Source organism: Mustela putorius, unplaced genomic scaffold, assembly GCF_011764305.1.
Source record: "Mustela putorius furo isolate JIRA1106 unplaced genomic scaffold, ASM1176430v1.1 tig00003853_pilon_pilon_pilon, whole genome shotgun sequence".
NCBI lineage: Eukaryota > Metazoa > Chordata > Mammalia > Carnivora > Mustelidae > Mustela > Mustela putorius.
Window position 1 is genome coordinate 64,109,545 of NW_025422005.1, and position 432,675 is coordinate 64,542,219.

At 39.6% G+C, this 432,675-nt stretch overlaps 2 protein-coding genes, 1 long non-coding RNA gene and 1 pseudogene across 11 annotated transcripts; 2 read left to right on the forward strand and 2 right to left on the reverse strand.

Annotated features, from left to right (window-relative positions):
• The first annotated feature begins 58,169 nt into the window (after positions 1–58,169).
• AK5 (adenylate kinase 5) lies at positions 58,170–298,989 on the forward strand. The gene is given in 15 exon segments (XM_004758166.3): positions 58,170–58,747; positions 63,391–63,577; positions 68,344–68,511; positions 75,542–75,711; positions 75,818–75,931; positions 117,414–117,605; positions 188,569–188,659; positions 197,183–197,259; positions 237,046–237,088; positions 242,503–242,547; positions 267,223–267,386; positions 268,453–268,569; positions 280,273–280,396; positions 280,399–280,460; positions 297,626–298,989. Coding segments are annotated over 15 exon segments (1,683 nt in total). The 5' UTR covers positions 58,170–58,687; the 3' UTR covers positions 297,695–298,989.
• LOC106006424 lies at positions 208,145–245,501 on the reverse strand. The gene is made up of 3 exons (XR_001180459.2): positions 245,286–245,501; positions 235,843–235,909; positions 208,145–209,639 (listed from the first exon to the last, which is right to left on the reverse strand). It is a non-coding gene; the product is annotated as an uncharacterized LOC106006424 (long non-coding RNA).
• Positions 298,990–303,388: 4,399 nt separating the features above from the next.
• On the reverse strand, positions 303,389–423,639 carry ZZZ3 (zinc finger ZZ-type containing 3). Of its 9 annotated transcripts, XM_045064733.1 has the most exons (15): positions 423,179–423,310; positions 369,219–369,353; positions 369,074–369,139; positions 367,287–367,440; positions 360,679–362,234; positions 322,346–322,484; positions 319,215–319,362; positions 319,015–319,130; positions 318,084–318,155; positions 316,966–317,067; positions 316,241–316,336; positions 313,603–313,755; positions 308,103–308,237; positions 304,984–305,084; positions 303,389–304,674 (listed from the first exon to the last, which is right to left on the reverse strand). In XM_045064733.1, exons 5-15 carry the CDS (start codon positions 362,181–362,183, stop codon positions 304,530–304,532), a joined length of 2,712 nt encoding a protein of 903 aa, XP_044920668.1. In that variant the 5' UTR covers positions 362,184–362,234; positions 367,287–367,440; positions 369,074–369,139; positions 369,219–369,353; positions 423,179–423,310; the 3' UTR covers positions 303,389–304,529. The 9 variants fall into 9 exon arrangements, with proteins under 9 accessions (XP_044920668.1, XP_044920670.1, XP_012914686.1 ...); XM_045064735.1 differs by lacking the exon at positions 423,179–423,310 and having other exon boundaries at positions 319,015–319,127; XM_013059232.2 differs by lacking the exons at positions 369,074–369,139; positions 423,179–423,310.
• Positions 346,322–347,219, forward strand: LOC123387377 (annotated as a pseudogene).
• Positions 423,640–432,675: the final 9,036 nt, after the last annotated feature.

Sequence of the window (432,675 nt, forward strand, 5' to 3'; positions counted from 1 at the left end):
AGTTTCCAAGTTTTACCATAAAAATAATATTGTAAAGCATACCTTTGTGCATTTGGCCTTTTACATTTGTTGAATTATATTCTTTATATAACTTCTTAGAACAGGAATCTTAGGTCAAAATGTACAAAAATGTTAGTGCCTATCAATAATATTGCTTTCCAAAGTATACACTCACAGTGCCATAAAAATACAATCTAACACCAAATTATACTGTTTTTTTTTTCCCTCTAAATTCCTTGCTACAAAATACTACCTCAAAGTTGTTATACTTCTAGTTCCTTGACTGCTCTCAAGATCTGATGTGTTTCCTTGTGTTTATAATCTTAAGTACTCTAATGTAAATACTCTGCTCATAGCTTTGTTATCCATATGAATTCGAATACCTTTATGAAGGAGTTGGCATTAAGCCTTGCCATTTTTTTATGTTATTGTTTTTCCTGGTCTCTTGTGTCTCTTTCCATTTTGTTTCTTTTACTATTGTATGTTGTGATGTATTTAATGTTAGGTAGTCAAATTTCAGGTTTTTCATTATAAAGCCAAGGAAGCATACCATCAGAGAGTCTTACACCTGAAATGTCACACGTTCATGCAGGTCTCAGATCAAGGCTTATTTTCTCTGATTTTAAATTTAACTGTTCAATTATACAGAATATATTTCTGTATATACCATGAGATGTTATGCGAATTATCTATTGCTGCATAATGAACCATCCAAAACTCTGTAGTGTGTCCATAGCTAGAGAAAACAAAGGTGTAGAAATGGAAACATGATTCTAGGGAGCCATTCCTGTAACAAACTACTATTTTTATCAAAATTGGTATTCCATTATCCAACAGGATTTTCTACATAATGCTTACCTTATCCATTGACTCATAATTATTCTCTTACTAAACAGTCATCAGAAATAAAGTACTTCTGGACTTTCTATTCTCTTCAGTTAAAATTTATGTCTATTTTGGGGCCGGTACCATGTTATTTAGTCACTGTTGTTTTTAATACATTTTAATATTTAGCCATTAATTTAATAATTAGCCATTAGGGCTAACCATTTTAGTATACTTAATTTTTCACAAAAATTCTTTGCTTTTTGTGATTTTGCCCAGTAATTTGCCAAATGAATTTTATAATAATTTTTCCAGGTTATAAGAAAATAATACTATTTGAATTTTTAATGGGATTATACAGAATCTATTAATAAATTTGAAAATGCCTGACCTCTTTATCATATTTAGTCCTTCATCCTGGAATATGGAACTCTCTTACTTATTTGTGGTTCCTTTTTTTAATTTCTTAGTAGAACTTTAAGCCAGAGATATCTAAATTAAGCTATTTCCTAAGCATCGCTAACATTTGTTGGGGTTTTTTGTATTGTTAACATTTGTTCTAATTCTTAATAGATTTTTTCATTATATATATATGTATTTTTTATTTCATATATAAAACTATAAATAGGTAATATCTATAATATTATGTATGCTGTTCAGTTATTGCTGATAGGCAGATCATATTTTCTAAGTACTTTCATTATTTTAATAAGAAGTATTTAATTATATTAATGAAAATTACTTAAAACTTTTATTTGACAAGCTCTTTTGGCTTTTCTAGTTTTTTAATAATGTTATCCTCAAATTACTTTTTTGTCTCTTCCTTTCCAATATTATTTCTGGTATTCCTTTTTCATAATTTATCTTACAGCTGAATACTAACTAATAATGTTGATAGCAAGATTTTCTTGTTTCATTTTTGTTTTAAGAGGGATGGTTTTAGCATTTTTCCATTAAATCTATCATTAGTTCTTGGATTAGAATAAGTACTAATTGTCATGTTAAAGAAGTAGATTTCTTTCTTTTTTTAAAAAAAATTTTATTTATTTATTTGTCAAAGAGAGAGCACAAGCAGGCAGAGTGGCAGGCAGAGGCTCCCTGCTGGACAAGGGGCCCAATGAAGGACTTGATCCCAGGACCCGGGATCATGACCCAAGCGGAAGGCAGCGGCCTAACCGACTGAGCCACCCAGGCATCCCTAAAGAAGTAGATTTCTATTTCTCTTTGTTTTTTGGTTGAACACTGATTTTCAAGTATGGCAAGACTTTGTACCCAAATGTGGGACACAGAAACAGTTTTTTAAACACCACTCAACAAGGGAAATAATTTTTTTTATCTGTTAACATGTGAAATAGCATTATTTAAAATTTGGTTAGAAATTGTTAACCATGAATACAGAGACAGATTGGGGGTTGCCAGAGGCAGGGAGCAGGGGTGGGCAAAAGGAACAAAGGCAGTCAGAAGGTATTAACTTCCACTTACTATATAAGATAAATAGATTCTGGGAATGCGATGTTCAGCATGCTCACTCTAGTTAATAATTCGGAGCCCCATCCCACCACCGCCTGTAACTTGCCCGACCTTGGACCACTCTGTGTGTCCTACTGGCCCTGGGGCAGACAGCCACTTGGGACCTGACGACCTGAGGGCCAGCCATGGAGGGAGCATGGCAGTCTTGGTGCTGCATGTGGCACTGTTGTTCCCAGACAGGGACTTGGCAGTCTCTTTGGACTCTGAACTCTTGAGTGTGGACAGCCTTCAGAATGCAGAACATCAAACTGTGATCAGTATAAATAACCAGGATGCCCTAGAGACTTGAGCGCTGGGTGTGGAAAGGACATGTCTGCTTATCCCAACCAGTGTACTCTGCATGAAAATCAGGGAAGATGGTCATGATATTAAAATAATCCAGAGTGGACTGTGTTGATGGGGGAGTTTATAGAAGAGAAATTGGAGAAACCACCTTCAACATTGTGCTAGATGAATTCCATTTTCCCTTTTTCTCTTTCCTATGTTTCTTTGCAAAGGATTTGTTGGTCCACATTTTCTGCGAGGAAGTGTGGAAGAGAACAATGTACAGTAACTGATAATTAAAGAAAATACGAAAAGTCCTTCTTTCTTGGCTTTTTCCCTTGAGTCAACCCCACTGCCCAAGAGACTTGTGCATTGCTTTATTTAGCTGGAATAAAATCAGCATTGTAATAAAAAAAACACAATACTGTAGTGTACTGTAGTATAGTGTATTTGAAAGTTGCTAAGAGAGTAGATCTTAAAAGTTTTCATCACAAGGAAAAAACTGTACACCTAAAGCTATAACAATGTTATGTCAATTATATCTCAATTAAAAAAAAAGAATTGTTAACCAGAGTCTGCATTTAGACTAGTAGTCAATTCAATTACTCATTTAGTGAATAATTGACTTAACTAACAGAGAAAACAAGCATTTGATTATCAGATCAAAATCACACACATCCATGGCATCTCTAATAAAAGTTTTTATGCATGACCCTCACAGGGAGTTCACCATAGTCTATCCATGCTGTTATTATTGTTCTCCAATGAAGTGATAACTCAGATTGATTCAGTCAACTCTAGTGTTAGATCACTGTTTATTCTTGCTCTTTTATTGCATATGCCCCTACCATTTCTTCTTCTGTGTCACCTTTTTCTCTCTTCTCCTATCTGCACCAAAAACACCACTGTGTTATCCATTCACTGAGTGAATATTTATTAAGCACCAGTTACATACCAGGCACTGTGCTAGTCACGGACAATAATAGGAGAGAGAGCAAAAACTGAGCAGTTTGCTGCTTTCATTGGAACTTACAGTATAAGGGAGGCAGATATTAACAGTATAAGCACTTAAACAAATGTAAAAATTTAACAAGAGAATTCCTAGTAGGGAACACAGCCCTGTAAGAAAAACCAGAATAGGCTTCCCTGAGGAAATGGACTGAGCTGAAATTAATGAGTTAATGAGGCAAAGATGAAGAGAATTCAAGACAAGAAGCAGCTCTTACAAAGAACCTATGGAGGAAGGAAGCTTGGATTATTAGAGGAAGTTTTTGAATGACCTTATGCATGTAGTTCAAAGAATGAAAGAGAGAGTGCTGCAAGATGAAACTGCATTGCTCAGCAGGTGTCACATCCCTTCAAAGCTTTGGGGATCAGGTCAAGGAAAGCCTCAGAATGGCAACAATCATGCTGGTTTCAATGAGAATGGCTGCAGGTAGAGCATTTGGGAGGCCATGGCTCTAGTCCAGGGAATGGTAGCTTGGACCAGTGTGGTAAGGGTGGAAATGATGGAAATGGACATGATGGAAATTCAATTAGAATTTTAAGATCACAACCAACAGAACAGTGGTGATGGATTATATTTGGAAAGCAGGAGAAAGGACAATTTCAAGGATGACTTTTCAATATCCAACTTCTACAACCAAATGTTTTATAATGCCCCACCCCTTTTTTTTACATAAGGATCACAGGAAGTCAACCAGGTTTAGGATTCCTAGACAAGTCAGATCTGGTTTAAATATTTACCCAAAACAATTTGAAAGATGAACTTCCATAAACTTATTATCATTACTTTTGTGGCTACTAAATAAATGTTGTCCCAAAATGAAACGGGTGGAAAGGATATGTTTAATCAGGATCAGAACATGGCTGGGCAGAGGGATTTTGCAATGTGGTTTTTAATATGTATAGTTTAATTGCCTCAGGCAAAACTGTTTGCACCACAAGGATCTGATGTATACAACATTTCATTCATACCTAACAGTCAAAATGTTTATTTGGGCAAAACAAAATTCAAAAAGGAAATGAGATATTTAATAAAATACAAATAAGAAAAAGTCAACTAAAATAGAGGAAAAAGTCTGTCTTTCCAGTGTATTTGTATCATTTCCTAGTACTAATTTTGATATTGGACCACCTTCAATTCCATTTCAGTTTGGCTTCAAATACTATTCCTCCCTCCTTCCAGTGAGCCATTTAATAATAGCTTGTTGTCCTGCTGTAATCAATTTCTATCTCATGACCTTCTCATTAGCTACAGAACTAAGTCATAATAACATTGCTTCAATACAAGAGTAGAGCAATTGCCCTTCAAAGTTGCATTTTTGGAAATTTTGTGATGTCATTAAAATGCCACAATGACCTTGTCAGAAAATCATGTTGCATGCTTTAGTGATGTCGAACTTGAGAACACATTAGTAGTGTATTCAATTCTTGTCAGTCAAGAAGCCACCGGTTTGATTGGTACAAAGCTAATTGAGAGTTCAACTCTCCATGAGCTGAAAATTTCCTGTAAGTGCAATTGCTTTTGTTCAATTGATTTTTGTTATATTGTATATCGCTTCTATTCAATAAGCATCTTGTGAATATCTCTGAAGTCCCAGGAAGATTTAATAAATATTTTAACTCTGCCCTGTTTAATAAAGTGTGGGACATCCTGGAAGGCCTCTCTTAGGAAGACATAGGAGTGGTGTGGAAGGGAGGGAAGGTGTGTATTTACAGAAAACTGCTAAAAAGGTACTTTGGTAGGGCAGAATAATAACTCCCCAAAGATGTCTATATCTTAATCTTTAGAACCTGTGAATATGTTACCTAACAGGACAAAAGGGACTTTGCAAATGTGATTAAGTTCTTTAGTAAGGGAGATTATATTGAATTTTCTGAGTGGGCCCAATATAATCATAGGGGTACTTATAAGAGGCAGGCAAGAGTGTCAAGGAAAAAAAGATGTGGTGATGGAAGCTGGGTCAGAGTGATGAAGAGCCACCAGCTAAGGATGTGAGTAGCTTCCAGGAGCTGGAAAAGGCAAGAAAATCAATTCTCCCCCACACCTCCAAAAGAAACTCAGCTCTACCAACCCATTTTGGGCTTCTGACTTCCATAACTAAAAGATGGTAAATTTGTTTGTTTTTAAGCTGTTTAGTTTGTGGTAATTCATTACAGGTGCAAGAGGACTATGACCGTTACTTAAGCTGTCAACACTAGTGATCCCCTGGAGATCTGAGAAGGAAGATTGGGGTCTTGGAGGGCTTTTACTTTCCACTCTTCAGTATTAGTTGAACTTCTCTGTTATATCACAGATTTATACAGCATCTTAAAATAAACATTAAAAAAAACTAGAGGGGCACCTGGGTGGCTCAGTGGGTTCAGGCTCTGCCTTCGGCTCAAGTCGTGATCTCAGGGTCCTGCGATCGAGGCCCACGTCAGGCTTTCTGCTTAGCGGGGAGCCTGCTTCCCCTTCTCTGCCTGCCTGTCTACCTGTGATCTCTATCTGTCAAATTAAAAAAAAAATTTAAAAAACAAGATAATATTAGGTGAAAAGAATGTATAGAATATTCATATAATAGAAAATTATATATATATTCTAGGAATATTCATACAATATTCATATAATAGAATAATATTATAATATATTATAATAGAATAGAATAAATAATATTCTATGAATATTCATATAATAGAAAATTATATATGGAATAATTTCTTAACCATCTAAAAAAAGACAAAAATAAGACGGAAGCCTACTAAAATGTTATCATTTTCTAGTCCTGGGTATTGAGATTGTGGATGTTCTATTTCTATTTATCAGTTCATTTACTCAATGGTTATTTATTGAGCATCTACTCTGTGCCGGGGAATATGCTGAGAACTGAGGACGCCGATGGGAATAAGATGCACACAATCTCCACTCCCATAGAACTTAAACATAGCAGGGAAGGCAGACATTAAACAGACAATTACACAAATCATTAATTAATTATATCGTGGTAAGTTCAACAAAGGAGAAGTACTGGTGACATCATCACACAGGAGGGTAGCCTCACCTGGTCAAGGGATGCTTTCCTGAGGAACTACGGCTTAGAACTCAAGGATAAATGGGAATTTGCCAGAAAGAAATGGGAAATACACTTTTCCTAATTTTCTCTGAAGAGCAAATGTCACTTATATTTTCATAAAAAATGAATACTTTTAGTGGTTTTTAAAGGAATAACTAACATATCTCCCTCTCTTTATATCTGGTAACAACAGCTGCTCAGTGCTGGAAATGCTCTGCTCACTGATTGATTTAGCCAAATTTAGTTTAACGATCAGACATTTCTCTCTCTCTCTCAAATACTTCAGTCAAATAAAATATTTAAGTTAATAAATTAAAGCCACTAGACAAAAAAGTAAAATAAAACAATGATTAAATAGCCTCCTTGTCTAAAGCTTACATTAGGAAACTGTTAAATTTATTACTTTTGGTAGCCAACCTACCAAGGAGAGCTTATGAAATGCACTTAACATTGACCTTGAGGGAAATAAGACCCAGCTTCTTTGCTAGCTGAAGTTCTATTTTTATCAGATCAAAATTAAGGAATAGAAGTGAAGGAACAAAGAACAGAAGTTATTTTGAAATCAACACAAAATATATCACTAAAGGAATTTTTCTTAAAGGGATTTCATAAATGAAATAACTTGATATTAAAAATTGGAATTTCAAATTTCTCAAAATTAGAATCTTCTGTTACAATTCCAAGATAAGTATTTCCCAAACTATAATTTGAGATAGCTTTGAAGGGGAGATGGGAGAATACATCTCTATAATAAATGTGCTGTGATAATGTTTGTTGTTAAGGATTAACATCTCTAGAAAAACCAAAATGAAGAAAAATAGTCTATTAATAAATATCATACCACAATAATTTCTAAATAAGTAAAGTGCTGTCAACTTTATTTAAGTGATCATTTTTATTTGTTTGCTTGCTTGCTTCTCAGTACACTGAGATGTCTGTAACATTTTTTTTTTTTTTGACTTTTTTTTTTTAAATTTTTTATTTTTTATAAACATATATTTTTATCCCCAGGGGTACAGGTCTGTGAATCACCAGGTTTACACACTTCACAGCACTCACCAAATCACATACCCTCCCCAATGTCCATAATCCCACCCCCTTCTCCCAAACCCCCTCCCCCCGGCAACCCTCAGTTTGTTTTGTGAGATTAAGAGTCACTTATGGTTTGTCTCCCTCCCAATCCCATCTTGTTTCATTTATTCTTCTACCCACTTAAGCCTCCATGTTGCATCACCACTTCCTCATATCAGGGAGATCATATGATAGTTGTCTTTCTCTGCTTGACTTATTTCGCTAAGCATGATACGCTCTAGTTCCATCCATGTTGTCGCAAATGGCAAGATTTCATTTCTTTTGATGGCTGCATAGTATTCCATTGTGTATATATACCACATCTTCTTGATCCATTCATCTGTTGATGGACATCTAGGTTCTTTCCATAGTTTGGCTATTGTGGACATTGCTGCTATAAACATTCGGGTGCATGTGTCCCTTTGGATCACTACATTTGTATCTTTAGGGTAAATACCCAATAGTGCAATTGCTGGGTCATAGGGCAGTTCTATTTTCAACATTTTGAGGAACCTCCATGCTGTTTTCCAGAGTGGCTGCACCAGCTTGCATTCCCACCAAGAGTGGAGGAGGGTTCCCCTTTCTCCGCATCCTCGCCAGCATCTGTCATTTCCTGACTTGTTGATTTTAGCCATTCTGACTGGTGTGAGGTGATATCTCATTGTGGTTTTGATTTGTATTTCCCTGATGCCGAGTGATATGGAGCACTTTTTCATGTGTCTGTTGGCCATCTGGATGTCTTCTTTGCAGAAATGTCTGTTCATGTCTTCTGCCCATTTCTTGATTGGATTATTTGTTCTTTGGGTGTTGAGTTTGCTAAGTTCTTTATAGATTCTGGACACTAGTCCTTTATCTGATATGTCGTTTGCAAATATCTTCTCCCATTCTGTCAGTTGTCTTTTGATTTTGTTAACTGTTTCCTTTGCTGTGCAAAAGCTTTTGATCTTGATGAAATCCCAGTAGTTTCATTTTTTTTTCCCCTTGCTTCCCTTGCCTTTTGCGTTGTTCCTAGGAAGATGTTGCTGCGGCAGAGGTCGAAGAGGTTGCTGCCCGTGTTCTCCTCAAGGATTTTGATGGATTCCTTTCGTACATTGAGGTCCTTCATCCATTTTGAGTCTATTTTTGTGTGTGGTGTAAGGAAATGGTCCAAATTTTTCATTTTTCTGCATGTGGCTGTCCAATTTTTCCCAGCACCATTTATTGAAAAGGCTGTCTTTTTTTCCATTGGACATTCTTTCCTGCTTTGTCGAAGATTAGTTGACCATAGATTTGAGGGTCTATTTCTGGGCTCTCTATTCTGTTCCATTGATCTATGTGTCTGTTTTTTGTGCCAGTACCATGCTGTCTTGATGATGACAGCTTTGTAATAGAGCTTGAAGTCCGGAATTGTGATGCCCACCAACGTTGGCTTTCTTTTTCAATATCCCTTTGGCTATTCGAGGTCTTTTCTGGTTCCATATAAATTTTAGAATTATTTGTTCCATTTCTTTGAAAAAGATGGATGGTACTTTGATAGGAATTGCATTAAATGTGTAGATTGCTTTAGGTAGCATAGACATTTTCACAATATTTATTCTTCCAATCCAGGAGCATGGAACATTTTTCCATTTCTTTGTGTCTTCCTCAATTTCTTTCATGAGTACTTTATAGTTTTCTGAGTATAGATTCTGTGTCTCTTTGGTTAGGTTTATTCCTAGGTATCTTATGGTTTTGGATGCAATTGTAAATGGGATTGACTCCTTAATATCTCTTTCTTCTGTCTTGCTGTTGGTGTAGAGAAATGCAACTGATTTCTGTGCATTGATTTTATATCCTGACACTTTACTGAATTCCTGTATAAGTTCTAGCAGTTTTGGAGTGGAGTCTTTTGGGTTTTCCACATATAGTATCATATCATCTGCGAAGAGTGATAATTTGACTTCTTCTTTGCCGATTTGGATGCCTTTAATTTCCTTTTGTTGTCTGATTGCTGAGGCTAGGACCTCTAGTACGATGTTGAATAGCAGTGGTGATAATGGACATCCCTGCCGTGTTCCTGACCTTAGCGGAAAAGCTTTCAGTTTTTCTCCATTGAGAATGATATTTGCGGTGGGTTTTTCATAGATGGCTTTGATGATATTGAGGTATGTGCCCTCTATCCCTACACTTTGAAGAGTTTTGATCAGGAAGGGATGTTGTACTTTGTCAAATGCTTTTTCAGCATCTATTGAGAGTATCATATGGTTCTTGTTCTTACTTTTATTGATGTGTTGTATCACATTGACTGATTTGCGGATGTTGAACCAACCTTGCAGCCCTGGAATAAATCCCACTTGGTCGTGGTGAATAATCTTTTTAATGTACTGTTGAATCCTATTGGCTAGTATTTTGTTGAGTATTTTCGCATCTGTGTTCATCAAGGATATCGGTCTATAGCTCTCTTTTTTGGTGGGATCCTTGTCTGGTTTTGGGATCAAGGTGATGCTGGCCTCATAAAATGAGTTTTGGAAGTTTTTTCCTTCCATTTCTATTTTTTGGAACAGTTTCAGGAGAATAGGAATTAGTTCTTCTTTAAATGTTTGGTAGAATTCCCCCGGGAAGCCGTCTGGCCCTGGGCTTTTTGTTTGTTTGGAGATTTTTAATGACTGTTTCAATCTCCTTACTGGTTATGGGTCTGTTCAGGCTTTCTATTTCTTCCTGGTTCAGTTGTGGTAGTTTATATGTCTCTAGGAATGCATCCATTGCTTCCAGATTGTCAAATTTATTGCCGTAGAGTTGCTCATAGTATGTTCTTATAATAGTTTGTATTTCTTTGGTGTTAGTTGTGATCTCTCCTCTTTCATTCATGATTTTTTTATTTATTTGGGTCCTTTCTCTTTTCTTTTTGATAAGTCGGGCCAGGGGTTTATCAATTTTATTAATTCTTTCAAAGAACCAGCTCCTAGTTTTCGTTGATTTGTTCTATTGTTTTTTTTTGGTTTCTATTTTCATTGATTTCTGCTCTGATCTTTATGATTTCTCTTCTCCTGCTGGGCTTAGGGTTTCTTCTTTCTTGTTCTTTCTCCAGCTCCTTTAGGTGTAGGGTTAGGTTGTGTACCTGAGACCTTTCTTGTTTCTTGAGAAAGGCTTGTACCGCTATATATTTTCCTCTCAGGACTGCCTTTGTTGTGTCCCACAGATTTTGAACCGTTGTGTTTTCATTATCATTTGTTTCCATGATTTTTTTTCAATTCTTCTTTAATTTCCCGGTTGACCCATTCATTCTTTAGAAGGATGCTGTTTAGTCTCCATGTATTTGGGTTCTTTCCAAACTTCCTTTTGTGGTTGAGTTCTAGCTTTAGAGCATTGTGGTCTGAAAATATGCAGGGAATGATCCCAATCTTTTGATACCGGTTGAGTCCTGATTTAGGACCGAGGATGTGATCTATTCTGGAGAATGTTCCATGTGCACTAGAGAAGAATGTGTATTCTGTTGCTTTGGGATGAAATATTCTGAATATATCTGTGATGTCCATCTGGTCCAGTGTGTCATTTAAGGCCTTTATATCCTTGCTGATCTTTTTGCTTGGATGACCTGTCCATTTCAGTGAGGGGAGTGTTAAAGTCCCCTACTATCATTGTATTATTGTTGATGTGTTTTTCTTTGATTTTGTTATTAATTGGTTTATATAGTTGGCTGCTCCCACATTGGGGGCATAGATATTTAAAATTGTTAAATCTTCTTGTTGGACAGACCCTTTGAGTATGATATAGTGTCCTTCCTCATCTCTTATTATAGTCTTTGGCTTAAAATCTAATTGATCTGATATAAGGATTGCCACTCCTGCTTTCTTCTGATGTCCATTAGCATGGTAAATTCTTTTCCACCCCCTCACTTTAAATCTGGAGGTGTCTTCGGGCTTAAAATGTGTTTCTTGGAGGCAACATATAGATGGGTTTGTTTTTTTATCCATTCTGATACCCTGTGTCTTTTGACAGGGGCATTTAGCCCATTCACATTCAGGGTAACTATTGAGAGATATGAATTTAGTGCCATTGTATTGCCTGTAAGGTGACTGTTACTGTATATGGTCTCTGTTCCTTTCTGATCTACCACTTGTAGGCTCTCTCTTTGCTTAGAGGACCCCTTTCAAGATTTCCTGTAGAGCTGGTTTGGTATTTGCAAATTCTTTCAGTTGTTGTTTTGTCCTGGAAGCTTTTAATCTCTCCTTCTATTTTCAATGATAGCCTAGCTGGATATAGTATTCTTGGCTGCATGTTTTTTCTCGTTTAGTGCTCTGAAAATATCATGCCAGCTCTTTTCTGGCCTGCCAGGTCTCTGTGGATAAGTCAGCTGCCAATCTAATATTTTTTACCATTGTATGTTTACAGACTTCTTTTCCCGGGCTGCTTTCAGGATTTTCTCTTTGTCATTGAGACTTGTAAATTTTACTATTAGGTGACGGGGGTGGTGTGGGCCTATTCTTATTGATTTTGAGGGGCATTCTCTGAACCTCCTGAATTTTGAAGCTCGTTCCCTTTGCCATATTGGGGGGAAATTCTCCCCAATAATTCTCTCCAGTATACCTTCTGCTCCCCTCTCACTTTCTTCTTCTTCTGGAATCCCAATTATTCTAATGTTGTTTCGTCTTATGGTGTCACTTATCTCTCGAATTCTCCCCTCGTGGTCCAGTAGCTGTTTTGTCCCTCTTTTGCTCAGCTTCTTTATTCTCTGTCATTTGGTCTTCTATATCACTAATTCTTTTTCTTCTGCCTCATTTATCCTAGCAGTGAGAGCCTCCATTTTTGATTGCACCTCATTAATAGCTTTTTTTGATTTCAACTTGGTTAGATTTTAGTTCTTTTATTTCTCCAGAAAGGGCTTTTATATCTCTCGAGAGGGGTTTTCTCTAATATCTTCCATGCCTTTTTCGAGCCCGGCTAGAACCTTGAGAATTGTCATTCTGAACTCTAGATCTGACATATTACCGATGTCTGTATTGATTAGGTCCCTAGCCTTCGGTACTGCCTCTTGTTCTTTTTTTTGTGTTGAATTTTTGCGTCTTGTCATTTTGTCCAGATAAGAGTAAATGAAGGGGCAAGTAAAATACTAAAAGGGTGGCAACAACCCCAGGAAAATATGCTTTAACCAAATTAGAAGAGATCCAAAATCGTGAGTGGGGAGAAAGGGGATAAAAAGAGGTTCAAAAAGGAAGAAAGAAAAAAGAAAAAAAAAAAAAAAGAAAAGAAAAGAAAAAAAAAAAAAAAAAAGAAAAGAATTTTAAAAAAAAGAAAACACCTAAGAAAAATGTAAAAAATATATATATATATATATATTAGATAAACTAGTAAAAAATCGTTAAAAAAGAAAAAGGTAACAGTTAAAAAAAAAAAATTTTACCCGAAGGCGAGAAAAAAAAAATGAAAAAGAAAAAATTAAATTAACTGCAAGACTAAAAAAAATCACAGGAAAAAAGCCATGAGTTCCGTGCTTGGCTTTCTCCTCCTCTGGAATTCTGCTGCTCTCCTTGGTATTGAAACCGCACTCCTTGGTAGGTGAACTTGGTCTCGGCTGGATTTCTTGTTGATCTTCTGGGGGAAGGGCCTGTTGTAGTGATTCTCAAGTGTCTTTGCCCCAGGCGGAATTACACCGCCCTTACCCGGGGCCGGGGTGAGTAATCCGCTCGGGTTTGCTTTCAGGAGCTTTTGTTCCCTGAGCGCTTTCCGTAGAGTTCCAGAGGACGGGAATACAAATGGCGGCCTCCTGGTCTCCGGCCCGGAGGAGCCGAGAGCCCAGGGCCCCACTCCTCAGTGCGCCCTCAGAGAACAGCGCCCAGTTACTCCCGTCTGCCTGACCTCCGGCCGCGCTCCGAGCTCACCGAGCCTGCGACCGGTTCAAGGTAACAGGGAGCTGCGAGCTTACTGTCGGCTCTGTCTCTGTAGCCGGCTTTCCCGTTCCAATACCCGCAAGCTCTGCGACACTCAGACACCCCCGATCCTTCTGTGACCCTGCGGGACCTGAGGCCACGCTGACCCCGCGTGGGCTTCGCCCCGGTTTAGCCTCTGGAGCGATGTCCCTCAGCGGAACAGACTTTTAAAAGTCCTGATTTTGTGCGCGGTTGCTCCGCCGCTTGCCGGGAGCCGGCCCCTCCCCCCGGGGTCTATCTTCCCGTCGTTTTGGATTCACTTCTCCGCCGGTCCTACCTTTCAGAAAGTGGTTGTTTTTCTGTTTCCAGAATTGCTGTTCTTCTTCTCTTCGATCTGCGGATGGATTTTCAGGTGTTTGCAATCTTTAGATAAGCTATCTAGCTGATCTCCGGCTAGCTGAAGCAGTCTCAGCTTGCTACTTCTCCGCCATCTTGACTCGAATCTATCTGTCTGTAACATTTTGAGTGGTAATGTCCTTTAACGAGAATCAGCATAAAGGTAACTATTTTCAACAAAAAATATATCATAGTGTAGAATGGACTTATAATGATGACATAATGAGAAATTATATGTTTGCAACAGATTTATATCAGCTAAAATGCAAACAAGAGAGACTATAAATAAAGATATTCATGAAAATGTTATATAAATTCAAGATTTAGAGTTCAGATATTCCTGCTATCAATGAAATAAATAAAACATCTAGGATCTATAGTGGGTTTAATAGTGTCCTCCCAAAATTGATGAATGCTTGGAACCTCAGAATGTGACCTTATTTGGAAAGAGGGTCTTTGCAGATGTAATCAAGGTAAGGATCAAAATGATTGATCATAATGCATAATGTATAAAAAATCCAATAATTGTATCCTTACAAGAAGAGGCAGAGACTCACACAGAGAAGAGAGTCACATAAGATGGTGGATTAATGAAACGACAAACCCACATGACACCGAGGATTGCTAGGAGCTACCAGAAGCTGGAAGAGGCAAGGAAAGACTCATCCCAAGAGACTTCAGGGAGAGCATAGCCCTGCCAACACTGATTTCAAATTTTCAACTTCCAGGACTGTGAGAGTCAATTTCTGTTGTTTTAAGCCACCTAGTTTGTAGTAATCTGTTATGGCAGTCTTAAACAGGATCCAGTGTAGTTATCTTCATAGGCAATATTTTTTAGTGTTATGCTATGCATTCATTATTTCCTCTATTTCTTTACTGGTTTGTTTTTGTTTTGTTTTGTTTTTTTGTTTTTGTTTTTTGTTGGGTTTTTTGGTAGAAAGAAAGACCAACAAAGAACAATTTGTTTTCAGATGATTATCACAATCAACATTTATTCATTCAATGAATATTTGAGCATTGCTTCAGTAAGGATAATTTTATTCAAAAGCAACAAAAAAGATACTTCATGAGCTGGCCAGAAAAACAGTCCACTGAAAGATAGTTTCAAGGTTGGTTTGCAAATTCAATGATTTCTTCAAAGACCAAGTGTCCCCCTGATCCTCTGTCTTCAGGACTCTTATTTGTTTCTTATAGTCGTAGGATGGTTGCTGAAGCTCCAAATAGCATATCCTTGTATATCAGGAAGGCATTCTTAGTAGCTTCCTGGCAGGGTTTCCCTTAAGTAAATATTTCCAGTATGTGGACACATCCCCTTTCCAGACCCAACAAAAAGATACAGGATTGGTAGACAGACTAGCAAAGATCAACTACTACTTGTTCCTAATGGCTGGTAACATTGCTTCCAGAGAAAGAGCTAAGATTCTGTGGGCAAAGAAGAAGCAGAATCACTTGAACAAAGTATCTGCAGATTGAATTTGATGAAGTGGGGCCAGATTTCTCTCCAAAACAGATGTTCCATCTAAAATACCACCAGTAGTGCATGAGAATTCCTATACCCCTCACATTTTATTATATTTCCCATTTTTGGAGGGGGAAAGTGATAGCCTACTCTTAATATGCATTTCTCTGAGTACTAGTACTTTTGAACATGTCTTCACACACTTATTAGCCTTTTGGATTTCCTCTTTTGTAAACTGCCTATTCATGTTCTTTGCCCACTTAAAAGGTGGATTTTCTGCCTTTTACTTGTTTGCAGGAGCTCCTTACAAAGTACAGGTATTTAATCTTTCATTGGCTTTAGACATTTCAGATATGCTCTCCCCCACCTATTACTGGTCGTTCAACTTTGTCCATTTGTCCTTCATTGAACAGAAAGCCTTAATTTAATGAGATTAAAGTAGACATATTTCACAGAGTCACTGTGAACTTTAAGTATGATAATGTATATGGGGCACCCGGGTGGCTCAGTCGATGAGCAACAGACTCTTGATTTTGGCTCAGGTCATGATCTCTGGGTCCTGAGATCCAGCCCTGCTGTGGGCTCTGTGCTCAGCAGGAGGCAGCTTGGGATTCTCTCTCCCTCTCCCACTCACATGCTCAGGAGCTCCCACTCACGCTTGCTCTCTCTCAGAAATAAATAAGATAACAAATACAACTCTTGGCTACAGTGTAAAAACTTAATAAATAAATCTTAGATATTACTATTGCTTTTGTTGTAGTTATTTATTTGACCCTCTATATTGCAAAAGACTCATAAATACATATTTTGCTACATTAACACCCTACATGTATCTCTGTGGTAGCAATTGCTAGATTGTCTCTCATGGTGGACCAACTGTGCTCTCTGAGGCCAAAAACCATGCTTCGTTCATCATGTATTCCCATGACCTAGGACATGTTGAAAAGTGTTCAATAAATGTACTTTGAATAAATATATAAATAAATAAGATTTCAAAGACAGGGTTGGAAGTCGAGATGGCAGAGAAGTAGCAGGCTAAGACCACACGGGTAGCAGGAGATCAGCTAGATAGCTTATCAAACCATTGCAAACACCTACACATCCAATGGGAGATCGAAGAGAAGAACAGCAATTCTAGAAACAGAAAATCGACCACTTTCTGGAAAGGTAGGACCGGCGGAGAAGTGAATCCAAAGCGACGGAAAGATAGACTGTGGGGGGAGGGGCCGGCTCCCGGCAACTGGTGGAGCAACGGAGCACAAGATCAGACTTATAAAAGTCTGCTCCACAGAGGGACATTGCTCCAGAGGCTAAACCAGGGTGAAGCTCACACAGTACTAGCATGGCCCCAGGTCCGGCAGGGTCACAGAAGGATCAGGGTTGTCTGAGCATCACAGAACTCACAGGTATTAGAATGGGGAAGCCAGTTACAGAGACAGAGCTGAGGAGTGAGCTCTCAGCTCGGGGTTACCTTGAACCTGTCGCAGGTATAAGGGCCTACTTAGCCAGAGCGAGCCATTTTGTTGTTTATGCAGTAAACTTAAATTGAACCTGCCCCTTCCCCCCAAGAGAAAAGCGCTTAGAAACAGAACTGGTGAAATATGACTAACCAGCCTCTGATAACGGAGCCCACATACAAGGACGTGTCCGCCCAGGTGGAAACGTCCAATCAGTAAAAGCACACATATTACCTCCCTACCCACCAAGGATGAGCCAGGCCAGGTGGAAACATCCAATCAAGGGAAAGCGCACATATTACCCACCAAGGAGTGTGAGCCCCGCCTATCAGATGCCAGACAAAGGCGCCCATTCCAGCCAAGGTCATAGGCTGAATTAAATGACTATCATGGGGTGAATTGTAATTCAATTGGCCACCTATGTTTGGCCAGGCTCAACCACATAGTCTTTACTCTATAAAAGTTAGTCTGTGAGACTGGGAGTGGTCGCCTCTTTCCAAGAGACAGCCCTGGCCGGTCAGCTTGATTCTCGATGCTTGGCGTGAAATAAAGCTTTGCTTGACCTTTGCTTTATATCAGTCTCGTCCTTTTATCCATGGACCCTTTCAGCAGGCTCGGTGAGCTCGGAGAGCGGCCAGAGGCCAGGGAGGCGGGAGTGATTGGGCGCTTTTCTCCGAGGGTGCACTGAGGAGGGGGGCCCGATCTCTAGGCTCCTCCGGGCCAGAGATTGGGAGGTCACTATTTTCATTCCCTTCCTCCAGAACTCTACGGATATTATTCAGGGAACAAAAGCTCTGGAAAGAAAACCCAAGCGGATTACTTCCGGCCCCTGGTAAAGGCGGTGCAATTTCGCCTCAGACAAAGACACTTGGGAATCACTACAACAGGCCCCTCCCCCAGAAAATCAACAAGAAATCCAACCAAGACCAAGTTCACCTATCAAGGAGAGCAGCGGAATTCCAGAGGAGGAGAAAGCAAAGCATGGAGCTCATGGCTTTCTCCCCATGATTCTTTAGTCTTGTGGTTAATTTAATTTTTTTTTCTTCTGCTAATTTTTTTAAACTTTTACCCTTTTTTTAATGTTTTTTAACTAGTTTATCTAATATATATATATATATATATATATATATATTTTCTCCTTTTAATATTTTTTCTTTATTTGTTTTCTTTTTTAAATTTTTTTTTCTCTTTTCTGAACTTATTTTATCCCTGTTCTCCCCTCCATGATTTGGGGTCTCTTCTGATTTGGTTAAAGCGCATTTTCCTGGAGTCTATGCCACCCTTTTAGTATTTTATTTGCTCCTTCATATACTCTTATCTAGACAAAATGACAAAGTGGAAAACTCACCACAAAAAAAAGAACAAGAGGCAGTACCAAAGGCTAGGGACCTAATCAATACAGACATTGGTATTATGTCAGATCCAGAGTTCAGAATGATGATCCTCAAGGTTCTAGCCAGGCTTGAAAAAGGCATGGAAGACATTAGAGAAACCCTCTCTGGAGAGATTAAAGCCCTTTCTGGAGAAATAAAAGAACTAAAATCTAATCAAGTTGAAATCAAAAAAGCTATTAATGAGGTGCAATCAAAAATGGAGGCTCTTACTGCTAGGATAAATGATGCAGAAGAAAGAATTAGTGATATAGAAGACCAAATGACAGAGAATAAAGAAGCTGAGCAAAAGAGGAGCAAACAACTACTGGACCATGAGGGGAGAATTCGAGAGATAAGTGACACCATATGATGAAACAACATTAGAATAATTAGGATTCCAGAAAAAGAAGAAAGAGAGAGAGGAGCAGAAGGTATACTGGAGAGAATTCTTGGAGAGAATTTTCCTAATATAGCAAAGGGAACAAGCATCAAAATCCAGGAGGGGCAAAGAACCCCCTCAAAATCAACAAGAATAGGTCCACACCCTGTCACCTAAGAGTAAAATTTACAAGTCTTGGTGACAAAGAGAAAATCCTGAAAGCAGCCCGGGAAAAGAAGTCTGTAACATACAATGGTAAAAATATTAGATTGGCAAAAGACTTATCCACAGAGACCTGGCAGGCCAGAAAGAGCTGGCCCGATATATTCAGAGCACTAAACGAGAAAAACATGCAGCCAAGAATACTATATCCAGCTAGGCTTTCATTGAAAATAGAAGAAGAAATAAAAAGCTTCCAGGACAAACAAAAACTGGAAGAATTTGCAAACACCAAACCAGTCTATACAGGAAATATTGAAAGGGGTCCTCTAAGCAAAGAGAGAGCCTAAAAGTAGTAGATCAGAAAGGAACAGAGACAATATACAGTAACAGTCACCTTACAGGCAATACAATGGCACTAAATTCATATCTCTTAATAGTTACCCTGAATGTTAATGGGCTAAATGCCCCAATCAAAAGACATGGGGTATCCGAATGGATAAAAAAGCAAAACCCATCAATATGTTGCCTACAAGAAACACATTTTATACCTGAATACATCACCAGATTTAAAGTGAGGGGGTGGAAAACAATTTACCATGCTAATGAACCTCAAAAGAAAGCTGGGGTGGCAATCCTTATATCAGATCAATTAGATTTTAAGCCAAAGACTATAATAAGAGATGAGTAAGGACACTATATCATACTCAAAGGGTCTGTCCAACAAGAAGATCTAACAATTTTAAATATCTATGTCCCTAATGTGGGAGCAGCCAATTATATAAACCAATTAATAACAAAATCAAAGAAACACATTGACAATACAATACAATACAATAATAGTAGGGTATTTTAACACTCCCCTCACTGAACTGGACAGATCATCCAAGCAAAAGATCAACAAGGAAATAAAAGCCTTAAATGACACACTGGACCAGATGGACATCACAGATATATTCAGAACATTTCATCCCAAAGCAACAAGATACACATTCCTCTCTAATGTACATGGAACATTCTCCAGAATAGATCACATCCTGGGTCATAAATCAGGTCTCAACCGGTATCAAAAGATTGGGATCATTCCCTGCATATTTTCAGACCACAATGCTCTGAACCTAGAACTCAATCACAAGAGGAACTTTGGAAAGAACACAAATACATGGACACTAAAGAGCATCCTTCTAAGGAATGAATGGGTCAACCAGTAAATTAAAAAAGAATTTTCAAAATTCATGGAAGCAAATGATAATGAAAACACAATGGTTCAAAATCTGTGGGACACAGCAAAGGCAGTCCTGAGAGGAAAATATATAGTGGTACAAGCCTTTCTCAAGAAACAAAAAAGGTCTCAAATACACAATCTAACCTTACACCAAAGGAGCTGGAGAAAGAACAAGAAAGAAAGCCTAAACCCAGCAGGAGAAGAGAAATCATAAAGATCAGAGCAGAAATCAATGAAATAGAAACCAAAAAACCAATAGAACAAATCAACGAAACTAGGAGCTGGTTCTTTGAAAGAATTAATAAGATTGATAAACCCCTGGCCAGACTTATTGAACAGAAAAGAGAAAGGACCCAAATAAATAAAATCATGAATGAAAGAGGAGAGATCACAACTAACACCAAAGAAATACAAACAATTATAAGAACATACTATGAGCAACTCTACGCCAACAAATTTGACAATCTGGAAGAAATGGATGCATTCCTAGAGACATGTAAACTATGACAACTGAACCAGGAAGAAATAGAAAACCTGAACAGACCCATAACAGTAAGGAGATTGAAACAGTCATCAAAACCTCCAAACAAACAAAAGCCCAGGGCCAGATGGCTTCCCAGAGGAATTCTACCAAACATTTAAAGAAGAACTAATTCCTATTCTCCTAAAACTGTTCCAAAAAATAGAAATGGAAGGAAAACGTCCAAACTCATTTTATGAGGCCAGCATCACCTTGATCCCAAAACCAGACAAAGATCCCATCAAAAAAGAGAATTACAGACCAATATCCTTTTGAACACGGATGCAAAAATTCTCACCAAAATACTAGCCAAGAGGATTCAACAGTACATTAAAAGGATTATTCACCACGACCAAGTGGGATTTATTCCAGGGCTGCAAGGTTGGTTCAACATCCACAAATCAATCAATGCGATACAACACATTAATAAAAGAAAGAACAAGAGCCATATGATACTCTCAATAGAGGCTGAAAAAGCATTTGACAAAGTACAGCATCCCTTCCAGATCAAAACTCTTCAAAGTGTAGGGACAGAGGGCACATACCTCAATATCATCAAAGCCATCTATGAAAAACCCACCGCAAATATCATTCTCAATGGAGAAAAACTGAAAGCTTTTCCGCTAAGGTCAGGAACACGGCAGGGATGTCCATTATCATCACTGCTATTCAACATAGTACTAGAAGTCCTAGCCTCAGCAATCAGACAACAAAAAGAAATTAAAGGCATCCATATCAGCAAAGAAGAAGTCACACTATCACTCTTCACAGATGATATGATACTATATGTGAAAAACCCAAAGACTCCACTCCAAAACTGCTAGAACTTGTACAGGAATTCAGTAAAGTATCAGGATACAAAATCAATGCACAGAAATCAGTTGCATTTCTCTTTACCAACAACAAGACAAAAGAAAAAGAAATTAAGGAGTCAATCCCATTTACAATTGCACCCAAAACTATAAGATACCTAGGAATAAACCTAACCAAATAGGCTAAGAATCTATACTCAGAATACTATAAAGTACTCATGAAAAAAATTGAGGAAGACACAAAGAAATGGAAAAATGTTCCATGTTTCTGGATTGGAAAAACAAATATTGTGAAAATGTCTATGCTATCTAAAGCAATCTACACATTTAATGCAACCCCTATCAAAATCCTACCCATTTTTTTCAAAGAAATGGAATAAATAATCCTAAAATTTATATGGAACCAGAAAAGACCTCGAATAGCCAAAGGAATATTGAAAAATAAAGCCAAAGTTGGTGACATCACAATTCCAGACCTCAAGCTCTATTACAAAGCTGTCATCATCAAGACAGCATGGTACTGGCACAAAAACAGACACATAGATCAATGGAACAGAATAGCCCAGAGTAGACCCACAACTCTATGGTCAACTAATCTTCGACAAAGGAGGAAAGAATGTCCAATGGAAAAAAGACAGCCTCTTCAATAAATAGTGTTGGGAAAATTGGATGGCCACATGCAGAAAAATGAAATTGGACCACTTCCTTACAGCACACACGAAAATAGACTCAAAATGGATGAAGGACCTCAATGTGAGAAAGAATCCATCAAAATCCTTGAGGAGAACTCAGGCAGCAACCTCTTCGACCTCAGCCGCAGCAATATCTTCCAAGGAACATTGTCAAAGGCAAGGGAAGCAAGGGCAAAAATGAACTATTGGGATTTCATCAAGATGAAAAGCTTTTGCACAGCAAAGGAAACTGTTAACAAAATCAAAAGACAACTGACATAATGGGAGAAGATATTTGCAATCGACATATCAGATAAAGGACTAGTGTCCAAAATCTATAAAAAACTTAGCAAACTCAACACCCAAAGAACAAATAATCCAATCGAGAAATGGGCAGAAGACATGGACAGACATTTCTGCAAAGAAGACATCCAGATGGCCAACAGACACATGAAAAAGTGTTCCACATCACTCGGCATCAGGGAAATACAAATCAAAACCACAATGAGATATCACCTCACACCAGTCAGAATGGCTTAAAGTAACAAGTCAGGAAATGACAGATGCTGGCGAGGATGCGGAGAAAGGGGAACCCTCCTACACTGTTGGTGGGAATGCAAGCTGGTGCAACCACTCTGGAAAACAGCATGGAGGTTCCTCAAAAAGTTGAAAATAGAACTACCCTATAACCCAGCAATTTCACTACTGGGTATTTACCCTAAAGATACAAGCGTAGTGATCCAAAGGGGCACGTGTACCTGAATGTTTATAGCAGCAATGTCCACAATAGCCAAAGTATAGAAAGAACCTAGATGTCCATCAACAGATGAGTGGATAAAGAAGATGTGGTATATATACACAATGGAATACTATGCAACCATCAAAAGAAATGAAATCTTGCCATTTGCGACAACATGGATGGAACTAGAGCGTATCATGCTTAGTGAAATAAGTCAAACAGAGAAAGGCAACTATCATATGATCTCCCTGATATGAGGAAGTGGTGATGCAACATGGGGGCTTAAGTGGGTAGGAGAAGAATAAATGAAACAAGATGGGATTGGGAGAGAGACAAACCATAAGTGACTCTTAATCTCACAAAACAAACTGAGGGTTGCTGGGGGGAGGGGGGTTGGGAGAAAGGGGTTGGGGGTATGGACACTGGGTAGGGTATGTGCTTTGGTGAGTGCTGTGAAGTGTGTAAACCTGGCGATTCACAGACCTGTACCCCTGGGGATATAAATATATTATATGTTTATAAAAAATAAATAAATAAATATTTTAAAAATGTGTGCTTTAAAAAAAAAAAGATTTCAAAGACATTTAAATAATGAAGAATACTGGGACACCTGAGTGGCTCATTCGATTATGTGTCTGCCTTTGGCTCATATCATGATCTCGGGGGTCCTGGGATTAAGCCCCACAATGGGGGGGGGCAGTCCCTGCTCAGCAGGGAGTCTGCTTCTCCCTTTCCTTTTGCCCCTCTTCCCCCTGCTCATGCTCTCTTTCTCTCCCAAATAAATAAAAAATCTTAAAAAAAAAAAGTCATGAGATACCATTACATGTGTATTAGGATGGTCAAAATCCAAAAACTGACAACACCTAATGCTGAGAAGGATGCGGAGCAACAGGAACTCTCATTCATTGCTGGTGGGAATGCAAAATGTTACAGTTACATTGGAAGACAGTTTGTCAATTTCTTACAAAATTAAATACACTCCTACCATACAACATAACAATTGATCTCCTTTTATTTACCAAATGGATTAAGGGATTATATTCACACAAAAGTATGTACATGAACATTTATAGCAGTTTTATTCATAACTGCCAAAACTTGGAAACAACTAAGATGTCCTTCAGTAGATGAATGGATAAATGCCAGACAATAAAATTATTATTCAGTGCTAAAAATAAATGAGCTGTCAAAATGTGAAAAGACATAGAGGAACCTTACATATGTATTACTAAGTGAAAAAAAAAAGTCAATCTGAGAAGGCTATGTACAATCGCTATATGATTCCTAGTATAAAACATTCTGAAAAAGAACTACAGAGGCTATAAAAATATCAGTAGTTGCCAGGGATTAAGGAGAGAGAGGGATGAATGGACAGAACACAGAATTTTTAGGAGAGTAAAACTATTCTATATGATTCTGGTGGTAGCTACATATCATTACACATGTCAAAACCTGTACATTGCACAACACCAAGAGTAACCCCTAATGTAAACTATGGTCTTGGGGTAAGAAGGATGTGCTAATATAGGTTCATCAATTGTAACAAATGTACCACTGTGGTGTGGAATGCCAGTAGAGAGGAAGGCTGTACATAAGGGGATGAGGGACAGAGGCTATATGGGAACTCTGTACTTTCCACTCAATTTTGCTCTGAAATATAGTCTATTTTTAAAAAGTAGAAGACATCAATAAAAAGCACAGACCACATTATTGTTACAAAATGAGAAAAGACAAGTGGTGAAAGCCAAATTCAGTGAATTAATCTAGAAGAAAGTGACATGGTATGTCAAAGAAAGCAAACTTAGTCCATTATTCATGAAAAAGAGTGGCTATTTTTAAAAAATTATTCTATGTATGATATACACTTTTCTTTCATTAAGTGTTGTTTTAACTACTAGCAAATATTTTTAACCATAGCAGGTAACAAATAGCAAGATGATAGATTTTATTTACAAATAAGGAGAGCAATTATATGGGGCAGTCAGCCAAAGAGAGAATGAGAAAAGTTAAGGAACATAGGTAATCTGTAAATGCAAAATCATTACCTAGACCTTTAATATATGAACACTGGACAGATTCATCAACAACAGATAAATTCTTTCAGACCCATCCAATATTTCACCAGCCTAAAAATTCTTCCCAGTAATGACCCTGAATTGGCCCAAGTGTTCTCATGGCCCTGCAGAGTTATAATCAGCATTTTGTATAGTTTCCTTGAATGTATGTGGATGAAAAAAATGTTCATCATTTACACTTAGAGAAAGTAGGGTTTACATGTCAATTTGATAGATTTAGATAAGACATAAGAAAGAAATTCATGGCTATAATGCTTTTTCTGTTTTGTTTCTTATTATGTTCAATTAGCCAGCTTGACTATAATGTTTTTTAAGGAGACTGTGAACTACCCCCCCAAGGATTTTTGAGAATATTATAAAGACTGAATCTTTATAATGGTTTTGGCAGTAAGACCTCTTCAGTTGTCATAAAAATATTATGTGATTCTATATGTACACCTTACTCTTTCTAACCATACATTTCATTTGCTTATGGTGTAAGAAAGGAGCATACTTCATACGGAACCCTTGTAAGGTCCCCAAGACCAACAGGGATCAGTGTTGCCTAGAAATGCCTTTCTCAACTTTCTATTCGTTGAAATTCTTAGATTGAACCTAACAGCATTAAATGCAGAGGCTAATGCTGGACATAGAACCTCGAGAGCCTACCTTTTGGCTCTTGAGTCTATTATGGTAGTCGGAGCTGCTTGGGGTTTGGTCTCAGCTAGACATCACTAGCTGTATCTCCTTGGATGAGTTATATAATTCTTATAAGCTTTGGTTATCTCATTTGTAAAGTGGAGGTAATAATAATGCCTACTTTATGAGATATTGCGTATATGCATATGGTAAAGCTTAGTACCTGATACCTAATGAGTACTCAGCTAATGTTAGTTATCAACATTCCGCTCCCCTATGGCCAGCCCTATTCCTGGGATCCAGCAAGTTCTCAAGTTTCTTCTCTGTCAGCCCCAGTAAAAAATCAAATTGCAGGACTGGTGGGGGGGTAGAGGAGTGGCAGGGGAGAATTATTTCAGTAGTCTGGCTGGTAACTGCAAACTTCTGGTGCTTTCCTGAGTTTCACTTAATTAGTAAGATAATTTATTTTCAGTGCTCTTGTTTTTTCCATAACATCAAGAAAATCTTTGAAGAATTAAAACAAGTATTTCTAATGCTTCTATCCATGGGGAAAGTAAAATAAACAGAGTTAAGTTATAATCCACGGGCCCAGACATCTCTCTCTATTTAGTGGCATATTCTGGAGAAAAAAAAAAGAAAACAACTAAAATTTTCAAGTAAATAGATCTTTCACAGCATTTCTAATTTTATCTGTTAGTTCTGATGAAAAATCCTCATCTTTTCATATGTGACTTCAGAAGCTTCTTTGTAAACAAGACATAAATTGTTTTTGAAGAGAGAACCATTAGTGAAAGATATGTAGGGTTATTATGTCAGTAAATTTCTATAGTTAAATCCTACTCTTTAAAGACAAAAATTACTTTAGTTCTTAAGGGCATCATTAGGTAAAGAGGTCTCTAAACAAATTTAATCAAAATAAAAGTCATTTTTATTCCTTTGTGCTAGTACCACAAAATGAATATGAATGCTCTGTTTACATTTATTTCTTTTTATAGTTAGAGTTTTTTATCATTTGAAATCTAAGTTGATTTTCAAATAAATAAAACAAATTTTAATGTCCCTATGTGGCACTCCCTTTTTTTCTCCACCCCTTCTTTAAAAAGATTTATAATTATTTATCTCAGAAAAAGCAAATGAGATCAGTTTAAGTCAGACCCAAGGATTCAAAGGAAACCTTAGAAATGGAGAAAATTGTCTAAAACTGCTTTTAGACACCTTCGTGAAGAACAAAATTCTACCGAAAGAAAGTGCTTTCTGATTAACTACTATGGGCCAGGCACAAGAGTAAGCCCTGAGAATAAAAAGTTGAATAACACAGTTCTTAGTTGTAAGGGGCTCATTCTGCAGGAAAGGAGGCAGAGAGCAGCCACTTGAATATATAATTGTGTGACAGGATTCTGGAGCTATAATGGAGGTGTATCTCATGTCCTACTGGGGGCGCCCAGGTAGTTCAGTCTGTTGAGAGTCTGACTCAAGGTGTCAGCTCAGGTTGTGATCTCAGGATCCTGCGATCAGGCCCTGCATTGGGCCCCATACTAGGCATGGAGTCAGCTTATCCCTCTCCTTCCCCCAACTTGTGCTCTTTCTTTCTCTCATATAAATAAATAAATAAATAAAAATCTTTAAAGTCCCACTGGAGTACAGAGAAACTGTTAATTCTGCTTCCTTTGTTGACCCTAGTTTTTCTATGTGTATATGGAGACTATATTAGCCCTGTCTTCTAGAGTCATTAAAAAAACAAATTGAATGAGATAATAAATGTGAAGTGGTTAGCACTGTGTCTGGCATTTGGTAGGTATTCAAGTTTGACTGCTGTCATCATTTCTGGTATTGCTACAATTATTATTAGGAAGAGCCAGAGAAGGTTATGGTTATAGCTGGCAGCATTAGAACTGGGTGTTCAGAGATGGGAGGAAGGATAAGAATTGGGCTGTCTGGAAGGGGCAAGGGGCAGTCCAGGCTGAGTAAGGACATGAGCCAAGGTGCAGAATAGAGAAAGGCACTTTTGAGGAAAGATGAGTAGCCCAAGCAACTGAAACATAGGAGTGTGTTTCTGAGTGGTGGGAAATGGTGCTGTATCGTGAAGAAACTTGCACTCTGTGCTGAGTGCTAACTTCATCCTGTGATCAGTTTACAGCCATTAAAATTTTCCAAGTAGCAAAATCATATGATCAAATTTATGTTTTAGAAAGACAGCAGTAAAGATACTAGACACAGGAGGCTACAGTAACAGTTTATGAGAAAAGTAGTAATACTAACACATAATGCTTATTATGCATATATGCTAATTGCTAACCTATTTATATGTATTAATGCTTATAACAGTCTTATAAGGCAGATGCTATTAGTAACTTAATTATACAGATGTATACACTTAGGTATATAGTTGTTCAATAATTTGCTTAAATGTCGAGACTAGGACTCAAACCCATAGAGTCTTACTCTTGAATCTGCCTTTAACCACTACCCTTCTCTGCTTTTCAAATAATAAAATCAAGCTAGAGAAAAAGCAGTAAGAATGGGAAGGGAAGTTGTATTCAAGAGGCATTTTGAAAGTAGCATCAACAGAGCTTGATGACCAATTTTAATTTAATAAAGACGGATGGAGTTCCTACCACATGACGCACCTGCAGCTACAATAGTGAAAAAAACAGACACGGCACACTGTTCTCATGAGGTTCTTTTGCCAGTGGAAGAGCACACAATATGTGGTTCATAGTAAAAACAAGGAACGAACGAAATAGAATAACAGGTAGTAGAAAATAAATAGAAGGAAAGCTTCTTCAGTCGGGTCAATTTTGACTCCAAGAAGATAGCCTTTAAACGAAGATGTGAAGAATCCAAGCCAGCCAAGGCAAACAATCTAAGTGATTAGAGTTTGGCAAAAGGAGAAGATTGGCACGAGATGAGGCTGGGAATTAGGGAGAGACCAGTTTATGTAGGACCTTTAAGGCCACGGTGAAATTTGGCCAAGGGTAATGAGATGCAATAAGAGAAGGATGAGATGCTCCACAGGGTTTCAAGGAAAGGAGTGAACTGGTGATGATGGCAGAGGAGCAGAGGGATGTTAAGGATTCTTTCAGAATGGGTGACTGAGATGATGCGGTTTCCATCACAGATGGCAAATACAAAAGGAGGGTCAACCCGGGGCTTTGGGGGCTAAGGGTAAGTTCAACATAGGATACTTAGAGTGAATTACTGACAGAACTGCCAAGCTAGAAAGATCTAAACTGTGCTTACTAGTAGAAGAGACAAGGATAGACTTCATTATGTACGAGTCATAAGCTGGTCCTTGAAATGAATAGTGCTATCACCCAGGGAGCACCTTCAAAACAGGGTTTAGGCAGAGAAAGATGGAAAACCAGCCTGAAAGGGGCAATCAGTGAGGAAGAAGAAGGATCAATGGGGAGGAAATGAGGGTCGGGGTAGGAGATTGGGAAGAAAAATGCAACAACCATCAAGAAGGAAGAGGTCTGGGAGGAATGGCTAGATTTGGGGATTCAGAAGTCATTATAACCTTTGCTAGAGCAATTGAAAAATCATCTCTCATTTTCCACGGAAACCCATCCAGGGCCTGGCTAATCCAATTGCTGCAACAACAGGTGAAATTACTTGCAAGCAGTTGTTATGTATGGATATCTTTCTATTTCACCTTTCTGTTTTTAGGATTTTAATGATTCATTGTTTCAGTTTCTGTTACTGTTTTTGTTTCCACTGGGAGAGATGCAGGAAGCTGGTAGGAAAGACTTGGGAAGGAATGTAAGCTAAAATTGGAAACAAGACTGTTTTATATAGGTGGAATGGAGGGGGAATGCTCGTGAGATATCCGAAAAGACAAACAAAATTGCACTGTCTAAAAGTAAAATGTTGGAGAAATGACAATTGGGCCGATTTTGTGGTGCTAAGGATTCTTCTATGGTAGTCATTATTAAGAAAGCTAGAAAGTTGGTTGGGACCGAATACGGAGGAGCTTAAATGCAAGGTTCAGCGTGTTTGAGTCTTTTCCTATAGGTTATAAGAACCTCTAAGTACTAGGAAGGAAGGAAGGAAGGAAGGAAGGAAGGAAGGAAGGAAGGGCCAGGCTAAGACAACCATTAATCTAAGGATGATGTTTGATAGACTGCGGGCAACAAGGTGTGTTATTTTGAAACCCTGTTCCAGTTAGGAAGGGGTCAGGTGAGGACAAGGCTCATCGGTCTGACAGCATCTGCATCTGTCAGACATCTTCATCAGGCAGACAGCATGTGGGGATGGCGCCAAACACTGAAGAACAAGTACTTGAAAGACACTCAGAATCAGAGCCCGCTAGAACACCCCAAATCTAATCACCCACCTAGGAAGCAAGATCGATCGTAAGAGCCAAAGTACAGAGTCAAAACAGAGTAAGAGCAACCGAGTCATCCAAAGGGGATGTTCATGGCTGGAAGAAGGGAGGCAAAGGAATCCTTAAGTCCTAGCACAGGTACTGAGGTAACCAGCTGCCATGGTCCACTGGGGAGAAGAGTTTCAAGAGTGAAAGGAGACTGGTGGGTCCTTGCAAGAGGTCTCTCTCCTGCCCCCTCTTGCAGCTGGTCTTGGGGAAAGGTGGCAGAAACAGACCGGCCAGGTAGTTTGAGGGGTTTCCATAGAGGAGACTCGTGTCTGCTTCACAGCAAAGCTCTGGAAGTGAAACACAAAGGATCCCAAAGAAGTGTCTTGGGCCGAAACAGGGTGAAGGCAGAGGCACTGAAAAGCCCAGTCACAGCTCCGGGTCATTCATCAGTGCTGGAGAAGTGAGGGGCAATGGCCAAACTTTTCCTGGCTTCAGAGTATAAAGTATACAAAGCAAACAGTGAGAGGCCCAAAGGGTCTTTCAGTCCTTAAAGAGATCCCACCTGCAGACATCAGTGTGGACAGCGCACACAGGGAACCAGACGTGGGTCTCGTGAATGTCAGCAGGAGCAATTAGCAGCTACCTTCCAGAAATCCAGAGCAGCATTATCTGCTTATTCAATGCCATAATACCATATGTGACCTTCCAGCACCTGCTTCCTCTCTCTCCAGGCTCAGATGAGATGCCATCCTCGGGAAATGGAAGGGACAGTGGTCTAAACTGAACTATGGGAGTGCCTGGGTGGCTCAGTCGGTTAAGCATCCAGCTCTTGATTTTGGCTCAGGTCTTGATCTCAGGGCCGTGAGCTCAAGCCCATGGTCAGGCTCAGTGCTCAGCATGGGGTCTTCTTGTTCCTTTCCCTCTGCTCCTTCCCTCAATCTCACTTGTTTGCTCTCTCTCTCTCGGGCTCTCAAATAAATAAATAAATAAATAAATAAATTTTAAAAAATCTAAATGACTGAGAAATTACTGGATTTGCCTGAGTTAACCTCAAATTACGAGAGAAAGCTTTCTGCCATCAGATAGAATCAAGAGCTAGAAGTGGAAATTAAATTTAGTTATGGGAAAATAAAGTGAGTCGTCATCTCTTACACATTAGTTTTTCTGAAATTTGCACCTGCTGCACATACAGTCCTAACAACTATTTTGTTCCTTGAATAGATATAATATTCTACTTTTGATACAGACCAAAAAGGTTACAAAAATGCTAAAAATTAAAAATAAAGTTGTACCTAAGCAATAATGTAATAGTGCCATGAGAATTATATAAGAAAATATGGGTATCAGAAAAAATAAAGTTTTTTATTCTGTTGTATATAAGTGACACATCCATTCAATTTTCATTATGGCTTTCCTAATGACAGCTATAAATGATGTCAAATGTACCTACCCTGTGCGGTTTAAGTATGTCAAATACCACTTAATTTCTATTCTAAGAATGCAGCAATAGAATCTTCCAGAAACAAGTCAATTAAATGCTTTTGAAATTACTTGGACAATAAAGATCAATTTTTACCCCCAAATTTTGTATCAGGGAAGAAAGTGCTTTTAAAAATCCATTACATCATTCCAGCTGAGGATTGTGAGTGAAGTGTAGTGATGATTTATTTCAGTACAAAAAAAAAAAAAAGGTTTATAAAGAAAATCTAACTCCATTAAAAAGAAAAGAACAGGGGCGCCTGGGTGGCTCAGTGGGTTAAAGCCTCTGCCTTCAGCTCAGGTCGTGATCCTGGGGTCCTGGGATCGAGCCCCACGTCGGGCTCTCTGCTCCGTGGGGAGCCTGCTTCCTCCTCTCTCTCTCTGCCTGCTTCTCTGCCTACTTGTGATCTCTGTCTGTCAAATAAATAAATAAAATCTTAAAAAAAAAAAAAAGAAAAGAACACTGTGTTGCTTTAGTTTCAAGCATCGTTGGATTTGATAAATTTAAGAGGTATGCAGTCTTGTCATTCTCAAGCACCCCAGCCAGACTGCAGAAATCAAGGGGGTTAGCATACAAAGACTAGGCAATGAATGGGGTCTTTGGCTCTGCCCTTTTTACCCAGCAGAATTGCTGAAATCTGTCCGTGTTGCACCACAAAATATTCAGGAACCTCAACTCTTTTTTACCTTAGTGTTAATTTCCTTATCAAACAGGGCACTTACTGAGGTGTTCAGGAAATCTCTGTTCCCTGATAATTGCTTAATAGTCTTAGTCCTAGGGGGCTAATCAATCCAAATGGGTCCCTTCTCTATACCTGATGAATCCCTTCAGATGCCCATTACAGAAAATCTGCAGTGGGTATGTGGACCGCTTCAACATCTAGGACTTCCCAGGAGTAGAATACAGAGTATTCATTCTAAAATGCAAAAGGCATTTCTACTTCAAAAATCCACAATATTATCTATTCTGCTAATACAAATTCAAGATCTGCCAAAGCCTAGTTTATGCCCACTGAAGGGGCTCCTGGAACAACACCAGCATGCTCCCAGCCTCTGCTTTTTCAGGGTCTAAGGAGGAGGGCCCTGTGCCTGCTGGAACTCACAGATCAGCAGCAGCAAACTCTCTTATTTGCCCAATCACTTCTCTCAACATTTCCTTCACGTTCTTGTAAACCTGGTTCTCTCCTGAGATCCTCTCATATGCTGTCTGTTTTTCTTCCATACTCCTGGAAATAATGGGCCTGCAGCTAAAATGGGATATGTGATAGATGTTCTCCATGCTTCCCCTCCAGATCATCTCTTTTCCTCCTCCCTGAAAGTCTCTGCCTTTGAATCTCGTATCACTTGACCGTACCACCCAATACGTCTTTGTGTTGCAGTCATCCACCAGATTCTAATTCCTGGCTTACTGTCACTCTTTTCAATGCTACTACTGTCTTAATACTTAGGCACTTCAAAATCCAGGTAGATAACCTTTCCAATATTCCGGCATCTAAATTCCTTCACTTGCTCTCCTCTTTGCCCATCACCTTACATCCATCAGTGACTCATTCCTTGGCCATATCTTAGCTCTCATTATTACCAAAAATGTAATCCTTCCTTCACTGACATTTCCAGCATCCAATATTCTACATCCACCTAATTTCTAGGTCACTCTCTTAACACCCTGTCTCCAAAGATCTCTGACCATATCAAAACCAACGATTTGTTGATTCTATCCTCTTTCCTTCACCTCATCTCAGGTGCTCACAACCCCCTTTATCCAACTTAACTTCCATATTCAGTCATTACAATCAATTATCCTGTGTTCAGGTTCACATCATCATATTCCAGTGTACAGCATATATGCCTGCCTGAAGCCTAACCCCTGTTAAATCCAACTCTCCATCGACAATATGCTCAAACCCCACCTCTAATCTATCACCAAAACAGTCTTCAGAATATATCCTGAATACAAACGATGTGTATCCCTTGTACCATCAATTCCCTGGTCCAAGCCATCATCACCCTGATCCAAGCCATCACCACCTCTCTCTAGATTAGTGTAATAGCCTCCTGCCTAGTTTTCTCTGCCCTTGCTCCCCAGACTCTATTATCCATACTGTTATCAAGTAGGTCAGATGATGTCACACATCTGCTCACAAAATTCTAATCTCTTACCAGAGTAAAAGCCAAAGTCCTACAATGACCTACTAGGGCCTATCAACTAAATAGTCGTACTAAGTAATTATTTGTTGCATAAATGAATAAATGAATATTTATGAATAAAAATCTATTCTAAAAATATATCCATAGGGGGCCTGGGTGGCTCAGTGGGTTAAAGCCTCTGCCTTCAGCTCGGGTCATGATCCCAGGGTCCTGGGATCGAGCCCCACATCGGGCTCTCCACTCCTTGGAGAGCGTGCTTTCTCCTCTCTCTCTTTGCCTGCCTCTCTGCCTACTTGTGATCTCTGTCTGTCAAATAAATAAATAAAATCTTTAAAAAATAAAAAAATAAAAAAAATAAAAATATATCCATAGTATCCAAAGATGCCCTCTCTATGCCCTCTTCCTTACAAAGTTAAGAGCTTTGGGCTCAAAGGGGAATATACCTGACATACTCTGCAGACCGCTGATGGAAACTTTTTTCTTAATTTGACTTGAACTCTATAAGGTCAAGGACAAAATGTTGGTTATTTTGATAATCTTATCACTTAATATGATGCCTGAGACAGAGTACACATTCGTATTTGTTGTGTATACCACAAAATACCATATGTGCGGGAGGAAAGGATCCATGTAGAATTTGCAAACCTGCCCAGGTGGCTTGAGAAATGTATTAACTGACATTAAATAAACAAATCCCTACTGCTACTTATCCTAAAGGATACGGCAGAAAACTATCACATGATAAAGTGCTTCTTCAGAAATCAACACCTGCAATTTGGAGTGCCTACTTCTGTGAATTTCCATTTGGGATCCATGTCTGAAACCCCAGTTTGGTTTTTTTGTCCTTGAATTTTTAACCTATATGGCACTTCTTTCCCAGTTGGTAGCAAGCTTCCTGGACTTCAGTGCCAGTTGCTTTAGAGGATACTTCTTGGCTTCTTGGAATGACCCCAAGACTCTCCAAAGTGATTTTCATCCCTGTCATGAAGTCTGTATTTTTTTTTAATTTATTTTTTATTTATTTTCAGCATAACAGTATTCATTATTTTTGCACCACACCCAGTGCTCCATGCAATCCGTGCCCTCTCTAATACCCACCACCTGGTACCCCAACCTCCCACCCCATGAAGTCTGTATTTTAAGTCAAGCCATCCTGAACGAATTCCTCTCCAACACATTGGAATCCCATCCAGGTGTTCTTGCACACTAGAGTAACAAAGAGACAGAAACTTCATGTTGTTTACATAAAATAAAAATATATATGCTTTGGTATTTATGGATACTTTCTGGAAGGAAAAACAAGACACTATTAATAGTAGTAATCTTTGGCAATGGCATAACATGTTGGCCCAGAGGGCAGAAAAGCAGAATTTTCTTTTCATTTTTACACCTTTTGAGGTATTTTATCATTGACTCTATGAGTTTATGAGCTCTACATCGCCCCTCCTAACCAGCCTTAGTGGTCACGTCTGCTTCCTGGACTGTATGTCTTTGCTATCTGAGCTCTTCTCTTTCTCCTTCCAGAACCCTTGCCCAAATCTCTCTTTAATTTGGGGAGAAGGATCCATTATTTTATATATTTTGAAAATAGCTTAATTAGGGACAAAACAGTATAAATCTTTGTAGACATTCTACAAGTGTACTTTGTTACTGTGTTGGCATGTCTAATAGTCTCATTCAAGCCGTTTCCTAATAATAATGCTGGCTGGCATTTACTGAGCCTGATCCAAGTGCTTTGCATGTATTAACTCATTGAATACCAACAAAAACCCTTTAAGGCAGTATTAATTCAATCCCTATTGTTTATACATGGAAATTAAGACCCTGAGAACTTGAGTAACCTGCCAAAGACTTTAAGTAACTTGCTGGAAAAATCAGAATCAGAATTCAAACCCTGGCATTCAGACTCTAGAACCACACTCTTAACCAATAAGCTATGCTCCCTCTTCTCATGCAAAAATTTATAATATGTTTCTGTGAATTAAAAATAAAGAAACGAATTGATGGCTTTTACCTCATTCGTTGTAGGTTTTCAAAAGTAAAATTGTGGCTAGCTAGTTTCTATTCCACGTGTTCGTTATGAATTGCTTTCCCCTTTTTTTGCTTTATATTATGCTTAGGGGGTATTTTTAGTTTTGGGAAGTGTGTATACAAATTACAGTCTGCTAGGAACGGGGACTGCTGGCTGAGAAAATAGTTCCGTTTTTTGGATTTCAAAAACTAGCTCTCATACTATGAAGATATTACAGCAGTCCCTCCGTAAGTGGATATTCTCACTGATCTTTTGAGATTACAGTAAGATTGTTGTAACCCAATATCATTTGAGGTTTTCTCTTTCCCTTGGGGATTTATGGAAACTTGGCTTGATGTCCCAATTTTAAGGTTTATGTGAGTACAGGCCCTCTCTATATCCTTCCTGTGTCTCCACTCAGATTCCTGCTTACCAATACTTTCCATGAAAACAAAATAAAGCCACACAAACAAGCAGTAATTTTTCTAAAGATTTGGTGTCGAGCAAGGGGCATCTGTTGCCTATCACGAGGAGTGGAAGTCCAAACACTTCTGCCCAATGCATCTTGCTATCAGAGTCACCAAGGAAAACACAACATAGTCAAGCACTGGATAGAATGCTTTACTCGCATGGGGAAGAGACAGGCAAGATTATCTCTTGAAGTGAGTAGGGGTCCCCCAAGGCCACAGCCAGCACATGGCAATTGGCAATTGGCCTACATGCACCCCTCATGTGCTACAACAGAAGGACTTCTTTTCTTTCCCACAGGGGACAGACACGGTAGTGGGACTGGTCAGGTGCCAAAGACACACGTGCTTAAGAAGAATGAAGGAGTAGGCCTTGGGTCTGAAACAGGCAAAGAGATTTCCTGCATAAGGTGATAAATCCAGGAGGAGCTTTGAGTGCTTTTTCTCATTTGATAAGAAGCTGTGATAAGGGCCATTCTCATGCAGCTGAGGGGGATGAAAAACTGTGTGCACATAGACTGCTTTTCCACTTAGAAATACCACGGGGAGGGGCACCTGGGTAGCTCAGTCGGTTAAACATTCAGTCCTGATTTTGGCTTAGGTGGTGATCTCAGGGTTGTGAGATGGAGACCCACTTTGGGCTCAGGCGCTGGATGGGAAGACTGCTTAATATTCTTTCTCTCCCTCTCCCTCTGCTCCTACTCCCCCCAGAAAGAAATATCACTGGGAAGTGATCTTAAGACATAAAGTACAATCCAATTTTAGGAGGCTGAGTGTGGGGTTGGGGTGGGGGTTAAAGCAGAAAGGCAAGGGTAGGATGCAAGGGCAAGAGAATTCAGTGATAAAATGGGATATCAAGGTTAGAAATACTTGAGCTTTTTCCTACCATGACTTAAAATATCTTAAGGATAAATAGAACATATGTGGTTAATCATTTAAATGACTCAAATACTTCTTTTTTAATGTTGAAAATGCTAAGGAAAAAAAACATATTACCTAAATGAAAGAAAATACGTCATCATTAGCTATATCTAAAAATACTGAGTTGGTAGCAAAATGTAGAGAAAAAAAATCTATTCTAAGGAAATTTCTAAATCAAAATGCAAAGATATTAACAGATAACATTTTTTACTGTCAAAATAATTAGAGTTTACTATATTAAGAAAAAATTCAACCGTTTATAATGAAATAAAATGTCAACAGTTTTAGTTGAGGCTTTAACTTTTTCACTCAGCTTTATTGAGATGTAATTGTATAATTGACATACAATGTGTGTTTAACATGTAGGTTGTGATGATTTGATACATGCATGTATTTGAAAGTAATTACCACAATAAGGCTTTAGTGCATCCATCCTCTTACAGTATTACTTCTCATATGTGTGATAAGAGGATTTAAGATCTACTCTTAGCAACTTTTCAAGCAACCTGTAAATATACAACACAGTATTATTATTAATTTAGTCACTGGACTGAACATTAAATCCCAGAGCTTACCCATCTTAGAACTGTAAGTTTGTACACTTTGACCACTTTTACCCATTTATCTTGTCTTCCAGCACCTGGAAACCACCAATCTACTCTGTTTCCACAATCTGGCTTTTTCAGATTCCATGTGCAAGTGAGATCGTATGGTATTTGCTTCTCTCTGTCTGACTTACGTCACTTAGCATAATGCCCTTAAGCTTCATCCATGTTGTCACACGTGGCAGGATTTCCTTCTTTGTTTTATGGCTGAATAATAATCACCATATTTGCTTTATCCATTCATCTGTCGATGGACACTTAGGTTGAATATTGTGAGTAATCCCACAATGAACATGCAGATATTTCTGTAAGATCCTGATTTCATTTCCTTTCAATATATACTCAGAAGGGAGATTTCTGTATCATCTAGTAGCTCTATTTTTAATATTTTGGGGAACCTCCATAATTTTTTCCATAGCGACGGTACCAATTTACATTCCTACAAACAATGCACAAGCATTCTCCACATCCTTGCCAACACTTGTTACCTCTTATCTTTGTAATGACAACCATTCTGACATGTGTGATGTGCTTTTGATTTGGATTTCCTTGATTATGAGTGATGTTGAACATCTTTTTATGTACCTGTTGGCCACTTGTATGTTTTTAACCTCCTTGGTTAAATTTATTATTAAGTATTTTATTGTTTTTGATGCTACTGTAAATGGGATTGTTTTCTTAATTTCTCTTTCTTTGTTTTCCCCCAAAGATTTATTTACTTATTTGAGAGGGGTGCCTGGGTGGCTTAGTCAGTTAAGCATCTGTCTTCAGCTCAGGTCATGATCCCAGGGTCCCAGGATGGAGTTCCACATCATGCTCTCTGCTCAGCAGGGAGCCTGCTTCCCCCTCTGCCTGCTACTCCCCCTGCTTGTGCTCACTCTCTCTCCCTCTCTGACAAATGAATAATTTTTTTAAAAAAATGACTGTCAGGAAAGGCATGACTAAGAAGAGGTTTAGGATGCTGGAGCAAAAGTATAAGGGAAATAAGGGAACAATCCAGATGGATATTTGAAGGAAGAGCTATCAGAAGAAACATAAATCAAAGCCCTTGAGAAAAGAATGCATGTGGCAGGATCTGGGAATTTTAAGGAGGCAAAATGAACAAGTAGAGGGGGGTGGTTAATGTAGGAGGAGATCATGAAGTCAGAGGGAAGGGTTGGAGGTGGTGTGTTTGTGTGTGTGTGTGTGTGTGTGTGTAAAGGCAGATTGAGTAGAACAGTTGTAGCCACTATAAAATTTTGGGATTTTTTTCTGAGTGTGATGGGAAGCCACTAGAACAAAGAATGACATGACTGGATTTAGTTTGTAACAGGATCACTTTAGCTACTGTGTTGAGAATAGAAGTGGGCTCCATGGCATGGAAATAGGAAGACCATCAGCAGCCTACTGCAATAATGAAGGTGAGAAATGATGTTCTTGGACCAGGGTGGTTGTCCTGAGCGTAGAGAGATGTGGTTGGGTTCTGGATATGTTGTAAAACTATAGTAACAGGATGTGGGAGATGAAAGAAAGAGTCAAGGAGGACCCAAGGTTTCTGGCCTGAGCAACTGGAAGGATTAAATGACCATTAACTGAGGTTGAGAAGACTTTAAGAGGGCTGGCAGAGTGGAGATGACCAGAAAGTTGGTTTTAGAATATTAAATTTGAGATGCCAGTTAGAGTGTAGAGTGGAACCATCAAATAGGCAATTTCACAAGGTTTTATAGTTTGAGGAAAGATTTAGGCTGGGGATATCAATTTGGGAAGACCAATCTTACAGATGGCATGTAAAACCACAAGACTGGTTGAGATTATAAGGGGTCCATAGAGAGAAAAATTTTCCAGGGCTGAGTTCTTTCTACAGTCCTCTGAGGATTGTACCCTGTACAATCAAGAGTTAGAAAGAGAAAGAGGAACCGATGGAAATGACAAAAAAGGAGTAATTAATGCAGTAGGAGTTAAACTGGGATGTGTTGTTCTGCCGCCTCTGAGCTCAGGCTAATTTTACTATTAGACCTCCGTATGATTAATATGTGGATGATATGAATCAACAACTAATTCTGGACTCCATCTGATTGTTTTTCAATCTACTTTAAAGGGTTCATAAAATCCTCTTCCCAAGATGAAGTGAGACAGAGCCCACTGGTAGAAGGTAGTTCGTGCTCATAGATCAGTGAGGGTGAGGGACTAATGATACAGAATATTTGACTTTGCAAGTGTCTTGGACCATCCAGGAATAATACAACTGCTGTAGTTGCATCATGTTACAATGGAGTAGAAGGGAATTTTAATCACAGGTACCTGAAACACTGGAGCAATATTGAAATTGTGGTTATTGGATTATTAGAAGGCTTAGAAATAACACATGCAGAGTTCAAATATAATAAATCATGAATCAATTATGATTAGTCAAAGATAAGAAGGAAGGAATTCTGCAAAAAGCAAAAACATCTGAAATGATGAAAGGTACCTAGATCATGAAAATATCTGGATGCACTACCTCTTTTCTGTTTTCATCTCAACAGTTACAGTCATGTTATTACACTTTGTGTCATTTTGAATTAGGAAGCTTGAGAGATGTTTTTGTTCCTGATTTGTTTTCAATGTACATTATTAAACATCTTTTCAGCATACAGAAATATTATGGATAAAAAAGAAAAACACTACCACAGCCAGAAAAGCTCAGTATCTTTTGCTATTCAAGTATTTATAGAACAAGTAAAACATGCTGTTTTCTTCTTATCTATTATTATTCTCATAAAGAGTTTTTCTCCATGCCCCTTCCTTCATGACAGGAGACTATTTAGCTCTTTAGAAGCAATTAAAATAATTTTTTGATGTTTCAGGACAAAAGTGGTTCCTACCAGTTTGGAAGAAGAAGAACTCAGCGCCGAAAACAACCTACTTGATTACCTTTAAAGACCAAATTAAAATGTCTCAGCTCTCCATTTCCATTGTCTAACAAACAAGTCTAAAGGGTTTCATTGACTTCTAAAGCTACTTTCCACATTTTGGTCTCATTTTTTTCCTGACTCATTAAGGAAGCTTATTTTAATTTAAAAGACTCTACAAAATAATGTCAACAACAAATAGATTTTTACTTCCAGTGTGGTTTTTGGTAAACATAGTCTGACTGCAATAGGCAGTTGAGGAACTAGCTATGGTTAAGAGATTTACTAAGCTTTATTCATCTGCAGTAAATACTAAGCAAAGGCCAGTGATTCTGACTTCCCTGTTCTAAAAAAATAATAAGAAGGTCTTAACATACTGTAATCATACTAATGGTAATCTTCAATGTTTATCATCACTTTTATGCCAAGAACTGTATTTGAACTCTACATGTGTTATTCCTAAACCTTATAATAATTCAACAAGATAGTTATTATTTTATGCTTTCTAAAGATGGAGAAACTGAGGCAGGGAGCTTAAGCAATGTGCCTAAGACCACACACCTAATAAATGGCAGAGCTGGGAAATGAAGCTGCTCTATTTTCATATCAAAATAGGTTTTAAAAAAAAAGTTTGGTCATAGCGGGTTTTTCTGTATTACATTACTTCTACAATACATTACTTTTACAAGAGAACCTAATTTTTTAGACTTCTGGTGATCCAATTACATATTTAACTCAATAATAGTGTATAGGAGGGTCAAAAATCCAGACTTGAAAGTCAAGTATACAAAGTGTGTATGAATTCTTTATTTTTGTTATAGTTATTCTAGTTTTCCCTTGGCCCCCTCCTCCACCAGTAAGTAGGAATAAAAGTCCAACATATTTTAAAGCTTAGTATCACACAAACATTTTAAAAACCCATTTGGGACTGTGTTTTTTCCACTGTATATTTTTTCCTGCTTTGTCAAAAATCATTCAATAAATAGTGCTGGAAAAATTGAACTGCTATGTGTATAAGAATGAAGCTCGGCCATTCTCTTACACCATACACAAAGATAAACTGGAAATGGATAAAAGACCTCAATGTGAGGCAAGAATCCATCAGAATCCTAGAGGAGAACATAGGCAGCAACCTCTTTGACATCAGCCACAACAACCTCTTTCAAGATATGTCTCCAAAGGCAAAGGAAACAAAAGCAAAAATGAACTTTTGGGACTTCATCAAGATCAAAAGCTTCTGCACAGCAAAGGAAACAGTCAGCAGAACAAAGAGACAACCCACGGAATAGGAGAAGATATTTGCAAAGGACAGTACCGACAAAGGGCTGATATCCAAGATCTATAAAGAACTCCTCAAACTCAACACACACAAAAAAGATAATCGTGTCAAAAAATGGGCAGAAGACATGAACAGACACTTCTCTAAAGAAGACTTACAAATGGCTATCAGACACATGAAAAAATGCTCATCATCACTAGCCGTCAGAGAGATTCAAATCAAAACCACATTGAGATACAACCTTATACTAATTAGAATGGCCAAAATTAACAAGACAGTAAACAATATGTGTTGGAGAGGATGAGGAGAAAGAGGAACACTCTTACACTGTTGGTGGGAATTTAAGTTGGTGCACCTACTTTGGAAAACAGTGTGGAGATTCCCTAAGAAATTAAAAATAGAGCTACCCTATGACCTTGCAATTACACTATTGGGTATTTACCCCAAAGATACAGATGGAGTGAAAAGAAGGGCCATCTATACCCCAATGTTCCTAGCAGCAATGGCCACAGTCGCCAAACTGTGGAAAGAACCAAGATGCCCTTCAGTGGATGAATGGATGAAAAAGATATGGTCCATATATACTATGGAGTATACAACTCCATCAGAAAGGATGAATACCCAACTTTGTATCAACATGGAAAGGACTGGAAGAGATTATGCTGAGTGAAATAAGTCAAGCAGAGAGAGTCAAGTATCATATGGTTCTGCTTATTTGTGGAGCATAAGGAATAACATGAAGGACATTAGGAGAAGGAAAGGAAAAGTGAATTGGGAGAAATTGGAGGGGGAGATGAAGCATGAGATACTGTGGACTCTGAGAAACAAACTGAGGGTTTTGGAAGGGGGGATGGGTGAGCCTGGTGGTGGGTATTAAGGAGGACACGTACTGCATGGGGCACTGGGTGTGGTGCATAAACAATGAATTCTAGAACACTGAAAAGGAAATAAAAATAAATAAATTAGTTAAAACAACAACAACAAAAAACCCATTCGGGAAGTATTCCATATCTTTTTTTTTTCCTTCAAGTTTTTTATTTTTTAAGAAATCTCTATGCTGAATGTGGGGTTTGAACTTAGAGCCCAGAGATCAAGAGTCCCATGTTCTACTGACTAAGCCAATCAGGGGCACCTTCAGTATCTCTCAGATGAACATATATAGCATTTCAGAATCCTCCCCTGCTTCTCTCCTAAAATGGTCTTCCTGTGATGAGGAGAGGTGTGGTCTCAGTAGGGAGGAGCCAAGGAAGGGTTGGAGTCTTCACTACCAGGTCCTCTGCTTCCTCTGGTCCCTGGCTGATAAGCTATGTTCAGCTGCTGCTTGACTTTGAGCTGCTAGAGATCTGTTAACAGTATAATTCATGACCTGGAGCCTATTGGCTTGGTCAGATGTCAGTCCTTCTCCCTAAGCCTCCTCATCTCAGGCAAGAAAATGACAAACAAATGTGTCCTTCTTTGATGACCCAAATCTACTTGCTTGTTTTCCTTTTTCTCATATGTAACCCTTACTTCCTTTCAGGAAGACTTCCACCTCGGTGGGGCAGAGTTGTCGTAGTCCCCTTTCTTTGGTTATCACCACTAATCTGACTTCCAATCTATTGTCTCAGGCTGGAATGACTGGGGACCCAGTAGACCCCTCTGATGAAGGACTCAGATCCCTAAAGCTCCCCAGGACCCTGGTGGCATCTTGTTCTCTGGAGGATTCCTATTTAGTATCAAGCCACATCCCTTCTGGGTGTATGCCCCTCTGCCTGCTGCTGAGGCAGTCCCCAACTAGCTCTGCCCACTCCACAGATGCTCTGTGGCACAGGTGAGGCCACCTACTCATGGGCCTGCTATAGCTCTTGGGAGTAGTGTACTCACAGGAAAAGTTCCTGCTACAAGGCCACCTGGCTCACTGTAGTTACACCACCTCTTCCCCCTGTTCTCCTTCTTTCAACATCCTAGGGCAGGTCAGCAAGCCACGAGTCAGCAGACAACCGCCAGACTTTGAGATGTCAGTCTGTCTACTAGCTATGCCACAAACTTTAGGGGGGATTCCCTTGAGCTTCCTTCCCTCAGCTTTGAGGAAAAAACTGAACACCTACCTTCCTTCTTCTGCAGGGAGAGGAGGAGATGACTGTTCCATCTCCTCTTATCTGTCTCACTGGTAAACTTTTTCCCTTTCACAGGAAAACAAACCAGAAGCCTCCTGCCAAGAAACAGGCCTTTTTAAACGCAGCATTAGACAACTGGGTAACTTAATTCTCAAAAATATGTTATCTCTTTTGTAAACGCATGCACTATTTATAATCTTCTGGAGCCAGAAAAGATTTCTGTTCTGACTACACCGCCTTGTTACTCATTCAAAATGATGCCAAATATTCAGGATTCAAGACATTTCATTTATTTTACTCTAATTCTAAATCCGTGTTTTGTTTTGTGTGTTGTTGTTGTTGTGTTTAGCAGAATCCCCATTTTGGTTCTCTCTGTGTGGTATGGTTCCCGTTACAGTAATAGAGAATTTGAACACTTATCAAACTCCCAATAATCATTTACTATTATATAATGGGTAATTTTGATCAGCTGCTCTTTGTACATAATATATTTCTTCTTCATTAAGCAAGCACAGAATCATAAAGTTCAGGCCTAAAAGGGATTTTAGACATTAACTCATATGAATCTCTTACAAATGAGAAAACTGGAACTGAGAGTTTTTTTTTTAATTTAATTTATTTTCAGAAAAACAGTATTCATTATTTTTTCACCACACCCAGTGCTTCATGTAATCCGTGCCCTCTCCAATACCCACCACCTGGTACCCCAACCTCCCACCCACCCTCCACCACTTCAAATCCCTCAGATTGTTTTTCAGAGTCCATAGTCTCTCATGATTCACCTCCCCTTCCAATTTCCCCCAACTCCCTTCTCCTCTCTAACACCCCTTGTGTGTTTTTAAATAATTTGGCCAGCATCATATTGCTAGCTCATTAGCAGAATTTGGTCAGGGCTTGCTAATCCTTCAGAGCACTTAAAATTATTGAAGTTGGAATTATCTGTGTAATTTTTCATGTATAGCCTAACTTCCCTCACCCTCATCATACTAAATTAAGCTAGTTCCGGGAAGCAACTGTCTGCTTTATTCTCTTGCATTCCTATGCTTAGCATAGGCTAATGCACATAATAAGTACTTGACAAATATCTGTTAAGTAAAGGAATGAATGGATGCATGGATTCAAAGATAAGTGTACAGATTCTACTATGCTTGATTTGGAAACTACAAAGATGAATAAAACAAGATCCAGAAAAGAAGCAGACAGAAACCAAAGACTTTGGGAGCCTCTAAAGAATGATTCACTGTAGGAAATCATGTCTCTTCTTCTCTTGGATTGGGAAGGGAGCCCTGGGGAGGATGGGCTGAGAACCTCAGCCCTTGAGCCCTTCATCAGCTCCTATAAGATCTAGGACATAGATCTGTACTCAAGAATTTACACACCATTACTCTCCAGACAATCGCATATTGCATTTTTGTTCTGTTTCATTCTAGATGAGTGGCTCATCATATGTTAAAAATACACCAGTGTGTCCATAATTTCAGAGGAACAGGTGACTCACAGTTCAAATCACACAAAAGGAAATGACTACAAGTCAGCTATGAACTTATTGGTTCCAGAATAATTCAGGGCAGTAGACTGCCTAGTTCAGTGAAGACACTGGCAGAATCTTTTCCATATGTGGTTCACAATCACATGTAGAAATGATTTCCCAGGCTCTTTAGGATCCCTTGATGTTGCCATGTACTATTGTAATAGTAGAGAGGTTATGTAATTGTCAGATTAAATTCTTCTTTTTCCAACAAGGAAAGTATCATGGGAGAAAGATGAGATTCCTTCTCTCTGTCCTCAAGTTTAAATTTTCAATCATGGGAAGTCAGAGGCCATAAAAAAGAAAATGCACTTAGTTTACATAAACCACTCAACAAATTACTCACAGCATCTGTTCTCCTAACCACTAGTGAAAAAGTGGTAAGTGCCACTAAAGAAGGATAAACACTTCTGTCAGTGGCATTAGTTGTACCCATCCAGTAGATCTACCTTCTGTCTTTTGAGAGGGAACCCAGGCTAGAAACTATACCATGTGGCTGAGGTGGAAGTAAGGATTCAGCTGCTAGATGTAAATATAACTGAAATATAAAACAAAGTTATATAATTATATCACTAGTCACTGACACTCTCATGGCTCAATTATTTCAAGAAGAAATGCCTCAACGATAGCAGTGGACAGTGGCCATCAGCAGACTATGCATTATCCAAGGGTCAGTTGAATAATATAAGCCTTCCACAGAGATTAAATTCAGAATTCTGGTTAAATAAAGAGATCAGATAAGCAACAATAACAATAACAACAACAACAAATAGTAAGTCAAATCCTAACGAATGTGGAAGAGATGTAGCAGCGATATTCCACACAAAAATATTTGCTTTTAACAGAAAGAAAAAAATTCTAGAGGACTTGGAAAGTAAGACTGTGGCAGTCTCAGGAAAACAAAAAGAGGGAATATTTATGGTATGCAGTCTGCTGTGCAGCTGACAGAGTCAGAGAAAGTGATCAAGATTTTGAAATTTAATGTATAGAGATGCTTGAAAGTTTCTAGCAACAACCAAGACAGAAACAGTATAATGAAGCAAACAGAACAAGCTCATTGGTGTCTTTTTGTGGAGTGCAAAAGTATATCTATGAATTAGGATTAATAACGTAGAATTGCTCACAGAGTTCTTTGAAGTCATTTTTACATATACCTACATTTGCCTTGTACTTCATAATTCATACATATTCATAGTAATGGGAAAGAAGGTACAATTGGCAGCATCAGTGGACATCTAAAACCACCCAGGGCTGTTCACTGGTTTGATTCCAGCGTCTTCTGGTCCTTGCCTTGCTGACAACTGCTATGAAAGTGATTAGTTCACCATCAATTCACATTCACTTGTCAGAGGGTCTAGCGATTTGATAGAGATCTATGAACTTTATTAATATTTGCACAAACACAGAAAATGAAGTTACTTTGTCAATGACTAATTCATTAGGTATTCCTAAACTTTAGAACAATGTGTACCAAACCGCTGCTATGGAAAATATTTCTTACTTATGAAGATTCAACATATTTCTTGGTTGAGTGGTCTAATGGCATATGAAGCAAATTAAATTACCAGTGAAGTCCATTCTTTCTTCAATAATTAAAACAGTTTGAAGCTTCAGAGATTCCCATCTTTGCAGGCATTCAAGACTTTTGAGAGCTGGTTCAAGGCAAAATTAGCCAACAAACCCATATTTGCCAAGAACCAGGATAACAACTAAACCTAAAAAATGATCACAACTCAGTTATTCATAAGGATTTATATCAACTGGTTTTTTTATTCGGTTCATTATCACTATCTCGAATTTACTTTGAGATACAGAAACAGCTTCCTAAAGACAGTAAGAAGAAAGTGAAAGCAGTGAAATGGGCAGAGTAAGGGCTAACTGAGGGTTGGATATGGGGAAAGGTGGGCATTCCTCCCTTTTTTTTTTTTTTTTTGGATTTTATTTGAGAGAAAGAGCTGCCCACATATGACGTGGGGGAGGGCAGTGGAAGAGGAACAGGGAGACTCTACCTTGGGTAGGGAACCTGATGCGAGCTGGATCCCAGGAGCCCCTGAGATCATGACCTGAACTGAAATCTCACACTTAACTGACTGAGCCATCCAGGTGCCCCTGGGCATTCCTGTTCTAAAGTCTATTAGTTACTTTTCATTTCAGAGATAAGATTGTTCGACCCGCTCTTCCACAAACTGGAATGACAAACTATTGTCACAGTTACAACATTAAAGTGCACAGATATTAATTATCATTCTCACCCTAGTACTTGATGTGTCTTGCCTTATAAAAACATCATTTTAAAAAGTTTGAACAAAATGCTACCTGATTTTATGGGAAGCAGTGATTTCATGCTGCGGGAACCTAGGAAAGCTTCATGAAAGAGATTGTATTTCCTTGCGACACCTCGAAGCAAGAAGGATTTAGACATGCAGGATTGGAGATATTCCAAGCAGAAAGAAGAGCCCGAGTGAAGGCAAGGAGGCATCAGGCATTAAATGTATCCAAGAAATAGGAAGCAAATCAGTTTAATTTGCACTTACATTGTGGGAGAGAAAACAGTGGATAATTAGGATCAGGGTCTTAAATAATAGAATGAGGAATTCAGTAAGCAACAGATTAGAATTTGGAGGAGGAGAATTAGGTTGTTTCAATTCTGTATTTACCAGCTCAATTAACCCTCACAATAACTCAATGAGGTGAAGGTCAATATTCCCATTTTTATAAAAGAGAAAACTGAGGCTCAGACTGGTTAATAACTTGTGAATTTCACATACCTGAGTAGGAAGGACACAAGACTAGAAAGCAGGACTCTTTCCTCTCTGCTATCTTGTCCCTTGCTACACTGTCATCTTTGGTTTCATAGTCTTTTCTTCTGTGGAGACCATGAGCATTTTGCCACACCAGCTGAGTCTTTGTTTCCTAAACACTTAGCACAGTGCTTGACATATGGTACGTGATCAATAAATGTTAGCTGAATGAAGGAATGAACATCTAGCAACCCATTTTAATGGCAGAAGTGGAGACAGGAGAAAGCCCAAGGCTGGAGGTACGTAGACGTAGAAAGGGACCCTGCTGAGGGATTACTGGTGTAGCCGTAAAACAGATGAGTGGAAAGGTATTTACAATAAATTCAAAAAGCCTTTAATGAATACATCAACTTTATGGTGAACATAAGAAGACTTTCTCTTTCTACTCTTACTAAATAGTAGCTACCAAGTCCAAAGATATCAGGATGACTGTCCCTATGGAACCGACCACGCCATGTTAGGAAACATCCTTTTTTGAAAGGGGATAGTCAGGATAACAGAGATATACAAAAACTTCCTCTTCTCCCTTCACAAAGGCAGTTTCAATGTTGGAGTTTCCAAAACTTCATTAGCATGAAATTTTCACAAATAACACCTGCCAATTTCTGAAACTTACAAATGAGAATGTTGTGGAAGACAAGAGAAACCTAATTCAGAATTTCCTTAAAAAGAATATGTTGTGGTCTTTTGCTGTATTTTCTGGAGATAAGAGAAGGAATGACCTCTGGGAATCCATTTGGAGTTTATAATTTGAAAACAGATTAACTGATGTGACACTTTGTTTTATTTTAAATACGGAAGTGTAGCAATGACCAACAGGTTTTTAGAAAGGTATGAACAAGGTCATAACAACCTCTTTCTGTCCTGTTTATTGTGATTCTGCTAAACAAATGACCAGAGACAGCTGAATAAAAAGACACCTAGCACCTAGCACCAATTACCAGGGATTAGAAAACACTCTCTTATTTGTTTGATTGATTTAAATTGCATCCTGTTTTCTAGCTACAGGCATGGGAGATAATAGCAAAGGCAATTGATATGCTCAAGCACCAAATTACAGTCATGAAAGAGAACTCTGTAACTTGATTTAATTAGTCCCCTGCCCCCTCCCACCATTTAGGCTACTCAGTGTCAATGGGTTTTGAAAATGATAATCCTAAAAAATAATAGAGCAAATAAATTTGCAAATTCAAAGTGCATCAAACAAGGGGCCTGCAAGTGCTCACACAACAGAAGTAACATTTAAATTTACTATGAATTACTCAAGTCATCATTTTAGAATATTCATTATATACATGGCACAGTGTAAACTACACAGGCGTACTATGAAGATACATTTTGGAGTCTGAAACAGATGATAGAAACAAATGAACATAAATAGGTTACAAAGTATGTTGGAGATACAAGAACACTTTAGAAAGCACAAAAGAAGAAATTACTTAAATCCATCAGGGCTGAATACAGATGGCTTTTGTGAAGAAGGTGCATTAAGCGAATCCTTATAGATATGGGAATTCTTCACTAAGTGAAAAACAAAGAAAGCTAATTATAAGCTGAAGGAATCAGATAAGTAAAGGCTTAGAAATAAAAAAGTATAGGATGCATGGGTTACATATGATCACTAGAGCGGAAGATATAACTAGTTAGGTAAACTGCAATGAAATTAGCAAGGACATGGAATTCTATGCTTAAAAACCCCAGCAGTTTATTCTCTATACCAGCACTTTCCCATAGTATTTCCTGTAATGATAGCAATCTTCTATATCTGCACACATGGCGATTTAGTACTTAAAATGTGACTAGTCCAACTGAGAAACCACAGTTTTAATTTTACTTTATTAAGGCTATTACTAAATAATTAATGTATCAAATGTAAATAGCCACGCATAGCTAGTATACCATGCCAGACAGTGCAGACTATAGTAGCCACTAAAAGTTTGGTGCAAGAGAGGGACATGATTGGAGAAGTGCTGTAGTGTTAGTTTTCCTTTGCACAATGTAAAATGTTGATTTACTTGGGGAAAGGACCTCTTTAAACTCATACTGCCCAGGTAATGTTTAGTTTTATGATTTCATCTAATTAAAAAAACAATGTGAGTGTTCATTAATTCTATTGCAGAAGAACAATTAATAAAGGAAAGATGGGTAAATGGAACAGATTTTAAAAAACAGCAGATGGTAAATTCTGATAAGTTTTAAAAATTTCTAGCACACCAACATGAATGCCTTGTGACTGTGGAGAAACAACACATTTCATTCCTTGGATGGAAAGATTATATCTTACTCATCCTAAGCTGATTACTGTATGTATTACTAATAGTTTGCTCATGAGCCATACAGTAGAAACACAAAAATAAGCAATATAGACACTCCTAGGTCATACTGGTTCTGAATATGTGTGATTAAGAAATTTTAGGCCTCTAAGCTCACAGAATTGCCATTTGTCAATAATGAAAAAAGAATAATAAAAATTCAAATGTGTTATTTGCATTCTGTGAAAACAAAAAAAAATAACTGATGTCATATGTTTCTTTTTCTCTGGGGATTCTGTGAAACTTAAAATAGTTTTTTCTTCAAAGCCTATGTCAGAATACTTATATTAAATCAAAATGAAAATGCTTCTTTATATATTTTAGCCATAGCTTTTTTAAAATAAAGATTTTATTTATTTATTTATTTGACAGAGAGAGAGAGAGAGAGATCACAAGTAGGCAGAGACAGAGGAAGAAGCAGGCTCCCTGTTGAGTAGAGAGCCTGATGCGGGGCTCGATCCTAGGACCCTGGGATCATGACATGAGCTGAAGGCAGAGGCTTTAACCCACTGAGCCACCCAGGTGCCCCTAGCTATAGCTTTTTAAATTTAGAAGTTAAATTTAGAAAATTTAGGAATTAAATTTAGAAATTAAACTTTAAAATATTTAGAAATTAACTTTAGAAAAATAAGTCTGACTGAGACAGATACCATATTATTTCATTCATTAGTAGAATCTTTAAAAATAAAACCAAAAAATGAATAATCAAACAATAAAGCAGAATCAGAAGTATAAATACAGAGAACAAACTGATGGTTGCCAGAGGGAAGAGGGAAGGGCAAAATGAGTGAAAGGGACTAGGAGATACAAACTTTCAGTCATGAAATAAATAATTCACGAGGATAAAAAGCAGAGCTTAAGGAATATAATCAGGGTAGCTACACTTGTGGTTAAAATAACATAATGTATAAACCTGTTAAGTCACTAAGTTCTACACCTGAAACAAATGTAACACATGTCAACTATACTAAAAAAAAAAAAAAAAAAGATTTCTTTTTTTAGAGGTTCCTTGGAGTTCAAGGAATATATATATATCATATATATATGAGATTTTATTTATTTATTTGACAGAGAGAGAGATCACAAGCAGGCAGGCAGAGAGAGGGGGAAGCAGGCTCCCTCCCGAGCAGAGAGCCTGATGCGGGGCTTGATCCCAGGACCCCAGGACCCTGGAATCATGACCTGAGCTGAAGGCAGAGGCTTAACCCTCTGAGCTACCCAGGCACCCCTATTTATAATTATTGTAGTCAGATTATGTTGACTGATAAAGACAAGATCTAATGGAATTACAGATTTTCCATTGGTAGGTAAAATATTTATGCAGATGAATAAACACTGAAATTCTAAAACATTAAGTTCCAAGTACGTCCTTGAAGTGACTGGAAATTCCTCTCTTCTACTTGCACAAGAGGTTAACTTTGCGCAACATTTAAGTTAACCTAAGGTGTAGGTTTTCTTTGGAGCTAAGATGGCTGCCATACGCCAAAGGTAGTGGATGAAAACAGACATGTGGACAGTAAGTAGCAGGGAGAACTCACCACATGCCACACTCCCTTCAGAGCAGGTCTGACTTTCCTTCTATGTATCTGCTTTTGTACATTAGTAAACTACTTATGGCCAATTAGTTAATAGTCTCCTACTATCATCAGGCCAGAAATCATGCAGTCATCCTTGATATTTTTTTTCCTCTCACACACCACAGCCAATCTGTCAAGAAATCCTGCTTGTTCTGTCTTCAAAATAGATCTAGAAACCAACCAGTCCTCATCGCCTTTACTGACTTCAGCTCTCATCTGAATCACATAGCCTCCCACTGTATGACCTGCTCTTAATTTTATTCTTACCGCCTCCTTAAACACCACACAGATATTCCTTTTAAAATGTAAGTCGGGGGTGCCTGGGTGGCTCAGTCAGCTAAGCGTCCAACTCTTGATTTTGGCTCAGGTCATGATCTCAGGGTCATGAGACTGAGCCACTCGTAGGGGAGAGTCTGCTTGAGGAGTCTCTCTCCCTCTGCCCCTCCCCTGCTTGTCTCTCTCCCTCTGCCCCTCCCCAACGCGCCCATACACACACACTCTCTCTCTCAAATAAATAAATAAAATCTTCAAAAAAATAAAATAAAATATAAGTCAGATCACAGTAGTCTGAGCTCAAAACCTTTCACAAATTTCCAGTTTCATTCAGAGTAAATGTGTAAGAACTTAACACAGTTTACAAGGTCCCATGGGATTTGGCCTCATTCTTCTCCTCCATCACTCTGCTCCAGCCACACCAGCCTTCTTGCTGTTGCAAACATGTCAGGCATCCTCCCTCCCTAGGACATTTGAACTGGCTGCTCCCCCAGAAATTGGCTGGGTTAATGCCCTCACTTTCTCAAATCTTTGCTGGACTGTCACTTTCTCCATGACACCTTTGTCACTCTTTATTTAAAATTATAACCAGCCCCTGGCTCTCCTTATTCCCTTCTATTTTTTCTTTTCCCATAGCATTTATCACCTTCTATTTTATTTATAACCTATGTTGCTTATTGTTTCCCCTTTGCAGATGTATGTTCCATGCATTTGTTTTATTCATCTAAGTGCCTGGCAGCCCAGCAGGGTCAGCAATGCCTGGCATATAGTAAGTATGCAAGAAATAACTGACCAAATTAATTATCATAAAAGAATATTTTCACTGTAATGTGTGCAGCCTAATTGTATATTTATAAACCATTATATTTCTAGATATTACAAAGACATTACTTAGGCTAGATTTTCTCTGCACTTAATACTCCCACACGATAAATGAGGAATCCCTATGAGCGGCTTTAACTCCTTCAGGTCATCATGATGGAACTTTAAAAGGCTTCAACATGTTTGTTTAAAAAAATATACACACACACACCTATGTATATGTGTATATATATGCGTGGGTGTGTGTACATATATATATATGTATATATACATATATATATATGAAAGTTTACTTTTTCCTCCTAGGATGTCTTCTGAAATTTCTGCAGCTGAGTCTTATGCATTCTATTGATACGGATATAGATGGTTCATTCCTGCTTTCATATGTATCTATTTTAGGCCAGGCATTGTCCAAGGCACCGTGAAAGTGAAGATTTCTAGGCCACTGCCCCTGCTTATGAGAAGCCCAGAACTGCACAATGAGTGAGACTAGGCTACAAATGATCACTTATAAACAACAGAGTGTTTATAGCAGCAACTGGACCCGGACGCAATCTTAAAAGCACAAGCAAAGGGCCATGGATTGCAAATTTACTTTTGATCTGCTTGTCATGTAAAAAAATAGCAGGGAACATTTAGTGAGGCATGGAACTTAAGAATGAGATGATCTGGAATCTGAATCACATACTTCACCTTCTCATACTTTTTAATATATCTCTTTTCTGAAGGATAATATACATGCACACAAGTGCATGTCTATTTATACAGGACAGACGAGCATACCCATATAACCTGCTCCCAAATCAAGGAGCAGAACATGAGCACTATTCCCCCAGGCCGTCCTTGAGCGCTCTCCCTATCACTCACTCCCGCATGGGGAACCACAGTCCTGACTTTTAATGCCTAGATACGTTTTGTCTGTTTTTTTACTTTATAGAAATGAAACCAAATACTTTGTACATTTTGTGTCTGGTGCTTACTCAATATTATGTTTGTGAGACCTGTCCATACTGTTACATGTTGCTGTAGACTGTTGATTCTCATTGCTCATTGTATTCCATTTTGTGAATGTAACATAATTTGTGTTCTACTGTTGGTGAACACTGGAGTAGTTTCCAATTTGGGGCTATTAAGAATAATGTTTCTATGAAGATTCTAATACATAACTTTTGGTGAACACAAAAATATGTATATTCAGGTCTAATAGTTATTTTCAAACAATTTTCCAAAGTGGTTGCACCAGTTTGTATCTCCCCAGGAGTGTGAGTTCTCAATACCTCACAGCCTCATTACCATTGGTATTTATTGTTTGTTTGTTAGTTTTCAATTTAACCATTCTTGTTGGTATATAATGATATCACATTGTTTAATTTGCAGATTATTCATGACTAATGAAATCATTACTTTTCAAATATTATTGATCATTTGAAGTTGGATTTGGAGAGCCTCTTTTTGAAGTGTCTGCCCAAATCTTTTGTCCATTTCTCTACTGGATTGTCTTTTTCTTACTGAGTTGTAAAAGTTCTTTATATATGTGAGTTCTTTATTGGATGTATGTATTATAAATATATCTTCCTATTCAATAAAGTGCCTTTTGTTTTCTTAATGGTTTATTCTTTGAGGAATAAACATTCTTACTCTTAATGTAGTATGATTTGTAATTCATTCTTTTAATATCATAAATTATCAACATAATTAACATAAGTTGCTGTTTCAAAGCTCCTCAATGAGCACTTATAAAACCATTTTAAAAGATCACTATACAAAGTCTGAAAATGTATGTAATTACAGTTATGACAATGTTTCTGAAAATCTATGTATCTGGAAAAAAATGGAAGAAAAAACAGCTGAAAGACATTTTTAAAAGGTAGTGAAGAAATATCGAAAGAAAGTCTATTTTTAAAACCTTCTGAGTGCTTTTTCCATATACATATTTCTATGAGTCATGTGCCTTCATGTACCCATCATAACAATCTTCCTCCACATATCTACTTCTATCATATTGCTAAAACAAATGTTTATATTGATCTATACTTAATTATCACAAGTTCATCTATCTCTACCAGACAATGAACCTCTTGAGTCTTGCTCTTTATATTCCCAGCTCCAGTGACAAGTCTGGAATATAAAAGATTATTTTGTAATTATTTAATGAATAATTAAATAATTATTCTTATGCTTGATGAATAGATAAATAGGATTTTTCCAAATCTTAGCTATTCTTTCTTTCTATACATTACATACTTGGAAATTTCCCTAATGCTTTCAGACATTATGGAAAAGTTTTTAATCTCTTACCTCTAAGTTCCTGTAATTTAGGAGTTCTTAGCTATCTTTAAAATCCAGAATCCAAACGTCTAGCTCAGTTACCAGCCAAGGTGGGGAAAAGAAATGGAGCATAGGGAAATTCTGCTTTCGCAAAAGAATTGTGTTACACACCATTATTTCAGCCTGCATTTACCCCAGATTTCACAGACCAGTGCGTATATTCCACATTTACAAAAAGGTAAAAGCCTCAGAAAGACCTAACACGAATACATGTAAACAAGAGGCACATTTACTAGGACAATATACAGGGATATGGTAGGTCTTACACATTCAGGGCTCCCCCCAACCGGGTAAATGAAATATTTACAAATGGCCCAAGATATACATATTGTATATCTCAGATATACAAAAGTTTCTTATTCTCCATCTGTACTTCATACAGACACTCTCCAGTTGAATGGAAGTTCCTTGACAGCAGCAATCATGTCTGTCTTATTCCCTGCTATATCTCAAAATCTAGCACACTCTTCCACTGTGGGAGCAGAAGATATTCTATCTGGTGACACCAGACATGCACTAATCATCTTGATTGGTTAGTGCTTGCAAGGCTGTATCCCCAAGTCAGTGAGGACTTTTTATATGCTATCCTTAGAATTTCACATCGGGCAATGATGTAAAGCTTTCCCATGGCCAGCGTGTGTTTGTTGTTCCTTGTCCTTTCTCTTTCCCCTCTTCCAAACCATCAGCCTGGATTTTAAGCATTGCCCTTCCCTCATACAGCCTTTCTCTACCTAGCCACAACTTCCTTTGCAAAAGTAATTATGAATATCTTGCCTTTCATACATCTTGAATATGCCCCAAAGCACTGATTGTCATGCATAAGGCTACCTGAAAATTTGCCATGCCTCCAGTTACAGGCATACCTCATTTTACTGTTTTACAGGCATAACTTGTTTTCTAGTGCTTTGCATATATCGTGCTCTTTAAAAATTGAATATTTGTGACAACCTGGTTGTTGAGCAAGTCTATTGGAGCCATTTTCCCACAGCATTTGCTCACTTCATGTCTCTGTCATTTTTTGGCAATTCTTGCAATATTTCAAATTTTGCCACTATTATATTTGTTATGGTGATCTGTGACCTGTGATTACAACTAACTGAAAGCTCAGAAGATGGTTAGTATTTTTAGCAACAAGGTATTTCTTTATTAAGATATATAGGGTAGTTTTTAGACATGATGCTGTTGCACACTTCAATATGCATAAATATAAACTTTTACGCACACCAGGAAACGAAAAAAGTCATTTGACTTGCTTTATTGCAATACTCACTTTATTGTGTTGGCCTAGAACCAAACCTGCAATATCTTTGAGGTATGCCTGCGCTATATTTTTTCAGACTCTCTAGATTATTTTGTGCAATGCAGGCTTTCTTATCCACTGTTCTTCGTATAAGGAAGTTGCCATTCTTGCCTGGCTAACCTAACGTGCATTTAGAATTACATATCCATTTAGGTTACATTCCTCTCCAAGAGAGATGTGAGCTGTGCTCTCTCAGATTTCTCTCTATAAAGGGTGACCTTGAAAGGTCTTGCAGAAAGTGGCCTCTTGAATCCTGGGCATTTAACCTCAGCTGTGCTTGCTCACAAATTAGGCTCCATGCCATGGATCCTGGTACTTTTCAAGTACTGTTGCAGAGAGAAGAAACAATGCTTAACTATGACCATAACTTGCTTTCAAATAAGGTAAAGAATGTCAAAAGCTGGGATTGTAAGTTATGTGGCATATTCCGAGGGCAGAAATCAATTTCTGGGGAACTGGAATGGAACACCTGCCTCATTTAAGGCTACCATATGACGCATGGTTTCACAAGTGTTCAGAAAACTTCATTTACTTTACAAGACTCAATGAATTCTTGAGTTCCCTCCCTTGGGTAAAACAAAATGGTAGCTACAGTTAAGGCTGCCATAGCAGTTGCTTGTGTGACAAGAAATAGAATCAAGGAAAGATCTGCAAAGATGAACATGAAAGGGACATTCAGACATGGGTTTTGGAACACAGTTGCAGTGTTGCTTCTCTCCCTGGCAGGTGTCAGTAGCCATCAGGGCCACCTTCTCTCTCACACACCCTCCCACAATGTCAGGCCTGGCACACAGTTAGAGGTCATATTCTTAGGGTGGCCGGGACCATCTTTCAAACATTGAAAAGACATCTTTATGGGGGAAATGAGTCATCTTGGGAGCTAGGCGGAGGATGGGTATACCTTGATAATGGCGTGTTTAACAGGAAGATTCTTTACATTCATGGCTGCCTTAGTGCACCATCCAGTCCCTGGGTTCCCTGACAGCCCACGGCCCACTGACTGCACACCCTTCCGATCCAATTAATGATGGCGCCCACGCCTCCTACCAAGCACATATCCAATTTAAGCGGTCTCCAGCTCTCCACCACCACCACCACCCACTTCTCTCCTCCCCCTTCCCATTCCTGTGGGGGTTAGTTAACTACTTGCCTACTTACTAATCCTTCTATTAACAAGATTTCAGCCTCCCTCCAAGGCCTTACACTGAAATCTATGAGGATTTGTGACTGACAGGGAAAAAATTAGAAAGCAGCTAGCAAAACTTTCCTGAAGGATAGACATACCCAAGATCTAAAAAATTATCTTAAAAGGACGGATTCCACGCTATGAATCCCCACTTCTTACCTCCAGCTCCCTTTGATGAAAGATCGGTAACCTTAGCCATGAATGACAAATTCTGTAAAAATAAGGTTTCTTCCCGGGAGCTCCATGGGGATGCAGGAGTAACTCTGTGGCTGGGGGAGGGGGCGGGTACGGAGAGGAGGCTTGGGGCGCAGGTTCCTAGAGCCCTCGATTCTTCGTTTGGCCACCTGGTCCCAGGTTGCCGCGTCCCCCCAGCGGCGCGCGCAGGTCAGCGCCGCGCCCGGGCGGTGGTGTGACTCGAAGGGGTGTGCCTGCGAGCCCCCCGCGCGCGCCCGTCCCCACCCCCGCACCCTGTGCCCGCCCGCGCAGCGTGACTGGCCGCCGCCGCAGACCCGGCTCCAGGAGGCGCAGAGCGCGGCGCGCTGAGTGGGAGAGGCGAGCGGACTGCTGCCGAGCGGACTGCTGCCTGGCGGCCGCCGCGCTACCCTCCCTCCTCCGCTCCCTCCGCCCTTCTCTGGCGGCCGCGCTGCCTGGGAGCCCGGGAAGCCGCCGCTGCTCCGAGCCCGCAGCTCCGGCGCGGGGACCAGCGGCGAGGCGGGGGCGGCGGGAGCGCGGAGACCACAGGCCCCGGGGACAGGCGGAGGGGGTCACTGGCCTGGGCTGGCAGAGCTGAGCGTGGGAGTGTTTGTGCGTGAGATCTAGGGCTGCTCCGGTGCTCCGTGCGGACCCCGCCAGCCCCAGCCCAGGTCGCCGCAGCGCAGAAACCTCCCGGCCCGTGCCCCAAGGCACGCGCGGCACAGCCATGAACACCAACGATGCCAAGGAGTATCTGGCCCGGAGGGAAATCCCTCAGCTTTTCGAGGTAGGGGGCTAGGGCTGGTAGACGGCCGGGGGGATCTGGGGAAAGCATCTCCGGGTCTGGGGAGGCGGAGGCGGCGCCCCGTCTGCACCTTGCAGACACGGGGCACGGAAGTGAAGGGGCTTGCAGAAGCTCGCTTTCCCGCTTGCTCCGGGTAGTCGCCTTTCCAGCGGGTGGCCGGGGTCCTTGTCCGATGGCTGGGCTCAGGAGCCCGCACCTCGCAGATCAAGTTTCAGTCTTCCAGCAGGGCTCTGGAAGCAGGTTGCCCCCAGCGTACCCCTCGGATGTGCAGGGTGGGCTGCCGGAGGCGCTCGGCCCCGCTTTTTAGGGGCAAGGGCCAGGCCAGGTGGGTACGCTGGCGCTCAGGAGCGAGCAGGGACTCGAAACCGAGGGGTAGAGATCCCTAGCCCCTCCGTGCGCGGAGGGTCAGGACCCTGCAGAGAAGGGGAAGTGTGGACGGAAGTAGCGTTCTGCGGAGATAGCTTGGAGGAGAGGGATGAAGATGCAAAAACCAAATCCAAACCCGTCGAGTGCAGCACTATCTCCCGGGTGGCAGGCACCCAGCGCTGCTATGCGCTTTCGGTGAATGAACTCCTGAGCACGTTTTCCGTTGCCTGGGAAGGGATCGTTCTCCTTCCTCGCCTCCCGGACTGTAGCTTTCGCCTGCCTTCTCCATCCCACCTAGAGAATGCAAGTCAGAGAGAGAGCCGCGAGGCTGGCCTGACTCCTGTTGCTGTCTTCGGACCACATCACAGCCTCATCTCTACTAGATGTCCCAGGGGATAAGGAACACTTGGGAATGTGGGAGAGGAGGCTTGAGGGATGAACTAAAGGAACCTTGTTAGTTCTAAACCGCAGCCTACGTCTCGGAGCCTTTTGCTTCCTTGCCTTCTCTCTATATTTGAATTTTGGAAAATTCCTGAGTTCTTTGTGTTTTCGGTTAAAAACAAAAACAAAAAATGGAAGCGAGCCAAGCTTCATAGATGGAGCCCTGACAGATGAATTCCATTCACTGCAACACCCCACCCCCATTTCTAAAAGATGATAGATAGACTGTAGACTGGGCCAGTAAACCAAGGGTCATGAGTTGTTGGAGGTTTGGTCTGCTAAAAGGAATTTTAAAACACCATTTGGGAAAAGAATCTGTTGCCTGTTTTTCCAAGTTGCCTTTAATATGGGCCACCATAATTGCAGATCTTCATTTTTTTTCTCACCTCTGTAAGCCACTGGTTTCAGGTTGGTCTGAAGCCAAGATTTCCAGGTAAACCACACACTGAGCACAAGCCTGGTTTGTGAAACCCAAATCTAGCAAGTGTGTTACTCGCGTTTGAAAAGAATGGGGAGGTGTTGCATAAGGACAGGTCTCGGGGGTGGGTAGGATTTTTCAAGAGTTTTCCTTTTTCTTTTTAATTTTCAAAAAATAAATATGGAACAGAAGAGTTAAAAACACTAGGAAGGTTTTGTCGTAAATATTAATTCTGAGATAAATTTCATTTCTATACTTCTAAAAGAATAATTAGAAACATCCACAGGAATGCCACCTGATTGCAAATTGCTGTCTATATTCTTTGTAAATGTGGTACTGTTTTTCCTTCTTTGTAACCACAGAGATTTTTGACAGTTGGTTCATTAAAATCTACACTGTGTATGCAGATAGGTGATAGCTGGCATTTTTGTTCAAGTATTATGTTTTGTTTTTCTGCATATGAATGGGACATTTAAAAATAGTGTACACCCAGAAAGGGAAGTCTACTCCCTTAGGTGAAATGCAGTAATACAATGTATTTAAATGCAATCCTAGACAACTGGAAGATGGAAAAGACTTCTGGTGACCTCCAAAGACTGCATCCCACCAGTAAGAATCTATGCTTTATCCAGCACAAGACAGAAGTAAAACCTACCAGTTCTCCATGTAATAAACATAGACAGCAAAACCAAATGCTTTGTTTCCAAACTGGATTTTCTCCAGTAATAATGGTATGTGAAGTTTCTAACTATCCAGTTTATCAATTAGGTATCTATCAAACCAGAAACATTGCCTCAGCTGTAGACTTTAGACACCATTATAGACGAAGCAATTGATTATTAAATCTATATACTGTCAGACAACTAGATGTATTTAATTGACCTTTTCAGATTTTCTCCTGACTTGAAACATAACATGCACTAAATAGGTAGGTTCAAGTTTGAAATGTGCTTCCATTTTTAGAGTAAATGTTTAAAATAAAAAACACTTTCCCCTGATACTGTCATGATTTTTAACTTTAGGGAACCTTAGGATGTATGTACTGATCTTATATTACTGTACCTTAGAACAGAGATTTAGCAATTAATTTGAATTCTAGTAAAAGCAAAATTAGATTATTCAGGTTCTTAAAGGATTAACTCAGAATAATAATGTCTCTTGGTTTTCTTGGATCCCTGATGGTGGCTGATTATTAGAGGGAAGGGTTAAAATTATCCATGAAGAAGTGGAACTGTTTCCCTCTAAAATCAGTACCCTTTGGGGAATCAGATTTCTTTAGGGAGGCTGGAGATGTATATTTTCCAGTTTAAAAAAAAAATTCATTAAGTATGTTCACTCACTTCTGGCAAGAATAGGGATTTTTAAAAAAGAGAGAGACCATGAGTGCTTCATATTGTTGGATTATGTATGGGGCACAGATAATCTGGCATTTTCTTTTTACCCCATATCATATTTTTGCAAGACATAGAGAGTGGAATATGTAGGTTTTGGAATCAGAAACACTGAATTGGAATCCTTGGCTTACAAGTTTCCAGCTGGATAACCTTGATCAACTCATTAGCATCTCTGAGCCATGGTTTCCTAATCTATAAAATGGGGATAATAATATCACATAGGGCTAAGAGTGCATTGGGTGAGCTAAGGCATACAAAGAAACAGAGGAAGCACAGTTAACTATATTAACATAGAAATGTGAGGAGTTAAACACAATGTGTGTGTCCGTGTGTGTGTCAGCATGTGTCTGTGTATATATAACACAGGTCTTGACACACAAATGGAATGTGGATGCTCAGATTAGTTTTTTCCTCTCCCTCTGCAATTGAACTCCTCCCAGCACTCTGACAATTTGGTATTTGAGAGAACAAATGTACCTGGAAAGAACTACATACCACCTTTGAGCAAATTGCACAAGAATAATTTGAAAATAAAATACTTTATTTAGCAAAGATGTCAGTCTTTCAAAGGATGTGTGTGTGTTGTACATTAATAACGTATATTGGTGATAATATTCCTCTATGCTTTTTCCATGAAATACTGTAAAGGAATATATTTTGCACATCAGTCCAGTTTCCAGGAGTCATTATTTCCAAATTTGGCATTTTTAGAAACCACTACATGTGACATATTGGATACCAGGTTTTCCTCTGTAACCTCAGTGGATACTGTGGTGATCTATTATATATCAAATAGGATTTTTTTAAGTGTCAGACTATGTTTTGAATAAATTTTTGTTCCCAATTAGAAAGCAGACCAATGTGCCCCTACCATGTGCCAGGGACAATGTCAGGGGCTAGAGTCTGAAAAATAAAAAAGACCTACTCCATGTTGTTGAAGAGTTTATAGTTTAGAACATGAGACCAACACACAAATTGATGGTTTCAGTATAAATGACAGGTAAAACTTTTTTTTCTGGGTAATATGGAATGCCAGGAAGACGTCCACAAGCCAACCTGGGTGCTCAGAGGAGGCTTCCTGATCATAATAATATTAAAACCACCAACATCTATTGAGTATTTACTATGCTCCAGGCCCTCAATATGCCCTTTACAAATATTATATTTTTAATCCTTAAAAATTCTTGGAAGTAGGTAGAACTCCATTTCACCAATGAAGAAACTGAGGCTTGGAAGCTTTAAGAATGGGTAGGAATAAGACAAGTAATGACTGGAGCATTTTTACACACTGCACTTTATCTCACTGTGATAGGGTGCCTCCATTTTAAACAATGTTGTTGTCTGAATTGTGTAAAAGGCAGAGAATGCTGAGCTGAACATTAATGGTCAAGAATTTAGGGGTTATCTTGGGGCGCCTGGGTGGCTCAGTGGGTTCAGCCTCTGCCTTCCGCTCAGGTCATGGTCCCAGAGTCCTAGGATCGAACCCTACATTGGGCTCTCTGCTCAGTGGGGGGAGCCTGCTTCCCCCTCTCCCTCTGCCTGCTTCTCTGCCTACTTGTGATCTCTCTCTCTCTATCAAATAAATAAACAAGTAAATAATATCTTTTTTTTTTTTAAGATTTTTTATTTATTTATTTGACAGAGAGAAATCACAAGTAGATGGAGAGGCAGGCAGAGAGAGAGGAGGAAGCAGGCCTCCTGCCGAGCAGAGAGCCCGATGCGGGACTCGATCCCAGGACCCTGAGATCATGACCTGAGCCGAAGGCAGCAGCTTAACCCACTGAGCCACCCAGGCGCCCCAACAAGTAAATAATATCTTAACAAAAAAAGAATTTAGGGGTTATCCTAATTACTCAGCAGATCATGATTCCACCTCTAATTGTGTATTAAACAAAATAAATGCAAAGAACAAAAGCAACCCAAAGTTCAAAGATGAGTCATAGACCTATTTTAGCAAAGGTGGTTTCAACACCTATTTCATATGGGCGTATTTTGTTGTATTCCAGAGCCTTCTGAATGGACTGATGTGTTCTAAGCCAGAAGACCCCATAGAGTACTTGGAAAGTTGTTTACAGAAAGTCAAGGAGTTAGGCGGCTGTGACAAAGTGAAGTGGGATACGTTTGTCAGCCAGGAGAAGAAGACCTTACCTCCTCTCAATGGAGGACAATCACGGAGATCCTTTCTAAGAAATGGTAATGTATATGTAGAATAATGCTTTATTATTATTATTATTATTATTATTACCGCAGTTCTTTTTATAAAACACACCATATAGACTGTAGAGGGTCATTTATTTTAATAGGTTTCTAAAAGCCTAGAGAGATATTTGGCTCTGGAACATGATTAATCTCTCTGCTCCAAATTCTGATCACCCTTGTGATGAGACAAAAGACCATGCCACTGTCCAACATTACCCGAAAGGCTTAATGAAGTTTTGTATTTCTGACTTCATTATTTTGCAAAATGAATAACATTAGCAAACTATGAATTTTTCTTAAAATTGCAGAGTTTCCCAAATAAATGGATAGACAAAATAGTTATTATGTAACAATTCAACATTTCTTAATTAGCTGGGAAGAGCTTGGCATAATATGTTTCCAAACTCAGAGTTCGTATTAATGCATCTGCCTAAGTGCATATTAAGTTTATACTAATTAATCCAACAAGTATTTATTAAGCAACTACTGAATGCATCATAATAGATGAGGCATTTGGATGCTATAAAAGAAGTAGAAGACATGAACTTGTCTAGCAATTTTAAGAATAGCTTGGAACTAAGAACTGGAATTCACCCGAGGAAATTCGGGGTATATTCTGAGAACTTTCTGAAGTACATGCTTATCAAAATTAATGGTTCAACATCAGCCAACTCCCTTTTAGCCTCTGGTTGAAATTGAGAAGTATAATTGTCTGTGCAAAACAGAATCAGAGGAAACCAGGTTTATTCTTTCCCAGTGGCCAAGATCATTATATTTTCAAAATTTACACCACTTTCAAAAATTATATCATGAAATGTTTGCAGTATTTGTAATACAAGTATTACAAGCATTTGTAACAAATACAAGAGGGAAATAAACTCCAGTTTATTTATTTAGTCATGACCTGCTTAGATTTTATTTGAATCAGTGTGTGTGGGCGGGGGGGGGTAGTTATAGTGTGTTAATATTTAAGTGTGTGTGGGCGGGGGGGGTAGTTATAGTGTGTTAATTTTTAAGAAGCACAAACAGAAAGGGTAGGCAGAAACAACATTTTCTCAGAAGCATCTCCAGAGAGCAGGATACTTCCCTATCCGTGTCATAATCATCACTAGTTGGTAGAGGTCCGAAGGTGCAAGTGACCATTGTCTCTTGGGCATATCACTCAGTAAATTTCTGCTTTGGTGAACAAATGATGTTTTCATGGCCTTGAAAGTTTCACGTACCTTCCCAAAATAGCTAACTTATTTCCCTTGGTATTGTTATACTGTTAGAATCTGGCCCTTGTTTAATTCAGTGAGATAAGTATGGGGAACCATTTCTAAACCTTAAAGTACTAATAAACCTCAGGTATTACTGGATTTAGTCTAAAATATTTTTACATTTTTAAAATTTAAATTTAAGAGGTATGTCATCCCTTAGTCCAAAAGCTGCTCTTAGACTGGGTATCAAAAAAAGTGACTGTTTTGCAACAAAATAAAATCCGAATGCTTCTATTTCATACCGTTACTTGGCTTGATTATACATAGAAGCCAGGTAGGCCAAGTGTGTAATAGAAAACAGTGGAGACTGTGGTCAAGTAAGTGAGAACAGTCATTTCTAAAGACAGTCATGCACAAATTTTGGAAAAATGTTGACTGAACAAAACACACCTATGGGGCTGTGTTAGGCCCACAAATCACCAGTTTAGAAGTCCTGTGTGAGCAGGATAAGCTAAAACAGGAATGGAGAATATAGGTTTAACTTTCATTAGAATTATAATTATGTATTAATTTTAAAATCTCCATATCTAATAATACCATACCAGAATTCTTTCTCTGAGATCTTTTAATCATCACATAGAACCTTTCAATGTACTATGATGACAAGAATGCCTTATTACATCCCTGTATCTAAGACACATGCTGAAAGACAGAAAATGGTTTCTAAATGGAATTTTCTGTAATAATAACATTTTATTTTATGAAATGCTTTGCATACTTGTGCTTTGTAAGTTTTAGCTATAATTTATGGAATATATTATTAAGTTAAAGGAAACTGATAACTTCTTCATAACTTAAAGCATCATTATTTCTAGAAATAAAGTGATTCATGCATATTTTGCTGAAATATTGATATAGCTATGTTAATATATAATTATCATAAAAAAAATCCTATGAATTAAAACATTTTAATCATTTAGGCAAATTGCTTTCATACATAAAGGTATGATAAAAAGCAAAGATAAATTATTGACTGAAGGGATTTTCTCAATGTAAGATAAGCATCCATTTTTTTCCTCCACCATATGTACACAATTGAATAAATAATTAGTTGTGAATAAGAGTTCTAATTCTGTAGCTCCAAATGACCAAAGAGCTTCTGTTGTGGAATGTCTCATTATCGTCTTATACTGAACATGTTTAGAAGCAAGCATAGCATATTTGCTTCAAAACCAGCACTTCCTTCTTTTCTTATTTCAATGAAGTCAGTCAGTGAGTCAGTTGAGCATTAAAATAACCATTTATTAGCACTACTATTGTCAGACATTCTTTTAAGACTGAGGATGTAGCCCCTGAGAAAGAACAAACATGGTACCTGCCCTCATGGAGTGACCCAGAGGGTATTATGTTAAGTGAAATAAGTCAGTTAGTGAAAGACAAATACTACAGGATTTCCTCACATGTGGAATTTTTGTTTGTTTTTTCACTCACGTGTGGAATTTAAAACAAAACAAACAAACAAAACCAGAATCTTAAATACAGAGAATAAACTGTTGGTTGCCAGAAGGGAGGTAGTTGGAGATACAGGTGAAATAATGGGGATTAAGAGGATACTTCTCTTGATGAGCACTGAGAAATGTATAGAATTGTTGAGTCATTGCATTGTAAACCGAAACTAATAAAACACTATGTTAATTATGCTTCAATTTTAAAAATAAAAAATAAAATAATAAAGTAAATTAAAAAGAAATGTTTTGTAAATACTATAGGAGTATAGATAGTGAACACTCTATACAGGTATGATGTATGTGTATTATATACATATATGGTATACTTACACACTATGTATATATATCATATGTATACAAATAATATACATACATGCATATATATATGTAATATGTATATATATAAGTCCTATACATATGTATATAGTATGTACATAAAAATTATATAGACTATAATGTTGGGGTTGTTTTTTAAGAGTTTTTAGAAGAGATGTTGATCAGGAATAATTGTTGAAATAAGAATAATGAAGTCGGTGATCATTTTGACTACAGAATAAAAAACATTGATGGTGAAAAAAATATACTTAAAATTAGAAGCAGAGTAGGTGATTTAGGAAATACCATATGCGATAAGATCAACCACATTAACAGGGGAATAGATCCAACCTAGGCTTGGGTTCAGGGTTATGCTTAGAGACAGAAAGCTGAGTGGGTGTTAGCTAGAGAAGGATGGGGGAGTTTGCATAGGTACCAGGGGATAGAGAACAGGAGTTCCTGACCTAGAGGAAGAGGCTATGATATAGACAGGAGTGAGAGAAGCCCACTATTTCTGCAGCAGAAGAGAAAAAGCAGAAAGATGCTTTATGAAATGCAATGTGTTCCTTATTTATTTAGACTTGAAACCTGGTAATTGTCTTTGTAATATCACCTCCTTTCATGTCATGGATCCCAATTTTAACCATGTTCTTCATATCTAAGCACTCATGTCCATTTCCCATGCTACCCTTCTAAGTGAAGCCCTCATTTCTCACCTGTGCATTACTGTACCTCACTCCTAGCTGCTACTCTTTGTGCTGTGCATCTCCCTACTCAATCCCTTCTAACCACTACCAGATTAATCTTCTTAAAAAACATTTCATATTAAATTATGTCACTGCTTTACCCCCCCTACCCCCAAAAAAACTCTCCGCTGGCTTTCTACCAGATTAAAGCAAAGGCTCTTCACCCTGTGGCCACAAAAACCTCATACTCCTCAATTGGCCACCCAGTAGGCTCACCCAGTAGGCTCACCTACACTCAGCCTACCCATCTTCTGGGTATTAGGACTTCTCTGTGCCCCCCAGAATCCTGACACACAGGGTGAGGAAGGAAGGAACCATGAACTATAGGAATCCCGGCTGAGGCTTGAACAACGCGGGAGTTAACAGCTGCATAAGGTTGTGAAAGTTGTGAGATTGTATACTACACAGCTCTAGGGAGCACCATTTGCAGAGACCAGGGTATATAGACTACCAAACAAGACTAGGCACTACTCAGAAAGTTTCCTCTAAACAGGAGTTGGCAAACTATAACCCAAGAGCTAAGTCTGTCTCAGTCTGTCTGTCAGTCTGTCTCAGACTGTTTTTCTTTTCTTTTCTTTTTTTTAAATTTCTTTTCAGCGTAACAGTAATCATTGTTTTTGCACCACACCCAGTGCTCCATGCAATCCGTGCCCTAATACCCACCACCTGGTTCCCCGAACCTCCCACCCCCCATTTTTATAAATAAGGTTTTATCATAACACAAGTTCATCCATTTGTTTATATGTTGTCTATGACTTCTTTCCTGCTACCATGGCCAAGTGGATTATGAGACTGTTCGATGTTCAAAATATTGCATATCTGGCCCTTTAAGAAAAAGTTTGCAGATCGCTTACAGGATGGGGTCTTCTTCCAGTTGAAAAAAATCAAACTAATTTAGTTTGAAAATTTTTCTCTACTCATGGGCTAAGTACAAAAAATGTTTTATTATGCATATTTTTTTCCCGTTTCAAAGTTCTCTTACTCTTTTGCAGTAATGCCTGAAAATTCAAACTTTCCATATCGGCGGTATGACCGGCTCCCTCCAATCCATCAATTCTCCATAGAAAGTGATACGGACCTCTCCGAGACTGCAGAGTTAATTGAGGAGTATGAGGTTTTTGATCCTACTAGACCTCGACCCAAAATCATTCTTGTCATAGGTATGAGGACAGAAAGCAAAATTCTTATTCTACTGCTGTCTTTGCTTATATATTTACATTTCAAAAATTATGTTAATTATGTGTATTTGCAAATACTAAGTTGGGTAATGACAAACAATAGAAACAAGAGCTCAAGAGAGAGTAGATAGAAATATTTTTAGCATAATTTTCAATAAAACAGAATTATTATAATTATAATTATAATTATAATTATATGATCTTTTATAGAATCTCATTACAATGTCCTAAAAATTCTCTATAATAAATTGAAAGTATTAATTTCCTCAAGATTTATTATCCTATGATTTTATCTGTTTAACTTTTTTTTTTTTATCTGTTTAACTTTTAACATAGATAACTGAATGCACTTAAAAGTTTTCTAAACATGGTATGTTTTTATCTTTTTAACTCCACAAATTGAGTTTTTCTTCACTATTAACTTTAGAGGATAATAATAATAATTATAATATTATGTTGGTAAAGACTCATATAAATGAATCTTCCATATAGCAAACTGGCACCTAAAGAAAAATCTAAGTTTTGATGTTTCAGACAAGCAAATCTAGTAGAATAGTGTTTTACACAACACATAACATCTGAGTGTTAATCAAAATAATAATAACAGTTACTTTTTAACATTGCTTACAATGAATGAGTATGAAAATACTAGTCTGATGTCATTTCACAAGGAACGGATGTGGAAAATGTTGAAAGTCTTTTGCAAAACGCATTTCTGACCATTCTCACAAATTCTAACTTCCTCAAAATCTGTAAAAATCATGAGGAGACCTGTGAACCTGGAATATGTCATCATTGTCTCCTGTTCCAGTTTGACTCATCTTTCAGAGAGATGACCAAAAGCAAAAATCAAGGATGAATGTTCAAAGCTCTTCTTGTCAGTAATGTTAACAGGGGCAAAATGAATACGGCCCCCATGCAAGGAAGTACTATTTCCAGAAGATATAATGATGATAGCAACTAGGACAAAGCATGCAAATAAACACACCATGCTATAACAAGAATTTAAGTTCACCATACTAGAAGGAGTGATATTGGTCCATCTCTTAGTGTAATGAAAATGAAATTGCAAATATATTTAACCCTGAATTGTTTAAAACAGTAGTGTAGGAAGAAAGTGTAGAAACTGGCTTTCTAAAAGTCATTATTCTTATGATATATGGGAGGCACAACTATGCTATAAATTTCTCATTTTTTGAAAATGAAATGTTGTCTGTGTGTGCTTAAAAGTTGGACCTAGAAGATGAGGAAATGCTTGATTAAAACAGAGCTACAAAAACAAACAAATAAATAAAAGAGCTATAGGTGAAGAATAATTGGAAATTATTTTGCCATTTTATGATGAAATATTCTTTCAATCTTATTTTTCTTGTTGCTGTTACTAAAATATTGGTAGTTATTAATAGGACAAACAAATGGAGGCTTGACTGCCCATGAAAAAGGTATAATACCAAAATGCTCTCATGTAAAGCAACATATATATGAATTTTTTGTGCATTGTGAATTTTGTATGAAAATGACTAAAATATTCCAACAAACTAAGATCTCTGGAGAAGATGTAAATGCTTCAAATCTCCTCTGCTTCAAAGTACTCCACAGTTCTTTTTTACTCAGTAAAATCAGCTGGCTTCCCAAGAGTGTGATTCTGGTTTTAGACTTACACACTATAAAGTTTTATGTATCCCAGGAATGATGCAGAACCAATGAGTGTAAATACCTGTTAGATTTTAGAGGACTGAGTTATGAGAAGAAAGGAAAAACCGAACCTTAGGTTATCTGAGAAAATTGGGGCAATTTTATGAATTCTGAGGAATTATAATTGTACTTGAACCTTATAAATTTGTATTGTACCAGCCTAAAAAAAGAGTGGAGCAGGTACAGATACCCACGTGGATTTATATTCAAACAAACAAATTTCCTTTCTGGTGTTGCAGAATTTTTTTTAACGTTGGACTTCTTGGCACAGACATGAATCTCTCTTACGTTAATTATAAAATTTAAGAGATAGATGGGTCCCAATATTTATAAGTATTAGCGATTAATAGAATAAAATTAAGCTCGCTCTGGTTTCAGAGAGAATGTGAAATTAATTTGTTAGTTAAGCCCATCTAATAAATAAATGCTATTCTCTTCAATTGTGCAAATCATATGTTTGTGTTGTCTGCTATTTGCTTCTGTTAGTTGATAAAAAATTTTTTTTCTTGAAGGTGCCATAACTTTCTTAGCATGCTTGCTTTTTTTGAATTCAGTGGGATTTATAATCTCTTAGTTTGATGGTTTATGAGATAAAGTGTGGAAATATAGTTTATGAAAGATAACTTTCATTCTTTAAGGATCAAATCAGCTTAAAAATTTTTAAGGTTTTATTTATTTGACAGACAGAGATCACAAGTAGGCAGAGAGGCAGGCAGAGAAAGAGGGGGAAACAGGCTCCCTGCTCAGCAGAGAGCCTGATGTGGGGCTTGATCCCAAGACCCTGAGATCATGACCTGAGCCAAAGAGGGAGACTTAACCCACTGAACCACCCAGGTGCCCCTCAAATCAGCTTAAATTTGATGGAGTTATTCATATAATTTTTTATTTCAAGCCAATCCATGAACCACATCATAGGTTAATAGGCCTGAAACAGCTATTTAGAACCCACACTTTTTATCTGCAAAGGAATTAATTTAATTTAGTAGTAGTTCATAATGTTAAATCTAATAGGGTAGGATTTAGAGTTTCTTGGAAAGAGAATGGTTAAAAATGCAAACAAATTCCTATCCTGAGTTTACTAAAGCAGTAAAAAAAGGTGAAAACCACATGTCATCAGGTGTATTATTTGGTGTGGGGGTTGAATGATGCGCATTGATCTTAGAATTCTGCGCCTTAAAATTTTTATTTTTCTTTTTTAATTTTTAAGGATTTATTTATTTATTTATTTGTTGAGAGAGAGCTAGAGAGACAGAAAGAGCAAGGACAGGGAAAGGGAGACTAGCAGACTCCTCTATGAGCAAGGAGCCTCAGGCGGGGCTCCATCCCAGGACCCTGAGATTATGACCTAAGCTGAAATCAAGAGTCAGATACTTAACCAACTGAGCCAGTGCACTTTAAGTTCACCCGTGCACTTAAAAATTTTAAAGAGGAGATAAGCCCTGGCCAACTAAGTCTACTCATCCCCAACTCTCCTTACAAAAAAACAAAGAAACACCTTTCTTTTTTACTTATTCCATTTGCAAAAAATAATTATGAAATAATTATATATAATATGACTTCTACTTCCCCTGCCAAAGCTTGATATATTGAATTAGTAGGGAGACCATCAACTTACTTTTCTATTGAATTTTTATTTTCAGCATTGCTTAATAAATTATAATTATTTTGAATGAAAAATTCCAAAACATTTCATTTCTTATTAGAGATTGACCTTTAGAAATATTTTTCTGCAGTCAATAATTTATGTTTAAATACTTGAAAATATTTCGGTTTAATAATTACGAAGAAGTAACAAGTAAGGGTGCCTGGGTGACTCAGGTGGTTAAGCCTCTGACTTCAGCTTGGATCATGATCTCAGTGCCCTAGGATCTAGCCTGGAGTCATTAGGCTCCGTGCTCCAAGGGGAGTGTACTTTTCCCTTTTCTCCTTCTGTCCCTCCTCCTGCCCCTGCTCATGTTCTCTCTCTCTCCCATATGAATAGAGTGTTTAAAGAAAAAAAAAGTGACAGATCAAAATCAGACTGGGCTGATTGTTATATGCTTTATTTAGATTGCTCAGACTTCAGATTCTAATTAGTCTAGGTTGTTTAGAAATATAAATTAAAATAATCCAATATGATTGGAAATAAAATCTGAGGCATATATTTTATAACTATTTCAGGACTTAAGCTTCTAAAGTGTAAATGGTAATTACCAACGATTAGTATTGAGTAAGATTGTAAAATGTGGATTACTTCATACTAATGTATCACAAAATCGAAATTCTCATGAGCTCTAGGAAATTCTCCTGCTTTAAGAACCTATTCTATTCTTCACCATGACCAAGTGGGATTTATTCCAGGGCTGCAAGGTTGGTTCAACATCCGCAAATGAGTCAATGTGATACAACACGTCAATAAAAGAAAGAACAAGAACCATATGATACTCTCAATAGATGCTGAAAAAGCATTTGACAAAGTACAGCATCCCTTCCTGATCAAAACTCTTCAAAGTGTAGGGATAGAGGGCACATACCTCAATATCATCAAAGCCATCTATGAAAAACCCACCGCAAATATCATTCTCAATGGAGAAAAACTGAAAGCTTTTCTGCTAAGGTCAGGAACACGGCAGGGATGTCCATTATCACCACTGCTATTCAACATAGTACTAGAAGTCCTAGCCTCAGCAATCAGACAACAAAAGGAAATTAAAGGCATCCAAATCGGCAAAGAAGAAGTCAAATTATCACTCTTCGCAGATGATATGATACTATATGTGGAAAACCCAAAAGACTGCACTCCAAAACTGCTAGAACTTATACAGGAATTCAGTAAAGTGTCAGGATATAAAATCAATGCACAGAAATCAGTTGCATTTCTCTACACCAACAGCAAGACAGAAGAAAGAGAAATTAAGGAGTCAATCCCATTTACAATTGCACCCAAAACCATAAGATACCTAGGAATAAACCTAACCGAAGAGACACAGAATCTATACTCAGAAAACTATAAAGTACTCATGAAAGAAAATGAGGAAGACACAAAGAAATGGAAAAATGTTCCATGCTCCTGGATTGGAAGAATAAATAGTGTGAAAATGTCTATGCTACCTAAAGCAATCTACACATTTAATGCAATCCCTATCAAAGTACCATCCATCTTTTTCAAAGAAATGGAACAAATAATTCTAAAATTTATATGGAACCAGAAAAGACCTCGAATAGCCAAAGGGATATTGAAAAAGAAAGCCAACGTTGGTGGCATCACAATTCCGGACTTCAACCTCTATTACAAAGCTGTCATCATCAAGACAGCATGGTACTGGCACAAAAACAGACACATAGATCAATGGAACAGAATAGAGAACCCAGAAATAGACCCTCAACTCTATGGTCAACTAATCTTCGACAAAGCAGGAAAGAATGTCCAATGGAAAAAAGACAGCCTCTTCAATAAATGGTGCTGGGAAAATTGGACAGCCACATGCAGAAAAATGAAATTGGACCATTTCCTTACACCACACACAAAAATAGACTCAAAATGGATGAAGGACCTCAATGTGCGAAAGGAATCCATCAAAATCCTTGAGGAGAACACAGGCAGCAACCTCTTCGACCTCAGCCACAGCAACATCTTCCTAGGAACAACGCCAAAGGCAAGGGAAGCAAGGGCAAAAATGAACTATTGGGATTTCATCAAGATCAAAAGCTTTTGCACAGCAAAGGAAACAGTTAACAAAATCAAAAGACAACTGACAGAATGGGAGAAGATATTTGCAAACGACATATCAGATAAAGGACTAGTGTCCAGAATCTATAAAGAACTTAGCAAACTCAACACCCAAAGAATAAATAATCCAATCAAGAAATGGGCAGAGGACATGAACAGACATTTCTGCAAAGAAGACATCCAGATGGCCAACAGACACATGAAAAAGTGCTCCACATCACTCGGCATCAGGGAAATACAAATCAAAACCACAATGCGATATCATCTCACACCAGTCAGAATGGCTAAAATTAATAAGTCAGGAAATGACAGATGCTGGCGAGGATGCGGAGAAAGAGGAACCCTCCTACACTGTTGGTGGGAATGCAAGCTGGTGCAGCCACTCTGGAAAACAGCATGGAGGTTCCTCAAAATGTTGAAAATAGAACTGCCCTATGACCCAGCAATTGCACTATTGGGTATTTACCCTAAAGATACAAACGTAGTGATCCAAAGGGGCACGTGCACCCGAATGTTTATAGCAGCAATGTCCACAATAGCCAAACTATGGAAAGAACCTAGATGTCCATCAACAGATGAATGGATCAAGAAGATGTGGTACACAATGGAATACTATGCAGCCATCAAAAGAAATGAAATCTTGCCATTTGCGACAACATGGATAGAACTAGAGCGTATCATGCTTAGCGAAATAAGTCAAGCAGAGAAAGACAACTATCATATGATCTCCCTGATATGAGGAAGTGGTGATGCAACATGGGGGCTTAAGTGGATAGGAGAAGAATCAATGAAACAAGATGGGATTGGGAGGGAGACAAACCATAAGTGACTCTTAATCTCACAAAACAAACTGAGGGTTGCTGGGGGGAGGGGGTTTGGGAGAAGGGGGTGGGATTATGGACATTGGGGAGGGTATGTGCTTGGGTGAGTGCTGTGAAGTGTGTAAACCTGGTGATTCACAGACCTGTACCCCTGGGGATAAAAATATATGTTTATAAAAAATAAAAAATTAAAAAAAAAAAGAACCTATTCTATTCACTCTGTATTCATTGCATAAGCCTTCTTTGGAATTTAAAGGAGACGAGGCAGGGAGACCCATGCATAGAGTTAAAAGAAAAAAAAAAGATTTAGATAATTTGTCTCAATATTGATGTCCCTTTGGGTTTAAAAACAACTGTTACATTTCACCAAATTGCACATTAGCTCTTTGTTGGCATGGAACGCATTTCTGTTATTGTGATCATTATCTCTGTGTCCCATAGATTTTTCTTTGATTACAGAGGGGAAAAAAAAAAAGGTTTGGCAAGGAACATGAAACTGTTTCTCACAACTGCATTGTTCAGTTTTCTAAAGTAGATATTTACTAAACTAGGTAAAGGAAAAAATGTCTCTTTCATCTAAGAAAGTTGATCATAGTTCTGTCCTTTCCTTGGTGAAGCCTACACTTGCTTTGCCTTTAGGTTAGCACCGAGAATGGTGGAAGAGTGGGGTTGACCACCCTGCTACCCCTGATCTAGACTCTGCATCTCAAGACAGAGGTATTAGCTGTATAAAAAGGAGTTTCTTCTTGTATCCGAAGATCACAATTCTGCCTGTTTTAAATGATAGGTGGTCCGGGAAGTGGAAAGGGTACTCAAAGTTTGAAGATCGCAGAACGTTACGGATTCCAATACATTTCGGTGGGAGAATTATTAAGAAAGAAGATCCACAGTACAAGCAGCAATAGGAAATGGAGTCTTATTGCCAAAATAATTACAACTGGAGAATTGGCCCCACAGGTACTGCTGTGTAATTTGCTTCTATTCTGCAAAGATTTTTATACCAGTGAGTGGTGAGTATAAGCTTCACTGTGTTTTTTTAATCTTTCTTTTTAATTTATAAAAGGAAACAACAATTACAGAGATAAAACAGAAATTGATGCAAATACCTGATGAAGAGGGCATTGTTATCGATGGCTTTCCAAGAGATGTTGCCCAGGCTCTGTCTTTTGAGGACCAAGTAAGAATGTCTCTATTTTAAATGATGTATTTTTGCTTAAAACTTTGAGATTTATATGTAAAAAAAAAAAAGATTTCTTGGGAGACTTGCTGTTATTCTGAAAGAATTCTGGTCTGAAAACAGGAAAGTACATCAGTATGGGTTGACAGAAGGTCATTTCCTTGGAATATATGCCTAGAAATTGGAGACCGTCCCTGCCAAAAAAGAAAAACTAATAATAGAATTTGTGATTTTTATTTAAAAAGTGCAAACCTCTATGGATTTTATTTCAAAATACTTTAGCTAAGATTATGTCTTTAATCTTTAATTACTTAAACCAAGCCTGTTCCATACCGCCCTGCAGTATAAAACATCACGCTGTACTTCTATGGTTACCAAATCAGGAAACCCTCTTAAGTGAGGTGTAAAATACTAAACCACCTACCTATAACAAGGCAGGGTTCATGTTGCCAAAACTTACTCAAATTTCAGTAGACTATGCATGCTCAACACCTAATATGAATATTCTTAAGGGAAATAAATCAATTAAAATATTTTGTATATCTACTTAATCTTTTAAAAGCAGGGTGACTGATTCTTCATGTAAAATTTTAATTACAAAAATAACATTGTGGTCATAAAAATTTTAAGTCTGGTGTAAAAAGTGAAAGCTTACTAATACCCTTATTCCATTCCACTGCCCTCCTCTCCTAAGAAAAACAAACATTGTTAAGCTGGGTATAGATGCTTCTAGGTCATTTTCTGTACATTCAACACACACACAACCATGCGTGTGCATATGTGCGTGCTCATAGACAAATGCATTTTTGATTTTCATAGCTATCTCCAGATTGTCCTCCAAAAAAGACTTTTCCAAGTTATAGTCCAATCAATATTGAATGAAGTGTATTTCTCCAGAACCTTTCCAACTGGATAGAATTCATATTTAAGATGTTGCCAGCCTGATAAGTAAGAAACAGTATTTCATCTTTTAAATGTACATTTCTTGAATTACTACTAAGGATGCTCTCAGATACTTTATTGATAATTTGTAATTCTTATGAGTATTACCTGCTTTGCTTTGCCTATTTTTCTACGGACTTATTTATCATTTTCTTATTTGTGAAGTCAGCTTCACAAAGCCTCTCTGAATATTCAGGTGAACTGTTTGGGGACATTGGTTGTGCTGGAATGCCTTTCTCCCTCCTCAGGTTTCCCTCTCCCACAGTAGTCTAGAACCTCCCGTGCTTTCCTAGTTTGAGGACTTGGATTTAATTGTTCTGCCTTGACGAGAGAAAAACCAGAAAAATCCATTTTTGTTGCTGTTGCGTTACCTGATGTTGCTGTTGAAAATGGGTGCTATGGCAGCCGTTCCACGTGATTCTTGGCTAGTGGTGGAGCCCCGAGAGCCGAGGCAGGCATTCCCACTCAAACCCAGTCCGCCCTTGGAATGATAGGCATTTGGCGGGCACAAGCAGCATGAGCTTCTTAGGTTTTTTTCTCTATTCTCTTTCAAACTTTCTGTGAGTCTCTCTCTTCTCCCCTGAATAATAACTCAGGTAGATCTCATAGCTTTCCTGGTCACTTAAAAATATTAAACATACAGGGGTGGCTGGGTGTTTCAGTCGGTTATGGTCCAACTCTTGATTTCAGCTCAGGTCATGATCTCAGGGTCATGGGTTTGAGCCCTGTGTCAGTCACCATGCTCAGTGGGGTGTCCGTTTGAGATTCTTTCCCGCTCCCTCTCCTTCTGCCTCTCTGCCCCTCCCCTCCGAAAAAAAAAAAGTGAATCTTTCAAATATTAACAGATAGTCTTACTTTCCGGTATTAAAAAAACCCAGTCCATAATTACATCTCAGTTTTTTTCACTTAAAAAAAAAAGTGTCCAGGGCGCCTGGGTGGCTCAGTTGGTTAAGCCACTGCCTTTGGCTCAGGTCATGATCCCAGAGTCCCAGGATCGAGTCCCGCATTGGGCTTACAGCTCCACAGGGAGACTGCTTCTCCCTCTGACCTTCTCCCCTCTCATGCTCTTTCTCACTCTTTCTCTGTAGTGGATAAATAACATCTTAAAAATTTTTTTAAAAAGTCCAATATAAAATAAAAACTTCAGTCTTCCACTCAGTTTAACATATGTCTTCTTGGACCTGGTTCAGCCTCAGAAAGACAAAGTGATGTCTCTGACTCCTGAAATTCTTCCTCATGTGGATTACGGTGAGGCAGGTAGTGGGGAAAAGGGCAGGAAACGCGTAGCTCTCTAGCAAGTCTCTGGACACCTGACTGATCTCCACCTTCTCTTCCAAAGCCTAGACACGGGTGATGGGCCAGGGGTCATGATACTTGTTGGGGACATCTGTCAGCAAGTTCTGTTAAGATGGTCTGGTATCTCCGTAATACATCCAGCTCCGAGACTGGACTTTTCCAGCCTTTCGTCCGAGGCTGAAAAAGTCCAGTCTCGCATCTTTCTCTAGCTGACCTTGGAACACCCTATATAGAGGTTCTTGGCCACTGTAAGTAGAACAGTTGTGCTGAGTTGTGCCACCACTGCTGACCTACCAGAGTTCAGAGGTTGCAGAGGCAAAGCTGAAGTGTTTATGCAAAGCAAAATGTTGGGGTCAGCCCTGATTACTCTGTACCCTATGTAGGCTCAAGCCCTTGTGCTGTCTGTTTTTCTGGTACCATGTCTGACCCCAAATGTGTGAGGGTTTTCCCTCCCAGTTCTCCAATCCTCAGCACAAACAAGACATCTGATCATTGCATTCAACTTTGACACTAACTATCTGAGTTAGTCTGGACCCTTCCAGTGAAGGGCTCAATCCCACAAGACTGTCCCCACTTCAGAGGTCACTGACAAGTTCCGGGGACACTTGTATTTCTGTCCCATCACCTATAGATTCTGGGGTTCCCACAATGCTCTCATCGGTTTCGATAATTTGCTAGAATGACTCACAGAACTCAAGAAAATGCTTTACTTACATTGAGGGGATTATGACGAGGTACAACTCAGAAGCAGCCAAATGGAAGTGATGTGTAGGGCATGGTGTGGGGTTGGGCATGCAGAACTTCCATGTTCTCTCTGGGTGCAGCACCCTCCCACTACCTCAACATGTCTATAAACCCAGCAGCTTCATTGCTGAATTTTTCTAACCCAAGCTCTCTCTTCTTTTTGGAGACCAGGGAGTGTGGCTGGAAGTTCCCACCTTCTCACTGTTGGGTCACCAATCTTGGGTCTCCCAATAATGGGTCCATGGTTAAAGGAGCGAGACTGATACAAAGCGAAGGTCAAGCAAAGCTTTATTTCGCACCAAGCATCAAGAATCAAACCAACCATCAAACAGAACAGTCAGGGCCGCCCCTTACAGAGAGGGCGACCCCTCCCTGCCTCACAGACTAACTTTTATAGAGCAAAGGCCATATGGTTGAGCCTGGCCACGCACAGGTGGCCAATGAGATTGCAACACACAGAGAAAGCTGCACAGTCATGCTAGGTCACACACGGGTGGCCAATTGAACTACAATTCACCCCATAGTAGACATTTGCACTAGCCTATCACCTTGGTGAGAATTGGCTCCCAAAAGGCAGGGACCACACTCCTTGGTAGCTAGGAGACAGTATGCACCCCCACTGATTGAATGCTTCCACCTGGCCTGACCCACCCTTGTATTTGGACTTTGTTACCTGGGATTGGTTTCCCAGACTTGCTTTTAAATAAGTTCCCCTGGGGGGAGGCGGGGCCGGGGATTTAAGTTTTATTGCATAAACAACAAAATGGCTGTTCAACCAAGGTAGGGCCGCTCTGGCTAAATAGGCCCTTACACTCGTCTCATGTTTGGTCTCTCTGCCAGCAAACTCCCATCCGGATACTATTTTGGACCCTGCCAGAGTCACTTCAACAGCCTTGACTAAGGTGTGGTCAGAAGGTGTTCATTAGGGACAAGAGAAGACAGTCTTGTTATTCAGGAAATTCTGAAGGTTTTAGAAGCTCCATGCCAGGAATCAGGGACAACAGCTAAATATGTATTTTCATGAGACCACAACTCCTCAGGGTTTTTCTAGCTTTTTGTATGTGTCTCTGGACCCGTATATACACACATGCAGAAATCTCCCCCGAGACTTCTTCACAGGTCCAGGGCCTGAGAGGAGATGGATTTCTGATATTGACCACATACTGGTGATGGTCTTACTTCACACTTAGGTGTCTTATAGGACAAGGAAGTGTATATTTTCTGTTAGGGAATATAGTATCAATGTGAAGTCCGGACTGCACAGACAGATTTTCTCCTCGAGGTCATTTGGCGAGTATGTTTCCTTCCACATTGTTGTTCTGCCATTTCCTGGGATGCTTTCATCACCTGTAGGGTCGAAGCAGGGCTGTCACCACATATGGTTTCCAGCAGGCACGTAAGGGGAAGAGAACATAAACATCTGAAGGTCTGAAGTTCTGGATGTGGATAGTGGTGACTATCATTTCTGCTCACATAGCAATGTTGAGAATTTAGTTTTATTATGATTGTGAGGCAGGCTGGGAAGAATAATCCAGCTGGGTAGCCAGATGCCTGCCTACGGTTCTGTAATTACGGAAGGATAGGAGAACTAACTGGCAGCTTCTTCCGGTTTACCCCTTTGGCCATCCACATTTTGGCACGTTCCCTTCCTTCCAACGTAGAATGTACTCACTCACTCCTCAACGAGAGCACCCAGAGCACCCAGATCAAAAGTCAAGAATTTCTACATGAGAAGAGCCTGGGTGCCTCAGTCAGTTAAGTGTCTGCCTTAGGCTCAGGTCATGATCCCAGGGTCCTGGGATACAGCCCTGCTGTGGGCTCTCTGCTCAGCAGGAAGTCTCCTTTTCCCTCTACCCCTGGCCCTGTTTGTGCACTCATGCTCTCTCTCTTTATTTCCCTCTCTCTCAAATAAATAAAGTCTTAAAAAATTTAAAAAGAAATCTTTACTTGAAGTACAGTTCTCTCCAGTAAGTCCAGATTAGACTCTTCAGCCACCTACAAACTGAACATGGCATTGTCTTCCCTCCCTGCCACTAATAAATATTGGAGGAATAAGACTAGGAGAAGTAAAATAAAGCTCCTGTTCAGAAAAGGAAATTCTGAGATACATGTTGTCATCACCAAATCATAGCAAGTAACAAATCCGTTCCCTAGCAGTAGAGTGATTTCAACTCCTTGTCTTCTGAAGCCTTTGGCCTTCTGAAAAGTTCTTCTTGTCCATTATCCTACATGGCCACATCAAAGTATTGTGTTGGAGACGATGCCTTCTTTGGGATCTATTGTTAATTTGAAAAACAAAAAACAAAAACAAGCTTCTTCTGATTATGCTTATGATTTCTTTGGTAAAACCACTTCCTCAGGGGTGTTTAGGTGTCTCAATCATTAAGCATCTGCCTTCAGCTCAGGTCATGACCCCAAGGTCCTGGGATCAGTCCCATATCTGGCTCCCTGCTCAGTGGGAAGCCTGTTTCTCCCTCTCCCGTTCTCCCTGCTTGTGTTCTCTCTCTCCTTGCCTCTCTCTCTGTCAAATAAATAAATAAAAATCTTTAAAAAAAAAAAACCCATTTCCTCAAAAATTTGGTAATTATCTGCTCTTTTTGCTTCTAGTTAGTTCTATGCATCGATAACTATACCTAAAGTTTTTTTCTAGATTTAGATATTAAGCCATGTTGGCTTTTTGTTTCCTCATTTTGGTGGTAGTTACTTTGAGGCCATATAAAACAACAGGCAGCATCCTTCATCCAGGTTTTGCCTCGGGGCTGGATTCTTTTTTTGGAAAGCTGGGAGAGTGTTAGTTAACAGGAGTCCTTTGAGCACTAAGAGCCTTGTCTTCTGCTCTTTGGAGGTAAAGAAGCAGTTGGTTTTTTTCAAACTTGTAAGTCTTAAGTTCCTGGACACTTTCTTTTCTCTTTATCTGTTTGCAAATTGGTCAATTCTCTCTCAGGTTTATCTATCTCTTATTCTGTGTTGCTAAATAAAATAGAGAACAGTCAACACATATGATAATTCTAGCCCTTTCTGGTCATTACTTCTCTAGCCGTGGGCTCCATAGGAACGTGGTCTGCCTTACAAGTTATCACAAGTAAGAGTTCTACCGAATATTTGCAATGGCATATCAAGTGTCATTAGTCTTCCAGCCTAAAATTTCTTGCTCTTACAGCCCAAGCGAATTAATGCCATGTGGCATTGATCAAATACTATATCAAACACTTACATGACTAGTCTTTGTATTATTTAGAGTAAATCCAGGATGCTGTAATAAAAAGACACAATGACACAGTGACATAACACAGAAACTTATTTCTCTTGTATGTAACAGCTATGCCGTGAATGAGGGCAGAGAACCTTCAACCTATACAGTCATTCGGAGATTCGGTGGTTCTCAAACTTTTTGGGCAGTGCTTCTCAAACTTTTTGGTCACAAGACCCTTTAACACTTTTAAATATTATTAAAGATCTCAGAAAGCTTTCATTACAGGGGCTACATCTATTGATATTTTTCATATGAGAAATTAAGGCAGAAATTTAAAAATATTTATTCCGTCATTTTAAAATAACAGTGAATCCATGCAGGTTAACACAACTAACACATTTTTATGAGAAATAACCATATTTTCCAAAACAATACAAAATAAAGAAAGTGATAAGAGAAACATTACATTCTGCAAATCCCTTTAATTTCTAATTTAATATAAGACAGCTGGATTCTTACGTCTGCTTTTGCATTCTGACTTCTGTGATAGCACACTTCATGTAGCCCCTGGAAAACTCCATTGTGCATTTGTGAGAGAATGAAGGTGAAAAAGGCATGGAATTTGTTAGTATAAAAATAGCTTTGACTTGCATCCTCCCAGAAAGGGTCTCAGCAATCTCCAAGGGTCTTAAGAGTTCACTCGGAGAACCTTGGGACATGTTTGACATTTATTAGTACAGTGAAAGCGACGTCAGTAATGCCGTGCCCTGTGGCCAGCTTCCAGCTGGTTGCCAGGGGACAAAGTCCAGAAGGCACATGCTCACCTCTTAAGGCCCAGACCCCGGGGGTTGCACATTAGTCTTCACAGGCCATTGAAGAGACCTGAAGTCACAGGACTACATCCTAACTTTAAGAACCATTGGACAATGGAGTCATGTGTTCAGGCATGGACCTAGCTACAGAACTGTTATTATGGAAGAAGGGAAAACAGGTTTTGAGAGACAACCAGTGGTTTCCACCACAAGCAGCATGCATTCTTTCCCACCCTTACTTCTCAGCCTAACAACTGAGCTCTCCCCGCCCTTGGCCTGCCATTGTAGGTGAAGGGGAGATGGAGAGGCTACTTACCACCAGACTTCAGCCCTGGTCTCCTCTTTGCATTTGGTCATAGGTCCTTACTATCTAAAAAATTTCTTCTCACCTTCTACCTGACTGTTGAAAAGAAATAACAGATTAGTGAGGGGAGAGGAATCAAGATAAGTGAAAATAGGAAGTCTAAGATCTTTTTACCACCAACCAAACGTACAGCATAGCCAAGAATTTGCTAGATAGTACAGAGTCCAAGGTGAAAACCTAAGCAAAGTGTTTTTTTTGAAGATTGTATAATTTCATAGTTCATAGGATGACAGGATGAACCTCCGTAGTAGATTTCTTTACTGAGGATTTATTACAAACAGTAAAGCTGAAACCATTAAGAATTCAAAGGTGCTATTATTGAAAATGAAGGAAAGCCTACGCTAAATCTATTTACTTTTTAAATCTGAAAGTAGTTAACAATATATTCAACTATCTAGCTCCAGCTAATTTTCCAATTTTATGTTTCTACCTCTGCGTTCTGCATGCTGGGCTACTCCCTGTTTCTCACAATGACCCGCTCCTGCTATTTCCTCAGTGCTATTTATATCATCCCTTAAGCTGTTTTTTTCACTGTGCGTTCTGTTTTTGAGCTCTCTTTGTGTTGGTACAAATAGACTTAACTCATTCTTTTAACTCATTCTTTTAGCTGCTTCATAATCTTACTTTCTGTAAATGTATCATATTCGCAGGCGATCAAGTTGCCTTAAAATTTCTGTGGTTGCCAACAATGCTATGACCAACATCCTTGAACACATTTCCCTTCGCTTATGTCAAGAATTTCTAGATATTTCTAGAAATGGATTTTCTTTTCTTTTTTTTTTAAAGATTTTTATTTATTTATTTGACAGAGAGAGAGAGAATAAGCAGGAAGAGTGAAGATTGAGGGAAAAATTGGCTCCCCACTGAACAAGGAGCCTTATGCAGGACTGGACGCCAGGACCCTGGGATTTGACCTGAGCTGAAGGCAGATGTTTAACAGACTGAGCCACCCAGGCATCCCTAGAAATGAATTTTCTTTTCTTTCTTTTTTTTTTTTTTAAATTTTGTTTATTTATTTGACACAGAGAGAAAGAGAGAGATCACAAGTAGGCAGAGAGGCAGGCAGAGAGAGAGGGAAGCAGGCTCCCTGCTGAGCGGAGAGCCCAATGCCAGGCTTGATCTCAGGACCCTGAGATCATGACTTGAGCCGAAGGCAGAGGCTTAACCCACTGAGCCACCCATGTGCCCCTTAGAAATGGATTTTCTAATGTAGAAGGAATGCGTGTGTGTATGTGTGTATGTGTAATATTAAATCTATTCTAGATTTTTAAAAATATAATATTAAAAAGTGTTCCCGTAAATTTATGATCCCTTTTTTCCCCATTTGTCCACATCTCACCAATACTTAATTTCAAGTCTTTTTATTTTAGGTTATCTGATGGATTAAAAATGTACATGCTTTGGTATTGCTATTTTATTTTGCGTTTTCTTAACCCCTAATGAACTGAAATGTTTTTTAAATGTGTTTGTTGGCTAGCTGTATCTCCTTTTTTGAGAACTGCCAAAATATAACCTTGGCACCTTTTTTCTGATGGATTGTTGAGTTTTTATTATTGATTTGGACATTCTAGATACTAATCTTTTGCTGTGTATTTTGATTATATTTTTTTCCATTTATATTTTTTCCACATAATGACAGAGAAACATACAGAATCATGTCCTATCTTTTGCCCTACAGAAGTTTTAAATTCTAATATGGTAAATTTATCAGCATTTTTTTGACTTTTACACTTAGACCTTAAGAAAACATTCCCTGCAGTGTCATAAAAATATTCCATATTTTTATATTTATTTTTAATTTTGCTTTGAAGGTTTAGGTATTTCTTCTCTCTGCATTAATTGTTATGCATAGTGTGAGGTAGAGATAGAATTTTATTGTCTCTTTATATTTTTTTACATCAATTATCATGGTTTCGTCTAAAGAACTCTTGTTATATCCTAATGCCTGAAAGACAGTCTCTTCCCCTTCTTTTTCTTTTCAGTTGGCTTGGCCTATAAATGTACTCTTCTTTATGAACTTTAGAATCAGTTTGTCAGAAACCTAAAAAAAAAAAACTGTTGAGATTTCATTTTAATTTCAATATAGATCATATTATATATAGGTTAATTTTCAGAGAACTGACTTCTTCCCATCCATGAACACAGCCCTATCATTTCATTTACTCAGGTCTTGGTTTATGTTCTTCAGTAAGTTAAGTTTTATAGTATTCCGTAAAAAAGACTTGTATGCTTTTTGTTGGTTCTGTTCCTGGTTTGCTGCTGTTATAGATAAGCCCCTTCTTTCCTAACCAATTCTCAATTGATCTTTGTGGAATTTTTGTGTTGGTGAGTGTGTCTGTCTGTCTTTCCCCTCGGTAGGCGCTTGTTCTCTCCTCAGGGCAGAGCTATCTCATTCATGCTATAAACTCCCTTCCATTCTTCTTATTTTCCCATCATTCCCACTCTCATGGACCCCCCCTCCCACCTGCCCTGCTACCTTAACATATTTCTTTATTACACTGGGTTCTTGTAAGTGTATTTTTGTTCTGAAGTGGAAAACAGGTACTAGTGTCATGAATATCCAGAAAAGGAACGACTCAGGTGACTGCTTCAAAAGTGATCTTGAGTTCAATCTCTCAGACCCTTGCTGATATCAGTGGAGTTGATTATAATGTCAATGGGATACAGTAGGTTCTGATTCTCATTTACTGTGTGATTTTGACTGATTTACCAACTCTCTTGAGGCTTCAATATTTTTCTTTGGAGAATGAAGACGATAAGAACACACAGGGTTATTGTAAAGATTAAATACGATCGCGTATTTGTTCTTAGCACAATGTGTGGCTAATAGTGACCACTTAACAAAAAGATGTGGTTATTATGATTAGACATATTAAGGATAAGTTCTCCATAGATTTGTACAGCAGAAGAGCCCTCACGGACTCTCCCTTCTTGTTTGTCAGAGCTTTGAAGGAGAAAGGATCGTCCAGTTCCTTCTAGGGGAACTTTCACATTGATTGATGCAGCCCTCAGAGGCCCCCTGTAGGTGTTAAAGCAGCCTGTAACCACTCTGCTTTTATTTTATGTTCTGAGGTTCCTCACAAAACTCTGTTGAAAGAAATTTTTCTTGTGCTGAAAATGGCTAGAACCACTTCAGTAATCTGTCAGCTAGAGTCCAAGGACATTCTACACCGTGGGGCAGAAGCACTTGGAAGCCCACTGATTTAATAGTGGTGTTCTCGCATCTTGGCATTCCATATTTCAGCAAAACCAGTGTTCCCTCCCCACCCCCATTCTGTGTACCCTCTTTTGATTTCACCCATTTTTTCCTGCTGGTTTCTCCTTTCTTGGGAGTGGTCCCACAGAGATGCCTCCTTTCCTTTCCTAGTTAGCCTTGTGCATCCATATCCATGGGATTTTCATGTGAGTAGTGTTTTGGTGCCTCTGGCTGCTTTGTTGGGGACCTGTACAGAATTCCTTTGATGATAATGCTGGTTGATTTCTTCCAAGTAATATGTATATATTGCTTCTGTGACCCAAATTTCCCAAAGACCTAGACATTTACTTTCTATTTTATTTATTGACTTCATTTGGTGTTCAGCTAGCCTGATTTTTCCATTGTTCCTATATTTCTTATTTTGTTTCTGGTGTAAGCAAGTATATTATTTCTAGAAACTTGCATTTGAATATACATATTTTATAATTGATTCGTATTGTGTTATCACTTTACTCCCCAACATTACCTGTTGTTATTCCACGTTACAGTTAAGGACACTGAAGCTCTGATAAGTCAAGTAACTCGCCTAGCAGGCAGACAGAGCTGGGATTCCCAAGGAGGAGATACAGATGTTCTAGACCACTAGCTTTCTGGAAACTTGAGGTCACAAATACAGGCTGAATGTGGGCATCAGGCAATTTTTAAAATGTGTGCTAAATTATAAAATTAAGAGACTTCACATTAAAAAGCAGATTTCTACCTTGTCTTGCAATGGTAGCAAAGTAGGGGCTCCCAGTTTATGCTGATGTCATTAGACAGGGTAGATGATGTCTTGTTCACAGCCATCCCCCACTCCCACCCCAGCTGGTATCTCACTGTTCCAGCACCAATATGGCCTTACAAGGCACTGGAGTCCGTGCCCTACAGTGTCCCTTGTCCTTCCCTTGTCTTAGCTGTGTCTGATTTTAATTATTGGTTTATCACACATACACAAAAATACATCACAAAGCTACATACACCTTATTCTGTAGGTGAGGCAACTGTCTGACATAGTTCATCATCTTGAGCCATCCTTCTGGAGGGCCCACAGCCTATGAAAATAATCATGGACAAGGGGATGAAATATGACTTGATTTGTGACACTCGAGAGACCATCTGGGGAGCAACTTCAATAATTACGTAACACAAATTCAGACCTGTTTAAACAGCAGTTCGCCATGGTTTGTTTTCTGGGTTGTGTGATCTGTGGTTTTGAGTTGAGGTCCTGATACTTAGTAAGAGCAGGCACTAAGCATTCTTACTTGATTGTAGAGGAGTGGTAAAGCAGGGAAGGTTATGGAGAGAGGACTTCACAATGGACCCAAGATGATTCCTGTGATCCTGCCACACTTACTCATGTGCATTCTTCCAGGCTTCTTGAGTGAGGGATTTGTGCTTCCAAGGGTTGAGCCCATGAGTGCACACGACCCTTATGAATTCTGCCTGTCATGCACTGTGGGATCAGAGAGGGTGAAACTGGCTGGAGCAGGTGTATATAACTACGTGGAAAAAAAATTTTTTTTCTAGTTGTGATTTCCTCTAGGATTTATAATTTAGCCTCAACTTTGCCATCTAAAAGAAACCTAAAAATAGAGTTAAATTCTGAAGTTGAATGAGTGAAATTGGATATATGAAACATTCTCAACTAGATAAATAGAGTTAAAAAAAAAGAAACCAACAAACCAAACACTTAGAGATAAAAGGAAAGCCCTCCTCACAGGGCTTTCATCCTCTTTGCATAGTGAATTGATTTGACAGACATAATTTGATTTGCTGTTCCTAAGGGGGACAAATTTGATTTGCTCCTAAGGGGGAGTGATTTAATTTTAATCACACAAATTTTTTCTAAGCATTAGCACTTTTGTGCAAAATATTAAAGGAAATGTGGTCGTTTCCCCCTGGAACTAATGACCTAGAAGTTTGCTTCTGATTATTTAATAATTAGGTTTTGAAATTGAGAATATATTATTAGATGATTATTTTTTGTTTATTTTTATTTTGATGGGCTGTGACTATAAGACCAATCAAGGTTAAAAGGCTGCTGAGGTTTTTATCACTGCATTGTATAAAGAGAAATGACAATTTCTGGGTTTCTTAGGAAGATAATATTCAAAGTTCTCTTTGACTTCGCCTTGTAAATTAGGTACTGTTACTCCATAAGACATCATCCAAAATTTATTTATTGGCTTAAAATGACAATACTTAAATTTCATATGTTTCTGTGGATCAGGAAATCAAGAACCACTCAAGATCTCTCATGACATGGTGTTTAAATGGTGGTCAGAGTTAGGCTTCTTTATTCAGACGTCTGATGGTTGGTTTGGGAAGACTCAGACAGCTGGGGCTGGAACAGCTGAGTTCCTCAGGCCTCTCTTTCTTTCTCACCATGTGGAGGTCCCAGGTCGGCTGGACCTCACAGCAGCTCAGGGCTCCAAAAGCACGTTAACGCAAGAGAGCCAGAAGGAAGCCTGAATGCCTTTTCTAACTCAGCTTCAAAAGCCATACATCCCTTCTGTGCAAAACAGAAAAGAGGAGAGGGGAATAAGAATCCGTGGATTTTTTTTTTTTTTAAAACAGGGAGAGTGTCATTAAAAAACAAAACAAAACTTGACATATTTTAAACCACCATACCATGACACTTGGTAAAGAAAGACTGGCTCATTCTTCACTTTGTTCATATCTGTCTCTTCTCATTTCCTCTCCTCCTAGCCTTTTCATGCCGGGTCCTCCCGTCCACCTGCTTGCACTTCTAGAGACCTCACTCTTCCAAGCTTCCTTGTCCTTAGTGCCTCCACCACCAGTCTGTCTTGTGTCCTGTGGCCAGATTAATTTGTCCAAAAGACCACTGCCATTAATTCATTCTTTTGGTTGAAAGTTTTTAATTGCCAATTGTCTCCCTAGAGGGTTTGTATCAGGATCAGGTACATGCCTTGTTTAAAAATGCAGATTGTTCTGGTCCCTTCCCAGAATTACTGAATTAAAATGTCCTGTACATCGAACCCAAGGATGCTCAAGTTAAGAAGTTAAATACCTCTATCAAAACTGATTCTTAAGCAAACTAAAGTGCACACTTCAACTTGGTATTTAACTGCACACAACAAAGGTTCTCAGCCATAGTGTGCTGCATCTTTATGGAGCAAGGGGGCTGTTGCCAACAATATCAAAGTACTAATATTGGAACCCATGCAGTTACTCCAATAACATCATCTTCACTCGTCTTCACCCTTACTTTCTTGAGTGAGAGAGAAATTCCTCAGAATGGGAGCAGTTTCACATAAGAGGTTTTCTCAATATTAATGTCACAAGGCTCTCATGTCCCCGTGCAGATTCCCTGTACAATCTCACCTGAGCCAGATTTGGTTTGTGTTCCCACCATCCCTTGAATACATTTCACCCTTGCTCCCTTGTTATTTGTTTCTCCTTGATAGTCATTTTTCACTGCTTGTCCAATCTTACCCCCTTCTGCACAATTTCCCTGAGGCTCTCCAAGCCTCGGAGATTTCTCTTTACTCTCAGCTTATTCAGCAAAATCAGTAACTGTCTTTAAGATTTATATGGCACTTATTATATAGTCCCTTAAATTGTTAACTGTTGGCTCATCAGCTTGCTGTGTTGGTCAGCTTCCAGCAAGAAAGAGGTATCGTGCTCAGATAGGCTACACGGAAGAGTGCTTGGTACAGGAAATACTGAACAGGTGTGCGTAGGACCTGAAGAAAGTGCAAAGGATAGTTCAATATCATGATGTTAGTAAAAGTGGGATCTGTTACCCTCCCTAGGCCTGTAGATTCCAAAAAGGAGCAGCAGTAGTTTGAATCCAGACAAAGAAACAGACATATGAATAAAGCCTCCTCATCGGAGCCTTGACCTTCGTTGAGGAGAGGTAGCCAGCCTCTGATGAGCCCCACAGGATGAGAGCCAAGGGAATAAATATCCAGACTTTCCCTTCCCCCCTTCATCTGATCTTCTGATGTTCTCCAGTCAGAACCAACTGGAAGCTGGAGGGCAAGGGACCTCATTGAATTGTTCCAGAAGAGCAATCACCCAGGACACAGCTTGGGGAGAGAGTGGTGGAAGGTGAGCTACAGGGGCCTAAAGAAGATACACAGCACAAATACAGATGTGTTAAAGTGGGGAGTCTTGCAACTACTTTGGTCTTTCTCACAGCCCTACAATGCACTATGTACAGTAGTTGTGCAGTAACTGTAACTCATTTTTTTATGCCAGCATGCACTGGTTTCATTTCCCTGGAGTGCTTGATAAGGATGAGTGACAAAAGGCTTTCCCAATGTTAACATTTTGCATTTTTTGCACAGTGATTCACTCAAACATAAACTACTGTATTTTCTTAATTTCCAGGCCCAGTTCCCTTAATGTCTTTAATAGAAAAGGCCAGTTCCTTGAGAAAATGCAGATACACTTATAATTTTAGTCTCCTAAGTAATTACCAAAAATATAAATTCAAATTAAGCTAGCTGTCATTTATTTTGGAAGCCCAAGATACTATTCTCAGATCCTACCAATTTAGCCTCACTGACGATAAGCACATTACATTCTGTGAAGAGTAAATATGTGCACAGGGGTGCCTTGTGTTATGTGAAAATAAAGTCAGGGATGCTGGATTTCTTTTTTTTTTTTTAAGATTTTGTTTATTTATTTGAGAGAGAGACAGTGAGAGAGAGCATGAGAGGGGAGAAAGTCAGAGGGAGAAGCAGACTGTCCAAGGAGCAGGGAGCCCGATATGGGACTCGATCCCAGGACTCCAGGATCATGACCCAAGCTGAAGGCAGTTGCCTAACCAACTGAGTCACCCAGGAGCCCCAGAGATGCTGGATTTCTAAAATTAATAAACAGGATAATTATTTACACTGAAAAGGAATCCTACTTTTTCAGAAAGATTCAGCTGGGATTTCCATTATTTGGGTAGAAACAAACATACTTTATTTTTATGAGAGATGCTTTCTAAAAATAATGACATAGCCAGGTTGAAAATAAAGGGCAGAAAAAGATATACTATGCAAATATGGAACATAAGAAAGCTGGAGTTGATTGTTATTAGATAAAGTAGACTTCAGGACAACAAGTATTACCAAAGACCAAGAAGAACATTTCCTAGTGATAAGAATGTCAGTTCATCAGAACAACATAAAAAGTTTTAAATCTGTATATACCTAATAAATTTTCAAAATGTGTGAATCAAACAATTGACAGAAGCAAAGAAAGGAATAAACAAACCTATACTCCTAGTTGGAAGTCTTAATCCTTTCTCAATCTTTGAAATAAAAACTAGGCAAAATATCTGTTAAGGACCAACACCTGAAAAATAATAAGCATATCTAGAACACAGTATCCAACAACTGCACAGTACACATTGTTTTCAAGTGCACATCAGACTTTCACTAAGATAAACCATATATTAGGCCATACCACAAGTCTTAATAAATTGTAAAAGCTTGAAATCCTATAGAGTTTGTTCTTTGGCAACAATGACCAAAAAAGCATTTGACAACTGTCAATATCAATTCATTAAAAAACTCAGCAAATTGACAATATAAAGTGAATTCTTTTAATCTGATATGAAAACCTATGGCTAATATGATTCTTAATGATGAGACATTGAGTGCTTTCTGCCTAAGACTTGGAACTACAGAGGTGTCCATTCTTACCACTTCTATTGGAGACTATACTGGATGTTCTAATACAGTAAGATAAGAAACATCAATAAAAGGCAAACATATGGAAAGGAAGAATTAAAACTGTCCTTGTGGGTAACATGATTGTTTACAAAAAAAATCCTAACTAATAAGTTCAAACTAATAAATCTGGCATAGTCATAGAATATAGGTCAATGTTCAAATCAAATTTAGTTCTATATATTAGCATAGTCACAGAATATAGAGTCAATGTCCAAATCAAATTTAGTTCTATATATTAGCAACAAATTCCTATGTATTATGAAACCTATTTTAGTTCTATATATTAGCAACAAATTCTTATGTATTATATATTATGAAAATATAGGGTAAGCTACCTCTGGTTTGTTGTTTAATTTCACTCCCCATGATAATTCCTTATTAAAATATAAAAATATTGACTTAGAAGGGTAACATCTTTTTATATAGCATTCTTTGAGTACATAGTCATTGGTACTTGTCTAATATGAGGATGGGACAGAAGGTAAAATGCTTATGTTTACATTGGAAAAGTGGTACTGACTAATGTTCTACTGTGTTTGGTACCTCTTGATTATTGCATTTAATCTGGTGTAGTCCTCACTTCTTTCTTTTTTTTTCCATGAGTCATGGCCAGAAAATAGCTTCCCATTCATGCTTGAAATAATGTCCTCCATAAGGACATAGATTCATAGAAGCACAAATTTTGAAGGGTACTTTCTCCTGAATATAATAACTGATGGTCTCTGCCTTTGGGGGTGGCTGAGTCATTACAGAGACAAACAAAACCAGGCAAAATCAGCATTTTCTCACTCAACTGACAGCAAAAGTACAGCTTCAGCCACATGAAAAATTTCTTGGGATTTGTTTTTAAAAACTACCTTTGAATAAAAAAAGTTTGGTAGCTACTGATCTCATTTTATAAACGAAAAAACTGAAGCCCAGAGAAGTTAAGTGAATGGCTAGATTTCACAAATCTAGTTAATGGGAGAGCAGGAGTAAGGAGCAAAAAGCCCTGAGCTAGAATAAGCAGGCCACACTTCTATGTCCAGTGCTCTTTCCACCCAACTGTGTTGTCTTCCTGAACACTAAAATAGGATGAGTCTAGTCCCAAAAGATTGGGATTGATCATCTAACCAAACCTTTCTGTAGTTAAAGCCAAAAGACGTTTTTAACAGTAGATAGCATATAAAAATGAATTTTTATTTTCCCAAATGGTTCATTTGAAAGAGAAACACATCCAGTTTAAAAGCTCTGTTATATTTACTTCAAAGTCAGTCTTCATAGTCACCTCCTCATAACTATTCTCCAAGCATGTCTTAGAATTTTATAAATAATATACTATTTGGTTCTTCTCTACTGAGTAATAAATGTATTTGTATTTAAGAAAATAATTTTGGGGATGCCTGGGTGGCTCAGTTGTTTGAATGTCTGACTCTTGGGTTCAGCTCAGGTAGTGATCTCCGGGTCATGAAATTGAGCCCTACTTTGGGCTCCACACAAGGAGTGTGCTGGTTCCTCTCAATCTACCCTTCCCCCTGCTGGTGCACTTGCCCTCTCACTCCCACTTTCTCTCTCTCTGATAAATAAATAAATATAATCTTGAAAAAAGGAGAAAATAATTTTGGATTATATATAAGGAAACTCTTCTTTAAAGTACCAGTTGTTAAGCATTAGAATGAATTATTAGAGCCAACCATTGATTTTTTTCTTGTTTAGAAATGTTTAGTTGTTTTTTTTTAAGTTTTTTTTTTAAACTTTTTTTTTTTAATTGATTTGAGAGAGAACAAGAGAGTACATGAGTGGAGAGAAGGGCAGAGGGAGAAGCAGACTTCCTGTTGAGTGAGGAGCCTGATGCAGGGCTCCATCCCAGGACACCGAGATCACGACTTAAGGTGAAGTTAGATGCTTAGCTGAGTGAGCCACCCAGGTGCCCCAGGAATTCTTTAAGACTATTTTTGTGCACATTAAATACTCAGTATTTACCGAATGAACGAGTAAACAATGAATGAATAATAAAATAGATAATGTTTTAAAATCTCTGGTGGACCTTTCCATATCTATGATTCTTTGCTTTCTATTAAAATTTAATAATGAGCCTTCTGAAAATTCATTCAACTATGCTTTACTTGAACTACCAAATATTCTAATAAATATCTTTAGGCAGTGTGTATGTATGTATATACGTGTATGTATTTTAATATATACACAGTTAGAGATAGAAAAAAAGAAAGAAAGAAACACACACACACAGAGGAGAGAAATATTTGGAAAGTTTTTCCAGTTCAGATTTGTTTCTGCCCAAATCACTCATACATTTCAAAGCACTAAATTAATAACCTAAAAATATCCTGTTAGAATGATTATACTTCAGTGCTCTGGCTCCCTGTTCAAGCAGAAAGGTCAAGGTGAAGGCAGCTGCTCCTGTGGCTCAAGGAGACTCAAAAGTCGGGCTCCATGGCACCAGCACAATTTGAAAAGACCCAGTCTTGCAATAGCTATGTCTTCTAGAGCCTTGGAAAATTACCCATTTACTAATTACCCATTTGCCATTTAAAACATTGAGTAGGGGGCACCTGGGTGGCTCAGTGGGTTAAAGCCTCTGCTTTCGGCTTGGGTCATGATCCCAGGGTCCTTGGATGGAGCCCCGCATTGGGCTCTCTGCTCAGCCGGGAGCCTGTTTCCCTCTCTCTCTCTGCCTGCCTCTCTGTCTACTTGTGATCTCTCTCTCTGTCAAATAAATAAATAAATAAAATCTTTAAAAAATAAAAATAATAAAAAGTAAAACACTGAGTAGAACATTAAAAGTGGACATCAATGATTTTGGGAAATAACTTTATTGATTTTAGTAAAAAAAAAAATACCTCTTCTGTGCACTGCTACTTAGCACTGAAAATCCATTTGAGTCTGAGTGTGTGTATGTGTGTGTGTCTGTGTGTCTGTGTGTGTTATGGCTATCGAATGAAACTGACAATAAATTTTCCCCTATGGCTTATGGAGCCGCCTTGCTAATGCGTATAACCCAGTAGTGATAAAAAGACTTCAGTGTGCGCAAGGCATTCAAAGATAATGGCTCCCTGGCCTACTACGTTGAGAACTGATTTTGGAGCTGAGTCCAGAGCGCTGTGATCTTTAGCAATAATGATTCTCTGCATATCCCAGATGGAAAACCTCTCCAGGATGGGCCATATTTGTACTATACAGACTAAAGTTTTTAACACTTTGACTTTCCATTCAAGATGTTCTAGAACTGGGGCACCTGGGTGGCTCAGTGGGTTAAGCCTCTGCTTTCGGCTCAGGTTGTGATCCCAGAGTCCTGGGATCAAGCCTCGCTTCAGGCTTTCTGCTCAGTGGGGAGCCTGCTTCCCTCTCTCTCTCTGCCTGCCTCTCTGCCTACTTGTGATCTCTCTCTGTCAAATAAATAAATAAAATCTTTTTAAAAAATGTTCTAGAACCCTGAATCCACATATTACATCTTTATAGAAAAACACACAAAACCTTTATCCTCGTCATAGAAGTGGGGTTATAGTTAAAGGAGGATGGGGTGGGTGGAGGCGCCTGCGAGACTATTCCTGATTGCCAGAAAGAGTCCTGGTTTCACATATTCTGCTGGTCACTTCATTAGGTAGTCTCTCGGCTTAGTTTGCTACCCTGGATGTGATGATAGCTATCAGACCATCAACTTCTAAAATGAACCTTGAGTTCATCCCATTGTTATATCAGAGCAGTTTGTAACTGGAGGCCAGATTGTGAGCTACTTTTTGAGGTACAAGATGCGATTATTACACTTCTGATGCTTGGTAGCACTCAACTAAGTGAATGAGTGGGTAATGGAAGAATAATTTGATTATATCAGCAGGGCTTTTCATAGACCCAGTTTTGCCTACCAGAACATAGACTTAGATAAAACTTCTTTATTTCTTCCTCTCCCTAAGTGCTTTTTCTAGTAAAATAAGAGTCCTGGAAAGTTTCTAGGGAAAGAAAACATCCCATGTATTCATGGAATATTCACATGGGCCACAAGTTTCCAGAACTTCAGGCCCTCTTCTATGCCTCTGCTGTGTGGCTTCCATTTTGGAACTTTAATCCAATACAACGGAATTTCCATACATACTTTCACTGTGTTGAAATAACATTTTCTGTGCCTGTTTCCACTTTATATTGGGATATCCTTGTGGATAAGGAATGTGTCTTGTCCATTTTGTGTCTCTTTAATGAGTGTGGCAGTTGGCTTATAGTAGATGATTAATTAATCTATGTTGAACTGAAGTAGGTACCTGTAAATAACCCAGTATTGTTAGAACTCTATCAGAAAATTTTCAGAAAAGAAAGTAATGAAATGATAGTGATTTAGTTTAACCACTTGTAGGCATTATTAAAATAATTAATAATTACTTGTGAAAAGAATGAAAGGATCTTCCTTAGTGGTTCTCATACTTATAATGTTCAAGAAAATCTTGAGAACAAGGTGTTCTACAGATATGCTCTCAAATCCTAGCTGGAATTTGTTTGGATCTTATTTAGTTTCTCAGATGTTATCTGAAAATATGAGTTTATAGTATTTTTCTTCATTATCCATGTGACTGAGATAAGGTAGGCTTATATCTCTTCTGGGAGAGAAATAGTAATATTCAGTGAATAGAGTAGGATACCATCACTCCTACTCCAGCCACTAATAACATAATAGTCTTTTCTGAATTTCCTCAGAGACAGTCCTTGTGTTTGAATGCATACTAAGCAATCAATGTAGGTAAGTGTGAAACAGAATTGTATCAGGCATGTGTCTTCTTTTGAGGTGTTAGCTTCTTTCAGCCACACAAATCAAAATAGCTTACACCTAAGAAAATGATACCAGTTTTTCTTTTAGAATGACACTGAAGTTTTGAAAAAAGTATTTCCATCTAAACTTCAAATGGGAATCTCTCAAAATGGCATTTCGTGGTGAGTTATCAACCTATTTTCCATTCAGTAAGTCAGTGTATGGGGTATTAATAGAACTATCACATAATCTTACCTATTTTATATTCCCATATAGCAATTAACATTTAATATACCCTTGAATTTCATTTTCCTGCAGGAAATGCTTTAAAAAGATTTGGAAATGTGCTTCTTGCTATTAGAATTTATAAACCACTTTTCTAATACTTCTTTTGAATAGTGGCAGTGTCTCAGAGCATAAAATTCTGTTGTCTAAAATATGTAGGTCCGAGAGAAACTGCACTGTTCTTTTTTTTTTTTTAAGATTTTATTTATTTATTTGACGCACACAGAGAGAGAGAGAGATCACAAGTAGGCAGAGAGGCAGGCAGAGAGATGCGGAATGTTCTTGCTTTTTTAAGTCATATTTTATATTACTTGATGCAAATAGAAATATATCCTATATTTAGCTTCAGTAATTTTTTTTGGAAAACTGATTGCTAAGCAGCAGATCAAATAAGGATTTGGACCACATGATATTTAGGAGTTCATTCCCATCTTCTTTGAATTTAGAACATAGTAGACAGTATGTCAGGTTTGCGCCCACATATCAATGACAGGACTGCGCGGGTAACCAATTATTCCCATTGTCGATATTGAGGACTTAAATGTCAAATGTTTGTAAAGAAGCAAGGTTGAGAGAGGGGACAGTTTAGAAGTTGGCTTAACCATAAACATTAGCAATATGCTGAGATTTAACACTTCTTCAAGGTCTGTCCCCATGATTTTCTTGTCTGGGTCTGGAAACATCACCTAACCATTTGCTTCTTGACAGACACTGTTTTCTGTGGTCCCATCAGTCATGTGCCACATGCACTCCTAATGCAGAGACCACAGACTGACCACTATGAATCGGGCAGGCCTGGCTCATCCCCCAGGTGTATAAAGAGCTGATGTATTTTTTAACTCTGCCCATTTGCCTTCCTCCCTCACTCCTGTCCCATCTTGTTTTATTTCAGACTGCTTGCCTAATGCTGGCACTAATAGTTCCCCCCACTTTCTAAATGATCATTAAGACTGAGCACCTCTATAAAGAGAACATTAAAAATAATGATCCTGTTCGGGGAGCCTGGGTGCCTCAGTCGGTTAAGCGTCTGCCTTCGGCTCAGATCATGATCCCAGGGTCCTGGAATCAAGCTCTGGGGTGAGCTCCCTGCTCAGTGGAAAGCCTGTGGCTCCCCCTGCTCTCTCTCTCTCTCTCTGACAAATAAATAAATAAAATCTTTAAAAAGAAAAAGGATAATGATCACGTTTTCCACTGTATTTACTTGACCTCTTTATTTGTAAGGGACACTTCATGGTAGACAGTGCAGCTCCATTAGCTCTTGCTTGCCTCCAGTCTAATATCTGCTTGCCCTCAGTCTGCCCTGCACTACCACTGGCATTCATTCTAAGGCATGAAATAAAATATAGTGCTCCCATGTTCATAAGATACAACCCCAACTGCTTAGCGTAAAAGTCAAAGCCAGCCCAGCTAGTCTCAGCCTACTTTTCCAGAACTTCAACTTTGCCTTGTCAAAGGCTCTGAATATATATTAGAAGAATGAATTAAACAGATGAAGAAGTAGATACCCACATAATAAAATCACTGGTGAGAAGAAGACATCTTGGAAAAAATAGTGCTGTAAATTTATATTCATTTCCATATTGTCAACCTGGTAGATATTAAATAAAACCTTAATCTTTTCCTCTTCATGAAGTTCCTTCATCTTGGTAGCCTAAGGTATCCCAATTGCTTTATCGAAATGAAGATTTGTACCATAAAAACCAAAGCACAGAAAGGTTCTTTTTGTGAACTGTTGGTATCTTCCTAAACAATTCATGATATACTCTGTTCAGCAGGTGCAATTAATGTGATTTGTGGCAACTTGTGGAAAAAAATTTAAAGTAACCTAGATCACTACTTAATTAAAGTCATAGAAATGAATGCATTTGTATGAAATGAGCACAGGGTCATAGACAAGGGTAGAATATAGCTTTTCAACAAGAAATGCCCAAACTGTCAAAATAACATTTCAAGTGCTAGTTGTCTCCTTACATTAGTTTCTTTCTTTTTTGATCTAATCATATTATCCACTCCAGATTTTTATTGACACTTTAAAGACCCTGGAACTTTAATAAACTCCCATTCGGAACACTCTTTTCTTTTTCTTTTTTAAGTTTTTAAAATTAACATATACTGTATTATTTGTTTCAGGGGTACAGGTCTGTGATTCATCAGTCTTATACAATTCACAGCACTCAACATAGCACATATCCTCCCCAGTGTCCATCACCCCAGCCACCCCATCCCTCCCACCCCACTCACCTCCAGCATCCCTCAGTTTGTTTCCTGAGACCAAGAGTCTCAGATTTCATCTTGTTTCATTTTTCTCTCCCTTCCTTTATGATCCTCTGTCTTGTTTCTCAAATTCCTCAAATCAATGAGATCATAGGATAATTGTCCCTCTCTGACTTATTTCGCATAGCATAATACCCTCTAGTTCCATCCACGTCATTGCAAATGGCAAGATTTCAGGGTTTTTTGATGGCTGCATAATATTTCTTTCTGTATCTATATCTCACATCTTCCTTATCCATTCATCTGGGTATGATGGGCATCTGGGCTCTCTCCCTAGTTTGGCTATTGTGGACACTGCTGCTATAAACATTCAGGTGCATGTGCCCCTTTGGATCACTACATTGGTATCTTTGGGGTAAATACCCAGTAGTACAATTGCTAGGCTGTAGAGTAGCTCTATTTTCAACTTTTTGAGGAGCCTCCATACTGTTTTCCAGAGTGGTTGCACCAACTTGCATTCCCACCAACAGTGTAGGAGGGTTCCCCTTTCTCCGCATCCTTGCCAACACCTCTCATTTCCTGACGTGTTAATTTTAGCCATTCTGACTGGTGTGAGGTGGTATCACTGTGGTTTTGATTTGTATTTCCCTAATGCCAAGTGATGTTGAGCACTTTTTCATGTGTCTGTTGGCCATTTGGATGTCTTCTTTGCAGAAATGTCTGTTCATGTCTTCTGCCCATTTCTTGATTGGATTATTTGTTCTTTGGGTGTTGGGTTTGATAAATTCTTTATAAATTTTTGGATACTAGCCCTTTATCTGAGATATGTCATTTTGAGCACTCATATCTATATAGGGTTTCTTGTAAAGCAGAGGTTAAACCACAGCTTCCGGGGACCTGCCTGCAGAGAACCTGATTCAGTAGAAGAGAGTAGAACGTGCTGATTTGCATTTCTCACAGGCTTCTAGGAGATTGCCACGCCAGGGCAGCCAGTGCAAATTTTGTTCTTTCAGTCCCAGGTCTGTGGAGTCTCCTTCACGTCACTATCGTAGTTTGCCTCAGTGAAACACATTTCACTCAATTCATGTAATTTTATGTGATTGTTATAGTGTTGGGAAAGGGGATGGCATTTGTCTTGGAGAAAAAAAAACTTAGGGAGAGTATGTTAACTGATGTCAGGTATCATAAGAATTGTCTTATGGTAGCGGTCCTCCTCTTTATTCTCATATTGGCTTAAACATTGTGCTAATCATATTATGTTGCAATTGTCTCTTTGCTCGACTATCAGACTATGAGCTCCTCAAGGTCAGGGAAAATGTCTTACTCCTTTTTTTTTTTTTTTTTAAGATTTTACTTATTTATTTGACAGACAGAGATCAGAAGTAGGCAGAGAGGCAGGCGGAGAGAGAGAGAGGAGGAAGCAGGCTCCCTGCTGAGCAGAGAGCCCCAAGCGGGCCTCAGTCCCAGGATCCTGAGATCATGACCTGAGCTAAAGGCAGAGGCTTTAACCCACTGAGCCACCCAGGTGCCCCATTACTCCTCTTTCTAATTGGGCCTAATACTTACACTGATCATTGGATGTATTAGAGATGAAAATGTTACTTGGGAAACAACAGACTATCCTCAGTCTGTTAGTCCTCCAGCATGATCTCTAAATCAAAAACATGCAGGGACAGCAATTGACAGCAAGAAAAAAATCTTTTATTATGAAATTTTGTCTCTAAACCCAGTGAGACCCAAGAGTACTTTCTGAACTCCATGGAGAATCCCTTTTATGTAGCCTAGTGCCTGGGACCAAAGCAGGCCAAGAGAACTCCTCCGACCCTAATCCCAAATCTCAGATCATCCCATCATTGTCACAGAAACACAAATCCAGAGAATGCTAATGGAGGAGAAGAGGACAGAATGTAGAGACAGCAAAGCATAAGCTGGGCTGGTGCTTAGAGCAGCCCAACACAGGCTTTCTGATAATTAAGTCCAGCAAATCTCTCTAGCTGCATAGAAAAAAGGGAGCAAAGAGAAAGGTGAACAGCAGAAAGAGAGGTCGGTTTTACTTCTCCAGCTTCTTGGAAATAAAAGGATCCTAGGTGAGAGAAACCACACCCCTACATAATACTACAGTACTAGTATTATATAGTACCTAGCATTGTGACTCAGTGAAAAGTCTTGATCTGACCAACTTTGGCCCTACTTTTTCTCCTCAAATATGAAGAGAGAGGAATGGGGGAAAATGGAAGAGGAAACTTGAACTTGCTTCTTTTTTTTTTTTTTTTTAGGGATAAACATTTTCCAACTTTTTGTCCTTTTCTATAAACTCAAGGGTCTTAATGGCTCAGGTCATAGAGTTTATAACCATATAACCATGCAGAGCCCATGCATATTAATTGGGAAAAGAGAGTGGACAAAGCATATGACAGAGCTCATCTGTTGTTAGGATCCCAGTTCATCTCTTCCAGTGTCTAGAATCTTCCACTTGTAAATGTCAAACTTAATTGGAGAATTCCCCTTCAAGACATTGATTGCTTCCATCCTCCTGGGGAGGGAAAAATGCCTGCCTGTTTAGATTATCTTCTGTGTGGGAGGATGATGTTTAAAAGATTCTCATCTTGTGGACTGCATACTTCACATAAAATTTTGGTGTTGCTTTCCTCTTAAGCCATGTGCCTGTCCTTCTCTGTGAATTTGTTTTCTTGGAAAGACCACTCTTTGCTCTCCATCTTTCTCTAGTTATTCCTTCCTCATCTTCATGTCTTGGCTCAATTGTTATTTCTTCATAGGAGCCTTCCAAGACCTCCACGATAAGGTTGGATTTCCCTATTATATCTTCTCATAGTAACAACGGCTCAACTTCTATGTCATGGTACTTACCACAGTTACAGTTCTATATTTGTTCGTGAGGTTTTTTTTTTTTTTTATTACAGTTTGACTTTGCCAATTGGCCATAAGCTCCACCAGGGCAAGAACATACATGATTGGCACTCATTGTTGGTCCTTGGTGCATAGCATAGAATCTAGCATGTAGTAGATACACAGAATATGAGTGTACTATTCTATGAGTTATCACGAACTTGTTCCAGTTGTTGTATATTCTTGTTAATACTTGGTATTGTTGATCTTTTGTATTTTAGCCATTCTGGTGGATGTGTTGTTTCAATTTGTATTCCCTGGATTATTAATGATGTGGGCTTCTTTTCAGTTCATTTGTCATTTGGATATCCTCTTTTGTAAAAATGACAGTTCAAGTCTTTTACCCATTTTTCTATTGTTTCCTGTTTTTCTTCTTGATTTGTAAGAATACTTTTTTTAAAAAGGTTTTATTTATTTATTTCTGAAAGAGAGAGAGAGGGAGGGAGGGAGCATGAGTCATGGGAGGAGGGGCAGAGGGAAAAACAGACTCCCCACTGAGCAGGGAGCTCACCCTGGGGCTCGATCCCAGAACTCTAGATCATGACCTAAGCTAAAAGCAGACACTTAACCGACTGAGTCACCCAAGCACCCTGATTTGTAAGAATACTTTTTGTATTTTCAAAACAAGCCCTTTCTTGATTGTATGTGTTGCAAATATCTTCTCCAACTGACATTTTCATTCTCTTAATAGTGTATTTAATAAAGAAGTGTTTTTTTATGTTAAAGGCATTCAATTATAAAACTCTTTTATGGTTAGGGAATTTTAGGTCCTATTTAAGAAATTCTTATCTACCCTTATCTAAGATATTTTCTTATATGTTATCTCCTAAAATCTTTTCCATTTTACTTTTCGCATTTAGATCTGAACATCAGTTTGGAATGAGTTTTGCATACTATACCATATAGAGAGTCAAGTATCATTTCTATATGAACATCCATCTGTTTTCTATATGAACATCCATTTTCATTTCCATCCAACTGTTCAAGTAGCATTCATTGAAAAGACTGTGTTGTCCCTGCTCCATTGCAGAGCCACCTTTGTCATAAATCATATGCCCATATATTTGGACAGTGGATCTTTTTCAGAGTTCTGTCTCTGTTTCAGTGGTTTACTTATCTTCCTTAAAACCCAGTACCTCACTGTCTTAATTACTGTGGATTTTTTTTATATCTAATCTCAAATTTATTTGGCTAAGAATAACACGTGAATATGGAATTAGATTAATTATAATAGAAACTTTTCTTTTGTGAGAGAGACTGCAGAGGGGACCAGAATCCATAAACATTGAATAAGGATATCTGTATTCAGTAAAACATAGTAAATATGGTCTTGCAGCAAAATATAAAAGACCCTTGAATTTGACTAAGAATGTTCACCAGGACTCAACCTATGCATACCTATGCATCAAGGAGGTTATTTAATGCCTATGCCACAATACGTTAAAGAGTGCAAGGATGCACTAAAAATAACAAAAGCTATACATCATGAAATATATATTAGCCAACAAATTAGTTTTATAAATTAGTTTACTGTGAATTTTTAATGAATTGAATTGCATTATCTGACAATAAATTTTATCAGTTTAACCTTTTCTTTAAGACTTTCTTGAAGATTGTCTTGGCTATTCTTGGCCCGTTACATTTACAAATAAATTTCAGTCTATTTTTAAATTCCCATGACATACAAAAATCGAACAAAGCTGCTGACATTTAGAGATTACATTAAATCTATATTTCACTTGGGAAGCATTGACATATTTTATGATGTTAAATGTTCCATTCATGATTATGACATATGCCTAATTTTATTTCTGCCAAGGTCTGTGTAGTATTCTTGTGTCATTTTTCATTAGATTTTTTTTCCACTGGGTGATTCAATGATTTTTGTGTGTGTGTTAAGTAGCATTTTTATTTTTTCAATGAGGTGACATTTCAATTTTCACCATTTTTATATAAACACAGGTTAATAAAACACTACACAAAACAGTAAAATTTCATAGTATTTATAGTTGCATAGTTTTATGCTGACATGTTTGTAAGTATCGTATATATTAACAAATTTCACTACGCATCATTATTCTTAGAAAGAGTCATTAAGACACCTAGAAATCTTTAATGTATGACAGTAAATCACAACTTCTCAACAACAGCAACAAAAAAATAGTAAAGATTTAGAAATAAGTGGAAGTCATTTCGGTGTTTTAGTTTAACATTTTAGATTTGAAACCACAGTATCCACACAGCACACAAGGACCCTGGTACCATATACTCACTAAAGTGAGAGGCGAACCCTGAAACGCTAAGTAGGGGCAGGTACAGGTATCTTCAGCCACTGCTGATGGAAGAGTTTAAAATACAATGTAAAAGGGTTGAGAAAATGTCATGACTGGCATGTTGGAACTGAGTACTTGTATAGGATGGACTATCTGTCAGTAGGTCTCAAGAAACTGGGAGAAAAGTGTTTCTCTGGCTTCGGATTCATACTCTTGATACCTTTTCTCAGAAAACATCTCGTGTGCCTCATTGTCCAGATGATCAGGCGTATCTTCTAGAATTCCTTCCTGTAGGCCTCCTCATTCACTCAGGCTAGTGTGAAGACATCAGCAGGCAGACATTTCTTTCTGGAGGTTCTAGAGTAGGAAGTATTTCCTTGCTGCTCTAGCTCCCTGAGCCTCCCCACAGTCCTTGGCAAATACACTTTGGGTTTTATGGATTTTCTTGGAAAGCCAGCAGTAGCTGGTCAAGTCTTTCTTAAGTAGCAACACACTAAAGCTCAATTAAGTAGCATTTTTAATTCATCTTTCAATTGCTTGTTCCTAGTATATAAGAATAAAATTGATCTTTATATAACTGCTTTTATAGGCAGAGAGCATACTAAATTTGCATATTTATTCTAATGGCTTTTAAATTCTTTTGGCTTTTTTTACATGGACAATCACATTGTCTCAAATGACTATTGTATTTCTTTCTTTCCAATCCTATCTTTTATTTCTTTTTCATGTTTTATAGTGCTGTCAAAAATCTCCATTACATTGTTGACTAGAAATGCTTATAATAGGCATCTTTATTTCAACATGGGGGAAGGTGTCAACATTTCTCAATTAAGTATGATGCTATAAATTTTGTGTATTTATTCTTTACCAAATTATGGATGTTCTGTTGAATTCCTAGTTTGATGAGTATTTATCGTGAATGAATGTTAAGTTTTACCAAATTTTTCCTCACATTTATTTATTTGTTAAGATGATCTTTTGATTTTTCTCTTCTATTCCATTCATTTGATAAATTACAGTGCTTGATTTTTGAAAGGCAAACTAATTTTTCATGCATGGAATAAACCCATATTGGTCATGAAACACATAATCTTTTTATATCTTGATGAATTCATTTGCTGATATTTTCCTTAGAATTTTTGCATCTGTATTCATATATGAGATTGTCCTGTAATTTTTCTTTTTTTAATGTCCTTATTGGGCTCTGGATTCAAGTTTATGCTTGCCTAATAGAATGAATTGAGAAGTATTCTATCCTTTTATATTTAGTAGAAGGGTTTCTGTTAGCTTGGTGTCTGGTACAATTCACTAGTAAAGCCATCGGGATTTTGAGTTTTCTTGTACAATGGTTTTGAATATGGATTTAGTATCTGATTTTATGTTTATTCTTCCATCAGTGTAGGAAAGTTGTGTTTTTCTAGAAATCTGTTCATTTCATATAAATTTTCCAACTTTGATATTAAGTTCTTAATATCCTTTATCATCTTAATCTCTGTAGGATATTTAAGAATTCATTCTCTCCTTCTTATTATCAATATTTATTTTTGCCTTCCCTCTTTTTGTTGATTAGTTTCACCTATGCCCTTAGTTATACTGTTCATTTTCTATTTTTTTCCCCATTTATCTTTATCTTTTTCTTCTTTCTGCTTTTTAGTCAATCTAAAAAGGCCTCATTTTTTTTTTTTACCATTTTGAGATGAATGCTTAGATCGCTAATTTCAAGGTCTTTTTCCCTCAACATGTTCATTTAAGGCAATAAAATATTCCCATGACTATGCATGTAGCTATAATCCCATAAGTTTTGAAATGTCATAATTTATTATCATTTAATTAAAGATATTTTCTGCTTACACTGTGGTTTCTTTGACCAAGGATTATGCTAAGGTGTATTGCTTAATTTCTACACACAGAACTTTTTAATTTCCATTTTTGTCATTTATGCAGAGCTTACTTCTACTGTAGTCATTGATGGTAATCTGAGTGAGAGTTTCAATCATTTGAAATTTATTTAAATTTCCTTCATGATTCAGAATATGGTCAACTTTTATAAATTTTCTCTGTGTATTTTAAAAACTTTATATTCAACTTCATGGTTGTATCTATCTATCTATAAAGTTGATTATGTTAAGATCTCCTTTCCCTTACTGATCTTTTTGTCATGGGTTCTATCAGTCACTTGGAAAGACATATTAAAATCTCCAACTATGATTGTGGATTTGTGACTTTCTTTTAATTCTATTTAAGTTCAGCTTTGTGTGCTGAGAGACTATATTATTGGGTCATGCAAATTGAGGTTATTATTTCTTCCTGAATAATTAACAGTTTATTGTAATGAAATGATACCCTTCAGCTCCAGTAAGACTTCTCTCCTTAAAGTCTATACTTTGACACTTGTTCAGGGTTGTTTTTTTTTTTTTTTTCACTTTTATTGAGGTATAATTGACAAACAAAAATTGTACAACTTGATGTTTTGATATATGTGAAACGATCACCACAGTCTAGCTAACTAACTAACATATCTACCACCTCACATAGTTACCATTTTCTTTGTTTTTCTTTTTTGTGGTGAGAGCACTTAAAATCTATCCACTTAGCAAAGATTCAAGTATATAATACAGTACTGTTAACTGTAGGCACATTGCTATTCTCTAGATCTGTGGAACTTACTCACCTTGCATAACTGACACCTTGTATCCGTTGGCCAACATCTCCTCATCTACCTCTCTCCCCAGCCTCTGACAACCACCATTCTACTCTGCTTTCATGAGGCTGACTATTTTAGATTCTGCATGTAAGTGAGATCATGCAGTATTTGTCTTTCTGTATCTTGCCTATTACACTTAACATAATGTCCTCCAGATTCATCCACGTTGTTACAATGGCAGGATTTCCTACCTTTTTAATTATTAAATAATATTTAATACTTAAATATTTAATATTATATATTAAACAATATTTAATATTAAATTACTAAATAATATCCCACTGTACATATATTCCACATTTTCTCTTTCCATTCATCTGCTGACATTTAGGCTTTTTCCATATCTTGGCTATTGAGAACAATGCTGCAATGATTATGGGAGGGCAGATATCTCCCTGGGATATTTGTTTCCTTTCACTATATACATAGAAGTGGTATTTGTGGATTAAGATGTAGTCTGTTTTTAACATTTTTGAGGACTGTCTATACTGTATTTCGTAGTGGCTGTACCGGTTTACGTTCCCACCACCAGGGCACGAGGGTTCCCGTTTCTCCACATCTTGCCAATACTTGCTATCTTTTGTCTTTTTGACAGTAGCCATTCTCACAGGTGTAAGGTGATGTGTCTCTGTGCTTTTGATTTGCATTTCCCTGATGATTAGTGAGGCTAAACCCCTTTTTAGGTAATTATTGCCTATTTGTATATCTTCTTTTAAGAAATGTTTGTACATTTTGCCCATTATTTTGGTAGAAAATGGGTTATTAGGAATTTATTTTTTTAATTTTTCAACTGAGATGTAATTGACATATCATTAGTTCATTTCAGGTGTACAGCACAATGATTCCATGTCTGTGTATGTGAAATGATCACAATAGGTCCAGTTAATATCCATTACCACACATAGTTAAAAAAATTGTTTTTCTCGGGATGAGAACTTGCAATATCCACTCTCCTACCTATTTTCAGTTTTTTTTCCCCCTTTTCTCATCAAATATCAAACCAGGTTTGCTATTTGTATATTTTTACCACCTTTCTATGGTTAATGTTTCCGTAGTGTGTTTTTTCCATCCTTTTACCTTCAGCCTTTCTGTATATTTCTATGTTAAATGTATAGTTATATCAAGCACCTCTGATGCCCTATCTTGTACTTTCATAGCCCACCTTTTACTTGGTCTTTGCTCCTGTGGTCAGCCTCACACCACTGTAATGCGTGCCCACTCCCCGAGGACGTTTGACTTCTGCTTGGGACTCATACATCCACAGTGTGAAAGTATGGGGAAGGTAATATGCCTGGGGGCAGCTCTTGAGCAGTAGGAGACAGCGGCTAGTGGACAGAGGCTCCTCACATGTGTCTCTCAGAAGACCCAGCAGCATGGAGGACCCAGTCCTCAGTCACAGTGACTAACTGGGTACTACACCTTCTCCTTGGCTTGCCCCCTCTTCTAAAGTCTCCCCCCAGTCCCCACCACCAGCTTTCCTGTTTATGGCTGCTATCATGCTATTAGACCATATGGCCTGAAAAGCCTAAAATATTCATTATCAGGCCATTTATAGAAAAAATTTGCTAACTCCTGTTCTAGGGATCACAACATGCATCATTAACTTAATGTCTCATAGAATTCAGTATTCCTGCCACTTCCTGAACCAGTTCTTAAAACAGTTGAACTTCATGTACCTGCCTCATGACTAATCTCTATTTTTAAAGACCACAAAATACTTGTAGTGTTCTTTTATATGGTTAATAGTCATTTACTTTTACCCACATATTTACCATTTTATTACTATTCATTCATTCCTCTGGGCCAGTTTTCTATCTTGATTTATTTTTCTTCCACCTAAAGAATACTTTTAAATGTTTCCATTAGTGTAGAGTTACTGAGGACAGATACTCTAAGTTTGTGTTTGAGAATATCTGTATTTACTCTTAATTTTTGAAAGATTTTATTACTGCAAACAGAAAAGTAGGTTGGCAGTTATTTTGTATTGGCCACTTTAAAGATAGCATTTTAAAAATAAAATAAAATTTGCATTTCTTTGAAAAAAAAAGATACTGTTTCATTGTTTCTTGGCTTTCATTGTCACTTTTGTGAAAATGCAGCTGTTTATTGTTGCTGTTCTGAAGGTAATCTTTCATTTCTTTTCTTCTGGCAGCTTTAAAGATTTTTTTGTTTTGCTTTGCTTTGGTCTTTTTGTCTGTCTAAACTTGTAACAGTTTTACTATGATATGCTTAGATCTGAGGTTTTCTGTTTATTCTTTTTGGCTTTTATATTGCTGTTTGAATCTGAAACTTGGAATCATTTGTGAGTTTAGAAAATTCTTAGCTGTTATATTGTTTAATACTGCTTCTTCATTTTCTCTTTTCTTCTAGAACTTTCTAAGCATTCTCTCTCATTTGTCTCTTGCTGTTTGATGTACTTTTCCTACCCCTACCCCTGTCTCCCCCTTGTTTCACTCTGGATATTTTATTCTGCTCTTTTAGTTCTCTAGTTCTCTTTGGAGATATGCCTAATTAAATGTTAAATACATTTAATCACCTAATACAATGGGAATTTGGGGGTGATTCTAAACGGATTTAGTCCTGGGTGGCTGGTTCACACACTGATGGTGCAGCGCTGTGGAGTCCAACCAAGAGGGGGCAGCAGTAGTAGTTTCTAGAGCTGCTTCTCCTGGGTGGGACCATATTCTAGTTTTTTGTCACCCAGCCTTGTAGTCTGTTTAAAGTTCTGCCCAGAAATTATTTCCATGCTAAATGACAGTGAAGTCTAATTATCTATCCTTCTTTTCCCTTTTATGATCTAACATAGCTTCTGTGAAAATGGTGTGTGTTCAGTAAATGCTTAATGGATGAAAGAAATAATTCATTTTACATTTTCACTGTGGGCAGAATAGGGAAGCAAATTTAAGCCCAATATTAGAAAGAACTTCCTAGTTATTAGAGTCTTCCAATAACAAAAGGAGCTGTCTTATAAGTAGTAAGTACCCATCCCAAGAAATGCTCACAAGAACATTCAAGTTCAAATGTTCAACTTTAAAAATCACTTGTCAAGAGACTGTGGAGATAATTACAGGTTTGATATTAATTTGGGTCAGATAACTTCTCAAGTTTTTTCCAGTCTTTAGTTTCTGTTCCAATTTTTTCTTCTCTCTCTCTCTCTCTCTCTCTAGTACTTTGCTTCCTGATTTCTGACAGTGTCATTTGAATTATGAAATGTAGGCCTTTTGACACACCTTCATAAAGAATAGGCCAGTCAAAAGTCCTAACAGTTAGGAACAGGGAGTATTAAAACAAGCTCACTTGGCAGTCTGACACAGTGAATATGTCTTTGCTTATCAAAGGCAGTTACAGGTTCATTTCAACGGAGTAATCATTCAGATAAGAAACTTTAAGTCGATGGACAGAGGAAGATTGGCATGTCTATGTAATGGCAGGAATAAAAAGATTTAGTTGATTGATTAAGAGAAATAACATCAGCAGTTTAGAAGCTTACTTCCTTGCAGACAAAGGTGATATCTCAAATTTTCTTCTCGTTTATATATATATTCACTTGTTCATTGAATCAGCAAAGGTATTTTGTGAACCTAGGGCAAGAAAAGCTATGTCAAGGGTCCACTTTGCTCTGTGATACTTCTCAACATATCACCAGTGAATTTCATGAAAGTTTTCTAGGGGCTTCACATCTTTTGGAATGCAGTGGTATCCACTTCTATCTTGGGGGAACAAACATAAATGATTCAAATATTTTTTCCTTTAAAATGAAATACAGTTGGAGAAGATGAGGCCCTAATGACTGGGCATATGTGGGGGTTACTAGGACTCAGATGAGCACACGAATGGCTGTGGGCGCTCTGCTGAGCTGTCAGCCTGTTAGCCCCAGCTGCCACAGTCCTCACTAGTTCTACATTTTAATTGTTTTTTTTTTCTATTTCTAATTATATCTTGTGTCATTTATACCAAAGAAAGATAGCAAGTTAATTGCAAGTAAATCCAGATTCACTTGAAATTTATCTTTCTCAAACCTGAAGTTGCATTTCATTGATCAAAACTCTTAGATACTCCACATAAGTTTTCTGTAAACTTAAAGCTGCTTTTTTTAAAAAAGATTTTTTTTTTTTCTTGACAGGCAGAGATCACAAGTAGGCAGAGAGGCAGGCGGGTGGCAGGTGGGTGGCAGGCGGGTGGCAGGCGGGTGGCAGGCGGGGGTGGGGGCAGGAAGCAGGCTGCCTGCTGAGCAGAGAGCCTGATGTGGGGCTCGATCCCAGGACCCTGAGATCATGACCGAGTCAAAGGCAGAGGCTTAACCCACTGAGCCACCTAGGTGCCCCATAAAGCTGCTTTTTAAAAAAGCCTTTTAATTTAAAAAATGCAATCTTATTCAAAGTCTCAAAAGTCTTATGCAAATTTCAGTCTTATATAAATTTCTCCAACCAAGATTTCAAAAGCCAACAGTAAAAACCAAAATATAGTCATGATGATATACATGTCTATCCATTACTTCATTGTGTTATGTAAGGAGAAGCACTTACGTTGTAGCCTGAAGCAAAACACAAAATGTATTAAAGTGAACCATTTCATTTGTTTAAATGCCCAATGGAATAATTTCAAAAGTCAAAAAGTTTTTATCTGCATTTAATACCTAGTAATTCAGGGTTTTCCTCCCATATTTTGATATACACTGTAACTAAACCAAGAGTAATATAATATTTTATTTGTCAGAAATTGTTTTCTTCCTAATATTATGTATTTATTTAGGGAGAGAGTGAGCAGGGGCTGGGGGCAGGTGGAGTTAGGGCAGGGGAGAGAGAGAGAAAAAAAATCTCAAGCAGTCCCCACACCCAGCACAGAGCCTGACATGGGGCTTGATCTCACAACCTTGATTTCATGACCTGAATTGAAGTCAAGTTGGATGCTTAAATATTTGAGCCACCCAGGTGCCCCCATAATATAATTTGTTTTAAACAAATTTTAAAGATGTAATTTATTATATTGTGGAAGGCTAAATATTGCCAAGAATTTTATTAGACATAAATTTTACAATATAATATTTGATAAAATAAAGGTTTTAACTTCAAATAATACCCTTATTATATATCACACAAAAATTACAAAGTGATTTTCTAAAGTATTAAGCTTTTCAGCTTTTTGGAAAAAAAGAGCTATTTTTTTGAAAAGGCTTCTCAAAAGCTATTTAGAAACTTTGTTTTTGGTTTTAAGTAGGAAATACTAGACTACAAAAATGGAGAGCTTTTCCTTTTTTTTTCCCCATTATTAACATGTAATGTATTATTTGTTTCAGAGGTACAGTTCTGTGATTCATCAGTCTTACACAATTCACAGCACTCACCATAGCACATACCTTCCCCAGTGTCCATCACCCAGCTACCCTGTCCCTTCCACCCCTGTTCCCTCTAGCAACCCTCAGTTTGTTACCTGAGATTGAGTCTCTCGTGGTTTGTCCCTCTCTGTTTCCATCTTGTTTCATTTTTCCTTCCCTTCCCCTATGATCCTCTGTCTTGTTTCTCAAATTCCTCATATCAGTGAGATTATATAATTGTCTTTCTCTGACTGTCTTTCACTCAGCATCATACCCTCTCGTTCCATCCACGTCATTGCAAATGATAAGATTTCATTCTTTTTGATGGCTGCATAATATTCCTGTGTGTGTGTGTGTGTTTGTGTGTGTGTGTGTGTAAAACACATCTTCTTCATCCATTCATCTGTTGATGGACATTTAGGGAGAGCTTTTCCTCTTATTTTGAGAAAACTGAGGCTCTGAAAAAATGAACCATTTGTTCAAAGACCAAAAATTAATAGATGGCAGATTCTAGATTCAAATTAAAGATGATCTGATTCTAAAATTCATTCTCTTACTCGCTAATGCTGATGTATGGCTCAGTGGCAGTAGGAACTGGGGTGAAGAGGAGTCTGAGTGACATTTCAAAGACAAAATCCATAGACAATGCTGATAGCTCAGAAAGATGAAAGATTTGATGAGTGAATGTTCTCTTCTAGCTGAGAGATTTAGGAAAATAGTGTTGCTACTATAAAATACCATAAAAGCATAAAAGTAGAAAAATTAATACATAAGCAAGATAGGAATTTCATTTAGGGAAAAAGTGTTGAGACTGATTATGGCTTTGGTAAGTCACAGGTGACATGAAGACTTACAGGTAGAGTTGTCAGATTAAGCATTTGAAAATACAAGACTTAGATTTTGTTGAAAGTCAGTGCTAAAAATGTAGATTTAGGATCCATGAACTAAGGGCAGTTGTTGAAACCAGAAGAGGTTAAAAAGAATGAGAAGGGTGTGAGAATCTGGAGACAAGACCTAAAAACAGTAACATGATCTAAGCTTCAAGGAAGGCTTCCACTTGTGGTCCGAAGGAGGAAAAAAAGGTGAGCCAAGAAAATAAACAAATAAATAAGAAAAAGTTAAAGAACGACCAGGACAACTTAGAATCATGAAAACCAAGAAATAATAAACATGGGTCAAATTTATTGAGCACTTACTGTGGATCAAATCTGTGCTGTGAGTTTCACATACACGATCTTATTTAATCTTTATAGTAACTCAAGGAGGCAGGTCTGTATATCTTTATTAACAGATGAAGACATAGAGGCTTTACAAAATTAAGCCAATATGCCTGTCACTCAGCTGGCAAGTCCTAGGGCAAAAACTGGAATGTGTGTTCCCAGCCTCCAGGGTCCATTTTCCAATCAGTGGTCTCTAGAGTATGGAAAAGTGTGGGAAGAAAATGTTAAAATTGTTAAAATTGCAATTATTGTATCTCTTCTTTTTAAAATTGCATTTTGTGTATGTTTTACAGCAAGCATCCTATATTAGTATGGTGCTATATGCATGTTTTCTAAATTAATTAATAAATATGTATTTGGAGCACCTGGGTGGCTCAGTGGGTTAAGCTTCTGCCTCTGGCTCAAGTCATGATCTCAGGGTCCTGGGAGCGAGCCCCTCATCGGGCACTGTGCTCAGCAGGGAGCTTGCTTCCTCCTCTCTCCCTCTGCCTCTCTGCCTACTTGTGATTTCTGTTTGTCAAATACGTAAATAAAATTTTTTTAAAAATGTATGTATTTATTGGAGTATATGCTCAAATAATTTACTAATGTAAGGATGCAAAAAATATTGGAATCATTTATTATTTTTTGAATCATTTCTTTAAACTGCCATACAAAACTACCTTTTTGTCTTGTCCCATCTTCATTAAGAAGCCACATTCACTTTCTATGGCCATGCAGTCTTTTAAATGCAATACTAGTTTTAATTGAGTTAAATGAAAACTGTTTATTTCATAGGTTCTTTTCAAATTATCCCTTGGTATTTTCAAAAATTTGTGAAAGCTTTTGGATTAATTCATTCTTTGTAATTGTGATAGGAACACAGGCCTTAGACAAGACTGATACCAGCTTTGACTTTTCTGACCATATGACCTCAAACACCTCATTTCTCAGAGCCAGGTGTGTTCATGCGTAAACCGGAGATAATACGTACCTTACAGGGTATTGCAAAGTTTAGCAATATCATACAAAAATAACTTAGCACTGGGCGTGGCACACAGTGGATACTTTAGATTCATATTTATTTATTTATTCATTTATTGGGGCGGGTCAAGGAAGGCCAGAGGGAGGGAGAAAGAGAATCTAGGGCAGACTCTGCACTGAGCCCAGAACCCCATTCAGGGCTCACTCTCAGGACTCTGAGATTATGACCTGAGCTGAAATCAAGAATCAAATGCTTAACCAACTGAGCCAGCCAGGTGCCCATACAAATGATACTTTTAAAAGAACAGCAAAAAGTAATAATAGAAGCAGTACTAATTTACTGTAGAGAATATCTATAGTTCAGTCATCATGTCCCCTCTAAAATCTGGTCACCTGTAACTCTGGCAGATTTTTGCCTATACTGTCCTTCATTTAACCTGAGTACTCGTTCGAACATAGGCAAGAAGTATTTTCCAGAAATACAGAGGCCACTGCAGGTTGGGAATGCCATTTATATAAGCTACAGGCATACTTTAGAGATATTGTGGGTTCAGGTCCAGACCATTGCTATAAAGCAGATACCACAATAACGCAAATCAGGTGAAAATTTTGGTTTCCTGGCACATGTGAAAGTTATGTCTACACTATATACTATAGTCTATTAAGTGTGCAATGACATTATGCCCCCAAAATCTTAATTTTAAAACACTTTATTGCAGGGCTCCTGGGTGTCTTAGTCAGTTAAGTGACTGCCCTTAGCTCAGGTCATCATCCTGGGGTCCTGGGATGAAGCCCCACATTGGTCTCCTCTGATGGATCTGGGCAAAATCAGTTGAAAACTTCTTGGGAAGGATTCGCCATTCTAGACGCTATTAAGAACATCTGTGATTTGTGGAAAGACGTCAAAATATCAACATTAACAGGAGTTCAGGAATAGATTCCAACCCTCATGGATGACTTTGAGGGGTTCAGAACTTCCATGGAGGAAGTAGCTGCAGATGTGATGGAAATAGCAAGAGAACTAGAATTAGAAATTGAGCCTGAATATGTGACTGCATTTCTGCACCTCATGATCAGACTTTAAGGAGTTGATTCCTATGGATGAGCAAAATAGGTGGTTCCTTGCGATGGAATCCACTCCTGGTGGAGTTGTTGTTTGATAGCACATTACCCACAATAGAACATCTTTCCGAATTGGAGCCGATCTTCTCAAACCCTGCCACTGCTTTACCAACTAAGTTGATGTAACAGTCTAGAGAATTTTTTTAAATTTTTTGACACAGAGAGAACACAAGCAGGCAGAGAGGCAGGCAGAGGGAGAGAGGGAAGCAGACTCCCCACCGAGCAAAGAGCCCGATGTGGGGCCTGATTCCAGGACCCTGAGATCATAACCCGAGGCACCCCTCTAACAGTCTAAATCCTCTGTCATTTCTACAGTCTTCACAGCACCAATTGACTTTGCCCAGATCCATCATAAGAATCACCACCTATGGCAGCTATCGCCTTGCAAAATTTATTTCTTAACTAATAAGACGTGGAAGTTGAAATTCCTATGTGGCCCATGGGCTGCAGGATCAATGTTGTGCTAATAGGCGATGAAAGCAACGTTACTATCACTGTACATTTCCATCAGAGCTCTTAGGTAATCAGGTGCATTGTTAGTGAGCAATAATACTTTGAAAGGCATCTTTTTTCTGAGCAATAGGTCTCAACAGTAGGCTTAAACTACTCAGTAAACAATGTTTTGAAATGATGTGCCACCAACCAGGCTTTGTTGTTCCATTTTTAGAGCATAAGCAGAGCAGATTTAACATAATTCTTCAGGGCCCTGGAATTTTCAGTATGGTCAATGAGGCGGGCTTCTTAAAGTCACCAGGTGCATTAGCTCCAAACAACGGAGTCAGCCTGTCCTTTGACGCTTTGAAGCCAGGCATTGTCTTCTCTGTACCTGAGAAAGACCTAGATGGCATTCTCTTCCAGGATAAGACTATTTCATCTGTAAATCTGTAATTTCGTGTAAGCTCCCTGCATTAATTGTCTTAGCTAAGTAATTTGCTGGATAACTTGCTGCAGCTTCTCCCTCGGCACTTGGGTCTTCACCTTGCACATCTAAGTTACAAAGAAGGCTTCTTTCCTTAAACCCCTTGAACCCACCTCTGCTAGCTTCAGACTTTCCTTCCGCTGCTTCCTCATCTCTTAACCTTCATAGAATTGAAGAAAGTTTGTTAAGGCCTTGCTCTTGATTGGGTTTATGGCTTTGGCTTAAGAGAGTGTTGTAGCTGGTTTGATCTTCTGTCCATAACTTTCTCCATACAAGCAATAAGCCTGCTTCACTTTCACTTTCTAATCCTTTATGGATTCACTGGAGTAGCACTTTCCATTTCCTTCAAGAACTTCAAAGTATGCCTTTATAAGAGCAGTGGCTCCTCTTATTCTTGTTTAGAGCAGTAGCCCTAAAAATATATTGGCAAAGACATAGAGGGCCAAAGATGTGGCACCCTCAACAGAATTAAACAAGAATGCCACTGCCCACACTTGCATTGGTTGGTGTGTTAAATGCTTGTCTACTTGTTTGATGCTCTTCACAGATCTGTACTCCCGACTTGGTGGTGTTCTTGGCTTGTGCTAATCAGAGGCTCAAAGAAAGATTACTGAAGCGCGCAGAGCAACAGGGGCGGCCTGATGACAATCTGAAAGCTACCCAAAGGAGACTAATGAACTTCAAGCAGAACGCTGCTCCGTTGGTCAAATACTTCCAGGAAAAGGGGCTCATCATGACAGTAAGTTAGCTACACTTTTACATGTCTGGTGTAAGAACAATCTTTCAGATTTCGAATTCACCTGTTCTTGTTTAGAAACCATCTTTACTTTAAAAAAAAAAAAAGTGGCTTTTCTTGGGTTTTAGATCCAACGGGAAAAAAAAATCAGTAATTTTTACCTGCTTTGCCTTGATTAAGTCATTATGATGAAAATACTTTCACTTTAGTTTAATTTTATAAAAAATGATAAATTTTAATCTTGGCTAGAATTCTATAGCCCCCAAAGATAAAAAGCATTTTTAAATAATTATTTGGATCATTTTAAGTAGTACTTGCCCAATTTCTCAACTCTTCTGTCTGTGGAAACCAAGTAAAGTTGATAGACTTAAAAACACATAGTTGACATAGTGTTCTATCAGATTTGCATTTGTAAGGTAGGTTTTACCACAGGGTACCATATAAGGAAATGAGATCCTAATAGCACAAAAAAATTTCCTAAGTGTCTGACTTGCTTAAAGCAGTAATACTGTCTGCAAATGAAGGCATTAATCATTCTGCTCTACTAACCCAATGCTGATATTAATGTTTTCATAATTAGTTTGTTTTGTGGTTAATGATACTCAATGTACCAATAAAAGATGGGACTGAATCATTACTTAATACAGTTCTGAGAATACAGGAAGTTAGAGGTGAAGAGGCAGCTAAATTATAATCCCATCACATCAGAAATTCAAGTATTAAAACAGAGGAGACAAAGGTATTGGTCATCTGAAGAAAACTTTTTATGGGAGAACAGCTAACGTCAGAGCAGCTCCAATGATAACTGGATGACAGCAGAGCTCAGCACATCCCTCCCCCAGCCCTTGGGTTTTTCTCACCAGACCAAAGATTCTTGTCTGGTGAGGTTACAATGCCCAGTAAACAATCTGATGAAAATAATGCATGCCTTTCTTAATAAAATGCACATAAGATTTTTTTTTAAACAAATTTTAAATAACTCTACTGAAGCTCATCCACAGGGCCCCTTTGACCTAGCAATTACTGGGTAAAAAATCTCTTCATTAGACTAAGATGCCCTTAGATCTGAGACAGTCAGGACACTTGAATAATAATCTCTTTGCAGCCTTTTTAGCACTCTAAAGAAATATTTATTCGAATGTGCTCTTTGAGTCAAAGTTGTCATGTCAGAGAATTGTAAATCTGATCTGAAAATTGTTCACAGTGCCAGAGTTCATTTTATGGTTTAAAAGAGACATTGAAAATAGGAAAAATTCAATAAAATCAGGGTGAATGTTTCTCTGATTATTTTTGTTGGGTTTGTTCCCTGTTTCTCTAGCAAATTACCAGTGCTGACTTCTGCATTGTGTTATGAGAAAAGAAATTTACCCTGCAGACCAAACCCCCAACTGCAAAGTGCAGAGCCAGAGTTTTAATTGATGTTTGCAAGGCTTAAAGGTATTACCAGAGCATCTCTGATTACTCCCTGCCTGTCACGTTCGTCATCACAAGCAGAGCAGATTTCCCAAATGAATGCAGAGTGGGGATTGTTAATTTACTAATATTTTGCATGGAGGTGAAATGCCATTGCCAGTAATTGAGGGAGTCAATAACAATGTGGATGACAGCCTGTAACCTCACTGCTGAAACCAAATAAGCTTTAGGTTAAACACCTCTAATTATTGGGAGACTTGCCTTGGAAAGTGGTGAATGTAAACACAGGCTAGGCTCCGGGGAATAGGATTAGAAAATTTCCGTCCGTCAAAGGAGCAAGTACTGCATCCTGAGTCACACCTCCTCCTTCAGAACACGGATCATAGTTCGGTTTTGGAATTAAAATATATTTGGTAATATTTCTGCCTTAAAGATGAGTTAAATAATAAAAAAAAAATCATCCTTATTCATCACAAACATATTAAGATTTTAATTTAAAAACTGGGCGTTAATAGATCAAACCCAAATATTTCCTTTTCTCTGTAGTTTTTTTCTGTTGCTTCTACCTGCCCATCTTCATTGATTCATTTATTCATTTAGTAAATATTTATTGAAAATCACTGGGTGCCAGGTGCTAGGGATGCAAAGCTAAATAAGCAAGAGGTAAGGACCTTTATTTTATTCTGTTACAGATTACAAATTCCTAGAACAGTACCTGCCTTGTACATAATGTGCTCCCAGTAAATGAACAAAGCTTACAGTCTGTGGGGAAAGAGATAGTAAACAATGAGTTATTCAATGTGATAACTGTTGCAAAGGAGAATGTACAAGGCATCCTCACATATGTCATGCACTGTGTTAGGAATTGAGGGGAACAGGCTCTTCCCACCCACAAGTAAGATTAATCATTCATGCTGGTTTGAGGTTCCTTTAAGACCACAGAGACCACATTCCTCTTTAATCTCGGTGCTTCTCTTCCCGAGTGCTCTGGAGTCTGAAACTCTCACTTGAAATCTCGTGCTCCAGTGCCATTTAATAAATTCATGATGTTCTAGAACGTGGTCTCCGACTATACATTGGAGATGATGTTACCTACCACATAATGTTGTATGGGTGAAATGAAAGAATGTGTGTACCACGGAAGAGACTGGCAATGCAGAGGCCCCCACTTGTATTCCCTCTCTCACTGTCTCTCTCTATCAAATAAATAAATAAAATCTTAAAAAAAAAAAAAGACAAGTCAAGCTTAAGTAAGTTTGATGAACTATTAAAAAAATATACACAGTTTTGTTCATTGAAGGGCCTTCTAAAATGATTGAAAAATAATAAGGTAAGCTATAATGTTTATATTTTTATTTTCCAAAATGCACTGTGCTCTTGATCCAGCCAGAAAACCATGGCATTCACCAGGGAAATTGTTACACACTTGTGTGCATTGAGTAAATGCTGCTTAATATAGAAAATAATCATTACCACTGTTTGAAAGACATATTTTTAGCGTGTGCACATACATGCACGCGCACGTGTGCGCACACACAGACACGCACGCAAAATTAGGGATGACATGCTTACAAATAAAGTCTCTAGATAAATCTATTTGGCTTTAAGGAAAGCTCCCAACATTTGCCTTTTCTCATTTTGGATTAGGAAATACTTCATTGCTGACTGACTTTGGTGCTGGGGAAACCACTGGCAGAGAGAACACATCCTTGTCATAACCACAGTATTGTTAATTCACCAGATACTGTCCCTGAGCCCCCCAGGTCACCCCCCTATGCCCCATATCATTTCCTTCAAATTTGAGAATACCCATATTACATATTTCAGATTCACCACTGAAACTATGTAGTTCCCATCCCACCAGACACTAGTAGCTGAAGGCAAAATAAACAGGAACAGTAAAAGTTAATTTACATAGAACCGAATAATTATTTGTCAATTAACTTAGTTTCCTAGGAGTCGACACCACCATTTAAATCCAAGGACACTTATCTCTAAGCAGCCACTGCATAGCCATTGGTTAATCATCACCATCTCTACTAGCATTGCTGCCAGGAGGTGGGGGGTGGGGGTGGGAAGGTCAGGGTTGGGGGTGGGTGGAAAATAAATCTAAACAGCACAAACCCTGGGCAAATTCAGCCACTCACCTAAACACAAGAAAGCCAGTGAAGAAGCTTCCTAACAGTTTCCCTGAACAAATCCATTCTCCTAAAATTACTCAGAGGAAGGTTCTGTCATTGCTTCTCAATACTTGAGGTTGATGAATTGGTAAATAGGTAACAGAGTAAAGCTCTGTTTCCTTTAATATTATCACTTATTGTACCCTATTTAAATATTCATTGTCATGTAATGAAAAGGCCCATTAATTCCTTTTGGGTGGGTTTAGTAACTAAAGCAGAATACAGTCAAAGAGCAGTTTTCAAAGTTTAATAAGAAAGGCTATTGGGCGGGTGCCTGGGTGGCTCAGTGGGTTAATCCTCTGCCTTCAGCTCAGGTCATGATCTTGGGGTCCGGGGGTCGAGCCCCACATCGGACTTTCTGCATAGCAGGGGGTCTGCTTCCCCCTCTCTCTCTGCCTTCCTCTCTGCCTACTTGTGATCTCTCTCTCTGTTACATGAAGAAATAAAAAATCTTAAAAAAAAAAAGTAAGTCTATTGGGTGACGGTGTATATACGTGTGCTGAGTATACAGCCCTCTGAATTGTTTTAAATTCAATTTAAAAAAAAAAAAAGCTAAGTAGACAGTGCCCTCTGGCAAGAAACCTGATACTGTTAGAACCTCAGTAGGAAGATCCCAGAGGAAACATGGGAAATATCCATTTTGATTCGAAGGCAAGACAGCTTATAAGGAGTCACACTGACTAGGCAATAAGCTTTTATAGAATCCTACTGTGTGTAGAGGCAGCAAGACAGAGCTGCCCTAGAAAAACTATTGCTTCTTCTTTGAGGACAGTGGCATCTTTGTGGATTTTTTTGGAATGGATATTTGGATTTTTAAAAAATTAACATATAATGTATTAGTGGTTTCAGAGGTACAGGTCTGTGATTCATCAGTCTTACATAATACCCAGTGCTCAGTACATCATGTGCCCTCCTTAAGGTCCGTCACCTTGTTACCCCATCCCTCCCCTCTTGTCCCCTCCAGCAACCCTCACTTTGCTTCCTGAGATTAAGAGTTTCTTATGGTTTGTCTCCCTCTCTCGTTTCATCTTACTTTTACTCTCTTCCCCTATGATCTTCTCTTTTTTTCTTAAATACCACATATCAGTGAGACCATATGGTAATTGTATTTCTCTGATTGATTTATTTCACTTAGTATAATACCCTCTAGTTCCATCTACGTCGTTGCAAATGGCAAGATTTCATTTTTGATGGCTGCATAATATTCCTGTCTGTCTGTCTGTGTGTACATATATATACCACATATTCTTTATCCTTCCATCTGTCAGTGGACATCAGGGCTCTTTCCATAGTTTGGCTATTGTAGACTTGGCTGCTATAAACTTTGGGATTCAGGTGCCCCTTCGGACCACTACATTTGTATCTTTGTGGTAAAAACCCAGTAGTACAATTGCTGGATAATAGGGTAGCTCTATTTTTAGCTTTTTGAGTAACCCCCATGCTGTTTTCCAGAGTAGCTGCACCAGCTTGCATTCCCACCAACAGTGTAGGGGGGTTCCCCTTTCTCCACATCCTCGCCAACATCTGTCATTTCCTGAGTTGTTAATTTTAGCTATTCTGACTGGTGTGAGGTGGTATCTCATTGTGGTTTTGATTTGTATTTCCCTGATGCCAAGTGATGTTGAACACTTTTTCATGTGTCAGATTCTCCCTTTGTGATCCTGTAGCTATTTATCTTTCTTTCTCTCAGCTATCTTTGCAGAAATGTCTCTTCATGTCTTCTGCCCATTTCTTGATTGGATTACTTGTTCTTTAGGTGTTGAGTTTGGTAAGTTCTTTATAGATTTTGGATGCTAGCCCTTTATCTGATATGTCATTTCTGAATATCTTCTCCCATTCTATTGGTTGTCTTTGGTTTTGTCAACTGTTTCCATTGCTGTGTAAAAATTTTTTACCTTGATGAAGTCCCAATAGTTCATTTTTGGCCTTTGGAGATGTGTCTAGCAAGAAGTTGCTGGAGCCAAGTTCAAAAAGGTTGCTGCCTGTGTTCTTGTCTAGGATTTTGATGGATTCCTGTGTCACATTGAGGTCTTTCATCCATTTTGAGTCTAATTTTGTGTATGGTGTAAGGAAATGGTCCAGTTTCATTGTTCTGCATGTGGCTATCCAATTTTCCCAACACAATTTGTTGAATGGTGAACCTTTTTCTATTGGACATTCTTTCCTGCTTGCTTTGTCAAAGATTAGTTGACCATAGAGTTGAGGGTCCGTTTCTGGGTTCTCTGTTCCGTTCCATTGAACTATGTGTCTGGTTTTGTGCTGGTACCATACTGTCTTGATGATGACAGCTTTGTAATAGAGCTTGAAGTCCAAAATTATGATGCTACCAGTTTTGATTTTTTTTCCAACATTCCTTTGGCTATTTGGGATATTTTCTGATTCCATGAAAATTTTAGGATTATTTGTTTCAGCTCTGTGAAAAAAGTTGACCATTGATGGTTTGAAAGGGATTGCATTGAATGTGTAGATTGCTGTAGGTAGCAGAGACATTTTAACAGTATTTGTTCTTCCAATCCATGAGCATGGAACATTTTTCCGTTTCTTTGTGTCTTTCTCAATTTCTTTTTTTTTTTTTAAGATTTTATTTATTTATTTGACAGAGAGAGATGACAAACAGGCAGAGAGGCAGGCAGAGAGAGAGGAGGAAGCAGGGTCCCTGCTGAGCAGAGAGCGCAATGCGGGGTTCCATCCCAGGACCCTGAGATCATGACCTGAGCCAAAGGCAGCAGCTTAACCCACTGAGCCACCCAGGTGCCCCTCTTTCTCAATTTCTTTCATGAGTTCTATATAGTTTTCTGAGTGCAGATCCTTCCCTCTTTGGTTAGGTTTATTCCTAGGTGTCTTATGGTTTGGGGGTGCACTTGTAAATGGGATTGACTCCTTAATTTCTCTTTCTTCTGTCTCATTATTAGGGTATAAGAATGCAATTGATTTCTGTGCATTGATTTTATATCCTTCCATGTTGCTGAATTCCTGTATGAGTTCTAGCAGTTTTGAATTGGAGTCTTTTGTGTTTTCCACAGAGTATCATGTTATCTGCAAGGAGTGAGAGTTTGACTTCTTTGCTGATACAAATGCTTTTATTTATTTTTGTTGTCTGATTGCTAAGGCTAGGACTTCCAGTACTATGTTGAACAGCAGTGGTGATAGTAGACATCCCTGCTGTTTCCTGACCTTAGGGAAAAAGCTCTCAGTTTTTCCCCATTGAGAATGATATTAGCTGTGGGCTTTTCAAAGATGGCTTTTATGTTATTGAGGTATGTGCCTTCTATCCCTACAGTGTGAAGAGTTTTAATCAAGAAAGGATGCTGTACCTTGTCAAATGCTTTTTCTGCATCTAACAAGAATATCATATGGTTCTTGTCCTTTCTTTTATTTATGTAGTGTATCACATTGATTTGCAGATGTTGCACCAACCTTGCAGCCCAGGAATAAATCCTACTTGGTCATGGTGAATAATCTTTTTAATGTATTGTTGGATCCTATTTGCTAGTATTTTGGTGAGAATCTTTCCATCCATGTTCATCTGGGATATTGGTCCATAATTCTCCCTTTTGGTGGGGTCTTTGTCTGGTGTGGAGATCAAGGTAATGCTGGCCTCATAGCAAGAGTTTGGAAGTTTTCCTTCCATTTCTATTTCTTGAAATAGCTTCAGAAGAATAGGTATTAATTCTTATTTAAATGTTTGGTAGAATTCCCTTTGGAAGGCATCTGGCCCTGGGCTCTTGTTTGTTGGGAGATTTTTGATGACTGCTTGAGTATCCTTGCTGGTTATGGGTTTGTTCAGGTTTTCTCTTTCTTCCTGTCTCAGTACTGGTAGTTGATGCATCTCTAGGAATGCATCCATTTCTTCCAGACTGCCTGATTTGTTGGCATACAGTTTCTCATATATGTTCTTATAATATTTTATAATAGTATTTCTTTTGTGTTGGTTGTGATCTCTCCTCTTTCATTCACTATTTTATTAATTTGGGTCCTTTCTTTTTTCTTTTTGATAAGTCTCATGATTTTATTTATTTGGGTCCCTTCTCTTCTTTTTGATAAGTCTGGCCGGGGGTTCATTGGTCTTATTAATTCTTTCAAGGAACCAGCTCCTAGTTTCATTGATCTGTTCTACTGTTCTTTTGGTTTCTATTTCAATGATTTCTGTTCTCATCCTTATTATTTTTCTTCCTCTGCTGGTTTTAGGCATTATTTGCTGTTCTTTCTCCAGCTTCTTTAGGTGTAAGGTTAGGTTGTGTATTTGAGACCTTTTTTATTTCTTCAGAAAGGCTTGTATTGCTAAGTACTTCCTCTTAGGATCGCTTTTGCTGCATCCCAAAGATTTGAAACAATTGTGTTTTCATTTTCACTTGTTTCCATGAATTTTTAAAAATTCTTCTCTAATTTCCTGGTTGACCCATTCAATCTTTAGTAGGATGCTTTAGGACCCTCCATGTATTTGAGTTCTTTCCAAATTTCCTCTTGTGTTTGCGCTCTAGTTTCAAAGAACTGTGATCTGAAGATAGGCAGGGAATGATCCCAGGCTTTTGGCACCAGCTGAGACCTGATTTGTGACCCAGTATATGATCTATTCTGGAGAATATTCTATGCGCACATGAGAAGAATGTATATTCTATTGTTTTGGGATGGAATGTTCTGAATATATCTGTGATGTCCATCTGGTCCAGTATATCATTTAAAGCCTTTATTTCCTTGTTGATCTCCTGCTTAGATGATCTGTTCATTGCAGTGAGGAGGGTATTAAAGTCCCCTGATATTATTGTCTTATTATTGATGCAGTTTTTTAAAAAATTTTGTTATTAATTGGCATATATAGTTGATTGCTCCCTTGTTAGGACCATAAATATTTCCAATTGTTAGACCTTCTTTTTAGATAGACTCTTTAAATATGATAGTGTCTTTCCTCATCTCTTATTACAGTCTTTGGTTTAAAATCTAATTTGTCTAATACAAGGATTGCCACTCCTGCTTTCTTTTGTTGTCCATTAGCATAGTAAATGGTTTTCCACCCCCCACTTTAAATCTGGGAGTGTCTTGCAGTCTAAACTGTGTCCTTTGCCAACAGCTTATCAAAGTGTCTTGCTTTTTTATCCAGTCTGATAGTCTGCGTCTTTTGATTGGGTCATTTAGACAATTTACATTCAGATTCAGAGTAACTACTGAAAGATATGAATTTAGTGTCATTGTGTTATCTGTAAAGTGACTGTTATTTTCTATTTTCTCTGTTCCTTTCTGGTTTATGTTACTTTTGGGCTCTCTTTTTGTTAGAGGATCCCTTTTAATATTTCTTGTAGGACTGGCTTGGGGATCACACATTCTTTTAAGTTTCTGCTTGTACTGGAAGCTTTTTCTCACTCTTTCTATTTTGAATGACATCCTAGTTGGATAATAAAGTATTCTTGGCTGCATATTTTTCCTCATTTTGTACCCTGAATATATCATGCCAGTTTTTTCTGGCCTGCCAGGTCTCTGTGGATAGGTCTGCTGCCAATCTAATGTTTCTACCCTTGTAGGTTACAGATCTCTTGTCCTGAGCTGCTTTCAGGATGTTCTCTTTGTTTCTGAGATTTGCAAGTTTCACTATTATATGTTGAGGTGTTGACCTATTTTTATTGATTTTGAGGGAGAGTTTTCTGTGCCTCCTGGATTTTGATGCCCAATTCCTTCCCAAATTAGGGAAGTTCTCCACTATAATTTGCTCCAATATACTTATGCCCCATCTCTCCCTCCTCTTCTTCTGGGATCCCAATTATTCTAATATTTTGTTGTTTATGGTGTCACTTATCTCTAAAATTCTCCCTTGTTTTTCAGTAGCTATTATCTCTCTTTCTCTCAGCTGGTTTATTCTTCATTGTTTGGTTTTCTGTATCACTAATTCTCTCTTCTGCCTCATTTATCCTGGCAGTTAGAGCCTCTATTTTTAAAAATTAATTATTTTTATTAACATATAATGTATTATTTGCCCCAGGGGTACAGGTTTGTGAATCAACAGGCTTACACACTTAATAGCACTCACCATATCACATACCCTCCCCAATGTCCATAACCCAACCACCCTCTCTCCAACCCCCCTACCCCCAGCAACCCTTAGTTTGTTTTGTGAGATTAAGAGTCTCTTACGGTTTGTCTCCCTCCTGATCCCACCTTGTTTCATTTTTCCCTTCCCTACCCCTCCACTCTGCCTCTCGAATTCCTCATATCAGGGAGATCATATGATAACTGACTTTCTCTGATTGACTTATTTCGCTTAGCATAATACCCTCTAGTTCCATCCACATCATTGCAAATGGTAAGATTTCCTTTCTTTTGATGGCCACATAGTATTCTATTATATATATATACCACATCTTCTTTATCCATTCATCTGTTGATGGACATCTAGGTTCTTTCCATAGTTTGGCTATTGTGGACATTGTAGAGCCTCCATTTTTTTATCGCATCTCATTGGTAGCCTTTTTTATTTTGACTTGATTAGATTTTAGTTCTTTTATTTCTCCAGAAAGGGATTCTCTTGTGTCTTCTATGCTTTTTTCAAACCTAACTAGTACTTAATAATCATTATTCTGAACTCTAGCTCTGACATCTTACTTATGTCCATACTGATTAGGTCCCTGGCAGTCAGTACTGCCTCTTGTTCTCTTTTTTAAAGATATTATTTGTTTATTTGACAGACAGAGATCACAAGCAGGCAGAGAGAAAGGAAGGGAAGCAGGCTCCCAGCTGAACGGAGAACCCAATGCGGGGCTCAATCCCAGGACCCTAGGATCATGACCTGAGCTGAAGGCAGAGGCTTTAACTCGCTGAGCCACCCAGGCACCTCTTGTTCTCTTTTTTGAAGTGAGTTTTTCCATCTCATCATTCTTGCAGAAAGTGGTCACTTTTCTATTTGCAGAGTTGCAGCTATTCTTTTATTAGAACTATGAATTGAGTTTGCAGGTGTTCAGAACGATTTGATAGCTATCTTGCTGAATTCCTGGGACCAGATGAAATTAGCATCTACTTCTCCTCCACTATGTGAGACTCCTCTAGAAGTACATGTTTAATTTACTTATTAACATAGATCTTTGTAATCCTGGTTTTAAAATAACCAGAGCTAAATTTAAAAATGAATCCAATTATTTTCATTTTTAAAAAAAATATTTATTTATTCATTTGAGAGAGAGGAGGAGAAGCCTGCTCAAGCCGGGGGAGGGGTAGAGGGAGAGCGAGAATCCCAAGCCCACTCTTCCCTGACATGGGACTCAGTCCCACCACCCTGAGATCATGACCTGAGCCGAAATCAGGAGTCAGACACCCAGCCAACTAAGCCACCCAGATGCCCTCTGATTACTTTCATTACTGTGGGCTCTCAAAAGTAAAATACATGCTATGATACCAGTTTCCTTCTCTGATCTTTTGCATAGAAAGGAAAGTAAAAGCACTGAGAGATAAAGCTATTTGCTCACAAAGAGCAACCCACAGGTAACAAAGCATCGTCCACTGTTCTGGGAGCAAATTGGGTTGCTTCGGAATCAGCCTCATAACAACATGAGGAATAGGCAGGTACCGAATCCAAAGCAGCTTCTGTCATTCCGTCTCCCTAACAAGCAAACATCAACTCACAACTTCTCCACATCTAAAGCTTGCTTAGTATCAGTGCTGTTCACACTCTACAAACAGAATAAACCAAATGACTCAGTGCAAGCCTCTCCTTTCAAAGTGGGAAATTGATGCTGACTATAGGACAAGTCCATTCTCAGCACCCAATGATAAAGAGCGCTTACACCAATAAAGGCAATATTCTCATTGTGATGCTTCAGGTGAGTGTTTAGAGGAAAAATGAGGATGAACTTAAAGAATGAACATGCTTCCTTCCCCAAACGAATGTAAATATTTTTGTGTTGACTGTATCATTTCAGACATCCATGAAATAGAGTCCAAAGAGCCCCAACGCATGACTTATAAATCATCTTATGTAGGGCCTGACATGATAACCATGAAGTAGTATTATCTCAGTAAATCGAGATAATACTCACGTGAACACATCCAAAAGATTCACATGAAGAAAATTCCAATTCCGGGAACTATGGTAGATAAGTCTATCTAAGATTATTTTAGTTAAGGCTTGTGCTGTTTCTATGGGACTGGCTTTCATGACAGCTTGTTTTTATTTGTGATCTTTTTAAAGTAAAATGAAACTCAGAGATAGTTGATAGCTGAATGTCATGTCATACTAACAGTTTCCTACAAACTCTCATTTCAGCTTTACTTTCCTGACAGGAAAATATACAATACACACATATACATTTTCAGCTGGTCATGTTTCCAGGAGATGCTGTAGTCAGAAAAATACTTTTGACAATAGTGTCAGAGAATATTCCACACTTCTAGAATTAGGTCTAAATTTACTTCAATATGTTATACTGAGACCTATTGGGACATTGTAAGAAAATCATATTTTTGGTAAAGTTCTTAGACTAATTTTTTTTAATTAAAGACCAAACTAATTGGACTTCATCAGTATCTTTAAAGAGAGATAGCAGTGTAGTTAAATAAGTGACTACAGAGGTTGAAGAAGGAGGAGGTGGGGGAAAAGGCACAAAAAAGAAAAGGAAGGACAGGCATGAGAAATTTGCCAGTCAGGAGAATACAAAAAATATATATACATATATTATGAACAGATGGCGTCTTAGAAACAATGGCTAATAATTTCTGAGTGCTAACTATGTGCTTCATAGTATTCAAAGTGTTTCACGTGTTTTAGGTCATCAGTCTTCACTAACTGTCCATGAGGCAGGCAGAGGCCCATCTTGTTTCATTGCCCTTCACAGATACTGTGCTTTCTACAACTTAAGGTTTGTGGCCACCCTGCATCAAATTGATCAGTGCCAGTTTTCCAATAGCATTTGCTTACTTTGTGTTTCTGCGTCACATTTTGGTGAATCTTGCAATATTGTAAATATTGTCTCTATTCTTTGTAATGGCGATCTGTGATCTTATGACTCACTGAAAGCTCAGATGATGGTTAACATTTTTTAGCAATGAAGTATTTGTAATGAAGGTATGCATATTGTTATTTAGACATAATGCTATTGCCCCCTTAATGGACAGCTGTTAGTGTAAACATAACATTAATACTCACTAGGAAACCAAAAAATCCATTGGGCTGACTTGATTGCAAGTCGGTTATTATTGTGGTGGTCTGGGAGCAAATCTGCAGTATCCCCGAGGTGTGCTTTTATTGTTGTCATGCCCGTTCTTAAGTGAGCACACTGAAGCACACGAAGGTGTAGCTGGCCCAGGATCCCACAAGAGTGGTGCGGCTTTAGCCCCGACCTCGGACAGCCACCCCAGAGGAAGCATCTGTGGTTGCTGTATTGTCCTTTCATTCTATCATTCTAGATGGTAAAGAGGAAAGCCCACTACTGTTTTCTCCAGGCATTTATCATTTGATAAAAACCTCTCTTCAGCTGTAATCTCTTCATTTCTGTTTCTCCAAAAAGGATATGTAAGAAAATTAACTCTGTTGGTGTGTTCCATGGAGACGCTGTAAAACAAAACAAAACAAAAAGTAATTTTACTAGGTAACAGATGTAAAATAATTAAGGTAATTCATGAAAGTGATCCATCTGAGCACATATACAAAAAGGAAATTTTACCAAGGAAGCCCAAGCCTTGTATTTTTGTTTATCACCATTACACATTATCTTCTTTGCTTGCTGAGTTTTACAAATCAAAGGTAAAGCCAAGGCTGCAGTTTAGCTACAGGCAAAACCCCATCCTTATCTACTTAGAGTCTTAACATTCATCTTATCCATGATGACCGTTCTTTTATAGTCATTCATTCAAACATTTTTATCGAGGGCCTATTGCGTGTCAGACGCAAGCACTTTCCCAAGTACAAGGACCCACATGCGCAACGGTAGGGAATCCAAAGATGATGTGGAGATAAACCTGCCTTCTTGGAGTTAGTGTGCAGGCAGTGAGGTAAGCATAAATTGCCTGAGAACAGCACAGGAAGTGGTAAATGCTGCTCAGAGAGGTGTAATAAGCCAGAAGGAGTCAGGGACAGGGGAGTGACTTCCTCCTGGAAAGATTAGGAAAAGCTTTACTGGACATATGGGCCCTTGAGGGATGGGTGAGAGTTGGAACCCAGAAATGGGATGGAAGGGCATTTTAAGCGGACGTCAGCAGACGCCAAGGCATGTATGGTATATAATGGAGTTGTGAGAATTAGAACGGGGACAATTGTGCTGGACCAAACTGGAGAAGGCAGTGCAGGCTAAGGAGGAAAGGGTATTCCGTGGGCAGGGCTGGCTTCAAAGACTCTGAGCGAGGGAAGGACCTACCAAGAAATGTAACCTGGTGGTTGTGTGCAAAACACAGAGTGGAGGAAGTGTCCGGAAGGGATCTGACAAGGGTAGACGCAGGGATGGTGACTGCATAAGGCACAAGGTTTTACTTCTTGGGGCAGGATTGACAACCATCTGGAGCTAACTACAAACATGGGAATAACTGAAAACGTGCTTGAAGAAATTAACCGACATCAGTCACTGGCATATGAAATGTAGCATAAATCGTACCGATGTAACTATTTAGATTTCCCATTTGGATATCGTTCGTGGCAGATTTGAAAGGAAATTGGACAGGAAACCGAAAGTTACATATCAAGGACTAGGATGAGCTAAAGTACTATGAAGCAACGTTAAAATCCAAGCAGAGAGGCACCAGGGTCCGTTGAATCACCAATTAGTCTTTCCACAGATAGTTTCAACATAACTCACCAAGTGAGTAAGTTAACGTAATTAAGTGCAAAATTATGGATATATTTGGAGCCATTTATTTTCATGGCACACAGCCCTACAGATCTTATAGATATGAAGACATAGTACCATTAAAACACTGCATGGTAACAGGTTATTATGAAAAATAAAAAGTTTAGGGGTGGGCATGCCTGGGTGGCACAGTTGATTAAGCATCTGACTCTTGGTTTCTGGCTTGGGTCAGGGCCTCGGGGTTGTGAGATCCAGCCTGTGTTGGGCTCTTTGCTCAGTCTGCTTGACATTCTCTCTTCCTCTCCCTCTACCCCTCCCACTTATACACTCTCTATCTCTCAAATAAATAAGTCTTTTAAAAAAAGTTCAGGGGTACCTGGGTGGCCGAGCCAGTTAAGCATCTCACTCTTGATTTTGACTCAGATTATGAGCTCAGGTTGATGAGATCAAGCTCCGCATGGGGCTCTGTGCTCAGTGAGGAGTCTGCTTAAGATTCTCTCCCTCTGCCTTTGCCGCTCCCCCCACTAAAACGCCCTTTACCTCCTGTACACACACACACACATACACACACACACACACTCACTCACACACATTTTTTAAAATTTATATCTGTTAGAGATATGTGTGACTACAAGAAATGGAGTGGCTGTATAGCTATGGCTTAAGCAAACAGGTTTATTTGATAATGTGTTATAATAAGTAGAGATGGCCGATCCAAGGCTAGTTCAGTGCCTTAATGGTGTCATCAAGGAACCACGCTTCCTCTATCTTTCTGTTCCACCCTCTGTAATGTATTTCCTCATTGTAACAAAATGGCTGCTGTTGCTCTAGTCACCAAATCCATATTCTCAATAGGACAAAGGGTTTAGTGCAAGGGCTGGACAGCCTCATCTGTTATACTTTATTAGGAAAGAAAAGCTTTCCAGTAAACCTCTCTCCCTCCTTCACTAACTTGTACTTAGGTGTCATGGCTCAGAATTGGGTCACATGCTTTCTGTTGCCTTCAATGGAAGCTAAGAAATGAATTATTTAACTCCCCAGCCTCTGATATAGAGGAGGGCAAAGGAAAAAGGAATTAAAACAAATACTGAATAAGCCAATGTAACAATAACTGCTGCAAGGTAAAAAATAATAATAAATAATTCCATTTTCTCTGTTTAAAAAGATATGGGACAGAGAAGAGTCAGAGTGCCAATGCACCAAATTAAAAAAAAAAAAGATATGGGGAAATACATTCGCTAGTAATCTATTCAAAAGGATTAAAGTAGAAAGTGTCTGCGCTGAATATTAATGGCGGCTTTTCAGCAAGCGCTTTAAGCATCCCAGGCTCTCCATTCACTTCCTATCTAATTCTCACAACCGTCCGTAAAGTTTGGTGGGGGAAACAGGCTCAGAGAGGTTCAGGAACATACTATAAATGCTGGAGCCAGTAAATAAGGGACTTGAGGTTTGAAATAGGTTCTGTCTCACAGAATCTACTCAGTCAGTAACAAGAGACTGAGCCAGACCTGTATCTGAGCAAGGAGTTAACCACCCTCTCAAAACAGTCAGAAAACCTATTGAAGAGGCCATATGAATGTGAACCACAAAATACTCTTGACTTAGAAACTGAATTCTGAGAGAAATAAAGGAACTAACATAGTATATCAAATGCTATGCCAGCTGCTTTATCAATATTGACCTCTTTTAATCACTCAAGCCTGTCAGGTAAATATGAAAATTATGGGGTGCCTTACGTGTGCCAGGAGTTTTCCCTAAGTTATCACTTTTCAGGTAAAGGCAGGAGTTTGCTTTCCTTTCACAGATAAATCCTCTACCACACAACCTGACTCTTGCCTCACCAATTCCGTGCCTCACGGCGGACACTGCCCTTTCTTCTCCCATCTGCCCTGCTTCACCCCTGGGACTCAGTGCGTGCTCTTGTGTGTTGTTTTCACTGTGACTGACTCCCTCATCTGTCATCCTGCCTGTCACCTCACCAGCGTCTGGATGGCTCATATCCAGGCACAGCCCTGAGCATGGGGCTGCATCTCATTTACCCAGCCCCAGCGGGTGCGGTGGAGATCAATACACAGACATGCCCTTATTCTGAAGGAGCCCACGAGGAGAGGGGAGGAGGAGATAGAAGAGTGACCTCAGTGTACTGGAACCAATTCCCTCTGCTTTCTCCGTGGTAAACCTGTGGGGCTGAATGAACATAAAACTCTCCGGGACACAATCTGTGGAGGTTACTCCATGCATTCAAAAAAAGTAATCAAGCATTTGAGGTTACTGAAAGAGAAGTCATAATTATTCCCAACTTCAGGACTGGAAATTGGAATAAGTGGACAGAAAAGACTGAATCAGGAGGCTGACCAGCCAAGGAAGGAGTGGAGAAATAAAAGGAATTTTATCATAACCATCTTAATATCTTGCTGAGTCCCACCTCCTTGATTTAAGGATTTAATTGAGCACAGACTAAAAATAAACTTAAGAATACATTTTTAGGCAATTATTTTGAAATTTATAGCTAATATGAGATACTTAATGAAGACATTGATTTCTGGCTTTCTAACCTCCAATAGGAGGTAATAAAACAACCCTAAACTTAAAGAGAAGGTCTGTAGAGAAGAAATCTGGATGTGTATAAATTGTAGTGTGACTTAGACTATTTTCAGTAACCAGCTTAGTGGGGACTGTGTAGTCAGAACAGTCCCAGATACACAGAGAATACTTAAAAATATTTGTTTAATTAGTGGTGCCTGGGTGGCTCAGTCAGTTAAGCATCTGACTCTTGATGTCAGCTCAGGTCTTTATCTCAGTGTTGTGAGTTCAAGCTCAGTGTTGTGCTCCACATTGGGTGTGGAGCCTACTTGAAAACAGATATATTTTTTTCAAATATATATATATATATATTTGAAAAATATATATATATATTGCATATATATATATATATGCAATCAATTAAGGATTACATCCTTATGTATTAAGGATGAAATCCTATATATATATTGGATTTCATCCTTAATCACTGCAATTAATGCATTGATTAAGGAGTTAGACTGAATAACTAATAGTTAGACTGAATAACTAATAAGTTGAGTGTGAATAAGATGTGGTTAAACTTCATTCATTTGGGTTGGATAGGTACTTTCAAGTAGTGTTTTAAACTCAGACTTTCAAAAACTCATGCCTTCCCCTGTGTCTGGCCTTGAACCATTGCTGATTCGCAGGTTATTTGAAGGTGTCAGCAACCATGAGAGATTTCTCAGAAAATACCACAAAGTGTGCTTCAGTTTCTACAATTGCTGTCAAATAAGGAGCAAGGAAGAAAAAGAGAAACAATAGATTTTTTTTTTAAAGCAGCTTGTTTCTTTCATGAAAATTTCATCTGAAAATATCAAGATTGTCATGCAATGTGAGCTATGTTTTCTTCTCTATTCTGAAACTTTTGCTTAAAAATCTGAATACAGACACCACTGTCACTTGACATAGCCTTGATATGTTTATTTTTAGCTCTTCTATCAAGGCTTTAGAGTTCTTATGTTCATGACAAACTAATTTTGACAGAAGTCCAAAAAGATGACTTGGTTCTTACAGTTGAATTCAGCAGTAATTGCAGTGAAACCTTGTCTGTCTCAAGATCTCAAAGCCTCGGGTGAAACCATCTTGGCTGTGTTAGCAATGGTAGATGACTGCAGCTTACTTGTGGGTGCCTGTTCACAGCAATTCAGTCTGAATTCATAAAATGCTGGGATTTGGTACTAACAATATCAGTTCGTTAATTTCCTAGAATTGCATGCATAGGCAATTCCATTACGGCACTGCTTTTCTCCATGTTCTGTCAAATGATAGTTCTACTTTAAATTTGGAAGAGAAGAGAAGAAACACTGGAAACTTCAGCTGGCTCACATTGTCTTCTATTACATGTGTTGGTCACAGACAATATTCTGTTCAGCAAGAGGCTGTTGCCCAAGCTTTCCCCACCCCCAAGTATAATTAATGTACAGTGTTATATTAGCTTCAAGTATACAATATAGTGATTCAACAATTCTATACATGACTCAGCACTCATCATGATAAGTGCACTCTTAATCCTCTGTATCTATTTCACTCATCCTTCCACCCACCCACCCCTCCTGTAACTGTCATTTGTTCTCTAGAGTTCAGAGTCTGGTTTGTTTGTCTCTTTTTCCTTTGATTATTTTTACAAATTTCATATGTGAGTGAAATTATGTGGCATTTATCTCTCTGACTGACTTATTTGACTTACATTATGCCTGCTAGACCCAACCATGTTGTTGCAAATGGCAAGACTTCATTCTTTTTTATGATTAAATAATATTCCATATGTATATACCCTTCTTCTTTATCTATTCATTTATTGATGGACTCTTGGGCTGCTTCCATATCTTGGTTATTGTAAATAATGCTGCAATAAACATAGGGTGCATGTATTTTTTCAAGTTAGTGTTTTCATTTTCTTTAGGTAAATACCCAATAGTGGTACTACTGGATCATATGATAGTTCTATTTTTTAATTTTTTGAGGAATCTCCATATTGTTTTCCACAGTGGCTGTACCAGTTTTTATTCCCACCAACAGTGCAAGAGGGTTCCCTTTTCTCCACATCATCACCAACTCTTGTTATATCTCGTATTTTTGATTCGAGCCATTCGTACAAGTGTGAGATAATAGCTCATTGTTGTTTCGATTAGCACTTGCCTGATGAGTACTGATGTTGAGCATCTTTTCATGTGTCTGCTGGCCCTCTATATATACTCTTCGGAAAAACCTCTTTTCACATTGTCTGTCCATTTTTTAATTGGATAATTTGGTTTTTTGGCATTGAGTTGTATAAGTTTTTTGTATATTTTGGATATTTACCCCTATTGGATATATTATTTGTAAATATCTTCTTCTGTTCAGTAGGTTGTCTTTTTGTTTTGCTAATGATTTTCTTCACTATGAAAAAGCCTTTTATTTTGGTGTAGTTCCAATAGTTTAACTTTGCTTTTGTTTCTCTTGCCAGAGGAGACTTACCTAGAAAACTGTTGCTATAGCTGTTGTGAAAATGCAAAACATTTTGTTGTCATATTTGTTGTAAAAAAATTACTGCTTTTGTTTTCTTCTAGAAATTTTATGGTTTAGGTTTGATATTTAGGTCTTTAATATATTTTGAATTTATTTTTGTGTACGGCATAGGAAAGTGGTCTGGTTTCATTCTTTGGCATGTACCTGTCTAGTTTTCCCAATAGCATTTGTTGAAGACACCTTTCCCATTGGATATTCTTGCCCCCTTTGTCATGAATTAATTGACCTAATTACCGTGGGTTTATTTCTGGGATCTCTATTCTGTTCCATTGCTCTATGTGTCTCTTTTTGTACCAGTACCATACTGTTTTGATTAACTACAGCTTTGTAGTATATCTTGAAATCTGGGATTGTAATACCTCTAGTTTCATTCTTCTTTTTCAAGATTTCTTTGGCTATTTGGAGTCTTTTGTGGTTCCATAAAATTTTAGAATTATATTTTCTAGTTCTGCTGTTGGTAGTTTGAAAGGGGCCGCATTAAATCTGTAGATTGCTTTGGGTAGAATGGATACTTTAATTATATTGATTGCTCCAGCACATGAGCATGGAATAACTTTCCATTTGTTTGTGTTGTCTTCAGTCTCTTTCATCAGCATTTTATCGTTTTCAAAGTCTTTTACCTCCTTGGTAAAGTTTATCCCCAGGTATTTTATTCTTTTTGGTGCAATTGTAAATGTAGTTGTTTTCTTAATTTCTCTTTCTGCTACTTCATCATTAGTGTATAGAAATACCATGGATTTCTGTATGTTAATTTTGTATCTTGCAAATTTACTATAATTTATTTATCAGTTCTCATAGATTTTTGGTGGAGTCTTTATGATTTTCTATATATAGCATCATGTCATCTGCAAATAGTGAAACTTTTCCTTTTCCTTACCAATGTTAATGCCTTTTACTTCTTTTCCTAGTCTGGTTGCTGCAGCTAGGATTTCTAATACTATATTGAGTAAAAGTGGACATCCTTGTCTTGTTTCTGATCCTAGAGGAAAAGCTCACTTTTTACCCCATTGAGGTTGATGTTAGCTGTGGGTTTTTCATATATGTTAAAGTATGTTCCTTCTAAACTTCCTTTGTTGAGGATTTTTATCATGAATGGATGTTGTACTTTGTCAAATGCTTTTTCTGCATCTATTGAGATGATCGTATCGTTTTTATCCCCTCTCTTATTAATTTCATGTATCACATTGATTGATTTGTGAATACTGAACCACCCTTGCAACCCAGAAATAAATCCCACTTGATTGTGGTGAATTTTTTTTAATGTATTATGGGATTAAGTTCTGTAATACTTTGTTGAGAATTTTTGCTTTGATGTTCGTCAGAGATAATGGCCTATAGTTTTGTGGGGTTTTTTTTTTTTTTGGAGTGTTTTTGTCTAGTTTTGGTGTCAGGGTAATGCTGGCCTCATAAAATGAATTTGGAGACTTTCCTTCTCTTCTATTTTTTGAAATAGTTTGAGAAGAATAGGTATTAACTCTTCATTAAATGTTTAGTAGAATTCATCTGTGAAGCCATCTCTTCCTCAATTTTTGTGTGTTGAGAATTTTTTCACTGCAGCTAATTGGTCTGTTCAAATTTTCTGTTCCTTCCAGATTCAGTTTTGGAGGATTATATGTTTCTAAGAATTTATCCATTTTGTCTAGATTTTCCAATTTGTTGGCACATAGTTTCTTATAATATTTTCTTTTTTTTTTTAAGATTTTTATTTATTTGTTTGCCAGAGGCAGAGGGAGAGAGAGCGAGTGAGCACAGGCAGACAAAGAGGCAGGCAGAGGCAGAGGGAGAAGCAGGCTTCCTGCTGAGTGAGGAGCCCGATGTGGGACTCGATCCCAGGACCCTGGGATCATGATCCGAGCCGAAGGCAGCTGCTTAACCAACTGAGCCACCCAGGCGTCCTTATAATATTTTCTTATAATCCTTTGTAATTGCTTTTTGTCGGTTGTTATTTTTCCTCTTTCATTTTTGATTTTGTTCATTTGAGTCCTCTCCATCTTTTCTTCTTCTTCTTCTTTTTTAATGAGTCTGGCTAAAGGTTTACCAATTTTATTCATCTTCTCAAAGAACCAGCGCCTGGTTTCAGTGATCTGTTCTATCGGGTTGTTTGTTTTTCGGGGGTTGTTTTGTTTTGGGTCTTTCTGTAGTTTCTGTTTCATTTATTTCTGTTCTACTCTTTATTATTTCCTTCCTTCTACTGGCTTTGGGTTTTGTTTATACTTTTTCTGGTTCCTTTAAGTGTAAGTTTAGGTTGTATCTTTGAGATTTTTCTTGACTTTTTTTTTTAATTTATTTTAATGTAGGCTCCATGCCCAATGTGGGGTTTGAACTCATGACCTAAGATCAAGAGTGGCCCTCTCTATCAGCTGAACCAGCCAGGCACCCCTTTTTCTTGCTTCTTGAATTAGACCTGTATTGCTATAAACTTTACTCTTAGAATAGCTTTTTCTGCATCCCAAAGATTTTGGACTGTTGTGTTTTCATTTTCATTTGTCTCCATGCATTTTTTATTTCTTCTTTACTTTCTTGGTTGACCCATTCATTGTTTAGTAGCATGTTATTTAACCTCCATGTATCTGTGTTCTTTCCAGATTTTTTCTTGTGGTTGACTTCTGGTTTCATAGCGTTGTGGTCAGAAAAGATGTACGAGATGACTTCCATCTTTTTTAATTTGTTGAAATGCTTTGTTTTCCTTTTAAGTGTTAGATCTCTGTGTTTAAATTTTAAAACTTACATTGAACATGAGATTTTTGTTCTCTTTCTACACTCTCAGAAGGCAACTCAGTATTCTTCAAAGAATGCAAATTTCAGAAATAATGTGCATCTTACTGAAGCAAAATCTCCACAAAAGAAAGTATTTTTACTGATATCTTTACCACCATATCCCAAACTCTCAAAACATTGTCTGGTGCATAGTAGATGTTCAATAAATATTTGCTGAATGAAACACAGACCGAAGCCAACACCTTAGTCATGTCCTGGATTTGGAGACATAAAGAGAAAAAGTTACATGCCAGACACTTTTATCAAAGGAGAAAAACAGAGCCATTGTTTAAAAGCTAAGTGGTCAGAAGCAAACTGATGATGGTCCTGGGCCATTAATTAGCTCTGGACCTTGCACAAGTTATTGAAACTCTCAGGGCTGAGCTATGACATTTGAAAACTAAATCTCCTAATACTTACCTCCTAGGTAGGCTGTGGATATTGAATGAGAAAAGGTAAGTAAAACATTCAATACAATACTCAGAACAGAGAACATACAACTCAGACTGTTGTTATTATCATTTTGATGATGTTGCCCCTTGTAATTACCAGAATTATTATTAGTCCTAATGCAACCACTTGTGCTATGCTACTTTCTTATCTTGATTCTTTCATTATATTGGATGTATGACAAGAGACAAACCCTTATATTCCTGTGGCATGCTTAACGTCTCAGGAATGTGGCTACAGCATTTCTATGAAATGATGAACAGAAAATTGAACACAACTTAATAGTCCAAATGAAGCCTTGCCAAATCTCACCAGCTATAAAAGCCCTTCAGAAGCTATTTTATAGGCTCTTGGTGTTGATTTTTCTCTCTTCTCTTTTCTTCTTCCAATTTTGCTTTCACTATCTTCATTGATTTCTACCCCCTTTCTATCCTCCCCGAGGATAGTCTCAGTAGACACCAGGAACACTGGGTAGGACTGCCACTTTCATAATGTTGTTCATGGCTAGGTCACTCAGTCTCTCCATGCTAGAGAAAAGGTGCAAGGGGCTCAATGATAAATATGATATTAAGCAAAACATAGTGTGGTGGGCTAGGTCAAAGGCTGGCTTTGAAGTCACAAAGACCAGGGTTTGAATCCTGGCAAGTTTTGTCTCTCCAAGCCAAAGTATCTTCATCTATAAAATGGTGATGGAGTTAATGGACTTGTAAGATTAATTAAAGATTGGAAATAATATGAATAAAGCCCTTCTATTGCATGGCTGGTTAAATAAATAGTCATTAATGTAATCCATAGTCCATGTCCCAAAACACTTAGAAACAAATCTAATGAAAATATGTGCTAAGTAATAATAATGAGTCATAGCTTGTATTTCTTGAGCACTTCATTGTGCTGAATAACATCATGCAAATATTTGGAAAATGATGTATGCCCAGTGATGAATTCTCTTAAATCACGTGCTCAATCGTGTCTAAGGTATACCCATTCAAAGTGATGGATTCCATGGGAAAGCTAAAATCCACTTCTTGAAATCTACTCATTACTTTTCAAAATGACTAAACCAGGAGACACCACCAACAGCTACTTATCTTAATGGAGACATTTTTTTTTCCAGAAGAAATGTCAACCACAAATCTGTCTTGGCAGATGCATGCTATGTTATTTTCTATCATTTTACTTCTCAACGTTGGCAAGCAGAGCTGCCTGAAGGATGAGCCGCTTTTTAAGTTTCTATCAAGAGGAAGAGAAATGGAGTCTGTTTACTTCTGTTTTTAATTCTTTTTCTGTAAAATTCTTAGGCTGCCTTTTTCAAACAAGTAATATTTATGGAGAGTTTGTGTGTTTGTATCTGTGTGTGTGTGTGTTTGCATGCACGCCTATGCGTGGGTGAGTGTTGGGGTTGAGGGATGCAAAAGACTACAAGAAAAAAAATAAAAGTCATCCATTATTCTGCAACCCAGAAATAACCACTGTTAACATTTTGGGTCTTTTCCATGCAGTGTATTTCTATGATATTTTGACAGCGTGCTAGCTGAATTCATATTGTAGTCTGCTTTAAAGTTTTTTCTAACTCAAAATTATATCTTAAGCATGTTTGCAAGACATCTTTTGGGCAGTTTACCCTCTCAAAGCCTCCTAGTAATGACCTAGTATTTCTACTTCAGAGAATTGACATGAAGCTCAAATTAGAAAAGATGTGTGCATCTTTTATAAGTTACTTCTGGAGCCCACAGATGAAATTATTATTTGTTCTCATCTATTGAGTAGTCAAAAGGCCCATATTTATTAAACATCTACAGAGCACCCTGTAGATCACCGTGAGGAGCCAGAAAAGACCCAAGACAACTCTGACCTCTGAGATTTTATATTCTGTTCCCAGAGAAGAAGCAAAAACATGTTGAAAACCTTAGAGAAAAGCAGAGTGAAACTCTTCTTTTGACTAAAGTGGAACTTTGCCTTAAATATTTAAAAAACGTTCTCAGATCTTGAATTCCTTCTATCCTTGGCTCTTTCAATTTTAAAATGAGTCATGCTTCAGATAATTATTTTTTCTTACCTCAGACATAATTATAATTTTACTCATAATAATGTAATTTGCCAGTTGAATAGTAAATTTCCAACCCCCCCTTAAAAAAAAGAGGAGATAAAAAGCCTATTTTTATAAACTCCGATAATTTATAATGATTGGTTTAAATTAATATCAGTATTTTTATGGAAGAAAAATAGACTTAAGGGGGGGAAAGTTGGAAATAATAAAAAGAATCATAAAACCAGAGAACTCCTACTAAAGGTTCTGTTAATTTATGGTATAGAAAAAATTGAAACTGTTTCTTTTGCCACAAACAGATAAGGGATATTTTTGCATGATTCTCATGTTACCATGGAAAATTCATATATGTTTGGTTATGTCTGAAAGGTAGAATTAAATGATTTTTTACTTTTTTCTTCTCTTTTTCTACAAATTTTCCTACTATAATGTGTACTCTGCTGATAATCTAAAAAAAGAACAAAAATGATTAAAAACTGCATATGCTTGACGATTAAACATAACAGTAAGTCAGCCAGTTCAAATAAATAAGAAGTGGGAGAATTCAGCTGAAATAAACACAACAGCAATGCGATACTGACAGGAAACCGATGAAATATTTTCCATAGGAAAAGTACATACTAAGCTTACTTGAACTCGGTGTAAAACCCTCCCCAGATAATCCACTAGCTTTGCTTCACGTTATTTATTTGGTTTCACAGTGTGTCAAACAACTGTCAAATATAGTGGCAGTGTTTTTTTCTCCCTCTGTGAAGTCTGCGGGGAATTAATGGATCAAAAGTCGTCCAAACTAAATAACTTTCAGAACCAGGAATTGAATTAACAGACCAAGGGGTGGATCTTGGGTTAGCTAAGGTTCAGGGAGAAACTGGTAATGGGACCAAGTAGAGTGTAGCAAGAGCTAGAGGAAGATGCAAGAACAGCGTTGGAAAATGGTTAAGTGAAGCTGTCAGCACAGGGAGAAAGAAGTGGATTTTCTTCAGGCTCAGCCCCTAGAAGGCACTAGGTTGTTTGTACTGATCAGAAGTATTAGTAGAAACTATGTATTGTCACAGTAAATAGATTGTAATTGGATAATACCGCCTGAAGAGCAATAGTCTTTTAAAAAATAAAAGATTTTATTTATTTATTTGACAGAGAGAGAGAGATCACAAGTAGGCTAGAGGCAGGCAGAGAGAGAGGGGGAAGCCGTCTCCCCGCTGAGCAGAGAGCCTGATGCGGGACTCGATCCCAGGACCCTGAAATCATGACCTGAGCTGAAGGCAGAGGCTTTAACTCACTGAGCCACCCAGGCGCCCCATGAAGAGCAATAGTCTTAAGTAAAAACAACATCTCAAGGCTGGTCGAGGAAGATGAGGCAAGGAGGGGGGAAACAAAGTGGCCAAAGATGTGGTTAAAGGAGAATTGGGTGTCGCGGGTGCTAAATTGATAGTGCTCTGGGGGGAGGAGTCAAATGCCCAAAGCTGGTTCAGTGAGAGGTCAGGCAAGATGAGGACTGGAAAAAGCCTCTTTGTTTTAATAGTTGGAAGGTAGTGCATGAAGGGTATCGTCTGCTGCTGGTTAGGTGGATTGAGAGAGAGAGACACCAGATTGGAGTAGGCAGAGGAGTTAGTGGGAGGTGAGAAAACGGAGCTGGGTGGGCAGGTGTCGACAACTCAAGACATTTGACTGTGAAGGAAAGAAAAAAAAAGAAAAAGCAGTAGGTGAGGAGAGAGTTTTTGGTTTGTTTGTGTATTGCTTGCTTTTGGTTTTGTGTCACTGTTTTTGTTTCACGGAGGGGAGACAAACGTGCTTCGGTGCCGATAGAAGGGACACAGCTGAGAGAAGGCAGGCTCTGAATGTATGCATGTCAATAGCCTAATCAAAAAGTCTAGAATAGATCGAAACCAGCAATTCAACTAATTTCTACAAATGGATGTTAAACCCTTAGAGGGCAGAGATTAAAAATGAATAAAAGCTTCTTTTGGGAGCTACCTTTTGACAGAAACTCCATAGAAAGGGTATTCAAGGCAAGAGACAGGAGGCCGTGTAATTAATATCTGTCAAAACAAAGTCTGGAAGAAAAACGAGGAGAAAAACAAGAAAGACCAATGCAAGCCACAAGCCAAGATAAACTCTTCCAGCTCGGTCTCCTTAACGTTCCCCCAACGTGCCGTTCCAGCTCAGCCTCAAGCGTTTCTCGTCCTGCTGATTGCCTTTCCTCCTCCCTTCTCCCTCTCAGGTCCTCTCCTCTTGTCCCTCCTGAGTTCACCTCTTTTCCCAGACCTTCCCAGCCTGGATCAGTCTCTTCTGTTTCCGAATTCCCTTACTCCTGAAACTTAACACCGGTGCCACACATTTTCACTCTTAACTGTTTCCCAGGAGACAGTGCGGTTTTAGGGGAAGGAGCCAACTTGGGTTTCAAAGTGACCTGGGTCCCATCAAGCTTCTGTCAAATTCCTGTAGGACCTGAGCAAGTCCTATAGCTAGTCTGTCCCTCTCTAGTTGGGGAGACCTATCTCTGAAGGTTACCATCAAAAGTAAATGAATTAGTGTGTGTAAAGAAACTGAAGGAGAGTTCAGGCTGTTGATCCAGACCCTGTGTTCTGGATCTCTGAGTTCTGCTGTAGCATCCGGGCAGATTTATTAATCTATCTGTGGAGCAGTTTCCTCCTCCATTGAAAGGAGTTCCTAACTAGTACCTACTTCTCAGGCAAAGTGTTAAAACAGCACCAGGCATGTAGTAAGTACTGTGTAAATGTTTGCTGTTCCTGTTATTTTCCTTGCAGCCGTGTACTGTTAGAGTAAAAAGTAGTTTACCTACCTGTGATGAATGCTACTCACCCTCTAGCAATTCAACAGTATTTCTCATTTTCAGGTAATTCTACTTGAGCAAACACAATGTTTTAATTTTTGCAAACATTTTTGGGGTTGTTTTGCTTTTTTTCATTATGTGTTCTTAAAAATGGATGGTATCGTGTATGTATTAAAGTAGTTCAATGCTTTAAAATTCCAAAATGCTAAAAGCTCTGGATCCAATTCCAGCATGTGGTGGGTGGGACAGGAGTTTCCCCACAGCCAATAAACAATGCTCCAACACCAGCTGGGTATCCTATAATTCAACTCAATTCTGGCACCATCTCCCCAGAGATAGCATCAGGCTCCACAGGTTAAAGGCTCAGCCCCACAAGGCTGTTCTCTAAATCTTCCACTTCAGGGGTTAGTCCAAAACCCACCTGTGCTTCTGACCCACTGGCTCAAATTGGAGGTTTCAATGTCCTCCACCTTCAGTCTGATTAATATGCTATAAAGGACCACAGAACTCAGAGAAACATTTACCCACCAGACTACTGGCTTATTATGAAAGGATGTAACTCAGGAACAGCAAGATGGAAGAAATTCAAGAACAAGTTATGGGCAAAAGATGCAGAGCCTCCATGCCTTCTCTGAGAGCACCTCTCTCCCCAAATCTCCATGTATTCACCAACACAGAAGCTTTCCAAACCCTCTCCCTTCGGATTTTGATGAAGGCTTCATAGGCCAGGCACAATTGATTAAATCATTGGCTATCGATGATTAAACTTAATATCCAGCCCCTTCCCTGGAGACTGAGGGTGGGATTGAAAGTTCCAGACCTCTGGTCATTTGGTTGGTTCCTCTGATGGTCAGCCCTTATCCTGAGGTCCAGGAGTCACCTCATTTACATAGCATATCCTTCTCATCACTTAGGAAAGCCCAAGAGTTTCAGGAGCTCTGTCCCAGAGACAAATGACAACCACATATAGATTTCTTCTCCTCCCCCTCCCCCTTGCCCCCTCCCCCCTCCCCCTCCCCATCTTCCTCTCTCCTCCTCCTCCTCCCCCTCCTCCTCCTCCTCCCCTTCTTTTTCTTCTTCTTCTTCTTCTTCTTCTTCTTCTTCTTCTTCTTCTTCCTCCTCCTCCTCCTCCTCCTCTTCTTCTTCCTCTTCTCCTTCTCCTCCTCCTCCTCCTCCTTCTCCTTCTCCTTCTTCTTCTTCTTCTTGTAAGGTCCATGAGTGGACCTGTGGGGTTGAACTCATGTATGGGGTTGAACTCACAATCCTGAGATCAAGATCTGAGCTGAGATCAACAGTCAGATGCGTAACCAACTAAGAAATCCAGGAGACCCCACATAGGTACTTCTTATCATAAATTACAATATCACAGATGCCATTAATTGCCCCTGCTTATAAAATGGAATATCACAACTCATGAGTTGCTAAAAGACCACTATGGCATCAATCTGATTCCTCTTCTTAGCTTGTGCTTCCTTATCCTATACATTAAAAAAAGGGATAATAAATGATTAAAATAATAAAACTATAAATTATGAAAATTACAAGCTTTCTTAAAAGTACCCTAACAAAATTTGCTCTAGGCAGGACATGAATAGCCAATGCACAGGAAAAAATGACAAGCAAACAGACACATTATAAAACCTTTTTACTTCACTAGTCATCAGAAAAATCAAATCAATAATAAGCCTCTATTTTTAGGTGTCAGATTAGAAGAGATTACTTAAAGTGTAGTATTCAGTATTGGCTGGTACATAAATTGTTGCCACCTTGAAAAACAATTTGGCAGTATGTATTGAAAGCTTTGGCAATGTGTATGCTTTTTGACACAATAATTTTACTCCTAGAAATCTGTCCTGGTGAAATGAGCATAGATAAGGATAAGTGCTTATGAATAAGAATATTCATCAAAGATATATTCATTTTTTTGGTGATCTCATCCACCTTAGTGTCATAAATACTCTCTACACTGCTTACTCCCAAATTTATATCTCCAAATTCAACCTCTTCCTTGAACTCTGGTCTCCAATATCCAGCTGCCCACTTGAAATCTCCATTTGGGTGTCTAATAGACATCTCAGACTTAACATGTACGACCTGAACTCCTGCTTCCTGAGCCTTCTCCATGAACACATCCCCAGCCTTCCTCTACTTCAGCCTTCTACATTTCAGCTGGTGCCACCTCTATCCTTCAATAGTAATTCTAATCAAAAACTCAAGTCAAAAACTTGGTGATCTCTGACTCTTGCCGAGTCTTGTACCACACATCCAGCCTGTCAACAAATCTTATTGGCTCTTCCTTCAAAATATATCAAAAGCCCACCTCTCCTCAGAACTCTGCCGCCCTAAAGTAAGCCACATCATGTCTCTGCTGGATTATAAAAATAGCTTCCTACCTGGCCTCCCTGTTTCCAGACTTGTGCCCTGCAGACAAGTCACACAGCAACACAAGGAAACTTTTGTTTATTTTTTGGAAAAGAGAGAGACAGAGTTGGAGAGAGAGAGAGTGAGTGAGCAATGGGAGGGGCAAAGGGAGAGAGAGAAGCAGACTTTCTACAGAGAGTAGATCCCTGCCCCGGGGCTCGATCTCATGACCCTGAGATCGTGACTTGAGCTTAAATCGAAAGTCTGAGCTGGGGGAGCCTGGGTGGCTCAGGGGGTTAAAGCCTCTGCCTTCGGCTCAGGTCATGGTCCCGGGGTCCTAGGATCGAGCCCCATATTGGGCTCTCTGCTCGGCGGGGAGCCTGCTTCCTCCTCTGTGCCTGCCTCTCTGCCTACTTGTGATCTCTGTCTGTCAGATAAATAGATAAAATTAAAAAAAAAAAAAAAAAGTCTGAGCTGAACCAACTGAGCCACACAGGCACCTGCAAGGAAATATTTTAAAAAGTTAATCAGATTTTATTGTTCCCTGTTCAAGTCCTTCAGTAGTATCTCATCTCAGAGTAGAAACCAGAGTCACCTTGCCCCACAAGGCCTTGTGTCTGCTGTGGTGTTCTGTTATGTCTCTGCCTTTATCCTTCCTTTCCTCTTTGTTTATTCCACTTCTAGCACTGCCCTCCCTGCTGTCCTCAGAGACCTTCAAGCACAGCTCTGACCACAGGGCCTTGCTTTGGCCATTCCTGGGATGCCCCTCCCTGATATCCACATGCTTTGCTGCTTAACCCCTTCAAGTCTTTGCTGAGATGTCATCTTCTCATTGAGGTCTTACTAGACCCACTATTCAGAATTGCAGCTCCCTTCTACCACACTCTCTTCCCCTTTTACCTGCATTAATTTTCTCCAGGAACTTTTACATGTATTACCTTTTTCTATACCATTTAATTTATTCTATTTGTTGTTTTTTCCTCCCATTAGATAGTAAGCTCCATGAAGGCAGGGATGAATTTTTGTGTGTGTCTGTTTTATTCACTGCTATATCTCAATGCCTGGAATTGTACATGGTACATGGTAAGTGTTCAGCAAATATTTGTTGAATGAATTAACCAACTCACAAGAGCAAAAAGAAGAAATAAAGTCCTACAATAGGAAAACTATTAACTATATCATGGTACTTTTAAACAGCGAAATGTTTATAAATGTTGAGTTATGTTTTAATAACTATACACATGGGGCGCCTGCGTGGCTCAGTGGGTTAAGCCGCTGCCTTTGGCTCAGGTCATGATCTCAAGGTTCTGGGATCAAGTCCCGCATCGGGTTCTCTGCTTAGCAGGGTGCCTCCTTCCCTCTCTCTCTCTCTGCCTGCCTCTCTGCCTTTTGTGATCTCTGCCTGTAAAATAAATAAATAAATAAAATCTTTAAAAAAATAACTATACACATGTGCAAAATTAAAAACTATCATAACATTTTTCAGTCTTGAAGGAAATAGAACAAAATCTTTTTAAGATTTTATTTATTTATGATTTATTTATTGTTTGAGAGAAACACACATACACACAGAGCAGGGCAGAGGGAGAGGGAAAAGCAGACTCCCTGCTGAGCAGGAGCCTGACGTGGCCTCGGTCAGGCCCCTGGGATCATGATCCAAAATGAAGGCAGATGCTTAACCAACTGAGCCACATAGGCACCCCAAAATATAGCAAAGTCTTAATTCTGGTTATTTCTAGGTGATAATATTACAAGATATTTTTTATCTTTTATATCACTCTCTTTTATTGCCAAATATTGGATATAAATGTTACTTTTATGAAGTTTTTTTCAAAAACCATATGATGAAATTATGATAATTATCTTCACAGTTACCGTTTATCAAAAGAGTCAGAGGCTGTATATACAGGTGCTGAGTCTTTTCCGTCTATTTGGAAGGAGACAACATACAGTTTTGGAGTCAGACAGGTTCAAATCCTGCTTAGTTTCTGTAAGCCTCCACTTCTTCCTCCAGGAACTAGACTGACATTACCTCCAGAGAACTTTTCTGCAGATGAAATCTATATAAAACATTTGGCCCAGTACCTTGCACAGTGTAAATCTTCAATAATTTGAAGATTCTACTACTGTTTTTGTTTTGGTTGTCATTATCTCTCATCTGTTTAACAATCTCTAACTGTAATATGGATAAGATAATTTACATGAGTAGAGTGCAGGAATTTGCTTAAGTTCACATAATGAGTGGCAGAGCCAAAATTCCCACTAGAAGGCCCAAGCTCTTTCAACCCCACCGTTCAACCTCCACCCTACAAAGGAAGATTACCAACTTTTATTTTTACTGTGAGTACCAAAAAGTATGGTATCAAGTTATCTGTACTCAGCTGCTTTGTTTTGACACTCTGCTTTGAATGAATGTGTGAACATAAACAATAGGTCTTAGAGTTAAATTATTAGGGAAGAATGTGTGGCTTTAGCTTGTGGACAATTTTCAATTTAAAATCTCTCTACTATTCAGTAAGGTCAAGTCATAATGACAAGGAGCTGTCACTGGACTGAAAAAGCTGGTAAATTATTCAGTGATTTAAAATTGGCCTTTAGCTTATATATTCCCTAAGCAGAACATTTGGTGTTTTTAAAAAATTTCTTGAAAAATTATAATGAATGCATATTAACCTTTACCCATTATTGTTAAATGTCAATGATCTGTCTGTGAGTAGCATCTTTAGAAATGCCAAGATTCGGAGGTTACTTTCTATTGGTCTTTGGTTCCAAAATTAATTATTCTCAAGAGAGAAAATAGACATATAGTATAGAAGGTTCTTTTTTCTTCTGATTGAATTGGGATAATAGCTTAATTGTTGTACAGAGTTTAAATATATGTAATCCTAATTTAACAGTTCAGCTCCATTTAATAACTAAAAGTGTCCTACATGACTCCATGGACCTATACTATTTCCTGTTCAGACCAGGATACCAAATGTTTCTTTTTTTTAAGTAATCTCTACCCAACATGGGGCTTAAACTCACAGCCCCAGGTCAAGAGTCACATACTCCAACTGAGCCAGCCAGGCACCCTTGTTTGCTTCATTGAAATGGTGCCCGTTTCCAACCTCATTCAAAGGCGTGTTTGTTACAGATGAGAAAGATGAGGCTCAGAGAAGTTAAATAACCTTTCTAAAATCACGTCATACATGATAAAACCAGATTTCAAACCAAGATCTAGTTTCAAAAGGTGTTTGCTCTCTAGCACACAGCCTCAGATTTATTCAAAAGAATATACATTTTGGCCAGATTTGCTTTTTAAAAAGCAATCTAAATTTTGGAGGCAAGATTTTATTGGCAAATTGCTTTTTCCAATGAAAACAGATGCTACTTTTATTTTCTCTCATTTTCTTCTTCAAATAAGTAATACATAAATGTCTTTTATAATGTTATAGGCTCTTCCAAATTATTCAAGTTAATGCAGTCTGCTGTTGTCATCTTAGTCTGTTACCACACATAAAACTGTTGTATCTCCTCTATCAATTAAACATGAGAATTATATTAATTTTGTCCTCTTCCCTCTGTATCATCTGAGGACAAGATGGGACCATACTGCCTTTTTAATAATATGCATATATGAAAATAGTAAATGTGAATTGTTTAAAATAAGAATCTATCATATTAAAATTACTTGTTTTACAAGAAAATAGTATCTTAGGGCACCTGGGTGGCTCACTGGGTTAAAGCCGCTGCCTTTGGCTTAGGTCATGGTCTCAGGGTCCTGGGATCGAGTCCCACATCGGGCTCTCTGCTCAGTGGGGAGCCTGCTTCCCTCTCTCTCTGCCTGCCTCTCCATCTACTTGTGATCTCTCTCTGTCAAATAAATAAAATCTTAAAAAAAAAGAAAATAGTATTTTAGTTCAGAAGCAATCATTACCTTTAAAAAATATTTAACATTTAAGTTGCAGTGAGGTAAATTCATCATAAATTATTAAAGGAAAATAGACAAGTTTTGAAGTTTGGAGGACAGTCATGCTTTTCTAAAAACAAAAGTTAAAACAGCCTTTAGCGCTTCTGCCAGCTCATCCCATTTCCAGTGTGGGATTTACTATTGCTGTGAGATAGCAGTTCTATCTGCTGAAAAGACCATATAATTTCCCCATATTACTTTTCTTCCCAAAACAGCATCCCAGTCTGTTGAGGGAAACTTTTCTCAGCAGCGTGTTTCGGTCCTCACAGACTGAGGCTGACATGCTGGGCGGGAGCAGGTCACAGTGAGTCTGGGACTGGATTCAGGCAGATGCCTTCGGGGCTCTGCTCCCGCTCCGCTGGTTCTCACCTGCTCACGTCTGTCCCAAGCATCGAGTACACAGCTTTTGTTTCCACACTTCACCTCCAGTCCTGTGGAGAAGTCCAGCAGTGAGCTTGGCTGCTTGATACTTTTTTCCCAGAAGTCATTGAGAGTGATGAAGCCCCAGATCTCAAAGCTGAAAGGAAGCAAATTCTACCTTCCAGCCTCTAACAAATCGTCCCCCACAGGGCTTTCTCAAACTCTCAGGCAGCCTCACAGCCCTACAGGCTCTCTCAAAGTAAACTTTCATACCAAGCAGAAGAAATTGCAAACAGACCAGGGAGAATTTGGATGACAATTTACTTTCCACCTTCACATCCGATAACCATAAATAACCTAGTAAGTCTTAACGAATGGGATTTAGAAACTTGAAAGATGGATCAAGATTGTCAGAAAGGACAATGGAATGGGATAAAAATACTGAATGGCATTCCTCCTCTTGGTTATTTTCCCACTTAGTATAGTGTTGTGTACGGATGCCATGGACTATGGACAGAAAGGAGCATTTGACCTCAACTGCGCAAGGTGTGAGATACCAGACCCCAGGTCTGGGCCTCTTCACGTTAGCATGGTGGGACCAACCGGGGCTCCTGGACCCCCTCTTCCAGTTGGGCTTTGCTTCAGAGCAGCCTAGGGCCGTCCTGACCACTGAAATTCTTCTGGGATCATTCTGGCTATCACTATCCTGAAGTTAACAATGACTGCCGTGCTTTGTTCTACAACTCCGTTCTACTGTCTTCCTTTACTGGTTCTGTTTTTTATTTTTATTTTTTCTTTTAATCATCTACAAGTGGCCAGAGGTCACTTTTCATTGCATGTTAATTTCCATCCCATGCTGAAGACGAGAGGGTGCGGGCACAGAGAGATTATAAACATCCGCACAGTCTTTCCATCCACATGTTTTCACACAATTGAGTGAGTGGCTTCTCTCTTGCCATCAGAATACTGCTTGGGCTCTGATTCATAATAATGCACTTTTATTTGTAACTATAGTTCTCATGAACCAGAGCCCTTCTTGGCAGTGTTTAGAACCTTCCAAGAACATATTTACATGAATGACTTTAATGGAACAGTCCTGGCTTGACCAGGAGCTGGCTCTTTGTTCTGTATAGATAGGCAAGATGGGGTAGGGGCCCAACCTTATAATAAGCCCTGAACCTAGAAACCTCCAGAAGAAAAGAATATTTTATAGCCCTGGAGTGGTGTTTGGAAAGGGGATTTCAAAGGAGGTCACAAAAGCAGTAAATTTGAGAGTCAGTTCAACAGCACTTTAAGGCCTCTTAGTAAGTCCCTTTCTGTCTGGGGTCCCCTGATCGGGGTTATTTTTATTCTCACTATTGCCTATCCCTTAACCATTTAAGCCTCTATTCTAAAGTTTGGTTGAAAAGAAGAAGGGCTTCTCTGGACACTCGTGCCTGGGCAAGCTTGCCCAGAGGGGCGTGCTGGCCTGCAGCTTCTGCTTCTTACGAGCAATAAACCTGTGATTTCAGCTTTCAAAAAAAAAAAAAGAAGAAGAAGAAGGGCTTCTACCGCAGGCAATCCTCTGATGGTAGCTCTGTCCCACCCACATGATATCGGAGCAGCTTACCTTCCTTTGGGGTCAGTTTGCTTTTCCATAAAATAGAGGTAATAACTCCTCCACAGGCTTATAAAGAAGATTTTACTTTATTTTTAAAAAATTAAAGATTTTATTTCTTTGTTTGACAGAGAGAGAGATCACAAGTAGGCAGAGAGAGAAGGGAAAGCAGGCTCTCTGCCAAGTAGAGAGCCCAATGTGGGGCTCGATCCCAGGACCCTGAGATCATGACCTCAGCTGAAAGCAGAGACTTAACCCACAGAGCCACCCAGGTGCCCCTTATTAAGAAGATTTTAAAAGATATGAAATTTAAGAAACTTTGCATTTAATAAATGTTTGCTACATGAAAATCCCCATGATTTCACTGTTCCATGGTTAGTGTACAAACTAGAGAGTGATGGAGAGAAAGGGGGCAAAATTTTTAGTTATCAGTTCTGATACATATTAACACTCGTTGGGGATATCTGTCCTGGAAGAAGGAAGAGGGACCAAAGTGACAGAATTGGGTGATTGGATTAGTCATCTCCAGGCTGCTTGACCCTCTCAGAAAGGACCTAGGGAAGGGACACACACACTGCTCCAAGAAAGCATGCCCTTATCTGAACCTTTGGGTCTCTCACATCTGCTTTTGATTTCTTTTATTGTTCCTGTTCCTAATCCTTCCTGATGCAGCATGCACTATTAGCATTCGCTTATCTTTGATAAATCACAAATAATAACCCACTCACTTCATACATTTTTAGTAACTGACACTTACCAGATCTTGAATTCTACCAGTAGATTTTTTAAAAATATGTTTCGTTCGAAATTGTGCAGTGAATTTTAGAAAAGTGCTTTCAAAGATTCTAAGAACAAAAATGGCAAAACGCAGAGAGAAATGCATGCCATTTCCTCTTTCATGGTAGTGGTGGTGAAAATGCCGGGACTTAGCCTGATCGATCATGATAATGCTCCTCTTAGGAGCACTTAAACACCAAAATGTAACTGAAATTAAAATAAAAACTTAAAAAATAAACACCCAAATTTAGACATCAAAGGACTTTCTACACCTTTTCTCCCATCTTCTTCTTGGAAGAAAATTATAAAGAAATTTCAGTGCTCTGGGGAATAAAAACAAAAGAGAATCATTCACAAAATTGGGCTTGTGATAAAATCTCTACATTTGATATTCTAAAACAGAAGTATGACATTTTTAATACATTTAACTTACTAATGTCAAAAGGCCAATATTTTGGAATGAGTTTCTGAACCCCAGTCTCTCTTTGATTAAAAAAAAAATCTACCAAATCACTCTGGATATAAAAGGAATCAGATTTATTCATGCAAGAAGAGTGAAAGGAGATTTGGGAAGGCTCTTTGCCACAAGAATGCCCCTTACATAAAAATCTTTAGCCACAATTTTTAAGCATGCTTACGTTCTTTTTTGTAGGTAAAAAGAAAATTGTTAAATATGGTGTGTGTGTACCTATAAGATGAGAGAAACTTGTATATGATTGCCCAATTTTTGTTCTTAGAATTTTAGCATGAGTATCTACCAAGTGAAAATGCCACATAAATACCACTTTTTATTTATTTTTTATGTTCAGTTAGCCACTGTATATAATAATTATACATAATTATATATAATTAGTCCTTGATGCAGTGTTCAACAATTCAATAGTTAAGTATAACACCCAGTGCTCATCATAGCACGTGCCCTTCTCAATACCCATCACCCTGTTACCTCCTCCCTCCACTTCCCTCCCCTCTGAAAGCCCCACATTGTTTCTAGGTGTCCATGGTCTCTCATGGTTCATCTGCCTCTCTGATTTCTCCCCCTTTGGATTTCCCCCCCTTTTCCTATGGTCCTCTGTGCTATTGCTTATGTTCCACATATGAGTGGAGCCATATCATAATTGTCTTTCTCTGTGTGACTTACTTCACTTGGCATTTTAAGGTTGCCATGTATTCCACTGCAGGGTTCTATCTAATTTGCTGCCATTTTTTAAATTCTTTGAAGTTTAGGTTTCTAAGTTTTTAGAAGATATAACAAGATATAAAGATATAAGATATATAAGATATATCTTATATATATATGAGATATATATAAGATATCTTATATAAAGATATATAAGATATTATAAAGATATAACAAGCTCTTTTGTTTATTCATGTCCACACCTTTAATTATGCTTTCAGAATTGGTTCCGAGAAGTAAAATTTCTGGTTCTTCTTTGAGAAGACTTCTGTCTTATTGGTCAATTTGATATCAACCTAACATATAGTGACAAGTAATATTTGTTGAGTTGAAGAGTGAATAAATGAGTGAATATATGGTTGTTATTCAAGATTTGTGTACTCTCTGAAGTAAATTTTTAATGTTTTTGGTGAAATAAATATATTCTTTTTTAAAAAATATTTTATTTATCTATTTATTAAATTAATAAATTAATTTATTAAATTAATAAACTTATTTATTTATTTGACAGAGAGAGAGATCACAAGCGGGCAGAGAGACAGGCAGAGAATGGAGAGGAAGCAGGCTCCCTGCTGAGCAAAGAGTCTGATGTGGGGCTTGATCCCAGGACCCTGAGATATGACCTGAGCCAAAGGCAGAGGCTCAATCCACTGAGCCACCCAGGCCCCCTAAATATATTCTTTATTTTATTTTATTTAAGATTTTATTTATTTGACACAGAGAGAGAAAAATCACAAGTAGGCAGAGCAGCAGGCAGAGAGAGAGGGGAAAGCAGGCTCCCCACTGAGATGAGAGCCGATGTGGGGCTCTATCCCAGGACCCTGAGATCATGACCTGAGCCAAAGGCAGAGGCTCTAACCCACTGAGCCACCCAGGCGCCCCATATTCTTTATTTTAAAAATAACCTCTAGGGCACCTGGATGACTCAGTTGTTGAGGGTAGTGAAGTCGAGTTCTGAACTGGTCTCTGTGCTGATCATGGAATCTGTTTCAGATTCTCTCTCCCTCTCCATCTGCCCCTCCCGCTTGTGATTGCACTCTGTCTCTCTCTCTCTCTCTGTCTCTCTCTCTCTCTCTCTCAAATAAATAAAATATTTTTTAAAGGTTGCCCAAGAAAAAGTATGTCTAAGCCCATAAAATACATATACTGAATAAATGTGTCATTCCTGAGATTTCCATTGAGAACAGTCATTTTCCAACCGAATGAATTCCAACTTGGTGTCTGTAAACACCTGAAATTAGGTTGGTATCTCAATTTCTTTACCAAAGCATGGGTGGAATACAGAATTTATTTTTAGCCTGTTTGCCTACCATTCTCAGTACTGTTTCACAATAATTCAAAGTGAACATGCAAATCTCTTTTAAAACCCAGACCACTCCAGTAAAGCTGTGGGAGCTTTTCCCTGAGCAGTTCCCAACTTTGTTTTCCTAGCCAAACAAAATGGCTTTTGGCTTGCTTTTACTCTTTCTCTTTCACTTTGCTTGATAATAAGGCAACCAATTAATTCTCCAAGTAGTTACCATGAAATCCTCCCTAATAAAAATTTCCTATTGGGTTAAAGTTCTTGTCACATTGAGGCAACATGAGTGTGTATTTTTAAGAACCGAGAGAAGGAAGCCAAAAGTCAGTCTTAGCAACGCCCCCTCCATGTACACCTTATTCCTGAGACCCATTTTCTATAATAGCAGGTTTGTTTTAAGGAGTTTATATATAACAGACACCTAAAAGTTGTCTTTGAAAAAGCAGTTATACATTATGTTCAGTGAATTTATCTGATTCCTCAATTTTATAATATTAGTATGTGCATTCTTCTCAAACTCATAAAATTAATCCCTCTTCCTCCTGACATGGACCTTCTACGACATCAGCAACAAGACCACTACTTATTTATATTACTTTATAATTTATATATATATATATATACTTTATATATTAATTATATACTACTTACTTACTTATATGTGCTTATTGTGTACCAGGCAGTGAGCCAAGGGACTCATGTTTATTATCTCATTTAGTCCTCCCAATAACACTGTACTTTGAGGTATTATTCGCCTCACTTTATAGATGAGGAAACCAAGGCTATAAAAACTTGAAAGCACTTCGCTGAGGTCATGCAGCTAAATAGCGAGGGCCATGTGCTTCAAGCCAAGTCAGACCGTGTGTTCATGCTGCAATGGAACACAGCAGGCGAGATCATTAGCGTCAAGCAGGAAGGCCCACATATTTCATGTGGCCTGTGAACCTTGGTCAGTAGTCAACCTACATGCTGTGCCAAGGCGGGGTAGCAGTTTGAGCTCTATGAGGAAGAATGTTTGCTTTTTTTTTTTTTTTTAAGATTTTATGTATTTGTAAGAGAGAGAGAGAGCAAGGAGAGGAGTAGAGGAAGAGGAGCAAGTGGATTGCACACTGAGCACAGAGCCCAGTGTGGGGCTCGATCTCAGGACCCCAAGATCATGACCTGAGCTGGAACAAAGAGTTGGACGCTTAACAGACTGAACCACCCAGGCGCCCCCAGAAAGTGTGTTTTGGTGGACTACTAATGTCTGTGTAAATGCCAAAAAAGAGGTGACAGCTTGCGTGCTGGGGATCTACCATGCAAGACCTAAAAGAAATAATCATGGAAACAAGTGGAAATAGGAGCTAACAGTGTTAGAGCTGTCCTTCCCTAGAGCGTTGGTGCTGTGGGCCGCGTCTACATTCTCCTCATGTTTTGTTCAATATGAGAAGAAATTATTTTTCCTACAATCCCTGTGGGTCCCCAGTATTTTCATAGACTGAATTTCAGCTCTTCAGGGCTGTTTCCTAGGTTCCTATCTGGGGTATCGCACAGCAGATCAGCCTTAGGGCTGGGAAACTGGATCCCACGGGGCCGCCTTACTGCTGCACTTGCCGCTTTTTCCCTCTGTGCACGCAACAGAATGCAGCTATTTAGAAAGGCCACAGGAATGGAACAGATCCAAAGTGTTGGTTCCATAAAGAGACCGTGTCATGGAAGAAAAGGACCATGGTTTGAAATTTGCAAGTCTGAGATTGACTCTCAGTCTGCCGCTCGCTGTTGTGTGTGACCTAATGACTTTGCTTCTGCACCCTGATTTCTCACCTTTGGAAACGGATAAATCATATTAATACCTGTTTCACTAGTTTGCTGTGATGCTCAAATGAGAGAATGTAGGCGCAATTGTATTGTAAGCTCCCAAGAGCTCTGCGTTTTAGTTGTTGGAGGCATGTGTAATAGCTAATGGCCTATTTTACTAAATGTTTCACAGTTTTTTATAAAAACAAACCAGCCATCAGTGAAGGTCATGCTTCAGTGTTGACTACATTCGCTGCAGCCTCAGACTTCTGTTGCCGCATGGGAGAGAGCAGGGACAGGAGTAGAGGAAGAGGGCACCCCTGGTTTATGTCTTGAGCCACCAGTTACTGAGCAATAATTAGGCAACATGACCATGATTTGATTTAGAGTCTACAGCCACATGGTTCAGGCTCCATCCTTCTCTCTTCATACTCAGCGCAAATCAGGAGGGAGGGCAAATGTGTAGTTGGAGGCAGGCTTCGATGGGGCTCATTTATGTGACTGGGGACGGGAGCCTACCATGGTTATGGCTGAGGCAAAACCACGATAAAAGGTGGAAACTTCATTGCATTGAATGTCAGAAAAAATCTTGTCTTTTTAAATTTTTTTTAATCTTTTTTTTTAAAGATTTTTATTTATTTGTCAGAGAGAGAGAGGAGGAGAGAGCGAGCACAGGCAGACAGAATGGCAGGCAGAGGCAGAGGGAGAAGCAGGCTCCCCGCCGAGCAAGGAGCCCAACGTGGGACTCCATCCCAGGACGCTGGGATCATGACCTGAGCCGAAGGCAGCTGCTTAACCAACTGAGCCACCTAGGCGTCCCCCTGTCTTTTTTAAAAAAATTATTATTACTCACTTGATCAGTGTTTTCCTGTGGGTTTCTCTTTGAACTTTTTTTTCCTCTTTGGTTTTCAGGAAGAACCATTGATATTTTAGTGCTGCAGTTACTAGAAAGGTGATACAATGCCAACCAAAGTAAAAGGGATCCGGATAAAATGAGCAATACACAGAAGTTTCACTTTTATTAAGTGACACACTCAATAGTGTTGCTCTGGAGTAAAGCTGAAATAAACAACTGCATCCCTCTACTTGAGTGTGCAGGGTAATGTGACCATCAGTTGCTCCAAAAGTATGAAGGATGTTCTCTCCTCATCTTTTATGGGCTCAATTCCTCCTTTCAGACTTTGTGTTGTCATTCTTGGCTTCTTTCTTCATCTACCTCTCTTCTCATACTCTCTATGGGAGCTCCAAATCAATAAATCAGACTCTCGTAGAGTTGGATCGTTTCTACTCGAGTGTCCCATAGACAACAGAACACAACCTGTCCGAGACTGAATTCACAGTTTCTGCCCTTTCCTCACCCTCACTAAAGATGCCTTACCTCACTAAATGTCCGCACCATCCCTAAGGAGCTCAGTGTCAAAAACCTTGGTCACTCTTGACCACCCTCTCTCACATAACCCCATGTCCAGTCAGTGCTCAAGTCTTCCTAACTTGCAGAGATCTCCTCAGATTGGTCTTTCCTGTCGCTCCAATTTCATTTAGCATAGCCTCCCCGCCATTTCATCTTGCTGGCATTGCTACAATAACTCACTGCTTTCCCTTTTTCCAGCCCAATTCCTTCCAGACAACACCTGCATCTTTCCTGGGTGATATGTGTGATCACGTCACTCAAATGCTTAAAGTCCTGCATTGCTTCTCTATTACCTCTTGAAAACATGAGAATTTCTTAGCATAAATATAGAGCCATTCTACCATATTTCTTTCTGACACTACTGAAATACTAATGGTTCTAAGTGAGGGACACATACACAGAGTGATTTCATAGCTTTGTGCTTTTGTAAAACTGTTACTTTGCATACCTGTTACATCTGGAGAATTCCTTCTCAGGCTCTAAGACTTAACTTAAATGTCACAATCTCTATGAAATCTTCCTCCTTTGCATTCCTATAGCAACTTGTAAATACCTCCATGATAGCACTCATCATGCTGTTTTATGATGCACTTTTTCTAAAAATCATGAAATGGTTTTATTCAACACAACCAAAGAAATAATCAGAGAATTTCTTTTTTTTTTTTATTTAACTAACATGTAATGTATTATTTGTTTCAGGGTACAGGTCTGTGATTCATCAGTTATACACAATTCATAGCACTCACCATACCATATACCCTCCCCAATGTCCATCACCCTGCCACCCCATCCCTCCCACCCCCCTCACCTCCAGCATCCCTCAGTTTGTTTCTTGAGATTAAGTTTCTTATGGTTTGTCTCCCTCTCTGGTTTCATCTTGTTTCATTTCCCCCTCTCTTCCCTTATGATCCTCTGTCTTGTTTCTCAAAGTCCTCACATCAGTGAGATCTTATGATACTTGTCCCTCTCTGATTGACTTATTTCACTTAGCATAATACCCTTCAGTTCCACCCATGTCATTGCAAATGGCAAGATTTGGGGTTTTTAATGACTGCATAGTAAGAATCAGAGCATTCTAAGACAGGTCAATAGAAATCACCCAAACGAGGGCACCTGACTGACTCAGTCAGAAAAGCATGTGACTCTTGATTTGGGGGTTGTGAATTTGAGCCTTAGATTGGGTGTAGAGATTGCATATAAACAAATAAACTTTTTTAAAAAATTGCCCAAACTAAAACACAGCGGGGGGTGGGGAGGGATAAAATGAAAACAAAAACAAAAACAAAATTGAGCATACTAAATGACCTAACATACATGTTATTTGAATCCTGGAATGGGAAGAGAGAAGAAATGGCAGAAGAATTTAAGTTTAGTTTAAATTTAAGAAACAATTTTCCAAAAATTAATGATGGACACCAAACCTCAGATACAAGAAGCTTAGAAAATAGCAAAGGCTAAGTGCGAAAGCAAACAAAACACCTAAGCATATAATAACCAAGCTTTTACAAACAAGAGACAAAGAGAAAATCTTGAAGACAGAGGCAAAAAGACACATTATATACAGAGAAACAAAGATAAGAATCACAGCACACTTCTTGTCAGAAGACTTGCAAGCCAGAAGACAATAAAGTGCTGACATGAAAAAAGAGTCAACAAAGAACCCTGTTCCCAGAGAAAGTACCTTTCAAAATGAAGAAATTAACACTTCCTCAGACAAATAAAAACCAAAGAATTCGTTGCCAGCAGACCTACAATTCAAGAAATGTCAAAGGAAAACTCTTTTTTTCTTATTTGTAATTGCTCAAAAAGAAAACTAAGGCACAATCAACAGGCATGTGTGTTGTGTTTATAGCATATGTAAAAGTAAAATGTATGACAATGTAAAGTGTAAAATTAAAATTTGTACATTTTATTTGTACAAACTATTTAAATTTGTACAAATAAAATGTACAACCCCTGAAACAAATAATATGTTATATGTTAATTTTTAAAATAAAGTAAATAATAATAAATTGTTTAAAAATTTAAAAAAAGACACACAAATGTATAATGCATGAGCACAAAAGATGAGAAGTAGTATTTGGGAACATACTCTTGTAAAGTCCTTACCCCACATGTGAAGTAGTGTAATTGTTTGACAACGGAAGCTGATTAATTAAAGACGTATATTAAAGCAAGGCTAGGTTGATAAAGAAACTGGGAAGCAGTCCTCATTGGAACTGCAGAGAGGGTAGCGAAAAAGTCTACAAATCTGAGGAAGCTCTCCAGGGAAGACGCTGGAGCTGTTAAGGCAACAAGGACTAGGGTTGATACAACTGAAGTGTCAGAAGTACTTAGAATCCCTAGGCTGAGGCGAGTTTAGATGCCTTACGACAACAAACTGCTATAGATTTGAACAGAGAAGAGATACAATAAACAATGTTTGAGGTGCATTCTCATTCTAGCTCTTCTGTGTAGAATGGACATACCTTCACAATTTTGTCTGGCCAAAAACACAGCACACATAGGAGAGAATATACCACGCTCCTACTTTGTAAAAACCATGTTGCTTCATTTTACTCCCCAGTCCAGCCACCAGGTCACCATTACCCCCCACCCAGTCTTGTGGTCTGAACTTACCATATGCCCCTTGAACTTCGCGGGTCTAGAATGATCCAGTATGAGAAGGACTAGTGAGGAAATAGGAAGGAATAATGTATTGCAGAGATTCCCTAGCTCGGGGGAGCCCTGGCAGAAAGCTTCAGATGGCTGTTTCCCTCACAGATAAGGCCCCCCCTGCAATGTATGCAGTTGACATAGTCACCCCCCCCTTTCTGGACACTTGTACATTGCAGTTGCCAAGGGCATTCATCATCATTAGTATCACAGGCCCCAAAAGGCAGAGGCTCCAGGTTTCTTGCTTCCTTTCTCTGCTGACAACAGGTGACAGCAGAATTATTTGTCCTTTGTATTTAGGAGCCTTAAAGATTAGCACCAGAGACCTTAAGGGCTGACACTCTGCATAGACTCAAAGGGCCTCCCCCCAGCCCCGAGTGTACCATTTAGGTCTTTTATTCCTAGGGACCCAAATAATCTTTGTGGTGGCGGTAGGAGAACCTACAAACATAGTATACTTGAGGGTGGAGGAGTGTGTTCTGTGTCATGAATTTACTGTTTCATTAGTTCCCTTTTAAATTCTATAACTAGGATATTTGGGCTTACGCAGGGCATATCTGTCTGAAAGTGCAAAGTGAATGGACAAGGTGTCCATGTTGAAATTTGAAAACAATAAATACAGTAGAAACAAGAAATACAGTCAACTTTGTTAGTCCTGTTTGACCTCCGTGTTTCCATTGCATGGTGTTTCTCCGATTTAAGTCGTACATGTCTTGAACCTAAAAAAACATAAATAACTGATCTTGTCCGTGCTTAAAGAATGCATTTCACACAGGCCTTGAAAGCCAACAGAGTCTCAAACATACTTGACTATTCCCTGTGGGAAGACCGGGTTTTCTCTCTGTTTCTGTAGCATGTCAACAGCTTGCAGGGTTCCAAGGAGCTAATAATTATTGATGACAGCACCCTGAAGTTTCCTGCTGAGCTCACGGAGTAAAGAGCCTTTGAGACTGTGGAAAAGGCACACACTGAACAAGCCAACTGAAACGTGATGGCTGCAAGGGTACTGCGCCTCTTGGCACCCTCCCCCTCAGGGCTGGGATGGCCAAGGGCACTGCCCAGTACATCACACCACAGCCCTTGAAGTGGGAAGGGGAGTTCAGAAAGGGACACGAACCAAGCCTCGCATGCTCAGTGCTTCACTTAGTGATAATAATAGCTCACTTTTCAAAGCACTTGTGGGGCACGGATACCATGCCAAGCACATTCTCTCCCAAGCCACCACGTCACTATCAGCACTACTGCCATCCCTGTTTTTGCAGACTAAAAAGGAGGTTTGGAGAAGGTATGTTAACAACATAAGGTCACACAGCCAGTTAAGCAGAAGAGCCAGGGCTGGAGATCAGTGACTGACTCTGGAGGCCGTGTTCCCAACCCGTTGCACTCTGCCACCTCCCACATGTGCCTATCTGGAGGATGTTCCCTTGGCTCTTCACATCTTTACTATGGATAACACAAGGTGGTAAGCCCTGATGGAAAAGTGTACACGAACTTCCTCACTTGAGGTGAGGAGCGAGCATTTACCGAGCACCTCCACTGTACCAGGCACCATGCTTAGTACAAACATCTTTACCCAAAGATGTATTTATTTATTCAAAAGAGAGAGAGAGAGAGAGGCAGGTAGAGGGGCGGGGGAAGCAGGCTCCCTGCAGAGCAGAGAGCCCAATGTGGGGTTCAATCCTGGATCCCTGAGATCATGACCTGAGCCAAAAGGAGAGGCTTTGAGCCACCCAGGAGCCCCATGAACATGGTTAAGACCACCCTCAAGGGATGCCTAGCTGGCTCAGTCAGTTAAACATCTGCCTTAGGCTCAGGTCAGGGTCCTGAGATTAAGCCCTGCATCAGGCTCTGTGCTCAGCAGGGAGTCTGCTTCTTACTCTCCCTCTGCTCCTCCTCCCACTCATGCTGTCTTTATCTCTCTCTCTCAAATCAATAAATAAAACCTTTAAAATTTTTTAAAGACACCATCAAGGAAAGCAGCCACCGTTGGCGTGGATGAGCAGGTAACAGTACTGAGCACCATGTGCTGTCAAGGTAGAGATGTGCAGCAGACACAAGGTGATCAGGGAAAGTCTCCAGGAGGAGGTGGTCTTGAATTGAGTTATGAACGAAAAGCAGGAAATAGATGAGCAAGGCGTGGAGAATCCCCAGCCAGAGAGTGCATGGAGGTAAAAGCAGGGCATGGCTAGGAAACTAGGGATTTATTATGTCTGGAGTTAGACAGAGGGAGGGACGTGGAAGAGATGAGGCTTAACAACCCTAACTCCACTTTTCAACTTAATACTGTTAATGCTTTAAGGTTCTCTTAGAACATGAATAAAGGAAGTTCTCTGTGTCTTAAGCAAGATTCAGTTTAGTCCAGATTCTAGTCATCCATTCATTCCTTTGATGAGTATTTAACTCTGGCCAACTTTGGATAAGACGCCGTGGCTGGCACCAAAGCTTGCAAAGAGCGACCCACGGGACTCTTTCAGAGAGGTCACATACAGGAGGCTGAGACAGATCACACATAGGCAGTTATTAAATATGTCTCTGTAGAGAAACTGATGAACCCCATCTCTGACCTCTGACAGGACTCTTGGCAAAATGGCCTCTTTCCTAAATATGCCTGGTTGACCAAAAAGACTTCCAAGAGAAGTGTTCGGCCTGGAAGAGGGTACAATACAAACAACAGAAAACAATGAACCTGAAATAGATGGACGTGAGAGAAAATATTGATGCCATTATAGTTGTATCTTCTGGGAAATAGAAGAAAATCGTGTCCACATAGAACAGGGACAGGATGCACAAAACAGCATTAATTATTTAACAGAAAATCATGGTATAATATTATTGGCAGATCATAACAAAAAGAGGTGGAAGGTGGTGCAAGTGATAAATTCTAAAATTGAGAACTCAAAAAATAGCAATATATGTCATTTATAATCACAATAGGCTTATAAAACAAATCAATAAATTAATAAATAAAAATCAATCAATAAATATATTTATTAATATAAATATAAATAAATTATAATCACAATAAATTTCTTTCCAGAAGAAACAGCTAACATAAAAATGTATTCTGCCTGTAAGAGAAAGGAGACTGTTATTTCTTCTTCTTCTTTTTTTTTTTTTAGGATGTTATTTTTCATTAAGCCTTTCAATAACATACTCTTTTTCTTTCCAACTCTGGGGATGTATTGCTTTGATTTAATTATTTTCAAATTTAAAAAAAGACTTGGAATAGTCATAACCTTGCTTAATGTAATAGCTGTGCTCCTGGCCATATGCTTAGATTAATTTTTATAAATCAATCAATATTAATTATCTCTGAGCCCTTTTAGTAAGCCCAATAATTATTCTAAGCTCTGTGGAGGAATAGAAAGAATTGCAAGACAGTCCATTCCTTCCATGAGTCTATGGTTTATTTGGGAAAACAGTGTTATAAGGCAGCATATTCCAAATACTAATAAGAGTAACAACCTGGGATGTCTTAAGACTTCAGAGAGGAGATGATGTGATGTGGGCTCCAGTTCACAGAGAAAAGAGATAAAATTGCACCTTGAGAAGAAGTACATGGCTAAGCGGAGGGGTGGAGGAGACTTTCCCACAGAGATAACAGGAAGCACAAAGGAGCGAAGGTAAGCAGCTCGGACGTGATTAAAAGATGGCCAGTGTATTAATTTGCTACAGCTGCCATAACAAAATACCAGAGACAGAGACAGAGCTTAAACACAAATGTATTTTCTCAGAATTCTGGAGCCCAGAAGCCCAAGATGTCAGCCGGTTTGGTTTCTCTTGGCTTACAGCTTGCCAACTTTTTGCTTTGCTCTCACGTAGTCTTCCCTCTGTCTTCTCTGTGTTTTAACCTCCTTTCTTATAAGGACATCAGTCAGTTTGGATGAGAGCCTACACTAATGACCTCATTTTTACTTAGCCACCTCCTTCAAGGCCATGTCTCCCCACACAGCCACATTCTAAGGTATTGGGGGTTAGGAATTGAACCGATGAATTGTGGGGACACAATTCAGCCCATACCAAGGAGTAAACCAGCTTGATAACAGCACAGGATTTACGTTGAAAAAATAAAAAAACAACAACAACAAAAAACAACAACAACAACAAAAAAAAACGGGGGTAGAGTGGAAATCATTGTAAAATCATTGTCGAGAAGCCATGGCAGCATGGACTTTAGTTCATAGGAAATAATAAGTCCCTGAGTATTTTTTTTTTTTCTCCAAAGATTTTACTCATTTATTTGACACAGAGAAAAAGAGATCAGAAGAAGGCAGAGTAGCTGGCAGAGAGTGAGAAGGGGAAGCAGGCTCCCTGGTGAGCAGATAGCCCGATGTGGGGCTCCATCCCAGGACTCTGAGATCATGACCTGAGCCGAAGGCAGAGTCTTAACCCACTGAGCCACCCAGGTACCCAGTCCCTGAATATTTTTGACTAACATGTAGACAAGATCAGCCTGATGGAAAACAGTATGTGGGATGTTGTGATTGGGAGACCAGGCCAGGGAGTGGTGAAGAGTCAAGCGGTTATTGCAATATCCCAGCCAAGAGAGAATAATTCTAATGTAACAATGGCAATGGTGATGCAGAGGAAGGATATTAGAACATTACAGATGGGAAAACTTCAGATTCACAGTATTTTCACCACCAAGGAACTTAAAAAATTATTTTATCCTAATGGTCGTTGGAAATTTCTAGTATGTCATTACAGCCAATCAGAAACTTTGGTTAGCACAAGCTAATTACTGTTACTTTATTGAGTTGACAAGGGCAAGCACTTACATTCTAGCTGGTTTTCAGAGCGTTCTTGTGAATAAAAGTAAATACAATAAAATAAAATAAAATTTCCATTAGATTTTCTGAAATACACAATGCTTCGAAGAGACTTACAGATGCTTATCACTGCTTTCTGAAACCCCAGGGAGACTCCCAAGTTGGAAACCACTAAGTGGACCCAGAAAGTCTCCATTTATACGTGAAGAATCTTAAACAGACACAACCCAAATCACACTTGAAGTTATTAGCAGAAGGGAGCCAGAATGAGCTTCCTGCGTCTTGTTCAAAATTAGTTATGTTCTGCTGTCTGACTAGTATCACTTTTAGGGAAAAACTAAGTCACTTAAAAAGCAAATAATGATCCCCTCATTTATCTTTTGCTTAAGACTGAATTTTCCATTATTAAAGAGTTGCTGAAAGAAAGATAAGCCATTATTTCTGGGTTAAAATTGACTGGTTAAAAACACCACCTGGATACTTTTTCTAACATTGATTTCTCAGGTACTTAATGGCTTATTATCCTGCCATTTTAAACAAGAGCAAGCTTACTGTTTCTTGATATAGTCTGACATAATGGCACATTAATAATCTCATTTTTTAAAGTTCCATTGTCTAATACACAAATAAATGGGGTTTGACTTCTACTCATTGTATTCCATGACATTTTTTCTTCTTCCATAACTCTGCAAACAGAATATCACGAGTGTGGGGCATGTTAATTGCTTATTCAGACCAACCTCAAAAGTCTCCATAGTGACATCCATATTTTATGGTATAAGTCAAGCTGCTAGATTAGCAGATGGTTGTCGTTAAAGGGAAAGAAAAGTAAAACAGCAGGCACAGGTCTGCCCCTGTTGTTGTTACATTTAGGGAGCGAATTATTCTTCGTATTCTCTTTTGGATTTCCACTCTAGTCATGTGTGCTCTCTCTCTCTCTGTCGGTAAGCTGTTGCCAGCATTCGGGTAGAGTCTTTGCTGCCGAATCTTTAACATCTCAGTAACCCAAGATCTGTGTAAAATATTCTAGATCTTATCTTCCGTTGTTCACATTAAGCATTCCTCATGTATGGGAAACAAGGATAATTTAGAATGAAATGTGGGAGAAATACTTCTAAAATCTTGTCAGCTGCATAAAACCCGACACTTAAGAGAACTATTACGCAGTATGGAAAACAAAGTGTGGGAAGGATGAGATCTATTTTTTTACAAAAGAAGATTGATGACAACCTTGAACTTCCTGCACTTGGCCACAAGGAGAATGTAAAGTGGGGAGGCCTCTTTGGCAGGGCAGCTCTGAGAGCCGCTATTCCAGAGGGCTGGCTGAGTCACAAACCACAGATTAGGGAGGCAAAGATGGGATGTCAGGGACTGTGGGGAAACGTAGAAGAGACCAGCTGGAAGGCTGGATGGAAGGTACGCTTGCTCACAGAGTGAGAACGTCTGGAAGATAGGAGGCTTGGTAATAACCAAACCGGTCTGGAAGATAGGAGGCTTGGTAATAACCAAACCGCGTAAACAAGGATCTATACAGCTTATCCCACTGATTATAGTAACTGACTTCTTTGACTAACCCAAAGCCTGAATCACAAAGGACTGTATTTGGGGGCCCTGAGATGTATTCAAACTAGAGAGCCTAAGGCTGATTTTCTCCTGTTTCCAGAGGGAGACTAAGGAATTTCTTTGATGAGAAACCCTGTTGGTGAAAGTCAAGACCACATCTTGAGAGAAGAAAATGTGGAGATGAGGAAGGAATAGTAGCATTCAGCTCTAAAACATGTAGAAAATTCTTGTTCGAAATGCTAGGAGAGAAAGCGGATGAATCTATGGCTACCACAGAAAGTTTCTGGGCCTCGCTGATGGGAAAGAAGAAAGGAGAAAAAGAGCATCAGAGGGTGCCTTGCACGGCGCACGGCAGAAGTGCCAAATTACGTAAGTACAGGAGAGTGTCAGCACCAGGTCCTGAGAAGGGAGAAGACTGCAGGGAAAAAGGATAGACGAAATGAATACAGTTTTAGCTCTTACAAGAAACTGAGCGTGTGATTACTAAGGAATTTGAGGAATTGGGGAGGTAAAATAACTGCGAGTTACTACTGTTTTAACAAATTGTTATGACTTCACAACCACGGTTTTCTAAAATTCTTTTTTAAAAGTGTGGCTTGGCAAGGCAAGTGGACCTCAAACATGGGTCTTTGTGAATTCAGGAGGGAGAAGACGGCCACAGCTGGATACTTGAGGTCCGATTTAACCTCTGATTCTGTGGTTTGGGGAAGGGTCACCAGCAGTGAAGGATAATTAGCCGTTTGGTGGGACACGCAGAATATCAAGCTTATTCTGTTTTTGTCTGACTATCATACCCACTTAGAGTTATGCTTAGTTTCCTTTAAAAAGCTACGTTGATGTAGCATGATCTCAAATACTGTGAGATGCCTATACCAACCGCTCATCTGTAATTATTCATAATTGCAGTAGTGGTTATGGTGTATAAAACACATACATGACGTTTTGCCCAAAACAGGTATTTCATTATATGAAAATTATATTTCAGAAAAAAGGAAAATTATATTTTGTCAAACTACTGTCCTGGATGGGCTCCTCACCAGCATCAGAAAATGGCTGGTAAAACTGTAATAGTGGACACTCCGGCGAGAGTGTAGAAACCCACTTCAGCTCAGTGTGTGAAGCCAACAGCCTGGGCTCCTGCACAGAAAGACAAACCCGGACCCCATGTAACGCGTAAAGGGAAAAAAAAAAAAAAAAAGTCAATGGGAGGAAGCACAGAGCCAGGGAGATGATCGAAATCACCAATCCATCCAAAAAAGAAAGCTTGTATTTCAGTTTTGAAAAAACACAGGAAATAAAGATAAATCCAAAAAGGGCTTTTTAAAGTTAAGATTTTTGTTCTATTTACTTTACATCCATTATATAGCACAACTTCCTAGCTTTAAAGGTGAGGAAGTTCTAAAGAAACTAAGATAATAGATGAGTGAAATCTTAATAGGAACACTTTAAAAGTATGCATTCAATCACTCTAGGCAAATAATAGACTATTTTTATTTATGTATGTTAGAGAAGCTCTAGAAATTTGAGGTTAGTCATTATTGATGTATTTACTTGAAAGCCATGTTATTAAAATGTTTACCAGAATGATGTCTTGGGTTGGATCTGTAACAGCAGAGACTCTGAGCGGTCCTTGAGGGAGTGCTCTCCCAAGACACCTGTCATCGAGTGAGGGGGACAGAAGAGAGCAGGGAAAGAAAGCAGAAACAAATAAATGGTTCCAAGAGCAGTCCAGCGCCAGCCTGACTTCACCAGCAGCCCTGGAGGGTGAATTGCATAGAGATGGCCCAGGGGAGCAGCTCTCAACAAACAACAGTCCTGGAGTGTTCTGCTAGCCCCCAACCCTCACACAACAGGGGATGGGCATACCAACCTGGCACATATGTATTTTCTCTTTCAGTCCCTTCTTCACGGAAAAACATCCTCAGGCTATTGACATTGCAATGCCTGTGCATAGCAGGTGTTCAGTTAATAGCTGGTGGTTGAATAAACAAATGGAGAAATGCTACAGAAAAGATATTGACGGGCATCTGGGTGGCTCAGTCTTTAAGCGTCTGCCTTTGGCTCAGGTCATGATCTCAGGTCCTGGGATTGAGGCCCACATCAGGTTCCCTGCTCGGGTGGGAAGCCTGCTTCTCCCTCTCCCTCTCCCTCTCCCCGTGCTTGTGTTCCCCCTCTGTGTGTCTTTCTCTGTCAAATAAATAAAAAAAAAATGCTGAAGAACAAGATCATAAGAAAGCAATAATTATAATAATAACATCTAGCATGTATAAAACATTTGCCATGTGCAGACACTATGTGTGAATTGTTTTTGTCAGGTAGGAATTTTTATTACCCTGTTTTACACCTACAGAAACAAAATGGATGTGTTTTCCAGGGCCACAATGCTGGTGTGATAATAGAGCCCACGTTCTTAACCTCATTCTACTAAATGCTCAGAAACAAGGAAAGTGAAATAAATAAATACTGAAAACCACGGAGCCTGGGTCATCTGTAGCTTCCTAGAGTGTTTTTCCCCCTTTAAAAAAAATGGAATTAATAACTTCATCTCCCTCCCTCCAAAAGGCCAGGAATGTTGACTCCGAGATAATCCTTGAACAAAAATCAAAAATTCTAGGGGTGCCTGGGTGGCTCAGTGGGTTAAGCGACTGCCTTCGGCTCAGGTCATGATCTCTGGGTCCTCAGATTGAGTCCCGCGTCGGGGGGGGTCCCTGCTCAGCAGGGAGCCTGCTTTCCCCTCTCTCTCTGCCTGCCTCTCTGCCTTCTTGTGATCTCTCTCTGTCAAATAAATAAATAAAATCTTTTTTAAAAAATCAGAAATTCTAGAATCCTTGGGTCATGCAGAGTAGTAGAAATATCCACATGATCCGCAGTCTTCTGGTCTCTGCTATATGATAGATTAACCCTTGAGTGTGCACATACATAATTATGCGCTTTAAATTGGTTGTTCATATGGAGACCTGGCTGTAGTTGAAAATTTGCTACGAATCTTATTGGAAGGCATGAGATTAAAATAGATGGTAATTGTTTTTCAGCATTCCTCCAGGGCACAAGTTTTTGAATTCAAAATCTCACAAATCTTTTGGGAAAAAGTCTTTTTAATGCATTTGGGGCCTAATCAGTTGTTTTGCTCCTCAGTGTGATTACTGGTTTGCTCTGTGCAGGACATGAGATGAGGGACTTAAAGTTAAGACACGCCCCTCTGAAATTCCCTGGATATATTGGAGAAAAAACTGTACAAGAACACACTTTAAATGAATACTAATATTATTTAAAATGAGATAAGTCTCTGGCTACTTATAAATCTTTAAAAATTATGCCTCGAATTTTAAAGAGAGCCTCTATTGATGTGTCCTTCATGCTCACTCACGAGATTAGGCTGAACTCCCTCGGCTGTCCCCCAGCTGCGTTCGTGGTGTCTGAGGATATGCAGAACCAGAATCAACAGATTCATAACAGAGGTTCTGCCTCCCCTGACAAGACAGCTAAGTAGGTCATGATTTTATGCCAAAAGGAAATGGCCTTTTGGTGGCCAAAGGACTGTTTCTTCCTCCTCTGCGGAAACCTGTTATGGTGATCTAGGATTAGCGTCATCACTCTCAGCTCTTGTGCCAAGTTCATCACTGTGCCTGCCATCCCCTAACCTGCCCTTCAGCCACGAAACAGTGGTGGGATTTCTTCTCAAGTATTTTAAAATTCAGGAAGGCATTTTATGGTACTATAGCTGTCAGCAGCTTCTAGGGTAAACACGGAACTCTAGCCTACTTCTTAGGGCCTGATTTTTGTAATCCCTTAAACTTCTTTCTAAGGCAGAGCCGTCGAGATAACTCAGATCACTCATAATGTTTATCCAGTCATTCGTGAGGCACCTCCTCTCAGTGAGTGACTGCATTCGTACAAAAGAGGTGGAGGGAAAGTCAGAGTGCGGCAAGATCGGGGGATTTGTTGCTCTTGTGCTTTTCTTTCCATTCTATCGATTTATGAGGGTGTTCATAAAATAATTTAAACCAGGGGGGAATTTTTTTAAAAAGCAGAAGCGATGGTAAGACCTACAAAGTTGTCAGGAAGATAGGTAAATCATTCTGGACTTAAAAGAATGTATCCCACTGTAAATGTTTCCAGAAAATGTGATTCTGCCAGACTACCATTCACCATGCCTCCATACAGTAAAAGCAGATGCTTTTGGGGATCTGTGTGCCAAGCTCTACAGCAATAATGGGTCGTTGTACTTAACCTTTTGGTGATCCAAAACCACAAGGCAGAGAGAGGCATGATGGTTATCACCGTGTTTTGGACAAGGAAAAAAGCTTGGCAGGTCAGTAACTTCTCCAACGTTACACAATGAATAATGGTAGCACTAGAATGTGAATCCAGACGGCTAGCTCAAAAGTCTCACTCTGCACCCTATCACTTCCCTTGTTATCTGTGGTCAAAGTGAAACAATGAATTATTATTAATTATTTAGAAATTTAATTCTCTAACCAGACACTCCCCCCCCAAAAATAGTGTAGGTCTGTGTGTTTTCTGGTTCATAAACTATTGTCAGATAAAGAAGAGTATATTTATTAGATCTGATGGGGCAGCCATAAACCCAGAAAAGGACATTTATGAGTCCTAAATAGTTGGGGCTCAGGTGCCCTCTCTCCTATGACACTTTCTTTAATCCCTAATTTCACCCTTGTTATATATCCTTCTTAATCTTCCTTCCCTCTCTGAGACCAATTAATTCTCCTTTCTCCTCTAATCTCCCAGTGCACATTTCTGTATAGGTTTGTGACAGCCCTTACTCTCTTTGAATGTTAGAGTTCAAGTGAATGCCCCCTCACTGGACAGTGAACTCTTTAAGATCCCTATTTACTGAACACTGAACCTCCAGGGCATGGCAGATAGTAGGTGCACAGTGCTTTTTGTGCTTTTTTTTTTTTTTAATGAATGAATTACAAAAATTACCACAAATTCAATAACGTCACTTTTTCACTTACCTTCAATGGAGAGGACATTCATAGGAGCTGAAAATGGAATCCTTTCTATTCTACTATATGATCTAAGGAGCCAAATGTCTTTGCATTCTATACCTACAGCAAACGTTGGGTACTCAACAAATATTTGTTGAGTAGATGAAAACTAACCATGAGAACTTTCCAATGAGCTTGCAAGGGGCCCTGTGGGATTTGATACATTTTCCAAATGTCCTACAAAGTCACATTGTCATTTCATATAAGTTGACTTAACTGCTTTTGCTTTTGTATAATCAAAACTGCCTCATTCTGTGAGCCTGGAGGCTGCATTTGAAATTGGTATTAACTGTGTTTTTCTTAGGCTCAGCTTTGTGTCCTGAAACTCCTAACGGATTCTCATTGGCTTTGGTCTCCATTGATATGTCCCACGTGTACCAAGTGGAAAGTTGTCTATAAAATTTTGGAGGAGCCCATTATGTTGCAAATACTATGCACTTTTTATACCTTACATAAGGTTACCAATCCCAACCCCCTTTAGGAGGAACCGCCTCATGTCTATGATGGTAGAGATAAAAATAAAAAGAGACGTAGACTCCAGCTTGAGGCAACATGGAAACTGATCAGCTTTTCAGATGCTGTGCTCACTTTGTCTTTGAATGAAGTCAACCTTTATAGAACAGAATTTCTCATAGCTAGTGTCTTTGGGAGACTAAGAAGGGTTTCCTCTCGGGTCTCAGACAAAAAAACAAACAACAACAAAAAAAAGAAAAATAGGGGAGAAGGTAGAGCTAGCATGGGATGAGATACAGCCATATTCTGTAGCTGTACCCTTGACTCGCTCATCTTCCTCCCCGTAGATTCCACATCAACTACTGCCTGAAGGATCTGTCAATGCCATGCTACTCAACAGCATCCGCCCAGTGCTACCCAGGAATCGAATGTGTTGAGTGCACAGTTGGTTGAGTGCTATGTGGCCGATAGAACTCTTTTTCTAGATGAATCCACTTCAAAATTAAAATCTAGATATTGATATGGATGACATGTAACCTCTTTCTCTAAGATCGCTTCCAGTCAGAGGTTAATCATTTTAGCAAAGAAACAAGAGTAACTGTACTTTCAGTTAAGTCAGATAAATGCACATAAGGTCTTAGCATCAGAAGCCTTTATAGGGATGTTTTATCCATTGGCATATTAATTTCTCTCTTCTGTCCATGGACCTAATATAAATCTTATTACAAATCTGATTTCCATTCTCATAATTTTCTTTTTCTCTCTTGCCTCATTTATTTTTTTCTGAAAACTTGGAGCAAAACTGCTTAATTATCCAAAGGGCCCAACGGCTATCAAGTTGTTTAACAATCCTCCATTTGTTTCCACTCTTTAATTACTTTTTACTATCAAGACTGTCACAGCCATCTTGCTAATAAGTTAATTATTCCGAAACAAAGACCAGTTTGGTTTTTTGGGAACTTGGTACACATAGTATTATCACAAAGTACTAGATTTGGGGTTAGTGAGTAAAAGAAAAAATGAGAATGGTTGTTTAAATGGCTCTGCATATGGAAATGACCTTAAAGCTGAAAACAGAGAGGAAAAAAGAAATACGTGTGGGATAACCAAAAACACAGGGTTTGTGCTTCTCAGAGCCAAAATAGCTTAGTTATTAAGAGCACAGTCATTGTAGTAAGACAGACCTGAGCTCATACCTAAGCTCTGATCTTCACCATTTGTATGACCTTAAGTAAGTACTTACCTTCGCCAGCAAACTAGTTCCTGGGGAGAGTGATCTCTAAGGTTGTTCTGGAGGTTAATTGGGATGTTTGCAAAGTGCTTTGCCCGTTGCACCTACTCTATTGAGCATAGAGTAGGTGCTCAATAAATGCTAAGTACTGTCATGCTCAAAAGCTCAGCTGTCACGTCCCTATGCACACAGTCCAGCACACACCTTCTGCATGCACATGTCCAGGGATTTCTGGTAGAGGAAACAGCTACCAGATCCAAAAACCCCAAGAGGACCTCCAAATAATTTCAGGGAACAAGAAGGTACATCACCCAACCCTTCTCAGAAGGCATATCCCAAGTCCTTAAAGCAGGTGTCACCCTGGTCTTCAAAGAAACGATGCCTTTCATCCCTTTCCACTGCTCTCGCCTCTCCTTGGCATATCCTTCCCTTCCCGTCTTCCTTTTGCCTAGTCTCACTTGTTCACTTGACTCCTAGCTCAGGCTCCTCAACTCCCACACTGCCCACTCGCCCAGCTCCATTTCCCAGGGCACCCCACGGTCGCCCCCTCACAGCCCCTCCCACACGGAACTGTCATTGATTATTTCCTTATCATATTCTCAACATAGACCTTGATCTCCATGAGGGCAGAAACTTTAATTATTTCCCCCAAATCACACCAACCTCATGTTCACATCTCCAACAAGGGGAAACATTAACAAGATCCTTCTAAGAGCTATTTTATGATCCACAATGACTGTTGACTATTCCCGTAAAACGTGTGTCCATAAATGTTAAGTGCAGTCCCAAAGAAATCCTTAAAGAGAAAGACAGCCTCTCAGTACTGGTAACACAGCATGTGTGTATGAACTACAAAGGAATTTGATTTAAGATTTTAACTTCTTTCCCACTTGTAGGTGATATGTTTCATCATAATGTCCTGCCCTCGTATCACAAGATACATTTCCCTCCACTTTTCATGGTCTAAGCTGATCTCTTCCATCCCACTTGGCCTCTGCCTGAGTCACCCTCACAATTACGAACTGATATTATTTGGCCATGGAAGTTAAAGTCAACACCACTGGAGAGAAAATTTGAAAATAAATAAATAAATAAAAGAATGAAGCATCTCAACTAAGAACAAAGGAAATAGAGAAAAATAAGTAAATATAAGGAACCAGAATGAGTCTGATCTTCGCTGGGCCTAAATTAGCCCCAGTCGCACATCTGGTGCTCAGGCAGCACAGCGGTGTTTTCGGGTTCCCAGGGTGCCACTTTAGGGCTCGGCTGCAGGAGACACTTGAGCGCTACAGAGAATGGAGCCTGTAATTAGAAAAGGTACCAATTGTCACACGCGGCTGAAATTTGACTTCTGAGAACTCCTAACCACCTTCTTTAGTTCGGAAGCTTTCTTGGCAGAGGTTTAAATCTCTATCTCACCAACTTGTAGTTTGATAAAACCTCAGACTGCTGGAACGCCTCGAGGAAGAGAGATAGAAGAGCAAATAGAAAGGGGAAATGGGTATTTTAACTTGTTGGATTTTCTGGGTAATTCAGTTTGACAAGTGTTCGCTGTCTAACTGCTGGGCTCAGAGCCTTGCAAGGTGCAGCAGAGAAAAACTAGCAGCTGTGCTGTGAGTCTTGTCTACGATGAGTGTGTCTTGTCTATTTTCCACTGTATTCTTTTCATCTTTTTTAAATCAAGCATTTCTCAATGTATTTTAGCCCTTATTGGTGCCTTAATAATTACAGAAAGGCTAACATGACCTATTCTCCCCTCCACGCATCTTCAGTGACCAGCACATTCCTGGCACAGTGAGTCTTGATGGAATTGAATTATATCACATGTGCAGGTTAAGAGATTGGACAGGATCCGTGTTCATTCCAAGACATGTCCTAAAACTTTGCTTATTTGACAAAAATCCATTCTAACAACCTATTTCCCGGGCTACTGATCTGTTCCTTAAGTTTTGAGGGAAAGACAATGTTTAATAGTATCATCTTAATAAAGTATTAACTTATATTGGCGTGTACTAAATAGGGGTTTGTTTCTTCTAGTTCCATGAAGTGTGTATACCTTTTCTGTGCTTTCTGCAGCAACTTAATTGTATTTTACTTTTCTTCTAGCTTGAGCTATCCTTGACATATAACATTGTGTAAGTTTCAGGTGTCTAATGTGATGATTTGATACATGTATGTGTTGTGACTTGATTCCCACAATAAGGTTAGTTAACACACCCATCATTTCACATAATGACAACGCGTGAATGTGTGTGTGACGAGTACCTTTAAGATCTACTCTCTTAGCAACTTTCACATATATAATACAGTATTGTTAACTGTGGTCACCGGGCTGAATATTAGATCCCCAGAAGGTATTCATCTACTAACTGGAAGCTTGTGCCTTTTGTCTGACATCTCCCCATTTCCCCGGCAGCCACCATTTTCCTTCTCTGTTCCTGTAAGTTTGTCTTTTTTTTTTTTTTAGATGTCACATGCAGCTACCTAATTTTTAAAGTGTCCCATCACAGTGCCCACAGGTCAATGAGCAGGACCTTGCCATTTGTTATCCATTCATGATTTGGAATTGGTCCGTCTGCTCTGGGTTCTATCTGAGCCTGCAAAATTTAATAACTAGTGACTGCACCCCCATGCCCTTCAGCTCAAAAATTGTTCCAGACCCAGTTCCCACCACTGACTTGGATCCTTGACCCAAGGATCCTCCTCTCTGATCGGCAACCTTCTGCATGACCAAAGGCCTGGCCTCTCCTGTCTTATTATGGGGGATGTGGACTTGTCCACCACCCCTGATAAGACAGCCAGAACAGGAAGCTTTAGGAAAGCCATCCAGAAAGCTGCCTCTTGGTCAGAGGCAGAGCTGAAGCCGTGGCTGGGCCACGGAGGGGAGTGGCTGAACTAGGCCAGTCCCTAGGCAAGGGTCGATGGGTCCCTGGAGCAGAAGCAGAAGCCGCTTCTCCGACACACCAGACCAGACACAGACCCATAGCAGAAATCTGCTCTCCAGTCCCAAAAAGGATCTTAGAAGGAGGGAAGACTGAGTTGGGATGAAGAGAGACACAGAATCCACACTAGGTAACTTAGGGCAGGGCTATTTGCAGAAAGACATTTTAGAAGGCTTCTAGGGAGGTCACAGCTGGAGTCAAGAGTAGACAAGGAGGGCTGTGGAGCAACAGCTAGTTTCCCTGTGAAATTGGTAGCTTGGAGCTAAAGGCCCCTGGGGAGAGCTCTTTTAGGAGCTAGACTGTCATCTGCCTCTTGTGATCAGCTTTGTCTCTCCTTGCTCCTTCAGTGCTCCTGGCCAGTCTACAGAGAGGGAGGTCCTTCTGCCAACAGCTCCCAGCCACCTGGTGGGGTACACCCATCGTTCAGACAAATGAAAGCACCAAGTATGGTCTGAAATAGGGAATAGGACCAACAATGTTTGAGTATATTACTTCTGGACCTGGCTTGGCTTGACTTCTGCAGATTCTTAGAGTTCTGTCCTAGGAGTCTTCCTAAAAGCCTTGATTTCTTCTGCAAGTCCCCAGCTAGGATTAAGTCTGCCTGTGGAGCTGGGAGCTGATCCTCACAGCCTTGCTGTGTGGTGGCACTCACAGTTTGGTGTAGACAGATGAGAATTCAGATCCTGGCTCTACAGCCTGCATGACCTTGGACAAGTTATATTTAATCTCTCTGGGACCTAGTTCTTGATTCTGGAGATAATGATACCCCTTTTAGGTAACTAAGTGGTGGACATTAAGGAGGGCACATGACGTAATGAACACTGGGTATTATATGAGTATATATATTATATGAGACCGATGAATCACTGATCTCTCCCTCTGAAAACTAATAATATACTGTGTTAATTAATTGAATTTATATTTTAAAATGATATTCCTTTTATAATAATATTATAGGGACTGAATGATAAACACGTATAAAAAAGTTCCAACGGTGAGTGGCATATAGTAGGTGCTCAAAAAATTGAAACTGTGCCTGGTACTTTGTTGATTGGTTGTTGAGCATTGATGCAGATTCTAAAAAAATGATCGCTCAGCCAGTGTAATAAGAATAATCAAAATTCTTAGCCTCCTTTTCCAAGTCTCTACAGCAGGATCAGTCAGTCATTATTACCTTAAGCTTTCAAGGTCAGGAAGAAATTTGTCTTAAAACACATCCTAGATATTGCAACAGTTTTCTCTGGAACCTCTTTATTTTGTTAACTTACTCCCGGCAAAACTTTCCAGATGCTGTCTATGATCTGAATATCCAGTGATATAAGGATTCTATACAAAAAGCTGAGAAGAGTCTTTTACTCAGATATCCACAGCTTTCCAGTGTTCTGTACTCATCACTTTGCATACCAATCATGTCTGTTTTTAGATCTATCTTCTCACGTTTCCCCCTTATTTCATTCTGTTAAGAAATATGTCCTACACATCCCGGTTGAGCAGAGCCATACCACAGGGATTCTGCTCATCAAAATGGGATTGATTTGGCTTTCTCAGACAGAATCTTGTCCCTACCCACCCCTCCCACCCCCAGCAAATCCATGTAAGTGCTTTCCTTTCAGATTTTGTGATTAATTATGAAGCTTTAGCCACACAGTTCTGCAGAGTAATATAAACTGTCATTACTCCATCACTGATAACTACAAATTTCGCTCCAATTGCCACAGGTCTTTAAATTATTACTATTTTAAGGCAATAGCCAATTTTTGTTGGAGAAAAACAAAGTCACTGTGAAGAGGATGCCAGCCCATCAATCAGACAGAGGGAAGTCTCTACACATCTAAGAAAGAACACCTGAAGGGCCAGCTATCTGCATGTTGAGGGATCTCCAGCAGCAGATGACAAAAGCCATTGGTGGAGAATGTGCTTAATTGAAGTCTCTTGCATGAAACCAAGGAGGGGTAAATAATTCAAGACGCCAGCCCGATGCTCCTAGAATGACACTTACGGGGTATACAAAACCGAGACAATATGAATAGCAGGACCCATTTACTTCTTCCCCAAACTTAACCAGGGAAACAGTGGGAGTTAGACCTACACTTCATGAAAGGTGCAATCTGGAAAGAGAAATTGAAATGGTATTCTCCCTTCGAGTCCCTTTAGAGACATTTTGTAAACCTAACATTCCTACCTAGCAGAGCAAGGAATGCAGAAAGCCTTGTCTCCATGGAGAAGATTTGGACAGGCTGCTGCAGCCTGAAAAGCAGAGCCCAAAGGAAACAAAACCAAAGCCTCCCGTCTGCCATTAAAATCCTCATGGGGTGCTGCCTCCGCTCCCCCTATTATAATTTCCTTTCCTAACACAGGTATATTTTGTATGGTTTTGAAAGATGTTCCAACATTTGTTATTCAAATGGAAACATGCGTTGGGAGTGAACTGGTCAGTTTGATAAGCATTTCATTTTGAAGCTGCCAGTTGACCTCCCCAGGCCTCTGACATTAAATGACCTGAAACAGATTATGCAGACCATGTCCTCAGTGAGCCTTTTCCCTCAGAATAAGAAAAGAGTTTTGTTAAGATTGCCAGACAGAGGGGCACCTGGGTGGCTCAGTTGGTGAAGCATCGGCCTTGGGCTCAGGTAGTGATCTCATGATCTCTGGGTCCTGGGATTGAGCACTATGGTGGGGCTCTCTACTCAGTGGGGAGCCTGCTTCCCCCTCTCCTTCTGCCCCTTCCCCCACTTATGTGCACACACACTCCCTCTCTCTCAAATAAATAAATAAAATCTTAAAAAAAAAAAAAAAAGATTGCCAGACAGATAACAGTCACCAAACAGATCAAGTTGCCCATCTAATCACCGTCTGTCCCAGGAGGCTTGTCTCTGACCTGTGAGATGTAAATGAACTTTCATTCCTAGAGCTTCCATCTCCCTCTGGCCACCGTGCCCCTACAGCATCACCATTTCTGCTTCGCGTTGCATTTTGAAATTAGCAGCCCAGGTACTAGCAGTTCAAAACCTTTTTCCTTAAAAAGGAAAAAAGAGAAAGAAAGAAAGAGAGAGAGAGATGGAGAAAGAAAGAAAGAAAGAAAGAAAGAAAGAAAGAGAAAAAGAAATCATCACAACCTGTGTTTCAAAACACGACATGAGTTTCGAGTTTGCAAACCCGAAAGCTGAGGCTGTCTCGGTGAAGCTGACTGGATAGTTCTCTGGTGTGAGGGGGCTGAACCGTGCACCGTAGGATTTATTCCTCAGTCTTTTTGGCCAGCAATGTCTCCCCTGCCTGTTGCGACAACCAAAAATGTCTCCCAACGTTGCCTAATGTTGGGGTGGGGGAGGAAGACGGGGACAGAATTTCTTCCGGTTGAGAACCATTGGTGTATATGATCTGTGCAAAAGCAAGAAAATAAAATGATGATTAAAGAGTCAGTTCTCCTCTTACCATACACACAACCTCTCCAACACTGAATGTTACCATTTTGTAAAACTCTTAGCCACTAAAGTGGCAATTGTTCTGTTATTACCTAATCACAGTGCTCTCCAAGGTCTGTGTGCCACATTATCTGCTAAGAGCATGGAGAGACGAGCCCCAGGCTATCCTGGAGTTGTACAAGTGGGATATTGTCCGGGTTCTCTGCAGTGATCCTGATGCAGAAGTAAACGGGCCTCAGCAGCATTTGCTCAATCCAGGGCTAAATTGGGCTATGTGGGTGTCATTTTCCCTTCTAATAGGTCACGTTCATCATCTAAACGCTTAGGAATTGAAATCTACCCAGCATGTAGTAGTTACTCAGCTAACACCTGTTGAATGTTTCTCTGAATGGTGTTTCACCTATTGCAGTTTGCCTTTTGGCTTGGACAATCAGGTACTTTTGTCTGTGCTAGAACTAAACATAGCTTTGTTCAAGTCAGTCAGAAGATAGAATATCTCCTGGAAATTCTCAAAGTCTCTTGTATTCATTATTCCATAATCCCCAAGCTTTAAAAAAAAAAAAAAAAAAGTGTGTGTGTGTGTGTCTCTAAAGTACAGAAGCAATCAAAGATCTGTAAGATACACTCCCTCAAACTCAGGTCGTCACAAAGAGAGAAAAAAGAAGCACTGCACTTTACGCTAGGCTCTGTGCTGTGTGTTAAATACACACCATCTCCTTAGGCTTTGCAGCAATCCCGCTGTGTGGGTGTTAAGAACAGGAGAAATAAGTTGCTCAAAGCCAGACAGCTGCTACAAGGGGAAGCAGAAATTCAAACCAAGCTCCAGAGGAGTTTTAAGCTGTCTGAGCCCAGTCCAAAGCCTCCCCTGACTCGCTTGTGTGCCAGGCCTCAGGAGCTTATTGAACGGAGAGCCCTGCCCACCACTGTATGGCCAGCATTGCTGACAGCCCAGCCTCCACTTCAGCATAGAAGGTGGGGCTTCATCATCCCCACCATGGTGGCGGTCTCTACAGAGACGGCACCCAGACCCAACCAGACCAGACCTACAGAGGCTCTGGCCTAGCACTTTAGATTCAGATGTGCGGCTCCCCATGGGGGTGCAGAGGAGTGGGGGGCCAGGAAGGCTTCGCAGTGCCTGCCCCAGTGGCTAGCCAGCACAACCAAGAATTAGAGGGTGCTTAACTCCTCAGAGGCAAAACTTGGACCTGTGAAAGGCAGGAAACCAGGAGCACGTGGGTGGCTCAGTCAGTTAAGGGACTGCCTTCAGCTCAGATCATGATCCCAGGGTCTGCTCAGCAGGGAGTCTGCTTCTACCCCCACCCCCACACACACATTTTCCCCTCCCCCACTCCTTCCTCTCCCTCTGCCCCTGCCCCTCTCCCTCCCGCTCCAGCACCCTCTCTCCCCCAACACATGCTCTCTCGCTCTCTCTCAAAAAATAAAAAGAAAGACAGGAAACGAAAAGGAAACAACATATAAATACATCTCCTGTCCCCCCCTCCTGTCAGACTCTTCTGAGATGTAGAGGGTCCATTTAGCCTTTCTAGAGACCAAGCACCAGCTCTACTTCCTTGTGAAGCTACGGCCAGTCCAGGAATGTACTACCTTACATTTGCTTTCCTTTTTCCTTTGCCTTCTCTTTTTTCCTCACACTTACTGCCCTGGGATTACACACACACACACACACACACACACACCCTCCAGTAAAGTGTTAACCTATGTTTTGCCTTACGTTCTGTTTTCTAGAGATCCCAAGCTAAAATATAAACTTATGCCCTTTTATTTATAAAATAACAGTGCTGCCACTCATAGCTCAAAAGTCCAAGAAAAAAATAAAAACAAAATCCCTCTTTAATACGTTACTCCTTACTAATGACAGCTAAGAAATATTTTGAAAGAAATAACATGCATGCATATAAGGAACAGTGCATCAAGATGGCACTCAATGTGTCTTCATTGTCTCCTTCTATCTGCTCTAACCACCAGCTGCTTCTCTTATCTTGCTTTGAGATAGAAAGGACGCGTTAACACTCATTTGAGCAGAAGGCTATATTTGTCCTACTGTGATGGTATCTGTAGGATGGAAAGTGTCAGTCATCCTGAAATCAAGTCCTAGCTCTGCTTACTAGCTGTTTGACTTAAGAAAGTCATAATATCTCTAACTAGATATTTCCTCAGAAATATCTAGAAGGAAAGCCATCTGCGTCACCTTTCTCATGGGCTGGTGTGACCTGGTGAGAGCACTTTGAAACACCATTCAGACGTGTTTTAACTGTAAGAGGAGATAAGGAAATTACTTTCTAATTTAGGCTTCCAAAATTTCCCTTGCTAAGAATGATGACATGCTTCAGTAAAAAAAAATAAAGGAGTAAATCACTTAAATCTTTGTAAACATCTTCAAGACAATAGTTAAGATTAAAAGCTAAAGAATTGAGACTTCTGACCAAGGTGGAATAAAAGAGACTGGGTTTTCCCTCCCATGTGAAACAGACAAAAGAAAAAGAAAAAAATATTTTAAAAAAATTTTTGAAGATACCTTTTATCAATCACTGAAGTGATTCCTTGAGAGAAAGGAAAGAAATGCAGTGTGCCTGAGGATTGCACTTACTGCTGGCGAGTTTCCCAGGGACAGAGTAGGAAGAAGGAAGCCTTGTGGAAACTGCGCAGACAGAGCGGTGAGTCCAAGAGACCAAGGTGACTGGAGGTCAGAGGACAGAGTACCAGAGATGTGAGCAACGCCGAGAGAGCACTCCGGAGATCTGCCGAGGGTTCCCTTCCCGTATCCAGCCAGGTGTTAAGCAGTGCATGCCTATGAGTGAACTACTGAAACTGAGAGAAAACCACCCAAAAGGATTAGCTGGTGCTACATCAGGCTTGGAATAGTGCCTTTTTCTGCCAAGTGGACTGGAGAACCTCTTAATTCACAAGGTACTAGGTAGAGTACTTGGGAGAATCTTGCCCGAACAGAAGGGAATAATTGGCTGTGCACTAAATGCTGTTCTGGTCCTGCCCAGTAAATCTTTTTTTTTTTTCCCCCAAATTTTTATTTAAATGCCAGTTAGTTAAAATACAATGCAGCACTAGTTTCAGGTGTAGAATTTAGCAATCCATCACTCATATACATCACCTGTTGCTCTTCACAAGCGCTCTCCTTAATCTCCGTCACCTGTTTCATCCCTCCCTCAGCCACCACCCACCACCCACCTCCACTCTGGTAACCTTCAGTTTGTTCTCTATAGTTGAGTCTGTTTCTTCGTTTGCCTTCCTTTCTTCCCCCTCAATGTTCATTTGTTTTGTGTTCCTTAAATTCCACAGATGTGTGAAATCATATGGTACTTGTCTTCCTCTGACTGACTTAGTTCACTTAGCCTAATGCACTCTGGCCTCAGCCACATTGTTGCACATTGCAATATTTCATCCTTTTCTTGGCTGAATAATACATACACACAGAAATATATTATATATAATATATATATATATATATCATCTTTTTTTCTAAGATTTTATTTATTTATTTGAGAGCACAAACAGGAAGAGGAGTAGAGGCAGACTCCCCACTGAGCAGGAAGCCCAATGCAGGGCTTGATCCCAAGACCCTGGGATGGTGACCTGAACTGAAGGCAGACTCTTAACTGACTGAGCCCCCCAGGCACCCCAATACCACGTCTTCCTTATCCATTCATCTGTCGATGGATATTTGGGCCTTTCTCTAATTTGGCTATTGTTGATAATGCTGCCATAAACACTGGAGTGCATGTACCCCTTCAAATCAGTATATTCGTATCCTTCAGGCGAATACCTAGTAGTGCAATTGCTGGGTCATATGGTAGCTCTATTTTTAACTTTTTGAGGAATGCCCATACCATTCTCCAGAGTGGCTGTACCAGTTTGCATTCCCAGGAGCAGTATAAGAGGGTTCCCCTTTCTCCACGTCCTCACCAATACCTGTTGTTTCCTGTGGTGTTGATTTTAGCCATCCTGACTGGTGTGACGTAGTATCTCATTGTAGTTTGATTTCTACTTCCCTGATGGTGAGTGATGATGAGCATATTTTAGTGTGTCTGTTAGCCATCTGGATGGCTTTGGATAGTCTTTGGGAAAATGTCTATTCATGTCTTCTGCCCATTTCTTAACTGGATTATTTGTTTTTTGGGTATTGAGTTTGATAAGTTCTTTATACATTTTGGGTACTAATCCTTTATCAGATATGTCATTTGCAAATATATCTTGTCATTCTGTAGGTTGCCTTTTAGTTTTGTTGATTGCTTCCTTTGCTGTGCAGAAGCTTTTTATTTGGATGAAGTCCCAATAGTTTAATTTGGCTTTTTTTTTTCTTTGCCTCCAGAAACATATCTAGTAAGAAGTTGCTACAGTTGATGTCAAAGAGGTTACTGCCTGTGTTGTCCTCCAGTATTTTGATGGTTTCCTGTTTCACATTTATGTCTTTTATCCATTTTGAATTTATTTTTGTATATGGTATAAGAAAGTGGTCCAGTTTCATTCTTTTGCATGTCGCTATCCAGTTTCCCAACACCATTTTTGAAGATGCTGTTTTTGTTCCATTAGATATCCTTTCCTACTTTGCTGAAGATTAATTGCCCGTCTAGTCGTGGGTTCACTTCTGGGTTTCCTCTTCTGTTTCATTGATCTACATGTCTGTTTTTGTGCCACTCCCATACTGTCTTGATCAGAACAGCTTTGTAATACAGCTTGGAGGCCAGCATTGTGATGCCTCCAGCATTGCTTCGTTTTTTCAAGCTTGCTTTGTCTATTCAGGGTCTTTTGTGATTCCATACAAATTTTAGGCTTGTTCTAGCTGTGAAAATGCTGATATTTTGATAGGCATTGCATTAAATGTGTAGATTGCTTTAGGTAATATGGACATTTTAACAATATTTGTTCTTCCAATCCACGAGCATGGAATGTTTTTCCATTTCTTTGGGTCTTTAATTGCTTTCCTCAGTGTTTTACAGTTTTCAGAGTACAGATCTTTTACCTCTTTGGTTAGGTTTATTCCCAGGTATCTCATGGCTCTTGATGCATTGTAAATGGGGTCAGTTCCTTGATTCTCTTTCTGCGGCTTCATTATTGGTGTATACAAATGCAACAGACTTCTGCACGTTGCTGTTGTATCCTGCAACTTTACTGAATTTGTATATCAGCAATTTTTTGGTCAGCCCAACAAGTCTTAAAACCAAAATCTGAAAGGATCAAGTTGTTTCTAAGTAACTAAACTGCATTCCAGAACAAAGCTCAAGAATATTTATAGGAATACAAAAATATCTAACACCCAACACAGTCAAAACGACGATGCGTGGAATCCAATAAAAACTACCAAACATGCAAAGAAACACCAGATGTTAGAACTAGCCACGGATGTTAAAAGTTATAATTGTAGGGGCGCCTGGGTGTCTCAGTGGGTTAAGCCCCTGTCTTCTGCTCAGGTCCTGATGTCAGGGTCCTGGGATGGAGCCCAGCATCGGTCTCTCTGCTCAGCAGGGAGTCTGCTTCCCCCTGTCTCTGCCTGCCTCTCTGCCTACTTGTGATCTCCCTCTGTCAAATAAATAAATAAAATCTTTTTTAAAAGTTATAATTGTATTTCAGATATTCAAAACCTTAGAGATATAGATTTTTTTAAAGATGCAAGTCAAGCATCTAGAGATGAAAACTATCATGTCCGAGCTGAAAGATACCCAGGATGAGATTAACAGTGTATCCATATAGTAAAATACTATTCAGCAATGAAAAGGGCCAAATGACGGATGTGATATTGATGAATCTCAGAATAACTGGACTGAGTGAACGAATGCAGACAAAAAAGATTGCATGCTGTGTAAATCCTTTTACATGAAATTCTAGAGGATGCAAAATAATCTATAGTTAGAGAAATGTAGGATCAATGATTACCAGGTAGGGGGGCAAGAGGAAGGAATTCACTTCCAAAGGACACAAGGACACTTTTCAGGGTGATAGTTATGTTTGCTGTTTTTATTTTTACGGTGATTTCACAGGTATACAGACATAGATGTCAAAACTTACCAATTTGTACGCTTTAAATACTTATAGTATGTTGATTATAATTCAGCAAAGCTTTAGTTTTTAAAGACTAAAGAGATATGCATGTATTTAAAAAGACACTGCCCAACTCGGGACATAGAGGACTCATAAATAAAACCACATTTTTAAATATTTAAATTTTTGTAAATTTTAAAGAATGGTTTAATGTTTATATCTGTAATTTTTATTACATCTAAGTCTGTAGTGTCTACGGACTGCATCTATTGTATAGTATCTATAGCATCTAGAATAGTAACTAAAACTTGGTTTAAGGGCTATTTCATTCTTTAGCAGTTCACTGGAAAATGTCCCCCTTTCTTTTCCCCCATATTTTCATGGTTCTTTTCATTAAAAATAAAAAACCCTAAGAGCTAGGAAGCACAAGGTCAATTTCAATTATCATTTTTTCCAACACTTACTTTACATATTAAGAAAACTCTACACATTTTTCTTAAGCATAAGTGAGTGACTGTACACTTGTTCCCAATACCCTTCTCCGTCTCGGTCTCGGCCGAAAAACTCTCTGAGCGTCTGCTTATGACTCAAGGGCTTTAATTCAGTTCCTGTTGACCTGCTTCATTAGAGACACAGTGTTGTGATGCCTGCCCATTCTATTTGGGAATGAACTAATTGATGTCTTCTCTTGTTCCCAACTTGTCTGTCCCGACTGTGCCCAGTTTGACGCTGACCGAAACGAGGATGAGGTGTTCTATGACATCAGCATGGCAGTTGACAGCAAGTTATTTCCAAACAAAGAAGCTGCGGCAGGTAAGTCACTGTGTCCTTCAGGCCACCGTATGGCCTGACCACCTGCCAAGTGTCTGGAGCTTTGTAGTAATATCGGAGCACAGCAATCTGCTGTGAGGCTTTAAGGATGACGCTATCCTCAGAGCTTTATACTTTCTGGTTTAAAAATAAAGGTACAAAACAAAATAGAAAAGAAGGACTCTCCATCTGGCCCTTATAGTTAATGGGTTTTTATTTTATTTATTTTTTTTTAATTTGACAGACAGGTATCACAAGTAGGCAGAGAGGCAGGCAGAGAGAGAGAGGAGGAAGCAGGCTCCCTGCTGAGCAGAGAGCTCAATGTGGGGCTCGATCCCAGGACTCTGGGATCATGACCCGAGCTGAAGGCAGAGGCTTTAACCCACTGAGCCACCCAGGCACCACATAGTTAATGTTTTTCCTCCAGTCACTGCACATGTAAATTAGTCCCAGTGTAACATAGGACGTCTGTTACTATAATTGAAAAAACCGAATCTAGCCCATTCTTTGTGCAACAATTAAAAGTTACAGTTCCTCCAGGACTCCTTAAATGTACTAGTGTCTGCCACGCCCCCTTGGGAAAAGCCTCCCCTGTCGGAGAGCAACTCCTATCCCAGCCCACAGCTCCCGTGTAGGCTCTGTGCCTTCTCTTCCTAAGCGCTCACACCTAGAAGTTGGACGTTGTAACAGTGCGGGGCGATCACACTCCCTCCTGTAGGCAGTACTCACCGTTCTGTCCTTGACCCTTTTCTCACTCTCTTTGACTATCTGACTCTGTTCAACTCATTGTTCCTCATGATCTCAACTACCAGCTGCATGCAGTTGACTCTCACACCTTCATCCCTGTCCTGACCTTTCTTCTCAGTAATGGCGTCAGTGGGTAAGGACCAAAAGAGTTCTGGGCTGTAAGGAAAAAGATTAAACACTTAAAATGTTCAACCATATTTGATTTGAAGCACCCTAAGAGTAGCTTCAAAGAAAGGCAGAATAAAGAGAAAGGCAAGGATGTAGTCTTTCTGGGCAGCCCCACCGAGAACAGATAATAATGTACACTCACCTGCCTGGTTGTCCAGTGATAGTTACAATAAGATGGCCTACAGCTGGGAAAGAAGGAATACTGAGAAGCTTGTACGATCATATAAACCAGAGTCCTGCTGCTCTGGAAGATGCTATAACACCTGGGCTTTGTAGGTCAATCCTTTATTTAGAACATTTACTTAGACATCTACCAACAAATATCTAATTGTTAGGTGTCCTCAGTTTGCCCACACAGTGGAGTAGAGGTGCTGATTTAAGCTAGCCCTTGTATTTTTTTCTAATTTTTTAAAATGTTAATTCCAGTATAGTTAACATATACAGTGTGATATTAGTATCAGTGTACAATAAAGGGGTTCAGTAATTCCATACGTGACTCAGTGCTCACCATGGTAAGTATATTCTTAATCCCCTTCACCTCTTTCCCCATCCCCCGCCCACCTCCTGTCGAGTCACCTTCAGTTTGTTCTCTGCGGTTAAGGGTCTGTTTCTTGATTTGTCTCTCTTTCTTTCCTTTGTTCATTTGTTTTCTTTCTTAAATTCCACATGTGAGTGAAATCATATGGTATTTGTCTTTCTCTAAGCGACGCATTTCAGTCAGCATTACACCCTCTAGATCCATCCATGTTGCTGCAAATGGCAAGATTTTATTCCCTTTTTATGGCTGTATATATTCCATTGTACATATATCCCACATCTTTTTTATTTTAAACAGACTTTTTTTTTTTTTTTTGAAGATCCCATTCATTTATTTGACAGAGAGAGAACGAACACAAGAAGGGGGAGTAAGAGAGGGAGAAGCAAGCTTCCCGCCAAGCAGGGAGCCGAAGTGGGGCTGGATCCAGGATCCTGGGATCATGACCTGAGCCGAAGGCAGACGCTCAACGACTGAGCCACCCAGGCGCCCAGTGTTTTTGTATTCTTTGGGTACTCAGTAGACGAATTACTGGATGATAGGGTAGCTCTATTTTCAATTCTTTGAGGAACCTCCATGCTGTTTTCCACAGTGGCTGCGGCCCTTTGCATTCCCACCGACAGTGGGAGGGTTCCTTTTTCTCTATATCCTTAAAACTGCCTTCTTTAGAACACTTGACCCTCTACTTCATTGCTCTCTAATGGCATTTCTCCAAGGCGGCCTTATCCTGTAGCCACGCAGCAGCGCTAGCCTCGGTGCTCATGGGCAAACTGCGTGCGGACAGGTGCGGTATCCTCAGTGTGCTCCGCACCTGCCCCTTAGCGGAGGTTTCCGGGGACCTCGTCTTTCTTCTCTGTACCTCCAGACTTTTGAACAGCGGAGTCGGCTCACAGTCTCAGCTCCCACGAGCTCCCCTCCACGCCTCAGAAGCCTGAAAGCGGAGTCCTGCCCCAGCCTTAAAATAAGCCTGGTCTATCTATAACAGCCCTTGGTTGAGGAAGGGGGCGCGGGGGGCTGTGGTAAACCAGAAACACGCGGTGCTGCCCCTACAGGAGGCAGCCTCTTGGAAGCCCCATGCTATGGTTGCCATTAAGGAACGGGCCAATGGTTGCTGGATCTTTCTCTGTTTCAACAGAAAACAGAGCCTGCATCTGTAGGTGAAATCCTCAGGCTTGTAAATGCTGCTGACTCACCCAGTCAAACAAGCCAGGTTGGTGGCCCCTGCTCTGTGAATTGCCAGCACCCAGGTTTTGTCCCTCAACTTTTCCCTTCTATCTGGTCCCTTTCTGCAGAATCTCAGCCACCCCACAGCTCCCACATCACCTCATGGCTTTCCATTCCTCTTTTAAATTTTTTAAATAAAAACTGAGCATGGGGGCGTCTGTGGGTGGCTCAGTGGGTTAAGCCTCTACCTTCGGCTCAGGTCATGATCTCAGGGTCCTGAGAGCCTGCTTCCTCCTCTCTCTCTGCTTGCCTCTCTGCCTACTTGTGATCTCTGTCAAATAAATAAATAAATAATCTTTAAGAAAAATTTGATCGTGATGATCTGGCATGCATATACATAACGAAATGACTCCTACAGTTAAGCTAAGTAGTATATCTTCTCTTCATCTAGTCACCATTTTTCTGTATTTAATGAGAGCACCAGAAATATATTCTCTTAGCAAATTTCTGGTACTTTTGAGGGGGGGGGATTTTATTTATTTATTTGACAGAGAAAGAGGGAATACAAGCAGGGGGAGTGGGCAGAGGGAGAAGAGGCTTCCTGCCAAGCAGGGAGCCCAACGCGGGGCTTGATCCCAGGACCCTGGGATAATGACCTGAGCTGAAGGCAGCTGCTTAATGACTGAGCCACCCAAGTGCCCCAAATTTCCAGTGCTTAAGACAATGTTATTAACTATAGTCATCAGGCTATACATTACATCCCTAAGATTTACTCATCCCACGTAATGCAACTTTGTATCCTTTGGCCAACATCTTCCGGTTTCCCCCACCCCCATGCCTTGATAACCATTGCTCTACTCTCTGCTTCAGTGAATTTGTTTTTAGACCCCACCCTATCAGTGAGGTCATGCAGTTTTTCTCTCTTAAGGGAGCCAGGCAAAAATGTCCCTATCCTCACGGCCCATGCCAGTCGTTATTCCTCCGGAACACCTTGGGAGTACAGTCCCTGTTCTTTATCCCCACTGCACTTGTCAGGGCTTTGCCAGCCTTTGACCTCATCCCTGGTCTCTTACCTCATACCTAGCCTCTCCCATTCATTCGGAATCCTGTTGCTGTCATGGGCTCCTCGTCCAATGCAGCTCTGACTACCCTGCCTCCCCAACAAAACGAAACAAAGCAAAACCTTCAATGACTTCCCTGCAGGCTGAGCCCCAGTGTCCTTAGCATGACAGAAATACCCTTAGCTTTGCTGCAGTGGTCCTTCTCCTGCCCCAGCATCGCCTCCCCCTACCTCCGAAACCCCAACCGGCTTCCTCCAGCTCCAAGAATGTCTCAGGCACTTTCTTGTCTCTGGCCATTTGCACGAGTTACTTGGTTTCCCTGCCCCTGCGTGCATCCTCTCTACTCTCTCACGCCCAGACCCTCCTTCAGCCGGCGAGATCCTATTTTGTATCTTAGTTTAAACGTGATTTTCCTAAGGAGGCTTTCTTAGCCTCCCTCCCAGACTAGATTAGACGCCAGCATGGTTTCCTTACTTTCCTTCAGGGTGTTTATCACACTTGTGATCATATAATCCGGTATAGGACTGTTTGTTAAAAATCTATTTCCTTTATTAGAGTGCAAGACTTTATGAAGATGGAATGTGTGTGTGTGTGTGTGTGTGTGTGTGTGTGTGTTTGATACGCAGTGTGAATCTCATTGGAAACACCACAGAAGCTCCCTTTCACCCAGCTGGTCACCTCAGCTGAGCCACTTGTCTGAGTATGTGGACTCATAACCTCTCCTCCTCTCTTCCGGTCTCTTTGACCTCTCTCTTTTCCTTCCTCCCCCTCCCCTGTCATGGAGTAACTGGAAAATCACTCCTGCCGGCTTGCCCCAAACAGTTCCAACTCCAGATCCCTTGAGGAGCTCACCTTCTAGTCCCAAATACCTTCCAGATATTTTTTCAAAGAAATGCAATGCTCTTCAAAGGAATTCTAATGCAAAATTCAGTAACAATTTCCATGCCTGTTGGAATAAGAGCGGGGCTCTGCGTGCCTGATGCCTGAGACACATAGAATTTCAGGTTTGTGGAATGGAGAAGATCAAGAACTGCAAAAGCAGAATGTCTATGTCCTTTTATTCTTTTTTCAGTCACCCAGTATGTATGTATGTATCAAATGCATAGAATTTCTAAGTTTTGTTCTTAAATTTAGAGTTCTAAATTAAATTTAGATGAAATACAACGCCACCTAAAGTTGCTTGCAGTGGAGCCGAAGAGACAGGACAAGGGAGAGCCTGCCTTGGGGCTGGCGGGTGGGGGGCACCAATGATGTGTTAGAGGGGCTTTATCTACAGGTCCCCTTCGCTGCCCAAGAAGCTCTGCCTTGCAGGAGTGCCCCTTGATTTGGGACTCAAAGTGGGAGGAGCACCTTCCTTAAACTTCATATTAAAGATCCACGAGAAGGAGAAAAGTCTGACATTGTCCCAGAAGGCAATATGGTTAGCTTTCCAGTACCTTTGAGGCCAATTTGTATCATCTTCCCACTTAAATTTAGGGAGACAACCTGAAAATAATCTTTCCGAAGATGATCCTACATCTGAAATGGGTGACGCTGTGTGCTCCCTGCGGGATTCTATTTCAGCTCTGTATCTACAGAAAGAATATTTTGAAATCTGAAAGAAGTCGAGAAATTCAAAATAGAGGGAAGTGAAAGCTGTACTATCACTTTCACAAAATGCCCTAATTTTGCTGTCCCTTTTGAGTTACGAGATCATTGCAGGTGTTTTATGCATTAAATGGTTCAATGAAAGAAGGCGAAAATGTGTACATATATCTACATTTACCTCCTTCTTCTGTATGTCAAACCTTAGACTATTATTAAAGGTCCCATTTTCAGCAAACCCAGCAACCAATGCTAAAAGAACATGAAAGCTATTCAGTCACCATCTGAGCTGATAATGACAGCCATTGTCTAGTGCTTCCTATGATTTATTAGTACTGTTGCCAGGAGCAACAATGTGTCAAGAAATTCCATCCCTTAATGATACAATAAAATTTCTGCTAAAAGCGTTTTGTTAGGAAAGCCAATCTCTTCTCTGTAAGCACAAGTTCTTTTTAAAAAAGGATTTTTTCCCCCCTTAAACAAAGATTTCATTCAACCATCGCTGGAGATAGTTTTCTAACATTCTTGTTCCAGTTTAAATATTAACGTGTAATTATCTGTTAACCGGGTTGTTTAAGAGCTCTTCAAAATTTGTACTTTTTTAAAACAACTGAAAGAACAGTTTCTAATTAAATAAAATAAGTAGGACACGGGAACTAAAAGAGGCTGTACGTTTAATAAGCCTTTGTGTTCTGATCACATTGCTCGTTCCGCATGAATCACTCCAAATACCCCTGAGATGAGGGTATCGTTTGACTCCAAGTACCTATCACTACTCCTATGAGTCCACAGTGGGTAATATCCAAATTATGGAAACAATAAAAGCTTTTATTGATATAGACAGTGATGCTGTCTATATCAGCCACCCAGAAAGGAGCATCAGTTGTCCCAGACTGGAGTGGCACTCCTTGATTCCACTTCTGGTTCTCCCATGTTCACAGCCACCTGGTGACATGCTTCATTACCACCCATCCACTGTTACTCATTTTCTGAGAATGTGGAAGAGACGGCAGGCTCCACCACGTCCCGTCCCAGACCGTGTTGAGCGATCATATTCGTAAAGCTGTTTGGATTGTCCCTGCCGAAACTTCGGAGTAGGCAGGATACATTGGGAGCTATGACTTCTGTCTTTGATCTCACTTTCTGTAGGACCTAGCCCAAGTTATTTGACTTCTGCAAAGCTCATCTTCTTCTTTTCTAAAATGAGAGGGTGGTATTCTATGAAATACTGGTCCTAAGACTTCCATGATCCTATAATGGAAAAATGCACGTTTACTTCTGACATCTTGAATACCCCACAGTATATAAGTGCAAACTGATCCAAAATGGGCATCAAGACAATCAAATATTTTCGCTCTCAGATACACCTTATAAAATATCTTATTTAAAAGAGCAAAAGCACAAAGAAAAATTACATACAATGGCATTACTTTGTAAAATTATATATAAAATTTAAGTTCCCATATGACCCCTCTAGTCTCACTTTGTTAATAGCGTGTGGTGCGTTGTCTTGCCCACTCCTTTCTGGCAACCACCTTATTAGCAATGGACTTGGCAAGGGCTGTTCTCACAGCAGATGTGATGTGATGGAATCACCCACAGCTGTGCTCTGCACACCTATGGCAACTCCACAGTTACTTACTTTTCCAAAATTCTTAATGGGTCAAGTATCTTTGTTCTGAAAAATCTTTTTTTTTTTTAAAGAAAAAAAAAGATTTTATTTATTTATTTGAGAGAGAGAGTGAGAGAGAGCATGAGAAGGGAGAAAGTCAGAGGGAGGAGCAGACTCCCCGCTGAGGTGGGAGCCCAATGCAGGACTCGATCCCTGGGACACCTGAGCAGAAGGCAGTGGCTTAGCCAACTGAGTCACCCAGGCACCCCTCCACTCTGAAAAATCTAATTGTCCTTTTAAGAAAAGGTAAAGATACACAAAAACAAGGTTGTTACTGCTTAGACAGTATGACAATGGGCAAGTCCTTAGTTGATTTGATAAACTGTGGGGGTAATCAGGAGTGGAAAAAAAAAATAACAGAAGAGATGAGAAAAGACTGTGTGGGGACAAACCTTGAAACTCTCTTTGGAAGAAAGGATGAAAGCGGCCTCTCTGGGAGAGCTCTCTATCTGAAAAGCCATGTGAGATGCTTGATGTTTTGAATGTTCATTAAACATCAGTCAATGTGTCTTCTGACCAAGAACTATTTGCAAGGACAGGTCTACAGTGAAATGTGGAGTGGTTTGTTTCTTCACAAGGACACACAGCATTTTATGGGCAGCACTGAATTCTGTCTTTCCGGCTAGTTAGGTGATATGTATTTCCTGGGGGGGAAGAGTCATTAAAGAGGGTGATAAATCAGTTGCGCTTCAGGAGCCCCATTATGAAAATTACCAGTTTGAGTTTGAGCCATGAGGATTAGTGGGTAAGCAAATTAATGTAACCTGTAGTATCTAGGATGGGGGAAACTCCCTATTAATAACTTCAGTTAACCTGACGTTTCTCATCGTCAGAGACTAAGGTGACCCAAAGCCTGGAGGAAAAACCTGTCAGGTTTTCATGGAAGGAGCAAACTCAGCCCCACTTATTTCTGGAACTTCCTTGCTCTTCTCCCACTCCACAATTTGCTCATGGTGTTCTCTCTATCTCCTTTACTGCTACACACCCCTAATCCACTCCTGCTGGACCATCCTTACTCACCCTCAAAATTCAGGCTCATAGATTTACTCCTTGTGATTAGTTCTTACTTCCATCAGCACCTCTACTTCTAGTTGGAATTAGAAGCTCTTTTTTTTTTTTTAAGATTTTGTTTAATTATTTGACAGATAAAGATCACAAGTAGCCAGAGAGACAGGCAGAGAGAGAGAGAGAGAGAGAGAGAGCAGGGAAGCAGGCTCTCTGCTGAGCAGAGAGTCTGATGCGGGACTCGATTCCAGGACCCTGAGATCATGACCTAAGCTGAAGGCAGAGGCTTAAGCCACTGAGCCACCCAGGTGCCCCAACTTAGAAGCTCTTTATTTTGGTTTCTGAACCTTACTGTTGACAAATCAGTCTCCTCCACAAGACTGTCTTCTCCTTAAGGCAGGAAACAGTGTCTAGAATATCTATATTTTCTATCTAGGAGCCCAAACATGGTGCCCAACAGAGGAGAAGAGTCTAAAAATGTTTGTGAATTTAATGTAACCATAAGAAGATATGGAAACCTAGTGGGAGATAGTTTTCTATAGAAATATGCACAGACAGCCTTCATCAGGTCATCTTTTCTTTGATCTTAGGTTCGAGTGACCTTGATCCTTCAATGATGTTGGACACTGGAGAGACCATTGATACAGGCTCTGACTATGAAGATCAGGTAACTAAAGTCTAAAAATATCTCTCTATTGAAATGTTTTTAATTTTAAACTTTGTGTTTTATGAAAATTAGAATTATAAATCATTTTTTAGGTGTTTACAGGTAACAGCATGTTCCATGATAAATCATACTAACCTACAGCTTCAGCCTCCTACTCCTTCCCCATAGTTTCAAAACAGCAATTCATTAAGGAAAGGTTTGTGGTTTGAGTTACATGAGAAGGAAGTGAGGTTATGTGAGGTTCTCTAATGCAAGAATTTGCTTGTCTCTCTCAATCCCTTTCCAATCAGGAACTAACAGTATTTGCTGAGTACTAGCTACAGGCTCTGGATTCTGCTTTTCTATTTCTAACCTTTGAAAAAGGACTAATGACCAACAACAACACAGCCAAGAAGTCAAATATGTTTTCTATTTTAATAAAACCAGAGAAATTTATCTGGGTCATTTCCCTCTCAGCAGAAGAACTCTCCCTCCTGCTGTATTTTAATAATCCAAAATAGTTGGAAAATGATCTAACTCTCTAATTAGGCTTTTTGTTTAAAAAGAGGGTAATGTCTGAAACTTCCTTCTACTGCTCATCAGTGCTCCTCTGTGATGGCTGAAAGTTGAGTGAACATGAGGGTTTCCCCCCCCATCTACAATGTATATATGCCACGAATATAGCAGATAGATCTAACCAATATCCAAATGTAATGGCTGGCTATGCATTCATATTCATATTCAGAAGCTATTTTCAAGGGACATCTTGGTGGCTCAGTCAGTTAAGCATCTGCCTTCAGCTCAGGTCATGATCTTGGGTCCTGGGATGGTCCCATGTAGGGTTATGTGCTCAGTTTGAGGAGTCTGCTTCTCCCTCTCCCTCTGCCTCTCTACCCCGCTGGTGCTCTCTCACATGCACACTCTCTCACTCACTCACTCACTCTCTCTCTCTCTCAAATAAGTAATAAAATCTTTTTTTAAAAAAAGGAGAGAAGCCATTTTCATGAGCTTTAAGTTCTTTCTTTTATATTAAATAGCAAAGAGAAAATATTGACAAGTGATATAATAGTACTGTGTATTTCTATTTTTAGCATTTATTAACCCTTAATACATACCGAACATTGTGCCAAGTTCCTTAGTTTTATTCTCTCACTAATCCCTTACAACAGCTCTAGGAAATAGGAATTATTATCTTTATTTTATAGATAAGAAAATAAAGACTCAAAGAATAATTTGCCCACAGTTAAAAATAGTTTCACAGTGGGGAAGTGAACTTAGGGCACATTTCCTCACATCTGTGCCATACTGCCTCCTAACAGCCTCCAAGGACAGGCCACTCAGTGATAGATTTTAGGAGCCTTTTCAGTTGCTCATTCCCAAGACCCTAGCAGAGGCAAATTCCAAACATCACTACTGAAGGGCAGCTCATGATCCAAAATTACAGGCTGCATAAAGACATGAACCATTACCAGATAACCAGCTGATTCAAAAAATGGAAGGTTTCACACCCCAAGAACTAGAGCAAACAAGAAAGTCTGAAAGAAATTCCAATATAGAAATACTTAAACTATTCAAGAAGATAAAAGGAAGATAAACCATGAAACAAGTACAGAAAAGAATGGGAAGGAAGAGGCAAGAAGGAAAATGAAAGAAATAGAAATTCTAGGCACAAAAAGTACTGTCATTGAAATAAAAATTCCATTAACAGGTGGAATAGCAGACTAGACACAGCTGAAGAAACTAAATGACAGAACTGAGGAAATCGCCTTAGAATAAACCAGAAAGCTAAACAGTTGTCAAATGTAAGAAACAATTCAGGAGTCACTGAGGATAGATTGATTGGGCCAACATATTCGAGAAAGAGCTCCAGGAGGAAATAGAGGAGGGATGGAGCAGAGGCTCCCTTTTATTTATTCTTTGATTTATTTTTTTATTTTAACAGATAATAGTTGAGAATTATGCGGAGATGAGAAACAACACAAGTCCCCAGGTTAAAGGAGCACATCCGGTTCTGAGCAGGATAAAAACAACGAAAACAAAACTCTTCCCTATTCTTTTTTTCATTTAGTCATTTAACAAATACTAATTGATCCCCGACGGTATGCCAGATACTGTGTAGGTACTTGAAATGTGTAATTGTAAAAAATAGGCAAGAACCGCTTACATTCTAGTGGAGAAGACAGATACTAAACCATCAACATGATAAATAAGTAAATTCTCTCAAGGTCAGAAGTGGTGAGTCCAACGAGAAAAGGAAAAGTAGAATAAGGTAAGAGGATTAGGAGTGCTGGGGTTGGGATAGTATTAAATAGGATGGCCTCATTGAAGAGGGATGACCTGGCGGGAACTTGGCATATAATGTGAAACTTAGAACACTGAAGATAAAAATAAAATATCAAAAGTCAAAAGGCATTACCTATAAAGGAACAGCAATTTTGGTGACAGCAGAGTAAAAAAAGGCAAGAGCTTGCATGTCTCAAGCACCCGTTATAAGCCAAACACTGTGTGTTATGGTTTATGTGCATTACTGCTAATCCTTCCAAAAACTCAAGAAGGTAGCTCCATGTATCCCCAGTTTATAGCAGAGGACACAGAAGCTCACGGAAGTTAAGACGCCTCCCAAGACAGCCCAGCCTGTGAGCTGGGGAGTGAGGAGACAGACTTTGATCAGCTTGGCACCAAAATCTACTTTCTCCTTTTACCATTCACAGTAAAGCCTCTATCCGGGTCGCTGATGATCTATTGCCAGTTCCAGTCGGCACTTCTCAGTTATCTTTCTGGACCTCTGCTGCATTTTATTCCCCAAACTTTTACCATAAAGTGCTGTGTGGTAAATACCTTAGGCTGTGTGAGCCGTAGGTCCCAGTAGGGATTGTTGAGCAAAGGCAAGCCATAACCCTGTGGAAACAGAGGCGTACGGTTGGGTGCCAGTAACGCTTTATGTATTGTACTGAAAGTTGAAACCCACATCGCTCTCATGGGATTTATCTCAACTATTTAAAAACATAAAACCCATTTTAAACCGAAAGGCTGTACCCAAACGGGCAGTGTGGTGGGTGTGACCTGCGGGCCGTCGTTTGCTGACCCCAGTTGTAAACCATCCTCCCAGCCTCCCGTCCCTGACATTCTCCTTTCCCTTAGACTCTCGCCTCTCTAAATTATTTATTCTGCGCTAAATACTGCACATTCATTACCTCATTCTATCCTCAATTATAGGAAATAGATATTATTATAATAGTGTTATAGTTTATGAAAATATATCTTGTCATTTATTCTATTATCATATCATTTTATTATATTATATAAAATATAATTATTTTATTTATAATATAAATTTTATTGATTTATATTTTTATTATATTTGTGGTATAAATTTTATTTATATATTTCATATAATATATAAAAATATAATTATTTTATATTTTTATATGATTATTTTATCATTATAATTATATAGTTATTATGTTGTCATATAATAATATATTATTATTATAGTCCTTTCCAATAAGGAAACTGAGATACAGAGAAATTAAGCAGTTTATTCAAAGCTACACCGCTGGCAAGAGGTAAAGACAGAATTCAGACACAGCCATCTGACTCCAGAGACAGGACCAGCACAGACAGGCTGGGGTCTGCTGTAGTAACAAATAAAACTCCAAATCTGAGCACTTGCCTTCCAGAGGCTCCTCTATATGAAGCCTCTGGAAGGCAAGGGATCATGGATCTTTTGGAAGATGGACCTGCTCTTAATTACATGTTATGTCCTTATGAATTTGGTAGGCAGCCGCAGTCCCTGGCCCTCCCCACATACAGCGAGGCTGGCAAAAGGAGCTTGCTTAGACATCCAGGAATGCAGGGATGAATTTGGTGAGCACTGAGTCAGCCTCAGCCACGTATCTCTTGCCCTGTTCTGTGTTCACTCTCTCGGCGCTCCTCCTACTTGTCAATCTACTAGTTCTTGGTGTCCTTGCTGAACTGCTCTCTGCTGGTCCCTTCTTTAAATGTGAATGTTTCCTGGCATCTGTGGCCCCTTTAGTCCTCACTGAACATGTTCTCCTTTAAAAAGCTCAACCACAGCCACGATCTACTCCACTCAGGGCACCCAGGTGAGTTCCCATTGCGTATGTCTGCCTGCTAAACAGCACTGCTTGGATTTCCCATGTGCCTCTCAAACTCAACACATCCAGACCCAAAATCCCCATCCTCCCCCACAAAATCTGCTTGTCCTTCTGTTTTCCCTATTTCTGTTAATGATACCTTCAGCCTGCCAGCTGCTCAAGCCAGAGACAGGATGTCTTCATAGTCTCCTTCCTTTCTCCCCCACCCTACATCAGTTTGGTCAAGAAGCCAGTCAGTTCTCCTGTACAGAAATCGGTCCTTTCACTCTGGTGCCACTGCCACAGCCCTGGTTGGTTCCCTTAGCCTTCCTCCCTGGGATCACAGAGATAGTCTCCTAACCAGTCTCCCTGCCCCAGCCTCCTCACCCCTCATAATGGTATTGTTGAAAAACAAAGCCAGTCATGGGATCCTGCTTCTTAAACACTTTTTGCGCTCCAGCTACATTAAGGCATCTTCAATTCCCCCAAGTGGATTGTGATTTACACGGTCCCTTTTCTCCGTGTGGAAGCTTCCCCAACCATATCATGCCTATCCCAGATAACCACACTCATGCACCATCAAGGCCATGCTTCTTCTCAAGGAAGCCTTTCTCTTGTTACATGTTCAGTTCACCTTCTCGGGGAGCCCAGGACACCCTATGTTGTAATATTCTCTGGCATTGAAGGGATTGTGTTCTCTTCTAGTTGTCCTCTATGCCTGCCACACAGCCTGACATGCAGCATATCCCCAATAACAGTCCACTTTTAAAAGCCCATAAAATGTCTTCAGTTCTTCTTCTGAATATGTAATTTTTGATAACTTGTTAACTCATGCTAATAACTCTTCTGAGCCTGGGTTTCCTCTTCTAGAAAATGGTGGTGATAACCTCACTTGGAAGTACTGTTGGGAGAGGAACACAGGGTAGGGGACCTTGTACAGAACAAATGCTCCATAAATGTAAACCCTTCTTTCCCCGCCCCCAAACCCAGGTTGGACTGAACTTTTCAGACATCACTGCCTTTCTGTGTTTGACAAAGGCCCCGATGTCCTTAGCTAAAGGAATGCTAATTGAGCACTTCTGCTTTTCATTCTGGCATGTAGGAACATAATCATAATCCGTGTTTCCTAACACATAAAAAGCTGAATAGACTGAAAACTCAACAGTTCTTAGATCTCTCAGAGACTCGTGAGGTCACAAGGCAAACCACTGTACCAGAAATTGGAGAGACAGACAGGCAGAGTCAAAAAAAAAAAAAAATCAAAAGAGTAGAAACCCATAAGCAAGAACCTCACCAGGACCAATGCCAGTGTAGGAAAACCTAACTGTAATTGACAAATTATGGGAGGCTCAGTGTGGGCAGGTATAAAAGTTAAAAACCCCAGGGGGAGCCAATCATAGGGGTCCCCACACTTTCGTGAGTTTTATCTCCAGGAGCTCTATCAGGTCCTCAGCGTGAATAGCAAAGAAAAATCATTTAGTGCTTCTGGCAAGGGGGAAAGGGGGGAAAGGAACCATTTTGAAATACATCAGAGCCCTCTGTTCTTAATAAGTCCTGCTCCCAGAAGAAACTATTTTATTAGAACCTAACTTGCTGGGATTTTATCAGAACCTACCCTACCTGGGAGAACAAAAATACCTAACTCTGGCCCCCACCCCCTAACTATCCTGTCCCACCTAAAAGGGGGGAAAACCTAAGATACACTGGTGAAGTTCATAGTCCAGGGGCTCACCAAAAGACTAAGACCTAATCATAGGTCTCTCTGTATTTCACAGAATGTTTCCTTTGCCCCCTCACCTTACCACTACATTACTAAAAGTTTATATATTTCAGTTTCTTTTATGTAGTACATCATGTCCACCTTTCAACAAAAAATTACAAGGCATACTAGAAGACAGAAACACATTTGAAAAGCATGAGAACAAGAATAATAAATGGCAGGTTACTGGACTTGTCAGAACAGGATTTTTTCTAAAAAGTATGATGAATCATGTTGAGCTTAAGTGGAAAAAGCAGACAACATACAAGAATGAATAATATACAAGGTAATGTAAGCAGAGAGATGGAAATCCTAAGAAATGCCAAAAAGAAATGCCAGAGATCAAAAACACTATAACAGAAATGAAAAATGCCTTTGATAGGCTCATTAGTAAGCTGGACGTGGCTAAGGAAGAAAATCTGAACTTGAGGATATGACAATAAAAACTTCCAAAACCAAAAGGTACAGAGATAGAAGACAGAAAACAAAAACAAACAAACAAAAACCCAGAACATTCAAGAACCATGAGACAATTACAAAAGATGAAATATATAAATATATTCAAACTGCAAAAAAAAAGATAAAGAAAAGTCTTGAAAAAAGCATGAGAAAAAATACGCCTTACTTATAGAGAAGCAAAGATAAGAAAGACATTCAACTTCTCAGAAAATATGCAAGAAAGAAAGAGAGTAGAGTAAAATACTTAGTGTATAAAGGGAAAAAAATGTTTAAACCTGGAATTCTGTATCCTACAAAATTATGTTTCAAAAGTGAAAGAGCAAAACACTTCCTCAAACAAAATTTGAGGGAGTTTGTTGCCAATAGACCTGCCTTGCAAGAAATGTTAAAAGAAATTCTCTAAAGGGAAAGGAAGTGAGTTAGATTAGGAATTGGCATCTACATAATAAAGAAAGGAAAAATATTAGAGAATGAATAAATGAAGGTAAAATGAAAAGTTTTATTTTTTTAATTCTCAGTTGATCTAACAGATAATAGTTTGTTCAAAATAATAATAGCAATGATGTGTTCAATTATGCATGCTTATGTGTAAGTGAAATGAATACAGCAATGATACAAGGCATGGCAGGAAGAATTAAGAATATTTTGTTATTATAAGCCATTCTCACTGTCCACTTATTTGAAAGTTGACTTGGGTTCTTTTAAATGTATATTGCAAACTCTAGGGCAGCCACTAAAAAGTCTAAAAAGAAGAATAATTGATATTCTAAGAAAGGAGAGAAAATAGAATCATTTAAAATCTCAATTAAATGATTTAAAGCTCAGTTAAAACAATGAAGGCATAAAAAGATTGGAAGCCAAAAATAGAAACAAAGAAAATGGGCAATAAATAGAAAACAGTAACAAATGTGGAGATATTAATCCAACTGTATCAACAAACACTTTAAATGTCAGTGATCATGGGACATCTGGCTGTCTCAGTCAGAAGAGCATGCAACTCTTTATCTTGGGATCAGGAGCTCAAGCCCCACGTTGGGTGTAAAGATTACTAAAAAAAATAAATGAACAAATAAACAGAAATGTCAGCAATCTAAAAATACTAAGTAAAAGACAGGGATTTTCAGAGTGGTTCAAAAAAATGAGACCCAAATACATGTTGTCTCCAAGAAACCTACTTAAGTATAAAGACACTTGTAAAGTAATGTAAACAGATGAAGAAAAATACACCATGCTACCCCTAACCAAAACAAAACAAGAGCAGCTATATGAATTTCAGACAGAGCAAACTTAAGACCAAAGAAATTTATCAGGGATAAAGAAGAGAGGCATATAACAAGAGAGGCATCAGTATTTAAGAAGACGTAACAGTTCTTAATGAATATGCTCTGAACCACCAAGTGGGTCCAGGCTCACTGTCTATCCAAGTCCTTGATTCCACTGCTTCCACCTCTCTAGGACCTTGATCCATTAACGGATATGGCTCCATCTTTCTCAAGGCTCTCATCCTCAAAGTATCTTTCTTTTTCTCTATCTAACAACCCAACATTTCTACTTTGAAGAAAGGAGCAGTCAACAGCACCAAGTGTCATGGGAAGCCCAAGTGGGAGACTATCTTTTTTCTCCATTTTCCCTCAAAACCAAACTGTAAAAACAAAGTCAGTTCCTCTGCTCCATGACTTTACCTCCCAATCTACCCTGGAAACCAGCTTCTGCCTACCCTGTTTCTCTAAGAGACTATCAAAAATCATCTCATTACTGCCAAGTCAGTAAGTCATTTACAATGTATAGAATCCAAAACACTGATGACACTTTCTACTTTCTTAAAACTTTCAGATCCCTTGGCTTATGCCACTTCTATGGCCTCATTTTTTTTTTTTTTTTTGTCTTCTTCCCTCATTATGGTCTATGATATGAGAGGAGCCTGGAGAGTGGTCTTTGTAGAGCAGCTATGTGTTTTGACTTGATTCTAAGATCCGTGGGAAGCCTTGAAGAGTTGTTTTGTTTTGTTTATGGCAGGAGTATATGGGGGAGTCTATGTAACATAATTACATTTCTTTTCTTTTTTTTTTAATTGCTCTTGGGGCGCCTGGGTGGCTCAGTTGGGAAGAGTCTGCTTTTGGCCTGGGTCATGATCTCAGGGTAATGGCATCAAGCCCCACATTGGGCTCCCTGCTCAGTGGGGAGCCTGCTTCTCCCTCTGCCTGTCACTCCCCCTACTTGTATGCATTCTCAATCTCTCTCTGTCTCTCTCTCTCTGTAAAATGAATAAATAAATAATCTTCTAAAAAAAATTTTAAAAAGATTGCTCTTGCTGCAATGTGAAGAACACATTGAAGGAAGGCAAGCGTGGCTCTAGGGCGGATTCAGCAGTCCTGAAAAGAGACGACAGGTAGTGCCTTGCACCAAAATGGTGGAAGAGACAGACAGAAAGGGATTTATTTGAGAGGTACTTGTGAGGCAAAATTAACAGAACTTCCTATTAAAATGGATATGGGAGCCAACAGGGAATGAACTTTGGAAAAAAATGCTTGGTTTCTAACTTGTACAGCTGGGTAGATGGTAGTGGCATTCACTGAGAAAGAACACTAAGAAAACACCAGTTCTGAAAGGAAAGAGCATGAGTGTAATTTTAGACATGTGAGTTCAAAATGCCTTAATGTATCCAAGTAGAGAATTCAAGTGAACAATTGAATATACAAATCTGGTGCTCAGAGGAAAGATCTGGGCTGGAAATAGATTATTTGTGAGCTTCTGAATATAGGTAGAATGTGAAGCTGCATATGGAGAGGGTACTTAAAGAGAACAGACGAGAAGAGAAGAGGGTGTACCACTGAGCAATGAGGACATTTAAGGACCAGGTAGAGAGGAAGATGGGGCAGGAAAAAGATGTCAAAGGAGCTGTTAGAGAGACAGGAGGAAAGTCAGAGGAATGCAGTGTTCCAAAAACCAAACAAAACAGTATTTCAAGAAGCAGAGAGGGTCAAATGTTGATGAGACGATCAAGAGGGAGAATGGAAAATGGCCATTGTATATAGAAACATGGAGGAAACTGTTGACCTTACAAAGCACTGTTGGGGAAGTTGTTCTTTGTTAGTTTGTAATAGAAGTCAACTGAACATGTTTAAAAGCTCACAGGAAGGATCCACTCGTTAGGGAGAAGGAAAATATACAAGACAGAAGGTTCCTCTGAATGCAGGAGGATTGGGTTCTGAGGTCAGGTGTGTAATGTGGGAAGTTAATATGTTCCTGTCAGATGTCTTGCAGAGGCAGAGCCATCTGTTGAGAGACGCTGAGATTTGAAGCAAGTAGAGGTTTGCCTTGTAGAATCCAGTGGAGAGAGAACTAAGGAAACACAGCAGACCTGGCAAGCAGTCAGGGACTCCATTTGACATTTGTGCCTAGAAATTTATCTTGACTGATCTATCCTTCTCCCCTTTTTTTTCTTTCCATTCATTTAGGAAATGCTTATTGGGTACCATATTGGTGCTAGACACTCTTCTAGACACTAATGATACAGAGTGCTGTGGAACTCCCTTGGGGCACAGAGAGTTGGAGTTGTACCCAATATGTACTGCAAGCAGAGAGAGCACAGCATCAGCCCTGGTGGGCCCAGGACAAGAAGGAAAGTGGGCAGAAGACAGTCAGGGGGCAAAGTCCAGAAGAACTGGCAGTACCTTTGACTTCTTTAAAAATATAACACTATGTCACAAATATGAGCTAACTCTTTATTAAAAAGGATATTTTATCCTGCAATCCTGGCAATCCTGCAAGGATTTCAAATCCTCCTCCTTCTTCCTTGAGCTCTTCTCTAATAATAAAAGTAAACATTCATTTCTTGCCTGCCCCACTGAACAGCAGGAGCACTTGAGGCTTATACCCCTCCGTCCTAGCACTTGATTATATTTAATCTCGTATTTCATTATATACTGTCTCCTGTCAGTCCTTGATGGTCTCCTAGGCACAACCGTTATGAAAAAGAACACAGACCTTGGAGGCAGTCAGACCTGGTTTAGAGCCAATGTTGCATGTATAGAGGTCCAAGTTACTTAATCTCTTCAAGCCTGAGTGTCTTCACCTATAAAGATGGACGTAATTCCTTACAGGCTATTTAGATTAAACAAGGGGCACCTGGGTGGCTTAGTTGGTCGAAGGTTCAACTCTTGATTTCCACTCAGGTCATGATCTCTGGGTCATGGATCGAGCCCTGGCCTCATTTTCTGTTTGAGATTCTTTCCCTTTCCCTCTACCTCCCCTTCTACTACTCTCCCCACTCACTCTCTCTCTAAAATAATACATAAAATCTTTAAAAGAATAGGTTAAGTGAGAATCTACGGAAGGATGCCTGGCACCGTAAACCATCCTTTTCTTTCTTTCCTTCTCAGAAAGGAGGACCCTATGATGTAATTGTTCTGTGCCTACTCTCCTGTGACAGGGACACCGTCAGAATCAAAATAGACTTTTTAATAAATAATAATAATAATAATAATAATAATAATGTAAAATAGACACACAAACCCTGTTATCTGTTCTGGCTGGGGAATGTGGCATTATGATTTTACTCATTTTGTGTGTGTGTGTGTGTGTGTGTGTGTATACACTGAATTAACAAAGTGATATTTACCTTCTAAATCAAGAACAACTTCATTGAGCCAAAGCATGTGTTGGTTTGTATTTGTAAGGCTGGTTCAAACACTGGTATTCCCAAACCAGTATAGTTGAGTAACAAGGCAGTTTTCATAATTTGGGCACTTATTAACTTGTAGCCGCCATGCTGAGTCCTGTTCTAATGTGCAGATCAAGCTTTTGTGGCAAGTCCTACAAAGGCCCAGCTGAAGCTAGAAAAAAAGAATGGCCAGTTTTCCCTCTCAGCTCTGCAGTAAGTACTTGTTTCTTGGTAGCAAAAACTGTTGGTGGCCCACTGAAATAATAAAAGCAGAGACACTGGAGAGGAACCAAGATCAGAAAGTTGTAAATCTAGCTTTTCCCAAGCACCAACACAGAAATACCTGCTGTGGGTTGCAGCCACCAGCTCTCCTTGGCTGTCTTCATGGGCCATGGGGAGTTGGAGCTAATTGATTCTGGAAGAAGAAAGACTAATCCTGTTTGTAAATGTCATAAGTTAATCAGAATATATTTCCACTATTCTTGACCCCTGACAGAGTCAGAGATGTCCTTTGTATTTTCAGTGTAGACATTAAATATTCAACAGCAATATTATATCGCATAGGTTGCCAATTTGGGCTGGAGTTCAATAGATTTCCACACTCTGAAAATGTAAAGTAAATGCCTCATCACTATGCACGTCTAGCGTGCCCCTCACAGGACTATGCGACAAATCTTTGCAGAAGGTAATAAGAACTGATAGAATTCCTCATTTCAAGGCAGTAGAATATGCTCCCGAGGTAAAAACATATGAAAGGCTGATCGGTAGAGACCGATTGCTTTCCTCTTTTCAAAAACCCTATTATTCTTGTCAGACAGGTTTGGTCATTAATCTCACAAGCTCCTGTGACATCCTATTAGCTGGAGTAATCTTGAATACCTTGTCATTTTGAAGGCACAATGAAAATATTTGTGCTAACACAATAGTATCCCTGCCTAATAAAGGGATGGAAATAAGAACTGTGTATGATCTGTCACCTGATGTGCCTTGGAGCCTCAAAAACAGGAAACTGTCATTAGTGGGAAACCAAACAAGCTTCTCGGATTACGGCGTAATTACAGAAGTAGGGGTGGGGAGAGAGAACCCGACCTGAAAAGCAGAGGTTTGCACAGACTTCAATGCAAGTGGCAGGGACCCATGGGATGAGGGTACCCTTTGGTCTTTGGAGTCGGTTACCAAGCAGCAGTATTCATCACCCACTTACTGATGATCTTCCTCTTTCTATGGGGTGTTGGATCACAGTGTATATCCGTATATCAGTTTTCCTAGGGAATCCCTCTTTTGATTTGGGATGGCGGCTGTGGCTCCAGCACGTGAAGATCCCAAGCTTGGAGTCTGAATGGGTCTGAGTTCTGGTTCTGCCACTTCATGGCTTGGTGATGTTGGCACATCGGCTTACTACTCTGAGCCTCAGTTTGCAAATCTATAAAATGAAGACAATAATGTGAAGATAAAAGAGCTGATTTCTATCAAGGCATTCTATCAAATGGAAAACACTGTAGATGCAGTTTTGCAGACGTGATTATTAACTGTACATTTCTCATGTCCTCTTTTGAATGTAGAGAGAAAACACATGAGGGAACAATATTACCACTTAGTTTTTAAAGGACCCCAAGAAAAGACTAAAATAGTAAAAACAAAGGATGTGTTTGGGATTCCAATATTCTAGAAGTTTGGGGCAGACTTCCCTAACTTTGAACAGCCCTTGTTGCTATTTTCAGCATAGCTCTTGTCACCTGGATTATGGCTTTCTGTGTACGTGTCTTTCTCCTCTAGTAGATGAAACCCTCGGACACAGACAATGTAGACAATGTCTACTTTATTAAATTCAGTTCTTTGCATAATGCTTGATACAATATAGGAGGGTAATCAGACATACTTTCTTTCTCTATGAGGAGAATGAAGAATTTCATAGGGCATAGGAGTGTTCTTTAAAAACGTAACCCCGTTAGGAGTGAAACATATTAAGTTCCTGTCAGTCATGGACCCTGAAGTGGGAAGGAATGCCTCATCGTCAGCCAGAGGGGGTGCTCTCCGTTACAACCAGGGGTGCACAGTAGTTAAAACCATAGGCTGAGGAGTCGGACTGCCTGGGTTGGAGTTCTATTTCTGCTAGTTACTCATCGTGCAGCCTTGAATTTCTTTGTGCTAGAGTTTCCTCGCTTTCAAAATAGCGGTTTGGAGAGGGCTAGATAAGATAAAATAACAGTGCATGCAGAACAATAATAATACCTAAAACTAGTAAGTACCTGCTCCAAATCTGTCATAATGCTAAGCATTATTCGAGTATCCTAATGTAGCACAATGTATAACATTGTGCTACATATAATGTAGTATAATGTAGTATACTACATATAATGTAGTATCCTAATGTAGCACAATGTATAACAACGCCACTTCCGGCCCCCAAGTTTCAGTTGAGACAGAGGTATTAAGTGACTTGGCCCAGGTCACCCAGCTAGAGAGTGGCAGAGGGGTCACACCTAGCTCCGAGTCCATTGCTGAAACCCATGCTCCTGACCTCCTCAGCCTCCTTGCTGAGAATGTTGTTTGCCAGCCTTGCATCAGTGTGGGGTTTTCAGGGTAGGAACCTGGAGGAGGAGGAGTAATAATAATATAATAATAATAGCTAATAGTTTTGTTATTATTTCCATTTTACAGGTATAGAACTGAAGCCCAAAGAGGTTAAGTAACATGTCAAAAATTCAACCAGGCTGTCAGACATCACTGAGACTGAGTCTTAACCACCACACTATGGTTCTACTTTAGAACAGAGACTTTGGGAAACCAGGAAACCTTATCACTTCCAAAGGAAGACAGGGTGTTGAGGTGAAAAAGAGACAAAAACATTTGAAACATAGTTCTCTTTTTGATGACTTTGTTAGAACTTCCTCCATCACTGGCAGTGGGAATGGGCCCAGAGACGGAGAGATGTGATGGACTTTTGAGGCACACGCCATGTGCTCGTAGGTATGGGGCTTTTTGTGTGCTTGTCTTGTCTTTGATTTTACAAGCTTGATGACTCAGGAAGACCCACATTGATTCTAAGCTGTAAATGCAGCAACACCCCTTTTAAAATCACTTTGCTTTTTAATTAATCTTGTTTGGGGGACACCAGCAGAGAAAACCAATCTAAAACTTCCAGGTTTTTTGTTTGGTTTTTTTTTTTTACTATATATTCATAACCTTGAAGAAAATTCAGAGTCAACAGCTTTTATTAAGTAGCTGCCCTGTGCCAAGAGCTCTCATGATCGGTTTAATCCTTGCCTCAACCCTGGGAGGAAAGTGTCATTATCCCCAAGGTCACAAGACTAATAATGTCTTCATTCCAAGTTCATCTCTTCCCAGTAAGTCACGCTGCTGCCTCAGAATCTATAAGAATGACCCCAGCAACCATCTCCCTGCAAAAAACAAACAAACAAACAAAATACTAGCTTGTATTTTATCCCAGTATTTGCAATCACAGGAGTCAGTCTCTTCACAGGCTTATAAAATGAGCACAATGTATAAGCAGATGTCTAAGCTTGTAAGAAATGTCAAGTCTGTGATTGCTTCTCTTTCATTTCCTTGTCATTTACTTAAATTTAATAAATTCTTATTTATAAAAGCAAAACTAAATGCTCTGAAAATTTTAGAAAATTACAATAAGTATAAAGAAGAAAGTTAACATTAACATTTGATTAATAGGAATGCAGATATACAATAAAGTCCATAATCAATTTTTTTATTTAATAATAGAGAATTTCCCATGTCATCAAATAATTTATGTAAGCATGTCCTTAATGATGGTATAAAATATAATTTTATAGGTATACTATGTTTATTTTCATCATTCCCTTACTCCAGCATATTTATTTTTCTCTTTTCACTGTTAGAAATAATGTTGCCCTGGCATGTCATTGCACATAGACCTTGCCCCTATCTCTGATATCACCTAGGAAAGATTCCTGGTAATGAGATTATTAGCCCACAGGGTATAAAAGGTAGAATTATGATATTTCTACTTCTTTCTAATCAGATATATTTCAGTGATAAAGCAAGAATTCTTGAAGAGACAAAAGGATTCTAAAAAGGAAGATTTTTCAGATATGGCTGTTCATCTAAGTTATTTGAAATAAGAGCTGTCAAATTGGGTCCAATTTAGTTCTACATGACTCCGGATACAGAACATGCATTAGATGCTAAAAATATCTGCAGTCCATTGATCAATAAGGTCTGTAATGCCAGTCACCCCAGGGGGCCAGACTAGTTTAAGGCTCTAGGATGTGCGGCAGAATCCCTTGTCGTTCTTTTCCTTGGAAACAAGTAAAATCCACAGACAGTCCTTTTTTTTCAGCAAGCAGTTACCAACTATCCTTGGGCCCAGCTGTGCGCTGGTGTTTCCACGCTTTCTTCCTTTCTCTAGAAACATCCAAGAGTTCTTGCTGTTTCCCAAACGCCCAGGCTCCCTTAAATACTTGCATCTAGTTTCCAGAACATCTCCATTAATTTCCTTATGTTTCATTTGACCTCCCCATTATCTGTAGAGGAAAACGTGTTTTTACAGGAACAAAAGAAATTTGTAGAAGCAAAACTAGGAAAGAAAAGTAAATTGATTCTTCTATATCAGGTAGACTAGAAGCCATAGAGAATGATACAGCAAACAAATACCATTTATCCACTTCCCAGCTTAAGAAATAAAATGTTGCAAATAATTGAAGCCCTCTGTGCACCGCCTCTCCAATCCTCTGGCCCTCCCCAGAGATTACCACTATTCTGCATTCAGTGTTTATCAGTCCACCGTCTTTATATTTCTACTCCATGTGCGGCTATGAGCCTACAATGTAGGTTCTGGGAAAGCAGGTGCTTTGTTCACTGTTCCACTCCACCAGACCTAGAACAGCATCTGGCACATGGTAGGTAGTCAATGAGTATATGCAATATAGATGATGCATTCCTAAGCAGTGTAGTTTTTCATGTTTTTAACCCTTAATAAATTGTCCGATATCATACATATCCTTCTTAGTCCACACCGATAATGCAGCCCAGATTCATTCATGTTTACTGCCATATAGCATCCAAGAGAAGAATATAACGCAATTTCATACTCTGTTCTTCTAAGAATCAACATTTAGGTTCCTTCCGATCTTTCACATTGTAAATTTGGTACGCTGAACATCTGGGAACTACCTCCTTTTCCATTATGTAGGGCTTCTCTATAACAAATAATGGAGAAAGTGGACAGGGTCTGGCCCTTGGCTCTGCTGAATCTCTTCGTCTTCTAAATCTCTACTAGGGTGAATGGGAGTTGAGAAACCAGTTCAGCCCTCTGGCCCTCAGCTTCTTCACAAGTGAATTGAAAGCAGCTGGCCCCCCACTCTTTCAGTGGGTTTGGGCATCTTCAACTTAATTACACATTTCCAAATTATTCTCACTGAACTGATGCTAAATATTTAAATGTAATCATTATCTACCAAAAGTAATTGGATTTATGCAGTTTTATCACTTCATGCAATTCTATCAGTAAAAACATGTATAAGTACACTCATACTATATTTGAAATATGTGTCAACTCTAAATGAGAAACATTCAGAACACTTTTAGCAACAACGGTACAGTAGTTAGGTAGGGACTAGAGACCGCCTCCATGTAACACGTCGGTGTTTCTCTAAATCAGTTTTTTTCCACCGCCCTATCCTTGTAGGTAGTGGAAGTTCCATACTCAGTTAGAGTATGGGGAGCCCCTTCTTCCTCTCCTCTGGGTCTTACTAGAGTCTAAGAAGCTTTACTCAGTCCAAAAATTTTGAGGAAAAGGCTTTTTGTCTTCAGTTATTTATGGTTACCATGAGGTTCGTATAGTTTGAGCCTTTGTGACCCACTCAAAAGTGGGCTGCTCCACTCACAGCATCCTTGCTGCTGGGACCGGCTGGACCACAGGGACAGTCGAGAACCCAGCCATCCACCAACCAAACTCTCCCACAGGCTTTGGCATTTCCTAGTACTAATGGCATGAGAGTGAAGCTCGGGTCTCATCCTTCCACATACTATCAACCCCCTCTTTGTGCTGGGGTAGTCTCACTTCTTGTTTGGGGAAGGCAGTATTGGTCTACTCTCTTCTCTTTGAATCTCACCCTAATCACATCATCTCTTGGGCAGCATTCCTCCATCTTTCCACACACACATTCTGTGTGTGTGTATGTGTAAAATGAACCAACAGCACAAAATAAGATGTGGTTACTTTTTCATCACATATCTGGCTAGCTTTATTTCTAGAGATTTTAATCATTTTTATTTTTATCATCTTTTATTTATTCTGAAGGTGATTGCATTCAAATAATGTATTTAAATTCTGAAGACCAGACAGTAGCTATCTTGTTGACTTTATGTTTTCCAAGGGGACTTAATAGATTTGCTAAAACCAGAAATTAATATTCATCACCAAAATATATATATATATATATATATATATATATATATATAGTCAGGCAAAGTCAAGTTGAATGGGTAGCAGCTGTACCTGCAGCTCTTCACTGGGACAAGTTTTTACTGATTCAGTCTGGCACACAAGTAATTGGACAACATTAAATTTGCACATTTGCTTGAGTATGTCTAGGTTACCATTTAAATGGAGATATACTTTCTCAAGTTTTTGTTTGTTTTCTTTTGTGGAGTTTAATTTACAAACTACAATCTTTACCAAGAGTTAAGCTCTCAAGTTTCATCTTCTCTCTGAATAAAGATCTTGAACAAGTTAGTTAATCATGTCCTTTCTTTGGCTCTATGGTAAGAAGCTTTTCCCATGGCCCAAGCACAGATGACCAGCTCCCTCTTGCTGAGCGCACAGTATGAGTCAGGCATTAAGTTAATTCCTTCACATACTGTATCCATACCAAAGCCCCATCTGGCCGGGATTATTAAACCCATTTCATAGATAAGGAAACTGAGACTGAGTGTTACATGACTTGGCCAAGATAAAACACCTAGTGTGTTGCTGAAGTAGGACTTAAACCCAGTCTCTTTGATCCAAAACCAGGGCTCTAAATCTGGAAGTTGTTGCCCTTGCTGGGCATTAGAATCGCCTGGTGAGTTGGTAAACCTGCCCCACCGCCCAAAGTTCTGATTTTCTTGGTCTGGGAGAGAAATGTGGGCAAAACTATGTTTTAAAAACTCTCCCAGTGATTCTTATGTGCAGATGGCCTGAGGGCCACTGCCCCCTGCTACAAAGCCTGGAAGAGATCAGGCCCAAAACTAGGAGAGCAGATCAAAGGCACCAGCAGCAGTGGTTTCCAAGACGTAAGAAAATAGGATCCTTTCAAGTTCGTTTAAACGTGAAGATGTGCCAATTCATGAAGGTGACCGGAAGTCAGAGTGAGTATAATGGACGTGCCTGGGATTTTTGCCAGTTCCAGACGGTTATTCGGCTCAGACTTTGCCCATGGTGGCAGGATTTTTCTGGTGGAGAAACACTCCCGGGAGGACCCTAACCCAACAAATAATTCGTCAGCCGTTGAGGAAGGCAGTGTGAGATCCCACAGTTTTTAGAGAACAGTAAAGAGAAGTTCTCGCCTCTGATCTTGCAGGCGATGGGGAGTCAGCCCCATCCCCCCTCCAGCAGTCCCCCTCTGAGCAGGGAGAGGTCTCATTCAGCATTTGCTCGAATGGAGACTTGTAAGGAGGTTAAATAATTGTTCTGGTGCCGGAGAGAAGGGAGTCACCTCGGCCGGGCTGCATTTCTCCATCTCCAGACTTGAGCTGGGGCTTAGAGAGGGAGGAGCAATTGGCCGAACAGGGAGTGTGTGTCAGAAACGGAGAACACAGACATGAAGGAGCACAGGCAGAGGCCACAGTTCCAAGTGGGAGGACCAACTGTCCTGGCTTGCCTGCAACTGTTCTGATTTTAAAGCCCAAAGACCCACATGCTGGAAGCCCCTTGGCTCTGGGCAAACAGGGATGGATGCTTGGAAACCCTAGTCCCAAAGAACCATGAGGAATGGGGAAGGAGATGTGTACAGCGCATCAGTGAAGCCAAAAGCCTGATTTTCTGCCTGCCCTGAGCAGCATTTTCTGAAGACCAATAAACTCTGTGTGTGCTTGTTTGAGCCACTTTCCAGTGTCTCAGGTCCAAGTCTTCCTCTCTGTGTATTCCTTTCTTTTCCTGGAGCACATCCTGGAGTAACTTCCTAAAAATGAATTGATGGAAAGTAAAAATTTTTAAGGCTCCCATTACTGAACAGTGTTATTCTTTCCTCATTTTCTGATAGCTTACCCAAGTGTTTACCTGAGAGGGCAATCAATTTTCCCCAAAATGTGGAAAGCACTGGTCTAGAACATATTGTCTTCTACTTAGCCATACTGTAGTCTGCTGTTATTCTGATTTTCCATCCTCTATTATTATGACATGTGTCCTCCCCTCAATTGTCACCTCCCTGGAAATTTTTAAAGATCCTCTATTTATACCTTGTTTTCTGAAGTTTCCCTGTGATGTACCTTGGTGGGAATCTTGGTTTCCTTCCCTGGGCCGGGCATTTGGTGTGACCTTCCAATATGGAGACTCGGGCCCTTCAACCATGGGACATTTCCTAGGGTTTTTTTTTTCCTTTGCTCATTTTCTACCCTCTGCTATTTCTATTCCTGACTTTTAGATTCAGCTGTTAGACTTCCTAAATTGATCTTTTCATTCTTTTCTCCCATTTTCTGCCTCTTAGCTTTTCTATTTTCTGCTTTCTGGGAAATTCCTTAACTTTACCTTCCAACTGTTCTACTGATTGAGTTCGGCTATCATGTTTCTAATTTTCAAGAGTCTTTTCTTTTTCTCTAACTGTTCATTTCTCACACCATAAATTTTTTTTTTACTTTTATGGTTGTAATATCATCTCAGACCATTCTTTTTTTTTTTAAGATTTTATTTATTTCACAGAGAGAGGTTACAAGTAGGCAGAGAGGCGGGCAGAGAGAGAAGGGAAGGCAGGCGCCCTGCTGAGCACAGCAGGGCTCAATCCCAGGACCCTGAGATCATGACCTGAGCTAAAGGCAGAGGCTTAAGACACTGAGCCACCCAGGTGCCCCATCTTAGAGCATTCTATAACATTTAGATTGGTTTCTAAATTTTCTTTGTTTCTTAAATTATTTCCATTTCCTTCAGATGTATTTGTTTGCACCTCTTTCTTTCATATTTAAAGTTCCTGCCCAAGTTTTGAGACCCATGGCCATCTATTTCTATTAAAAATGAGGCAGGCTGAGACGTCTAGGTGGCTCAGTCATTTGAGCATCTGACTTTTGATTTTGGCTCAGGTCATGATCTCAGGGTCATGTGATTGAGCCCAGTGTGTGACTCTGTGCTGGGGGGGGGTGTACTTGAGATTCTCTCTCTCCCTCTGTCCTTTCCCTGTCGGAGCACGAGCACTCTCTCTCTCTCTCTAAAATAAAGAAATCAATTTAAAAAAAAAAAAAGATCAAGGCAGGCCAGCATGATTAGGCAGTGTATTCATTTCCAGTTGCTGCTCTACAAAATTACTACAAACATATGACTTAAAACAGCACAAACTTATCATCTTACAGTTCTGTAGGTTTGAAGTCCTAAAGTCAAGCTATCAGCAGGGCTACCTTCTTCTAGAGGCTCTAGGGAGAATCTCTTTCCTTGCCTTTTCTAGCTTCTAGAAGCTGCCCACATTCCTTAGCTTGTGAACCCTTCATCCATCTTCAAGGCCTGCAGCTAGCCGCTTCCAGCCAATCCGTTCCCCTGTGTCCTCCCTCTCCCTGACGACTGCTTTTTTTTCGTGCCTCCCATTCTGACTCTGACCTCCTACCTCTTTAAAAATCCTTACGATTGGGATGCCTGGGTGGCTTAGTGGGTTAAAGCCTCTGCCTTCGGCTCAGGTCATGATCCTGGGACCCTGGGATCGAGCCCTGCATCAGGCTCTCTGCTCAGCTGGGAGCCTGCTTCTCCCTCTCTCTCTGCCTGCCTCTCTGCCTACTTGTGATCTCTGTCAAATAAATAAATAAAATCTTTGAAAAAAAGAATCCTTACGATTACATCACCCCACCTGATCATCACGAAAATCTGCCCATCCTCAGACCTCTGACATAACTGGCTCTGCAAACTTCCTCTTGCCATAGGTAACATGCTCACAGGTTCTGAGAACTAGGATGTGGATTTATTTGGGGCAGGGTTTTGGAGCATTATTCTGCCTATTATAGGCAGGGACTGAGCATTTCCTTGTCTAGTATGTTCTGCTCCAATGCCAGAATATAGAAATTTTGCTATCATTTTCCAAACAAGTAACTTCTGGTGTCTTTCCAGGGAACACGATCCTGGCTGTTAGTTTACTCACTGAGAGTGGACTTAGTAGTGCATGTTCCGTCTCATTTTCAGCCTCTGGCCTTCTTTCTAGGCCCCAGGACTCAGGTCCTTTGTCTGGAACATGTATTCTATCTCCTTTCTTGAAAGAACCCAAGTAATCTTATTAAAATGACTCTAATTTTATCACTCTCCTTAAAAACCTCTTAATGCTTCTCACTGTTCTCAAGATTAACTTCAAACTCTTTTCATGGATTACAAGTCCATACGTGGTTAAGCTTCTGCTTGCTTCTCTAGCCTGTAAAATTTCTCCAAGTAACCCGTACTCACCTATCCTGGCAAGATTGGGAGTCAGCCATTGCCTGTTGACTTCACTGAGTGCCCCACCAGCACCTCAGTAGCCTGGAAGAGCCACAGAGACAGACACTAAAACTGTCTCCATTCATTCATTTGACCCAATGGTTCTCAAACTTTAAAGAAAATGAGAATCATCTGGAGCAAGGGTAAAACACAATTCCCGTGCCCCACCATTGCAGTTCGCCATTTAGTGGGTCTGAGGTGAAGTCTGAGAATTGGCATTTCTTACAAATGTCCAGGCGATCTAATGCTTCTGGTCCAGGGACCACATCTCCAGAATTACAGATTTAAAGACTACCTATGGGACGTTGTCTTGTTCACCTCTACATCCCCATAAGCTAGCACAGTACTTGGCATATAGCAGGGCCTTAGTAAATGGTTACTATCGTTATTCTCATTATTGATGCAAGCAGTTGGAAAAGGAAATTTATCTTGAGTTTCTTGAACTAGGGAATAATTAATTAAATATCTGTGCCTTTTGAACCATGAAAATACATTTTATACTCTTTTAAAGAAATAGAACTTACAATCTTTCATCTGGTACAGCACAGGTACCAAGAGGAAACACTGACGTTCAGAGAAATCTGCAAAGGCTCTAAATCTTACATTCGTACAATAAGCAGAGTGATCACTTTAGGCATAAGGTACATCTCATACCTCAGAAATATGACAGAGTTCTAGACCTTGCCCAAGGATACAATTTCATTAGTAAAAGAGTCATTAAGACAAAAATAGAGAACATTTTCAAATATAGTGACTGTGTCCAATGCATGCTAATAAACTGATTAACACCTTATAGGATTAAAAAAAAGAAAAGACCTTATAAAATGAGTCACTACATACACAAAATAAGTAAAGGTGTAGAGAAGAGATTATGTCATTGCTAACTACATTGCAAAAGAGGAATCCATTGCAAAAGAGGAGCTTTCAAAATAATAGTAAATGTCACAAGAAATAAACAAAGCAAGTGGAAGGAAGAATGGATATTTACATATATGGACCCACTTAGCACTTCAACAGGGATTTGTTGCCAAACTCGGAGTAAGATTAAAATTTGTTTGCTCACATGCATTGGTCCCAGTAAAAAAGGAAAGAAACATAACATTCTATGTTATTTGGAAATTAAATTACCCATCTTAAAATTGCTCTGCATTTCAGCTTGGTTTAAAATGATCCAGAGAGGTCATCAGAATGTTCTAGGAGCATTATTTGAAGAATAGAAAGTTTTATTAATAGGAGGACAAACAGTAGTCTTTAGAAAAGCATTTCTTACTCTCTACTTTCTAAGAACATTTTCTGTCTTTCCAAGGCCCACACGATCTTATGTTATTCATAAGGACAAGAGAGCAGATGGTCTGTATTACCCACATCATAAACTTTACCATTACAACTTTTGCACAAGAAAACAAGAGCAAACCAAGGAACCCTTTCACTGCCTTGGTCTGGCCCATTGTAGGTGCTTACCAAATATATATTGAATAACTGGATGGGTGCATGGACAGGCAGATAGACAGTCAAATGAATGGATGAGTTGTATATGAGTCCTGAATTTTCTGTTTAAAAAAATTTTTACTTGAGCAATACAGGTTTATTTTAAAGAAGTTATAAAATATAGATTTTAAAAAGAAGAGGACCTATAGCCATACATTCAAATTTAAGCTATTTAACATGTTAATACTTTAATTTTTATTATGAATTTTTGTATATACACATATCCATTTTTATAAAAATAGGGACCACAGTATGCTTACTATTTCATTACCTATTAACATAATTGTGTGCTGTGAATTTCTTTCAATATTAATAAATATGCTGTGCTCCCTCACCATTTTTAAATAGCTGCAGAAAAAAAGCACAATAATTTGGGAATTTTGTAGTTTTGGTTAGTCTCAATTTCAAAATCATACTCAATAAATACAGTGGCATTTTTCTCTATGCCTTAAAATAATGAAACTGGGTTTGTTGAAAATATTCTTCAGATAGGCTAGGAAGACCATTACTGATTAACCCTAACTCTGTTTTAATGGAGAAAAGTAATTTGTATCAATTCTGGGCAAACCAGAAACTCTGCAATGCTTAAAGTTATCTTAAAATTTATTCTCTTGATTAGTTTAATCATGTCCCTGCTGTCGTTTAGTAGCAAATTTAGTAGCAAATCTTTTTTTTTTAATGGCATACAAAGAAATTTTTTTAAAGATTTTATTTATTTATTTGACGGACAGAGACCACAAGTAGGCAGAGAGGCAGATAGAGAGGGGGAAGCAGGCTGCCTGTTGAGCAGAGAGCCTGATGTGGAGCTCAATCCCAGGACCCTGAGATCATGACCTGAGCCAAAGGCAGAGGCTTAACCCACTGAGCCACCCAGGTGCCCCATAATTCCAATTTTAATGGGATTATGATAAATATGGATTTGTGGGGTGTGTATTAGTGAAACATTTCTAATATGTTATAGGAGAATATTGAAGGGAGGAACCTTCACTCCTGACGTTCGAGGGGGGCTCAATAATTAGCACCCTCCTTTCTATCTGACTTCTAAATAATTGAGAAGTCCTCAAACAATCCCTTTTCTCCTCTGGAGAGCAAGGGAACAGAGCTCAACACAGTGAGTCTGATAATAAATGAGGCTCATATTTGTTAAGTGCTTTTGGAGTTCTACCTGTCATCTCATCTGAGGCAGGAAAATGTCAATATGTCAATTCAACAAGTACATATTGAACATCTGTGTACTAAATGTCAGGCATGATGCCAGATTCTGGGGTGACAGAACTCAATTAGGATTCACTTAGTGCTGGCCTTCAAAGACCTCAGTCTCTTGGGAAAGACAAACATGTTACCAAAACATATCCTCACTAAGTGCCTTAGTGAAGATACTTGTGGTTGCAAGTCACAGAGACCTGTTGAAGCTAGCTTCCACAAAAACGGACCTCTCCCAAATCCAAGGAAGAATGTACCTGGCCATTAGAAAAACGCAGAACTAGGTGCTAAAAGACCATTAAGAATTTCCCTTCATTCTACATCTCTACCCCTCTACGCATCTTCTACTGGCCTCATTTACATGGTGGTAATGTGTTCACCGACTGGTCCAGCCAAAAGAAAGGACAGTATCTCTCAGTGTAAATTCCCAGGAAAGGGTGTTGATTGGCAAGCTTAGTGTAGGTGCACTCCTGATCCAGTCACCTTTGGCCACAGTTATAGTTTAGAGGCAGGATGGGTGCTGGGTAGTGAATCTAACAGATAACTTCCTATGTTGAGAAATGATAGGAGTGTTATGGGTTAATAAGGAGGGAGGCACCTGCTCTGTCTTATGTGTGTAAAGCGCTGTGGAAGATGAAAAGATGAATGAAGTACACAACCACCTCGGAAGTTTAAGGCATAACAGATTCCCCACTGAGCAAGGAGCCTGACACGGGGCTTGATCCCAGGACCCTGAGATTATGACCTGAGCTGAAGGCAGACACTTAACCGATTGAGTCACCCAGGTGCCCCTCCACCTCTAACATAGGACAGAGTAGGGTACGGTGTGCATTATCACAGAGATTCAGTATGATCTATGAGCACGTTGCCAAGGGAGATCCATTCTAGCAGGAGGAAAGAGAAGGACTCGAGTCCAACCTTAAAATGGATCTTTTAGTAAGAGGAGTTTAGGTAGCTAAGCAGGTCGCTCTAAGGAAGGATTATAGGCTGAATATAGAGGTTGGAAAAGGCAGTGCACATGAGGGACAGCATGGGGGGCTTTTAAAGAGAGTAAAGCTGGAACAGCGGGCTGGCCCTGGTCAGGAAGGGCTTTTTCAGCACTGCCGTGATGGAAATTCCTTGTCATCCTTGGAGCAGGAAGACACCATCAGATCGGTATTCTAGAAATATTCTGGGGACTGAGTGGAAATATGGACTCAGTGGGGAGACTGTTTGAAGGGAGGCTCTTAGGAGGATATGATATTTTAATAATTCAGGCAAAGAGAGATGTGGACTGGGGTCAGAGCAGAAGCAAAGGGAATGAGAGGTTGAGGGAGGGCGGATCTGCAGGACCTTTCACCCAATTCCAGGACTCAGTTCTGAAGCCTGAGTCTCAGAGCTCTTGGCCAAGGAGTGGGGGTACTCCTGGAAAGGGGGAGCTGCCTCTCCCATTCTCTCCTCTGCCCCTCTCTGTGCCTCCCCGCCTGCCCTACACACTGTGATTGATGTTTGAATGTTGACCGGCTGGCAAGTCTGAATTCTGATGCAATGTCTAAATCCTCCCTCCCTGTGACATATTTTTCTCATTCATGAAAGCTAAGTGCTGCCATGCCAGGGTCCTGTGGAGAGAGAATACTGATAACAGGCCAGGAAAAAAAGCAGCAGCTCTAGATTACCTTTTTTTAAAAGCTCACTGCAACTTCAGTAGATGAAAAATGTGTATCTGCAATTCATTGAAGGCAATGAGTAGTCGGTTCTTGAGTTGCCGTGGCAACTGCTCAATTAAGTGAAAAAAAATGAAAAAATAAATGTACTGTAGTTGCTCTTGAGCCTAACATTCTTTGAAGAAAAAAAAAAAAGGAAAAAAAAAAGAAAGTAATATGTTTGGTGAGTTATTTTCCCCAAGGCTTTCCTAAGACTGCCTTTTCTGCTTTGCCTTTCTAGCAGCACGCCCTGTCCGCCCCTCCATGCTAAGCTAAATGCTAGGCTTGCTGTCATCCGTGGTTAGCAACGCGGGCCTTCAGCTTTCACCTCGGAAGGTTCTGTGCTAACATCTGCTTACATATGGCTTCCACCAAAGGCCCCTTGGTTAAATTTCTGTTTTAAGGTGGTAGAGTAGAGCCTGTATTGGGAGAGTATGTGGGAACAGTGGGTGGGTTCCAACACCAGATCTGACCCCAACCTTATCTTATAACCTTAAATAAGAGATGTGACTTTTCTGAAAACATGAAGAATTACCCCTGCCTCGATAGACTAAGAAACAATGGGTATCATAATTATAACACCTTACGCTTGCACACTGATAATGCTGTGAAGGAAATACTTTCAGTGGTCTCGTTTTCTCTTGGCCACCACTCTCTGGGGTGGCCTTTGTTCTTCCCACTTTGGACAGACTGACCTTTACAAAAACACTGAGCTGATCTTGTCACTCTCCATCTTACAGCTCTCTATGCTTCTCCTCCCGTTGCTCTTGGGATAAGACCCGAATTCTCACTAGAGCTCCCCAGGGCCTCGCAAGGTGTCTCAGTGTGCCATCCCAGCCTTGCTCTTCTGCCTTTAGCTTCTCCTCCTCTGGGTCTTTGCATCAGTGGAGGGCTCCTCCCGAGACAGCCTTCTCTCTCGCCACCACCATTGCCTCTCTTGCCCAGTTGGCCAACCATGATCCACAGCAGAGCTCCTATTTTTTTTTATGATTTTTTGTAAAGATTTTATTTATTTATTTGACAGACAGATCACAAGTAGGCAGAGAGGCAGGCAGAGAGAGAGGAAGGGAAGCAAACTCCCCGCTGAGCAGAGAGCCCGATGCGGGGCTCGATCCCAGGACCCTGGGATCATGACCTGAGCTGAAGGCAGAGGCTTTAATCCCCTGAGCCACCCAGGTACCCCCACGTGAGAGCTCCTATTAAATTTTCCTAGAAACTTGTATTTTATATACATCCATATTTAATACACATTTACTTATATGATCATCTAACTAATATCAATGTCTCTAAATAAACACAAATCTCCTGAGCCCAGGGACTATGTCTAATTCTTGAATTTTAGTACATATGCAGGAAAGACATGAAGATCCATTGGAGAAAAAGGTTTATTCCAGCCTTTAGAACATTTCCATTGTCCTTTAAAGTTTTATGTCTTGCAACTTCGGGGAAAGAGACCACTGTGAGCTCAAAAGATGGGTCTGAGGAGACCAGTCGTGCCCCTCTCCCCAGGTCAAGTGGCTTCATATCAAAAAGCACAGCCTGTATTCATACCCTGCCCTTTCTCTTCAGACCTCATCCACTCCTCAGAGCATTAGCATCGTGAAGTAGGAAGGCAGTGGTGGGTCCTGTAATAGGAATCAGGGAAGGAGCAAAAAGGAAGGGCTTGCATGCTGGGGCTGTGTCAGAGTGGGGTTAGAAGACCAGGCCAAGGCCAAGCTGGCATAGCAAGTGCCAGGCTTAGAAGAAGAGCGCATGTATTGGGGCGCCTGGATGGCTCAGTGGGTTAAGCCTCTGCCTTCAGCTCAGGTCATGATCCCAGGGTCTTTGGATTGAGCCCCGCATCGGGCTCTCTGCTCAGCAAGGAACTTGCTTCCTTCTCTCCCTCTGCCTGCCTCTCTGCCTACTTGTGATCTCTCTCTCTCTCTCCCTGTCAAATAAATAAATAAAATCTTTAAAAAAGAAGAAGAGGAAGAGCGCTTGTGGGCTTGGAGGAGGAGCTTGGGTAGGGGGTGAGGGAACTCCAACGGAAACCATGCAAGTAGCATTTGCAAGAACCATAAAACTTTCAATTGCACTCTCCCCCATAACTCTCACTCTCTTTTTTTTTCCCTATTCTGAATATTTAATGGAGAAAAAAATGACCTAGCTTCCCCTCAAGGCAGGCAACTACTAGCCCATGGAGGATCTTTGTGCAAATTAGAAAAAGAGCCTCCTCCAGGCACCCATATCCCTAGGGACACACAGGTTACTGGTGAGTAGGTTCAGTTCCTATTCAGCTCCCCAGCCAAGACACAACAATGCACAACTGCAGACCTGTATGTGGAAACCATGCCTCAGAGGCAGGCCGCCTCCAGATTCCAGCAACAGCGAGAGGGCTGCCTTCTCTCAGCAGCAGGAGTGCAGCCCTCCATTTTGAGTGTCCCAGCTTTGAAGAGTTAACTTCTCATCTAGGTTCATCTTTCCTGAGCTGCTTTTATTTCTGCTTTGGCAGTCATTTCTTTCTTCTGTGTGGCATTTTGTACGAGAGACTTTGAGAAGTAGAAAAGAGCAGGCTGGTTTCCTTGGTTTCTGCATCTGTGTGTTTTCTGGTAGTGGGTTGAATGTGTGATTTTCCAATATGATGTCATCGTGCCTTTTAAATTCTCCCAAAGTACTCTTTGCCAAAGGCTCTTCAAAAGGTAGTAAAGTATGTCTCTTTTACCTCCTGTGGAACTTGGTATGAAGAGTTTAAAACAAAGAGGAGATGAAAAGGCTGGCCTCCGAGTCAACATATTGCAGGAGGCACACAGCGAGGTCACTCTAGAAAACAGCCCGTTGGCCATCTTCTGCATTGTCTTGGCAAAATTATAGCAGACAGCCAACAGAAAGGGCAAAGTCACTGGAGGAAAAGGATTTTCAAATATCGTTTCAAAATAAGAGGTGCTGCGTATCAGTGAACCATTGCTGTGAAACAGCCGTGGACTTAGTGGCTTAAACCCACATCCATTTATTATTTCTCTTGAGACAATGGGGCTGGCTAAGCAGGTCCACTGATGGAAGCCGGGCTCACTCACACATCCCTTTTATGGTTCACCTTGGCTAGGCTCTGGTCCCAGTTACTTACCCAAACCAATCTAGATGTCGCTGTGAAGGTATATTGTAGATAAGGTTAACATCTACAACAAGTTGTCCTCCGTAAAAGAGATTATCTTTTTTTAATTGAGATATAGTTGACACATAACACTATATTCATTTTACGTGTACAAGATAATGATTTGATATATGTATATATTGCAGAATGATGACCACAATAAGCCTAGTTAATATCCATCACCACACACCATTACAAATTTTGTGTGTATGTGAAAACTCATAAAATCTTCTCTCTTAAGTATCTGGCAAAGAAACAGGTCAGTATTGTTGACTGTGGTCACCATGTTGTACACCACATCCCCAGCACTTGTTTTTCTTAGAACTTTTGCCAGCAACACTTGAGCACCTACTGCATACAGGAGAAAAGAGGGCAACACGCACTTGAAGCACAGGGCTGGAAATTTGATTTAACTGTTTTTGTAGGGGCTGTATACATAGGCAAAAATATGTTCAATACAAAATAATTACTTAACAAATATCTTAGTTTCTACTTGGTAATTCAAAAACCATTTTTGAATTTGCAGGGGAGAAGAAACACCTTGTGGCCACAAACACAATCCAATCCCCAAAACTCTTCATGATTTTGGATTTTCTTATTTAATGGCACATTTAAGGTGATGCTCGGGTTTTGGAATCAGACAGACCTGAATTCAAATTGCAGCTCACACAGTTTTTAGCCCCAACACTCAGGCAGATTTTCACAATCCCTAAAACAGAGCTTCAAATACGTATAAGGAAGATGATAGCAGCTCCTTCACTAGGCTAAATGAGATCGTGCCGAATAAATGCAGTTGTTATTATTATAACCAATATAATAAAATGATAGAAATATTATTTCAGGGCACTGAAATAATATTTTATTTATTTAGTTTTTTAAATAAAAATAATTTTTATTTATAATAATAATATATAATATATAGTATATAATAATATGTTATATTATAATATAAATATAATAATATAATATTATATATTATTATATATAATAATTTATAAAAATAATATTTAGTATTTCAGTGACTTTTAGAAGGCACTGAAATGCCTTTTTTTTTTTAAATTGTCTCAACTGCCTGCTTACTTCACCTATTCGTACTTTTCCCTGAAAAAAAGCAACTGTGACAGTGCTGAGCCTTATCGCATCAACTTGCTGGGGTGTGGAGAGACTTCCATTCTGCAACTGGGTGAGTCTGAAGGCTCATCTGTGAACTGTCAGACTTGCACACCTCACAGTCTGTCCCCAGAGACTGTCAGTGCAAGTAAGTATCAGCACACAGGCTAACATTAAGCAAACAACCACAACCAATTAAATCAGTAATAATGACGATAAAGTGATCATAATTTATAATGAAAAACAAGAACAGCAGCAAGAAAGCCTCCTCCCCCAAAGCCGTTAAGATGGCCAGTGGTGGGTCCCTGGGTGGCTCAGTGGGTTAAGCCTCTGCCTTCGGCTCAGGTCATGATCGCAGGGTCCTAGGATCGAGTCCCGCATCGGGCTTGGCAGGGAGCCTGCTTCCTCCTCTCTCTCTCTCTCTGCCTGCCTCTCTACCTGCTTGTGGTCTCTGTCTGTCAAATAAATAAATAAAATCTTTTAAAAAAAAAAAAAGAAAAAAAAAAAGATGGCCAGTGGTAGCACGTGCCACCCTCTATGGGAACACTGAACATTTCTGGGCCTTGTACAGCAGCCAGATTATTGGGATATGAATTGGAGTCCTCCAAGAGCTCTAAAAACACACTGATTTTAGGTTTGTATTCCAAATACTCTTAACCTTTAACAACTCATTTATTGGAATACTGACTGGTAAGTGCCTTCAAGTATGGGCAAAAAATAAAATTCTATACACTTGAGCCATTTTTTACCCAAGAAAGGATTTTGCAATCCCGGATAAGTTCAACAGGATTCGATGAGGTTGCTTGCACCTGCTAGTTACCTAACTAAAATTGGTTTAAACAATGTACAATGTTGCTTTCTCCCTTAACCACATTCTAGAGGTAGATGGTTCCAGAGTCGGACCAGCCATAGTTACACAGGACCAGACTGTTTCCCCGTTCCCATCTGCACCCCTCAGTATGTGAGCAATGCCTCCCTTCAAGCTCTCCAAGTGGCAAGGGCAACTCCAAACATCTCATTCTTACATGACCATTTGCAAAAATAGAATCATGAGTGAGCCTGATCCCCACACTTGTTCCTTGGGAGGAAATCTGTCCACCGAAGCCCAGAGGACATTGCCTTTCACATCCTGTTGGCCCATTTTGGGTCACAGTCATAGGCCCATAAGGCAGAGGAAAGCAAGGATCTGGCATCTTCAGTGTCCAAGGAAGGAGGTGGCTCTGCCTACAAGAAAGTGGGCTGTTGAGTAGGCATCTAAGAGCATCTGCCAAAGAGGGGTGCGGGGAGAGGGTGGTGGCGGGGGTGGGGGGGCTGGCCCTGGAAGTGTCTGGAACCACCTGTTCCACCTCCACCAACAGGAGCTCTGTTCTTCCTGGTTTTAGATATTAGGCTTCCATATGAGATTCTGTTTGAATTAAAACTTCCATGGATAACAATCACTGACAACCTTTTGTTTCAGCACACACTCAGATACCTAATAGACTCGGTGAGCCGAAACTGTTGGCTCACCGTTACCTTCCCAGGATCTCGAACCATTCCTAGCATACAGGATGAGTTGTGTTAATTCCCTATTGCTGCTCTAACAAAATACCGGAAACTTGGTGGGTAAAGAGAACACACGTTGATTATTTTACAATTCTAGAGGTCAGAAACCCGAAGTAGATTTCATTCAGTGTCCCAACAAGATCTCATTCCCCATCAACTCAGGTCCGCACATTGTTTCTAGCCTCTTTGGTCCAGCCAGGATGTCGTTGTTAGTTCCTCCTTGCTGTATGGCCCCCCAGCCACCATCTAACCCTGTCTCACTCCCCACATGGCCTTACCCTCTAGAACCTCAAGGCGATGGATGTGGACATTCAAGTTGGAGAATCAGGAAAGCGAAAGACGTAGGACAAGGTTGGAGATGGACTCTGGATTTAGGGTTGGTCCTTGGGAAGCTGTGTGTTGCATCTCTCCATAGTGATAATCAGGAAGTGCTTCAGACTGCAGAGAAGGCATTGGGGGTGCTCAGAGGATGAGTGAAGAACTCAGGGCAGAGGGATGGGGGGGTCAGAGTGTCTTTTCAGTCCTCTACTCACTCACTTCACCCCACCTGCCTCCCCCCAGTCTTACATCCTTTTTTTTTTTTTTAAGATTTTTATTTGTTTATTTGACAGAGATCACAAGTAGGCAGAGAGGCAGGCAGAGAGAGAGGAGGAAGCAGGCTCCCTGCTGAGCTGGGTCCTGGGATCATGCCCTGAGCCCAAAGCAGAGGCTTTAACCCACTGAGCCACCCAGGGGCCCCATACATCCTTTTTCAAGAAAGATGGTGGGAGGGAGGGACAAAGGATGACTCCCCTGGTCAATGTTTTTCTCCCTGGAAAACACAGGAATACACATATAGCAGGTGTTGTTCTAATAATTAACCTGATTTTCCTTTTTGCTGAGAGTAACTCGTAAGAAGAGAATATTCTCATAGCACCTAACAGAGTGTTAGAGACAAGCCAGTGCGCTCTGTAGTTCCCAATGGTCGAAGCTACGCTTTGCCTTTTTATCTCCATTTTATAAGGAATCAGAAAACAAAGAGATAAAGGCCAAATAAGTCTCCTCAGTAAGACTCTAGTCAGACGTGACTTATGGCCAACATTAACTTTAAATGAGAGGAAATCAGAATGGGAGCTTGGCTCCTTCCTTTAAACCAGCAGCCTGACCAAGCCCTGCTTAACAACGGTGCTGCAACTGGCCAAGGAAGACAAGATCCAAGTTGTCTCCCAAGATCTTCTAGCAGTGAGGTGAAAACAGGAAGTTGTAGGGAAGACTTTTTCTTTAAAATTTTTATTAGAGACACCAACATTTCAATTTTACACAAAAGAAGAAAGATGCCATTCCTCCTAGAGAACAAGATCTGTAAACCACTATTTAAAGTAGTTCATGTAGAGAACCTGCAATTTAATAAGACTGGGAAAAGGTTAGCCCAGCATCCCCTCTATTTTTTTTATCCCTGTTTACTCAATTATACAAGTACTTCCACAGCAAGCAGACCTCTAATTGTGTATACTTGAGTGAAAGAGAAATGAGACTTGCCGTGAAATAAATTCTTGGGTGTAACTAAATTACACACCATTTCCCATACTTTTTTTTTCCCCAAATTGCACATTACTTTAAATGAAAACATGCTTCCGAAAAGAACTGTAAACACTCCAAACCTTTCTAAAGGGCCAGTCTCCCTTCTTCCCACTGATAAGATGCAGTTACATTTCTATTTGCCAATATCCCCCTGTCAAAGATCCGAGGAATTTCGAAAACTTCATTCACAGCTTCTCAATGAACTTGACAGTTTCACTTTCAAATCCCGTGGTAAGTACCACCCAGCTTCAGCTCCTCTTTTCGCAAATGACTCCCACTTCCTTCCTACTCATGTGCCACCAGGAGCGTTCACTACCCCCACGCGTCTCGGAGCCCCTCTTTAGACTCTGTGCTCCTGCGCTGGGTACACAGACAGGTCATTGCAGTCCTTCCCAGCAGCAGGAGAAGCATCAGAACCCAGGCTTGGGAACCAGGAAAACCCCCTCGCCAGGGCATCCTTCGTGGTCACACAAGCTTGCGGAGCCTTAATTTCCTCATGGGAACAATGGGAAATACCAGACTTGCCCAGGTACCTCCTAGTGTTTTTAGGATCGAATGAGAGTATGCACATTAAAAACACTCTAAATACTAGCAAATAGCAAGTCCAGTAACTGTTTTTAAAATCGTTCACACGAGGTGTTCACTATTTTTGTTTTTAAACAAGAAAGATTCCAAAATTTTCATTTTCAGGTTACCAAATGGGGAGGTAGCCTGAGAATGTTTGGGTTGCTCCCTTTTGGATTATTATTTCTTCCTGTTAAGATTCTGCTTCTCAATGAAGAGGACCCCTTCTGAGAACTGAGGAACATTTCCTGCCTCACACCCATCCCTTCCTGCTGTTGCTTCTTAGAACCAGTGAAGGAGGCATTAGATTAGTTCAAAAACAGACCTAGGAAAATCCTTGTATGCTAGCATTTTATTGTCCGTGATTCTTCCAGAATTTGGGTCATCTGCTTAGTACTAGTTGAGGTAAGAAAAAATGAGAGAAGACTGCTCCTCATATTCGTTTCAGAAACAAAAGAACCTTTTTGAGATCCATTTTTTTGAATCTTGACATTGATATCTGTGCTCAGTGTCAGAGAAAGAAAATAGTCTTTTCTTTGCAGTATTTGTGAATTTTAGGGCAAGAATTCATCTTAGCTGTGAATTCTGTTGTTAAATAAAGCCTCTTTCTCACAATCCCATTTGAAGCTATACACAGTTTTATACCATGAAACACACACACACACTGTTTAATACAAACAAGAACTAAGAGGACACCCCCAAAATGACCTACTACTTCTCCTTCCTTCCCAGGGGAGCTTTCCTTTCACGGTCCCCAAAAGGATTTTCTTTAAAGATTTTATTTATTTGAGAGAGAGAGAGAAAGAAAGAGCTCGCCCATGAAGTGGGGGGTTGGGGAGGGCACAGGGAAAAGCAGACTCCCGCTGCACAGGGATCCCAATGCAGGGCTCAAACCCAGGATCCAAAGACCATGACCCAAGCCGAAGTCAGATGCTTAACTTACTGAGGCACCCAGGTGCCACCCCCCACCAAGGATTTTTAAACATCAACGCTATCTACCTAAGGACAGACGGTAAGAATATCTGACAACCTGACCTCACCTCTGAAACCAGTGAGAGGATGCTGAGAAGGAAACACCGGTTGGTTTCAGGGCCTAGAGGGCGGCAAGAGGGGGCTCAGGCACACCCATCCCACGGACCACAGAACTGCAGTTACACCATGCCTCAGACACAGCGTTGCGGCGAGGATCCAGTGTGCTTCTTTCCGCAGAAACACTTCCAGATCTGGAAGGCACAAGTTCAATGTCCACTTCGAGCGTAACCTGATCTGCTTGTGACAATACCACACTAGACTGGTCCAGCAACCAGGAGCACACACCGTGCTGCGGTCAGTGCAAGCTGCAGGGTGTCCTTTCTTAGGATTGAGGAACTTATCTGGGAGGCAATGTTGCCCTATTTTGATTTCTCCCCCCAAATTTCAATTATTCAAGGAATTGGGAATGACGGACGTCCACACCGCAAGGTGGTGATGACAGGTGCGCTGACTGGATGGGGAAACATATGCACACGCCAGCTAGCTGCACCTCCTGCCGACCATACTAGAACCTAGCCTTGCAAAGTTCCCTGCCTACACATCCGCTCAGGCAAATAAAGCTGAATGCAACCCGCTTTTGCTTTCCTCATGGCTCTTGTTTGACTGGAGAATGAGACATCTAGACCAAAAAAAAAAAAAAAAAAAAAATCCATAGCCCAAACCCAGTTTTCCATGAAACAATGAATCCTGTCCTGAGGTTTTAGCCATGACACTTCAACAAGATTTTTGATTTCTCCTCCTCAGGTACCAGTGTGCTCTCATAAATTTAGCACAAGGAGGGGTGGAGACCTGAACTTGGTTTTGTGTGTTGGTGGTTTGGCTGCAGCATGTCCCATCTTTGCCAGCATTTATCACGTCATTGTAAGGCTGTGTCTTGGCTCCATATGTGTGAGTCATAATGGACACTTACATGAAATCTGAGCCAATATTAGTACTATTTCTGTCAGTTGGTTCCAACTTGGTATTCTGCGTTTTGCCCCCTAAACCTCGTTTAAGACAGCAGAGAGCACCTCTGTCTCCTGGCACCCACAAAGCCCAACCTCACCATTCAGACTTACAGGCGACAGACAGAAGGCCGACTAGATGGAGAACGACGCGATGAAAGGCTGTGTGTGCCCCGAGGACGCACCCACAGGCCCTCAGGCTGGAGCCTGGGAGTTCATAGGCTGTGCTTTCTCAAGGGGTGCCTCACTGAAGAGGCAGCTCCCAGCTCCCAGTTCCCAGCTCCCTGCTCAGAAACGCCTTATCAGGTATTTCTCACATAAGCTTGTAGAGCATTTTGCTTCTTACAGAATTGACGTTCTGAATGAGTGCCTTTCACGCAGAACACACTTGGACTAGGAAAGAAAGAGACAACACATAGGGCCTTCAGACTCTGTATGGCTTCTTCTTCACCAAAAGAGAACCAGAAGAGCTGGCCTTTCCTTAGTTGTTTTGGTGTGTGTGTGTGTGTCTGTGTGTGTGTATGTGTGCGCGTGCACGTACGCACCTGTTTAAGATGCCAGACTGAATTTATTTACAAAAGATTCACATAGGAATCATGAGGTTTATAGAACATTATGTGAAAATAACACCCTCCAATCAAACAGCCCATTTACCTGGGCTTTCATGACCGTGAATGCCGTGTGCATGTAAATAAAGCTGGGGCTCATTTGAAGCGTTTGGGCAAACAGATTAGAAGGCTATGAAAAAGAGCAATGGATTAAAAACAGGTCAGACACAGGAAGCCAAACAGAGGTGAGACAGGCCCCTTTAAAACACGGTACATGGTTTTATGAATCAGATGAACCTTGATCAGTCTCCTAAAACATGACAGCTAGGTGGAAGAAAGATCTGAGGCAGTTTAGCCTGTAAGATGAGTGAAAGTCTGATCATTCAACAATGATATTAAAAATCGAGGGGGAGGACTCCCTCACATGACCTGGATATGTTTGATAGCTGTTTGACAAGCAACAAGCAGAGCTTGATCTAACAATTCTTCGCCAGCAGAGGCTACTGAGCCACTTTCTACGTAGGCGCATCTTGGGCAAACATCAAACTGCTTTGAACAGGTCCCTGTCTCAGGAGGGCTTCCCTAGAAGCAAAACCTGAAATGAGGATTCTTTAAAAGGAAGTTATTAGGGACTGCTCTTCAGAGAGGGAGAGAGATGCAGGAGAGGGCAGGGGTATGAGCTGAGCAAGGATGGGATTAGCTTCAGCCTGATCTCCAGGGAACCTTATACCAGAGTCAACCCCGGCTGAGGGCGGGGCCGGACTTCTGTGAGCCCTTAGCAACACCTGAGGGATGGGTGCACTAGCCAGTTCAGAACAGGACACTAAGAGATTCACGGCGATAGCTAAGCTGATGGGACTAAATCTTTAGGAGCCATGCTGTGTGGTAGGTGATGTGGTTCTCATCCTGACCCTGGCTTCACTAAAGACATGCTGCAGGGGTGCCTGGGTGGCTCAGTTGTTAAGCATCAGTCTTTGGCTCAAGTCATAGTCCCAGGGTCCTGGGATTGAGCCCTGCATTGGGCTCCCTGCTAAGTGGGAAGCTTGCTTCTCCCTCTCCCTCTCCCACTCCCCCTGCCTGTGTTCCCTCTCTCATTGTCTCTGTCAAATAAATAAAACGTTTATTTAAAAAAAAAAGACAAGCTGCTATGGCCATGGGCCCCTCACATGACCTCTGTAACCATCAATTTCCTCATCTATACAATGGGAGAGGGGATGGCAGGGTTGGGTCAGATGATCTCTATGACTCCCAGCTCCGAAATGCAATTATTTCAACAACAGAAGTGGGGGTAGGCTCACTGAGGAATAATTGACATTTTCCCTATTCACGGAAGGAAGCTAATTAATGTAAATGTGTCCCTGAATGACCACTCCATTAAAAACTCTTCTCTCACCTGGAATCGTTCTGGATCCACAGGCAAATCTAAGAAGACAAGCAGTAAAGTTGCCCTGAAGGCGTATGTTCTAAGAAGGGCTGGCAAGGCTCCGTTTGCAAACAAGTACTCTCAGAGCGGTTACCTCAAGGGAGCATTAATGCAACCAGGCAACCTCATTTAACTGACTCCCACATCAAAGCGAATTAGAAGCAAGAGGCTGGAATGAAGTGTGAGCCACAGGCCGTCCCTGCAAAATGGCACCACCTCTATGAAGGGCAGTTGGGCAAAATCTATCTGTTATAAATACATTTGCTCTTTGACCACACAGTCCTGATGAAGTTCTAGAACCTAGGTGAGGTTTGGTGGGCTGAGGTCCGGAGCATTAAGATCTTTGGGAGACTTTTTGGTGGGGTCTCACAATCCTGCTATCAATCGTCTTTGTTAGTGAGATTTAGGACATTTGTAAGCCAAGGGAGACTCCTGTCTAGCAGGATTGTGAGCTCTGCAAGTTAACTATTTGCTTATTGTTCATGGCAGTCAGGGCTGCCTGAGGGATGCTACACTTATGGAGGGGAAAGGGTGAAGAGGGGGTGCAAGGCGCCAGCTTTTGCTTTGTCTTCAGCCAGCCTCCTGCTCCCTCATCAGTCCCTTCTCTGGGAATTCATCCAGCAGGCATATGTGTATGAAATGACCTTTACATGAGCTTATTCGCTGTGCTACTTTTTCCAAAATAATCCAAGATCGGAAACTACTCGGTGGTCCATCAATAAAGGGCGAGTTAAAAACAACAACTGTGGTAGCTTCCATACCATAGAACGCCGTACGACCGAGAATATTCTGGATGAGCACGGAAAGTTCTCCCGGGTACATCAATAACTGAAAAAGCAAGGAGAAGAACAATATCATTCTGGATCAGTGTGTATATTATGAACATATATGCAATGTGTAATAGAAGTTCACTCCTTTCTGTGTACAAAATGGAGGTCACAAGATGATATAATATTTCTTTTTTTTAGATCTTGTTTATTTATGTCCGAGAGAGAGAGATCATAAGTAGGCAGAGAGGCAAGAGGGAGTGAGGAGGAGGGCTCCCCGCTGAGCAGAGAACCTGACTCGGGGCTTGATCCCAGGACCCTGAGATCATGACCTGAGCCGAAAGCAGAGGCTCAACCCACTGAGCCACCCAGGCGCCCCAAGATGTTATAATTTTATTCAAACGCATCCATAGGTATCTGGAAGTTGTTTTTTGTGTATCTGGAAAAAGATGGAAATAAAAAACTTCTATGAGTGGTTACCTATACAGAATTAGGGAGTGGGAATATGGGATGGATGGAGACATAAGTAAAAATCAGAATTCTTATCAAATGTCTTTTTATAAGTTTTCATCCTATATTTTTTCCCCAACTACCACAGGTTCTTCTGTAAAGAAAATGCAGCTGCTGCTTGGTTAAAAAAATAAAATAATTTAAAAGCAGGCATCAATCAAAGCTAGTCCTTCCAATTTCCCTTATTTCATGCTTCAGTTTTCAGGGATTGGCCAGTGGTTAACTATATGATTTACAATGCTGGAAAACACTTCCTATCTGGCACTCCAGAGAAAGCATGCCACGTCCAATGTTACACCACAGAGTTTTTTGTAAAACCACCATGACTACACCCACTAGTGAGCTTTGGGTACTGAAGAGTGTTCTCTTCTTCAAATCAGCTTTTCTGATCACAGATAAGTCATGCACCAGGAAAGTGAGGTGTGACACTAAACTGAGCAGTACAAAAAGAACAGCATGAACCCAGGGTTCAGTCTGGGCTTTGTCCCTCATTGCTATGTGATCGTGGGCAACTTGCTTCTCAAACTCTTAATTTCTTCATCTATAAAAGGCAGATAGGAATAGTGCATCCTTCATAGAGTTGTTTGGAAGGTTAGGTATGTTAATGCATGTTGGCAAGAAATTTAGCATAATACCTATTACTACTGTCATCTAATATTTTGGGTGTTTTTTTTTTTTTATGTACAGGGTGATGACCAGTTAAATGTATTTGGGGAGGACACCATGGGAGGTGAGTTTCCTTTACTGATCAGACCAGAGTTGTGTTCTAGTAGCTTTGAGTGTATCTTCTTGATTAAACACCAACCGAGAGATAATGAACTACAAACAGCATGTGGCTTTCCTTAGCCAGGCTCCATGATTCAGACTGGAACTCTTTGGATCTTTCCTCCCTTGGTCTATGCAAAGAAACCAAGGGAGACCCCTTCCTTAGAGATGCATTTCCTGACTACCCAGAGAACATGACCCTCGACGTGCTCAACGAAAATAAAATGTTCTGGTAAAATATGTGTGGGAAACACTGAATGTTCAATCCCCTTTGGAAGAGGCACGCATAATGGCATAGCAAGACTCCCACACATCCTGCCATAAAGACAGCTGGCTAACTTTGACATTCTTTAGATTTATTGGAATTCCAAAGTCTTTTTCCTGTACAGTAGTTACTGATCTGCAGTGTGCTGTTGGGATGCAACCCAAGAAACACCCAAAATATCTTGCTTTGTAACAGTTCTCGTGTCAGAAGTCTAGCAACAACTAAAAAGTCCAGCCTTAACTAGTGACACATAGAACTGAAAATAGATAAAATTATGTGAACTTGAGATTGTCCAAAAGAGATAATGTTCCCGATTGCCCTGGGTCATGTACCTTCTAACATTTCCACTTGGTTATAAATGTTGCTGTTAATTATGGTTCATGAAAATATGTTTGTATTGACTGTGAGCACATACAAGTAAGGGAGCTGGCTTTCCAAATAACCCTAGCTCTAATTCTATGCTGATCCATGAGCATGAGCCCTTTGATGATAATGGCTATAGCAGTATGTGAAAATCTCAGTTACCAAATGACATCATGGTGATTCATGGGGAAAGGCACATACACGTGAGCCAAGTACAAATAATCAACCTAGTCCCAACTGGATAAGGATTGACAGATTGCCAACCAGAGCTTCCCTTTTTCCTGATTATAAGATTAACATGCATTCATTGTGGAAATTTTTTTAAGGTCGAAAATAAGAGCGGTCTAAAATCTTATGACCTCTAAATAATCATGGTTAACATTCTATATATTTTATTCCATTGTGTTTGTTATATACTTATTTTTACATAGTTGAGAATACATGTGTATATGCAAATGTCATTCTTTTTGTGTATATCATAAGCATATTCTCATGTCATTACAAACTATAATGTTACCTTGTGATGACTACATTGTATAAATGGTTCACCATAGGTACAACTATACCTAATAATAACCACAGACACTTTCCTGGATTGCAAATAGATGAAAAGTTGGTCCACTTTATATAGAATTGTTGAATCACTATATTTGTACACCTGAAACTAATATAACCCTGTATGTTAACTATATGGGAATTTTTTTTTTAAATCATTGCTCAGCTTCAAAAAAGGAAGCTGGAAGTCTAGAGAACATGAGATGACCATCTGGTCCACTAGTTAAAAGCACCAATGTATGTGTGCCTTTAATAGAAAGCTCCAGATAACATAGGATTTTTCCAGTTGCTGTAGGCTATTCTGTAAAGAGACTGCAGTATCTCTTTGATTAGAAAGAACAAAATTTTCATCCCTCAGTTTGAAAACCAAATGTTTCCAAAAACCCCAAATTCACATCTTTCCTCTGATTTTAGCTTCCCTGTTCCTTTCCCCTCTTGCTCCCAATCCAATTCTTCTTGTCCCATTCTGTCTCTGGAATTGGGTCTTTCCCTCAGCTAATAGTGGATTCCAGCAAAAAGGTGGCTTTGTGTATAAATGAAGCATCCCAATTCTACTGAAAAGCAAGTTTGATAACTGTCAGAGGAGCGATCTAGCTTTCAAAAGTACTTATCATCTACATAAAACGTGAAGTGGAAGTCAGAGTCCTATCAGTTCATTTTAAGTGTAAAAATTGCAGTTTTGTCACCAAGATGGGAAATAAAAACCTTGTACTATCTCTCCATCATTTCATCCATCATTTTAGTCCACTCACCCCCATAGGATGAGCAAAAACAGATGCTTCCAGAACAGGAAAAGAGCTCCACCTACACTGGGAGCTCAGGGCTGGCTCCACCCAGCCTGCCCCTCCCTCCTGGGTCTCCCCACCAAGGGGGCTGCTCCAGGAACTACCACAGCCCAGGGTCTGAAATGCACAGCTCAGGGGCCCGGGGCTCCAATAAAAGCACCAATACCTTTGAACTTTAGAATCTTTACTTTAAAACTTCCTGCAGGGGAGCCTGGGTGGCTCAGTGGGTTAAAGCCTCTGCCTTCCGCTCACGTCATGATCCCAGGATCCTGGGATCAAGCCCTGCATCAGGCTCTCTGCTCAGCGGGGAGCCTGCTTTCTCCTCTCTCTACCTGCCTCTCTGCCTACTTGCGATCTCCGTCTGTCAAATAAATGAAATCTTAAAAAAAAAAAAAACTTCATGCATATTTTTCATGAAGTGAAAAATCACAATATCCTACATCCTAATATATTACTGTCTACTCAGCGTATATTATAGTTTGCAAAGCATCTCCCTTAGCATAGGGGGTAACAAGAACCATAAAGTGTTCAAAATTGTCATCAGTTTCTCCATCTGCAGTCGCATCTGTCCACTGAGGACAGATCTAGTTTGTTTGTCCAGCATGGCGCTCTAAAAGCTTCTAAAAGCTTAACTCTAGAGGTCAGCTCTTGTCAGCCACAATTCACAACACTCCACGCCCACCCACCTCGCTGGTTTAGAATCTTTGCCCACCTTCACCTAAGCACATCAAAAAAAGTCTTCTCGAGTTCTTTTTGGAATCGGCCGGCCACCCCCAATCCCACCCCTGCGGGTATGAAATTAAGCAGCTCAGACATGAGCCAGTCCCAGGATCAACTTGAACATGGTGACATCCTCTGAGTCCACTAGAGCCTGCCCTTAGGCTTTTCACCATCATTTGCTCACGATGGCCTCTAGGTTGGAGCCGCACTTCCCTTAGTGGCTTGTGTAGACTCCTTCTATGAACTTCAGTGCATCGTGAACTAACCTCCTTCTTCTGTGCTGTTGGCCTGCCCCCAAAGTCTCTGACCCTGTCCTGGCACAGCTGAGTAGGCAGCCCGATCTCCATACCTAAAGCCCGCAGCCTTAAAGCCAGGGAGAGTTCAAGTGCTCACTAAATTTTTTTTTTTTTTTTGAGGTTTGAGGATCCCCTGCTTCCAAGCTCAAACAGTTGACACTTTCACAGAGCCATTCCCAATTCAAGTTTTCAAGTAACCTCACTCTTACTCTTAGAATTTGGGTTTACTTTAGGTATCTTAAACATGCAGGGTGCCTGGGTGACTCAGGCAGTTAAACGTCCGACTCTTGATTTGTCCCAGGTCATGATGTCAGGGTTGTGAGAGGGAGCCCAGTGCTGGGCTCTGCACTGGATATGGAGCCTGCTTGAGGTTCTCTCTCTCCCTCTGCCCCTCCCCCTCCTCAAAAAAAAAAAAAAAAACCTCTTTTAAACACGCAACAATAAATTTGCGTCATAAATTTGGCCAAGTGGGGTGCCTGGGTGGCTCAGTTAGTTGGATGACTGCCTTCGGCTCAGGTCATGATCCTGGAGTCCCGGGATCGAGTCCCACATCGGGCTCCCAGCTCCATGGGGAGTCTGCTTCTCCCTCTGACCGTCTCACTCATGTTCTCTCTCACTGTCTCTCTCTCAAATAAATAAATAAAATATTTAAAAATAAATAAATAAATAGATAGATAGATAGATAGATAAATTTGGCCAAGAGAGAAATGGGACCGTTTCCTACTGTGGTCCATTCATTTACGGGAACCACAAAATCATAGGTATTTGAACCAAAAGAGACGTTAGAGATCACTACTTGACTTACAACACCTTTACTTTATGAATGGAGAAACTGAAGTCCAAGGAGAAGAAGTCAATAGACTAAGGCTAGTCAGTTGAGATCTGAAGCAAAAGTACAGCTTTACCTACCCATCCTTCATGGCCACCTACTACACCACATGACAGCTGAAACTCTTTTAGGGATCTACACACTCTGGAGGATATTGCACTTTGCCAAAAATTCCTAACCATCCCCTACTTTGAAGTAGTAGTCTCCCTCTTACACTGTTGGTGGGAATGCAAACTGGTGCAGCCACTCTGGAAAACGGCGTGGAGCTTCCTCAAAAAGTTAAAAATAGAACTACCTGATGATCCGGCAATTGCATTAGTAGGTATTTACCCAGAGGATACAAAAATATGTATTCAAAAGTTGTACATGTGCCCTGATGTTTCTAGCAGCATGATCAACAATAGCCAAATTATGGAACGAACCCAAATGTCCAGCGACTGATGACTGAATGGGGGGTAAATATATATATACATATAATGGAAGATGACTCAGCCATAAAAAGAATGAAATCTTCCCATTTGCAATGACATAGATGAAGCTGGAGAGTGTAATGCTAAGTGAAATATGACTTCACTCATATGTGGAATTTTAAAAAATAATAATTTTTTTAAAAATTTTTAAATTTTTAAATTTTTTTAAATTTTTAAATTTTTAAAATTTTTTTTAATTTTTTAAAAATTTAAAAAGCAGAACAAACAAACGTAGGTAGGATAAAATAGAGAGGCAAACCAAAAAACAGACTCTTGACTACAGAGAACAAACTGATGGCTACTGGAGGGGAAGTGGGTGGGGGGGTGAAATGGGGGATGGAGATTAAGGAGGGCACTTGCTGTGATGGGCACTGGATGTTGTATGAAAGTGATGAATCACCAGTTTCTACACTTGAAATGAATATTACACCGTATGTTATCTAACAGGAATTTAAATAAAAACTTGAAAAAAATAAATAAAGTAGTGGTTCCCAAAACTCAGTCCTCACTCTCCTCATCTTTGTGGTTTTTGCTTCATCTCTGTATGTATATGACCTGTACTAGGAATTATTCACTTAATATTTTTCTCTAAATTGGCTCACAGTTATTACTTAAATACATTTGTTTTAGAAGGAATTTTATATCACTATCTTAAATGGAAAATAAATGGAAAATAGAATTATTTTCTGTAAATAGGAACTATAGTTAAGATATTGTCTTCTAGATATCCATTTGTACTTTAAGCCTTCTTTATTAAATGAGATCAGCAGATATTAAGAAAAGAATATAAAATAATGTAATACTGAGATACTTACGAATATTTTAAATAATTTTAAAAATTATCTTTCTTTGTAATTCATGCTATTTAATGGCCTATCAGTTTTGCCACCTAAAATTGATAGTCTGGGAATAAGGTCTGGGAATAAGGCTGAAATGGTCACTGGTGCCTATTAACTATGACCTATTAACACATTTACTCAACTTGGGCTTCTTACCAAATAAATCTACAAGATTTGGTTTTTACACAACATGAGTAATACCAGGGTTTCAAAAACAGTTTTTCTTGCCAATAACTTAAATTATTCTTACTTTAAAGGTTTCATGGAAGATTTGAGAAAGCACAAAATTATTTTCATGATTGGTGAGTAACCACCCTCAAGTTTTCTAATGCAACTGCTACTAATACACAACTTGATAGAGAAAAAAGATTGTTCTTTTCTCACTGTGCTTTGAAGTCTTGCTCCTTTTTTGGTTAGAATAATACCCCTAAGGCTGCTGGGTTGTTGCTTTTGTTTATGCAGTTTTATATTGTTTTGGGCATTGTATCTTTATAGAGTAGACAAATTAGGACTCGAAGGAATGTCAGACTCCGGAGTTTAGCCCTACAATAATAAAATACATTATAATCCCATGGGTATGAAGATGTCCTACATCAAAATATAACACACACCTTTTCTGTTTGAACAATGAGTCAATGCTCCCCAAACCTCACTGCTAAAAATACCAGCAATCACATATTCAAACATATTTCAGTAACCATACCCTGCATTCCTTTTAGCTAATGATAAAAACAATCTCACTTATCTTATGCCTCGTACAATGGAAGCTACTGATAAGTTAAGTCATGGGACAAAATTCACTTGGGGTTCACCTGCTTTTTCTAAGTGCCTACTGTGTTCCAGTTTATCTCATTTAATCTTTCTCTAGTCCTATAGGTTGGTGGTTTATCTTTATGACATATCTGTTAACACAGGTAAGGAAACTGAGACTCAGGAAGGTAAAGGAGTTGGTCCGAGGTCACATAGCTAATGAGCGTGAGAGGCGTATGTCCATTTTTCCCCATGGAGATCAATGGGGCTATTTGAGCAACAGTTATAATTACACAGAAAAGCACAAACTATTGTCAGAGCACCTCCCAAAACTTGATACTTCTCCCTCTAATGATTCAAGTCTGTAGAAAAGTTAATACACCTACCTTTGCACTTTTCAAAAAATGTCTATTCATATTCAGAAATAATGAAAAGGTCCACACCTCCTCAGTGAGTGGGAAAAAGAATGGTTATCAGCACCCAAGAAATAAAATTGGATAAACTTAGAATCTTGCACTCTGAAGTCGGGATGTTGCCTTGGAAATCGCTCACTAAATTTCCCTCCTTGTTAGATGAAGAAACTGAGTCCCAGAGAACTTAAGAGGTTTGATCAAGGTCATTTCCACAGCTGGTGACAGAGAGGAGACCAGGGCTATAGCTCCCCATTCCAGACCTCTCCCCACTCCACCACTCAGTTGTTGGGTTGTTTCCCTGGACTGTCTCCTACATTGAGTCACCCACCCCATACTTACTGAGTATTGGACCTGTACTGGGCAATGAGCAGGAATCACAGAGTTTCCTTTCTAGATGGAAAGGAGAACTCATGGAATTATTACCACATAGGAAGGAAACAAAGAGCTGAAGTAGAACAACATTGGTTGAGTATCTGGGTAGATGTGGGTAATCAGAGTGATCAGGCAAAGGTTTCCCCACAGAGATGACGTTTAGGCAGGAAACTAAAGGAGGAGATGGAGCAACGGGAGAAATTCACTGAGGTGAGAGGAGGAAGAATTCCAGCCAAAAAGAATGGTGTGTCTTGAGCAGAGTGAGTTCTGGAGCCCAACCTGGGTACTGTCCCCTGACCTGCTTGCCTCTCATTGACCTTAACCTTGGAAACTGGAGGAACTCTTGTCACACTTTTTATATTCTTTGCAGAAAGTAAAAGTACATCATTTCTGCTCCTTAACTGAAGAGACACTGAAGAGAAACAGCAATGAAATTTCCCCTTTCCACATAAAATTTAATCATTCTTCTTGGCATCAAGGCCATACGCAATGACTTATACATTCTGTTCAGCTTTTATCTTAGGGGCCAAATTAGGAAAAGAAGACACTCTTTAAACGTGATATTCAGTATCTAAGGAATGAGCTTTTATTATCACATCGAAATCTTTGTTTTTAATTAGGTGGTCCAAAACAAAGCTTCTAAAAATAGTATAGCATATTTTGTGGTTATTATTTTCTCTAGCAATAATATCATTTCAGATTTACCCAGTTTAGCACTCATGATTAAATTCTGAAATGTATTTTCAAGCATCACTTCTATCTGTCCGCATGTAACTAAAGCCCTTGGCTCACCTGTTACTAAGACCTGTGCCCTTCACAGAGTCAAACAGCACAATATAAAATCTTTGACATCAGACACAGCTTGAGACCCCCCAGGGGTCCACAGACTACACTCCAAGAACTGTTGTTCTGAATAAAGGTTTTTCTTATATTAACCAAACTCTCCTGTATTTTAACTTACTGGCCAGTTACTATTCTTGTAAAGATTTACGCCTACTGTTTGGGCAGGAAAAGGTACAAACCGAATGTGATATGAGGAAAAATGATTGTTGTTGTATTTATTGGACTCTGCTTGAAAATTAAGGCCTTAGTGCTATATACTGCCTTGACAGATGGCAGAATGTATTTGGGGGCTATATTGCAGGTCAATTGGAAGCTCATAAAAATACTCAGGATGTCATAGACACACCCATAGCAGTTTTGATGAGCCCTAATATACAAGAGTCCATCGATTTCAGTGCAACAGGTGTGGTGCTGCCTATATGAGAAGATAGTTGAACTTTTAACATTTCATACTACTGTCTGGACATCTATCAAGACACATGGCATTTTAGTATTAGCCAGAAACTAGGTTGCATCCTCGCTGTTAGTCTGAAGATAAAAAACAATATTCCTAAAGCACTGTCCCCCTGCTTTAAAGACCTTCAAAGCCTCCTCCCCACTGGCCTGTAGGTGCCTTCCCATTTCCCACTCCAACCCCCATGAGTCTGTGGCTCCAGCCATACCTGCCTTATCTTTATCTCTTGAACTTCCCTCGCTTTTGCCAGTCCCGTCGCTTGAAATGTCTCCTCCCCTCGCTGACGATACCCCAAGGTCAGGCTTAGGTTTTAGCTCCCGGTGACGTCTTCTCTAGTGGCCAGCCTTCTGCCTGTGTGCTCTTCCATTGCTCATTTAGATACCCCACAATGACTTAGGAAACAAGTATTTGTTGGCATAATGAGTTCTTTAGGAGGCAGTGTGGTCAGTTTCCATAACAACCAAAGTAGCAGTTGGAATTCTTGGACTGGAACTGACAGGCAGGTTGATGCTGCTAGTAGCCGTTGCTGGCAGGGCAGTTCTCAGGTTAATTATGAGCCTAATCAGACACTCCTGACTCCATTGTAGCTGCTCCCCCTCCCTGAGAACAGCAATACCAGCTTACTATTCTCCCCAAAGCTGGTGCATTTCTTGCTCATTTCCAAAGTAGTTTGAGTCACGGTTAATAGCACTGACCACCGTCTGAGTGAAAAGCTTGTTCAGGGAAGGTGTACTGTCTGGGCCAAAACGAAAGGAGGCAACGACTGATCTAGTTAGCCCTTTGAAAGTGGTGTGAAGGGGTGCCTGGGTGGCTCAGTGGGTTAAGCCTCTGCCTTTGGCTCAGGTCATGATCTCAGGGTCCTGGGATCGAGCCCCGCATCGGGCTCTCTGCTCAGCGGGGAGCCTGCTTTCCTCCCTCTCTCTCTGCCTGCCTCTCTGCCTACCTGTGATCTCTGTCTGTCAAATAAATAAGTAAAATCTTTAAAAAAAAAAAAAAAGAAAGAAAGTGGTGTGAATATTACCTCTTTGTTCATGAAGAAGGCAGCTCTGTCACTCTTTCTAGAGAAATACTTTCCACAGGACAGGTGTGAGATCTCATGGGATCAGGCCAGTGATCAAAAGGATTGGAAAAGGTTCTCTGGACTTTGATAGTTCACACACAAGACGTAAGAACTGTGCTGCTGTACAAGACTAGGGCTCAGTCATGGCTGAAAATGGAAAAGTATTTGGATAGTGTAAAAATGTCCTTTAAAGGACCTCATTATGTCCCACTAACAGGCTCCTACAGTTTTCACAACCTCTTCTGGTACATTTCTTTCCTTTCTCTCTCTCTCTCTCTCTCACTGTATTTTTTTAATCTCTTGATCATTATCTTGCTCTTATCCAATCTATTTTGGCTTCTTTTTCTCTTCTGTGCTTTTCGTAGCCTGCCTGTGCCCAAAGTGTGACATAACCTGAATTTCCATTAATTCCTTTCCAAAGCTTTGGCTTCAATTTAGAAAATCATCTGACTTTATAGATGAGGTGTGATACTAATGGCGTTATGCTCAAGACATCATTCTGGGCCTATTGCATTCAGGATGTCAGGGCCACAGATGGCTTTGTGTACCTTAGCAGGAGTACTGATAAACGACTTCTAAGTAGTAAGCTTTGGGAGGCACTTTTACAGTATTTTGTGTTATTCTGTGTATTTTTAACCCAGTGTAAACTAGTCCTATTTATTTACTTAGGGAAAATTGTAGAAATGAGAATTCTTACTTAAAAACTCAATTTTTTTTAAAGATTTTATTTATTTGAGAGAGGAAGAGAGAGAGCACAAGCAGGGGAAGCAGCAGAGGAGAGGGAGAAGCAGACTTCCTGCTGAACAGGGAGCCTGATTTGTGGCTCAAAACCAGGCCCCCAGGATCATGACCCGAGCCCAAGGCAGACATTTAACTGACTGAACCACCCAGGCGCCCCTAAAACTCAATATTTTAATGCCTGCCATTATTTCACCATAGCCCTAATGTCATTTCATTGTTGCTCTTTTGTCAAAGAACTATGAATTAACCTAATATTTAGGGAATATTAACTTGGGGCCCAGATTAAAATTTTTCATGACATCGATGCACATATTTGGTTAAATAAAAAACAAAAGGCAAAGTTTGTTTTCATTTGAGGTAGCGGTATTAGAAGCCAACATCCACTGAGCACTGAACACACACTAGACACTGTATAATGTTATCTTATTTAATGCTTGATTCCACCCTATGGGGAAGGTACCATCCCCAGCCTAACTTTTCAGGTAAGATGTTAGAGAGTTAAATAATTTGCTAGGTGGCACCTGCGTGGCTCAGTCATTAAGCATCTGCCTTGGGCTCAGCTCATGATCTCAGGGTCCTGGGATGAGCCCCGCATTGGGCTCCCTGCTCAGCAGGAAGCCTGCTTCTCCCTCTCCTACCTCCCCCCTTGTGTTCCCTCTCTCACTGTCTCTCCCTCTGTCAAATAAATAAAATCTTTAAAAAAAAAAATCCTTGAAAATAAGTAAATAAATAACTTGCTGAGAAGTGACGGATCTGGGGCTTGAAAGCTTGGATTTTATCACTGGCAACAGATGCTGCCGATTATTGTCCTTGAAGCGACGGGCTTCCTTTATTTCTTTTCAAGAAAATGTCTGCTAGAGACTCAAGTCTGAAAATCCATAGTTTATCTGTTAGTCCATCCGTGAGAAGGTAAAAATGGTGTTCAGTTAGGAAAAGCAACTAGTTAAGCAACTCAAACAATCACATCGTGGTTTTCCCCAAGAAAACCATTAACCTAGATGTGCTAAAGCACTTTGTGCATACTTCACACGAAATACTAAAATGACATATACTTAAGGACTGAGACTGAATAAAACTAATCTTTTATACTGCTTCATCAAGGCCATTCTTAACACTGGCATTTTCTTTTTGTTTTACTGAGAGTTCACTAGATGATACATCTAGTTCAATAGGAGGCAGCTGTCTTGATTCACACTGGTTTTATAACAATTGCTTCTGTACTATTAGTGAAAGGCAATAGTCTCTAAGTGTTGTAATGAAAATAGGGGACCTCCCCCAAAATACAAAAACACAGGACACCTGGGGGACACAGTCCGTTGAGTTATTCCACTCTTGGTTTCAACTCAGGTTACGATCTTGGGGTCATGAGATTGAACCCCACTTTGGGGCTGCTTGAGATTCTCTCTCTCCCTCTCCCACCGTCCCTCCCCTCACTTTTCCTCTCTCTCTCTCTCTCTCTCTCTCTCTCAAATAAATAATAATTTTTAAAAAGTACAAAAACACTGGGGCGCCTGGGTGGCTCAGTGCATTAAGCCTCTGCCTTCAGCTCAGGTCATGATCTCAGGGTCCTGGGATCGAGTCCCGCATCAAGCTCTCTGCTCAGTGGGGAGCCTGCTTCCTCCCTCTCTCTGCCTGTCTCTCTGCCTACTTGTGATCTCTCTCTGTCAAATAAATAAATAAAATATTTTTTAAAAATACAGAAACACTAATTCAAAGGTATATGCGCACCCCTGTGGTTATTGCAGCAGTATGTACCGTAGCCAGATCATGAAAGCAGCCCAAGTGTCTGTCGGTAGGTGAATGGATAAAGAGGTGGTACACACACACACACTCCATTAGAGTATGATTCAGCCATAAAAAAGAATGAAATCTTTCCATTTGCCATGACATGGATGGAACGAGTGAGAATTATGCTAAGCAAAATAAGTCAGTCAGAGAAAGACAAATACCATACGGTTTCACTCTTAATGTGAAATTTAAGAAACAAAAGAATCATGGGGGAAAAAAGGGAGAGGCAAGCCAAGAAACAGACTTTTTTTTTTTTTTAAGATTTTTATTTATCTATTTGATAGACAGAGAGAGATCACAAGGAGGCAGAGAGGCAGGGGGAAGCAGGCTCCCCGCTGAGCAGAGAGCCCGATGTGGGGCTCAATCCTAGGACCCTGAGATCATGACCTGAGCCGAAGGCAGAGGCCTAAACCACTGAGCCACCCAGGCACCCCAAGAAACAGACTTTTAACCATGGAGAGCAAACTGATGGTTTGTTGGGTGGGAGATGGGTGAAACAGGTGATGGAGATTCGAGAGAGCACTTGTGTGATGAGCTTGGGGTGTTGAATGGAAGCATTCAGTCACTATATTGCACACCTGAAATTAATATAATGCTTTATGGTAACTACTGGGATTAAATTTGAAAGAAAAAATAGACCACCCCACCCTACCCCCAGCATCTGTGACCACACTTTGAGAACCAAGTATGATCAATTAAGGTATGGGGTCTGTTAAGCAGGTGTATGAAACCCTGTACTTGGCATTTGGGAAATCTTGGAGGATGAAGCAGTCCCTTGTGCTTTCTTTCGGCTTGTCCGTCCAAAAACAAATAACCTCACAAATGTGAGCAAGGGGTCAGGGGTAAAGCGGTGCAACTACTGAAAACCCCTTTCCCAGGGCTGCTGTGGGCCTGGAAAAGTTCTGAATGTTCCTGTGTAGCCAGTGGTGTGAGGGATGCCTGAAAGGAAAGCCTGGGTGCTAGTCAGAGGTGGGCCAAGACGAATGCTTCAGGAGGACTTACAGGAGACTCCAAAGCAGGGGCCAGCTGCAGGTGGAGGGGACAGGTGTCCGGGATCAGTAGCACCGGAGGAACCAGGACTGGAGGAAGGGTGTAGAGAACCCTTCAGGTGAGAGAACAGCCCTGACATGGAGACTGACCTTTGAGCTTGAATTAGTCCCATCAGGCCGCTGTACCAAACTACCGTAGCCTGAGTGCCTTGTAAACAACAGAAACTCATTTCTCACAGCCTTGGAGGCTGGGAAGTCTAAGATCAAGACACTGACAGATTTGACGTCTGGTGAAGGTCGACATCCTGATTCGTAGACAGCTTCTTTTCCCTGTAACCTCACGTGGTGGAGGGGAGGGAGTGCTTTAAGACCGCTTTTTAAAAGGCACTGATCCTATTCATAGGGCACTCCACCCTCCTGCCCTGATCACCTTCCAAAGCCCCAATCCAGGTACCATCACACCATAACATATGGGTTTGAAGGGGACACCGGCATTCAGTCATAGCCGAAAAATGGACTATCATGGTTATCAGAAATTATTGGATGAGACTATGAAAACTCAGACTAGACTTCATTGAGTTTCTACTATAAAATGAAAACGGGAAGCCCATCAGCTAGACTGGGTTCACAGAAAGAAGTATGTTTCCATCTGACTGCCAAACCTGTGGTCTGCCCTAACTGAACATCATCTCTGTCCCAGACATAGACGCATGATTGCCACAGCCCTTTCTCCACGAAGGCACGAAGTTATTAAGGGCCCTTTTGGCCCTCTTCTGGCCTGACGTCTGTATTTTCAAACTTCAGCCTTTCAGGATGGAAGAGTAAAAGAAGAGAGACATTGGGCCCTTTCCAAGAGAGCGTCAAATGCACTTACAAACCAATGGGGTGGCTTTCTAATGTTGGAGAAATGCAGGCCTTGTGTACTGACCGCCAACCTACTTAATTACACAAAACTGTTTCCTGCAAAAAGGCTCTACGTAATGTTGAATAGAACAAAACACTTTCTTCATTGAATCAGACCAAATTAATAAACCTATATCCAGGGCGCACTATGCTTAGAGAACGATGAGGTTCATTTAGTACAACACGAAACAGTCCTTGGAACACTGCATGACAGGGCAGAAGTACAGGGGTTTTTTCCATGTTTTTTTAAGTTATTTTCTCAAGAAAGGAATGTTGCTGAGTCCATTGAGTCATCCAGAAGGGCAAACTATTGCTAAAAAGAAACGCACGCAGGTGAATGACTTTAACCAAGTGAAGGGTTTGGGGAGCTCACATCATCATACTCATTGTACCCACTTCTTGAAATATTTTTGGAAACACCATTAACTTACCAACAGAATCACCTGGTGAAGAGTTAGTTACTCAACCTGTTCGCTCATCCAAGGCCGCATCTCCAGGCCTGACTCACTGAAAGCTTCTTTTGCTTGTTCTGAGACCCACTAAGAATGATCAATGCCACAGACTCTAGAAGGACCCAGCACTGAATGTGAAAGAACACCCCAAATCTTATGTTTATATCTAACCTCTGTGTGCCCTTGGGCCAATCCCTTAGCCTCTCTGAATTTCTTTTAAAATGGCAAAATAAGGATGCCTGGGTGGCTCAGGCATTAAGTGTCTGCCTTTGGCTAGGGTCATGGTCCCAGGGTCCTGGGATAGAGCCCTACATCAGCCTCCCTGCTTGGTGCGAAGCCTGCTTCTCCCTCTCCAACTCCCCCTGCTTAAGTTTCCTCTCTTCCCGTGTATCTCTCTGTCAAGTAAATAAATAAAGTATTCAAAAATAATAATAATAATACAATTAAAATAAAATGGAAAAATAATATTTGTTTTCTGTCTACCCCAAATTTGAGCCACTAATGAATTGACACATTGCTAACTGTTCTCTCAATTGGAAGCATGTACAACAGAGACGTTGCCCCAAAAAAGTAAAGCTTGAAAGCTATTGAATAACTCCAAGTCCTCATCTTCTACCTCTAAATATTTATTTTAATTACCTAATAATAATATTAAAACTAACATATACTGGTGACTTACTACATTCTAGATACTGGGGTGCCTTTTTACATGCTCTCATATTTATTTCTCACACCAGTCATCAGTACTCATGTTCTTTCCCATTTTATAGATGAAGAGGTAGAGACTCAAAAGATAAGGGAAATTTCCCAAAGCTACACTGTTTAATAAGTGACAGAGTTGGAACTCATACCCCACGTTCCCAGACTTCAATGCCCATGCTCAAACACTATTAGAGATATGTAGTAAGGAGAGCTTATGGGAGTAGAGTGGGTGGAGGAGTTTGCTATAATTATGTGAATAAATGTCCCAATTTTCTATTTGACTTTGTTCCTATATAGCTAACTATTGATGTCTGAAAGCAAAGACAAAATAATAAGACATCAAACGAATATCAGTGAAACAGACCTCTGAGTGCCTCAGCCATGTTCTGCCAATTATTTGCAATTCCGTAATAACTTCAAAACAGGGAACAATTTGAAGCCATAAAAGTATCTGAACTGCTCTGAACACCGCCCCCCCCAAAAGCACATTGATTTTGGAATACACACTGCATCTTTTTACTAAGAAGGCATATCGTGGGTATATTTTTTGTGAGCATAACCAAAAGTATTTCAAAGAACCAGGGGCAACAATGAGCAAGTGTTTGAGAATGTGATTCTGGGTACATCTGAAGGAACCTGGTGCTTCTGAGATTTTCTTTGTGGGTTGAATAGAGCACCTTGACCACATACTGATTTCAAACAATGGCTTAGTTTAGAGGTGGAGGGAAAAAAATAGCCTCAGCCAGGGGATATACAGACTTTACATGGCCTGTGTAACTCTCTAATGGTAAAAATATTTTCTCACTGCTATATTAAATTCTCTCATTAACTGTATATTCCTTTGGGTGACTTTCATTAATTCATTTGATATATTTACTGAGTTTCTGCCATCTAAGAGCCAAGTGACAGACTTAATCATATGAAGATGAGAGATCTCAAGGAGCTCGTATTGTAGGGAGGGAGCCAACAACCCCCTCAACGCGGCACGTGTCATGGCAGCGGCACAACGGATGGGAGCAAGACTGAAGCGAGTCGTGGGTGTGGAGAAGGAAGTCAGCTGAGTCCCGAGAAAGAAAAGGAATTGGCCAAGGGCTACGTGGGAAGGAAGTTGGTGTGAGTCCATGGCAAGGAGAGGGAGCACGTGCACGAGCACCTCAGAGGTGTGGGGGTGGCACGTGGTGAGAGGCAGAGCTGGAGACAGACCCAGGGTCCAGGGCAGGAAAGGCTGAGAACACTGGGCTAACGAATACAGACCTCAGCCTATAGCCACAGCGAGCTGCCAAGCTTTCACTCCGTCACACGCCACCAGATCTGGATTTCAGAAAGCACATTCTGAAAGCAGTGAAAGGGAGCCTAGGCTGCAGCAGGGGGGGCCCAGCAGCAAGGTCAGATGGGGGTCCTGCAGGGGAGGAACTAGGAGGCTGTGGAAGTGGAAGAGAGGAAACCGACCCAAAAGATTTCGGGAAGTAGAATCCATAGGACATAAAGATCCGTTGTGTTCGGGTGAATGAGAGGACTGAGCATGACTCCGAAGTAGCTAGTTTGGATGACCAGATAAACTGAGGTGTCGTTCAAGGAGATAGGACATGTGGAGAAGAAATGACTTTTGAGAGAGAGAGAGATGAAGAATTTAGTTATAAACATTTTAAAATCGACATGCTGGGCTCCTGGGTGGCTCAGTGGGTTAAGCGTCTGCCTTCGGCTCAGGTCATGATCCTGGCATCCAGGGATCGAGTCCCACATCGGGCTCCCAGCTCAGCAGGGAGTCTGCTTCTCCCTCTGACCCTTAACCCTCTCACGCTCTCTCCCTTTCTCTCTCTCTCTCTCTCTCAGTCTCACTCCAATAAATAAATAAATAAATATTCTCAAAAGATTGAGATGCTTATGCTAACAGGTCCATTTGACAGAGGTCTTTTTTTTTTTTTTTTAATCTAGTACCCATAATAACAAGTCCTGGCTGTAGTCACAGATGTGGAATTCACCAGGATACAACAGCAGTGAAACACGCATGTGCGAGGGATCACCCCAGGTTGCTTTGGGACCGTGAGGCTGCAGGGAAGTTGAGACCTGAAGTCGAGGAAACACCCATGTCAGAGCCCAGGGAGGAGAAGACAGAGAGGGAAGCGGAATATCAAGAGCAAATGGCGTTCTAGAAGGCCAAGGAGGAGAGAGTCTCCGTGTGGGCCAGGGCAAACAGAATGTAATGAGACTTGTCGGCTGAGTCTGGCCACTGCAGAATTACCGGTGCCTTTGGTGAGAGCAGTTTCGGTGGAAGAGAGAGGAGTAAAGCCAGCTTGGTGAGGGGCGCTTGGGAGTAAGGAAATGAGGATGCGTATAGACTAACCTGCAAGAGATTTGGCTCTGAGAGAAAGGAGGTCAAAAGTGGATGTGAGAGAATGGAGCGTATTTATATAAAAAGAGAGGTAGTGATGGAGGGCCTGTGTGGCTCAGTCAGTTAATCGTCTGACTCTTGATTTTGGCTCAAGTTGTGATATCTGGGTTGTGGGATCAAGCCCTGTATTGGGCTCCCTGCTCTGCGGGAAGCCTGCTTCTCCCACCTCCACGCCCCCTGCTTGTGTTTCCCCTCTCGCTGTCTCTCTCTCTCTCTTTCGGTCAAATAAATAAACAAAATCTTTAAAAATAATAATAATGAGAGAGAGAGAGAGAGAGAGAGAGAAAGAGAGGAGGTACAGAATCTAGTTAAGAGCACAACCTACTTGAGTTCACACACTTGCTCCCCTCTGTCCTAGCCAGCTTACCTTGGGCAACGTCCTTACATGCACTCTTCCTCAGTTTTCTCACCTGCAAAGTGAAAGTAATCATTTTATCTGGGTCATAGTGTTGATGTGAAGATGACAGGAGTTAACACATGTCACAGTGCTCCTAGTAAGTGTTCAACAAGTATTAGCTATCATTACAACTATCATATGGTGAGTGAGGGGAGACAGCCAATGAGAAAGAGGATCCCATGGGGCGCCTGGGTGGCTCAGTGGGTTAAGCCTCTGCCTTCAGCTCAGGTCATGATCTTGGGGTCCTGGGATCGAGCCCCGCATCGGGCTCTCTGCTCAGCAGGGAGCCTGCTTCCCCCTCTCTCTCTGCCTGCCTCTCTGCCTACTTGTGATCTCTCTCTCTCTGTCAAATGAATAAATAAAATATATTTTTTTAAAAAAAGGAGGATCCCAAGAAAGGGGAGGCTAGGAAGGGATCGGAAGTGAATTAGACAGAGGTAAGGACACCTACAGGATGGGGGAGCCATGACAATTTAAGAGTTTGGGTAAGTTCATCTGTTTCTAGTGTCATTTGTTAAAAGTAAGCACTCCATAAGGGACTGACCAGTTAAGTGGTGTTTTACCTGGAGCATCTGGGGTTGGCTGGGATCAGGGAAGTGGAAGTGAGAAAGTATCCCTTAGACCCTGGGCTTATACCTGCCCTTTGACAGCATTTCCTCTCGTGGACACGTTACTGCAGTTGTTCACAACGCAACACAGATGTTACTGTAGGAAGCCATATTGAGCCTGGAGGAATAAAGCAGAATAACAAACCAGAGATTAAGGCGAAGATAACTGTTTTGTCCTTCTCAAAAGTAACATTCCCAAAGTATTTTCCTCTTGTTTTGCTCTAGACTCTTGAACTAAAAGTCTCAGAGCATTTTTTTAGTTGTAAATGAACCATATTTCAACCAACCATCAGGTGGTCAAGGCCATGAAAGACTTTCTCCTCTTGTAACTGAGTGCAGCTATTTTGTGTTAATAGGACATAGTCCTGTGACCCAGTTGATTTATTTTTTTCATATTGTCTGGGGCACTGACTCTGAAGGCAGTGTTCCACGCAGCTCCACTCTGCTTTGAGGAATGGCTTCCACCAGAAACTGTATCACCATGTCAGTGCCACACAACTGCCCATCCACACCAGCCAAATGACCCCAGTTTAAAATGGAAGGAACTTATTTGGTCCAATTACATATTTTCCTGCATGGACCAACTCCTATAGTAAAGTGTGGGAAGCTGGCATGGACAGAGAAGCAAGAAGAACACAGTCTTCTTTTTCTTGGAAATCCTCCACTTGGTCTGGGTGGAGCTATTGAGGCAGGCTCTGAGATGGTCCCTCATTCCAACATTTGTTGAGAAAGGGAGAGAATGTTAAGCAGTGAGAAAATTGGCTGAACCCAATCACCAGTCTCCTAGAATCTACTCCTGGCGACTCCTTTTTCCACTGACTGCTTGCTTAAAGGCAGTGATGGCCATTGATTGGAGAATGGTTTTTACTAAATCTCCTAGAAGACAAAGATTATGCCCTTTCTTTTTCTTTTTCCCCTTTCTTTCTGCTGCAACCATCAGAATACCTGGCACTCAGTAGGCACTCAATACATATCTTTAGAAAGAATGAATGAATTGATTAAAATGGAAAAGAAACTATAAAGACTTCATTGTCAGAAGTAAATATTTTAAGTTGTCTTCTACCAATAACCTTCTCAGAGACATAATGACAATAGCAGACATTTCAAGTAAAATTACAGGGCTTGGCCTTTTTTTTTTTTTTTAAGATTTTATTTATTTATTTATGCATCTGACAGAATGAAAAAGAGAGAGCACAAGCAGGGGGAGTGGCGGGCAGAGGGAGAGGGAGAAGCAGGCTTCCTGATGAACAAGGAACACAGTGTGGGACTCTATCCCAGGTCCCCGGGATCATGACCTGAGCCAAAGGTAGACACTTAACCAAATGAGCCACCCAGGTACCCCATGGGGCTCGGCCATTTTTAAGAACCAACCATAACTAAGAAACTCTTCTTCTGGTTGTGTCCTGGGAGATCAATGTGGAGTGTTTGTAACGTCTTTCTGGTCCCTCCCACAGAAACAAAATTCAAAAATTCATGCCTTTGGTAAATTTTGCCAAGTAAAGTAGCATGTGGCTCCTCTATCAGAATCAAGTTCAAGTCCACCACTATGAACTGGCATAGAGGCCAGGAAGCAAAATACAAAACAAATAGCCAATCATTGACCTTGATGGCACTGATTCCAAGTATTACCATCATTCAAAGAAGGGAATGTAGACTAGAGTTGATTTAACGTTAAACTGTCCTTGAAGATAGGAGAACAAGAAAAGGAAGAGATTTATTTTTTTTTAATGTCCCCATCCTTCAAGGAGCTAATAATGTATTTGATGAGGCAAGAGTTGATGTTTATGAAAACTTTAGACCTAATATAGGACAGTGTAGAGTTAACGGACAAAGGAACTATTTAGTGAGTTTAGCAGGGTTGGGAAGGCAAAAAAAAGCGCAATGATTCAATGATTGGGAGCCCCTTCCTGGGGAGGCTGAGAACCAAGAATGGATGGGATCCCCTAAGCTTGAGAGGGAGCTGAAGAGAGGCGGCTTCCAAGAAGGGAGATTTTAAGTAGGGAACAAATTACAGTAATAGGAATTGTCCCAGGAAGAAGAAGATGGACCAAATCATAGAAGCACTGGATACTGAGAAATAATGTGATGCTGACCAAGGATGAGTCCAGGGCTGGTGAATAGGTAAGGAAGCAGCTAAGGGAAAAACTACCCTTCAGGAGTTTGCTCTACTGTTACTATTTCCCACTCCCTCATTTCTCTTTGGACTCATGCAGCCAAAATCTCTCCTAAAACAGATTGCCAGATTTTTTTTTAATTTAAAAACTTCTTCTCTTTTTATAAAAATAATACATCTCCAGGGCAACGGGTGGCTCAATCGGTTAAGAGCCTGCCTTCGGCTCAGGTCACTATCCTAGAATCAAGCCTCCTGTCGGGCTCCTTGCTCAGCAGGAAGTCTGCTTCTCCCTCTTCCTCTGCTCCTCCCCTGCCTCGTGCTCTCTCTCTCTCGCTCGCTCGCTCACTCACTCTCTCTCAAAATAAATAAATAAAATCTTTAAAGTGGGGCGCTTGGGTGGCTCAGTGGGTTAAAGCCTCTGCCTTCGGCTCAGGTCGTGATCCCAGGGTCTTAGGATCAAGCCCCACACTGGGAAAAATCTCTGCTTAGCGGGGGGCCTGCTTCCCCCTCTCTCTCTGCCTGCCTGTCTGCCTACTTGTGATCTCTGTCTGTCAAATCAATAAATAAAATCTTAAAAAAAAAAATCTTCATCCTAGAAAATATGTATCAACCACAACAAATCACCTAAAATCCCAAAGCTTAGAGATGAATACTTAAGATTTTGATTTTAGCCCTCTTCATTTTTTCTATGTATATATTTTTAAATTTACATTTTTCATCAAAATGAAGTTATGCAACCTTAAATCCTACTTTTTATACCTAACAAAATATCTTGTGGGCCTTTCCAAGATCCTGCATATACTATGCCATCGTTTGAGGCTTTGTTGCAATTGAACTGAAACAGAAAAACAGAAAATCACTCAAATCATGAGTGTTTAGCTTGATAAATTTTCCCTAAGTGTCACATTCATCGTACCAACATGCAGATCAAGATATTGAACACGACCAACATTCCAGAAGGTTCCTTGTGCTCCCCTCCTGTTCACTGTCCTTTGCAAGAAATACCATACATACTTCTAACTTTATATAAATGGAATCATACTGTATGTATGTTTGTATCTGTCTTCATTCAATACATCACTTCAGTGACCACACATTATTTCTTTGAATTGCTGTAATTTATTCAGTTTATTCTTATTGTCATGCATTTTTCACCAAATGTTTGCTTTCATTAAAAATTCTTTAATGAATATCTATGTACAAAACAGTGATTTTTTTCCTTACAATAAATCCACTGACTAAAAAAATTTAAGACTTTTGACTTATATACCAGATTGCCCTTCTGAAAGACTGTACCAATTTTATATTCCCATCATAGCATATAAGACTTCCAATTTCCGTGGTGTGGCCCAAAATTGAACACAAAACCCCAGATGTAATCCAACTACCATCCACCACAAATGTCTCTACCGGTCTTAAATATCCTCACTTCCTTTTACAGCACATAAATAGACTGCAAGTACAAATATCCTCTACGTTCTCTGACAAAGACAAAAATACAGAATGCTGGAAATGACCTTGGAATTTATCTAATCCAACTAGCTTATTTTCAGATGAGAATACAGAAGCCCAAAGAGGAGAAATGTCAGTGCAGACAGATTCCCAGTTAAAACCAAACCAGAAGACCATGTATAGGAAAAAAGCTGCAAAGAAATAAAACAGGGGTGCCTGGGTGGCTTAGATGGTTAAGCATCTGCCTTCTGCTCAGGTCACGATCCCAGAGGCCTGGAATTGAGCCGCATGTCGGGCTCCCATCTCATAGGGAGTCTGTTTCTTCCTCCCCGCTCTGCCTGCTTCTCCTTCTGCTAGTGTTCTCTCTCTCTCTCTCTAATAAATATGAAATCCTGAATGAAAGAAAGAAGGAAAGAAAGAGAGAAGAAAAGAAAGAAAGAAAACAAAATGTATTTCCAGCAGTGACCTTTGGGAAGTAGGATTACAGGAGATTTTTCTTTTTACTTTTCTGAATTATTTAAATCTTCAATAAGGAGCATATATTTCTTTGACAGTAGAGAAAAACTATTTTCTTTCTTTTTTTTAAAGATTTTATTTATTTGTTTCACAGAGAGAGAGAGCGAGCGCAAGCAGAGTGAGCAGCAGGCAGTGGGAGAGGGAGAGAAGCAGACCTCCCACCGAGCAGGGAGTCTGCGCCAGGCTCAATCCCAGGACCCTGGGATCACAACCTGAGCCAAAGGCAGACACCCAGGCAACTGAGCCACCCAGGCACTGCTAGAGTATTTTCTTTAAGAGAAGGAAAACATAGAAAAGAGAGGCTAAGTTTGTAAATGGCCTACTATATTCGTTTAATGCATGCCTAAGATCATAGTGTAGTGGGCCACAAAATAGGAAAAAAGATGGCTCGATAAAACTTTAAGATGAATTTGGAAGAGTTAGAATATTCTAGAATAATAAATTCTCAGAATTTAGAGACCTAGATAGGAAGAGCCTGACTGGGGGTGCCTGGGTAGCTCAGTCAGTTAAATGTTCATCCCTTGATTTCAGCTCAGGTCATGATCTCAGGGCAGGCAGACGAGCCTGCTTAAGATTCTCTCCCTCACCCTCTACCCTACCCCCTCCCTCTCAAAAAAGGTGGGGGCGGAGGGTGCTGATTGAAGCAACTTTTGGAAGGCTCTAGTCTGTAAACTTGATGAGTCAGGTCTGGAACGGGCCCTGGAGACCTCTGGGTGTAGAAGAAAAAAGACAGGTTTTTTAGTAGTATTTATACTACAATTTGGAAATCCTGCCTCTGCCTCTGTTTAGAGATAGAGTTAGGTTGGAGATGGGGCACGGAGTGGGGGCTGAGGTGGGGATGGGGTGAGACAGAGATGGGATTGGGGCAGGGATGGGGATGCGATGGGTTTGGGTTGGGTTTGGAGATGGATATGGGACAGAGATGGGCTTAGATGGGGATGTGGTTGGGATGCAGATGCGATTTGGGTGGAAATGCATTTAGGATGGAGAGTGGTTTGTACTAAGAGCTGTAGTCGTTCACAGCATCGTGTGGTGGAAATGTTTAGGAATCCCTGCCTTGGCGCATGCCATTTCCTCTCACCCAGGACCTGAACCTTCCTTGTCTTGTCTCTACCTAAGAGTTAAAGTCATGGAACCAATGCTGGTATGTTGTCTTAATGAGACATTTCACACATCTTTCTGCATGTATGATAGATTCTGTGAATGGCAGAATCATTGACTGTTTATAACAGAGATAAAATCATGTCCCTAAAGTCTCCAGGTTAGTTGCGGGGGCGGGGGGCGGTGGATGGCACTGATAGGGTTACTGGTTTTAACAAACACAAATACAAGACAGCTAGTTAAATTCGAATTTTAGATAAACAGTGATGGGGTGTAGTGTAAGCATGTCTGATATAATAACTCACTGGATGACAGCTGGCAACCCTATGAATTTAGAGACCTAGATAGGTCTCTAAAAGACAGGTTTTTTAGTAGTATTTGGAAATCCTGCCTCTGCCTCTGTTTAGAGATAGAGTTAGGTTGGAGATGGGGCATGGAGTGGGGGCTGAGGTGAAAGTCTCATCATGAAAGTCTGGGTCTTGCTTGACTGAAGGTTGTGCAGGTCTACCTCATTTCCAGAATGGCCATACATGTGAGAGGCTGTAGAGCTTAGGTACCAAGGCACAGGTGTGGTCTTGGACACAGATTTTTCCCTTAACACTTACTTCGGGACGCCTGGGTTGCTCAGTCAGTTAAGCGTCTGCCTTCTGCTCAGGTCAAGATCCCAGGGTCCTGGGGTTGGTCTCACATCGGGCTCTCTGCTCAGCGGGGAGCCTGCTTCTCCCTCTGCCTGCCACTCCCCCCTGTTTGTGCTCACTTTCTCTCTCTGATCGATAAATAAATAAACCTTTAACAACAACAAACAAACAAAAAACAGTTCAAATAGTTATTGTAAGGATTAAATGACTCTAAGAGTCATAAACACTCACATAAACATAAACACAGAGAGAGAGAAAAAAAACACTAATTTAATCCAGACTCTTCAATTCACAGACGAGGAAGCCAGCATCCAAAGAGGCAAAATCTCCCAAGATCTCCCACGATCACGCAACTAGTTCAATGCAGGAATGGCCTAGACCAAAGTCGGCTAACTCCCAATGTCACGTACAGGGCTACCTCCCACTCCCTGAAGCTCTCAGATTGTTTACCATCCATTTATTCATTCACTCTGATCTAACAGCTACCGAGCGCCCACTATACACCAGACACTGATACATAAGACGTAGCACCTGTCATCAAGAAGTTCATGGTCACGTGTGAAGCTTTTCCATATACCCTGCAGCTGACCTTGTCACTGGCATATTTTATCCTATTCACCAAATAACCTGAAGCAGCAGTGCATTTCAGAACTCACAGAGAAGTTGTCTTTGAGGATAAAGATCTATTTTTCTTAGTTGTTTCCGGTCAGACAGAGTCCGTTCTCAGCAACAGCCTGCTGAAACTCAGCGTGGTGACACAGCTCATCCCAGATACAGAAAGTTGAAAGTGACTCATAGCCCTGCAGTGGCTGGGGATCATTCCTAGGGCACAGTCAGTTCATGATCCGATGGAATAATATTTTTTCTCTGAAAGGAATCGTTCGGTCACAAAAATCTAAACCTAACCTTGGAACACATTTTCATTTAGTAGTATCTGAAGAGGTAGGAATCGTATAGCTCTTTAAACAGCTCTGATGACTATATAAAAATAAGATAGTCTGCTATGCAAAAGATATTTGATACCTTCACAAGCTGTAACTGTGAAGATGATCCATCTTCAAAGATGCTAAAATAGTATCACGATATAAAAGTGCCGTCCCCTAATTTGTAATTACGGAGGTTGACGCTCAAAGAGGATATGTGACTGGGTCAGTGTCCTTTAACTAGATAGAGATATGAGATATAAACCCAGAACTTGAGTCATTTGGTCCAATATTCTTTGACATGGAAGGAAAGAGAGTTGTCACTTTCGTGGGGCCACAGGCCTCCTGGACACTGGCCTTACGGAACCGTCGCCTGTGACGGCGTGCCAGGTTCTGTGGGGATACCACCAAAAATGAAGCAATCCGCCCTCTTTGCGAGCTTCAGCCTAGCAAAGAAAGGAAGAGAATGTGGGCCAAGTCCATGTCCTGGAAGCCAGCGGAGGAGAAAATTCCAATGTTTATCAATGGTATTAAATGCTACTAAAGGGACAAAAATAATAAAGACCCAAAGAAGGTCATTTTAAATTATATGACAGTTACACAATCACTCTTGAACTCTAAAAGATCGACTTCCGAGAGTGGTGAGAGCAGGATGTGGCTTGCAAGAGGACAGGGAGTCCATGAAAGAGAGGGAAGAGCAGACAGGCAGGTTTAGGATCCCGAACAAAAATAGGAAAGAAAATGGAAATAACTAGAGGTTGCAGACAATGGTAGAAATATTTCCCTTTGGATTGGAAAGACGCCAGCCTCTTGTTACGCTGAAGAGAGATAAGATGGTGTCAACTGAGAGAAGGTCATTTCATGTGGACTAGAAAGAGGAGCAAGTTTTTGGAGCAGGAAGAAAGAGAAGATCCTTTCAGCATCCATCAAAAATAATTTATTATTGGGAAAAACAGGTGAAATAGGTCATGGGGACCAAGGAGTGCCCTTGTCACGACGAGCACTGGGTGATGTGTGGAAGTGTTGAGTCACTGTCGTGTACACCTGAAACTAACATAACCCTGTATATTAACTATCCTGAAGTTAAAACAATAAAATAAAAATAATTCATTCTTTTAGCCATGATTAGGAGGTGTCTCTTCAGACACTGGGTTTGGGCACCCAAGTGAGCAAAGCATACCCATAGCCTGTGCTTGTGAACCATCAAGTCCAATACGGAACACAGACCTTAAGTCGTTGGTAGACCCATAGAAGGAGGGATTCCTGCTGGGGCGAGGAGTCCCTCCCAGTGTTTATGGACCCGGCTTCTAGGCTTAGCTTTTTGCTGTGATGCTGGATTCAGTGTCCACAGAGGACATTGTAACCTGCTTTGTGCCGTTCCTATTTGAAATATTTAAAGATAAAAGCGGGATAGAAACGTGCATACTTGCATTTGTTTGAATTTGGGGTTCAGCTCATTCTTCTCCTGACATGATTTGTTGGATCTTTTCTCCCTGAGCCCAGAATGTGCTGCCCCACCCCCTAAGTTTGCCATCCCACTCTGGTGCCGAGCAACGTGCAATAGCTGCTTTGGAGGCAGGCGCTCTCTTGCGGGGCTGGCCAGTGAGGCCAGGAGTTGGCTCCTAAGAGGGGCTTGACTGATGGATCCAGGAGCTGCTCCTGGGAGGGAAGGGCTCCTGGAAATAAAGAGCACACTGTGGCAGGGGGCCCAGATGGGCACGTGGAGGTGATGCCGCTTCATTTCAGCTCCACCTCAAAGAACAGGGACCCCTGAGTTAACAGCTCTCCTTCTGCAGGCCTCCTCCTGTGTAGCACTGTCGGAACCTGGGGGAGCTGGGAGTCGGGGGTGATACCTACTCAGCTGTGACATGAGAGCTCCCGGTACTTCGGTTGCACCATAGAGCATGTCAGTCTTTCCATGGGAAAAAATATAAATTATATTGGAGGTTAAGAAGTAAAGTTTCTCGACATATTTTTTTTCTTTTGACGTGTTGACGACCCCTTCAAAACAGGCTCTCATATCGCACCAGGCGATATGAATGAGATTAGGCGATATTGCGTCTAGGGTCGCTCAGGGCTTAGAGCCTTGAGTAATGATCCACCAGAAGTCAGTGAGATGACAGGAAGTGCTGTCATCTTGTCACCAGAGAGCACAGCCCACTTGTTCTGATACGTGGCACCTCAGAAGATTTCTTTCCGTTATAACTAATTATCCAGGAGGGATATCAAGGCCCCATTGTTTTTTATTTAAACAGTCAGAAGGGGGACGCCTGGGTGGCTCAGTGGGTTAAAGCCTCTGCCTTCGGTTCAGGTCATGATCTCAGGGTCCTGGGATTGAGCCCCGCATCAGGCTCTCTGCTCAGCAGGGAGCCTGCTTCCCTCTCTCTCTCTCTATCTCTCTGCCTGGCTCTCTGCCTGCTTGTAGTCTCTTTCTGTCAAATAAATAAATAAAATCTTTTTAAAATTTTAAAAAAATAAAAATTCGTAAGGCCTTAAAGACGTGCAAGTGACATTATATGAAAATCCGTATTTCTGCTTGCAGTTTTTATGCCTTCACCGCAGTGATAAAAATCACTTTGTTCTCCAGTTTGGAGCCATGGGAAGAATCAAGGCATTGTGTAGATTACTTAAAATTCCACTGTGCCTGCACCATTTGGCCAAAGAATGCTGAGAATTTGCAGCTGTTGCTCCACAAAAGGTTCCTAACTGGGGCAGGGGCTGCCGTTGAACACACAGCTGTTGTTAATTTGAGCTGAAGATTTTTAATTGCCTTTGTGTCAAAATTTATTAAATAACATTTCAGAGGAACAAAAACTGTAATAGTCGCATTAGTGGAGTGCTGAAAGAAGAAAGTCATTGGAACGCGGCATTTCTGCCTTGTAAGCCGAGTCTGAAAATACCTTTTCCACATGACTGCTTCCAGCCATCCCAAGAAAAGGGTTTCTAGGTACATCTGGCCACAGAAGCCCTGGAGGCTTCTGCAGGGGCTCAGCCCACCCTTGTCCTTACTCTTTTATCTGGAAGCACTTCTTGCCTGAGTGGCCTTCTCTTGTTCCCGTACTGTCCCTCCGTTTCTGTTATTGTGGGAGATGAGTCCTAGTACTCAGGGCAAACCTGACACTGGCTGGGGACCGGCTGCTCCTCCTGAGCGGTCTGCATCCTTCTTGGGAGCCTCTGTAATTGCTGTTGTCCTGTTATCTCTGGCCCATCCATGACAATCCTGTGAGGCAACTGAGCCCTCCCCACTTAGCTGACAGCAGCCGCGTCGGTGAGCGGTAGACAGGCACCTTTCTTTCATTATTTGCCAAGGCAGAGGAGACAGCTAAGTTTCCCTCAGGAGGGAAGCTGCTAAGTGTCCTGAGAAAGGGGTTTTGAATATGAAGAGAGACGAACCAGAGAAATGGCAGAATAAGTCATAAATCCTCACTACCATGCTGACGTCCCTGCCATGTTCTCATTTTAATGTTCAGAATTCCCTCTAACAGGGAAAACTTCAGTTTGTCAGGCACTTAGGAAACACCTACTGTAGGGGTGCCTGGGTGGCTCAGCGGTTAAGCCTCTGCCTTCAGCTCAGGTCACGATCTCAGGGTCCTGGGATCAAGCCCCACATCTGGCTCTCTGTTCAGCGGGAGCCTGCTTCCCTCTCTCTCTCTCTCTCTGACTGCTTCTGTGCCTACTTGTGATCTCTGTCTGTCAAATAATTAAATAAAATATTTTTTTTTAAAAAAGGAAACACCTACTGTGTGCCAGGTGCGATACTGGCAGACAGGCTGAGGGCATCGACGTGCTGTCGGAAACACTCACTCTCACAGAGGGGGACTTCCTGGTGGAAGGGGCAAGCATTTGGTGGAGGCCGAAGAGATGATGAGGATCTCAGTAGTTAGAGGAGGAAGGAACCTGGGAGAGCAAAAGCATGGTGGCTTGGAAAAGTTACATCTTGTTGCAAGGACAGGACGTAGCTGGACATGACAGTGTTGGGCAGAGATAAGACACACACAAAAAAAGAAGGGCTGGAGAGGCTAAACTAGATTCTGGAAGGTTGAAATGCCCCTCTAAGGAGTTTGGACCTTATCCTGTGGGGACTGGAAAGTCACTGAATGCTCTGGAGCTGGGAAGTGTCAGTGCTTTTCAGGCAAATCATCCTGCGAGCAGGTCTGCTGGACTCCAGAGCCTCACCCATTCCCCCGTGCAGAGGTGGAATGACTCTTGAGGACCTGCTCACCCTACAGGCCAGCCTGGCTATCAGGGAAGAGAAGAGGAAATGCCTCTGAGAGCCAGAGTCCAGGCTTCAAGTCCTTGACTTGCTACCTACTAGCCAGGCGACTATGGCAGTTGAGTTAATTCTCTGTGCCTCTGCTTCCCCATCTGTAAAAAGGGGGCAACGGTGCCTGACTCTTAAAATTATTTTAAATTAATACATAAAATGTTTAGAACATTGAGTGGTACAGTAAGCTCCTGATAAAGGTTAGCTATTATTTTCAGGTGTAAAATCTTACAACTTAGCACTGGTTGAACTTGGGGCGGGGGAAGGCAAGAGAGTCAAGGGTGTAATGGCTCATCCAAGAAATACGGCTCATACTCAGAAGTAATAATAATATTCAGAAAACAGCAGGAAAAAAATCATATTGAGGGACATTCTACAAAATAAATAAAATCTTCGCAAGGGTGGAGGCCACATGAAAAAACTCGTTCTATGTGGAAGACCAGAAGGACCTGACAACTAAAAGCAATGCGTGATTCTGAACTTGACCCATTGGCTTCAAAGGACATGGCTGGGATAAATCCATGGAAATCTGAAGATGTAGTTCTGTAGCAGCACATGCTTGGCTCCTGGTCTGGAGGCAATGAAACTGAAGTGTTCTGTGGTGATGAGGGATCAGGTTGGCCACTTACTCTCAAATATTCCAGAAACTTCTTTATTGTCTACTGATAACTCTGCTCCGTGCTTGGGATTGTTTAATAAAGAAAACAATGTATTTTTAAAATTAATAGCTAGCCTTTGTTGGGCACTCACTGTGTACCCAGCACCGTGGTCAGTGCTTTAAACATGAGTATATTCAGTTCCCCAGGAAACTTCTTACTTCTCTACCCGTGTCCCTCCCCAGTGCCCTGGAGCAACATGAACTCTGCCCACTACAGTAATTACCTACTAACTGCTTGTTGGGGTGTATAACGCTTACCCAGCCCCCACCCTGGACAGCCCACTCTTCAGGGGCAGGGAATGTACCCCATTCTCCACGGTATCCACACCTCCCAACACAGCTCCCTGAAAAGCATAAATACCCCATACGAGCTTGGATGGATAAAGTCCATGGGCTTGTTCACCATGGTGACTTGGGATGGGTGTCTGATACAGGACTCCTTTTCTAGGTGGCCCAGGCTCTGGCAAAGGCACACAGTGTGGAAAGCTGGTGGAAAAATACGGATTTACACATCTCTCGACTGGTGACCTCCTGCGTAATGAGCTGTCATCAGAATCTGAAAGAAGCAAACTGATCAGAGACATCATGGAACGTGGCGACCTGGTGCCCTCAGTAAGCAACAGTTGCCTTCCCTGGCAGGGGGTCGGAGGGTGGGGGGATATTTTGGAGTATTGCAGTTAATCTAAGCCCCCAAAGGCCATAGCTAAATGATGTCAAAGTCCAGAGGCAGTTGGAGGGTCCACAGCAGAGACCCGTCTGCCAGACCATGTCCCAGCCCAGGTTCCTTCCACTCTGTTGCTCTGCCAGTTCCTTGAGTGTCTGCCTATCTCATATTCCCCCAGGAACTGGTCCCCACGTAGTGTTAAAACTTTCAAACCACAGGTGAGCATGCTGCAACAGAGCCTATAATTAGAGTCCCCTGGAAAATAGAAAATAATATTTTGGTCTTGTCTGGAAAGTATGATAGCATTATCTTGCAATCTGGTATCTTCCTTAGACAGTTTTAGAAGCGAATATCCCTTTTATGCTTCTTTTTTCCTTTCAAGTCACCATCCACCTCTGAGCCGCTGGATGCCATGGGTAGCAAAAAAATATTCATCACTGCCCTGTGAGGGCCCTGCTAGGCTCTGTAATTAGGGCTTGTACAGTGCAGACCATATTAGCTACCAAAGCTTTATGCTTCCTCTTCAAATAGCTACAGTCCCTAGCAATTCTCTGAAGTCAGTGGATATCAAATTTTATAAAATATTTACTGGAAAAAATCAACAAAGAAACACATTTTATACCATGTTTTGCCTAGTTTTAAACTGCCATTATGCCTAATTTATGGAGTGTTACCATAAGAAATACAGCCACTATATTTCATCTATTCTAAGATGCTATTTTAAGACATCCCAGTAAAATACTAATAAACTATTCCATATATAACTATACCAGCATGAAAAAAAAACGCTATTAAACTGTGACTGATTGTAAGATACGTACTAATTTCATAGACAATAAAATGTGGGGGGAAAGTGAAACTAAGGATGAATGAGATATGATATATTTCTGTCGGCTGTTAATCTTATATGAACCTTTCTCCCTCCCCAAATGGGATGACTAGTGGAGATGGGTGGTAATGCTAGTGTTGTTCTGTGGAAGAGCTCAGATCCTGACCACTGTCTCTCTGCTCCAGGGCATCATTCTGGAGCTCCTGAAGGAGGCCATGTTGGCCAGCCTCAGCGACACCAAGGGCTTCCTGATTGACGGCTATCCCCAAGAAGTGAAGCAAGGGGAAGAGTTCGGACGTAGGGTGAGCCGTTGTTATGGGGATCTTCCCAGAAGGAAAATAAAGGACATCATTGAGGTTGGGGGATAAACTCAAAAGTCTATCTTTCTCCTAATTACATTAACCGAACTTTCAGTTGCAAATGCAAAACTCAACACAAACTGACCAAAAAGAGGAGAGTGGGGTAGGTGATGGTAGTGGATTTATTGGCTCAAGTAACTAAAATGTCCAGAAGTGGTTCACACTTGGTTGGAACCATGTATTTAAATTTGTTCATCTATTGTGTTGTGCCTTTCTCCATCTCTTGGATTCCGGGCTTATATTTCACCATCCAAGTGATCTCAGAGAGAGTGTTTTTCTTTTCCAATGGGTGTAGCTGATGACCCAAGGTTGTGTTTCATTATCCTGGGTTAGGTCATGACCCCATTGCTGAACCAATCACTGTGGCCAAGGGGAAGATGGGAGGGCATATAATGGAATATCTAGGAATACCTTGATTCATTGGGTAAGACCAGGCTGGGGACGAGAAAGAGAGGAGGGAGCACCATACCTGATGCATGCAGACTGAGGAAGGGAAGGGAAATTACCCAAGAAAGAATAGGGATGCCCTTAGAAGCCATCAAGGGAAATGATGCTAGACAGGCAGAGTCAAGTGAAGTGTATGCACTGCTCTAGCCTCCCACCATCCAGCTTCCCAAGTCCCTCATCTCCTAGTGAAGCAGGTGGGGCAGGACCACTCACAGGGAAACAGTAGTAAGTAAAAGCCATCATAACTATCCTTTATTTAACCTACTCTTGCCTCACTCTGGTGCTGCTACACAGTGTACATCCATTTACCTCTAAAGTCCAAGCTAGCAGGAAACATTTGTCCCCAGTTATTAAACAAAGATTCCAGAGCTCACAAGTATTAATATTTATATAGATACCCCTTTAGACTAGTTTCAGACATTTTCATATTTCATTTCATATATTTTTAATAACCTTTTTTAGGTAGATAGATGAAGTACTTTCTTCATGTTAAAGGTGATGAATTCAGCCCAAAGATACTTGCCCACAGTCATAGGGCTGGTAGGATGAAGAATTGGGGTCCCGTCTCCATCCATCTCTAACACTACAGTGTGGATAACAGTGAATCATGCTTCTGTGTCCCCTGGAGATTAGTCTGACCTTCTGAGCCCATTTGATTGAACTTCCTTAGATAGTATCTGAATATTTAAAGGCCAGTTGCTCACCTTCCCCTACATTTCCTGCTAGCAACCAGAGTCAGAGAAAAAATGCACCAGCCTAGTTGGCAGGAGTGGGATGAGTTCACCAGCACTGGCTGTCAGCTCGGGAGCCTCTGGCAACGAGGAGCGAGTAGCAGAGCCTGTGACTAGTGGTTCCAGGCTGTTCCCAGTGGGGGGCGCTCACATCCACTATTCCGCTGAGCTTTCCCCCACAAAACAAACCCCTTGAAGAATTCAAACTTCAATATACATCAACCACTTCTTTTCAAACAGTATTCGAAATGTTGTTATTCGAAAGATTGTTACCCTTTCTTTAAAAAAAGGTTTTATTTGGGGCGTCTGGGTGGCTCAGTCGTTAAGCGTCTGCCCTCAGCTAAGGTCGTGGTCCCAGTGTCCTGGGATCCAGGCCCACATTGGGCTGCTTCCTCTGAGGGAAGCCTGCTTCTCCCTCTCTTACTCCCCCTGCTTGTGTTCCCTCTCGCTGTGCCTGTCTCTGACAAATAAATAAATAAAATCTTTAAATAATAAAATAAAAAAGATTTTATTTATTTATCTGACAGAGAGAGACACAGCGAGAGGGAGCACAAACAGGGGGAGTGGAAAAGGGAGAAGCAGACTCCCCACCAAGCAGGGAGCCCGATGTGGGGCTCCATCCCAGGACCCTGGGATCATGACCCCAGCCAAAGGCAGACACTTAACGACTGAGCCACCCAGGTGCCCTATGTTATCCTTTCTTTAAATATCATGCTAAAATATACATAACATAAAAGTTAACATTGTAACCACTTTTAAGTATACAGTTCAATAGTGTTAAGTGTATTTGCATTGTTGTGCAACCACTCTCAAGAAGTCTTGGAAAACAGAAATTCTACACCCATTAAACAACAACTCCCTGTCTCTCTCCCCTCAGCCCCTACAGCCACCATTCTACTTTCTGCCTCTAAGAATCTGACTATTTTAGGGACCTCTTCTAGGTGGAATCAGCCTAATTTGTTCTTTTGTGGCTGGCCTATTTCACTTAGCATCATGTCCTCAAGGCTCATCCAAGTTGTAGCGCATGTTACAATTTCCTTCCTTTTTACAGTTGAGCAATATTTTGGTTATCCATTCACCCATGAACAGTGACTTGGGTTGGCTATCATAAATAAGGCTATGAACATGGACCTACAAATCTCTTCTTCAGGACTCTGCTTTCAACTCCTTTGGGTATATATACAGAAGTGTAATCACTGGACCGTCTGGTAATTCTATCACACACCACCTACCTCAGCCGCTGCGCCATTTTACATTCCCACCAGCAGAGCATGGGGGTTCCAGCTTCTCTACAACCTCACCAAGCCCTGTTATTTTCTGGGGGGTTGCCTAGTCCCTACCTTAACGGGCATGAGGTGATTTCTTACTATGGTTTTGGTTTGCATCTTCTTTTTTTTTTTTTTTTAAGATTTTATTTATATATTTGACAGACAGAGATCACAAGTAGGCAGAGAGGCAGGCAGGAAGACAGGAGGAAGCAGACTCCCTGCTGAGCAGAGAGCCCGATTCGGGGCTCGATCCCAGGACCCTAGGATCATGACTTGAGCCGAAGGCAGAGGCTTTAACCCACTGAGCCACCCAGGCATCCCTTGGTTTGCATCATCTTAAAGATGAATTATGTTGACCATCTGTTCTTGTTCTTGTTGGCCATTTATATATCTTCTTCGGAGAAATGTCTAGTCACATTCCTTGCCCATTTTTTAATCAGGTTGTTTGGTTTCTTGTTATTGAGTTGTAGGAGTTATTTATATATTCTGGATATTAACCCCTTATCAGATATATGATTTGTTAATATTTTCTCCCACTCTGTATGCTTCCTTTTGTTCTATTGATTGTGTCTGTTGATGCACAGGGGTGTTTTTCTTAAGCTTTTATTTTTTTGGCAATCTCCACACCCACGTTGGGGCTTGAATTCACAACCCCAAGATCGAGAGTTGTGTGTTCCACTGACTGAGCCCGACAGGCACCCTGATACACGGATGTGTTTATTTTGATATAGTCTAATTTATCTGTTTTTGCTTTTATTCCCTGAGTTTTAATGTCATGTCCAAGAAACCACAGCCAAATCCAATGTCGTGAAGATTTTCTCCTGTTTTCTTTAAGAATTTTATAACTTTAGTTCTTACCTTTCGGTCACTAATTCATTTTGACCAATTTTTGTATATGCTGCATAGTAAAGGTTCAATTTCATTCTTTTGTATGTGGATATCTGGTCTTCCCAACGCTATTTGTTGGAAAGACTGTTTTTTTTTTTTTCCCCAGCTGAATGGTCTTGACATCTTTGTCAAAAGTCATTTGACTATCTATGTAAGAGTTTATTTCTGGGCCGTCTATTGTGTTCCATTAGTCTATATGTCTGTCTTTATGCCAGTCCCACATTGTTCATATCACTGTGACTTTGAAATAAGTTTTTGGTTTTTTTTTTTAAAGATTTTGTTTATTTGATAGAGAGAGAGAGCACAAGTAGGGAGACAGACAAGCAGGCGGGGGGCGGGGAGCAGGCTCCCTGCTGCGCAGAGACCCCCCCTCGATGCAGGATTTGATTCCAGGACCCTGAGATCATGACCAGCAGCTTAACCCACTGAACCACCCAGGCGCCCTGTAATAAGTTTTTAAACCAGGAAGTGTGAGACCTCTAACTTTGTTTTTTTTCCAAGATTGTTTTGCCTATTCAGGAAACCTTGAGATTCCATATGAATTTTAGGATGGGTATTTCTACTTCTGTAAAAAACAAAAACAACAGCAAAAACAAAACAAACAAACAAAAAAACTCCAGTGCCATTGGGACTTTGATAAGGGTTGTTTTAAATCTGTAGATCGCTTTGGGTGATATTGACATCTTAACCATACTGAGTCTTCTATAGATTGTTTTACATTGTAGCTTCTCCTAGTATTTCAGCCAAGCTGTAGATAAGGCTCTTGGGGATTCAGGCTGAATAATTGAGGAACAGGGAAATTTTTTCTACACGACTCCAGAAGCAGGGCCTTGGCAAGGCTGGAGGACGGAGAGAGGATAGAAAGGAGTTGTTGGGGGACGCCTGGGTGGCTCAGTGGGTTAAGCGGCTGCCTTCAGCTCGGGTCATGATCCCAGCCAGCGTCCTGGGATCGAGTCCCACATCGGGCTCCCTGCTTCTCCCTCTGCCTCTGCCTGCCTCTCTGTCTGCCTGTGCTCACTCTCGTTCCTCTCTCTCTGACAAATAAATAAATAAAATCTTAAAAAAAAAAAAAAAAAAAAAGGAGTTGTTGGGTCAGGCCTTGACCCTGCAGAGTTCGGCGGCTGTAGAAGCACATCATTCAAATACAGTGGGAGACACCCTGTACCTGCCACAGGCCACGGTGTTCACTGAGGTTCAGGCTTCACGGTGGCAGCACACCTCTAGGTGATTTCACACTTATTTTGTCTGTGACCTTAAGGTCCGAAGAGCCCCGGGAGGGCCTCCAAGAGAGTCAGGACGGTCATGCACTTACTTGGAGTGCTGGGGGGAAATGTCTTTGAAAAGTCTACTTTGCTAAATTGTTCTTTTGAAGCCCCCAAATGGTCCACTGTGGTAAGGAAGATGCATGGGAAAGACGGGCATCCCCTTTTTTGGTCAACAGCCGTGTGCAAACAATAACAGAGTTAGAATCCGTATTCTCCTTTGAGGGTTTTTAGAACTAGATCTGCAAGCAAGTCCCCAATTTTAGGCCTGTGGGTTCCAAACTGTTTTGAGCAGTGACATTCACGTACAGCCCCTTTAAAGCTCATGTCACTCATGTGGTCCAGAATCCAAAAAGCTGAATATTGTCCCTGTCGTATACTAGTGGGACGCTGGGCAAGTGCCTCAACTTCAGGCTCTTCCTCTATAAATCGGAAGTAATAATACACCTGCCAAAACCGAATTTGAGGATTTTGTGAACACTGAATGACAGAACATACATAAATGTGTTTTCTAAACTTTATAAGGCTATAAAATATTATCTAAATTAGGGTCACTTTTTTTTTTTTTTTTTTTGAGAGAAAGAAAGAGAGCACTCACGTGCTGGGGATGGGGCAGAGGGAGAGGAAAGAAAGAATCAGAAGTAGACTCCAAGGTCAGCACAGAGCATGGCACGGGGCTTGATCCCATGACCCTGAGATCATGACCTGAGTGGAAATCAAGAGTCAGACTTACCCAACTGAGCTACCCAGGTGCCCCAGAGTCATACTTCACACAAATCTGTAAATCCCTACTCCGTCAAACCTTTCCCCTTCACGTAGCATGAGGTAAATGTTTTACATGGCTGGTGGTTTTGTCCCTGGCCTTTGGTATGGATGAATTCAAAAACCTATATGATCTCCCCCCAACTAAAACAGAACCCCCCCTTACCGTGGGCACCATTCAGATGGGCATTAGAATTGGCCACGGGGTGCTGGGGTGGTTCAGTTGGTTAAGTCTGGGCTCAGGTCATGATCTCAGTGTCCTGGGATAGAGCCCTGCTCCCAGCTCAGTGGGGAGTCTGCTTCTCCCTCTCCCTCTGCCCCTCCCCTGCTTGTGCTCACTCTCTTTCTTTCAAATAAATAAATTAAATCTTTTTTTTTTTTTTAAATGTGGCAGAGAAGAAACCTAACTGGAACTCAGAGTGAGGAAGAGTCATTAGTGGTGAGCAGGCAGTTCCAACCAAAGCTAAAAATCACGATGTCATCTCAAAAAATACGGGAGTGCCCAGTTTCATTAATGAATTGATGACCTACAGCGAGAGGTCTACATAAACAGTTTTTTACACACTGCTGGGAGGAGTTTGTAGAGGTCAAGCATGGCATTGACTTGCCCTTGGGTACAGTGACCTTGAAAAATGCTAATGTCCCTTACTTAGGCTGCATGCACGGGAACACACCCAACCTTCCAAAGTTGCTACTTGCTTGAAGCCTGACCAGAAGGACAAAGATGGTACAAATACACAGAATGAGCCGCTCTCTGGTCATTTATGTCTCTGCCGGGACCACATCGTTTGTAGAGTCCCGTCCAAATGACAGGCAGGGAATTAATTCAATATTTGGCAAAGACAAATACAGACATCTCATTTTCTCCGGAGCTTTAGAGCAATCAGCCAGTCTGGGAGCAAAGTGAGCATTTCTCCTATGCTAATCAGACCCATAACTGTTTGAAGCCCATACATGCCTGGGAACGGTTTTAACCAGCCTTGCTCTGTCGCAGACCATCTGTTGCCCCAAATCCCCAGTTCGGTCAGGCTGACGTCCTTGCACACCTGTAGTTGAGTCGTCGAGATGCAGCGTCGGGAAGGATTTGCCTGCCTGCTGTTCCTGACATCAGAAGACCAAACCCAGGCTGGTGCTCACTGCTCCAGCGTGTGCCTGTGTGCGATTTCTCTATTACTGTCCTATCTTCTATTCCCAGAGCTGGTTCTGGCCCCGCTGAATTCATGATCTGTGCCTTCAGTATCCAACATGGTCTAGGGGGAGGAGGGAGGAGGCTCAGTGTGACAGCGTGACAGTGTGTATGTGTGTGTGTGTGTGTGTGTGCGCGCGCATGTCAGCATGTGGGTGACCGGGGCAGAAGGAATACGAAGTCAGAGCTGGGGTTTCTGACCATCATCTCCCATCTCCTGGGAGAAACCCTGGGCACAGTGACTGGGTCTTAACAGGCCCATATTCAAAGCTCTGCTGTACAACTCACTGGCAAGTCATTTAACTGTACATATCTCAGTTTCCTCTTCCATAAAATGTAAATGGACAATGGCTACAGCCGAGCCTCTTCGGAAGATTGGCTGGGTCCTTGAAGAGTCCTTGACACATTTATAAGCCTACATACGGTGTTCCATAAATTGTTAAGTCTTTTCCAAAATTATGGATTTTTTTCTGGCTACAGAAAGAAAAACTGTATGGCTATGAGACAGTACAGAAGAGTATAAAACAAAGACGCACTAATCACCCAGAGGCAACACCTATTAACATTGTGACGTATGTGACGTATGTCTGAGTTCTACCCATTTGTATACAGAGAGTGTCGTACGGAATGTGTAACTAACAGAGGAATAGCTGTTATTTTTTTTTTTGAATACCCAAGATATGCCTGGAACTGAACTAGATGCTTTACATATGTCAATTTATTAATCTTTATAATCCAATTCAGCAGCTACTATTGTTTCCGCTTTGTAGAGTTATTATCTTCTGGAGGAGGGGTGAAGTGCTCTCCTGCATTAACGTGTGCCCAACAACAACCAAACTAAACAGATATTAACAGAAATAAAAATGTGTGTGCTTGCTCTTGGCTTTTCCCTCCCAGGAGCCTCTTAGCTGAAATTGTGCCCTTAGCGTGAATGTGCTCATGACATGTTCCTGGGTGTGTGAATGAGAACATTAGTACCCCTCTGTCTGACTACTCTTAACTACCTCACAATACTTCCATCCTCAGAATAAATGATTCTCATTTTCAGAATGAGCTCTTAGCCAAAAAAAAAAAAAAAAATGGAAATAAAGATGGGGGTCTATGAATCTGGCTGAAGGACTTTCCTGTTGGTGTGTTCTAATTGCTTGGAATTGTGAGGCACCTTGGGGACCACCTGAGATTCCCCACGTGCAATTTTCTGCCCTCTTCATCTGACTTCCAGTTCACTGTAGAACTTTGAGCTGTGTAATGACAGTAAGGTAGCAGTGGGATGATATTATTATTATCAGGGTTGTGTGTTCAAGAATGCTGGAATGACCCAGATACCCCTCTTCTAGGGAGCTCCCCCAAGGGGAGGGACCTCTGGGGTGAGAGCAAATGGGAAATAGGCCTGCCACTTTATTTTTAACCAGTGGCCCTTACCTCCCAGTGGAGCAAAACCAGGAAGTATGCTGGGGTGTGAGATTAAGGCAAAAAGCATGGGTAGGGCCTCTGACTCTTTCTAAATCCAAATCTGACCAACGGGAGCTTTTATAATTCAAAGGGATGAATATATCGCTAGGCTCACGTTTATGTAGAGCTTAAAATGGGCCAGGCACTTGACATCTATTAATTCATTTCATCCCGGCAATTCTCCTACTGAGGTGGAAACTATTATTATCCTCATTTTAAAGCGAGGAAAATGAGGCACCCAGAGAGAACAAGACAGCTATTTTTCTCAACAAAAGAGAGTTTCTGGGTGTCCTGCCCCTGCCCACTGATAAATATGTCCCGACTTAATCAGAAGAAAACAAGAGAGCCAGGGGTCAGAGGAGAGCAGGGTAAACCCCTCCTCCCGCTCCACCTGCTGGAATCACTAAGGCAAAGCCATCATCACAAGGCCGCTGAAGCTGACATGCTCATCCTGGTGGCAGCTCTCAGCTGGGACGGGTGTTCATGCCAGCTTGATCCAAAGAGGCAGTTAGAGCCAGCTTCTGCAAAATGAAATGGTCTCTGACACCACCCACTTCCTTTCCCGCTGTCTTGCCCTCCTCTCCTGGCCCCGTGTGGCCCACCAGGCGTCTGGCCTGAGCCCCATTCTGAAGGATAAGTCCACGAGGGTGAAGTCACCGGCTTTGGAGCCGTACACAGCTGGCTCAGGAATGTGGCTTTGGACAAGTTAACCTCCCTGAGGAGATGATTTCCTCTTACTTGGAAAAGAGATAATACTTCCCAGCAGGGGTTTCCAGGGTTAAAAGGACGGCTGGAGGTAGCGGCCTTAGCTACAGCAATGTTGTTTACTTGCAGGATGCCACCCGCCCCTTAAGGACACTTGTGCTGTAATAGGGATCCCAGAATACCCAAGGCTGTGAAGAACCCCCCTCTGCTGAGGCAGAATTCCAGGGGTACCAGCAGGGTGATGCTGGGAGCAGGGAGTTGTCCCCAAGTGTCCGTGATTCATTCAGACAAGGATGGAGTGACCTTCCGCCCACATGATGTTAAAGGCAAACCGCAGGCTAATGAAAAAGAGGCAGAGATGGGACCCAGAGAGCTGCTCCGGAGGACTGTCTAAAGATAGGTGTAGATCCAGGTGCTTTGGAAAATGAGTAAATGATTAAATAGTATTTCATTCAACCATGCAGAAAAGTTTAGGTACTGACACCACTAGTGGTCCAGAGCACTTCCAAATGGAATGACTGGCATTGGCGGTTCAGTGGTAGAATTCTCGCTTGCCAAATGGAATGACTGCTCCATAGCGTCTTGTGTAGGAAGGGGGCATGCGAGGAAGGTCAGGTCAAACCCGTTTGTCTTGAAGGGGCTTTTCAAATTATTATTTTGTGGAGAATTGGCCTAGAGATTTTCTTAGAGTGCAGGACTGATTCAGCAGGTCAGGGAGGGTGCCCGAAACTGCCTTTCTCACTCGCTTCGGAATGACGGCTGTGTCTGCTCCGTGGACCACCCACGCAGCATCCTGTGGAAGACCAAACTGCCTCTCAGTTCTGTATTCACCTTGATGCAGAAATCAGTTACCGCCAGCTCCTGCTCCGATACCCATTATCTCTGTTTGCACCTGCATGTGCCCCTGAATTATCTTTCCTGCCTTCAAGAGTGGCCTCGAAACTCCCGCAATTAGAAAAATCACCTCGTCTTCTCATACAGACCCAACCAGAAACTGTTCCAGGGAGCCCCAGGCGAACTGAACCCTGGGCTGCCGCCCAAGCCCGCCCTCTGCTGGTGACACGAGTCACTGTCTTCTAAACCCAGCCTTTCCTGCTGCTCAAATGCTCATTTTGTTTTCACATTAATACAGGCAGAAAAGTTGCATGACATTTTCCAGAGGTTTATTTCACTCTTCTAGGTTTGGAGAATTTTCCCGCCCTGTTCCTTCAAGTACATCCTGTCGAGGGGGTAGATAAATGTTCAGCCAACACTTAATAGCACCTTACTGTTCTGAGGTGCCTAAAAGTCCTCCCCGCCTCCCGCCCCATTTTGTTCCCATCCCTCCCAGGCACTTTGCACAGTGGGGTAACAAGCCTTCCTTTACTCACAGCCTGACCACTGCAAGATGACCAGAGGGAGCAAGGTTCTTGGTGGTTGTGGTAGGGGAGGAAATACAGACACAGAGACATCAGGAGCCAAAGAACATTTCACGGAAGGACAGGGAGATTGGGAGACTCGCACTGCTGATCATAGCATCATCATTCATTCACTGAAACATTTCTTAATCACCTACCTACTACCTACAAGCACTCCTAACCTTGCAAAGAGATTATAGTCTAATAGGAGAATTAAGCCTAATAGCTAACACTTATTGAGTTATCATATGCCAAACAGCATCCTTACATTATTTTATTTAATTTTACTTAATCTTTACAGCAGTCTGTGATCATCTTCATTGTACAAATGAGAAAACGAGGGACACCTGACTGTCTCAGTCGGTAAAGCGTGTGACTCAATCTCAGGGTCGTGAGCTCAAGCCCCACGTTGGGCATGAAAGTTTAGAAAGAGAGAGAGAGAGGAAGAAAGAAAGAAAGAAAGAAAGAAAGAAAGAAAGAAAGAAAGAAAGAGATTAAGGAAGGTAGGGAGGGAGGAAGGAAGGAAAAGAAAATTGGGGTGCAGAGAAGTTGAGTGATACTTTCAGATATTGATGGAGACAGATAGCTTAAAATTATAATTTGCTACTTTCTCTAATAGGGTTCTGGGGTTTGATGAGCCTGGCTGACTGGTTCTCCTTTCAGGTCCTTTGTACAGTTGACTTTATACAGTCAGATAGTGGCTAAGGCTGGTGTACGTATCTGGAGCCAGGGTTGGGATGTCAAAATTGGTCAGGAGCTGGCCAGGCACCTCCGTTTGCAAGGCCTCCCTGAGTGGCTAGCTTGGGCTTCCTCACATCTTAGCAGTCAGAGTAGCTGACATCTTAGATGACAGCTGACCGGGCCCAAACTGCAAAATTTCTCATGATCTTGCTTCTAAGACCCTACAGCATCATTTCCATTATATTCTATTGGTCCAAGTGGTTACAGGTCAGCTCCAACTCCAGGAGGTAGAGCTCTGGGCTCTGTGTCTCAGCAGGGGAAGAGCTTTGAGTACACCGAGGCAAGGAATTGTTGAAGACCACCTTAGAGAAAGTCACCACACCTTAAACAGCCTGACTCCAACCTTTGTACATTCAGTCTTTATGTTCCACGGACCCCGCATCAGACAGACACAGGCACACCGTGCTCCTAGTGGGAACAAAGAAGGAAGTGATTGGCTCTGCCTCAGTGGGCCAGGGAAGTCTTCCCAGAGGAAACACCCATACTCATACACACACACACACACACACACACACACACATATGTCCCCTTAGAACAGAGGACAGATTGTGACTGCCTTAGGTAACATACTGCATGACCTCTATGTGTTGAGGTGACAATGGCCGAGGGCCAGAGGCAGCTCTGAGACAGCATGTGGAAAGCCACCAATCCAGGAAACAGGAGCCATGAAGTCCAGGCTCAACTCTGCCACAGTGTAGTTTGGGGACCTTGAGAGGAACCAGAAGGCCAGGAGAAGAAAGAGCTAGAGGTCTTTCCAGAACATCACCGAGTGGAATTTCTGACCATGTTGTGCTCCCCCACCCCCAGATCGGAGACCCGCACTTGGTGATCTGTATGGACTGCTCGGCAGACACCATGACCAACCGCCTTCTCCAGAGGAGCCAGAGCAGTCCTTGCGCGCAAGACACCAGCACCATCGCCAAGCGCCTTGAGCCTACTACCGAGCGTCCATCCCTGTGATCGCCTACTATGAGACGAAAACACAGCTACACAAGGTGAAACGTTTCACTTCCCTTCCTCAAAATGAGCCAATAATCTTTTCTTTCTTTCTTTCTTTCTTTTTAAGAGAAAAGAGGGGAAAGGGGAAATTTCTGTCCAGGGATCTAGGAATTAGAGCTGCAAACAGCTGCAAAGTTTCACCTTTGTATAAATCAAAATTAAAGAGCTGTCATCACACAAACCATAAAAAATTGGTCATAGAGTTTTCACAGATGCCCTTATAGCTGCTGAACACAACTCCTTTTTCCAAAATAGAGGGAGGGCGGGTGGGTGGAAGGGCAGGGATGAAGCCTAGGTTCTGCCTTCTGGACCGCAGCTGAATAGGGTGACCCAAAAGGTCTCTTCTAGGTTTAAAATTCAATGACTTAGAATTTCTAGATTTTTACACAGCTCATAATTGGCACTTGGATTTCAAGCAGCCTACGGGGCCAGGAGAGCAGGGAGTTTGGTGCAACAGTGAAGACACTGGGGGGAAATGGGTCACACCAACCTAACAATCGGAAGGGGTAATCCTTGGTGAATTACCATTCATTTCAACCCCTCCATCCACTCATCTGATAAATACGTATGAAGCCCCTCCTGTCGGCCATCCATTGGCCTACTGGTTTAGATACAGAGCATGGATGCAGTTCCTCCTCCTCGAGCTTCAGGTTTCAGTAGGAGAGATAGACAAGCCTCTGATCACGGTATGGGGTCAGAGTGAGCACAGAGTGAGTTCCAGCGGCCCTTTAACCAGTCTAGGGGGAAAGGAAAAGCATCAAGGAAGGTCACTGGTGGACAACTAAGCTGAGCTTCAAAGAGGGAGTGATGGAAGGGGCACAGGGCACCCCACACAGAAGGAGCCCCAAGGGAAAAAGCTCAGGAGGAAGCAGGAACTCAGCTTGGCTAGGACATAGTGTGCCAAGAAAAAGAGAAAGAAGAGATGGGGCTGGAGAGGGAAGAATGGACCAGATCAAGATGAACCTGAGTCAGAGGCAAGTAACTGTCCTGGGGTGGGTTGGGAAGCAGCAGACACAGTCAGGAGGTAAGACAGAATGCTCAGTCCATCGAGCTGGCAGCGAATCGATCTGAGAAGACAAGGCTGAGAGACGACTCCAGGGAGGCAGGGTGCCAAAGCACAGTAGAGAGCGCGAACCCCTACTTTCTATAGGTCACAGGAAGTCAGAGGAGGCCTCCATCAATAAATAACCAACTTGTCTCTGAGGCAGCTACGTCATCCATTCCTTGGCAGAAACCAATGGTAATGAGTTCTCATCTTCTACACCTGTTAATGGTCCATTTTGCAGAATCCTAAGAACTTAGCCCTGGGAATAGAAGTCTGAAAGGTGTCCCTTGATGTAATGCAGGGATGTCAAATATGGGGCATGAAAGCCCCCATCCCCAACTTCCCTCTCCGCGACTGCTGATCCATTGATCCCCGGGGCCCTGGGAGTCTTGTAAGCCCAGCTCTCCAGGCAGCTCCTAGCAGCTCACAGGACTAGATCTGCAAGAGGAAACCCATGAGCTGTGCTTTGTGTAACGTCCGACTGCCCCATAAAACAAACACTTACACTCAACACAAGCAAAAAAAAAAAAAAGTACATTATGTAAGAACGGGGTCTTAAGAATTGAGGGTTGCAGAAGACTTTGTAAGATTAGTGATTTCCACCCTTCGCGCAGTCTGGAACACACAAGAAAATTGTCCAGATAGAAGAGAATTTCTTCCATTTTTGATTTGTAGAGGTGAAAAAAAAAAAAAAAAACCTAAGTCATTCAGAGTTTAACCACTTGCAGAGTCAGAAAAGCCCTTTATCTACCTCTAGTATCATTCCAGCCTGAGTTCTACACACTGACAGGTGATGGGTACATGGATACAGGACCGAGTTCTGGAATCCTCCTGAGAAATATCTAAGTTAATGGAAAATGAAGTTTCCGGTTCCATTTGACTCATCGCGTCTGCTTCCCCTGCATCTTGAGGATGCTGGCAACCAGGTCTGTGGTGAGGTCACATTTAGGATCCGCTTAACAAATATTTAAGATGCTCCAGCCCTGACTTCAGAGCAGTGTAGCTCCAGCCTGCGGGACTCCCAGGGGACCTCTAGAGGCGCTGCCTCTGCCCAAAGCTGGATGAACGCGCTCTGTCCCCGGCATGGCCTAGGGACAGCAGGGACCCTCAGAGTACTGGGTACAAGGAGGTGAGACTTGTTTGCAGGTGCCCTGTGGGGGTTGCCGTGGCTGGGCCCCAGAAGCGGGGACTGGAGGAGAAGCAGGGGCCGGTGACAGGCAGGCATGTTTTCCATTGGGGAAGGGGAAAGCCTCTGTCCCTTTGTGCTCCCCAGCTTTGGAGCTCCTGCCCCATCTTCTTGCAACAGCTTTACCTCCCCCTGGGTTCTGAGCGACAATTTGCGGCTCGTGCTTGGGATGCTCTTTGGAGGGTCAGCATCTCCTCCCCGTCTGGCTGGTGTATGGAGCCCCAGGCAGAGCTGTGTACCATCCAGGAGGGTCCCTGGATCATTTCAGGGGTTTTCTTAAAATTAGGTACGAGTGGCGAAGGCACTCCAAGATGCAGACAAAACAAACCAGTAGCTCAGTGAGATTTACTTAGGAACGAGAGCCCCATCGTGGTCCCGCCAAGAAGCAGATGGCCCTCCACCAGCGCCTCCTTCGGGCCTCTGGTTTGCCCGGGTGCGCCGGGGGTGAATCCATTGGCTAACACCCCTGCCTGGTGACAGGCAGCCCTCTGGCCTGCAGCTAGCCCAAAAAAGGGCCGTGAAACTTCAAACAAAGGTAACCAAGAAGCAGAAGGGAACTGATACAACCACTGCCTCACTCTTTAAGCCCTTATGATGCCATCATTATACAAAACAGAACTTCTTAGAACATACACCGCCGGATAGAGGCGTCTGTGAGACAAATGGATGCCCGGACTTCCCAGCTCTCTCCTCTCCCTCATAAAGGCAGCTTTACTCAGCATCTGAGAAAGAGCTAGGACAGAACTTTTCTTCATTCCGCTCTCTTCCTCCCTCATGCTCTGGGCAGACATCAGTCATCAACTGTGGTGCGGCTTTCCTACCCAGTCTGGACAGCTGCCTCAGAGACTTTCCCGCAGGGGCAGGAACAGGGCCACACCCAGCTCTCTAGAACCTACCCCTAAAAGGAAGCTTTTTTCCATTTCAGTGAGAGAATTCATTATTTAAAAAACAAAAACCGAAAAAACTGAAATGTAGCATTTCAGGGTAAAAAGCATTGTACTTGGCCAAAGACCCCAACAGAGAAAATTCCGTCTTGGGTACCAGGAAGCCTGAGGCATGGTGCTGTGGAGCTCTGTGAATCTGGATGAGTGATTTCACTGCCTAACCTCACCCTTCTTCAGCCTAATAAGATGGATGGACAGAATAGGACCTCCTGGAATCCTCTAGACCTCTCACTATGATTCCTAGGAATTCAGAAAATAAATAAATACATGTTTATTATATGTTAATGTTATGTTAATATAATATTAATATTAATTAATTAATATATGTGGTATAATTTTCTAATCATAAAAGTAACATGGACTTATTTTAGTAAATATAGAAAGCTAGGCTCTTACGAAGCCTTATCACCACTCAGAGATACACATTCTGGAGTATTTCCTCCACATCCTGTTGCTGTAAAAAGAATTTTTTTTTAATTTATTTGACAGACAGCGATCACAAGTCGGCAGAGAGGCAGGCAGAGAGAGAGGAAGGAAAGCAGTCTCCTCTGCTGAGCAGGGAGCCCGATGCGGGGCTCGATCCCAGGACCCTGGGATCATGACCTGAGCCAAAAGCAGAGGCTTAACCCACTGAGTCACCCAGGCGTCCTCTGTTGCTGTAAATTTTTAAAACATGACTGTAACCATCAGTATATTGATTAACTAGGACTCCTTTGTGGTAGATAATAGGCACCAACTTCAGCTGGCCTAACCCAAAACACAAAACTTAATTATAAGGTGATACAACCCACAGCTGAAACCCAGCAGGCCCAGGCAGGCTGTGGGACCAGGTCCCTCTGGCTTTGCACACATGCCTTCTCTCACTCATCCAGATTTTTCTTTCTCTGGCCCAGAAGCTAGAATACGGCCATCCTGCAAATTCCACATCCACGTGTTACCGCAACAGTTCCAAATTCCAGACAGAAATGTTCTGACTGGCCTTGCTTTGCTCAGGGTCCCTCCCTGGTCCTGTCAACTCTGGCCAGGCAGGTGGGGGCACATGGGACTTTTTCATTTGTTCATGGATATTTTGTTGAGTGTGTACTACACGTCAGATACTGTTCTTGGTCCTGGGAACACAGCAATAAACGAGAGACTGAAAGAGAAAAATGTTAGACAAGAAAGTAAAGTAATTGCTAATAGGATAATCTCTATGAGTAAAACAAAACAGTGAGCTGCTGGTGGGGGCTGTATTTTAGGTGGGTGTTTGGAAAGTCTCTGAAGGGGCATTTGAATTAAAACCCGGCCCATATACACATGGCTTCCTGGTAATTGGGTAGGTAGAATTCCCAGAAGAGAAGGGCTTGTTAGGAGTAGGGAAAAACCCCTGAAATAGCTACCTCGAGTGGCATAAACAGAATTGTATGAGTTAATACTTCAGGCTGCTTTTTTTGACAAGTATAAAAGTAACAACTACTTTTTAAAAAGACACAAACTAGATAATTCAGGAGTATAGAGATAAGAATCTTCCACCCAAACCACTCATGAACATTTGGGTCTATTTTCCAACATTTGTTTTTCTCCACCTGTTACATACTTTTTGCTCATGGTGTAATCGGCCCAGAAACGCCCCAGGCCATAGATGAAAGGGGCTTGATAACAGATGGTTAACTATCCCTGGGTTATTTATTAGTCTTAATCAATTAAAAAAGGCGGGGGACAATGACTCCGTAAACACGCATTTCACAGAGGCAGGAAATCAAGTTCCTTGGCAACTCTCTCTGACAAGTCAAGGTTTTTGCTCGCCCATTCTGCTGCTGCTGTGTCCCATCTTCATAAATAGTTTAGCCATTTTTAGTAAGTCCTGAAATAGAGCAACATCCATTGTTGTTCTGGAGAGTCATCCAACCTGGCAGGGACTTTTTGTGACCTGAGGGAGAAAGAATGAGAAAGGCAGCGGCTGGTACCGCCCGCAAGGGAGGGGACACGGAAGGCATGGGAAGGTCAAACTTCATTCTCCACAACCCTTGGTGGACTGGATTCCAAAGTTCGGAATCTAACACAAGTGAAGGAAAGCCCAGATTACCTTTATCCCTTGAATTCTCCATAGTTGAGTCCTTAATTACGATTCTTCTTTCAGTTGACTAAATGAACTCTTTAGTTCATTTTTTTCTGTGAATATCTGAGAATGTTGCTATAGTGGCTTTACACACCAGTGACAGCTTCACTGGATATAACATTTGGGTCATAATATTTTTCTTTCTTTTTTAAAAGATTTTATTTATTTATTTGAGAGAGAGAGAGAGAGCACAAGCAGAGGGAGCAGCAGAGGGAGAGGGAGAAGCAGGCTCCCCTCTGAACAGGGAGTCAGACACGGGGCTCAATCCCAGGATCCTGGGATCATGACCTGAGCCACCAAGGGGCCCAGTCAGAAAGTGTTTCAAACAGCATTCAGAAAACATCACGCCATTGTTTTTCACGCATTGTATTGTGGAGGGAAGGGCAGACACAGATTTGGAAGTCAACTTTTTTCCAGCTGCTATCTTTAAATATATTGGGGCTTGGGATTTTGTTTGTTTGTTTTTAATTTTTCCATGTCATTCAAAACTTGTGTCCAGATTTCAGTCTGCCTTCACTGCCTTGTACTGGCATAGGCACATTTTTATTTTAAACTTGAGGATTTTCTGTAATAATCCTTTGATTATTTTTAACCCACTGAGCCACCCAGGCGCCCCCACCTTTGATTATTTTTGATGTACTTCTATTCCTTGTTTCTCCTCAAAATTCCTCAAAAAACCCTAAAGTTCTTAGATCTCTGTTCCTTCTCTACTAGGTCAATCCCAAAGAAATGCAAATGTGACCCCATGTGTAATTTCAAGTTTCCTATAGCCACATTTTTAAAAAGTCAAAAGAAAACAGGTGACCCTGATTTTATGAAGTCTTTGCAACCCTTGTGTCTTTCACGGACAGCACGTCTCAGTTCAAAATAGGTACATTCTGGGCCTCAAGAGCAACCTGGGGCCATGTCTTCCACCTTGGAGAGCAAAATTCTGTATCTATAACCCGCCCCGTAACTGTCATTTCTGTTCTCTTGACTTTCTAGGAAAAAATCCCAAATGTACCTTTCCGGTTCAATTTTCCACACTATCGTTCCTGCTCCTGAGCTACTGACATTGATCTTAGTGCTCAGGTGCCTTTTCCGTTGGCCCCAGCTCAGGTTTTTTGTCTCACGCTGTTGCCTTCTCACCACATCCGTTCTCACGTCATGACTGTCTGCTCTTACATCACAACAATCACATCTTCTTACGTTTGGTCTCCACTGGCCACGGTATGCAGCCGTTGCCCCTCCTGTGTGTTTGTGAACACACATGTCTTCACGGTGTCTTCCCCCAGCTTCGTATTTGTCACGAGTTATTATTCTGACTTCTCTACACGTCTGCGGCCACCAGGAGAAAGTACATTCTGGAGCGGGAAGCATGATGTCTGTCTTGTTCATGGCTTTATCCCCGGGCACAATGCCTGGCATGAGAAAAAAGAAAGTCCTCAATAAATATTTATTGTTGAGTGTTCGAAACATCATATTTAAAAATTTTCTAGTTCCTCTAGGATATATTATCAGAGCTCTTCTTTCCTTCTGAATTTCTGCAAATGCATGCCTTTTGCCTGTTTCTAGATTGGTTTTTCCCCAGAATCCTCAGTTTGACTTAAATTTACTCATCCTCTGTTGTAGGATGACAAACAGGCTCCAAAACTTAGTGGCATAAATCAACAGCTGTCACTTGCTTCAGGGGTTTGAAAGAAGCTAGAACTTTCTACCAGAGCACCTATTCGTGGCCTCTCTAGAATGGCTGGCACTTGTCACAGCTCGGTTCCTGGGTTCCCAAGGTGGGGCCCCAGCGGGAGCCTCCAGTGAGTGAGAGTTCCAAAACACCAAGGCAGGAGCTCTGAGGCATCTTCTGGCCAAGCCTGGGCTTGGCGTCACTCTTACTGCATTCTACTCATTACAAGATTGTCCCTAAGGCTAGCCCAGGTTCAAGGGGAAAAGGGTTCTATTTCGTCTCTCGATGAATGAGGAGCAAGGTTATGTTCAGGAGAGTATGTAGGGTGGGAGATGTTGTTTCAACTCTCTTTGGAAACAATAATCTGCTACGTTCTTAAATTTGGGGGTGGAGTGGAAGGGAATCTCCTGACCCACAAGACATGTAGGCGATCCTTCATGTCACTTGATGTGTGCTCGAGGACCAATGGCACTCAGGACTGGTCCTCTTGGGTCTTGTGCTGGAAGGCAGGCTGAGGTACATCTGGGGAGGCTCACACCTAACATGGGATTTTGGGGCTGAGACGTGCTGAGCAGGGACCACCAGCAGACCAAGATGCACTTGACCTGTGTGCCTCTTTCTGCTTCCCCTCCTACGCCAGACCAGTCCTTCTAGTTTGGGATGTGTTTCCCATTCTCTCCTTAGTCATTCTTTTGGTAACACAGTCTTAAATGAGATTTAGAGAAGAGTGTCCTGGTGGGGCTTAAGGAGAACAGCTCTTGCCTTTTGAAGTTGTGACCCACAGCAGAAGGATAGACACCTGCTTTTCTGGTCATTTTCTAAGTCAGGAGCAGATTACGGAATCTAATTCCACTGACAGTAAGTACAATTCATGTTTTCAGAACTCCTGTGACCATTCACCTTTTTCTGGGTCTCCATGGGCATTTTATATATATATATTTTTTAAGATTTTATTTATTTATTTGTCAGAGAGAAAGAGGGAGAGAGAGCAAGCACAGGCAGACAGAGAGGCAGGCAGAGGCAGAGGGAGAAGCAGGCTCCCCCCTCCCCCCGAGCAAGGAGCCTGATGCGGGACTCGATCCCAGGACACCGGGATCATGACCTGAGCCGAAGGCAGCTGCTCAACCAACTGAGCCACCCAGGCGTCCCTCCATGGGCATTTTAGTGGGAAACTGGGAGAGGCTTGCCAGATCCCATGTCCCAGGAGGTTGGGGGAGGGGCGTCTCTTCAGATTCTGTGAAGATCAAACAGACTAAGGAGAAAAAAGCATTAGTTGGTGATTCAGTGGCCCCAGGTGTGTTAAAATTGTCAAGTGTTCACATTGGTGGCCAGGATTAGATTTACTTCAAAGGATTTTTTTAATTACCAAAGTAATGAGCGCTTCCTATAATAAGCAAAGAGAAGTGTCTAAGTATGTATATATATAATGTATGTACAGATGCATATATTTATAAATAAGACAACTAGCAAAGCTCCCTCCAACCTTCCTTCCCTCAGATAGCCAGGGTGAGCAGTTTCCTGTGTATCTTTCCACCTCCCCTCCCTCTCCCTCCTCTTCCTCCTCCTTTCCTTGTCTCTCACAGTCTCCTGTCTCACTCTCTCACCCTGACCATCCACACTGTATAGACCATCACCTCCCCCCACGCCGGCCAGGGTGGAAGGTTCTGATTTCATGAAAATCCTACTGTCCAGGTGTTTCTCTGCAACACCTGGCAGCCAGTACACATCACAGTGATGTTTTCCTGCTACTAGCTATGAGGCACTCTGTAAGGCGAAACATTCTATAGTTTCTCTGGCTGGTTTGTTTCTGGTGTGTTTTGTCCCCTACTAAACAAGTGGGCAGTAAACGAGTTATTTAGGCTTTTGTTTCTTCTAAGAGAGATTGTTTTCAGCAGAGGCTTTTTTGAACCCATTCGCCTCCACTTCCCTTTCTCCCCCTGGCACCGAAGGGTTTTTTGAGTCCAGGAAAGCTCTGGGATTTCCCACTTCCCAGCTGCTTGGCCTCTCCTCTCCAGGCCCCGCAGCGTAGCTGGCGTCTCAGTTCCGGGAGCAGAGCCTACCCGGGTTCGGGCTGGACCTGCCCAGGGTTGAATGCCAGTAACGACAAGGATTTGGAGACCGCGCTCCCTCCTGCCCACCCCGTGTAAAGAAAGGTGCACGCAGGGGCAGGTGACTTCCAGGAGCCCTAATGTTCTGTCTTCCGTCTTGACAAATGAGGCATAAATCTTGCATCTGTCTCTGAGAGACAAGAAACTAACTCATTCTTTGTGACTCTGCTTTGTCTCCTCCGCACCCGCCTCCCTCCCTGATTGTCTGGCCCGTGCCTGATCCCCGCGAAGAGCCTTGGATTCTGAGCAGAATTCTTGGCTCCCGGTGTCCTGTGGAAATGAGCTGTGCTCACGGCATGGTGGCATCCTCCCAGAACAGCAGGTGGAAGAGACCGCCAGACCCTGTCCTCTTCTACACACTTTCTTGATTTCCTTCTCTGTGGTTGTTCCTACCACAGGGCAGGTTTTACCTTCGCCCGGCTCAGCCCCGTCCCTTCGCTGGGCTTCGCTTGGACCCACAACGTCTCCAGGGGCCATTGCCAGGGATTCTCCCTGCAGAGAACTGGTGCGGTTTCCTCTAAGGTTCTTGACACATTCAGCAGACATTCACGGGGCGTCTGTAAGGCCCAAGGCATGGTGCTCCATGCCAGGGATTCCAAGAGGAAAAGAGACCCAGGAAAGGCAGCACCACAGCAAGGCAATGAATACAGCAACAAGTTTTACAGAATGTTCTGGGTCTTTGGGAGAACAGGGCCTGGAAAGGTAGGTAAAGTCTTCAGAGAAAAAGAGGATATTTGGGCAGGTCCTAAGGAGAATACAAGTTCTGACAGGCAGAGGGGAAGGGGACAAAGGCCCTGCACATGAAAGCGCCCAGTAGTGTTAGCAGGAGACTGCGATGCCAAGCAGATGAACAGCAGTATGGGGACACTAGACCAGAAAGCAAGGTTTACGCAAGACTTGAAGGACCTGAATCCATTCCTTCACTCAACAAATTTGCTAGTGCTGCCTGGTCCAGAAATAGAACGTGGGCCACATACAAAGGATTTAACAATTTCCTAGTAGTCGCATTAATAAGAAAAAAGCAGAAAGAAATGAAATGAATTTAATGACATACTTTATTGACCCCAATACATCCCAAGTATTAGCTTTTCAACACCTTGTCAATCAATATACAAATTACGTGATATGTTAAGATATTTTGTAATGTGTTTTCAGTATCTGGTACATAAGCATAACTCAACTCAGATGCTAAATCTGATTTCTGGAGAAACCAGAAAATCTGAAGAAATTCTTCAAAAATCGTAGATTGTATTTGTAGTTCATCAGATTTATGGTTAAGAAGGTAGGTTTTACACACTCAAGTTGTTCCATTATATTTTTGAATTTTCCAATAACTGAGTCAGGTACCACTTAAGTTAGATTGATCTTCCCCCCCCCCCCAAAGATTTTATTTATAAAATTTATATGACAGAGAGAGGGAGAGCACAAGCAGGGAGAGCAACAGAGGGAAAGGGAGAAGCAGGCTCCCTGAGGAGCAGGAAGCCCCATGTAGGGCTTGATCCCAGGACCCTGGCCTGAGCTGAAGTCAGTAACTTAACTGACTGAGCCACCCAGGCACGCCTAAAAGTTAGATTGATTTTAATTACATAACATGAAAGTTTCAGTTCCTCAGTGCTAGCCAGGTGTTCAGGAGGCCCCTCAGACTCCCGCATTGGATAACACAGTTCTAGACTATCCTAGAGAGTCTGACCTAAAAAAATGCTGGTATTTGGGACGCCTGGGTGGCTCAGTTGGTTAAGCAGCTGCCTTCGGCTCAGGTCATGATCCCAGCGTCCTGGGATCGAGTCCCACATCGGGCTCCTTGCTCAGAGGGGAGCCTGCCTCTCCCTCTGCCTCTGCCTGCCATTCTGTCTGCCTGTGCTCGCTCTCTCCGCTTCTCTCTCTGTGATAAATAAATAAAATCTTTAAAAAAAAAAAAATTGCTGGCATTTTAAATAGGAAAATGACCGATCAGGTAGGTCTTAGAATTTTTTTTTTTGATGTCTACGCAAAAGAGCAGTCATTCAAAGTTAAACTGCGGGCAAAATTCGAAGGAAGAGGAAAAGAAGGAAAGATTTTCAATGTAACTTTTTAAATGGACAAACCATGCCGGGACTTTGGGAAGTCCTATGTGCGGAGAAGCCGTTCATACGCAGACTATAAAGTTCTTAAATTGTTACTACTGCTTGTCTTTAAAGCTCTCTAGAGCAAAGGCATCCGAAACCCTCCTTCCTAAGGCCTTGAGGAGGCTTGCTCTGTGGTCTGACCGGATATGCGAAATGGAGGGCTCCCCAGAAGCATCGTTTACATAACCCTAACTTTCCAATACTGCAGCAGCCTCGGGGCCCCAGACAGCGTGCAGGTGCTGCATATTAAGGGCTTGCCCTTGCCGAGCGAGCGTCGTCTAGCAGTGCGGGGTCCTCGGGTGGGGGGCTCCGTCTGGCTCGGGGGAGGAGGAGATTAAAAGAGGAAGAAGGCGGCGCACACGGCAATCATAAACCACTCAGTGGCAGCTTGGAAACATTTGTCCCAGAAGCCCCATGGCGCCAGGATGTGAAAAACAAAACTAAAACTCAAGCAATGTTTGTAACAGCCTGGGAAATTTCAGGAGAAACGCAACTAGATCCGCGCAGTGTTTGAACCAGCCCACTGTTCTATGGTTTGCAAATTCACAGAACTAGAGGGAACAGACAAAATGTGCATTTCCTCAGGCAACGTAACTGCTTTACTAACTTAGCAATATGTTCTGCGGACTGCTGGGAAATAGTATCACTGACTGCTCTCTTTTGAGAAGTCAGGTGATAACTCCAGAGATTCGTCTGTATTTCCTGTTCACTTGGTCTTAGCTTCTTCTACAGAGGAAAAAAATTACAAATACATGCATACGTATATACATATATATATATATATTCTTCCCCCCCATCCTATACTGATCACTTACTGCAGGCTTTTATATCAAGTCTCAGATCCAAAAAGATAGGTTCTTAAAGTCAAAAGCAAATCCACTTACCTAGGTTTCAATTACATTAAATACTTTAAAACCTCATACATGCTGACTTTGCGGAGTCAGAAATGGAGGTCTTGCGGGGAAAGGGACGTTGTGAAGCTTACTTTAACTCTTCACGGGGAAAAAAGAGCTGCTAGAAAATACTATAGCATAAGCATTGATTATGGAGCAAAACCTTCAGGGGATGTCTTATCTTCAAGTGTGCACAATTGCTGAGGAAGCCCCCTTCACACAAAATAGTCAGGACCCAGAATTCTTATCTGTTCACTAGGATGTTCAACACGAGCAGCTTGATAGCTGGTTTCAATGTGTGAAAGTTGTAAGCACTGAGGATAGCTCCTGTAAAACTTAAAATGCACCCAGTAAATTGGCTCTTTCCCATTTCCTTTGAGTTAGAGTAATATATGAAAATATGAAAGTCACTTAACCGTTCCCTTAAAATATTCTCCATGTGGGAATTCGCTGAGGAGGGGGACCAGAGACCTGCCCCATCTGCCACTAATATGGTCATGGACAGTGTAAACAATGAGCCCCGCGTTTAGGGACTCTAAACCTTGTCACCCACCACCACTCCCTACGGGGGAACCTGAGAGGGGGCAGGGTTCGATAAGCAAGGGCGGTTCCGGAGGACAGGGACAGAGGCAGGTTTGCTGAAAAGGGATGTTTAGGAGGGCAGGCATTCATTCCAAGGTGCATTTTGTACATTCAGGTTAAAGGTAGTAAGACATTATGGGGCAGTCAAAAGGAAAAGGAATGAAGTATGGATACCCACTAGAACACAGGTGAACCTTGACAACATGGTGCTTAGTGAAAAAAGTCACAAAAAAACATTTACTGTGTGAGTCCTTTTATAGAAAATGTCTGGGAACAGGCAAATCTCATCCTGAGCTATTTTTCCAGCCTCCTCTTCTCCTTCCCCCAAACCAAGCAGCATTTGCTCCGTCCTCAACACACGGTCCCGTTCCTGAAGAATCCACGTGCTTCCAGATCCCTATCCCTTTGCACATGTCAGTCTCTCCACAGAGAAGGCGCTCATTCTTCATCCTCTTCAGATGCAGATCTACTCCTGTAGACCCAGCTTGACTGGCAACACCCAACCGTCCTGATGCCCACCGGTGGGCACCTCACCACCATGAAAATGTGAACCACGATTTGGAATAGCCTAGAGTATCAGAGCTGGAACCAAACCTGGAGGTTACTATGTCTGACATCAGTCCCTTTAGGAATAGAGGAGGAAACTGAGGCATCAAGAGGATGAACAGCTGGTCTGAGTCCTGAAGCTCACAAGAGATAGCACCATATTATCATCGCTCCTGATACAGCGTCCTTTGCCTTACACTTCAGCCCTCTTGCAATTTTTTGACTAGGCAAATATTTACCAATGATTTTTATGTACCTGTGATTGTATCAACTCATACTTCAGGTAACAGAATCTGTCGGCCTCTTTATGGTCAACAGAGGCTCACCATTCCAGCTTCACTCTTTGCTGCCTCAACCGAATTCAACCATGCAGCCAGTTTGAATGGGTGACTACAGTATCATGTCGTCGACAAGTGCAAGGACTTTGGAGTCAGAGACCTGTTATTTTTTTTTTTTTTTTTTTAAAGATTTTATTTATTTGAGAGAGAATGAGTGAGAGCGAGCATGAGAGAGGAGAAGGTCAGAGGGAGAAGCAGACTCCCCAAGGAGCTGGGATCCCAATGCGGGACTCGATCCCGGAAGTCCAGGATCATGACCTGAGCCAAAGGCAGTTGCTCAACCAACTGAGCAACCCAGGCGCCCCGAGACCTGGGTTTTGACCAGGTCCCTGCCACTTACTTAGCTGTATGACCTTGGGAAGTTTAATTCACCTTTCAGAGCCTCAGTTTTGTCATGTGTGAAATGGGGATGACAGTATCTGTCCTCCAAGATCATTGTCAGAATGACCTGATGGTTGAAAAGCATTTATGGTGGGGAGCAGGGAATGGAATGAGGGAGCAAGTGAGGAGGGGAGGGGCTGAGGAAGGGAGAGAGGGAATGGGAGGGCCAGAGAGGGGATGATGGAGGGCGAGAGAGAGGATGAGAGAGAGAGAGAAGGGAGCTAGCAAGCAAGGGCAGAAGTGGAAAAACATTTTATTAAAAATAAATTTATTTCTTAATTAAAAATAAATAAAAGCACTTACGCTTCGTCATTGGTAAAGTTTATCATTTTAGATGATGGTGATGACAACTTCCCTCAGGAAACATCCCTGCCCTCCCAACACCCTGGGAGGCGCTCCTTATCCACAAGCTCCTAGACTTCCCTCAACACAGTGGCGATTCCTGGTCATTCTTTGTCTCTGCCCTTGAGCTGGCAGCCCCGTCAGAGCAGGATCCTTTTGTCTTGTTCGACCCGGCTTCTCCAGCACAAAATGTATCGTTAGCACCCAGGAAATGTTTGTTGGTTGAAAGGAAAAGGAAGGAGAGTAAAGCAAGAGGCAAGAGGCGGTGAGGGACACAAACATCCCAGGTGGAAAGCTCTTACTCTCCTGTAAGGATCGGGGATGACACATTTATTGGGGGATGAGTGCTCAATTTTTTTTTTAATTTTTATGTTTTCATTTTTGTGAGATACATCATACACAGTATTGCAAGAGCAGTGCATATGGTCTGAAGAATTATGAAATGAACACCGTGTAATCACATGGGTCCAGAAGCAGGAGGGAATGGCAGCTTCCCTGGTCGCCCTAGGTCACCTCTTCCTTCTTCTCTCCAAGAAGTGGTCACTTTCCTGATGTTTATGATAATCATCCTCCAGCTTCTCTCTCTGATTTACCACTCACAAACGGATCTCTAACCAACCCAGTTTCGCGTTGTGTGTTCTTGAATCTGATGTAACTAGAATCGTACTGTATGCATATTCTGAGACTTGCTTCTTTCTCTCGCTGCAACTTGGGGAGATGAACCCCTGCTGCTGACTGTAGCCGTCGTGTTTCTTCCACTGTCCTGTTCCGTCATGTGACTCTGCCCCATTTGTCCATCTACTGCTGAGGGACTTCTGCAGTCCTTCCAGTTTGGGGCTATTGCAAACAACCGTCTATAAACATTGTTGTTATCTATTTTCTGGGATATCTAAATGTGGTGGCGGTTTTTTGGTGGGTGGCGGGGAGGGGGTGGGGGGAGTTGAGAATTTATTTTACCTTCAGGATCTGTGAAGTCCCCAGTGTTGTGAAATCGAAAGCACTTTGCACAAAGAAGGTAGACAGGAGTGGAAGAAATCAGGGTTTGTCCGAGTGTGGTCCGAGATGACCCACAGCAAAATCATGTGGGGAATGTGGTAAATATGCAGATTAGGCCCAGCCCAACCCTAGCAAATGAAAACGTGTGGAGATGAAGCCTGAAATAGTAGCACCCTGACAGGCTCGCTGCCCAGCCCCCGAGTCGGAGGTGGGGTCACCAGGCCTCCTCGTCGAGTGGCTGTCCCAGGTGTGGCAGGACACCCTTCAGCGGCTGGGACAGTGTTGGGAAATTCTGAGTGAGGAAGGGGTAGTAGTGTCTTCATGCCCCGGAAATCAGCTCCCTCCCAGTCTCCCTGCCTGGGCCCCTCGCTGGGGTGTGTCAACAACGCCCAAGGGGCCCAGCTGAGGGCCCAGCTTTCGCTTTCTTCTCTGCAGTCCCGCTCCATGCCCCAATCCCGTCTTGCTCCAAATGCTCTCCAACACTCAAGAAGTCGTAACTCCTGTTTCCACAGCCTCAACAATCCCGTACCTCAATAAGGCCCTTTGTTTTGTTTTAAATAGATTGAGTCTTACATCACAGCCAAACTGAACGTCAAGTACAGAATTCTCAGATACCCTTGTCCCCAGACACAACACCACCTCCCCCACCATCAACATCCTACACAAGCATCCCACGTCACTATCAATGAACATACACCAACACATCATTCTCACCGGACGCCTGGGTTACGTCAGGGTCCACTCTTGGTGTTCACGCTCAATGGGTTTTGACAAATATATGATGATATGTATACACCATTAAGTTGCACCATCATAGAATTCCTTATTCCTCCCCTTCTTTCGTCTCTCACCACAACTCAGTCTGCTTATGGTCTCCACAGTTTTGCCTTTTTCATAAGGTCAGATGGTAGGTGGCCTTCTTAGAGAGGCTTCTTTGACTTAGAAATACAAGTTTCCCCCAAGTCTTTTTATGGCTTGTTGACTCATCTGAGGGCTAAACATCCCACTGTCTGGATACCACCGTTCATCCACTCCCCTAATGAAAGCTTAGCTTCTAAGTTTTGGCAATTATGAATAAATCTTCTGTAAACATCCATGTGCAAGTTTTTGTGTGGACATGAATTTTCAGATCTTTTGGGTAAATAACAACATGCACAATTCCTGGGTTCTATGGTGAAGAATGTTTAATTTTATAAGAAATTGCCGAAGTGTCTTCCACAGTGGCTGTACCGTCTCGCATTCCCATCAGCAAAAGAATGAGCATTCCTGTCGCACCACACTGTCACCAGCCTCTGGTGGGTTTTGGATTTTGGCTATTCTAATAGGTGCGTAGTGGTAGCTCCCTGATGTTTTAATTTGGACAAACCTAGTTTTTAAACAACTCCTCACTTTTCCTTTGTGGTTCTGGGCTCTATTTTAAAATTTTGCACAGCAAGTTATGAGCAGGTAATTATTATTAGCAATGGTCTTATCTACAAATATATATTTTTAAAGATTTTATTTATTTATTTGACAGAGATCACAAGTAGGCAGAGAGGCAGGCAGAGAGAGAGAGGAAAGCAGGTTCCCTGCTGAGCAGGGAGCCTGATGTGGGGCTCGATCCCAGGACCCTGGGATCATGACCTGAGCCGAAGGCAGAGGCTTTAACCCACTAAGCCACCCAGGCGCCCTCTGCAATGATTTCTTAAGACTAACTTTTTAGAGGCACCTGGGTGGCTCAGTCGGTTAAACGTCCAAGGTTTGATTTCCGCTCAGGTCATGATCTCAGGGTCCTGAGGCCGAGCCCTGCGTCAGGATCCTTGCTCAGCAGGGAGTCAGTTTCAGATTCTCTCCCTCTCACGTCCCTCTCCCTATGCTCTTGTGCTCTCTAATTAAGATCTTTAGAAAAACTAAAAAGGGAAACTAACTTTCTCTTTTCCTTTTCCTTTTAAATATAGGTAAATGCAGAGGGGACGCCAGAAGAAGTCTTTCTTCAACTCTGCACAGCTATTGACTCTATTTTCTGAAGGCAAAAAAGCATGTACATTAAGGAGAGTGGAAACAGAAAAAAAAAATTAAAAGGTTCATCCCTTAACACAGTATGTTTCAAGTTTAACCTTTCGTGCCCCCGCCCGAACCCTAACATTGCTGTTTGCTTCCCAACTTGACCTGAGAGGTGTCTGGGAATCATGCATGATGTATTCCGTATGATCCACGTGCGATCTTCCTCACTCACACAGCTGTCCGCCCCCCCAGCACGCACACTTCTCTGTCATCTCGGCCACACCTCAGAGCTGCTAGCAGTGCCAGTGTGTGTCAGTGGTGCCCTCAGGACTCGCCGGAGTCTGACCATTTGGTTTCTGTCAGTCAAGCCGGGGGTTAGCGTCCCTCACTCCCCAGCACATTTTCCTTCCTCATCCTGAGACAGACATGTTGTTGCCTGGCGAAGGGTCTCCATTTGAGGGACAGTCCTGGGCGTCTCCTCTGTGGCTATTTCCTCAAGTGTCATCCACTAGTAGTAGCTCAGAGCCAGAGAGACTGGGTTGACAACTCCAATTGTTTGATAGTAAGTTTGATTAAATTTGGTAGAAATAATACAATGTGAAATTGTATAGCTTTTCCAAGACCGTAAAACCCAGACTAGTCACCAGTAACATGCATCCTTTCATTTTTTGGAAATTGGCTACTTGGAAGGCTGTCAGAATGGCTAAGAAAACAAACCTGGTAAACTGTCTAACCTAATCTATTTTATACCCGGTGGTGCATTTCGGCAATGGTACACTAACACCAATGGCCAAACGTAACTTTAAAGCAGGAGGTGATTTGTGATTTGTTAACTGCATTCACCTAATGTCAGCTTATAGTTCTGACTTCACAGGATCACCTGTTTACTTATTGTTACTGCCAAGCAAGTAAGGAACGAAGTAACAGTAACCAAACGGATGTGGGTGGGAGAGGCTGTCAGTACATGATGTGTAACTGATCCCACGGCTACATTCATTTCATGTAGGCCTTTAACAGGGCTGTGCAAACCTTATCATATCCATATGTAAAATTGTGGTTTCCTTGCTTCAAACCAGTGAAGTTTGGGTTCTCCTTTGTGCAATTAGTTGCCAAATCAGAGCTTCTTATATATTCTACTGAAATATTTGCATCTTCCATTCAGTCACTACAAAAGACCATAGTTTCAGTTTGCATGACTTTTTTTTTCCCCCTTCAGTGGTTGTGCTGATAAGGATCCAATTCTGGGACAGAATTGTATTTTTAAAGTCATTTTTTTTTAAATGGATATGTACAAATAAAATAAATGGAACACACAAAACTCTTTTTCTATTTATTTGTAACATCATTCTGGAAAGCACTTGAAGCCTTATTTCAAACAGAGAAGCAAACACAGTAATAGTTGAGATTTAGGATATGCTCATATGGTTTTAATCTTGGCCATAGATCAGTTCTGAGCTATAACAGAGAGAATTCTCAGTGTACTCATGATACATGGTAATTTTTGTATTTCCTTTTGCTGTAGCAGTCATTCTTAAACAGAAATGTCAGTGTTTGCTAAAGAAGAAATTAAACTTCTTTGGTTACAATTATGCCTCTATTACCAAAAAGGGGCATGTTCCTACAACTCACACAGTTGTCAAATCCTTCATTACTACCCCTAGTTGTCACACTCTCTATAGGGGAGCACAAGGAACATTTCAGCAAATGAGAGAGAGAGGAGGAAAATTATCAGTTATGCCAAAAACACAAAATGACTCTGTAGGGATTAACATTCTTTAAACACATACCACGTACTGGCAAACACAGTCCATGCCTGCAACAGCTCTGACAACTTGAGTCAGGGAAATGAGACAGCCGGGCAGCAGACAGGGCCAGCCATGACTTTTATGGCTATAGCTGGCTGCCGACTTGGGAAATTAAAAAACAAACAAACAAAAACCCAAACTAGCAGGGGTGAATGACTTTGCCCCTGAAGAGTATCTAGAGATGCAACAGACTGCTAAAACATTTTACCTACGTGGATGGCTTCACTACTTTGAAGTCACAGGATTTTAAAGCAGGAAAGGATCTCAAAGGGGTCTGTCTAGCAAAATACCTTGTGTGTATGTAAATAAGACATTAGAACACGACCTCACTCCTTTACAGTGGTCTACAGTCAAGGCCTCACCTGCTCCAGCCCCCTACCCTGTATCACCTCATCAACTGTACTCTCCTCTTGCTCACTGGGCTCAAGCTACACTGGCCCTCTTAATGTTGCCTGAACAAGCCAAGCTCTCTGCTCCATCAGGATCCTTGTCGCTAATCCTTCCGCCTCTTCCACCAGGTTATCCACAGGCTAATTCCCTCACTCTGTCCAGGTCTCTGCTCAAATTTACACTTGTCGTCAAGACATTCTTTGATTACTCCATCTAAAATGACAGACGGGTCCCCATTCTTCCATCATTTTTCTCCAAGGGTTCTTTTTCTTCACAGCATTTTATCTCTGCTTAACTTTGCTTAACATTTTATTTGTACTTTTTTACTGTTATTCTTCTGCATTAGACTATAAAGCTCTATAAGGGCAAAGCTTTATATCCTCAGTCCCACACGGAGCAATTATTCCTGAAAGCTAACATTTAAATCCTCTGAACCTCAGTGATTTCACCTATATAGTAGAGATCGTAATAACAAGCACCCTTACTGAGGGGTTGTGAGGGTTACACAAGTTACTAATACATCGAAATCATTCACTAGCTCCTAGTGTTCAGTAAAAGGTGGTTTTTAGTCAACATCATTGAATCCCTCATTTACAACTGAGACTGGGACCCAGAATTTCCACTCGAGTGCCCTTTCATTCTAAGAACATGGCAGAGAATCAAGACATAGGGCCTAACTGGGGACCCAGTTAGGGCATCACTTTCTCAGGTTTGAACCACATCCTCCAGCTAAGCTAGGATGAAGTTCTTCAGTCTTCTCAGAGCCCTGGAAAGATCCTCGGAGGCAGGCCCTCTAAGGGCCCCCACACAGGCACTCACAGACACACTTAGACATAAGTGGTCTTTCCTACCTTCCTAGAGAAAAAATGTAACTCATGGAAACACTAATCAGACTACCAATAAATATTTACTGAAAATAGGCCAGATAGGCCATAGGGATATAGACAGACATAGATGGTCTCTGTTCTCATGGAGCTAAATGTGATACCACTCTTGAAAGTTTAATCGGCTACATGAAAAGTTAAAAAAAAAAAAGTCATGGGAGGGGGAGTCATATCAACAGAAGTATATTTTCAAAGTTAAGAAATAAAAACACTTTATAACCTAAAAAGGGCAACCTTCATAATCTTTACGGGAAAAAAAAATAACCTACTTGTTATTTGGAGACTTCCAGTTCTATCCAGTGCACCTAGAACAATGGCTTTCAAACTCTTGTTACCCACATTAAGAAATTCAGCTTATGTAGCATGCCACAGTTACAACTAAAAAAGGAATTTCACAAAACAGTATTTATTCTTACTACTTGTGATATACTATTTTCTTAAAAAAAAAAAGTTCTTCACATCTCAGTATATAATTGTGTTCTGTAATATAATTCAAACAAAAGGGGGAAGGGGAGACAACTGGATAAGGCATACTGTTAGGTTAAGTGAGAGGCACCAAACATGCATGGAAACAGATTGTCTCAGACAGGAGACTTTGCCTAAAGCCTCATGACCATGTGTTTGCTGTCAAGTTAGAATATGTAAATTCTATGTATGTGTGGTTTTCTAATTCACCATGGCCGACGATTTCAGTGCTTTCTCCCCATCCACAGACCTCCTGCTCTATTCCATTCCACGAACCTGGACCTGTGCTCAGGTCTGTAACTCTAGGAACCGCCCCACACCAGAAAAAAAGACTGAAAAGTAACCCCTGCACATTTCCACCTGTGACACCTGACACAGACGGAATATTCTTGCTCCAGAAACTAGGTGGTGACTTTGGAGCAATCCGTCTAAGTTAAACTTTATGAACTATATGACCATGGGCAAGTTATTTAACCTCTCTGGCTAGATCTCCTCATATGAAAACAGGATAATCGACACACTTTTCTCCTAAGGTAGTGAGAATTAAATCTGCTACCATATGCTTGCTTGGCACATAGTAAGCACTGAAATATTACTGCTATTACTATTAGTGCACACCACACCAATCTAAACCTCCTCTGCCTAAACGTTAGAGCAGTGGTTTTGGTGTTCTTCAAAATTACTTCAGTTCTTAGCAAATAACTTGAACATATCTCAGGAAATAAATATGACCTACTGAATACCACTTAAAATGTTGTCTCTTAAAGCCAATACTTCCTTATAGGAGATGGAAGGACTACTTGAAAAGACAGCCTTGCCCACTCCTGCAGTCAGCAAAGCAAAAGGATAACATGTTACTACTACTACACCCTTTAAAGCATTTTGAAGCCAGGAGGACTATATGCTTGGAACTGGAAAATGCAAAATAAACATATCTTTACTCAAGTAGATAATAATCCTCTTTGCCATTCAAAGTTCTCAAATCTTGAAAAAAATAAATCCACATTTAAGTGGATTTATTTAGTGTACTGTTTACATCAGAATTGTATCAGACACAGCCCTCTTCCAAAGCATACTTTATACTTTATGGGACTTTTTGAATGGACCTGAATGGTTCTCCAAAACCAGTTGTTAACTATTTCTATAAAACACGGAAGTTACCATCAAGTGCTGCTGTCTTGCTACAAGTTGAAGGTAGAACTCCTGGCATATTCACTTAACATTTAGTATCAAAATGCCCAAATGTTAATGATTCTCTCTTCTCCCAACTAATAATTCCAGGGTGAGAGGTTAAGCTAAGTCCATTTCCTGTTCTTTCTGATGCAATATATTTTACCAACATCATCAATAATCTTTAATCAATATATTACTTTAAAACCCTCCTATTTCAGGGCACCTAGGTAGCTCAGTCGTTAAGCATTTGCCTCTGGCTCAGGTTATGATCCCAGGGTCTTGGGAAGAGGCCCCCCCATAGGGCTCCTTGTTCAGAAGGAAGCCTGCTTCTCCCTTTCCCACTCCCCCTGCTTGTGTTCCCTCTCTTGCTGTCTCTCTCTGTCCAATAAATAAAATCTTTTTAAAAAAAGATTAAAATAAAACCCTTATATTTCTATATTTAAAATTATACTACTTTTTCAATTAAAAAAAACTGAAGTATGATTTTAGTGCCTCACAACACATTGAAGGACTAGTAAATAATGTCCCCTTGATTTAAAACTGGAAAAAACTCTAAAATAAGGTGAGAATTAATATTTAATCTTAGAATACTTATACCATCTCTTCCGAGAGTCACTGATAATTGCCAGTGAATACTGTGATCTTCAAAAACCATCTGATTAAATTAGACATATGAAGGGGGCTTACTTTCATCAAAAAGAATAAAACTTTTCAGCCTAAGTATAGCTTTCACATCTGGACATTAATAATACCCATTTTCTTTAACCATGGTATGTGTTCTTTTTGTAGCCTACTTTAATTTAGTGTCTCAGCACACACAGAGTGAAAATGTTACATCTTTTCACAGACCTTCTCACGTTCAAACATTTCCATAATACTACAGTTCTTACTCTTTTTAAAGGACAGACAGGTAAAGCAACCCCTTAAAAATTTTTGTTGTTTCAACACTAGTTAAAAAAATCCAAAATCTAACCAAAAGGAAGTCACAACAAGCATTCTATAATATAAACAGACAGTATCCACATAGTTTATTTCTCACAGTTCTCCTGACAAATGAACATTATTCAAGAACATACTGTATACACAGATAAGAAGAAACATACAAAATGTTTTAAATGATGCACAACAAAATCCAGCAGTATAAAAGAATGCATGTGAACTCTTGCTCACCGCGCAGACTAAATTTAATCACTTGTTTAAATAGTAATAAAAATACAATCTTTTATGGATCTTGTGCAGACTACAAAAGAGGGAAATTATTACCATATATATGATTTTTATATTAGGCAGTTTTCTTTGATGAGTTGCACTGACAACTCCAAATACAGAGGCAGAAGGCTGTGTATTTTAAAGGAATTAATGGTGTGAATTAGAGACTTTACACAGTTACTACCACTGGCACTTTTCACCATAGTTTGTACACATCACATGATCATCTTATATAACATTACATTTAAAAAATATATCTGAGTGACAATTGTATAACATTCACACACCATGAGCTGGTTAAGGAAGCAATGCCACAGCTGCCTCCTGTAGTGCTTCGCTGTTGGTAATAAGGACAGTTCATTGTGGTTAAAAGAAATTAGACATCAATATGGTTAAGCAGCTCCGATGTACTAAAGGCCATCAGTGGCCACCACTGGGACAGTGAGTTCTTTTAAAGTGTATATCCTAGAAGCAAATACCATCATTGGTTAAAACTTTGTCTAAGAAGTCAGCTTCTGTGCCGAAAACTATTTTCACAAAACTGAAAGCTACTAAACTGTTTTAAGATAAATACTTTGTCTTCTCATTATCCTATTTATGACCGAGTTCTTTGAAACCTTTGGAATTTACTCTCTTTAATGTGTGCTCTCGTTTCCATCTCACCCATTTAAGATCACCACCTAAAAGGCTTTAGGGTGGTGGTGAGAAATTCACCAGGGAAACCCTTTGCTCACCAGGAATGCTCAGCTGCTGAACAGTAATCTAGAGCCACAACGGTGCAGAGCTGGACTTGACGAGAACACTCAGCAAGCTGTCATGCTGTGAGTGTCATTTCAGGGAAAGCAGAGAATCTTTCCAAACTGTGCACATAATTCACAATGATACCATTGCTATGTGTTGAAGAGGACTAGTATATGATGTTCTCTTCCATGTCATCTGTTTGCTGGAAAGTAGTTTGGGTCAAGGTAATTATAACTGGTGCCCTGTGACACACAGTAGTCTCTGTCTAAGAATGTCTCTGACCTATAAACAGGTTCTAACTGGTGATCTTCCTTGTGAATATCTGTTTCATGAAGGCTGCAAAGAAAACACACACACACACACATACACAGAGACACATCATTAGATGGCACTGGATGCATTTTTGTCTAGATATTACAAAACTTCCTCACAGTTCTACATGTTTAAATCCATTAATCTACCAAAATCTCTAATAGAAAGTTATCTGAGATGTGGTATAATTCAAGAAAACTTCTTAATTGCCTAGGACAACAAGGTTTAATCCACTAAATGTTGTCATTCTCTAAGTAGTTTGGAAATCAAATTCACTAGCGGCTGAAAAGCTCTATGTCAAAGTGTGAGACCCATCATAAAGAAAACACTTACCAGTCTGAACAAGAATCACAGAAATCCAATGACATTTCTGGAGGACAATCCTGGCAGTGCCACCGAACTCCCTGGATAGGTTCTATGCCACAGTTATCACACTGTAAAAGTTTCAGAGAGAAAAAATATTAAGCTACACTGTTTCAAAGCCTCTTTTTTCCTGCTGGGAAACACATAATGTACATAAAAACATCTCCTCTTTCCCCATGCACTAGACAGTAGCATAACACAAAAATCGTTGTAAATCAGATACAATTTCTAGCAAACTAGTAGCAATTCCACCCATTCAAGATGGATGTACAGGTGGGTGACACATACATTATAATAACTTCGGGCTAACCTTGAATATGCTTTAATTTACTTTTTATTTTTATTTATTTTTTTAAGGTGTGGTTAGTCATTCAGTTCTTTTATTTTTTTAAATTTTGTTCATTTATTTGACACAGAGAGAGAGAGAGAGGAGAACAAGCAGGGGTAGAAGAAGGCAGAGGGAGAAGGAGAAGTAGGCGCCCTGCTGAGCACGGAGCCTGATGTGGGGCTCGATCCCAGGAGCCTGGGATCATGACCTGAGCCAAAGGCAGATGCTTAACCGACTGAGACACCAAGGCACCCCTAATTTGCTTTTTAAAATTTTTTAAAGTTTTTTATTTTAATTCCAGTATAGTTATATGGAGTGTTCTATTAGTTTCAGGTGTAAAATACAGTGATGCAACAATTCTATACATTACTCAGTGCTCATCATGCGAAGTGTACTCTTTAACTCACTTTTTAAAATTTTAAGTAAGTCACTTGCAAATGTGGACATTTTATTAATAACTCTTTACTTTAAAGGGACCTCAGACCAGTGTACAATGACTGTAATTGAAAACCACTGATTTGGGCACCGGGGTGGCTCAGTGGGTTAAGCCTCTGCCTTCGGCTCAAGTGATGATCTCAGGGTCCTGGGATCAAGCCCCGAGTCGGGCTCTCTGCTCAGCAGGGAGCCTGTTTCCCCTCTCACTCTCTGCCTGACTCTCTGCCTACTTGTGATCTCTCTCTCTCTGCCAAATAAAAAAAAAAAAACACCACTGATTTAATGCCATAGTTAAAACTATACAAATATATTACAGAACTACTGAACAAGCTATCATTTGTGAACCCAGGTAAACACAAAGGTATTCTCTATACTTTTATCTTGCTGAATTATTCTCCAAAGCCTGATGATCCTAATAACCAAAGCCCATCATAAAGAAAAGGCAGATCTAACTCTTTCCCTGTGTGGTGGCATCCTGGTAGTCCTCAGTCTCTACTGAACAATTCTGGAAATAAATCTCATTTCTAGTTTCTCTAGGCCAACTAGAGCGGCTGATAGATAAGTAAACAAGCCACAGCTGGGTCTTACAGCATAATTTTGAGAAGCCGGGTTATGGAAAGACCAAGAGAAAAAATCATTTAATATAGTCTGGCTAATGGCCATACTGGAAGTTCAGAAGTATAATAATTTTAAGTTTCTGTGTATCAGTCACAGCACATATTGGTATGTTTATGTAACCACTACAAGCAATTCTATAGTTCTTGGTCTCGTTTTACTTCCTCCAATCTCATCAAATATAGTTAATTCTAAAGCCAAAAGTGTTCTCAAACTTGTCAATCTCTCTCGATTTCCACAGCCACCAATCAAGCCCAGGACAATTTCATCTTTTGCCTTAATTACCAGGAGAGTCTCTAGCCAGTCTCCCTGCCTCCAGCCTTGCCTTCTTATCCATTCTCCATACTAAGTCCAGAATGATCATCCTCTCCATCACTTAATTTTTTTCAATTACATAAATAACACACATGAATACATTACTGTTTGTAAATTTTAACAATACAGTTGTCAGAGATTATCCACTCTAACACCCCTGGCTTCCTAAAGATTATCAATACTAATAGTATAAGTAATAGGAAAGATTTTTCTGAAATGTAAATTTCATATTACCTGCTGCCTAAACTCCTTCAATGGTTCCCCAACCCTTTAAGGAAAGTTAAACTCCTCTGCAAATTTCCAAGGCACCTCAATAGCCTCACTACTCTCCAGTATGCTCTCTAGTCATAGTGAGCTATTTTACTAATTTAACTAAATTCTTTATGAGAAGAAAACAGAATGACAGAAACTAAGTCCATCTTGTTCACTACTTAGTCCCTAACACTTAAGCAAAGTGTCTTGAACATAACTGGTATTTCAAAATTGGTTGGAATGAATGGATGTACTTCAACTAGCCTGAAAAAGGAAAAGAAATTTCTCATCTATGAACAATAGCAACAAAAAGAGAAATAGCTCTGACAGATGAAAGGACAAAGAAAATCTCTCCCCTTCTCTCTCTCTCTCTCTCACACACACACACACACACACACACACACACACACACACACACACACACGATGGGAGTATTATTCAGCCACAAAACAGAAAGAACTCTTGTCATCTGTGATAACATGGATGAGAAAGTAGAGGACATTTTGCTAAGTAAAATAAACCACAGAAAGGAACATGTGCTCACTTACATAAGTGAACACTATATACACCCTCACTTATATAAGAAAACAAAAAACTCAAACTCATAGAAGCAGAGAGGAGAATGGTGGTTGCCCAGGGTTGGGAGATGGGAGAAATGGAGAGATGTTAGTCAAGTGATACGAATTTTCAATTATAAGCTAAGTAAATTCTGAGGATCTAAGGTACAGCATGGGATTAATAATCAGTATATATACTTGGAATTTGCTAAAGGAGTATATATTAAGTGTTGTCACCACACACATACAAATATGAGATAATATTTTTGTACTTAAAACTGTGTACACCTTCAATATATACAATTTCTGTCAATTATATCTCAGTAAAGATGGGAGTAAGAAAGAGAAATAGCTAGACAAAAACATCTCATATTTTACCTCAAAATATAGATGCTTCTATGTTTGTCTTCTTTCCACTGAATCATAAACCTATTCAAGTACCTAATACACTATAGTTAAATGAATAGGACTAGAACTAAACTTTTACTTTTATCTGTGTGCTGGGAAGTCTGGAATTTAAAACTCCAGAATCTATCTTAAATATCTCTTATCACCCTTTTAAAATTTGAATAAACAGTAGAATTTACCTTGAAGCCCACATGTTGTACAAATCCACTTTCAGCTTGCATCTGCTGGAGTTTCTGCTTCTTTAACTTTTTAAACTGTAATAGTTCCTTATATTCAGGTAAATTCCTATACACAATAGGAATACTTTCTTCATCCTAATAAAGAATAAAAGAGAAAACAAAAATGTTTGATAATTAAAATTAACTGAGTACAAGAAATACTGACACAGAGGTGCTTGGGTGGCTCAGTCAGTTGAGCATCTGGCTTCAGCTCAGGTAATGATCCCGGCGGTCCTGGAATCAAGCCCCAGATCAGGCTCCCTGCTTCTCTCTCTCTCTCTCGTACTTCCCCAGCTTCTGCTTTCTCAAATAAATAGTCTTAAAGAAAGAAAGAAAGAAAGAAAGAAAGAAAGAAAGAAAGACAGACATAGGTATTTTTTTCTATTAACAAAATGTTTTTTACTTTTAAGATACCTCACCTTAAAGACTCATAAAAAATTAGTCTGCTTTTAGCAATATTTTAGACTAATATTTTTGGAGGGCTTTTTTTTTTTTTTTAAATCTTTATTTATTTGAGGTGGTGGAGTAGCACAGGGAGAAGGAGAAAGGGTTCCAAGCAGGTTCCACACTGGGCAGAGAGCCTGATGTGGGGCTTGCTCTTACAAGCCCGAGATCACAACTTGAGCCGAAACCAAGCACTGGCCTCTTAACAGACTGTGGAGGGCTTCTTAATGCAACAGTAATATTGAGTTGTAGTAGGCCACCTAACAAAGTACCAGAGGATGATTCCCATCTCTGTTACACATTAATGCAGACTCAACCCCATTCCAACACATTAATGGCTATCTGAGATACTCCTTATAATCTACTTCTACCTGATCTGCAGGAAGCTCCTCTTCTCTAAAAGACTTTTATGCTTCCTCAAATAAATGTATTATTTTCTAAACAATGAGCAAACGAATCTCTGCTCTGCAGTGCCAATGACCAAGTCAGTACATTCCTGTCTTACCCAAGGGGATAAACTAAATTACAAAAGATGATTATTCAGAATAGAGTATAAAAAACAGAATACTAAAAACAACAAAAAGATATGAAGCTGAAGTTGACAGACCAATCACTAACTGCTTCTGACTTTTTCTCCCAATTTATTTGCGCTCTGCCCATCAATGCTCCATTTCTTTTCCTTTGCTACCTCATGACTGATCCCATGGTCACTAATTTCCACAATGTTCCTGTAACCATCTCCAATTCCCTGACCACATCCACATTCTATCAGTTCTGATCCAGACAACTCCTACCCCTCCCATTCCTCCTATTCCTCATGTTAGGTAATACTAACTACAGTGTTTCTTTTATGTCAAGGAAACTGGTGTTTACAGAAATGATAACATTTACATAAGGTCACATAGTTAACTAGTTGCAAAGTCAGGTAACTCAAACCCAGATTTTCCTCAATATTTAACTAACTCTTTATACACAAAGCAGCCTAAGGCCTAAATCCAAGAGTTATTCTTAATTTTTCACTCTTTTATCTAATCCATCAAAATCTGTCACTACTTAATACTTTATAAAATCTTTCAGGGGTGCCTGGGTGGCTTAGTCACTTAAGCGTCTGCCTTCAGCCCTGGTCATGATCCCAGGGTCCTGGAATTGAGTCCTACATTGGGCTCACTGCTCCATGGGGGCCTGCTTCTCCCTCTCCCTCTGCCTGTTGCTCCCCCTGCTTGTTCTCTCTGTCAAATAAATTAATAAAATCCTTAAAAAACATAATAATATCTTTCAAATTGCTCCTCTAGAGTATTCACTCTTTCCGCAAGCCCCACAATGGCTTAAAATCTCCCAATGACTTCCTACCTACCTACAGAGACAACTCCCAAGTCCTCAGCTAACAAAAGATTCTTTATAATCTCACACTACCTTTCACCCATTTCAAGTTCTTGTCAATTAAAGATGTTAAATTACCTACCTATGTCAGTACTGAGGATGACAACGTAAGTAATGTAATAAATACAATGTGGCCTAACTAAATAATAGGGTAAGAAATCTTATAATGAAATTTATTAAATTCAGATATATTTTAAGCAAATACAGAATAAAAACTGCCAAATTTTTTAATTTGCATTTTAGGTCTAAGGATACTATTAAATTTGGCCAATAAGACTAAGAAAAGGTAGGGACGCCTGGGTGGCTCAGTGGGTTAAGCCGCTGCCTTCGGCTCGGGTCATGATCTCAGGGTCCTGGGATCAAGTCCCGCATCGGGCTCTCTGCTCAGCAGGGAGCCTGCTTCCCTCTCTCTCTCTCTGCCTGCCTCTCCATCTGCTTGTGATTTCTCTCTGTCAAATAAATAAATAAAATCTTTAAAAAAAAAAGGGGGGGGGAGGCTCAGTGGGTTAAGCCGCTGCCTTTGGCTCAGGTCATGATCTCAGGGTCCTGGGATCGAGTCCCGCATCGGGCTCTCTGCTCAGCAGGGAGCCTGCTTCCTCCTCTCTCTCTGCCTGCCTCTCTGCCTACTTGTAATCTCTCTCTGTCGAATAAATAAATAAAAATCTTAAAAAAAAAAAAAAAAAAAGACTAAGAAAAGGTAAATCACCTCATAGCCAGCAGGATGGCTACTAGCCAAAGGGGGGAAAAAAAAAAGAAGAATAAAACAACAAGCGTTGGCAAGGATGCAGAGAAACCGAAACCTTTGTGCACTGCTGGTAAGTAAAATGTTGCAGCCACTACAGAACACAGTATGGCAGTTCCTCAAAACTTAAATGGAGAATTAACATATGGATCCAGCAATTCTACTTCGGTATATACCCAAAAGAACTGAATGCAGGGACTCTTAACAGCTATTTGTACACCTATGTTCATGGCAGCATTATTCACAATAGCCAAAAGATGAAAGCAAAACGTACCACTGACAGATGAACCAATAAACAAAACGTATATACATACCCCAAAATATTATTCAGCTTTAAAAAGAACAATGATACATGTTATGAGATGGAGGAATCTTGAATACATTATGTTAAGTGACATAAGCCAGCCAAAAAGGACAAAACCTGCATGATTCTGAGGTACCCAGAGTAACCAAATTCATCGAAACAAAGTAGAATGGTAGCTGCCAGACACTGGGAGGAGGCAATGGGGAGGTGCTGTTAAATGGTTCTGAAGTTTCAGTTTTCCAGGAATTAAAGAGTTCTGGGGACTGGTTGCACAAAAATGTCAGTGTACTTAACACTACTGAACTATTCACTTAATCTAGTCAAGATGGTAAATTAAAGGTTGTTATGTATTTATCACAATTAAAATTTTTTTTAAATACCCATAAACAGAGCTCCTTGTTATAATTATTTTCAAGTTTGCTTAAAGGGGAAATACTATGACTAATTTCATATGAGGCTAAAATAGTGTACAGATTTAAAAGTGTATGGAAGTACATACATGTAATCATAATCTCTCTCTAGATAATGCCTTTCTGAAGAGAACTGAAATCTGTAAATTTTACCACTAGTAACTTCATAAATATACATTTGAATAGCTATTTCAAAATAATTAGACTGATTTAAACTGGTTCTCATTTTAAAATAAATAAATTAATTAATTAAATCAACCAAACAAAAGTTAAATCAAATTCAATCTACTACATATATTAATCTACTCCTCACCTGGCTCAATTTTGTTCATCCTTTAATGCCAACCTACCACTTCTTTTGAGTTCCTCCACTTAAACTCCAAATCTAAATAAAGTACTTCATTTTCTTTTTTTATAAAGTACATGGAGCCCAACAAGGGACCTGAACTGACAACACTGGGATTAAGACCTGAGCTTAAGATCAAGAGTTGGATGCTTAACCAACTGCACCACTCAGGTGCCCCTCAATCATTTTAAAAATAAGAAAATAAAGGGAACAATCAAGCAGTTATACTGCCTTTTCCATATGTACCTTCAGGTAATCAAAAGTTGATGAAGAGGGAGTTACTTCACAGAATAGTCTCTCAAATAAATAATGAGGAAATGAAAGACTATCACTATTTTATAACATCAAATGAATTAATGAATCTACTATGTCCGAAAAACAAAAAGACAAACAGATTGATGAAAGTACTCATTAAGTAGTCCTGTTTGCCCTAACAAACAAATCTGACCTCTAAGTGCTGGGACAGAGCCCCGAGTCCAGGCTCCCTGCTCAGCGGGCAGTCCGCTTCTCCCTCTTCCTCTGCCCTTACCCTGGCTTGTGCTCTCTCTCAAACAAATAAATGTAAAGAAAAAATTTTGTAAAGATTTTATTTATTTGACAGAGACACAGTGAGAGAGGGAACAGAAACAGGGGGCATGGGGAGGGAGAAGCAGGCTTCCCGCTGAGCAGGGAGTCCAATGCGGGGATTGATCCCAATACCAGGGGATCATGACCTGAGCCAAAAGCAGATGCCCAACAACTAAGCCACCCAGGTGCCCCAATAAATAAAATTTTACCAAAAAATAAAAAATAAATAAATAAAAAATTTAAAAAGTCTGACTCTTGGTTTTGGCTTAAGTTGTGATCTCAGGGTTATGAGATCGAGCCTGGCATCAGGCTCTATGCTCAGCATGGAATCTACTTAAAACTCTCCCACTCAGCTCCTACACCCTGTGCTCATGCTCTCCCTCCTATCCCACTTCTCTCTTTCAAATAAATAAGTCTTAAAAAACAATATAAAAAACAAATCTGAATCTGGCCAATTATCTAGACCTACTTTCAATTTATAGAAAATCCAGGGAGCAGAAAAACAGAATTTCTAAGTGACACCAATTATCTAGACCTACTATCAATTTACAAAAAATTCAGGGAATAGAAAGACAGAAGAGATGACAACAAGGAGAAGCAAACAAAATATACACAGTGGTAAATTCTAATGACCGACTTTTTCAACAAAAAAGTCCTAAGAGAAAAGGGTGGTGGGAAGGGAAGGAGAAAAGGAGGAAATCTATTGTAATTTATGACTGGGGAAATGTGAACTGAGCACATGTTTGATCGTATAAAGAATTACCTTTTTATAAACATGGTAATAATATTCTGTTATGTCTGGGACTTGCTCCAAAATAACCCAGGATGGAAGTGGGTAAGAAATACAGATGAAAATAAGATTGCAACAAGCTAGTAACTATTGAAGTTGGGTGACAGATGCATGTGGGTTCATTATACTATTCTATTTTTGCATATATTCAAAAAATTTCTTTTATTATTATATATAGTACATATATATTTCATTATACTATTCTATTTTTTGCATGTTTTTAAGTTTCCTCTCATTTACATGTTATATCTAAATATATAATGATATATATTATTAATATATAATAATTTAACGATGTATTTTTTTTTTTAAAACAATACATTGTTTTTTAAAAAGCCCATAAATCTGACTGGCAATTAAAAGAAACCAACATTCTCTGAAGGGTAGGAATAATTTAAAAATTCTGGTGCTCTCATTCTGTACCCTGATCTGAATAACACATAGATAAATATTCATTTTATATAAATAGGTAACTTACTGATGCCTCTTCAACAGCAGTGCTCATGTGGCTATGAAAACAGGATCGGTCATCATCTTCATCCATATATACTGGTGGTTCATGGGAAGTCATGAAAGTGGAAGGTTTAAAGAGATGCTTATTAAGGGGGTGCTGTCGTCTGCTTGTTGAAGACTAAGAAAAAAAAATTTTTAATTGAGACATTGGAAAATCATGAAAAGAATCAAAGATGCTCAAATATAACTATTACTTCCCTCCAAGTCTATTAAAAGGATTTCAGCTCTATTCTTCAGCATAGTCTTATGTGGTTGTTTTTTTTTTTTCTATATTACCTAGAATTTTAAAAGCACAACTAGATTAAAAAAAAATGTAGGGGGAATATCCCAACAACAGTACAACAGATCACGTGCTATCTAGCTTGTATATGGATCCCCAGCATTGATCATACTCTTGATACTCAAATGCTGAACACTCCTCTTACAGACATCTTACAGAAGATCAGGGAGGATGACACAGCCTAAGCCAGATATAAACAATCAAGTAAAAAACACTTCCACAACACGACGAATGTCTAAAAATCCTATCTAACACTGTTAGGCGTCTGTACGTCAATGTCATCTAATCCTCACAGCACTCCTCTATCACCTCTAATTTAAAGATGGAGGTTACGTTTCTTGTTCAGGGTGCTGCAGCTAATAGTGGTAGAACCAAGATTACAAACTAAGCCTGTGAGGGACCAAAGCCCTCACTCTCAAACCACTGTATAGACTGCCTCTCTTCACAGACAGTACAGCCACAAAGAATAACCTCAGCTACTGGCAGAACCATCATTTCACTGTTCCAAAACTCAAACTCTAACCATGGGAAAGAATCGCTGTGTCAGTGGCTGGGCTACACTGCTATAATTAAAATGCTAACTTAAAAGTCAGTGCACCCAAAGGAGGGAACACATTTAGGTTTCTTTCTTTCCTTTTTTTTTTTTAATAAGATTTTAAAAATTTATTTCATGGACAGAAATCACAAGCAGGCAGAGAGGGGGAAGCAGGCTCCCCGCTGAGCAAAGAGCCCGATGCGGGGCTCAATCCCAGGACCCTGGTATCATGACCCGAGCCAAAGGCAGAGGCTTTAACCCACTGAGTCACCCAGGCGCCCCAACATTTAGGTTTCTTTAGTATTCCTTTATCATTCCTAGTCTTAGCTGTGAAAATATAAGGTGTCCAACACATCTAAAGTTAACTTGGAAATTAACCATCAAAATTAGAGCTGTTGAATTAAATATCAAGGTTCCAACATTCCAAAGTTACAAGATGAACTCTACATATTTGATACAAGTAATGCTATATTGGGGGGAATCCAAAATATTTATATCAACTGACAAATTAAAACAAGCTTCCAAAACTTGGTAAAAAGATGATAAACAAAACTTGTAAAACATGGAGCTGTACAGACAATATTCTTAATGTAAAATCACATAAAACAATAAGGAAGCCATAATAGAGAAGGGTTAAGAGCATCAGATACGCCTTTACCTTCTCATGTGAAGGGTGGCAGTGGTGGTGGAGAGGAAATAGCAGGAAATAAAAGAGGCCATTTGTGTGCTTTAGTTTTTGCAATTAAAGCAAAATACTGGCTACAGTTTGATGCAGTGGTCTATGCAGGAGAAGGTAACAGCTTTTTCACTGTAAAGAGTAGCAGAGAATAGTAGAAAAGGCCTGGGATCAGAATCAGAGATCAGTGGTTCTTAGACTCAACTGACTCCATTTACCTTAAGGCCTAGCTGGTTTTTTTTATTTTGGTTTGGTTTGTTTAAGGCTATATTTTAAAGTAATCTCTATACCTAACAAGGGGCTCAAACTCACAACCCTGCGATCAAGTCACATGCTCTACCTGCTGAGCCAGCCAGGTCTGCTGAGGCCTAGTTTTCTCATCTATAAAAACATTGTAAGGGCGCCTGGGTGGCTTAGTCAGCTAAGTGTCCGAATCCTGCTTTCAGCTCAGATCATGATCTCAGGATTGTAGGATCGATCCCCATGTCAGGCTCCAGGCTGGGCATGAAACCTGCTTGGGATCCTCTCTCTCTCTCTCCCTCCCTCTCTGCCCCAACCCCCCTTCTCCCTCTTCCCCATTTTAATTAAAATTTTAAAAGGGGGGGAGGGCTTTAGAACAGTACCTGACATAGCTTTATTCTGTTATTGAATGTTTTAACTATTATTAGTAAAGTGCAAGTGAAAGTGGTAATACCACCTACAATTCTAGAGTTATAGTGAGGATTAAATAGTGTATTTTAATAAACATTTCTATTTTTGTATTTATGTAGCATATCTAAAAACAGAAACTCATTGTGTTTAATGAAGAGTCAAATACCCTAAAATTTTTAACATCACAAAGGACTTTCTGATATACATTTAATCTACATCTTTCAAGTATTTCTAAGAAAATAATGAACATAAAGGTCATTCGATTTCATGGAGTAGCAATAACAGAATCCTACCCTGTGTCCATGACCAGTATAACAAAATGATTAGAGTAAGTCAGATTTTAAAAATAAAACAACTTTGTTCTGATAAATGCCTACACTTTTACACAGCATTCTAACTTTAAATTTAATCTAAAGTCTAAAGTTTACTTTCTCTAATTTTTTTTTTTTTTTTTTTTTTACCTTTTTGGAGTATATATATAAGTTTGGTGTTCTGCCTGGGACTGGAATGCCAGCTTTAGTTAGTTTTATGAAATATTTCTGCACTCGGCTAGCAACCTGAGGAAATATGACAAGTCATTTAACATAATCACAAGACATGTAATACCTCAATATTTTTCTAAAATTAAAATATACCTGTGTATCTTAATGAATGCTGACAACTTAAAATTTATCATAAATCTAGAAATAATTTTAAACTGCCAACAAACACAGTTATATTTTAAAATCTAGAGCAAAAAAATCATTAAAGTACAGGAAATATGTTTGACTCCAAAGCCAAATACATATTTTCTACTAATGAATGCTTATGCTCATACCATTAAAAATACATCTATTAACCTCAATGATAATGTGAAAAAAACTGATAGATTTCTTTTTTAGAAAGACAAAGAATACTTCCTATATATGTTACAAATCTATCAGCATAGTCTAACCAGAAAGTATACAACTCACTAAACATTCAAGAGACACTAAGTTACATTACATTCTAATGTTTCAGTAGTGACTGAAACAGAATTATCTCAAGCGGTTTCAGAAATTTAAAAAAATAAAATAAAAAAATAGAAAACTGTATTACAGCATTGTGTAGCTAAAAAATGATGTAGCAGATTTGATGTCAGCTGCACTATCTTTCACCAAAAAACTATCAAAACCTGCCAAAAATATGGGACCATCTCCTCAATTACCTGTTTGGCTGTCCTATTACCCAGTTCATCTGCTATCTTCTGCCAGCGTCGAGATTCTACTTCTTCAGGAGGGTATTTCAGGAGTAGCTGTTCAAGCTTTTTCTAAGAAACAGAAGACCAAATTTAAGAAAGTTTAATACTGAATGCCATAAATAAATATATTTACATAAATTAATAAATACATTCACACTTCCTTTTCAACTATCTCCCTCCCCAAATTTTGGGGTTAGGTTACTAGAAATCCTCGTAGTAGGAAAAATTTCCATTAAGGAAATTAAGACTTCACAGGAAAAATGAGATTAGAGAATAAATCTATGGAAAACCTTGTAAGATTTTCTATTCACTTAAGTAAAAACACAGTACCTGCCCCAAATTTAATTAATACTTTATACATCTTAATGATTTCCACTGACCATCTTTTCTTGCTAGACTATGTATGGGTTTGCCCCTATAGATTTGACAAAAATATCTAAATTCATTCGGATTTAGACAGAACATTTAAAGGGACTTTTCCCTCCTTTCCACATGTGGTGTTCCATTCAAATATCTGATTTTTAAATTCTTACTTATCCCCTAAATTGTCCCACAGTTCTGAAGATACAGAATAATCTGGATGCTTGAAATGAATTTCCTAAATTTTCTCATAAACTGCTGAACTCATTATAGCTCTGGAGTTAATCCTTGTATGAAAAAGAGATGTGTCTCAAACCTTACCCATGAATAATCCTAGCCACATGCCAAACCGTAACAGAATACTCTGCCGTGGCTTTGTCAGCTTCCCTCCATAATAAAAACAAGAATTCACTTTGACACACTGCTTTATGTGGCCCCAGGTCTTTCTCTCCTTCAAAGCTATATTATGAACACTTTATTCCACCCATTTCACTCTTTTTCAATCCCCTTCCTATAACCCAGACTCCTTCTTTAAAAATCATCCTCAATTCATATATTCTCAGAATCCAAAATTCTTGAAGTGTGGAAAAAAAGTATACAGGTATAAGTTTAATATTTTCAGTTCTTAATTAAGAAGGATCATCTACAACAATATACACTTTAGTCATAATCTGGACTCTAATCTGAACCTTTTTTCTTTAACCTACACAATTTAGAAACATTACCTGTTCTTCAACAGTCCACAGTTGGTTAAATGTTTCAGGTTTGGTATCATCACAAAGGCGTCCTCTTATCATCTGTATATAAAATAGGGCTTTTGTCAAAAATAACAAAGACTACCATTTGATTGTAGCTAACGAAAACACATCTTACATTTTTTTAAAAGATTTTATTTATTTGAGAGAAAGAGAGCACAAGCAGGGAGAGCAGCAGAGGGAGAAGGGAAGAAGGCTCCCTGTTGAGCAAATAGCCCAGCGTGGGGCTCAATCCCAGGACTCTGGGGTCATGACCTGAGCCAAAGGCAGGTCTTAACTAACAAAGCTATCAGACCCCCCCATATCATGGAATTTTTAAAATTAATTTCAAAATATTTTAGTAAATTTATTATTTAATGTGTATTTTAAAATTGTTTACAAAATGTTTTCACCTTCCTTTATTTCACTTGGATTTTATACTCCTAGCAATCCTATAATACAGATGACAGCAACTTCATCTTAAAGAAAAGGAAACGTTACTCTTCCATTCTGAACCCACCCTAACTACTAGTGGCAAGCCAGGACTCAAATTCTGGTTAAAAAACACTGCACAGACCTCTTATTTTTAGGATAAAAGGGTACATGTCACACACTGTAGGGACTATGTTACATGCACTACTCATTTAATCCTCACATAACTCTACAACACAGGTAATATTAATCCCATTTCATACAAAACAAAACTGCAGCTTGGAGGCTTTAATATAAATGTCAACTGACATTCCACAGCTAGTAAGTGGCAGAGCTGGGATTCCAACCCAGATTTCTCTTAACTTCAAAGTTCATGTCCCCACTATCTTCAATGAAAGACTGCTTAAATTTTAAGAATATAAACCAGGAAATGTTAAAATAGTTTGTCTATAGTTCCAATTTTCCTGCTCCAAAGCTTTATACTGTTTACCTGAGGACGACTGTTTGAGCCTTCAGGACCATCACTCAAAGGCAACATAGAATATGAAAGGGACTCTCCATCCTTCTTAGGATCTAAAGGACTTTTTGGTCTGGCAGGTAAACCTACTAAAAAGAAGACCATGTATAGGATTACCAAAGTGAGACTGCCAGATACTTCTCTATTTAAATTCTTACCATGTAATTTCTTACCTTTATCGAAAACTAGCTTAACTCTCCTAGTATGTCTTTTACGATTTTTAAATTCTCTTTCAAAGTTCCCAAGGCTATTGGTATATTGGTCCCATACAATCTCGGGCAACTGAACAACTCTCTGTGGATATGGAAGCCCTATATCAGCCTGGGAGAAAAAAAATAAAGTGACAGTCTGAATTTAATTCAAAATTATCTATTACAGCCGAATTTTCAGAGGACTCCAAATCCAAATTATCATCACCTAGGCATTTCTGTTCACTGTTTGAATCCAACACCCAATTAAGTTAATACAGTCTTAACATTAAAGAGTAAAATGATAGCAAGTAGAAGAAGAATGAATTTGATAAGACATAAGCACTATTTTTAGATATAGCTTTAAAGCTGAACTATATAGAATACTGCACTTTGTAACTAATACACTTAAAACATAAATAACCAAGAGAGGTTTTACCTTTAAGAAGAGCATATGAAATGTGTCTGACTGCAAAAGACGAGACTTGACACATAGAACTCATTTTAAATATACCCCCATGTTCATGACTTATTCATAAAACAATTACTTTCACATATATAATTCTTATCACATATACAAAAAATTATGACATCCTGAGTATCAAAACTACACACTGAATCAACTTGGAATTCAGTTACTTAACCAACCATCTTTAGAGATGTCATTAGTTGTCTTAATTACTAAAATCAGATTATAATAAATATCTTTAGATAGGGATCTGGGTTACATAATGGGTTTATATTTTTTGTCAAGAACTCGCAGAATGGTAGGACCCTGAGATCATGACCTGAGCTGAAGGCAGAGGCTTAACTCACTGAGCCACCCAAGCGCCCCTCAGAATTCTTAATTTTTATTTTGCTTATGATATATTATCACCATCATCATAATAGTACACAGCTTAGACTGGCTCAACTTTTGCATAAGACTCTCTTTTAAAATAGTAACAGTAATATCAAAGGATGCGAGTAAGCCTTAAATGTTCCTTGCATTCTACATACCAATACATACCACAAGTTTCCTTAATTTCAATTAGGAGTTTTTAAATGTCCACTTAAACAAACAAATCACATGTCAACAACTTAATTAGTACCGTAAACCTAAAGAAATAAGTAAATTAAGTACATATGGTACCTAATTTACAATGGTTCAATTTAGGATTTTTCAACTTTACAATGGTGCAAAAGTGACACATACAGTAGAAACCATGTTTCAAATTTTGAATTTTGATCTCTTCCCAGGGTAGTGATATGTAGTACAATACTCCGTCGTGCTGCTAGGCAGTAGCAGCAAGCCACAGCTCCTGGTTAGTCATGGGATCATAAAGGTAAAAAACCTATACGCTGACAACTACTCTGTACCCATACAACCATCCTTCTTAAAACTTTCAGTGTAGTACTCAATGAATTACATGAGATATTCCACACTTTATTATAAAACAGGCTTTGTGTCAGATGATTTTGCCCAACTGGAGGTTAATGTTAAGCGTTCAAAGAACCTTTATGGTGAGCTATAAGCTATGATGTTCAGTAGGTTAGGTGTATTAAATGCATTTTAATTTACGGTATTTTCTACTTAAGACGGGTTTATCAGGACATAACCCATCATTAAGTCAAAATACCTGTATATAACACACACACACACAATGCAAAAATCAAACTTTTAAATTAAGTCCTGGACAAAAATTTCTTTCCAAGGAATGTAAGTCTTTCACAATTACTAAGTATCTGGATTTAATGTAATTGCATACATTTTGGTTAAAAATTGTTAAGAAGGTCAATATCACATCTCTGAGATAAAGTGGAAAGAAATTCAGTTCTAAACTAAACCTGGAAATGGAAAACCAACAAATAACCAACTGCATACCAATCTAGTATAAAAAAGCCTAATTGCATCTTTTTTGCCCAAAGTAAGGTCAAGGTAAGTAAATTTGTTTACTAATAATAACTTTACTATTATCACCTATTTTAGTGGAATCAATTTTAAGTAACCACTGTAAGTACTGTAATCTTTTTGTACTAGGAATGTTTAATTATGGCAATGTAGATCAATAAACACCTAAGCAGACTCACAGTATAGAGAGGGTATATAGGGTCAAAAAAGTTCAGAAGTTTTAACAAAGCAACTTATAAATTCCATATTCATTATGATATTCAACGCTCTGAAGCATGAAGAGAAAGTAGTGATTGCCAAGTAAATAATATGGCTAGAAAAATGCAAATAATAAATTAATACAACTAAAGGAAACAAAGTCCCCAGGGCTGTTCCCTCAACACCTGGTAGACCACTTTTGTGACTCATTAAAAAATGGTAACTAATAACTACATTGTTACTGTTTTGTTTTTTTAAGGTGAATACGAAGTTTCTTTTTTATAATTTCTCAGTATTAATGTTTTCACACAATGCTGATTAATATTTTGCTTCTCAAATTTATTAAATTAGTGAATGCCTAATTCAAGATACATACTACAGTATAAATATGCATTTGCATTACCCACAAAAAAGTTATAAAAACATGAATCACTTTCAAATGGTTAACTGTTAAATACAAAAGTTCTGTTTTAAGGAAAAAAGAAAAAAGGAATTTTTACACCAAAGTAAAGAACATTACAAAATTAAGTAAAATTTATACTTCCTCCTCATGGACTTGGCAACCTTAAAGACATTTAAAATAGTTTTCATTTTTATCACCAATGTTTTTTATCATGCTATATGGAAAATTACAAAAGTACCTCAAAACTTAAGCAGTGAATAAATCCTGAAGTATATTTTCTTTTTGCCTTATTAATCTTGAAGTCAGTAAAGAAGGAAAACCCTCTTTTCGTTTTTACCAGAGACGGGAAAGGTAATAGGAAAAGATCCTAAAAATGGCTAGGGAATGGAACATCAAGTTCCTAATATAAATATCCAATTAAACCTCCCAGCTATTTTCATTAGAGTATATTTTGTGGGGTGGGGGGTGGTGCTTAGGAAAGGCAATATCCTTCCTTCAGTAGTACGGTTAGTAGTAGAAGGGAAAAAAATTAAACATTTAAAAAAGTGTATATCCATATTAAAAGAAAAATCAAGTTATTACCAAATATATCTTAATAAATCTTAGAAAGTGCTCAATATATACCTTCTTCTGGAGTTTCTCCACAAATCCAATGGGATTTTTTAGTGCTTCTTTCTGATGTTTGCCTAAACTTTCAAGGTCCTGGACTGCTTGAGAACGCTGAGCTTCAAGTACAGCAATCGTCTGTAACAGTCTCTGATAACTACAGAGACAAAGAAAAATACCTCACTAAAATTTCCTAGTAACAACAATAAATAAAAACTGAGTTCAAGCCATGATCTACTATTAAGCCACACAGTCTTTTTAAAGTTACCTGAAAGAGTTTAGTAAAACATATTACTGGGAATAAATGAGGTCTTCCTGAGTTACGAAGTACCTAGTCAGAAAATATCAGTTAGAGAAAGCAAAGCCTTATTTCCCCATCTTAAGTTTTTAACTCTTGAACCTGAACAAGTACAGAAAATAAGAGGGTAGCCTGACTTTCCAACAAGTCATTAAGAAACTGCTAAGTAAAAAATAAAATTGTAAGGTTTTAGCACTAGGAGGGATCTGCAAATTCAGCCCTTCTGTTGTACTTTGTTGTAATAAGGAATCTGAGGTACATTTTCTTGCCCAGACTTAAACAAACTGTCAAATAATTAAGACATGATTTCAGGTGTCATGGTTCTCATTTGCTCTTTCTATTATATTTCTACTCTACAGGACATTTACTTTCCAAGCAGTTCTTAAGTACTGAACATTTTTAACAGAGAAAAGCCTTAAAGATACTTACTTACTCCCTACCTGCGAAGATCTGCTTAGCACAACACAAAATTTTACCCACACAAACCTGCTATTTGTCATTATCTTTAATTCTCTTTATCTCTCTCTTTTGGTTCAAATTGCCCTGCCTCTCTGACTAATGTCTGTTTTCAGAAATATAATACACATACAGAAATATGTTTGCCCTGAAGTCCTCAATGTTCAAATACACTTTGCAAGAAGAATAAAAAGTCACTCCAAGTTCACTTCAAAGTAAGTGGTTAAGTCCTTAACATATAGATAAAGCACATTTTTTCTTTACACCTTGAAATAAATTTCAATGCCTTTCCCAACTAGACTGTAAACTCCATAATGGCAAACACATCTAAGAAGTTCAGTTTTGTTTATCCAGTGTGCAGCATACTTCCCAGCATAGAGGTGATCAATAAATTATTTCTGAATGAACAAATAATAGACATGTCTTATGCAGTCAAAAAGAATACTGAATCTTCTAAGTTCAGAAGTCAGCAAAGTAGAACTTTCCAAGGTAAAAACAATGCAATTTTGAGGTTCACAGCCACGGCACAATTGCACCATAGCATTCTCTATCAGGACACTTTGCCAGCTCCCTGCTTAAAACATACTTATTCTTGCTCTTGAAATGTTTATAATAATTAAGGTAAAAACTAGTAACACTAAAGGGTAAGACTCTTCTCAAGCTAGAGACACTTCATTTAAAAGTTAGAGCAGAACTGGAAAGCAGGAACCATACCAAGTCACTCCTGGGTAAGTGACAGAGGTCAGGTCTAAACCCACTTCCATGAAGCCCCCATCTGTGAGGTGTATGGAGTGCAGAGTCCCTGTCTGTGCTGGCTGTTCCCATGAGGCAGGCTCACCGAGACACAATCTTAGCATGACGGTAGTGAGCTAAGTACCAGAACCTATCCTCTCTACAATACTCTTAACGGTCGTACTTCACCTCCAGAACTCCTTCTCCACTAGCTGAATAACCAAAGACTTCTCACGGTGTCTTTATGACTGATCTCTGTTTTAAGCAAGATTTACATACTTCTATATCATTAATATGAAAATGACTATGAGTCTATTAAACTTCCAGCAAACTTCTGAAAGCACAATAAGGAACATGTAAGAACAGAGTTACGGAAAAAATAAGCACAGGCTTGAAAAAAGTGCTATAGTCAGTTGTTGATGCTGGGAAGAAAGGCCTCTCTCTGAAACCAATAAACTGTAACAATTTTTACTGTACTTAAATTATTTCAACAGAGATGACAAAATAGAACTCTTCAAACTCTATTTGCTTCTCTTTAATCAAGATAAATGATTAACAAATTGAAATTCCTATATAAACACTGTAAAGTCCAGAATAAGCAAAAAGACTGTAAGAAAGTGGTAAACTCAAGTCTTCCAGACCAGCTAATTTGAATTATTTGAGTACTCTTTTGAGTCCTCAGAGATTTTACCAGTAAGATTACCACATATATTCCTACGCAGAAATGGAAGGAATCATACAAAACTAGGAAAAAAAAACAATATGATACAGACAATTCTATTTTCAATCCCACCCACCCATCCACTTCACCTCCAAACGCAAACTACTAAAAACTGATCCAGACATCAACCAAGACAAGGCTCATTTGTTCGTTAATTTGATAATTATTTACTAAGAGAATAAGGTACTATCCTTAAAGCTTTGGTAACTATCAAAACAAATCACGCATGGACTTAGGTATAACAGGGGAGCTACAACTACACCAGAGAAGGAGAAAACTGTATGGAAGTGAATGGATAGGACTGGACTTCTTGCTGGGGTTAGAGGATGGGTATGTGTGGTGTATCATCCTAGCCTGCTTTTTTGTATATTTGAAATTCTCTACAGTGAATTAAAAAAAGAAAAACTTTAATTCAAATTAATGGAGGGATTAAACACTATACTTCTCGTAGGCTGGTCATATCACACCTGCTATTATATTTAGCTCTGCTTTAAGAGAGAGAGACAGGTTCATGAAGAGACAAGGTAGATGAGAAAGAATGTAGTAAGAAATAACAACAGTGTCAAACATTTGCTGAATGTATAGACTATAAGCCAGACGTTATATATCTTAAGTATGATAACATAGCTCTCACTATAAACTTATAAGATAGGTACCATTATCACTATTAAACAAATAAGGAAACCAAGGCAGATTAAGTAATTTGTCAAGATCACACCAGCCATTTATTGTGGAGATGTGATGTGAGGAATGGTTAAGACTCTGAGAATTTTTAACCTAAAAAATTAAAACTTCTATTAGAACTTTGTTTCCATCTTTCTTTATTTAACACATGGCTACATAGAAAAGGAAACAGACTTTTACAGGCTATAAAGAGTCAAACCAGAATCAAATTGTGATAAAGGTACAATATGAAGAAAAACACTGTCTCAGTAGAAACCAATAAAAAATGCAGTAGAGGGACGCCTGGGTGGCTCAGTTGGTTAAGCAGCTGCCTTCGGCTCAGGTCATGATCCCAGCGTCCTGGGATCGAGTCCCACATCGGGCTCCTTGCTTGGCAGGGAGCCTGCTTCTCCCTCTGCCTCTGCCTGCCACTCTGTCTGCCTGCGCTTGCTCTCGCTTCTCTCTCTATGACAAATAAATAAATAAAATCTTAAAAAAAAAATGCAGTAGAGCACCCAATCACTACAGATGTTCATACAGATATTTAAAGGAAATTCAAGCACTAAAAATACTGCAACTCTTTAATTGCAGCAAAACTTGCTACTCTCACAATTTTGCTACTCATTCAACCAAGTAATCTATAGAATGATTTTTTAAATGTATATATATTTGTGTGAACACAAGTATAATTACAGCGTTCCCCCAAGGACAACTCTATATTAAATCTATCAAGAATTATTTGTAATCCATTTCTAGACTAAATCCACTGCTACAAATAGTAGGCTTACCTGTTGCAAAGGATTATTAATTTTATTGTTTCAGGTCTTCAACATAAAATAAGACAAGTTTAGCTTTTGTACTGTGGAATTATATTTTACTAAAATATAAATACTCTTCAAGACTACATCTAAGTTATATTCATTACCCTTCATTCTCCAAGTCCTCTTGAATTCTTTATTCACATATGTGAACATAAAACATTTATATATGGGCACTTGAGTGGCCCAGTCAGTTAAGCGTTAACTCTTGATTTTGGCTCAGGTCACGATCTTAGGGTTGCAACATCAAGCCCCACGCTGCAGGAAGTCTGCTTAAGACACTGTCTCTCCCTCTGTCCCTCCCTCTTGCTCTCTTACTCGAAAATAAATAAGTCTTGGGGCACCTGGGTGGCTCAGTGGGTAAAGCCTCTGCCTTCAGCTCAGGTCATGATCTCAGGGTCCTCGGATAGAGCCTGGCATAGGACTCTCTGCTCAGCGGGGAGCCTGCTTCCCCTCCTTCTCTCTGCCTGCCTCTCTGCCTACTTGTGATCTCTTCTCTCTCTCTCTGTGTCAAATAAATACATATAATCTTTTAATAAATAAATAAATAAATAAGTCTTAAAAAGCAAAACGTAACAAAACTAGCCTAGGGGCACCTGGGTGGCTTGGTGGGTCATGTGGGTTTAGGTGCCACACATCAGGCTCCATGCCGGGCCTACTTAAAAATTAAAAAATAAAAATAAAAACAAAATAAAGACAACTATTCTAAATCAGAGGGGCTACAACCTTTAGCCTGTTTCTATAAATAACGTGTTTGCATATTTATTTACTTATTTTGAGAGAGAGAGAGACAACTGGGGGAGAGGGCGAGAGAATCTTAAGCAGGCTCCACAACCAGTGTGGAGCCCAACATGCGGCTCGCCCCTGACCCCCTCTATAAATAAAGTTTTATTAGAACATAACCACCCTCATCTGTTTACATAATGTCTATGGTGGCTTTCTAACTATAATACAGACTGCAGTCGTTGCAAAGTGCAATTGATTCCCAAAGCCAAAAATATTTACTATCTGACCGTTTAAGAAAAAGTCTGCTAGGCTGTGCTCTTGATTAAAGATACAGGGACATAACAACAAAGTATAACGTATAATCATGAAACAGGTCCCATGGGGGGGGGGGATAAACACTTTGGAGATTTTTCTGGGTATAGATGGAAAAATATAAATACAGATTGTGGGTTATACCATTTTATTCTATCAATGCCGGACCACTGGGGTATAATAAAGTTCTTAAGATTATACAAGAGAATATTCTTTTTTTTTTTTTAATTTACTTATTTGAGAGAGAGTACAGAGAGAGAGAGAGAGAGCAGGAGAGAAACAGAGAGAAAGAGCATGAGGGGGTGGGAAGAGGAGAGGGAGAAGCAGGCTCCCCACTGAGCAGGGAACCCGATGCAGAGCTCGATCCCAGGATGCTGGGATCATGACTTGAGCTGAAGGCAGACACTTAACTGGCCGAGCCACCCAGGTGCCCCGAAGAATATTCTTCTTTTTAGGAGATTTATACTCAAGTAAAGGATCATGAGTCTACAATATACTTTTAAATGTCACAGCTTGAAAAAAAAAGTATATGGAATGGGAAGGAAGATGAGGGAAAAGGGAGAGAAGGAGAAAATATTTAAAAATGTGGGGCGCCTGGGTGGCTCAGTGGATTAAGCCACTGCCTTCGGCTCAGGTCATGATCTCAGGGTACTGGGACTGAGTCCCGCATCGGGCTTTCTGCTCCGCGGGGAGCCTGCTTCCCTCTCTCTCTCTCTGCCTGCCTCTCTGCCTACTTGTGATCTCTATCTGTCAAATAAATAAATTAAAAAAATAAAATAAAATCTTTAAAAATGTTAACAACTGATGAATTTAGCTGAAGGGGATACAGATGGCTATCATACTATTCTTCTAGACTTTTAACATTTATAATTTCCTAAATAAAAACCAAATAATGAAGAAGCAATTCATTACATTCTGCTGCTGATAAAGAATAGTTTGATTTTTAAAAAAAAAGAATAGTTTGATTATCCTATGAACACTGAACTTAATTAAATAACACTGAAAAAAACTAGAGGAAAGCAACATAAAAATAAATGTATTCAGGGACGCCTGGTGGCTCAGTGAGTTAAGTATCCCACTCTTGACTTTGGCTCAGGTCGTGATCTGAGTCATGAGATGGAGCGCCATGTCATGCTCCATGCTCAGCACAGCATGGAGAGTCTCTATCCCCCTTTCCCTCTGCTTCTCTCTCCTCACCCAGTGCTCTCTCTCAAATAAATACTGAAAAACTTTAAAAAATATTCATTTAACTATACTGTACAAAGAAAAGGGAAAGGAGTATAGAAAAACTTCTAAGCTAACTAGTATGCTTTCACATGTGTGTACATGTGTACAAATGCACACATGTACACACTGGTGACCAGGAGGAACTAAGAGGAAAAAAGAGCAAGACATATGCTGGATATAATTTTCAACAGGATAAAACTATATAAAGTGAACTGGTTCTCAGGAATAACAATCAGAAAATTTTAAGCAATAACAAATTCTATCCTAACACAATTTACCAGTATAAAATTGGGGGGGAAAATGCTTCAAATTACTCTATACCATCATTTCAATCATGTATGGCATTTCTACTTTCAGCAAAATACTGAGCTTAATTTATACATGACTGAAAGAAATTATTTTGGTATCAGCAGAACTTATGTATTTTAAAATTATCTATTTAGTAAACAAAAGCTGTGTATGATACTATTTCTGCCTTCATGAAGGGTTTCAAACACTGAAAGTGTAGAACAGCAAAAATTCAATAATTCATAAATGATTTCTCATTTACTGTGAAAATCTGAAAGTCATTAGAAGATGATCAAAAAACCTCTTATGATATTCTGTGTTAAGAGAGAAACTAACACCTCAGCTTCTGATAATATGCCTTTCCAGGTATAATCATCAATTCTGTATTGAAAATAACTAAAAATGCTGAATTAAAGACAAGAAAAAAAATGTACCTGTTTATTTTAATATCGTGGAAAAACTGGTAAGATACTAAGACTTTTTATTAACAGGCCAAAATCTAAGTGAAGGCATAACTGGACCATGTAAGTCTAGGCTCAATTTTCTGTACTTCACTTGCCCAGAAAACAGAAGACAAAGCCACTGAGGTAGGCAGATGAATAGGAGATGCTCTACCTTCAGGCTTCTGTACCTTTCACTCCCATCCCATAGAAGAGCTGCTTTGGGACTGAGAAAAGGAGCAGATAAAAATTTCAACCACAAAAAGCTGATACCACAAGACAGTCCAAATCATATTACCTGGGTGGCCTTAAACAGCAAAAGCCATGAGTAAAGTTTAAAGCAGGGCTTCTGGACTAATGCACACACACCCATCCCACACTGAGATACCCACAGAAGCAAATACAATTTTATCTGGAAAAATACATACTCATCTTAGGCCTCAAGGATAACCCATAAAGAATTTTCCAAAGAAAGTAAAGAGCTCCTATTTAAAAATTACCAAGCATACAAAAAAGCAAGACAGAGAGTAATAAAAGACAGGTTTGAAAACAGCTACAAGGAACAGGAAACTACAAAAACAGACTAAGGTGCTTTGAAAAGGAAGCAAATTCAAATTTTTTAAATATGATAATTAAAACTAAAAGCTCAATGGGGATAAATTTTCTCTTTCAGAAATTTCAGGCAAATTCACTAAAGACAAGCTGGAAAAACTACTTAAAAGCTCTTATGCTAAGTGAAGTAAGTCAAGCAGAGAGAGTCAATTATCATATGGTTTCACTTATTTGTGGAGCATAACAAATAACATGGAGGACATGGGGAGATGGAGAGGAGAAGAGAGCTGAGGGAAATTGGAAGGGGAGGTGAACCATGAGAGACTATAGACTCTGAAAAACAACCTGAGGGTCTTGAAGGGGCGGGGGGTGGGAGGTTGGGGGAACAAGGTGGTGGGTATTAGGGAGGGCATGTATTGCATGGAGCACTGGGTGTGGTGCAAAAAAAAAAAAACAATGAATACGCTGTTACACTAAAAAGAAATCTAAAAAATAAATAAATAAATAAATAAAAGCTCTTAAAAGTGGTAAAGAGCTAACAGAATCATGAGATGGTACCAAATTAAGATCCATGATAAGGGGCGCCTGGGTGGCTCAGTGGGTTAAAGCCTCTGCCTTCGGCTCAGGTCATGATCTCAGGGTTCTGGGATCGAGTCCCGCATCGGGCTCTCTGCTCAGCAGCGAGCCTGCTTCCTCCTCTCTCTCTCTCTGCCTTCCTCTCTGCCTACTTGTGATCTCTCTCTGTCAAATAAATAAATAAAATCTTTAAAAAAAAAAATAGATCCATGATAAGATGAAAACCAGAAAGTTAAAACATGTCTGGGGGCACTTTTGCCCTGGAGCAACTTATTGATCCAGAAGAGGAAGCTGAGCAGTGCTTCTGATAGCTTAAAATGACAGAAGATCAAAACTGGACTGTAGAGCCAGACTACACCCTAGGAGTAAGAGTGAGAAGGAAGTAAACTGCCCTCTCACAATGGACTAGTAGATCTCAGTTCGTAATTAACTAGTAAGGCTGAAAACTTATATACTCCAAGACCCAGACATCCCATATGTAGTATGTAGTAACCTCAAGAAACTCCTGAATATACAGTGGCATGTATTTACTACAGTCTTAGTCATGATAATCCAAAACCAGCAATAACCCAAATGTCCACCTAAGAAAACAGATAAACCGTGGTATAGGTATACAATGGAATATTATACAGTAATGAAAATGACCATACATCTATGTGTACCAACACAGATGAATATCAGAAATGTAATATATCACAAGAGAGTATAAGCAGTGTGGTTCAAAAACTAAACTTTCTTATTTAGGGATACACATGTAAATGGTAAAACCTTTTAAAAGGGCAATGAAGGATTTTCATGAAAGTAAGAAAAGTAAGGAAATATAACTAAGGAACTAACAAAGGAGAACTTCTGGAGTACTATTCATATTGCATATCACAACCTGGATTGTGGTTAAACAATTATAGGCTGTTTTATTTCACAGTTACTCTGTACCTGCATGTATTTCTTTAGTATTATATGCATGAGATATTGCACATTTTTTTAAATGGGAAAGCTTTCTAGGAAGAAAATGTTATAGAGAGAACATTTATAGTTTTAGAACTTTATTTAAGATTCACAGAGGAGTCCAGGATCAAGTTCCAGCTCTATCAGCAACTAACTATGGGAGCTTATTCAAGCCATTAAACCTTGGGCCTTGGACTCCTCAGCTACAAAATGAGAAGAATGGACCAGATAAGTAGTTGCAAAAGCTCTTTTCAAAGTGAAAAATTCTAGGATTATAAGCCATATGTTCAATTCTGGTCACTCACTATAAAATGCTAAGTGAAATAAGTCAGATAAAGACATATATCATATGCTTCCATTCATATGTGGAATTTAAGAAACAAAACAAATGTGCAAAGGAATAAAAGAGAGACAGACAGACAATCCAAGAAACAGACTCATAACTCTAATACAAAACAAACTGATGGTTACCAGAGGGGAGGTGGGTCGTGGGTGGATGCATGAAAATGGGTGATAGGGATTAAGGAGTACACTTGTGATGAGCATGAGTAATGTACAGAATTGTTGAATCACAATATTGTACACCTGAAACTAATGTAACACTGAATGTTAACTACACTGGAATTAAAATAAAAATACAAAAAAAAAAAAATCCTGGTCACTCATTATCAGGGATGGACTCACTTAATATTGTATACATTTTAATACAGCGTTGTCACTGTTTTCTTCAACATTGTATTTGAGACCTGAGTTTATGTATGTATGCTCTGCCCATATTAATATGTATGCCAAGTAACTGCTCTCAGAGGGGAAAGTTATTTAAAAAGATCTAAGGGAGGGGTGCCTAGATGGCTCAGTCGGTTGGGCAGCTGCCTTTGCCTAAGGTCATGATCCCGCGGTCCTGGGATCGAGCCCTGCATTGGGCTCCCTGCTCAGCGGGGAGCCTGCTTCTCCTTCTCTGCTGTTACCCCCACTTGTGCTCTCTCGCTTACACACACTCTCTCTCTCAAATAAACAAACAAAATATTTTTAAAAAAGAAAAAGCTCTAAAGGATAAGTGTCTCCTGCTTCACAATGTCTACTCATGATATATTACTGGCTTTACTCTGCAGTGGTTACTTCTAAAATGAAATTATGTAAAAATATAATGGCTTTGGTTTATGAAGAAATTGGCTGTTCTGGCTGTAGGTCAATGAATAGTGTATTTCTTGAAGGCAAGAATCTTACGGTGCACCTATCCCACTAGTTTTTAAGTATGTCTTATCTCATTTATTGTATTTTATATTGTGCAATCCTTGAGAGGAAGGCCATTTTTCTACTTCTTGTACTATTCTATAGCACAGTAAGATTCAAGAGACACAGAAAGTGCTCATAAAAATGAGAACAAAACCATGAAAGAATATATGAATAACTGAATAGTTATTTAGGTGAGTTCTCAGCAGTTACATGACTGTATATAGAACACTATTATAATGGTATGTATGTTCTTGTAAGTTTTTTAGGTATGCTAAAGATACATAAAGCCTTGGTCCTTTTCCATATGTAAAACTTAGAGGGACAGATAAAAGACATACTTACCAAATTTATGGATGACATGAAGTTGAGAAGGTTAGCAAATACTGTAGATGAAAAAAATCAGGATTAAAAAATAACAAGCAAGCTAGAATACTAGACAAGATGAAATTCAACCACATAAACAAAAAAATGGTTAGGGGCGCCTGGGTGGCTCAGTGGGTTAAAGCCTCTGCCTTCAGCTCAGGTCATGATCCAGGGTCCTGGGATCGAGCCCCACATTGGGCTCTCTGCTCAGCAGGGAGCCTGCTTCCTCCTCTCTCTCTACCTGCCTCTCTGTCCTATTTGTGATCTCTGTCTATCAAATAAATAAATAAAATATTTTTAAAAAATGGTTGAACTACAAAGCAGTCAAACAAGTACAAGATGGCATGAACTTGCCTTAAGAGACACAGAAAACTGTGAGCCCCCCAACTGATCTTAAGTTCAATTATGATGTTAAAGTGTGAAGTAGCTGCTCAAAAACACGTAACACTAGCTTAAACTTGTATGAAACCAAACACTTTACCAAGTATGCTCACTGTATATATAGCACTATGTCAGCCATTCTGAAGGAAGGATACAAGTATAATCAACATGCAATCCTACATCATGATCATTATAATTAAGGTAAGACAGTGTGCACGTGTATACTGGTAGTTGCTCATTTAAATACTGAAAGACAAAGCAGCTTATAAAATTTCTACTCAATTCCCAACATCAACAAAAATTATAATGATTAATATACTGTAAGAGGAAAACATACATAAAATTTGACCATGTTATAAACAAAGTGATCATTCCTGGGAGACACAAACACTATTTCATAGAAGAAGTAAAAACCAAGTAAACACTGAAAATTTGTGTATTTCAATATAAAAGAAGGTTAAGATATTCCAGGTAGAACAGTGCAAGGAAAACACAAAGGCAGGTTAAGTGTGACACACACTGAAACAACATATTGAAATAACAGCGATAGTCCAGAGAAAATACACGAGGGGAGTTAAGAACACAAAATAAAAATCTTTAAATGAAAGAACTATAGATCCAACAGGACCAAGAAATACGGGTTCTAGTCCCATTCTGAGAAGATCAAATAGATCAGCCTATCAGGCCTTCAGTCTCCTCTTCTACAAAATAAAAGTCTCTAACATCACTTTCCATTTCCAGAATTCCTGGAGATACAGCTTGAGCACCTATTTTTAAAAACAAAAACTCCACAGACAATTCTGAAACATGTCCTTCATAAAGAAATACCACTCTAATGCAACAGAGAGCAGTTGCCAAGTTTTGAACGATGATGATTTAAGAAAATCTTTGTATTTGGAAGGCTAATATGGCTGCAATGTGTTAACATAAATTTGAGAAAATGGCAAAAGAAAGCAATGTAGCCAATGTGTAAGATTACATTCTGAACAACATATTTAACACTGAAGTATACTCAAAAGTTGTTAACCAGGAGCACCTGGGTGGCTCAGTGGGTTAAGTTGCTGCCTTCGGCTCAAGTCATGATCTCAGGGTCCTGGGATTGAGTCCCGCATCGGGCTCTCTGCTCAGCAGGGAGCCTGCTTCCCTCTCTCTCTCTCTGCCTGCCTCTCTGCCTACTTGTGATCTTTCTCTGTCAAATAAATAAATTAAAATCTTAAAAAAAAAAGTTGTTAACCAGCTAGGGTTCTGAAAAGCAGAAAAGTTAAAAGAATTGTAGATGATCCAAGAGAACCTATTAAAACTGTCTTTAAGATATGAAAGTTTGCTATACAGAAAAAGGAAGAGATATAGTTCAAGTTACCTCAAGGTCAAACTCACATCACTGAGCAGTTGTTCTAGAGAAGAATCTGAGGCTCAATAAAAGCAAAGATTTCATGAAGCAGTGAGTTCTCTGTCAGTATTAAGTTCAAACAGATATTGAATGACCACCATTCAAAGGATACAGTAGAAGTGTCATATTAGGTGGAAATCTGGATGAGACTTAAACCAAGGTCATTCCAAGACCAAGTTTCTAAGGATACTAGAAAAGAGCATTTAAAAATTAAATTCCTTCAGTTTAAAAAGGCTATATATTATTATTTCAATTATATGACATTTTATAAAAGATAAAACTACAAGGGAAGTAAAAAGTTCAGAAGCTGAGGGGAAGACAGGAGGGTTGAACATGACAGACACAAAGGTGATGTTTTTATACTCATGAAATTATTCTAAATAATACTGCAATCTTGGATGCATACATTATGCATCTGTCAAAACCATAAACCTTTAAAGGCAAAAAAGTGAACCATTATGCAAATTTAAAAAAATCATTTAGAAGGTCAGGGCATCCTAGGAAGAAATATAAACTGATGGAAGATCTAACTGTATTATAAATCTCACTGAGGGGTAAAAAGGAAAACGTCCTGACCTAGGTAGCTTCAGAGATGCATGGCATTGCTAACACTAAAGGCAATATTCTAACTGATGTAGTTATAACATATTCTAACTGATGTAGTTATTTCCCAGAGTTAACAATTCTAATACTACTATATACTTATACTGGAATTAAACAAATAAATGGTGATAGATGACCAAGTTGGCCAGTGCTGGACTCGGAATTTATAGATGAACAAGGGGAGGAGCTAGAATGATCCAGAGGTTAATATAAGGGATTAGAGATAAAGTCAAAATATGAACTCAGGTTTAGCTTAGTAGAGATGCAGATGATTATATACAAAATATTTATGGAGGGGAAAAATATTTATGGAGGGGAGCCCAGGTGGCTCAGTCGGTTAGGTGTCTGCCTTTAGCTCATGATCCCAGAGTCCTGGGATGGACCTCTGTGCTTGCCTCCCTGCTCAGTGGGGAGCCTGCTACTGCCTCTCCCTCTACTTATGCTCTCTTATTCTCTCTCAAATAAAATTTTAAAAAAATTTATGTATATGTGTACATACAGAGGTTAGTACACACACACACACACCCCAAAAATACACCACCTTGATGGGACATAGGAGCCAAGAGAGAAGTTCCCAATGGCCAAAGCCAGAACAATTTGAGCAACAAAATAAAATAGGACTAAATTATAACCCAAGGTATAAAAATAAATATTTGAGTCCATACTGACATAAATAATTGAATGACAAAAGAACAATCTCCCAAGCAGAATTCCAAATAATTTATGTAGACACTCTGCCCTCAAGGAAAGAGAACCTAACTCCCCAATCCTGTGTGTACTGCACTGAGTAACTTCTTTCCAAAATACAGTATGGAAAGGGTGAGGAAAAAAGAATACAATGGAGGAACCTGATAAATACTACCTCAGCTGAGTAATCAAGTCAACATCAATGGCACTACATCATAGAAATAGCATCATAGAAATAGTAACATTCCCTCAGTATGATGTGATAAAAATGGCACTTTACTTCTGTGTTCTTCTTCCCCACACCTTCAACCCCAGCCTAATCATGAGGAAAACATCAGACAAATTCCAGTAAAGGAATATTAATACCTGACCAGTATCCCTCAAAACTGCCTATATCATCAACAAGGAAAGTCTGAGACTGCCAGTCAAGAGAAGCCTCAGGAGACATGATAATTAAATCTAATTGGTATCCTAGATGGGATTTCAGAACAGAAAAAAGATAATGGGTAAAAACTAATAAAGTACAGGGTTTAGATGATAATGTATTAATACTGCTTAGTTATAACTAATATCGTACAAAAATATTAAAAATAGGGGAAATAGGGGAAAAGAGGTAGGGTATGTAAGGGAATTCTGTAATATAGTCTTGATTTTTCTGTAAATCCAAAACTGTTCTTTAAAATACTATTTTTTTTAAAAGAGAGAGAGAGTTTGCACCTATCAGAGAGCAGTCAGGGTGGCGGGGTGGGGGTGGGGTGGAAAGGGGCAAAGGGAGAGAATCTTAAGCAGGCTCCACAAACTACATTCCACGACCCTAAGATCATGACCCGAACCAAAATTAAGACTCAGATGCTTAGATGACTAACCCACCCAGGCGCCCCTTAAAATAAAACTTAAAAAAACAAAACTTTAATAAAACATTTTTTAAAAATAAAATAAAATAATTAAATTAAAATAAATCTTGTAGGGGTGCCAGTTGGCACAGTCAGTTAAGTGTCCAACTCTTGGTTTGGGCTCTGGTGGTGATCTCAGGGTCATGAGATTGTGCCCTGCACTGGGCTCTAGGCTCAATGCAGAATCTTCTTGAGACTCTTGCCCTCTCCCTCTGCTCCTATTCACCCCCCAGGTTCTTGCTCTCCTATCCCCCCTCTAAAATAAATAAAAATTTTGGAAGATTTTATTTGAGACCATGAGATACAGAGAAAGAGAGAGAGAGATCACGAACAGGGCGACAGGGAGAAAGAGTAGCAGACTCCCTGCTGAGCAGAGGCTAATGGGGGCTGGATCCCAGGACTCCGGATCATGACCCAAGCTGAAGGCAGACGCTTAACCAACTAGGCCACCTACACATCCCTAAATAAATATATTTTAAAAATCAATCAACCAATCTTACAATCTTTCCTGTAGCCACTATTGCTCTGCTGTCTTAGAATAGCAAAAGGGTTAAATATTTATTTTAGGCATATAATAAGTTGAAACATAAGAATTTAAGAGAGCCTATCTAATTACATTAAAAAATTTATGCTAGCAAATTTATTGTCATTTACTCCTGGTTAAACTTTATCACATTGAATAATCACTCTAATGGTTCTAGAATGCACCAGTTTATAAATAATTCTCAGCTGTTCTCTCTGTTCAATATGAAAACCTGTTCAAAACACCTTTCTAGATATTATCTCTATTCTGCTTTAAAGTGGTAACTGCTAGGGGTGCCTGCGTGGCTCAGTTAAGTGTCTGCCTTCGGCTCAGGTCATGATCCCAGGGTCCTGACATCAAACTCCACATCAGGCTCCCTGCTCAGTGGTGCGCCTGCATCTCTCTCTCTCTGCCACTCCCCTTGCTTGCACTCTCTCTCTCTCCCACTCTTTCTGTTAACAAAATAGAATCTCTGGGGGCACCTGGGTGGCTCAGTGGGTTAAGCCTCTGCCTCTAGCTCGGGTCATGATCCCAGTGTCCTGGACCAAGCCCCACATTGGGCTCCCTCCTCCTCTCTCTGCCTGCCTCTCTACTTGTTATTTCTCTTTCTCTCTCTCTCTGTCAAATAAATAAATAAAATATTTAACATAAATTTAAATTAAATTAAATTAAAAAATAGAATCTTTAATAAAATAAATAAATAAATAACTGCTAGGGCATTTCAAATATAAAATCTCTGTCAGGGCACCTGGGTGGCTCAGTGGGTTAAGCCTTGCCTTCGGCTCAGGTCATGATCTTAGGGTCCTGGGATCGAGCCCGGCATCAGGCTCTCTGCACAGTGGAGAGCCTGCTTCCCCCTACCCACCCGCCACTCTGCCTACCTTTCTGCCTACTTGTGATCTCTTTCTCCTGTCAAATAAATAAATAAAATAAAAACTTTTAAAAAATATATAAAATCTTTGTCAAATAAATGTAACCTCCAGACCTTTTATGGTTACCCACCTTAAGTCACTAAGCACAATCCTAGTCTTTTAACTTTAGTGCTTCAACACAGTAGTGACATTAAAATGTATACCACAATGCCTGGCATGACAATATACTCCTAAAAAATACATTCTGTTGAGGAGGCTGGGTGAGGGGAAGAGGAAGAAAAGGTTAAGGACAACAGTTTCTTCCATTTAGTATGATACATCTTCATTCATACACACACACACACACACACACACACACACATATATATAAAACAATTATAAGTTACATAATAATATGTATTAGACCAACATATTCACAGCACAATGTACTTAAAGAACTGGTGGAAGTCTTTGGGTTTGTTTTGGTTTTTGGTTTTTTTGGGGGTGTATCCTAAGCATCTGGTACCAGCTGGATTTATATAAAATTTTAAAATCACAAGGTGGAATAAAAATATTTGTTTACCTCTTGTATTGACACAACTACCTTATAATTTCATTATACTTGTACTATTAACTTTACACTTTGTACAGCTATTGTTATCTTCGTTGTACTCCTCCTATGAATATTTAGAGTATAAATTATATTCATATATATGATTATATTTATTATTGATCAAAACCCCTCTGAAACAGGTATTTGTACCAATTTATGGATGGCATAACCAAAACTTGGAAAGGTTAAACACTGGCAGAATGTTCTTGCCATTAATTTTTTCCATAATACGATTATTTATATATCCTAATCTACGTGTAATATTGAGCTTAGTTTGTATACACTAGGAAAATTAGCTTATATCTAAAATTCAGAAATGACCAAAAACCTAAATGAAGCCTTAATTTCCTGCCTTATTTTTAAATAGCAGAATAGTAATAAAATTATCCTATTTAACAACTCTCCCTATTCACCTACTAGTACAAATACTAATTCAAAAACAGAATGCAACAGAAGAGAAATAGTATCTTTTTTTTATTGAATGGACCATAAACAATATTTTAAATAAAACATTTGTCATTCATAATTAAAGAGGAATTCTGATAGCCTCCAACAACTGTACAAAAACACTTGCCCCTTTCCAAAGTCTTCATTGTGTATTTTCTCAATGTATATTTAACAAGAAGTGTAATTTTTTTTTTAAGATTTTATTTGATAGTGAGACAGAGAGAGACAGAGTAAGCATATGAATGGTAGGAAGGGGCAGAGGGAGCAGGGAGCCTGACACTGGGCTCGATCCTAGGACCCCAGGTTCATGAACTGAGACAAAGGCAAACACAACCAACTGAGCCACCCACATGCCCCAAAATGTAATTTTGAATGCATTTCAAAGGACATTTTCTTTTGCATTAAGGTTTCACCAACAATCCTGAAAATACAGTCAGGCCTCTGTAAGAAAAGTTATCACTTTTCTCTTTTCAGAGTCTCTCCTGGTACCGGGAAACTGGCAAATTACTCAACCTATTCAAGAAATTTAGCTGTTGGGACGCCTGGGTGGCTCAGTTGGTTAAGCAGCTGCCTTCGGCTCAGGTCATGATCCCAGCGTCCTGGGATCGAGTCCCACATCGGGCTCCTTGCTCAGCAGGGAGCCTGCTTCTCCCTCTGCCTCTGCCTGCCATTCTGTCTGCCTGTGCTCACTCTCTCTCCCTCTGATAAATAAATAAAAATCTTTAAAAAAAAAAAAATTTAGCTGTTAAGGAGAGAAAGTAAACAGAAAAATAGCTGAAAAAGTATATAGAGTATGAGATGATTTTTAAATCAGGAAAGACTGAAACGTGTAAATGCTGATGGGAAAGGGCTACTGGAAAGGCTGATTCTGAAAAGTAAGAGTAATAACAAATAGAGCAAGGTTCCTAAAAGAAAGTTAAGAGGGAATGGAGCTCAACTCAATGGCGGAAGGCTTAGCCTCAGGCAGGAAAAAAAGAGATCACTCCATTTACTTAAAGATCATTTATCATCATCACCATCATTTCGAATTAAAAGTTTACTACTTATAAAATATTAACTGCTAGTGCCCCTGTATATATTATAACTCTTTTTATAAATGAGGAAACAAAACCTCAAGGTTAAGTAACTTGCCAAGGTTTCAAGTGGTAGATCTGAACCCAACTAAGCCTCTCTGACTCCCAAGAGCATAATCAGAAGGCTACACTCTCACAAACTACAGGTACAGATGCAGATAAGTTATGTGGCAGGATGTTGACTGAGTTAGTTCTCCTCTGCTACCTTCTATTTTCTCATGCAGCAGAAAGCAAGATCACCTGCAAAGTGAGGGCCTGGTGGCTTAGCAAGAGTTAAAGAGATCTTAAATAGTCACCAAGAAAAACTGACTAGGGAAATATGGCAGGTCCAGGCCACCCAAGAGGCCCCACTTTGTAACTGGAAATCATTAATTTATAGTGGTACCAGTATGCAGAAGTATGTGATTTCTTTTCAGTTGTAACAAAGGAAAAACAATGGGAGAGGAGAAGAAAAAATGTGGCAAGAGAGCTATGTTCTTAAAGATCAGGTAATCTAAGCCAGATAAGAAAAGGAGACAAGGGGACACCGTGGTGGCCCGGTGGTTGGGCGGTCAACGCCTAGTTTCGGCTCATGTTGTGATTTCAGTGTCGTGAGACTGAGCCCTGCATCAGGCTCTAGGCTCAGTGTGGAATCTGCTTGGGAATCTCACTCCCTCTCCTCTGCCCCTCCCCTGCTATGTGCCTGCTCTCCCTCTCTTGCTCTTGTTTCTCTAAAATTAATAAATAAGTCTCTAAAGATTTTATTTATTTATTTGACAGACAGATAGCAGAAGTAGGCAGAGAGGCAGGCAGAGAGAGGGGAGGAAGCAGGTTCCCTGCTGAGCAGAGAATAAATAAGTCTTTCAAGAAAAAAATAAAGACAAGGATAAAGGCAAATATGGAAAAATTAGAGTTGTTAAGGGAATAAAAAAACTTTGTACATTCTTTCATGTACTTATTTTCCAATTATCAGTTGCCTTTCTATTCTGCAACAATTACGAGGGAAGGAAAACAAAAGGAAAGGCATAAACAAATACACTGCAAACACATCTCAAATGTTATGGAAAAGTAACAGGTTCATAAATATTCTCATAATTAATTGAGACACGGGAGATACAAGAAAAAAGTCTAATGGTGAAAGGGAGCAAAACGGTCGAAAGAACCAAAAGCAAGACATGAATTTTATTTTATTTTTTTTAGAAGTAACTCTTTGAAACTTAAAGTAACTTACAAAACCATGGAAAACTTATCTTGTTTAAAATGTTTCAAAGATTCCTGGGCCTACATTTAGGGGTCATGTAACTAAAATACAAATAGGGAAGAAAATGGGTAGTAGATTAAAGTGTGTTTCTCCTGGGGAAATGGACCCAACCAAATCTAACTTACCTTTTATAATATGTGGTGTCTAAGACTTGGCCAAACTTACAGTGAGTACTCAACAGATAATTGCTGAACTGAATTAAGCCAGAGCAAAGAAACAGGAGCCCAGACTGCATGTTTTCTAATAAAAATTATTTTAAAGGGTCATTATTACTGATGCACCAGCTTTAAGCAAAGGTAACTACCGTAGCACTGAAATACTTAGGAAGTCTTAATTTACTGTTCCAGTGACCGAGAGTTTCACATACTCTTTTTTTTTTTTAAGATTTTATTTATTTATTTGACAGAGAGAGATCACAAGTAGGCAGAGAGGCAGGCAGAGAGAGAGAGAGAGAAAGGAGGAAGCAGGCTGAGCATAGAACCCAATGCAGGGCTTGATCCCAGGACCCTGAGCTCATGACCTGAGTCTAAGGCAGAGGCTCAACCCACTGAACCACCCTGGCGCTCTCACATACTCTTCAGAACACTTAGTAAGTCAATATTAGATGCAGGTCTTACACAATCATTATTTTTTATATGATTACAAGCATGATTAACAAGCTACTATAATTTTTCTACTCTCTAAGGTACTTAAATTAATTAGTTAAATCTGGGACTCAACACAGATATAAATTACTATGTCTAGAAAAGAAAAAATAGTATCTATTTATGTCTAGGAATGAAAAAATAGTATCTATTTATGTCTAGGAATGAAAAAATAATATCTATTTCTAACAACCCCTAAATGTAGGCCCAGGAATCTTTGAAACATTTTAAACAAGATAAGTTTTCCATGGTTTTGTAAGTTACTTTAAGTTTCAAAGAGTTACTTCTAAAAAAAATAAAATAAAATTCATATCTAAGGTCTTATTTCTAACAAACTAGAAACAAACAAAAGAAAAAAATCAAAATTACCAGGCACCAAAATCCTCTAAATCACCCAAAGTATGAAATATTCATGCAATTATAAGAAGTACTGATAGTTCCCTTAAACTAGATTTGCAAAACACTTATAAAATACCTGAATAAAATGTAAACTATGGAAGATTCTCAAAAAGAACCAGTCATTTACATTTTTAGCCCCTTGTTATGATTTATACTATAAAGTCAGAATATTAAGTCTATAATAAATTTCAGAACATGAAAAGTTTTAAAGAATCACATTCAAAACTAATGAAAATGTACTCACCAATAAAGTATCTGACATCTTAAATTTTTTTCTCAAACTATATACCAAATTTAACCAAAATGTTAGTTTTTATGATATCTGAGACTTTCATTTTTCCAATATCAGACTCTGAATGGGGAAGGCAGGGGATGGGGCAAACAATGACATAGAACTTTGATGATCTTGGCAAACACTTTTTCTTACCAGCTTAATTAATATTTCATAAGTGTTTATCATCATTTCACACTGACCTTCAAGTGCAGATGACACCTAACATTTCATATTTCTTTCTTTTGACAAAAGGAAATCTTCCAGAAAAATAAATAAATCTGAGAGTATTGGACACATAAAAATATAGATGACTTGCAATAGTTACATATAATACACCACATTTTATTAAAGCAGGTGACCTATCTGTTTATGTATCTCCAGCAACCAGCACTCTGCTAGCATGAAGCAGGCACAAGAGACACTTGCTTAATTAGTAAGTATCAGTTGATGGAAATCCACCCCACAGAAGGATTAGATCATTTAAAATTCTTAAGAAAGTTTTTTTTTTTTTTAATGTTTCAACTGATTTAAATACTTTAAGAGAGGCACCTGGGTGGCTCAGTGGGTTAAGCCTCTGCCTTCAGCTCAGGGTCCTGAGATCGAGCCCCGCATCAGACTCTCTGCTTGGCGGGGAGCCTGCTTCCCCCTCTCTCTCTGCCTGACTCTCTGCCTACTTGTGATCTCTGTATGTCAAATAAATAAATAAAATCTTTTAAAAAAATTAAATTAAAAAAATAAACTACAGGGGCGCCTGGGTGGCTCAGTGGGTTAAGCCGCTGCCTTCGGCTCAGGTCATGATCTCAGGGTCCTGGGATTGAGTCCCACGTCAGGCTCTCTGCTCAGCAGGGGGCCTGCTTCCCTTCCTCTCTCTCTGTGATCTCTTCCCTTCCTCTCTCCTACTGTGATCTCTCTCTGTCAAATAAATAAATAAAATCTTTAAAATAAATAAATAAATAAAATAAGTAAATGAACTACTTTAAGAATAAATTCTATCTAACATTTAACAAAATATATTTGTTAGCTTTCACTGAAAATTTATATATACAAAGAGTGAAGAAAACTGTATCTGATAATTTACAAATCCTTATTAGTTCTCTTCAAAAGTATGGCCAAATTAATAAAAATATGATCAAAGTACAACATATTTTTGTAAAACCACTTCTTACATCTGCTATTTGGACTGGCCCTTTAAAATTCTGGGCCATCTAATAGCCTATAAACAAAATAAGCATTTCTTATTATTATTGTAGATTTAGAACAGAGTTCTGTTTAATAAATGTCAGAAGACATCTTACTAAATTCCAAAGTAAAGATGAGTGCTCACATTAAAGAGGCAAAATGAAAAAAAGAGAAAATACATAATGTGAAGTTTAGAAGTTTTTCCCCTAATAATAAATGAATTTGTAACAAAAATGTTTTAATAGAAAAACCAACCTGAAATTTCCCCTTTTAAGTTGAATCATTAAAAAAAATTTTTTTTGATCTCAGCATTAAATGCTTTAGATGGGTTCTAAAACTATATATTGCAAGGTTTCCAAACCTGGCTGAATATTAAAATCACTTAGGTTTAAAACAGAGAGAGATAAATGAGACTCCACAGACTATTTAAATCAGAATCTCTAGGGCAAAGCTAGGCATTCATATATTTTTCAAACATTCTAAGTGATTCTAATGTGTAGCCACATTTGAGAATCAATCCTATAAGAAATAAGGATTCATTAGGAATTACCAGTATTAGAAAAGAAATTGCTACTCCAAATTGAGCTAAATGAATGTTAACATAACATTAACTGTTAACAACTTAAGGGCAAAGATAATGTATAACTGCAATATAATTTTTAAAAATTATTTGTGAGCTAAGTGTTTTAAATCTTCATAAATCAAGAAAGCAAACAATCTGCACCATGTACCAGAAGTAATATTTCTAGCAAACTATGTGAGAACAGGTAACAACATCCTCTTGTGTTCCACACCCATTCCCTGGATCACTAATCTTGCTGTTTGCTTTTGAATGAATGTAAATGAATTAAGCTTTCTAAACATCTCAAAAAATTTCAGTAAGTATTTGATAGTATGAGCCCTCACTCTCTTTATATTTAAACAAATCCCTATGCCTATGTTTTTTCTGATAAAAATAATAATAGTAATAATGATAATACCTATCTGTTTAAATTAAACACACACAATTTTATTTAACTACAAACTATAAGAATTTTTACTCAAATGGATTTGATTGAAAACCTTCCAAAGGCAAAGTACAATCTAGTTAGAAAAAATTAGCTTGCATATTAAAAATAGAAACATCATTTACTTTTCATAGCTAAGAGGAAAAATTACCATGCCAAGAAAATCAGTATTTACAGAGTGTGTCCTTATATAAACTATTTAAAGTCTTCTGTGATCTTTTCTTTTACCACTTCTTTGGCTACAGTTGGCCTGTTTTACCTTCAGTAAATCATTAAAACATCATCTAGGTGCTGTTAACTTACTGGTCTTTAATACTAATCACAAAATCCCTAACATAGTAACAAAATCTCCAGAGAAATGTTAGTGTAACTGACATTTCTCTTAAACCAGAAGCTCATTTTCACTTGTGTTTAGAGAAATTATACTTTCAAATCCTAACCATAGAATGAACTTGTGATGATCAGATCTTAATAAATACTTGAATTTTATTAGAATCAAGAGAAATAAAACTTATTCTCCGCTCCTATTCCACTCCTTTAAAAAGAAAAAAAAAGACACTTATCTTTAAATCCTGCCTCTCAGCTGTGTAGAATTAGTTTTTTGTGTGTGTATATGAGTTTTTAGAGAATGAGCAATCACAGTGGATTATCTCTACTGCTGATGTTCAATGTAAGAAAGAGAAGAGGTGAAGAGACTTTTTAAAAGAAGAAATGAAATGAAATGATTTATTAGAATAGAAGAATGACATCCAGCAAAAGACCTTTCTTTCATCCTGTTTTTCTCTTTTCTTGCCACACTTCCTGACCACACAGGCACACAAACCAAGAGTTTTACTGCTATCTGATATACCAAAGACGGTACAGCCTACAGACTGCTTATTTCAATACTGAATACACCTTGAATTTCTAAAAATTTAGAAACTAGGACCACCTTCAGCACATTCTTTTTTTTTTTAATTTTTTTTTTAAGATTTTTATTTTTATTTATTTGACAGAGAGAGATCACAAGTAGGCAGAGAGGCAGGCAGAGAGAGAGGAAGGAAGCCAGCTCCCTGCTGAGCAGAGAGCCCGATGTGGGACTCGGATCCCAGGACCCTGAGATCATGACCTGAGCCGAAGGCAGCGGCTTAACCCACTGAGCCACCCAGGCGCCCCACCTTCAGCACATTCTACAATCCATTTTTAACATATCAAAAATTTCAAAGGGTCCTTAGACTGAACACAATAACTCAACAAATACGAAAGAAGCAGTTAAATCACTGCGATGATGACTCTAATGCAGAGACAGAATGACACCTTTTTTAAAATACAGGAAGCCCTTCTCCCTCCCCATGTGGCCCAGGTAGCCTCCCAGAACGGTGTCCCAGCCACCACCAGCTCTTTGGCCAAGAACAACAGACCCAGGGCCCCATGGGCAAGAGGCTCCAGCAGAAGCTGATGACCTTCATGATGTCTGGTGATAAAGGAATTTCTGCCTTCCCTGAATCAGACAACCTTTTCAAATGGGTGGGGACCTCATGGAGTAGCTGGCGCAGTATATGAAAACCTGAGGTACATGCTCTCCCTGGAGTTCGCCAGTGGCTACCCTTACAAAGACCCACACGGTGAAGCTTCTCACACCCCGCTACCACCCCAGTGCGACACCCAGGGTAACATCTGCCTGGACATCCTGAAGGACAAGTGATCTATCCTGTATGATGTCAGGACCATCCTCTTGTCCATCCGAAGACTGCTAGGAGAACCCAACATTGATAGACCTTTGAACATACGTGCTGCTGAGCTCTGGAAAAATACCACAACCTTTAAGAAGTATCTGCAAGAGGGGTGCCTGGGTGGCTCAGTGGGTTAGGCCTCTGCCTTCGGCTCAGGTCGTGATCGCAGGGTGCTGGGATCGAACTCCACATTGGGCTCTCTGCTCAGCAGAAGCCTGCTTCCCCCTCTATCTCTACTGCTGCTCTGCCTACTTGCAATCTCTATCTCTGTCCAATAAATAAATTAAATCTTTAAAAAAAAAAGGAGGGGGCGGCGCCTGGGTGGCTCAGTGGGTTAAAGCCTCTGCCTTTGGCTCAGGTCATGATCCCAGAGTCCTGGGATCGAGCCCCGCATCGGGCTCTTTGCTCAGCAGGGAGCCTGCTTCCCCTGTCTCAGCCTGCCTCTCTGCCTACTTGTGACCTCTGTCAAATAAATAAAATTTAAAAAAAAAAAAAAAAAGGAAGTATCTGCAAGAAACCTACTCAAACCAAGTCTCCACCAAGATCACTGTCTAGGCTCTCTCCTTGTGTTGCCTTTTTATTTTTTCTTTAGGTGGTCAGTCCTTTTCTTCATTCCTGTCTAGGACTCTGTAGCTTAAGCTGTGGTGTCATTTTTCTTCTTCTTCTTCTTCTTCAAGATTTCATTTATTTATTTATTTATTTATTTGAGAGAGAGGGAGAGAGAGAGAGAGAGCGCGCGCGCTAGAGAGGGAACACAAGAATACCTGCTTGAGACTCGATCCCAGGACTTTACAACCATGACTGGAGCTGAAGGCAGATACCTAACCAACTGAGCCACCCAGGTATCCCCCGTTTCTGTTTTTTAAATTAAGTCTCTGGTTGAGCCTTCTGGTGAATATATTAATACACTGGATTTTTTTTTTCAAAAAATAAAACACAAAATAAAATACAGTAAGCCCTACAAAAAACAGCTACAAACAATAAACCAGAATTTTTAAAAAATGTGTATCTCTACTAAGATCTTCCAGGATATACATACGGATTAAAGACCACGGTACTAATAAACACAAAATATTTTTAAATGTTTTTCAAACGTGTAGAATACTACCTAGTAAGACTTAAACACAACTCTTCAATTACTAATGTAATTAGTAATTGTGCTTCTGATGTAAGCTTCAAAACACAAGCAATGGTGTAAAAGGAGCTAGAGTGTATAGCAAGTATAGGTGCCACAGAATTAGAATATTAGAGCTGGAAGGTGCCACCTCAAGGATAAGTGCAACCTCTTCATCTCATAATTGAAGAAAATGAAGTTCAAGGTGATTAAGGGACTTCATGATTGACCAGCTAAGGGTTGAGAACCATACCAATGTCTCCTGGTTCAACATCCTTGTGTTCTTCCCTCCTTAGCACCACAGAAAATGAAGATCTGGGGGTGGGGAGGTTCTTTATTAAATCCCTTAATACATCTTTATGAGAATAAATTATATGTTTCTTTAAAGATATTTTCAACTTACACAACAAAGACCAGAAAATATACATCAGAAATAAGGTCCCCATAATTCAAACATTAAGAAATAGTTACCACTTTTTTTTAATCTTTTAGGTCAAATATATTTTAATAAGGTATTATATGCTGTAATTCAAAAAAGCAGGTGAATATATTACCAAGAAATTTCTTATTCCATGATAAAACATCTCACTATTCTAATGGAAGTTTCATTTCTAAAACAGCTCTGGAAAGATTTATAACAAGGGAATTAATTATGTAAAAAGTTATTTGCTTTAAAAATTGCCAATATTATCCTTTAGAAACCTTTAAGAGCCAAAGAAAATCTTTAAAATTATTTCATTTACAAAAAAAGTCATCTACTACATGAAATAAAATATCAAGCTTGGCAAATATTTTTATATGGTCCCAAAAGTCTCTGTTTATGTGTGCATTAAAAATACAACAGGGCCACCACATACCCAATTAGACTGGTTAAAATTTAAAAACCTGAAAATACCAAATTCTGTTGAGGACAGATAAAGAGCAACAGAACTCTCATTCATTTCTGATAGGAATACAAAATGCTACAGCCACTCTGGAAGACAGTTTGGCAGTTTCTTAGAAAACTAAACACATTGTTACCATAAGACCCAGCAAGTACATATTTAGGTATACTCCCAACTGATTTGAAAACTTACATCTACACAAAACCTGCAAATGCAATGTTTACAGCAATCTTATTCATAATCACCAAAATCTGGAAACAATCAACATGTCCTCCAATAGGTAAATAAACAAACTATGACATATTCATAAAATGAAATATTATGGAGAAATAAAATTACATGGGTCATTAGCATAATGGCTCTACTTCTACTCATTTTATATACAACTGATCAAGAATACAAGTTGGACCCAAAATACCAAATGGTCTATCATGGCATCTTCTGACAGCCTACACTGCTCAATAACCTCTATTCTGGAAGACATCCTTCCAAAAAGCATTGGCCAAAGCAGACTTTTCTTCCCCACCTCCAAATATTAACTCTACCCTAGACCAATAATAATTTTGCAAGGGATGAAAACATGACCCAGGGAAGTCAATCTACTGTACAGTTAAGAACCTGGATTTTGTTACAGAATGTGACGAGTATCTGAGAAGAAAAGTCAAGTAGGAAGTTGGGACCAGGGCAAGAACAGTGGAAAGTCACTGCTATTTGCAAACTGAAATTATGCAGGAAAAGTGAACAGAAAACATCAGTAAAGAAAGAAAAACTAATCTGTTAGTGCATAAGAGAAGCATAGGTTAGAGAGTCTCATCTTTAATACCAAAAGGCTGTAATTTCACAAGGCCTGGCCAGGCTTTATTTCCTGATCTTGAATATTCATAAGATTGCCTACTATTTATTTAAAATAAGCCTTTTTTATATTTGATATACTGTGAATGGATTTTCAGATTCATGCAACCAATAAGCACTTACTAAAATAAGCTCTAACTTGACTTTGTTTATTCCCCTTGCCAGTTTTAAAAAACCTACAGTTCCTTACTAGTTACTGGATTTCAATACCCTTGTATTCAAATTGAATACCATTTGAAGTATCCCACAATGGCTTTCAGAGGAAATTGTTTAAAGATTATGTCAGTATTTTTTTAATCCACATATTTATAGCCTTCAAAAAATTACGGTTTTTTTCTTCCCTAAAGACTATAGATTTCTTGTGGCAAGAAACCCTCAAAGATGGGTCTTTTTAATTGGTTCCTAATACCTGTTTTTCTAAATCTACTCTGTAAAACTCCCGAGTTTCCTCAAGAATTCAGGAAGATGAACACAATGAACTATATTGTGATCAGTATTATAAAAGTTGCACAATAATCTAGACCTGTACCCCTAGGACTAATAATATATTATATGTTTATTTAAAAATTTAAAAAAAATTTTTATAAGTTGCACAATAATCTAGAAAAAATCCTGACCACCAGTCAGATAAGGTTTACATGTTTTCCCTACTCTAGAGTTTTAGATTACCTTTTCTAAGAAACAATACACTGTAACATGTAAAAAGTTCCCCTTCTAAAGTTGCAAATACATAAAAATTTCACACTATAGAGACAAGCTAGTAAACTCTAGTTATAAACTAATACTCTGCTAGGCAGCATATCTCAAATATAGCTAAATTATTTATCTCTCAAGCTATCTATATTCAATCATTTTACAGTAACTTCAAAGACACAGGATATGTCTTGTATTTTTAACTATTTCTAGCTTCTACTCAAAATTATATGTTATACAGAAAAAGCTAAGTAATATCCTCCATTGAAAATCTTTAAGTAGGACAAACACATAGATAGGGACGCACATTTTCTTTCAAGTCCTTCAAGTCAATAAAGTTAACCTAACTAAATTCTTACTCCATATCGCTTCCTAAAGCCTACTGGCAGAACTCTGGATTATAAAAATGTATCTGAAACTATACAAAACACTCCGGTCATACCCAACTTGTAAATTTGTCTTATAATACAATGACTTCCTCTCTTTGGGGTCTGGTATTAACAACTGAGCTTATATTTTTCATACAACCACATAAAAACATTTATCTCACCACCTGAAAGTGTGTTCAGACAACCAAACTAATCATGAGACACACCCTTCTTTCCCATGTCCCCCACCAACCCAATTATCTCTCCATAATTCCTAAGTTAACTATGTGAATAATTATGTAGCTTATTCAACATTTCTTCTTCTTCTTTTTTTTTTTTTTTAAGATTTTATTTATTTATTTGACAGGCAGAGATCACAAGCAGAGAGAGAGAGGGGGAAGCAGGCTGAGCAGAGAACCTGATGCGGGCTCGATCCCAGGACCCTGGGATCATGACCCGAGCTGAAGGCAGAGGCATTAACCCACTGAGCCACCCAGGTGCCCCTTATTCAACATTTCTTTTAAAACTTAAAATCTAGTTTTTAAGTTAAAAAAAAAAAAAAAAAGGAAATCATTACAGTACTAAATTTCATATATCCAGAGTATTAAAAATCAAACTAATAGCATAAAAAAAATCTCTACTATGAAAAGCATACCAAATTTTCTCTGATATTTTCCAACCGGGATGAGGCTTAACATTTCTCCAATGATGTATCAACCAACTAGAAAGATACAATTCCTTCAAAGACCCTGAGGTCTATTGTACATGTTGCTATGATAGAGCACACAGGGACCACTCCATCAATCTTGGGAAGATTGGAAAGATTTCTCAGACTATATGATGTCTAAATTTAAACATCCTTCTCCCTTTGCAGACAGAGAAAGTAAGATAGCCAGGGAAATAGGGGTCAAGGGTAGGCTACAGCAGGTGGTCAGACTTATGAGAAACCTCAAATAAAAGAACATAATCAAGGAACTAAAGGTTTCATCTGTTTATAATATAGAGAGGTAGACAGTAAAAAAAGAAGGTTTAAAAATCACGCAACAGTTCACTTGAAAGAACAGATTTACAGTATAAGGTCCACTGAGGAAACAGTACACTAGCACCACAGAAAGCAATTAAGAAAGCATTTCCAGTAATCAAGAAGAGATGACAGTGACCTAAATTTTAAAAAGTATAAATGAGGAGCACCTGGGTGGCTCCATCAGTTAGGCATCTGACTACTGATTTCAGCTCAGGTCTCGATCTCAGAGTAGTAGGTTCAGGCCCTGCACTGAGCTCCACACCAAGCATGGAGTCTACTTTAAAAAAAAAAAAGTGGCACTGAGAATAAAGAAATAAAGCTGAATCAGTAACACTGGTGGAAGAGGGAGTGTAGTGAAGAAGTAACTGAAGATAACTCCCTTTTTTCTAGATAGGGAAAGTGAAAGAAACTACCAATTAAGTAAAAAGACAGTATTAAATATTGGATGTACCTGAAACAAGCAATGGCTAAGTTCAATTTTAGACATGTTCCACTAAGTTTACTATCGGGAAGGCAAATGGATATGATCTTGTAAGCAGTCTGAAGCTCAACCATAATCTGACTGGAGATATATACATTTGGAAATCCATCAAGAGAGATAGTAATTTAAGCCACAGCAGTGTGTGAGAATATTAACAGAGTGTATACAGAATAAGAAGGAAGTAAAGAACTAAAGCATGAGCAGTACCAAAACCAAAGGGAAGGGCAGGGAAAGACACACACACACACATATACTCATATATAGAGAGAGTTATATATATATATATATATATATTTTTTGAGAGTTATATATTAATTTGAATTACATAAATGCCATTTTTTAATAGATAAGAAAACTAACAACCACAGAAATTAAAGACATTTACCCAGCATCATACTGCCAACTAAAAATTATAATGGAAGGGGATTGGAACACTCCTCAAATCCAGTCTACTTCTGTAAATAATTTACAAGTAAAACTTTTAATAGCATTTAAAAAAAAAACATTATCCCGTCATGATTGGGGTCTTTTTTTTTTTTTTTTTTAAGAATATTTTATTGGGTGCCTGGGTTGCTCAGTGGGTTAAAGCCTCTGTCTTCAGCTCAGGTCATGATCCCAGGGTCCTGGGTTCGAGCCCCACATCGGGCTCTCTGCTCATCAGGGAGCCTGCTTCCTCCTCTCTCTCTCTCTGCCTGCCTCTCTGCCTACTTGTGATCTCTGTCTGTCAAATAAATAAATAAATAAATAATCTTTTTTTTTTTTAAAAAAAGAATATTTTATTTATTTATTTTGAGAAAGAGAGCACAAGCAGAGGGGAGGAACAGAAGGGCAGGGAGAACCAGACTCCCTGTTGAGTAGGGAACCTGAGTGGGACTCGATCCCAGGACTCTGGGATCATGACCTGAACCCAAGGCAGACACTTAGTAGACTGAGCCACCCAGGTATCCCACCATGACTGGTGTCTTAAAAAAACAGTACTTATAAAATATTACACTTGGCTCATTTAACTTCACTCCTATATCCATATTGAAATGTTTATTAAGAAGATACTTTAGGTGTTGACTAGTGTTCAATGGCACTTTCTACCTTCATTGCCAATAAACTATTACATAACCCTTTCTCTCCAAATGAAAGTTTAAACATAATAAAATTTCATGCTTTTATATTCTGAGAACTGTTGGTTAAAATATTTAAAATTAAGAGGAAGGATTATTTAGAACAAGTGAAAAGAAGGAAACAACAACAACAAAAGTTGAATGAGTTCTTCAACTTAGCATAAATGGTAAAAATAGTATCAGTGAAAATAAATTTTCGCAAAACAGTTGACATTTACAAGAAACTGGATGAAACTGACAGGCATAAAAAGAGCATATTCACCCTAGCTTTCTGAAATATAGTACATCATATCTGGCCCATTCAAAAAACTTGAAGGGTCTAAGAAAAATAACTAAAACCTAGCTACATTACTGTTTCATCTCTTATGGTTACCACTTTAAACCTAGTAAATTGTTTCATATCTTCTTGTATGTCGCTTTCTCTTTTACTCATCCTCATGAACTGTATCTGAACCAGTAACCTAACTTTTACTTCTTCTCAAACCATAGAACACTCCACCAATACAACAAAACAAAGTAAGTCTCTTTTACTCTCATTCTTCAATTCAAACTGGTATTATTCCAATTTCTCTGACTTCAGTTTCTTAGGAAAAGAAATTGCTTCAACTAATTTTTAAGGTGTAAGTAAAAACTAGCCCTCGTTGTCACAAGTGTCAATAAAAAATAATTTCCAAATGGCCAATCTTCAGACTGGGAGTATCACAAGAAGAAAACATACCTAGTGCAGACCAAAATTAAATCATAAAGTTCCACTTTTAGTCATGACAGAATTAACACTGAATATCCTTCTGTCATACACAACTAGACAACCAGAGAAAATACACAAACAATTATTGTTAGACAACATGCAGTGCAGAACTCTGCTCTGCAGGAGAGAGCAAACAGATGAAATAGGCATACTCTGATCACACTTTCTTCTGCATGGAAGTACCATCAGTACTATGGAACAGGAAGCGGTCTTGCTGAGCTGAGAAAGAGAGAGAAAACTGAGTTTGGGGAAGTGAGGCAGCTGGAATTTGTAGGACAAAGAGAAAGAAGCAAAAGTGAGGAAGAAGGAAACGTGGAGTATCGGCACAGAGGTCCCCTTGTGTCTTCCACATACAAAGCTGCATGTGTAAAACATGAGATTCCACAAGATCAAGCAAAGAACAACTGTCAAGGAATTGTAGAGAGAAAGATTATCAGTTTTCATGAGGCTAGAGTCCTTCAGGTTTCAACTAGCCAGAGGCAAGACCTTTTTAAATGAGACATCAGAAAGGCTATGCCAAACTAAGGCTAAACCAAACCTAGAATATAGGTTACTCTGTACTTCTCCCATCAGGGCAAAAGATAAAACTTAATAGAATCATGGTTATTATTAAGTAAATTAACTGCCTGTCAGAACAAATTTCAATACTTTTTAAAGAAATAGAAAACTCGGATCCTTAACATATTTCAAGCATCTACCATACAAATATTACTAGATATGTGAAAATTAAATCATAACACACTACGGAGAATTCTGCCAACTAAGAGCACCCTGAACAAACTGCCCAGTCTCTGCTCACCACTTTACAAATTTCTCTCTGTTAAAATCAGAGATTAGAGAAAAGCAGAAGCAGTTTTCCATGATAATGTAAAAGAAATAGCAGTATACAGACCTTGATGAAGACAGAAGATACAGACCTCACTGAAGAAAGAAGCAGAAAAGTCACAGATCTCATTTATTACTGACACTATAGTATCTGATGACATGAATCATCACAGAAACATATAAATGGTATAGTCTGCTTACCAATATGTAAAAACAACATTTTTGAGCCTATAAAAAACCTACTAAAATAAAGTTCCTGTAACTAAAGGCTACACTTCAATTAGTCTCAAATAAATGATGATTTTTAAAATGGGTATTTATTGCCAAATATAAAGAAAGAACTGTTGTTTCTCCATCCAGAATTTAGACACCTGGTAAGTTATGTAAGATACAGACTCTAAACCAGAAAGAAAGCAAACAAGAAAACACATAATTAAAACAAATATCTCGAATGCTTCTATATGCATTCAGAGAGAAACTCCTCAGTGCATTACTCAAGAATCATGAGACCTAATTCTAACAAGCTTGGTTATTCTGATTTCAAGTTTAAAGAGAACTAAAAGCACTCAATCAGAAGGGAAGGCTGAGTTTATAAAGGAAGGTAGCATGACAGCACTAGCGACAATAAAATGAAAGATAACAAGACTGAAGAACATTATAAGAAGTCAAAGAACTTCCAGAAGAACATAGAAAAGAAGCTAAGTTATAAGAACATAAAAAGCAGAGGAGTCCAAATCATTGAACTTAAGCAAAAACATAGATATTCTGGCAGTGATGGCAGATAATATTACTACATAACCTCTGTCAGCAAAAATGACCCTAAATGAAGAAAAAGTTAAATTATACTCAGGTACAAATACACTTGGATTACAAAAAAGGATCACTTCTGGACACCATTCACATCATTTGAAATAAAAGATGCTGACATTCAAAGGAAAAAACCAAGAGTTCACTGCACTGATTATTTTGATTAGTCAATGGCATACTCCTCTTACAACCAAAAATTTTATACTAAGGACAGTTATTTCCCTCCTCTCATTAAACTTTGTGCAAACTAGTGGGGCCACTCTGGTTGTTATATTCCACACCTTTTTCAATTAGTTGAGAGGGTACACTATGCATGAGTTTTCCCTGGTAACCTCTAACTTTAATATACTCAATTGCATTCCAAAACATCCCCCAAAGTATTTTTTGCAAATTATCCAAAATATCTATTTAAAGTCAAGCTGTAGTCAAGTAAGTTTATATCCCCAATTTGTACAGGGCAATTATTTTTCACAGACACATAACAGAATGTCCTTTAAAACAACGAACATGAAAACATTTTATCCAATAAACAGAACAGGTTACTTACCTATAATGCTGATTCTCTGACAGATAAAACCAGATAATCATGATTACAATTACAGAGCTTAAACTTGAACTAAAGAATTTTGAAAACTGAGTACCCAGTATCTGCTCCCTCAGATAACCAGGAGAAATTCTCACCATGAATTAGAATATGGGCATTCTCTATCTACCAGTAGTTCATCAGAATTTCAATAAGTAACGTTAAAACCTTAATTATACGTTAGGAAATGGGGACTATATGATGCTATCTGGTCTACTTCTGAGTTGTAGGCTGTGTCAAACAAGAAACTAGAAAAAATCACTCTGTGCCTTATGAAGCACAGTACACACGTAACATTACTTTGTCTAGAGCAGGATGATTCCTCTATTGCTTTCTAAGCAAAATCCACATCTGGTTCAGGAGCCTTCTCGCCCCTTGAAAGAAACTTAGACAAACAATAAAAGCAGTCTCATAGGAAGTGAATCTACAAGACATAATGAGGATTTTCTCTATGCAGCTTCTGAAACTGATGATCTCAAATGATTCACATAAGCGTAGTATAAAAGGACATATCATAATTATTTAAAGTACATTAATGAGAACCAAGTTTAAAAACACAATTCCTATATTCTTTAATATGGCTTGAAAATTTCTTACACAGAGACTACATGAGCAATATTCTTTTGATGAACAGTAACTAGCTTATTCTTATACTTTCATTATCTAGAAACTTGAAAATTGGTATAAACATTAATAATCTTATCAATGAGTTAATCTTCAGAAGACATCAAGAATCCAAAAACTCTTCACCTGACTTTTCATCCTCTGCCTATTTATGTAAAGATCTTTAAATGAAGCTATTCAAGGCCCTTCAAATAATTTACTTAAGTATTCTTGTACAATGAGAATTCAGAGAAAACTGATCAAATCACATTTTCTTTTGAATATTTATTTTCCAGTGATTGCCTTGTGAATTGGGGGGAAAAAGCTCTGAACCTAAAATCTTCCATATCTGCTTTCCCTAGAGCCAGAACTTCAATCTGAAAGACCTGATTCAATGCTTCTGATTCAAAATCCACAAAAGGTCAATTCCCAAAGAGAAAAAAGCAAATCACAGTTAAATCTATGATCTCAGTCAGTCTGGCTATTTAGGCCAAAAAGGGAGTCACCAGGTATTATCTGTCACTTTAACAAAATTTTTCAACCTCGAAGACCTGGGTTTTTAGATAAAATACATTTCTTCTGATTCCCCACCCACTACTCTTTAAGAGATCAGACCTAGTGCAATAATTCACACCTGGAATCCTGCCAGGGGAAAAAAAAAAAAAAAAGATAATCTTCAGTCTCCCTTCCCTTGTTCCTAGTAGAGTTCTCCAAAAAACAAACAAACAAATAAATAAATAAATATGTAAAAGCACACTGTGGGTTCATGGGAATAAAACGGACACATCTCGAGATAAAACAGGGTTAGTATCCAGAATGCCCATAAATTCATTTCTCTGGCCTATGGTCTAATTATCATGAATCAGGTCTAAGGCTAGGCTTCTATATACAATATCTTTTCAAAAATTCCCAAGTCATTAGATGACCCTATATGTAATACCTTTGTAAATAAGACAGATAAATATAGGCTAAATGGTAGGATAGCAGGTTGCTGATTAAATAATCAATGTTAATTTAGAGAAGAGTTACAATTAGAATGAGAACAACCATGTTCTCCCAGCTCCAGATAAAAAGCTATGACATGCTCAGTGTTTTCTATCCGTAACCTATTTTTGAATCTGGCCATCCAGAAGTATACATTCCCTACTGGTAAAGATACTCATGTAGGGGCGCCTGGGTGGCTCAGTGGGTTAAAGCCTCTGCCTTCGGCTCAGGTCATGATCCCAGAGTCCTGGGATCAAGCCCCACATCGGGCTCTTTACTCAGCGGCGAGCCTGCTTCCCCTTCTCTCTCTGCCTGCCTGCCTATCTGCCTACTTGTGATTTCTCTGTCAAATAAATAAATAAAATCTTAAAAAAAAAAAAAAGATACTCATGTATAATCTGGGCAATGCCTAGTTCCCAGTTTCAAAGGGAATTAATTATCTGGAGAAATTTAATAGCATGAAGAGAATAAGAAAGAAAAAAAAAATTTTGATGGGGGTGTATGTGTATACTTCTGTGCGCAGGAGAATAATATTTAATTACCCATTTATCTTTTGTTTTTCTTTACCCCAAGTGCATTTTCAAACCAAAAGAAATTAACTTTAGACTTCAAAGCACAAGACAGGTATCAGGATGGTATTTTTTACCATGACAATTTGGGTTAAAAAAAAAAAAAGCCAACATTATATCCAATCATCTCTTGGCTCTAAACAAAAAGCAAAGAAATAAGGACTCTACTGAAATGAGATTACATCTAACATGATCAAACATCCTCTCTCAATTTTCTTTAAATTATCTCTAACCTAGATGCTAATCAAGATGCTCTCACCCTCCATCTAACTCTTGCCAATATGCTTCCATCAGAGGAAAAAAACTTACAAGTGAAGTGCCTAAAGGTGCTACCTTCAAAGGACTGGAAGAAGGCAAAAAAGCAAGAACAAGTGATTTCTTTTGCCCAAGGTCACCAAATGAGGCATTAAATTGAAAATGCTGTCCTAATAAAGCAACTACCATCCAAATCCCAAAGGACTGTGTACCTGAGGAACCCTTCAAACTATATTCTTGCAAAGGCTTAAGAATATGGAACGTCAGGGGCGCCTGGGTGGCTCAGTGGGTTAAAGCCTCTGCCTTCGGCTCAGGTCATGATCTCAGGGTCCTGGGATCGAGCCCCACTTTGGGCTCTCTGCTCCGCAGCGAAGCTTGCTTCCCTTCCTCTCTATCTGCCTGCTTCTCTGCCTACTTGTGACCTCTGTCTGTCAAATAAATAATAAAATCTTAAAAAAAAAAAAAAAAAGAATATGGAACGTCATTCTTTAAATGTTACGGCCACTATATTTAGACAATTATTTCATAGGTTTGTCATCCTTAGGAACGATCATCAGGAGAGCTCAAGCAAAAAAAGTAAAACAATGAATTAACGGGAAAATATTTCCCATCAATATACCAGCTAGGCCTTAAGAGAGCATCTCTTTTGCCAAAGTAACAATAAAAGGAAGAGAATAGACATAACGACTACCATTTTATAAAAATGCACACTTCTTGAGTTCTTGGTTTTTCTCTAACATATATTCTGCTTCTTTTGCCTGCAGATAAGCAACTCTGTTTTTAAAAACTGATGCTTAATAGTAATGGTAAGAACTCTATCTACCTGAAATTGGAAAAACTTCACTTATTCATTTATTGAGTTTCTATCTCAAATTGGATTTCAAATATTTCAAATATATAAAAATGCTAACCATTCTACAAAAATAAATGAATAAAATGCTGATAAAATGACCTCTCTACTAAACCAAATATTAAAATACCATTTTTTTTTAAAAAGGAAATTTTTCAGAGAAGAAACATATGCTAAAAGGCCACCAAATTATCATATACAAATCTGATCTATAATGCATGGCAAAAAATTATTATGGTCCACAACTAAGATTTGATACTTTGTGATCTGATACATACCAGATCTGGCAACTGTCACAAGAACATTACAAAGTTTCCTTAAATCGGTGTTTTTACACAGCCTATAAAATCTGTGCCAGTAATTCAAAAGCTCACTTTGTAGGAATAAAGGTGATTAACTCATGTATGTCTTTTACTGTTGCTGATCACAGTATTCATAATAAACCCTGTTCACTGTTCATTAACCTTCTATTCAGGATTACTCAGAGTTAGCTCCAATTCATTTGTGTTACTACCCAGAATACTTAAAGCAAATCTAAGTAAAACTGTGATAAATTTGGACACTCTATTTTTAAAAAGTACCTTCATTACAAAGATTAAGAAATGACAGCACTTTAAAATAGCCTCCCCTTGTAATTTAGAATCAGGAGAAAGTTGTCCCAAATGCTTTAAGTAAACTCTAGAGCAGACTGTAACTCTTGCTAATGTGCTAATTACAATAAACAATTACCCATCATAGTTTTAACAGTAATATCAATTTCTGCAAATCACGAAAGTCAAAGATAATGCATAAAGTACATTATCTTAAATCAAAAGTTTTAATGAGAAATTAGATAAGTAACTAAGATAAAAGTGTATTTCTAACCTGCCAGATTTCCCTTATCTATATGATGTCTAAGCACTCGATAATGGTTTTACACTGTCTGGAAGGCACAGACATTTCATAAAACTCTGCAACTATAAATTCAAAGTGTACTGTGATACCTAAAGATGTTTCCATTTTATAAATTAACTGAAATGGTATTAAAGTTATTAATGAAAACACCATCAACCATGTTTCCACGTGTCTTTTCTAATTGAGATGTGTGAAATATCAAAACTAGAAAACCATATTGCCATTGAGAAGAGTAATAAAGCTGAGTTTTAAAGTCTTTCCTTTTTTTGGAGTTTAAGAGTTGAGATAATCATTATGTTAAACCTAAAATTTCAGCTAAAGCATTAATCTTAGCTATAATAAAAATGCTATGAATAGACATTTATGAACAGATACTGAAAACGTGGGGAATAATAAACAAAGCAGAATTCATGGTTACCATATTTACACATACTCTTTGTTGTGTTTCAGTGCCACATGATCTGATTCAAAGTAATAAACATCAGGATCATCTTCTTCTTCTTCTGCATTGTGCGGATTGGCACTCTCTTTGGCAGATGGCAAATGTCCAATATTAAGTCTTGCCTCTGAGGGTGGCTTACTTAGTCCTTCACTCCCATAATTTTCGGAGTCACAAAATATTCCTCTTTCATTCTGAGTAATTTCATCAGGATTTGTGGGAGATTCACTTATGTTATCACTAACAGTTGCGTTTGTTTCATTGGGACTAAGATTATTCTCCTCAAATTGTCCATTTTCTCTGCAAGGAGAACTGTTTTTAGTGGGACTACCTCTGGTAGGGGCCGCCCTTCGTGGTGAAGTTCTCAGAGTATATCGATGTTCTTGAGGTTCTGATAAAGACATCATTTGAGCTGAAACACAGTCTAGAACAGAAGATGATTCTGGTTCTCCAGAGACTGGCATATTCTCAAGACTTGTGTCCAGGGCGTTACTGGTGTTTTCATTACACTGCTCTTTTGAGGCACTGCTATCTCCCACCACATCTACTTCCTCCTCAGAATCCCTTAAGGATGACTGAATTTCAGAAAAGGGGCCTGTAGCTGGCTCAGTAGTCAGCTGATTAACATGTTCCACAGGCAGGCAGGCAGTTACTATTTTGTGGTCCTCCAACTTGACCTGCACTTCTGAATTTGTGCAAGGCACGTTATGGTCTATATAACTGTCCTCCTTCCTACTATCAAGGAACATTGAAGTGTGGGTATCCGAATCCCCATTTTCAGCTACTGACTTTTCCTGCAACACATATGAACCAGTGCTATTTTGTTTAGTGTTCCCATCAGGCTGACAGTCATCACAGTTTATAACAGCTGAATCACTGTCATCAACACCATTGACAGCCAAATAGCCTGTGATTTCTTCAACTACTGCAGAATTAAGTGGCCCTTCCTCACTGACATTCACCTTTTTAATTTCCCTTTTCTCACAATCATCCAGTATAAGACATCGACAAGCTCGTTTAGTCCCTTGAAAATCTGCATCATTGTCCACTACTGTATTCCTCTGTTCTACTGACTCTTTGTCTGATTTTATAGGTGAATCTTCTTCTGAACTGTTTGGTGCTTCAGATCTAAGACAACGCTTAATTCTTTTTAAAACTGGTGAAACAGGTTCTGTTTGCCTTCTCTCACAATTTTCTACAGCCTGCCTTTCTACGTTATCTTTTTCTGAAGAAGAAAGTCCTCTTTTCCTAGGGCTTACCCATGATTCTCGAGTACTTTGCTGTTTTAAATCAGTAGTTCTTCCATTATTATTTCCTTTCTGAATCTGCACAGGCTCTGGTCTCTTCTTTGGTGATCTTGATCGTACTTGAGAATGAGAAGAGATTTCTTCAGGGTGAGCAATGCTACGATTCCTTAAAGTTCTACCACAAAAAGATTCATCCAAGCCGTTTAACCCCACTGTTGATCTTGTAACACGAGTAGATCGGGAAGCAGCCATACTATGGCAAGTCCCTACAATACGGTCATCATGATCCACTCATTGGGAAACCTTCAAAAATGTAAACAAAATAATGAGAAAAAGGTAATAGTTAATATACCTAAAACAAAAGCATAAAGCTATTAACTTTTAAATCCAAGTATAGCCAATATTAATAAATAACATGATATAATTTCTTTTATAAATATTTCTAAAAATGATATTAATAATAGCTAACAATTATATGACACTTAATATGTTCCAGGAATTGTTCTATATGCTTTACATACATTAACTCACTTAAGTCTCACAACAATTAAGAAAACTGCTATTACCATCCTTACTTTACAAATGAGGAGGGTGAAGTATCTGTATCTTTTAAGTAATCTGTCCAAAGCCACACACTTAAGTGGCAGGGCAGGGCTCTACAGACCATGCCCTTAACCTGCCTCAGACACACAGGCACAAAGGTCCCAGAAAAGACTTCCCTGAAAGACAGGATTTCATCTTGGTTATTAAAAGAATACCCTTGAATTTTTATAGCAGTTATCACAAAAACTATCCCAATCATTTCTTATGTTTTCTCAAAATATTCCTGGGAGGTAAAGTGGTAGGCTCTGCTTTTCTTAATTCGCTCTTACTAAAATGAGTTTTTGGCCAAATCCTTTGGTAACAAACTATGTGACATCCAAACAATTTCAGCTGCAGTAGAATTTTTGTCATCAAGCAGATTAATAGATATCACAACCCTAGCTTGCAAGTGTTAAAGCAAAACAAAGCAAACCCAAATCATCCTAGTCTCTAGAAGTACAAGAAGTACAGCCAATTGAAAGGAAGTATCCTGAAGAGGATGGAAGAAAAAGGAAAAGAAGCCCCCAAAGTAAGTATGACATCTAAGAAATCAGGACTACATGTATAACCCCATCCTCTCCTTTGAACCCCTGTATATATGTATATGCCACAATTTTAACACATGTTGGGAGATGAACTGGTTTTCTCGTGTGGATGTTTGGTGTTTCTAAGATAGAAATGCAAGGGAAATTGAAAAATGCCCCGACTGGTCGATCCATCTGGACAAACTCTGAGTGGTTATTATTTTCCAAAGGTTCTCCCATAAAGCAAAATAAAGGCGTTATTAACATTTCCAGTACCCATTCTTCTCTTCCTCTTCTGTTTAGCTTCACAAGACAGTTTGTCACTTCACTACTTAACTTCCAAATGGGGTCCAGGATAGAGAAAGAGGCTAACAATGGCTGTTGGTAGTTTCATACTAGGTAGTTTCATAGTACCCCCCCACCTCCCTCTACCATGCTTCCCATAGTCTCCTTCTCATATAAACCCTCCAAATGCCATTCTACCCCTCCCCTGCAAACCAAATATAATCTCTCCTTTGCCTCAACTAGATGTGTCTAACAGTAGAAAGGTTATGAAGAACTACAGAAGCCATAGCAACACACTGCCACACATAAAGAAAAGAAAAGGGAATTGTCGTCTTCTTTCTGCCTGCTGACAAATGAATTTAAGCTTCCTAAAATATACGTACATTGATTTAGTCTTGTTTCAGAGTAAGGCATACTTTTCAATTTTAATTAACAATGTTTGAAAATCTTACAAGACTCACAAACTATCCCTGGGATTAGATTATGATAATCTGTCCTAGAGAATGCCATAGCCATCTCATGAACAAGTACAGGATACCAATCAGAGGTATGAAATACATTTCATATAGTAAACTTTTACTATTTGGGGATCATTGGAGGCACATGACTTGTAATTCTCTTTTGCTTAAATCTTGTCATGAAGATTGCAGCCCATTTTAAATCACAGGTAATAAATACTGAAGGTCCCATAAATACCCACTTTTAATTACAAAAACTATAAGCTAAATTTCAAATGCTATTTTTAAAAAGCACAAGCTAAAAATTACTAAAATCAGTTTATTTGTTTCAGATACCCAAATCTGTAACTCTCAAATTTGAAGATTACCGATTTTTAAATATTAATTACCTATGTAGACAAAAGAAACATAATTTTTAAGCTTTCCTTACAAAATCTAATGCAAACAGTTCATGTTAATTTAATTATATTCATAATTTATTATTCAAAACTGATTATGTTTATAATTTATGATTCAAAAATAATACTAGCAATAGTAATATTTTATAAACACAAAAAAATAATCTCTCTACTTTTTAAAAAAAGACTTTATTTATTTGACAGACAGATCACAGGTAGGCAAACAGGCAGGCAGAGAGAGAGGAAGGGAAGCAGACTCCCCTGTTGAGCAGAGAGCCTGATGCAGGGCTCAATCCCAGGACCCTGGAATCATGACCTGAGCCAAAGGCAGAGGCTTTAACCCACTGAGCCACCCAGGCGTCCCTTAATCTTTACTTTTTAAAATGTGGTGCCAATTAAGGGTATTTAAACCTCAAAGGATTGCAGTAACAGGCACCCCCAGCCCTTCTTTCCTTTCCTACCAATCTAAATGAAAGCAAAATCTCTGCCTTGTCATTATTAATAAAATAAACCTATTATTATTAGTTACTTGTAATGAATACATACATAGTATGAATACTTACAAAGATTACATAGTATGTATTATATACATATAATACATATATACATATAATACTATTACATAGTATTATACACGTATACATAATATATGTAATTATAAAACACTACTTACAATGAGGGCCTATTTCTTCACTATTCCAGTGATCAAAACACTAATATGAAAGATGAAACCTCTTTTTGTTTCTTCTGATCCCTAAAAAGCATTTTTATTCTATTCATCAACCATAGTAAAGTCCATTTTAGTTAAAGTTCTCAAATCCTATGCTACTGAGCCATATTTAAAGCAAACCTGTTTTATACAAGGACCGGCCCTTTTGGTACCTCAAACTCTCACAAGTCAAAGTGTGGCCTGAAAAACCAGCATCATGGCATCCCTTGGAAGCTTGTTGGAGATGCAGAATATCATTGCCCCAGACCTACCAATTAATCAGATTCCCATGTGATTTATTTGCCTATCAGGATTTGAGAAGCACAGACTCAGACAGAATTCTTTAAAAATAATATAGTCATCAGGTTCAAACTAAATTAGACCTATTTATAATATATCCTTTAATTCATTATTTGATTCTAGTAATAAAAATGTATAAATAAAACCATGAGTGCTCTGGCTTAAGTAGTACCAAAAAGAGGACTCAATCTCTTGCCTGACAATAACACTGCATGTGCTTAAGGCAATAAATTGATAAAAAATTCTGAAAATTAAATGAAATTTAAACACTCTTCCCTCTGAGGTTGTTTTCTTCTGTTCTAACCTTTTTCTTCATCTTTTCTACTTTGAATAGGCATATATAAAGGCACACATTTTCTGCAGTTATCTAATAAATCGAGTGCAAATTTCAGTTACCAAAAAGGGACTAAAACGGTCTTGATTATCACAACCAAATCTCAATGTTGTTTTGCCATGCTTAGCTAAGTATTATAGACTAAAGTAGTTGTTCTCCTCGTTTTAGCTGCATAATACAGTTACTGAAGAAATTCAGTGAAGAGGTTTGGAGCACAAAATTATATTCCTACTAAAAATTAAATTACTAAGGGAACTTACTTACAAACTAAGTATCTCAGAAAATACCCTTTTTAGTTAACTAAATAGGAGACACGTGGTGAAAAGCTTAGCCAGCACCCACTCTAAATCGGAATTAAGGGAATAATCACTCTAATTTCGGAATTAAGGGAAACTGTTAGTTAACATATTCATATGGCAAAATGCAATCTAGCAACTAGAATGAAGTTTTTCCTACATGTTATATACATCAACTAATGAATATGGCACTTCCTAAAACAGAAGAGAATATGACCAACCAATCACAAAAATTAAATAGAGTCCCTTCCTTTCTTCTCCACCCTCGTAAGTTTTCCTCCTACTGGAGTGCACATCAAGGACAGTCAACCAAATTTCAACCTGTCTATTCATATTAAGCTCCAAATCTTACCTATAATTCTAATATCTCACCCATGCTGTCAAACTATCCTCCCCCAAATCTGACTCTACCTTTACCTCAAATCTAACTGCAGGATTCTAAAACAGTATCAGCTGTATTTCAGACCATAAATGTCCAGCCCCTGGGACTCCATCTGCAGAACTGCATCAATATGAACTAACAGGAAGAAAACTAAAATGGCCCACCTAATAAAACACTACTCCAGCTATCGCCTTTACCTATGAGAAAGAAATCTCAAAAAGATTTTTCAAAAATAATGCCTATAACCTTTTGCTCCACTATAATTACCAAAGTAGTATAATTTATTTTGGGGACTGAGAGACTGGCAATCATCCATTAACATCAACCTTTTGGCAATATTTATTATCACAATATTTAGTTTTATTAATTGAACAATTTTTTGGAAACTGGTCATGATACCATATCAAACCAAAGCGAAAAGCAAAAAGAGCAAGAGCGACTGGAAAAGTGTTACCAATATGATTCTTCTACCTAGAACATAAACATGAGTTGCTTAGTAACGGTTCAGACTATTCTTGTCATACAGTTCTTTTAAGTCAAATTTCTTTAGCTGAGCAATTACCACTATCAGGTTAAAAGTAGGAGGGTGAAACGTAGGGACCCACCGATGCAATTCAAGTTAAAAGTTCTTAATATTTGTGTTTTGAAGCTGTGAATTCTACTATGTACTGCCTTATATAAAGGGATCTCTTTTTTCTTCCCCATTAAGAGAGACAGATACATGATAGATAAGTGACACAGACAGATACACAAAATGCTGAATGAATGCATACTTTGAAAGAAAATTGGGGAGAAGCAGAAAGTCAAGGAATTTCATAATGCCCCTTCAATCAAAAATACCTACAGTGTCAAGGATAATGCTCTAGAGATTCCGACATACTTAGTCACTTCATTTATATCCCTATTGGGAAGAGTGGGAAAATATTTCATCCCTAACCCATTCCCTACAGCTCCACACTCCTATGAACTGCCAGACAGACTGCATAATATGCATACAGAAGAAAGTATAGAAATATAACAAGTTAACCCTCCCACAAAAAATATCAAACTACAGTTGTCTTCACTACTGCAAAACTAAATAACTTACCTGTACAACCAAAGATCTATCATTGTGGAAATATTATCTCTTTTCCTTATATCCTGAAGGAGTTGAAGCTACGATCTAGAATAGAGCTTAAGCATCAGGGTTTCAGACTCTCAGCTTCAGCCATGGAGAATACTAGAACCTCCTAAATTCCTTTCTTTAAAATAAAATAATAAAAAAAAAATTAAAGAAACAAATTAACTTATGCTAACAAATTTACCTCTTCTATAAGAGGAAACAGCAGAAAACAGAATATCTATTCATAGTAACATCTCTGATACTTCTTAGGAACTCTGTAGCCTCAGAGATACCAAGAAACTAGAAAATGATGTTTAAAAACCAACAAAAACAAACCAAAAAGACCTTGAAATATATTGAATCCTCCCAACAACTCATTATTAGTTTGCATCAAAATGTGGCTCCATTCTTCTCTGGAGTCTACGAGCGTTATCTTTTTGAAGTGACCCCAAGACTGCCTTTGATAAAAATTTCTCATACAGAATTTATAATCTCTTACTCTTTTCTAGAGGCCTTCCCAAACCTTGGCCCTTAAGTATTCAAAACTGGGGACTGAACAACAAAAATAAATTATGCACACCAAAGAATCAACTAAGTCTTCAAATATCTATATGATAACCCTGATGATTACTAAAGTGCCTTAAGACTCTATAATGAAGAAAATGTTCTATTATTTTTGTATATGGATTTTTAACTAGGACAAAAACAATACGGATTTTGTTGGCCAGATATTTTAATTAATCTAAGTGTACTCCATTTCTTGGACAGTCTTGTTAGCTAAGAGTTTTACTTTATGATAATGTATATATGATATCCTTTTCAGAGTATCTTGCTAAATGGTTAAGTGCCCATTTGGAAACAAGAAGGAATACCAGGAAAAAGACTAGTAATGTTTATGATGCAGACAATCACTTTATTATATTCTAAAAGATTTTCACAGTGAAGGATTAAAATTTTAAAACTGATGCAGTTAACAAACATTGTGAACTAGAGTTACTGCCTAGTAAAAATAAACAATTTTAGTCAGCTAGATCGGTAATAATATCTAGTATCAAGAGATGCAATCTCTCACAAATATGGCCTATAAATTCTTGAAAAACACAAGGTAGGGAAATTGTCTAAATAAAATAATACTACATTAAGAAATATTCTAAACTGGGGCACCTGGGTGGCTCAGTGGGTTAAGCCGCTGCCTTCGGCTCAGGTCATGATCTCAGAGTCCTGGGATCGAGTCCCGCATCGGGCTCTCTGCTCAGCGGAGAGCCTGCTTCCCTCTCTCTCTCTCTGCCTGCCTCTCCATCTACTTGTGATTTCTCTCTGTCAAATAAATAAATAAAATCTTTAAAAAAAAAAAAAAAAAAAAAAAAAAAAAAAAAAAAAAAAAAAAAGAAATATTCTAAACTAATATAAGGAGGGTGCACAGTGAAAACATGATCCTACAAAAAGTACCCTTGACTTGAAAATTCACTTATCTTACAACAAAGATTCCAACTGCCAACTCCTTAATACCCAACCTCAAAAGCCTTTCACAAACAAGGCAAAATATTACCTTCTATAGTGTGTGGTGGGGGTGGCAAACATCAGGGGCAGAGGATCCAAAATTTAAGATGTGTCTCTGAGTACACATGGACATGCCCTTTCTAGCACTTTATTCCATTTCCAGTTGGCCACCTCCTACCCATTGTGGATTGGGTTTACTAAAGGAACCTCACTCATGATATTTACCAAGCAAGAGTATCTGCAACTGCCATTTTCACAGAACTGATACTTACAGCTGAGTTCTACCAGTATTAAGATAGACAGGATCACCCAGATGTTTTTCTTAAAAGCCTGATACACTGAAAAAGAAACTCTAGTCAATTACTTCTACTAACTAAAGCCCACTTGGCCTTAATTAAGATTACATTTTTTTCTTACCTTTTTAAAAGTGTTTCTCGCCTAGTATTTGATCCCCAAGCGTCTGTATTTATCTGTCATCACTGTTACTGTCCATGTTACATTGAGACTTCAGGTATTAATTATTTATATGGTTGTACTAGCACAACTTGATATCTGTGAAGGGAAACCACAATATAGTCACTATGGATGTGTTACTCTTTACAGATATGTGGACAAAAGTGGTATTTCTAAATACTTAGATAACACCCTGCATTCTCTACTAAGCCGCACAAATAATTCCTTATATTAGGCTACAGAATCTGTGCTATCTTCAACAGACTAAGATGATTTGTTAATACTCTTACAAATGCTTCTCAGAGTACCCACATAAAATGTTTCAAGATTTAATTCTAAATTAAAATTCTTAGAAATTTGAGAGCTCCATAGATTCCTTCTCTGACTCCCAATGTAGACAGAGCTCATTTTCCAGATGGCTGTAACTGCTCAGGCATTAACAGAAAAGTATTTTGTGTGTGTGTGTTTTACAATATTAGGGAATAAATATATAATGGTTAAAAATGCAGTAAAAAAGATCATGACTTTTCTTAAATGTGACTTTAAAACATTCCATGTTTTTAAAGTAATGATTTTGTCTTATTTAGATTATCCCTCTATGAATCATTTGTGAACATTATTTTGGCAGTAAAAAGAAGATAAATATGATGAAATAAATCAAGATGAAGCTATCCAAATGTTCCCTAAAAGTAAGCTTCTTAAAAATATAACATGGCTATAGATTACAACTCTGAGAAACACAACAATGTGCCCATAATCATGACCGAAAGCATTATATAAAACTTTAAGTCATTTCAACCAATTTATTAGTAGAAAAGTGAGCTACTAAAAAAACTCATTCATATGTATCACAGAAACATAAGAATGGCATTCTAAAAATGATTTACCATTGTGTGCCATTCTAAATTCCTATATAATAAAAAGAAAATGCATAGAAATGCAGATAGCTGGAGTGCCCTTGGGTGGCTCATTTGGTCAGATGTCCAACTCTTGATTTTGGTTCATATCATGATCTCAGGGTCTTGAGATCAAGTCCCAAGTTGGGCTTCATGCTGGGCATGACACCTGTTTGAGATTCTCTTTCTCCCTCTTCCTCTGCCCCTCCCATACTTGTGTGGGCATGTGAGCACATTCTCTGTCTCTCAAAAATGGAAGGAAGGAAGGAAAGAGATAGATAGCCTTACACCTGTTTGTGAATAAAATCTGATGATAATGGAGTTGTCAACCTGCCAGATCTTACCCGCGAAAAGTTTCATTATACCAGAGTAGAAACTAATATAATGTTTTATCAATTATGTTTCAATTAAAGAAAAAAAAACCACAAGAGAACAAGACAATAGTGTTTAAGAAATACTGATATCTATCACCAAGTATTTAAAACAAGTCTATTCATTTGTTTACAAATGTTAAACAATGCCATAAAAAATTAACACTATCAATGTAAACACTAAAATCTTAAGTATTCCTAAGCTTAAAAGTTGCTATAAATTCTTTTGTAACAAGCAAATTAAACTAGCCCAAATTCTTATATTCCTTACACTGCATTCTTTGTTTCCTTCACTATACATTTCAAATGGGGCAGATAAACTAGTTCAATTTGTGACAACTACAGTAATTTTCTTTTTCAATTATTTAACTATAGTAACTTTCAGAAATTTAAAAAACTTAGCTATTTTGTCTTTTAAAAGCATACAAAATAGATAACAAACCATTTAAATCCTATTTCTAAGGCCTTCGTATTTATTCCTTGCTACAGAACTTCACTTGTTTTCACATACTAATAAAATCAACAGACTATTCAAGAATTCCAAAGGCAAATCCAAAACCAATCTTGACTGAAAAGAATTACTTTTCCTACTATTTGCAGTCTAACACTGGTGCTACTGTGTTAAATAGATTACGAGATCTAAGATTCATGGCACATATGAAATCACTTCAAAAGACTACAGAAAATCCCACTAGAAAATATTACCAGTTCTACTGATAAAACAAAGTTATAAGCTACACAGCAAAATAAAAACTGTGACATCTAAGCTAAATGCAACCTAAATTATAAAACACCGAAATTTTTTTTTAGTTTTATAGAACCTTGGAAAACACTGAAAACAAAAGTTATATATAGACTCATATTAGTACACAATTCTTCACTGTTAAAATGAAGATACTGAATTGTGCACTATACCCTGTCTTTAAATAATTTTAAAAGAAACAGACAAGGACAGAGGCGTCTGGGTGGCTCAGTGGGTCCTGGGATCGAGCCCTGCATCAGGCTCTCTGCTCGGCAGGGAGCCTGCTTCTTCCCTCTCTCCCTGCCTGCCTCTCTGCCTACTTGTGATCTCTCTCTATCAAATAAATAAATAAAATATTTTTTAAAAATTAAAAAAAAAAAACAGACAAGGACATTCAAAGGTGAGTGTAGAAAGCATTAAGATAACGATGGTCAGGGGCAGAAACACCTTTGCTAGATAATTAAACTTATCATTTGCTACAGAGAACTAAACTGAATATTTGGTGCAAAGTATAATAAAAAAAGAGCACTTTCCTGGCTCCCTAAGTTGTTTGGAACCATGGTTTCAGTGTCTTGGACACCTTCAAAAGACTTTAGAGATGAGCCTATATCTCACGGTCAACACAAAGGTAGCAGAAGCATCAGGTTTGATAGAAGGAGAAAGAAACATGATTCCCTATCATCAAAATTAACTAACAACTATCTGACCATGAATAAGCCACTTGGCTCTTCTGTGCTTCATTTCCTCATCTATAAAACAGGAGTACTTCTCAGGGTTACTCTGAAGTTCAGAGAGACTATGTCTGTGAAGTACTTTAGCTTAGTGGTTTTCAAACACTACTTACTGTGCCTAAGGAATTCCTGCACCCTACCACCCCAGAAATTCACATTCAGTCGAGTTCTGGATATGCATGCATAAATCTGTATCTTTAGTTAAGTACTTCAGGTCATTGCAAAGTAGGGGTTGTAGGGGCTCCCCAAGGATATGGATCATACTTTGAAAAAAGTTATTTCAGCTTCTTCTGAAGCATTAGTGTTCATAAGCATTACCTAGGTACCTGTTTAAAATGCAAATTTCTGGGGGTGCCTGGCTAGTTCAGTCAATGGAGCAAGTGACTCGATCTCAGAGTTGTGAGTTCAAGCCCCACGTTAATGGTAGAGACTACTTAAAAATAAAACTTTTAGGGACACTTGGGTGACTCAGTTAACAGTCAGACTCTTTCAGCCCAGGTTAGATCTCAGAGTTGTGGGGTTGAGCCCTATGCCAAGTTCTGCACTCAGCAGGGAGTCTGCTTGAGATTCTTTCTCCCTCTCCTCTGCCCCTTTGCACCTGCTTGAGTGTGTTCTAAAACAAACAAATAAATCTTTTTAATAAATAAATAGAATCTTTAAATAAAATAAACTGGAAATTTCTAAGCCTCATCCTTAGAAATTCAGATTCAATAAACTTGGGGTAGGGCACAGAATCTTCATTTTATCAAACACCACAGGTGACTCAGATGCAAACAGTTCATATCCATCCTTTTAGAAACCCTATACTAGATACTTCCCCCTACATATTTCCCATATTGTCCTCCACCTCTGTAGTTATCAACATCGAAGACCAACCTTAGGCTTTCATCATTCACTTTAACTAACTTACCTGACATGTAACTGGTCCTTCTACTTTAAGTCTCATCCCTTACAAATGCATGTTCTACAGAATGATCTAAAATGCACACCTATGTCTCTCTCCTAACTAAAATGCTTCCAACAGACTTCCACTTCTGGCCAAGACAAAGTAACAGGAATGAGATTTATGTTGCCACCCAAAACAATGAAAAACAACTAAAATTCGGGACAATAGACACTGGAAACCAGACAATGTAACCCAGGATAATGGTCAATGAAAGAGGAGAAACAAATGATAATTGCTTGAGCTTACTGATGCGAAAGTTTCCAGACTACAGAGTGTGGAGGGTAATCAAATCTCCCTGAGTTAAAAAGATGAACTGAGTAGTTTGGGGAGGCCAAAGTAACTACGGTTTCCAGAACATCAGAAGATCTGCAGAAACTCCCCTCAAGTCTAACCCAAGTACTGATCAGTGTGCATGTCCAAGGCCTGCAAAAGGCCTGGAAAAACATCCATAAGGAATACAGAGAATGATATCCACAGCCAGGGGTATGCTGGAAAATTTTTAACAACCAGGAGCAGTTAGTTGTTTGTAGTTACTGGTTTACAGGATTACCAATGTCCATGGTATGAATATTCCCACCTGCAGCAATTTCAAGCTATTAACTATCACTTAGGGCTAAGTTAGAAAAAGATGCATGGTAGCACATCAAACATTATCTAGTATTTCTACCACAGAGCTATAACAGATGTAAATTATCACCTGTGCATAAAAACCATAACATGTAATAATAGAATACTGAGGTAATGAGCTTTGAGGTATCATCCTTTGTTCTCAATATAACTGATTAAATAATAAGCACATATAATTTAATTCTATTAAGAATTAAACCAGCTCAGGGGCTCCTGGCTGGTTTAGTCAGTGGAACAGGCAACTCTAGATTTCAGGGTTCTGGGTTTAAGCCCCAAGATGGGTGTAGAGTTTATTTAAAAATAAAATCTCAAAAAAAAAAAAAAAAAAGAAGAAGAAGAAGAATTTAACCACCCCAGAAACTTCCTAACATTTTAACAAACAGCCCTCACAAGCTCCAGCATACCACTGACGATGACTCACACTGCCCACAGCAATGGTCTGTATACCTTCTGGCTAGAGCAGAAAACCTTCCAATTCACAGAATATCAAATACAGTGCTCAGAGGGGCAATGCCTTAGTAGTGGGGTAAAATGAGTTCTAAAGACCACTCTGGTCCCACCTAACAGAATTTTTTAAAAGCCTAAAAATAATAATAATAAAGCCATTTCCAAGGAACTTAACTGTGTCTCAAAACAAACCTCAAGAATATTCATAGTAATATAAAAATTTCAGCACCGAACAAGGTAAAATTGACAATGCCTGGCATCCAATAAAAAATCAGCAGACGGGGCGCCTGGGTGGCTCAGTGGGTTAAGCCTCTGCCTTCGGCTCAGGTCATGATCTCAGGGTCCTGGGATCGAGTCCCACATCGGGCTCTCTGCTCAGCAGGGGGCCTGCTTCCCTTCCTCTCTCCTACTGTGATCTCTCTCTGTCAAATTAAAAAAAAAAAAAAAAATCAGCAGACAGGGGCGCCTGGGTGGCTCAGTGGGTTGAGCCTCTGCCTTTGGCTCAGGTCATGATCTCACCGTCCTGGGATCAAGCCCATATCGGTCCCTCTGCTCAGCAGGGAGCCTGCTTCCCCCCCCCCCCGCCCCGCTGCCTCCCTGTTTACTTGTGAGCTCTTTCTAATAAATAAATAAAATCTTTAAAAAAAAAATCAGCAGAGAGTGTCTTTAGATAGCCCTGTCCTGGTGGTATTTTCAATAGCCACTTAACCTTGCCTAGTACAGTATGGGGGTTGTAAACTAGCATGGAACCTTAAAGCAGGTTCTTGTTGGTGCACAGCACAAATTAGTTATATATTGGGATGGTAACGTTTCATCTTCAGTTGTCTCTGATGCAGCTCTACGAAATAGTTGTTGCTCTGTTAACAGAATACCACTCTGTAATTGCAAAGAAAAAAAAACGTTGCAGCTGTTCCGTTGACATTCTGGGTGCTTCTAAGTAAATACCTTTTTTTTTTTTTTTTTTTTTTTAAAGATTTTATTTATTTATTTGACAGAGAGAAATCACAAGCAGATGGAGAGGCAGGCAGAGAGAGAGGAAGGCAGAGAGGGAGGAAGGGAAGCAGGCTCCCTGCTGAGCAGAGAGCCCGATGTGGGACTCGATCCCAGGACCCTGAGATCATGACCTGAGCCGAAGGCAGCGGCTTAACCCACTGAGCCACCCAGGCGCCCGTAAATACCTTTTTTTAATTAGTATTATTGTCCTTTTCATAGGTCTAAAATTTTTCTTCTTAAAGGGAAGATAGTCTTTTGCTTTTGCACATTTTGGATCACATGGATTATTACAGTGTTTATCTTTTCAGATAGTAGCTGATAAAAAACTTTTGTTTGCACCCTGCATACTCATGATGAGGGTAATAAAAGTTGAAATGAGACAGTTTTCATCCATAACTGAAACTCAAATCTTGATCGACTGATACCAGATCTCACATAGCCCAGTCACATTTATAAAGTGAAGAGCAATAAGTCTAATCACAGCATAGGATCAGTAGAATCAAACATTTTGAAAAGTCTGTCTTGAAGGACTAAGAGAAAAGTATGTTCTAATCCTTACATGAGGACTCTACATTCCTTAACTCCCATTACCATGTAATGGCAGTTATATTTGCAGTTCCCACATTAAAGAAGACATGAGAATGTATCCCAAAAGCGTGGGCTTAAAATAAGCTGCCGTATTAAATTTTTTGTTGACATTAGTCCCAGCAAAGGGTCTGGAAAAAAAGCGGGGGGGTGGGGGGGTGGGGGTGGGAGCTGGCTGTAAATAAATGTCTTCTATTTATCTGAATACGGATTTCTTAGGAAACCTGACTTTCATTAAAGGTATTTTTAATTAATTGGGCCAACTTATAAAATGTATGCCACATTTAAAATCAGGTGTATTTTCTTATATTACAGTTTGCTCATTTATGTAAGTCAAATAGACCTAAAGGAAGAAGACACATAAAACTTGGTATTTCAGTATGAGTTACCTGACTTGAATTTGATTTTTCTTTACAAAACCCTAACTAATTCATCAGACTCATGCTTATCTACTTAGCAGTTTAGGGAACAATTTGGCAATTTTGTAGTTTTGTGAGATTATCGTTATCTTAAAGTGCCAGTGTTTTAAAATAGCGTTCTTGTAATTTTACATGCTTTTGTGATGGAGTGCTGTTTTGTTATATAATTTTGACTTGGATTCTTTCCATCTGCATTTGTTTATGTAATTTCAGGAGGAGTACTGAACATCTGAGTCCTGGATGATACTAATAAACTAGTAATTGCGGAGGTTTAAAAAACAAAATTAACAGACATGAAAAAGAGGAAAATATCAGTCATACTGAGAAAAATAAACAGAAATTGATCCATACACGATAGATCTACTAAACAAGAACATTAAATGATTTATTATAAATGTAGTTCCTATGTTCAAAAAAGTAATCGAGGGGCCCCTGGTGGCTCAGTGGGTTAAGGCCTCTATCTTCAGCTAGGGTCATGATTCCAGGATCGTGGGATCAAGCTCCGAGTCGCGTCGGGCTCTCTGCTCAGCAGGGAGCCTGCTTCCTCCTCTCTCTCTGTCTGCCTCTCCACCTACCTGTGATCTCTGTCTGTGAAATAAATAAATTTTAAAAATCTTTAAAAAAAAAAGTATATGGAGAGAGATTAAGCATGTTAGGTAGAAATATAAAAGACTTTTTAGGGGCACCTGGCTGGCTCAGTGAGTTAAGCTGCTGCCTTCGGCTCGGGTCATGATCTCGGGGTCCTGGGATCGAGTCCCACATCGGGCTCTTTGCTCGGCAGGGGGCCTGCTTCCCTTCCTCTCTCTCTGCCTGCCTCTCTGCCTACTTGTAATCTCTGTCAAATAAATAAATAATATCTTTAAAAAGAAAAAAGACTTTTTAGAAATTTGATTGTTTTGGTATTATAAAAATTATTTTAGTATTTTTAAAAAACTGGCTGGGATTATGTCAATGAAAATGAGGACAAAGCAAAAGACACTATACAAAAGAGAAGAAAACAAGACTGAAGGAAAAAAAGCATAAACAAACTGTGGAACACCATCAAGCATCCCAGTACACGAGTATCCAATTAGAGTACCCAAAAGAAGCAGGAAAGGGGCACGTGAGTGGTTCAGTCAGTTAAAGGATCTGATTCTTGGTTTTGGCTCAGCTCATGATCTTAGGGTCCTGGAATTGAGCCCCATATGGGGCTCAGTATCTAGCAGGGAGTCTGCTTGAGGATTCTCTCTCATTCATCCTCTGCCCCTCCCCGTGCTCTCCTGTGTATACCCATGCATGCTCTCTCTCTCTCAAAACTCAATAAATCCAAAAATAATAAAAATAAGGTGCCTCGTTAGCACAGTAGGTAGTACGTTAGTCTCATAAAAATAACAAAAACAAAAAATACATAAGTAGGGAAAATAATGGCCCAAAACTTTTCAAATTTCATGGAAATTATAAATCCAAAGATCAAAGAAGCTAAAGAGAATGAAATTTAGGGAGACAAGATGGTGGGGAACTAGGAAGAGGCACCGTTTCAACCTGTACCCTAAAGTGAGTTGATTACCTACCAAAGAACTCTGATCACCCATGAAATCAGTCTGAGATTAGAATTATACACGTCTGGAGAATGAAATCTATCTTTAAGGTATTGAAAGATGCTATTAAGAACTCAGTTGCCAGAGCAAATGTCTTTCAAAAACTAACATGAAATAAAGATATTTTAAATTATAAATGTTGAAAGATACCATCACCAACAGACATGCACCATAGGAAATATTAAAGTAAGTTTTTCAGACATAGGATATTAGATGACCATCTGGGTCTACCCAAAGAAATGAAAAGCACAGGAAAGAGTAAATGAGAATAAATAAAAAAATTTTCCCCCTTAGTTTTTAAATGTCCTTACAAGAGAATTGATTATTTTAACCAAAAAAAGATACCAATACATTGTGAAATTTACAACATAGATGGAAGTAAACTGTATAAGCAAAACAGCAGAGATAATAATATTACACGTGAAGTGGTATAGTATCATATATGTGATAAATTAAAGATGTGATAAATTAAAGATTATGAAACCTAAAATAACCATTTAAAAAAACCCACATGTGATAGTCAATAAGCCAACAAGGGAAATAAAATGAAGATATTTTAAAAACACCCAAATAGGGCAGAATAAAAAGGAAATGGGAATAAAGAACATATAGGATAAAGTTTTAAAAATTGGAAGATAGGAGATTTAAATTTACCTATTATCAAAAATCACTTTAGGGGCGCCTGGGTCGATCAGTGGGTTAAGGCCTCTGTCTTGGGCTCAGGTCATGATCCCAGCGTCCTGGAATCAGCCCCACTGCAGAGCAGACTCTCTAAGAGTCTGCTCTGACTCTCTTAGAGAGTCTGCTCGGCAGGGAGTCTGCTTCCTCCACTCCCTCTGCCTGCCTCTCTCTGCCTACCTGTGATCTCCGGCTGTCAAATAAATAAATAAAATCTTTTTTAAAAAATCACTTTAGGGCGCCTGGGTGGCTCAGTGGGTTAAGCCGCTGCCTTCGGCTCAGGTCATGATCTCGGGGTCCTGGGATCGAGTCCCACATCGGGCTCTCTGCTCAGCAGGGAGCCTGCTTCCTCCTCTCTCTCTCTCTCTGTCTGCCTCTCTGCCTACTTGTGATCTCTCTCTGTCAAATAAATAAAATCTTTTTAAAAAAATCACTTTAAATGTAAATGGTCTAAAAACAGTTTAAAAGTAGTTTAAATTATTTGAAAAAAGCTATATGGAAAGAATAATTAGTAAGAATTCAAATCACATAATTTGACTACAATGGAATTAAATTAGAAATCAGTAATATATCTCAAAAATCCCCAAATACTCAAAATAAGTAACAACCCATAAGTCAAAGAGAAAATCAAAAGCGAAATGAGAAAATTGTAGAACTACATGAAAAAACCCTACATTTTAAAATCTGTGACATACAACAAAAGCAGTATTACAAGGAAATTTACAGCAATAAACATACATTAGTAAAGACACAAGGTCTCAACTCAATGACATTTAGAAGAGTATAATATAATCATAAAAAGAAGAAATTAACAAAAAAGGATAGGCAATAAGAAATGAATAAATAAATAAGAACCAATACAAAAGAAAACAGAAATTTAAAAAAAAAAAAAAAAAGAAAGCTTGCCCTCTGGACCCAAGAGAAGGAGTTGGTTTGTTTTGTTTTTTTTGAACTAGGCTCTACACCCAACATGGAGCTTGAACTCACAACCCTGGTATAAGAGATCAAGAATCACATGCTCTACCAACTGAGCCAGCCAGGAACGCCCCCCCACAACCGCCAAAAGACGGTTAAGAAAAATCAACAAAACTGATAAATCTCTAGCCAGACTGACTAGGAAAAAAATATAAATTACCAACTATTAGAAATAAATTATATTAATATAACTACAGATTCTCTATTTTAAAAATAATTATTTTAGGGGCACCTGGGTGGCTCAGTGGGTTAAGCCTCTGCCTTCGGCTTAGGTCATGATCTCAGAGTCCTGGGTTTGAGCCCTGCATCGGGCTCTCTGCTCAGCAGGGACCCTCCTGCTTCCCCCCGCCACCACCTGCCTCTCTGCCTACTTGTGATCTGTCAAATAAATAAAATCTTGAAAAAAATTATTATTTTAACAAGGGAGGCAAGACAAACCAATGGGAAAAGAATAATCTTTTCAACAAATGGTGCTGAAATAATTGGATATCCACAGGCTTAACAGATACAGAGTTACATAAACAAAAAAAGTCCTGGAGATGTACAGTGGTACTGGGCTGCCCACAATGTGATGTACTTAATGCCACTAAAGTGTACACTTAAAAATGGTTAGGGGTGGCACCTGGGTAGCTCAGTTGGTTAAGCGACTGCCTTCAGCTCTGGTCATGATCCTGGAATCCCAGGATCAGGTCCCGCATCAGGCTCCCTGCTCAGCAGGGAGTCTGCTTCTCCCAATGACCTCTCTCTCTCAAATAAATTAATTTAAAAAAAAAAATGGTTACGGTTGCCAGGGTAGTAGCTCAGCTGGTTAAGCATCCAACTCTCAGTTTTGGCTCAGGCCCTATCTCAGGATCTTGAGACTAAGTGCTGCACGCAGGGGGCTGCTCGCTGAGTGTGGAGCCTCCTTAAGATTCTCTCTCCTCAGACGGGATTCCAAGATGGCAGAGGAGGAAGAGACCTAAATTTCTTCTGGTCCCAGGAATTCAGCTAGATATTATTAAATAATTCTGAACACCGAAGAACTCAAAAGAAGGTTGACAAAAAGAATAGCACCAACTCTATGAACAGAAAAACGACCACGTTCTAGAAGGCAGGACATGCAGAGAAGTGAATCCAAGGTGATATACAGGAAGATAGACCGTGGAGGGGAGGGAGCCTCCATCAGCCGACTCCCAACAGGTGATAGAGCAGCAGAGCACAAAAAAAGGAAAAAAGGAGAGAATATGATCAGGCAGGTGAATAGAACAAAGCCCTATACTAGATCTGGGGTATATTTTGGTCTGTCAGAAGAATCTGCACCCCAAAATTTTAAGGAAAGAAAAGCTTACGTGTGTGTGTGTGTGTGTGTGTGTGTGTATGGTTAAATACAATGAAGGGATAGAATAAGATTGTAATAATGGATATTTAAAAAATTTTTAAATGAATTGATAAATTGGCTGAAAAAGAAGGAAAAATTTTAAAAAATAGAAAGAAAAAAATAAAAATTTTAAAAATTAACTTTGAAAGACTAAGGAATCATATGGAAAAAGCCATGAATTCTGTGTGTTGTATTCCCCTAGCACTGGACCTTTGTAGTTCTCAATGATTAGTAGATTTGGTCTTGGCTGGATGTTCTTGCTGATCTTCTTGGGGAGGGACCAACTGCATTAATTTTCAAATGTCTTTGCCACAGGAGGATTTGCACCACCCTTGCGGTGGGCTTAGCCCAGGGGCTGGGCTAAGTAAGTAGTCTGCTCACGTTTGCACTTGGTAGCTTTTGGTAGTCTTGGTAGTCTTTCTGTACAGCTTTGGAGGGCGAGAATTAAAATGGCAGCCTCCCAATCTCTGGCTGTGGAGGAGCCAAGAGCTCAGGGCCACACTCTTCAGTGAGCCCTCGGAGAAAAGCAGTCAATCACTCCTGTCTCCTGATATCTGGCAGAACTCCGTGCTCTTCCAGCCTGTGACCAAGTGTTTCTGTCTCCAGCACACGACCCATTTGTAGTCTCCAAACCCACAGGGTCCCATGCCACTCCTCCTAGGGGAGGAAGGGGATCTCCCCAGATCTGCCACACGTTGGGCCCCTGTTCGAAGGAGTAGTGGCTCAACTATGCCACAGATTTTATTCACCAGTGAGACCACAGTCTTCTTTTTTTATTCCTCTCCCCTCCCCTGCCCCCATAGTTTCAGGTCTCTTCTGATATGTTTAGTGTATATTTTTCTGGGGTCATTGTTACCCTGGTAGCATTTTGTTCTCTTGTTCATCTATTTTTCTCTGGAAAAAATGACAAAATGGAAAAACTCACCTCAAAAAAAGAACAAGAGGCAATACCAACTGCCGGGAAGCTAATCAACATGGACATTAGCAGAATGTTGGAACTAGAGTTCAGAATGACGATTATTTAGATACTAGTTGGACTTGATAAAAGAACAGAAGATACTAGAAAATCCCTTTCTGGAGAAATAAAACCTAACCAAGTTGAAATCAAAAAGGCTATTAATGAGGTGCAATAAAAAATGGAAGCCCTAGCTGCTAGGATAAATGAGGCAGAAGAGGGAATTAGTGACACAGAAGACCAAGTGATGAAGTATAAAGAAGCTGAGAAAAAGAGAGAGAAACAACTACTGGATCACAAGGGGATAATTCAAGAGATAAGTGATATCATAAAGCAAAACAATATTAAAATAATTGGAAACCCAGAAGAAGAAAGAGAGGGGCAGAAGGCATAATGGAGCAAAATACATCAGGGAACTTCCCTAACTTGGTGAAGGAAACAGACATCAAAATCCAGGAGGCAGAGAGAATCTCCCTCAAAATCAATAAAAACAGGTCAACACCCTGACATCTAGTAGTAAAACTTACAAATCTAAGAGACAAAGAAAAAATAGTGAAAGCAGCCGGGGACAAGAGGTCTGTGACCTACAATGGGAGAAACTTAGACTGGCAGCAGACCTATCCACAGACACCTGGCAGGCCAGAAAGGACTGGCATGATATAGTCAGGGTACTAAATGAGGAAAAATACGCAGCCAAGAATACTATATCCAGCTATGAAGTCACTGAAAGTAGGAGATAAAAACCTTCCAGGACAAAGAGAAACTAAAAGAATTTTTGTTTTAGCCAGCCCTACAAGAAATATTAAAAGGAGGGCGCCTGGGTGGCTCAGAGGGTTAAGCCTCTGCCTTTGGCTCAGGTCATGATCTCAGGGTCCTGGGATCGAGTCCCACATTGGGCTCTCTGCTCAGCAGGGAGCCTGCTTCCTCCTCTCTCTCTCTCTCTCTGCCTGCCTCTCTGCCTACTTGTGATCTCTGTCAAATAAATAAATAAAATCTTAAAAAAAAAAAAAAGATATTAAAAGGAATCCTCTAAGCAAAGGAACAGCCTAAAAGTAACATAGACAAGAAAGGAACAGAGACGATATATGGTAACTGTCACCTTACAGGCAATATAATGGCACTAAATTCATATCCTTCAATAGTTACCCTGAATGTAAATGGGCTAAATACCCCAATCAAAAGACACAGGGTGTTAGACTGGATAAAAAAACAAGACCCATCGATATGCTATCTGCAAGAGACCCATTTTACACCCTAAGACATCTCTTGATTAAGAGTAAGGGGGTGGAAAACCAGTAGCAATCCTTGTTATCAGACAAATCAGATTTTAAACCAAAGTCTATAAATAAGAGATGAGGAGGAACACTGTATCATACTTAAAGGGTCTATCCAACAAGATCTAACAACTGTAAATATTGATGCCCCTAACATGAGCAGCCAATTAGATAAGCCAATTAATAACAAAATCAAAGAAACACATCAACAATAATTTTAACACCCACATTAATGAAATGGACAGATCATCTAAGCAAAAGATCAACAAGGAAATAAGGGCTTTAAAGGACACACTGGACCAGAATGACTTCACAGATATATTCAGAACATTCCATCCCAAAGCAACAGAATACACGTTCTTATCTAGGGCACATGGAATATTCTCCAGAATAACAGGGTCACAAATCAGGTCTCAACTGGTACCAAACGAGTGGGATCATTCCCCACCTATTTTCAGATGACAATGCTTTGAAATTAGAACTCAACCACAAGGGGAAGTTGAAAAGAACTCAAATGTATCTCCATACATTTGAGTTCTTTCCGGAGGCTAAAGAGCATCCAACTAAAGAGTGAATGGGTCAACCAGGAAATTAAAGAAGCATTTTAAAAATTCACGGAAAAAAATGAAAATGAAAACACAACTGTTCAAAATCATTGGGAGGCAGCAAAGGCACTCCTAAGAGTAAAATATATACCAATACAAGCCTTTCTCAAGAAACAAGAAAGGTTTCAAATACACAACCTAACCCTACACCTAAAGGAGCTGGAGAAAGAATAGCAAATAAAACCTAAACGCAGCAGGAGAAGCGATATAATAAAGACCAGAGCAGAAATCAATGAAACAGAAACCATAAGAACAGCAGAATAGAACAACGAAAGCAGAAGCTGAATCTTAGAAAGAATTAATAAGATGGATAAACCCCTGGCCATCAAAAAGAAAAGAGAAAAAGAAAAAAAAAAAAAAAAGAAAAGAGAAAGGACCAAAGTAAATAAAAACATGAATGAAAGAGGAGAGATCACAACCAACACCAAAGAAACACAAACAATTGTAAGAACATATTATGAGCAGGGGCACCTGGGTGGCTCAGTGGGTTAAAGCCTCTGCCTTCAGCTCAGGTCGTGTTCCCAGGGTCCTGGGATCCAGCCCCGCATCGGGCTCTCTGCTCAGCAGGGAACCTACCTACTCCTCTCTCTCTACCTGCCTCTCTGCTTACTTGTGATCTCTGTCAGTCAAATAAATAAATTAAAAATTAAAAAAAAAAAATATTATGAGCAACTATTGTGCCAACATATTAGACAATATAGGAGAAATGGTTGCATTCCTCAAGACGTTAAACTACCAAACTGAACGAAGAAGAAAAAGAAAAACCTGAACAGACCTATAACCAACAAGGAAACTGAAGCAGTTATCAAAAATCTCCCAACATGGGGTGCCTGGGTGGCTCAGTGGGTTAAGCCGCTGCCTTCGGCTCAGGTCATGATCTCAGGGTCCTGGGATCGAGTCCCGCATCGGGCTCTCTGCTCAGCAGGGAGCCTGCTTCCTCCTCTCTCTCTCTCTGCCTGCCTCTATGCCTACTTGTGATCTCTCTCTGTCAAATAAATAAAAATAAAATCTTTAAAAAAAAAAAATCTCCCAACAAACTACAGCCCAGGGCCAGATGGATTCCCAGGGGAATTCTACCAAACATTTAAAGAAGAAATAATACCTCGTCTCCTGAAACTATTCTAAAAAACAGAAATGGGAGGAAAACTTGCAAACTAATTTAATGAGGCCAGCATTACCTTGATTCCCAAACCAGACAAAGATACCACCAAAAAGGAGAACTGCAGACTAATAATATCCCTGATGAATATGGATTCAAAAATTCTCACCAAAATACTAGCTAAGTATTTATGTACCAACAGTACATTAAAAGGCGTATTCACCACAACCAAGTGGGGTTTATTCCTGGGCTACAAGGTTGGTTCAACATTTGCAAATTAATCAATGCCATGCACTACATTAATCAAAGAAAGGACAAGAACCATACGATACTCTTGATAGATGCTGAAAAAGCATTTGACAAAGTAGAGCATCCTTTCTATTTTTTTTTTAAGATTTTATTTATTTATTTGAGAGAGAGAGCATGAGAGGGGAGAGGTCAGAGAGAGAAGCAGACTCCCTGCTGAGCAGGGTGCCCCATGTGGGACTCGATCCCAGGACTCCAAGATCGTGACCTGAGCCGAAGGCAGTTGCTTAACCAACTGAGCCACCCAGGCGCCCCTAGAGCATCCTTTGTTGATCAAAACTCTTCAAAGTGTCGGGATGGGGGGTATATATCTCAATATTCTAAAAGCCATCTATGAAAAACCCACAGCGAGAATCATTCTCAATGGAGACAAACTGAGAGCTTTTCAGGAACACGGCAGGGCTGTCCACTATCACCACTGCTGTTCAACATAGTACTGGAAGACTGAGCCTAAGTAATCAGACAACAGAAGAAATAAAAGGCGTCCAAATCGGCAAAGAAGTCAAACTTTCACTCTTTGCAGATGACATGATACTTTATGTGGAAAACCCAAAATATTCCACCCCAAAACTGCTAGAACTCATATAGGAATTCAGTAAAGTGGCAGGATAAAACCAATGCACAGAAATCAGTTGCATTTCTATACACCAACAAGACAGAAGAAAGAGAAATTAAGGAGTAGATCCTATTTACAGCTGTACCCAAAACCGTAAGATACCTAACCAAAGAGACAAAGAATCTGTACTCAGAAAACTATAGAATACTCATGAAGGAAATTGAGAAAAACACAAAGAAATGGTAAAACATCCCATGCTCATGGATTGGAAGAAAAAATATTGTGAAAATGTCTATGTACCTAGCGCAATCTACACATTTAATACAATACTTATCAAAATACCATCAACATTTTTCAAAGAAACAAAACAAATAATACTAAAATGTGTATGGAACCAGAAAAGACCCTGAACAGCCAGAGGAATGTTGAAAAAGAAAAGAAAGCAAAGCTAGTGGCATTACAATTCCAGGCTTCAAGGTCTAAAGAGAGTATGGTACTGGCACAAGACACACAGATCAGTGGAACAGAATAGAGAGCCCAGAAATGGGCCCTCAACTCTATGCTCAACTAATCTTCGCCAAAGCAGGAAAGAATGTTCAATGGAAAAAAGTCAGTCTCTCCAACAAAGGGTGTTGGGAAAATTGAACAGCCACAAGCAGAAGAATGAAAGTGAACCATCTCCTTACATCACACAAAACTAGACTCAAAAATCAATGAAAGACTTTGGTGTGAGACAGGGATCCATCAAAATCCTTGAGAACAAAGGAAGCCACCTCTTCGACCTCAGCCACGGGCAACTTCTTCCTAGGAACATGCCAAAGGCAAGGGAAGCTAGGATAAAATGAACTAGTGGGACCTAATCAAGATAAAAAGCTTCTGCACAGCAAAGGAAACAGTCAACAAAACCAAGACAACTGACAGACAACCAGAAAACTGACCGAATGGGAGAAGATATTCGCAAATGACATATTAGATAAAGGGCTAGTATCCAAAATCTAGAAAGAACTTATCAAACTCAACAACCAAAGAACAAATAATCCAATCAAGAAATGGGCAGAAGGGACGCCTGGGTGGCTCAGTTGGTTGGACGACTGCCTTCGGCTCAGGTCATGATCCTGGAGTCCCAGGATCGAGTCCCGCATCGGACTCCCAGCTCCATGCGGAGTCTGCTTCTCTCTCTGACCTTTTCTCCTCGTTCATGCTCTCTCTCACTGTCTCTCTCTCAAGTAAATAAATAAAATCTTAAAAAAAAAAAAAAAAAGAAAAAGAAATGGGCAGAAGACATAAACAGACATTTCTGCAAAGACATCCAGATAGCTAAAAGACACATGAAAAAGTGCTCCACATCAGTCGGCATCAGGGAAATACAAATCAAAACCACAATGAGACCCCACCCTATACCAGTCAGAATGGCTAAAATTAACCAGTCAGGAAACGAGATGTTGGCAAGGATGCAGAGAAAGATGTTGGAACACTCCTACACTGTTGGTGGGAATGCAAGCTGGTGCAGCCCCTCTGGGAAACAGTATGGAGGTTCCTCAAAAATTGAAAACAGAGCTACCCTACGGCCGAGTAATTGCACTACTGGGTATTTACCCCAAAGATACAAATGTAGTGATCTGATGGGACGTGCACCCCAATGTTTATAGCAGCAATGTCTAAAATAGCCAACCTATGGAAAGAGCCTAGATATCCACTGACAGATGAATGGACAAAGAAGATGTGGTATGTATACATGATGGAATATTATCCATCCATCAAAAAATAACATTTTGCCATTTGCAACAACCTGAATGGAACTAGAGGGTATTGTGCTAAGCAAAATAAGTCAATCAGAGAAAGACAATTACCATATAATCTCAATGACATGTGGAATTTGAGAATCCAAACAGAGGATCATGGGGGAAGAGAGGAAAAAATGAAATAGGATGAAACCAGAGAGGGAGACAAACCATAAGAGACTCATAATTTCAGGAAACTGAGGGTTGCTGGAGTGGAAGAAGGTGGGAGGGATCAGGTGGCTGAGTAATAGACCCTGGGGTGGGAATGTGCTATGGGGAGCACTGTAAATTATTTAAGACTGATGAATCACAGACCTGTACCCCTGATACAAATAATACATTATATGTTAATAAAAAATTTTAAAAAGATTCTCTCCAGGACGCCTGGGTGGCTCAGTGGGTTAAGCCTCTTCCTTCGGCTCAGGTCATGATCCCAGGGTCCTGGGATCGAGCCCTGCATCGGGCTCTCTGCTCAGTGGAGAGCCTGCTTCCCTGCCTCTCTGCCTACTTGTGATCGCTGTCTGTCAAATAAACAAATAAAATCTTTAAAAAAAAAAAAAAAAGATTCTCTCCTTCTCCCTCTGTCTCCCTAGCCCTCACTCGCCCATGCTCTCTTCCTCTCTTAATAATAATTTTAAAAAATTAAAATGGTGGATTTTATGATATGTAGAGTCTATGACAATCAAATATCTAAAACCAGGGGCACCTCGGTGGCTTAGTCAGTTAGGCATCTGCCTTCAGCTCAGGTTATGATCCTGGAGTCCTGGGATGGAGCCCATTTGGTCTCCCTGCTCAGTGGGGAGTCTCTTCACCCTCTGTCTGCCCCTACCCTCCCTCCTGCTCTCCCTTACCTGTCAAATAAATAAATAAATCTTTAAAAATGCTTTAGGGGCACCTGGGTGGCTCAATTGGTTAAGTGTCTGCCTACGGCTCAGATTATGATACCAGAGTTCTGGGATTGAGCCCCACATTGGATTGAGCCCCACATCCTCTTTCCCAAATAAACAAAATCTTTAAAAAATTTTTAAATCTAAAAAGAACAACCAAAGAAAATGACATATAAACTATACTCATCAAGATCAAAACATTTTGTGCTAAAAACTCCATCAAGATCATGAAAAGACAACCCAAAAAATGAGAAAATATTTGGAAATCATTCATCTATAATGTTCTACCTTTGCAACATAATGAAAAGACAATCTAATTTAAAAATAGGCAAAGGCCTTGAACGTATTTCTGCAAATAAGACATAGAAATAGCCAATAAGCACATGAAAAGATGCTCAACATCAGTAGCCATTAGGGAAATACAAACAAGAACCACAAAGATATATGAGTTCATACCCACTAGAATAAATACAATAAAGAGATGGACAGTAGTAATTGGTTAGCAAGGATGTGGTGAAATTACTACCCTCATACATTCCTGATAGGAATAAAAAATGGTGTAGTTGTTTTGGAAAAGTCTGGCAGATCCTCAGTATGTTAAACAAAATTACCCTATGACCCAGGAATTCCACTTGTAGATACACAGGAAAGAAAAAGGAAACAGGTTCACAAAAAAACTTGTTCATAAAAGTTCATAGCAACATCATTCATAATAGGCAAAAAGTGGAAGTAACCCAAATATCCATAAACTGTTGAATGATAAAAGAAAATGCATTATATACACAAGGGAATATTCCTCAGCCATAAAAGGGAGATGCTTAAACATGAATGAACCTTAAAAACATTATGCTAGGGGTGCCTGGATGGCTCAGTTGGTTAAGCAGGGGCCTTCAGCTCAGGTCATGATCCCAGGGTCCTGGGATCGAGCCCCATATCAGGCTCCCTGCTCGGTGGGGAGCCTGCTTCTCCCTCTCCCTCTACCGTTCTCTGCCTGCTTATGCTCTCTCGCTCTGTCAAATAAATAAATAAAATCTTAAAAAAAAAAAATTATGCTAAATTTTAAAAAGCCAGTCACAAAAAGTCACACGTTATATGATCCCCTTGATATAAAATGTCTAGAACAGATTCATAGGAACAAAAAGGAAATCGGTGGTTGCAGAGACTGGCAGTGGGAGAAGATGGCTGAAAGTGATCACTAATGGGTATGAGGTTTCTTCTTAGAGTAATGAAAGTATTCTGCAGTTAGGTACTGTGATGGTTGCACAGCTTTGTGACTATACTAAAAATCACTGAATTGTACACTTTAAAAGGGTGGATTTTATTATGTCTCAATTTTTATACCATATCTCAATTTTTTTTTTAAAGATAAGAGATTCTAGGGGCACCTGGGTGGCTCAGTGGGTTAAGCTCAGGCCATGATCTCAGGGTCCTGGGATCAAGCCTGCATCAGGCTCTCTGCTCAGCAGGGGGCCTGTCGTCCCCCCTCACCCCCCCCCAGCCTGCTGCTCTGCCTACTTCTGATCTATGTCAAATAAATAAGATCTTTAAAAATATGAGATTCTAAATCACTTCATGTCAATAAAGTAAGTTCGACAAAATAGACAAACTCCCTAAAAGATCAGAAACTTACAAAGGTCACCCAGCGAGAAATGTATAGACATTAAACTTATCTAAAGAACTCGTAGTTAAAAACTTACTAACGAGTAAAAGTCCAGACCTTGAGGGCTTCACTGGTGAATTCTGACTATACTATATATTATGCATTTAAAGAAGAAAATACCAATCTACTCAAACTCTTCAAGAAAACTGAAGAATACTTTCTCAACTCACTGTATGAAGCCAGCATTATTCTAATACCAAAACTAGACAGACATTACAAGAAAACAATACTACAAACCAATATTCCTCATGAACACAGATGCAAAATGCTAAACAATTTTTAACTTGATTCCAACAATATATAGGCATACCTCATAGTATTACACTTTGCTTCACAAATTGAAAGTCTGTAACAACACTGCCTCAAGCAAGTCTATTGGTGTAGTATTTTCAACAGCATCTGCTCACTTTCTGTCACTGTTTCGTATTTCGGTAATTCTCCCAGTATTTCATTACTTTTTCATTACTTTCTATTTGTTACGGTGATCTATAGTAAGTGATTACAACTTGGGAGAAAGCTCAGTTGATAGGCAGCATTTTTTTAGCAATAAAGCATTTTTTAAATGAAGGTACATACATTGTCTTGTAGATATAATGCTATTGCCACACTTAATATACTACAGTATAAATGTAAATAAAACTTTTATATGCACTGGGAAGCTAACAAATTCATTTGACTTGCTTTATTGAGATATTTGCTTTATTGCAGTGTTCTGGAACCAAGCCTGCTATATCTCCTAGGTATGCCCGTATAAAAGGATAATACATCATGACTAAATGATGTTCATCTCCAAAATGTACAAGTGTTTAAATGTATTTAAGGTTGATTCAATATAATTTATTTTATATTAATGGACTAAAAACGAAACCCATAAGGTCTTCTATGCAAATACTGAGAAGGCATTTGACAACAATCTATATCCCTCTCTATAGTGACAGAAAGGAGATGAATTAGTGGTTGCCAGGGTATGGTAAGGGGGAAAAAGAGAAACAATAGGAAAAGATTACAAAAGGGCATGGAGAACTTTGAAGCGTGATGACTATAATCACTACCTTGACTGTAGTGATGACTGCACAGTGAATACATGCAGGAAACACATCAAATTACATATTTTAAATTATTGTCCAGGAAATTACTCTTAAATAAAGCTATTCCAAAATAAAGCCCCAAAATAAAAGACCTTTCCAGGACTACAGGTTAAAAAATCTTAGTTTCTTGGGGCACCTGGGTGGCTCAGTAGGTTAAGCCTCTGCTTTCGGCTCAGGTCATGATCTCAGGGTCCTGGGATCGAGCCCCGCATCGGGTTCTCTGCTCAGCAGGGAGCCTGCTCCCCCCCTCCTCTGTCTGCCTCTCTGCCTACCTGTGATCTTTCTCTCTGTCAAATAAATAAATAAAATCTTAAAAAAAAAAAAAAAATCTTAGTTTCTTAAAGGAGATGAAAATCGTATCTGGGTTGTTCCATCCCTTCCTAATTCCACTCTAAGTTCTTCCCAGCGGCCAACCTGATCTAAACTGCAATCGCTGATCACAAAGGTTTTCAACCATGGTTAAGGGTTAAGTATCAAAATCATCTCTGGCACTTAAAAAGCAGGAGTTTCTAAATCTGTAGGTCTGAAATTCAGTACAGTTATAATTTATGTATTTTTTGCTAATTTTTTTAATTTTTTTTTTACTACTTTTAACTTTTCTATTGAAGTACAATATACACACAGAGGAAGTGCCCAAATTATAAATGTACAGCTTGAAGAATTACTACAAAGCATAGGTATATATACATACATATTTTTTAAAGTTTATTTTTAAGTAATCTCAATAAAGGTCTGGAACTCAAGACCCCAAGAGGCATGTATTTTTTTTTTAAGAGTTCCAAGGATGGGGGCACCCAGGTGGCTTAGTAGGTTGAGGCTCTGCCTTCTGCTCGGGTCATGATCTCAGGGTCCTAGGATCGAGCCCCACATTGGGCTCTCTGCTCAGCCTACTTCCTCCACTCTCTCTCTCTGCCTGCCTCTCTGCCTACTTGTGATCTCTCCCCCCCACCTCTGTGTTAAATAAATAAATCATAAAAAAAAAAAAAGAGTTCCAAGGATGATTTTGATGAATAGCCAAGGATTAAAATTACAATCTCTGCCTCGAGCATCTTTTTTTTTTTTTTAAAGATTTTATTTATTTATTTGACAGAGAGAGATCACAAGTAGATGGAGAGGCAGGCAGAGAGAGAGAGAGGGAAGCAGGCTCCCTGCTGAGCAGAGAGCCCGATGCGGGCCTCGATCCCAGGACCCTGAGATCATGACCTGAGCCGAAGGCAGCGGCTTAACCCACTGAGCCACCCAGGCGCCCCAGCCTCAAGCATCTTTTATACTCCTTTCTTTTTGCTCAGCTAACATTTATCTGGCCCTTCAAGTCACAAATCAAATGCAACCACGTCCTCCTTCTAAGAATATATGTGTTCTCAAGGAACACTCCCTGTGCATAGCTCATACTAGTGAGCATACAGGGTATTTTTCAAAGTGTTTAAGTCAAAAAGTCTTAAGTTATATGCTAGAGAAAAAGAACAAAGTGAAAATAGTTCAAAACAAGTACACTGACTGCAGGATAAAGAGCTTGCCTACCCCCTTTGAACTATCCCACTAAGAGATTAAAAATTACAACTTACTGTACTCATCCATTTTCTTGTTTGTTTCATTCATCAAAACTATTTTATAGCAAGGCCTCTCTTATTCTTCCTTTCTCTGATGCACAGAAAACATACATTTAACATTATTATTGGGACATTATCCAAACGGAATAAATATGGAGGATAAGTCAATAAGAGGAGAAAAAAGTTTGAGAGAAGGGGAACAGTACCTATGGGGCACCGAAATAGAAAAAGACTACGCATATCGGAGTTAACTGGAATGAGGCCAGTGAGGCTGGACCCTAGTTAATAAGCATCATGAAATAAGTTTTAAAGCTAGAGAGTGAAGGACTTGTAGGCCATAGTAAAAATTTGATCGTTTTTTATTTACTTTTTAAATTTTATTTTTAATGTAATTTGGATTATTTACCCTACTGAAGATTTTTAAAGAGGGGAATGACACAATCTGATCCACATTTTTTAAGACCATCCTGCCTGCTGTGTGAATGTGAACTCAAGAGCATAATAGGAAGGGACCAAGAATGTAACAATAAAAGTGATTAAAAGGAAATAAATGAGGGTCACTGGGGTGGCTCAGCTGGTTGAACAGCTGCCTTTGGCTCAGGTCATGATCCCAGAGTCCTGGAATCGAGCCCCACATTGGACTCCCTGCTCAGAAGAGAGCCTGCTTCTCCCCTGCCAGCCGCTCCCATTCCTTGTGTTTTCTTTCTCCCTCTCCATGAGTCAAATAAATAAAATCTTAAAAAAAAAAAAAAGAAAGAAAGAAAAGAAATAAAGGAATAAAAATTTAAGTAGAAAAGTGACAACATCCAACGCTGTCACTCATTTCCATTCATTCAACGAGCATTAATTGAGACCAGCTGTACTCCTGGCACTGTTCTAGGCAATGGGAATATAAAGCAAAGTTCCTGCTTTTACAAAGCTTATATATATATTTCTAAAGATATATTTGGTTTTTTGAGAGAGAGCGCTAGCACAAGCAGGGGGAGTGGGAGAGGGAGAAGCAAGCTCCACTCTGAGCAGAGAGCCCAACTCACACAGCACAATCCCAGGACTCTGGAATCATGACTTGAGTCGAAGGCAGATGCTTAACCAAATAAGCCACCCAAGCACCCCACAAAGCTTGACCTTTGATAAAACTACAAAAAATAAAGCAAGGAAGACATTGAAAAATGATGGAGTGGTTAGGGAGAACTGGATAATGACCTAACATTTAAACAGTGATCATGTAGGTAGTGGGGCCTGGTGGGCCACAGTTACAAACTCTGAATTTTATTCTGAGCAAGATGAAAGCCAATGGAGAATTTTGATCAAGGAAAGAAACATGATCTGACTTTCATTTAACAGGATAGTTTGAAAAGCCGTGTGCAGAACAAATGTAGGCAGCAAGAGTAGGAACACAAAGGATGGTCTTGGAGACTATTACTGCTATTAGAGAAATATGGTGCAACATCAGTCAAAGTATTAAATTATCTACTTCAACACAGCTTTTGAAGGCAGGTCCTACAGAATTCTCTTACTGGATGTGGAGCTTCAAGAAAAAGTCAAAGAATGAATCTTAAACATTATTCCTCTGCTCAGGGAATACTCCTAAAAATATGTCCTAGTCCTGTATTTGTTACTGCCTTCTTTCATCTTTCCACAGTAACGTCACTAATGCTGAGAACTTTTAAATCTGTACATCAGCTTCTATATTTCCCTTCAGAGGTTCAGTTCCATATAGTCAACTGCCTGCTGGACTCTACAAAAACCTCAAATTCTACTTGTTCAAACAGAATTCACCATCTTTCTTTCAGCTCCACTAGCAATATCTGGTTCCTCAATCAGAATTACTTATTTAATGAATGATACTACCAAATCTCCTACTGACCGAAACAAAACCCCAGGAGCATAATTCCCCTTTCCTCTACCATCCAATCCACACCTTCCATATGCATACTCAATCGTTTATCATATGGAGGGGGCTGATACAGGATGTGCATTTTAATGATGTCATAGCACAAGGTTTAAGGAAATTTAGTTTGCTTTCTCTGACTTACAGTATAGGCAGCATTGAGTAACAGATTAGTAAATGCTCTAATATTTCTTTTAAAATAATCTAAGGGATAAAAATCTTCAGCCAAAGGCTGTATTTTTTTTTTTAAAGATTTTATTTATTTATTTGACAAAGAGACACAAATGACAAGTAGGCAGAGGGGGGGGGGGAAGCAGGCTCCCTGCTGAGCAGAGAGCCCGATGCAGGGCTCAATCCCAGGACCCTGAGATCATAACCTAAGCAGAAGGCAGAGGCTTAACCCACTGAGCCACCCAGACGCCCCGAAGAATGTATTCCTTCTAGAAGTGGAAAACCTAAAGCTGATTCTCAGAACATGAACAGTCCACAGAAGCATAATTTATGAATCATAGCTGAAGTTGTGAAAGCAACATAAGTCAACAAAGGCAAGTAACAGAAGTTTTCAGACAAACTCAGAAGGCAACAATGTCCATGCATGTGGGTATAAAAGAGATAATTTAAGAAACTGACAAAGAACTAGGAGAGAGGACAGAAACCTGAAAAGATAACAAAGAATTAAACTCTGTGTTTGTGCTACTGGGTCCCAAAAACTGATCTTTGATGAAATGAGTAAAGTACAGAAAACATATCTCATATTCTATTAAAGCCAGGATCTATTCAATTTGAAGAATTACTTTATTCTGAATTTATGCCATTCCACTTTTTTGGTGTGAAAGGACTTTTCCGTAAATTATCTAATGTCATTTTTTAACAAAATTAAAAGTTGCCATCCCACACTGATTCCAAATTTTTTTTTGAAAATTATACTGCACCGGTCTACACATTTTTTGAACTGCTGTTAACTAAATACAATACAATAACTTAAAATCACTGAGGTTGTAATTACACTATCATAGTAAATGAAGTATTAAAAAGGATTATCCAATGTCATTTCTAAATATTACTCAACAATCCTACTTCATATTAGTAGATTCAAAGAGTACTAAACAAAGTAAAAACATGAAAACAAGTGAATCCAAAGAGAAGAATGGGAATTCTAAAAACCATTCAGAAAAACATAAAATAATTAAAAACACATTCAAAAGTAACTTTTCTTTAACCTACAGATTCATTAACCATTAAAGACTATTTCCCATTTTCTTCCTATGACTCTTAGAATAATTATATGATTTGTATGTGATGATTCAGTTTATTCCATACTTCTCAAAATATATTATTTATTCCTGTGCTAGTAATTTTAGGCCATAAAAAATGAACTTTTATTTTATTTAGGTATTGTTTATTTTAAGGATTATTAGGGAAAAGTGCATGACACTAATCATTTTATTAAAAAAATTTTTAATTGAGGCGAGGCAAAAAAGGTTAAGTCAAAGAAAAGTCTAAAGAATCATAAGGATTATATCCAGACACAACAAAAACAATAAAGTTAGAGGGATTAAAGTTTGAAAGAGTGTTATTACAGTACACTCTGAACACATAAAAAACTGTTTTTCATAAATATCTAACTCCACACAGAAGATAAATCCCAAAGTGTTGATAAAAATCCGTAAGTGCTATCTCATTTTCCCACTGATTTACAAACTCAACTTCAATAAAAAATCTTTTGACCCCAAATACACAAACCTTTCCATGAAAACTGCCTCTTAAAAATGGATTTTAAATAAATATATAGCAACAAGAAAAAGAGTTCATTTCAACAGTGTCCATTTTACAAGGAAGGGAACTGTAAAAGGAAATCATACAGGAGGTACTTCGACTAAAAACATTTTAAAGGTCTCTATTAAGTTTTCCAACTTCAAAAAAAGGACCTCATTAAAAAAAAAAAAGCCCTAAATATAGTTCTCCAAATTTCCTTTGACTATAAAGACTATTTCTTATTTCTTATTTGCCCAGACTTAGCATCAAAAAACTTCACCCAGAAATACCCAAGGCTAGGTACTTGTAGATTTCTGGGTCTTCTGATCTTTTCCCCTTGACTATAAAGTCATTATAGTTTTGCACTTCATCTTGGAGTAAGCTTCTTACCAATAAGAATAAATTCAGAGTGTTTTTCCCTTTCTAGGGGTGAAATCTGAAGTCACTCTGTAATAGCTAACTGAGCCAGACTCAAGGAGTCTAGTGGTTTGTAAACAAACCATTAACTGTTCTTAATTATATATCAACAAAGCATGTTTATTTCTGCAGTAGAAATTCTGGCTTACTGAGCAAATTAAAGAAACCCAGGAAGACTGGGACAGAAGATATTTGAAAACAGTGGCTATCCACAAAACTCAGTCTCTGGAAAATTCTGCAAACATGAATCAAAGGTAATTTATCTATATGGTGTTAATCCACCTACAGAATATACTTGAAAGACATCAGGGTATACTGGGGGAAAAAACAAGTTTTAGATTCCCATCCAATCTAAGCAACTTACTAGTCATGTGACCTTGAGTGATTAACCTGATACTCAGTTCTCATCTGTGAAATGGGAAAAAAAAGCATTCTGACACACAGAATGGTCATGAGAATTAAATCAAAGAATTTATATTAAGTACCCCCAATATACAGTACATAATCACTAGATGTGTATGACTATTGACATTAATTATGTCCACTTTGCCAGTCACTTACACTTTATTTGCATTATCTCATTTAAAACTCTCAAAATCCTGGGGCACCTGCATAGCTTAGTCGGTTACATTCAGGACTCCTGATTTCAGCTCAGGTCATGATCTCAAGGTCCTGGGATCGGGACTGCATTGAGCCCCATGTTCAGCTCCACGCTCAGCAGGGAATCTGCTTGAAAGTCTCCCCCTCCCACTCCTTCTGTACCCCCTGGAAAGAAATAAATCCTTAAAACTTTCCAAATCCCATGGAGGTAGGTACCATTACTATTCCCATTTTACAGACAAGAAAACTGAGGCTTAAAAAAGTTAAATACCTTACACAACACTACACAGCTAATTAAGTGGCAGAACATAGAGTCTTAACCACTCTACTGTGCTTTATGGTAATGAAAAAACTTTCTCGTCACATTTTCACAATAACCTCAAAAATCGGCTAGGCATCATCTCAAGGAATATTTATGATCACACAATTAATGAAGTCAGAACTTAAACCTAGATCTTAATGCCAAAACCAGGGTTTAATCCATGAGACTCTGTAGCTCTCTGCATTATGATAATAATTCTGTAAAACTGTAAATGAAGAACTTTTTCCAGGAGAAAATAATAGGTTATGTCTGAAAAACAGATGATACATGATCTTAAGGTAATGCTTCCTTCAAGTGGCAGTCAACATTCATGGTTTCTAGAAGATACTTACTTGAGAATATCCGCAACAACTTTATAATACTTATATAAGCCCAGTGCGGATCAAAAGCAGAAAGTATTTTGACGGATCAGGTCTATTACTGTTTTCTGTTATAGGTTTCTTATTTAACAAATGACATCATTTAATATAGAACTACAGAAGAGAGTTTAATACTTCTTTGCAAATCAATCTCCTATAAAGTCATTCCCTCTCTGTGTTCATAAACAGGGAAAGGAAATTCATTTATGGAAAGGTGTGAGGCCTAAACCTAATGCACTGTATGAAGTCTGATACTGAGAGTGCCCATAATAGTACTTACTTAACTCCTAGAAAACTTAAGCCCATTAAATAGTTATTATTAAATATATAGTACTGAAACAATATGAGCAACCAAAGGATTTTTAAGATCAAAATTAAATTCTCGAATTACCTTTAAGTTTTAGTCATCATAATATTTCTAAATGTTCAAAAGGATTAAGTTGGGGGTGCTTGGGTGGCTCAGTCATTTAGCATCTGCCTTTGACTCAGGTCATGATCCCAGGGTCCTGGGATCAAGTCCCACATCGGGCTCCCTGCTCGGCTCCACAGGAAGCCTACACACCAGTAAGAGTTAAGCAACCTAATATTTTTTAAATGGGTAATGATTTGCCCAGACACTGCACACACACAAAAGAGATTAGATTAGCCAATCAACATGAAATGATGCTCTACTTTACTGGTCATCAAGAAAACAGAAATCGAAATCCAAGTGACTAAGACATTTTTAAAAAGACAAAAACCAAAAAAAAAAAAAAAAAAAAAAAAAGACAAAACCAAGTACTGACAAGAATGTGGAACAACGAAAACTCTGATATGCTACTGTAAACTAATAGAACCACTTTAGAAAACTGTTTGACAGTATCAATTTAATAAAAACACGCTGTCCAACTCAACCATTTCAATCCTAGGTATATACCCAATAGAAATACTTACACAGGGAAAAAAATGCACACATAGGTACAACTAAAGACATGTACAAGGATGTTCATAGTAGCACTATTTGTGCCTACCCAAATGCTCATGAACAACAGATAAATAATTTGTATTACACACCAATGAAACAAGCTTAAAGTTCATACAATAATATAAAGAGCTTATAAATATACTGTTTTCCCAAAAAGACACAAATGCATACTGTTAAGTTTACATTTGAGAATGATAAATGTGTGATGATGCAGTTAATTTAAGCATGGCTGAGCTCGCCGACATGTACACAAGTGCATGCATACATACACACACACACACACACACACACACACACACACAGAGTATATGACATAAGCAGCACCAATCATCGTTCCTCCATGAGATCTGGTCTATGGCTAGTGAGCAGACAGCCAAACAGACAAAATTCTCTCAAGGGTAGTGAAACTCTCAGTGGCCAAGCAACAGAAGTAGCAGTGCCCTAAATAGATACCACTCAAATGTTCTGACTTAGTTCTGCCTGAAGCCAGATAACAACATGAACTTTTTAATTTCATCAGTCAAAAAAAAAAAAAATCCCCTTAGCTGACTCATGACTTAGAAGAAATGAGATGAGAAAGTATCTGTATCTCAAAAGAAATTCCCAAGTAGCCTGGTTATTTTAGAACAGAAGAGCTTGGAAATGATTCTTAGACCAGCAAGACTGATTCATTCCAAGATGCATTAACTGAGCACATGTTATATACCATGCATTTACCATGATTAACACAATCTCAGCTCTGCACAACCACTCATCTTTAGTGGACATTTGCAATCTAAGTATGTATTAATAATTCAGCCATGCCTATGTGAAATGTTCAATATAACAATCCCCTCTATTATCTTCAATTCTTTTAAAGATTTTATTTACATGAGAGCAAGACAGAGAGAGAGACAGAGAGAGAGAGGAGACTCCCCACTGAGCAGGGAGCCCTATGCAGGCAGGGCTCAATCCCAGGACCCTGGGATCATGACCCAAGCCAAAGGCAGACACTTAACCAACTGAGCAACCCAGCCGCCTCTTTTATCTTCAATTTTTATAAATATTTCCTTTCATCATCTTGCAGTTTCCTCACTAAAGATACCTTTCATAGCTGTTATGTATATTTTGAAAATGTTTACAAATAATTATGATTCTTAAGTGCTGGCTTTATTTTCTTTTTCAAAGATTTTATTTATTTATTAGTCAGAGAGAATAAAGAGAGAGGGAGGCAGGCTCCCCACCAGGCAAGAAGCCCAACATGGGACTCGATCCCAGGACTCTGGGATCATAACCTGAGCCAAAGGCAGATGTTTAACCAACTGAGCCATGCAGGCATCCCAAGTGATTGCTTTAAAATAAAGACACCCTCACATTTATAACAGTTTTAAATTCAAATGTCATAATGCAGTATTTAGAACGGTTATAAATTTGTCAATTAAATTTAGGAAAAGGGACGCCTGGGTGGCTCAGTTGGTTAAGCAGCTGCCTTCGGCTCAGGTCATGATCCCAGCGTCCTGGGATCAAGTCCCACATCGGGCTCCTTGCTTAGCAGGGAGCCTGCTTCTCCCTCTGCCTCTGCCTGCCATTCTTCTGCCTGTGCTCGCTCTCTCTCCCTCTCTCGAACAAATAAATAAAATCTTAAAAAAAAAAAAGCTGTTATAGAAAGCCCTACCTACAAAGGTACAATTAAAAAAAAAAAACTAAACTCCCATTCATTTCATTGATTTTTATCTTTAAGGATGGTTAATTTAATGTTAGTCAAATTTAATGTCAGTTTCTTTAAAACCCAGTCACAGGTAATAAATGATTATGCAACCCCTTCTAAAAGCCATGCCCCGGGGCACCTGGGTGGCTCAGTGGGTTAAGCCTCTGCCTTTGGCTCAGGTCATGATCCCAGGGTCCTGGGATCAAGCCCCACATCGGGCTCTCTGCTCTGCAGGGAGCCTGCTTCCTCCTCTCTCTCTGCCTGCCTCTCTGCCTACTTGTGATCTCTGTCAGATAAATAAAGAAAAAATCTTTAATAAATAAATAAATAAATAAAACCCAGTCACAGGTAATAAATGATTATGCAACCTTTTCTAAAAGCCATGCTCCGGGGCACCTGGGTGGCTCAGTGGGTTAAGCCTCTGCTCAGGTCATGATCTCAGGGTTCTGGAATCGAGCCCCGCATGGAGCCTGCTTCCCACCCCACCCTCCCACCCCCCGCCTACTTGTGCTCTCTGTCAAATAAATAAATAAAATCTTAAAAAAAAAAAAAAAGTCATGCTCCATCTGTCCTAAGAATTCTCAATTGTCTTGGTAAGCAAAACAATCAAGAAAATCAAGACTAGGAAAAGTGTCAAGAGAAAAAATAATCAAGATGAGCCAAAGCAAGGTAAAGACTCATGATGAGTTAGAATATTTTACCATTCTTTTATCAGGACTGAGTCCTTCTAGAAATATCTTTGAATAAGGACTGAATATCAAAATGAAAACAACTTGCATCTTAGATCTATAGCAATTCCTCCAAGTTCTTGCATATTTACTGTCATTCTTTCTCAGAGAGGACAAAAAATTTTTAACAGTGCATTCATCTACCTCTAAGCGGATGTTCCACCACCTTTAAGAATCTACACAGTCAGTTAAGCATCCAATTCTTGATTTCGGCTCAGGTCATAATCTCAGGTTCCTAAGATCTAGCCCCTCCAGAGAGTCTACTTGAGATTCTCTCTCTCCCTGTCCCACCCTCCACTCACACGCACTCACTCTATGCAAATAAATCAATATTTAAAATGCATGATACTGCAAAACATTAATGCATTCTCACAAGCATAGAGCAACACAATTCAATTTACTACTTCATCTGTGTAGTATATTTTTCTGTTTTTTAAAGTTTTATTTATTTGAGTGAGCTCTACACCCAGGGTCAAATACACAACCCAGAGATGAAAAGTTGGATGCTCTACTGACTGAGCCAGCCAGACATTCCCTAGAATACTTTTCTAGTACATTCCCTCTCTTCTTTCAGTTTTCTGCTCAAATATCACATCAGGCTTCCCTAACCACTTATAGATTATATTCCTTGCCTCCACACAACTAAAATCTCTATCCCTATTACACCACTTTCAGCTTTTTCCACAGCACTTAACACCATCTGACGTATATATTAAGTTGAACCATAAGAAAGTGCCAATCTTCCCAAGTCAAAAAGGGCCAAATAATACCAATTTAATAAAGTCCAACCAAATATTTGCTTGTTCTGTCTCCCACAACTTGAATATTAGTTCTATGAGAAGGACTTATCTTTTTATTCACTTTTATAATCCAGAGCCTATTCTCAAACTTGATGCTTAATACATATTAACAAAATAAATAATTATTATACAATCATTATTAGAGATAGCCTTAATATAAAGTACAAATACACCTTACCCATTTCACTTCACGTACTAGTGCATTCCCTTCCATTCTTATTTACATGTGCGTTTTTAAATCAAAATTCACAAATACACATTTACTTTTTAAATCCTGCTTCCCTGCCCTTCCCCACTCAATATGCACATGAAGTCTTAAAACTGTTAATACTTGTACAGAAATCTTCTAAGTAGTCTCTATTTATCCATTCTCATAGGACACTTAGGCTCCCCACTCAATATGCACATGAAGTCTTAAAACTGTTAATAGTTATACAGAAATCTTATAAGTAGTCTCTAATTTATCCATTCTCTTAGGACACTTAGGCTGCTTAGTTGTACTATTTATTATAAACAAACCTCTGATGAATGTCCTTACACATTCTATGTCTGCATCTGTAATCACACCTTCAAAACAAACTTACAAGGTCATAGGATATGAATTTTTTTAGGCCCCTGATGGGAGACCATCAGGTCACTTTTAAGATAAGCTGTATTTGAGGCACCTGGATGGCTCAGTCCCTTAAGCGTCTGACTCTTGATTTCAACTCAGTTCATGATCCCAGGGTTGTGAGATCAAGCCCTACGCCATGTTCCATGCTGGGTATGGAGCCTGCTTAAGATTCTTTCCAGGGCGCCTGCGTGGCTCCGTTGATTAAGCAACTGCCTAGGGCTCAGGTCATGATCCTAGAGTCCCAGTATTGAGTCCCCACCATCGGGATTCTTGTTCAACAAGGAGTCTGCTTCTCCCTCCAACCTCTCCCCTCTCATGCTAATAAATAAAATCTTTAAAAAAAAAAAAAAAGAAAGACTCTCTCTCCCTCTCACTTTGCCCCTCCCTCACTCTAATAATTCTTTCTAAAAAACCCTTCATTATAGTTTTAAAAAGCTATACTTAACAAAACTTCTAAATTTATGTAAAAGTGACTTTGCCAAAAAATGCATTAAAATAGGGACACCTGGGTGGCTCAGTGGGTTAAAGCCTCTGTCTTCAGCTCAGGTCATGATCCCAGAGTCCTGGGATCCAGCCCCACATCAGGCTCTCTGCACAGCAGGGAACCTGCTTCCCATCCCCCCGCCTGCCTCTCTGCCTACTTTTGAGGTGTCTGTCAAATGAATAAATAAAATATTTTTTAAAACATATTAAAATATGCTTATGAAGTATACTTTACATAAAAAAGGTGGCTTATAATGTTTCACTAATTTGCTATCACTCAATGTGGCTTTAAATGTTTTAAGATTACTAATGAGAAGAGAATTTTAGATTTAGGCTAACTAAGTGTTATTTCACTTAATTTTATCTAACAAACTTAATCAACTGTTTAAACTTTTAATAGGCTAATCTGGTATTTCTATTTTAAAAGAGAGGGGCGCCTGGGTGGTTCAGTGGGTTAAGCGCCTCTGCCTTCGGCTCAGGTCATGATCTCAGGGTCCTGGGATGAAGCCCCTCATCGGGCTCTCCGCTCAGTGGGGAGCCTGCTTCCTCCTCTCTCTCTGCCTGCCTCTCTACGTACTTGTGATCTCTCTCTGTGTCAAATAAATAAAACCTTAAAAAAAAAAAAAAAAAAGAAAAGAAAAAGAAAAAACTCCTTTCCAAAAAGTATGACTGGAGGTTTAGGGTAGGGAAGGGTCTTAGATTTCTTTTTAAATTTCTGTATATCTCTGGGGCACCTGGGTGGCTCAGTGGGTTAAGCCTCAGTCGTCATTCAGCTCAGGTCATGATCCCAGGGTCCTGGGATCAAGCCCAGCATCGGGCTCTCTGCTCAGCAGGGAGCCTGCTTCCCTCTCTCTCTCTGCCTGCCTTTCTGCCTACTTGTGATCTCTGTCTGTCAAATAAATAAATAAAATCTTTAAAAAACAAAAAACAAAAAACAAAAAAACCCTCTTTAAAAAAAATAAAAATAAAAAAATATAAAATAAAAGTAACCTAGACCTTTAAAAAAAATATCAAACCTGAAGATAGCATGTCATAAATCATAAACATAGCAGAAATCAATAAAGGTTAAAAGGGACATTTTCTAGAAACTCTAACAAGGCACTTAGATATTCTACTCAAGGCTATAGAAGAGTTATACATGCTGATTCTGAGATATTTCAATTTACTTAAGGAAAAAATTTTGTATCTGAAAACCAAAGTAATTTGACATTTGAGATAGCAATGTTTATCAGAGAAACACACAGATGCCAAATTTCAAAACCTGAGAAATCTCAGAACTTCAGATTAAAAATAGCCCTCAGGAGCCATTGCCAAAAACACCATTTCAGTCCACTGTTGTTTTTTTTGTTTGTTTGTTTTTTGTTTTTATTTATTTATTTATTTATTTATTTGACAGAGAGAGAGATCACAGTAGACAGGCAGGCAGAGAGAGAGAGAGAGAAGCAGGCTCTGAGCCACCCAGGCGCCCTCAGTCCATTGTTTTAAGCACATGGCCCAACCTCTCACAGTAAGAAAACCCATGCTGTAAAACATTACTTACCAAGGAACAAAGGACATAAAAAGATGCTAAGCGCCATCAAGCCTCCCTACTAAGTGTTCTACATTCTCCAGCCTTTCAAGAGTCTATTTTCCGGTTTAATACCAAACACCACTGAAGTCCTTTATCTTCTTATAATCTTTCTTCTTACAAGACCCCTTTTTCTAATCAGTATGTTCATCAAAAGATAAAAGCATCAAAATAGTATAGCAGATACCTAAGTTGGACATTCCAAATTAAATTCTGCTTTATTTATATCTAAGCCACTTTTTATGATTTTAATTTTTCACTAAAAAGTTTTATCCTTATCCAGAATAAATTAATGTACTTTCATTCCAATTCTTTTTTTAAGATTTTATTTATCTCAGAGAGAGAAAGATAATGACAGAGATAGTGACAGAGAGCACAAGTGGGGAGAAGAGGGAGAAGCAGGCTCCCCGTAAGCAGGGAGCCTGACACAGGCTCAATCCCAGGACCCCGAGATCATGACTTGAGCCGAAGGCAGATGCTTAACCGATTGAGCCACCCAAGCGCCCCTCATTCCAATTTTTTTAAGTATATATGCTACCAAAGCGAGCACTTAATTAATGTATTTCAGCTTCAATTTCTTCATACAGACCCATGGAAATTTATACTAATCAATGAAAAAGTCAGTACAGATACACAAATTAACCACACAAACAAGATAACCTAAATTTTATGATAAAAATTATATGATTCTGTATTTCATAAAAAGAGCAGTAAAAATAATGGTTTAAAATCTCTCAAAAATTAATGCTACATGACATCATTTACATAGTTTGAAATTAAAGAAAACTATGCTGTCAAAAGTCAGGATAAGGTGCCTGGGTGGTTCAGTTGTTAAGCATCTGCCTTCAACTCAGGTCGTGGTCCCTAGGTCCTGGGATGGAGCCTGCCATCCGGCTCCGCAAGAAGTCTGATTCTCCCCTCCCATTCCCCTTGCTTGTGTTCCCTCTCTCACTGTCTCTGTCAAATAAATAAATAAAATCTTAAAAAAAAAAAAAGAAAGAAAGAAAGAAAGAAAAAGAACTAAGCTTAAAAAAAGAAGTGTCAGGATAAAAGTTACCCTTAGGATGAGAAAGAAGAAAGCGACTGGAAGAAGGTACTGTTACTGTTCTCTTTCGTACTCTAGTTGTTGGTTACTTGGAGAGTGTTCAGTTTCTGAAAACTCACTGGGCTATCCACTTACTAATGATGTTTTACATATATACATATGTATGTGCCACACTTCAATAAAAATGTTTTTAAAAGTTAATTACATTTGAGGGACACCTGGATGGCTCAGTCAGTTAAGTGACTGCTTTTGGCTAGGGTCATTATCCCAGGGTGCTGGAATCGAGTCCTATATCCCATATTGGGCTCCTTGCTCAGCAGGAAGCCTGCTGCATCTCCCTCTGCCTCTGCCTGCCACTCTGCCTGCCTGTGCGCTCGCTCACTCGCGCTCTCTCTCTCTCTCTCTCTCCCTCTGACAAATAAATAAAAATTTAAAAAATCTTTAAAAAAAAAAAAAGTTAATTACATTTGAAACAGCAGGATAAGCAAGAGGCCAGAAAACTAAATTTATAGCAAAGATATACCAATAGGGACCAATGCAGCCTGGTACTTTTTTTTTTCTTTTCTAAGCAACAAAACTATTAGATCCCTGAGACTATACAAAATCAAACTCCTCTAAGTCCCTTTCAAATTCAGCTAGTTCTTCCCCTGAATGCAAAGGTTTCTCTCCAGTCCCTACACCACTACACGTTGCAAGCTCTTAACCAAGTCATCAGTTCCATATTTACTTTGGAACTTCTGGCTCTGACCTTCATTTCCTTCTAGTTTTCCTATCTCCGAGAAAAATTTTCCAAGTCTCCTCCCCTTCATTTTCTCAGGCACTATGACTCCTCTCTGTACCTCCCAAAATGTACATGTCCATTTCTTATCCTTTCCCCACAGGTAAAATCATTATTATAACTCAGATTATTTTAACCTATGAAGTTTTATATCTCTAGCCCAACTTCCATTCCAAACTTCAATCTACCATACCCTGTGCTCTCAATCTAGAGGTTTCAAAAGTACCTTTTATTCAACAAGTACAAATCTCCAGTCATCTTCTTCCTACTCCAAAAATATTATCTTCTCCCTATCTCAACAATCTCAATGAAAAGTATCTAACCATCCAAGCTAAAAACTTTCAGGGCACCTGGGTGGGTTAGTTGATGAAGTGCCTGCCTTCAACTTAGGTCATGATCCCAGGGTCCTAGGATAGAGCCTCACGTTGGGCTCCCTACTTAGAGGAGTGCCTGCTTCTCCCTTCTCCTCGGTCCCTCTCCCCACTCATTCTCTCTCTATAAATAAAATCTTGCAAAAAATTTTCATTTCAGATGTGGCACCTGGGTGGCTCAGTCATAGAGCATCTGCCTTCATTATCTCAGGGTCCTGGGACCGGACCCCACTTTGACCCCACTCCCCCAGCTTGTGTTCCCTCTCTCACTTTGTCTCACTGTCAAATAAATAAAAATAAAATCTTTAAAAAACAAAACTTTCAGATATCTTAACTCTTTCCTTTTCCCACCAATACACAAACTATTTTTTTCTTTTTCTTTTTTTAAAGATTTTATTTACTTAATTGTCAGAGAGAGAGAGAGCAAACACACAAACAGGGGGAGCAGCAGGCAGAGGGAGAAGCAGGCTCTCTGCCTAGCAAGAAGCCCAATGTGGGACTCAATCCCAGGACTCCGATCATGACCTGAGCTAAAGGCAGGCGTTTAACCAAATGGGGCACCGAGGCATTCCCAAACTAATTATTCTTCTAAAATGTCTTGAACTGTTTCTTTTTCTGTTCTACTATTACTGCCCCCATCATCACCCTATTTGAACAACTGTAACAGTCTGTCTGTGATTATAACCTATTCTTTACCTGCTCACAAAATACCTGTTTTAATAAATCCAGCCCTGATTCTGATTTTTTCAGTCCCCCCCCAAAAAATAAAAAAGAATGATTTTCCCCCATCTTCGATGAAAAACTCTTCTTCCTCAAAGCCCAATTCAAAGATCCATCAGAATTAAATGCCTTCTCTTGGGCACCTGGGTGGCTCAGTGGGTTAAAGCCTCTGCCTTCGGCTCAGGTCATGATCTCAGGGTCCTACGATGGAGCCCCACATCTGGCTCTCTCTGCTCAGCAGGGAGTCTGCTTCTCCCCTCTCTCTCTCTGCCTGCCTCTCTGCCTACTTGTGATCTCGGTCTGTCAAATAAATAAATAAAATCTTTAAAAAAAATAAATAAATGCCTTCTCTTTTGCTCCCACAAGGCTTAATTCTTCTAGTACATAATTTATAATGTGCAATTTGGTATGTCTATATTCCCTACTTGATTATAGGCTCCTTAAAGGAGCAGTGCAATTCATTTTTTATTCTCTTAGTACAATACTTTAAAATTGGTTTGAAAATTGGACACAGAATTCTGCTCATACAACTTTTTTATCTGAATTCCATACTTTTAATTCTTCACTTTTAAACAACTCACACTGTAAGTTCCTGCCTGTGGTTTCCAGAAAAATTTTCAAAGTTGCTTTAGTTGTATCTATCCTTGCCAATGAGCTGTTCCGAAATTTTATAAACACAACTGCATATTTATCCAAAGCAAAAAAATATTAAAAAGAATAAGAACAAAAAGTAAAAACAAAAAATTATTAAAAAGAATAAGAATATATTTTTAGATATATCTCTTTAAGTTTGACACAGATCCCTTTTTAACACTTTTTTAAAGGTTTTGGGGATTTTCAGTTTTTTACGTAATCTCCACACCCAAAATGGGGCTTGAATTTACAACCCCGAGATCAAGAGTCACACACTCCACCAACAGAACCAGCTAGGCACTCCCCTTTTTAACACTTTTTGAGAAAGGTTTTTTTTTATAACTCTTAACATAATGTTCTTAATGCTGATAAGCTAGCCTACATCTTTCTACCTCACATCTAAGGATGGAAAGTGACTTCCAAAACCTCTAAGGATGGAAACTGATTTCCAAGAAAGTGTTTTCTTTTTATTTGATAGGCAGAGATCACAAGTAGGCAGAAAGGCAGGCAGAAAGAGAGCAGGAAGCAGGCTCCCCGCTGAGCAGAGAGCCTGATGTGGGGCTTGATCCCAGAACCCTGGGATCATGACCTGAGCAGAAGGCAGAGGCTTTAACCCACTGAGCCACCCAGGCGCCCCTAGTGTTTTCTTTTTCAAGATGTATTTATTTTGAGAGACAGGGAGTAAGCACTCATGCACAGCAGAAAGAGGTAAAGAAAAAGAGTCTCAAGCAGACTCTGTGCTGAGCAAGGAGTCCAGCTAAGCACAGAGCCCAACTCGGGGCTCAATCTCATCTCCCTGAGATCAGGGCCTGAGCTAAAACGAAGAGTTGGTCGTTCAATGGACTGAGCCACCCAGGCACCCCACGACTATTTTCTTTTTTAAAAATAAGATTTTACGTCTGTTTCTAGTCTTACGGCATACTTAAAGTCACCACAAATTAACAAAAGCTATCAACACTTCTCAGTTCCTTTGTGTCAGATTATCTAAAACCTATGCAGTAATAGCCAGATAGGTAGAAAAAGTTCTTGGAATCTAACCAAGTGCTAAGGCAACTTGGGTGGGGTTTACAGAACTTGTTCATCAGGCAACGGAGTTAAGAAGTAGTCACAAAAAAAATTACAAAAGGCCTTAAACCTGAATTCAGAAGAAATCAAAAGGGCACTCTCTATCTTGGAGTTTCATATTATCACAGGAATGAGTGTTAAAGGTTCAATGTGCCCCTCTGTGCTTAAGAAAAAACACCTGGACAAAGGCAGCTCTGTAAGCCAAAGCAGGATTGATAAGCAGCCTATCAAGAGATGGTAACTAACTATAGTCATAAACTGTGACATAGCCATTTCAACTTGCTCGAGATAATCAAACTGTTTCCTTTTTTTTTTAATTATTCTTTTTTATTTTTTTATTTATTAGACAGAGAGAAATCACAACTAGGCAGAGAGGCAGGCAGAGAGAGAGGAGGAAGCAGGCTCCCCGCTGAGCGGGGCTCGATCCCAGAACTCTGGGATCATGACCTGAGCTGAAGGCAGAGGCTTTAACCCACTGAGCCACCCAGGCGCCCCTCAAACTGTTTCCTTAAGTGACTATCCACCCTCCAAGATGAACTAGAACTAAATACTGAAATAAAGTACGTCAAACTCACAACATTAATGTCTATGTGAGGTCTAAAAACCATCCTATGTATTTTTTTTTTACAAACTTGTAATGCTTAAGAGAATTTTAAACCTATAAAATCTGACAGCCTTATGATTCTAAATGTGAAATAGTAATTGACTAGGGCACCGGGTGGCTCAGTCAATAGTCTCTGAGTCTTTTGATTTTTGGCTCAGGTTATGATCTCGGGGTTGTGAGACTGAGCCTTGTACATCCAGATCCGCACTTCAAAGTGGAGTCTGCTTGAGATTCTCTCTTCCTCTTCGTCTGCCCCTCCCCCAACTCACACACTCTTGCTCTCCCTCTCTCTAGAATAAAAAATCTTTAAAAATTTTCAGTAAATAAAAGGTAACTGACTTCAAATTTAAAGGTGTGAGTGTATTTGGTTTGGTTAATAAGCAATAATGGAATGTTTAAGAGACTTGTGACTCACTACATTTACAAGTTTTATTTATTAACTTTGTGAAGAGTTTTAAGAGGGTGCCTGGGTGGCTCAGTGGGTTAAAGCCTCTGCCTTTGGCTTGGCTCATGATCTCGGGGTCCTGGGATTGAGCCCCCGCATTGGGCTCTCTGCTCAGCAGGGAGCCTGCTTCCTCCTCTCTCTGCCTGCCTCTCTGTCTACTTGTGATCTCTGTCAAATAAATAAATAAAAATCTTTTAAAATATAAATAAATAAAAAGAAGAGTTTTAAGTTATTGAGAAAGTCCTGCTTATTTAAATTTTATATCACTCTATAAGACATATGACGTGCTAAACATAAAATCCAGTATATGAAATGTGTAAATATAATGAAGCAGCAGTGGTACTAACATAAAATTCAAAGAGCATTTTTTTTTCAAAGAGCATTTTCCTACTGTCCAACATTGTTCCCAGTATTTTATAGTATAAATTCATTCATTCAACAGTCACTAAGCATCCAATCCACCATGAACAAGGCATCATTCCAGACTCTTAAGAATTGAATCAGTGAACATAATTTCAATCTTCATGGATCTTACATTTTAATGAGACAAAATCAGTTATGATAATAACCGTGAACAAAAGCAAAACCAGGGAAAGTGTAGGAAGGGGGTGCTATTTAGATGGCACAATGAAGGTAGAGTCAGTAAGCACCACCCACTCCAGTGTATTTAAACGATACCTCTCTTGGCTCCCTCTTTAGAAAAAAAGCTCTCCACACCAGGTGACCTATGAATATGAGAAGAGAGCAAGCCATGCAAACATAGGAGAAAAGTATTACAGGAAAAGAAAACAAGTACACAAGCCATTTTATCTGGGAAAGTGTCTTAAGGGAGAATTAATCTATTCAGCTATAACTACTGACTTAATATAGTATTTTTTTCGGGTTCTTAAAAGTAAAAAAAAAAAAGGTTTATAAGTAGGTCTTTACTACTATGCTGTAGTTTGATACATAATGAAGGGCTGCTAAAATATACCAGCTGATTTTTTTTTTTTTTTTAATCTATAATAGGCTGAAGGTGAGAATGACTTAAACTAGGCAAAGAGATCTTTTGGATTGATGAAAATGGTCTAAAACTAGACTATGGAGTTCACTGCAAACCACCGTAAATTTACTAAAAAGTCAATGAATTATACACTTAAAAGAGTATGACTAAGAAATCCTCCCTCCAAAAAGCCCTGCAACTGATAAGGTGACCTAAATGTTCCATTCTTATACTACCTTGAAATTAACACCAGCACTTAAATCTGCAAATCATGTCTTACTTGAAATTGAACCCGAAAGTTTAATTTTACCACAATGGGGCTTCTAGGTACTGAACTACATTGTGGTCCGCTTTAATAAATATGATAGGACACATCACTGTGCAAAATTTCATCTGAAACACTGAGTAAGAGCTGCCTTATTGAAATTACATGTAAGAACAAAACGTACAAGGGAACAATTTGGATAAATAACACATTGATGAATAAACGTAAGAGATTTGTATTTTAAAGTATTCAAGTCACATCTACTTCCAGTTCTGTTTTTGTGTCTGAAACACAGTATTTTAGCAAAAACAGTCCTTGAATACAAGACCTAGAAGAAAACTCAAATATCCCTGTAAAATGTGATATAAAAAATTCATTAGAATACAACATATACTGTGGTGCTAGAACATGGAAGGAAAATATAATTCCACATAAACGGTCCTATAACACCTCACTCCAAAAGCAGAATTTGAATGCTGAGGTTCATATCCCTCTATTCAATTCAAGCACCCAGTCAATAAGATTTATAACCTCTTTGCTTCAAACTTCTCATTGTGGATTGAGGTTAATAGTAACCATCCTTACCAGGTTGTTGAGAAGACTAAATAGTGAATATAGTATTTACATGTACCTAGCAAACAGAAAATATTCAGTAACTCTTAACTCCGTATATACATATTATCTCTCTAAGATAATCTCTCTCTCTCTCTCTCTATATATATATATATATTTTTTTTTTTTTTAAGTAAACCCTATGCCCAAAGTGGGCCTTGAACTCATGACCCTGAGATTTACAACCGACTCAGCCAGATGCTCCATATGTATTTTTTTTGAGTGGGCTCCACATGGAGCCCAATGTGGGGCTTGAATTCACAACCCAGGACCCTGAGATCAAGACCTAAGCTGAGATCAAGAGTCAGAAACATAACCAACTGAGCCACCCAGGCGGCCCTATGTATTTCTTTTACAACTTTTTTTTTTTTTAAGTAAACTATACTCCCAACGTGGGGCTCGAACCCATGACCCAAAGATCAAGAGTCACATGCTCCACCAACCAAACCAGCCAGACATCCTTTCTTTTATAATAATCATCTAAAGCAACCCTACTGCAATCTTCAACATACCTTGTAAATGCCCGGGAATCTCATTAAAATGAGGCCTTGTTATTTGGAATATCTGGGTGGGGCCCAAAATTTGCCTTTCTACAAGTTCCAGTACCCAGGAAGGACACAGAAAGGTTCTTAAAATTTACCACACATCTGAAGGACTAGTTTAAATCAGATTTCTGGGTTCTACCCCAGAGTTTGGGAGAAAATGCACTTGTAACAAGTTCCCAAGTGGTATTATCCGGCTGTTCCCATTGGAGTACTACCACTCAAAGGTTCTCAGCTAGGATGTACATTATAGAAACACTTTTGGGGTCCATGTTTATTGCTTAGAGGTAGGTGCCCTGACTATACCACAGTACTGATTCTCAAAGTGTGGTCTCCTAACCTGCTATATCTGAAACTTGAGGGGTAGGGCCCAGCCATCCATTATTAAAAAAAATAAACAAACCAACAAGCCTCACAGGTTTGCTTGCTGTAGTCGGAGACACTGTGTTATAGCTACAAACGAATCAGAATTCCTTGGTGACATTTTGCTAATGACAGGAAGAAAAGTATCTACCTATATTTGTGGCTTACATCAACTGAAAATGTCCTGACTCATTCCCCAAGACAGCATTTATTCAAATTTAGTGGTAACTCTGTAACAGTTATAAAAGTCAGTTACCCTCTCCTTCAAATGTTCTCCTATATCAGGATGCTGCCCTAAAGTCAGACATTTAAAATCTCAGGGCAAAAAGAAAACTTTAGAAATTAGGCTAAAACTTTGTGTAACATTTAATTTCTATAAAAGCTCAGCAAATAGGAGTGCCTGAGTGGTTCAGTGGGTTAAGCATCTGCCTTCCGCTCAGGTCATGATCCCAGGGACCTGGGACTGAGCCCAGCATTGCGCCCAGCATCAGGCACCTTGCTCACTGGGGAGCCTACTTCTCCCTCTCCCTCTGCCTGCTGCTCCCCCTGCCTAAGCGCATGCACATTCTCTCTGTGCATGCTCTGTCAAATAAATAAAATCTTTTAAAAAAATGTTTTTAAGTGAAAGTGGAGGAGTAGAAAAAAAATATGGAGAATTTCTGTACCAAGTTGTACTTATATTTCAAGCCAGCCTGAAAGGGGATATAAACTAGGTAAAGCTTTTAGCTGATTCTCAATTTTTCATAGCCTATAACTTGATTTTATAATGTGTACACCACAATGTTATACTTTTCATAAACATAAAATAAATACCTTAAAAGTAAAATGGCCTAAACAAACTAAGACTTTTTTCTTGGGGGGAGGGATGCTCAACATATTCTTTAAAATAACAGAGGATACCATAGGGTGTCTGTCATAAAAATCAGAATAGGAATCACTGCTTGAAAGGAATGCAAAGAATGAAAAGAAAGCTGCCAAATCATAGGATGAAAGTCCAAAAAGCCATTAGCTGGTCAGGAATGCTGTACCAAAGTGTACAAAACAAAATGATTAAGTTGAGGGGGGAAAAAGGCTGAGTACTGTTGTAGGCCAATCAACGACAGAAATTAAAAGTAGCCTGTTTGCCCCAAGTATACTAAAACACAGAAAGGGTCTACCACACAATCTGAAAGTAAAGCTTCTCTTTGATGTCCTCTTCTATGAGTTCTTGAAATCATGAACGCTAGAAGAAAAACAGACGCCTAAGTCAAAGTGTTGAGATCTCTGGGTATAAACTACACTGAATTCTAGGACTTCTAAAGCAGCATAAAAATGCAATAATGTTGATAAACAAAGTTAAAGTTCAAAAACAGACAAAATTATTCTATGGTACTAGACTTCAAAATAATGGGTTTCCCATGGGATAGGGGGTAGTGTTCATGACAATACAACACAAGACAGTTTGAGATTTTGATAATGTTCTACTTCTTAGTAATGATTACCAAGGTATGTTTACACTGTGAAAATTTACTGAACTGTAAACTTATGAGAACTTTCTGTATTACACTGTATTCAAATTTATATTTTTTTTAAAAGCAGGGAGCAGGGGCGCCTGGGTGGCTCAGTGGGTTAAGCCGCTGCCTTCGGCTCAGGTCATGATCTCAGGGTCCTGGGATCGAGTCCCACATCGGGCTCTCTGCTCAGCAGGGAGCCTGCTTCCTCCTCTCTCTCTCTCTCTCTCTGCCTACTTGTAATCTCTCTGTCAAATAAATAAATAAAATCTTTAAAAAAAAATTAAAAAAAAAAAAAAATAAAATAAAAGCAGGGAGCAAATAAAGAACATTTCTCACTCAGAAAATGAAACATTATGCAAAAACAAACATTAAAAATTTCTATTTAGTGGAGACAGTTCAGATTAAGAATTACAGATTTGGGGCGCCTGGGTGGCTCAGTGGGTTAAGCCGCTGCCTTCAGCTCAGGTCATGATCTCAGGGTCCTGGGATCGAGTCCCACATCGGGCTCTCTGCTCAGCAGGGAGCCTGCTTCCTCCTCTCTCTCTGCCTGCCTCTCTTCCTACCTGTGATCTCTCTCTCTGTCAAATAAATAAATAAATAAAAATCTTTAAAAAAAAAAAAAAGAATTACAGATTTGGTGTGAGTACAGTTAAGATACAGAAGTATTACAAAGTTCCTTAAGGACTATCAGCAGATAACCTCACAAACACACACACCTTTCTCAGGATAAAAAAATCTTGGCACCTCCCACTCTAAGTGTCAAGCTAAAAAAAAGCATTATTTCACCTTCTTTATGAAACACAGTAAATCTGCTTTCTAATGGAGAAGTATATAAGAACTACAGGATATATTCCTTAAGCTTCTAACCAAGTTTAAAAAAAAAAAGAAAAGAAAAAAATCTACTAAAAAAGGTATAAATAACTGCCAGAATACAATTAGCAGTTGTTATTTCCTGGACCACTTCAGTGCCATTTTGCAAAATCAACCTATCCCTTACAAAGTAAGCAGAATTCTGGTAGTATTAAAAGGTATAAATTATGTTCCAATCCCTTTAAATCTCAACCCAATGCAAGGAAGAAAGAAATTCCACCCCATCAAGTTCTTCACCTGCAATTCTCTTTATTGGATCCCCAAGCACAGGACACAGATTTTTTTCAAATATTTATTTTCAAATATTTATTGTGATTTCACACTCACAAAGTTAATCTGGTTTTTCTTTCTAGCAGTAATGTAATCATACCAATCTGTAAACAACAGAAAATGTTAGTCATTATTTAATAAAGTAATAGCTTTGGAGCCTCCATAGTTTTAAAATGTAAATAAGTAAAAATATTTCTCTTTTTTCAAAAATTATTTTACGATCTTGAATAATTGTTTAATAAAGAAAAAACCCTTCATAAACAATAAATTTTCAATATTGAAAGTGCTCTCACTGACATGGATGGTCTAATGCTCACCTGGAATTTCTTATTCATTATTAAATGTCAGTACATGTGCCACACTACTGTTCTTAACAGTTGAATAAGAAAGGTTTTGAAATTCTGTAACTAGAGTCCTAGGACTGCCAATTAGCACTTTTTCATTAAGTAGAAGCATATGATGTCAAACTATGTATCACTATTTAATAAAGGAATCCTAAAACTGTTGATCTTAGCAGTCTATTTCTAATTCTACAAAAATCTACCAATAGTTTTTCCTTATAGCTGTGTTTATATACAATATTTCTCTAATACTGTACTTTTTTTTTTTAAGATTTTGTTTATTTATTCAACAGAGAGAGATCACAAGTAGGCAGAGAGGCAGGCAGAGAGAGAGAAGAGGAAGCAGGCTCCCCACCAAGCGGAGAGCCCCATGCAGGACTCAAACTAAGGACGCTGGGATCATGACCTGAGCGGAAGACAGAGGCTAAACCCACTGAGCCACCAAGGTGCCCTCTAATACTGTACTCTTAAGTAGTTTCTTATTTTGTCCATTCAAGAAGGAGAGGGGCACCTAGCTGGCTTGGTCAACAGAACATATGACTCTTGATCTCGGGGTTGTGAGTTCAAGCCCCAAACTGGATGTGGAGATTGCTTAAAAACTCAATCTTTAAAAAAAAAAAGGGGGGGGGGGAGAAATTACTTCACTTAATCCTACTAAATTCTGTGGTATGAGAAAAGAATTTTGATTTTGGCTGACCAAGAAAAAGAATTATAAAACACTGTTTTGTAGAGAATGAGCTTTATTTTCCTCAATTTGTAAAGTGCTCTTAAAAATCAATATGAAAACAAATATCACAATAAAAAGATACTAGGTCAATAGACAGTAGATGTGCCTTAAAAATCACCTAAAAAATACTAACATTTTTTAAGGTTTGGGTAAAAATAAGTAAGGTAAAAAAAATTTTTAATGTAAAAGTGAAACACAAAACAATGAGAAAATACAGGATTATTTAACAGAGTTAAGACAATTACCAATTTGGAGGAAAACATTTATATTCTCACTTCACACCAATACCAGATTAGGCAAACAGTTAAATTTATTTAAATATAATTTAGAAAAACTAAGAGAGACAGTATTAAATCAGTATTGTTTATTTATTACACTTTCAGAGGAGGAATTTCAGAAGTTCAAAAGTAGAACAAGATTAGGTCAAAAGACTTGATTACATTAATTTCAAAATTGTTTACCTAAATTCGCAAACGAAATACATCTATCAATCAAAATATTTCACCTCAGTAGTAATCTAAGAAAAAAGTGGTATGACTTATACCCCATGAAGTTTTATAATACTTAATAACGATATACAGAGCAACAGCCACTTCAACATGAACATAAATTGATCCTTTGGGTAAATTAACGTGACAGATATGTTTCAAAACCCTTTAAAAGTACACCTAAAAAATCACTTCTGGTGTTGGCAACATTCAAGAAGATAATACCATATACAGAAAATTATATATATATGTTCTTCACACTGCTATTCATATATGCAAAAAATCAGAACAGGGTAATGATACATCTACACATAGGACATTATACAACCATTTCTAATTATGGTTATGAAGACTCCTTGTGAGAATGGAAAAATGTTAACCTAACATTAGGTTATAAAGTAGAACATGGTACTGAATATTTTATTTGCAAGTATATAAAAGATGTATTTTTAAAATCATGGAAGAAGTATACCAAAATGTTAATATGGCTGTATTAATTCCTCAGATTTAAAATTCTCAAGTCAGCCATTAAAGTCACTAAAACACACAGACAACACAGTTTATACTTAAATACTATCTACCATTACTCTAACAATGAAAAGAGAAAATGGTTTAAATTAACATATTAAAAAAAGGCAAGTAAGGCAACAAAGAAAATCTACTACACAATGAAACATTTCTCACCTCAGGACACTCGTCAGTGCTGAGGATGGAGACTCAGTACCAAGGTTCAAAACTATAGAACTGAATTATACGAACTTGGCATTGACTAATTCTAATTATTTGTTTTGAAAACTCCTTTATTAATAAAGGTGCTAGTCTTTAGACAACTTTTCATCACTGATATCAAACAGTAAATGTAACAGAGCCTTATCTGGCAGTAATCCCTTGAAATAATAAACAAGGAATTTAAGAAATCAATAAAAGCAATAAAATAAAAGCAATGGAAATGCCATACACAACAGCATCATTTTTATTTGATATCATCAGAGGAGTTCTGTAGGTCAATTATCAGAAAACTGAAAGCATTAACAAAGCTTTGAAAACATTTACTCATAACAATCCTTTAAAAAGATACCAATTCCTTACTTCCTCAAACACAACACACAGAATAAAAGTTTATTTATGATTAAGGTCATCACGTGAAACACCATGTACTACATACTGCTCTGTAACATTGTGATTCCCTCAGAAGTTGATGGTAATAGGACTGTATGTTTCTATGCAATGGCCTTAAAACACTACTCTTCTATAGTTCTATTTTTTTAATAGCTTTTCTTCCTTTTCCCTTGAAATAAAATGACATTTCAGCTGTCAGTGTGCCTAATTCCAATGGCCAATCCTATGGATTTTTATCTGTGGGCTAAAAAATCAGATAACTAACCCTGTTGGTGCTGTAAAACTTCTTTACTCAGGAGTTTCTGAAGAAAGACCACAGGCTTATGGTATTTGATTAGTTATTATTTTTTTTTATTTTATTTATTTATTTGACAGAGAGAGAGATCACAAGTAGGCAAAGAGGCAAGCAGAGAGAGAGGAGGAAGCAGGCCCTCCGCTGAGCAGAGAGCCCGATGCAGGGCTCGATCCCAGGACCCTGAGATCATGACCTGAGCCAAAGGCAGAGGCTTAACCCACTGAGCCACCCAGGCGCCCCTTGATTAGTAATTTTGAAGGCTCAGGAATCCTGATGTTTGAAATGGCTAAGATTACCAACACTCAAAAAATGTTGGTTTCAATTACTGAATATAACTTACAATGGAGGGGCTCCTGGGTGGCTCGGTGGGTTAAGCTTCTGCCCTTTGCTCAGGTCACAATCTCAGCGTCCTAGGATCAAGGCTGAATCAGGCTCTCTGCTCAGCAGGGAGCCTGCTTCCCCCTCTCTCTCTGCCTGCATGTGATCTCTCTCTCTCTCTGTCAAATAAATAAAATCTTTAAAAAAAATAAAAAAGATTTTATAACTTACAATGGAGCTCCTAATAATAATAACTGAATAGTTTGATAGTCTCCTCAGGAAAAGTTACTGAACGAACTTGTCTCTGACAAGACAAAAATTATCTACCTAAATGAGAAAGAACAGCTGAAAAGAAAAAAAAAAAAAAAAAAAGAGGTGAGAAGGACAAGTTCAAACAGCAAAAATCTATACTTCCAGTGTTAGAAGTCAACACTTAGGACTTCAGGAAATAACTCACTGATCAGTATTTTTTTTTTTAAAGATTTTATCTATTTATTTGACAGACAGAGATCACCAGTAGACAGAGAGACAGGCAGAGAAGGGGGGGGAAGCAGGCTCCCTGTGGAGCATAGAGCCCGATGAGGGGCTTGATCCCAGGACCCTGAGATCATGACCTGAGCTGAAGGCAGAGGCTTTAAAGTCTAATTATAGTGGTTATCAGAGTATTAGCCTCAGAAATTTGTACTACAATGTATGCCACATCTATATTAAATACTCCTGCAAATATCAAAGTCTTCCAGCAAATATTCCTTGCAGTTAAATCTAGACTGACTTTTCATATGAAATTAAGATTTTTTTAAAAACCACCTGCATCATGTTTTCACTGACATTTCTGGTCAAGTAATTTCTTGTAATCTCTCTTGGGACTCTGGTTCAAGAGGTGAGAAAAAAATTTATATTCTTGATGTAACGAATATGTAACACAGCTATCACACCGTATAGTTTACAAACTTATAGGTCTATGGAAATGAGCATTGTTTCAGACCCCAAGAAAAAAACCCAAGTAAGGACAGATCAATACTGTATTATCACTGCCATTAATTTCCTCATATCACTGAAGCTCATCAGCTCTCACAGATCACTTTCATGACAGTTAATAATTGAGAAAAGGGAAAATAAAATTTCTTGCTTACTTAAGTTTCACTCAAGCAAACTCAAATCACATAAGATACATGCCTCTTCCTCCTTAGATATTCTCAGTGTATTTCTACCCAGTACCTCAGATAGTAGTCTCTAAAAGACTGGTAATCCCCGAAATCCACTTCCAAGAACAGTTTATAAAACAAAGTTGTAAGAAACATGCATTATCCCAAGGATCAGATGCACACGGGAACTCTGAGGCCAAATTACCAAGCAAAACTTTGTAGATACCTTTGCAAAAGCCATTACAGCACTGTGACCTTGAGTCCACTGTTATTTTCACAATTTTCTACTTCTAAAAATAACAAAATGCACTCAACAAATGTTACTTAACAAGAGCTTTACCTAACTGAAGAATTCACAAAGTTTCAATTAAATATCAAATTCAGTTGCTGACTTTTTACAGCAAGTGATAATTTCTGAGATAACTGAAAACCATTTAAGAAACATTTTAAGATGAAAAAATTGCCTGAAATTACAGATTCCAAATTTTGGCCAATTCAAATTGCCCTTCAACCATAATAAACCTGCCTAGTCTTAGACCATGGCTCTGTCAACCTTCCAACATCCTCTCTTTTCTGTGCAACTTCTCCAATCCCATCTCAATATCGAACTACATATTCCACTGTCTGCTTTTCCTCCTTCCCACATCACACCTCTCAACACTCTTTCACTCTCCAACTTTCCTACTTGAATGAACTATTATAAGAGAAAACCACATTGCCCAAGAAGACTGAAGTCACGTGCATGTGACTAATAAACACTGGTTTGGGGAAAAAATACAAACAAAACAAAACCTCACAAAATGCTGCTTAGCAACTTCCAAATTGTACATTTGTTTGTATTAACTGGTGATATACCTACCACTCTCCTGTTAAGCTCACTAAATTTCACAGAACTATTTAACTGAGCTGATTAACTTTTAGAACTTCTGGAAAACTCCTCTACACACACGTGGGTTATAATTTAGAAAATGTGTCACAAAATATAAGCATGAATATAAACATGTAACACAAATATTAACCATAAAAATATAAAGTTCAACTGATAACATCCCTTTTTCTTTAAATCCTACTTTGTATGGATTTTATTTTGGTGCAAAGCTAGGATAAAACAATCTCTAGGACGAAAACAATGCTATCCCTCAAGATACTTTCACAAAACCGTTATAACCAAAAAATCTGTACAAAGAATTTTCTTTTTAAAAAAGCAAATGTGCATATATTTGTCAACAGGCATAAATCACTAAATAAAAATTTAGTTGAGTAGAAAAATTTTTTTCTGATTGCTAATGTTGTGATAGTGTATCTTAAAACACTACTCCACTTCCTCCTCTTCCCTTAAAAAAAAAAAAAAAAAAGGGAAGAAAACACAGCTACTGCTAAGATTGGTTAGAGCGATTTAAGACTGATTAAGGCAACTTGGCGGAGTGTAACAGGGAGCATCCTCTATATACTTCTCTATATTAAATGTAAAGGCAAATAACACTTTCTTAGTTTTAAAAAAAAATGAGTGGATTACCTAGTTATCTGATTAGCTTTGTAATTAACTTCCCACTGCGAATACTAAATAAATCCAAAGACTGCTCAAGAATACGAAAGAAAGATACACTGCAAATTGATTTCCGATAAGACATAGGAAGTTGAAGAAAAATTAATTTCGTGTCAAACTCATTTAAAGAAAAAACAAACTCTGATACCAAAGTTTATTAAGAGAAGTTTAGTTTTAACTAAAATTTTGACTTAAAACATTTCACTACTACCTAAACACGTGACCCAAAACAACCATCCTTGAACATCAAAGACGGCAACCTCGTAACACAGTAATCAGAATCATCGACAATTATGAGTTAACAGGCACGCACAAAGATTACAAGAACGATTTTATTCTGACAACAGGTATTGTCAGAGATAGAAAGGGCTCCTTCCAATACTGCCAAAAAGTTACTGTAAATACAAAGTGAGTCAGCGTCAGGAGGAAGTTATCAATGACCAAGTAAGTGGGAGTAAATGAAGCCCAGAGAGGGGGAAAAAAAAAAAAAAAAAATAGAAGGCGCTTAGTTTTAAGCGTCTGAGAATGGTCAGTGGAGAAAGGTACAGCAGCAGAAACAAGCGACAGAATGGTTAACAGGTCTGGAATTCTTTAGAAAATGGCAACAAGGGGAAAAACTGACATGAACGTTTGAAAGTAAGACCAACGGTATCCAATGGAATCGTCACGACTGCGCGAGAACGGCTCTGGACTTCCAAGGGAGTGGGACGGGGTTGGAACTATCACTGCGCTGAGGGGAAAAGGAGCGGGGGCTGAGCGTTGCAGACGCTTCTGCAGGTGGCGGAGCGCCCGCAGGGGGGTGGGGAGGAGGACCGTGTCGCCTCAATGGGGCAATGTAGTCCCTTCAAGACTAAAGGAAGCTAACCTAGCACGTCTCCCGGCACCAAGAGGCACTCGCCCCCGGCCCCTCCCTAACAACTTGCCTTGTAGAAAGAGTTGCGGGTCCCAGGCCCCCGGAACCCAACGCTTCGCCATCCAGGACAACTGCTCTGCCAACAAGGTCCCGCGAGAATCGAGAGATCTCGCGATACAAACCCACTAGCATCTCGCGAGTTTCCTCTAGAACCAACATGGCGGTACAGGGAAATCGGCATTTCGGAACTTGAAAAGTGCTTCATTAACGGATTGGAGAACGTGTAGAACAGGGAAATAGCAGAAAGTCTTTTCCGCCTTTTATTTCTCATCTATCCCCCCTAATAGAGAAGAAAAGCGGTAGAAAACCCTAAAACCTCAGTGACTATGGTTCTACCACACAGACACAACATCCCTCTGCCTCAACCAGCCTCCCAGCCTGTCACGTGGAGGCACATTCTCGGCGTGCCCGTCACGTGGGCCGCTACTAAGCGAGCGCGCGCTGGTCGTCCACCCTAGAGTCCTCCCCGCCCCCCTATCGCCCGCGCACACGTGCGCGCGCACCCCCACCCCACGTGGGGGCTTCGCCGTCGCTGCCGACGCCGCCGCCGCCTCCAACCCACCCCCTCCCGGCATTCGGCTCTAAATCCGGGTCCCAAAGCCGATGGTGCCCCGGGCTCCCTCCTCCTCCATTCTCCCTGCCCCGTGTCTGGCCCCCACCACGTGCCTCGAGCGAGTTCTCACCTTTCGCGCGGCGCAGAGCGCCGCGGGCCACTCGGGGAGGCGCCGCCGCCGTGGCCGCTCTCTACCCCCGCCACGGCACTTGCTGGGGTGGCCGCCGCAGGAAGCTCGACAGCGGCGCCGCGGCGCTTCCAGGTGGGTCCCCGCCTCCCGCTCCTGCCACTTCCCGCAGCACCAGCGGCTCCTTCCGGTCCCCTCCTCTCTCGCTGGGACGGGCGGGCGGCGGCGGCTGCAGGCGCGCTCACTACACCGCCTGCTGGTAACCGCGGCCTGTGCAGAGCCGTTGGCCTGGGATCCGCCGAGGTCCGCGGCGGGCCCTCGCTCTGCACGATGGCTGGTCTTCTGAGGGCAGGACCCGGTTCATCCCCTGCAATAATAGTCTTTACTTGGCCCTTCATTGCTTTTGTAGAGGAAAGGCGTCGCTGTAGCTGTTTGGAAGACAGCTCCATCCTGCCTTTTGTGGCCGCTTGAAAAATGTGTACACGCTAGCTCCCTTAGCGGTGTGGTCTCAACTCTGTGCTCCTGCTTACTTCATCTCCAGCCACACGACCCCTTAGCTCACCTCTTGGGCTTTGTGGCTGTTCCTTCCAACGCGCAGGCTCTGTCCAGTTCAAGACTTTCAGCTTGCTGTTGCCTTTGACTACAACTCTTCAGATCTCTTAACTCGTTGGTGTTCAATGCGTACTTCAGCTCCCTTCTCCAAGGTCAACATCTGAGGTTTCCAGACCACTGTATTCAAATGAGCATGCTTGCACCACTGCTCTCTTTCTTCATCTATATATCTATATATCTATATATAGATATATAGATATAGATATAGATATGGAGAAGATCTATATCTATCTACTTAACAGTTAACACTTCCAGTCTTTGTCAGTCGCCACCAAGAACGTGAGATCCATAAAGGCTGGGACTTTGTAACTTTTTGCTCATTACTGCCTTTGTCAGGCACTGAGCAGTGTTTAATAAATGCTGTCAACATTGTCATAAGGGGCTTGTGGCTGGCTCAGTCGGAAGAGCAAGGCGACTCCTGATCTTGGGGTTGTGACTTTGAGCCCCACCTTCAGTATTATAGAGATTACTTTATAAATAAATAAACTTTAAAAAATATATATGTCAACAAACTACATTGGGCATGCCGGAAAATTAAAGCCCAATAAACTTCCTTTGGGTTCATAGTTCTATTGATAGCCTCATCATTTATGAGCTGTGGAAAAGCTGAGCTAAATCTCCTTCCCTTTCTAAAATTAGAAAACTATATTTCAAAAATACAAAACCCAGAAGCCATTTTAACTGGAGCTCCCCTGCATTTGCCAAGTACTATTTCACTTTTTTTGTTTTCTTTTTCTTTGAAACTTTGTTTTTCAGGCAAGTGGATAAGGCACCTCCTTTTTTTTTTTTCCTGGTTAAGTTGTTAAACGGTTGAATTGACTTTTTTTTATGTGTTTTAGTTGAGAGTTCAACTCAAAATAACATTTGCTTCCAGACAGAAGATAACAGGTATTTTTTTTTAAGATTTTATTTATTTATTTGACAGAGCGAGATCACAAGGGCGGGGGGAGCAGGCTCCCTGCTGAGCAGAGAGCTGAATGCGGGACCCTGAGATCATGACCTGAGCCAAAGACAGAGGCTTAACCCACTGAACCACCCAGGTGCCCCTGTCAGGTATATTTTTATAGTAATGCATTAACAAGCTTTTACTGAACCTAATTGGTTCCCAGCCCTATTCTAGGACTAGAGTCACAAAAGTAAATAAGGTTTCCCTACCTTGCTCTGTATACTTACAGAGCCAAGTTCTATGTATAATAACCATATAATAACCATAACAAACATCTCTTCTTGAGTCATATGTGGCAGGCAATATGCTATGTACTTTTTATAACTTACCCTGTTTTAATCTTCCAACAGTCCTAAGATAGATACTAATAATGTTGGGCACCACAAATTACTTCTCAGATACCCTTCAGAAATGAAGGACTCACCACCAGCAGCCAAGAGTGTTCCACAGACAGCCATGAGCTGTCAGCACCTTCTGGTGTTTTTCATTGTCATACCTTTTCCCAAGGAGGCTACATCCAAAATGATTGATCAGTGTAGGGCCATTAATAGTATCTCTCAGGATTGTTGGAAGGGGGGCGCCTGGGTGGCTTAGTTGGTTGAGCACCTGCCTTTGTCTCAGGCCATGATCCCACAGTCCTGGGATGGATCCCCACACCTGGCTCTCTGCTCAGGGGGAACTTTGCTTCTCCCTTTCCCTCTGCCTCTGGCTTCCCCTGCTTGTGTATGTGTGCGTGCACACTCTCTCTCCCTCTCTCTTTCTTTCTCTCTGTCAAATAAATAATAAGATCTTTAATAAAAATATTCCTTGTTGGAAGGACTAGTCCTTCCACCTCAACATGGGACAGTTCTGGTGGATCATCCTATAAGTAGAACAATTTGCATCAGTTAATGCATCCCATTAAGACTGCATCGCAGCTTGACTTCTTCATCTGCCCACTTCTTCCCTAATCTCACAAATGATCCTATGAGCCTTTCCTAATCAATCTGTATACTGATCGTGTAAGTATCTGGTTCCTGGAAAACCCAATCTGTGTCTCTCTTCACATTTTCTGATGAGAAAATGGGCTTAGAGAGGTCATATAATTTACCCAAATTTGAACTTGAGATATAAATATTGTGCAGAGATATAAATATTGTGGGAATAAGAGGAAGTTTGGGAAAGGTTTTTTACAGGGGTTGGCATTCAAGCTATAGCATGGATTTGCAAAGCCGAGAAAAAATACTGTTGTCAGCCGAGGGAACTGCATGAATGAGAGCGTACAAGAATGTGAGAGGGGAAGTAGCCCCACATGGCTGGGTTCTAGGGTCTTTGAAACAAGCACTAAAGAGGTAAAGGGGAAAGACCAGTTCATTGATGGTAAAGAAGATAGTGGGAAGATGGGGCCCCTGGGTGGCTCAGTGGGTTAAAGCCTCTGCCTTTGGCTCAGGTCATGATCCCAGGGTCCTGGGATCAACCCCATGCCTGGTATCTAGCCCCACAGGCCCTCTGCTCAATGGAAAGCCTGCTTCTCCCTCCCCACTCCCCCTGCTTATGTTCCCTCTCTCACTGTGTTTCTCTCCATCAAATAAATAAAAAAAGAAAAGAAAACCATTGAGGTAGTTCATTCTTTCTTTCACTGTTTCTTATAATAAACATGCTAGGAACTATACAAGGGCTGGAGATATAGTACTAAACAAAGCAAGTGTAGACCCTACTCTTACAAATCCTATAGTCTAGGGAGGGAGGTTGACATTCAAGAAATAATCACAGAAATACAGTTCGTAAGTTCAAACTGATAAACACCATGAATAAAAAGTATAGGTCACTATGAGACTATGTCCATAATACTCCAAAGTACATGTTTTAAGGTCTTTAGAAAGAAGAAAAAGGGAGGACTTCCTGACGAAGTAACATTTAGGCTGAATGAGATCTAAAGTATGAATGTGCATTTAGGAGTTAGTCAGAGGGTGGGGAAAACGTTACACAGAGAAGGTTTGAGGCAAAGGTCCCTGTGAGGATGGAATTTACAATTACTTACTTGTTTACTACTAATACGACTAGCACCACCAGAAATAAGCTATTTTTTCTATGGATATATATAAAATATGATATGAAATAATGTATTCTAATTGCTTTCATTAGATCATATTTTCCATGTCATATTGTTCAGAAACCCCAAGAAATGGTTATGTAATTTATTTAGATATTTTTTTCTTTGGGAGTATCCAGGCTGTTCTACTTTCATGCTATTCTAAATGACTGGTTTGATGAATGTCCTTATATTTGGGGGCTAAATCTCCAAGATTTTGGTAGCTTATTGAATGTGTTGGTATGTTAAAAGAGTCTAGGATTCCTGGGTTGTGTGACTGGAGAGATGGAGGTGTCACCGAGGACCACAGGAAATACTACAGTAGGAAAAGGTTTAGGGAAGGAAATGCTGTGTCATTAGGGTATGGCGAATTTGAAGTAGCTCCTACATACAAATGAAGCTGCCCAGGAATCATTAAATACATATGTGTCTGGGATGCAAGCCATAGGTCAGAACTAAAAGTACAGATTTGTGAGTCTTCAGCATAAAAACAGTAACTGGAACCTGGGTTTAGATTAGGTTATCCAGAGAAAGTACGAAAAAGTGAGAAGAATTAAAAATGTAGAACAAAACCTAGAAAAACTCAAACATGTGGAGGCAAGGAAAAAAAGAGACAACTATATAGAGGAAAAACAAGGGACCAGAACCATTAAAGAAAAACTGGATACAGGGGCACCTGGGTGGCTCAGTGGGTTGAAGCTTCTGCCTTCAGCTCAGGTCATGATCCCAGGATCCTGGGATCGAGCCCCACATCGGGCTCTGCTCAGTGGGGAGCCTGCTTCCTCCTCTCTGCTTGCCTCTCTGCCTACTTATGATCTCTGTGTGTCAAAGAAAGAAAAACTGGACACAATCATAACCCCAAAACCAGGGAGGAGGAGGTAATTTGAAAGAGATTCATCAACATTTTAAGTTATTAGAGAAATTTACCAGCTGCCTGTTTCGTGCCACACACTGTGGTAAGCAGTAGGAGTGAACAAGACAAATCCTTTTGGTGCTTATTGTCCAGTGGGGAAGATGTTGTACACCACCCAAAAGACCAAGATATTTGGCATATTTTTAAAAATTATACCTTGCCTAGGGTGCTTTGATGAAAAAAAAAAATGATACCTTGCCTATTTCTAAAAACATGTGTCTTACCAAAAAATTAATAGGCAAAATTGAATTTAAAATAATTAAAATGGGAAAATTTGAGCAACAAGAAAACAGGAGAATGATGCACAAAAGTACATATTCTAGGGTCTAAACACTTGCTTTAATTCTGGCAGATGTTGGGACGCCTGGGTGGCTCAGTTGGTTAAGCAGCTGCCTTCGGCTCAGGTCATGATCCCAGCGTCCTGGGATCGAGTCCCACATCGGGCTTCTTGCTCCGCGGGGAGCCTGCTTCTCCCTCTGACTCTGCCTTCCACTCTGTCTGCCTGTGCTTGCTCTCGCTCGCTCTCTCTCTCTGACAAATAAATAAATAAATAATCTTATAAAAAAAATTAATTCTGGAAGATGTTGTAATAAGGAAAAACAAGATCAGTTACAATAGTCTCAGTATCCATAGGATAATAACCAGTTGTTCAGAGGAGTACTAATCCAAATACTATGACCAAAGATAAATTTATCCCACAGTTTCTCAAAACAAGACTAGGTCATATAGTAAACTGTATCTTCAATAGCATCTTTATCGTAAATCCAACAACTAATTTTGTGGGGCTCTTTATTACATCTTTCCACCTAGGCTGAAGGCAATTTTTTAAGCTTGGAAGAGATAAATAGCATAACAGAGTAAGAAAATCTTACAGTCTAATTTAACACAAGGAAATATTTGAAATTATTTAAAAGGATGATGAATGAACTATAACATTCTTCAAATGAGCCTCCATTTATCCTCCATAGATGATACCATCCAAAGATACCAATTTCTGGCATCTCAACTGACTCCAGGAGCCCTGAGTTAGTACTGGTTTCAACATTTATTCCATCACAGATCCTGAACCACTTTGTTTCTACACTTCATTTACAGGGTGAAGATTTTGAAAAAGTCCCTCCAAAGGAATCCTAGAATGAGAAATTCACCATTTTGCAACCTGTGATGAAAACACTGGTTCAGGCAGTACTCGTCAGCAGATAGAACTATTTATTAGTGGAAAAGTTGATCGGTAACTTTACAATGGAAGAAGTGAGTTCTCGCCATCTGAACCCAAATCACTCCTTGTATCATTAAAAGTGGAACAACCAAATATTGCGTGTCCCCCTCCTGCTTTCCCTTACTTTACCAGGCTGATCAAATATGTTAGATGGTTATACGGGTGTCTCCCAATGAATACCTTTTTGGTATTCAAGCTCTCACATAGTTCCCTCCCAACAGAAGATAGCAGAAATGACACTACGTCAGTTCTAGTCCTAACCTTTTAGAAGCATGCAGCATTTTCTTTCGCCCTTTTGGAATCCACTGCCATCCAGTAATTAAGGAAGATCAGGCTAGCCTAGAGAAAAACCACATGCAGAGGTCCTGTAGAGAGGCCTTGATGGAGGTGAATGTTGTGCCTCAGCCAACAGTCAGCACCAAGGTCCCAGTTACATTAGGAGCCTTTTTGAACCTTCCCACATAGCATATCTGCTAGCCTGATGCAGCCTCATGAGTGTCTCCAGACAACACACAGAATCATGAAAAATAATAAATCCATACTTTAAGCAAGTTTTTTTTTTTAAAGATTTTATTTATTTATTTGACAGAGCGAGATCACAAGCAGGCAGAGAGGCAGGCAGAGAGAGAGGAAGGGAAGCAGGCTCCCCGCTGAGCAGAGAGCCCGATGCGGGACTCGATCCCAGGACCCTGAGATCATGACCTGAGCGAAAGGCAGCGGCTTAACCCACTGAGCCACCCAGGCGCCCTAAGCAAGTTTTTTTTTAAAGATTTTATTTATTTATTTGACAGAGAGAGATCACAAGTAGGCAGAGAGGCAGGCAGAGAGAGAGAGAGAGGAGGAAGCAGACTCCCGGCTGAGCAGAGAGCCTGATGCGGGACTCGATCCCAGGACCCTGAGACCATGACCCGAGCCAAAGTTTTGAGGGTTTTGTTATACTATAAAACATAGCCTTCAACCTCAGCAGCATCAGGACTGCTGTTAGAGAACTACACCTGCTGTTATATTCATGAACAGTCTCACCCTTCTGTGTCCACAGGTCCTGTGGCAGAAGTTCACATGGCTGAGAGAGCAAACTAACCTTAAACCCAAAGGGCTTATCTGATAAATCAACACCTGAATAGTTGCTATCCTAATTATGCCTTCATAATTTTGACAAATGTACAAACTGCAAGCACGAGTTACTGAAGTCATTATCTACTTAGCAATTAAAGCCATGTTTGGGGATGGACTGGGATCCTGGACTTTCTGCCATGGGTGACATGTAAAAAGCACTGTAGGACTATGTTATCTATCAGGTCATATTATCTGCCCCCAAAACTGAGGACAGAGATACATTTACTATGTACTTTGTAACCTTTAAAGCATTTCCTTTCACAACAACCTAAGAAAGCAGATAAACTCACTTTGCACTTTGCACATAGGGAAACCAAGGTCAGGGAACTTGTCAAGTATGAGCAACTTAATTATACCTTGATTGCATTAAGAGCTTTAATTGTGGGGCACCTGGGTGGCTCAGTGGGTTAAGCCTCTGCCTTCGGCTCAGGTCATGATCCCAGGGTCCTGGATCAAGCCCCGCAATGGGCTCTCTGCTCAGCAGGAAGCCTGCTTCCCCCCCCACCCCACCTGCCTTTCTGCCTACTTGTGATCTCACTGTGTCAAATAAATAAAATATTTTAAAAAGAGCTTTAATTGTTCATATCTCTTTGTATCCACACCTTTTGCCATGTGACTTTGCAAACCCTCTCATTAAAGTAGAGTTTATTCCCACCTCCCTGATTTCTGGGTTTCACCATTTAACTTGGTTTGGCCAATGAGATATTGATAGATAGGACACCTACAGAGACTTGAAACAACTTGCTCTTCTGCCATGACCAAGAAAACAGGCCTGAGTTAGCCCGGCGAAGAACACAATAAATAGCCCAACACAAATGAGTGAGCTCAGCCAGGTCACAAGACCTGCCTAGCTAACTCCCAACTGACAGCAAATACATGAGTGAGCCCAGCTGAGATCAGTCAAGGTCTGATTAGCTGAACTCTGCAGACTTGTAAAATAACTAAATGTTTTTGTATACCACTAAGTTTTTGTGGTTGTTACATAGCATTAGGACAGCAAAAGTAGCCTGGGTGGCTCATTGGTTAAATGTCTGCCTTCATCTCCGGTCATGATCACAGGGTCCTGGGATTGAGCCTGGCATCAGGCTCCCTGCCAGCTTCTCCCCTCCCTGTGCACTCCCCCTGCCTGTGCTCTTTCTCGGTTTCTCTTTCTCTCAAGTAAATAAAATCTGTAAAAAAGAAGAAGTTGTTGAGAGGTGCCTGGCTGGTTCAGTCAATGGAACGTGCAACTCCTGATCTCAGGGTTGTGAGTTCGAGCCCCATACTGTCTAAAGATTACTTAATTAAAAAAATAAACTGATGGGGCACCTGGGTGACTCAGTGGGTCAAAGCTTCTGCCTTCAGCTCAGGTCATGATCCCAGGGTCCTCGGATCAAGCCCCACATCGGGCTCTCTGCAGAGCAGGGAGCCTGCTTCCCTTCTTCTCTGCCTACTTGTGATCTCTGTCTGTCAAATAAATAAATAAAATCTTTAAAAATTAAAAAAATAAAGTGATTAACTGAAAACAAGGGAGTGAATGAGTTCTCAGGGAGATGAGCAGAGAAAAAAAACGGATAAAATGCAGCACCACACAAGTTTAAAGAGGGAAGTTTCTGGTACAGTAGCTACTAAGAAACAGTAATTAGCTTTTCTAATTAGAAATTTACTTGTGGGATGCCTGGGTGGCTCAGTCGGTTAAGCCGCTGCCTTCGGCTCAGATCATGATCCTAGGGTCCTGGAATCGAGTCCCGCATCAGGCTCCTCGTCCAGGAGGGAGCCTGCTTCTCTCTCTGCCTCTGCCTGCCACTCTGCCTGCTTGTGCTCACTCTATGACAAACATATAAAATCTTAAAAAAAAAAAAGAAAGAAAAAAATTTACTTCTGAGAGAAGCATAGGTTTTGGAGTCAGACACATCTGATTTTGAATTCTGATGCTTAGTTGTGTGTGCTTGGGCATATTAATCTGCAAATATGTTTAGCCTAGTGCCTCACATTTGCTAAGAACTCAGCATTAGTAGTGATTAGTTGTAGTTGTGTTATTACTAAAATAGTCTCGAATAACCTTTTTTCCTCCCCAAAGAAACAGTTTCTTACCTAATCCCTCACCTGCAATCCTCCAAAATGGTAAAAAGTATATTCAAACTTCTCACCTTGGAGAGTTAGTGGAGTACCTTCAGAATACAGGAAAATTGCCTCTTTCTGATACAATTAACCACATATAATATTCCAAAGTTTGTTATGAAAATAGTAATGCTACTAACAAATGTGACTAATTCTATAATCTTGTTTCAAAAGAATTCATTGGGAGAGGGGGTGCCTGGGTGGCTCAGTGGGTTAGGCCGCTGCCTTCGGCTCAGGTCATGATCTCAGGGTCCTGGGATCGAGTCCCGAGTCGGGCTCTCTGCTCAGCAGGGAGCCTGCTTCCCTCTCTCTCTCTCTCTCTGCCTGCCTCTCTGTCTACTTATGTGATCGCTCTCTGTCAAATAAATAAAATCTTTAAAAAAAAAATTCATTGGGAGATATTATATCATGGTGAATAACAGCAATGGTATGAAGTTACATTGACTCTGGTTGGAGTCCTCTATCTGCCATTTCTTTGCTGTCTGATTTGGGGCAAGTCACTTTACCTAAGTCATAAGGTTGA

What these genes read in the sequence shown, in the direction of transcription:
- ZZZ3 (XM_045064734.1), bottom strand. Translation starts at nt 362,183, where the DNA reads ATGGCTGCTTCCCGATCTACTCGTGTTACAAGATCAACAGTGGGGTTA. An exon ending in TGTGGACTGTTGAAGAACAG is followed by an intron (nt 317,068 to 318,083) that starts GTAATGTTTCTA and finishes TCTGTTTCTTAG; the next exon opens with AAAAAGCTTGAACAGCTACT. An exon ending in TGTGATTCTTGTTCAGACTG is followed by an intron (nt 304,675 to 304,983) that starts GTAAGTGTTTTC and finishes TTTTCTTTGCAG; the next exon opens with CCTTCATGAAACAGATATTC.